The following is a 576716-nucleotide window of genomic DNA, read 5'->3' as shown; positions in this document are numbered from 1 at the left end:
ACCTTTTTTTATATTAATCTCCGAAGAAAGTTCTAACATCCTTGCAGTGTGCCTCTCAATAAGGTTTATGGTGACAGGCTATAATTTATTGAATACCCGTGAGCTCAAGCCTTACTACTTTTTAAGTGGTCAACTTTTGAGAATACCAAAAGGGTCGGGCCAGAGGACTACCGTTCTCAATATAATCATGATCAATTGTGCAGGGCAAAACAAACGTGTTAAGCACAATGTTTCCATCCAATCACGATTAATAAGTAGTTAAGTGATGAGAGGGTTTGTACTTGCACAGAGGCAGCTATTTGATGTTGATTTGAGGCATATTATGCTTGCCCAAATCACCTCAAACCTCAGTAATTGGAAACCCTAGAGTGGAAATGCATGATCAGAGTTAAGCATCTATCAAGTGAGGAAGCAATTAAGTGAAGGTGAGAGGGAGGAAGGGGAGGCGAGAGAGAAAAGGATGTGAGAACAAATGAGAGAGCATGAAGAGATGGGGAGAGGAGATGGCCTAACGGCTAGGGCGCTCGACCTCGGACCTGGGGATCTGGGTTCGAATCTCAGTAACGACGCCAAAAACCTCCTGTAATTCTGGGCAAATCACTTAATCTCCCCGTGCCTAAAAAATGAACGCGTGTCCTCATGTAACGTAACTGGTGCTATGTAAAGCGCTCTGATACCCAATTCAGTTCGGGTCTAGTTCGCGCTATATAAAACTCTGTAAAAAAAAAAAGTAGTGACTAAGATGTTACATTACCTCACTAAGGTGGCCCAGTGAGGGTGAAATCAGCCTTCCATGGATGTTTTCTAGCTCAGGATGGGCATGACTTGACAATTCATGTTATGCTGTTCATACTGAAGCAGGACCAATACAGATTTGCATATGGCTGCGGAGAACGTTTAATTTGAAAAATAAAATTGTGTGTTTAACATGGACGGGACGCAAATGGAGTAAATGTATTGTATTTTCTTAATGAAGTTTTAAACTTGCCAGAACAAGGCCTCAAGTGAGAGCAATAAAGCAACTAGCTCTCTGCATTGCTGTTGGTGGGGGCGGGGGAGTGCATTCCTTTGAAGTCTGAAGTGGGGGCAGGGGAGAGCATTCCTTTGAAGTCTGCAGCGGAGGGCGGGGGAGCACATTCCTTTGAAGTCTGATGCCGAGGCCGATGGTGTTTGATGTGCATGCGCCTGGCTCACATGAACTGTACCGAACCCGCAGTTTAGGGAGACTTTTCGGAAGCTTACTATAATCTCGCCAAACAATGCTTACTCATTGATTCAGCGAGACCTAAAAAGCAATAAAAACTCGAATGTATTCAAGGATTTCAATCATAGTTTCAGCCTAAAATCAGGTGAAATGTTTAAGACTATGATAATCCAGTGTGAGGATTGTTGGGTGCCTCACTACATTGGCAACTGTCATCAGTTTAATCAGGCCATGTTTGTACACCTGAGTTTTCCATCTGCTTTTTTTTATATTAATCTCCGAAGAAAGTTCTAACATCCTTGCAGTGTGCCTCTCAATAAGGTGGTTTATGGTGACAGGCTATAATTTATTGAATACCCGTGAGCTCAAGCCTTACTACTTTTTAAGTGGTCAACTTTTGAGAATACCAAAAGGGTCGGGCCAGAGGACTACCGTTCTCAATATAATCATGATCAATTGTGCAGGGCAAAACAAACGTGTTAAGCACAATGTTTCCATCCAATCACGATTAATAAGTAGTTAAGTGATGAGAGGGTTTGTACTTGCACAGAGGCAGCTATTTGATGTTGATTTGAGGCATATTATGCTTGCCCAAATCACCTCAAACCTCAGTAATTGGAAACCCTAGAGTGGAAGTGCATGATCAGAGTTAAGCATCTATCAAGTGAGGAAGCAATTAAGTGAAGGTGAGAGGGAGGCAGGGGAGGGGAGAGAGGAAAGGATGTGAGAACAAATGAGAGAGCATGAAGAGATGGGGAGAGGAGCTGGCCTAACGGCTAGGGCGCTCGACCTCGGACCTGGGGATCTGGGTTTGAATCTCGGTAACGACGCCAAAAACCTCCTGTAATTCTGGGCAAATCACTTAATCTCCCCGTGCCTAAAAAATGAACGCGTGTCCTCATGTAACGTAACTGGTGCTATGTAAAGCGCTCTGATACCCAATTCAGTTCGGGTCTAGTTCGCGCTATATAAAACTCTGCAAAAAAAAAAGTAGTGACTAAGATGTTACATTACCTCACTAAGGTGGCCCAGTGAGGGTGAAATCAGCCTTCCATGGATGTTTTCTAGCTCAGGATGGGCATGACCTGACAATTCATGTTATGCTGTTCATACTGAAGCAGGACCAATACAGATTTGCATATGGCTGCGGAGAACGTTTAATTTGAAAAATAAAATTGTGTGTTTAACATGGACGGGACGCAAATGGAGTAAATGTATTGTATTTTCTTAATGAAGTTTTAAACTTGCCAGAACAAGGCCTCAAGTGAGAGCAATAAAGGAACTAGCTCTCTGCATTGCTGTTGGTGGGGGCGGGGGAGTGCATTCCTTTGAAGTCTGAAGTGGGGGCAGGGGAGAGCATTCCTTTGAAGTCTGCAGCGGAGCGCGGGGGAGCACATTCCTTTGAAGTCTGATGCCGAGGCCGATGGTGTTTGATGTGCATGCGCCTGGCTCAAATGAACTGTACCGAACCCGCAGTTTAGGGAGACTTTTCGGAAGCCTACTATAATCTCGCCAAACAATGCTTACTCATTGATTCAGCGAGACCTAAAAAGCAATAAAAACTCGAATGTATTCAAGGATTTCAATCATAGTTTCAGCCTAAAATCAGGTGAAATGTTCAAGACTATGATAATCCAGTGTGAGGATTGTTGGGTGCCTCACTACATTGGCAACTTTCATCAGTTTAATCAGGCCATGTTTGTTCACCTGAGTTTTCCATCTGCTGCCTAGAAAACTGAATGATTCTAAAGCTAGTTTATCGACCAGCATTTCATATAGTGCTGGCCTCTTCTTTTAGGTAAGTTAGTAGTCTATCCTTTACTGAAACTCTATGGTCTTGTGGAAGGAGGAGGCGGAGACCAGACCCTTTCTCATCCCTGCTGTGCAGACTTACAATAAGGAGGAAGAGGACCTAGTACACACTTCCTTTTCAATGGCTAATTCTGTTGAGGCTCCACCTTTGCTTGGAAAAGGCAGGGACTAGTTTCCAGTGGTTTCCCAGCATTGGTTTATTGTAACAGAGCCCAGCCAATTCAGAGCGGAGGAGGCTGTGGAAGGAACACTGGTAAAGCTCAGGGTGGGAAGCTCAGCAGCTCAATCACTGACAGGCCCTGGCTCTGTTTACGGAATCTTACAAAGCCTGGCTTTACTGTTTTATCTTGCGCTCTTGGCGGCTTGCGCTCTATGTGGTATTGGAACTCTTGATGTGTACGACATCGGAGGTTCCAAGACCACGAGCGCAAACTGGAGCGTGGAGGAGCCAACGCGCTGCTATTAGTCTTCTTCAGCATAAATGCATTTGAATAAAGAACCTGATTCGACCTATTTGGATTATCATCTTTTCGCTGTCAGACTTACCTTTCCTAAAATCGAAATACCCAGTATGCATGTGGGGCTGGTGAAGAAACCCCTCACTGAAGCAGATTATATCTCATAACAAAATATCTCGTAAATAAAACTGTAATGCAATATCATGGGGGTGTGGGAAGTGGACTGACAGGGAACATGTAAATACAAAAAGAGAAATGATGAAAATAAAATCACAGACAGAGGGACATATATAAAAAAGGAGCAGGATGAAAGGAAAGAACAAAAAAATTAGGATGAGAGACAAAAGATGGGGAGATTGAAATTGGAAAGAAAAAACGGGAGGAGAAAAGAGGGATGAAAGGAAAGAAACGTGAAAAAAATAAGGATGAAAAGGTGAGAAGAAGGATGAAAGGATGAAGGGTGAAAATAAATTATAGATACATAAAAGGATGGATGGAAGAGTGAAAGGATCAATGGGTTAAAGGGTGAATTAATTGAAAGATTAATAATGAACAAATGGGAAGAGTGAAAGGAAGGATAGGTGATAGGATTGATGAATAGAGGGTTAACATGGAGATAATGACTGGTGGATCCTTGAAAGAATGGATGAATGAATTAATATAAAACTTATAAAGCACAAGGCCACTCACAATGGAGTAACCTAGCTCTAAAGTTTGAATCAAAAACCAGATGTGGGGGAAAATAAGAGGAAAGTAGGAGGTGGATTAGAAGAAGGAATAACAGATTACATCCGGGCCAGGAAGAGCCAGGTCTTCAAGTGGTTTTTGAATAGACCTTCCGATTCTATGAATCGCAAAGGGCTGGGGAGTTGGTTCCATGCCTTGAATCCTAGTATCGAGAAGGATTAGCAGCCTCCTGTTTTAAGTCTGAACAGGGGGGGCTTGAGAAGATTAACCTGAGAGGATCTCAACGTTCTTTGGGTTGTATAGTGGGTGAATCTAGCAGTCAAGTAATTAGGTAAGGTGGCTTTAAATGCTCTAAAGACCAGTATAAGGATCTTTAAAGAGGATCCTTTTGTGTTCCGGTAACCAGTGTAAAGTGTTTAGAGCTGCAGAGGGCGAACTCCATCAGGGGCGTTTCAGCATGTGTCTGGCTGCTGCATGTTGCACCATCTGGAGTTTGTGAAGTATTAGTTTTGAAGATCCTACCTAGAGATTATTACAATAGTCAAGTCTAGAAGTGATGAGAGCAAAAGCAACTGTTTTTCTGGCAGCTAATGGGAGAAAGTCAAAAAACTTTTTAAGGATTTGATTAAATTGAAACACATTGCTGCCACTGCAAGAGCTTCAGGGCAGAAAGAGAGGGAGGTGTCACATTTTACTCCTAAGTTTCTTGCAACTTCTACTGTTGCAGAACGTGAGGGCACAGAATTCAGCCATCATTACGTTGAGGAAAACAATCTTGATTTGCCAAATAACAGCATCTCTGTTTTATCTGTGTTGCATTTTAGATGGTTTGATTGAATCCACAGGATAACTTCGGTGAGACAGTTTTGGAAGTTTAATTCTGTAACAAGGGAACCTTTGTCCGGTGATAGAGTCAGCTGAGTACCAAAAGTGTATGATGTAGTGGGAATTCCAAAAGAAGCTATCAGGGAGGTTAGGTGGGCCATGTATATATTGAATAACGCAGGGCTGAGAGATGAGCCCGGCGGAACTGCTGATGCTACTAGACTTTCTATTGGCGAAAAAGATCCTGCTATTACTGCTTGTCCCCTACTGGTTACAAAAGATTTGATTTAGGATAGGGCTTTGTGAAAAATGTCACGGTCCTTGATTTGTTGGAGGAGTATGGGGTGTGGGATGGCATCAAATGCTGTGGAGAGATCGAGTAAAATCAACACCCCAATACTTCCCGCATCCAGGGTCATTTTTATGGTATCAGAAACTTCCAACAGTGCTTACTCTGTGGAATGTTTGGGGCGAAAGTCAGATTGCTGGGAATGAAGTGCATTGGAATTTTCCAAAAAAGAAATTATTTGGTCATTGACAAACTTTTCAAGCATTTTGGTTAATGCAGGGAGCAGGGAGATGGGGCGATGGTTGGACAGTGTGGTAGGGTCTGCAAGAGATTTTTTGCAGGGGTTTTCACAACTGACAGTTTTCAGCCTAGGGGGACCTGAGCCATTGATAATAAGGTGTTAAGAATGTTATTGATAAAAGAGTTGACAATGTAAACCACGTTATGAAGAATAGTAGGGGGACAAGAGTCATTGGGAGAACCAGATTTGCATACGAGGATTGCCTGTCATGACTGTGAGAGTAAAATATCCTGAATGGCTGCCGAAGTTGTGATTTCTGCCTTTAAGGGGGGTATCTAATAAGACACCGTCAGAAGGGGGCATGGTGATTGGGAAACCTTTTTGAATGGCATGTATTTTCTCTCCAAAAAAAGAAGAGATCTGTTTGCATAGGGTTTGGGAGGAGGAATGTCCCCGGCAAGTGTCTAAGGCTGTAAAAAGCATTTAGAGATATTAACAAGCATTTGCAATGCAATAGGTCTCGCATTCGGAAAGTTTGAGTATTGGTATTGTAAATGACCAATTTTTTATTTATGTGTTGGTTTTGAATATAGAGAAATTAATAGCTTTGTTATTTACAATGCCAATAGTTTTAACTTTCGCAAATGTGACACCTATAGCATTTGCAACGCAATGTGTGTTGTATTTAAATGACTTAGATGTATTGATATTACAAATAACAATGGCTTGTAATTTTTAAAATAATTAATACTTAAAAAAGAGGGAGGGCGAGAAAAAGGATTAACAGAATAAAGCATGAACGCGTGTCAGAGGCTTGGAGACATACAAAAGGAGGAACAAAGAGGTAGGCTGACGAAATGAACACAGCGCTGAGTCTAGAAATAATGAGGGTTGTGCAGTTCACAATTTTCACCCTTCAACAAAGTTTCCCGGTTTCCTTTGCCACGTTTTTTCTCCTCATAGGAAGATAATGTTCTCGTTAACAGAACCCAGCCAAGCCAGTGTTATTCATGGTACTTTCTTATGAGTCCTAATTCCGTGCCGAAAACAAATGCAGACATTTCTGTGCAAGTGTGCATTTTGCAAGAAAGAACACCAGCTTTCTTATTTACAGAGTATACCATTTTTTTTACCAGTATCTGTCTACGGTTCACAGTCTGCGAACTAAAAGTGTCTCCAAAGAACCTATTTTCAGGCTGAAGTACAGTATTTTATACACATTTGATAGGATATAAAAAATCTTTGCACCCACATCACTTGCAAGAATAACACTTAGGGTCTGACGTGTGCGAAAGAGCCAGGTTATACACATATGTTTGTACTGCGATGTGCCGAGCTGCTCCTTTTGCGGTTGAAGGGGAACGCAAAGCCCTAGTGGCTCTACAGCTTGCAAACCTTCTGCCGCACACACGTCATTGGGATGGCATTCAGCTTATTCCTCCATGCGAGCAGTTGCGAAGGCTGTGGTTATGGTTGCATGAGACAGCACAACGCCTGTCTTTTATTTCGTTTTAATTGCAGCCCCTGACGTAATTAAAACAAAGTAGGCAAACTGTGAATGGCATCGAGAGAGAATGTAGCGCCTCCCTCCACCTAGGGCTGAGCCCACATACCGGAAGTGGAAGCGGTCCCTCATGGACGGGTTTCACTTTGCAAATCCAATCCCCTCTCCTTTGAGGAGGCAGGGTGGCATCATTGGTTTACTAACGCTACGGTGGTCGGAAAGCACTGACATCCCGCACATCACGTAATTTGCCCTTGCCTATAACGAATGCATGTGACCTTGTGCAATGTAAATGGCCCTCATGTGAAGTTCTTCAATACCGTGAAGTCAAGTTCGAGCTATATAAAAACTACAGAAAGTGTGCAAAGAGGTAAAACCAACTACCCACACAAGGAAAGGCAGATATATACCTACCCTTACAAAGTCAAACCTAGATCTGGGTAAATTGCGGAATCTCCGCTTAAATTGTGTAATATTAGGCAATTTTTTACTTCACCAAAACTCCCTTTTTCTCTTTATCGTGTAGGAAGGACCTTCCAAATATACGAGTTCAGATTACCAGCAGTACAAAACCTATTATGTTTCATGTATCAGACTATAATGTGGCTCTATTATAAATAATCAGGACCACGTACTGGGTTTACATTAACTTTCAATAAGTACTTCTCACTGCACTGCCATCATGAGCCGTTTTAATGTCAAAGCTTCCACATGTTAAAAACAAGGCTGGAAGGAGCATGAGCTGTCGCAAAGCGCGCGATGGTAGCGTGTAAGATACCGAAACCTGTTGTGGGGCGGGACTTCCGTCTTCTGAAGCCCGCGCCCACGGAGTGGCTGGCCAGAGGAGCAGCGGTGACGCGGAGGCTGCAGAGTCCGGAAAGGCGCTGATGCGGTGAGTGGGGGGAGGCTCTGTGTGTGTGTGTGTGTGTGCGCTCGTGTGTGTGGGGGTGGCGGGGGTGGCGGGGTCTCTGTATGTGTGTGTGTGTCCCGATGCATTGTGCCTGCGTGGGTGTATGTGTGTGTGTGCGCATGCGTGAGTGTGGCTGTGTGTGATTGAGAGAGGCTGTGAATCTGAGGCAGGGGATGTGCACGGCGCCGTGCGCGCCCACGAGGAGAAATCGGCGCTCGTGCCCATCCCCTGTCTCAGATTCCCAGGAGACTGACAACAATAGTTGTCGAGCTAGATGCATGCTACGCATGCGCACTCTAGCTCGACCTAAAAATACTTTTAGGATAAAATTAGGCCTCTTCAGTACGGGCAGTGAAGTATGCTTTTTTGGCTGCCTTGATCTTGGCATGGTAAGCTTTCTGTGCAGTTTTAAAGCAGTGCAGTTCCTTGTGATTGTGTGGCTGACGCCATTTGCATTCTAATTGTTTGCAGAGCAGCCGCTGCTCTGCTTCAATTGGAGAGAACCACGGAGCTGAGGGGTGGGATGTGGGCTTCTTAAGAGGTATTACAAGGGCTAAATCAATAGGTGTATTAATAATCCAATTATAGAATAAGATAAGGTTCTCCGCTAAGTTTCCTGTGGGGGTCGGAGCAGAGATGGATAAACGTGATCTTAGTATGGGATCAGCCATCATCTTGCCCCATTTACGTAGAGTGTGAGGGCCTGTAATTGTGGTCGATGGGTGGGACTGTTTGGTTTAATCAAAATTCTGAGGAGGATCAGGTTGTGATCCAACCAAGATTGGTGAATAGGAGGTCTGCTACCAGATTGGGGTTGCTAGAACAAACCCCATCCAGGATTCAATCAATTAATCAGGTGCATTGTAAGCGCACTACTCACCCGTGAGGGTCTCATGACGCGTGGGGGAGGAGGGGTAATAAGTAGCTCCGTTAGTCGAAAAGCCAGGTCTTGAGTGTCTTCCTGAAGATGTTCAGGGAGGGGCGCGTCTGATGTCGATCGGGAGTTCATTCCTGGTCTTGGCCGTGATGTAAGAGAAGGCCCTTCCACCTGTTCTGGCTTTGGAGATTTGTGGGGTTTCAGCGAGGGCGAGGTCTGTGGATCAGAAGTTTCTCTTGGGTATGTGGAAGGAGATTCTTTCTTTGAGGTATTGGGGTCCGGTGTTGTGGAGGCATTTATAGGTGTCGGTTAGTATTTCGAAAGGGATTCTCTTCTCGACGGGGAGCCAGTGGAGGTTGCGCAGGTGCTGAGTGATGTGTTTGTGTAGCGGGATGCCGAGGACGAGATTGTCTGTGGTGTTTTGTATGTTCTGGAGTTTGTGGAGCAGCGACTTGTCGATTTCGGCGTAGAGGGTGTTGCTGTAGTCCAGTCTGCTGGTTATGTCCTGCAATATGAGTAGTGGAAGTTACTTGCTGGTTAAGGCCATTAAACTTAAGGCATCAATAAAATTGCCAAGAATGGTAAAATGTGCATATCATAGTAGAAGAGGTGCCAGTGCTTTTCCTAAGGAATCTAAAAAAGTAGATCTTTGGGCTGGTGGTCGGTAGATTAGGCAGCCTGCAAAAGATTGGGTGGAGCTAATCTGAAAATAAAAGCCTAAACTTTATGCTCCTTTCAGGGAGTATAAATCAAAAGTACAGCATTGAAATGAGTCGCTGAAAATCATGGCAAGGTCACCTCCGCAAGCCTCATCTCTGTTGCGCTTATGAATAATATATCCTGTGGGGAAGAGTTAGGGCAATATTAGGATGACACCATACTTTAAGCCAGGATTCCGTAATATAGAGAAAGTCTAAATGAAGATCTTTGATCAAATCGTGGACCTTTGTGCATGTTTTCTAAGTGATCGGACATTAATGAGCCCTCCCTAATAGTGACTATTTATTGGGACTATGGACATAGATCAAAGCAAAGGATGCTATTATAAAGGACCAAACTCACATTTACACATGATACAAGATAATGGACCCTCGATACAGGATGGGTCCCAAACGTGGCCACAGTGCAGAGCAAAATGCTTAAAAGATTCAAAACATTTGAAGAAAGAGAATTATCTGGGGTGACACGGACAGGGGAGCTGGCGCTGGCAGCAGTCCAGATGTGGAAAGGTGGAGACGGGTGTGCCTTTGGCACACCTTTAATGGAAGAAGGGTGAAGGAAACACTCCTAAAGATGGTTAACTTTGCTTGCCTTGCCTGCTTAGTGCGTGATTAGATTGCTTGTTCAAGTGAGGGACATTTTCATTTTATGGCTACTCCCTTGCTGGTGACATTACCCCAAAAACACTAGTAGTGGGCAGATTGAGTGGAGGCCTATGGGTACCAGTCCTTCGATTGTGGCACACCAGTTTTTTCAGACTTAGGGCTGGAGCAATTGGGGTTCTGGGCATCAGCTCCTCCTGGACCTGTGAGTTCGAATCCCTTTGAGACTACTGCTTTCTCCCTTGTGCCACACATTGCCTGGAAGTAAGATGCTCCCATCATGATACATCTCGACAGGGAAGCCCATGACCCTTTTTTTGGTACATGTTGCAATGACAGGCGCCTTCTGTCCACAATAGGCATCCACTTAGAGTGACTCCTTGCAAATGGCCTTATTGGCAGAGTGCCAAATGTGAACATCTGAAACTAGACTAACTCGATTGGTAAATGATAGAACGGCTCATCACTAGGCTACAATGTACTGCCATTCCAAAGATGAGTCTGCTGTGAACTTAATTGGATTGTAAAACTGGTGTCTGCCAGGAGCCTATTCCAAGAATGTCTCATCTCTTCAACAAAATCCTTGCCATTAATAATGCTAGTCTTTGAGAAATAGCAGTGCTACACTGTCTGCACAGGCCTGACCATGGCCTGGGAAGTCTAGAATGCACTCACACCTGCAACAAGAGGTACAATGCTGTGTAAAGAAAGGCTATAACATAATATATGAAGCACATAAATCTGGGATCCATCGCCTGGAAGCACCATCAAAAGGTCTTGAAGCAGACGAACCTTAAAGAGGCCCTTGGGCGGCATTACTCTAAAAAGGACCACAGTTTTCCCAAACCACTGCTCTGGGACTGGAGATGGAGCATGGATGATCAGACCAATGGGCAAAAGAAAAGCACAACTTTAGAGGAAGCAAAACAAATGAGCGAAAATGAGGGCCACAGATGTGGAGAAATTCCTGAGCATGTTCGGAAGTCCGGGTTAACAATGTAACTTTCGCTCACCTCTGTTGCATCACTTTGCAAAACATTCTGCTTTTAAAGATGTTAATAAGGTTTTCGTTCGCAGCTGGGCAGTTTTCCTTTCTTCAAAACAGAGGTTAGCACTAGGAACTGTCCGAGACCATGAAGTGTATGGCCTTGCTCACAGTGTGAACTGACAACTCTCCTGTGAAGCAACTAGCCGTCCAAAAGAAAGTCTAAAGGGTCTGAAGAGTGCCATCCCTGTCAGGAAATAGGGTGGGTAGTTTCAGGCTCAGTTATTCAAATTCACTGTCCAAATTCAGCCTCCTGAGGCGATTAACGCCAGTGGCTAACTGGAAAATAATATTATTCATTACCAGTTATATATGGCGTCGCTGCAAACACGTTGTGGGCAGATGTTTATGTCTTGCATGAAAGTCATTCTTGCTGTGTGGCCCCTGACAGTTGCCCGAGAGTTTGACGTTGAATAATCCAGTGGGTTGTGCAAAGTTTGCAATGTATTTGCTGTTGATGACTGACACATACACTTCGTTAATCCATTGATGATTTGAGGGTTGCATGTGTAATGTAATGGTGGTGCGTTCTGGTTCTTGTGGTACTTAGGGGCATATGTATGAAAATCCCTCTTTGCGATTCTCAAATAGCGATTTTTTTTAGAAATCGCTATATGAGAATTGCAAATAGGGATGTATGTAAAAAAATCGCAATTTTTGAGCGATTTCCTAATATTCCTTAATTGCGATTAGCAAATTGCGAATAGCAATTAAGGAATACTTTTCCATTCATTTCTATGGGCCAGGAGGCCCATAGGAATGAATGGGAAGTTATTCTGAATTTGCAATTCGCAATTTGAGAATCGCAAATTGAGAATAATTTCAAGGATGGAAGGGTGTCATAAAAACACCCTGATGCACCCCTGAAATTTACATGTGTGCGCATATAGCGCACATACATGCCCTAAGGGCATGTATGTGCGCCACATGGCACCTTTACAAATGCCAAAAAGTGCATTTGTGGAAAAAATCGCAAATTACCACGAACTTCAAATTGGTACAAATTTGCGATTTCTTAATGAGAATTCGCACAACTTGGGTGCTTCATACATAGCATTTAAGGAATCGCAATTTGCGATTCCTTAAATTCTGACGCAAAATTAAGGAATCACAAATTTTGCGATTCCTTAATTTTGCAATGCGATTTTAATTATGCATCGCATTTTCTGTTTTTTTAGACACAAACGCTGCTTTTTTGTGAATTGCAGCGTTTGCGACTAAAAAAAAGGATGATACATATGCCCCTTAGTGCTGGGTGCATTGGCTGCTGCGATAGGAGTTCTGGTAGTTTGAGTCATGTTGGGATCTAGACTCCAGTGCGCTGTTGATGAATTTAAGGTGTTCCCTTGTATTTGAATATAATACTTGTTGAGATGTGGCATTGGTGGATTCACGTGTAATGAATCATTGACCACCAGTCCGATCAAGCATTACCTGTCAAGAGATGCATCACATGCAAGTGATACATCCCTACAGTTGTCCCTTTACTATGTCACTGCAGGTGCCTCGGCCCACCTCCATAATATTTTGTAATGCATTGTGACCAATAGCCATGCATCTATCTGATCAGCCCAATCCAGGAGCAGCAAAAGTGCTAAGAAGCAGATTGCTCCACAACTGTCCATATTCATTCCATGATCATTTGTTCAGTCATTCAAAGTGGGAAATGTTATTCAGTTCAGAAAACTCAGTGAGATTTTGAAAAATAAAACCAAAGATAGTTCTCATATGAGACTTGCAAATCCATTTTTGTATATTCTTGGCGACTTTTTCAGTGTTATCCGAGTTCAGAGCCTTGCAGGAGAGCATCCATTTTTTTTGTTTTTTGACTTATTATTCTTGCAAAGGAAAAAATATGGGCTCAGCTACAAGCCCCTCACGTCCCCCGAGCCTTAGCTGCATAATTCGGCCAAGCCTCATCCCGTGAGGAATCTCTTATGTTGAAACCCTAGCGCCCCCGAGCCGGTTGGAATTCCTGTTTGGATTAATCTAGGATTTCGGCTCAAGGAACTTGCAAAATAGTTCAGACTAGCCGAGCCCACGAGTTAATCTTCTGTGGTAGAAATGGCAAAGGTGAACCGTCGGGCCTGTGCAGACAGAGACACGGGCATTGAACGCACTGTACACACCAAGACAGCACGGTGGGTTGAAACCCTTCTGTTGAGGTCTGGTGGAAATTCTGGCAGGGCCGAATCATCCTTTCATGCTTCACATGGAGACATAGATAGTAAAGACAGCTGGTAATTAACTTCAAGAGACAATTCAAGTTGTGAGGTATTCTCTGAATTAACAATTAATATAGTTAGCATTTCTATGGTCATTTTCAGTGGCATTATCGTTAGTAGTAGCGGTGGCAGTAATAGGAGTATTAATAATACTATTAGCATTCTATTTTTATGTTATTATAAGCATTGCTATTATTACTATTACTATTAGCATACAAATAGCAATACGAATACTAAGAAGAAGAAGAAAACTAATAATTATAAGAAGAATCTTATATGTATTTTTCATGATAATCTTAATCTTTGTAGTAATATGACTATTGATATTGGCATCAATAGTAGTAGTATATTAAATAATAACAACAACAATAATAATACTAAGAAGAAGAAGAATGTTAATAATGATCATAAGAATACGAATAATAATATTAAAAATAGTAAAGTTTTGACAAGCTATGTTAAAAAGTGGCTCTAGTCCCTACAATCAGCAACAGTAGGGAAAACCTAATTTTGCACCACATATGAAACATGTTGATGTATTTATGTATTATTATTATTGTTATTATCGTCGTCATCATCATAATCATGGAAAACAGGAGAAACTATCTGTGCCTTCATAATTGTTTGGTAGCAATTCCTGAGTCTTTTAGGAACCTTGGATTTAGCTGAGGACAAAATGTGGCCGGTCTGTGGAGGAAACATGTCTGTGCCTCTGCAGGTGGAGTGTGGCAGGATGGGAGGGCCTCACCCGCACAAGGAGATCATTGACTGGGCACCCGGGCTTAAGGACAATAGAATCAGATCGAGGCACTGGCTCACCGGGACCTCTGAGGTCCCACTCAGGCAAGCAAAGCCCATAGGGCTCAACAGGCTTCAGCCCCTTCAGCCCACTCAGGCGTGCAACGCCCATAGGGCTCAAAAGGCTTCAGCCCCTGCCCCTCCTCTCCCGTCGTGTGTGTCAGCCCGGGATGAGACAGCTTGCCGGGCACACACAGACAATTTTTGACCTGCCGTAAGCTGGCTGGTCTGGCATCCATCTATGGCAGACATCCCTTCTTAGAGCCCCTGCATCTCCACTCTGTCCATTGCTGGAAGAATTAGCCCCCCTCCCCCTGATATTATTTGTACCACCCCCCACGCCCCAAAATTAGGCTCTAGTTGTGCCTCTGGTCCCACTATGTAGAAAAAGACAAGTATCAGTAAATAATAACAATCCAAGCTTTTATAATATATCAATAGAAAATAAGAAATGGGTTTAGATGAAAACTGTATATATATTGTACTAAAAAGGTGAATCTGTAGGCGTGGACTCCTCACTCTCTCCTCCATCTTTTCATGACCCTTTCCCTCTCAAGGTACGCGGCAACCAACCCTGTTAGGACGTGTTGGTACTCATGCAGTGAGGAGTTGCAAGAAACGCTGGCAGGTAGCTGAAACAGCAGGGTTTGTTTTCAATAGAGAGGGAAGGATCGTTTCTATCCAGTGGTCGAAGTCAGGGGATCTGTTGGGCACGAGGTGCCCATACTGTTTTAAGTTAAGAAAAACAGGTTCCCTACTTTTTGTAAAAATACAACCGTTCTGGGACAATTAATTCCTAGAGTTGAAATGATTCAACTGCAGTGTAAGGCAGGGAGTCTCCTGTGCTATGACACCGAGGGAGAGGCAGACAGCCACTCAAGCATAACTGGTCAATCTGCAAATGTAAAAGGTGATTTGAAACTGGTATTGGTTTTAATTGATGGAATCAATGGAAGCCTTCCCGATGGCGCAAATGTATCTGCCCATTAAGCCCAGCTAATAACAGAACAATAGAATTAACCGTATTTTTGGGAATATTAATGAAAAGAGTGGTCTTCTCACAGATCTACACCTTTGTTGAGGAGAATATTCTACTTTCAGACCAACAAGCATGATCCCGTCCCATGCAGGGTAGGTAATGATCTAAAAGTACCAGGAGATAAACAATGAATAGTCAGCAATACTACTGCAGGATCTATCTACAACTTTTGACACTGTCAATCATCACATGCTACTACTGAGACTAGAAAAAAGGAGCATTCTAGGCAACTCACTAAAATGCCAACCTCTAACTCACCACCGTAGCATTCCTTATTAGATCATTCAGTTTCACATGTTACGACACGGAGGACCTACAGACTATTCTAAAACACAAAACCTCTATGAACATGAATACATTCAGAGTTGGTGAGTACCTCTGTGCCCTTGAGGCCTGGATGATGATTAATTTTCATAATCTCAAATCTGCAAACCCAAGAGAATGGCCCCTAGGTAATGGGAAAACCAGCAACCTACACCAATCAGGCCCAAAGAATTGGGGGCTAGACCAGCAACATGAAGGGAAGTATGAAACATTGTATTTATCATGGTCTCAAACTTATCTTTGACCTCACATGTTGATGATATACACAATGCAAACTTTAGGGTGTGTTCTTCGTGACATAGAATATAACCAGAAAGAAAAAACCTAGCTGTTCTTGAGTTGATGACCTAGAGGATATGACTTCTAAATAAAGAAGATTGTCCTTTTCAAAAGTGCTCAAATATTACTGGAATGTTAGAGTCCGCATTAGCATATTGGAGGACGGTATCCTGTGCAGGGTGGACAAAAGAGGCACCCAGATTCCATAAAATCTCCACGATTGAGGTCTAGCAAGGCCTCCCGTAACCAGAGCAGGTTATATGTTATTATAATTTCCTAAAAGTTTTAATGAAGTACCGCTAGTTTACTGTATGCTAGCTAAGTAGCCATAAAGTACCAGGCAACATGATTATACGGCCAAAAAAGCACTCTTGATCGACTTAAATCAAATCTATCAGTACTAATTGTTAGTGTGAACTGACATGTGCCTGGTATCTCAGAGGACATTAATGTTGTCCAAACCTTGAAGCCTGACATTCATCATCATTATTAAAAGTAAACATCCAATATTAACACTCAGAGAGGATGACTGTACTGCAAGACTTCCAATTGAATCTCTTTACCCATCTCTCCACCTTTCCAGGCCAACAAGACTTGGTGTTTTTCTGCAGTCCCACAAACACAGGGCCTGCAGAAAATAAGGACAATAGCCTGCTAATTATAATACCATTACGAGCAATCTATCACGCCTCATTCCTCAATCACACTGACGAGTGACGTGCCCTGAGACAAGATAGGAGCACCGTTCTGATCACTCACACAATACATCAAAATGCTTTCAACATAGGCTGATAACAAATACTATACCCTTCCAACGAAGCACTCTCCCACAGCATAGCTTTGCGACACGCCCTATATTGCACGTTGGTGTCCTCCAATGAGGAATCAATCAATCAATCAGAGTACTTGTAAAGCGCGCTACTAACTGGTGAGGGTCTGAAGGCACCGAGGGGAGGGGGTGCCGCTACTGCTCGAAGAGCCAGGTCTTGAGGAGGAGTCTTCTGAAGGCGAGTAGGTCTTGGATCTGCCGTAGGTGGGTAGGGAGGGTGTTCCAGGTCTTGGCGGCGAGGTAGGAGAAGAATCTGCCGCCGGAGGTTGTTCGTTGGATGCGGGGGACAGCGGCGAGGGCGAGGCTGGCGGAGCGCAGCTAGCGGGTGGGGGTGTAGAAGCTGAGTCTGCTGTTCAGGTAGGCTGGTCCAGCGTTGTGGAGTGCTTTGTGTGCGTGGGTGAGGAGCTTTAAGGTGCTCCTTTTGTTGACGGGGAGCCAGTGTATGTGGGGGGTGATGTTGCTGCCGCGGGGGACATTGACGATCAGTTGGACGGAGGCGTTTTGGATGCGTTGTAGTCGTTGTAGGTGTTTGGCTGGGATTCCTGCATAGAGTGCGTTGCCGTAGTCCAGTCTGCTGTTGACGAGGGCCTGTTTCACCGTTCTTCTTGCTTCGGTCGGGATCCACTTGTAGATCCTGCGGAGCATGCGGAGGGTGTTGTAGCAGGAGGAAGAGATGGCGTTGAGCCGTTTAGACATGGAGAGGGAGGAGTCGAGGATGAATCCTAGGTTGCGTGCATGGTCGGTGGGTGTCGGTGCTGTTCCCAGTGTGGTCGGCCACCAGGAGTCATCCCAGGCTGAGGGGGTGGGTCCAAGGATGAGTACCTCCGTCTTGTCCGAGTTCTGCTTCAGACGGCTGTTCCTCATCCAGTCGGCGACGGCCTTCATTCCCTCGTGGAGGTTGGTTTTGGCGGTGTGCGGCTCCTTGGTGAGGGAGAGGATGAGCTGGGTGTCGTCGGCGTAGGAGATGATGTTGAGGTCGTGTTGGCGGGCCACTTGTGCGAGTGGGGCCATGTAGACGTTGAACAGCGTCGGGCTGAGGGATGAGCCCTGGGGGATGCCACAGATGATGTCGGTGGCCATGGATCGGAAGGGCAGGAGGCGGACGCTCTGGGTTCTGACGGAGAGGAAGGACGTGGTCCAGTCAAGGGCGTTCTCTTGGATTCCGGCTTCTAGGAGGCGTGTCTTTAGAGTGCGATGGCGGACCATGTCGAAGGCGGCTGACAGGTCCAGGAGGATGAGGGCTGATGTTTCGCCGTAGTCTAGTTGGCGCCTGTTGTCATCTGTGGTGGCGATGAGGGCTGTCTCGGTAATGTGGTTTTGTCTGAACCCGGACTGGGACGGGTCCAAGATGTTGTTGTCTTCCAGGCGGCGGGCCAGTTGCATGTTGATGATTTTCTCAAAGACCTTCGACAGGAACGGGAGCAGGGAGATGGGCCAGAAGTTTTTGAGGTCCTTGGGGTCTGCTTTGGGCTTCTTGAGGAGGGCGTTGATTTCGGCGTGTTTCCAGCTTTCCGGGAATGCCGCTGTTTCGAAGAAAATGCTGATGACATTCCGTAGTTGGGGTGCGATGACAGCGTCTGCTTTGTTGAATACATGGTGTGGGTACGTGTCTGACGGAGATCCTCAGTGGATGGAGTTCATGACCTTGCGTGTCTCGTTGACGTTGGACCAGGAGGTCATGCGGTTGGCGCTGATGGTGTTCACAGGGAAGGTGGGGTCTGGCGTAGTCGGGGCGGTCATGGTGTTGAAGCTGTCATGGATGTCAGCAATCTTGCGGTGGAAGAAGATGGCTAGTGAGTTGCACAGTTCTTGTGAGGGTGGTATGTCGTTGGCGTTGGCACTGGGGTTGGAGAGTTCCTTTTACGATGCTGAAGAGCTCTTTGCTGTTGTGTGCGTTGTTATTCAGGCGATTTTTGAAGGAGGATCTTTTGGCTATTCTGATGAGGTGGTGATATCTGCGAGTGGCGTCCTTGTGGGCTGCGTGGTTGTCTGGAGTGCGTTCGTGGAGCCATATCTTCTCCAGTTCCCGGCAGGCGCGTTTGGAGGTCTGCAACTCGTCGGTGAACCAGGTGGCTCTCTTGCTGGCATGGTTGTTGGAGGGTTTCTTGAGTGGGACGAGGGTGTTGGCGCAGTCGTCGATCCACTGTCTGAGGTTGAGGGCTGCGGCATCTGGTTTGGTGGGGTCAGTGGGTGGGTTCTGGGCGAGGGTGGTGATCACCTGGTCTTTGGTGACTGTGCTCTAGCGGCGGCGGGGTAGCTGTTGGGTGCGGTGGTGCGTGGTTTGAAGAAATGTAGTCTTCATTCTCAGGGAATACTTACTAATAGAAAAAAGAATTTGGCACAGAAGCTGAAAATATGAAAAGACATCTTTATTAAATTTAATAAGTGAGGCCACGTCACACAGAAGCCGTAGCAACTGAATGAGGTAGTCTGAGGAGTACAGAGAACAGAGGCCTTTTATATGCTCAGGGTTACAAAACTCAGCATAAAAGTAAGGGGCAGTCCTTGCTTTTGCAAGCATGCAAAAAATGCCTAACATGGACATGCAAGGTCTGCCAAACGACAAACCCATTTTACAGCTGTCCGGCCCATAATCAATCATTGAAGAAACCCAACATTCTTCTTTAGACAAGCCGGACAAACCCATAATAAAAGGACCACAACCCATATCATAAACAGACCATAAAAGAAGGAACAGAAAACAGATAAGAAGCAGGATAAGGGGTGTGTGTGTGCATACCAAACTCTACAATGTCCTGTGCTTTGATCCTCAATCTTGATCAGCTATAGGGCAGGAACTGGTTTAACAAGGTCAGCTTCAGGCAACAGGGTCAGTTCACTCAGGTCAAACAGGAGTCAGCATGAACTCGAGCTAAGGTGTACATGTCCTTAAAAGACTAGTTCAGCCACAATCCTGGGCCTATGTGAGGGCAACCACAAAATGGCTGCCATACACAAAATGGAACCCACGGGTTCAGAATTCACAGAACCTCAGGTTGGTTTGTTGAAGGTGAAATGGATGCAGCGGGGTCGGTCCTGTGGAGTTCGGTGGTGTGGTCGAAGGCGATCGTTATATAAATCCAATTACTATACAATATTCTTTCTCCACTTTTCTTTACTCATCTGCTGCTCTTATCCCCAATGCAATAGATGCATTGGTCAGTATGCTAAAGAACTTATTTTGGGACATTCCACAAGTAGGTCCAGAACAGCAGTTCTGACACTCTGGCAGTTTCCTGGTGGCCAGCACAGCTATGGGGCTGCATTCAGAGTGGAATGGACTTCCGTGACCCAACAATGAAAGGCCCCATGACCAGATTCTAGCCACTGCCTTCTTCAGGGTGGGGCTGGTTTGAATTTTTTTCCCAGGGCTGATTTGGGTTTACTTTACCTCCCAATCCACAATATACTAAGATTCCTACCGAGATGCTCAATATGTGCACATACTCAAAGTCAATACTTTATGCAAAAGTTCCAACAAGTGCTGGAAATGGAAATAAAATCAACCCGGACTCCAATAAATTGGATGTCAAGGTGTGGCAGTAGAAACAATGCAAAGTCATGAAAGGCATAGTCATCAGAAGTGGAGTCTGAAGGTCAATGTATACATTTATGTGTACAAATGTGATACCATTTTTTTTCGGGCCTAGTAAAATGTTCTTTACCAGGTTGAATTTTAGAATATCTTAGCAGGTAAATGCACTTGCTGCAGAGATGTTTGTTTACCCAGTGTAGAGCAGCATTAAAATCACTCTAGTAATTAATGAACATGTTGGAAAGATCCGTCTGCAATCATGTCTTGGGTTGTCTCATCATAAAACAGCATAGAGGGTGAATGTGCCTTCTGCAAAGCATAACCTGTTCCACGCAAGTCATATTTTGTATTTGATGTAGCAATCTCAGTTGGTTAAGGATTGTGATGCAGAGATCATTGTGCTACCTGCAGGTTATAAATTACAATCGTTGTAATTGAAGTTATGAACCTCCATGAAGGAGGTGCAGGGAAATTGAAAAGCATAAGTTTAAAATCTTTCTTTTTTCTCAATCTTTCGCTAATTTAATGGTGGTAAACATTTTTCTTTCATTAGTAATAATAACACATTAATAAGTTCATTATAACAATTATTAATGTGACAAATACATTGACATTCTTACAGTACAGGAATTTCTCTTAAATTTAGAGGATATCAAAAGTAAAAAACCTGCCTGCAATAGTTCATTTATTAAGCACTTGTGAATTGACAACAAGCTGGCTGTGTGTTTCCTGTATGGCTTTGGCATCAAGGTGTTAAGCTCCAGCAAGCTCCTATCCAGGATGAGACTATACGGAAGGAGTGCTGATGGTCCCTTACGTGAGGCATTTGTGTTGGACTCAGCTGAAACTGAAAATAATTAGGCCTCAGTAAAACCCTACAGGTTGATGCTCTAAAAATAAAGCACAAAAAGTTCAGTTGTCACTGAGAGTGTCCAAATTGGTCTGGGACACGGTCAGAAGTAGCACATTACAATGGAGCTAACAGTTATTCACTTATCCAGAATCCGGCAGGATCTTCCTATTTTCCAGCTCTGGATTCATCTCCTTCCTTCTCCTATTGCCTACAGACGTGCTTAGAGAATCAGGAAAAGTCCATTATGGCCTTTCAGCTGACAAGGCAGTGAGTAGCCTATATTAGGCCCACAACCTAACCCTCTTCACACTATTTCATTAGTTTTCATAGTTTACTTTTTCAGAAGCTTATGTTGTTTCTTTTTCTCAATGTCTACCTTTTGTCTGGTGGTGAAAAAAACGGGGAACGTAAAAAGTGCTGATCTATGTTTTTTGTTCAACCAGCAACATCTTTTACAATAAGCTACCTGCTGGGGCCGGGGAAACACGAGTGAGGCCATTCTGTTGGAAACAAAGGCAATGCCAGTGGAGTCATTCTCATGTGCTTGCAAAGAAGCAAAGAAAGAAGAGAAAGAGAGGTCTTTTCCCTTTCATCTTCGCTGGCCTTCCTTTCTTGCTGGTATTTTTTCTCTTTCTTTCAGCGCTACGCATTGTGGGTCGGCAGAGGCTTTCATCATGCTGTATATGGACTGATTTTGAGACTGCTGAGTGATGGGTAGAGCAAAGGTGATGCAAGAGAACCAACGCGTAAAAAACTTCACCGTGTCCTTGCCTCCATTTCAAAGTCAACAAAAAATGTACCAGAGTACACAGAGATGGGGTATAACATTAAAAAGGATTTCTTCGTGGAACTTTTGTCGGAGTATGTCGTCATATAATGTGCTTATGTGAACCCAACTCTGGGTTTATTGGGCCTGGTGATCACATCGATATCAGGAAGTGCTACAGGTGGTGTTTTGGAGCAGCAAGAGGGTCACTGATGGAGAGTTCGCATAGAAATAGTTCCTTGGGTTGAGCAGATCGATTCTTGCAATTCATTATGTAGGTTTATGGGAAAGGAGTGATTTATCTGGGCCCAAATGTCATTATTGCCAAATAGCTACTAGGGTCCGAAAAACAACCTTGCTGCAACAAACGAGCCTGTGCTCGATGTGCGCCTATTGGAACTGAGGCTCAGATTCTGAAAGATGTCATGGAACGCAGCACCGCAGCCAAAAATACTGTGCTGCCTTGCGTGACGGGGAGAGAGCAGAGGAGCACCATATGCACAGAGAAATGGCTCTCTCCACCTCAGGCCCTACCGCCGGTGCGGTCAGCTGACCTGCGCCTGGCACACACCTTAGCGCCATAATGTTAGGGTGCATGCCTGAGTCCATCATAGATTTTGTACAAAATACTATGCCTAGACACACCTTAAAGCTTTTCCTACTTTGTATGTGGTCTGCACAGCGCAGCACGCATGCAAAGTCGGAAAAAAGGAGAAATTAAAACATTTCTCCTTTTAATGTCTGCTTTCCAGCAGCGTTAATTTTTGGCACTAAACCTTGTCTACTCATGTTAGTAGATAGGGTTTAGTGTCAAAAAGCATGGCTGGTTCCAAGGGAACACCAATGTATCACCCTTGTAGCGCCTCCCTGACCCAAAGTAATGGAAAGCAGCGTTTTGCGCTGCATTGCATTACTTTCCCATACATAGCAACGCCATACCAATTGGTGTTGGTTTATTAATCTCCAAAACGTTTTAGCATCAGGTTAGCGTTAAAAAAGTAACACCAACCCAACACTAAACCTTTGTGAATCTGGGCCTAAGTGTGAAACGTAATATTATCAATATGTATGTAATAGTTTACATGCAGCTTGCACAATGAACATCCTAGCTACACTGGGTCTTTTGAGCTGATCAGAACATCTTTGTCAAGTCTGTGGGAAGACTTGGGGGCATATTTATGAAAATAGTGGCACAGCACAGCAAGCCACCTTGCTGCGCTGCCCTGGGTCACTGGGAAAGGACAGGAATGCACTGTGTTTCAGGAATACTGCACATTCCTTTCCTTTCCCCCCTGCACTGGCGGCGTTGCACAGCCTAGCGCCAACTCAAGCACCTGTGTTGTAGGCAGGATTGTTTTTGTGCCGGAAGGGGCACATTAAAGGCGTTTTCCTCTTTTTACGTGAGCTGCATGTGTGCTGCAGAAAGCAACACACATTTAAAGAGGAAAAACTAGGAGAAATAAAGTTATTTCTCCTCGTTATTCCTCACCGGGGGAGGTGTGTCTTTTTTTCACATTCCTAGGTTGACCAGGTTTGGTAAATCTGGGAATGCGTAAAAAACCATGGGATCTGTGTGGGAACACCTACTGCAATGCTCATGAAATGCCTCACTTGCACACAATAAGGCAATGAAGTGATTTGCGCTGTTTTGCCTTACTCCAGATTTATGAAGCATTTAAAGCCTCGCAATGTAGCTTTGCGTGGCTTCATAAATCTGACTGTGAGGCTTGTGTCATACATGCCCCACTTTGCATGGTTCAAACGCGACGCAAGCCACTCATAAATAGCCACTCATAAATATAACCCTTAGAGAGTAGCAAATAGGGCAGAACGGGTGAGAAGATAGATGAGTGACATGGGTCTAGAGAGTGACAGGGAGTGAGGGTGTTGAACACTGCTTTGGATACAGGAGGTAGAGCTGGGAGCTGTGCTGATGGGATACTGTAGCGCTGGGGATATGTGAAGGATGATTAAGGGCAGGATAGGAACGAGCAGGACAAAGTGATGGTGGCAGATGTTTCAGGCAATAAACAGTGATAGGAATGGGGTAGGAAATGATAAAGGGTGTTATCATGTCTATACATAGGTACAATGAGCAGTCAGGTTGGAAGTAAACAAGCAATAGGGAGCCATTGCAGTGTAGAAGGGGACACAGTAGTGTGGATTGAGGTTCTAAGGGAGGAGGCGGGGGATTTGCTGCTTATTTTTCAAACAATAACCACGGTGCAGGTTTAGGCACAGATATTTCTAAGTGACAGTTTTGCTAGCATCAGATGTGCTGCATTGAAATGGCTGGTTTTATCAGCACCATGAACATGAAAGTTTTTTTAGCAAAAGTGTGATTAGCAATCAAATGCAATCTTTCAATCAAAAGACTCCGAGACAGTTACAACATGAAATCATCGGTGGCTTGTAAAGACATTTTGGTATGGCCCGACAGGGAATTGAAATTACAATGTAGGGTTGTGTGAAGTGGAAGTGTTGTTGGCATGATTGTTTTTGTACAGGAAGAGACACCTACCTGCACAAAAACAATAATTGGAGGTGTTTTCCACTTTCTATGTGTGCTGCCAAATAAAGAACACATGGGAAGAGGAAAAAATGAGGAGAAATAATGTTATTTCTTCTCGTTACGCCACCCTTGGAGAGGTGCATGGTTTTCACATGGTCCCAGATTTACGCCATGTTGTAAATCAGGGAATGTGTCAAAACCTATGATAGTTGCATGGGAACAACCACTGCAACGCCCATGGCATGCCTCTCAGACGCAGTGTGAGGCAACTCAGCGACATCCGTTGAGTTGCCTCACTCCATATTTACAAGGCCAAGAAAAGCCACACAGACCACAAAAAATTACTTTTCCATGGCACACAGGGCTTATAAATATGCCCTTTCATGTTTATCTCTGTCCCCTGTATATCTGACTGGTATCTGAATGTCTTTGGGCCCTGTCCTGATGGATTTCAGTTAGACTTCAAACTTGGATGACTTTTTCGCAAAATGTGGAAGCAAATAATAAAACTACTTTTTCTCCTTTATGAGGCTTTCAGTAATGGTTTGCTCTCGCTTGCCAGTTATTGGGATGGCGAGGAGGCAGACAATCCACAAAACTTGCATGAAAATTGAAAAATTCCTCAAGATTCCACAAAATCTGCCCAGAGGAATCCTTTTTTTTAAAAAAAAGTCCCAACATTTTTCAGCCTGTAAAATTCTCACCACAGGCAAATTTTGAGAATATTTTGCTTATCACTAATGTGAAGGACTTCTCTCCTGGGAGTTAGGTACTTTCATCCCACTGCAGAGCAGCTTGAACATCAGCGCATCTGGTGAGCCACACTGCCTACTGCTTTCTACGGTCGTTCTATGTTTCTACCAGGGGGCGGCTCCTCCATTTAAGAGGAGGAGTGTCACTCCACTGAAATGCCGCCAGAGAAAAAAATAAAATGGTCTTTTCCTTCACTCTGTCCCGAACAGAGCATCAGGACTTAGCTGCTGCTGAATGACAGCAGCAGAGAGAACAGAGCACTTTCAGTTTAAAGTGCGCTATCCTCTTTGGCCCGCTGTCTTGTGATGGCCAGTCACACATGCGTTCTTTAAGCCTCTCTAACCCAGCTATCTTAAGACAGCTAGGTTGGAGAAAGCCAATGCCTCGCGAGCACTGTGGAGCACCGAGTGAGGCCTCTTCCACCAATCCTAGCACTGCTCTCATGCTGGTGAGAGCAGCGCTAGGATTGGTGAAGGGAGTTTGGAGTCTGCCTGCCTGCCTTGAGGAGACAATCAAGGAGAAGCGGCCAACCAGGGAAACGCCTGGTGCCCGCTATGGCCAGTCCACCCCTTGCCCCCAGATGGAAAGGAGCTGCAGTCTAGTAGTAACACAAAACGCTCCATTCCAGATCAACTTTGGAGCTGCTGAGGAGTAGTTGCATATTAAAAGATGCTTATTGCAGAATTTCCTGCGACAAATTCGGTGTTTCAACAAAAGGATACTAGGCAAGAGTCCATTCAGGGTGTTGGGTCTCTGAACTGGTTTTGTTGGATGGTATTTCCAACCTATCCAGAGTCCGCATATGGTCTTACTAGAACTAAAGAGCTGCTGTGTGCAGTTATTGGGCGGAGCTTGGAAGTCATGTGTGCTGCTGGCCAGAGCTGCCAATGGATTACAAGTATTGAAACATTGAGGCCTTGACTCGTTTGCTGCTGTGTTTCCAATTCTGTTTGAGCTCTTACTGTAAGGCCTCAGAGATTGTGCAGTCTATTTATTTTAATCTGTAGGTAGACTCTGGCCATTAACTGCTTTCCTGTTTTGGCACACACAACTGGCTTCGTTGCCTGGATATCCTCTGTGCATGCTCCAGTGAGAGGGCCAAGCTTCAGAACAGTGGCTGTGCTCAACACTTTGAACAGTTACAGCACCGAGGCGGAGACTGCACAGCACCTGGTGCACGTGCATCGAGGCTGAGCATGCACAGCACATGGTGTGCGTGCATCGAGGCAGAGCCTGCACAGCGCCTGATGCACATGCATCGAGGCTGAGGCTGCACAGAGCCTGGTGTGCGTGCATTCAGAAACGTTTCGAAGAGGTTGTCACCTGTGTGCCTGTCTAGCGCATAGTTAGGTTGTGACTGGGCTGCTGCAAATTATTTTGCGCAAAACTACAGAATCAACATAAACGCCAACAATATGTAAATGAACTAATCCTTCATTTTGTCTCTTTTTCACAACTAAATACCCATGTTTTATTGTCAAATTATTACTACTTTCATTTAAGTCTACAGTCCTGCATAGTAATTTCCCTTCAGGCCTCAAAGTCGATATCAACTAATTATGAAACACAGCTTTGTTCTCACCAGCATCATTTACGAACAAGCATTGGCATAGCCAATAGGTCTCGCTTTTGGGACCTTATGAGTATTTAGTTATGCAGCACAATATCCTTGGTGCAACAACATCAACTGTTGCATGGCTAAACACTTATAAGGTCCCAAAGGCTAGACCTATTGGCTATGCCAATGCTAAACTGTAGGACCTAGCGTTATATATAACTATGGTGTAATATTATAGTTAGCTGAAGGAGCCGAAGAAAGTTGACGGTTAGATGGCCAGTTCATATCATTCAACTCTACCTCAGCTTTGTCTGTTAACTTTTAGCACTCAAGTATCTACGTAGACAATAAGAAGAATGGTGTATTTATTGACAATTACAATAAGGAAAGATTGGAGCTCAGTCTGATCTACTGGACATGAGTAAAACATGCAACTCAAGTTGCGAGACCTTTCATCACCTTTCACATTCAGCTTAGGGAAAGGCAGCACTGGTCATGACAAGTGTTTCTCAGAGTCAGAATCTGTAAGGAAGGGGTTTGTCCCTCCCCCTTTAATTCTCCCTCAGATACATTAACGTACAGTATGATTCAGATTCGATTGTATTTAGTAGTTTTTGTTAAAGATGCGGTATAGTTAAAACAATTTTAAACTTTCATTTAAAAAAATCCAGTGTATGTGTGTATTTGTAAGACTCGTATTACCCGTACCATACAACTTAAGCAGAATTACTCGAAGGGCAAGACTATGTACTGCCTGGCGTCCATTGGGGAAAGATCTCCCGGTTTACATTATGTGCGTATCTTTTTTGTTGCAATCACAGCGACAGTTCGCTAAGGAAGGCACAAGAAGGGACATATGACACGGTGGTTGCCCTTTTTTGGCATATTGACGTGTACAAGAGTTTATATTGGTCGAAAATGGACAGAGTCAGAATGCTGTAGTGGTGTGACTAAAAGTAGGCACTTAATGGCTAAACGAATCCACTCTGGCAGTGCCACTTTTTGGAGCAGAGTCTGTCAGTAAAGTCCTTCTGACCTGAAATCCTCCAAGTCAGACCTGCTCAACCAATAATGTTGCTTTAGTAATTGTTTTTTTTATGACTCTCGGGGTCTCTCCGTCAGACACATAAAATAAGCCCTCCCACCTTTACCCACCAGACTGGAGCAGTATATCCCCTCTTCAAGGCACTCCACCTACAGACAGATCTATCAGTCTAAATGGTTCAAAGTTGTGAGGACAGTCCATGCAGTACTGCCGAGAATGTTTAAATGAAACCGGTGTTAAGGCTTAGTGTTCTTCTATGTAAAGGATCCCAGGGAAATGGTCCCTTTAATTCTGAATCCAAGGCAGAGAAAAAAAAATCCCTCATTTATGCAAGCTTGGTAAGTCACGTGACTTGCAGGAAGGTGTCCTCCACTAGAGCTGCAGTCGCTTCCTCCCTCCCATCTCTCCTCACGATGGCCTCACAATGGCATGTAGAGTCTCAGATTCCCAAGAAAGGTTCCTGCTGTGCATGCTGTGCCATGGAGAGAGGCACATGGGAAAGGGAAAAGGTTGTGAAGGGGGCAGGGAGGAAGGCAGCACACACCAGGGCAGGAAGGAGCTGAGGGTCCCCCACATTGCTCTCATTTCTGCAATTCTTTCCTCATGAAACGAACAGACGGCGGGAAGCAAATACCAGTGATTTTCAGTGGTGCATGTGCGCCCACCACCGCAATCACCAACAAGTCCGGGAGTTGTGTGCGCGCACGGTAGCTGGTTATGTGGGGGCTGTGAGGGTGGCATGCGGTGAATGGTGTGTTGCGTTTGAGGAGGAAAGATGGTAAAAAGAGGCCAGATAACAAACAGGAGGAGTAAAAGCGGTGAGGGACTTGGCTGAGAGGAGGCTGATAGGCAGTGAGTGGCCGGGATGGGGGGTAGGTTGTGTGTGTGCAGGAGGTGGGCCGGGTTGTGTGTTGGGGGTTGTTGGTCATGAGGAAAGGCTAGGCAGGGAAGGGGGTTGCTACAGAGGAGGAGGGCAGCGTGTCCAAGATTTCTGCGATGTATGTAGTGTGAGAGTCTGATGCCGGCTAACACTGAAATGAAGAAAGAGAGAGCAGAGAGCAAAGGGGTGGAGGAGCATGATTTACACACTGGAAGGCTTAATGAGCCATGAAAAAAAGGAAGATGGCAGCTTGAGGCCAGCAAAAGCCTTTGGTAGAACTTTGAAACCCCACTTACTAAATGTTTCGCAGAGCAGCGCATGTGCTGGCTCAGGCGAGACCTAAAAAGGATCACTTAACAGTTGTACTGATGACCTAGAGCATAAAAACAGTCATCCTTGGGCATGTGCATCTGTGAGAGGGCAAGATTAAAAAAGTTAAAGTGCTAATGAGAAACAGGAGTTGAGAAAGAGAGGATTAGAGCAAAAGAAGATAGTTTCAGGGAGGTTAAGTGAGTGAGAAAGGCAAGTAAGTGGGTTTGAGAGGTAAAAAAGGATTTGAAAGAGTTTAAGTTGGGATGGATGAGGGCGAAAAAAACAGATGTGAAAGCAGAGTATGAGAGACTTGAGGAGAAAAGAGGAGAAAAGAAAAGGGTGAAAGGACAGAGATGAAACAAGAGCAAAATGAGAAAAGACTGGGAAGAGAGACAAATGTATGCCAAAGAAGGCAACATGAGACAGAGGTAAAGGAGAAAGAGAGAAAAGAGATGAAGACACAATGACTAGAGGGAGAGACTGGCAAGAGAGAGAAAGAGAGAGCACAAGAGAGGGGTCATATTGAGACAGATTGAGGAGGAATATAGAGAAAGAAGGGGCAACGGAGGGAGAAAACAAAAATGAAGCACAGAAAAATTGCTTTATTTTATTTTTGCCATTTGTACCTCCCTATCTCTGTTCTCTTTCACACCATGAGCAGGAAAGGTCTCTCTGCATAGATGTACTAAGGGCTTAGTCTTTGAGAACTAGGGTTCATTAGCAAATATCGATGTGAATGGCAACAGTTGGATCTACCAGAAGTGACAGTAGCAATTCTGCAGGATATGGCAATAGGGGTTATAGCAGAGACAGTACAACTCAAAGGGACAGCAACAGTACTTTCAGGATGTATTACCTAAGTGAGAATACTGTCAGATTTCACTCACTCATATACCAATACATTCCCCACAGTGAGAAGCACTGGCTCCACAAACATGTCTGTGTGTAACCTACATATCAATCATGTCTTAAAGGTACATGCTCTGTGATCAATGAAAGTTTGCACTAGTCTGCCCCCTGAATCTGTTCTGTGGGTAGTGAAAGACTTCATTAGCTGCCTTCTGTAAGAGAGGGAAGCCTGCTTTGCTACTGCAATGCTGTTTCTGTCCTGTAAGGAAGAAAAACCTGCCCTGCTGCTGCCCTATTTGTATGTGTTGTTATCCAATCTTCTGAAAAACACTTCCATAACATGCCCAACTAACCAGGGACTGTTTCACAATATTATTGTGAGATACTGAGACCTGATCCTGTAAAGACAATATCTGAGTACTGAAACATATTACAGAAAAGAGAAGCAGGGTAAATAGCTTGACTCTACAGTTTTTAAATCTTATGAAAGGGAGACAACCATAACAACCTTTTTTATCTTGTATAGACAAACTTTTAATATAGTTCTAACAGTTTAGCAAACTGACAACATAAATCTTGACATAAGAATATAACCTCATCCACACAAGAGAGCCCATTACTGGGAGACAGTACAAACCGTGAACATTAGTTTTCTCTGAGGCTTCTCAGGACTAGATCCAGAACCCATTCATGATGCTAACCACACTGGATGGGTGAGAGTTCATCATCCTTTGTGAGCACATGAATGCACAGTAAATAGTGGTCTAGCTGTTTCTTGTAGGAGTATTGTACTTCTCCTATGTCTACATATGTTTTCAGAGAGTACATAGCAGTCCTTTGACTCCTCTCACTTCCTTTTGAGTGTATAGGCTACTGTATTGTACTTGTTCTGTATTTGTTAGAGAACAGTGTGATGTTCCACCAACTGTCCTCTACTTATGCTTAGGGTCAGCTAAGGGTGTGCTGCGGCTGCTTATGTTGTACTTTTATTGTGTTGTGAAGCTTCATATAAAACTTTCCGCTGCACAAAAAAATTGCATTGCCAGTTCTTGTTATAATGCATGATGCAAATGAAAGAGTGAACCCTCAAATAATCTGTGAGAACAGTGTACTTTTGGTTTTACATGTGAAGCAAGCTGTTCTTAAGTAGACAAGACTCCTTTGTACCATTTTAAAACATAGCTGGTGAGTAGCTCCACATCAGGTATAAAAACTCCAGCCAATTCTTGTATTTTAGCCCACAACATGTTGCATACTGAAGTTTGGAGCCCATAATGAATGTGCTAAAGGCAAAACTATAGGCCATAAACCACAACATGCTGTTGACTGCAAAGCCATTAAAGGCTGATGCTATAAAGTCACAGAAATTTATAGTACGCTGCACATCAGCAAACCAGATATTTTCATATTAACTTCTTGGGTGCAGAGGATGATGCTCAAAACTAACAGTGTTTAACCCATTCATCATCCAGAGGAGATAGTTCAGAATCATGAGACTGAGGGAGAAGATTATGAACCCAATGAAGGCCAACTCGTGGACCGCAGGGTTCTCTGTAGAGGACACTTAAGTCAGAGGGAGCAGGCATTGGTTCTCCAGGACGTTCAGAAAGAAGATAAAGTGGCACAAGACGTTGTAAGTGATGGTGTGTGCTGTGCCTCCCTTTTCTGAGGCCAGCGCATCTGAGATTGTTATTCCCTAGTTTCCAGGGAGAGGGTAGGAGTGCTGGAGGGTCTGGTGAGATTTCCAATGATTAGTGGTTAGGGGTGGGCAGCCGCCATCTTGGGGACAGTCATCCGGTAATGGTTGAGTGATGGGGTGTGCTGTGCCATTGATGTGCACATGCATTCTTTGGATTGGCCCATTTATCTAAAGATGAAGGGGCAGATTTACAAGCCCCTTGCGCCTCTTTTACGCCGCTGTTGCGTCACTTTTGTGACGCAGCAGCGGCGCAAAAGATGCACCATTGTGCGCGGTATTTACAGCGTGATGCATCTGAGAGATGCGTCACGTTGTGAAACCCTGCGCCACATGAAACCTGCGTCAGGTTTCATGTGGGCGTTTCCACGAAGGGGGGGGGGCGTTCCGTCACAGGAACGCCCCTGGAAAGTGACTCAGTGAAATCTACAAGATTTCACTGAGTCACTTTACGAACGCTGATGCGTCAAAAACCTGCGCCTGCTTGAAGCAGGCGTAAGGCTTGACGCACCACGTTAACAGATAGGGCAAGTTGGAAAAGTGCTGGAGTTGTGTGCCGCATGCAACACAACTTCAGCACTGCGCCAACTTCACTCCCTAGATGCGACACGCATCTGTTTATTCCTGCACCATGGTGTGCCGCATTGTAAATGCAACGCATCATGGGTGGCGCAAGGATAAACTTGCCTGCCGTATCTTTCCTGGCGCATCTCTGCTGATTTGCAGAGATGCGTCAGGCAACATAAATCTGCCCCGAAGTTTCTTTGTGATGCCACAAGAGTTTTTGATTTGGCAGTGTATTGTGTACCAAACCTTTAGCTTATCTTGCACTTTTTACATTGTGGGAAAGTTTATGCCCTGTACAATAGATGTGAGTTGATAATGATGACAAGCCAATGTTCAAGGTTAAGCTATTTTTAATGAAATATTACGACAAAGGCAGTATTCCGGACTTATTTATTGTGAATAACATATTGCAAGGGCCGTTCGCCTTTAATGATGGATTGTTATTATGTTAAAAAAATTTCTTATGTGCAAACTTGGGTGACAAATTATTTCTATGGATTGGTGATTTTGATGAGGCATATGTTCGTAACTGATGAACTAATGAAGATGTGCTTGAAACATCTTAATAAGATGGGATAGAAGTGAGATTAATAATGAACTATTATTATGACACATTTTCATGCAAGACTCCATTTTAATAGAATGGACAGAGTTTCTAATGTTCACCTCATCTTGCTCCTGCTCATTCCTACTCTCAATCAGAGACCCGCTGTGAGTCTTCTCTCCTCACAGTTTCTGCAGAGCACAGGATGCTATGACGTTAATGTTGATCGTCTTAGAAAGACTGTATAGTGAATGAAACTTTCCACCGTGTACTTGATGTATAATTGTGCTGCATTTAAGTGACTCTCCATGCTATCTTTCACAAGTTATAGGCTAATAGCTGAACAGATGCATAGCATAGGAAATTAAAAAACAAGATGGAATTTCTCTCTATATATGTCAATATACATTTGTACTATAATGCTAGTATTTACCAGTGGATGTATTGTTATGTAATAATATTTGGCAGCTTAAATAGCTAAAACACGACAGACATCAAAGTAAAAGTGCAGGTCTATCAGTTAAATAAATATGGAAATGTACAGTTTACACCTTCACTCCCGAAAGATCTACGTTGCAACCCCTCCTACCTCAGCTTTAAAAAGGTCTCAAGCGGCCCCTTCTCAACAAATACTGGGGTCCTGAAGGACTGGACTTTTTAACAGTACCAGCGGTGCCAGGGAACAACACCTATAACCTTCATGGGATACCTGTTTCGGCGCACAAACTACAGAGACACGGGACACTTCCTTCGGCGTCAAAGATTCAAGGTTTATTTACTGCAGGGAACACAGAAGTCACAACAAGTACAACACGTGCAACTTGGGGAGACTGCTTCAAATTGGTTCTGTGGAGCGCTCCTTTTATACAGAATTTACTCATAGGACAATATGGTACACAAAAGTTTACAACCTGGTTCCCATAATTATCCCCCAGAGGGGTCGCTTTGGTCACTTTGGTACACATAAGGTCCGGAACATAAGTGCGGAAACATTTGGCGGTTCCCAACTGTAAAAACCCATCTTCCCAACATTAGTGAATTCCGATCGGCAGTAAAACAGATCGAAATAGGGACAAAGACAGGTGCAGAGGAAGATGGAGACAGTGGGGAGATTGAAAAGGGTGTAAAAGGGGAGGTATCGGGAAACACGAGATACAGGCATCAAAGGGACGTGCCTAATGAGATGCACGGCTGAGACAATAAACCGACACGGCAAAAGCGGGGCCATCTGCCCTACAGTATCATCCCCCTCATCGTAAAAGATATTTACAAAGAACATGTGTCTTCCACAAATATCTTGAGAGTCCCAAGGTAACGAAGCGGACAGTGTCCGTTCGCTGGCTACTTGAGGGCAAGAGACAAAATGGATGCCGTATCTAAGATGGAACCCGTGGGTACAGATGAAAAACCCACATATCAAACGAACGGTTTAAGTTAGCACAGCGAAACTGCGTATACTTACTAAACTCGTCATTTGCGGTTCTTAGATACCAGACTCGACCATATTCGTGTGAGTCGAAAACATCACTTACAATTGTCACGGAACCTCAGACGCTCCTTTTGCCCTCATGTAGGCAAGCACTAGTCGGAATCATATTCGATATTCATCAGACCCTCGAGATGTTGCTGTAGCATAGCTCTGTCCAACCGAGACCCTTTGGTAACAGGTGGCTGTCTCATACACGTTGTAGCACAGAGGCCACATAAGGCAGGACCGCACTGCACGCAAAGGCAACACGTGAACAGGAACGCTACAACGACTCCAATGATCATCAGAATCTTCCAACCCCAAGTCGACATCAGGCCCCAAAACCATCCAAGTAGCGTCCAATCCCCTACATCCACGTGTATGGATTCGGAGATCTTATGCAACTTCGAGATGGCTTGATAGACAGTCGGAGCGTTATCAGGAATGAAAATACAGCAGCTCGAATGGATCACCTTACATACCCCACCTCGATCTGCTAAGATCACGTCTAAAACCATACGGTTTTGTCTTTCGATCTACGGCCGCGACCTATTAAACAAAAGTTACCAATGTGGGGTACGACCCATATCGGAGGCGAGCTTTTAAGCTGTTTTTCACCAGTAAACACACTATATTCGCCTCTACTTAGGACCCTATAGGCTTGTACCTCTTCTTCAGGGATAAGCGAGGGATCATAGATATCGCTATCTAAATCCTCTATTGCTATAGACAAAGGTTTTTGGTATGAGGTAGGACCAGAGTAGGGGGAACGTGGTTCTCGAATGGGGTGGAAACCCAGTGCGCTTTGAAACATTGTTTGAAATGCTCGAGCAGACCCTTGGGAGCTATACGGTAACACCAGATATGGAATTCCCTTATCCGTAGTATGCGGCATCAACCCACACACCCAACAATTAGTAGTGTTAACCACTAACTGATGCTGATGAAGGAGCTGAATAAAGGAATTGTTGCGGAATTCTGCACGTCTAGCCTGCTCGTGTTCAGGTAAGATGTGAAAAGAATGAGGAGAATCAGTGGAGATGAGTTTAAGGTCAGGGGTAGGAGTAGGTATGATAGAAGGCAAGAAGTAAGACATCGTGTAATATACTCCACCCGCCAATAACGCAGAAACAGTCACAAACAGTACGAATATTTGGAACACAAAACATTTGGTACGACTGAGTTGCTGCAGCTTGAATCTTTGTGCTTGAGCTCTTTCCAAGTCCATCAGCTTTGAAAATGCCATTCCCTATGACCGTCCGCAACGTTTCTTGACGCACTTCGTTCTGTGTAGCAATAGTCAATTCCTAGGAGTTCCCAGGAACCGACGGTCTTTAACCTAGCGTCAAGACCTACTAACCAGAAGGAAGTACGCGCGCGGCCCTACGGCCTTCATTTCACAAATATATATATATATGCGAAAACAATGTCTCTCAGCTGTGGAAACAAAAAGTGTAAGGAACGAAGCTCAATGAATATGTACAAAATAATTACAATAGTATGAGTGTTCAAACTGATCATGGAAAACGGGATAATGCACTTGTCAAGGGACAGAACGGGGTTTTTTATTAGTCTTTAGTGCTGGATCGCAAAAAATATCGGGTTTTCCCAGGACGTGTCTGTTCGTTAAACAAAAGATCCGTCGAAGGGACAACGCCCTGTTGATCAGCTGAATGTTCTGGTCTTGAGTCTTCTGATGACAAGTGTTCAACAATGCCTTTTTGCTGCACTGAGGATTCTCCGACAGGTTGTGCGTCGCTGAAAGGTACAAACGCTGACAATCCTTCGGTTTCAGTTGATGCAATGCCTTTCCTCACCCACGAGTCTGCTGGCAACGGGATGGGGACTTTCTTGGTATGGGTGGCATGCACCCAATTCTTCCGCCCCTCGAGACGAACTGCAGTTCTCGTGGCAAGGAGGACCTGATAGGGTCCAGTGAATCTGGGATCCAAATTGTTCTTGCGCGAAAAATTTCGCGTTACCACCCAATCTCCGGGCTGAAGCTGGTGGCCTGGACCCTCCGTCTGCGTCGGCAATGCTTCGTGAACCTGTTGGTGAATTAACCTCAGTTTAGCAGTCAAGTCATGAAGATAATCGATCAACATTGGATACTCAAGATCACAAAAGGCACCCGGTCTAGGGACCCCCCAAACATTGGCAGGGCGACCGAACACTATTTCATAGGGACTGAGCCCTACTCGGGAGTGTACAGTTGCCCTTGTTGACAGTAATGCTAAGGGTAAAGCGTCAGGCCATGAAAGACCTGTCGTAGCCTGAATCTTTGCTAGTTTTAGTTTAAGGGTGCCATTGTACCCTTCAACCAAACCAGCTGACTGAGGATGATTGGCACTATGGAATTTCTGATTAATTCCAAGGCCCTTGCACACACTCTTCATCACACTCCCCACAAACTCACTTCCGTTGTCTGACCACACAATTCTAGGCATTCCATACCGAGGAAAGTATTCCTTCAGTAGGATTTTCGCAGTGGACAAAGCAGTATTGTCTTTGAGAGGATAGGCCTCAATCCATCGGGAGAATGCGCAAACAACAACTAAAACGTATTTCAAGTTATTGCATCGCTCCATATGGATGAAGTCCAATTGGATCACCTCAAAGGGACATGAAGGGGGAGCAAAACTACCAGGAGGAGTTGGGGTTCCCTTACCAGGATTGTACAACATACATACCATACAATTCTTAACCAAGCGTTCAGCACATTTCGTAATACCATCATTCTTCCACACAGGAAACAGCAATTTACAGATACCTTTCGCGCTAATATGTGCTAACCCATGTGCCATAGTCACAACAGCCAGCACATATGCATCAGGCAACATCCATCTTTTCTGTTCCGATAAGTCAATCCAACAACCATTCGCATCCAACTTTCCCTTACTTTCTTTCCACTTCGTCTTTTCAGTCTCGGTGGCCTCATTCTGAATTGCTTTCACACTCTCAATAGTGTTTTCACACATACTTGATTCTGCAGGCCACCTAACCGAACTCGTCACATACATTCGAGTGCTAAGGTTCCGGGCAGTCTCCTTAGCAGTCTCATCCGCAAACGCATTACCACGACCAACATCATCCGTCACCTTACGATGCGCACTACATTTAACAATCGCCACTTGCTTAGGCAACGTAAGTGCATCCAAAAGATCATTTACAAGCTGGCCATGCTGAATCTTCGTACCATGTGACGTAAGGAATCCTCTCTCTCTCCACAGTCGTCCAAAACTATGTGCCACACCAAACGCATATTGGCTATCTGTAAACACATTCACCCGTTTATCTTTAGACAACACACACGCTCTCGTCAAAGCAATTAACTCAGCAGCCTGAGCCGAATTCTGACTTAACCTTGCGTTTTCCACAATCGTTCTCAATGTAACTACAGCATACGCAGTTGTCACATCACCGTTCGGCAACTTGAAACAAGAACCATCCACATACAAAGTACCATCGGGATCTATCAATGGAGTATCTTTTAGGTCAATGCGACCCTTGGTTTCCTCTTCAGTTCTGAGATAGCAGTCATGTACTGCTTCACCACTTGATTCTGTGTCGATCGGCAGCAATGTTGCTGGATTCAACACATTACATCGTTTTATCCGTATGTGACTGGCCAGCAACGTCAACTCATATCCAGACAATCTTGCACTTGTCAGATGTTGAGTTTTCGTTCGGTTCAATAGAGTGTCGACTGCATGCGGAACCATTACCGTGAGCATATTATCCATGACTAGACCTGCGGACTGTCGAATGGACGCCGCAGCTGCCGCTGTTGCCCTTAAGCAACTTGGCAAAGCTCTTGCTACTGGGTCTAAAGTCGAAGAAAAGTAGGCACATGGGTGTTGCTTACCACCAAAAGGTTGTGTCAAAACACTCAACGCGCAACCATCCCTCTCGTGAACGTATAGTGTAAACGGCTTACTGTAGTCAGGAGTGCTCAACACAGGAGCCGAACACAACGCATCACGCAATTCAGAAAAACTTTTCTGACATTCTTCAGACCAAGGTACTGGGGATGAAACATCTTTGCACGTAAGGGCTATCAATGGTTTCGCCAACAATGAAAAATTTGGAATCCATTGTCTGCAGTAGGACGTAATACCTAAAAAGGCGCGAACATCTCTCTGGGTTTTTGGCACAGTCATTCGGGAAATCGCTGCAATTCTCTCTGGGGTCAACCTTCTCCCTTCTTTTGACAATAAGTGACCTAGATAGGTAACTTCTTGACAACAATACTGTAGCTTTGAAGGCGATACCTTGTGGTGCAAGTCATGTAGATAGTGTAACAATGATACTGTAGCCGTTTTGCAAATAGTTTCTGTATCAGCTGCCACTAAAAGATCGTCAACGTATTGAATCAAAGCTGCACCCGTTGGTAATACAAAGTCATCAAGTTGACCTTTAAGTGCTTGGCTGTAGATTGACGGACTCTCACAGTAGCCCTGTGGAGCGCGTTTTAGCCTAAAACTGCGACCACCTAATGAAAATCCGAATAGGTCTCTGCTTTCCTCTGCAATTGGGATGCTAAAAAAGCATTCTTTAAATCGATCACTGTGAACCAGGAGGCAGATGCCGGGATCATTGTTAATAAAGCCGTAATGTCAGGGACCACGGGGAATTGTGGAACCACTATTTTGTTTACCTCTCTCAAATCTATAACGAAACGGTACACAGGAGGTTTAGTTGGGTCAGTTCGTTTCAGAATTGGCAATACAGGGCTATTACATACATTTCCACGAGTTTCTTCAACAACACCCTTTCCAATGAGATCATAAACAATTTCTAACAGCGCTCGTTCGCCCTCGAGAGAAATACGATATTGAGGTAAACGCGGTAATCGCGCATTTGGTTTCAATTGAATCACATAGGGTGGAATGTCTAACAGGCCCACGTCATTGGGACCTGTGGCCCATAAGGACGCAGGGAGGGAACTCAACTCCGGTGGGAATTTATCGACTGACAAATACATGGGAGAGATCACTCTCCGTCCCAATGTAAGCTTCACTCCTTCGGGGGAACAATACAATGTTGCATATAATCGTTTCAACAAATCCAGACCCAAAAGATTTTCACCACAACCTGTAGATAGAATCAGTGGAGCGGTTAGCTCACGGGGTCCAATCATAAGAGGCAAAGGATTAGAGACTGGGTTACTAACAGGGGCGCCAGAGAATCCAACGGAAACGTTCGTTAAGCCAGACAAAGGTGCGCCAGGGAGTTTTGAATGCATGATGGAACTTTTTGTCGCACCAGTGTCTAACAGAAAAGGCTCAACTACACCCGATGTAGCCACTGCAACGTAAGGCCCACTCTGATCGACCGGAACTGACACTACTCCCTCTCTTTGTCGTTGGCTGTCCTAGTAATGGTCATTTACAACAGTTTCATACTCTGCATAATAATCATCAACATTATACTGTGCAGATCGAACTGACCCCGCATTTCGCTGATCAAAGTAATTATTTACATCCGATTGATTTTGATAACGATCACTCTGATTGTGGGATGAACCACGACCTCTACCACGAAGTGCCTGTTGAGGACCACCACCACGGTTTCCACGTGTCGACACACCATTCAGACGGTCCCGTAAGGCAAGACAATCATATTTTAGGTGTCCCTCTTTCCTACAATATGCGCACTGATTATACCCAAGTGAAGATCTGGAATCAAAGTTGTCAGAGCGCGGCTGTGTTCTATCGAGCTGTGCTCGTGGTCGATACTGCTGTTGTGCATCATTTTGGTTTGATCGTGGAGGGTATGCTTGCTGCAACAAAACCTTCGTTTTGAGCTCCTTCGTTTTCTTTTCTACACGATCACTTTCTTCCTTTTCCCTATTCTCATAATACTGAGCCGTTGCTAGTATTTGCGCAGGGGTTGAAACTGCCCATGCACTTTCTGAATTCTTTAGTTTGTTGCTTAGTTCAGGCAACAAATTCGACACGAATTTGTCAACGAATAACCGCTGGCCTCCCTCAGCGCCCATGTCCTGGCCGCTGTGGTCGACAAACGCTTCCTCAAACCTTGTAAAGAAATCCGAAACACTCTCGTCTTTCTTTTGCTTACAAGCTGATAACTTATCCCAGTTCACCTTCATCGCTGGCATGAGAGTTTTCATGAGCGTAATGATTTTCTGAGGCAAATCCAAGATCAACTGTTCAGGCTTGGCCCCACCGACTTGTAATGCATCAGCTGCTAGCAGTGCAGCCCAATCACCCCCTAATTCAGCTGCGTGATTGGCTTGACGAATTTTAGCCCAAACTGGTTGCGGTACAACGTTGCCAAACAACATGTCGATGTCGGCAAGGTTCATAATAGAAGCTTCTATCAGTTGTGATAACTCCTTATAATAACCAGCCGGATTTTTACGCGGATCGGGTAAGGATTGCTTCACTTGCAAAACTTCCGATCGTTTCCATGGAAGATGTACCCACACTCTTCGAAAATGCGGTAGCACCACAGGGTTACCCTGCGGATCTCCAGGCACCCACAGTGGCGGGACTTCTCTCATAGGATACTGACCAGGAACCGCTTTCCAGTTTTCAGTGGTATCATCTAATGATACCCGAGAATGTGCTGTGGGTCTGAATGCTAATAGGCGTTCCACGGCACGTCGTACATCGTCTCCTATAATCATACCGTTTGAAAAGTGACTCTGAAGTTCAATTATGTCGGACGGTACATTGTCTACATCATCATTATACCATTCTTCTCTCAAAAAGTTACACATCTCCTCAAATACGAATCTCTGCGTAGGCTCATTAAACTGAGAAAACGTATCAAAGACTACACGTGGAGTGTAATTAGCAGGATGTCTTATCCACCTATGTGCCATTGTTACTAACGTCTCTTTCTCCCTACCACTAGGGATCTGACTCCGTCTCTGAGGAGTTTCAGATAAATTAGACGAAAATAACGGACCAGAAAGAGGTGAATAAAGGGTAGCAACAGAGTTAGGAACACGCTTACGAACAGAAGGAGAAAGAAAAACAGGGGCAACAACACTGGAGGTGAAGGAAGACATAGTAGGAACGGACAAGATAGTTGGAGTGGCAGAAACAACAGTCTGCGAAGGTACAGGTACAGGAGCAGTAGGAACGAGGACAGGTGGTGAAACAAACGTAGGGTTAACAGCGGGCTGACCCGCAGCCGCTGGAGCAACAAGAGGTACAACAGGAGGTACTACAGGAGCAACTACAGGAGCAGTAGCACCCTGTACATAAGGAGGTGGTGATTTCATCAAGTATGACAGCAAGGAATCCTCCTTCAAATCTTCTTCTTTCTTTTCTGATTTATTCGGTAAAACTGGGTAACATTTATCTATTTTCATGTGATGCAATCTAGTAGCGATTTCCATGTCTTTTTCTTCTTTGTCTTGTCTACATTCTTTTATAGCTTGCATTACAGGAACGAACTCTTGCTTTTGATCCTTTTTAAGTTGTTTGATTTCTTTCTGCTTGGCCTCTTTACGCCATATCCGAAAAGAATCAAACATAGCTGGCCTAGCTTTCTTTGAAAATAATTTAGCCTCAAGATTATCTAAAATCGAAAGTTCAAAAGTTCCATGTGGTGGCCATCTAAGGTCACCGTCTTTCTTTGTATAACGGACCCAGTAATCATTATAGATTATAGGACCCACACCATGTCGACTATAAATATCATGTATCGGAGTTCCAACTGGAGGTATCGGACATGAGTCCTCCAACCGGGAATCCATTGCGCAACATTTGAAAATACGAAACAAATCACTATGGCTAGGCATCGTGAACACTAACCTAGTATCAAACTTCAAGGATTACCGAAGCAATAAAACCTCGTGTAAGTCAAAACCCTCGGTTTTTGGCAATTGCAACTGTCAAATAATACTAAAAACCAATACTAAGAACCACAAATGCAATGGAACCATGCAATACAACAAAGCCTTAAGGCTATTACAAAGCTCGGAGAGCTAACCACAAAGCCTGAGGAGGCTATTACAAAGCTCAGTGAGCTATTACCACAAAGCCTTAAAGGCTAACCACAAAGCTTTCAAAAGCTAGAACAACCACTAAGGACTGGGAGCGACCCACAAATACTTAACTCAGAACTTCAATGGCGTCACCAGGAAGGCCCGTCTGTCGTCTCGCTTGTACATAAGGTCTACGCCGGGCGTCGAAGACAGGTCGACAGTCAGGGCATCGGTCCGTCGCAGCCGTCAGGAGGCGGGAATCTTCGCAGGGAAAAACTTCGGGCCACTTATTTCGACAACAGGATCGATGAAGCGGGGTGCACCTTCCCTCGGAGATTTCACACGAAGTTCCTCACGATCATCAGGCTTTGGACCGGTACCGCTGAAGTCGCCCCACGTTGGGCGCCAACTGAAGGACTGGACTTTTTAACAGTACCAGCGGTGCCAGGGAACAACACCTATAACCTTCATGGGATACCTGTTTCGGCGCACAAACTACAGAGACACGGGACACTTCCTTCGGCGTCAAAGATTCAAGGTTTATTTACTGCAGGGAACACAGAAGTCACAACAAGTACAACACGTGCAACTTGGGGAGACTGCTTCAAATTGGTTCTGTGGAGCGCTCCTTTTATACAGAATTTACTCATAGGACAATATGGTACACAAAAGTTTACAACCTGGTTCCCATAATTATCCCCCAGAGGGGTCGCTTTGGTCACTTTGGTACACATAAGGTCCGGAACATAAGTGCGGAAACATTTGGCGGTTCCCAACTGTAAAAACCCATCTTCCCAACATTAGTGAATTCCGATCGGCAGTAAAACAGATCGAAATAGGGACAAAGACAGGTGCAGAGGAAGATGGAGACAGTGGGGAGATTGAAAAGGGTGTAAAAGGGGAGGTATCGGGAAACACGAGATACAGGCATCAAAGGGACGTGCCTAATGAGATGCACGGCTGAGACAATAAACCGACACGGCAAAAGCGGGGCCATCTGCCCTACAGTATCATCCCCCTCATCGTAAAAGATATTTACAAAGAACATGTGTCTTCCACAAATATCTTGAGAGTCCCAAGGTAACGAAGCGGACAGTGTCCGTTCGCTGGCTACTTGAGGGCAAGAGACAAAATGGATGCCGTATCTAAGATGGAACCCGTGGGTACAGATGAAAAACCCACATATCAAACGAACGGTTTAAGTTAGCACAGCGAAACTGCGTATACTTACTAAACTCGTCATTTGCGGTTCTTAGATACCAGACTCGACCATATTCGTGTGAGTCGAAAACATCACTTACAATTGTCACGGAACCTCAGACCTTAATCCTGCCACCTAACAGGGTTTCACAACCAGCAAATTACGGTGCTATGTTCTCACCACACTATACCTGACTTACTAACCCCCTCTAATTCTCACATATACTTCCACCCTCCCCCTACTAGTTCTCTTATAATCTCTGCCCACTTCTACATGCTATCTCCTCTCCATTCATCCTTCTCTGTTTCCCCCTACCTCTTTACTCCCTCCCCATTCCTGACCACCCACGCTAGCTCAACTATCCACTTCTGGTTATGGACTAGTTGTACTCATTATTTTCTTGTCCATGTATTTACTGTTTTTTGTATTTTGTTCTTATTATCTTGCACTTTTCCTTTTTGTAAAAATGTTATATTGCAATTTGTTCTACTCCCAACCCTTGTAAAGTGCTCTAATACCTTTGGGTCTAGCCAGCGCTATATAAAACCGTTTAAATAAATAAATAAATAAATAAATAGATTCATACGCAAAACACAAAATAAATATGGATAAATACAGATAAAATGGGCAAAAAATAAATATGGATAAATACAGATGGAAATGTCAAAAAATGAATACCATAAAACCGGGAGCCCTAATTATATTGTACATCTCCAAAGTACAGTTACTGAAGTAGCAAGCAGAAAATTTTCTTTTACTTTACGAAATGGGTTAGGGCTAAAAGTTTTGATTATTATAATGCTGCTTTTGATTTGCCATTGCGATCTAACCATGATCATGGCATGCTGAATCTGCAGCTTTGCCAACTGTGTATGCATTAAATGTGTATAAAAACCTGTAATTTTGAAGGTTCAGGGGAGTCTTTTCATTTTCTTTCCGAGACTCTGTCCGAATATTTTGAAACTTTCTCCTTCTCCCTTAGAATGTTGTCAGAACTCTTTATGGGTTTGATACTTGGAATCTCAATAGATTTACCACCTTAAATGGGGATTTTACTACGATTTGATGATTCTGTGTTCTGTATCTCATACTTCATGGCAAACTATTCATTCTTTCTATATCCTTTATATTAACAAGTCTGTAATAAATATTTTAATCTTAATTTTGATCTAGAACTCAGTTAGTGAGTGGTCCCAGTTTCTATTAGAATTCTACTCTGACTCAGATAATTAGTGAGCTTAACATTGGAGAGGATGGCCTCTTGCCGCTAGATCAATAAGAGCTACAGAACCGAATTACCCGAGGTAAAATCTGGGTGCATAAACATTTTGGGGTTCAATAAATTATTAGGGTTTGACTCCCACAATGAAACGTTAAAGCTTGTGGACAGGTATTTCATTTAATGGAATTTTACAGACTGACATAATATGTATGGATTTTGGTGTTTGTTACTCCCTATGAAAAAACTCTGGGGGTATAAACTTGCACTATAACAATCATTATCAGCCACTCTTAAGAAGGACTGTACATTGTTTTGCCAAGTGGAATTTTGTATATATTTGCAATTGTATGACTATGACTGCCTCATACGAAAGCTTATGCTTAATACAGTGAGCTTGAGTTGATATCAGAGGCGTGTCAGTGCAAGAAGTGCTCTTTACTACTAGGTGTCCTGTTAACACTTATAAATGAATGGCTCACTGGAGCCAGAGATGACCTGGCCGTGACCAGAGCTAGACTTATTTGAAGGATGGGCCCTAATCAATTTGGACTATGGTTTACCGAACCACTACTCCCTAACAGCACCCACTAAGGTGGTTCTGTGTGGTTGGAGAGACGCGTTGAGTTGAATTTATTAGAGACGCAAATTTTCATGTGAAAGGCCACTGTGGCACGGCAAGCAATTTCCCCATATGGCCGCATTTCAGGGGTATCAATAATGGGATCTAAATGGGGTGTCCAAGCCTGGGGACATATGGAAACAGATCAACTCAATTCTTTTCGGACATTCTCGAAAGCATTCAGCTATGTAGGACCCGTTTCTTCAGATATCAACAGTTGTAACACTCTCGAAACGTATACCACAATAAATTATCCCTGAATATAATCTCTTAGAGGTCAAAATTTTAAAAGAACTAGGGAAAAAGAGGTCCTCACGAGTACACCATTCTCAAGTAGTTAATACTTGTGACCCTTTTGGACCCCTTGGTACTCAATGGGAGAAGGATGAGGACGCAATGGAAGGCGATGACTGGCTATGAAATAGTGATATAAACCCTATTAAGGCTGATTCAATTCAAAACGCTCCAAAAAATGTTATGCTCCAGTACACTTAGTAAAAATGCATAGAAGATGTTAATGAATAAAGTGAAGGAATTGAAATTGTGACTAATCACCCCCGAAGGCAGGGGCAGAATGGAGCAAACTTATCAGAATGTATAGGGTTCATGTCAAAAATATACTTGCACATGTAAATAGTACTTAAGTGTGAAAACACTGGTGATAGCCCTACTCCTTTGAATAGCACTGCTTTGTGTGAATAGGAAAAAATACCTGCACACATGCTGACCCCCTGAGAGGTCGTATGCTCCACATTGCCATTCATTACATTTTTTTTTTTAAACAAACTCCTGCTTTGGGAGGTGAAAAAAATGCTGCAAAACAGCCGCATGAAACATGGTGGCCAAACAGCAAACGTATAATGCTCTTAGAGGAGTAGACACAGCGGCAGCTCCTCTGAAGGAACAGAGATCTGCGCCAGACAGACAGAGATCTCTAAACATGGCCATCGGTCATCCCCAGGATGGCAGAGGTAATCAACTCCACCACCTTGGCTGGATTGAGGGCAGTGCACCAACATTTAATGTAACCCTCTAAATATGGGCTAATAGTGAAAATAGAGAGAACAGTAAAACACCCTTAAAACTGGTGCGGGTGTAGGCCATGTGGTTTACTTGTAGACAAAAACAGTGTAAAAAAGCAAACGCACTAAAGTGGGACTTTAGATTTGTGGAAATGTAAATGTGCTACTTTCCTGCAGGCATACATTTTCATTCATGTGAGAGCTCCTGGAAACTGGCAACAGCCACGAGGTCCCAGGAGTGCTCCAAGACAATAGGACATTTGTACAAATCGTCATCTAAATCCTATTAGTGAAAATGTTCAAACTTAAAGTAGGGAGTTTTGTGAATCGGGCCCAAAACTTCTCACTCAGAAGAATAAACGGAAAGTAAAGAACGGTCCTTTAGAGTAGTACTGGCTGAAATGTATGCCGTCATTCACCAGTAAAGAAGATATCCAACGTTACCTTTGGGACACCCTTTAGTCTAACTTTGGTCAGGTGAAGGACTGTCCCCCACCATCCAAGCCTGGATGCTTAGGGCCTGTGTTAAGTTGAACCTGACCCAGCCTGAGTTTGTTCTCATCACAAATTCCTGCAAAGAGTATTCAGTTCAAGAATATTGTAATCACCTAAAATTGATGACTTTAGACGGTCTTCTCAATAGTGCAATATTCTAAAAATGGATGACTTCAGGATATGACTTGTCAAAAGCACCAAGTGCTTGGGTTTGCACTTCAATCACAACCTCAGCTTCAGGACGGACATCACACACAAAACTAAGTCTGCCCGGAATCATTTGTTAATGCTTATGCTTCGCAGACAGAACCCCACCTCAGAAATGGTGTCTAAGTGATGGCCCTTTATCACCCCGACAGAAGCAATGCAGTAACGGTCAGCACCCTAAAAGCAAATCTGACCCTAGGCAGAGCGTTCGTCATGCTGAAGTATGCCTCACCAAAGTCTTTTAAAACTTCTATAGCTCAACACCAAGTTACTAAGAAAATATTTAAAAACAAGCACTGTTTTGAATTCATATGAACATGTATTTGCAATTTTCTCAGAAAGGCAAAAGTTCATAAAATGTTCACTTGCTGAAAAAAAATTAATATGAACATCTGTCCTACTCACACAAAGGGCCTGTGTGCAAAGGTCTAGAACAACAAAGGGGTGATGTAGAACGTCTAGGAGCTCTTGGAAGACATAGTATAATTTTGGACAATCGAGCTGTTTGTACCCTTGAATAAATGTGTTAATAGTTGTAATAAATGACAGGGAACTCTGTATTTTTGACATAGATGGGAAATTACTAGAAGTCGAGAAATCAGAGGAGACATTCCCATTAAGATCTTTAATAAAGCAGCAGAGCGGCATAGTGGTGGACCGAGAAGTTTTAAGTGCCATCCAGAAAAACCTGAGATAATCCTGTGTTCCAGTCATGTGTGAAGGAGCTACCACCCTGCTCAGAGCAACTTCGACGCAATGGCTCTGATTACAAGTTGTACGGTAATGGTCGGAGATACATTTGCATGCAAATTTCCCGTTACCATCCAGTAAAATAGCACCAGTACAGTGAAACTACAAGTTACGAGCATGGAATGGAGATGTACCTTATGGGGCGTGATTTACTGATCCTAAAACCACAATGAATACCCAAAACCATGGAGTTCAAGAAAATGTGTTTACAAAGAAATGGAGACAGAACTGGGTTCAATATTCAGCAGCCCTGACTCATTGCCAGCCCATCAGGATGGTTCCTCTTGGAATCCTAAGGAACAGGCAGAGTTCATCCTGAATGACACAATCACTTCCAGTGGTAAGAAAGGGCTAACTGCTAAACTAGATAGCACAGCTCACCAGGTCCCAAACCAAGAGGTCCAATATAACTGAACAAACATTGGAAGTGGAATCTGTCAATCTCGTATGTAAAGTATTGTAGAAATTATGTAAAGGACTTTTATTATTCCTGGGAAGAGCTTTTTACTGTACATGGTTGTGAGAATGTGAGATTGTAGGTTACTCATTGTGGGAGTTGTTGGGTGTGGTGCTCCAATCATGGTGTTGAATTTATGTTGCGCGAACGGTTTGGTACTGTGGATGGCTTGACAAGGTGATGTGAACGATACTGTTGCATCAACTCCCAATGCAAATGAAGTCTTGTATGGACCCTGCAATGTGAAACACTGCAGACTTCATGACTTTCAAGATCACCTTTGCAGAGAGTGCCCTGAAGAAAGAAATTACGACTGACTTACTTCTCTCCCTCCTGCAATAAGCCTTTTCAGACACATTCTAACTCCAATGCGGTGCTCAAGACCTCACCCTAGATGTGACAGAGACAATTACACAAATGTGAGAAATAATCTCATGTATGGCATTACAAATCTCATTACTTTTACCACTATGAAAGAGATGGCTATGAATGTAGAATTATTGAGAGGGTTAAGTAAGCGTGTTTTAGATGTTATACTTACTTTCGATACTGTTCACCATCCCACCCTACTTAACACCCTCAAAGATCGCTTTGGCTTTGAAGGGACTGTACTCAAATGGTTCTCCTCATTCCTTCAAAGTAGATCACAACAAATTAAGCTCAGTCATTGCCTCTCCAAACCTCAACCTGTCTCACTCGGTGTCCCCAAGGGTCTATCCTCTCACCAACCCTATTCAATCTTTTTATTGAACCACTCACCCTCATTCTCAAAGAAGCCAAAATCAGTTACCACTTCTATGCCGACGATACTCAACTATACCACAGGATCAAATCCCACAATGACATCCTCCACATCAATGACACCCTGATTAAAGTCCAAGCATGGTTCCATTTTAATCATCTCAAACTTAATCCTAAAAAACCGAAATCATCCTTTTCACTCCCAAAAACAATTCCCTTCCCATTCAACTCTGGATCAATGATATCAAAGCACTTAATTGCTCCCTCTCCACCTCTAACTCTGTCAAATCCCTAGGTATCAGCATCGATCATAATCTTAATCTCATCCCCCACATTAAAAATGAAGCCAAAAGTGCTCTTTTCTCCCTTCACCACCTCAAAAAAATTAAACCCTTCATTCCAGCAGATGATTTCAAAATCGTTGTCCAATCTCTTGTCCTTTCCAGGAATGACTATGGTAACGCCACTCTTGCTGGCACCCCTAAAGTCCACCTAGCACAGATTAAATCTGTTCTCAACCTAGCTGCCAGACTTATTTCTGACTGTAAAAAATTTGACCATATCTCTCCTGCCCTCAAAAACCTAAACTGGCTCCCAATTGAAGGTCAATCCACCTACAAGATCGCCTGCATCACGCACAAAGCTCTTCACCAAAACACCCCTTCTTACCTTTCAAGCAAACTACAAAAGGCAGGGTGCTCCAGGTCCCTGAGGAGCACTAACTCCCTTGTCCTTATCCCTCCTAGACTAAAATGTAATGACCCATTCACGTGCATTCTCTGGCAATGCTCCTACGATTTGGAATTCACTCCCCAAAGACCTTCGCTGCTACCCCTCTTACCCTCTCTTCAAAAAAAGACTCAAAGTTCTCCTCCTCAATAAATATTGGGGTTCTTAATGTTACTGACTTTGTCCCTGCTCATTACCTCTCTGCTCTGATTTGCTATTATTATCCAACCCCTCTCCCCCTTTTCCACTCACTCTCCCTCACTTCACCCCCCGCTCTCTCTCTAATTTTAACTCCCCTTGTCCCTTCTACTATCCCTCTGTTCCTTTTCCCCTTCACTCATTTAACGCAATGTTTTTATCTTGTTTGAATTTTGATGCTCATTGTCAATTGTATATTGTATTTTAACATGTTTACCATGTAAAGCGCTCTGACACTCTTGGGTCTAGCAGCGCTATATAAAACCTTTTAAATAAATAAATAAATAAATACATAATATTGTGAGGATATTAAGGTATGCCATTGACATCTGATTTTACAGCTAAGGACCACATTAAGAGACATAGATCGTGTAAGAAATATTTAGGTCATTTAATGCAGTGTTTGCCTGTAAGATGAATGAGTGCAAAACGTGTATCTTGCTGGAAATCTCCCTTTAAATCCTGGTGCTGGGCAGATGTTTCATTATCTATGGGTAAAAATACCCTGGAATTGTTAATTTCGTCATAAATCTTACCCTTTCATGAAAAAGGTGACATTAGACATGGGTAAAAGAAGTACCACATAAGATATGCTATTCTTTTTTTTAAAGCCACTCTCAGAGTTTATGGGGCTCAAAAGTCGGCTTCTTCACTGATCCAGCTCAATGCCAAATCATTCACCAAAGGCACCATCTCAACCCATGCCTTTACTCGACCATTACAATCACCTCACAAGAATGAAAGATAGAAAGGCAGGGATGACAAGAAGTGGCCAGACTGGGCAGAAACGTTTATTAATACATTTTTTTTAAAGTACATTTCAGCATATCATGACAATTGCATGAGTGTGGAAATGTTTATTGCTGTAGTGATATTTGTATTATACGAATTTAGTCCAAAATTTGAAAAGCGCTTATCTTTCAAAAATGTCACTCGTAAACCTGTAATTTTCACAAATACTAATAATAATACCTGCAGTTCTCAAAATTTCATGCATATGATTTTGAGACTAAAATGATAACTGTTGTGCTTCTTTCAAAAGAAAAAACAGAACTACACTCGCGCAGTTTAAAGCTTATCTCACATGAAAATGTCACGTTCATTTTTCATGCCAAATAAGCTTGACAAGGAAATGCTGAGACTTGTGTGCAGTTTGCGGCGGAACCTAGCCAGTGCAGAAGCGTAACACTAACTGTAAGCTATGTGAACTAAAGTAGGGCAGTAAGCAGGATAGAAGTCACATTTCACTTATGTAATTTAATCTTTGAATACACAGAGGTTACTGAAATATAATGATTTCCTCTCTTAAAGGTTAAAATGCATAAAATAGGTTTCAGGCGGAAACTGCTAACTCCACCCAACTAGAAGCCACATTTAATTTCATAAAGAAATGTACTAATCACTATGGCCTGCCAATGTCTGGAAGGTGGGATTATGTAAGGAAATATATGACTTCCATACATTTCAATTTGTATGGCTGAGTATTTTTGTGTATCTCTCGAAAGGTTGCAGCTCTACTAAATAATTCTGGGTAGCTGCTTACCAATTTTTTAAAAGCCAGGCTTTTATTGTCTATTATTCTCCTTGCGATTCACTCCACGAGGCAGTAGGCGCTACATCGTTGCGGTTACTATTATTTCCAGCTCATTACACGCTCAATTTTGGCTCGACAATACATGAGCCCCTCCGTGTGCCTTATCAGATACGTCTCTTTCCACGAAGCCAGTGACGTTCCGCCGTAGCTACAATCATCATATTCAGCTCCTTGCAGATATTCGACCTGTGCCTTCGGGCTTTCATCATTTTAACTTCTAATTAATATATGTCAGTCAGTCATAAGCTTTTATTCGATATGCAAGATATCTTATAAGCACATATACAAAACAATCATTACAGAATACAAAAAGACGTAGCTTTAAGAAGTCAGTGTAAGACTGACTGACAATATATGAGTCATCATATTCGTCACATCAGAACCTGACAATTTTTAAAGTCCTTGCCTAGTGGATTAATAGCGATTGCCTGATTCCATCCACCTGCACACTGCAGTGCCCGCCGTTTGGGAACACACAACCACTTAAATTGAGCTATCGATTTTCTGCTAGCTTTTAGCTTTATCCGCCGTCACCCATGTTGCCATGAACAATTTATTCACGAAGTGATATCAGCGTTTTCACAGATATACAGACCTGGTGCAGAGACCTCGAGTGGGCTTGTCTCCACATGGTTTTTCTTTTAACATCTTAAAGCACCTTTATGCTACAAGATGGTAGCGTCCTGAGGAAGACACTTCATGTGTTGAAACGCGTAGACGAAAACCATCTCCCCTTCAGATCATTGGCAATATTTGCATAAACAATAATCCATATATATCAAATTTCCAATGAAAGAATTTTTATTGTTACTTTTAATTGTCTCTTTGTCATTGATTATCCTCATGACTCTTTTTTATAAATTTTATTAAATCAAATTCTTGAATGCTAATTTCGTGCCTGATTATCTTTTATTAGTTTGTTGACACTTGAACTTTGCCAGTATATTTGTCTTTGCCTGGGTATGTTATTTTCTCATAAATTGTTTGCCCTGACCCAGGAAATGTATCTTCATCAGGGGGTCCTTGTTTTTTACATATTATTATTCTCCTTGCCACATCTTGTTCTGTACACTTTGCATTGAGAACAATTAGCAAAAAGTGTCATTTTACAGAAAGATCCTGTGTTTATAACAAGATTGCATTTTTTGTCTACTCACCCACATCCTACCAACTGGCCAGAAAGCCTGGATGACTCTGCTTGGTAACTCGGTTGAAGAATTTGTCACATAGCACACTGGAAGTGGTCTCATGGTCTGGAGGTACTCTTGATAGACTCTACTGTACTTCTTACAAAATCCATACCCCATATGGATGTTATTAGAGGAATAAGTCCAATAAAAGCTGAATCATCATAGTATAGTAGAACAGATAATTATGTTCAGACGGGCCTTTTCGAACATATCAATTAGCATACACTGCAGGATGCAAAGAATGATAATTAGATTATCTACCTATCGTAACTGAAGCATTTCCGGTTCCTTTGGGCTACTGACTGTAGGCATAGCCTCTAGTTAAGGTTAGTCAACCCTAAATGAGAAAAAGCAATCTTTCTAGGGATTAGAGGTTACAGTTGAAAAACGTCAAATGCAGTTGTCTGGGCTGCAGGTAGACCAGCCTCTAGTCTCATGTGCCCTACTGTCCTGAGTCCATAAAGAACCCTTTGAGGTGCAGGTAGTAAGGACTGCATGTAGCTCCAACCAGGGTATTTGTAACCAAAGGCTGGTTTTAATTAAGCCAGGAATGGCCCTAGTTGCTCTTTCAAACAAGCTTCAAATATGTAGGTACAGTGCCCTGCTTGTCGCTGGACCTCTACAGAGGTGCCCTTACAATAAATATGGGTCATCCTTCTTGAACCACTGTGGATGAGGCTTACAATACCTGTGCTTAAAAGGAAACAGGTGGTGACTATTCATTAACAAAGTAGTTACTTGTTGATGCCTGGGAACCTGGCCATAATATGATGATTTGCTCTACTTGTTGGTTTTATCCACCCACACTTTGTCGTTATTGCTCAGCGCATCTCCTCATCAGAGGTGATTTGCACAGACTTGCACTGTGACAAATTGGCCTCCTTTTTTGTGGAGAAAGTGGCAAAAATCTATCGTGGGTTTGACACACTCCACAAGGACACACTCCACAAGGATCGATTGGCTTTTACCCCTGTCACGGTAGATTTTGAGCCTCTGGCTATTCTACCTGAATTGTCTAGTGAGGCCTTTGACAGGCTCAGCCTTAAGGTCAAGTCAGGCTCTCCTGCGGACCCGTTAAAGCCAGCCTTCATTAATACACTTTCCCCGCTTTGCCGTGACCCCATATTGAACCTTATCAATATGTCACTGTCTTGTGGAACGGTACCGGTGGCATGGAAACAGGCAGTGGTCACTCCGATATTAAAAAAAGCCAACTCTGATCCCCGACTGCCAGAGAACTATCGACCTATCTCCCTGTTGCCTTGGATTGCCAAAGTAACAGAAGCCCATGTCAACTCTGTTCTGTCCGAACATCTGGCTCGTAACCAGATTCTGGATTCCAGTCAGAACGGCTTCCGGTCAGGACACAGTACCGAGACGGCATTACTTTACATCACGGAACATCTTCGCCAGGTACTTGACTCAGGTCATACTGCAGCGCTTATACTACTAGACCTAAGCGCTGCCTTCGATACTGTGTCCCACCATATACTTATCCAACGCTTACAGGAGGTGGGAGTGACGGATGTCGCTCTCCAGTGGTTTTGGTCTTTTCTGGCAGACCGCTCCTTTAAAGTGGCTATACCACCTGGTCAATCTGCCACCTATCCTTTGGAGCTCGGGGTACCACAGGGGTCTTCGTTGAGCCCAACAATGTTCAACCTCTATGTGAAACCGCTGGCTGGTGTCGTCAAACAGTGGGGTCTTACGATGACCTCATACGCTGACGACACACAGCTAGCGGTGACACTTAGTGAAGACCCTGAGGTGGAGGCCCCCAGATTCCGTGCGGGTCTCTTGGCAGTAGCCGGCTGGCTCCGCACCAACTGCCTCCAGTTGAATGCCACCAAAACGGAGGTATTGGTTCTAGGGAAGCATGCGGAGCAATGGGGAAATCAGTGGTGGCCTTCGGAGCTTGGTGTCACTCCTATTCCAGCCACTGGAGTGAGAAATTTAGGAGTATGGGTAGACTCTGCGTTGACCTTCAGAGATCACACCATGAAGGTGGCTGCCACGTGTTACGGAATTTTGCGTGGTACTAGGCCGGTCCTAAAGTACTTTGATCCCCCTACCAGACAGCTTGTAGTCCAAGCCTCAATACTTTCTCGGCTGGACTACGGCAGTTCACTGCTATTAGGGGTGAATCAAGCGGAGGCCTCTAGGCTCCAAAGAGTACAAAATGCCGCGGCACGAGCCATTGTGGGCCTTCCCAGACACTGTTCAGTGTCTGGCACCATCACGGCCTTGCACTGGCTCCCGGTCAGACAGCGCATTAAATTCAAGGCGCTGTGTCTGGCCTTTAAAATTCTAAAATTTTCGTCGCCGCCGGCACTTGCTCCTCTTCTTATACCCTACAAGCCTTCTAGATCCTTGAGATCAGAGGGGCTTCATCTAGCCATCTGTCCACGCTTCAAGCTGAGCAGAATGGGTGGCAGATCCTTTAGGGTGCTAGCGGCAAGTTTATGGAATTCACTCCCTGTTCACATTCGAGCCCTTGAAGATTTGCTCACCTTCAGGCAGGCGATAAAAACCTTCCTGTTCCCGGCACCTAGTTAATTTCCTTTTTTTTATCTTGTGTTATGTTACAGCATCTGTCAGAGCGCCAGGACGCCCCTTTGCTGGGGCAGCTGTGCGCTATAAAAATACCAAATAACATAACATAACATAACATTGTTGAAGGTTAGGCAATCATCAAGGCTTGGTGCCTGTAAAGATGAGTTGACCATCTTGCAACTCCATATACGTCAGTAAGGGAGGGGGGGGGCATGCATCACCATTGAGGAGGGCCACCTTTAACAAAAATAAAACTGAAAAATCCCCCCCCTCCCCCATCACCCTTCAATCATAGACTCTTCTAACAAGAAAAAGAAAAAAACAATGTCAGGCATTCTCCTTACATCAGCAAAGTTATTTTTTTTAAATTAACTTAACACAAGGTACAAAGCAACAATAGAGGAAATGTCACAGTAAATTGCATGAAAACACATTGCTCCACACCCAAGTGTCACTCGTGTGGTTTTGTGATAATAATACAATACACTCAAACATCAGCAAAGCATGAGGATTATCCCAAAAAAAAAGAGAAAACAAAGGATCTTTACAAGATCACTGTTAGTTCTGATTGCTGCTTTAACTGAAATGAGTCTACGGCTGTTTTCACTGAAATAAGTCCATTGCCAGTGGTCAACTGAGATTTAATACAATGTTATTTCATTAGACTTCCAAATATTCTCTTCTCAATGTTGTGAATTTCGACTTGACTGGCAGGGAATCAAATAGGGCAGGTCTTCTTCAGGAAATTGAATCCCAATACACCACTCATTCTTGCATATGCTTTATGCAATTAATTGTGAGGGGTTGTTTATCATAGGGGGGTTATGGGGGGGGATGAATGATAGTCTCTGAATAAAAAATGTAGGGCCACATATGTGTAGGTCACTCTTTTCCCAGGAACATACGTACGTGGTGCTGGGGGAACACTGGAGTTGGTCTGCGTGTTCACTGATATTGGGGTCGCTTAACGTGGCAATATGGGGAAATTTGTAGAAGGAATACATAAAAAAACAGGGGATGGGGGCATGGTGGCTTCATTGTTACAGAGCTCCTGGTGGTCGCTTCTTAATCTGACACAATCCTGCCCTCACTGAACAAGAATTTTTTTCCCAGACAATTCTGTGGACAAAGTCGTGGTAGGAAGATTTGGACGGTGGCTGGGTCCATTGGTTGTCCCCTCCAGCAGGCTGAGGCTGCCAGGAACTGTGCTGGGCAAACGTGCAGCATCAGAGGCAGGGCCGCCGTAGCAAATAGGAGTGATCATTTGGGGTGGATTGTGGAATAACACCTGCTGCTGGGGGCCCGGTTGGGGCTCCCCCTGTGTGTCTCCCCCACTCACTGAATCAGTGACTTGGAGCACTGGACTCGCCTGCATCGGAGGTGGCTGTAGCTTGCGGCCCTAGTCAGGATGGATCAGACTGGTGCCATTATGCACACGATGGGGTGCTGTCAGCCCTGTCTGGGTCCAGCCGGAGGTGCGGTGCCCTGCTACATTGTGTTCGGGTTCCTCAATGGGGTCGCGTTCATAAGACCTCCCTGTAGTAATTCAACCCAAACGCAGGTTCTGAGTTACAGCTTTTAATGAGGAAATGACAACTTGACATCCACAAGAAGGAACAGGCAGTTAACACAGGAGCAGCTCACAGCAGAATGAGCTCAAGACACCCCAGCATTCTAAGTGACATCAAAGGTTCTGGAAATGACATCAAATAGGAATACTACACACCTCCCACCGAAAAACAAAAAAAAAAAAAAAAAACAATAAACCCAATAACAAAAAGAAAGAGAAACATAAAAAGTAGAAACTTAAGAGCAAACGTAGTCTTTGAGCTTAACAGGAATTTGCTTTACACGAGAACTACAGCGTTGATTAACAGGTTGAACTGAGCACGCCTGAGAAATAGAATTTGGAGAAACAACATTAGAAGTATTCAGAGAAACAGTATCATGAATGTTTTGGGAACCATCATCATGGGTGTCGGACGAAGCAGTTTGAAACGGAACATTGTTAGGACAATTTAGGGGAAGAGGAACCTGGGAAAAATGCAGATTGTCAAAAGCTTCATGGGAACCATGAAAACCAGATCCAGATGGATTGGGGTCAGACTGGACAAACTTCGCATTGATGTCATTCGACTTGCAAACAGAAACACGCCTAAAATTCCAAATCTTACCGCCCACAACCCTGACAGCTTTGCTGAAAACTTCCGTAACCTTGACAGGGGAAGACCACCTGGAGCCACCTTTAGGGATGATACCACCAAATTTTACTCTGACTAAATCGCCAACAGAGATTTTGGGCGAGATGAACTTGGGGGGAAAGTTCCTGACCATTTTTTCTTGGTATTTACCAACGCGGTCTCTAATTCTACTCATATCTAATTCTAAATATCCAGAATCCTTTGACTTCAACCACCAAGGAAAAATTTTGGTACCAGGTTTCCTGTAACGCAACATTTCGAATGGTGACAAACCAGTGACAGAGTTGGGGGACATACGATAGGTAAACAGAGTAGCTTGTAGGGCTTTTTTCCACTTTAAACCACTCCGCAGAGCCAATTGGCAAGATTCCTTAATAACTCTGTTAAAGCGTTCTACCTGGCCATTAGATTGGGGAGAATAATTGGAAACTCTCTTGTGGAGGATACCACAAGTTTCAAGAAAAGCAGAGAAAATTTCACTGACAAACTGCGGACCATTGTCAGAGATAATCTCTTCAGGTAGACCTTCTCTACTGAAAACTTCGTTCAGAAATTCAACAACAACTTCAGAATTAACTTTATCAACAATTTTGAGTTCGGGCCACTTGGAGAAGTAATCCACAAGTACTACAGCGAACATGTCCTTTCCTGATTGGTAATTAAAAGGGCCGATGATATCAACACCTAACTTCCTCCAAGGTCCAGAAACAAATTCAATGGGGGAAAACCCAGAGGAAATGGGTTTTACAGACTTGTCGCTTAAAGAACATGGAGAACAATTCCTTACCCACCTATCAACCATAGCGTCTAAACTGGGCCACCAATAATATTCTCGGATTCTCCTTTTAGTGGTGGACATGCCCATGTGACCTTCGTGGGCCAATCTACAAATGGATTCACGGACGTCAAAAGGCGGGACAATTTTGTCATCTCTGTAGACCATGTCATTGATTACTGACAATTCGTCTTTTACTTTGAAGAAGGAAGCTAAATCTCCACACAACTTCCGCTCTTCAGGCCAACCAGCACACAAAAAGGACTTAACTTTGGTGAGAACCTCATCGTTACACATGGCATCAGACCAAACACTTTCGGTGATGGAATTATCTGAACCTTTACCACTAATTAGATTAACATCAGAAAGGGAAAAAGCAACATCGCATTCGTCAGAAATAACCGTATTGGAAATTTCCTTGACAGGAAGACGTGACATGCAGTCTGCATGTACATTAAGTCGTCCTGGAACATAGACAACTTCACACTGGTACTCCTGCAGTTTAGCAGCAAGACGGGCCAAACGAGCGGTGAGAGTTCTGCCACCCCCAGCTGACAACATGTTGACAAGGGGTTTGTGGTCGGTCCTCAACGTGAATTTCGTACCCCAAATAAATTGTCGAAAATGCTGAGTAGCCCAAGTGCAAGCAAGGAGTTCCTTTTCTATAGTAGAGTAATTAAACTCGGCATCTCTCAGGGTCCTAGAAGCATAGGAAACAACATATTCACCAAAACGATCTCTTTGCATTAAAACAGCGCCAAGTCCTACATTGCTGGCATCTACGCATACAATGCAGTCTTTCTGAACAGCGAAGGGTTTGAGGAAAGGGGCATTAACAATTTTGCTTTTCAACAAATCAAAGGAGGTTTGCTGTTCTGTACCCCAAACAAACTTGGCTTGTTTCTTTAACAAAGAGCGTAATGGATGTACAATGGTAGAGTAGTCTTTCACAAATTTTCCATAGAATTCGGTAAGACCTAAGAAGGATAATAGTTGTTCCTTCGAAAGGGGAGTAGGGGCATCAGTGATACTTTTTACATGATTTAGTTTGGGTTTTATGCCATCACAGGAGATCTCATGCCCTAGATATTCAACTTTAGATTGTCGGAATTTGCATTTGTTGAACTTTAGAGTGAGACCTTTCTTCTGCACATTGGACAATACACAATGCAAATTATGATCATGTTCCTCGACATCAGCACCAAAGATTAAAATATCGTCTTGGAACGCAATGGCCCCTTTACAATTAAGAAGAACCTCTTTCATCAGGCGTTGGAACACCGAAGCAGCACTTGCGAGACCGAAAGGCATGCGCAAATACTGGAACATGCCTTCCGGAGTGACAAAAGCTGTGAGTTTCTTCGAGTCTTGGTGTAACTCCACCTGATGATAGGCGCTAGCTAAATCGATGGTTGAGAAGACAGTAGCACCAGTGAGAGAGGAAATTAACTCATGAATGTTGGGAAGGGGATGTTTGTCTACCCAGATCTCCTTATTCAGGCTGCGGAGGTCCACACATAGACGAAGTTCGCCAGAACTTTTTAGTGATAAAACAATGGGGGAAACCCAAGGGGAAGATTCTATGGGTTCAATAATTTGTTTGGATACAAGATCACTCAAAATGTCTTTTAACTTCTCCCGATAGGCCAGTGGAACATTCCTGACCCTGTGTCTGACAGGAATTGCGTTGTCATTAAGCATAATTTTATGCTGAAAGCCAACAAATTTACCCAAAGTGTCTTTAAAAACATCAGGAAAACATTTTTTTGTATTCTCTACAAACAAAGAATTATCTTCAGTATCGCATATACTTAAAACATAGGGTTCTCCCAAATAGACTGGAGGATTTGCATTGGGATCAAGTTTAATGCCGAGTAGGCGTTGATGTGGCCAACTAAAAATTGCAACACCTTTGGTGGCGACATAAACTTTCCCTTTAGCAAAGCGATCAGCAACTTGAAAATCAGCCCAGAAGAAACCTTCAATATTTATTCTCTTACCAGTGTAACCCCCAGGAGATATGTCTGAGGTCAATAATTTCCTATCCCCCCAGAGACTTTTAAATAGATTCAAACCAATGATGGAGTACCATGAACAAGAGTCCATCATTAAAAGGATAGGCTGGTTATCTACTAGAATGGTGAAAGAAGGAAATTCTTTTTCTTCTGAGCCATCAACAGATAAAATGCAGTTAAAGCTTTGTAAGACTTCTTCTTCTTCTTGAGATATGTAATTGACTCTTTGGGAAGAACGACAGACGTTTGAAAAATGTCCTTTTCTTTTACATTTTACACATACTTTATCCCAAGCTGGACATCCTCTATAATTTCCAACATGGTTAGAGCTACCACACCTGTAACAGTAAATATTTTTCCTGTAGGAAAATTTATTTTCAGCAATAGTTTTATTCTCAACTACTTTCTTCTCATAGTCTTTTTTGGGAAATGACCTGTTGGAACTGGATGAAATATTGTGATTTCTTACTAAAGCGACTTCAGTTTCAGTGATTTGAGGCTTGGGTGGTTGACCTCTGATTTCTGAAACAAACAATTCGGATTGTTCAATACCTTTGGCAATATTGATGACAGAACTTAAAGAGGATTCTGTGCCCAACCAGAGTCTTTCTTGGATTTTCTTACTCTTGGTGCGCATCATAATTTGATCTCTGAGCACTTGTTCGTAAGAGATGGTTTCAAAAGCACAAGAACAAGCTAGAGATCTTAAAGCTGAAACATAATCCTCAATGGATTCATCTTGTTTTTGAATTCGAGAATAAAATTTAAAACGTTCCATAACTGTATTAATTTTCCTTCCAAAACGAATTTTCATTTGTGCACATGCTTTTTCAAAAACGTCTAAGTCTCTAGCATCATCAAGTGATGGAAGATTGTTAAATTCTTTAATGCCAGCTCCACCAAGGCAGTGTCTGAGAAGAGCTAATTTGCGTTTAGCGGAGCACCCATCTTTCTCCAGCACCTCAACATAGGCTAAGAACATTGGATGCCATAGGTCCCATTCAATATTAGGATCACCAGCAGTTTGTAAAAAATGAGGTGGCGCAGCGATGTTAGACATGTTTAAATAATTGTTATAACTGTCTGGAGGACGATGGTAAAATTAGTGCAAGAAGAAAAAAAAAAAAACAAGAAAATAAAGTAAGGTTATTTTCCAGTACCTTAGTGTTAATGAACTGCAGGAAACTGAAACTGCTTGAAAAACGAGGTAAAACAAGGAAGATATGAGGAAAAGAAGAGCGTCTTCGTGAGTACAGCTTTCCGATGTAGAATGTAAATAAACAAAATGGCAGTCGGCACGTCGTGACGTCAGACGTCACAAGGTTGAAGGTGATACCCACAATGCAGCGCGTACAGGAGGATCGGAGAACGAAGATGGAAGCTTTGGATGTTGCTAGGCGCTTCTGAGCTGCCTAGATGCTGCGGGTGCGTGCAGAGCGGGTGCAGAGATTCCACGCGATTTAAAAGATGCGTGTAACGGAATCAAATACCCGGTGAGAGCAAAAAGCGCTAAATTGAAGAAAAAATTGTAAAACTCACGGGTCGCTTTCTTGCATCGGGAAATGGCACCATTAAAACGTCAATCCAGCGGTGTAGGGTTGTAGGCAGGGAGCAAACTTCCATAAGAGAGAGTGAACGTTGTCATAAAAAGAAGTCTTTATGTTGAAAGTTGTAGCTGTAGTTACCCAGTCGTCGCCAGAAATTATGTAGTAATTCAACCCAAACGCAGGTTCTGAGTTACAGCTTTTAATGAGGAAATGACAACTTGACATCCACAAGAAGGAACAGGCAGTTAACACAGGAGCAGCTCACAGCAGAATGAGCTCAAGACACCCCAGCATTCTAAGTGACATCAAAGGTTCTGGAAATGACATCAAATAGGAATACTACACTCCCCCCCCCCCCAAACCAAAAAGGAGTTGTTAGACGGGACACGGAGGCTGGCTGCGGGCCCGACAATGCTGGCTTATGCCTAGAGCAGTGGAGGGCACTGGGCGGCCTTGTGAAGGAGAGGAGTTTCATGATCCTTCTAGAGAAGAGCTAGGTCGATGCTCCCTTGATACTTTTCTTCCTGCTCATTGTGCTTGGGTCTCCAGGAGTGCTGGGTGCTCCTACATTGGGAGAAGTGGTGGTGTAGAATCTTAGGCAGAACTGGGGATTTGCCCGTGGTTGCAGTGCGATTCTGCTGGGCCCCTTCCAGGCAGTACCGGGGATGCGGCACGCTGGCCCAGCTGCCTCAGGGGTGCTGAGGGACAATTGGTGCAGCTGGACTCTCCGTCCCACCCGCAAGAAAGTGATTGGACCCTGCACAGGGACAGGAAACTAAACTGGGGCCCCAGGACTGTGCACAAGCAGAACAAAGGGTTGCCTCGTACAAAGAGGGAGAGATGGTGATGCCCATGTACACCAGCCATAAACTCAGAGACAGAGCACGGCGGCCCACACTGGGGCCGGGGGTGGCAGGACTGCTTCCTTTGAAGCGTGCCCAGCGACTTATGTGGCATTAGCTATATTGACATGCAGAGTCCCCCTGGAGGGGCATCAGCGCAATTAACAGATGAATAAGAGGATGTTGCCTCCCCCCCTGCAGCGGGCCTTGGAATTTGGGATGGTCAACAAGCATACCCTGAAGACCCCCTAGGATGTGGTGGGGCTGTGATTCGACGTACCCAAAACATGCCATTATCATGTTTAGGGGGTGGGTCGTAAACTGTGCTCCGCCAGGGGAGTTTGCACAGCTTTGCCGCTCTGTTTGGAACATGGAGAGCGGCAAAAACTCCACCAACCACCAGCAGAGTGGAGTTTACCGGCACGATCACCCCTAGACTATATCTCCCAAGAGTAGTGCATGAGGAGGCGCATTTGCAGAGTGGTTGAGAAAGGGGGTGAGGTCATGGACGAGGTCTCAGCAATCCAGAAGTGGGGTACTAACTTGTGGCAACAATAGAGCTTTTTGGCCCCCAACAACCTTCTGCAGCCAAGGGGACTTTGCCCCCTAACCTGTAGTGCAGAGTGGTTGAGAAAGGAGACGGGGCCTCTGACCAGCCGCAGTCTGTGCTGGTAACAGCAGTAGGGCGGTGAGGCCGAGTAAGGGGGGTTTCGAGGGATGATGCAGAGAGAAAATTAATTATTTATTTAATTTTCCCTCTGCATCGTCCCTCAAAATCCCCCCTTAACTGGCCCCACCGCTGTTACCTGCACTGACCGCGGCAGCCTCCGACGAGGTCCCAGCAATCACACTGTGGTGTACTAACAGGTAGCAAAAAAAAGGATTCTTGATTCACAACAGCCCTCCGCAGCCAAGGGGACTTCATCCTACAGCTAGTAGTGAGCCAGGAGGTACATTTGCAGAGCGGTTGAGAGAGGGGGCTGGGCCTCTGACAAGAGCAATCCTGCTGTGAGGGACTAACTTGTGTAAACAATAGCGATACAAGTAGTGCACCAGGAGGTGCATTTGCAGAGTGTTTGAGAAAGGGGGCGGGGCCTCCGACAAGGTCTCAGCAATCCCACTGTGTGGGACTTACTAGTGGTAACAGGAGGCGTTCTTGGCCCCCGACGACTCTCAGCATCCTAGGGGACTTCATTAGAGGTGGCCAGGCAATACGACGCTCTCTCATGAAACTCTACAGAATTGGGCAGAGCTTTTCAGTAACTCTGTCGAATTCCACAGAGTGAAACTGAATTAGCTCGGCCCTGGCCTAATCACTATACAATCTCAACTGCAGTATGTTGGATTGGTTTGAAATGCATCCATCGTCACCAAGGCTTGGGAAACAGTCGGAACACCGAGGTCTAAACCACGAGTATTCTGACTCGCAAGTCTAACCAAGCTTGCATTAACTATGCATATATATGCCTTAACCATGCATTTGCGTGGTTAAGGCAATGCGAAGTCTAAGGCTAGTTTTCAGGGCTGAGCGTGGGGCTAGTTTCAGGACTGGGGTGGAGGTAGTTTTCAGGGTCAGGGGGGTCAGGGGTAGTTTTCAGGGCTGTAGGGGCGTCAGGGGTTGTTTTTAGGGCTGGGGGTCGGAGTAGTTTTAGGGCTGGGGAGTCTTTGGGTAATTTTTTAATAGGGGTTAGGGTATTAGGCCTCAGGGCAGGGGGAGGGGAATGGGTAGTTGGGGTAGCTTTTAGGTCTTAGGAAAGGGTGGGGCAGTTTAAAGGGCTGGGTTGGGTCAGGTTAATGGGCAGGGTTAAAGAACAGGGTTTTAGGCATCAGGGAGGGCACAGAGTGGGGGTTGGGAGGGTGTAGGAGTATTTGCACCTCAGGGCAGGAGGGGGAAGGGAGGAGGTTGTACCTTAGGGCGGTGGGGAGGGGGGTGGTGACCTTAGCCATGTATACCCCTTTACCATCATGCCTTTACCACAAAATTCAGCATAATAGATCTAGATCCTCGTGGCAGAGCTCCTGGCTCAATTAAGTGTCTTAGTCCCTGTTGGAAATGGCCCTTTTTGCAGGGTTATCCCCAAACGTTTTGCTTCGTCTCCCTTGTTTTTCCTGACCTGTGGTTGTAGGCAATAGGACTCTGGGCACTTTACCGCTGCTGATCAGTGCTAAAGTGCATATGCTCTCTGAGTAAATTGTTATTGTAATTGGTTATGCATGATTGGCATATTTGTATGACCAAGAAGTCCCTAGTAAAGTGCACTGAGTGTGTCAGGGCTGGTGAATCAAATACTACTAGTGGGCCTGCAGCTCTGATTGTGCCACCCATACGAGTAGCCCTAAAATGGTGTCTCAGGCCTACCACCGCAGAGCCTGTGTGCAGTCTGTGGACTGCTATGTCAACCTGGCCAGTGTCCCCACTGACCAGGCCTAACCCTTCCCTTTATGTACACATTGTACACCCCTATGGAAGGCCCAAGGTACCCCCCCCTGGACAGGGTGCAGTGTATGTGAAAGGTAGAGCATGTACTTGTGCAGGTGACATGCTCTTGTAGTGAATTGCAGCCATTTTCGTTTTTCACTACTGGAAGGCTATCTTGCCCATAGGCTACCATGGGGAATGCTGTGCACAGTGGTTACCTGCATATCTTCCCATAGGAGCAAGATAGGACATAAAGGTCTGGTATCCCTGAACTCAGAATTTGATAACAAATCTTTTAGGAAAGGTGGTTTTTAAATCCTGTGTTTGAGAACAGCACTTTTTAGAAAGTGGCTGTTCTCTTGTCTGACCTTTCTGTGTGTTTTGGCTGTTTGTGAACTGACTGTCTGGTTTGTGAGTGACAGGGCTGGGGGATTCCAGGAGACAGAATGAGTCCGCCCAGTGGTAAATACAGAGTTCTGCATCTAGATGGGAGGGAGGAGTTGCACCTGGGACCTGAATAGGACTGTGCCTGCCCCCCACAGTGCTGGCTCCACCCCCTGTGGTGCGTCTGATGTCTCTGCCCTGCACTGTGAAAGGAGAGATGGATCATGTCAACAAAGTGCTCTAGGGCTGTGCTTTCCCTCCACAATGCTGGCTCCATCTCCTGCTGGGCGGCTGACGACCCTGTCCCTCTCTCTGAAAGGAAAGGAGAGGCCAGGAAAACAAGGTGCTCAAGGAACACCCATAACTGGTTCAGACCGGGCTCAGAGCCCTTCTGCACAAAGGGAACAAAGGCTTTAAGGGATATGAGTACAGGACCCCAGACTACAGAAAATTAGATCATCCTGGAATCAAGAAAGAACCTCTGCCAAGGAGAAAGCTGGAAGATTGAAGAAGGAAGACTGTCCTGCTGTTGCTTTGATGGACTGACCTGCAGTTGCTTTGCTGCCAAGGAGAGAGGAAGGACTTTGCTTTGTGCGGTGTCCCCTTGCTTGAAGGAATCTCCAAGGGCCTGAAGAAGAGCTGGCTCCCTGTTAAGAAGTCCCAGGAACACAAGGACTTCACCCCCAGCTTCCTTGAACTCTGCTGAGAGAGTTCTGTCCTTCCTAGAGTGCTTGGGCCAGTTGTGGTGCCTCTGGTAGTTGTACCTGTGTTGGGAAGCTGGAAACCAAGATTTTAAAAGAACTTTCTTCAAAGTTTCATGTATCGCTCGCTTGCGGAGCACATCCCTGTCAGTGCGAGGAAATTCCCGCTGCTACGAAGGCCGAGGTCGTTGCTGCCAGAGTCGTCACATCCTTCTTTTGCGGGACGCACCAGTCCAATGCGGGAAGATTGCTGCGAGTATCGTCGCAGTGCCTGTCATCACTGGGTGAGATCGTTGCACCGCTTGCTTGCGGACCGCATCAGGTCGCTGCGAGAGTCGTCGCAGAGCCATCGCATTGAGGGGCCACGAGAGGAGAAGATCGCCGCTGAGCCGCGTATCGTCGCCGCACCAGAGATCATTGCCTCCCTGAAAGATCGTTGCATCGTACCTTTTGCGAGCCACTTCCACCGAAACCTGTGCGCCAGAATCCACGCAAGGTATCGCATTCCTCCCAATACAGACCGGAGTCACCGCAACACACCCGCTACGTCTAGCGGGGTTGTCGCATCGCCTCCCCAGGGTCTCAGGAGTGACGCATCGCTTGCTTTTCAACGCTACAGCTTTCACTTGGAACTGTTGTCGCATCTAAAGGTACTGTTGGCTAAAACGTGATGCAACTGTGGATTATTTTAACCCAACCTTAAGAACTCATTTGAAACCATATTCTTGAACAGTGGATGTTGGATTTTTGTGGTTTTGGTCTTGTGTAGTTTAGATTAAAATACCTTTATTTTCTAAACTGTTGTGGAGTCAGTTTGTGGTGTTTTCACTGTGTTACTGTGAGTGTTTGGACAAATACTTAGCACATTGCCTTTAATAAGCTTGACTGCTCGTGCCAAGCTACCAAGGGGGTGAGCAGTGGTTATCTAAAGAGTGCATCCTTCTTACCCTGACTAGAAGCAAGGGTCCCTATTTGGACAGTGGTACGTACCTCTGCCAACTAGAGACCCCCAGTTCTAACAGTCCCATAAGGCTCGTACACATCTATGAATGTTTGAACTGTGCTGAGACTCTGGTAACATTTGGGTGTGTGGTAACTTTTGCGTACTTAGCAGTGTGGAGCACAGTACAAACGACTGCAAGCCATGGAGATAGAAGTTTAATCATCTCCAGTGGTTCATCCTAGTTGGGAATGGGAATCCATTGGAAGTGTGCAAATGGTGCTCCCCATTGGGGCTCCGTGTCGACACCTCCCGCCATAGCTACTTCTTGTTTGTTGAAGTATGGGTGTGGGGGAGGGGTTGGGGATGTTGTACGCTTTATAAAGTTGAAATGCACAGACCCATTACACATCCAATTCCCGGGATCATATGCAATGGTACACACCTATCTACCATAACCCTTGATGAGTGACACAAGATCTAATGGTTCCACGGGACACCTTCATGTGATATCATGGAATGTTTGGGGACTTCTCAATAAGATTTAACGCAGGTGGTCTTAAAATATACCAAGGGGATGGGAGCAGACATATTGATGCTACAAGAGACGCATCTCCTCGACATCAACGTCCCCTGCCTCATCAGATATGGTTATACCTAGACATTTCACTCCGGGTTAACAAGGTGACCAAGATATTGATCCAGCATGGTGTTCCCTTTAAGCCAATGAAAACGTGGACAGATGGCCACAGTGGATACACAACAGTTACATGTACAATATAAGGTGAATCCCTCACTCCTGTTTGAATATACACCCCTTCTTTGTTAAGGCAGACCTATGCAGATCTTGTGGTACATTTGTGGGGAGATCTACCCAGGGCCTGTCAGTGCTCGGAATGATGTAATTAATCCCTAGGTGGATAGGTGGCACACTCAGGGCAGCGTCACGGAAACAAGCAAGTCCACGCTTAACTCCTTGACGTCCAGCTTAGGCCTTGTCGGTGCTTGGAGAACATATGAACCTTCCAAAGATTGGTTACACATAGTTCTCCACAGTCCATGGCTCATTATCTCAGCCTAATTACTTCCTAAACCCGGGCACATACGTCCTTAGGGTATCAGATGTTGACATTTTAGCAAGGGGATTATCCGATCACTAAATATTCAAATAAAGTTTTCCCAGCATCTCAAATCAATTCACCTAGAGTTACATTTTTAATCATCGACCTATTTTATTATTATCCAAACAATATTATGTACTTTTCATTGCATCTGCCAACACGTGTTTCATCTTTGCCAAAGGTTATAGCAATAGACTTCGTCAAAGCTAATATATGTTTATTTGAGGCTCAACTTGAAATTAAGGAATCTCCAAACATCTCATTGTCCAATTCTTATCAATGCCCTGAGGAAACAGTTCAGGCATCAAGAGGACGGGGTTGCACTCGCTTCAGTAAATGGAAGCGGACATCCAGCACTGGCGGCATCACAAGGCAAGGCTTCAGCACAAGTCACACATTTGGGTGGATTATCCAATCACTCCCAGGTGAACCTCAGACTTTATGCGGGGCACAGGAGGCCTGCCTTTTGCTGGCACCTCTCGACGTGGCATCTCCTGAATCACAAATAATGACTGCATATTACTAACTCCATTGAAGAATACTTTACCCTCAATGCCGACATGTGGCTTTTATGGTGGTGCTATGGGAAGCCCTTAAACCAAGGGTGTGTGGAATAGATATTAAATATGGTGCTGGGGAACTCAGATGTAGAGCGACGGGCCTTGTTGACCTTGAATTGTAGACACCTGAGTCATGTGGCCGTTCGGCTGATGGAAGCGCCGCAGTTAGGGCTTGCAGCATCAGCAGTTACTTCTGGAGGAGGTCAAGCAGGCATGGTGGGCAAAGCAGAGCTGAATGTATCAAAGGGGGGATAAATCAAGTAAGATGTTACATCGGCTGTGCCGAGCCACCCGCTAAACCACTTCTATTCCTTTAGGGAAGTGTGTCTCAATGGTTAGAGCGGCAGACCCTGATGCAGTAGTCTGGCCGGGGCCAGAGTTCAATTCCCGCCTCGGCGGGTCTCGGGCTCAATTTCCTCGGACCTGATAATTCTCGCCTCGGTGCCTATTCTAATCATGAGTCCCACTCTGCACCTCTGGGCAATAGCTTGCTTAATCTCTACAACGGCCCCAACAACACTGAGGATGCCTGACTTCACCTTGGGGGTGCCCAGGAGTGGGCTCCTCACAGGGAAAGGCCAGGAAGGGTTCCTCGGCGGTATTCGTACAAGCGCCGAGATGCCTACGGGTAGTCGTGCGCTATACAAATGCGTAATCATTTCATTTCATTTCATAGTCAGTGATACGCAAGGGCAGCTGCTGACATGCCCTTGAGTGGCCCAAAGCTTTGCCACTCATTTCAGAGAGGTGTACGCTCCAAGGGAGACACTGATTCTGGTCCAAATCATTGAATGTGCTGATGCCTTGCCTCTCCAGACACTGCCTGGGCTCAGCTGGAGGAGGCAATTACAGAGGGGTCACTTTTATTAGCCCTGGGGAAGGCTTTGGGTCCCAATGGATTTTCAGGCAAATTCTTCAAAGCATTTTTGCCTCGACTTGGCAAACGCATCTTGAGGGTGATCCACTCCGCACTTGAGGGAGCTCCACTCCCACTAGACTGGTGGCATGCAGAACTCATATTCTTCCCTAAGCTGGGCTGCCCACCAGAGGAACACTGTTCATATTGCCCATTTCCCTTCTAAATATGGAAGTGAAACTCCTGGCAAAAACATTGGCCATTAGGCTGGTGCAACATGTGCCAGACCTGGTCCACCCAGACTATGCAGGCTTTATGCCAAACCAGGCTACTCACAATTACATTAGATGTGTCCGTAATGCCTTACCTATTGTAGATTGACTGTGGAGGCCAGTAGCAATGCTCCTGGCGGACGTGGGCAATGCGTTCGACTCTCTCAGCTGGGATTACCTACTTGTCCTTCTCTAGAGATTGAATCTGGGTCCCAGATTCCCCTCCTAAATCTGGCTACTGGATGCTAACCTATAGGTGACGGTAAGAATTGCAGGTACAGTGTTTGACCTATTCTCAATCCACCAGTGAATGAGGCAGGGGCGCCCTCTCTCCTCACTATTATTTGCACTGGTCATGGAGCCATTGACCATGTGGGTCAGGATGGATGCCCAAATGAGGGGCTTTGAGTGACTGATACGATTGCCCTCGATGCGGATGATGTCCTGTTCTTCCTTACTGATCTGGAGACCTCAGGGCCACATATCCTGCAGATTATGCATATCTTCGACAACACCTCTGGTCTCTCTATGAATGCCTCGAAATCCATGGTATTCCTAGTAATTGGCTATGCAGGGACTGCAAGGTGGGTGCCGGGACTGACACTGGCAAACAGTGGTTTTAAATATTAGTGGTATATGTCTCCCCTGACATAACATTGTCATGGTCCCAAAACCTGGCACCACCATTAATGTGCGTAAAAGAGGAGGTGCAGTTATAATTGGTGATATGCCCACCAAAGCAACCCAATGTATACAGTTGAGAAGTGGCTGGTGGGTTCTACCCCCCTGCCTGACTATCTGTACATTAGGAAAGGGGTGGGATCTCTTCCACCTGCAAGAAAAGTGGTCCTAAATGTGTGGAAATGCTCCCTGTGGTACAGGAGTTGGTCGGGGAAGTTGACAGAGTGGATGCCACTATGGCAGGGCAGTGTGACGAAACAGGGGGCCCACCTAAAGGGCTTTCGGAAGTGGGACACTATTGGGATCTCCACCCTAGGAGATGTGATGCGGGTACAGTTATGAAATCATTCCTAGAGATGCAAAACAATTATCAATTGCATAACAGCCAATTCAGTCTTAGGCCTGCTTGCTCCCCAGCAGCTCGCGGTGCTATGCTCCGTCACAGATCCCCTTGCCACCTACCCAGGCAGGGTTCAAGCCCACTCTGTGCCACCAGGTAGAGTGTCCCCTTGTGCAACTCTTGCTATTGTTACATATAATTATTTATTCTTGCTACTTTGTGCCTCGTTGTATATTCACCCTCTTACTACTTTTTTGCCTTGCTGTTTTTCATGATATTGTGATTGTGACATTGTTACATTGTACTGTAGCCCTCTGTTTTTCACTTGGTTTTGCCTGCTCCCGCCTCCCAGCTGCATGTTCCCCCCCACCCCTACATAATCACGGCCGCTGCGGGGGAGCGTGAGCACAACCTTTGACCCAGTCTGAGGCCTGCTCGCTCCCCAACAGCTCTGCGGTGCTCTGCTCCGACGCAGATCCCCTTGGCCCTACCCAGGCAAGGCTCGAGCCGGCTCTGAGCCACCAGGTAGATTGTCCCCTCGTGTAACTCTTGCTATTGTTACATATCGTTTTTATTCTTGCTACTTTGTGCCTTGTTGTATATTCACCCTCTTACTACTTTATTCCCTTGCTTTTTTTCGTGATATTGTGATTGTGACATTGTACTGTTGCCCTCTGTTTACTCTGCTCACCCATTTTTTGCTTGGTTTTTCCCGCCGTTACCACCCCCGCTCCCGCCTCCCACCTGCACATTCCTATCCCCCTCCTCTACATAATGGCGGTCGCGGAGGGGGCGCGCACAGTGGTTGCGCCGCTGGTGTGTCAAAGGCGCGCCTGAGGCAAGCCGTCTGCGCCCGTCCACGACCCGACCCGACCGTGGCCAGCGCCAGGAACCCTGGATTTCCACCCATCCACCGCTACGACTCCACCACCCTCCTCGCACTCAACCCCGGAAGACAACAGACTCCAACCAGGCCTCACCAAACACGACCGCATGGGCAGGTCTCCTGCCTCTGCTGCTGCCGAACCCTCACCCCCACCCTCACCCTCACCACCAACACCACCTGCACCAACAGCGACGACACCCTCAGCTGCATCCTCCTCAACGTGCACTCCGTACACAAGCACGCCATGGAAATCTGGAAACTACTCGACTCTCTTTCACCTGACGTCGCCTTCTTCACAGAGACTTGGACCAATGCTGCATCTGCCCCGACATCAACACTGCCATCCCGGATGGCTATAAGATCCAGAGGAAGGACTGCCCCAACCACCCGAGAGGAGGCCTCGCCATAGTCCACAAAACAACCTCCGCCTCACCACGTTCAGTGAGACCCTCCGCTCTGCCAAACACCTGCACTTCCAGATCAGGACCAGCCCCAAGACCAAACTCTGTGGGACACTCAACTACAGACCCGCCAGCCCACAGACACCCTTCGCCACCACCATCACCGACTTCATCGCACCCCACGGTATTGCATCAACGAACTACATACTCATTGGAGACCTCAACTTCCACCTATACGACGCCAGCGACCACAACGCAACCATCTTCCGTGACAACCTCACCAGCATCAGACTCAACCAACTCGTCAACATACCAACACACAGGACCAGGCACACCCTCGACCCCATCTTCACCACAGGGCACAGTGTCTGCTTCAGCCACACCACGCAACCACCGTAGATCAACCATCACTGCATCCATTTCACCATCAAGAAGCCCAAAACACCTAAACCAGCCCTGCATCCCCCACGGAAGAAGAACTGGAGTAAGATCACCAACGAGCAACTGACCTCCACCCTCTCCCGAGAGAACCACACCTGGGCATCCGATGCAAACACCACAGCCAGAGAACTCCACACATGGATCTTCAACTGCGCAGACGAGCTCAGCCCGCTACGCAACCCCAGCAAACAACAATCTAGAAAAGCCTCCTGGTTCACCACCAACCTCCAAGAAGCCAAAAGCAACTGCAGATGTCTGTAAAAGAAGTGGAGAAACACCACGAGAACAGACAGCCACTCCACCTACAAGAATGCCATGACAGACTACCACAACCAATGCAGAACAACCAAAAAGAATTTCATCCACAACAAAATCCTCACCAACAACACCAACTCCAAGGAACTCTTCAACATCATCTGGGAATTCACCAAACCTCGCAGCGAAGCCACACACATCCACCCGTCCCAGGAGCTCTGCGACAAGCTCGGAACCTTCTTCGACCTCAAGATCAGGACACGCTACGAAAATTTCACCGACTTTCTTCAAGGTACCTCAGCCAACCCCCCCCCCTCGACACCAGCCAGCGCACCATCTCCAACTGGACTCCAATCACGACCACGGACACTGCTGCGCCCATGAAAAGCATCCCCTTGGGGGCCCCCACCTGAGGTTCCGTGAATTCTGAACCCGTTCCATTAAGGTCATGGTTTCGTTATGAATTTGATATTAGCGAACCGTAACTAGTTAGTGCGGCAAGTATGTGTGTTTTCGTCATGTTAGACTAATGGATTCACTACGTATTTAGGGATTTCTTTCTGAACCCTTGGGTTCCATTTTGTGTATGGCAGCCATTTTGTGGTTGCCCTCACATAGGCCGATGACTGTGGCTGAACTAGTCTTTTTAAGTACATGTTCACCTTAGTTCCAGTTCGTGCTGACTCCTGTTTGACCTGAGTGAACTGACCCTGTTGCCTGAAGCTGACCTTGTTAAACCAGTTCCTGCCCTTTAGCTGATCAAGATTAAGGATCAGAGCACAGGACATCGTAAAAGTTTTATTGCACACAAATATGCCTTATCCTACTCACACCTGTTTCTGCTCCTTTCTTTATGGTCTGTTTACGATGGGGATGTGCCTTTTTTTATTATGGGTTCGTTCGACCTGTCTTAAGAAGAATGTTGGGTTTGACCAATGATTGATCATGGGCCGGATAACTGAAAAGTGGGTTTTACCGTCATGCGATACTTTGGGTGTGGATACATGTGATTGGACAGTTTGTAAATGTTAGGTATTTGTCTGGAATGTGATTTTTGGCATAAAAAGGGATGACTTGCTTTGTAAAATTGAGCAGTCTCCTGAGAACTCATACCGTGTTGACTTCTAGGACTTCTGTTACTGGCTGCAGCCAATAAATTCGATCTTTGACGCCACCAAGAAGTTTCCATGTCTCTGTGTTCTAAGACAGGTGATACCCGAAGCCTTTGGGCATGCCCCTGGCGCCGCTCGGTCTTAAAACCCGGTTCTTCAGTTGGCGCCCTACGTGGGGCTACTTCCGCGGTACCGGTCCAAGCCTGAAGATATGGTGAGGAAATTCTGGAGGAACGGCCACCACTTCATCGACCCCGGCATGTCGAATGTGGACTGAAAGTCTTTTCTGCGAGGCTTCCCGCTTTCCTGACTGCTGCCCTGACTGTCGCCCTGTCTTTGACCCATTTGTGATGCTTTGTACGGCGAGACGATAGACGGGTCTTCTGGTGGCGTGACTGATACCTCAGTTAAGTATAAGTGGGTCGCTCCCAGTCCTTAGTTTTTGGTCCTTTGGTTCTTAGTTTGTTTGGTCCTTAGTTTTGATTTGAAAATTGCAATTTCCAAAGCCGAGGGTCTTGTATATTTACGAGTGTATCGGTAAAGATAATCCCTTGAAGTTTGAAGCTCGATTAGTGAGCGAAGATGCCTAATCGTAGCAAATTTGGTACTTGGTTTGGTTGTGGTTGCAACAGGGATTCCCGATTGGAGGATTCGTGTCCGATACCTCCGGTTGGAGCTCCGACTTATGAGCTCTACTCTAAACACGGCGTGGGCCCCATTATGTTTAATGAAGTATGGGTGCGATACACTAGGAAATACGGTGTTTTAAAATGGCCACATCATGGTAGCTATGATACAGATATTCTAGATAATTTGGAAGTTAAATTATTTAGGAAGAAAGCCCGGCCAGCAATGTTTGACTCCTTTCGCCTTTGGCGTAAAGAAGCCAGACAACGAGAAATTAAACAAGCTAAAAGAGATAAAAACGAAAAGGATGTACCAATAATGCAAGCTGCTAGGCAGTTTAAAGAAAACGAAGAAGATAAAGCAATTGAGGTATCAGATAGGCAACATAATATGGCTATTGATAAATGTTATCCAGCTTTGCCACCTCTTCTACAAGGTGCAACGAAGGACCCTGAGAAGGATCCTTTGATGTCACATTTGTTGAGATTGCCACCCCCTTATGCACAGAGTGCTACGGCACCTCCGCAACCTCCAGTTGCACAACCTCGTGTTGCTGCTCAACCACCGGCTCCTCCTCAGCTGGTTCTTCCTCCTACGGCGCAGCCTCCTCTGGGGCCACCGACTTTGCTATCGGTTTTGTCTGGAACTACTTTGCCTTATTCTCCTGTACCTTCAACTTCTCTTGCTACTAACCCTACGCTTCTATCACCTCAAAATACTTTGTCTCCTGTCCTTATGACAGCTTCTCCTTCTGCTCGACAATGAATGACTGATACTGTTACTGGTCTTTTGTCTCCTTTCTTTGGGTCATTGAGTATGACCCCTGTTTCTGCACGTAAACAAATGCGTAGTCAGCTACCAGGTCCCGAAGAACGGGCAGTGTTAGATCTCTTGGCTCGCAGATGGGTTTCAAATGTTTCGAGGTATACTTAGCGTCAGTTATGGATGTCTTCCAACAGTGGGAGGCACCGAAGCAAAGGTATGTTTTTGAAGTTATGTGTACTTTCCTTCGTGAGGAATGGGAAGATAATGATCTGGGTTCAGTCCCTGTAGAATTGCTAAATGTCCAGTCTGAGTTTGCGAAAGGGACGATAGTGGGTCCCGGAATTGAGAATGCAGTTGCGATGGTACTTGCGTTAAGGAGCGATTTCCCTTCTCAGCGACTGTTTGAACCTGATTCCTCTGTTAGAAGAAAAGTGAGACAGTATCCCATGAGAGAAGTTCCTCCTGTATGGAAGGAAGCTCTTCAGGCTGATGTAAATCAGGGTATTGTTGCCGCACCGGCTCATTTTCAGCGAGTATGGGTACATGTGCCATGGAAGAGAGCAGAGGTCTTGGCTCTTAAGCAGACCTTACCTGATCCCCGTAAGAATCCTGCTGGCTATTACAAAGAATTGTCCCAGACAGTTGACGCATGCATCATGAATTTGGCAGACATAGATATGCTGTTGGGTAATGTAGTACCTCAACCTCTATGGGCAAAGATTCGTCATGAGAATCATGCGGTAAAATTAGGAGATACTTGGGCAAATATTATTGCTGCGGATGGTAGACAACAGGGAGGTGCTAAACCTGAACCTTTGGTTACGGAATTGCCAGGTAGAATTATTAATTTAATGAAGACAATGATGCCTGCTTTACGAGTGAATTGGGATAAGTTAGCAGCTTGTAACCAAAAGAAGGACGAAAGTGTATCTGATTTCTTCACTAGATTTGAAGAGACATTTATAGATCACAGTGGTCAGGATATGAGTACGGAAGGTGGGCAAAGATTGTTCGTAGATAAGTTAGTCTTTAACTTACTGCCTGAACTATGTAATAAGTTGAAAGATTCTGAAAGTTCTTGGGCTGTTTCCTCGTCGGCCCAGATATTGGCGACTGCACAGTACTATGAGAATAGAGATAAGGACGAGAAAGATAGAGTAGAGATAAAGACTAAAGACTTAAAGAAGAAGGTTCTTTTGCAGCAGGCGCATCCGCCTCGCTCAAATCAGCAAGAATCACAGCAACGCCCACAGTTTCAGCAACCTCTGCCATTTCAGAGACCGCAACAGAACGTTGGGTATTTTCCTCCAAGACCCCCCTTGGGTTTGAATCAGTGTGCGTATTGTAAGGAGGAAGGTCATTATAAAAATGAGTGCCCTGTGTTGCGACAACGTGCGAGTGGTATGCCGGCCCCGAGAGGTCGTGGTGGTTTTCAACAAGTGTCTAGGGGTAGAGGACGTGGTGCGTTTCCTCAGAACGAACGTTCCTTTCCCCCACAAAATTCTATGAATTGCTTTGTTCAACAGAAAATGGCATCTGGTCGGTCGACTCAGTACTATGCTGATGACTATTATGTTGAGAGTGAGAACGCTGACTATAATGATTGCTAGGACAGCCATAGACAAAGAGAGGGAGTAGTGTCGGTTCCAGTAGATCAGAGTGGGCCTTATGTTGCAGTAGCCACATCGGGTGTGGTAGAGCCTTTTCTTTTGGATACTGGTGCAGCGAAGAGTTCTATCATGCACTCTAAACTCCCTGGCGCACCTTTGTCTGGCTTAACGAATGTTTCGGTAGGATTCTCTGGCGCCCCAGTTCGTAATCCAGTTTCTAGTCCTTTGTCTCTTTCTATAGGGCCTTGTGAATTGGAAGCACCTCTCATTTTAACGACAGGTTGTGGTGAGAATTTGTTAGGCTTGGATTTGTTGAAAAGGTTGCATGCAACATTACGTTGTTCTCCTGCGGGAGTACAGCTTACATTGGGTAAGAAAGTGATCTCTCCGATGTATTTGTCTATAGATCGGCTTCCACCGGAATTGCCTTCTCTTCCTGATACTCTTTGGGCTACTGGTCCTAATGATGTGGGTCTTTTGGAGATTCCACCTTACGTTGTAACGGTTAAAGCGAATGTTAAATTGCCGCGTATTCCCCAATATCGGATTTCTAGAGATGGTGAAAGAGCGCTTTTAGCGATCATCTATTATCGGATTGAGAAAGATGTGATTGAAGAAACAAGAGGTAATGTGTGTAACAGTCCTGTTTTGCCTGTCCTAAAACGCACTGACTCTTCTCAGCCACCTGTTTACAGGTTTGTGATCGATCTTAGAGAGGTTAACAAGATCGTCGTGCCACAGTTTCCAGTTGTTCCGGATATTACTGCTTTGTTGACTTTGATTCCTGCTTCAGCTGCCTGGTTTTCGGTTATAGATCTGAAGAATGCTTTCTTCAGCATTCCAATTGCCAAGGAAAGTAGAGATATTTTTGGCTTGTCTTTAGGAGGCCGAAGCTTCCGGTTTAAGAGAGCTCCCTAAGGCTATTGCAAAAGTCCTTCTATTTATAGCCAGGCTTTGAAAACTCAGCTTGATACTCTTGCGTTGCCTGCTGGTAGGGCTCTTATTCAGTATGTTGACGATTTGTTAGTGGCTGCTGATGATGAGGAAACTTGTAAAGAAGCTACTCTTTCTTTGTTGCGACATTTGTCGGACTTGCATCATAAAGTGTCACCTTCTAAGTTGCAGTATTGTCGCCAAGAAGTGACCTACCATCTCTTGTCAAAGGAGGAAAGAAGGTTGACCCTAGATTGAATTCAAGCGATTGCGCGAATGACTGTGCCAAATACGCAGAGAGAGGTACGCGCTTTCTTGGGTATCACGTCATATTGTAGACAGTGGATACCGAATTTTCTTTGCTGGCCAAACCTCTGTTGGCATTGACTTGTAAAGATACACCGAATCCTCTCCCGTGGTCTGACGATTGTCAGAAAAGTTTTTCGGAATTACGTGATGCATTGTGTTCTGCTCCTGTGTTGGGTACTCCAGACTATAGCAAGCCTTTCACGTTGTAGGTACACGAGAGAGAGGGATGTGCATTGTCAGTGTTGACACAATCTTTTGGGGACAAACAGCGTCCATGTGCGTATTTCTCGTCGACTTTAGATACAGTAGCTAGAGCATTGCCGAGTTGTTTGAGAGCTACAGCCGCAGCTGCCGTTTCTATTCGACAGTCTGCTGGGCTGGTGATGGATAATACGTTGGTTGTGATGGTTCCACATGCAGTGGATACTTTTTTAAATCGAACCAAGACTCAACACCTTACTAGTGCGAGGTTGTCGGGTTGTGAATTGACGCTTTTGGCTAGTCATGTGCACATCAAGCGGTGCAATGTACTGAATCCAGCGACATTATTGCCGATCTCTGTGGATACAGATGGTCAAGAACAGCATGATTGTCTTTTGAGGACGGAAGAGGAAACAAAAGGGAGAGTCGACTTGAAAGACACTCCTCTTTTGGATCCTGATGGTACACTATGGGTTGATGGGTCATGCTACAAGCTCCCGAATGGTGATACGACTGCAGCATATGCCATAACGACATTAAGTACAGTTGTTGAAACTGCACGAGTGAGCCATAATTCAGCACAAGCAGCGGAATTGATTGCATTAACGAGAGCGTGTGTAGTAGTGTGGCTCACTGGTTAGAGGCGGCAGGCCTGAGAGCAGAAGTCAGTCCGGGACCAGGGTTCAATTCCCGACGCGGCAGGGTCGTGGACCTTGGTCAGCGGACTCGATAATTCTCGCTTCGGTGCTTACTATAATCAGGGGTTCCACTCGGCAACTCTGGGCATTAGCTTGCCTAATCTCCACAACGGCCCCACCAATTCCAGGGATGCCTGGCTCCACCTTGGGGACTCCCAGCAAGGGACCATCCCACAGGGAAAGCCAGGACGGGTTCCCCAGAGTTATACAGCGCCGGGACGCCCCGTTGCTGGGGCAGCTGTGCGCTTTACAAGTATACTACATTTACATTTACATTTATTTACATTTACATTTTGTCTGAAGGAAAGAGAGTGAATGTGTACACCGATAGTCAGTATGCGTTTGGTGTTGCCCATAGTTTTGGACGCTTGTGGAGAAAAAGAGGATTTCTGACGTCGCATGGGACTAAGATTCAGCATGGACAGTTGGTGAATGAGCTTCTCAGTCACTTACTTTGCCGAAGCAAGTTGCGATTGTGAAGTGTAGTGCTCATCGGAAGGTTACGGATGATGTTGGCCGTGGTAATGCGTTTGCGGATGAAGTTGCGAAGGAAACAGCAAAGGATATGATGAGCCGTATGTATGTTGCAGGACCAGCGAGATGGGTTATGGCTGGTGGAATGTGTGAAGACACGATAGAGAGTGTGAAATCGATACAGGCTGAAGCTACTGAAAGTGAGAAGAATGTTTGGAGAGAAACTACGGGTTTTTGGATTCGACTGGTTGTTGGGTTGAATTGTCAGAACACCAAAGATGGATGTTGCCAGATGCGTACGTGCTTGCAGTGGTTACTATGGCACATGGTTTGTCTCACATCAGTGTGAAAGGGATTTGTAAGTTGTTGGCTCCAGTATGGCAGAATGCTGGAATTCCCAAATGTGCGGAGAATGTGGTCAAGAATTGCATGGTGTATTTGATGTATAATTCTGGCAAGCGAACTCCAACTCCCGCTGGTCACTTTACGCCTCCGACGAATCCGTTTGAGGTTCTGCAATTGGATTTTATTCACATGGAGAGGTGTAACAACCTGAAATACGTCCTTGTAGTTGTCTGTGCCTTTTCTAGATGGGTGGAGGCATACCCCCTAAAAGACAATAAGGCCTTGTCCACAGCTAAAGTCCTCCTCAAAGAATATTTCCCTAGGTATGGTTTGCCGAGAGTGACAATGGGAGTGAATTTGTGGGGAAGATCATGAAGAGAGTGTGCGAGGGTTTGGGAATCCGACAGAAGTTCCATGCTGCAAATCACCCCCAATCAGCTGGACTAGTGGAATGTTACAATGGCACTTTGAAGCTAAAGTTAGCCAAAATTCAGGCGAGTTCTGGTCTCCAATGGCCAGATGCTTTGCCGTTGGCACTTTTGTCAACTAGAACTACAGTACATGGCCTTAGTCCTTATGAAATCGTTTTTGGCCGTCCAGCGAATGTGTGGGGAGTACTGAGGCCAGTGAAGTTTAGTGACATCGAATATCCTGTGTTGGTGGACTATTTGTCTGATTTGACGGCTAAATTGCGTGTCTTGCATCAACAGGTTCATGATAACTTGCCACCAGCATCTGTGGATCTAGGTCACACCATCAATCCCGGTGACTGGGTCCTAGTGAGGAATTTTCAGCGGACCAAAAACGAGCAGCCCCGCTGGACCGGCCCCCACCAAGTGCTCCTGTCCACAAGAACTTTGGTGAAGGTCTTCGGGAAGAAAAATTGGATTCACGGCGTACATTGTAAGAGGGTGCCTTTACCTCTGCCGTACGACCAGTGGGTCCGTGAAGGTATTGCAGATTCAGAGACTGAAAGGGTGCCGAAGTTTGCACCGTTTAGCAACGCTGAGTTGGTGTGGAGAGGCTCCGAGAAAGAAAATGACGATGTCCTTCAAGAAGCTGTGCCTGTGTCTCAAAGATTAGACACTACTGAGCCTGAACTTTTGTTTCGTGATCACACAGTGCCTGGTAAAGGCCGTTATAATTTACGACCGAGAAACAATTGACAATTAAAGTTTAATTTTTTTCCTCCTTTTGCTTTTGGAGAACTGCACTCTCTCATCCAAGAAACTGTTTTGGCCTATTTTTCTTTTTCAAGCTACCATCCAAGCTCAGCTGTAGGGTCACGGTATAAAGACTTGGGATTGCAGGCCATAGACACAAGGTCGACGGTTCTGGTTGGTTTCAGGGCGTTCCCTGGACTGACAGACGCATTCCTTAGCACGGAAGAACCAACTGCCGCGAACAGCATGGTTAGAGGATGGAGTTTCCTGGGACAGAGAGAGCTGCTGAGAGAAAGAACTCTAAAATGAAACTGTGTAAATTAATGTACAGCAAATGTTTTCTGATAACATGTGTCCTGATGTTTTTAAGCATGACGTTAGCATTGGCGGGTGGGATTGTTTTCGCTACCCAATTGACTTCTGCACCCACCTCCCAGCCTATGTCTTTTTCTACTGCTACTTCTGTGCATTCTTTTCATGTCCTACCTGAACACGAGCAGATTAGGTCAGAATTTGTACATAACACATTCATACAGCTACTACACCAGCATCAGTTGGTAGTGAACATTACTAATTGCTGGGTGTGTGGTCTTATGCCACATACTACAGGTAGAGTTGTTCCTTATCTGATTTTACCGTTTAGTCAGAATGGGTCGATATGGGCTTTTCAGACTATGTTCATTTACGCCCTGGAAGTTTATCCTCTACATTCCATGAGAGATAACTTAAGTAATCAAGCTTTGGTGAAGGGAGTTATGAATATGAGCAGAGATATCGACACGTATAGGACTATTCCTAAGGAAGAGTTAGCGGCTTATTTTGGATGGAACACGACTGGTTACAGTGTTAGTCTGAGTGAAAGGCAGAAACGAAAGAGGTCACCTCCGATTTGGGTCGTACCCCACCGAGGTCAATTTTGTCTGCAAGGCATTGGCAAAAATCCGAAAGCTCAGCTGGGGAAGAGTGTTTGTACTCAGACGTACGTTTTTATGTCTCAATCTTCCCCGCCGTTTTTGGCAGCGAAGGGCACATATTTTTTTTGTAACAACAGAGCATATACATGGTTGCCCCCTGATTTTTCGGGAACGTGTTATGTTGGATACTTGTTGCCTCCTACGTATACTGTTGCTTCAGATTACCACAAGACGAGAGTTGTTAGAGGTGTCTTCGATCAGGAAGATACTACTGGACAAGAAGTGGGAGACTTTTTCAAGGGTTTCCTACCGTTTTGAGGACCTATGGCTAACAGTAGAGGTTTACGACAGTTGACGAGAGTGGTTGAATCCACCATAAACGAAACTGCTGGTGCCCTTAGTAATCTGACAGCTGAGCTTCAAGCGGACGTTACAAAATCATATGGTTTTAGACGTCATACTCGCAGATCGAGGTGGAGTATGTAAAGTGATCCAATCGAGTTGCTGCGTTTTATCCCAGATAATGCTCCGACAGTTTACGAGGCCATTTCCAGGTTACATAAGATCTCCGAGTCTATACATGTGGACAAAGGAGATTGGTCGTTGATTGGATGGTTTTGGGAACTGTTATCGACCTGGGGATGGAAGATTCTGATGATCATTGGGGTGGCTTTAGCGATTCTTTTCCTGTTCTGTCTTTGTGTGCAGTGCGCTCCTTCTATATGTGGCCTCTGTGCTACTATGTGTGCAAGGAGACCTGTCCCAAGAGAGGTACTAAGTAATAGGATTATGCTCCAGCAACATCTTGATGATCTGATGAATAATGACCTGGATTCAGATTGACGTGAGTTTAGGTTATTGCCTATGTAAGGGCAAAAGGAGGGTCTGAGGTTCCGTGAATTCTGAAGCCGTTCCATAAAGGTCATGGTTTCGTTATGAATTTGATATTAGCGAACCGTAACTAGTTAGTGCGGCAAGTATGTGTGTTTTCGTCATGTTAGACTGATGGATTCACTACGTATTTAGGGATTTCGTTCTGAACCCTTGGGTTCCATTTTGTGTATGGCAGCCATTTTGTGGTTGCCCTCACATAGGCCGATGACTGTGGCTGAACTAGTCTTTTTAAGTACATGTTCACCTTAGTTCCAGTTCGTGCTGACTCCTGTTTGACCTGAGTGAACTAACCCTTTTGCCTGAAGCTGACCTTGTTAAACCAGTTCACAGAGCACAGGACATCGTAAAACTTTTATTGCACACAAATATGCCTTATCCTACTCACACCTGTTTCTGCTCCTTTCTTTATGGTCTGTTTACGATGGGGATGTGCCTTTTTTTATTATGGGTTCGTTCGACCTGTCTTAAGAAGAATGTTGGGTTTGACCAATGATTGATCATGGGCCGGATAACTGAAAAGTGGGTTTTACCGTCATTCGATACTTTGGGTGTGGATACATGTGATTGGACAGTTTGTAAATGTTAGGTATTTGTCTGGAATGTGATTTTTGGCATACAAAGTGATGACTTGCTTTGTAAAATTGAGCAGTCTCCTGAGAACTCATACCGTGTTGACTTCTAGGACTTCTGTTACTGGCTGCAGCCAATAAATTCGATCTTTGACGCCACCAAGAAGTTTCTGTGTCTCTGTGTTCTAAGACAAGTGATACCCGAAGACTTTGGGCGTCCCCTGGCGCCGCTGGGTCTTAAAACCCGGTTCTTCACACCGACCCCTGCCCCCGCACATCTACCACTGAGCCGAGAACATCATCGCACACCAACTGCATTACACCATCAACACCACCTTCAAAATGGGCACTTTCCCAGATGACTGGAAGCTCGCTGAAGTCAGGCCCCTACTCAAGAAACCCACGGCGGACCCCACCAACCTCTAGAACTACCGGCCCATCTCGCTACTCCCGTTTGCAGCCACAGTGGCAGAAAAAACAGAAAACAGTCAACAAGGAACTTACAAGGTTCAGCGATGAACACAGCATCCTCGAACCATCCCAATCGGGATTCCGAGCCAACCACAGCACCGAGACCTCCCTACCCACTGCCACAGATGACATTGCACCCTCCTGGACCAGGGCCACTCCGCGGCCCTCATTCTCCTCGACCTGTCTGCAGACTTCAACACCGTCTCTCACAGCACACTAATCATCAGACTACAGGAGGCTGGCATACAAGGAACTGTCCTAGACTGGATCCGCTCGTTCCTCACCAGAAAAAGCCAAAGGACCAGCCTACCGCACTTCCTCTCCGTACTCACCGACATCACCTGCGGAGTACCACAGGAGTCATCTCTGAGCCCGACCCTCTTCAACATCTACATGGCCCCCCTCGCAGACATCGTCTGACAACACGGCCTCAACATCGTATCCTAAGCCGACGACACCCAGCTCATCCCCTCCCTCACCAAAGACCCCACCACCGCAATACTCAACTTCCAGAGATGAATGCAAGAAGTGGCAGCCTGGATGACCAACAGCTGCATAAAACTAAACGCAGTGAAAACAGAAGTCATCGTCCTCGAAAGAACCCCTTCAGCCTGGGACAACTCCTGGTGGTCCACGGCCCTCGGAAGCCCACCTACTCCCTCAGACAGAACCTCGGAATCATATTCGACTCATCACTCACCATGAACCGACAGGTCAACGGCTTCACCTCCAGCTGTATCAACACCCTCCGCATCCTCTGAAATACCTTCAAATGGATTCCCCACGAATCGAGGAAAACAGTCACCCACACACTCATCACCAGCAGGCTCAAATATGGCAACGCACTCTACGCCGGCATCAACACGTTCCTGCTCCACAAACTGCAAACAATACAGAACACCGCGGCTAAACTCATCCTAGGCATCCCCTGGCACCAACACATCAGTAAACACCCGTGGCGACTCCACTGGCTCCCCATGGAGAAGAGAGTCACCTTCAAGATCCTCACTCATGCCTACAAGTCCCTGCACAACAGATGACACAAATACCTCAACGACAGAGTAAACTTCCACGTACGCAAAAAGAAACCTGCGATCCTCCAACCTCGCACTGATGGAAACTCCATGGATCCACAGAACCAGATCAGACGGAAGATTGTTCTCTCATATTGGCAGCCAAGACCTGGAATGAGCTACCAGTAGACATCAGATGCGCCCCTCCCTGCACACCTTCAGGAAGACCCTCAAGACCTGGCTCTTCGGCTGAATGGAGCACCCCCCCCTGCCCCCCCCCCCATCGCCTTGAGACCCTCACGGATGAGTAGCAGACTTTACAATGCCCTGATTGATTGATTGAAAGATCTGGAAGAAGTGGGCTGACTCTAGCGGTATAGTCTTGGTACCTGTTTGCTACATCAGTTCTTTTCTTGAGTAAGAAATCCAGGGGCATGGGGCAGAAAGGAAGGGAAATTATATACATTACTAATGGTCAACTTGTGTGGGACATGTATTGTGTTATTTGGTGCTTTTGTGGGATGGGAGAGGTCGACTGTGCAAGATTGTTGTATCTGTTCATGGGAATACTCATTCCATCATCCTAGATATACTTGTTGGCCTGTGAGTCCATGTTTTTTTGTTAAAACCCATTAAAATTTGTTATGAAAAAAATAGGACATGAACAGCTGTATTATATGTGTGCCAGTTTAATCGTACTCTTGCCCAATAATAGAAACTAAACTGTTCAGCTAAGGTAACTTAGACACAATGGGGGATATTTATGAGCCCTCTTGCACTGCCAGTGCGTCACATTTTTCTGTTTTATATTTACAAGGACACGTAATGCCACCCTGCATGGCTTTTAGTGTCCTTGTAAATACTGCCCCTTTTCACGCAGCCCTTTGCGTGAAATGGGCGTTCCATGGGTGTTCCCATGCAACACCAAAAGATTCTGCCACATACCCAGGTTTACAACCTTTCGTAAACCTGGGAATCCGTCAGAAACATACTCATTTGTCCCTCTTTCTATGCGTGGTGCATTCTACAGCACACATAGAAAGAGAAAAACACCTTTGCCCAAAAACAACATCCCACAACTCAGGCACCCTTGCACCATGGTGCGGGGGTCCTGCATTGGCACATGGCAGCCAATTGTGCATCAGCACAGGAAAAAGCACAGGGATGCTACATATTGTAAATATGTTGCATCACTGTGCTTTGAAAGTGACTCAGTGTGGCTCAGCTAAATGGCTTGCAATGCAGAGTCCTTTTCTTGTGAATTTGGCCAAATGTTTTAGGTTGTGAGTTTTTCACTGGGCACCATGGTGCATTCTGGTAATTTGTAGCTGTAGGTTATGTCTATTTAATAACAATGATTTCTAATTGAAACGTGCAGGACTGAAAAGATGTGTCCTGATATATTCAGAGAGGTGGGAAACATTTGCTTAAGGATGGTACTTGCCTTTAGCACGTTTGGACTAAAGCCCAATTCACCAGCTGCAACAAGGCTTCCATTGCTGATTTACTGCCAGTTATGGATTATGCACTACATATGATCACTGCCCCTCCCTTCTGCACCACCTAGGCAAGAGCACTGCATTCAAAGGCAAGCGTTTTCCTAGAATTCCGTAAGACAAAAGTGTGAAACCTGGGTTTAGCGTATAGCTCTCACTTGCTGCCCCATCTCTCTCGCACAGTCGTCCATATAAACAATGGGGCAAGTGGTCTTGCTCACAACTAGACCATGTTTGGAGAGAGTGGCGCATGTGGTATGAGTTTAGAAACTGTGTTGCAGCCCCATCATGCAACACTCTGCTTCCACTACCTCCACAACTTGGCAACTGCCTCACCACACCTGTGCCTCTCTTGACAGCAGACGCCATTCCTTGGCCCTCTGCCAACTCAGGTAAGAGAAATTCAAAGAAATTCTTAAGTACGGGCCGATAACCTAGTGCACACTCTTATCCGGAGTCCAAGGCGCCAGACGGCAGTGGGCACACAAAGGCTCAAAATCAAGAACTGAGGCAAGTAACAATTAATATTTGCCTTTCGGAAAGCAAACTCATAAATCCTATCCGTTTCCCCCTTGCTTCCAGTTCTTATTTATTAACAAAATGATAGGTGATTTTTTTCTTAGTCACACAAGTAAACAGCAATAGGGTCACCACGCCCTGTTTCCCTTTCAACGTCCGCTTTTCATGTTTGTTTTCCAAGCGAGGCAGCCTGTGCCGAGACGGTGAGCATGCAAAGCAAACACTTCTTGGAAGCAAACAGGAGTTACTAATCTTAAACTGTAAAAAATATATATATATTTCTTTGCACGTATTTAAATTGGCGCGCTAAAGCTTAGGTAACGCCGTGATTCAGTAATTACTTTGGTATGATCCAGATTTTTGCTTTTCTACACGAGTGAAGACTAACTTGTGGGAACCCTGTGAATATCAGGTTTTCCGCATTTGTTGGCAAAGGAGTTACTGCCAGTTTTTACGAAGTAATGCGGTATTACCGCATCGCTCTGAATAAGTGGAACTTGACAAATGTGCGTTAACATGATTTAAGCACAATTAACACTTTCCCCAACGATTCTGCATGAACAATGTTTTAACATCTTCTGGATGTATTTTGCAGCAACTAGTGTAAAAGAGTCCATACTATAGCCCTCATTATGAGCGTCCTGGTATCCTGTGCGATAATTATTGCACACAATGTAATCCGACATAAAGGTGTTCAGATTTTAAGGTGAGTGATAAGTACAAGTTTTGCCCACACAATGCAGATAAGTGGAAATTCACAAGTCCTGGTATTTTCAAGGCATAATGTCCCTGATAAATGTCACAGATTTAACCTCCTGAAATGTATTCTGGCTTTGTGGATGTTATCGAACCCAGTACATACTGGGTGCGGTTATATGTTCTTACTTCGCATTCCGTTGCAACGCAGGCCTTTACCACGCATGCGTTACAACGGAATGGTATTTCTACGCACTAGCTTTTCCTCGAATTCTTGCGTGGTGACGTCAACTGAAGTTTTTTCCGTTTTCTTTTAAACAACGCTGTTTGCCTGCATATCCTGACGTGACTTCTGGTGAGTTTTTATTTAAGCCCCCCTTTTTTACTTTTAACCTTTACCACATATGCCTTTACTACATACCTTGTAGTAAAGGTATGCGTGGTAAAGGCTATTGTGGTAACCACGCATGCGTTGTACTGCATGCATGGTTAAGGTATCCGTGGAAACGGCTGCGTTGTAGTGGCCGTTTCCCACTGGGTGCTATGGAATCACCAGGATTCATAATTCTGATGTGCGGTACCAGATTTATAAGGGGGCCTCACAGGTCAGCCCTATGTTTTGTGTTGTCTTGTAGCGAGCATATGCTAAAGGAAGTGTTGATGGCACCGCCCTGCCGCTTAAAACCCCTGGCTCAAAAGCAAAGCGGACACTTACAAACTGTGACTGGCCCAAGTTGCTGCAATGTAGGATTTGTGACATTTTGAATGATGATGGGAAAAAGCAAGTTGATTCTAGTTCTATCCTTAAACCGGGGGCATCATCAGGAAAGGACTAAGGCGAGGAGGTTCTGTGCTCCAACCCCTTTATCCCCATCACCACAGCTTAGTAAGTAGAATCTCTGTAGGATATTGCATAGGCTTGCTCCACAAGCCCAAGGTTCCCACCATTACATTTTTGTCACTGTTCTGGACATTTAATAGGTTGTCATTCTCTTGTCCACTATATTAGCGAATTGTGTATTGAATTTGTGTCATCAACACAAAAAAGCACCATCAGTGAAATAGTCACACGAAGGCATACGACCAGAATTCATTCAAAACATGGTACAGCAAACGGTGCACAAACATGTGATACACAGGCTGCTTACAGACACATTTAGCATTTTATATGAGAAGTTTTATATCCAGTATAGGTTTCAGTTTGAAACAATACTTATGTGATTTGAGAAATAGTGGAGCGATAACACTCATCAACCAAAGCCACCAGGCAATGACAACATTTCTAAAATTGGCAATGGAATCCACATATAGGCAAGTGACAGGTTCCAGTCCAGAGCACCGCTGTTCTGTCATATCTTAGTGTTTATAAACTATCTTATTTGATAAAGCAATGAAAGCCAAAGCCATACTGCAGTGAGCTCATGTACCCAGGCCGGGTTTGGTGGCTTAGCGGACTGATGCTTCCACTGCAGCAGCTTGTGTTCGACCTCATGATCAAAGGTTCAAAACCCAGCGGGTCCACTCAGCCTTTCATCCATCTGAGGTCGATAAATTGAGTACCGTTGGGTAACAATAAACATCTGTTATTCAACGCCTTCAGACCCTTGGGTGATAAGTGCGCTTCACAAATACACGTGTTATGTTATGTTACCCCTGCCTTCAACGATGGGCAGAGCAGCACCAGGGGTGTGCGAAATTCCAGTCATTAGCTTTTTTCCTAATCACACAGAATTTCAGCAAAATGATGTGAAATTCCACATAATTATACATAATGCAAATCTGGCATCTAGCACTCTATTTTAGCAGGAAATATTTGCCATGATGCTCCCTCCGGAGCGAACGCCGCGCTCTATAAATACCCCTTCAAATATCAAATATCAAATATTTCTTCACGTCCATTTTGCATTCAGGGATGCATTTTGCACTAAAGAAAAGGCACGAGAAACACAAGTGCTGTGAACAGCATTGACTTGCATTTTGGTTGTTTGCATTCCTGTGCTATAATTTTAATGTGAATGTAGGGTAATTTCAGGAATTTTGCTTAATAAGCATAGCCCAAAATTATGCAAATTATGCAAATTCACCAGCGTAATTTCAGTCTTGCCCGGGCCTCAACCAAGAGGCATTTCAGACAATGTCCCAAAGCCCAACACCATAGGATCTATAACGCCCACACATGGCCTCACTTAACAACCTGGCATGGTATGCCATTCTGTGTTGCATATACAGCATCAATGGCCATCTGATGAGCACAATGCAGGTCATCAATGCCAGCATAGAAACACCTTTTATACCACAATGATGTACATACTAACAATCTAAGCTAGAATATGGAGGGTACTAAATATCAAGGATAAAATATCAAAAAACAAATTGACAGGTAAGTCTAAATTTTCTATTATTAACTCCACATATAAGTACCTTGTGGTACATATATCTTCAAGGTACATAGATGTGAAGTTGATAATTGTCATTCTATACTTCCCTATATGCACTTATCTCTTGATATTTTGTCCCTTGATATTCTGTCCTTGATATTCTTGTAACACAAAATTCTTTATGTCAGTAGTTAAAACCCCACTATGAATGAATGAATGAATGAATGTGTGCAAATATTGGAGAACTCCAGGAAGTGCCAGCAGTTTTAGTTCTGATGGTAAATTCAGTAATGGTTGCTTGTTGAGTACTCTTTTTGGCCTTCTGTATGCCTGTGAACTGGTGTTTGCCTTGTATTGGAGGCGGCCTAATGATCTTGGATGTGACAATGTTGCATTCAAGATCAAAGCCATGCACATTAACCCCTTGGTAATTCCGCCGTGGCGCTGGGGGGGGAGGGGGGCCGCACAGCGCCACCATGCTCATGACGGAACCACTCAGTCACGAACCACGAGCGCGCTGTGCTTGTGACGGAGTGGTCCCGTCACGGCCCCGCCCGCTCAATAGAACACGCCGCGCAGGCGCAAAATTACTGCAGCGCAGGCGCAGCGGCCGGGTCGTGACGGAACCACTCCGTCACCAGCACAGCGCGTCCCTGGCTGGTGATGGAGTGGTTCCGTCACCATCATGGATGTGGTTAAGGGGCTTATTTACAAGCATCTTGTGACGCCGATGTGTCACTTTTAAGTTGGGAAAAAGTGACATGCTGGTAGTGCAATGGGCTTGTAAATAAGCCCCTAAGTGTTTCCCAATCTCCAGTAGGGGTTCTGCTGATAGCTGCTCGTCTGCAAGGATGCAATTCCAAGAGAGTAACCGTTTACTTCCAGGAAACAGCTGCCTTTCTGTCAGTATGCACACCACCCCGTAGAGCTGCTCATTCAGTTACCTGTGGCATACAAAGCCTGCCACCAGTACCCAACAATGCTCACACATCTTGTCTGAAATGCAGGCTCTTATCTTGCTTGACTACCACCTCCTCATCCCTGCTTTGCATACCTATGAGCCTGAGTAACATAATGTCCACTGTAGTCATCAAACATCATGCAATTTTATAAAGAAATTCTTTATCACGGAAGGGGTATTTTAATCACATTGTTCAACATTTTACTTTGGTTGAACTTCCCGGATTATTCCTGTCCTCTAGTTGCTCGTTGTCTGTGTTAGCTACAGAGAGACACTTCACACACCTACAGAAAACTCACACTGTTATCATTGTGACACTGGCAGCCATTCCACAAATATCACGCATACTTCAATGTATTATTATTAGACACTTATATAGCGCACAGCTACCTCCAACGGAAGTGTCCCTGCGCAGTTTCCTAGAAAAAAACGGTATACTCAAAAAGATACAACCAGAACATGGCAGAACAGTTAATTCAGTCGAAACAGCCACGTTTTAAAGCCTTTCTAAAAGTAGATTCCTTTTCAATCCTTCTAAGTTCCTCCGGCATTGAATTCCATACCATGGGGGCACGTACAGAAAAAGCTCGGCCCCCATTCCTACTTTTTGCAAATCTAGGAACTTTGAGAAGGTTTTGACTGTTCGATCTCAAAGTTCTTGTTTGTAAGTATCTCTAAATTCTAACTCTGAGATATTTAGGGCCAATATCATGAAGGGCTCGATCAGCAGCTTCATGCCACAAATTAATGCATGCAACAAAATGTATACTCAAAAATGCACTGTCCATTCAGTATTGTTGGCCATACCATCATTTTGCAGACTTGCATGGTTATTTTGGTGCATAAGTGATACTGTTTATCTATCTACTGTTCCAATAGGTAATCGATCAATAGTGTTAATGACCTAGCGGGCAAGAGCATTAGGACAACTCTAACAAGCTCGTTCACACCCACATTTGGCATTGGATACCTCGGATGACCACTCCTCACCTTGGCATTTCCACCTGGCACCTCATTCAAGGTGGCGCTGCTGCTGCATTTTGTTAAAGAACACTGCTCCATTGTGATGACCTGCAACTGGTTGCTCTAACGCAATGTGGTCCTCAAAATGTTGCCAGCATAGATACATCATTTTGACACGGGTAAATTTCTCTAAGCATGTAAATTGGTATACTTTGAAGAATAAACATTTGCATAGTCCGGGTGACTGGGTACATTTTCAGCTGTCCAAGATGGTGCTGTTATGGGGCAAAATTTATAGGACACACAGAACTCATGACTCTGTCTACACTGAGGGTTGGTCCCGCAGCTCTGGCACCAATGGGAGCTCAAACTAACCACTACTGGATGCTGATGTGATGACTACATTCGGCCTCAATGAGCCAAGGACTAGTGTATTCTGCTTCGGAAGGAGCACGTCTTCTGGTTGCACAGTGTAGCCAGCACACTGTACTGGATAGACACTACCTAGCTGTTTATGTCGCCCACCTGCTGCCTCAGCCGATTATTCTGCCACTGGCTGCTGCATCATACTGCCCACGACCAGTGGCAGCCAGCACAGGTAAACGTTGGGGGGCGGGCGGGGCAGAGTGGGAGCAGGGGGTAGTCGACAGACGACGGAATAGGTATAAATAAATACATAAATAACACCTATTCTGTCGTCTGTCTGCTTCCACCCTGCTGCACCCTGCCCCGTCTCACTGCGCTTACCTGTGCCGGCCACCGTTGCCCACCACATGACAATGCTGCTCTACAGTCTGGGCCTGCTTTTGCCACCAAACCTTAAGTGGTCCTTCTGCTGGTTCACTTGATCATGGCTGTGGTGCATGGCACTTGCATGAGTGTAATGTTAGTGCAGGTTCCAGTGCAGCAGCTGGCCAATGTAACCCTAGAGCAGGACTTGCTGTAATCAAGGCTAGTGCCACCTTAAAGTCTCTCCTGACATCTGCCTTTTGATGCCATCACAAATGATCAAAGTGCAAAAACGGGGATCAATGATATCTTGGACGAAAGAGGGCATACAGATTGGAAATACACATTTTTTCTGGAGTGCAAAATGTCCTTATACCCGGACTGGTGAAAGTTCATGTAATGCTCTATTACTTACCGGTAATCTTCATTACTCCTGGTCCCGTTGTCCTCGGCCCATTCATTACTTATGGAGATAACCATCTCCCGACAGAAATTAAAACAAGAGGAATGCTGGGATATCCCTACTGCCCCTCCCCCCGGGAGTACAAAGGTAGGACTTACCCAGCAGCCCTCCTGTACAACCAAGCCCAGACAGGAAGGCCGGCCGCCCGGGAGGGAGGGAGGGGCGCATGAATGGGCCGAGGACAACGGGACCAGGAGTAATGAAGATTACCGGTAAGTAATAGAGCATTACCCCCAGGTCCCTTATGTCCTCGGCCCATTCATTACTTATGGAGAAATACCAAAGCAGAAAAAGCCGGCCTTCCCAAACCAAACAGAAGCCAACCCAGGAAACCACACCAAGGCAGCAACCGCAGAAGGAAAAAGGAAGAACCGGGGAAACCCCAGGCAGAGCCCCCGACAAGAGGAACCCCACCAGACCAGCACACACCCAACAAGAGCAAGGGCGCACAGCCAGATGACCAGACCGGCCACCAGATAGGCCAACCAGACCACCGCAGGAACACCCCACAGCCAACCAGCGACAGGGGGAGCACAGACACCCAAGCCACCACAGGCAAGAGGACAAACAGCAGAAGAGAGGCCAAACAAAGAGAAAGGCCAAGACCCACCAGGCCAACAAGCCAGAAACGGGCAGAAGAAGACAACCCAGGCAAGAACAGGCAGGAGACAAGCGGACCAGAGGAACCAAAGGCCCAACAAAAGAAGAACAGCGGAAGCCCACCAGAACCCAACCCGGAAGTCAAGACCGAGCCCAAGGCCAGGGAAAGAGAGAAAACCCAGACACTAGGGAACGAAGATCAAACCCCAGGAAGCCAAGCCACCAGGACCCGCAAAACGAGGACACAAGGCAAAGGGAACCAGCACCTCCAGGAAACCCGAGCAGGAATAACCAACAAGGGCAACCAACCAGGACAAAGAGACCCGGAAAAAGAGGAAAAGGGAACCGAAGGAACCCCAGGAACCCCGAAACAAAACACCAGCCAAAGCGGAGGAAACGGGAGCAGGAAGCAACAGCCCGAAGAAGGCAAACCCGAACACCAAAGCAGGAGAGCAACTGGACGGGCCAAGCACCCGGAGGACCCAAGACGACAGCAAGGGAACCGCGAAGGACACAACCACAGCCAAGCCAAACCAGAGACAGGCCAGGCACAAAGACCCCAAACAGCCCAAGGAAGGACCGGGGCAGAAACCCAGAGGCCAGAAAGACCGAGGCAAAACCACCCCAGAGGACCCCACAGAAACAACCGCAGCCAGGGAGGAAAGCACAAGCAAACCACCCCCACAGCCCGGCAAGACCCAAGGCAGGGCACGCACAGGGGACAAACCCCGCACGGCGAAGCCGCAACCGAGGACACAGACAGGAAGCCAAAGCCGAAGCCAAAGGCAACCCGCAGAACCAACCCAAAACAAGGGAAGGCCAAAGAAGGAAAGACCCCAACAAAGCACAGGCCCGAGAGCCAACAGCCCCGCTGACGCCCCAACGAACCCCAGAAGAGGCAAGAAGGGAAAACAAGAAGGCAACAGCGTGACGGCCAGAAACAAGAAGAAGACCGGAACACACCACACCCACAAGTAACCGGAACCCCACGACACAGGGACCAGCCACCCCAAAGGCAGACAGGGCACCCGCAAAGAAGCACCAAGCCACCCAAGAAACTCCCAGAAGAGACTCAACCAGGCAGTCCAGGACCGCAGTAAGAGCACAACCAGGCAACCCAGAGCAGGACGCATAAACAGAAAAGCAGACCAGCCCAGAACAGGAGCCAACAGGGAGGAAGCCCAAGGCAACAGGCCACTACAGAAAGCCACAGCCGAAGGACAAGCAGAAGCAAACGCAGGCCACAGCAACCAGCGCAGCACGCCTCCCACACGGCCAAGCAACGGGGAGACGCGCACAGCGACCCGGAAGAAACGGGGAGGCGGTGCGCCCGCCACAAAGGGCTGAGAAACCGGAACACCGGCCATGAGGAAGCCATGCCGCCCAGCAAGCCCGGCAGGCCGGGAGGCAGACCCAGCAGACACCCGGGGAGAGAAAAACCCACAGGCCCAGGAGAGGCAACAACAACGGCCACCCCGCACCACCACCAAAACCAGAAGAGGCAGGGAAGAAAACCGAAGGAAGAAGCCAATCGCACCCCGCAGCCTCAGGCGGCCAGGCAGAAACCAACCAGGCCAGACCAAGCACAACCACCGAGCAGAAAACGGAGCGCGGGAACAACACACCAACCCCGAGAACAGGAGGCATGACAGGACCCGGCAGCCACCAGGAGGCCACAGTCAGGCAACACAGCAGACACAGGAGGGGACGCCAGGAAACAGCAGAACCCAGCAGAGGGAAGGCCACAGCACCAGAAGGACTGAAGCAGGCCCCCACCACGCACCACGCCCGACAACAGGCGCAGGCCGGGAGGAACAGAACAGCCGGACCCAAGGCAGCACAAGCCACCCAAGCAGAGGCAGAGGGGAGAGAGCACCCCAAAGAACCATCGGTACCCACAAGAGGAACCAGGCGCAGCCAAGGAAAAGGAGGAATAGGACCAGGAACCAGTCGCCCCAAAAGACGGCCAACAAGACAGAGGCCAGGAAGGGAAGAACCAGGACCCCCAAGCAGGGCAGAGGCCACAACATCCAGCCCGCAGCGGAGGCAAGGCCACCGAGGAAGAACAGCACGTCAGGCCCACCTGAACAAGGGGAGCCCACAGGACCCCCCCCCCCCACCGCGCAGCGGCCCAAGAAGCAGGAACAATGACCCACCACCAGACGGGGCAGAGAGCCGGAAGCAGAAGGCAACCCAATCAGGCCGCCGCAGCAGAAAAAGAAGCGACACCGACACCAGAGCACCAGAGGGCAAGGCTCAGGCAAGCAGGCAGGAAAACCCCAACCACACAGGGAACCCACGAGCAAGCAAAGGCAGGAGCAGCGAAAAGAACCAGCCACCACAGAGGCGACCGGAACCCAAGCCAACCCGAGGCAGGCTAGAAACAGAAAGGGCAAACACCCCCAGAGGCGCCAAGAGCAGTGGAACACCCCGAAGAAGAGAACCAAGGGAACAGACCCACGGAACGCCCACCACCGGAGAACCCGGTCCAGCCGAAGGCAGCGCGGACCCCCGAAACAGCAGCAGCAGGAAACCCCAAAAGGGAAGGCAGCACAGAGCGCAAGCAAGCCCCGACACCAAACAGAGGCGCAACCAAACGCCGCACAGGGGACCGGAGGACCGACAGAGGGCAAAGCGCCAACCAACACAGCAAAAGGAAGAGCCGGCCAAGGTAACCAGAACAAAACAGACGCCAAAGAACTGCCAATGGGCCACCACGGCAGGCAGCAGCCCACACACCCATCCAGACCCGGGCCCAAGAAGCACACCAGAAACTGTGACCCAAACTCCCGCGCCGCAAACGCAAGCGTGGCGAGCGGACAGGAGGCCCGAACCAAGGGAGGCAGAACCAAAGACAAGAGGGCATGACCGACAGAGCGCCAGGGACAGAGCAGCCCCCACCACAGCGGCAGGTAGCACACCCCCCCCCCCCCCAGACCCGGGCCCAAGAGAGCACGGGACATAGCAGCGGCCCAGCAGTCACGTAGGTGCCATAATAACCCACCGTCGCACACCCCCAACCACGAACTCCCAAGACGAGGAGAGCAGAGGGGGCGCAGGGCAGCACGCATCGCATCACCCATACGAAAGGAGCACTGGACACCAGCAAAACCTCCGGGACCAGAGCCTGAAGCCAAGAGGGCAGACCAGAAAGCCAGTACAGACATAAAAAATGAGCAACTGGACAACATATGGCTAACAACAGTAGGCATCCAAACGCTGACTTCACAGTAATCACAAGCAGCATAAATCAGACTGCACCGTATGACTTCATGAACACTCCGCACGAAGAGATGCCGCAACTGAGCACCCCCCGGGGGGGACAGCCAGTAAATGCAGCCCGAGACCGAGCATTCTCGCACCGAAGCAGGCCACAGCAGCAGCGGCAGCCTCGAGACATCCGGGGCAGGAGAGCCAAGCAGCAGCACCAGGAAACCCAGCAAAACCTGCAAAGATACAGAGAACAGCACAGCCAGACAGGGGAACATAAATACCGCAAAAGCGGGACTCACCCTAAGCGGGGGCCCGAGCAGCATGAGTAAGGCCCCCACACCAGCAGCCGGAACCGGGAAGCAACATCCAGCGCAGCGCGTCTCCCACCCGGCCAGGCTCGGGGAGACTCGCACAGCGACCCGGAAGCAACCGGGAGGCTGCGCACCAGCCGCAAAGGGCCGGAAACCCGGAAAAACGGCCGCGAAGAAGTCATACCCCCCAGCAAGCCCGGCAGGCCGGGGGGGAGACACATCAGGAAATCCCACCCCTGCCCGCGAAGCCAGGCAGCCGGGCAGGAGGAGCCAGAAGAGTCTGCACGCCACGCAAGCCCAGCAGGCGCCGGTGCAGCCCCTCAACACCAACAGCATCCAACAGTCATTCTGTCGAAGACAGAAAAAAAGAACAGGAGGGCTGCTGGGTAAGTCCTACCTTTGTACTCCCGGGGGGAGGGGCAGTAGGGATATCCCAGCATTCCTCTTGTTTTAATTTCTGTCGGGAGATGGTTATCTCCATAAGTAATGAATGGGCCGAGGACATAAGGGACCTGGGGGTAATGAAGTATAGAAGGCTACTGCCTAGGTCCCTGCAATCACACTTTATGATTGATGTCTCATCTGTGACTGCATGTGCCACTGGAAAGATGTGCGTGCTGCAGCCTCTTTTGGTGGCTGACTCAGTATTGCTCTTTATGTTTAGTCTAGAGGTATCTTTAGCGGACTCACTAGCTTCATGCTAAATATATATATTTACACAAACAAAAAAAGGCTATTGGTCAGCCGTCTACATCAATTGTTCTGTTTAGCTGTCACTCACATTTTGGTTCCACCCACCACAGCATGAGGCAATGGGACAGTAGCACACTTCAGCCAAAAAGTCTCTTGATCTCTGACTGCAGACATTTTGTCAGATCACATATTCAGATCCACTAAAAAGAAGTGCACTTTAGTGCCTGGACAAGTGTGCTAATACTTTGCTTTGCCAGTGTTTTTTTTTCTTTCCATTCTTCAACCTTTTTATTTTTTAGTTATCTTTATGTGCTTAAATGATGTCTTCAGGCTAAGTTACAGTAATTCACAGCCAATAGTACCTTTTTGTTGCACCAATAAGAATCAGATTTTCCTGTCATGTACATTTAAAGTAAAAGAACTTATAGACCGGTTGAAAGTACACCTGCCTGCTCGGAAGCACCACACTGTTCTATTACAATGTAACGCTATTCTTACCTCGTTGTTTTAATTATTATTTGAAATGATTATCGCAAGCATATGGCCTCCACATTTAGGGGCCGATTATTATAGCGGATAATCCGCATCCTCCGGGCCGGCGGAAGCCACCGCCGGGACCGGAGGATGCGGATTATCCGCTGCGGACTGAAGAAATACCCCCATCAGATTAGAATGGCGGGGGGATATTTTTACTGTCCGCAGCTTTTCCGCCGCGGTCGCCGTCCGACCGCGGCGGAAAAGCTCTAACATGGCTGGCGGTGTCTATTAGACACTGCCAGGCATATTAGGATGGCTTCGGTCCTATGCCTTTCCACAGCGGGATTTCCGCTGTGGAAAGGCATACGGTCTTTTGTTTGGGGGCCCGTTGCGGGTCCCCAGGGGTGAAGGGGGTGGGGGTTGCACATGGGGGTACCTATGGTACCCCCTGCCTTTGCATGCACGAAGCGGCAGGCACCACGTGGTGCCTGCCGCTTCGTGCATGCAAAGGTCAACATGCACTTTTTAACCTTGCGGCGGGTGCTACTTGAAGCAGCATCCGCCGCAATGGTAAAAATACAGGATGTGACCGCCAGGGTGGCGGTCACATCGTAATTGCCATGGAGGGACCGCCGCTGCCCATGCGGACGGTCCCTCTTCCTCGTCCGCCCGCCATCCTAATAGGGCCCTTAGATTGGTGCTTGTTTTCTGGGTTTTTTTCTTTTTGTAGCATATGCTTGCAAAGCCTGCAATTCGAGTTAGAAACACACACGTTAGCTGAAGTAGTCTCAAAATATCCGTTCTTTAGTCGCTTATTGATACTTTGTTAAATACATTTGTTACAAACTAGGATGTGACGGTCTTCCTGTGCTTACAGAAGCAAAACGACTCACAATGTTGCTCGCCTAACTTTAGAGATTGTTTTCAGCAACCCTCCCTCCCCCCCCCCCCAAAACAGAATGTTTATAAGAAGGTTTCCTAAACCTTACCTTATTTTACGTTTGTAACCAAGTTCAACAGATTTGACACCTGTTACCTGTATTTTCAGCATCATAAGGTTGGTTATGAGTTGTATTTGGTTGATCTCCACATCAGGGCCTTCAAAATTCCAGGCGGGTTCTCTGAGTTGAATGCTACAAATGTAGTGAAATGCTTTTCACAAGTTTGCTACCGATTTACTTGCCTTCCTTCATCATTACATTGGGTATAAACACCAGCTGTTATTCGTAGATCCTAGAAACAGAAGCCGTGTGCCATGAAGCGCTGTGAAAGAGCACGTATCTATTATTATTATTCTGACAAGCCCTCGATAGGTTTTCCCACTAACCCATGCACCTACATGCGTTTCCCTCCACTATGTGCCCTTACTACAGGGTGCAGGACTGAAGTCCAACTTTGTAACAGTTTCCACAACACCTGTTTCCTAGCACCCGTCTAAGTCCAACCACCACTAGGAATGTCTGACATTCCCCTGATTATTACTTAGCTTGGCGCTCACATTGACTTAGACTGGAGGCGGAAGCGGCAATAGATACCAATGAAAGGTGGGTGGAGCAGTCATGCCCGGACACCAACCCAATCGCTATGGACATGGTAGAGTCCCTGCTTCATGATGACTAGTACCTTCTCTCAGACATTAACTTTTTTTGTACTATTTGCCCTATAAAAACATATTTGTTTAAGTTTATATAGGGGCAAAACAAGCATAGCCCCAAGGGGAAACAAGACAATTAATATTTAGCAGATGATAGGGAAGACAAGCATCCTTGCACCTCATAAACTGATTTGAATTACAGGTTTACAGGAAAAACTGGTCCTGAGATATGATTCTGAGAAAATTTATAGCAGAAGGATGTGCATGATAGATTATTGGGAAGAAGCATAGTATTATTCTGTGTTCAAAATTTGTAAAACAAACAAATTTGTAAATTAACTTCAGTTTTGATGAGCTGGAGAAAAGCAGGCATTTATAACGAGTAAAAATGAGTCTTAAGATGGTGGATGAAATGGTAAGGAAGGGTGTTAAACACATTGTGTATTTCAGCTACAGGAACTGGAAATTAACTCAGTTTGAGCCAGAATGAATACTTCCAGATAAGAGAAGACCAGCGGTGGTCCGTAACTAATGATGTTAAAGATACATGATCGGCAAATAGTCTTTGTGAGGATGCCATGGAAATCAATAAGTACCCATTATGTGGTTGGAGAAAAAAACACGCAATCTGTTAATGGTAAATGTAGCTAAAAATCTTGAAACATTAGGGTTACATATTCTTGTTACTTTAGGTTTACTAGACATGTTACTCCTGATGTTGTGATATGAGTGACAAATTATATTACATCATGATGAAGGAGTCCAACACTGGAAGGTAAAGAGGATATAACCGTGGCATACTTGCAAAAAGATTAAAAGAAACCACAACTACATCAATTAAGACTGTGACACACACATTTTAAGATGAAGAAAGAGAATATCTTTTTCTTTTTTCAGAAAATTCAATTAATTGGTTTTGATTACATATAATGAACAAAGGAATTTTTTTTCGGAAAATGCAAGCTAGAAGATTTTCAACCATACACAAGTAGTACCCAGGGACAGCACATGCGTATGTGGATGTTCACAACACAAGTACTGTAGTGCTAGATACAATAGAATGTATTATTTTGTATTCCCCCAAATTGCCAGGCTGCCAGAAAATCGGTGATGATGTCAATATGGAATCGCAGGGTAACATGGTTGCTAATGAGAGCAAACAAAACTGCCTCCTGCATTGTGTAGTAAAAGACAGCATGATTTGGAATGGACCCCTCAAATCGCAGTGCCCCGGTGTCAGTGCTCCTGCTGCACTCATTTTAGCTAAAGCCTAGGAGTCAACTTTAGAAAAAACCGATAGTTACAACTGTTATTCCTGCTACAAAAAGCTCTGCCAGCCTCTTACAAAATAGAAGTCCCTGTGATAAATTTGATTCGTTGTTAAATTGAAAACAGATCTAATAGTAATTTCAGGAGTCTGCATGGTAAGCTGGGCTAAACTGACTGCAGACATCGACAAAGACCTGAAAAATGGATAGGGAAAGCAGGGCCATGGGACTTTACCGGGGCAGGAGATGTAATGTAAATTGGCATTTATAAAGCGCTAACTGTCACTCCGCGAGGAGTATCCTGGCACTGAGGGATTGGAGGTGAGAGGGGGTCCTAAACATACTCCCTCGTGGACATGTTAAATTATTGTAAGCCAGCAAGCATCAGGGGTGTTATATATCCATGTCTTCAGAGCCTTCCTGAATTGAATTTCTGTTTTCTATAGTCTTAGATTGACTGGAAGTGCATTCCAGGCTTTAGTCCCCAGAATGGCAGCGGTTTTTCCTCCTTTTGTTATTCGTTTAAAGGTGGGAGGTAGAAGGAGGTTGGCTGTTGAGGACCTGAGAGTCCTAGTAGTGATGTAGGGGGAAAACCGTGCTGAGAGATACTTAGGTCCTGATTTAAGCGTGGCTCTATATGTAATTAGAAGAATTTTGAAAAGGATTCTCTTGTGAATCGGAAGCCAGTGTGGAGCTTTAAGAGCAGAGGATGCTGAGGCTCTATGTGGGAGCCTCAGGACAAGTCGCGTCGCAGCATTTTGGACCACCTGCAATTTTATTATCATAGATTTATTGGCTCCTGCGAAGAGGCTATTGTAGTAGTCCAGGCGAGAGAGAATCAGGGCCACTGCAACAGTTTTATTTGCAGGGAGTGGAATTAGATCGAAGATTTTTTTAATGATCTGATAAGGCTGAAGCAGGTCCCGGCGATAGCCTACGCGTGCGGGAGAAAAGAGAGTGCAGTATAAAACTGTACCACTAAATTCTTAGCTACCTTGACTACATCTGGTGGGGGAGTAGTTCCCTCTGGCCACCACAAGTCGGGCTGGAAAGTTACATCTTTCCCAATGGGAAGGATTTCCGTTTTATCGGTGTTACATCTAAGGTGGACGACTTTAGATAGGCAGCATTTGAAGGTACATTCGGAGTCTGTATTGTTGTTATCGAGAGATACAATGATGGCTGATCACACACACACCAGGCAGTGGCTGCCATTTTGAGGAAAATCACAAGCATTATATTTGTGAAGATAAAAAATTTTTAATAAGATATGCTGACATGCAGTTTGACATGTTTTGCAGTTTCGCCACATACCTTCCAGGAGTATCTACTCACAATGTGAAGCCCATTTAGTCCAATGGAGGGCCTTAGGTATAGTGTTTGGTTTTGAGTGGCTGTGTATCCTTAGGCAGAAGCAGTGCCTAATTTGAGCTGGTGGTTGTAGATGGGGCTCAAAGGCACTACCTTTTGTGGACTGGCACAGAGAGAAAGGAGGAAGAGAAAGACAGAAAATATGTGACAAAGGAAGCACACAGAGATGAAGGAGACCCTGGAGGAGTAAGGTAAAGGTGCAGGGAGTGTCAGATGGTCGATTAAAGAGACATGACATGAAATCGAGACTACGCGTCCTAGGTATTCTGCACCCCAACACTCAATAGTGCTTGCTTGCAAGGAAAACTTTGGGCCGACACTTATTCTTTTACAAATTAATCAGTGGGCAGACTACATGGGTGGCTTTGCTGCCTAGGTACAAACATCGACTTCAGTTAGTTAGCACCAGTGGAATAAAAGAAAAGGAAATGCAATTTCATACAAGACGTCTCCCAAGCTATCACACTTCCACCAGCTAAAGACGTATGATCCAAACTGCTTAGCAAACCATGTTAAATGTGGCTGCACTCTACTACACAGATAATTCTAGCTACTAATTTAGCTGATTAGTAAATAGAACCCCAGTTTTGCTGGTACAATAATACTTGAAACATTGTCCTGATATATATGTATGTGTGTGCTATTTGTAGAACATACATCTTGCCAAAAGGCAGAGGTCAAAGGCAAGCATAAAGCCATAAAGCTGATTTGGAGAGGTAGCTGGGCTCTAGAAGCAAAACTTCACTGTTACTCCATTTGTATTTGTATTTCCGGTTTATATAGCGCCAACTCACCGGCAGGTCTCAAGGCGCTTTTAACCAAAAGGAAACAACATCTTACTCAGCAGGATGACCAAAGGGGGAGCGTGCTTAGGCTAAACTCAAAGCCTCTCTGAACAGAATTGTTTTCAAAGACTTCCTGAAGCGAAGGAGGTTTTCCTCTTTGCGGAGGGACTCAGGTAGTGTGTTCCATATTTTAGGGATCAAGACCGAAAAGGATCTTCCACCTTTTGTAGCGAGTCTAAAACGAGGACAAACAAGCAGTTGTGCATCGGAGGACCTAAGACACCGTTCTGGCTTGTACGGCTCCAGTCGTTTTTTTATGTATGACGGAGCTTGTCCATAGATCGCTTTATGGGCTATACAAAGGCTCTTGAATTCAGACCGTTGCCTTATAGGCAGCCAATGGAGGCTCTGTAGCAATGGTGAGGCATGTGAGCGTCTTGGTAGCCTGAAAATTTAAGGTCACCTGCAGTCTGTTAGTTAGTATTTTCGGAAGGCCTAGGTACAGCGCATTTCCGTAGTCCAGCCTGGATATTATGGTCGCGGATACGACCGTACGCAGCATGGACCTGGACAAAAGAGGGGCTAATTCGCGTAGTTGTCTAATCAAACCCGTACAGGTGCCGGCTACGGTGGAAATCTGGCTCGCCATTGACAACTCACAATCAATTTTGATGCCCAGACTTTTTACTTTGTCCGCTGGTGTAGGAGTAGGGCCCAGATCCTGGGGCCAATACAAGTCATTACCTGGGGAGCAGGTCGATGCGACCACTAAAACTTCTGTCTTCTCAGGGTTTATTTTCAGAAGATTCGAAGACATCCACCTAACGGTGTATCTGAGTACATTCTGCGCTTGGGTCTGAGCTTGTACTGTATTCTCTATACTCAGCAACAATTGGTTGTCGTCAGCGTAATTAAATACGCGACAACCCATCTTTGCCAGGGAGTTAATTAATGGCTGAAGGTACAGGTTAAATAGGAGGGGGGATAAGGCGGAGCCTTGAGGTACCCCACATGTTAAGTTTCCAACCTCTGAGATCTCCTCCCCTAGCTGAATCCTCTGTGTTCTCCCAGTCAAGAAAGATTTCAGCCAACAGAATGCTGACCCCTGAATCCCAAAACTGGTCAGCCTGTCCAGGAGCAGTGTATGCAGTATTCTTTATACATGTACATCTTCAACTCTTTTCTAAATTGGAACACAGATAGGGTGATGAATATGGGAATGATGTTCCAAATGCTGGGTGCATAGATGGAAAAGGCCTTCTCACTTTTTTCTGTTTTACACTTCTTAGTCCCCAATTTGATGGCATCCTCGCAGCAAGTGTGCAAGAGGCACCAAAGATGGCGAGCTTGTCTGAATAATAAGAGTGCGTGCTTGATGCAATGGATCTGTAAATGATGCTTATGGACCAGTGATAGCTCATATACATTCTGAATCGTTTGGGGCATCTATCTATGGTTTGACTTTGGTCCTTATTAACCCGTATCATTTCGAAAGCAGAGACTTATTGGCAAATTATTTTCAACTACCTAGTTCAATTCTCCCCTGAGCAGAGGAACATTTTTTCAAAACACACAGCAGGCAAAACGGTTTTTGGGCTAGCATCCAAACTGAAAATAGATGGCTTCTTAAAGAGTTGGTGTGTTAAAACACAGTTGCGTACAGAGGAGCTTTAATTATAGTGTAAAATGGAGGCTCTGCTGCACTAACTTGTCTGTCATCTAATAGTACAGTTAAGTGATGTGTGCTCTTTTGCATGCAGAATTCCAACATCAAATTCTAATGAAGAGAGCAATTTACATTTTTAGAGAAAGCCAACTGGCTTTATCTTGAGCAGTTTTGCGATAACTTTTTTTAGACTTAAATATTGGCCTAAGAGGTATGTTTCCTGACATAAAAAAGAAAGAGAGATCAGTTTTTTTAAGGTGACTAAGCTATTGTTGGATCACCGGGGTGATGTGCAATGAAAGTTCCACCCCTAGAAATTGAGATGTGTGAGAACTTGCTAGAAGATAGTTATGTTGCCGACAGATCGTTCCCATGCATCCAGGAGCTAATTAGGAAAGTAGAAAAAATATCATATGGCGAGGGAAAGCTATGTGGCATGCCAGGACGTCCCAGTCTAACGGGAGTAAAAGGCTCATAAAGGTCAACTGTTGTTGTTACAGGGTCCTAGAGCCTACATTTTCAGGAATCAGTGTTGAGAATGTAATCTCTATTAGGAGCCAAAGTGCAAGGACTTCTTATGGGAGCAGAGAATGGAGGACAAGAAGTAGCAGATGGATGAGGAACTAGGCGGGAATTAGAATGCAGCTACATTGTTCTTCCATCCCAGAAGGAGACAGCAATTGGTCACCAGGACAAAGGCAAGGACTATGCATGGTAGAAGCTTACCAAAGAAAATGGACCTATTGCAAAATATGTGATCAGAGAATTTAGAGAGTGCAGCACATATGTCGGAATTTAAGAAGAGAGTGAAAGTGCCAGATGCCCAATCTTTTTTATTCCCTTTGTTCTGCACACAATAATGACTTTTGTCAACCACAAATTGCAATGCCACTGTACATTCTGAGTAATTGTAAATACTCCATGGAGGCGGTTTCAGCAATTTTTGCTTAGAAATGATGAGACTGAACATTCTTGGTGGAGGGGCATGTAATGTGCACATGCTAGCTATATGCAGGGCCGGACTGACTACCGGGCAGTTTGGAATGCTGCTTAGCTGGAGGGTAATTTAGTTGATGGGGACCTGCGTGTACTAAACGAAATTCGTTTTGTTTTCATTATTTTGAAGTACACGCAGGTCTCCATGTACAAAATCAGCCCCCACTGCAGTAAAATCTTCCAGCAGCTTTGCAGCATTCCAAACTGCCCGGTAGCCAGTCCGGCCCTGGCTATATGCCCCATCATTGCTAATATTGAGAGGGCATTTTCAAACACTTAGATCTGATTTAGGGAAAGGATATGTATCCTACAACTTAAAGTATCATACGAGGGATAGATGAGAATAAGAGAATCAGGAATCCATTTCATAATATAGCATATGCTGAGCAGCAAACCCCACAAAAAGTTTTTGTTCAAGTCCTCCAATTACAAAATTGAGATTTCAAGAACTTTGACAAAGATTTATTACAGCTGAAAGATGTATCTAATCTAGATCTCCGATTCAAATTCACTAAGACTTGCTCAGAATTCCACAGGTACACTGTCAGGGTTAACTAAATTGCTAAATTGATCTTTTTGCTTAAACTATTATTCTGTCAAGTTGCAAGGGTTTTTCTTTCAAACTTGAGTTTTTCAGAAAAACTATTAATAAATCATTACAACGTTGAAGTTCTGTGCAAATCATGCTTTCAAGTAGAAATTAGGTATTTTGGACGCTTTAATATTGTATACTTCTAATTTTCAATATTTTGCATTCAAGTGTAATTTGATGCACCTTTACTTTGTGAATGTTATTACACATGGGAAAACACTAATCTTCGGTATGACATCACATGTGAATCCTCATGACTTACCATCCTTACACTGTTTCACATAGCTTGTGGTAAAAAGGTACTTGCAATAGAGATTGGAATAAGGTGAAGTTTGTGTCCTACATCTAGGCCAATAGTCAGGAACTACGTGAAACTTCTCGAGTAATAAAAACTTTGCACCTCTCTTTTATAATACTTACGGAAAAAAGTGTAAGCACATGCATATAACATTGACAGCTATTAAAAAAGATGGATAATAAACTCCTCATTCTTCTCATAGAAGTCCAGCGTGCAGAAAGGAATCCAGAAGCCTGTGCACTCTCCACACTCCTCTAGCTCTCTAACCCAGATATTCTGCTGCATTGACATCTTTAACAATCTCATCACAACATGTTATGGACTATGATGTGTTGGTTTGGGCACTGGAAAATCAGGATACCTTGATGTGTGGTAATGCAGATATGAAGAGCACCACAGCGTCTTTATGCTAAGTTCTCACTATGACAACCTATCAAATCTAATAAGAGGAGTCACTCATGAAGGTCAGGAAGCTTCTTTAGTGACCAGAGTGGAAGCTACTCTAGTGACCAGGGGAGATGACAAAAGTGGGGAGAGCAGAAGGAAAATGTTACTGGAACTGAGGAAAATAACAAATCACAGGCAGCAAAAATAGAATAAAGCAAGGCAATGAGAGGCACTAATGAACAGAAATGTTTGGGGATTTTCTCCAGATACGTGAAGACAAGAAAGATCTGCATAAAGGAACACAATTGATGGAGATAGAAGGACGTGTCCAGCTTGTTTACTCCAAAACTGTTGACACAATCGACCAGAGGATTAATGTGGATCTTTTCTTCGGAAGGGGAAAAATCCTAATTTTCTAGAGGTTGGCAATAATCAATTTACAGCTTGAAAATGTGTTAAATATATGTTCCCCTAAAACGTTAAGCCGTATGCACAGCAAAAACGTATGAAATCCAAAGTAAAGTGAAATGTTTACTAAATAAAGCAATTCCTCCTGTTGCCCCCACCAGGCATCAAGGAGTGAATTAGGAAAACTCACATATGTAATTCACTGCGTCAATGGATCACTGTTCTTGTGTGCCTTTGGAAGTATAAATGGATCAGCCTTGTGTTTATCTCAAAAAAGATAAAGGAGCAGGTCCTGGTAGAGTTCACCAATAAATCCAGAGAAAGCAGTTTAAAGAGGTTAATAGAAAGATCAGCTGTATCAATCCTGAGATGAGAGATTGAATAAGTAAACAAATCTAGGCAGTTGCTATTTACCAATCTAGAAATGCAAGTGCCTGATAATGCAAGTCTTTCTAATGGATTTCTCTCAATTTGAATTTACGAGAACTCACAAGGTGAATAATTGCAGAGTCCAGTTTAGGTCAAACATTAAATGTTGAAGTGGGTCTTCTTCTAGGACACAACTTAAAGAAAGAAACATTACTGTTTAAGAGATCCCCCTTTATATACTATTTGAAAATTAGAATAATATTAATTATATCTCTTGCGGGTAAGGCACAAGGGTGTACAGCAGTCCCATTCCCTTTCTGAGCATGCAGTCTACACAAAAGGAAAGACAAGCCAACAGATGGCTTTGAATGTCTTTCACATGGTTACATCCACGGCACGTGAATAAGGTTTGTTGGTCATGCCTGGGCACTGATCTAAAATTACATTGTCGCCTGCTGAAGATATTTAGGATTCTGAAAGTCGCCTTCATCGTTACTTAGGTTTAGGAATAACAGACAGCATTAGGAAGTGTTTCTAGTAGGGGTTCAGTGTATGGCGTGCTGTTCAATGAACACGCCCTTTCACACCCATAGAGACCTAAACCTAAACGCTCCCCAACTACTTCCCTCAAAAGTAAAAAGTTATCATTACATTTTCGTAGTCTGATATGAGAAAACGAAACTCTTGCTACACACTCCTCTTTTGAAAAAAAGTACTCAACTCAGGTCCTACTCTGGAAATGCACCAAGAACATGGAATGATTTTCTGCTCACACTAGAAATGTCCCTTCTTTTTCCACCTTTCAAGGACTTCTGAAAATGTGTTCCTTGAGAAGCATCTACATATACCTGGTTGAAATGTTATTCTAAAGATTCGCAAACAATGACTGACTTTCTCTGATCCTTACTCTCATATAATCTATGTATTTCCTTAAATTGAACAATTTCAGTTTTACAGATTTCTGAGCACTGTAACCATATGCAAAGCTTAAAATAAACACTTTGTTCTAATATAACATCCCTTTCTGCACCTGATTAGTACTCCCATTACTCCCCCCTTGTAAGCTCCTATTACCTAGTGCTACATGCTGCATATGATGTCAACCTCAATGTTAGTTCCTAACTATGGGGTCAATTAGGATGGCGGACGGATCGCCACCGCCATGCAGGCGGTGGCGATCCGTCCGCCATCCTTGCCCGTCCACCACCTATTTCCCCCTGCCATATTACAATGGCATGGGGAACCGTGGCGGACGGGAAGACCGTCCGCCGCTTTTCCGCCGCGGTCGCCGCCTTATTAGGATGTGCTGGGGGCTATGCATTTCCGTGGCGGCAATGGCGCCACAAAAAGGCATACGGTCCTTGCTTTGGGGTGCAGGGGTGTGGGGGGTGCACATGGGGGGTACCTATGGTACCCCCTGCGTTTCAAAATACAACATGGCAGGCACCGCGCGGTGCCTGTCATGTTGTGCTTTGCAACGCACAACATGCATTTTTAAAACTGCGGCAGGTGGTGCTTTCAGGACCGCCCGCCGCAATGTTAAAAATGCAGGATGCACCCGCCACTGTGGCGGGTGCATCCTAATTCCACGGACGGGACCTCCGCCCCTGTGGCGGACGGTCCCGTCCTCAGAAAGGATGGCGGACGGACTTTGTCCGTCCGCCATCCTAATGGACCTCTAAGTTGTCTTGCTCTATTTATATTTGGAATGCAATCCATTACCTGACACTTACACTGTTTTGTTCCTATGCACCTATATTTGATTGGATGTTGCTTTTTGCTATCATTTACAACAATTTTGTTCTTCATTGCATCTACTTAGTAGCGGCTTTGGGAGGGAGCGCTGCCGGGTGGTGATGCAGGGCAGGAGAGGGGCAGGGTGGGGTGTAGTAAACTCCAGATTATGGCCGAACGGAGGTAGGTATACAAGTAAATAAATAAAACAAATTTCATTACGCGCTCTGCTTTGTTAAATGCGATGCTGCGCGCACAATGAAATTCATTTTATTTATTTATTTGTATACCTACCTCCGTTCGGCCATAATCCAGAGTTTACTACCCCCTGCCCTGCGTGACTGCCCAGCAGCACTCCCTCCAGTAGCCGCTACTGCACCTACTTATGTCGTAAAATTGGAATCTACAGCTGTAGATATAATTTCTAGCTCTGATGTGCTGTACCACACTACGCACGCTTTGGTGTATGTGCCTGCGATGAGTCAAACATAAAGGTACAGGGCTCGACAAATCCACTCGCCCGCTCGCATTTGCGAGTGAGAATGGATGAGGACGAGCTATTTTTAGGTCCTACTCTCTGGCGAGTAGGAAGTCAAACTAACTTTTGTCCTATGTCTTTGAAAACAGAGCAAAAGTGACAAGATAACACGATTTAAAGGCATTTTTATTGCTCACAATGGGTATGAGCAATAAAGATGCCTTTAAATCTTGTTATCTTGTCACTTTTGCTCTGTTTTCAGAGACGGAGGTCAAGTGGGTTGCAGTCAGGTCGAGGGGATTTTCCATGGTACCAGACCTGCAGGACTAGTACCATTTTTCGGATTTGTCGAGCCCTGAGGTGGTGAGTAGGAGTCCCACGATAAGCCCAGGCAGTGGAGGAAGAAAAAATGATGAGGCCCCCTGCAGAATGTGACGAAGGTCGCCGGGTCTCTCATATCTCACAGACATTTATTAACCTGTTGTACATATGCATAACTCTCATGTTTCACCCAAACTCTCTGGCTGCTGAAATTAGGTGGGAAAATATGGAATTACCTGGAAAGTTTGGTGCAGTAGTCCTGATTTCCCTGGCAATGCTTCATTTTTAGGGTAACCTTAAAGTATCTTTCAGAATACCACCTTATTATTCTCTTCCTCATTCCAGAATTATCTATTCCATGGTTATTGTTGACTTCACACGGTAACAATACAAGAGGCTGTATTATGTATCTGGTGGACTGCTTATGTTTGCGCCATGGCACACCATTAAACAGGTGCACCAGGTGCAAAAATGAACAGTGCACCACATTACAATGAAGTGGCTGCCCTAAGGTCAGCTGCAACCCCAGGGCTGCCTTTAGTGAAATATGAAGCAGCTGCTTTAATAAGCCGACCCATGTTTCACAGTGTGGCGGCAACCCACCTGCACTCTAGGGAGGGGCAGAGATCCCCCTGCAGGTGGGTGCAGTGAGATTCCCTCATTTGCATAGGGCCACACCCCCATAAATATGAGGGAAAGCTCAATGAAGACAGAGCCGGCGCTACATGTGCGCCAGTGCTATCAGTAATACACAGGGGCCCTATAAGCATCTGAGACGCCTTCTGTAATACCAACGTGCCCTGGGAGTGCCAAAGATGGTGTGCATGACATGTGTGCCCCCGGGGCACCAAGTGTAATATGACCCCTGTATAATGGGACATTTTGACTCAAACTTATAGTCAAGCCTGTCCATTAAACATTTTTAGTAGCGTGCTTGCACTAACCTTTATTAAAGTCTGGTTCTGGTTAGAGCTCGCACCCTTTTAATTCTCTTCACTATCACGTCCTACACTGTTTTTATTCAACAAACCAGCTCCACTGCAACTGCAGGTGTAGTAGCACACTGGGTAGGCATTCGGCCCGCCCGGTGAAAAAAAACCAATGATGAAGCATGTCACCCAATAGACGGGTGAGTGAGGGTTTTACAAAAAACTGTGTGTACTTTCGCGTCGCACTTCACGTTTCCCTTTTTCTTCTGTTTTCACTTTTATCATTGATTAATGATTAGTCACTCCTTTGTTGTTAGATATATTCAGACTGGGGTAGAGGAGTGTCCTTTAAGCCCTTTCTCTCTTGTTGTTCATATATAATATGACCCCTGGCCATTTTACGGCATGTTTGTAATGAGGTCGATACAAAAAATTACTATCTGATAAAAGAGTGACTGGCAATTGCTCGCTTGCTTCTCTCCGGATCCAGAGTAACACAGGCAGCCTTGGCAAGGAGACAAGGGCAGACTCGCAGGATGTGAGATGCTGAAAATGGTAAATAAATCCCAAAAAAGACGATTCTGCACTGTCTTGGACTGGTCCCGTCTCGAGACGTGCACCTTCACCTCGTTTGCATAATACAAATATTATGAGAGGAAAGGGAAACTAAACTAACATAGGTTTTGACGTTCAAGCAGTTCACATTTTTATAAAACTTTAATTTAGAGGCAAACAAAATCCAAAAATAACATGGTGGCCTATGCTCCTTGGAGGCAGGTCTTCCCACCCTGGCCACAAAACTAGCACTGCTTTCCAGAATGATTCAAAATGCAGGGATACGTGTCCAGTCCTGTAAGCACATTAACTCTCACCTGTCTGGGAGCAGGGCAGGGTCATGAGACTGGCAGCCTTCTGTCCTTTCATGGCCAGGATGGGGGCATATCCCCAAAATATGAAACTGGTACTAGCGGAGATGAAAGCTGCCAAGTAACTGATGCTATCCATAAAGGAAATGGGATTACAAAATAATATTTTCAAAGCAGAAGTGAGATATGGAGATGTGTATCCCACGGATAAGTCTCAAGTACCTCAAAGTTATTTTTGAGCTTGTGTATTTTTGAAATGTTTTTTTTTTACTTTTCTATGTCTTCTTGATGGTTTTTGTTACAGCGATCAGTGAATATTTGAAGTTACTGTAAGATATGAAGTAAATTAATGAGTTGGTGAGATAGTGTCCAGAGAACACTAATTCCCCAAGAACTACATTGGAACCATGCAAACCCTATCACCTTTGGAGAACAACAGGATGGGTGGAAAACTCTGTCATAGCACACGCTTGTAATATTGTTTTTTAATATAGAGCACACCAGTTACTTGGGATTGTAGAGCTTTTAGAGGAGGAACTCTGTGTCTCTAACTAGTTTTGTCCACAGATGATGCTCCAGGAGGACGGTACCTTTTGAGGTGCTTTACCCCGAATGGTGCATGTGGGCTTCTATTGCGTTTTCCCTACGGTGGTAGTCGCTCATACAAACTGTGGTCAAACCTCACATCACAGTTTTGTCGAGCTCAGTGCAGTGGGGGTGTATTTCTTTGACTCTCTGCCTAGCGCTGAGTGGTGAAATACTCACAATTCAGGGTCATGTAGGACTTGTTATTCAGGGTCTTATCTATGTGTTTGTGTGTTGCCTGTGTGAATGAGCTGGTAATGTGGCTGTGGCTGTTATGTCTTAGGGTATGTGTTTCAGCTAATCCTAAAGTTATAATTTTTCAGGAGAAGGCTGAAGGTGCACTCGTAGCAAAGTCAGACACGTAAGCAGTAGTTCCCAAAAATACTTCTTTTATTCAATCAATCCTTAAATACCGACAAACAGCCAACGTGTTTCGTTCCCAGTAGTGCCACAAGGGAACTTCATCAGGGCTCTTGAATATCCAACCAATTAGCAATGATAAACTATGTGCTTGAAGAAATGAAGTCTTAAAAGGCACAATCCGCCTGCGACTCGATAAAAATCTTACACCATTAGGTTTGAAGAAGTGTCTCTAGAACGGTCTTAAGGGTAGTGCATTCAAGTCAATGAATCCTGACTTGTACTTTCTAAGGAAAGAGTCAGTTGAGCGGCATGATAACCGGCAAAGCCAGCTTTGGCTGTTTGCCAATGAATCCTGACTTGTACTTTCTAAGGAAAGAGTCCGTTGAGTGGCATTATAACCGGCAAAGCTAGTTTTCGGACTTCGGGTGCAGAAAGTGTGTTGCACCACCTGCAATTGACTATACATGTCGATTGGTTGAGCTGGCCCTAGGTCTGTCGTTTGTTTCTTTGTGCTAATCCTGGAGTTATGGCTGCTCCAGTTACTTTTACAATAGTTGACTCTTGGTTGTTACATTGTATCCAGCCTGCTTGGTGGTTTACTGTCAGAATATCAAGTCCTAAATATTGTGCTGCAAACATATTGCAGAAAGAATATCAACAACATGCATATTATGAAGGTTATTTAAAGTAGGTAGTTATTGATTGACTACACATAGCTCCACGTATATTTACCTTCATAAATATATTTAAGGCATAGAGATGTGAAGTTTAGAATATTAATTCTATACTAAGGTATGTATGTTTACCTTCAGAGTATTTTTCTTGTTAATATTCTTGCTACAATATTTTTGTAGCACAACATTTTGTGGAAGCTATTGTAAGGTAACGTGCATGGCATGCGAAGCTGAGAGAGTGATACACAAGTTAAACAGGTTTTGACAAAGCCAGTGGGCTTTATGATGAAATGAGTATTTTCAATTGAGTAGCAAGACATGATCAGTTTCTGTTGGATCATTAAAGTGAAAGGTCGCTATTGATTCTGAACGATGCTGTTCAGGAAGATAAGTGTGTTACACAGACTAAAAGTGAACATGCGCCTTGGCAATAAGTGTGACAAAAGGCATTTTACAGTCTAATCACGACACTAGTTTTCACAGGGAGTCACACCACTTATAGAGTAAATGAAACAAAACAGGGCTGGAGAGTAAGTAGGCTATATTCTCTTGAATCAGGCAGTGACATGGATAGGCTAGGCTTGTCTAGTGGCCTTTATATGACATCTTAGTGTGCTTACCTGTATGTTCCCGTGTACCACATGTAGGCATATGTTATAATGCAATCTAACACAATCGCAGAGTATTTCAAAGGGTATTTCAAGAAATGTGTTTCACCAGCTGTCCATAAAAACAAACTCTTCTGTCCTTGTCACATGCAAGAAGAGTGATTCAACTGACCGTCAGAAGAATGACTTCTAAAGTGAGCTGTCACAGTAATACTCACCATTATATCACCAAACATTCTTCAAAGTCAGAGAGGTAAAGCTTTCTTACGTGAAAACAAAAATGAATAACTTGGCCTGGCAGAGTGTGGCAGTGGTGCGGGTGGCCACCATGCCATGGGCAGGTCTAGGTAGGCAGCAACAGTCGAAGAGCCTGGAGGGTTACTGAGCCCTGGTAGCATTTTATAGGTAAGTATGCCGTGCATAACACAATTTTCATAGAAAGATTAATCAAAAGTGGTCTTTGATTGGCAACATGGTTGGGAATGTCGCCCAATATGATACAGTTTGACACGTGGGATGATAATACTGCTGATAGCTGCTGCACAGGATGCCAAAGTGGGATAGAGCATCATTGGGTTTGTGTTTGGAGCAAATCATAGGATCACTGCTTCTAAGCAAAAGGGGCTGTCTGTAGCGCGGCATTGGTCACTTCCACAGACGGGTGGCTGGCACTGTTTTCTGGACACTGTGGGCGAGCCTGAACTGTATTGCTGCAATACTGTGACTTGAAGACTGTCAGAAGAGATTGTGTGCTACAGCTTGGAAAGGCTCAGAGAGGGAGTGGGGGTGGGGTAGAAAGCTGGGATGGAGGTGGGGAGCTAGCTGAATATGTAAACCAGATCTCATTGATGCATAAGTTACTCCTGCAGATGTGAGTTCTGAAATGGCTCTTGTGGTCTGCAGTGTTGCACTAGTGACTCTTGTGCGAGTGTGGCAGCTTTCACAGAGAAAGAAAGTGGCTAAACCTTACACAGTATCAGTCACTCATGGGTACCACTTTCAAAATGCACCTCTACCAGATGCTAAGAGATAAGTGGCAGCTTGCATCTGATTACACCAAAGTCTTTCCATTAATATGGTTGAACAATTATGGAACACGACAGACGTGAAAAAGCAGGACGTGTGTGTTTGTGTGGGTATTTTTGTGTGTCTGAGAAGGGGGTATCAAAATCATAAGGAAAATAAATGAAAAATGCCCCGTTACATAAAGTTAACTTCCATACTAGGCCCCCCTAAACACACAGATGACAAGAAGGACAACAAATATCCCCATGGTAAATGTAAGTGATTACTCACAAGCTTGCACTTTTCTGGCCCATGTTTTATTTTTCTAGCTATTCAGTAGTTATTAGATAGACCACTAAGCAAGTCCAGTGTATTACAAGTGGAATCGAAGCTTATACATTACCATCATGTCACAGTTCTGCTATTTGTCAACAAGCAAGGAACCACATTATGGGGCCGATTAGGATGGAGGATTTTCCGCCTCCTCCGGGCCGGCGGAAGCCACCTCCGGCCCGGAGGAGGCGAAAATCCTCTGCGGAGTCACCAAAGACCCACCGCCGCATTACGATGGCTGGTGGGTCTTGGTTTCTGTCCGCTGCTTTTCCGCCGCGGTCGGATTACAACCGCGGCGGAAAAGCTCTCATTTGGCTGGCAGTGTCTACCAGACACCGCCAGCCAAATTAGGATGCATTTTTAAACATGCTTTTCCGCGGCGGTTTTTCCGCCGTGGAAAAGCATGTGTACTTTTGATTTTGGGGGCCCGTTGCGGGCCCCCAGGGTGTAGGCGGGTGCACATGGGGGGTACCTATGGTACCCCCCAGTATTTACATGCACAAAGCGACAGGCACCGCGCGGTGCCTGCCGCTTTGTGCATGTAAATGTAAAACATGCACTTTTAACATTGCGGCGGGTGCTGCTTGAAGCAGCACCCGCCGCAATGTTAAATATCCAGGATGTGACCGCCAGGGTGGCGGTCACATCCTAATTTGCACGGAGGGACCGCCGCAGCCCATGCGGACGGTCCCTCCACCTCTGGGATGGCGGACGGACGCAAGTCCGTCCGCCATCCTAATCGGCCCCTATGTTGCTTAACGACAAACCGGCGTTTCATGTTGTTCCGGGAACTATCAGAGGGTACAATGCACAGATCAACAAAGTAGGATGGGCTTCCTAATGTTGCTGTCCCTAGAAACCTCGCTGGAGACTGTAGTGTGTACCTGCATGATGCAAATTGGCTGCGTCTGAGTATTCATAATGCTTGTAACATGACAAGATGAGTGGAATTGTCCGGATGTTTGAAAAAAGTCACAAAGGCCATGGATTACTCATTCTTGAATAACAACAAAAACCTACTAACAATGTCCTGATGATTGTGATAAAAAAATGTGGGTGGTTTTAGGCAGGAAACTATGTTCACCAACACAAAGGTAGGTATGATGTGCACATATTAGCATAAAAAGTATTATGGGTCATCAACAATCACATTAAATTATCACCAACTCTATGAAAACAAGTTTGCTTCAAATGGGTCACCAAACTTAGCCTTTATTTTTAAGAGGAGAAAATATTACTGCCATCTATTTTCTTACACCCTTTCAAAAACATTAAGATGAGCTTTTTCTGCCCCATGCAGCAACAGAATGTTTGATCTGGTAGTCACAAAGCACCCTTTCGGAAGAAGAGCTGAGACTTCTTTTGAATCCAAGATGCACTTTGGGGAGTGGTATCAGCTGGAAGAGAAAGCATCCCATTCGGTGTTCTAGATAATCCTTTGACAGACACTATTGTTTAATATGTTCTTTCGCAGACACTAAGTCACCCGTTGTTTGTGAGAAGCTGTGAAGAGGCACTTTTTATTTACAGTAGGTGACATGGAAGGTGATGTCAAATGTAGTGACTGTAGACAACTGCCAGAGACCAAACAATCCCAGAAAATAGGAAGCAAGCTTTCCTTTATCGGAAAATATAAAAGATAAAACAGTTCTAAAAGTTATATCGTTGTGCGAGCAGTGAATTCTCAGGTGAGTAAGACGTTCCCCAAAGAATTCTCAAAATTGGATTGGTGCATGATATTTTTCCTCCTCGTCACCAGGCGGCGCCTTCAGTAGGTTATCCAATCCTGTACCTTCACCGCCAGAAACCTGCTAACAGAACAGAGTGGAAGAATTAATTACAGAAGCGATTTGGGATTTAACCGCAAATTCATTCTAAAAGCAAAAATACAGTAAAACACAATAATTCAGGAAAACTATACATCTGGCTTCCATGTTTGGTGATTGGGCTCAGACCGACAAATCTGGAACAAATTTTACATATCAGCAGAGATGGCCAGACCTATGTGGCTTCTTAAATGCCATTGAAGGTTGGGAGTGTCAAAGGCGTGTCAGGTTACCTGATATAACTTATAAGATCTCCAAATGTTCTTCAGCAATATATTCTCTTACAATACTCTACATTTTGGGCAGAAGCCGCTAAAGTAAGCAAAACACTTTCTGTTTAAATGTGCACAAGTAAATAGATGCATGTATGGAGTGTCAACTTTACCACATGGCAACTTCCTGTAAGGCATATTCAGGGGCAGCGGTGTGTCCATTAGGGCGCTTGGGCGTTGCCCCACTGAGCGTTGCCTTCACTCTCTAACTCCGACGGGACTCTCTCACTCACACAATGCAGTCGGCTTAGAAGGGGGCAGGGCAGCACTGCAGGGCAGCACTACAGGACAGAGTTCAGCTGCAATTGATTGACTGACTGTTGACATCCACCAACATCACAGGTGGTCAGCGGAGCACACAGCAAGAGTGTGCATGTTTTGTTTAGGGCTTAAACATTTTGTGACCAGCCCTGAACATGCGCACACTAGGCTGCTCATTAGAAGAGCGAGGGTTTTTCCATGCTGCTCTTCTAATGAGCAGCCTAGTGCGCATGTGCGGGCTGGTAGCAAAAACTGTTAAGCCCTAAAAAGAACATGCGCACTGCTACTCATGCCAATCCTTGAGCTGCTGTTGGAGCAGCGTCTGGATTGGCTGAGGGCAAGCGGTACTCGCCAAAGCGGGAGTCGAACAGTGGCCCAGGAGGACTCGCAGAGGCGGCGCGGATCCAGTAAGTTTAGTGTGCTTTATTTTAATTTCCCTCTCGCTGCGCGTGACCCCCCCCCTTCCCCCTCCCCCCGGCCTGTATTGGAGCACGAGCTGCGCGACCGCCACCAGATCTAAAAATGCAGCCATTTGAGTGCAAGGGTGTTGGAAACTTTTCATGAGAATAGAACAAATATGAGAAAGGAGCAGTTCAAACCACAAGGTCAAGAAACAGACGACTGCTATGTGTAAAGAATAATATAATTGCTGCAGCATACAAGGGAATAAAATACCACCTTCGATGTGAGCCAATGTTCCATCTCAAGTGCTCAGCAGAAATATGGCAAATTAGTTTAAAAATGGCAAAAGGTCTTTTTACACGGTGTCAAGTCTGGCATAGATAGTTTCCTCAGGTTCACGAGGTTCTTTCAAATTAAATAACGATAATCCCACTGTCATAAATCTTCTCATAACATAATTTGATTGTGTGCTGCCAAATGAACCATTATTTCTACAGTTCTGGCTAAGCTGACGGTGACCCGAGGTCGTATGATCATTGATTTCGCATCACGTAACATGCATAGAAAGTCGAACCCAACAATGGACAGGGGGCAGCCTGTGGTAATGGGGTGATCATGAAACATGTTAAAGTCATTATTTTGTAGTTATTTGGAAAACTTTACTCATACACTTGTTATGTTATAGTACCGCTTGACACACTATCATTTACAGCATCAACAAGCGGGTGGAGCTATCCACCTACGAAGGATGGGACTCTGTTGCTCAGGAGCTAATAGCCCATTGGCAGAGCAGTGCAGAGGACCTCATTCACCTTCAGGTCCATGTCTTCTCTGCTGTATCAGACGGGGAGGACTGGGCCAAAACAAATGGTTAGTGCTTAGAAGCCCTCACGGTGCAAGTGGAGAAGTCGTATATGTTGTTACAGACTCGTGTTCAGGCATAGCCTTGAATGCACATATGATCATCACATTTCACAGTACCATTGTGTTGTGGCCACTCCTACAGTCCGTTCCTCACATGTGCACCTCTCCGGATTTGAAAATTGCTTTCTTGGATCTTATTAAGCGCTTTGGAGTGAGAGGCAGGGGTAATGGAGAACTAAGGGCATGGGGCACCTAAAACGCTGATATAATTGAAAGTGAAGTGGAAAGATAAAATGAGCATTCCCCTGGACGGTATACAACCTTTACCACGCAACTTTTACAACGACCTACCATTACCACGCATTTTTTACAACGCAGGATCCATTACAACGAAGTACCATTACCACGCATGTATTTACAACGCAGGTACCTTTACAAAGCATACCATTACAACGTAAGTATTGGTAAGTATATCATTTTATTAAAAATATTATAAGTTTGCGTTTTTGGGTAAAGGGGTATTTTTAGGGTTCAGGGTTAGTTTTGGGTTTTTGGGTAAAGGGGTATTTTTAGGGTTCAGGGTCAGTTTTGGGTTTTTGGGTAAAGGGGTATTTTTAGAGTTCAGGGTCAGTTTTGGGTTTTTGGGTAAAGGGGTATTTTTAGGGTTCAGGGTCAGTTTTGGGTTTTTGGGTAAAGGGGTATTTTTAGGGTTCAGGGTCAGTTTTGGGTTTTTGGGTAAAGGGGTATTTTTAGGGTTCAGGGTCAGTTTTCAGTTTTTGGGTAAAGGGGTATTTTTAGGGTTTAGGGTCAGTTTTCAGTTTTTGGGTAAAGGGGTATTTTTAGGGTTTAGGGTCAGTTTTCAGTTTTTGGGTAAAGGAGTATTTTTAGGGTTTAGGGTCAGTTTTCAGTTTTTGGGTAAAGGGGTATTTTTAGGGGTTAGGGTCAGTTTTCAGTTTTTGGGTAAGGGGTATTTTTAGGGTTCAGGGTCAGTTTTCAGTTTTTGGGTAAAGGGTATTTTTAGGGTTCAGGGTCAGTTTTGGGTTTTTGGGTAAAGGGGTATTTTTAGGGTTCAGGGTCAGTTTTGGGTTTTTGGGTAAAGGGGTATTTTTAGGGTTCAGGGCCAGTTTTGGGTTTTTGGGTAAAGGGGTATTTTTAGGGTTTAGGGTCAGTTTTGAGTTTTTGGGTAAAGGGGTATTTTTAGGGTTCAGGGTCAGTTTTGGGTTTTTGGGTAAAGGGGTATTTTTAGGGTTCAGGGTCAGTTTGGGGTTTTTGGGTAAAAGGGTACAGGGTAAAAATTAAATATAATTAAATTTAAATTACATTAAATTAAATTGAATAAATTAAATTAAAATAAATTAAATTAATTAAAATAGATTAAATTAAATTGAATTAAATTAATTAAATTAAAGTAAATTAAATTACATTATATTAATTTTAATTAAATTACATTTAAAAAAATATTATATACTTACCAATACTTACGTTGTAATTGTATGCGTTGTAAAGGTATATGCGTTGTAAATACATGCGTGGTAATGGTACTTTGTTGTAATGGATCCTGCGTTGTAAAAATTGCGTGGTAATGGTAGGCGTGGTAAAAGTATGCGTTGTAACGTCATACATCCCCCTGGACAGATTCCTATCCGTGTAGAGTTAAATAACAGAAAGACACGCAAAGAAAAGAAACGACACACATTCTACTGACTGCTTTTTAACAGTCAGACATAAATGAATTATGTTTTCATCGCAGCTACGTTTTGTACATCTGTTAATTGATCGATAGAGTGGCTATACACTGAAAACATGCATCACCAGAAAAAAAGCTGTGCACTCTATTTCCCAAGTTAAACAAAAAAACACATTGAGAACAGAGAAATGACTCCGTTTTATTTAATTATTCTTTTTTTTTAATCCTCATAGAACACGGCAATAGCTTTCCGAAAAATCATGTAAAAGGTTATGCTCTTTATATTGTAAGTAAAATGTGGATTTTGTGTTGTTTTACATGATGACCATTGATGATAAGCGTGAATGCATCAGTGCCTGCGTTGTAAGATACTCATATCCGCTTTTATAATACGTATTACAGGATATATATATATTTTTTTTTATTTTGCCGCTGTTAAAGTCATTTTGTACCAAAAGGTTCATTTTCTCCGTCACCGTTAGGCAATAAGGTCTCAAGTTGAGACTAGGTACAGTGCCCTAGGGCCCTGCAGTGAGGGAGATAAAGGTAAACCTCTCTGAGCCAATTGTAAGTACCTGTGAAGCAGAGACCAAAATGCAGTTGCATTTGAAGGCCGTTAGATTGGTCACATGAACGTCAAGGACGGTATGTGTTGGTTGTTTTCCTAGCTCCAATGTCAATGTACGCAGTGGGTCCGTCGGCAAATATAAAGGCTTCTTGAGAGCCGGCAGGGGCGGATTGGCAAGGCGGGCATTCGGGCATGGGCCGAAGGGCTGGTGCCTCAGTGCCCTCTGTGGGCCGTTTTTTTCTCCCCTGTCCCAGTCCACAGAGAGTGGACTAGGAAAGGGGAGAAAAAAAAACGGTCCACAGAGTGCACGGAGACAGACATAGAAAATTAAAGCAGCCTCGCTGTGCGGCCGGACAGCGATTGTCAGCTGTGGCCTCTTCTTCACCCCTGCCCTGCCAAGCAATCAAGCTGAGACAGAGTTGGGGAGGGGTGATTGTTTGCAAGAATCGGCCTCCCTGGGTGCCAGGTGTTTCTCAGGCCTTTGAGCCATTTTCACCTCGGCCCCCCTGGGGCCCATGCAGCCCAGAAACGGTGTTAGTCTTAACGCCTCACCCACAGCCCTTCACATTCAGGGCATAGTGGGCGAGGAAGAATGGGTCTTGCTGTGGGGAACAGGTGATGTTTGGAATCTTTTTATTTTATTTATTTATTTATGCGATTTTATATAGCGCGGACTTTACCCGAAGGTGTCAGAGCGCTTCACACTAGGAACAGCAATAATACATGAGGAGAAAAATTACAAGTGGACAAATTACAAAAGCAAACGTTAAGTTACATGAATCAAAAGTGACAATTGTGAGCAACCAAAATACATGAGGTAGGAATCGGTACATTACAGGAGGAAAAAGTGATATGTGTGCAGGTTACAAAAGCGTACAAAGTACAAGTAGAGGTATAATACTGCAATAAATGGCAGACACTCCAGCACAAGAACAAACGTTACGTAGGCAATGGTGGCACTTGTGCAAGTATCTAAAGCAAACAAAAGTGAGAGGTAGCATACAGTGTGATACCAGAGAAAAGTGACATGTGCAAGTTACAAAAGGGTACCATACACAGGTACAAGGGTAATACTACAGTAAATGGTAAACACTCAAACTGCCAGAACACACTGGGAAGGCACTTCCCATGCACCAGCTTCACCTCAGCCTCCCCCTGGCTACCTGGCTACCTTGGATGACCCAGAAAGCTGTGTTTTGTGCTCCCCTGCCAGGACATTTTCCAGAGGACTGGAGGGCTGATTAATTTACTAATTGCAGGGGCCTTACCTCTGTTCATGTGCTCCTGAGCTGAAGGTCTGGGGAGGGCTAAGTAGGTTAGTAATATCAGGGGCTTTGCTGCTTTTCAGGTGCTCCTGTGCTGGAGGGCTGGAATAATTTTGTGACAGAAAGGGGCCTTGCTATTTTTTTTAGTTGCTCAGCATGTAGGCCATTGCCACCTTGGCCCTGTGTCCTGTGGAAGAACAGTATCCTCCCACTTTTATTCCTTGTCTGTGCAAATGGTGTTTCATGAAAGGGCACGCCCCTTGAATGTGGGCCACGCCCCTTAAATATGGGCCACGCCCCTTGAATGTGGGCCATTTTTTTTGTCAGTGCCCGGGCCGAATTGTGATCCCAATCCGACCCTGAGAGCCGGTATTGGCTTTAATCAATGGAATCAATTGCAGCTTCCTGATGACGCATTTATTCTTTTGAGAGGTATTGCAAGGGAGCTACCAGCTATGATGTGTAATGTGTGTTTTTAAAAGACAGTTACCCCAAAAACAAAATTCCCGATGACACTCATTTATTGTTTTGAGGGGTATTGTAAGGGGGCTACCAGCTAAGCTGGGAAGTGTGTACTTTTAAAAGACTTATAATAAAAGAAATCTAATTATTTATTGATCTCATAACTACACTTTCCCATTTGCTTTATTAACCTTTGTGCTCTCTCGAATATGCTTGAAAATCCACCATTTGTCCACTCTGTTTTCAAAAAATTTCAGGGGTAGAACCTCCCAAACACCCCTTATGCCGCTCCGTTTCACTCAATGTATTCGCTTGCCACTGGGAACTTATCCACATCTTTTACGGCTCACCAATTTCGAATGTCACCAGCCGCCACTGGGCATATTTCAATAAGATTTTCATCTAAGAAATAAATGATTTCAAAAATAAAATAAAAAAGTATTTATAATAAATAGATAAACTTTTCACTTAAGGGTAGCACATTCACTATCACACAAAGATTACTGTTATTTTTTGATCTTTTGGATTGGCTTCCACTACCTATGACATCATCAAAAAGGAAGGACTATTTCAGAAAAACTATAAGGGAAGAGTCAACTAAGAAATGACAAACAACGTGGGATTTCTCATTAGACATTAGAACTGAATGAAGAGTGGGCGCACTTAACTTCTCTAAATCACTAAGGCTTTTGAGCCCGGGAGTAAGTTAACCTCTAAATACAGAACCCAGAGGGGTAAAGAAAGAGGTCAATATTCATCAAAGTGTTCATGTCATTGTGAAATTGGCACACGCAATAGACCAGTCTTAGAAGCTGAGTCTTTCTCTAATTGGTGCATGCTTTGGAATGTTTCAGCCTTGGCAGCCAATCACTTGGCAGCGAATGTTAGATTTTACTGCCAGTACAAGCCTTACTTCCGGGCAAGCAGATTAGTTCTATATAATCCTACGTGACAGCACATTTTTCTGTAATGCACTCGTGAAGACTCAAGTTAACACTATTTACTTGCCAGCACTGCAAGCGTGAATTCTTAGTTCATCATATAGGTAAAAACTCAATTTCCCACCCACCTTGGATGGAAGGCCAATGCTCTTCCTTTAATAATGCTTCAGCAACTATGGAGACAATGTCCTCTGGAGCAATCACCCCCACTGGAGGAAAACTTCAAGGTGAAAGAGTTGTCTAAAGTCCTGAAGGAGAGTGGCAGAAAGGAGGAAAAAGCTGTGGGTATTGAAACATCACACAATAGAATACCAGAAAAGGGAATCCATGTCACTGATCAGTGTACGTAGCAAGGTTAGGCCTGCTGTGAATAAATGCGAGGAACTTGAAATGTGGGCGAAGACAGAGAGAGGAAAGCCACCACAAACCTGCTGCATTACCTCGGGCTAGTGGAATGTACACACGCATATTAAAGGCCAGAAGGTAACCGGAAAACAGAAAGCAAAGCAATCGGAAGGGTAACTATGTACTTTTCCAAAAATACAACAACAGTGAAACTCAAACACTGCACGAGAATGAGCTACAGACTCTCTGGCAGCCATTCATCCAGAACAGAAGCTTTTCCCCCGATGAAAACACGTTTTAAAGAGTCAGGTCCAACGCAGAGGTGAATTTTCACTGGGGCCCAATGTGGAAACCAGGATCCTCAGATAAATGTGCTGACACTGATGCCCCGATACCAAGTTAGGTGTGAAGATACGATGGGCTGGAATTAAAAATGTCAACAGATATCTCCACACCGAACTAGGCCTATTACAAGTTAATCTCCACAGAATGGAGATAAAACACGCAAACACATTTTGGGGTGGAATTACACACAGAATTTAGAATTCCACGTGAATTAACACTCAAAAATACCAGCTGCTTGGAGCAGGTGGTAAAACTGAGTTGGGGTTGGACAGGGGAGTGGGAACAGGAAGAGGACTTGAGAAGTTGAAAAGAGTAAAGCAACATATGGTCTTGTAAAGGACGAGCAAGCCTTAGAAACAGATTGGGCCAGAGCCAGGACCGGGGTCAAGCTGCACTGACGCCCAATCTGAAAAGCTAGGTCGTCAATCGAATTTTCCACACCAACCCAATTTTACAACCAGGCTACTTATAATTGAGTGGAGCTTTCTTTGTGCCGCCCTGGATACTGCTCAACTCATATTCAAGCCCAAATTGCATGTTGCTGATTTGCATACTACTTTATGCCATCCATTTGAGATCTAGGTACAGGCATTTAAACAGCTTTATCAATTGCTGTTGCCTCCACCTCTTCTTGGGCTATTTATACCAATTACACAATGACGGCATAAGCCCACTCAGGTTCATTCTCAGTGGCCCATTGTCTATTTCACTAACCATTGCCGTCACAATGGGACGTCAAAACCACCAAAATCAGCAGCTGATTTGAAATTGCTTTCCAACATGATGTGTTGCATAAGAAGTTAATTTCAGCCACACTGGCCATGACTGAAGTACTGTAGAAATGCTGGTTGTGATATCTACAATGACTAAAATGTCAGTCGTGTCTTGAGATATCAAAACAGAAGGATAGGAGCATCTGAAGAAAATGTCTGAGCACTACAGAAAACATTTTGCTCCTTTAGGCAACAAAAAAACATGTTTTCCTCGATTTGGAATTAGGTTATTGCAGAAAGTTAATTACATTGTGGATGGAGTGTTAAATTCAGAGGGAAGTTCACTATAAGGTTTTGTCCACCATAGGGTTATTATACCAGAGAAAATTCAGCTGGTGGATTTCTGCCCTATTTAGTGATTCCTCCATACAACAGAGGATTTTCTGTTACATTTCAACTCTAAATTAAAACAGGTCAGATTAAAGTGTACGTGGATAAGCGGAAGAAAGGAAAGAGTTAATGAGAAATATATTTTTCAGTTGGGATGAATGGCCTGCTTGTCACAAGGTACATTTCTTTGAGAATAGAATGCTAGAAATCAAGTACAATAGTGACGAAAGGTTGATTAGATGCAGCAGAGTCAGTACTTAATTTGAGATAGTAATTGTAGGTTGGGGGCATCAGTTCTCATTTCTGAGGGCCAGGATTTATTTTTCATCATCAGACTTTGACCCAGAACAAGAGAGAGAACGGCAGAAATGGAAGAAAGGAAGAAATGAAAAAGGGAGAAGGCAGGAATAATAAGAATTGGCATGCCAGTCAGCCTGGCTTTGAATCAGAGCTATCAGCTTTGCCGCTTTTGTTTCCTTGGAATATTTTTTAGTAAAGTATACCAAAGGCTGTTCAAAGATGGCCACCCTTGCATGTGTGTGGGCATGGCAGTCATCTTTTAATGGCATTTGTTATACTTTGTCAAAAAAAATGTTTAAGATGGTTGCCCATTTGTGCACAAGCATGCGTCCACTCAGGTGGCCATCTTTAAATGTTTTCTAGTACACCATTACAAAAAATCATTGAGCGATAACTGTCCATGTGTTTGTACACACGCATGGGTAGGCATCATTGAATGTTTTCTTAAAAAGTATTGGAGAAATCATTTGAAGTGGGTTGCCTATTCATGTATGCACAAACGGGTTGGCTGCTTTAAATGGTTTTAAATAAAGCATTACTAAAACACTCAAAGATGAGAGAGAGAGAGAGAGATAGATATAGAGAGTGATATATATATATATATATATATATATATTACCTACTGGCGGTCGTCAGTCGGTAGTTATAGTTAGGACCTAGCTACCATAGGAAATCCGCAACATTCTATTGGGAATAACTTTGGCGCCGGTTGAGGAATTTGCGTGTAATTTTCCAAACTTGTGGCCAGCTCCGCTCTGCTCCTTCCCTGAAAGTTTCGGGGGGATTCGTAAAGTGGGGGCTGAGAAAAAAAGGGGGGTCCCAAAACGTGTTTTCCCCGTGTTAATTTCCATAGGACGGTCTGACAAGTCTACAGCCCGAACCGCTGAATGGAATTACGCCGAACTTGGCAAAATTTTAGGGATTGGTACGCAGATGTGCCTTTGCTATATTTGGTGAAAATTGCTCCAGTGTTTTTTTTTTTTTTAAATGAACTTCAAAAACACATATATATCTATAGGCGAGCTCCGAGCGCTCACCGGTACGCGTACCGGGGAGCGCACCCGGCGCGCTACGGGAGTGCACGAGCGGAAAGCTGATTGGCTGTCGGGTGTCTGTCAACATTCTAAACAGTCCGGAGAGTCCGTCATCTTGTGTCTCGGTAGAATCGAGACACAAGAGGTGGAAAAAAAAGGGGGAAATAATTATAAGGGGGGCAGGGTAGACACCCCTTGACCCCCCCTAGGTTTTTTGAGGTGGGCCTAGAAGGACCCTGAAGGGCAAAAAAACTATATTTTTTTTATTTTTTTCGCGGGGTAAGAGCTGGGTGCGTTCTCAGGTGGGCTCTCCGGTACGCGCACCCTGAGCGCACCACGGGGAAAAATAGTGCAAGAAAATAGAGTAAAAAAATCATTTAGAGTGCTTACAAGTAGGGTAGCTCTGAAAAGAGCTGTTGTGTTATGTGGGTGTTTTTTGTACCTACAAGTAGGTACCAATGCAGAGTCTCATATTCAAGAGGAAAACTCTATTCCCCTCATCTGTAAAATGAACACCATCTCAGCCATACTCCCACACTCACGTTCCTTCAGACCTTCTCCTTCACTTTCCTTCCTCTCTCTTCCCATCCTTCGCTCTTTCACTCTTTTCCCTTCCCTTACGCCCCTTACTCCACTTCAGTAACTCCTCTCAATCCCTCTGTCCTCTAACTTACTCACTCCCCTTCTCTCACTCTCTCTCTGTTACCCCCATTCTCTCCGTCCTCTTAGTCTCTCACTCCTATTCTATCACGCTCACTCCCTATAACTGAGCCATACTCCCACACTCACCTTCTTTCAGACCTTCTCCTTTACTTTCCTTCCTCTCTCTTCCCTTCCTTCACTCCTTCACTGTTTTCCCTTTCCTTACTCTCCTTACTCCACTACAGTAACTCTTTCTCTTACTGCCTCTGTCCTTAGTTGTACACTCCCTTTCCCTCATTTTCTCTCTGTTAGCCTCATTCTTTCCGTCCCCTTAGTCTCTCACTCCTCTTCTGTTACACTCACTCCTTGTAACTCAGCCATACTCCCACAGTCACCTTCTTTCAGACCTTCTCCTTTACTTTCCTTCTTCTCTCTTCCCTTCTTTCACTCCTTCATTCTTATTTATTCCCTTACTCTCCTTACTCCACTTTACTAACTCCTTCTCTTACTCCCTCTGTCCTCTTAGTTGTACACTCTCCTTCCTTCATTCTCTCTCTGTTAGCCTCATTGTCTCTGTCCTCTTAGTTTCTCACTCCTCTTCTATCACGCTCACTGCTGATAACTCAGCCATACTCCCACACCCACCTTCTTTCAGACCTTCTCCTTTACTTTTCTTCCTCTCTCTTCCCTTCTTTCACTCCTTCACTCTTTTCCCTTCCCTTACTCTTCTTACTCCACTTTACTAACTCCTTGTTTTACTCCCTCTGTCCTCTTAGTTCTACACTCCCCTTCCCTTATTCTCTCTCTGTTAGCCTCATTCTCTCCATCCCCTTAGTCTCTCACTCCTCTTCTGTCACGCTCACACCCTATAACTCAGCCATACTCCCACACTCACCTTCTTTCAAACCTTCTCCTTTACTTTCCATCCCGTCTCTTCCCTTCTTTTGCTCCTTCACTCTTTTCCCTTTCCTTACTCTCCTAACTCCATTTCACTAACTCCTTCTCTTTCTCCCTCTGTCCTCTTAGTTCTACACTCCCCTTCCGTCATTCTCTTTCTGTTAGCCTCATTCTCTCCCTCCCCTTAGTCTCTCACTCCTCTTCTGTCACACTCACTCCCTATAACTCAGCTACACTCCACACTCACCTTCTTTCAAACCTTCTCCTTTACTTTCCTTCCTGTCTCTTCCCTTCTTTCGCTCCTTCACACTTTTCCCTTCCCTTACTCTCTTTACTCCACTTCACTAACTCCTTCTCTTTCTCCCGCTGTCCTCTTAGTTCTACACTCCCCTTCCCTCATTCTCTATCTGTTAGTCTCATTCTCTCCGTCCCCTTAGTCTCTCACTTCTCTTCTGTCACGCTCAGAACCTATAACTCAGCCATACTCCCACACTCACCTTCTTTCAATACCCCTACTTCATTTCCCTTCCCCTCTCGTCCCTTTCTTTCCTCCCTCACTCATTTTCCATTCCTTTCTCACTGCACTCCACTTCACTCACTCCTTTTGTATTTGTTTAGAATACAGCTCTTTTTGGAGAATTGGAGGTAGTTCTAAAAAGAACTGTTTTTTTCTTCTTTTTAGGTTTTCTTAGTGAACAAAAACAAAAACAGGGAATGTCAAACTGCTCAACAGGAGCAAAAAAAAAGAGTAAAAATTAGGGCTGGTGACGGCAGCGGTGGTTTTCCCTTATTCGGACAATGTTCATAATACTTTGTTCACCGTAACAAAGTAGTTCATCACAGTCTTTACACTTTATAGTGATGACATCAAAAACAGGCTGAATATTAGGAATCAGCTGTTCAGGTCTCCCCCCTCACCGATGATGCAGTTGGTCCTCCAGTTGAAGTTGAAGCACCATCCCTTGGAGCATCTCGTGCCAGAGCCCTAACATTCTCCCGGGCATAGTTCTGGGGGTGCCTTTTCTGAACGTGCCGAATCATGGTCGAATTGCCAAAACAATATTTCCTTGTAGGGTCACCCCGTGAAAGGACAGTATAGCAAATTCTACACTCCACCTTTGGAGCATTCACCTTTTTTTTACCTGCTGGTATGGTAAAAAACTTCCAAATTTAGTGCTCCTTTACCCTGGGCTGAGGAGCCTCTTCCTGTATGAACTCATCCGAGTCCTCACTGCTACTGGTGGGTCTAGCAGCCATTATAATCCCAAAAAGGTTGAGCAGAAAAAAACAGGTCTTGCAGTCACAAAAGTGAAAGGAGAAGTGAAGCAAATGGGTGGGGTTTTCATTCTTTGTAAAAAAAAACTGTTAGCAACCAATGAAAAGTTTTATTTTAAGGTCACATGACTTGACGCTCTTACGCTGCGTGCACCAGAGCGCTTCCGGGGGCGCTTACGCAGCACGAACGTGGGCGCTTCCGTGGGTGCTTACGCAGCGCGCCTAAATGACATTTTGCTAGCTTTACGGAAATGCAAAATCATTTCCATTCTGAAAATCAAAATTACTACTTTTATAAGTATGGTACTGAATGTCTTGCATTATTATTTAGTTTTCATACATATTTTTTTTTTACGAATGAAGAAATGGCGCTCTCGCTGCGCTCTTGGGTGAGCTTACCGGTGCGCGCACCCTGAGCGCTCCAAGACAAAATGATATGGGTAAGCTTACCGGTGCGCGCACCCTGAGCGCCCCAGGAAAAAATTATAAAAAAAAGAAAAATACATTGAAAAAAATATTTTTTTTATAATAAATTAATAATAATTAATAGTTATACAAAACAGCTAATAAAAAAAACACTAAAAATCGTAGGTTACAAACTCGATATACAAAGGAATTAGCTTTTAAAAAACCTTTAAAATTCACTGAAAAAAACAGAGGTTTCACAATCGTTATAGTTAGGAATTAGCATTTAAAAAACCTTTGAAATTCACTGAAAAAACCATAGGTTTCACATTTGTTATAGTTAGGAATTAGCATTTAAAAAACCTTTGAAATTCACTGAAAAAACCATAGGTTTCACACCAGTTATAGTTAGCTGAACATTTTACTCATACAAAACCATTGAAATTCCCACGTTATAGTTAGTTGGACTCACTATAACTCGCGCGCCCGCAATCCACTGCTGATGATGTCACATATTACATCATTCATGACATGGTCAGTGACATCACTGATGACATCTCAAATGACATCACTGATGACATCACTGAAGACATCTCAAATGACATCACTGATGACATCATCCAGTGAATGTGTGTTTCTGAAAAGTAAAAATATGTTTTATATATTGAAGAATGAGTGGATGTATGAGTGTCTGGATGAAGGATTTAGTAGGTGCGTGACTGACTGTATGAGTGACTGAGTCCAACTAACTATAACGTGGGAATTTCAATGGTTTTGTATGAGTAAAATGTTCAGCAAACTATAACTGGTGTGAAACCTATGGTTTTTTCAGTGAAATTCAAAGGTTTTTTAAATCTTAATTCCTAACTATCACAAATGTGAAACCTATGGTTTTTTCAGTGAATATATATATATATATATCGAGAGAGAGAGAGAGAGAGGGAGAGAGAGAGAGAGAGAGAGAGAAAGAAAGAGAGAGAGAGAGATTCAGTAATGTATTTTGGATGTATTTATTATTTTTTGTTGGGAAAAAACAAAAGGTCTTGGCTACTGCTTGGTGAAGCCAGTATGTTTGGCTCTCATGTATTACTACACGCAGACACAAGCACGCTCACGCACTATGCATGCCATGCCTTTTTGCAACCTCTTTCTGTGTGCTCCTCAGCTTTGCCCTTTGTTTTATTTCATGTTCTTGTAGCACTGATGTTTTTGACCGCCAAACTTGTGGTTTGGTGCCATGCATCATTGTAACCACGGGGAATAAACAAGCATTTACAATGCAATGGTTTCGCCTTTGGAAAAGTTAGAGCTATTGGCATTGCTCATGACATTTCTTTTTTTTACTTATAAATAAATGGCATTGTTATTTACATTGCCAACAGCTCTGAGAGAGAAACATTGAACATAGGGGGGTGGAAATGTTGTGGGGATCACACTGGGGACAGAAGAAAAGAGCTGCACTTTCACGGAGTACAATCCGAGACAAAAAAAGTCATCGAATAAGAAGCAAATAAACGAGATTGACAATAAACACAACCAATGGTAAGCAATGGACAGGTTGTAGGCACACAGTAGGCCTTTTGCAATCAGACAAGTTAAACTACGTGGGCTGGACCACAAAAAGTAATGTGTTCACGCTGCGTCAAAATGTCAGGAAGTTAAGAAACAAGCATGGCCAGTACAAATAAGTATGACCTTAGTGGGCTGCACTATCAAAGACACACTCATCACTCTGAACTCACACTAGCACTGTTCATCCCCTGCACTTGTAATTGTGGTTTGGCTGTATGTATGTAGTAGTGTATGGATGGATGGATGGAGTTTATGGGATGGATGGATAGTATGGATGTCTGGATGTAGTGTTACATGTTTGGAATGTAATGTATGGATGGAGTGGCTAAAGGACGTATGCTTTGGGATGTATTGTTGGATGTAGTGGGATGGATGGATGGATGTATGGTGTGGTGTTATGAATGAATGTAGTGTGGTGATGGATATATGGATGGATTAGGGGATGGCTGGCAGAATGGAGTGGATGTTTTGTATGGATGGAATGGAGGGAGGCTATGGATGGATGGAGTGGTGGATGTAAATAGGGATTTAGTGGGATGGATTGTGATGGATGGAGTGTGATGGTTGGATGCAGTGGGGAGATGTATGGATGGAGTGGTGGGATGGATGGATGGAGTGGGATGGATGTATGTCTGTTGTGGGGGTATGAATGAATGTAGTGGACTTTGAAGCTGCGGATCCAGGTTCGAGTCTGGTTAGAGGCTCAACATCAGTGTGATTCTGGGCAAACCACTTATTCTACCCGTGCCTAAAAAACACATGAAGGTGTCTTTCCATTATGCAACTGGCGCTCATGTAAAGCGCTCCAATATCTTGGGGTCGAGTGCAAGCAGTATAAAAACTGCAACAACAAAAACAGATAATAAGTGGCTGAGGTGGGATTCGAACCCATGCAGCTAGAGTAAAAAGGTCACTGGCGTGCAAAAATACAAGGGCTGAATATACGGTGCTCAACTACTAGGAGTGGCCCGGCTATGCCTCAAGAGGGTGTGGCTTAATGGCCAGATCGGCCGACTTTGAAGCTGCGGATCCAGGTTCGAGTCTGGCTAGAGGCTCAACATCAGTGTGATTCTGGGCAAACCACTTCATCTACCCGTGCCTAAAAAACACATGAATGTGTCTTTCCATAATGCAACTGGCGCTCATGTAAAGCGCTCCGACATCTTGGAACATCTGAAACGTGTGCACAGGACTTTGTTCTATATTCACAGTGTGGGTTCATACCCAGACGCTAGCAGGGGTTGTTTTGCTAGGGTTTGTTTTCCTCTGACCTTGTGACATCGTATTCTTTCATCACAATGTTTTGACTCCATTGCGTACTTGCTTGAGCGCCACTTCTTCCTGTCCCAATTCTAAACCCTCCACCGAGCAATTATACTAAATCTAAAGGGAGAAGGGGTCCTTAGGGTCCCTGATTGTCATCTGGCAATACAGTCATAGTCGTTCATGGAATTAAACAAAGAATCCAATTCCCACGATGCAGTAGGTTTTGAAGTGACTGTAAACAGGACATTCTCTGAGATATAAAGTCATGTGGTCAGCATGCCTGCCCTTCTGGTGAGCAGCTCATGTTTGAATGGGCGTCTATTTGTCATTCAATCTGGGGATATGGCTTCCTCTCCTAGGTCCATGCCAGCATCCCCGCCCCCAATCTCATCCAATCCCAGACCTCTGCTTCGCAAAGTGGCGCATTCTGAGTATGTCCATACCAAGCCTATCTGTGACGTCATAGCTACAGACAGCGTTGGCTGCCTGCTGTAGAAGGCCTATTGTCTATGAAACGATATACTTGGAGTGGGCTGTGGACCAGCCTTTGTTTATCATTGGTTGGCTTGCTTGACGCTCATTTGCTCGCTTCTTACTCCCTCCCTTACAGCAAGAACTTTTTACCACCCTTTTTGAATGCATGAACTATATACTTCCACAACACACATCAGGAATCGAACAGCATCAGCAAACTTTATAAATAAAAGCATAGACAAAGCCAAAAAGTGAGACCCATTGGCTTTGCCAGTGCTTGCTATATTTAGCCCTCAATACTAGGTCTGTGCGCTTTCCTAGTTCTCCCACCTTTTTGCAGTGAAGAACACTAGGACGAACGAAGACAGAATTATTTGTCCAGGAGCACACGGTGCACTACAATTCCCACGGCGCACTGGAGAGCCGGGAAGCTGACGTGTGTCGACCCCGGAAAGCAGGTTCACCCATGCCACTGAAGGTCACGCTAAGTAGCGGGCCTCGGACGGGCACACCCATGTGTCGGGTGTCTCGGAGTTCAGCTGGTGCAGTTACGAACATGCAACACCGGGCTGGGGGTGGAGACAGCTGCCACCTCCCCCCTCCCGCGTGATCGCCCTATGACCCGTCACGCCGATTAGTGCCAATCATGAACAACCCCGTTTAATAACATGGAGGCATGAACATGTGATCTCGAGTACACAGAGTGAGGGAATTACGTCTCGTTGGCAACCCTGGAGGCTAAGAAGGACACACTGTGCCAGAACCTTCAAAGAGTGCGACTGACTCTGCTCAGCCCCCATGACACCGACCTCAGGTACCACGGTGCATCAACTCTGCACGGGGGAAGCAGATTCGAATAGACACACTGGATGCTTCGGATAATACGGAGGCAGATTGCCCGACAAGACGTGTTTTACTAAAAGTGCCTCTGCGTGAGAACTGTCCAAGCCATAAAGAGGAACCACACGAACCATCACATCCGCACACAGGCGACACACAGCTCTCTACACAGCTCTACAAGCAAACAACGCAATGAAACCCTTGGTGGAGAAAAGACACACCACTCGAGAGATACCATAGTGACATACATCGCCCACCTAAAAATCACGCCAGGCACACAAACACACACCACAAGCTGAGACGCCCCGCCCCTTTCAGGCACACCGCCCCGCCCCCTCCCTGTGTTGTACGGATCCCTGAGAACCAGCACCAACAGCACATTGCCTTAAAATATGAAGAAATCTCATTATTTAATTCTACGCCCCAGATTTTATCATTTGTCTCCTGATTTTAACACAACCCTCGTGAAACTTTTAAAGTCAATGGTGGGTGGGTGCGCTTCCGGAAATGACCCCCACCCCCCTTTCCCTCCAACGCTTTTTGGGAACAGAAAACAGGCAGTCTGTGGCCAGCGCTGTTTTTGCATTTCAACATAGAATGGAACGCATTTTACGTTTCCAAAAATAGCTTGTGCTTCCAACAGCCAACCCTTGGAATTTTTTTTTCTGGCAGTCATTTCTCATAATTTCTTTCACAGCCATGTAGGCGGTACGCATGTTGGTGACGTACCGCCATGACATGTTGCAAAGAGAGAAAGGGCCTCTTCTAAGAAAGTAGATTATTACCGAACAGTACAAACGCCAAAAGGCAGGCAAAGACGAAAGACCGGCTCAATTTAACTTAGTATTATATTTATGGCTAGCAGATTACACAGACATCTGCAGCATGAGCTCACCTACTGCACTAGGTTCTTAGCTAGAAACCCCCAAATAACAGCGCACTTCAAAAAAACAAGCAACATAAAATGTAAATGTTTCAACAGTGAAACTGTTCTTCGGGAGGACAGTTGGAAGTGAATGGGTGCTGCGGGTTTATGCTCACTGTAGCCCCCCCAAAAAACCTGAAAGCAGGCCTGTGTCCCGGGAAGGACTAGCTCCCAAGACTTCCTTACGAGGGAGCCTCCGCGAGGAGAGCCGTGCTCCGTGGGTGGTGAGATCTGCACGGTTCTAACGTCTTCCGCTGATCCTTACCTGATCGCTGCTGCCCTCCTCCTTGCTGCCGGTACGGATTTGCGGTGGGGGCGGGCACCACAATGTGCCCCGCGCCCCCTCCGCTCCACCCTCGTCAGGCTCCTCTCCGGTCTCCCTCCAGGCATGGGAGACCGGCAACACCGGCAAAGGCTTCCCCCAGGCAGGGGGAAGCGGCAAACAGCAAGGCTTCCCTTTCCCTCCCCCGGGCTGCGGGTGCGGGACTTCCGGCCGGCCGCGAAGGGATTGGCCGGCCGGCCAGGTACTTCAGGGTCGCCGCGGGCAGCGCGGCGGCCCTCGCTATGCAGGCAGGCGGGCAGAAATCGCGAGGTGGGCACTCGCTGGGGGCGTGAGAGGACACGGACGGCGGGAGGGGGCGGGAGAGGACACGAACGGCGGGAGGGGGGCGGGAGAGGACACGGACGGCGGGAGGGGGCGGGAGAGGACACGGACGGCGGGAAACGTGCACAGGACAGCAAGGGGGGCGGAAAGGCACACGGAGGGGGCGGGAATGGACAGCGCATCTGAATTCACTTTCAGTGAAAGGGGAGGGAACGGGAAAAAACGTAACTCCGCCCTGGGAAAAAATCTCCGGAACGCCCCCGAATCTGGTCCAGCCTTGATGGACAGATCCGGCACTCAATGGCTAGCCTCCATTTATGGAGCTAACCAATGAGAGCCGGGGGACGTTCCAGGAGTCCTTATTGACGACATAGGATTTCACCTGCGCTGAAGAGCTGCGCAGAGCGCAGCCTTCGGCAGGCGAAACCCAAAAATGGGGCCCAAACATAGCAGGAAAAACATTTCCATCTTACACACAAGTGACATAAACGGGGCAAATCTATGGATACTTGCAATACACATCCCCATCCTCAATTTAGGCAAATTAGTGAGTGCCACTTTATTTAAAACATTCAATTAAAAATGTCCATCACAATCAATTAGATCGTTATATACTGGCCCAAACTACGTCAGACACGCAGTGCTGTTTATCTGTGAGTAAATGCGACTACCTCTCAGAAATTTAGAAATAAGCTCGTTTACTCACAGAAACTCTTTGTGAAACCGTTCCATTAAAATAAAATTTCTGTCCACCAACATGCTCTCACAGCAGATACTTTTGAAAGCATATTATTAGCACTTCATTGCCGAATATTCTAGATGAAGATTTTCTGTAACAGAAATAAGTTGTGAAATTGTGGCATTTCTGTCGGTAACCAACTAGGGAAGAGTAAGTAAAGGTGTGGGTTTCATAACATTAGAATTAGAAAACTCCAATAAGAATGTAGATATTTTTCCAAACCGTTGCAATATTATTTTCTTTTTCAGTTTTTGGCACAAAAAATAGTCAAGGAAAATAGTTTTCCCAATTCTGTGTGTATAGTGCAAGGAACAAAAAAGGAACACTTATTTTGATATTGACCAAAACATTTCTTTTGCTTGGAATGTGCACACAGTTCTTTATTTCCCTGTGTTTATAAACCGATGTGCTAATAATTACTGAATATTTCAAAACAACTTTACCTTGGAGCCGATCCTCGTGGAATTCTCTGCTTTATGCGGGTTATCACTGTGTATTATTGGAAATACTTTGCACACTCACTAGTGTTTAGAGTATAGGAAGAAAAAGGCCCTCCTTACTCTATGACTGTTACTACTGTTTTACGAGGAGCATGTATATGTTTTTAAAGGAATAAGACTGGCCAATAAAGGGTATAGGACCAGAAGACAGCAAAGCTGTGTAAAGCTGAACATCTCCTTTCCCTGCGTCACTGGGCAACTGAGATGGCTAACTGAGCTCTTTGAAGTATTCTTGAGGTAGACAGTGGAAGAAGCCACAAATCTCTGTGCTGAGGGGCTGTGTCAGGGACATGATAAAAAGACCAAGTTTAGATGTCTAACAAAATGTATTGAATCTACTTTTGTGGGGCACAGCAGAAAGTGTTACCTTTTCATTGAGAAATAAGGGTCAGGCAGAGCGATGGGGTGCAATATGTATCAGGATTTGACCTAGTGTCATCTGGGAAGCCTTGCTGAGAAAGTAATAGTGTTAGCCCCAAGCTGCAGTGAACAAGTGCCTGTACTAAAAGTGCAGAAAAAGGGACAAGGGATTGGAACCTCTGTCTGACACATGCCACAGCGTGCCACAGCACCAGCACCAAGTGAAAGTAGATCTCTTTGGAAATAACACTGGTACGGTCTAGAACGTTTTTGGCACAGTTAGGTATGAAACCGCTTGTCAGAAATTTGAGAAATGTTGTGACGTGTCACATGCTTGAGTGACTTGTGTCACATGTCAGAAATGGGCTTCAACCCCTACACATGCTGCAGCTTAACAAGCACATTTTCTGTAAAGGTGTCCTCAGGTAGCACAATCTGGCCATTGCTGTGCCATGTAAAAACACCTTGCGTCCAGGGACCACCATGTTACCCCCGCAAAGGTTACATGACTAATCTAGAAAATAACAAAATGCGGCTGACCACGGTTTTCTGTGATAGATTGTCTGTGCCACCACATCCGGAGCTCTCCGCACTTTCACTTCACTGAGAGACAGATACAACAGTTCATAAGGAGAAGGATGGTGCACCAGAATGAAGTCAATGAGCTTCCAAAAATATAGGCTGGATCCCGAAAGCTCAATTCACACGGGATAAATAATGGCCCAAGGGCCAAGGTGGCGGCCAGCAATTCTTGTTAAGGTCGACAATCTCTGTAGTGGTCCCTCATCTGGACGTTGAAGAGCTTTTGAACGTCCGGATGCGGAACCACTACAGAGATTGTCAACATTGACAAGTATTGCTGGCTGCCACCTTGGCCCTTGGACCATTATTTATCCTGTGTGAATTGAGCAGCCGGAGGATTGCTGGCTGTTATTTGGGCTCCTCGACCTTGGAATTCTTAGAGCGATTTGTGTCTTGTGATCTAACCTCCTGGTGAATACGGTGGACCTGGGATTACGTCTATTTGTATCTACTTTACACCCTGATGAAGTTCCAATCGGAACGAAACGCGTTGGCTGATGTCCCAATTTTAAAATGGAAAAATAATAAAGGATATTTTTTTAGATACATTGGAAGCTCATTGACTTCATTCTGGTGCACCATCCTTCTCCTTATATACATGACTACTCTAGTTCCGTTCCTAGAAAAGCTTTTGAAAACGTTCAGTATTGCCCGAATACAATAAAGTGGATGTTAAATGTTGTAAATTGGTATTGCAGAGTAATTCCGCAGATGTTACTCTAATGTTTCACCTGCTGGCAAAACAAAAACACTCTAGGTACCAGCTGAATAGGCCTCTCAGTCCAACGCCAGAATATGCACCATAAATGCTAAACAAAATACTTACAAAATCCCAGTTCAGACTCAAACCTGCAACTTTCAGGATATAGAAATGTATCTGCAACCAATACATTACCCTAGGCTTTACATCTAAGTCAACAAAAAAATACGCTTTGTTGTGGAACGTGCAAAGATTTTCATTCAACCTTCCGGCAGGAATAGTATTCAGAAGGGGGCGCACGTTCAAAGCAAGAATTGCCGCTATAAGACTAAACTGTGTGCACGATACAGGAGGATGCTATAAACTCCAATTAAACGGCTAATGTAATAGTTTTCACTGAATGACAAGAGAGAGGACAAACCCCATATACAGTCTGTATAAACACTCGAAGAGGGTTAATGCTTCCCTTTTTCACAACAGAAATCTGCTCATGTTTAGCCCTTCCACAACTTTGACAGAATAAAGGGTAAGACCACCTGCCTATGTGATATATTGAAATGGTAAATATTAAGTAAGAGAAGAATATTCGCTAGATCCATAAATTAGTATGCAATTTCCATTGACCTACATACATTATTAAGTGTAATAAGACTACTGGAAATGTATTTGAAAATACTCTCTCCTGAGATTTGTTTGAATGATGTGTGCTCAAAAAACAATACAGGAGCTTGGTGGAGGTCCAGTTTCTCTCAAAGTTTTGTGCTCAATAGTCTTTCCTTTATGTCTATTAGCACATAAGTCCACTAAGCCCAGAAGGTTTGAAGCGCTGATGATCAACGGACATGTTCACCTGAAAAAAAAATTATAATTTATACAAATGTATCCTGCAGGAATGGAGTGATGAGAAGCAACCAAATGGTGCCAACACTCCTACACTACACCGTGGCCAGAACTTCTTTTTTTGGTTCCATTTCTGGTGTGCCTATGCTGAGAACTGAGTGTTGCTTAGAGGAGATCAAACACCAGGACAATGAAGCTGCTAGCAGCATAGATGAGAAGAGGAAATAGACTAGGTCCTGGAAATCAAAGCTTGGCTAGTGTAGGTGTAGAGTGGCACACGAAAGCAGAGAGCCCCTCAGAAGATGCTTGTCATGTCCCTTGTGTGCAGCCCTCTCATTGCTTGTGTGCAGTGAGGCTGGTATGTGCATTCAATAGACTCACAACCCTATGAACACTTCACTCCATTAAACACACAGGTAAGTGGAGCAGGGTCCACATTGAGGGTGGTGTGCAACGACTCAAGGATATGCTGACAGGGACTACTTTGTTGGTTGATATTTGAGTTTTCATGGCACGGTGCGAAAAGTAAAGCAGCTTAATGCGGTCACTCACACTGAAGCGAGGCAGTGGCCAAAGTGGGTGGACCCATTGCCCTGTACTGTAAACTGTAGTTATTGGAAACGTCTCCTCCTATTTGTGATTCGAAAAGGATCACAAAAGTCCTTTTACGAGTCAGAAAGGATTTTTCTGCCTTTAATAGGGCTTGTGTACCTTTAGAAAGATGTTTGCAGTCCCACACTTTGTGGTTTTGTGATTCTGAGGATTTATGACCACAAAAAGAACTTTGCAAATCTATCCCTTTATGTTACAACACTCTACTCAGATCCAGGAAGGGTCTCCTCTCTCCACTGCGTGTCATGTAGGTAGATATATACCCAACTTCCAAGCACCAACCACAAGAACTGGAAGCTACTAGCAGCACGGTGTGTTTCACGAATCAGAAAGACAAGATTTGATAAGCCATAAAAATTACTGTGAAACGAGTCCATATTATAACTCTTATGAAAACTGTCCTTGCAGGATTCTCATATTGAACCTATTTTCTTTACTAACTATTAAAGGATTCGTGTTCAATCAGACATCTGAAAGATTTCGGACATTCAGATCCATAAACTCTAATTGGTAAGTCTGCATTGGGAGTGTCCATACATTTTCATTGTTTTCCTTGGTCAGTTAGACCTATTTACATTGTGAGTCAGTTGACAATAAGAATTGATATTAGCCATTCAGAACTCTTCTGAGTGTTAAATAACCACTCAGACTCCCAGTGCAGTTGCACTCACTGCAACAACAAAACACTTTCAGATTTCGGGTTTTAACTGACCAATTAGAAGCTTGGATAACCAATCGGAATTCCAAATGACTTAAGGGAATTTCTGATGAGCATGTGAACGGATATAGCCTAATTATTTGATAATAAAAATAGTGTATATTCCCAGTGTCTTGGATTTTTGAGTGGGGATGTGCACTCTTGCGCAATAATTTCGAAGTATGCATCACAATACACTTCCACCTAATAAAATGGTGTTCGCCAATCTTGATTTTTCTTCATGTGCTATAGTCTTAATCAGACTGTGGCCACACATTTGGGGCAACCCGATGTGTCATCTGGTCAGAATGGTCTTTGAATGCCACGCTAATTGGGCCAGTCTCGTGTAAGGCTCTAGTGCTTTGTACATGCCAAATAAATGCTGAACACCTCACTCACTCACTCCCTTGCCAAAAAAAATTATCCCCTTGAACAAAATGGCACGTGGGCGCCATCACTGCTACCCCAGCGCCAGGCATCACGTCCAGGCAAGTCACGGATCTACATTTGAGACGCGCCCCGCGCCCCTTAATTACCACCAACGTCCGAACACAGAGCAAAGTCATGCGCCTGGGCCCCACGGGAAGAGGAAAGGCAGGCTGGCCTTCAGAAGCCCAAGGTGTTAAAACATAAAAGGCCTCGCATTGAGTGTGGTAAAGACGGGGAGCTGTATGCGAAAAGAAAACTGTTATTCCACGTGGAACGGCCCCAACCCATCCAGGCCCGGCCTGTTGACTTAAGATTCAGCACACCTCCAGTTCGTTATTGCAGGCAGAAGTCCCGCTTCTCATTAACGTGGGCTTTGCGCTTATTTGGGTCAGCCTTCAGGGGCAGCCCTAGAAAAACAGAAAAGGCTGGCTCGCCACCTTATGCACCCACCGAAGGAGATTGGATTCGCTAAAGTGCAGCCGCTGCATGTTCTCACCCGAGGACCTTGTGGTTCTGACGGTGGGGGAGGCCGGCCCGAGTCCGCAGCCGCCGGGCCTTTAACTCTTAAGGCACCGATGGGCCAGTGCTGCTGCTGCGCTCTGGTACCCAGAACTCTCGCCATGTCCGTCTGTAATGCAACTGGTGCTCTTGTGAAGCGCTATGATACCTTCGAGTCGAGTTCGCGCTATATAAAATTGCAGAAAAATAAATGAATAGCTCGGATTACCAGGTGATAGCGCAGCCCTGGAGACACCTTATTGCGTGATTGGGAAGGCTTGGCAGGAGCTTTAGCGGGTTTCGGCGCAAAAAATGTCGGGTTTTTAATGGGTTATGATTACATCTAGTAATTAAGAGCATCGCGTTTTCTCTTGATAGAGAACAATGTATGTGGCGCAGCCTATTGCTGTGGCACACGTTAGCTGCCTTGTAAAAGGACAGGCTAGTGCTGCTTTATTAGTATATTAATAGATTTTGTAAGGGGCAGCAGCTCCTCAAAAAGTGCAGACCCTGTGGTAGTGGGGCCCGGGTGCCCTCCCCTTGTGACAGGTGTTCCTGGACCTTCTTTGACCACACAGAGTTTGCAAATACTAATTTTATTTCACTTTGGTAAGATTGTACTTGAAATATTGCACTGTATCACATGGTGCCAACTGCCAAAGGTTCGTATAGTAATGCTACTATGGTCCTAGGCCAGGACATTTTACTTATGTTATTCTGAAGCCACAGCATTTTATCCACAATTATGGATTTACGGCACTTGCCACATAATCAACAACCTATTACATCATTTTCAGTTTTCAACAAAAAAAATTGCCACACGTTAACAGCGCGTTTGCACAGGTCACCTTTGTCACTGCTTGCAGTATTTTGGTATTCAACTGGTACAGATAAGTTCACTCTTGCCCGGACAGAATCAATGTGTGTTGACATGACAAACTAACGCATTAATACAGCCACTGAATGTGCCACATTCTTGCACTTGCCTTTTCTTGTGGCCTAAATTACCCAACCCTACCACCTAATTTGGTAGCTCATAATTTCATTTTAATTTCGCCAGCAACTACTTTTTATCCAGATTGCAAAGATTTAGAACTTCGCATACCTTGCCATGCATGCAAAATTGCAGCCAAAAAGCGTTAAAGGAAGAATTTCTCCAGAAACCCTTTTTTTGAGTGCGTTCTCACAATAAGTGGGATTTAGCAAGGCTTTTCCAACAATACTTACGTTTACAGGATTTTTGTCCCTGGTTTACGGTTCCATAAACTTTGCAAAACTTTAGAAATTTTGCAAAGTTTTCAAAAAAATCTTTCCTGAACTTTGCAGAGAAATAGCTTTAAAGTTCTGCTCAATCCTACTGCAGCACCGACCCGTTATTATGACTGCCAGATCGCTCGTTTCACTAATGTGCACGGTTCTATTTCTAGGCATCTCTTTTACAAATCATTTTCACGTGTGTTGGGTCCGGTGACTGTTTAAGAGAACATCATGGACTGCATATGGTGCAATGTTCATGTAACTGAGTCTGAAGCACCTGTACCTCATGGGTCAAAGGTTCCCCTAATCATGTACCTCTGTGCAGTCGGTCTCTAGATTAGGCCAATAACGATAATTAACCACTGAAAGATGTTTGGCAGCAGAAATGTACCAAGGTGCCCCCTAGGCAGATAACTGCGCACCTGGAAAGTGCCAGGGCGCGTGCTGGCTATCTCAGGTGCACGGTTATCTGGGCAGCCCGGACTTATTGCTTCGTTAGGAGCCCCTGCGGACCCGGTGACCTCAGCAGTCTTTCAGTTTCATGTAATAAATCTCGTTTCAATCACTTTGCTCTTTTCCGTCTGCAGTGTCAATGCTTGCAGCCCAGCTTGTGCAGGTGCAGGAGTGCAGTACCGGTGCTGGAAACGAGGGCATTTTCTATTTCTCCTACCCCTGATTGCTTGCTGTCTCCAGCTGCTCCTGACAGCAGGGGGAGTTTAATTTCTGTAGGTGATTTGCTGAGATGAGGGCTCGTTACTCCTGCATAGTGAGGACTGACACAATAAATGATAACCACATTCCACTTTTCAGCTGCAGAGAGAAAGTATAATTTGAGGGTCATGGTCCTTGATTGACAGGGGTGATGGAGGAGGTGACTGTGGGGCAACAGTTCACCTCTCCTTTAATAATAAAGTTTTGCGGAAGGCCTAAACGATTCAAAATCCTGTTGAGGTAAAGGGAGGCAATGCTCAGCAAGAGACCTTCAGAAAATTGTGTATTTTCGTTAAATAATAAAAAGGTTGTTTGCCTATGCGAAGTTTTAATAACGCCAGAAATATTCACTTTGTAATTTTTGCCGCAGAAGAATAGTCTCTGCAGAAAATGTTTCTCTGAGAGACATTTTCTACTCGAACCATACTCCTGCCAGAAACTTGTCTCGGGGTGCTCTTTAAGGTTTAAAAGGCACACATTGAAAGTGTAATCTCACAAAATTCTCATAAGCGTTAACAACATTTCACAAGAAGTATGCATTTGTGTACACCCCTAGGACTCATGACATGAGCAAGGGCTGGCAGAAATATATTTATAGTCATGGAGTGCAGGTCTTCTTTAGCTGCACCCCAAAACGTGATTTCCTCCTGGATCTCCCTTGTTACCTCCATACAGTTTGTCATGACTTGACCCTTAATGTCCCATAGTGTGAGATCTAAGAATGAGGCGTGCTTGGTTATATGATGGATAAGTTCAACAACACGTGATCTCTCATGCGCTTGTAGTATGTAGCGCAGTTCATATGGGTAGTGGCAGCCAGACCATGTGCTGTCTCCCCTGCCCTGTACATCCCCCTACAATGCTCTCTTTTCTCGTCCCCTCTTTAGCTAATGTTTGCCAGGTCTTGCGTGACTGATTCTGAATCCACATCCATCGACCAGAGTGGCCACTTAGCATGTCAATATGTCACTGTTTGTGCGTGCAAGCTGGCCTTGTAAGCCAAGTATGCAAGTTCACTTTTTGACTTTAAAGAGATCTGTGCACCAGCAAAAGAGAAAGGAATGCATTGGAGGTAGGTAAAGGTGTCTCCCTCGATTGAGGAAAAGACCTGCTACTGTAAGACCTGAAGAAAAATGTGGAAGACTGCCTGTTGTCCAGTAAAATAATCTTTTTCAACCCAGAACTAGAAGTCCTTCTCCTCTATATGCTGGTATAAGTAATTCTCGCTAGAAAGCATTCTGCAAGATCAGAAACCTATGTCATTGTTCTGCACATCCCAAGATTGTTGCTAGGGGGGTTCTTCGCATCCTCTCCATATTTCCCCAAGAAGGGTTAAAGCATTGCACTGCCCAGCTGCCAGGTGTATGAGGAGAGAAGTTTGTCAGGAGTGCCAATGATGAAGACAAGAACTGACAGAGGCAGGCTTACTTCCCCCTATGACCGGTTCACCATGTTATGTGGTTTTAGGAGGGCAGACTGTCCTCGGCTTGACTCATTCTGACACCCGATATGAGAGCACACTTCATTTATTTTACCAACACAAGATGTTCCAGCTGAGAGCACTCTGACTGCAAACATATACAAACATTGAGAGCTTTTAAAACAGTCTCAATTCAGGTAAGAAATAAATCCTCGTGACAGGACTCATCAACATGGTGGGCATTGGGTAAATCATTAGGGTGGGCAGAAATCTCCACCCACATCCGTAGTTGTGGTAGGGTAGGTATATTGTAGCCATGTGACAAGGAGACCTGACAGGTAGGCCCAGCTTTACCACTTTCGAAAAATATACTACTAAGAAAAACTTTAAAAACGTGGCCAGGGCAGCAGCACAGTGGCATTTCTCTGTGGATGGCCATTCCTTAGGCGTGTTATAAGTATGTGATTAGCATATTGGTTTTGAACCCATAGCAAACTGCATAATACGGGGGAACAGAATCAGTATCACTCTCTTCTCAATACAATGGCCTATAGCGAGAATTGTATTTGCTTCAGAGCAACTAGTCTTGTATTACAGTTTAGGTTTATTGACCTATTTTCCCAAACTGTTTTAGCTTGGGCATACTACATTATTTCTTTGTCTCACTCCAGTAGGCCATTTTCAACTTGACTAATACTGAACAGTTTGGTGCACAAAATATTTTATGGCCAGTCACCTGTTGGTTCGGGTCACTTAATTGCAGGGGTCCTTGTCTTTAAGCAAAAGTGTTTCTGAAGCCACAATGCGAAATACATTATATAGATTTCTAGCTATGCATACGTGAATTCAGTTTGTGTTGTAGGAACATTATCATAGTGCCCTAAGCCTTTAAATATCCCTTTCCTATCTATCCAGTGTCTTTCTTAGTGACATATAATACAAATAACTCACTGCAGTATCGTTTTAGGTGACAGAATGGTAATGTCACTGAGGTCAAAGATCCTACTTTATATCTGAAGCCCCTCCACCTTAGGAAATTTGAAATGTGGCTTCCCTGCTGGGATAAGGTGTTGCTTGTAGTCATATGATTTCACCTTTTTAGGTCGAGTCTAGGCAGTGCATGCGCTGATGTGCGAGGCATGCTGTATTCGGTATATGGGCTATCAGGCACTTTGGACACGCCCACCGCTTTTTGTTGGTTAGTTGGACTGCTTTTTAAAATTCCCTTTCTCTGGTTGGTTAATATTGTGCATCCGTCCTGCCTATTAGTGCTTGGTTCCCTCACAGCGAATATCAACAATTGATTCTGTTTGTTGGTCATCTCTGGCCATCTCTGGTTGTCTCTTTATTCCTCACTCGCAAACCCTCCCCCCTCTCGTGATGCACAAATGCAGCGTCCACAGTGAAGGTATCAACCTAGGCAGTAGTAAAAAACTTGCCCACGTAATAGTGGTAGGACATAAACAACCCACTTCCAGTTAAAGGCAATTTTTATTAGACATAAGTTAAAAAAACATAATTACAATTATAAAATTAAAAGGCATGTGGACCATGCAAGTGTAGTACAACAAATAGCAATATAGGGTCAAACAAATATGGAGCAAAATACTTTAAAAATAAAATACATAAAGCAACAATAATTTATCAAAGACACATATAAACTCTCTATAAAAAACATATAATGAGTATTTTGTCAGCGTCCATACATGTCGTTATCTGGAGGGGGAACATTTAAGCCCTTTTCCACAGGCCACTGGCCTGCTGAAGAACAAATAGGATCCCAGAGGTAAGATCAAGATTAAACAAGCACTTGCAATGCAAAAGGTTTCGCATTACTGAAAGTTTGACCTATGGGAGTTGCAAATAATAATGCAATGCAAATAGCTCAAACTTTCAGTAATCTGAGACCTATTGCATTGCAAATGCTTGTTCCGTAAGTGGCATAGGAATGGGGCTTGGCAGATGTGCACTGGATGGCGCTCCAACCCCATACACAATAACAGTCAGAGGTCTGTACTATTCCTGCGTTTTCTGGTTGCTTGTCTTGCGACTTCCACTAGAGATCTTAATATTGGTTGCAAACTATGGCGGTGTTCCTTAATAACTTCCTTGATGTCCTTGTAGATGATGTAGTGGGTTCTAGAATTTATTTGAAAGGGCAGAGGGAGCCAGCAGTATTTCCCGAGACTCTGTATGGTCCTGTCAGAGACCCTTCGAGAGAAGGACTACTGCATGTAGGGTGATATTTTGCGATTTCCAGTAGATTGCGGGGCACCGGCCAATACAGCATTGTACCCGATAAGATGACAAGGTCATGGTCTGAAGTTCTGAAGTCTGCTTATGCATCGCAGGCACTGCCCATTTCCTTCCCTATTCCATTTTTAAAAGAAAATCCCTTCTGACCACTAAGGGCCAGATGTAGGTCGGTCAGTAACGGCCGAAAATCGGTATTTTCGGCCGTTACCGACCGGTATTTGAGAAATGGTATGTAGGGCCCTTATTTTACAGAATCAGTAAATTTACCGATCGGTAAATTTACCGATTCTGTAAAATACTGAATCGGTATTTTTACCGACTCTGTAAATTTGATATGTAGGTGGGACTCTTCTGAGTCCCACAAGCCTTACCGAATCTGTATTTTACCATCAAATTCAATTTGATGGTAAAATACAGATTCCGGTGTGCATGCACATGTGTGCATGCACACCTGTGCCATATGACAGGCAGACCTGCCCTTAGGGCATGTATGCCTGCCACATGGCACCCGAACCTGTTTTGGGGGTGCTAGAGGGTGTCAAAGTGACACCCCCTGCACCCTTGTGAAATTCGGTATTTACCGATTCGGTAAATACCGAATCGGTAATGCCCATTCATTCCTATGGGCTTCAAAGCCCATAGGAATGAATGGCCATTACCGGTCGGTATTTACCGAATCGGTAAATACCGAATTTTACCGATTCGGTAAATGCACATCTGGATTTACCTACATCTCAGTACTTCTATTTTACCGATTCATAAATACCGAATCGGTAAAATTTGGTATTTATGAGTCGGTAAAATAGATTTACCTACATCTGGCCCATAGTACCTGAGCTCATAACATTGATAAAGAAATTAAGAGCGAGAGGGTCAGTGTGTGAGCATAGAGGGAGCAGCTAATATTCCACGTAATCGACTCGTTGAGGTGCTGACCCTCTCCTTTACCCATTCTTCTTTCTTGTTTTTCTAGTCAGGGGAAGGCAGTGATATGAACATGAAACAGCCCTGTGCCTTCCTTTATGCTCAACTTTGCACTTAAATTGACATTTTATACATACATTTTGTAAGACTGTATTGACGTGTAATGCTTGTTTTTACTAAACATAGTGTGCTAATTTAGGACTTTCTATAATTGAAAAGAAAGCATTTCCATTTGGTGTTCAAAAAGCAGGAGATATGTATCCAGTGCCTGAATTGCACAGTGCTCAATCAGGAAAACCCAGTTCAAATCCTGGCTTCCCCACTTGACCAAACTGTGTGACCTAGCGCACTTCCAACAAATTCAGTTTAGTGTTTGTACTATATATAAACTTGTTTATGGTTTAACAGAAAATATTGGCGTTCCACAAACAATATTATTGGCCACATACCGAGAGCACATGACATCTCTTGGTTTAATAATAGCAGTGGCCCGAAGGACAGGAAATTGGGAAAAGTTCACGTTTTAAAACTATTCTTTTAAACATAATGCAGTGATATAACATAACGTACTAAATGAAGCACCATGTATTTAATAACCAATTTTTATCTAAGTGTTTACGGATTTGTGCATCATATTTCCTGTGTCATTTAAAGAAACAAATCTATTGAGTGTACCTGTCAAGCAAAACCCTGACTCTGCTCTCCCTTCAAATCTGATAGCTTCCCCGCCTGTAAGATAGCACACAGATCCTGAGCATTTCATACAAAGTTCTCCCTCCTAGTTGTAAATTCAAGGCCTTTCTCCACCACAGAGCACCGCCTTTTTTCGGTTAATCTGAGCCGGGGTGCCACTTCCATGAGCATAATCAAGGCGGCACCAAGAAGCAGGCTTTTAACAGATCTCAAAGGTCGCGGACTATTTACAATGACTTCCCATCAGACAGCATTTTCACAGTTAAAGGCCCAGTGAGGATATTTGCTCAGCAGGAACAGAGATGCGGCAGACGCATCACACTAAACACACGCCAAGAGCCCGGGGCTGGCCCTGTTTGCGCAGGGCGCGGTGGCGCACCCTCACTGCCTTTGAAGCTGCTGCGGACGGCGCGCGCTGAGGGCCAATCCATCTCCATAAACGCGGAATGATCAGAGCCCGGGTGCGAGGCCGGCCGATCGGTTATCTGGCGCGCGGATCAGAAAGGATGCCGACGCTTCACCTGCGCGGCGCTTCAAAGCTTTTCCGCGAAGCGCTGCACCCGGATTCCCGCCTCATCATCCTGCAGTCGTGGGCCTGTCAAACAAAGGACTTTTGGCATATGAGAGCTGATGATCCCGTTTTTTTCTGTCATAAAGGGCCGGCCAACATGGCGTCACGGGTGCGCAGGAGTCAAGCTTTCTTACAGATACGCTCTATTTTGTAGTACAGTTTTAACATAGTTGGAAAAAATAGTACACGCAGACTCAGGCCTGAGTTCGGGGTTCAGAGGCTTGCTGGATCTTGAATAGCTGGGCTTTGCACATACATAATGCTAATAAACTATATTCCCTAGGTTTTTCCACAAAAAGCTATGGCATTTTAGAAAATATTATTGTATGCTAAAATTGTTAAACAGTTTTTCAGCTGCACAGTCGGCTAAACACCACCAGGACCGGGTGCACTCACTCTGGCAATCAGAGGCTGCTATTGAAAACCAATTTAGAACCCACTTGATCCTGGGACACTGCCAGCATTCATCAGCAAATCAGTGACAAGGTCTAGTATAATTTTAAAAGGTTTAGGCCCAGCACTGACTCATGCATGTGCTAAATTTGAGCTGTCAAAGAGAGAGATATGAATAAAAGCAGACATCACTTTTCCTATTAACTTGTGTCAGGTGGTGGAGGTTTGAAGTAAGAGAAAACTATATTATCCTACATTTTTACAAGGAAAATAGGGAGCATCTAAATGTAGGTATATGACATCAGAGATTTAGTACTTCAGTCATTTGCTTGTGTGCTGGACAAGCCATTTAATCAGTCCGCACTAAGCAAACCCAGGTAACACATTAGAATAACTCAATACACCCTTCCCTGTGCTTTAAAAACAGGATGGCTTAATTCTCCAGCCTCTTCAAGCTTTCCCTTGTCCTATGAGGTTCACATAAAGACTAGAACCTATAACGTAAATGTTTAAACTCATCTGAATAATAAAATGGCATTTCACCAAAAAGCTAAACTATATCTGAACAAGCATTTACAATGCAATGGTTTCGCCTTTGGAAAAGTTAGAGCTATTGGCATTGTAAATGACAACATTTGTATTTATGTGTTGGTTTTGTCATTTACATTGCCATTAGCTTAATCTCTCGCAATGTGAGACCTATTGTACCCTATGGACGAGCTCAGCAGACAGCAATTACTACCACACACACACACCTAGAGCCACACACACACACACACACACACCCACCCACCCAGAGCCCCCTCCACACACACCCACCCAGAGCCCCACACACACACACACACCCACCCAGAGCCCCACACACACATACCCACCCAGAGCCCCACACACACACACACACCCAGAGCCCCACACACACACCCACCCCGAGCCCCACACACACCCACCCAGAGCCCCCCACACACACACCCACCCAGAGCCCCACACACACACACACACACCCACCCAGAGCCCCCCACACACACACACACCCAGAGCCACACACACCCACCCAGAGCCACACACCCAGAGCCCCCCACACACACGCCAGGCGAAACCTAAAAAGTATAACAAATGAAAATGCAGAAGGAATAGGCAATATACAAAATGTACAACCTCTTTTTACAAACTACTGTAGCAGAACCACAACAGTGCTAACCTGGACATTACAAAAAAAGTGCAGTCTATTCTACGGACTGAAAATCACTTTAGATGCTTTCGACTGTCTCATGGAAAGAATATAAGAAGTGTGTACACAAAATCACAAATTGAAGGAAAGCAACGTTGGGCTGTTCTTTAAAAAAGTATGGGAGGCTCCATGCATACATCTGTGCTGTCTGCGGCCAATGTGTGTTGTAATAGCAGGGGATAATCGCTAAAAATGTACCCATCACGCCATAAATAAGCCTACAAACTTCTAAAAAAAAAAAAACGGCCCTTATACTGATCTGTCAGATCAGCCAATCGGGCCAGTCCGATCCTGGTGGTCTGTGTACACGGATTGAGACTGGGCCATGTGGTCAGGTGGCACTTGAACCTGGAGCCTCTGTCTGCAGGGTCACTGTTCTACCCGGGCCCCTGGCTTGATGGAGGCATCATGGACGGTGGGGCTTCCGGAAATGGCAATCCATGAAATGGAAAGAAGGGCTGGCAGACTGTCAACAAGGGTGTGTGGGCAGTGATGTAGAAAGAGCTTCATGGGCACTAGTTTAAGGAAGAAAATGGGCCCCCTCACATACATTTGTAATAAAAACATTGGCACTAATGGAGGTGAAGTTGACCCCTCATGCCCACGGGTCCTGGCGTAAATAAGCCCCTGCTGGTGTGCTCGGCTGCTCTGATGTGCACCCTTCCTGAACCGTGCGCTATTGGATACTATTTGCAGGAGCCCCTTCGTATTGGCTGGTGGTCAGCTAATCAGCCGCGCCGAACGAAATCTAGGCACTGCTCGGCGAGGGAGGGAGACCAGCCAGGCAGAAAGATGCTATTGCGTCTGAGCGTCTTGTGAGCACCATCACTGTACCAAGCGAGGACCACCGGAAGAGAGGCCCAGTGCCCCTTCGTCAACGGGTCTCACGCTTGCAACTGCAGCTCTGCGGGGCTGATGGTAGCCAGCAGCTGCCACAACAGTCACCAAGTCAAACAACTCCCTTTCTTCCCTGCTTCCCACTTCAGTGAGAAGTGGACGCATTTGCTACCTTTTCATTGGGGTAGGACTGGCCCACGGACAGCGGAAGGGGGGCGGGTAAACGGGCTCACGGACATGAGGCATTTCGTACTAGACATCAAGAGAGGGGTTTATTATTCTAACATCCTAAAAAGTCCTAAAAGTATTGAGGGCAGGAAAATGCAAGAATAACAGCACAGCAACTCAAAAAGGGCACTATTTTCTACCACTTCTCTAAAGCTTCCTTTGGGGATACTCTTTTTAAGTCCTAATAGGTTGAGGCAATTGTCCCAGTATGTTTGGAATGCATAATTTGTCATAGATTGATGTATATAGTAGAACCTGCCATTCTACATCGTTCTATGTCTAATGTCCAATTATGTAACACAATTAGAACATTAGCCATTCAATGTGCTACAATCCATTGAAACTCCTAAAATCCCTAAAAACGGTATTAAACACTGTTATGTTAAAGGTAATTTTTCATACCCAGCGTGCTTCAAAATGTTTTCCTGCCACAAGTAGTCCAGAAGAATACCACCCCCCCCCCCTCCCCGTATTCTAGGTTGTAACACTACAGGAGTAAGCCCCACTGCTTGAAGTTTTAGCCCCTCCCCAAAGTTAGTCTAGTTGTGCTCCCAAGTTCGCTGCAAAAAATAAAAATAAATAAAAAAGGGGGTGCAGAATGAAGGTTGCAGCTGTGGAGGCCGTGGTTTTGGTTTCGATTTACACAGCTCACTAATCCCAGACAGCCACCTGGCGGTCCACCGGATCACATGTGATCTTGGCGAGGGATGTCCAAAATGAGTCTCGCTGATGCGTTTTGGATGCGTTGGAGTTTTTTCTGTAATTTGGTTGTAATTCCGGCGTAGAGGGTGTTTCCATAGTCTAGTCGACTCGTAACCAGTGCGTGGGTGACAGTCTTTCTTGTCTCGGCGGGGATCCAGTGGAAGATTTTTTTGAGCATACGAAGTACGTTGAAGCAGGAGGATGAGACGGCGTTGACTTGTCTGGTCATCGAGAGTGAGGAGTCTAGGATGAAGCCAAGGTTACGTGCGTGGTCTGTGGGTATGAGTGCTGAGCGCAGATCTGAAGGCCACCATGAGTCGTCCCAGGCAGAGGGGGATGATCCTAGGATGAGCACTTCCGTTTTGTCTGAGTTAAGTTTTAGGCGGCTGTTTTTCATCCATACGGCTACTTCTTTCATGCCTTTGTGAAGATTGGTTTTGGCGGTGTTGGGGTCTTTGGTGAGGGAAAGGATCAGCTGGGTGTCGTCAGCGTAGGAGATGATGTTAAGGTTGTGTTGACGCGCGATGGAAGCGAGTGGACTCATGTAAACGTTGAAGAGGGTGGGACTGAGTGATGAACCTTGTGGTACACCGCAGATGACTTCGGTGGCCTCTGATTTGAATGGGGGAAGTCGGACTCTCTGAGTTCTCCCAGCTAGGAACGAGATGATCCAGACCAAGGCTTTTCCTTTTATGCCGATGTTGCTGAGGCGTTGTATGAGGGTGCTGTGACAGACAGTGTCGAAGGCGGCGGAGAGGTCGAGTAGAATGAGGGCCACTGTTTCTCCGTTGTCCAGTAGTGTTCGGATGTCGTCTGTTGCTGCGATGAGGGCGGTTTCGGTGCTGTGTTTGGCTCGAAAGCCGGACTGTGAAGGATCAAGGGAGTTGTTGGATTCAAGGAAGGCGGCGAGTTGGCTATTGACGGCTTTCTCAATGACTTTGGCAGGGAATGGGAGGAGGGATATGGGGCGGTAGTTTTTAAGTTCAGAGGGGTCTGCTGTGGGTTTTTTCAGGAGGGCGTTGACTTCGGCTTGTTTCCAGCTTTCTGGGAAGGTAGCAGAGTTGAAGGAGCAGTTGATGATATCACGGAGATGGGGTGCGATGATGGAGTCTGCTTTGTTGAAGATGTGGTGGGGACATGGGTCGGTTGGCGAGCCAAAATGGATGGAATTCATTAGGCGGATGGTGTCTTCAGTGGTGATTGGGTTCCAGGCACTGAGGTTGTTAGAGGACGGTTTAGGTTCTGAGGGGGGTGGAGAGGATTGTTCGTTGGAACTGTTTTCGAAGCTGTTATGTATGTCGGCAATTTTGTTGTAGAAGAAGGAGGATAACGAATCGCAGAGGTCTTGGGAGGGAGTGATGTCGTTTGAGGCTGCGGTGGGGTTGGTGAATTCTTTGACGATGTTGAATAGTTCCTTGCTGTTATGGGCGTTGTTGTCGAGTCGATTCTTGAATGCTGATTTCTTGGTGGATCGAATCAGCTGGTGGTGTTTGCGGGTGGCTGCCTTGAAGGTGGTCATGTTGTCGGAGGTTGGGTTTTTTCTCCATGTTTTCTCGAGAGTACGGCATAGTTTCTTGGATTTCTTAAGGTCATCGTTGAACCAGGGGGCCTTTTTGCTGTCTTGTTTGGTGTGATGGTTTTTCAAGGGTGCTAATTCGTCAGCGCTGTGAGTGATCCATTGTTTGAATTTGATGGCGGCTTGGTTTGGGTCCGATGAGAGGGCGGGTGGGTTTTGGTTGAGCGATGTGAGGAGTTGGTCGGAGGTGATTTTGTTCCAGTTTCTTCGGGGAATAGGTTGAGGGGGGTTGTGGGTCGAGGTGGTTTTGTAGCTGAAGTGAACACAACTGTGGTCCGTCCAATGGAGAGCTGTGGTGCGATCGAAGGATATGTGTTTGCTGGAGGTGAAGATTGGGTCGAGCGTATGTCCGGCTACATGGGTGGGGGTGTTAACAATTTGTTTGAGGCCGAGATTGGCCAGGTTGTCAAGGAGGGTGGTGGTGTTGCTGTCGTTTTTCTTTTCCAGGTGGAAGTTGAGATCTCCTAGTAGAATGTAGTTCTCGGAGGCGAGGGCATGTGGACTGATGAAGTCACTGATGTCTTCGCTGAATTGTTTACGGGTTCCTGGAGGCCTGTAGATGAGGGTGCCTCTGAGTGTGGTCCTAGGGTCGGTGTGGATCTGGAAGTGAAGGTGTTCGGCGGTTGCAAGGTTATCGTCGGAGCTGGTCGTGATTTTGATGGTGTTCTTATGGACGATGGCGATGCCTCCTCCAGTTTGATTGGGGCGGTCTTTTCGGGTGATCTTGTAATTGTCCGGGATGGCTATGGCGATGTCGGGTGTTGATGATGCGTTCATCCAGGTTTCTGTAAGGAAGGCGACGTCCGGTGAAGCAGTGTCGAGTAGGTCCCAGAGTTCGGTGGCGTGTCTGTGGACCGAGCCGGTGTTCAGCAGGATGCACTTCAGGTGGTTTGAGTCGGAACTATGTTTGGGGTTAGTGGATATGGTATGGGACTTGATGCTGGTAAATTTGCAGGAGTGGCAGGCGAAGGGACCATGGGTACGTCCCGGGGCAGCTTCGTAGCATTGTGGTGTGCGTTCGAGGTTAAGGGCTATGAGGGTGGCGGCGTCATACGTTATGCGGGAGGAGTGCGATTTGCGGGGGCCAAGGGGTCTGGCGCTGGGCGCGGTCCAGGCGCGGACGGGCGTAGACGGGCTTACCTTTGGCGCACCTTCGGCGCGACCGCTGCGCGTGAACGCTGCACGCAAATGCATCTGTCATATATGGATAGTGGAGGGGAGGGGCGAGGGAGGGTCAGCTGGGAGGCGGGTGTGAGGTGTAGGGGACGGTCTCCGAGGCACAACAAACAACAAGATGGCCGTATCAACAAAAACTAAACTACAGAGAGGCTGGGGCACAAAGCCAAAATGAAGCAGCTTCTACGATCTTTCTAACAGGCTTTACAAATAATTAAGGCACAATACAAGCAATGCACATGTGAATTAGGGCAACACAGCGAGCGCTGAAAGTATAATTAACACTACAGTATTGCAAGCTTATCGCAAAATAGCGCGATTCTACGCAATAGCCAGCAGATGAAACACTTCTCTGATCAGGGCAAAGAGCGCAGCTCAGACGAAACCAGCAGAAGAGCAGGGAGCCCAAACGATGTCAGGAACGGAGCAGGGAGCTTGGGGAGCGACCGCATCTGAGAGCGTCAGGACGGTCACAGCGATGTCGAGGGCGAGATAGTTGTCGAGATAGTTACCTCTGAGTGGTCTGATAGGGCTGGTGTGGAGTCAGTCACCTGGAGTCAGTCACATGGCAAGGTCCGACACTAGCATGCCTGCTAGGGCAGCCTATAGCAAAGTCGTTACATGTCAGGAGTATCTTAAAGGCCCGGTGGAGTCAGAGCGCATTGACGCCAGGGTGAGTGCCAGAGCAGGAATGGTTTTACGTTTTTTGTTTATAAACTGAGCTGGTTGGTAGTGCTGACATAGTAAGAAATAAAAAGCTTGACAGAGGAGGGGTGGCGTCAGTTGAACATCACACAGGAGCCTCTCAGAGGCCTCCAACACACGACAGTCATGGCTGGTGGTATTGCTGAAAAGCATGGCAAAGAAGGAGGGCTCAACCATAGGCCATGCACGTATCAAGCTTAATTTAGCAAGTCACACAACCTGTAAACACTACACCATATATATCCTGTGTTTAGTGAAGGGCGGGCAGGCACACGGACAGCGGGAGGGGGGCGGGCAGGCACACGGACAGCGGGAGGGGGCGGGCAGGCACACGAACAGCGGGAGGGGGGCGGGCAGGCACACGGACAGCGGGAGGGGGGCTTTCACATCTTAAGAAAACTGTGAATAAGGCATTTGTTTGGATCATAAGAGGAATAGATTCTATATTGAAGGAGCACATCCGAGACGGATTGGACTGGAGGTCTCTGTTTTTCAACAGGTCTGCGGGCAGGCACACGGACAGCGGGAGGGGGGTGGGCAGGCACACGGACAGCGGGAGGGGGGCGGGCAGGCACACGGACAGCGGGAGGGGGGAGGGAACGGCAAGAAAGGCACTCACCTTGACTTCCTCCGGCGGCGGAATGACCAAATAAAACCTCGACGTCGGAAAAAATAAACCCCGCCCACCGCCGCACTGACGTGACAAAAGGGGCCGGATGAGAAAAATTCTCAGAAACACCCACGAGTCGCCTCGCAGGATGACGGACGCCTCTGTTTGCCAATGGCTAGCGTCCATTTATGGAGCTAGCTAATGGGAAACAGAGGCGGGACGAACAGCCATACTGTTGACAAAAGTTTTCGCCTGGGCGGAGCACTGCGTGCTCTCACCAGGTCCAAACCTAAAAATGGGGGATAACTTACACATTTGATGATTGGTTACTGGCGCTTAGCAGCATCAGCAGTGGGCTCCTGAGAAATACCCTGTGCCCCTGCACTTATTTTTTCCCAAATCAAGCACTAGCTGACATACATGCATATACTGCAAATTCAAACTTATTTTACGGCACTTAAATTTCTGTAAATAATTGCAATAACGTGTGCAATTAATTGTTTACAGAACGTCAAATCTAAACACCTTTGACGGTTAACACCATATAAATACTGAAATGTTGTGTCATGGTATGTCATGTTATGTTGTGTCATGGTATTTCATGTTAGTTTAGGTTATGTGTACTTGTACAACGAACATCTCACCTGGGAGGATATCCAGGCACTAAAGAGCAAGGGGTGTTGCTGAGCACCCTGTGTGGGTTCTATGTGAAAAGTATTGTTTTAAGATTTTTTTCTGAATTCTAAGACTGAGCTTGAAGCTCTTATGTGAAGTGGGAGTTCGTTCCTATAGGCTTTAATCTTGTTGTAGAATTAAATTGCATGGTGGTAGCAATGTTCCTGAGAGGAGGAGATTGTAGTGGTGGGGGCTGTTGGTGTGCTGAATTGTTTTATGATGGACAAGAGCTCCTTGGTGTTGTTCTCTAACCCTACTGTTAGGGCTCCGCGCTTAGTGACTATCAGTTGGTGCTGGTAATGTCGGAGGGCTGATTTTAGGTCTGTTTGTCGCTGTTGCTGTGGGTGAGTCTCCATTGACGCTCAAGCTGCTTGCAGTGCGCATGGAGCATCAGAGGTCATCACAGTGCCAGCTGGTATGTGGTATGGTCATGACATAGGTCTTGGTTTTTGGGATGGCCAGGGCGTCTGTGCAGGTGGTGTTCCATCAGCTGAAGTGGTCAACCGAGTGGGCAAGCTCCTCTAGGTGTTGCAGGCAGTGTTTTTGTAATTCTGTGTTGCAGATTTCTTTGGAGATGGTTTTCCAGTTAAGACAGGAGGCGGTTCTTCAGTGGTGGTTGAAGTGTAGGTCAAAAAAGATGAGCAAGTGGTCAATCCAGGTGAAGGAGTTGGATTTGTCAATCACAATCTTACTGTAATTAGTGAGGATAGGGTCAATGACAGTTAATGTGGGTCGGATCTTTCACTCATTGAGGGTCCGAGTGTGTTCAGGCTCTCAAGGAGATTGGTGGGGTTCAGGTTGGTGAGGATCTCTTGGTGGATATTGTGGTCGTCGGGCAGGATGAAGGAGCAGGAGTTGTGCACGAGGGGGGGTCAATTAATTCTGCAATGGAGTTTCCAAACTCAGCTCTTGGTCCCGAGGTGCAGTAGAACAGGGCTCCTCCCAGGATGATGGTATTGAAGATGTTGAATTTCAAGGTCAGGTATCATATTTGGTCCTCGGCGTGAGCATCTGTGAGGGCACAGTGGTTGTGTTCCATGTAGATAATTGCATTATCTCCTCTGGCTTTGCTGGGCCTCCCTTGTTGGTCATCATATATCAGAGGGAAGTGGCAGTCGCGATGTCGGGGGCTAAAGAAGAATTGAGCCAGGTCTGCATGAGGATGAGTAGATCTAGGAAGAGATCATGAAGGAGGTTCCAGATTTTGACGGTGTGTTTCTGAGAGAGCGGGAATTTGGGAGTATGCATGTTGGGGGGTTTGGTGATTGTGGCGTGTGCCAGTGTTGTTGGGTGTGGGAGTGTAGTGGAGGGGCATGGGTCGCTGGATGCCTTGCAGAAAAAGCAGCAACTGGCACAGGAAAATGCACTTTCAGTGTTGTTTGGGGCAGACCTGCAACACTGAGGGAAGATGCGTCCCAGGTTCAGGGCACAGAAGAATGAGGCGAGGTAATGTCATGTGCTCTGCTGGGGCAGCAGAGGACCAGAGGTCCTAGCTCTGGGCATGGGCTGGGCGAGGACTGGCGTAGATGGGCTTGCCTTTGGCAAACACTCAGTGCACCTGCTGCCCAAGTTCACTGCTTGTCTGTGCAGCAGTCGCTATTAAAAAAGTGATGCAGTGGAGGAAAACATAGTGCAATGTGCAGGGCTGGGTGGGGCCAAGGCGAGTAGTGGGATAGAGGAGGGTGGCAGGAAGGAGCAGGTGAGGGCCCAGCGACGAGGGGGGAGGGGGGCACAAAGAAGGAAAACAGAAAGGCAACCATTCAAAGTAGTAAAAAAGTCAAGAGAAGTGGCAAAAGCGGGCAAAAAAGGAGCAAACAAGAGAGGAGAAAGACGCGAAAAAGAGGGGCAAAGGAGAGGTCAAGAGTGTGGACATGAGCAGACAGCATGATGAAGAGCGGGACGTAAAAGGAACGAAAAAAGGAGCAAAAAAGCACTGAAAAGTCACAGGAAAAGTGGCAAGAGGGAGGGAAAAGGAATGAGGAAAGAGAAAGGGAGCAGGTGAAAGTAGACCGAGCGGGACAAAAAGAAACAAGAAACGCTCAGAGGCAAAAGGAATTAGAGAAGTGAAATGGAGCAGGTGAAAATGGATAGAGCAGGGCAAAAACGAGTGAAAGCAGACAGGAATGAGCAGCAGAGATGCTGGATCCAGAAGGGTCACGCTTTGCCAGAGTGCCAAGGCAGAAAGGTAAGGAGATCAGTGAGGTTCTCGCAACATCTTAAATTATCACCGAGCCTTGCTAAGGCCTGGTCGCCCCCACGCTCCTCCTGCTACCTGTTCCCTAGTGCTGACTTGCTTTGCTGCAGGCGACCCAACCGCCGCTGAGCCGCCCGCCCGATTGGACCCGACTTTCCCACCGCTGCCTCCCTGCGGCCCCGCCCCCCACCAGCCGATTGGACCCCCCGCTCCCGCCACCCAGCGGACCCTCCCTCCCGGCTCCCTTCTTAAGGGGACCACTGCCTCCACCTCGGGAGCGACCACCGAGCCTTGCCTAGGCCTGGTCACCCCCACGCTCCTCCTGCTACCTTTTCCCTAGTGCTGACTTGCTTCGCTGCAGGTGACCCAGCCGCCGCTGGGCCGCCTGCCCGATTGGACCCGACTTTCCCGCCGCTGCCTCCCTGCGGCCCCGCCCCCCGCCAGCCTTTTGGACCCCCCGCTCCCGCCACCCAGCGGACCCTCCCTCCTGGCTTCCTTCTTATGACGCCCACTCCCACGCGCAGCGTTGACGCGCAGCGGGCGTGCCGATTGTGCGCCGAAGGCGCGCCAAAGGCAAGCCCGTCTGCGCCCATCCGCGCCTGGCCCGCGCCCAGCGCCAGGACCCCTGTCCCCCTATGGACCTACGGCGCTGCCACCCTCATCGCACTCAAACCCGACCGAACAAGAGCCTGCCACCGAGCCACCCCGAGACGCACCCACGGACCCTTCACCTGTCAAGCCTGCAAGTTCACCTGCCTCCGAACCTGCACCACAGCTACCAAGCCGAGCACCAACAACAGCCACCTCAAGTGCATCCTACTCAACACCCGCTCCATCCACAAACACGCCACCGAACTTTGGAACCTGCTCGACACAACCTCACCAGACGTCGCCTTCCTCACAGAAACCTGGATGAACGCCTCCTCAGCACCCGACATCGCCATCGCCATCCCAGACGGATACAAGATCATCCGGAGAGACCGCGTCAACCAGACTGGAGGAGGCATTGCCATCGTACACAAGAACACCATCCCCATCACGACCGACTCCAACGACACCTTTGCCGCCGCCGAGTATCTCCACTTCCAGATACACACCGACCCAAAGACGACCCTCAGAGGCACCCTTGTCTACAGACCCCCGGGACCACGTACACAATTCAGCGAAGACATCACGGACTTCATCAGCCCGCACGCCCTCCGCCCCGCTGACTACATCCTCCTAGGGGACCTCAACTTCCACCTGGAGAACAACAAGGACCGCAACACCACCGCCCTGCTGGACAACCTCGCCAACCTCGGACTCAAGCAACTGGTCAACACCCCCACCCACTACGCCGGCCACACGCTTGACCCCGTCTTCTCATCCAGCAAGCACATCACCTTCAGCCACTCCACCGGACTTCACTGGACCGACCACAGCTGCGTCCACTTCAGCTTCAGAAGAACCACGACTCACCGCCCCCTGCAACAGGTTCCTCACAGGATCTGGAGCAAGATCACCGCCGAACAGCTCACCACCTGCCTCAGCCAGAACCCACCCGCCAGCACAACGAACCCCAACGAAGCAGCCCGCAACCTCACACAGTGGCTGACCGCCTGCGCCGATGACCTCGTGCCACTAAAGAACCCTCCCAGCAGACCAAAAAGCAAGAAAGCCTCCTGGTTCACCGACGAACTCAAGGACTCCAAGAAGAACTGCCGCACCCTCGAGAAAGCCTGGCTCCTCGACCAGACCACAGACAACATGACCGCCCTCAAAGACGCCACCCGCAAGCACCACCAGCTTATCCACACCACCAAGAAGAAATCACTGAAGGAACGACTGGACAGCAAGGAACTCTTCAGCATCGTCAAGGAGTTCTCCAACCCCAGCACCGGCAACAACGACATCACTCCTTCACAAGATCTCTGCGACTCTCTCGCCTCATTCTTCCACCGCAAGATCGCCGACATCCACAACAGCTTTGGCGCACCATCCACGCACCCAACCGTCGAACCAACGCCCCCCACCGCCACCCTCCGCACCTGGACCACGGTGACCACCGAAGACACAGCCCGCACGATGAACACCATCCACTCCGGATCTCCAACCGCCCCCTGCCCCCACCACGTCTTCAACAAGGCCGACTCCATCATAGCACCCCAACTCCGGGACATCATCAACACCTCCTTCAACACCGCCACCTTCCCGGAGAGCTGGAAGCATGCCGAGCTCAACGCCCTACTGAAGAAACCAACAGCGGACCCCACCGACCTCAAGAACTTCCGCCCCATCTCGCTCCTCCCTTTTCCTGCCAAAGTCATCGAGAAGATCGTCAACAGACAGCTTTCAGCCTTCCTCGAGACGAACGGATCCCTCGACCCCTCGCAGTCCGGTTTCCGAGCCAACCACAGCACCAAGACCGCCCTCATCGCAGCCACCGACGACATCAGAACCCTACTCGACAACGGGGAAACAGCGGCCCTCATCCTCCTGGACCTCTCTGCAGCGTTCGACACCGTCTGCCACCGCACCCTAATCCAACGCCTCAGCAACATCGGTACGGAAGTCCTCATCCTGGGACCATCGCCCTCTGCCTGGGACGACTCCTGGTGGCCTCCCGCCCTGGGCACTGCTCACAAGCCAACAGACCACGCACGCAACCTGGGCTTCATCCTTGACTCTTCCCTCTCGATGACCAGACAAGTCAACGCCGTCTCCTCATCGTGCTTCAACACCCTGCGTATGCTCCGAAAGATCTTCCGATGGATCCCGACCGAAACCAGGAAGCCGGTCACCCAGGCACTCGTCACCAGCCGACTGGACTACGGGAACACCCTCTACGCGGGAACCACAGCCAAACTACAGAAAAGACTCCAGCGCATACAGAACGCCTCCGCCCGACTCATCCTGGACATCCCCCGACGCAGCCACATCTCCGGCCACCTTAGGGACCTGCACTGGCTCCCCGTCAGCAAAAGGATCACGTTCAGGCTCCTTACCCACGCACACAAGTCTCTCCACGACCTGGGCCTCAAGTACCTCAACGACCGCCTGACCTTCTACACGCCCACCCGCCAGCTACGTTCTACAAGCCTCGCCCTCGCCGCCGTACCACGCATCCGAAGAGCCACCGCCGGAGGAAGATCCTTCTCCTACCTGGCAGCAAAGACATGGAACTCCCTCCCCATCCACCTCCGGCTGACACAGGACCATCTCGCGTTCAGGAAACAACTCAAGACCTGGCTGTTCGAGCAGTAGCGGACCCCTCCCCAAAGCGCCTTGAGACCCTTCCGGGTGAGTAGCGCGCTATACAAATGTTATGATTGATTGATCTATAATAATGCTTTTCATGTAAGCCTTCAAACACTTAGAGGCCTCCTATAAGAACTGAAAGTGGAAGGTCACACATGGAAGGGGAGCAGATTGCATAGGCCTTGCCATGTTATGGGCACCTAATCATTCTGCACCAAACATTTGCTGATGCAAATGAACCAGTTCACACCTGAGTTGCATTCAGTGGAGGCCAGAAATTCGAAGTTCGCTGGGTTTCCTTTCAAAGTGAATAGGTGTGCTAGGAAGGCCTAGACATCTTTGCAAACAGTCTCAGAGTCCCACACTCAGAAACTCTGCGATATTTATTCTGATACACACTCTGCCTCAGCTTTGGAGAGTGGCCTTATAGATGGTAAAAATAGTCTATTACCACGGTTGCTTTAATAGACGATCACATGAATGAGTTTTCATTGTTACCTTTCGTGGGGATGGCTAAGAAAAATTTAGATATTTAGTACTTAGGAAGGACAGCATGCCAATTTAAGCAGCCTCTGTTTTCTTCAGGAGTATTGCCATAGAGTGAGCGGAGAAGATTTCAAAAGAAATGTTGAAATGTTCTCTGTGAAGTTGTAATGAAAATGTGGGTGAAACAGACTGATGAAAGTAGTTTTGATGAAAAAAAAGTCATTTGAATCCTATTTTAACCACGAGAATTATCTGTAAAAGAGGTTTTAATAATGCATTGCACCCAGCATTGTTGTGGAGTGAAAAAATATCTTCGGGCAAAGTTGTGCAAAGTCCAAAAAGTTGCAACTTCCTAAAGTGCAGTAATTCGGATTTTTTAACACAACTTTGCATGCAGGATTTTAGTTTCATTCATCCCTTCTGCGTCAATTATGCTATTGACCTAGCAACTATTCTATGCATTATTTACCATACTGCGAGATATAGGCATTCAGTTAGTTAAAGCTAAAGACCTGGTTAAATGCATATTCTGACATCTTTGAAGGTCTTACTTGATTCTTTGCTTAGTGACAAGGTGGTTACTTTTAGTGGTTCTATCACTATCCACCTTCTCGATAAAAATGTGACTGTTTTATCAGCTACATGTATCTGCAGAACAGTTCAAGTTTGCCCTTTGTATTATTTCCCAGTGGTGCCCTTTTTACATTAATTCCATGTTTAAGAGCGAATCATGTCTGGGCTTTGGGACAATATACATATTTAGAACAATTTCCAGCTTATATAGCTCAGTCACTTTGACTGATGGGAGCAACAGGTCCTCCTGTCATCATTGGGGCAGGTGGTGTGAGCAGTGAAGCACAAGAAGCAATTTGCTACAGGATTTTTCAGGAATGGCAAGTTTGTTTTTATAGCCAATCCCTATTGTACGCACAGTACAAATTGTGTGTGCCTTACTTTGAGATGACTCCAGTGATTTTCAGGTAAGACACCTTGTCAGTGGGTGACACCAATATTAATTACTGCTTATGTGAAGGGAGCTGAGACTGATTAAGACACTTTCCTTGATCTGTTTGAAAGCCTGATCATATTCAGGGTACGGTTCCCAGTGACCTACAACGATGCTGACCATTTGTCTCCTTATGATGCAGAACTTCAGAGGGAACCCTGCAACTCCGTCAGATAGCATGGCAGATTTATCTTTTAATTTGGAGATCTTGGTTTTGGAGCATGCTCGACCTCATCACAGCTTCAGGTGGTGCAATCACTACAAAGCATAAGGGGGGAGGACATGGTGGAGGGGGGATATAGACCTTTCATTCCTTGTTGATGCATGAATGTTCTCTGACCTTTATTTCCTCATAATTTTCGGATTGAAATATGTCTCACGTGTGAGTGGAGGGTTCTTCAGGGACACACTCTGTCGGGTATTCAGGCACGATATGCTTTTGTGGTAAATTGTCTGGTGCCATCGAGCTATTCCCGAGGTTTTGAGCAGAACAGGTGCTGTTCTACAAGAAATATTATAAGGTGCACGTAAAAAAGCTGTCCTTGGACTAGTGTTGGCAGCCTCCTATTCTTAAAATTATAATCTACAGTACCTGTGACGTTGCACCAAGGTGGGTTTACACCCCAGAATGATATACTTTAACCTAGGTGGTGTGACCTTAGTTAGCCAGAATAGGAAAGCAGTCTGATATCTTCATTTAATTCTAATTGCATTAGGGGTGAAGCTTTTTCCAGTGGCTGTCATAACCTAGTCACACATGATTCACAGAAGTTGGGAGTCAAGGTGGGCAGTTTTACACACTGAATGTGATTGTGTAATGGTTAAATGACACAATGGGCAACCTGAAAGAACAACACGTTTCATTGCGAGTGAATCCATAATTTTTAGCAGATCTATGGCGTGCCAACTCGACCCGAAGGTTTTGCAGCACTTTACATGAGGACCAGTTACATTACATCTGAAATAGTAGAAATATTTCATAGACTCTTTGACCTTCCAGGGTTGATGGAGAACCATAGTGAATGACTCTAAGGCCTTGGTCGGCCTTTGGCAGACGGTATTGTCATATTGTGATTTTTAAACATATGATCATTTGTATATATAGGCATCAAAGATGCGTATTTCTATGTTTTTGTTCCCAAAGAAACACCCTCCATTGAAGGTGAACAGGGTAAACAACCCTGACGGACAATTTTATAAAACTTTTCTTCAGCTAGAATTACTTCAAGTCCTGTATATGTGCCTGAGGTTCCCCCACAAATTCTAGAGGGAAGTGGGCATGTTCTGTGAATTGCCACCTCCAAATCTCTTAAACGTGTCCAAAAAATGGGCTCCAGTATTCACCAAGCGAAAGTCCTGGGAGCCTCTTCAGAACAGCCCACTATGCTGTCTAGCAGGGGTGGAATTAGAAGCTGTAAGTACCCCAAGTTGATTGCCTAGTATGCTGCCCGGGCTACACGCCCCTTGAAAGGCTCTGGACTGTGTGAACAGGAGCTGTGCTAAGGAGCATGTGAGGAGCCAGGGTTGGTCCATACAGTCAATATGGGGAAAGAGGTGCTACACAGAAGGTGTCTTGCATATCACAACTTTAATAACATGCTTTTACCTTTACAGATACTGGTAAAAAGGCAGGTGAACATCTGCAGTGAAGCAGCCCAGAAGAAGCAATGTCCTGCCCCAAGCCTTTAATCCAGCTGGCCCCGTCTGCTGATCATCAGGTCAGACTGCCTGCGCATTCCAGGGGCAAGGTTTTACATGATGAAAACCCACACCGTCCCGCTTGGCTGAAGAAACCTCCATGAAGAGTGCTCCATCTCCAACTCTATTTTCCATGTCCTCCAAAAAGCCAAAGCTCTTATAGAAATGAGTACCCTTGTGCTCTCCCTTCAACCAGCACCCTCTTCTCCTGGGCACACAGGTGAATATGTCTTGTAGGGAGAAGTTGATTTAGCTGACTGACTGTGGACACTGAGGAGAGAATGAGGATGAGGCAGCTCCAAACCTAACAGGTGCTCTCTCTAGCCTGCCTAGTACCTCTTGAATATTGACCCAAAGAATGTTAACACTGCCATGCCCTGCTTCCTCTACTGTCGCAATTCACCCATCCCCTGACATCTACCTCCTCTCTCCTGAATTCCCATGTGCCCTTTCCTTCTCACCGCCCCGTATTACGGCTCCTTGTCTGCCATCTTTACATGCTGGTCAGAAGTTTGACTACCAACATCACTGTGTAAAATGAGGTTCTGTCGTTTTGAGGAGCACCTTTATATCTCCATGGAGCTCCTTCTCATTTCCTTTCTTCTTCCTAGTCTTTTCAGTTCTCCTGGTCCCTATTTTTAATATTCCCTTCTTCCCTTGGTGCTTTGAGGTGAACTCAGGGTTGCGTAAGTCAGCATAACAATGTACATCTTGCTCTAACTGCAGCGCCCAAGGCAAAGACACCGGCATCCCAGATACAGGGTATTTTCATTCACAAAGTCTCTGATATGTAGACATTACTCACCACCCTCAAATCACCTGGGCATAGGATTATTGCTCATCCTTCATGCACAGCTTTTACTAGCTTGTGCGGTGGCTGGGGCGGATCCAGATGTCTCCCTGACCTTTAACCGACAGTAAATTCCATCCAACCTGTGGCGCATATGTTCCTCAAGCGAAAATCCAGGGATTTGACATGTTTTTCGCTCTGTTGCAAGCAATGCTTTATGACTTTGTTTGATGCAATAAAAATATGCAGCAGAGGTTGGGATCTATATACACAGGGCAGTTAAAGATGTGTGACTTTAACGATCCATCGGATAACCACAATCAAAAGTTTTGCCAGCAAGTTATCGGATTGCTGCATAAATCTATATTTAACCTTCATATCACAGGTTCAAGTCCCGGCAGCCCCTGTTGACCTTTCATGTTTCAAAAGTGTATAAAACGAGTACCATTCAGATGGAAATAAACATCACCCACAACTTAAATGACAACAACCAGTGGTAACAATGATTTAATATTAATATACAGTATTAGTGTTGTGGTATCAACCAGTGCTTTAAATGGGAACAAAAAGTTTGGGAGCCTGGCCAAAGAAGTGTATTTAGAAATCTTTTCCAAGACACATGGCATGTGTAATAAAGGATGGGACTTAAAACAAGTAAGCTAATATCTTGTGCTTCACAGAGCGTGCCAGTTGATCAGTATTTGGGTATCTCAAGATGAGTTTTTATTGCATCCAGATTTGTCACACAACAATGAAGACATATACTTAAAACAAGCCAAATATATTGGCTCAGCCAATGACTGTTCACTGTATAAGCTGGATGGAAGGATTACTTGGAAATAATTAGAACTGAACATTTTTCAATTCCAAAATATGAGACTGTGAGTTAAGCATTACTGAGTTGTGTGGAAGGGGTAGTAGCATCCGGAGTGCCACGGACACCCCTGTTCTCTCTTTTAAACCACTGTTTTCCTCAGTCTGACTGTGCTAGACATTTACACTGTTTCTCTCCACATATTTTTTAAAACCTCCATCTGCTTATCTAACACTTTCTTACAATTACCATATGACCTTATGCGACTAATGCACTGTCTGCTTTGAAGAAAAGCCAAGAACTGGATGTGTATTTAGACTGCGCATCTTTATGACCCACCGGTACGCACTGTGTAAAAACTCTCACTGATTTCATCCTCAACTCCTGCTGAATTGTAGGTGGCGATCTAACCAACAAGAATCAGACAAGGAAGTATTCAAAGCTGCCCAGAGATGCAACCACCAGCAAATCCGGGAAACCAAAAGGAAGGACTTAGCCGAGCACATCAACAACAGCTCCTACAGCAACAAATAAATGTTCTCTACCATCAAGGACTACACCACGCCAGCAGCAAATATCAACATCACCCCAACCAAAGAACTAAGCAACGACCACGTAGACCTCTTCTGCAATGAAATGACAGACATCTACCCCAACATCGACCCACAACCAGACCCCATCAACCTTGTAATAAGACTTCCGGAATCAGACACAGGCAACATCCTGACAACATGGAACCCTAGCACCACAGAGAAATCCACAAAAATGATAAAGACCAGCCACTCTTGTCCCCAACATCAATATACTTACCTACGCTGCTGATGTTGCTGATATTGCCCTCTAGGACAAAACACCCAACACCAGGAACAACTTAAGCTCGTGCATGACCGAAGTGGTCTCCTCGATGATGTCCAACTGACTCAAACTCAACACAGACAAGACCAAAGTAGTGCTCTTTGGAAAAGTGGCCTTGACTTGAGACTCTGCCTGGTGGCCTACAGACGTCGGGCCCACCCTCACCCCAGCACTCAAGCAAGAAACCTCAGGATAATTTTTGCTAGGAAGGTAGACATGTCTGCTCAACTCATCTCCGTTGCCAGAGCCTGCTTCCACACCTTGAGGATGCTGAAAAAGATATTCAAGTTGCGACCCAGCAACTCCAGGACAACCATTACTAAAGCCCTCGTCACCAGGAGACTGGATTATAGGAACGCCCTCTTCACAGTACTCCAGACCATCCACAGTTCAGCAGGCAGACAGGCCCACAAACTCCCACACTGGTCTCACGTTACATCACACCTAAGAGAACTATTGCGGCTCCCTATACATAAGCATGCACAGTTCAAGCTCCTTACCCACATATACAAAGCACTACACAACACAGATCCACAGATACCTTAAAGGTGTTTACAGTCATTGTGTAGAAACTGATCAGTCTTTTTGTCAGAAAGTTAAGGGCAGGAATAAAGGGTTCGAGTGGGACCCATTTCAATGTACTTTTTTTAATTACTACCTGCTCCAGCAGGACCCGGCCTATTGAACGGCCTAGTATTAATCGCACTACAATATTTCTAAACTGCAGGACTGTGACTGTTCCCTTAAGAACACTTATAACCAAGCAAACTTTGTTGGTATCTGTGCAAAGTGTAAAATGGCTGTTAGTTTAGGTCTGAGTCTTTAAGAAGAAACTGCACAGCACAAATATTTTTCCCAACTTTACCTGGCTCTCAATGGAAACATGTCAAAATTAGACAGACTAGATTTTATACTGCTCTTACTACTGACGGCTTATCTCTGTTTGCGCAGGTTACCAGTGCCTGGGGCAATCAGTGTGCGGGAGGGGCAGTGGTTGCATAGCACACATAATACAAAAATGACTGCAAGTACTTTGCAAAATAGCACTGGGCGTAGAGCGATCTCAAGTTCAAGAGTTCAATGATGTATAAGAAGAGGATTGTGGACTACAGGTTATAATAATATTAGAAAAAATAATGAATGAACCTGCAGTGAAATATCAATAAAATCAATACGTCCACCGAGGCTGCGATCTAAAGAAACTCAGACAGTAGGAATGAGACCGGAGTCTGATCCCCTTCATTGGATGAGACCACCACCAAACGAGTAGGGTTTGAGTGTAAAGATAAGTAGCATATCCTGGCAGGTTTAGTTCATCTTACAATAATGCAGTTCTTATAGGTCAACACTTACCACAAATGACCTTAGAGTACATTGTTATCAAGCAATCACTTCTCTGTTCTTAGTAAAAATCGTTCGACATCATAAGCCACTGCCAGCATGGAGAAGTACGCTCCTGTGGATAGAATGACAATATTGATCAAACACTTATTTCTATTTTTGGAATTATTTTAAATATCTGCATTTTGTGTCATTCTCTACAAAAGAGTATCAATGTAATACACGACTTGGCACACTTTTAAATAGAATTTCGAAAGCAGATTTCCTTTACTATATGCCAAAATTTAATATGAAAGCGATACCTCAAATATTTCCTTTAAAATATATTTTCGAAGAACACCTTAAGCACATCCCATAATATATTGTACAAGCAATTGACAATCCAATTTTCCATGTTAAAAATGTCCAACCCCTTCCCCCATCCTCAAGGGTTCATTCTTGTATTGTGCTGAGATGAGATTCTCTGTGCTGTGTAACGCTATGCTATATCATTTTAGGTTGCGCTGTCCCATGCACTAGGATATTGCGTTACGGGTCCAATCTCCTCTCAGTTATAGCAAACAAGGACTTGCAGGAATGAGGGTGCTGCAAAGGGTGAGTGGGTGGGTTTTAGTTGTAGAAATTAGAATGCCCAGTCACTTCCCAGATCTTCACTAAAGTCAGCTGGCATGTCTGATTTATATGTCTTAGTGGAAAGTCACAATTGTTGATTGCCGGTGTCTAGCTTTGATCCTAAAGCTGGACTGCTAAGTGGCCCATCATACTATGTGCGATGCCTCTAGCCTGACATGGCTTTTTGGGTAACAGCGTAATGGTGCAGGGAGCTTTTGATCCCAAAATACGCTAAAAGCCCCAGAGTGCAAGGTGAAGTTATGTCTCACATGGCATAAGTCTACTTGTAATTAAACAAACCCACCCTTCCTTAATGGGGGGAGGGGGTGTTCCCACAGGTTTTTCAGATGGAATAGTTGTGCTTTTATAAAACTCTGGCTCATCTCAAACCTCTTTCTACTACTTTTTCCAATCCACTAGCCTATTTCTCATCCTATACCTCTATCAATATATGCATTACCTCCACTCTCTCATTCATCCCAAACCTCATACCTCTACTATGGTCCCCAAAATAACACTTTCAAGACTCTCCCCTATCCCATCCCTCCTTGCATCATCTCATACATCTTTTTACTATTCTGATCCCCCAAAACAAGCCTTGCTAAAACCTCCCTCTGACTCTTCGCCCTTCACCTCCCTTTTACTCTTCGCCCTTCAGCTCCCTTTTACTCATCCCTCTCCACCTCCCTTTTACTCATCCCAAACCTCCTCCTACTGCTATGACCTCCAAAACAAATAAACAAAAAGTCCTTCCCTTCTAGCCCATTACTATACTTTTCAATCCATATAACACCATATAACAGACTAACATGTCCCACTCAAAAATAATTTCATAGTGCAATGTACTAATTCACCCCTAATCCTTATGGGTTCCAGAGTAGTATGCTACTCACCGAAAAAAAAGTACTTCAACACCCCCATCAGGGGTAGCAAGAGCTATACTAATGCAAAACTTTTCCCCTTCTCTTTCCCTCCACTTTCCTTCTTAATCAAAATAACTGACTAACATATCCACCACTCAAATTACTTTCATATTTCACTATACTAATTCATCACTAATCCTTTCTGGGTCCTGAAATAGGGTGCTTCTCACCGAAAAGGCGATTCAACACCCCACCAAGGGTAGCAAGCACTATATATAAATGCAAACCATTTTCCCTCTTCTATCCCTCCACTATCCTTCTCAATCCAAATAACTGACTAAAATATCCACCACTCAAATTACTTTCACATTTTCACTGTACTAATTTACCACTAATCTTTTACGGGTTCTGGAGTATCATGCTACTCGCCGAAAAATTGCTTTGACGCCTCGTTAGGGGTAGTAAGCGCTATATAAATGCAATTACAATACAATTACAATATCAAGCTGCACTGTGCAATGTGAGGTTGTTATCTTATCCTATATAAGGCTATTATATCATGTGATGCTGTGCTATTCAATCATCTGTGATGTTATGCCACGCTGTGCTGTTCAAAGCCTTATAATGTGCTTTGCAGTGTAATGCAACGTCATTTAGCGTTATGCAATGTTTTTTAATTGTATGCCATATTATAGCACAATGTTCTATGCAATATAACTAAAAGTCGTGCTGCGATAACAATACAATGCCATTTCTTAGCATTTTTTGTCATACCACATCATGTCACACCATAGCATGTTATGTACTATGCTGTGTTATGTTGCTGTGGGTATGTAAAGACATGCGATGCTATGTAAAGCTGTGTAATGGTAGGTTACATTATTTTATGCTGTATTTTTGCCATTCTATGTTACGTTAAGTGTCATGTTTTGTTGGTATGTTATGTGGGTGATAAGATATGTGTTTATGCTGTTTTTATGCCTCTTTATATTATGTGGGCTATGTTGTGCTATGCTATTTTTTCTACATGTCGTATTATCGTATTTCCGATGCGGTTTTGGAGGGGTATAAGGAAAGGTGAACAGTTCACTCGTCTTCTCTCCCAAGTTCAATGTTGCTGTTTACATGACATTCCGAAGATGGAAGCTGTGGTTCACACACGCCCGCCTCGCCTGCAGCCATCGAGCCAAGTGTTTTGTTCTACGACACACAGGTAAGTAATCTGTTAATAGGTAACCGAGTCTCGAGCAGGTGCTGTCGGCGCTGCCTGAGGACTTCTTGTTTATTGGCGGTGAGTCACTTCCTCCTAATGGCTCCAGCCGGGGTGAGTAATTGCGCCTTTCTAAAGTAAGCTAGACCGGTTCTCATCAGCGGAGCGCGAGGCCCGGGCACTCAGCGCAGGGGACCAAGCTTTCTAACAATAGCAGTGTCAAGTTCGTGTTGCACTGCAATGCCACTGCAGGTACACTGCATCACACTGCTTAAAGCAAAGTACTACAGTTTCCACTGAAAATAGCTACAGTATCGCTTAACCCTGCGCAAGAGTGCACACGTGTTTAATAGTGCTTTTTAACGCATTGCACTGTGCATTATAAATGCAATGCACATGAGTAGAGAGGCAATTTACTTGCACTGCGACATGGCTAACAGTACTGCATCGGTTACGCCAGATCACACTGCTCGCCGTGATGCCATACTGGCGTTGTACTCGTAGTCATGCCACCATGAAGGACCAAATTATGTGGCAGGATTTTTTAAATATCTTTTTATTCAAATGATTCATATACATGCCATCTGTGTATGCTAGTGGTCTATTTCTTTTCCATATAGAACTGTCTCGCAGTTTGGAGCAGTAAGAGACTTTCCAATAGAACAAACTTATCAAAACAAACATATGCCGTGTAGATCATACCCGTACATCTTTTAAAAGTGCTAGGTCATATATACAGAAGTTTAACTCTGGGGCAGCCAGCAAGGGCAGTGACTTTCCTCAAAAATCATAACATTTACGTGTACCTGTTCCTAGGCAGAAAAATAAGTTAGTAATAAGGTTATCGTCCCATACGGGAGCCTGTAGTCTACTCAGCTCAGACCGTCTGCGTTTAACAGGGTTTTCTTCAAGGGCCTGTAAAATGTCACTCCAGGGATGAGGAATTGTAGGTTTGCGTATCCTGCCTGCTTCCTCCCTGTGTAGGGCCTCCTCCTCCTCAGCCCTTGCCCACTGCACCACCTCGCTCCTCCACCACTGCAGCTTTCCAGTAAATAGCACACACCCAGAGAACCCGCCGCCTCCCTGTCCAGGCTGAAGCCCATTTCCCTTAGCCACTCTCCCCATGGGCAATAAAATGGTGTACCAAAGAAAGGGCTTTAAACAGCTGCCCCTTTCTAGGGCACCCCTGGCACCAAGAAAACTCCAAAGTCCACACTAATGTTAAAGCAACCATTTTATTATAAAATGTGATATGGAATGAAAAGTATCCATGTCAATCACGAGCCTACCTCGCCACTATGGTTCATCTACTACTTCTATGGCAGAGATTTTGAACCCTACTGTTAATCGGGCGTTGAACACTTCTCTTCTTAGTGGACGGGTCCCAGCCGGATGTAAGTGTGCGAAAATAATTCTATTATTAAAAAACCACAGCGGATCCTATGGTCTTTACTAACTATAGACCTATTTCTCTTCTGTCTTTTTTCTCAAAGACAGTTGACAAATATGTCCACACGGTAATCAGCAATTTCGCAGAGGATAACAATCTGTTTCACCCTAGCCAGTCCGGTTTCAGGCAGAATTTTAGTACTGAGACAGCATTATTGGAGGTATCTGAATCCATCAAAGAGACCTTGGACGTAGGTGGCAAAGCGGTTTTGATCCTTTTGGACCTATCTGCGGCATTTGACACTGTGCCCCATGGTCACCTCCTGCAGAGACTGTGGGAATGCGGGCTTGAGGGCACAGTGTTGAAGTGGTTTACCTCCTTTTTAGAGGGCAGAGACCAGGAGGTTTGGGCACCCCCCTTTTCGGCCAGGGTGCCGACTTTGAGTGTGGGTGTGCCACAGGGCTCTATTTTGAGCCCTGTACTCTTTAACCTTTACATGGCCCCACTAGCATCATTGGCGGAAGATAATGAGGTCTCGATAATATCATACGCCGATGACACCCAATTGCTGTTCACATGCAGGAAGGGTGAGGAATTTAATGAGGAAAAGATCAATAAGTGCCTAAGAGAAACTTTTGCCTGGTTTAAACATAACCATTTGAAATGCAACAAAGACCAATCTGAAATCATCTTCTTTGGCTCACCCCAGCTGGATGTCTGGAAACAATGGTGTCCCCAAGATATGTCGCCTCCCCATCCGCGGTTAGAACTGTCAAAAACTTGGGCGTAAAAATGAAGGATGCCCTCTCCCTGACACCTCAGGTTCAGTCGTCAATCAGTACATGTTTTGGTCTGCTGAAGATGCTGTGGAGGTTCTTATTTCTTCTACAGATCGAACACAGAAAAATGGTTGTTCAAGCACTTATTATCTCAAGGCTGGGCTACTCCAACGTCCTATATCTGGGTCTCCCAGAGTTCTTACTTAATAAACTGCAGGTGGTGCAGAACGCAGCAGCCAGGGCCATCTTGAGCCTAGGGCCTAGAGACCGGATTTCTCGCCATCTTAAGAATTTGCAGTGGCTACCGGTACGCAGTAGAATCCTCTTTAAAGCTCTGGTTCTCGCTTTTAAGGCCGTGCATGGTATTGGAGCACATTATATCTCTAGGAGAGTTTCTTTTTATGTACCTGGCAGATCTCTCAGATCTGCCCATCAACATCTTATGGCCACTTCTAAACTTCTTAGAACCCGCGAAGGCGGTCGCTCCTTTCAAGTGCTAGTGGCTGGACTGTGGAATAAGCTGCCTCTCTCACTTAGACAGGTTACCAATCTGCTTGCTTTCCGGAAACAATTGAGAACCTGGCTGTTTCAGCAATTAAACTAATATTTACGTTGTCTATCTGTTTTTCTTTATTCTCTCTTTCTCTGTCTCCGCCTGCTCTGTGCTTCCCGCTGTCTTAAGCGCCAGGACACTCTTTTGAGTAGCTGCGCGATTTAGAAATCCTTTTTAACATAACATAACATAACATAACATTTGCCCCTTCCCACTCTCCCCCTCCCCCCCAAGACTAGTTGCCGAGCTACAAAGAAAATGAAGTAATGTATGAAAAATCCATTGCCCAAATGACATAAGTGGACACAGTCACTATGGAAAAACTCTGTGGAGTGAAACTCTTCTACTCTCAGGCAAGCATGACAGACAACTCTTACAAAGAAGCTTTAGCATAAACATATAACTTTTAATCATATTATTCAGGCCTCTCACTGAGGCACCGTGCCTTCAGACACTCTTGGGTGTAGCATACAGGGAAGTAATAACAGCCCCAGGAACTGTTTGAGGTAACCATGCAATGTCTGCTATCAAGAGTTCAGTAAGGTCCCTTCTACCATGCTGATCCAAGCCAGTGTGTCAAATTATAAGGGCAGGTAGAGTAATACCCTGCCCAGAGTCCTCGCCACATAGACATAAAATACGACCAAACCCCAGTCTACCCAAATACCAGAAACTAGGTACAATCAGAAAAAGAACAAATGGTTCTGTGGTACTCACAGTAATCATACCATGAGGTAAATATAGCTGTCGAAAGTTATGTGGGAATTATTTGCAACAGTTAAGTTGTCTGGAGCAGCAGTTGTGCTGGACTGATATGTTTTACTCATGGATACCCGCAATGTATATATGTATCATATGTTAATTATTGCATGATTGCACTTATAAGCACTGCACCATCTGCACTTTTTGAATGTATTGCTTGGCACCATTGATTAGTAAAAATAACAACATTGTGATTTTTGTACATGATTTAAAATATTAGCATGTATATTTGCCTAATGGAATGGCTGGAGTGAGTTTCCTGGAACCATTTGTTCTTTTTCAGCATCCTCGCCACAACATGACTCATCAGACCTACTCGGTGACCACTGACATTGATCCACAGCATTGTGAAACCAGCCTCCAGTGCTCGCTATCTAAAGTCACCAGCAAGGAAAGTACCCACTGCCTGCCAGACATAAGAGTGACCAAAAACCCAAGTGTTGCCTCGGGCCATAGAACGTAAAGCAGGCAAGTGAAAGAAACAGCATAATTGGCACAGTATCCATCAGGAAACCCGGTTCCTTGCTGCCCCAAGCAGGAGGCAGAAGATACATGTGAGTGCACATAGCACTTAGAATAATCAGATCTCCATCTTCCAATCCTCTGTACCTGACCTACTTCCAACTCCCACCCAAAGGAAGAAATGATAGCACCTATCTTGAAAGAATGTGAACTTAAAGACAGAAGGAGGGAATGTGCAAAATTCCATTTTGCCCATCAGTAGATAAGAAACTGTGAGCAATTTTGCTCTTTCCACACCCACCTGCCCTGGATTGGAAAAAGATAGTAATTTGGGCGAACTGGCCTGTAAAACAAGGATTCCTGATTCTGGACATTAAGGAATACAAGGAACGACTAGTTCTTGTGACACTCGGCACTGTAAGAACCCGGCTGTTGTAATTAACTTATTAGTAATTACATTAGGCCGATTACAACGGCCGGCCATCAACGGTGCTCTTTAAAGCAACTTTCCCAGCAGGGAACTTGAGTATAGTTCCTGGCTACCAGGAGGAAACTACAGGCCATCACTACGCACAGACTTCCTTGCTGTGGAAGCTGCTTTGAAGTAGACTGTCAGGGGCCCAGGCAATACATGTATCTTACTGCAGTTGACATTAAAGTCAATATGTTGGCCAACCCCTTACAGCACTTTAAAAAGCAATTGTGCTATTGAGTAGTTTTACTACAGATGAAGCAGTGTATCAGGTTCAATTCCACTCCACAGGTGGAAAAAAGAACAGGAATCCTTTCCACTTTTATTTATAAACATTGATCCCCACAACCCCTAGGGTCATTGATAATATTTTGCTGAACTGGAATTTGGAGACAGAAACTCTGTTGGAATGCACAATCTTTGTTGTGGCCTGACACACCAGCCACAGCCAAATAAATACTACCAATGCAGCCAGAGGACAACAAGAATGACCTGCTGCTTTGCCCAGGATTGTATGGTTTCCCTTCTCAAAGTCGTCAGTTTTAAAAAGGAGAAGGGAAAGGTATACAGAATCACCAAGCCATCGTACAGTGGCAAGGTACATCGACTCACATAACACAAGTCCAATGTGGAAGTGGCCACAAGTTCACTAACGTTAAGGACCCTATTAAAGGCCAGATATAATGCTGCCTTGAAAAGAACCATCTCATATGTGGAGGAGCAAATAGTCCAGAGACAAACCACAATCTTGACTAATTTGTCCATGTCCTGGAACCCTGCCGTACGCCTTGAAACCTCTATAGCCCCTTAAAGTGTTTTGTGAGGGAATGAAGGTGGCACAATCCTGTACCACAGTCACCTTGGCAAAGAAAGTGAATTCTGTAATATGACTTAACCATAGACTGCTGAACCTTCCTTCCTCCCGCAAATACGTCAGAAAGGTGACCTTTGATTCGAATAAAAATACCCCAACACCTGTGCCCAAATCCAAGACAGCTACATAGCGCTAAAATGTCCCCTCACCAGGTGTGGCCAGTGCAGGTAAAAGTGGTGGGGCGGTGGGGCTGGGGAGATTCGACAGGCAACCAGGAGGGAGAGTTAAATAAATAATTAATTTTTCCTCATTGTCGTCTGTCAAAATCCCACCCAACCCGGCCTCACCGCACTTACCTGCACGGGCCACGACTGCCCCTCATAACTTTCTTGGATTGGCTTTATCAGTGCACTCAGAATCTTCAGCTGCCCCTTGCTAAAAGCATCAGAAATCCATTATCACGAAAAAAACAGGCCAAAGCATGGTGGTATTATTATTTTTCATGAGGAACATGTTTAGCCTTAAATAGCATGTTTTTCTTCAGGAAAATAGACACCACATCCTTCAACGGCCTTATTACAATTGAACATGCTGCAAGTTAATTGACTCACAAATAAGTATTCTGATCTTATTAGCTCGATCATTAATACTCCAAAGGTGGTGAACCAATGATATTCCCACCTTTCAGCATTTACTCGGCAAACTTAATAGGGTTAAGGAGTGTGAAAGAAAACACGCATTAAGATCGGGGTCATATAGGAAGTTTGTGAAACTATTGGGAGATCTGGGTTAAGAGTCAGCATGTAAAAAAGTTATGCAAGATGTAGGAGAGCACATACCAGGTGGATTGGATTCGAATGGAATGGATATTATAATCATGGTTTAGAAATGTTATACATATCTGTAGATCCGAATTGTGCAATATTCACATTTTTGTGTACCATTTATCTTATGGTTATGTAGTGCTGTGCATAGTCTATTTCTGTATTTCTGTAATGATGATCTATTCCTACGTAAAAATAAATACATATTAAAATAAAGTCAACTGACTCACTAATGTATGTACTATCAGATAAAAAACACCGACCAGTTATGGAAACAATCAGCCCAGACTTGGAGAGCCACCATGATGGGAAACAGTACCAGAAATGTAACATTTAAAACCAGAGTTGACTCAAACCACTTAGGTGGCCATGTTTGGGCACATTACGTAGCCCTCAGAATAGCATCAAAGCCTACACTTCCTGCTACATCAGTGGACAGGCTGATCCCCTGACTTGAGACACTGGGAGCAGGCCACACCACACTGTTGTAAAAGCTATAAAAAATTAATACTATTTTAGTAGGTCTTGACTTATTTCATGGAAGTTCTGGTTTTAAGATGTGTGCCCTTTATGCCTGACATGGCTTTTCTGCAAGTGATCTTGAAAAGGCACAGTCCATCGGGATCATATGGAGAATACAATTCTGCTAGCTAATCAATAACTAGAGCTGATGCCAGGGTAACCTTGCATATCCCTAGGTGCTCCCTGCCTCCCTCTCCTAGTAATTTTGTACTCAGGGACCCTCGTCTGTTATTGAAATAACCCTAGGCAGAGCCTTGAATGCAGGAACCTTTTAAGAAGACAAACAGCAAGCTCCATTCACAGTGTCATTCTTAGTACCAAGAAAAACCAAAGTAGTATTCGGGCCTGTCGTCTTGCCCCCAACCAGGCAGGCTCCAAACACAGTTGTCCTTATTTTGACATTACAGTGTCAAATCCTGCTTGAATGTCAAATCCAGCTTGACATGTCTGCTGTGGTTTACATAGCTCTCTTGAGGCACACTTCAAAGGGGGAAGACAGGATGGCCTAACAGTTCTTGCGTGTCCGGTGTCTGTTTGTTAAAAAACCAAACTTTTGTTCTAACAGCCTTGTGTCTCTGGGTTTATTGGGGGTACTGTGTTTGTTTTAAATTGAATGCTGGTGATAGATGTAGGAGGGCATTATGATTGCCAGAATGCACTCTCCCCACACTCTCCCAGCTCCCAGAGCCCAGATTTAGTGTAGCCAAACACTTATGCCTTCTTGAAATTGCCCAAAGAGGGCAGGGTTGGCCCCCGGAAGGTTTGTCTCATTGGTTAGGGTGTGCTCAGGAGTCAATCCCACCCGCAGATCTACTAAAGTACACAATCAGATACCAAACCCTGTGTATCCAACCATATTTAATCTATTACTTTCACTATGTAGTCACTCTAAGAGGAGCCCAAACAAAATCATCCAACAGTACTGGTAAGGAGCAACATAGGACAGATTACTAGATCAAATAATTATATTTGTATTTGTATTACAGCTCCATTTTATTTCATAGAAAAGTTACATAAATGATGGCACAGTACTTAAAAGCATATGCGTATACAGAAAAAAGTAATGTGCAAGTAAAGAGAAAAGCCAGCTCAGTTTCACCAGCTTCACTAGTCCCAGCAAGCAATGTCCCAGTTTGGGCAGCAATTGCCAAACTGCTCCTTATTCTGGAACTCTCTCACGTGCATTGCTGATGCACAATACCTACAGCAAGACAAGCACGCAGTGGCGGCTCGCATAGTGCGTGCGGTGAGTCGGTACGGGGGAGGGACAGGGTGTGGGGTTACTAAACTAGGACATACAACGGAACGAAGGAAAGTAATTACTTTCCTCCATTCCGTAGTATGTCCGAGTTTACTACCCCCCACCCTGTTCCTCCCCCGACCCCACTGCATGCCCTATGCGAGCTGCCAGTGCAAGCACGAACTGTCACATTATCAAAAACTGTTAATGGCAGTACACTATATCCAAGTTATGTTCTGTTATTGCCATTTGTCACAGTCTTCAGACAATACATCTAAACGTAGCAGCACTATGCTGCACAGAAACCGAATTCAGTTAGGTTAAGAAAGTGCACCACTCTGAACAAATATTCATTACAGAAGCTACACTACATTGCGCTTCAAATATATGCTATGACACTTCAGATAAATTGTAGTACACCGTATTGATATAAAATGCTGGTATGATTGATGTTTTATACTGTGAATATGCACATTGGCATGAAAAAAACCTTGAAATCTGTTTTGTTTACATCGGTAGATACCCTACTTGTGTTCCTCTGTACGTGGCTGCATAGATGAGATTTCATGCACTAATCTTCAGTTCTGTGATTTATTTTACTTATTGGCTGAAGAGCTGAACGCTGTGCACTGAGCGGAAGTAGAGTGAGTTTAAAAAGACTCTCCATGGTGCAATTAAGTAAGGCCAAGTCATCCCATAATGTGGGTCTGTTGTATTTTACAGATTAGCAAATAAAAAAAGCCTCTCAGTGCAGGATCTTTTACATGAAACTACTCAAAAAACATAACAATGCCCTTGCTGGAAAAAAATTGAGTCTCTACTGCAAGAAAATCATAGCAGTGATGTTAGAAATGGGATCTCTGGTTTGCTGGGGTATGCGCTTAAACCAGGAAGAAACCACCACTCTAGTCAGGGCAAGGGAGTTACACGCTGAAGACAACCCCTGCTCACCCCCTTGGTAGCTTGGCATGAGCAGTCAGGCTTATCGCAGAAGCAACGTGTAAAGCGTTTGTGCAACACACACACACAGCAGCAACACACTAGGGACACTACAAAAGAAACTCCACACAAGGTTATATAAAAAATAGCCTTTGTATTATCCAAAACACATTAGAATCATAATCACACAAACACACTGTGTCAACTGGCACTAGGCAATATTCACAGGGTATTATATACATGACAGGGCAATCGGGCCACTGTCAGAACCTTTAGAAAGCACTAGTAGCACATATAAAACACAACCAGTGACTACTGGTAAAATACTGAACTTAGCATTATCACCTGCAACATAAACGCCTTATGTCTGCATCAAATTAGGCATAAACACAATATGCGGATGTACGTCGTTACAACGCATGCTTTTACAACGCATGCCTTTACGACGCAAGTTTTGCAACGCAAGTCGTTACAACGACTTGCGTTGGGGGGTGCTGGATAGTGAATAGTTTAATTTACTATTCCAACTCCAGTCCCCGTGGATAGTAGGGAAGGTGTTGGATAGTAAATTAAAACTATTCCATATCCTAGAGCGCCCCCCCTGCGCAAGTCGTTGTAAAAGTTGCGTTGTAAGGGTTGCGTCGTAAAGGTACTTCGTTGTAAAAGTTGCGTTGTAAATGCTGTTCCCCCAATATGCACAGTTCACAATTAGGAGGGCACCTTAGTGACACTCCCCAGTTGCATACATCACCTTCCCTTAGGGCCTTGCGCCCTCCTGGTACACACAAGTACCACACCTGACCCCAGGCCAACTGGCCTTCCTGTGGGGCTCAAATGCCCTCTGTCCAAAATGTCAGAGCGTAACTGGAGTCTTCCACTGGCCCCTTGGCTGCCAATGCAGCAAACCACTGTGCACAATGCGCTGGGGGTGTTGGATGCATCTCACCCCTTCCTCATCAAGCAAACAAAATGCCCCTGTTTTGCAGCTGCCTGTGCTCTCACGGGGCAGTTGAGAAGATGGGCCTTGGCACCACTGTACCCCTGGAGCCCAACTGTGACTCCAAAACAATGTGCCCCTCTCGTGGCAGCTGCCCGTAGTCAGGGCAGTGCAGCTGTAGCGAAGCACTGGCACTACTTGTGCCTGGGAAGCCCCCTCTACCGGGGATCGTATGGTGCCAGTATCAGGCACCACAAATGCGGCCAAAGAAAATCAGCTTGGCAACCACCGTGCCCTGGGAGCACAAACACTGCTCCCTCGCTCAGCCCTACTCACCGGGGTTTCTCTTTGGACCTTAGACGCTACTGGGCAGGCACGACAATGTGCATCGACCAGCATTTAATTTACCCGCCCCGGGTATCTGAGATACCACTTTACAAGGGACTGACAGGTAAATTAAATATGACAAACAGGTGTAGACCAATCTTACCATGTTTACCACAGAGAGCACACGTACTTTACACTGAACAGCAGTGCTAAAGTGCCCAGAGTCCTAGAACCACCAACACCATGTCAGAAAAAAGGCTAGGGGGAAGGCAGAAAGTTCAGGGATGACCCAGCAAAAAGGGCAAGTCCAAAAAGTGACAAAACAGAAAATCATGTACTTTGGAAAAAAAATAGAGCCCAACTTCCAAAATAAATGCAAACGCCGAGCACTAACAACCTCAATCTTTACTGAGGTGCCTCGAATTGCAAGATCCTTTATTTGAATATAAAGCAAAATTGAAAAGTGCTGCCTCTTTCCACAGTAGACAGGTAGAGTCGCACTCCCACTCACAGCATCCTACAAATGAACATTAAACCATCCATCCATCACCAGTGACTGGCCAGCATCTCACCATAAACCATACCCGACAAAAACAATAGGACACCGTTAGCATTGTGCAAGGTACCAAATTATGCAACACGTTTACCCTCATAAACCAACCAGAACAAAATATTTCCAGTGTAGAGAGAAGTTTAAATGTTTGCCTTGTCTCAATCAGCAAGGAGCAGAAACGAACAGAATGGGCGTCTACATCAACATATTCATTAACACAAGACAACCCACTAATCTGAAGTTAGGAGAACAGCTTGAATCTCACAGAATTAAGAGCTATCCAATGGCAAATACATACGATACATACCTAGTAACAATGTTGGGTTTGCAGCATTAAAGTCATGACTTCCCAAGACTTCCAAACTCAAGATGCCTTAAACTGATAAGATAACTTGGTGGATTAATGGACCACTTGTAGCAATGCAAGCATATTAACTAAATTGTTTAAAGTTTCGAGATTAATAAGAATGAATAGCATTAATTGGGTGACACAAACACTAGTACTTCTTACAATCAGCTCTGCAAAAATATTAGTTATATTGAGTTGAAGGGCTGGATGCCGAAGTATGCTTTGCAACTGTATCTCTTCATACCATCTCAGGAGTTACTGGCAAAAATGTCTCCTTTAAAATGAAGAAATATGACATTGACAGCAGGAGCAACCACTCCAACCTGGTTTCTAAAACAGAAGATAAACACAGGTGATGTCAGAGCCTTTCCAACCACAAGGTAGACAGGTGGTGAGAATGAATGGTCGATGACAGCTGAGGCGCTTTGTCGTTTCTGTGTGTGTTTTTTAAAACTTTTTTTGAAAAAAGACTATACATTCTGAAGGTTCGCTTGATGGATGTGACAGGTTAAATTATCGGCTTCCAGCTGTCTGAGCTGATTAGCTTGTGAACTTCACAAGTTTCTTGGGGCCTCGAGAGTTTCCTCTTCTGCTGAGTTAGAGTAACTTCCAGGAGCCCTTCCCTCCCCCATCCTCAGCTTTTAGTGACTTGTAAAAAAAAAAAAAAAGGTCCCAGTTCTTACAAAATCCTAACCCATGCGAGTCTGCCAGGTCAGTCAGTTATTCGATTGGCCGGATGGTTGGTAAGTGAGTAATACCACCTATGAGTCCGTCAGTGAAATAGGTGAGGGATTGAGTAAGATGAGTTATTTGAATAAAATGATTTGAAGTTACTAATAGCACACACATTCATAACAAGACTAAATACAGCAAATCAGATGTCCACACAACTTGACCACGGGTCAAACGCCATTCAAGTAAAAAACTCGGGTCAAGTCGTACATACAACTAGGTGAAAGATATGGAGTGCTCAACCCAGTCCCAATGGCACTGACCAGAAAGGCAAGATGATGCTTCCAATCTACTCTTTTTGCTCCACTTGGCAGCACAGAGCCTGCAAGATACAGTAGTCACTTCCCTCATAACAGATCAGGCCAGCCACTCTGCACTAGTAAAGCTATAACAGAGGAGTCTGTAAAACACCCAACAATAAAACTAGTGATTGATTATAAACTAACAATTGAAGTAAACACACAACTGAAAGGTTGCACACTTGTTATGTACAGGTATGCCTGAAGGTATAAAGCAAGTGTACCGCATAGTAAAGAAATATGAGTTAATTAGTGAACAGCTAATGTAAGAGCACCAAGCAAGTGAACAGAATCAGGAAGTGGCCCAAGGCGTTGTGCTAGGGCAGCCTTCAAGCTTTGCAGGTCGAAATAAGGGAACTAGCGCTGGGTTTAATGTACCAACACATACAGTATAAGCTCCTTTCTTTACCACTTTTGTTAGTATGTCAAGCTGCAGGTTGATGGCAAAGGAGAAACACTTTAGTGTGACCTTTAGTTTCTATGTAAGTAATAGAAGAAAAAGAAGGACTACAATGGAGGCTCTCTTGCTATCCATCTTGTTTTGACATAGGGACAGAAAAAGGACAGTATTGAACACAAGGGAGCTTTTATTAAGCACACACTTTGGACCCTAATTATCGAGGGGTTGCATCGCTATTGCATGAAACAATGTGGTGCATGCATAACACAACCCTAAAATCTGATTTATCAAGCCATGAAAGGCCACTTTGCATGGCCCTGAGTGGCTTGATAAATCCAGAGTAGCGCAACGCAGCACTAATCGCTGCGTTGCATTACTCTGCCAGAAGTAGTCATTCCTTGGGCGCTGCATGTGTGTTCCCATGCAACACCCATGGATTTTGACGCATTCCCAGAAGAATCATTACTGGTAGATCTGGGAATGCGCCAAAATGCTACATCTTCCCAGGTGGGTGGTAACGAGGAGAAATATCTTTATTATGCCGCACACAAAGAAAGAGGAAAATGCCTCAGGGGATTGTTTTTGTGCAGGAATGTGCCCCTTCCTGCACAAAAAACAATCCTGCATGAAACACAGGCACCCTTGCACGAGGGTGCAATGGTGCCTTTATTGGCGCTAGGCAACCCATTGTGCGCCAACACTGGGATAAGGTAGTAATGTACCGTATTGTGATAAACTTTGAGAAAAAGAGGAGTTAGGCCCAAGGGACGAGGAATAGGCAGGGCCATTTTACTATGTACGAAAATTGGGGATAGGCCTATACCTCAAGGTTTTTAAAAAAACAGCATTTATTGTTTTCGCTCAATGGCCAATTGGTTTGTACCGGTATAATATTTATACCTTTGACTTTTTTACTTTTTATAGTTCTCATTGGTTCATTTCAATATGAAAAAGAGAATTTTCCAATCAGATCTACATTACATAAAAGTACAAATATCAACAATTTACACAATAAACATTCCAAATTGACATAAGCTACTATACAGAACACATCACATTACAATTTTACACACAAGACCAAAAAACAAACAAAATTGTCAAAGCATCCAATACTTATATTTTCCCACTACGGTGGATGAATTGCTAGTACTCAATTTTCTTTAAGTGTCTTTATCTAATATCCTTAACAGCACAGGGAAACTATTCCAAATTTGAAAAATAGAAATTAATTCTTGATTTGCAGACTGGAAACTAAATCGTCATTCCTCTGTGCTTAAATGAAATGCCGACGCGTTTCGAATCCTAGGCGTTCACTACCAGGATTCTCATCAGGGCGTTGCGATTTTCTGTGAGAAGATATGTGACATAAAAGACATATTGTAGGGGCTCCTTCCTCTGCTACTTAGAGTTTGCTGACACTTTATCATCATTCTTTAAATTGTACCTGAGAAATATCAATTTAACAGGGAACTTTTTGCCGCAACTTGAATCTTCCTTGGAGCCTTTCTGTTAAAGAACAGAAAAGCCTGTCAGTGATATTCACATGCCACATCTCAATGGCATAGAAACTTGCAATGACTGTTTCCTACCTTATCAACTGCCTTTCGTTTCTATACTTGATTGTGCAATTATGCGGTCATTTATAATACACCCTGCAAAACATATATATATATGTTTAAGTCTGTGTTAAATTAAAAGTCCTATTCCCTTTAGGCACCCGTTTCAACAAACGTTTATCGGTACCTTTTTAAACAGCGATTTTTTTATGAACCGCTCTTGACGCTGGGATGTTTCTGCACCGCGTGTGTTTATCTGTAGGAAAACAGACGTGGTTTAACAAATCCCCCCTAGTAGCATTGTTTCTCTCATTCACGCGGTTACAGAGAAACATATGCGTCCCTCTTTTCACTGTAATCGTGGTGATCGCCGCTTTTAATCCTCGCGGTCGAGTTGTCTCGCACGACCTATGCCCAATTTTCGTATGTATTGTGATAAATAGCACATTCCTACCTTTTCCCTGTAATGCTGAGATGCATTACTTTTTGTTAAATATGGCCCTTTGAGTCTATAAAACAAATACAACTTAGTCACAGCTACACTCGCACAAAGCTATCTGCAGAAGTGGTGGGGCATCAAAAGAGCGGTCGTAGGTGGCAGGCCCGGACTGGCCGTTGCGGGCACCGGGCAATCCCCCGGTGCGTCGCAAGGGTGGGGGCCGGTTTTGGGCCCTGGGAGCCGTTTTTGTTACAGGGCCGTTTTTGCATTATAGCTGCAAAATTGGCCCTGTAACAAAATCGACAGAAAACCGGCCCCGGCAAAGAGCTCGGTCGCACCTCCAGGGGGCTGGCCGAGCACTTTGCCAGGGTCGGTTTTGGTTCTCAGTCCGGCCCCGGTAGGTGGGGAACAACAAAGAGTGCAAAGAGGAATAAGGGAGAGTGGATGAAGTAATGTTAGTGTAGAAACAAAGTATGAGAACTGTTATGTATGTGATACAGATGTGAGAGAGAGGAGGGGGATGAAATCGGAGACAGGGTCTTCCTGGACAGAATGGACAGAGTTATATTCAGGCCACTTTTTCCAAAAGTAGCGAATAAGAGGATCCTATGATTGTGCAATTTATACCTGGACAGCTTCCCATATACAGAAAGAAAGTCTCTTTCAATTGCAAGGCTCGTAAGTGCAATTGATTGTTGACAACTGAGATGTGCATTCAGAAACTGTGTTTGTGTGGTTAGGACCCCAGTAGATTCTCTCAATGTGTTGCTAATGGGAAGGATCTCTTATTTTACAGCATATGATAACTTTGATAGAACAGCAGGCCCTGGTGGAATTCTTCAACGGTCTCTATAGCTGTTTGTAACTCAAGCACTGAGTCCTGTTTTGTGTTGATCAGGCGTGATGAGAAAGAATTTCTACTAAACGGTAAAGACAATTACTATTTTTTAGGTGGACATGAGTTCTAGTTTTCAAGGAACTATAACTTCTACAGATCCCTGTGTTATACAGGGTTGCTGTGAGCCTGATTAAGTGTTCAGCTCCTGATAACTGTACCGTATAATAAATACAACTTTCAGGAGATAAATCGCTGTAGGCAAAACATGTAGCTCTGGCCTAAGGCTTTCAATTGATACACTCTGTTATTTGGCACATAGCCAGCCCTTTCTGAAGTCCTTCATAACCACCAAGGATGTTGCTTTAGATCCTGGGTGCATTAGCAGAGAAGGCCTGTTGTCTTGTTTTTTTCTTTTTTGCATGTCTTAGCCTCCAGTCTTAAGGTGTCCTGGCTGAGGATATGCAGAAAGCCACCAGATATGGTGAACATGTTAGCCAGATATGTGGGGGTGCTCGGCGTGATAGCTTTACAAATTAATTTGTAGTTGTGTAGCTGGTGATGTTGCTTTGTCTCCATACCATGAAACATTACACATTGGGAGTTATCAAATCCAGTAAAATAACCACAACCGTGCATGCAACTAGTTCATTAGACTATGCCCCTAAAATCTAATATAACTATTAGGCCCTCATTATGAGTGACGCGTAAACTTGCAAACCATGTGGAAGCTCTAGCTTGCACAGTGTTCAAAATTATAGCGTATGCCCATTTTATTTCAGTCATTACCGGGAGTGATACAGCTCAAACCCAGGAATTTGATTTCAGCAGGTCAAATCTGCTAGAATATCACATTGGAAAAATGCCCAATAATGACCAAGACAAGCAGATTTTGGTGCAGTAAGCACCTTCATCTACATGTTATTCCCCAAAAACTTGTAAAAGATGGCATTTACTGATAAATATTGCATCAAACACGTAAGGGCTTAAGTTTTAATGTACATATCTGAAGAACCTGTCACCACTGTGTTGTTATACACAAGGCAGAGTTTCCATAGGACTAGTGTTTTTTGTTTTGCTAATAACTTTGGTGCTGTATGCAGAATCTTCATGAAACTTTCCCCAAACAAACGTTCACCCATCTCAGCTCCATCCTGGAAAGTTTCTGAGTACTCTGTCAAGCAGAGGTTGTGAAAAAAGGGGAGGCCCAAAACACTTTTCTCCCAAGCAATTTCTATAAGGAAAATTGGACAGTAATACAGAAAACAATAGGTGAACAGAATACCAGATTTGGCAGAAAGCTAGATTTGTACTTAGAACGTGTCCTATTCATAATTTCCTGTACATTTGTTCTTCCTTTTAAGAGAAAAAAAAACTGGGATATCAGTGTCCATAGGGGAAAAAAGACAAAAAAGTTATTTTGATTAGCTTGGCCTGCAGGACCAAGAATATTTCCACAGGACCAGAGCAGAGACTGTCCGCAACAGGTGGAAAAATGTTGCGGCTGCCATTACTGGCATGGTGATTCAGTCCCAAAGTCCTGAAAAAAAAAACAAACAGATAGAGGGAGGCAGTATAGGGATACCCTGATACCGAGCCCTTGTGGGGGGGGGGGGGGATCTCACAATCAAATTTTACTTGTCACAGTCCAGTAGGACCAGGCATGGGCTCCCATATTCACCCACTGAAGTCCTGCAAGAGCCAATGCTGCCCTTGTGCTCCTGTGGGGCTCCCAAAGTCCTGAAAAAAAGAAGAATGCATAATGGGGGTCCATGCACAGCGAATAGTTGGCCATCCATGGGTTGGCCGCAGATGTATTGAAACATTGAAATTCACTGAAATAAACAAAGGTTAAAGTGTAGTCATACATAAATACGGTAAGATTTTTACTTCTGTTACAAAAAAACTTAGAACTTCACTGAAAAAGCAAAGATTAAAGTAGACTTATATGTAGGTCTTCTAATCATAAGAAAACTAGCATTTAAAAGCAAAAAAACACTAATAATCACCAGTCATGCATAACTGACATAAGTATAACTTGCACTGCTATGTTGCACTGCTAATGACCGCACATACTACACACTGAAGATGTTTGAAATCTACTGATGTTTAAGTTATACTTCTGTAAATTAAAAGGATTAAAAAGTTCCAGTCACAAGCCTATGAATGTTGTTAGTGCCAAAGTACATTCAGTGACTGGACTTTGACTGTTTACTTAACCTAAATCGGTCTCTTTGCAAGGAATACACTAAGTCCACCTCGGCTCTAGAATGTTCTGAGTGCTACAAAATATTTATCCCTTCCAAACCGGAAGAAATGTTACCACTCCCTATCCAGTGTATTTGTGGACAGACATGTCTGTCTGTGTGGATATATATATATATATATATATATATATATATATATATATATATATATATATATATATATATATATATATATATATATATATATATATATATATATATATATATATATATATATATATATATATATATATATATATATATATATATATATATATATATATATATATATATATATATATATATATATATATATATATATATATATATATATATATATATCCTACTGGCGGCCGCCAGTAGGTAGATATAGTTAGGACCTAGTTTCCATAGGAAATCAGCAACATTCTATTGGGAATAACTTTAGCGCCGGTTGATGAATCTTTGTGAATTTCTCAAAGAAGATGGACCGCTCCGCTCTGCTCCTTCCCTGACTGTTTTGGGGGGATTCGTGAAGTGGAGGCTGAGAAAAAAAGGGGGTCCCAAAACGTGTTTTCCCCATGTTATTTTCCATAGGACGATTAGACACGGCTACAGCCCGAACGGCTGAACGAAATTACAAGAAATTTGGCAAAATGGTAGAGTCTGATTCGCAGATCACCCTTTTGTTTAAATGGTGTAAATCCCTCCAGTAGTTGTTGAGAAAATCAAATGTGAAAAAATGTATATATCTATGGGCGCGCACCGTATGAGTACGATGTCATCAGTGATGTCACTGACCATGTCATGAATGATGTAATATGTGACATCATCAGCAGCGGATTGCGGGCGCCCGAGATATAGTTAGTACAACTAACTATATCGGAGTAATTTCAATGGTTTTGTATGAGTGAAATGTCCAGCTAACTATAACACCCCTAAAATCTACAGTTTTTTCAGTGAATTTCTAAGGTTTTTTAAATGCTAATTCCTAACTATATCAGACCTGAAACCTATGGTTTTTTCAGTGAATATATATATATATATATGAAAAAGTCCCTGCCTACACCAACATGTTTTTAAAGCATGTAGCTGGCAATGAATAAGGCACACGCCGAAACGCGTCTGCCAGGTGTTTTAATCTTTACCTGTCAGGATGGTGGCAAAATAAATCTCCCTGAGCTTTCCAAAACGCATGTGTCGGACCCATTTCTTGGCTAAGGAGTGGGAGTGGAGGAGGATATGTTTTGCAGCTGTCGACGCTGCAATACCGGCACGCCTCTCGATTTGGTGCTCCGCTTCAAGTCGACATCTCTGTGGAGTTTGGTGTGAAAGCACATAAAGCGGCGCCCCCTCGCCCAAGACACTGTTTCTGGTTTGGGGAGAGAGCAGCAGCATGCTGCCGAGTTGGACGGCGAAGGGAGATGCCTTTGCTACCATGGTCCCTGTGGCGGTGGATGAGCGGACTCACGGGCTGGCAAAAGCTGGGGCATCACTGTATGCACGGACCAATCACTGCATTGGAGTTCGCGATGTGAGCCCGTGACCATGCAAATTACTTCGTGTGGGACCCTTACTGACTTTGGGACTTCAGGTACCAGCATGCATAGCGAATACTGCCCACAGAGGAAAAAACTTTTGCCTGTGTTTGGTTGCATTGGGACCAATGGAAACATCGGGAGCAGTATGAAAAAGTCCCTGCCTACACCAACATGTTTTTAAAGCACGTAGCTGGCAATGAATAAGGCACACGCCGAAACGCGTCTGCCAGGTGTTTTAATCTTTACCTGTCAGGATGGTGGCAAAATAAATCTCCCTGAGCTTTCCAAAACGCATGTGTCGGACCCATTTCTTGGCTAAGGAGTGGGAGTGGAGGAGGATATGTTTTGCAGCTGTCGATGCTGCAATACCGGCACGCCTCTCGATTTGGTGCTCCGCTTCAAGTCGACATCTCTGTGGAGTTTGGGGTGAAAGCACATAAAGCGTCGCCCCCTCGCCCAAGACCCTGTTCCTGGTTCGGGGAGAGAGCGGCAGCATGCTGCCGAGTTGGACGGCGAAGGGAGATGCCTTTGCTACCATGGTCCCTGTGGCGGTGGATGAGCGGACTCACGGGCTGGCAAAAGCTGGGGCATCACTGTATGCACGGACCAATCACTGCATTGGAGTTCGCGATGTGAGCCCGTGACCATGCAACTTACTTCGTGTGGGACCCTTACTGACTTTGGGACTTCAGGTACCAGCATGCATAGCGAATACTGCCCACAGAGGAAAAAACTTTTGCCTGTGTTTGGTTGCATTGGGACCAATGGAAACATCGGGAGCAGTATGAAAAAGTCCCTGCCTACACCAACATGTTTTTAAAGCACGTAGCTGGCAATGAATAAGGCACACGCCGAAACGCGTCTGCCAGGTGTTTTAAAAGTTGTCTTAGCGCTAAGCCGATCCAGACCGAGATAAGGTACCAAAGCTTTAAAGAGAGCTTGAACCTGGGCAATCAAGCTGCTTCGGTGAAAACAGCAAAGTCTTAAGCTGCTTTCTAAATAGATGCAGTGCTGGCTGTGAATGGAGAGCCAAAGGAAGGGAGTTCCATAACTTTCCCCTCTGATATGCTAGCGATCTGCCTCCCCACTTTACTCTGTTGATTCTTGGAACCTTGACCATGAAGGCAGAATTGGAACTAAAGCTTCTGCTTGGCCGGTACCATGAGCACCATTCTTAAGAATAAGACTGACCTGTCTTGAGAAGAGCCTTGTACATTGCCTTAAAGGAGATCCTCTTCTCTACCGGTAACCAGTGCAATCCATGCAGTAAATGAGACACTGGTTTAAATGTAGGAATTTTCAAAAGTGTGCGGGCTGCGGCGTTCTGAAGAGACTGCAATTTTTTTACCAGATATTTGGAGGTGCCAAGATAAAGTACGTTACAATAATCCATTTTGAAAATGATGAGGGCCATCAACTCAATCTTCTGTAAGTAAAATGGAATATACTGGAGAACTTTTTGGGAGAATTTGTAGCGTAAAAAAACCCGGAAGTAATTGCATTGATTTGAACAGAGAAGCACAATTTAGTGTCTAAAACAACTCCTAAGTTTTTGCCTTCTCCACAGGCTTCGGAAGGTTGCCTAGTTCTGCCGGCCACCAGGACGCATTCCAAAAGGAGGTCCCTTTCCCAAAGAGTAATACCTCCATTTTATCTGAGTTTAACTTAAGGCAGTTATTCTGAATCCAACCTGCCACTGCCATCATACATCTGCAAAAAGTTATCTGCATCTTTTTCAACCTGAGATGAAATGGATACCACATAAAGCTATGTCTTCTGACAAATTGTTGCTTATGCTTGTAACATGGATATTGGCGTTTACTTACCTTTTTCTGACTACAAAGTGAGAGGATTTTGAAAATTGAACTTTATGACAATCTTGCTGGGGTATAGGGAGTGTGAAAAGAAAGGCTGAAGGAATACACTTTTTTCTAACAGACAACAGAAATTAAATACCTGTAAATGAACTGTACAAATATTTCAAAATATATCAGCAATTCTTCCAAGCTATCAAACTGTCACACATAGTCGCATAGCGAAAAGTGGAGGCAGACTACCAGTTATATTCAAGGAAACATTACATCTCACCAAAGCTGGGGACGTTTCCATCCAAGGTAGTTAGGTGCTCTTCACCAGATGCAACCCTACATCAACTTTCTCCTGTAACCTCCTCCTACTTAAGAGACCACCAACTAGCAATGCAACATTTCCAGACATATTTCTGGATACAATTTCTAAACTTCAGACACTACACTCCAACCTATGCATCATAGGTGACCTAAACATATAGTTCAATAAATCTAATATAATCCATCCCAAAAACTATCATCACTAACCTAGACACACTGAACCAGAATCAGATCACCCTTAAACCCACACACATCCCTGGACATATCTTTGATATCATTTTTGTCAATCCAGAACTAGTCTCTTTCCAAAGGATTTCTCCGGTCATGTGGTCAGACCAGTATCTGGTAGCTTTCCAACACCGGACACCTCAAATCTCCACACCTAAGGGCTCCTTATTAGCAAGCACCTATCAACTTTGGGACAAACTGGTCCTAGAAACACAAGTAACATCCAACACAAAACGGGACACAATAGATTTAGTTAGAAAACTCTATGAGTGGTTCCTGGAAACTTGTGATACATCAATTCCATCGAAAACAACAAAACATGCAAAACCAAAACAAGCACCATGGAAAAATGCAGAACTGAAAAAGAAAAAAATAACAAATTGCAAGCCAGCAGCACAACTGACTCAAAACAAGCAACACTCAAGACAAACTTCGCCCACAAAAACACATCAGAATATACAAGTCATCTATCAAAAAAGCTACTATTCAAACAGAATTTAGAATGCAAAATGTGTAAACAAAGATTTGTATTAAATTCTCATTATGAATGGACAGAAGGAAATCATCCTATTTCCCAAGAATGTGCTAGCAATCTGACAAATCATTACACAACCATAGCAGACATGTTGGATTCATATCTAAACCAAAAGAAAGCCACCAACAACCCCCATGGGTAAGTTAACCGAGCCTCTGAACTCCTTCAAACTATCAGAAACTGAATTTATGGATCTTGTCAAAACAAGCAGGCCAGCCGGTTGTGCCTCTGACCCTTGTCCACCACAAATCTTCAAGAACATCCTTTCAACAACCTTTGCTGGCACACCAGTCAGAACAATCATCAATCATTTCTTAATAACAGGAGTTTTTATCCAGCAGACTTAAAAAATCATACATACACCAATTATTAAAGAAAAAAAAACCTGAACGCTTATGGCCCAAACAACTACAGACGTATTTCAAATGGATCATTCTTCAGTGAACTAATAGAAAGAGCAGTATTCACACAGATGTCACAATTTATTGAAGAAAACTCCATACTTTCTGACTTCCAAAGAGGTTCTCGTCCTCGAAGAGGTACAGAATCTGCACTATTTGTCATCTGGATGACCTTAAAAACAGAGTAGACCACAACGGGGTCACTGCGCTACTTCTATTGGACCTTTTAGCTGCCTTCAACACAGTTGATCATGACACTCTGATCCAAAGACTCCGCGAAGCCAGGAGAGAGGGGACTGCTCTCGACTGGATCACATCCTCTCTTCTTGACAGAACAAATGTCATCCATACTCCTCCGTTCTCATCCAAACCCTACATCATAAAAGCAGGGGTCCCTCAGGGAGCTACCATCGGACTCATGCATTTTAAAATCTACATGAGGTCACTACTGGCAATGATCAATGAATTTTATCTCACGTGCTATATCTATAAGGGTGACACACAAATACTTCTTAAACTGGAAAGCCCCTAACACATTGGAAACTCAAAAACCTTCAGTTGTCTCTCAGCCATTGATCAGTGGATGACATGGAGCCATCTCAAACTGAATGCGCACAAAACGTAAATACTCACCTGCGCCTATTGGAAAAATGATGACCCACTCTGTGCCTGGCCTGACGATCTGGGACCACCTCCTAAAGTATCTAAGGAAGTAATAAAGCTTGGAATTATCATGGCCTCTAAACTATAAATGGATACTCAAGTGTACTGTCTAAACATGATTATGCCAATGGCCTCTATCATAGATCACCTCTACCAACTATGAAAAGACTACAATGAATTCAAAACTCTACTGCCAAGCAACTCCTACATATAAAGCCACATGTCTGCACAATCTCCCCTGCCTTCCGGGCCCTACATTGGTCACTGTTTGTCAGAAGATCCACTTTCAAGCTGTGTTGTAGCACCTACAAGGCAATAGATAGAACCGGACTACTTTTCATCAGAAACAGAATCACAAAATACATACAACAAAGAAACCTCCGCTCGAGATTGGCTCCTCCCATCCTCAAAATCCCAGCAGACAAGAAAAGAATACTTGTGTGGAAAATCTTTCTCTGTTCAAGCAGCCAAACTATAGAAATCATGATCCCCAAACATAAGATCCACAGATAGCCACCTGATCTTCAGATGATTTCTCCAGAGCTGGCTCTTCCCTACAGGACCACCTTATTCAAAATACAAATGTAGAGCAATAACATTCACACGACAACAGTGGTGCATATATGTTTGTTTGTAAACATGTATTCTTTGAGTAAATGCCTATATACAGATATGTGCATCTTTTGAACACATGCACATATTAACTATGAAGAAAAATATATGTACTTGCTTGCATTTATGCTTAACAAATGTACAAATGTATATATTACTGATGGTTAAAATATATACACTCCTTATATTTATGCCTAAAATGTATATATGCCATCACATGAATAACAAATATTGGACTACATGCTTGTGGTTCTCTAGTTATTATGATCACTCATATCACAACATATAATTATTGTTAAACAATAAGCATTTGTAAATGTTAACTATTCAATATATTTGTTCCTTAAAAAATCATGACTTCATAGATCAAATGAAATAAAAGGAAATACTAATTGATTAATGAAACAAAATATTAGTATGTATCACTATATATATCTTGTTATACTTACTAGAGGGATGCAAATAAATAAATACATACATGTATAACTATCATATTCATATACAAGTAGATTAATACATAAATAACATACAAGATGATGAGTGTATGCTTATAGGCTTACTGTCCTACATTAATTCATATCAGTCACAATGTGTAAATATGATTAGCATTTGAAACTATAAGTGATTCACTGGTGACTTTCATTCTCATACTTATCCCAAACCTCTTTTAATACTATGAACTCTCAAACAACTTTTTCTAAACTCATCCCTCCTCTAGCCATCCTCCATCCTATTCACCAGCTAACAGACTCACTTGTTGACACTCCCACCACTCCCAATGCCAATTTATATTTCTCCCTAATAATCCACCTTTGAGTTCTGGAACAGAATGCAACCTGCCAAAAAGTGTGTCAATGCCTTGTCAGGGGTAGTAAGAATTATATAAATTCAATCACAGTTCGGGAATCACAAACCTCAACATCAGCACAGCACCCTCTCAGCATCAGCACAGCACCACCTCTGCATCAGTGCACCTCTACCAGTGCAGCCCCATCTCGGCACCAGCGCAGCCCTTCCAGAGCAGCAACTCCGCACCAAAGGAGCACCACTTCAGCATCAGCTCAGCACCACCTCAGCATCAGTGCATCATCTCAGCATAGCACCAGCTCAGCACCACCTGAGCACCAGCGCAGCACCACCACCTCAGCATGACTCAGCACCACCACAGCATTATTCAGCACCACCACAGCAACACTTCACATCAGAGCAGCATCTCATTAGCATCACTCACCACCACAGCACCACCTCAGCCTCAGCATCATCACAGCACCACCTCCGCATCAGTGCACGACCTACAGTGCATCACCCACTCCGCATGAGCGCAGCACCAGTGAAGTACCACTTTAGCAATAACTCAGCACCAACACAGCACCACATCTTCATCACTCAGCACCACCTCAGTATCACTAAGCATCACCTGAGCATGTCCACCACACCAGCACACCACTGTCTCAGCATCCCTCAAAATTACCTCAGTATCTGCCATCTGTTGATTCTCCCCTAGTGTCTGTCTGCTGCTCATGTTGTAATCAAGGTACTATTTCCCACCCTTTTGATATTTATGTCCCTCCCCCAGTAACAAAGAAAAATCTATAACAAACAAGCATTAGAACAGGCAGGAAGAAGTTGTTAGCATTGCAAGAACAAATAAACTAGAAGACATTTTTATGTTCATTTTCATTCTTTTTTTAATAGGGTCGTTCAGTTGTAAATAATGTCTTCTTGGTAACAAAAATGCTTATAACACTTTTTTCTTATACCTTTTCAACATGCTGCACAGCAGCCACAATGGTCTGCAACATAGCTTAAAGACATTGGCAAAGCCAATAGCTCTGCCTGAAAACGTATAAGTTCCTAAAGTCGGGACCTATTGGCTGTATCAATGCTTGTTATATGGTGGTGCTTAGTCAGTGTATAACCTAGTAATATAAGCTGCCTCCTTACAGGCGAGCAAAGATGTTGCTTATCCATGTACAGACGCCTAGAGACCGTTGCAGGTAAGGCATGTAATAAAGTCAGAGAGTTGGTCAGTCTGGTGTGAATACCATGTTAATAAGAAGGCCAAGTTTCACCTTTTACATATATTTGACCAGAAGGAGTGTCACAGATAGAGCGCCACCACACACATCTATATGTAACATTTAGGGCCGACTCAGCTGGTCGTCCTTTGTGCACAATATCATTACCTTTGAAGTAGGGAGTGTAACCCCTTACATAATTTAGCAGAAAGTGAAATTTTACTTTCCTCTGAGTGGTCAACATATTAAGGAAGTAGATAGAAAAATTCACAGATAAAGTTCTGAGGAATGTATTTTAGGAATCTAGACTTTCCTGACAAGCTTTGGCCTCTAAAAGGCCAGACGCGCAGGGCAGTCCCAGTCACATGCTCGCTCGTGCTGGATAGGTCACCGAGAGCTCCCTTCTTGCCCTACAGACCTTCAGAGACTCTGCCTGTAACAGAGTCACCCATTTTGCCTATAGCACAATCCACATCTTTATAGCACAATACACCATATCCTGCCAGGCTGGGAGATAGTTCATATGAAATCACTGCAGAGGGACCTACATAGTTCCCAAGTTTAGCTTGTAAAATGAGTTCATCGTTTATCATTTTGTCAGCAGATTTTGTCATTCTAGGTATTACAGGGAGGTGACGATGATTGCTGCTAACTCTATGCCTCCTCTTTCGTGTTCTGCTTCCTGCAGGACACACTAGGCTGCACTTTATTCTAACTGCACGTGGTTCCTTCTGGCACGGGAGTGAGCATATCACAGCATGCTTCCATTCCCATGGGACATAGACACCAAAGTTCTGCCATGTCACAGGAAGACGAAAGGCAAAGGGATAAACTTTTGGGTGGTGCCTGTCCTCTGAGAATTGGACCGCAACAACAGGTTTAGAGACAGGAAAGGCCACCTTGAGGAGCAGACAGCACGCATGGGCTGTCCTCTCATTCCACACATCTTCTCACACCCAGACATCCTGTGTCAGATGCATGGGCTGATGGATGAGACAGATATTGATGGAGATCTGTTCATTCTGATTTTTATTACCAGTGTGTAGTCCTTTCCTTTAGCTCCAAGGTTGATCTTGGAATCCATTCATCCCAGCTGCCTGTACATGCCCTAGAGCTGAGCCTCCATGAATATTGAGTAAATCTTTTGAGTAAATATCCAGCATCCAAATTCTATCCACTCATCAAAAACTTCCCCGTACAAATATTCTCCATGGCAAAGTGACATGAGATGGTCAGTCGTGGCAGCCTCAAAATGATCTTGTATGTTTGTCTCCTGAGGCCAGGTATTTGTCTTTATGGGCCTGCACACCTGAGTGTGAACTTAGGGCACTGTATGCTGGTACCCAGTGAATGCCCATGAACTGCCCTATGTATCATTCACAGGTAGACTCAAAAGAGCATTCACCATGGCTACATTCTACGTTCTCCTCTGGGTATGTCAGCAGATTGCACCTATTAGATCTTTAAGATGCTTGGCTTTAGACTGGGCACTAAGTAGGCTACTTCTCTGTCGCTCTTACATGGACATTACTAAGCAGTTATCCGGGCTACCCTTAACCAGTGAATGCCATATGCGGCTCTGCTGTCACCCATGGGTATGTGAGTAAACCACTTATCCTGGCTGGCTGTGCCCCTAATACAATGCTGTGTGTAGCTCCTCTTTTGCTCCTGGTTAGCCCTAAACAGCATTTTAAATGACTAGATTTCTCCTGCCCATGTCTGAGGGGTATTCCAAATAGCATGTGGACAGCTAGCGCTGGTGTTTAGTTCTTCAGTCCCTTCAGAGCATCTGCCAAGACTGGCTGTTTTCAGTGCACGCTATGGGCACCCCTGTCACTCTAGGGAAATATTCAGAGTATCAGCCATGATTGCTTGTACCCAGTGTTTGTCATGCACTGCTCCTCTTTCACTCCAGAGGTAATATAGAGCATCTGCCATGATGGCCTGTACCCAGTAGAAAGTAAAACCAAAGTGGAGTGTTGAACATTGCACTCACCCCCAGTCAACTGATCTGGGTTTAATCAATCAACATTCTTTAGCCCACTCTGCCACCCCAGTTCAGACATGTCCATATGCAAACCAGTCTGATCCTGTGCTCAGGGGAACAGTCCAGCCCGAACTGCCAAGTCATGTCTTCCCTGGACCAGAAACAAGCATCCTGGGACCGGTTTCTGGCATTACAGCCATCTTCAGCCCGGCTTGCTTGAATCCAGTGGTAACGTGAGCAAGGGACCCACGTCTGGGCATACCCTGCCAACTTAGGGCGAACAAAGCAAAACCAAAGGGGAAGTGCAAGCCATGATTTGCTCACCTGCCAATCCTGGGTGGATTCTTTAGAGACCTATAGTAAATATATAAAATGGGTGTGTGCTATACTGCGCACTCCTCTTCGTCCCATTCTGTGCTGAGGCACAGGGACCTCATCTGCAATTGCTTTCGGAATAATAATAATAACCTGGTATTTGTAAAGCGTAAACTAAACACCCCTAAGGGTCTCAAGGTGCTGGGGGCCGTAGGGAAGATTAAATGAGCTATTGCCCAGAGTCACAGGATGCTGGGGTGAGCTGCTGCCGGTGCAAGGAATTGAACCATGAGGCCCGTGATCCGGAGTCAGCCGACCTGGCCGCTGCGCCCCCACCTCTTTGATGCTACATTATTAATCCTTGGCACTGAATTGTCTCTACACTTATTACTATCAGCTGCTTGGGATTTCATGATTTTAAAATACTTAACAGGATAATTGATATCTCGAATTTAAAACAATCAAACGCAAAGAGGCAGCCTGAGGAAGCGCTCTCATAAAAATAGAGCTGCTTTCACCACATGCTGTAGCATAAGAAATTCTATATCCATTTGCTTTAATTAAACACTCTCTTACTCACGTACAGGATGACAGCAATGCAGGCCAGCCAGGTAGACCTCTGCCTCTTTCATTTTTCCTCCTCCCTCCACATTCTGGTCCCTCCTAGACTTACAAGGCTTTATTTACAGGGGGCATCATTTACTACAAAATGACGAAGCGTGGTTCAGAAAGCCGTTTTGCTGCGCCAAGATGCATCATTTTAAAAGCACAGGGATATGTGATATTAACAGCAATACGACGCATCTGTGGGCTTTCTCCTACGCTAGGGTACAATTGGCTGCCATACACCAGCTCAAGCACACATGCGTCATGTTGCAAGGATGCCTGCGTTGTGGGGATGATTGTTTTTGTGCAGGAAGGAACACCTTCCTGCGCAAAAGCAATAATTGATGGAATTTTCCTCTTTCTATGTGTGCTGCAAAATGCAGCATGCATAAAAAGAGGGACACAAGAGGCGAAATAAAAGTATTTCCGCTCGTTGCACCACTCCTATGCCACCCCTGGGGAGACATAAGATTCTGACGCATTCCCAGCTTTACAAAACGTTGCAGATCTGGGAATGTGGCAAGCTCCATGGGTGTTGCATTGGAATATCCACAGCAATACCCATGGAATGCTCTTTTTACACAGAGTAACGTATGAAAGGGACCCATATTTACAAAGCCATGAAAAGTCATGCAGTGTGACTTTACGTGACTTTGTAAGTATGGGCAAGTACAGTCTGCTGCCGGTGTGTCAAAAAGAGTGACACACCGGCAGCACAATGGGCTTATATATGAGGCCCAGAGTGATCACCCCAACTGCTGAAGACCTAATGAGAATATATTTAAATACAATTAAAACCATAGACCTATCATGAGACTTGCAAAGTAAATCATAATCTACAGGTCATTGTTCACATGTTTTGGTATGAAGCACTCTGTCAATGCTACAATTCAATACAATATTCATACTTTCTTTACAATCGGGGAAGGCAGTGGATCCGAACGGCTTCCCTGCGGAGTTATACAAAGGTGTGGCAGGGAAAATTGCACCACACATGCTTCGTATGTTTGAAGAGGCAAAAGCAGAGGGCCAACTGCCATTAGATCTGAGGACGGCTATTATAGTCGTAATCCCTAAGAAAGAAAAAACCCAGGATCTCTGGAGTCCATATAGTCCTATTTCGTTATTGAATTTCGAGGCAAAGGTGCTGGTTAAGGCGATAGTATACAATCCCTGATACATCCGGACCAGTCCAGTCTTATGCCTCACAGAAGAACCAGGCTGAATCTCTGCCTTTTATATGGTGTAATGCATATGGTTCGAAGCAATCAGACGAACCTGCAGCACTTTTGTCACTCGAAGCCCATATGGCATTCAGCAGTATCAAGTGGTCCTACTTGTTTGCTGTCCTGGCCAAGCTTGGGTTTGGTCTGAGTTTCCGAGCTTGGATTGGGCTTCTATACACTAACTCGATGGCACGTGTTAGTGTTAACGGGGTAGTGCCCAGAATTTTCAAACTGCATAGGGGCACTCAGCCCGCCTGCCCACTCACCGGTGCTTTTTGCACTGGCACTCGAACCGCCGGCTTCATGGGTAAGAGGAGATCCACTGGTGAAAAGCATTGACGTAGGAAGGGGATGGGAAGAGCGTATCTCCCTCTACATGGATGATGTCCTGTTATATACCCACAGACCTAGACAGACATTTCATAGGCTCATTCACATAATACAGTCTTTTGGTCAGGACGCTGGCTACCGTATAAATTGGGATAAATCCTTGGTATTCACTCTGGCGGGGAGCCTCCGGCTCTGAATTCAGCGTGTAAGCAGCTGGTTCACAAAGAGTTGTTAAGATACCTGGGCATCTGGATTACCAAAAGGGAGGAGGATTTTATGCAGCTAAAGGTATATGCGCAGTTGGATAGGCTGAAAGGGGATGTAGCTCATTGGCGGCACTTACTGGTCTCTCTTATGGGAAGAGCAGTCTTATTTAAAATGATGGCTCTCCCGCGCCTACTGTACGCAATACAGAACACCCTACAGGGTAGCTATTTATCTGTCATCTACAAGAAAAGAAGGGGTACTCTGTCCCTCCCGACTCACACACAGACGGTGGTCACGGCATGGCGGAGTACAACTAAAATGACTGGGTGGGAGGCCAGGTTTACTGAGTAAACACCACTCTGGTATTGAGATTACTTGAGTGAGGTGGGGTGTCTGAAGGGCTTCCATAGATGGAGTAATATAGGCATAGATCTCCTGGGAGACGTTTGGAAAAAGGGGAAAATTATTGAATTCGATAACCTACAGAGTTTCAGATGGGAATGAGCAAGCACTTTAGATACCTACAGCTGAGACATGCACTCCATTGCCACCTGAAGGAAGGGGATCCGCTATTGGAATACACACCACTTGAGGATAGTCTCCTACATGATCTTGATCAAATGATAGATAGGGTGATATCCCTCACATATAAACAGTTAATAAACAATACCCCTGACTGCATGGGACCACTACGGGCGGTCTGGGAGTTGAACGTGGGTCTCCTTGAGGCCGACGATTGAGTGGAGGCCCTGCAGAGCCGCAGAGCTGTAAGAGCGAGATTCAGGTTAATTCAACTCCGAATTTTGCACAGATCATATGTATCTAGGACCATGCAGTACCGCATTGGTCATTGTGCATCGGCGGACTGTGCTAGGGGATGTGGTGAGACGGGAACATTCTTCCATATACTGTGGACCAGCACCTGCCCCAAGATACAAAGATTTTGGAAGGGCCTGGCTCGGTGATGACAATGGTGGTGGGGGACCAGGTCCCGGTAGAGGCGAGATGGCATATTCTCGGGGCGACAGGCAAGATAGTCTGGCCCAAGTGGGCCACAACCTGGCTGGCCTTGGCAGGATTGGTGGCTAAAAGAAACATCGCCCGGACATGCGGTGCTGGTGAAGCCCAAACAGTGGAGTCCTGGAAAAAGAATTTGGATTGGTGTCAACGGGCTGAGCAGGCAGTATATCAGAGCAGAGGATGCCCACACAAATGGGAAAATATATGGGGGGCCTGGGTGAACTATAGGAATGGATAATCAACAATATGACGGGGGCTCCAGACACTACAGGGAACATTTGGATTTGTCGTACCCTACGCCATGTTGGTTGAAAAGGCGGACTACTGGGAGGTTTGAAATATGAATACTGCTATGTAAGTGTGAATGCCAAACCACATACTATGTATACCGTACTGTTTTCTACTTAAGCATGTGTTTATGGTTAATAAAAAAGAATTAAAAATATTCATACTTTCTGATCATGTGTCACAATTAGCTAATAGCTTAGTTGTGCCTGGAGTCAGTGGGGTGGAACATGGGATTGTATATAACAGAGACGCAGGATGTCTGGAAACGCTGGTGCTCTGAAAGACCTGTAGGACTGGGATAGTGTCATTCAGATGGCAGGCATCAGTTCCAAGGAAAAGCTATCCTCTTCTGTGTCCTTCAAATGTTTGCCCTCGCAACTTCCCAGTGTTGGCACAGTATGTGTGCATAAGGGCTTTGAAGATTTAATGGTTTGTCAACATGAGGTAATTTGCCCTTGCTAGTGCTGTGTAGAAGCTATATCCAAAGTAACATTTAGTGCCTGAGAAATAGTGATGGCTGCCAAGCAAGAGACCAGACCTTTAATCATCCTCCAAGGTAAGAGCTTTAGGCATTAGTGGCTGGTGTCTATCACAGCATTAAGAGAGCTAACGAAAACTCATTAATAAGGAATTTATGCAGCCCTGGCTCCTAGTGGGCAGTAAAGACAATGACACTCATTAAATTACCAAACAACACCTGCATTTGTTTTCTCTACTAGAAGGCATAACTGTAATATATATTGTGATTATCAACGGAGAAGGGAGATAGCCTTGTGAGAACTAATGGCACCCTAAAGGATCTCAGCCAGAAAATACAATAACCAGCTTAGATGCATGACCAGTGCTCTTGCACTGTGCACTGTCATGGTGATGTGCATTCAACACCGAAAGTGGTTGGGATGCAAGGCAAACAGCAGACAATCCAGAAATAGCCAACATCGTTTCAGCAATGCTTTATATGTTGACTGTGTTGTAAAATAAGGTATTTTCCAGTCTACACATTTTCTTACTTCTCTTCAAATGCTGCTCTTTCATGGTCTGCATAGTTACCCTGTCAAGTTCAGTACTTGCTGCTATGTGCCTGTTTCAGGCCTTTTAGAAACAATCATCCTACACGTTATGAGCGCCAAGTGTGACCAGTCAAACGACAGAACTGTACGCTTCTTAAATTAAAAGTAAGAAAACATTTCAAAAACAGTGTTAGACGCTAAAACACGTGATGTCTGCATCAAGTGGCACAGCAAACATCTGTCATGGCAGACCACTTTGAATAGAACCAGGGCTGATGCGAGAGCAGTTTTTCAGGTAGGTTTAATGTGACTGACAGGGAGGGAGACTAACAGCCAACTGTCCATACACTGTCAGTGTTCTAGAGCCTGGTCACAGCCAGGCTTTAGAACACTCCCCTCAGCAGTCCTGTTGTAATGCTAAGACAAAATACAACACATCTCCCTCCTTTAACAATCACAAATAAAAACAACAATAAATAACGTTACAAAGTTATTCCAAACTTTTTACGCTACCACATATTAAGGATGAAACTATAGGTCAAAATATTGCAAAGCGAAATCTCATTGCATACAAACAATGCAATTAACATCAATAAGTTAGAAAAATATCACATCAAATGCAGGAGAAAAGACTCACAAATGTAGTTCACAAATTACATCTAAAATGTTTCAAATCTCCTCGGAGCTTTGATTTCACAGCTATTCTTTAGAACTCTGGACTTGATCCTGTCACACACTTCTCTCTTGGATTCATCACATAACTTACTCTGATCTTTCTGAGCCATCCTCAATGGAGCTCTCACTATTTTTTTTCGATTCCACATGATTCCATCTCTGAGCAAAAGTGTGTATTTATTCACCTTCCTCGCCTAGAGAGGATCAGAATATTTAGATTCTCCTTTTCTCACTATGCGCCCCCTCAGCACATGGATCGAATCGCCAATCTCATAATTGTCCTCCTTTCTTATTCCACTCTCCAAAACAGCCTTGCCATGCTCTACCCCTTTGGACATCAGTGCCCTGGCCATGCGACCTCTCATCACCTCAAAAGGAGATTTCCCCGTTATGCAGTGTGGTACGTAAGACCTCAACAACTTCTTCATTGTCGCTCTCCAATCTTTCTCTCCAGCCAGTGCAACTGCAAACCCTCCATCAATGCCCTGTCCACCTCTCTAAAAGACCATTGCTTTGAGGGTAGTACACAAATGATCAAATATATTCTAATATATTCAAATTTGACAGCATTAATTTATATCATGTTCTCTGGACCCCCTTCTCTCATGAACAACTCCTTCAGAAAATCAATTACCATCTTCAAAGTGACCTCCTTTGTAAACATCACTTCAAGCCATCTTGAAAAATAATCGTATTACCCCAGTGCATATTTGGGGCAACTTCTCATAACATGCAATGGACCAGTTACATCATTATAGATTTTTTTTCCATGGACCCTCTGATTTATCAGACTCAACTGGAGGATAAGTCACAGTTTTCCGTGACTTGTCACCCCAAGCACATAACACACAATTTATAATGTTCCTTTCTAGCTCTCGGCCCAGTTCTCTAGGTGTAGATGGCACTACCAACAAATCACCTCACATCAAAACTTTGCTCACCACTGATAACTCCTGACACACATGTCTGAAACATTCCACATCCATCGAAACACTACCTTTAATCGGCCACCCTTCACAAAGATACTTTTCCATTTAAAGAAAAACACTGTCCTTTTTGATGGCCTCCAACTATTCCGCATGAGATATTCTTACTTCTCATATTACATTCGCACTCGCCACCATCCGGTCAGCTTCTTTACTTATAGAACTTGCTACTTCACCCAAAGGGCAACCGGGCCAAACAATCCACTAGTAAAAATTTCTTTCCAGAAAGATATTCCATGCGAAAGTTGTACTCTAACAACTCTAACTGCTACCCTGGGAGATGCTCTCCTTCCACCATTTGCTGAGGAAAAGTTCACAAGCGGATGATGGTCAGTCCTTAATTTAAAACTGGTTCCCCACACATTCCTAAAGTGTTTTACTCCCTACCACACAGCCAGCACTTCTCTCTCTATATTGGAGTAATTTATTTCTGCATCTCTCAATGGTCTAGAAGCATAGTCAATTGTGACATTCACATCATTCCTCCTCTATAGTAGCACCACACTTAATCCCACCAGGCTGGCATCAGTGTTAACTATTAGGATAATTTGTGTCAAGCTGTTTAAGTGCAAGCACCATCCCAAAGATTTCAACTCTTTGAATTCATTCTCACAATTCTCACACCAAACAAACTTCTCATTCTTGACCATGAGCTTGCACATATGTTCGGTTTTGTCTGCAAAAATGGGCAAAGAGTGAGAATAATACTTGGTCAACCCCAAGAATGATCTTAACTGGTCTTTAGACGTTGGAGAAGGGGCTTCCTCTATTGCAGAAGCTAGTTCCAATTTAGTAGCTATTCCATCTCCACCGATCCAATGCCCTAGATACTCCACTCCTTCTACTTTAAACTTGCATTTCTCTTTCTTGATTGTTAATCTACTATCTTGCAAGATTCTCAACACACATTGCAATGTTTTATCATGCTCTATTTCATTCTTTTCCAAATACCAGGATGTCATCCTGGAAATACATCACACTTGGTGTATCTTTTAACAAATGGTGCATAGCTCTCTGTAACACAGCGGCCATCCAGACTAAGCCAAAAGGCATACATTTATACATATCTCTGGAACACAGCGGCTGCAATATATACTTATATGCACCCTCAGGCATGACAAAAGAAGTTAGCAGCCTAGATATAGGGTGCAGCACAATCTAGTAGTAGGGAGAGAAAAGATCCGGAGTGGAGAACACTTTTGTTCCCTTAATGGTGGTCAACATTTTTCCTCTGTTGGGGATAGAATGCATTTCCACCCAGATTTCTGTATTTAAATCCCTTAAGTCTACACACAGCCTGATGCTATCATCCCCTTCTTAGCAATCACCACTGGAGCTAGGCACTCAGATGATTTATTTTTTCCGATTATCCCACTCTTGCATAACCTTTTCAGTTCTTGATACAAAGCTTCCCTCAACACCAGTGGTACAACCCAAGATGTGTGAGCTTGAGGAGTCACATATTCCCTCAGCACAATCTTATGCATGAAACCTTTGAGAGTTCCCAAATGATGATTAATAAAACCTCAGGGTACTCAGTGTTGTACAGCACCTTCGCTTCCACAACACATACTTCGGACTTTGCTCCTAACACCTGATCAGGATGATTCAGATCCAAACAGATTTCCAAATCCCTTTGTTAAGCCAACCCAACAGACATCAACCCTCCTTGGTAAAGTACACATTTGATGTCTTGACCATTTGTTGAAACTCCAGTTGTGCTTCAATGAAACTTACTTATTTAACAGGTTTTTTTACCATAAGCCACCAAAATCACATCCGGGCTCTTGAGCACAGGCTCAGAAAATTTGCTTAGGTATTCCTCTCAAATAAGAGCATATCTGGCTCCAGAGTCCATGATCATTCACACGCCTACACCATCTATTTTGATAGTGCAAAAATGATTGTCTTCACAACCCTACCTATTTGTTGAATTTCTAAAATGACTGGTATTCCTCATCATTCTCAGCTCCTTCTATCATACTCACTGAGGCTCTGTTTTTCCTCAAACACCCCATTTTTCCTTTACACATCCTTGCAAAATATCCTTTGTTTTGCACCTTTTACACACTGGTCCTATGGCAGGACATGACTCATTGGTTCCTACTTGACCATTTAAACCACACTCATAGCACTTTCTTAGCTCCCATTCTTTTGATGCCACCATCCTCTTCTTTTCTTGGTATGCATGTTTCTCTTTGAACTGCCTCAACTTTATCTTCAGACTTTAAGTGTTTGAACCCTTCATCCGTAACTTCTGCCCTTATCATCAAATCAATAGCTATTTAAAGAGTTAGTTCATCTGTGTTCAACAGTTTCTCTTGCACTTTCCAGGTATTAACTTTCAAAAATAGTTGATCCCTTAACATTTCATCCTGTAAACCCTTATAGTTACAAGTTGCAGTGAGTGACCTCAAACTGGCATTGTAACTTTCCACAGATTGGCAAGGAAATTGACTTATTTTCAAAATATGTAAAGCTCTCTACCACTTCATTTGTTTTCTTTCTAAAATGTGTGTCCGATTTCCATATTGCAACTTCATATTCATCATTTTCTTCATCCTCCTCTTCATCTGCCTCAACTTCAGAAAATAATGCATGGAGGTGTTTCAATATTTGCCTACCCTTTGGCCCCAAATAATGTTTTAACATGGCCATCTTCCTGGCTGCTGTAAAAATTTTGCCTCCTGTGGCCTGGACATAGGGATCAAAACCCTCCTTCCAGTCTTCCCAGGGTACTGTTGGCTCCCCAGGGTTTTGCAGAAAATACATCGCTGCCACTAAACCCTCCACAACTGAGGCCAATGTGAATGCTAATTATAGTTCCATTTAATGCCTTTGTTTATTTATTTATATTTATTTATTTATCGATTTGTTGAGCGCGGTTGCTGCCCAGGGGCGTCCAAGCGCTGAGTTTAAGCAGAGAAGTGACGGAGCAGGGAGGTAAGGACTAGAGGGGTTTGGCGAATAGTGCTGTTTTCAACTTTTTACGGAATGAGAGCAGGTCGGGTGTGGACCGAAGAGCGAGGGGGAGGGCATTCCAAAGCTTGGCGGCGTTCAGCGAGAACAGCCTACCCCCGGACCTGGCTCTCTTCACTCTGGGAACAACTGCCAGAAAAGCATCCATAGACCAGAGGTTCCTATTAGGGTGGTAGGGGGTGACAAGGCTGTTGTTAATTGCTGATCCGGTCTTCCAAAAGGCCCGATGCGTAATGCACAGTGCCTTGAATGCCACTTCTTGCCTAACTGGCAACCAGTGCAGGCTTTTCAGTCCAAGTCTGGCTGACTGGGTTCGTGGAATCTGGAGTATGGTACGTGCAGCGCAGTTTTGTACCACCTGCAGCTTCCGGAGGGTCATCTCTGGTGCTCCTAGGTAGAGAGCATTGTTTGAGTCCAAACGGGACTGGATGAGGCCCTTTACCGCCACCTTTTTGGCGTCTAGGGGCAAAAGTGGAAGGACCTTCCTCAGCGTTCTAAGTAGGCCAAAACAAGTGGCGGACAGCTTGGTGGCCTGAGTGGAGAAAGAGAGCTTGTTGTCTAGCCATACTCCCAGGCTCTTAACACTGTCCTTGGGTGTAGGGGGTACACCTAGACCACCGGGCCACAGGGAGGTAAAGGGTACTGGTGAAGCTGGGCCAAGGAGCATAAGCTCTGTTTTTCCTCCGTTCAGTTTGAGGGAGGAATTGGTCATCCACTCCCTCACGTTCTCCAAACAATTCAACAGGCCGGCCGAGGATTGCCTGTTGTTCTCTTGGGCCAATGAAACCACTAGCTGGGTATCGTCGGCGTACGACACGATTTTAATGCCGTACGGTTCGACTACCCCAGCCAGAGGTTTCATGTATACGTTGAATAATACAGGGCTCAGAGACGTCCCCTGCGGTACTCCACAGCTGAGAGGCCTGCTGGTAGATGTTGTGTCGCCATCGAAGATCTGAAAAGATCTATCAGCTAGGAAGGAGCTGAACCACCTTAATGCATCTCCCGAGATTCCGATGTTCTGGAGACGGTTCAGCAGAGTGGCATGGCTGACCGTATCGAAGGCAGCACTTAGATCAAGGAGGATCACTGCCACTGATCCTCCCTGATCCAGTATCCTTCGAGATTCTTCGGTGACTGCTAATAAGGCGGTTTCAGTCCCATGTTTTGGTCTGAAGCCTGTTTGGGACGTATGTAATAGGGAGTGATTCTCCAGAAACTGGACCAACAGGGCATTTATGTATTTCTCCAGCACCTTGCCAGCCCACGGAAGGAGTGAGATGGGGCGGTAGTTAGAGTGGTCATCAGGGTCTAGGTTGGGTTTTTTTTAGGAGCGCCCGTACCATGGCTTGCATCCAAGCAATGGGGACTGTGCATGTAGATAAGGACAGGTTTAGCAGTTCCAGGATTACAGGGAGGGTGGCTTCGCCTGCCTGCATCAAGATTTCCGGAGGAGCTGGGTCGCGTGGGGAGCCCGACTTGACTTGGCGTGCCACTTTGTCTAAGGTGTCAAGGTCTAGGAGGGGGAAATGATCAAGAGTAGGCTCAGGAGTAGGCTGGCCTGGGGGGGGGAAGTTTTCCAGGTGGAATGAGTCGGGCGCCTCATGGTTTGAGGCCGTGGCTGGAAAGGTGGAGTATATGTTTAACACCTTATTGTGGAAGAATTCCGCCAGTTCATTGCATTGCTCTTGAGTCTTGATCGGATGGGAAACAGTAACGACACTAGTGCATTGTTTTATTATGTTAAAAATTTCCTTGGGCTTTGATTTGGCTTCCAAGATTTTGTCGGAGTAGTAGGTAGTCTGGGCTGCCCTGACCCCTTCTTTGTAAGCTTTGATCGCCTCTCTGTAGGATGCCTTTTTTTCTGGGAGAAAGTCTAAGCGCCAGGCTCTCTCTTGTTGCCTGCAAAGGCGTTTTAGCTCTCTTAGCGAGTCAGAGAACCAGGGAGCTGATTTCTGCACTCGCTTTGAGGACGATCTGCGAAGAGGGAGGAGTGAATCCAAGGATTTCGTGATCCAGCTTACATAGTTTCCATATGCCACGTTGGGGTCTGGGCAGGGTGGCGGACGGGTGGAGTCTAGATCACGTCTCCAGGGTTCCACGGGGAGTTTTGACCAATTTCTCCTAATTGTAGTTTGAGGGGGTAGTTGGGGACCTTTATAGGTGACCCAGGTAAGCAGGACCAGAAAATGGTCTGACCATGGAAGGGGGGTGGGTTGTTCAGCAATTAGATCCGAGCAATTGCTAAAGATAGGGTCCAGAAGGTTGCCTTTTTCATGGGTCGGGGCTGTGACCAACTGGACCAGTTGAAGGGCTCCAAGGTCGTCTGTTAACTCCTTAGCAGTGTTGTCTGACGGTGAATTGAAATGGAGATTGAGGTCTCCCAACATCGTGTAATTGGCCGCCGATAGAATTCTTTTTGCTATGATCTCTGGGAGAGATCTAAGGAATAGTTTTGCAGACTCGGGGGGACGATAAATCAACGTGCCGGAGAAGGAGTTATTTGCGTTGAACTCTATGCAGAATTTCAGACTCTCGCAGCCAGGGATAGTATCTGCTGTAGTACGGCAGTGGTACTGGTCCTTTGTAATGATGGCCAGACCACCCCCTCTCCCTTCCGGTCTGTCGAGTCTGAGGATGTGGTAGCCAGCTGGTAAGGCTGCGACTATGTCAGGCTCCGATTGAGCCGTGAGCCACGTTTCTGTTAAGAAGAGCACATCTGGCTTGTGCTCCTCGAGCAGCATGGCAATTTGTGTGCAGTGCTTTGGCAGTGATCGGCAGTTTAGTGCGTACATGCTGTATTTCTGTGCTGGGGCCAACGGAGTGTTCCGAAAGGAATGTTTGCAGTCCGGGCAGCGGGGGGAAGCTCTGTAGGAGCAAATGTATGTGTACACTGTGCAACAGCTGTTCTTCCAATGCTGTATAAGGCTGTCGAGCTATATATCCTGCCCTGGGAAGTGGGAGAACCAGGGTTGATGGCCCCTGGTCCCGTCTGGTCACGGACGGGCGCAGACGGGCTTGCCTTTGGCGCGCCTTCGGCGGACCGCCGGGGCGCCCGCTGCGCCCGTCCGCTGCGCCTCCGGAACCAGCACATCCTATATGACGGTGTAAGGGGGCGTGGCCTATTTCAGTGGGCGTGGCCCTGGTGTCCCGGCGATTCGCCTGCCACCCGCTGCAGCGCCTGACTCGGCTGCGCGGGGAGGGAGTCACGTGGGGAGCCAAGAGGTAGACTGAATTCAATATTTAAAAACACAGTATCACAACAATTTTAAAAGTATTCTTTAAAATCCTGCTCTCGGCTTTCCGCCTCAAGAGCTCTACTTACAACAAGCGGCTGGCGGGAAGGGCGCGCTTTTGTAGTGGAAGGGGGCGTGGCCTATTTCAGTGGGCGTGGCCCTGGTGTCCCGGCGATTCGCCTGCCACCCGCTGCAGCGCCTGACTCGGCTGCGCGGGGAGGGAGTCACGTGGGGAGCCAAGAGGTAGACTGAATTCAATATTTAAAAACACAGTATCACAACAATTTTAAAAGTATTCTTTAAAATCCTGCTCTCGGCTTTCCGCCTCAAGAGCTCTACTTACAACAAGCGGCTGGCGGGAAGGGCGCGCTTTTGTAGTGGAAGGGGGCGTGGCCTATTTCAGTGGGCGTGGCCCTGGTGTCCCGGCGATTCGCCTGCCACCCGCTGCAGCGCCTGACTCGGCTGCGCGGGGAGGGAGTCACGTGGGGAGCCAAGAGGTAGACTGAATTCAATATTTAAAAACACAGTATCACAACAATTTTAAAAGTATTCTTTAAAATCCTGCTCTCGGCTTTCCGCCTCAAGAGCTCTACTTACAAACAAATGTTGGAAGGAAATGCAGACTATGCTGTGTCATTCGTTAAATGTCAATGTTGCTGCTGTAGATTATATTATTTTACATTTACTGGTGTTTCAGTTTCAGTTTCACATTTCCACACGATATGCAGAGTTGTCCAGTAATGTGCGTGTCACTGAAAAAATATTCCTCAGTAGACGAACACAGTAAATTTCAGTGTGCATCTCACAGTGTGCATCTCACTGAGTAACTGCAAGCTTTAATAAGAAAAACATTTTAAGGTAGATGCACTGAAGTACACTTTAGCGGTGGCTGCACAGCTGAAACCGGCTCTTACTTGAAGACCGTTGGTCGGCAACAAATTACAATCCACCCCTGAAAGCGGTGAAAGCTCCTAGCAGCAGAGACGTACCCCTAGCAACAGTTGCTAATTTGTGTTACAATGCAGTTTTGGCGCACTGCTAGCTCTCCTCGTGGCTTCCGCGTGATGCTACTAGGCAACTTTCAAGAGATTTTTCAGACTATGCGCACGGTGAGCTTCCTCATCATCCTGCGAGACATTGCTAGGCCACTCCCAAAATAAAATACAATGCTTGCGCTCTACATGTAAAAATTCGCCATAATATATTTCAAACGGGCTTACTGACAGGCGTTCAAATGGTGAAGCAATCAGTAGTTTGTCTGTCACATGACACTGAAGCTGGAAGTTTGCAAAGAATGAGGAATATTTGCCGGTCTCCTGGTGGCCTTCTTTCCGGTCAGCAGAAAGCCATCCTGCATCACCAATGAAAAGAACCAGGGCTGAGGCGAGGGCAGATTTTCAGAGTAAGTTTATTACGACCGACCAAGGAGGAAGACTAACAGACAATTTTCCATACACTGTTGGTGTACTAGAACCTGGGCGAAGCCATGCTGTAGAACACTTTCATCAATATTCCTGTCATAATGCTAAGACAAAACACAACACACTTTCAGTCATTACCCCGGAAGAGTAGTCTATTTCCCTCTGCAACAAATAATTTAAAAAGAACAATTGCAAACTGATTCTTTTCTCACTTGCTGAGCATTGATCTCAAAACTATTTATTTTGCATTCTTTATGATCAAAGTCGCTCATTGGGTTTTATTTTCGGTGTAGAGCTGGAATTCAGATGCTTTGTATGTGACATTTATTTCAGAGGAATTACTGATCCAGAGCACTTCATTTGATAGATGAAGGAAGTAAGGAACTGAGGCCCATGGAAATGAAGTACATTGCCCAGGATAGCACAGTTTGTTGGAATAGTGAAGTCTAGAGCAGAATTTAGACCCTGGTTACACAGCTGACATTTTAGTCACTGGACCACAGCGGCTCAATTTAATAGCCCTCGACACCCACCTCAGAGTTGGCATTTCCTGACTTTTAAAGCGCCGGGAGACGATCCTTTGATATATGCATATAATTAACAAAAGCATGTTTTTTGTGTTACTGGTGCTATCTTCCAAGTGCTGAGGGCCCCACTGCAGCGCACAGTTTCTCAAGACTGGGATAAATGACATGAAATCATCTGGAATAAATTGTAATTTTTAAAACACATGTTAACATCCTTTCTTTAACAGGGCCTTGCACACCTCCTTAAGGTAAAAAAAAGTCCCTTGTCACCCTTCATATGTGTGTGCTGTCAACGAAGGGTATCTCTCCTGCTGTCAGAGTCGTTCCGTACGAGCATCCTGGAATGTATGGGTCAGACACTTATACCAGCGAGTGTAAGTCAGCACTTATACGAGCCCCTAACTGCTTAGAAACCGCATGGGGCATCTCTCTTAAAAGCAAGAGACCCCTGCTTACAGGCATTGCAATGGCATCCTGTATAGGAATATGTTATTAAGTTCACTTATCTTCATTGATTTAGTCTTCGTCTGAGAACAACAATATATTCACAGTATAACATAAAAACAGACACATTTTCCTTTCTGTCTGCAAACACTTCAACAACTTCAATAAGTCAATTCGAAATGTAATATTTAAAAATATTTTAAAAATGTAAAACTAAAATAGCATAGGCTTTCATTTGTCAGAGATAGTATTAGGGCCAAAATATCACTTTTAGTGAAAACTTTCAGGTTATTAAGCAAAGATCTAACTATTTAGATCGATATTGCAGGAGCACTTACAAAGATGTGATCCGAATCCTTTTTAACTTAATGAACAGCTTTGATCTTATGCAGGAATGCCTCTTGAGGCACCTGTGACTGCTTGAATAGGTAATTTGTCAGGCTGTAGGAGAAATATAGTTTTTCTGACCTAGTGAATGCTAGTAATCTTTTAGAGCACTTTTCAGGTGACTATATTTCCAATCTAATAAGTGCTCAAAATGAATTTCAAAAAGTTATTATGCCTGTTTCACTCTTTGATTAGAGACACTTGTCACATTTTATCTAATTGCAGTTTTTCCTTTAAGAACCCCCTCAGTGCTCCTTCTTTTGAGTGTAATAATTTAAAACACCATCTCACTACACCAGCACAAAACAGAATATACACACTGGGAATTCCTAATTGTATTCAAAGTGCTTGCATGAGTGTGCTAGGCAATACAGAGAAGAATATGTGTACAAATATACTCTGCACTATAAAAAAAATATATATAAACATTATAGGGACTATATTTACTAACATATGACATAGTAGGTGAAATCTTCACCGTATACATTGATATAAGATGCTTAAAATGCCTTTTGCCCAGAGAATTATAGAGTTAAATGGTCCACTGGGGTTTAAAGCCTTCAAACTCAAGTGAGCAATGTGGGGAAGGAGGTGGGGGTGACTGAGTTTTGTGAAAAGATTCTACCCAAAGAGGGATACATTTTTTTCGTTTAATTATATCATTATCCAGTTTCCAACAATATATTTTTATTTTCTCACATATGTCAAAAATTAGAATTTTTGTTTTCTGCAAGATGATTTTGAAAGAAAGCCACAGTATAATAAAATAATTTAAATTCCTTTCAAGTCAAATAGGTGTTAAGTCAAGTACAATTAAATTACTGCCATATAAAAGTGAACAGCACCTAAAATCTCAACTTTTTGTGGAAAAATATTTATTAAAAAATAAAAATTGATTGGGAAAACCGCTTAAATGTAGAACAAAAAAGTAGAGGAGATAAAATACAACCATGCTTTAGTCCATTCTCACTTTTAATCATTGTGGAATTCCCAACTGTTACAAATTTTCTCAACATAATGGAGAAGCCACATGTTCAAAGGCATAAAAAAAATCTATGAAAGCATCATGAATGTGTTGTTTGTTTAGTTTAATATCCTTATCAAGAACTGATAGCAAGACAGATATATTGACAATTTTTGAACAATTCATTCTAAAACCCAATTGATCTCAGGGTACAATGTGCTCCTCTTCGGCCTAACCCAGTATTTTTTCCTGAATGTTCTTTGGGCAAAATGTAAAATGTAAATGTAGGAATTTGTAAAGCGCACAGCTACCTCCACCGGAGGTGTCTCGGCGCTGTCCGTATACCGCTTAGGAACCCTTCCTGGGTAATGTCCACTCCTGGGCACCCCCCAGGTGCAGCCAGGCATCCCAGCGCTTTTGGGGCCGTTGTGGAGACTAAGCAAGCTATTGCCCAGAGTTGCAGCGTGGGACCCATGATCAGAACAGGCACTGAGGCGGGAATATCCAGTCAGGGGAATTAATGTGCCGGAGACCCGCTGAGGCGGGAATCGAACCCTGGTCCCTGGCCAGAGCTCTGCATCAAGGTCTGCCTGCTCTAACCATTGAGCCACACTTCTCCACAAAATGCACCCACCATGTCCAACACTGCAATATGTCTGCAGTTTTGAGGGCTAATTCTTGGACCTTCCTAACAAAGGAAGAATTATACTCCCTGTCCATGATCACGGTATAGTTCCTGATTGTTAACAGAGGTAAAACAGTGCTATGATGTTGCACCGACATTCATTATTAGACTTTAATATAGACTTGGGAATCCACTTCAACTATTTCAGGACACAACAGTGAACTATTCAAGCTAGCAACATATCTTAAATTGTATTTAGATAGGTGGCTAAGATACATTAACCACTCTTACTTGGATATGGAAATCACTGATGATCTTTCTCTTGAATGACATTGCTTTGCTATGATCTGCCAGAATTGTATTTGATTTTTCTCTCCAGCAACTTTTGCTAAATCATTCCATAGAAGGTCTGAATGAAGCTGTTTCTGTCATAGTTTAGCTTGATTTTGTTATGTCTCCATGAGCAAGGTGTCATAAATTGCTCATTTATCAAGGGAATCAACTCCCTGGTTAGAATACACTCTAATGTAGCATGCAGTATTCCCAAGTTTTTCAGATGATGTCCATGACCTGAGGCTGCAGTGGCTATGAGTTGTTATTAGGTTTATTAGGTTTACCCAAGTGCTGGGCTTCATCAGCATTAATTTTAACCCTTGCAATCTGTTGGAGAAGCAACTCATTTAAATCATCTTCAAGGAAAACCAAGCTGATGTTATTTGGCTTACAGAGGAAGACCTGCCAATCTGTGGCTGAGGTCCAGTTATTACAAGTAGGTGAATTTCAATTTCTTCAAAAAAGAATTTTAGTTTGCTGACTGACTACCTTGACCCTTCACATTACTGTTGCAGTTCATACCCCTTTGTTTACCTTCTAACTATGACAATGACAAGAGCCCCTCCAGTTTCTTGCATAAAGGGTATCAAAAGGAGAGCAATAATATGCTGAATTGGACTGCCTGAATGAATACTTGTTAACCACTGATGATTGCTATGAATAAACATTTCTGGGATTACTTGTGTTTGAGTGCATATGAGATCTAGCTTAACAGTCCTGAAGTGCGTGCTGCTTTTGTTGAAGGCCAAGACTAATGTGCATATTGTTGGTCTACTTCTGTAATGACATTATGAGTTAAATGGAGGAATGGAATGTCACCCAGACGAATTTACAGTGTTTAAGGCATGCTAAGGATTTCCATCATTTATTTAGGTAGGTTTGCCTTGACGACACAGCTGTCTGCAAAATCTATTGTTTCTTTTAAGTATACACAGAGTGAGCTTTAGCTCCACCCAGAAGAGTGTTACTCTTTTACTTCATGCTAATTTCTGTTTGGTATATCATGTAACATCCTATAGAGAGCTTACTTTATAATGCACGAGGAACATTTTTACAACTCAAAAGAACAGTAAACAATCACTATTTTTTTTGTTTGGTGTTTTTTCGCTCCATCAGTACTTTCTTTAATATTTTAGTCAGGATCAAAATACAAGCCAGGCCTATTGACTTTGCCAATGCTTGTTTATTGTCTTACTGAGTCTACCTAAGAAAAGGTGTACACAACATAAGGCAGAATTAAATCTTGTGTTGCCTTTTTTACATGCTAGGGGGATTTGTCCTAGGAATTTGGCCTTAACAATTCCATTTGGGACATTGTAAAAGCAAGTTGCACATGGTTGGTCGTCATCCATGTAGGCATAGACAACCCTAAGCATTTTGAAATATGGTGCTACCCGTGGAAAATCCTATGCTTGAACCCTCTTAATACAAGTATAGTTACACATTATAGCAGTGCCGGCTTTTGGGCAGTGCGACTGGTGCGGCCCCACTGAGCGCTGACCTGTGGAGGGGGCGCCAACTCAGGGGGGGGCGCTATGTTTAGAAATAGCTTATGATTGCAGAGATGAGGGACACTTTTGCCTGGTGGTAGTGAGAGAATCCGAGGAGGGGTGATGGTGTGTGTGGGAGCCAAAATTGATTGTCGCACCAGGCGCCACCAGCACTAAAGGCGGCCCTGCATTATAGTTCCCTTGGCCGGCCTTTTTTCCCCACAGTTAAAATCTGTATAACGTTGAAGCCTATATAGAAGGCTGCTGAAATTATGCAATAATGCATCTGTGCCGTTTTCCGTATAATTGTGGATTTGCTGCACTTGTCACATAATTCATCACCTTCTGCATAGTGTACATATTTTAACAGAACAAAATTGTTATTGCTCAAACGCATCAAAAGTTACTACAAACACTGCCATATGTGTTGCAGAGGAGCAATACGCCTTTATCTCGCAGTGAAAGGGGACGTTCCTTTTGGTGATAGCTACATTTATGTGCTAAACTGACAATAATGTGGTGCAATCTCTGCCCACATTGTTAAAATTGTAAAATGACAAAATAGTGTAGTCACACTGCCACAAAATGTAGCTTTTTTTTTACAACGCATCATTTTCTCTTGCTATCTGCATAACCCAGTTAACTCTGCCGCCTAATTTATTCCTTGCCCACCCCTGCAGAATTCTAGTGGCCCTGCCTATATACTCTGTATAAGCTGAAGATCTATTCCTTTTGTATCTAAATATATCCGGTTAGTAAGGCACTAGTCTTGACATTTCTGTTCTAAGCATGCCATCTCCCTAAGCAGTTTTAGCTCATTGTAATGTGTTTTGCTATGTATGTATTATCTCCACTTGTAAAGTAAAAACGTTGTTATTATTCATAAACAGTTTAATAAACCCCATTTAGATCCCCATAGAGAAAATTAAATAAGTAGGGTCGTGTCACAGTTTGGACATTTTGTACAGAGTGAGACGGAGAGAAGGATGTAGCAAAGAAATCATATTTTCCAGCAGAAAAAAGAAAAAATATATGTTGCTTCATTGCCTCCATCCGAATGGAACCCCTTTCTAGAGGGAAACTTGTTATAAAGCCACTCCATACTATCCCGCATTTATTTTAAAGAAAAGAGAACTGAGGTGTTCTTTAAAAAAATGGACAATGTAAGTACCATGAGGCTCTGGTGAGAATATGAAAATACGCGCTAAAGTAGGAGATCCGGTTGTGTACATTGTAAATAGACTCTTTACAGATTCATATCTACATCACCATGAATGTCACGTTGAACCTGTCATATTTAGTGCGTAGGAAAAATGTTGTCACCGAGCAAGAATTTTACTAAGTGCATTCACCTTGTCTTTGCATTTTTACAGTTTTCTTGTTCACCCCAGGACTTTCGATCAAGCTGAAAGAGTTCTGCTTTTAGACTCTGCTGAGGGCAGTCTACTTCGCTCCTTTAAAAAATAGCTACAACGTGAATACCCGTGTGTATTGTTGCTTCTTGCCAGTTTGCATTCAAGACCCGAGTTGTGATGAAAGTTTATTCTTTTATCCGAGGCCTGGCCAGCTTCCTACATGATTCTTGGAAAATGGGACAACTTTCACTACATAAGGCTGCATAGGATCCTGGTGCAGTTGCATTATATTATTTCCAATGTGGCCCTCATACATAGAGGAGTGGCAGCGCAAGAGCCCATTATTCATGGCTGATCTTGAACTAGGGTGGCTCACATATGTCTCAAATGGTGTGATTTCACACACTGAGCCTGAACTCACGGAAACCACAAGACCAAAGGCCAAGAGGTTTTGTAAATGTCACCAGAACCCCTCAATGGCAATATTGGACCATATTACACAGTTACCCATTATGTATTTTTATATTACATGTTTCTTGAGTGATAGTTATCTATCTATATATATATATAAAAACGAATGTATGTCTGTCTGTCTGTCTGTCTGTCTGTCTATTTGTTCTTTATGCATTACTACACGATTCATCCGATCGCCATGAAACTTTGGGAAGTTGTTAAGTACACTCCCGCGAAGGTTTCTGGCATACTTTTTAAAAAAATATCGGCCCCCCAGGGCCCTTATATTCTTTAGAATATTGATGTACGCACCAGACGGAAAAACATCAAATTGTGTATCCACAAGCACTCGAATACCTAAATAGAATTAAAACACCATTCATCCGATCGCCATGAAACTTTGGAAAGTTGTTGAGTACACTCCCGCAAAGGATTCTAGCATAAATGTTTTTTAAATATCGGCCCCCCAGGGCCCTCATAATCTTTCGAATACTGATGTATGCACAAGACGGGAAAACAAAAAATTGTGTATCCACAAGCACTCTAATAAATAAATAGAATTAAAACAGCATTCATCCAATCGCCAGGAAACTTTGGGAAGTTGTTGAGTACACTCCCGCGAAGGTTTCTGGCAACTCGAATACATAAATAGAATTAAAACTACACTTTGAAATGTTTTCAATATTAAAATGAATAAGTTTCAATAAAAATGACACAATGTAAAATGAATGTTATCATAACGAGTTTCCTGGAATTTCCTTTCTTCGGAGATCGCAGCAACGTGCGACGGGTAAGCTAGTATATAATAAAAAGCTCTTTTCTTCCAACTGCAGCTGAAAAGGAGCACTGATAGCAATTACAATATTTAGGATGAAGTTTTTTGGGATACATTGTTGATAAAGTAATGGAAACCAATGAGGGCTAGAGGATTTATGAAATTTGGTGGTTCTAGTGTTTGCCACATAATTTTGGATGTACTACAATTTTCCACATAATTTTCAAAATTTGCAGATAAAAATGGATGAAAATAATACTCCCAAAGTATGTGCCACATAATTTTCATATTTTTGCTGCATAATTTAACAAAAACTTTACATATTTGAGTATTTCATCCTGCATAAACCTAGTAGTCCAGACAATGTGAAAGCTCTGCACAGTGGGTTGGGAGCAGTCTTTATGGTATTGAAATCCATATTTGCCTTGGAACCGTGATATATTTTCCATATTACAGAACTGACTGTGAAATATGGGTTTTTATACCACTGGAGTTTCTGCAATAAAAGCACCCAAAAATGTGAAGTTTTAAATAGCTGGAAAATCTCCTGTAGTTCATTTGCTTCTCCTTCCCATATAAATAAATCATAAGCAGATCATCTATATAGCGTAACCACATAGAGACTTTGCCATTAAAATTCTCCAGTTGTGGGTCCCTGGACACTTGCTCCTCCCACGAGCCCATAAAAAGATTTGCGTCGGCGGTGGCGACACAGGTGCCCATCGCGTCCCTCTGATTTATTTGTAAAGGGTGTCCCCAAATATTGAAATATTCTCATTGAAACATATATTCATCATTTCAATTAACATATTTGTGTGTTCTAAGAACTCAATGGACCTAGCTTGTAAACAGAACTTAGACGCAAGGTTATATATATCAAAATCTCAAGTTTTGAGAGGCCATCATAGCAGCCAACATCCAGGGACCTAGAGCGGCTAGATGTAGTGAATGCCCCCAGAGGCACGCATGGTTGGCACTTCGTGAGCAATACCAGGCCGCCACTCCATCATCTCAAATGGTGTTTGGTGGTGTCCCCAACGGATTTGCACTGTCATCCCCAACAAAGGTCCGAAATACATTGGATGGAACGCAGCTCAAAGGTCAGGGTAATGGGCTGGGTTCAGCGTAGCTCTTTCATCAAGCTGCCATCTTGCTTGGGATTTAATTCATGCCCCCACCAGCTGATTATGTTTCTTGATTTTATGCCTGTGCTGTTGAATTATTTTCCTCTGGTCCCAGAAGCTTCAGAAAATGACTTCCGGTGAGTAAACCTTCCTGAACATCATATCCCTTGCAGATGTTGGCCTCTCCTACTAATAGAGATTGTTAACTGTTCTTCAGCCTAAGGCCCTGTACCTAATCATTTAAAATCAGGATCTGTACACCATTTTTAGACAAACCCCATGCTGAATACAGAAAGCACATCAGGTTTCCGACCCATATATTTGCTTCCCTCTTTAGCTAAATTGTATTATATTCACCATCAAATTGAAGTATTTTGTCAAAAGAAGCATATTGCTCCTTCCTCTACAACGTATTTGTGTCCAGGTTTTAGAAACAGAAGTTGTTTTAAGCTGTCTTTAATAACTTGTGTTACATAACAGACTTTGATGGTGTGGATCTCCTGTCCCAATTAAATGTTCAGCAGCATTCAACCCGTTAATCTTCTGACTCTTTGACAAGAGTGATTTTCATATTCGGGGAACAGCTGTGGTCTGGAGAGCTAAATTCTTGTCAGGGAAAGGTTAGATCTTTCAGCTGGGTTGTTTTTACTCAGCACCAATGTCCATGCCTTGGCTGTTGCTTAACGATCATCATTTGGCCCCCTCACCATTATTTATTCTGTACCTCGCCTCTTTGTCTCATTTTTCACATGGACTGGGTCTTGCCTCTTACATGTATGCACATGACTGAGGAGGATTCGAGAACCCCTAATTCCTGTTGCCCGTAATATTGTTTAATAGTGAATGAATATTAACTGTTTAACAAGAATCCTTCTAACTCTGTAATTTTTCGAAACAAAAATGCTCCCAGTTTTGAGATTTATGTATTTGGCTTTCATCCATGAGACCTTGGGGGTGTGGTTGAAATGATAGATCTACAAATTGATACTATGCAATCCCCCTCAGTTGTTTCCCATGCCTGCATGTTTCACCTTTGGGTTCGGAGTAAAGTTTATAATTGTTTTAGCCTAACTCTTAGAATACAAATTTTCCATTACCGTAGCCTGTGTTCAGCATTGTGTATGCTATTTGATACTTTTCAAGCTCACAAATATGCAGCGCACAACACAGCACCTTTCTTCATCTGATATTGTTATTTCTTTATCCCAAGTTGGACAGTCAAAATAGGGTAGCAGATCTTTAAGCTTTCAGATTTCTTAGTTGCCGAATGGATTGCTTCTTGATCAGGGGGAATCTAATATTTTTGCCTTAAGAACAATTATGATAATGCAACTTTTCAACATCCACTCATGTCTCTTCTTTAAGTCAGAAATAACCTTCTACTCTATAGCACTAAGAGAATTATTAAGGAATGGATACAGTGAAGGTCTGTTCAGTGTCCTTCTTCATTATTCAAAGAAAGGGCAACTTTGTCCAGTAGCCAGTGTGTCATCCTTCCAGTATAAAACATGTGAAGGCTCACAGATGCCTCCTTAAGAGGGTCCCAGTTTGGAGAAAAAAATATGAATGTAAAACAACCTCCTTGGCAATCTGAAGAGGTTTTATTAAAGATGGAGATTTAGGTTGCAGAAGATAGGACACACACCAAATTCCATCTGACATCGGGAATAGTTTTAAACACAAAGCTCTTCACACTGGTAAACCTGCCTACCTGGCTTCCAAACTCGATAAGGCCGGCCAGACAAAGAATCTCAGGAGTACTAACACTCTACTTCTCATTCCCCCGAAAACTCGCAAACAAAAAACCTTATCACGCTCAATCTCTGGAAATGCGATAAAAATATGGAACTCCATCCCAGTCCATATCAGAACGAACCCCTTCTTCATAAACTTCAAAGGTCAGCTCAAACACCTCTTTCACAACGGAACTCATCCGAAAGGATGGCTGCCACCCAACAAGACAGAGTTCCTCACCTTCGGGTCTGGCCAGCGCTATATAAAACGCTTAAATAAATAAATAAGAATAAAGAGAACCCCAGCCAAAGAATCTAGGACAAGAGGCTAAAAAGAACCTAGTTGCAAAACCAGCACAGAATCAGGACAAACTAGGGAATAAATTAAGTATAAGTACAATGAAAATTAAGAGGCTGATTACGATCTTGGACAGGCTGCCTGACGCCGTATCGGTCTGGAGCCACTGGACCTGAGATCGGCGGTTCCAACCTCAGGATTAGGATGCGACCGACCATAGTACGGTTACAAACATCCATTTTTTAATGGAACCTTGTGTAGCAGGCGGAAAAGACCCGCAGCACAAGCTTCCATTGAGAAATTGATGTTTACCCCCCAGAGTGGGGGGGCCAAGGATGAAGGGGGCCCTGATAAGGGGCCCAAAGCCATTTGCCAACAGCCTTTCCATCTCAGAAAGGCCGACATGGAAAGGCTTTCGGAAAATGACATCATGATCCAGGCGGTGGAGCTGCCATCATTAGGGGTTATGAGCATTTCGAAACAGCAACGGACCGCCTGATGCCTCCGCATTGTAATGTGGCGGGTGGACTGCAGGGGTAGATGTCAGTGGAGACCATCCCTCCAACATTGTAATTAGGCCCTAAGTAACAAAATTGACTGAATCATATCTTCTTGCGATTGCCACCTTTACATGTGATTTAAACAGGAACTAACATCACAGAAAAGACTCTTACTTCTTCTTGTACTGGAAACCCCCAACAAAGTCCTCTGGACAATTTACCATCGTCTTTGTGTAGCGTAGTTCATTGGCTTGACCGCGCCTCTCCTTTCAGAATCAGAGCATCACTTAAGCATGTGTAGAAGAGAAGCAAGTTTGGCATCCTTTTCCCGCTGCCAAGTTACCTGCTAATGCCTCTGGCGGATTGCGTGACTACCCTTGTAGTAACTAAAATCACAGTATTATGAGCGAAGCCCAAACCTTGAGGACACCCATATATGTGCTGGGTGCGGCATCTAGCAATGCTTCATCTGGGTGATTGATGCGCACAGTGTGCTCCTCTGCCTGCGGAGAGCCTTCAGTGAGTTCCATGCATAGTTGTGACAAGGCTGTCTTATAAGGGCATATGTGCATTTATGAATAAGTGCAGATAGATAAATAGATAGATAGATAGATAGATAGATAGATAGATAGATAGATAGATAGATAGATAGATAGATAGATAGATATATTTCTAAAATTGGCACTCCACAGCATAATTTTTCCAATGCTACTTTCTGCTTATCCATAAAACAATCTCATGTGTGTATATTAAAACATGTATTTCCAAAGGTTTTGGACAATCCAGTTTTATGACATAGGAGTAAGTAGTTCATTTTTTTCTGTACATATCCAAGGATATTGAATACACTTGCCCTCTGGTCGTCTCTAAAAAAAACAATTGAGTGAATGAAACACTCATTATAACTCACACATTGATATCATCATTTTAAAACCTTTGAATTCACTACTGTCCCTTCTCATTTCAAGGGAACAACATTAAACAAAATATTGTAAATGAGGCTTAGTGTGACCCTCTCTGTTCCTTCTATCCATACATGGTTTAATTCAGCATGTTTAAGCAGTTTGTGGCATTGTACCCTCGCGTTCTGTTTTTTTATTTTTGCAATCAGCATACAGATATCATTTTGGCTTCTGATTTAAAGTCTGACCTTATTTAATTTTCGAATGTTAGTGTCTGATTGAACATAACTGTATCTACTGTCAAAATGTATCCAGTGGCAGGGGGTGGCGGGCGGAAGAGGGGTGGCTGGTGGGTGGCTGGGGGATGGGGGGATAGTTGAAATGATTTTAAAAAAATTCCCTTAACTGATCTCGCCGCATTTCTCCTCCATATCTCCCACCTCGTGTCTCTTCCAGGAAGCACCCAGGCTGCCCACATCCAATCATGACGCTGCAATGTAGTGTTTGCTTTATAAGCACCCAGGCTCCTCTGAGCCAATCAAAACACTGCAATGCAGTGTTGTGATTGGTCTGAGCGCCGTGGTTTGGTGCTCAGACAGGGGCTGGGGGCCGGGGCATGTTCTCCACCCAGGCTGTAAGGCAGCCTGGTGGAGAACATGTAAAGTGCGCATGACGCTGAGGCAAGCCCAAGACTGCCGGCCAAAGCGTCTTGAGCTCTTTAGAGTGCAGTAACCACTGTTCCTCCCCGACGTAGGAGAGCCAAGCCCCACCCTGCCTGTGACGATACTAAAAATAAAATGATATGAACTTCAGTTATTATCATTTTCATTTTTCTTTTACACTGCTCTGTGAGCAGTGCAGTGACACTCCTCAGCCTTAGCGAAGGAGCCTCCATTGAATGTATTACCAAAACTAGATGTTTCCAAAATAGAACTATATCAAGAGACCAATGAAGTACTTTGTGTTTTGACTGGAAACTGCCACCTTGTTTAATTAGTCACTGGCTCTGTTAATGTGCCACCCCTTACTCCAGATGCCTGGACTATGGAGATCTAGACTTTCTCTGTTAGCCTCTCTACAAAGACAGTGACGTTGCTGGTGATTTCAATTCACGATCTTCGACTCAACCCGGCTGGGACAACCACAAAATGTGGATTCTTCCTAATTTACACAATTCTAAGTGGTGGTCGTGGTCATAGTTAAAAGGCAGAGACATCATCTGATGACCTCCTAAAAGAAAGAAAAGCAGAGGACAAAAAGGTTGTGAGGGGATTTCCTTCCCCCACTCCCTGGGAATGGGTGAAACTGTAGTTTTAGGTAACTGGGCGCCCAGAAACAAGAAGCTGTAAAAGAACGGAAGAGGAAGCACAACACAAAGGGTACTTTCGGTCCAATCCAATAAAGGAAATCCCCAGCGAGATAATCCCAAAAATTGTTCCTTAAATTTTAATCAAAAGCATAATTAAACCAGATTAATAATTTATCCACTCACCACTCTTTCGAATATCCTTGCATTCCTAAGTGATGTAAGCATTTACTTTTAGAGGCTTCACAGAAACACAAATCCCTCTGATATTTGCACAGCACCAGTTTCTTTTGATTACAAAGTGACATCCACTCAAAATGGACTCTACGGCACTGTGTGATCTGTGCTTTTTTACAGGAAATGTTTCAAGTTTACTACATGTTAATGTAGATTTTCTCCTCATCTTTAGGAACTCACCATAACAATGACATTGTTTGCTATTAGTCTAACTATTGAGTTTAATTATTCTCAAAGCACGTCACTTGATGCATGTGAAGGTGTTACAACATGGGACAGGGTATCATTGATGATTGTAAGCCTTTCGAGGATGTCTGTCGCAGTTCTTAATTTACAAAAACAATGAGTGCCAGGGCTATTGTCAGGAGGCCGCTGCACCTTGTGCCAGACATTGCCACTGCCAGTCCTGCCAATGATGGTAACAACAAAAGTTCTAACATTCACACTCCTACAAGTGTGACAATTCGGACTAATTCAGGCCCCCAAAGCTATAAGAATGTTTTAGGTGGCAGGAAATATTCATTTCTACTGCATATTGAGTTAACTGTTGTTGTGGTCATCTTTTAATTGTCCAGACAGCGCCACCTTGTAGCAGGCTGTCACAGGCGTTGTGCTGACAATTAAGTGCCGGTGCTGAGCACCAGAAACCACTGGCTCAAATAAAGTACGGGTCTGTCGTGGAGATATTGAATCAAAAGAAGAAACATGTCACTAAGTGAAATTGTGAAAATCTGTCATTTCCTACTTCTTGCACAGCACAGAATTGTACTGTGATTCCTTTAGCCCCTATGCCTATCAACAGCTACTATGAATTAACCTGACTCCACCATCATTGGTTACATAAATCATATAATGGTCTGTCATCATGGTCGTATATCATGTAATGTTGCTTTCTATGACGTTATTTCAGGGCGAGGATAGTGTGTTATCTCTACCATTTTTCACAAGTTCACTTTCCTCTTTCCTCCAAAAGTAAAGCAGAATAGAGCCAGCTTACCTTTTTAATGCTGCTGTATGAAATCCAGCATTTCTGTGTGGTCTCCCCAGATTTTCACCTCTTGCTTATCCCTATATTTTTGTTGGTTTAGAACTCTTTGCACTTTACCCCTGTTAATCAGAGGTAAAGTGCATGTGCTCTTCCTTTTTACCATGGTCAAATTGGCATACTGCAGAACCTATTGTGCCATCCACTAAAGTGACAGTGCAAACATGGCTTTTGGACCTATCATAATTACCCGACTGAGCCAGTTTAAATACTGTCAAAATGAATCCTTTTGTCAGGTCAAAACCTCCACTTTAATTATTAATAAATCATCCATAAGTAGGAGTCGTAGTGCACAAGACACGGTTCGTGCTAAAGTAGGAGATGTAGAAATTTAACATTAACATGTCCTTACAGCGACTCGCACCTAAAATGTATTATTCACTGTGGTGACGTCATATTTAAAAAATCAGAGTGCAGATTACAATTCTAATACTGCATCTCAGGAATGGGACTAGGTAGAAAAATAATTAAACTACTATTTTCAATAGTTGTAATAGTTGTTATAAATAAGGAATCAAGGTGAAGTTGTATTGTTTTAAAAATATGAGGGAAAACTAACTTTTAGAAAGTTACTTTTTCCCTGCCTGGAGTTCCTAGAGGCTAATTTGCATTTGATCTCAAACTTCTCCCAGCCATGGATTATCATTTGAATAGGTATGGAAAAGGTGTAAAATGCTTAGCAGGACAAACTTTATGCTAACTTCAATGGGCAGTGATAACTCCTCTGAAGCTCACTGAATATGCATGTTGGGCACTGCGAGCTTTCTTTTTGATATTGCCGTGTCCAATCCAGCTTGAGTGTATAATCCTGCTGGGTTTGCATATAAAGTTTTTAGGATGCAAAAACTTTTCTTGTGTATCCACAGTCTGGTTTCTAGAAAACCCGATGTTTGCTCTACCAGACTTCTGTCTCTGAGTTTATTGCGGATACAGTGGCTTCTTCAAACTGAATGTCCTTGCTAGATGTGGGAGGACATTATCCTTACCATAGTGCATTCCCCATACACACTGCCAGCCCCCAGAGCCCAAGTGTAGTGTGGCTAAAGACTCTCGCCATCTTGAAAATGCTAGGGAAGGGTGAGCCACTGAAATCTCGAGCCAGGCATGAGCCTGAAGCATGGCTCGGGCCTAGGCCGAGGTCTAGTGGGAGCCTCAAGGACATAACAAGCTGAGCTTTTATGTGGGTTCTGCCTGCCACCCTCATTCTAAAGCACAGAGGTAAAAACTAAGCATTAACGTTTGAGGTTAAAAAAGGAGAGGCAAATAGATATCTACTCTGAGGTTGAGTTGTAAAAATTAAAACGAAACAACCTGGATTAATTGCAGCTCCCCCTCCTATCAGTATTGTGTGATCCTGAGCAATTCTTTTCTTTTCCGTATCCCCCTTTTTCTTCACTATCGCATATGAAAGCACCTTGAAATATGTGAGCGCAGAACATCAGCTGGTCAAAAGCCTATTGTGTTTGATTTACTAGACTATAATGTTGATATATCTATAATAATTGAAGCCACATAGAGGGTTCAAATGACAAATGCCTTGCCTCTTTGTTTCCTAATAGAACTGTTGCCAGGGTGGGGGCGGGGTAGGAATGGTTCTAAGTTAATGTTAGAAATCTATCAGTTTTAGCAACTACTTCTCCATGCAGTGCTATAATGTGATGTATTAATGTCAAAGCTTCCACATATTAAAGAAAATCACTTTTTGGAATTTTTAAGAGACGTTATCATATAATGTAATGTTTGTTGTATGATTTACGTGGCAAACATTTTCAGGGCTTGGCTCTTGCATGGGATCTTAGAGCCAAGTCGGACCCCTGACTTGGCTCTGCTTTCCCTGTTAATTTGTTGGCTTTCCCATTTACAAAAAAATCATAAAGTGGGTTAGCCCTGGGCACTTTTGCTCCATTGATTAGGGTGTGCACAGGCATCATGTTGGATACTAGCTGGTGACGGGCATAAATGTGGCATCTCCAGGTACCCATTTCAGAACATTCCTGGACCTGAGGATGAACAGGTAAACAGTAATCCAGCAGAGTCGCGCCCATCTTTGTTTCTGATTTAAGGGCTCCTGCGAGCCCCCAAAGCTGACGAGCTTTTCGGAGACGCACCTGCGCGCCTAGCAGGCAACGAAGCCCTTGACGGTTCTACGGCGGCTTTCTCTACCACCCCTGAACTTTCTCTACTGATGAGGGATATAAATCCTGAAACCCGGGCCATGTCTCAGGTCTTGAGATGATGGAATTTTCAAGAACATACTTGCACCAACCATGGTGATATACTTTGAACTTTTTCTCAGTTCTTTGTGCTACTCGCACTACAAATACCAAGATGCACAGGGGCGATCCGGTGGAGAAGCCAGCAGAATCACGCCCATCTTTGTTTCTAATTTAAGGGCTCCTGCGAGCCCCCAAAGCTGACGAGCTTTTTGGAGACGCACCTGCACGCTTAGCAGGCAACGAAGCCCTTGATGGTTTTACGGCGGCTTTCTCTATCACCCCTGAACTTTCTCTACTGATGAGGGATATAAATCCCGAAACCCAGGCCATGTCTCGGGTCTAGAGATGATGGAATTTTCAAGAACATACTTGCACCAACCATGGTGATATACTTTGAACTTTTTCTCAGTTCTTTGTGCTACTCGCACTACAAATACCAAGATGCAGAGGGGCGATCCGGTGGAGAGGCCAGCAGAGTCGCGCCCATCTTTGTTTCTGATTTAAGGGCTCCTGGGAGCCCCCAAAGCTGACGAGCTTTTTGGGGACGCACCTGCGCGCCTAACAGGCAACGAAGCCCTTGACGGTTCTACGGCGGCTTTCTCTACCACCCCTGAACTTTCTCTACTGATGAGGGATATAAATCCTGAAACCCGGGCCATGTCTCGGGTCTTGAGATGATGGAATTTTCAAGAACATACTTGCACCAACCATGGTGATATACTTTGAACTTTTTCTCAGTTCTTTGTGCTACTCGCACTACAAATACCAAGATGCAGAGGGGCGATCCGATGGAGAAGCCAGCAGAATCGCGCCCATCTTTGTTTCTAATTTAAGGGCTCCTGCGAGCCCCCAAAGCTGACGAGCTTTTTGGAGACACACCTGCGCGCCTAGCAGGCAACGAAGCCCTTGACGGTTCTACGGCGGCTTTCTCTACCACCCCTGAACTTTCTCTACTGATGAGGGATATAAATCCTGAAACCCGGGCCATGTCTCGGGTCTTGAGATGATGGAATTTTCCAGAACATACTTGCACCAACCATGGTGATATACTTTGAACTTTTTCTCAGTTCTTTGTGCTACTCGCACTACAAATACCAAGATGCAGAGGGGCGATCCGGTGGAGAGGCCAGCAGAATTGCGCCCATCTTTGTTTCTAATTTAAGGGCTCCTGCGAGCCCCCAAAGCTGACGAGCTTTTTGTAGACACACCTGCACGCTTAGCAGGCAACGAAGCCCTTGATGGTTTTACGGCGGCTTTCTCTACCACCCCTGAACTTTCTCTACTGATGAGGGATATAAATCCCGAAACCCGGGCCATGTTTCGGGTCTAGAGATGATGGAATTTTCAAGACCATACTTGCACCAACCATGGTGATATACTTTGAACTTTTTCTCAGTTCTTTGTGCTACTCGCACTACAAATACCAAGATGCAGAGGGGCGATCCGGTGGAAAGGCCAGCAGAGTTGCGCCCATCTTTGTTTCTGATTTAAGGGCTCCTCCGAGCCCTCCAAGCTGACGAGCTTTTGGGAGACGCACCTGCGCGCCTAGCAGGCAACAAAGCCCTTGACGGTTCTACGGCGGCTTTCTCTACCACCCCTGAACTTTCTCTACTGATGAGGGATATAAATCCCGAAACCCGGGCCATGTCTCGGGTCTATAGATGATGGAATTTTCAAGAACATACTTGCACCAACCATGGTGATATACTTTGAACTTTTTCTCAGTTCTTTGTGCTACTCGCACTACAAATACCAAGATGCAGAGGGGCGATCCGGTGGAGAGGCCAGCACAGTCGCGCCCATCTTTGTTTCTGATAAACAGGTAAAGATTGGACCTGTTCTCTGTGACCTGTGTGGCACCCTAATGGGCGGGACCTGCTCCCTATTCTACCCAGGACAAAGAATTGGACTCCATGTGTCACAAGACTGATGACCTGTTTAACTGACAAGGATACAACAAGCTAGAAGAGGCCTTTCCAGCAACTGCCCAGCTGAACAGTGGCAACTGGACATGGGTTACCCATAGCTCCCCTGAGGTCCTTTGGAAATTTAGAAGGGTACTCATGTGATGGATTGAGCCTTAGAAAACTATGGGCCTAATTTAGAGTTCAGCAGATGGATTACTTTGTCACAAATGTGACAGATGTCATGTCCAATATATAACAAGTGCATTATAGCCTATGGCACTTGCAATACAGTAGACAGGATATCCTTCACGTTTGTGATGGAGTAACCCATCTGCCAAACTCGAAATCAGAAGGTAAAATCTTTGACTAAAATGAATCTGGTTGGTGTGTCCTACCCACGCTCCATCACGACCAGTCTCATTTTGCACCTAAGTCTCAGTCTACTGCAACTATTGATTATCATAGGCACTTTGTGCTTCTTAGCGCTATTCCTGCATAAAACTTTAAAAATTCATACTGCTGATTCCTCTCATTCGATTTGTGTCAGTCATTTTGGTGTCAGTTTGCTTTTATAAATTCTACTCTAGTTTCCTAACTTGGTTTGGGATTTTTATTGCTTTGCTTTCAGATTATATTACTTTCTAATACTTAATAAATACTGTACCTATTGACCTGAGTTAAACCTGTCTGCTCTGTGCCGTAGGGACTACGGGGTTGAGCTCAGGTTAATTTAGTGTCTTTAACGGTTCACTCTGACAAAGGTTGTGATTATTCCTTGAGGAGGGTATTTGCCCACCTCAATTAATAATCCAATTTCTTACATCCGTCTATTCAAAAGTCAAAGTAAGGCATTTTTTTTTTTAGCATTAGCATGAAATGCTAAAATGCTTTCTTGCATCAAGATTTGATGTGAGGATGCATTTAGTGTTAATAGCTGTTAATGATAGATTATAATTTTGAATATTTACTTGTAATTTCATGTAATTTTGCCGAAATTTCACATAACTACTCAAAATCAAATTGAGAACCATAACAGTAAAGAACTACACTACAACACTACCACATAACATTATAACTTCAAAACTACACAGCTGGAAACATACCACAACAAAACAACAACCCGCTACAATGCACACACCAACATGGTGCATGATATGAGCTACCTATCTCTCCCTCGGTGCTTTGAGGTGGCTTCACAAAATCCCCAACTAAAAAATATATACCCTCCAGAAACACTATAAACTCAGTAGTACTGCTACAACAATCCACCAAGAAAAAACACTACAATACTACACAAAATCTCCAAAATGCGAATTGTGATTATACAGTGAATTAAATCTGATATAATTTGGCATTTCTCAGCCAGACATACCTACACCTCACCATGCAGTGTCACTAATACAAAAGCCAACCCTATTACCTTTGCCACTGCTTTTCTTTCAGTATTCTTCAACAGATTGTCTTCGCTCCAGAGATAAAGAACGCAGGAAAAAATGATTAGCTGCCGAAAACATTGATACTTTTTGTTTTATAGCCAGTAAATAATTGCAGCAATACCAGATAGAACATGAGAAACACTAAGGATGTTTATTACAAAAATGTCCACAGATCCAGCTTGGGTTCTTTTTCACACCCTTGGCCATCATCATGCAGGCTTTCCGCATTAATTTGCCATGCTGGTAAATTCACATCTGCTTGTAGCCTCAGATAAACACATGCAAGACCAAGCGACTACAATAACTCAACACCTCACCTTGGCTGATAGTGATCAACAAACTCCACTACAATTCCAACACACTGTGGGACACATGCACTAAACTTTCACGCAACGCAGGGCAGCAAGCACAGTTACTGCGCTGTGTTGCATGAAAGGGTGAGAGCAGAAATGCTCTATATTTACAAAGATATGGATCATTTTTGCTGTCTCTTAGCACTGTCTCACTGTGTGCTGCCTAGCGCCAACGTAGCCCACCTTGCACTATTGTAGTACACCTTCCTGCACCAAAAACAATCCTTAGAGGCATTTTCCTCATTCTCTTTGTCCTGCAGAAGGTAATACATGTGGAAAGAAGAAATAACAAGGAGAAATATAAGTCTTTGTAAATCTGGGAATGCGCCAAAATCAATGGGTGGACGCATGGGAACGCCCATGTTCTACCCATGGGGCACCTTCCAAGGTGCAATGTAATGTAACACAGCACAAGCAGCTGCCTTATGTTACATATCTTAACAAAGCCCTACAGGGCCATGCAAATCAGGCTTGCATGGCTTTGTAAATATTAGGGTAGCCTTGGTGTTGTCCTTGTGTTGCCTTGCGCAAGGGCTTCATAAATATGGTCCTGTGTATCCTGTCAAGATGAAATTACGGCAATTTCCCTTTGAAGAGTGACTCCTGGCAACATTTCCTGTCTCTTGCACACTAGTCAAAAGCCATATTATAGTATGTAACATTAAGAGGTACACAGTAAACAGCGATCTATCTCTTGGTGCTTAAAGGATAGGTGAGATTATTTCCCAATTGTATTCATTTTTATAAAACTCTGAAGGATGAAAGGTTCACTGGGTCTAGCTGGGATTTAAACCTGTGACCTGCATTTTACACACAGATCTTTGCAATTTGTTCTCAACCCACTGAGCTGTCATACTAGCTCGATGCATGCGAGTGACTTTGACCCAATTCCCCTTTTATAAAATTCTCCTGCATTCTTTCTGTGCTGATGGGTTTTTAGGTAATTGGTAAAAAATAACCCGGGTGCATTATGCCATATAGATTTCTATAGTTCTTTACCACCATTTTCATGATCTCCAGGCACTGATTGGACTCGATTGCACACAGCTGACATGATGCACTGTTAGTTGAAGGGAAAGTATAAGTTTCCTCCCAAGGAGTTCCATAGTTTTCTCCCAAGGAGTTCCATAGGGCTTCCACTACCCCTAGAATGTTTCCTTCCAATGTCTCTTCTTCAACAAAGCAAGGGTCAGGAAAGAGACTGAGGAAGACTGACCACAACTTCTGGGTGAAATCTAGGTTGCATGTCAACACGTTATTTAAAAGATATCATGTTATCATAATACTGTGGGTAAAATATAGAGGACCAAAATATTGAGAAGGTAAGTGCTTATAGGTAAGTACGGATTTCTTGACTATTCATTTATGTTCCTTAAAGACATACATACAGTCAAGGTACATACATGTGGAATTAAGTGAAGTCAACCTAAACTTACGTCTATATTCATACCGTATCAATATTTTGGTCCTTGATAAATTTCCAGGGATATTAGGGTTACAAAACGTTTGAAATAATATTTAGGTGCTATACATAAAGCAATAAAGGCTATGGTCATCAGACAGTTTGCCAGGTTAAGTTGTTATAGTTTCAGAATGAGGTGATCATCTGAACACACTGTGAACCAGTCAGTATATTATAAAGGTACACATCATTTCGGGCTAGATGTACTAAGCCTTTTTGCAGTAGCATGCAGCCAGGTTCAAAGAATCAGGATATTTGCAAATGCAAAAAGTCTTTTTCTACTGTATCATACTCAACTTGCGATTTGGTAACCCATAACTGAATCCCAATTTGGGTTTGGGGCCGATTAATGATTACGTGTTTGGAAGGTGCATTTTTAAGCCATCCCTTCCAAATACTTAATCGTAGTGGCATATACTAATGTTTTGTAACCAAAATGCATTCACAAAACATTCATACTTTACCACCAACTCAAAGTTGATGGTAACCCATTCGCAAATGGGAAGGGTTTCTCCTTTGAGAATGTTAAAAAAATATTTTTAAGAGCAGGCAGTAATCCTACAGAACACAGCCTACTCTTAAAAAATAAAAATGAAACATCCTTTTTTTATATGGATCCCAATTTCCTTTAACCCCTTCGATGCGCCCATCGGCCAACGGCCATCGCGAGCACTACCTCCGTAGAGCTGTGCACGTCCATTCGCCGACACTGCCCCGCCCACTCAGTTCAGTTCAAAAGCTTTTATTCGATTTGTACACACAAATCATACAAGCATAATAAAATACATAATTTATAATATTAAATCACCATATAGACACAAATAAGAAAAGGAGTAGGAAATGTGCAAACGGCTAGTGTGCAACAGTTAAAAATTATTCTTTCCCTTTAAAATCAACAAACTGTTACGACAATACAAAGCATTCATAGGTGTACAGACAGGAAATCGAAAAGGTTTACTTGATAGGCAATTTCCTGGCAGCTGTACATTTCGGTAAAATAATTCCGGTAAAATGATTCTGGACATTTTTAGACTAGCATAAAAATGATTTAAAAGTAAAAGAAAGGGGAGACCATACAGTACATACTGTGGACATCAATGAGTAAAATTATACCTTAATTACAAAGATTGATATAAAACTTGGAAACATACATATACAGACAGGGATGTAAAAGGTAATAGCAGCATAATACAATTCCTGGCAGCTGTATAACATGGGTACAGACAGGTACGTATAAAAGATTTTACAGTACAATACTTTTCCTGGCAGCTGTACACTTCAAAATGTAGGTGGCCAAAAAGAAACAAATATCCGCATTCTCCAGTGAGGATAATAGTGTCAATGCAGTTTTTGTGGTACGGATATTATACTTTATAAGAATCGGTTTAAGGTATTTTACCCTAAGGAAATGAAAAAATTTACAAAAAAGTAAAAAATGGCAACAACTCTGGCGAGAAGTACTGTCACACGGGCAGAGTGTCTCTGATCTGGCTTTCGGGTTTGGGAATGCAACCAGATGGTGAACAATACCCAGTCTGACACGGGTTAATACATATTGGTGAGAGGGACGAGTCACATACACAAGGTAAGGTTGAAACCCCGAGGTTAAATTCAGATCCTTGTAAAATTTCACGGTGGTTAAATTACCAAATATTTTATCACGCTCTGCCTTTTGAAAATTTAGAAACGTTGTCTTAATTTCTTTTTTGGGGATAGAAACAACCTCTTCTGGCTCAAGAAACACATCGATATTAAAAAGAAGAAGATACCAGCGGTGAATGTATCTCAACCACTGTATGCGTGAAGAGTGGTCCAAACCTATACAGTCAAGAATAATATCTTGAGTGAATCGAGTCTCTGGCTTAGCCCAAATAGAACGCCACAATAAAAGTGGCCGAACTGCTGCCAAGTCAGAAATAAACTCGACCCCGACCTCTTCGTGGATCAGTTGGACAGAGGCAGAAGGGGGGACACATAACAACCTCCTTAAAAACTTGTTTTCATCCTTTTGTAAGGATGTGCCCTCACTATGGCCCCATACACCTGCCCCATACAGAGCAGAAGAGACACAACAAACATTATATATATTCATCATGTCTGGAATGCTTCTTGAGCCAAGTTTGGAAGCAAATCGAAAAATACTGCTAGTGGACCGCAGCATTTTTAATCTAATGGAGTCAAATTCAGAGGTCCAAGTCCCACTGTTATTGTATGTAATTCCCAAATAGCAAAAGGATTTAACATGTGTCAATTTATCTTTATCCAGAAAAAAGGTATGCTTTGACTGTTTTGCTGCCTGACCGCATGACATAACATACGTCTTAGATTTATTCACTCGAAGCCTCCTAATTTGGATAAACTGCATAAAACTATCAATTAAACGCTGGAGGCCAATCTGTGTACGAGATAAAAGAACAGCGTCATCCGCATAAAGTAATAGCGGGACGGGTTTTCCTCCAATCAAGGGAGCGTCTGCTGGGATGTCACCCAAAGAACGGTCAACACCATTAATGAAGAGGGAAAATAAAAGAGGGGCCAAAACACATCCCTGGCGTATGCCCCGTGAGACTTTAAAAAAAGGGGTGCATTCGCCTAGGGTGCCATAGCGGACTTTACAGGAGAGTTTTTCATAAAGTCTAGCTAGGAAATGGACGATTTCCCTCGGTGCCCCTGCTTCAAGCAAAACCTCCTCAATACAACCGCCGCACCATTGCGGAATTGCCGCCGCGGTTAAGGAAAACTGGCTGCATTTAAAAAAAAAAAAATGATTGCTTTATTTAAAAGCAATCACAGACATGGTGGTCTGCTGACCACAGCAGACCACCATCCCTGTGGTGGCAGCAAATATTAGTGGGTCACAAATTGCGACCTCCCTCATTAATATTCATGGCTTGGTCGAATTGCCACACACTACAAATCACTAACAGCCTTATTCATCAACGGGCCGTTTTGCGAGCCCCTAATAGCGATTCATAGCGAATCGCTATTAAGGACTCGCAAAACGGTATTCATGTAGGAATTGCTAAATAAATAGCGATTCCTACACATTCCTTATTTGCGAGTAGCAAATTGCTAATCGCAAATAAGGAAAAACTCCCCATTCATTCCTATGGGCCAAAAGGCCCATAGGAATGAATGGGGAGTATTCCTTATTTGCGTTTAGCAATTAGCTATTCGCAAATAAGATAGCGATTTCAAGGGTGCCAGGGGTGTCCAAAGGACACCCTGTAGCACCCCTTAAATGAAAATTGAAACAGGTGTTGCGCACACACATGTCCAAAGGACATGTGTGTGTGCAACATGCAACTTAGAAAAATGCTTTTAAAAGCATTTTTCTACGTTTTTGCTATTTACCGAGAGGTCTGACCTCTCGGTAAATAGCGGCCCAAAATTGCATTTTCGCAATTTTAAAATGCTTCATGAATTGCATTTAAGGAATCTCAAATAGAGATTCCTTAAATTCAATTCTTCGCAAATGTGCGAATTCTTAAATAGCGATTTTTGCATTTGGGATGATGAATCCCAAATGCAAAAATTGCACTCGCAAAGGGCCAGATTCTCAGAATCTGACCCTTTTGCGAGCGCATTTCGCTTGATGAATCAGGCGGTAATTTTCCAAATAACCTACTAATACATAGGTCACTTCGCAAATTACCAAATCGGTCGCAGAGATACTGGCCCTAAATTGGGACCAGTATTTTGCAACCAGTTGTACATACATGTAGCCCTTCATTTTCTAGATGTCATGAAAATAGGAATCTACCCACGGTGAGGAAGTCGGAAATAAACAGATCCTCGTTAATGTTCTGAACAGGAGATGTGCGGGCCTGGGGCAGAGTCAGCTACTAACAGCTATTTCACCCTAATGGCGTTTCAATTCACCAGCTTGTTATGAAATCTCTAGATTTGCCTAAGGTCCAGACCTACTTACGGTCAACATACATTTCATCTTTCCTAGGCGGAATAAGGAGGAGTTTTTGCCTGGGGTGAGCTTTCTCTGTGAGATCCAAAAGCGGATCCACAGGGAATAACATTTATTAGGATAAAAGGAACGTTGGTGGGAGGCCGGGGGACGTGGAAAGAGTCTGCAGAAGCTCTCCTTCTCCTTCATAGCTCACCTGATGTGAGGAATGCAAAGGAAGCTGACAAGCTCTTTAAAAAAATAAACAACAGAAGGCAGCGTGTTGAAGCTGGCAACACGGAGCTCATTTTGAGTTTGTGTTCCGCATGTCTCCGTTTAACCCCCTGAGCGTGAATCCTCACAGGGCACCGTCAGAGGAGAACTGGAGGAGTCTGCCCTTTTATACAGTGTACAATTTTAGGGAAACAGCACATGTAACTTTATGTCTGTATTTACAACCTTTCCCAGGATGCTCCTTAGCCCACGTAAGAGTTACATCAGTAGTAAAAACCATAACACAAGTGCAAGTGAAAACGATCAAAAGAAGAGCAGCCACGAAAGACTAAAAAGTCATCACTGAAACTAAAGGCCATTAGACATGAAACTACATTGGGAAGTTAGATTTCACTAAATGGTGACGAGCTGTCTCAGTTAGAAGCTATTTAAATTCGGATTTGAGAGAGAGAGGGGGAGGGGGGGGGAGAGAGAGAGAGAGAGAGAGAGAGAGAGAGAAAAAGAGAGAGAAAAGAGAGAGAGAGGGAGAAAGAGAGGGGGAGAAAGAGAGGGAGTGTGTGTTGTGTGTGTGTGTGTTTGCGTGTGTGTACTGAAAAAATACACAAGAGAGCTAAGTGCCTAGTTATTCACCCGTTAGAGTTTACTGAGCTGGTTATAACATGTGCCCCCATCATACCTGGTGTTGGCATCAATGATGTTATTGAACATGACATGAGTGATGCAATCTGTGTGGCCATAATAAGCAGATGATGGTTACACTCTAACAGACATTTTTACCTAATTATAACAACACTTTAACTTTTGTTTTTTTAAGTAAATTTCTGATTTTTTTCCCAATGAATAGTAGAATCCAACTAAAACGTCACTATAACCTTTGTTTTTGTTTGTGATTTTCTAGGGTTTTAAATGTAAATTAGGATATTATTACCAAACCAAACCCCTGCGGGCATCCAAACCCCCCGCCCTCCAAAGTATAGGAGTCCATAAAACATATTTCCTTGAAAGATGATTTATTGGGTTCAGCACGGCAATGTACATCTCTCCAGCTGTGGCTCCAGATGCAACTCCAGCCCAACTGGAATCTACCACAGAACCTCTATACAGAACATGGAACACATAATGAAAATAAACAGAGCGCATGCCATGCAAGGCAAAACATGAGCTAAAATTTGTTAAAGTGAAAGTTACATAAAATGAGTATAGAATGCAACACATCCCCTTCATTAAGGAAAAGACAACAGGGAGAGGGAAGAGAGAGAAGGGACAAAAAGATGAAATAATCCTAAACTAAATCATCACATTTTTTTTGGAAATTGTCTCAAACTATTAAACTCTTGAGGAACCTGAATCATTTCCAGTATCATTTATGGGCATATTGGATTTCACCGCAGGAGGATCATTGTTATGACCATATTTTCCAACATCAGAATCATGTGTCTTTGCAAACATATTGTGAGGACATTTGACAACCCTTCTTATGTTCCATATTTCACCCGCTTGTGTAGCTATAGTATTCCTAAAGACTTTCTTAATTTGAATAGCCTAACCAAACTTGCTTGCACATTTACTGATCAGACTAGGCTTCAATGACCCACTTTGAGAGAGGGTACTTTAGTTGTCAAACCATGTCTTAATTTTGCATTATCCATGCAAGGCAAAACATGAGCTAACATTTGTTAAAGTGAAAGTTACATAAAATGAGTATAGAATTCAGCACCAAGGCCTGTGGTAAATAAATAAATAATACCTCTATTTTTCAATGAATAAATGAATAACAGATAGCTCAATAAATAAGAGTCAAGATTCGAGGTAGTAGGAGTTTTGCAGGTTTAATACAGCATAAGGACAGGAACAGGACAACCTGCACAGGAATAGGATGGCAGCGCTGCCGGGGGCAGAATCGGGACAAGGACCAGGATAACTTTTTAATAACAGTACATGAGCATATATACATAACGCAAACACATAGCATTACATTGCAATAGGCGTAGCAGTGGGTGGAGCAATAGGCGTGACGCGTAGCAGTCGCGAAAGATAAGGGTGAAAGTAGGTGTAACAGGGCGTATACATAGACATGTGATGCAAACGTAACAGAATATGTCATGAATGGGGCGGAAACATGGAGGGGGCTACCTAAGGAGCCGGGACCTCTAACCTGATGGTGCGCGCAAACTGGCAATGACGTGTTACTAGGAGAAGCTGGGGGCTACGAACTCTGTGCTAGGAGCAGAGACTGAAGTCTGGAGAGTCAGGGCGACATGTACCTAAGCAGTATCTAGTATCTGATGTTTAGAGAACATGTTGATATAAACTATAAGTCAGGAGGGGAAAGGCTAACTTGATTCTAAGACTGGAGCATGCATTATTCTACATGTAGTGCGTGATGAAGAATATTAAATGACCATTAAATGCAGTATTTCTCTAACGTGGAGACGTGAAGGCTAGACAATGACGGGAACTATTGATGCAGTTCAGTAGCTTAGGAATACAGAGAAGGAGGGCTGAACTGATAACTGGAATCATAACATACTCTTGGCAGACTCAGAGGCAGAGCCAGGCTGAGCCGGGCACTGCGAGGCAGGAAGTAAGTGAAGGGTCGAGGATACAGGTGGGGGCTGTATCGCTCCTCAGCGAGGGCTCAGGAGACAGGAGCTGAAATCTGGTGTCCGGGCCCTTTTGAGGCCTAGAAACGGGAACTTTACAATGGAATAACGTGCACACTGAGAAACGTGGCAACGTAGCTTTACATAGGCCTGATATTCGTAGTATTCACGAGAACTGGAAACTGACATACTAGAGGTGGACACAACTGTAATTGCGTCTTTATTCAAACATGGGGAATACATATGCATATTAATCATGCACAGATAACATATGATGGAGGACGCGTAGGGACACAGAACATGGCAAAATTTACTTTTCCACATTCCCTCCTTGTCACTACGTTTCCTTCAGGAAACATCAATATTCATGATACCATCTATCATTTCATACAGTATCATTTGCTCGTCTCGAATTTTCTTGGAACGGGTTTTAGAACGGGGCTTGGGACTAGGAATACAAGAGGTAGCACAAATGCCGCAAATCGCAGGGCCACATTGTATACAGAGGCAGCAGCTGAATATGATCGCTACTGTAATACCTAGAAAGGACAAGACTTCCCATCCCCAAGCGGAAATTATATTCCAGAACCAACCGGACCATGTCCAGGTGCCTGGATCTTGGTGTAACAGATGGGCAATTTTATGGAGTCTGGTTATAGCTGAATAAACAGACGGCGCGTTATTTGGAATGAAAATGCAGCAACTAGATCCGATGACTCTACAGGCCCCGCCTCTATCGGCCAATATGACGTCAAGGACGAGACGATTCTGGAGCACGACAATTCTCATAAAGGATTGTTCTTCGGTTAAATTACTTAGAGCAGAAGTAGTCTCAATTACTACTGCTTCGAGTGTTCTGGTTAATCTACGTATCAGTTTACTATTCACAACTGTACCTAAATAAGGGAAGACACCTTTATTGATATCTATATATTGTTCTAGAGCAGTTTCAGTATAATCGACAATCGGGAGGTTTCTCTTGTGTCTTGTATGTACTAGGTGGGAATTCCTATGGTAGTCGGGTGGGGCTAGAAAAACTGGTGGCAGTAGGAAGGCAATGTAACAGGTTCCCTCCCAATCGAGGGGCAGACGAACATATGCGGTCTGACCACAAACAAAATAAGAATGACGTGAAGCTTTGAAAATAGATTTCCCACTGTCACTATACTTGACAATAGTAGTACAATCACTATGTCCTACATGTACGGAACCATTATTTCTAACACATAATTCGCCTTTGACTGGTAGTACTGAAATAGCAGGTAAGTCTGGAGTGGAATCAGACTGAACATTCAGGACCATGAAATTCGAAGAATAATTACCTAAATTGTAAACTTCATTTTCTAGATCTAACCCTGTTCTGTGGGGAAGACCTTGCTTGTCTGGAAAACATGTACTGTTAAGAAAAGACATATCTGTTAAAGATGACGTTAACGTGGACCATGCTCCACACGAACCATTATGTGAGAATGGATAAGGAAAGAGTGGCAGAACTCCCTTCGGTGTCTGGAAAGGGGGGAGTCGACCACACACCCAACAATTAGTGGCATTGCTGGTCTGGTGTGAATAATGTAACATGCGGATAAAAGAGTTGTTACGCATAGCGAGGCGGTAAGAGAGTTCATGAGGAGGCAGATCACTAAACGTGTGCTCTACTGTAACATTAGAAGACTTATTTACATGAGAAACTGGAAAATACAGGTAAAATGCATAACTGGTGCAGGAAATCATAATGCTGAGAAATAATATGAAACTTAGAAAAACGATACATCGGATTGAGTTTTGACTAACTCTCTCACTATGGGGGTCTATTTTATACATGTCAGAAACCGGTCTAACCGTTTCACCTAGGGGAGGACTTAGACAATCAAACTGGCTGACTTATTTTACTAGACCTTAATTTGAGTTTATACTCCTGTTGCGGAGTTGTCTCTAACAGGGAGGGTGCAGTATCATTGTCTTTTGCGGGACAGTCCTTAAGAATAGTACTTTGGCAGTCTTTAGAATCCTGGGAAATGTTCTTTGAGACTGGCTTCAATCCATAAAAATTTTTAATATGCGAAAGATGCACCCAGCCTTTGCGTCCCTCCAACTTCACGGCTGTACGGGTGGCGAGGAGGACCTGTCGGGGCTCCTTCCAGCGAGGCTCCAGCGGACTTGAGCGATCGAAATTTCGCACTAGGACCATGGATCCGGGAACGATTTCATGCGGTGCCACCTCGGTATTGTCTGGAAATGCGGCGGCAACCTGTGAACGACAAGAGTTGAGGGCAGACATCAAGGAAGCTAGGTAATCTGTCAGCATATTACTTGAAACATCGGTAATACTTCGAGGTCTAGGTGTACCCCACATGTTAGGGGGGCGGCCGAAAACGACCTCATACGGGGACAGACCTGATCTGGTGCTGGATGGTGAAAAATTGACTTGTGTTCTAGGCGCAAATGGCGATCTGGAAATCTAGATTTTCCTACATACGCTATTCTGTCGGGATTCTCGTCCTCTACCTCTTCTGTAGAAGAGTCATTTTCTTTCTCGCTTACTTGTGCTTCTTTACGTTGTTCGTGTACCCTTATTATTTCTTTACGAATTTTCTTGTACATACTCTCTATACTACCGATAGTCTTATGCTTACCCTCGGCTATATTATCACTCCACCTTGTCAGGACTTTCATTTCGGCTCGATCTTTGGTCGGATAATCTTGTTCTCGTATTAGACAATTAATCAGAAACTTTAATAGCATGAGCTGGACTTCAACTTTTCTTTGGCACATGACGTCACTAATACTTTCTGGATCATTCCCTGTACGGATGAAACGATATATTCTGTCTAGATCTTCTTTCATATCTGGTAGGGTAACTAGATACTCGGTCACTTTTCTCACGCGTAATGAATATAAAACCATACTATCCTCGCCTGGGACTGGATCATAGCCACATTCGTTAAGGGCTTTTCTTATTTCTGCAACAGACTGATATCTGGGCGTACGCTGTGACGCTTGTGCATGTAATTCGGCTAACGTTAAGCGCTTGTGTGGCGGCGGGGTTTGAGGAGGACCTCCCCCTGCGGCCCCTAAACTAGAGTCGTCTACTGATGCTCTTCGTCCTGGCAGAGTGGGAAATGGAAATGTAGGCTGGACTTGTATGGCGGGCTGGACCGGGGGTACCGTAACAGGTACTCCGGTGTCTGGAGGAGCGGGAAGTGCCTGATTTACAGGGACTGGCGGAGTAGTAACAGGATTTGCATATTCTGGGACTGTGTCGTCCAAATAGGACGAAATGAAAATATCAGCTGCGGTCGGTTTGTGACGTAGCTTGGTCGGAACTAATGGTGGCGGGAAATTACTGGATGCCTCCGGGGTCGCTTTTGGCAAGCCCTCGGCAAGAAGAGGATACATACCCTTAATAAGGGCATGCCTCTGTCTGTCTGACTGTTCGGCTTTAACTCGTTCACCAATCTCGATTAATTCTTTTTCTTGTGCTCGTTCTAAAGATTCTCTACTTAGTTCAGACTTTCTGATTTCTTTTTCGGTTCTTTTATGAGATTCTTTGCGCCATAACTCAATGGCATCTTTCTGTGACTGTCTGGCTTTCTTTTTCCATAATGCTTCTTCTACTCGCATGATGCACTCGGCATCCCATGTGCCTGATACAGGCCATCTATACTTTTCCTCTAACTGTTTGGTATACTCGACCCATAAATCTAGATACAATATGGCGCTTATGCCATGCTTCTGGTACATGAAATGACCTGGACTGTCCCTAGGCGGGACAGGAACTGCTGCTTCTAGCAGACCTTTTCTAGTTCTTAACTGACGCAGTTTTGAAAAGAGCGGCATGACTGAACTATAATCTGGACACAATACAATACACAATAAACACGATAACTACTTCACATTCATACCACGACATCAAAGTACATGAAGAACATTTAAAATAACAGTTCGAACAGAATACTACCTGGAATACGGAACACAGAGTACATGAATTTTCTCGAGAACAGAACTGACTAGAACAGAAACTAGATGCACTGCTGAAACAGTACGAAACTTACCGGTCTCATACAGAGACACGTCAGAACCCGCATCCACCGAAGTGGACACTTCGTTTGTGGGTCTGTGTACTACCAACCCACGGACCAGAGTCAATTAGATTGACCCTGTCTAGATACTACCCCAGCAATGGTACTCACCGGGCAGTAAGAACGGAAGGCCTCAGACTGGACTGGACTGCTTCGACGCCGGACGGACGAACTTCGGACTTCTGTTACGGGTGGGCCTCCGGATACCTCGGACCTTGGACTCTCGGCTTGGGCTCTGGTCGGGACTCGCCGCGTTCCTCCACCGTCTCGTCTGGATGCTGGACCGCCTCCTCCGTCTCCTCCGTGGGCCTGAGGGATACTTGAAGCAAAAATATCTGCCGGTGCGCAGAAGAGTTCCGTCACGACTGCAGAGGGTCAGGGGGTCGGCGTGGCTTCACCAACGCGTGGGGAAAGGGCAAGTCCCTATTCGGGCGCCATTATGTGGTAAATAAATAAATAATACCTCTATTTTTCAATGAATAAATGAATAACAGATAGGTCAATAAATAAGAGTCAAGATTCGAGGTAGTAGGAGTTTTGCAGGTTTAATACAGCATAAGGACAGGAACAGGACAACCTGCACAGGAATAGGATGGCAGCGCTGCCGGGGGCAGAATCGGGACAAGGACCAGGATAACTTTTTAATAACAGTACATGAGCATATATACATAACGCAAACACATAGCATTACATTGCAATAGGCGTAGCAGTGGGTGGAGCAATAGGCGTGACGCGTAGCAGTCGCGAAAGATAAGGGTGAAAGTAGGTGTAACAGGGCGTATACATAGACATGTGATGCAAACGTAACAGAATATGTCATGAATGGGGCGGAAACATGGAGGGGGCTACCTAAGGAGCCGGGACCTCTAACCTGATGGTGCGCGCAAACTGGCAATGACGTGTTACTAGGAGAAGCTGGGGGCTACGAACTCTGTGCTAGGAGCAGAGACTGAAGTCTGGAGAGTCAGGGCGACATGTACCTAAGCAGTATCTAGTATCTGATGTTTAGAGAACATGTTGATATAAACTATAAGTCAGGAGGGGAAAGGCTAACTTGATTCTAAGACTGGAGCATGCATTATTCTACATGTAGTGCGTGATGAAGAATATTAAATGACCATTAAATGCAGTATTTCTCTAACGTGGAGACGTGAAGGCTAGACAATGACGGGAACTATTGATGCAGTTCAGTAGCTTAGGAATACAGAGAAGGAGGGCTGAACTGATAACTGGAATCATAACATACTCTTGGCAGACTCAGAGGCAGAGCCAGGCTGAGCCGGGCACTGCGAGGCAGGAAGTAAGTGAAGGGTCGAGGATACAGGTGGGGGCTGTATCGCTCCTCAGCGAGGGCTCAGGAGACAGGAGCTGAAATCTGGTGTCCGGGCCCTTTTGAGGCCTAGAAACGGGAACTTTACAATGGAATAACGTGCACACTGAGAAACGTGGCAACGTAGCTTTACATAGGCCTGATATTCGTAGTATTCACGAGAACTGGAAACTGACATACTAGAGGTGGACACAACTGTAATTGCGTCTTTATTCAAACATGGGGAATACATATGCATATTAATCATGCACAGATAACATATGATGGAGGACGCGTAGGGACACAGAACATGGCAAAATTTACTTTTCCACAGGCCTGCGGCCAGGAACCATGCCCACCTGCTTGTGTGCACCCAACCCCCTGCTGCGCATAGCCTAGCACTGTGCGTAGCATAGAATTGGGTGGCGTGCATGGTCTGTGAACTGGCCCTGCAACCAAACCCCCAGCGGATGGTTAACACCGACAAACACCCAACCCATGTTTATGGGAATTCATTTTCTTAGTCCCTCAGGATCCTGGAGGATTGCGGCCACACACAAAAATATTTGTGTGTCCATGTGATCTTTTTTACATTGCTGATTTTTTTGGTGGGGTTTGATGATTCTTCAACGTAACTTCCCAAAAAGAAGCTCATACACCTCAGTTCTTTCCAGGAACGTTGTGGGATTATCCATCAAACAAAGGCAGATAAAAAGAGGCTGGGGTCCCAAAAGATTGATTTCCCATGTTAACTCTCTTAGGAAACTTCTGTCACAGTTACAGAAAAAAGGCTGAATGAAATTACACCAAATTTAGCTGGAAATTAGATTGTTGTAAATCATCTTAATAATGAGATTACATATCAGATTGACCTAAACACTTTGATAGAGACCTGTGAATGTATTAGCATTTATTGGTTTATTTATGTCATGTTGTTTAATTCAATTTTGCGCTTTTATGCTGTTATCTATTTATATCAATATGGTGAGGTCTTAAATATTGCATTTGTGTGTGAGATATGATTTACATGGCAGTTAGTTTATTGGGTAGCTCATCAGATTATCAGCTGAGGTAATCTGATGAGTTGCCCAATAAACTGATTTTTGCCTCACCTCTGAATGAGATGCCAGAACAAGGATTGTGCATTGGTTGTTACAGGCAGGACACACACAAACAAGCTCTGGGCCACAGCCTATCTACCACTGCCAGTACTACACAGCTAGTGACCTTCTTGCAAATAAGAGTGCATAGTTTAATGCCTCTTTAAAAGTGTTCTAATTTCAGTGTTAAATATTAACTTGATGAGGTGCCAGAGGGACGGCAATGAAGATGGTTGCCTGAGTTGTGAGGACTGACAGCCTGCTGTTTATACAGCTGCACATCCGCCACCATCTGACTGAGTTGCGGACAAGTAACCGTCATCTGAAGTCACACAGTTTCACTTCTGTGCGGGTTTGGGTGGCCGGAGGGAACAAATGAGGTGAAAATGAGCCAGCGGCCTTGGTGGCTGCGTACCTCAGCTGCCTAACCCCCACAATGGTGTGGCAGGTGCACTGCAAGGGGTCCTTTGGGGCTCTCCCCACAGTTTAGTGGCAATGCTTTGCGGGCAGCTGGAGTGCCCCTGTTCACCTTTAGAGGTTTCCACCTCAGCCTCATTACTGGGGGCTGTGTCAGCTGCTGTCTGCCTGAAGTGTTCATGGGTGAAGCGACTGGGCTAGAGCAGGTGTCTGGGCAAGCGGCTGGTGCTAGGAGGAGCAGGCGGCCTACGTGGGGCTACTGGGGCAATTGCATGGCTTGTAGGGACCGTTGACACACGAATGAATGGTTTGTGGTTTGTTTACCTCACTGGCGCTTACTACTACCACTCGGTTGTAGGCCTTTTCTGATGTACCATTGGGGGTTTAATCAGTCTGAAAATGGGGAGGGCTTATTCTGGCCATATATACTAGGAGTGACGAAGTTAATAGATCATACCTTCTACTGAAATCTGCCCCTTGCTGTGGCCGCTTGGTTTCCCTGTGTGTAGGGAGGTGGAATTGCAGCTCCCTCATCTGTCACATGCTGCGTTCTGAGGGTTTCCCTGACCCGGATAGCGGATAATCCGCCTTGAGGGCTGCCCCGCTCCAAAGATCTCTATCCCCTCTGCCTACTAAAACAGTCTCTAGTGGGCAGACCTTGAGGACTTTTAGGAACTGATGTGGGGAGTGGCGCAAGAGTGCTGTGCGATAGTGGCTGTTACAGGGGAGTTTCCGTCACCTGACATTTGAGGTGCACAAGAGGCGTTTCTCATGGGAAAGGGAGATCACATACAGGCAAAGCTACTCTTTAATAGAAAGCAAGTCAGGACACATGCAGATGCTCAATAGTCAACAAACTCTGAAACTCACAATACTGATATTACTTCCATGTTATGTGAGATGAAGGAGAGCCTACAATCTATAGAGGTCGAGATAGACGCTCTCACTTCCAGAATGGACCGCTTCCAGGAGAGTGTTGATAAGCACGATATCAGACTTACACAAGCAGAAGTGAGAATATCAGAAATAGAGGCTTCTCACCAATCTGTGGCCGCCCTTACTATGCTCATATGTGAACTCACAGCGGTAAAGGCAAAAAATGAAGATCTAGAAGCCTGATCTCACAGCAAGAACTTCAGAATTATGGGGGGTCACTGGATTAGCTAAAATCGTAAACATGTAGCACTTCGGTGAAGGCTTACCGGACTCCTTGTTCGATCACAGTGCATTTTCTGAAATATTTATAGTGGAGCAGGCCTATGGCTCCCAGGCCATGGCAAAATCCTAGGCTGATTATAACAAACTCTTAAACTACAGGATAGGGACCAGGTTTTGCATCTAAACAGAGCAAATCCTGATTGACAATACTATGGTTCCTCCATCTACTTCAATCTAGATTTTACACAAATGGTGCAGAAGGCCAGGAAATCATTTACGGAGGTAAATAAGATAATTATGAGAGCAGAATCTGTCAAATACTCCATTCGTTTTCCTGCAACACTTTAGCTGAAACATAAGGGTAAAAAACGTTTCTTTATCCAGCTAGCTTCAACGCTGGGATTTGTTCCGCTCAACCTAAAACATTGCACTGTTTCCTGGTCCGGCAGCCCTGCCTCTCCCACAACCCACGGCTTAACATGACGCTTCGGCTTTCAGTGACAATGACTAGTTTATTTTTGTTGTATTCGGTGTACGAACTGCCTAATGTTGGCCCTGATGCTCGTCCACCAGCTGACTGCGGTCTAGTGCGGACTCTTGAGCACTTTTGCCTGCAGTTAGGTGGGTCACTTTGTATTATTATGCTGGGCACCACTTACATGTTGTGAATACGTTTCCTTCTGCTTTCAGGTTAGTTACCAAATATTTGCATGTGTGATAGACATGTGTAAGTTTTATATCAAGACAGGCATTGTTGATCTGTATATTATATGGTTGGCTACTGGCAAATGTAGATCTCTCATAGTACTGCCTTAGTGGCCCAGCACGACCGTGCTCCTTGGTACCCGACACATGGAGCGCAACTACGATGCACAAGCATGTGGTTCTACGGGATTGCCCTTACTGTTTGATAGGTTTGTGGAATTCTCTGACAATTGGGTTTGGCATGGGCTGGGAGTGGTAGTGATTTGGTGATGCAATATGTTGTTCTTTAGGTCCTCACTGCAATGATAACAATGTTGTGTCTCCAGATTGTAATGTCTGTATTTTCACTGGGGTGGGTCATAGTGCTCTTCCCGATAACTTTCATATACAGCTTAATCCAACTGAAACATGGTGAATGCACTCATTTGGAACGTACATGGCTATATTATCCATCACAAAACAAATGTTGGCATACCTTGAAAGCACAAAATAGACACTGCTAGGCTACAGGAGACAAATTATTCAACGTTATGCCAGCCCACGTTTGCCTCAAACTGAGGTCAGCAGTGATATGTATTTTCCTATTCACCTTATTCCCAGAGAGCTAGTCACTATTGTCAGGAGTCCCTAAATTCTAGATTAGTGGAATATATTTCAGTTATTGCAGGACGGGTTGCAATTGTGGCGAGTTTGCTGAATGAGCTGCAATTGTTAATGGTAAATCTACATGGCCCGAATATGGCTTAACCTGAATTCTTTGATGGTTTACTGTCCAAATGTAACAATTACAGGAAGTAGCCCATCCTGTGAAGGGGAGAGGTGATTTTAATCTTACCCTATCTGCTGGACTAGATAGGATGTCCGTGATGCACAGACCTCCCCTATGACGGGTATGGCACTCACTCATATTAAGCAGTTTTATGATCTAATGGATGCCTTGAGCGCTCTACACCCAGATGAGGCTGAATGGACATTTTATTCTCCAGTCCATGTCATTTGCTCTTGTGTAGATATTTGGCTTATCCCTCGGCAATTAATGCTATTGGTACAGGAATTTAATGTTCTACCTAGAACAGTATCTGACCGCTCACCTGTTGAACCCTGCACCTACCCTGGGGGTTTAATAGCTGAAGAGAACAGAACTACAAGATGAGGTATTTCGTCCATAAGTACACAAAGATAATGTGGAATATTATAAACTGAACGAACATTCTGTCTCAAAGACCAACGCATTCTGAGATGCATTCAAAGCCTATATCAGAGGAGTTTGCTTATTCAAGAACTTAGGTATACTTAAGCCTGTGCGAAATATGCTTGACCGGCTTGAGATGGAATTTAAGTTAATGGAAACTAACTATGCACACACCAATAGTAAAACCACTCTGGCGGAGTTGCAGGAGATGTTGGTGGAGTGCTGGGAGGAGGCGAACCGTGAGGTACTTTTTAAAAGAGCACGCTCGTGTCCACACAGCTGGGGAAAGAGTTCGACCTGGTTACACCCTAGCATGGGTGGCTAAAGCTACTAGAGTCTAGGCTCAAATTTCTGTATTTGCTCTGGCGAGTCCGAGGTATCATCTTCGCCAGTGGACATTCTACATAGCTTTAAGAAATACTGTAAACAGCAACACTCCCCCGTCTGCATATTGGTAAGACAGATATTCTGTCACATTTGGACCAGGTGGCATTGCTATGGGTGGACTCTGAAGCTAGGAGGTTGTTGAACTCCCCAATAACTTTGGAGGACGTTAAATGAACCATCATGAGTCTTCCTAGTAGCAAGGCCCCTAAAGGCAATGGCCTACTGGTTGATTTGTATAAAGAATATATACTGATCTGCTAGCACCCAGATTACTGGACCTATATAACTCAGCTATTCTTAATGGTGCATTTCTATTTTCTACATAGAAAGCCATAATAACTGTATTGTTGAAAGCAGCGAGAGACCCCACTTTATGCTCTTTGTACAGGGCGCTAGCCCTGTAGAACACTAAAAATAAAATATTGGCCAAAATACTGGTGCAACGGTTGCAAGCACTTATGCAATTTCTCATTTTGCCATAGCAATTTGGCTTCATACCCCAAAGATCTATGGGTTTCAAAATGCGCATGTTGATTGCTGTCCTCCACAGGGTGGATCACCAGCTTCCTTCTGTGACAATATTATCAAATGCTGAAAAAACATTTGATTCAATTGAATGGCCATCATGCAGGAGGTCCTCCACAGACTTGGTTTAAGCACTTATTTTCTGAAAGTCATTAACCTGTTATATACTACACCCACGTTAAGAATTCAGATAATTAAGCACATTCTGGGCTCTTCTCTAAAGGCAGGGTTACCCAGCATGGACGCCGCCTATCACTGCTGATTTTCGCGCAAGTTATCAACCTGTTGGCTTGTTTTATATGAGCTGCCTCACTCGTCATGAGATCTGTGGACATAGTATTATATCTCAACAGCCAGAGGAAAACCTTTCTCCTGTCATTAGGGAAATCATACTGTTTGGGGGACACTCAGGTTTACAGATAAATTAGAACAACCCTAAGATCTTCGCTCAGACAGATTGTCCCAACAGGACAACAATGGAATAAACGCCTGAAGTGAAGCTCAAAGAGCCCCAAATGTTGGGGCAGCTATGTCATCTGAAATACAGCTGAACTAATTCGTTGTAATTTTGGTGTGGCGCTTGAGCAGCTTCAAAGTCACGTAGAGTTCTTGCTACCCCTGCCTCTATCCATATTGTGGTGAATCTCGTATGTTAAAATGATCATTTTGCCAATGTTTTTATACATTTGCTAATATACCGGCACGCCTACCCCGGGAATGATTCAGGTAGCTGCAACAGCCACTTTTCAGACTGATTTGGGGAAGAGGTCAGCCAACGAGACGGGGGGCTTGCTGTTCTGGATTAATATTGCCTAGTGGCTCAGGTGCACTGCCTGACATTTTGGAACACACCTCCACAAATGGTCCTACATATTAGAGTTGAAAGGACAATAGCTCATTCCAAAGTACTCCTCAGTATCTATAGTAAGTCGCGCTCTGGGACATCAGGAGTAAAAGGCCTCAACCTCGACAGTTGGCCCAGTTACCACTGCTTGTCCCATGGCCCTCTGAAAGGGATTCTGACAATGTAGTTGTATTAGCCAATAAACATTGCTTGAACCATGCTTCATAGTATCCTATTTGTATACCTTAACACCTCAAGATATTGCCAGAAATTTAAGATTGGTCATTTAGCATTCCAATTTCACATTCGAAATTGTGAATCCTTCATCAGTTTAAACATTCTGATAAGCAAATGCTGCAGAGACATTGGGAAATTTCTATATTTTTAAATGCCCATTGAAATGTAGTGACATTTTTGCACTTCCTGGAGTTCAATTATCTGATATTACCACCTAATCCAATCAGAATTCCAGCTTGTCCTCTGAAATTTCAATCAAATAAGCTACTTGCATTAAAGGAAAAACGTTTTGGGAATTCAGAATGCTTGCCACTTAACCATCACTTTCTCTTTAAGAATTTGCAACACCGTGAGCAAAAAGAAGTGTAGTTGCTCGATTTGGATACACAGTCTTTGTCTTAATGACTGAATAGAGGAAGGAATTTATGTAGTCTAATTCTGCATGGTCTGCCACAGTTGATACTTGTGTCTTGACTTCCCTCAATAGTCAGTGTCCCATTTCCTATTGCTGTATCCCATCTCCCGAAAGCGATCTTGACATGTATCCATTCAGATTTTCCTGTATGTTCGGCTCATAGACAACAAAATGAGGTACTATGAGTTAAACTATATTTTTATTTAGGGTAGTTTTGAATTTGGGACATAGCCACAGGTGGCGGGATACAGGAAATTTAATCTGTTCAGTTTCTCGTTTGCACCCCAGTAAAAACGTTTTACCAGATGGTGAGACTTGAAAAATCTATGTAGATTTTTGTTTCAATGTATTTTCTCAACATATCTAATCAAGGCCCAAAGTATAGGGTATTCCTTTCAGATGAACACAGAACCTACTCCATTTTTGTACATTATAGCAACGACATGAAGAAAAATATGATATCATCTCTTGTGATGAGGCAATTTGTGTAGTAGGTGCAAGCAATTACCACTTCAATCAAAAAGCAAAGGTTTATAAACAATCAGAAGAATAATGAACAGCTGTGGTGTCATAAGCCAGAATAAAAATGAGGCTACCCAGTATATACATATTCACCCTATGTACAAAATCTTATTTGTAAGAAATTGGATTATTATTTGGGTGGGCGACTAACCAGCTCAAGTGATAATCACAGCCATTGTCAGGGTGAACCCTTAAAGTCGCTAAATTGACCTGAGCTAAACCTTTTGGTAGCTATAGCACAGAGCAGACAGGATTAACTTAGAGCAACAGACGATGGAAACTCACCCTCTTTTTTCCTGGACTACCAAGCAATGATCGCTACCCATCCCCTGGGATCGATGGGTGCAACCAAATGCCAGAATACCCCACCACCTTCAGAGCTGGAAGGTATTCAACCCACTTACAGAGATGGACATCTCTAAACTAACTGCAAATTCAAAGCCCTCCTCCCACCTCGCAGTCCTCCTCCCGGCCTCCCTCGCAAAAAATCATAATCACGTCATAACCCCCTTCTGGACGATGATAATAAACAGCTCCCTAAGTACTGGAGTTATACCAGACTGCCTAAAATTAGGCCAAGTCACTACACTGTTATAAAAAATCAAGCTCAGACCTTGATGACCTCAGCAACTTCAGGCACATCTCCAACCTTCCCTTCCTTACTAAAGTTCTTGAAAAATGGGTCCTATTCCAACTCAACCAACACATCGACACCAACAACCTCCATGACTCACACCAATTGGGCTTTAGAAAGGGATGTACCACAGAAACAGCAATACTAAATATATCTGACAACATACACACATCTCTGGATGCTGGACTATGCTGCCTGCTCATCCTCCTAGACCTATAAGCGGCCTTTGACACGGTCGACCACAAGCTTCTTCTAAACACCCTCAAACAATGAATTGGAGCTGATGGCCTGGTTCTGCAATGGATCACATCATTTCTTCATTACTGCTCTCAACAAATAAAAATAAACAACTCAACTTCAGATCCCTTGCTATAACCAGAGTTGTTCCCCAAGGCTCAGTTGGCTCACCTGCACTCCTCAATATCCACATGGAGCCCCTCACTAGCATACTCAAGCAAGCAAACGCCCCCTTGCATCTCTGTGCAGACGACATCCTGGTTTACCTGAAAAATATCCTCTCTAGATGACATGTGCCAACTAAATGATACGCTCACAAAAATCCTAAACTGGCTATCACGCAACCACATGATGCTCAACTAAGAAAAGATGGAAATTATTCTCCTCTCCAACAATGGACAGAACCCCCAAGGTCCAAGAGTGGCTAAAGCTTATCAACTTTCTAAATTGCAATCTATCCATGGCTGGTTATGCCAAATCACTGGGAATCACACTGGACCCAAGGCTAAACATGTGCTCACACAGAAAGAACACAGCGAGGAGTGCCTGCGACAACCTAAAACTCCTTAATAAAATCATGCCCTTTCTGCCTCCAAATGATCTCAAAACCGTAGCGCAAGGCCTGGTTCTGTCCAGACTAGATTACGGGAATGCTTCCCTCACAGGCACAGTGATGTCTAACTTAGCCCCCAGGAGAACCGCTCTAATTGCAGCAGAAAGGATCGTCACTGATGTCAAAAGACACAATCATATCTCCCCCTGCCTGAAATATCTAAAGCGGCTCCCAATTGATGATCGTTGTCACTTCAAAACTGCTTGTCTCGCACAGTGGGCGCGCTGGTGGCATGCCAAAGGTGCGCAAAATGCAAGCCCATCTGTGCCCGTCTGTGCCCCGGGAGCACACAGCGCCAGCCATGCTGGCCGTTTTTCAGTAGAAGACAGGGATGGTAGGAGGTCCTTTAATCGGGAGGAACTTCTGCCACTTGATATCACTAGTTGAGATGAAGGTAATCAGTGGGCAGTCCTTCATAGTCTTTCCAGGACCAGGCCTTCCTGTTAATTCTGCTTTCAAACAAGGCTGCCTTCCCCTGCTCCTCAAGTAGATAGGGGGACCAGGATTCTGGCAGCACTCATTAACTCTCACTCAATGGTCAAACATGCCCCTGATATTCACGAGCTGCTTCTGGATGAACGGCTTGACATATTATTTATAACTGAGACCTGGTTAAGCGAGTCCTGTGCGCCGGTGGTTGAGCTTGCAATCCCTCAGGGTTATCAAAATTGTTAGAGCTGACCGTAAGACTGGGAGAGGGGAGGTATCGCAGTGGTGTTTAGGGATACCTGGACGTTCACCAGCGAGGCATCCGAGGAGCTAGAGGACGTAGAGGCCTTGGACTTTACTTTTGTCTTGTCTCCTCATTTTACTCTGGGGGGGTACTCTGGTCTACCGCCCCCAGCCCTCTTGGAGCTTTTTTGAAAACTTTTGATTGACGCCATTTCCTCGCAGGCTCTCCGCTTCTCTAAGTTCTTACTTCTGGGTGACTTTAACATCCACCTGGATAGCCCTGAGGCCCCAGGGTCCAGGGCTCTTAAGGATTCGTACAATCTAGCTTAGTTGACCCAGTGGATCAAGGTGCCCACGCATAAAGGTGGTCATCTGATTGATCTAGTTTGCTCCAACTTTGATCTTTCTGATACAGAGCCCATTCCAGTTACTTGGTCAGATCATTTCCTGATCAGGTTCTCATGGGACCTATGAAAGCCTCTCCTCTCTCCATCCTTGCCATATGGCTTGCCATTCCAGAAGATCAATATTCCGGCTCTGTCCGAAGTCCTGTTACTGGTCTGCCCGGTGCATGCTCCAGATCTTGAAGGGGCGGTGGATAGCTTCTCTGCCTGGATTAGCCAGGGGGTCAGCTCTATCTCTAAACCTATCTCTAGCGGACAATTGCGCCTTACTCCTTCCAAACCGTGGTTCACAGATTCCCTGAAAGAATTTAAGCTGGGGTGTAAGAAGCTGGAAAGGCACTGGTGTCACGAGTACTGCCCCTTGGCCAAGGCGGCTCTCCGCTCAGCTCATAGGGATTATTATGCAGCTATTAGGAAAGCTAAGAGCGACTTCTATGCAGAGTGGATTGCAAAGGCCAATAACAACAGTAAAGAAATGTTTTCTATTCATACTTTTTTGTCCCCCTGTGCCGCACAAACAAGCCTTCCAATCTCATCACAATGGTGCGAGGACCTATCTTCCTTTTTTATTGATAAGATTCAAAGGATTCAGAACGGAGTCTCGGGAGAAGAGGAATTCACCTCTGCTGTCACTCTGTTGCTCCAGAGCGCCTACTCCTTCCTTTACTCAGTTTCTGCCCGCTGTTGAGCCTAATATATTGGCCATTCTCAAATTGTTGAAATCAGGATCCCCTACTGACCCTTGTCCTGGCCAGAGCCCTGGAGGAGGTGGCCGAGGCAGTCTATTTAGAGGCAGCATCTATCATCAACCGCTCGCTTCAGTCTGCCACCGTCCCTTGGCAATGGAAACAGGCCAAACTTCTACCTCTTCTTAAAAAACCTTCAGCTGACCATTCTATTCCCACCAACTACCTTCCTATTTCTCTTTTACCGGCCTTGGCTAAGGTCTGCGAAAAGGTGGTTTTCCGGCAACTGAAGGCCTTTGTTGAGTCCTCAGGTGCTCTTCACCCTGCGCAATCCGGGTTTAGGGCCTCCTACTGCACTGAGACAGCGCTGGTTGAGATGACTGAGGTGATCAGGGAGTGCTTGGAAGCAGGTGGCAGGGCGGCCCTGATCTTATTAGACCTCTCTGCCGCCTTCGATACGGTGCCCCTCCAGCAACTTCTCGCCCGACTGTCTTCCATTGGTATTTATGGCCCAGTCTGGGACTGGATAAAGTCTTTTTTGGAAGACCGCACCCAGCAGTTTTGAATGCTGCCTTTTTTGTCATCGATCAGGAAACTATCCACTGGGGTCCCGCAGGGCTCCACATTGAGCCCCTTGCTCTTCAATATTTATCTGACCCCCCTGATCTTCTTAGCCAAGAGCTGGGTGCAAAAATAATAGCTTATGCTGACGACACTCAGCTCTTATTCACTGGAAGGATTCTGACTTGCGAACTAACACAGCTCAAAAATGTCTTTGGTCGGTATTCATCTGGCTTACACATGCACAACTTAAGTAAAATGAAGATAAGTCAGAGGTGCTCCTGTATGGTCACTTTCCCCCAGCCTTCAGAGAAACTTTATGGCCCCCTGACTTTCCGTGCTCTAACTCAAAGAGAGGCTTAGCGAAGAACCTAGGGGTATGGTTTGGGGAAGATCTCCGGTTTTCTGACCAAATCAAGAAACTTACTGGAGTTTGTTTCAGTACCCTCAAAGATCTAAGAAGATTCCTCCCCCTGTTACCGAGGCCAGCCAAGGAAATGGTTGCCCGGGCGCTTATCCTCTAAAACCTCGACCATGCCATTGGCATCCCTGGCTATCTATTAAAAAAACTTCAAACCATACAAATTGCCATGACTCCTGTTTAATATCTCTAGGAGATCTAGCGTCCAGCAGCATTTGCGTGACCTACATTGGCTTCCTGTGTCCCAGTTGGTGCAATTCAAAGCGCTTACCTTGTCTCACAGGGCCCTTCATGGCTCTGGTCCATCCTACATTAGAACACGTTTTGCGTTCTATACCCCCAGGCGACCTTTGCGCTCATCCTTCCAATGTCGGATGGTGATCCCGAGGTTCCGCAGGACGCGGATGGGGGGGGCCAGTCTCTCTCCGTCAAAGCAGCTATTGCATGGAATTCTCTTCCTGTGGATCTCCGGCACATCCAGGATTTTCGTATTTTTAAAAAACAATTCAAAACTTTTCTTTTTAATCAGTTGTCATAAAATCATTGCTCCTTCCTGCCTCAGTCCATTTGTGCGCCAAGACACTCCAGAGTATTAGTGTGTGATTTAAATCCCTTTATAACATAACAAAGTCCTTCACACACTGGTAAACCACCCTACCTGGCGGCAATCCTCACCAAGGCAGACCGGGCGAGAAGCTCCTTCACAGGCAATGCCCCCAAAATCTTGAACTCCCAACCAGTAGATGTCAAGAGCAACCCCTCTGCAGTGATCTTTATGAGACAACTAAAGGATATCCTCCTCAATCAGCACCTGAAACCGCTGGACAGTAAAGCATAGCGCATATTGGTAATATCCACTCTGCTCAATGTACAGATCGTTGTGTTTCTCTCAGCACTAATCTGGATGCAATACTTAACTCTGTTATTTACTTTTACTTATTGCTGTCTGATATTATTGCCTTGGGACAATGTTGTAAAGCGCTCTGACATCTTGAGTCTTGCCAGCGCTATAGAAAACTCTCTAAATAAATAAATCAAAATAAAATAAAGTATTTATGCAGTAATAAGACAGTAAAAAAGTTGAAAAGTAGAACATTAAAAATCCTAACCCGAATTAGAAAAATAGATATTATAAACAAAGATACCAAAAACACAAAAATCCAAAAAGCGGAACCAGAGATGTGAATTTTATACATTTTAAGAAGAAATAGCACCAAAAAGCACACAGGACCAATGGTAGACGCTGGTCACAGTGGACCAGAATCTAGGCTCAATTTGAAGCTGACAGGGATGGAGTTCAGGTTGGATACTCTGACTTAATCCTTAGTCCCAATCCACCGCAGAGGTTCACTTTTAAAGCTCTACTGGACCTCCTGTAGGCCAATTCGAGACTCACAGGGTGTCACAGAGCCAACAGGAGGAGCTAGTACAGCTGCCAATGACCAGCTGCTGGAAAGGCCTCTTGTAGCTTGTTGTATCCTGTAGCTTGAACAGGATGTCAGCCTTGTCAAGAGGGTTTATCATTACAAATCCGAAATAATGTTTTTACAATGCTACAGTCATGCTACACAGAGTAAGCCTGAAGCTGTGTTTGCACTGCCACTGTAGAGGATGGCACAATAGGTGCTGCAGTCCATTTGCGGTATTTAACATTCAGGCCCAGGGTACACTTTTTACCATATACTAGTTAAATATGGCAATTATGATTATGCTAATTCTGCCATGCTTAAAGGGGGAACGCAGGCACTTTAGTACGGGTTAACAGAGGTAAAATGCACAGAGTTCTAAAACCAGCTAAAATATAGAGACCAGCAAGGGGCGCAAAATCTGTGGGTGACCTTGCAGAAAAGGTAGATTTCCTACATTATTATATTTAGAACTTTTGTCCCCGAAAGAAACTGCATCAAACAGGAATTTCAGCAAAAGACTCCTCTGTGAGACTGCCAATTTTCTCCCCCAGCAAGGAAAGGCATCCTCAGCATCATAAAATAAAAATCTTTGTGAATGCCCGACATATGGCTCTTGTGTAATGACCAGATGTTACCAAACTTGAATAATTAACAGAGGAAGAAGTACATGTCCAGCAATGGTGGATGCTCAGCTTTTACCCTCACACAGATACTCTTGCAATGCAGGCATGAGAAGAGGAGGGCACAGTGCAAGGAAGAGGTCATAGAGTTCAAGGACAAGAATACAGAGTGCAAATGGGAGAGGGCAGGGTGCAAAGTGGTATTCGGATTGAGCAAATGGACAGCATGGTGAAAAAGGTTGCATGTTCTCTTTGTATGGAAACACACACGCGTAAACAAACGTTCAGTACAGCACACGCAACAGTAAAGCAGGAGTGTTTCTTATAGACCCACCTGAGTATAATCAATGTGTCATGGGTTTCACTTAGATAAGTGCCAGTTTCTTGGTATTTTGCAGCCAGTTCTGGTTTAAAATCAACCATTTCCAATACAAACAAGTGAGGCCCTTGGAGACCACATTCACCCCTAAAATAAAGCGGCCTTCAATTCCTACCAAGTTTCGACTAATGTTATTGGCCTAAAATGATTGAAAAAGCACCCATTGTAACTCAATTTTCATAACAGTTCTTGATATGGACAGCCCCCTAAGGAAAGTTGTTTTCAAATCTCTCCAAATTTGCATTCATGTTTAAGACCAAATGCTCTTTAGAATGCATAATTGGCCATTACTTTGCAAGCATGCATTGGCAAACTCAATAAATGTGCCCTTAGCAAGCCAAGGCGATTGCTACATTTATACCTTTTTATACTGCAAGCATAAGTCACAAAAATTAAAAGAACAAAAACATGCTGTTTCCAAAAAATAAAATATATATTAAATACATATAATTTTAATACAAAATAGTGGATGCTTCGAAGTAGGCAGGTGTAGAACAATTGTACAAACCCTTTTTAGGTTTTAATACACATCACAGGAAATATGATTCTTCTTAGTACAAAGAAAATGTACTATTGAATTTGAATTGCTGCTACCTGAAGGCATAGTTTAAACAAACAAGGGCGACTAAAAACAAATGTTAAAAATGGATCATGAGAGTTAAAAAATAATGGCGATGGTAAAGCATTGGTTCACCAGCACTGACGAACACTGCATTTTAGGTGGATGTGGACATGTGGTCTGAAAAAGTGCCATCACACACACTGCAAGAGAGCCAATGGCTGATAAGTGGTGAACTACTACCCCATGTCGTATGCTAGTGGGTGGAAGCAAAATATGAATGACATCTGAACAGAACAATAGAAGAAGAGGGCTCTTCCATAGCCTCTCATTTATGTATCTATGTATATACTTTTTATTTATTATGTATTACATGAAACTGGCAAGATGGCTAAAACTGTCTCTAGGCAAGATCTAAAACTGATCCTTCAAGGTAATCAGAAATTGACAAGATGCCACAAGATGGAAAAAGGGTGCAGCAGAGAAGCTCAAGTACAGTAAGAATAGAGGTCTGTTGACTCAGTTTGTCTGGACCCCACCACTCAGTATGTTTTCTCCTCACCTGACCATGGAGGAAGTTGTTATTCTCATTAACAGGACCTTAACCATTTTCTTAGTTCGGCATACCTTATCATATGCTGCCTACACCCATGAGTGGGGGCCGTGTGGAACAACCGTGTCAGTTCAGTGTATGCATACAATTATAAATTAGAAAAGCTTCCTGAACTGAGGAAAGTCATGTATGTTCACACCTGGGACAGCTTCCTGTATAGAGCACATCTTTATTTCTGCCCTAAGCTTCTCTTAACATGAATGGATGAATGAAAGAACAATAGTAAGCTTTATGAGCAAAGCATAAGGTATTTAACCACATTCTTTTCTTCAATGAAAGCCAGTGAAGTTTTTCCAGATGCTTAAATACCAAAGTATATTTTGTCTATCCAAGGCTCAGTCTTGCAGTCACATTCTGAACTATGGAAAGCCTTTTCAAAATATATTGAGGTAGGCCAATAAGAGGGTGTTCCCGTAGTCCAGTCTGCAGCCAATCAATGTTTGGACTACAGCCTTCCTAGAAACCGTGGGTATCAGCTGCAAAATTCTGCATAGCATATTCAGAATTGCAAAGCAAGTCGAGACAACCTTATTAATGTGTGTGGAAAATGATAACCGGTTATCCAAAAAATCCCCATATTTCTAGAGAATGCTACAGGCATTGGAGGTTTACCCAACTGTTCAGGCCACCAAGATGAGGGCTAGACTGGTACCTACTTGTCAAGCATTAGGACCTCAGTGTTTGCCCTCATTACATTTTAGGCAATTTACCTGTGTGAGAAGTTGGCCTGATATATAATGTTCACTATTCTAGTGAACACTTTGTATCAGTCCAAACAACCCTTATTGATGTCTGGTTGTAAGTCAACCTGATAGACCAGCTATCCTAGTAGCATGGACACGTGCAGTCTTTAGGCTAAACTCTAGAGGGCGTGTTAAGCCAGCTGTTTTACCATCACATTTACCCCTTGAACACCAAGTGAAAGGACACCACACAAGTTGTTATGAAAATAAACAGATATTTATTTATAACAAGTCTACCCTGAACTCTTTATGAGTCAGGGAGCTAAGCACACAACAAAACTCTTACGAAAATACTTTAAGTCGCACAATTTACACAAATGCCCGAGGGGCACGAAAAACCATATACTACACAAGTGGAATGCGAAATTACTAGCAGGTAAGTACTATTCTCATAGGCTTTAGAATCGCTAGGACTGGAATACTGAACCTTTAGATTACGAGCAGGAGGCCTAGGGACGTCGTGTGCAGAGTGGGAACTCTCACGCGTAAGGCGGGAAAAAGTCTATGGAGGCTAGTAAAAGCAAAGTTTAGTGTTTTCGGGCGAACCCGACTAGGTAGGTCAAAAACGAAAGTGGATCTAGACACTTAGAGAGTTGGTCTACGCTGGAGCACCGGAGTACTCGGTTTACCTAGCCCAGGGGCTGCGGCTGCATAGGGTTCAAATGTCGTCGGGTTTCTTCGTTGATGAACCAGGAGCCTGAAGAAAGAAGTTGCTGGCAGGCGACCAGTGAAGAAGTTCTTGGGGATACAAGCCTGGATCGGGAAGAGGAAGACCTGTAAGCAGAGGGGACCAAGTTCTGAATCACTAGCCAGTGATTTAGGTGGGCACCAGAGTGGCACCGGACGAAGTCACCTCAACCAGGTGAGTGGGCGCTGCTGGGCTCTGCAGTCTCTCGGACCAGGAGGCGTTGTCGGCGACCAGGATGGAGGTGCGAGCTGTCCCACGAAGATATCTGCTGTCGACATCGCTTGACCCAGGATTGGGGCAACACGTCTTGGAAAATGCAAGCCCACATGGTGGACTTAAAATGGCGTCTGGAGTGGACCAGGAGGGTCCAGGGTGCTTCTCTGATGGAGGGAAGCAAGGGCCAGTCTGGAGCAACCAGACCAGCGGTGTTGTCGTCGAAGTTCGTCGTCAGGAGGGCCACTAGCCAACGGGCAAGTGACCTGGACAACGTGGTGAGCAGCAAAGAGCAGAAGGGCCCCACGCAGATCTCGTGGATGCAAGGGGGCTGGACTTCGGTGCTGGAGCTGCTCAGGGTAGGGGCTTCTCTTACCCCAAAGCACTCGGTCGAGGGTCACTCGGGAGTCGTGCTGGGTAAGCGTCGTGCAGTCTTGAAGATGGCCGGTCCCTCGAGGTCTCGTCACACCCACGGGTCTCAGCTGGGCTGAAGATGCAGGTAGAGGTCAGAGGTGCCAGGGAAGCCGGTTCTCGTCGAGCTGGGCAGTCTTGATCCGGGGGAGAGACTTACAGCAGACCGCGATGCTTGGATGGTGCCTGCTGCTGCAGGGTGACTACTCCTTAGCCACAAGGGAGAAATCTTGAGAAGAGTCTTGAGGTCCTTTCGTGGAAAGTTGGTTCAGGATTCAAAGATGATCTAATTTGGAAGGGGGCCTGCTCCTACCTTTATCCTGCAAAAGGGGGCTGGCACGCGACTAAGTCCTGCCCTATGGGTGGGACTAGGAGGGGGTGGTTACACCCCTCTCCTTTGGCGGGCTTTCCCCAGATCAGGGGCTGGAGTGCCCCTGGAACTGGTTCAAGCCGGCCTATGCACAGTGAGCACCGGGGTGCCACTTGCAGTCACCTTCCTCTAAAGCCCTGCCTACCTAGGATACACAAAATCCTGTCTGGGACGTTGCTGGCACCGCCCCTGGCAGGAAACCCTTTGTCCTTGCCTCCTGTGCTGGGAGGACTCCCGGCAGCAGGAGGGCAGACTTGTGTCTGTGGTGGCAGCATCCATTTTGTGGAGCTAAGGCTCGAGTTAACTTTAGCCGGGGTTACAGCTACATACATGTTGTGTCCTCTAGAAGGGTGGAATGCTAACCCCGTCGCCAGAATTGGCGAGGGGTTAGTATTCCAATTCGTATGACACCTTACTCGACATGTTTTGATAAAGCGATACCAGAGTTGGCATATAACCGCAAGGATTATAATGCACTTAAGAGTATATGGTATGCGTTATCATGGAACAGCTATTAGGACTTGGTTCCGCAAGCTGCAAACGGGCTCAGCTCATGCCAGAGCACCATTTCACCTTATTCCACGCACTCTGCCTTCAGGATTGTTAAGGCCTGCCATAGGAGTGACTGATAGGAATATAGGTGTCCATTTTAGGTTTAGATATAGGAATACTATATCTAAAGCAAAGGGTGATTACACCACCTTGCCCCAGCTGTCAAGCAGCCAGTTGTGTCTGGTTTAGTTAGTCAACCCAGGGGTGGCATAATACATGCTGCAGCCCCTGGGAGACTTCTGGGTGCACCTCAGCCCTGGGTACAGGGACTTGGAGAGGGCCCAGTGCCAATTCAGTACCTGGGTACAATTTGGAATAGAGAGAACAGCTAGGCTGTGGGTCTGATTAGCAGGCCCACAGCCAGGGAAAGTCGTAAACCAGTGAAGCAAAAAGCAAAAATCTGGGTGATCATAGGATTGCAGACCCTACTCTCCTACATGACCCCCCCCCCAAACTTTGGGACAATAAGCTAACCTTGACCAGGTGAGTCTTCTTGCTCTAAGTGGAAATACCTGGAGAGCCCATCAGCATTGCCATGATCAGTACCAGGTCTATGCTCCACTGTAAAATCCATCCCCTGTAGGGAAATGGACCACCTAAGTAGTTTGGGGTTTTCACCCTTCATCTGATTTAGCCATAAGAGGGGCTTATGGTCGGTCTGAATCTTAAAGTGAGTGCCAAACAAGTATGACCTCAACTTTTTCAGGGCCCACACCACAGCAAAGGCCTCCCTCTCAATAGCTGACCAATTTTTCTCTCTGGGGGTCAGCCTTCTGCTAATAAAAGCAATGGGCTGGTCGTTACCATCAAAATTCAGCTGAGATAGAACAGCTCCCACACCCAACTCAGAAGCATCTGTTTGGACAATGAAGGTCTTGGAGTAGTCTGGACTCTTTAGGATAGGTGCTGTGCACATGGCCTGCTTTAGGTCATTAAATGCTTTCTGACAGCTTGCTGTCCACTGAACTTTCTTTGGCATCTTTTTACTTGTCAGGTCATTAAGTGGAGTCACAATGGACCCATAATTCTTGACAAATTTCCTATAGTAACCAGTCAAGCCCAAGAAAGCTCGAACCTGAGTCTGGGTGGTTGGAGGAGCCCAGTCCTTGATGGCCTGTATCTTGCTCTCCAGGGGTTGAACCTGGCCTCCACCTACAAGGTGGCCCAGGTATACAACCTGTGTCTGCCCTATCTGGCACTTAGTGGCCTTGATAGTGAGACCTGCCTTTTGCAGTGCCTCTAACGCTTTCCTCAGGTGGACCAGGTGATCCTCCCAGGTGGAACTAAAGACAGCTATATCATCAAGATATGCTGCACAGAAGTCATCCAACCCAGTGAGAACTTGATTCACCAGCCTTTGGAAGGTGGCAGGTGCATTTCTTCAAACCAAAGGGCATTACTACAAATTGATAATGCCCACCAGGGGTAGAAAATGCTGTCTTGGGCTTGGCCTCCTCAGCTAACCTGATTTGCCAATACCCAGCTGTCAGGTCAAATGTGCTTAAGTAGTTGGCAGAAGCCAATCTATCTATAAGTTCATCTGCTCTTGGTATTGGGTGGGCATCAATCTTAGTGACTGCATTGAGTCCTCTGTAGTCTACGCAAAACCTCATCTCTTTCTTACCACCCTGGGTGTGAGGCTTTGGCACTAGAACTACTGGGCTAGCCCAAGGGCTATCTGAGGGCTCAATGACTCCAGCTCCAACATTTTCTGCACTTCTGTCTTGATGCAGTCTCTGACATGATCAGGCTGTCTGTAGATTTTACTCTTGACAGGCAGACTGTCTCCAGTGTCAACTTCATGGGTACACCAATCAGTTTGACTGGGGGTCAGAGAGAACATATGTCTAAAGGATTGCAGAACTTGTCTACAATCCTGTTGCTGATGTTCAGAGAGGCTGCCACAAAAGACAACACCATCTACTGATCCATCATCAGGATTCTGAGTGAGCAGGTCTGGGAGAGGGTCACTCTCTTCCTCCTGTCCCTCATCTGTGGCCATGAGCAAGCTCATGTCCTTCCTGTCGACATATGCCTTGAGCCTGTTCACATGGAGCACCCTGAGGGGGCTCCTGGGAGTTCCAAGGTCCACCAGGTAGGTGACCTCTCCCTTTTGCTCAATGATGGTGTGGGGCCCAGACCATTTGTCTTTGAGTGCTGCTGGGGCCACTGGCTCCAGCACCCACACTTTCTGTCCAGGCTTGTACACAGTCAGGACAGCCTTCTGGTCATGCCAAGCTTTTTGGAGTTCTTGGCTGGCCTCAAGGTTTTTAGATGCCTTCTCCATGTATTCAGCCATCCTGGAGCGGAGACCAAGTACATAGTCCACTATGTTGGTTGCAGGCTTTTTGAGAGGTCTCTCCCATCCTTCCTTCACCAAACACAGGGGTCCTCTTACAGGATGCCCATACAGAAGTTCAAAAGGGCTGTAGCCAACCCCCTTCTTTGGGACCTCTCTGTAAGCGAACAAGAGGCAGGGTATCAGGACATCCCATCTACGCCTGAGCTTTTCAGGTAGTCCATGAATCATCCCTTTGAGGGTCCTGTTGAATCTTTCAACCAGCCCATTGCACTGTGGATGATAGGGTGTGGTGAACTTGTAGTTGACACCACATTCCTTCCACATTGCAGTCAGATATCCTGACATGAAGTTTGCACCTCTGTCAGAAACAACCTCCTTAGGGAAGCCCACTCTGGAGAACACTCCAACTAGGGCCCTTGCCACTACAGGTGCTGTAGTGGTCCTAAGTGGAATAGCTTCAGGATACCTGGTGGCATGGTCCACAACCACCAGTATAAACTTGTGCCCTGATGCTGTCTGGGGTTCCATTGGACCAACAATGTCAATCCCCACTCTTTAAAAGGGAACCCCCACCACAGGTAGTGGTATGAGGGGGGCCTTTGTTGTGCCACCTGACTTACCACTGGCTTGGCAAGTGACACAGGAGCGACAAAACTCCTTGGTATTCTCATTCATGTGAGGCCAGTGAAAGTGTGAGACAAGTCTGTCCCAAGTCTTTGTCTGGCCTAAGTGACCTGCAAGGGGAATCTCATGGGCCAAGGTGAGAAGGAAACCCTTCTGAGACAAGGGGATGACCAGCCTCCTGGTTGCACCAGGCTTGGGGTCTCTTGACTCAGAGTACAGGAGTCCATCTTCCCAGTATACCTTGTGGGCACCTGTGGCGTTCCCTGCAGCCTCAGCAGCAGCCTGCTGTCTGAGGGGTTCAAGGGAAGGGCAGTCTAACTGTGCCTTCCCCAGGTCTTCTCTGGAGGGTCCCCCTGATCCCAGAAACTCAACTTGATCAAGTTCAAGCTCTTTAGGCTCAGTTTCCCTCAGCTCTTTCAGGTCAGCCTCCTCAGAGACTTGATCCTCAACCTGGGGCAAGGGGGAAGGCAATGCCTTAACCCTACTGCTCTTCTTCTTGGAAGGTGTCTGGTCCATTGTTCCAGGATCCAGCACCTGTTCAGTGGGGCATCTTCTGGCCTGTGACCTAGTCACAGCAAGCACATGTGCTGGCAAGCCTAACATTTCCATGTGAGTCCTCTGCTCCACTTCTGACCATAGTGATGACTCCAAATCATTGCCCAACAAACAATCCACTGGGAGGTCTGAACTAACCACAACTTTCTTTTGGCCACTTACCCTTCCCCAGGAGAAAGCAACAATCGCCATACTATGACTGGTAGTGACGTTGCTGGCATTGGTCACCAGGAAATATGTACCTGGCATGATCTGTCCAGGGTCCACAAAGTTAGGTGTCACCATGGTGACACTGGCACAAGTGTCCCTATAGGCCTGAGCCATTTTGCCATTTATTAAAGGTGTCTGCCTGTATTTGCCCAAAGTATTGGGACTGATATCAGGGGACATATCCATATCCCCTGTACAGACAAGGACAGCCTGAGTGAGTGTGCCAACTAAGTTGTCAGACCCCTCAGTTCCCAAGGTTAACCCAACTATTCCCTTGGGAGGTGCACTACCACTACTGACTGTACTAGGGGGTGCAGTTGCCTTAGGGGCTGTAGTGGTAGGAGGTTGCCCTCCTCTTTTGGTGCACTCACTAAACCAGTGAGACTTACTTTTACAGTACTGGCACCACCTTTTTGACTGGCCTTCTTGAGTCTTCTTTTTCTGCTGTGAAGCCTGACCCCCACCCTCTTTGGTTTGTTGGGGACTTGTTGAAGACTTCTGGTCAATTTGTTCACTCTTGTTACTACCCTTTTGGTCTGCTTTCTTCTGACCACCCTGGTTCTGAGTCTGGTTCTGCTTGACCCTTGTTCTGACCCATCTGTCTGCCTTCTTTCCCAATTCTTGGGGAGAGGTCAGATCTGAATCAACAAGGTGCTGATGCAACAACTGGTTCTGACAATTATTTAAAATCTGTTCTCTCATGATCAGATTATACAACCCTGTGTAATCAGTAACCTTGCTACCCAGCAACCAGCCTTCCAAAGCCTTAGTGGCACAATCAACAAGGTCATTCCAATCCTGAGACTGAGTTTTCTGGGTGTCTCTGAACAGCAACCTGTACTGTTCAGTGGTTAAGCCAAACCCATCAACCAGTGTGTTCTTCAGGACTTGGTAGTTGTTAGCATCCTCAACTCTTGTAGTGAGGAGCTTATCTCTACCTTTGCCTTCAAAGGGGAGCCACAATATAGCTGCCCACTGACTTTGGGGGATGCACTGGACAGTGCAGGCCCTCTCCAAAGCAGCCATCCACTTTTGGATGTCATCCCCTTGCTTAAAGGGGGGCACTATCTTAGTCAGGTGTTTAGTATCTAAACTCCTTTCCTTATCTCTAGGGAGATTGCTGCCACCAGTGGGAAGTATCCCACTCATCTGCTGCTCTCTTGCAAAGGCAAGCTTCTCTTTGGCCAGGGCAAGTTCTTCCCTTTCAATCCTCAGATTAGCCTGTCTCATCCTTGCTTCATGCTCTATTCTCTGAGGGGAAGTCAATCTCCTCTGGGGAGAAATCCTCCTCCTCTGGGAAGAGGCATTAGAGTGCAGAGATCTGTTGGAGTCCCTAGAAGTAGATCTATCTCTTCTAACTCCAAGGTTAGGCCTTATTAGGGTCAGTACTGGGGGTCCCCCAGATACTTCCCTAAGTAGGTCTAAGTTGGCCCTAGTAAGTCTGCTGACTACTTCAGACCTCTTGTCTGCCTCATCCCCAGAGAGTTCCTCTTCTTCCTCCTCCTCAACTGCATTTTCAGTGTCAAGGAGGTCTGGATCTCCAATGGTACCCTCTAGGGCTGGCATATTCCCATCTAACTGAGAAACTTTTCTCGCATCATATGTCTCTAAGAGACCTATCAGAAAGGGAATGGTGGGGTTAGACCCCTGTTTCAGTTTCCTGGAGGTACACACTTGTCTCATCTCCTGGAAACTGAGAGCTGCATATCTTGATTTGACCTGTGGAGGGTCAATGGCCACAAGGGGAGTCTCTGAAGACTCTCCATGGGTAGACATGCTTTTCTAGTGAGGTGTAAGTGGTGCACTTACCTACACTATATGTTTGCCTACTGATCCCTTGCTAGAGTTGTAGTTTAGGGTGTGCTAAGCCCTAGGAGCTACAACAGCTGGTTCAGTAGAACTCAGAGTATTCTAAGCTAAGTTATATGTACCTTAGTACTTATGTGATCTTTCAAATGATATTCTTAGGATATGTGTGGTAAAACAACAGCAAGCTCAAATCCCACCGCTGCCACCAATGTGAGAAGTTGGCCTGATGTGCAGTGTTCACTATTCTAGTGATCACTATATATCAGTCCAAACAACCCTTATTGATGTCTGGTTGTAAGTCAACCTGATAGACCAGCTATCCTAGTAGCATGGACACGTGCAGTCTTTAGGCTCAACTCTAGAGGGCGTGTTAAGCCAGCTGTTTTACCATCACATTTACCCCTTGAACACCAAGTGAAAGGACACCACACAAGTTGTTATGAAAATAAACAGATATTTATTTATAACAAGTCTACCCTGAACTCTTTATGAGTCAGGGAGCTAAGCACACAACAAAACTCTTACGAAAATACTTTAAGTCGCACAATTTACACAAATGCCCGAGGGGCACGAAAAACCATATACTACACAAGTGGAATGCGAAATTACTAGCAGGTAAGTACTATTCTCATAGGCTTTAGAATCGCTAGGACTGGAATACTGAACCTTTAGATTACGAGCAGGAGGCCTAGGGACGTCGTGTGCAGAGTGGGAACTCTCACGCGTAAGGCGGGAAAAAGTCTATGGAGGCTAGTAAAAGCAAAGTTTAGTGTTTTCGGGCGAACCCGACTAGGTAGGTCAAAAACGAAAGTGGATCTAGACACTTAGAGAGTTGGTCTACGCTGGAGCACCGGAGTACTCGGTTTACCTAGCCCAGGGGCTGCGGCTGCATAGGGTTCAAATGTCGTCGGGTTTCTTCGTTGATGAACCAGGAGCCTGAAGAAAGAAGTTGCTGGCAGGCGACCAGTGAAGAAGTTCTTGGGGATCCAAGCCTGGATCGGGAAGAGGAAGACCTGTAAGCAGAGGGGACCAAGTTCTGAATCACTAGCCAGTGATTTAGGTGGGCACCAGAGTGGCACCGGACGAAGTCACCTCAACCAGGTGAGTGGGCGCTGCTGGGCTCTGCAGTCTCTCGGACCAGGAGGCGTTGTCAGCGACCAGGATGGAGGTGCGAGCTGTCCCACGAAGATATCTGCTGTCGACGTCGCTGGACCCAGGATTGGGGCAACAAGTCTTGGCAAATGCAAGCCCACGCGGTGGACTTAAAATGGCGTCTGGAGTGGACCAGGAGGGTCCAGGGTGCTTCTCTGATGGAGGGAAGCAAGGGCCAGTCTGGAGCAACCAGACCAGCGGTGTTGTCGTCGAAGTTTGTCGTCAGGAGGGCCACTAGCCAACGGGCAAGTGACCTGGACAACGCGGTGAGCAGCAAAGAGCAGAAGGGCCCCACGCAGATCTCGTGGATGCAAGGGGGCTGGACTTCGGTGCTGGAGCTGCTCAGGGTTGGGGCTTCTCTTACCCCAAAGCACTCGGTTGAGGGTCACTCGGGAGTCGTGCTGGGCAAGCGTTGTGCAGTCTTGAAGATGGCCGGTCCCTCGAGGTCTCGTCGCACCCACGGGTCTCAGCTGGGCTGAAGATGCAGGTAGAGGTCAGAGGTGACAGGGAAGCCGGTTCTCGTCGAGCTGGGCAGTCTTGATCCGGGGGAGAGACTTACAGCAGACCGCGATGCTTGGATGGTGCCTGCTGCTGCAGGGTGACTACTCCTTAGCCACAAGGGAGAAATCTTGAGAAGAGTCTTGAGGTCCTTTCGTGGAAAGTTGGTTCAGGATTCAAAGATAATCTAATTTGGAAGGGGGCCTGCTCCTACCTTTATCCTGCAAAAGGGGGCTGGCACGCGACTAAGTCCTGCCCTATGGGTGGGACTAGGAGGGGTGTGGTTACACCCCTCTCCTTTGGCGGGCTTTCCCCAGATCAGGGGCTGGAGTGCCCCTGTAACTGGTTCAAGCCGGCCTATGCACAGTGAGCACCGGGGTGCCACTTGCAGTCACCTTCCTCTAAAGCCCTGCCTACCTAGGATACACAAAATCCTGTCTGGGACGGTGCTGGCACCGCCCCTGGCAGGAAACCCTTTGTCCTTGCCTCCTGTGCTGGGAGGACTCCCGGCAGCAGGAGGGCAGACTTGTGTCTGTGGTGGCAGCATCCATTTTGTGGAGCTAAGGCTCGAGTTAACTTTAGCCGGGGTTACAGCTACATACATGTCGTGTCCCTCTAGAAGGGTGGAATGCTAACCCCGTCGCCAGAATTGGCGAGGGGTTAGTATTCCAATTCGTATGACACCTTATTCGACATGTTTTGATAAAGCGATACCAGAGTTGGCATATAACCGCGAGGATTATAATGCACTTAAGAGTATATGGTATGCGTTATCATGGAACAGCTATTAGGACTTGGTTCCGCAAGCTGCAAACGGGCTCAGCTCATGCCAGAGCACCATTTCACCTTATTCCACGCACTCTGCCTTCAGGATTGTTAAGGCCTGCCATAGGAGTGACTGATAGGAATATAGGTGTCCATTTTAGGTTTAGATATAGGAATACTATATCTAAAGCAAAGGGTGATTACACCACCTTGCCCCAGCTGTCAAGCAGCCAGTTGCGTCTGGTTTAGTTAGTCAACCCAGGGGTGGCATAATACATGCTGCAGCCCCTGGGAGACTTCTGGGTGCACCTCAGCCCTGGGTACAGGGACTTGGAGAGGGCCCAGTGCCAATTCAGTTCCTGGGTACAATTTGGAATAGAGAGAACAGCTAGGCTGTGGGTCTGATTAGCAGGCCCACAGCCAGGGAAAGTCGTAAACCAGTGAAGCAAAAAGCAAAAATCTGGGTGATCATAGGATTGCAGACCCTACTCTCCTACAACCTGCACCCAGTTCGCTTAATCAGTCGTGCAGGCAGTGAAATATGTCCTAGATCCTTCTACATTCTGCAGTCATGTGTGTATCTCCTGCGTAGGACATCAAACTCTGCCCATAAGGAATGCCAATTTCAGCTAATGAAATCATATATGATATATGGTGATGTCCTTTTTATTAAAGTGAGATATTACTTGCTTTAGGGCACCCGACTGGCACTACAGTTAATGTGTGAAATGTGTACATCTAATTTTTAGGTGTCATATAAACACCCCCTGCAATAAACAGGAATGGAGGGTGCTATTCACAAAAATTAATATAGTCGTATATCTAATTCACAATTCTAGAGAGTGAAATTTGCTGTTATCTAAAATCTTGGTGCGTGTAATCATAATTTGAATTAAGTTAGAAACGCAAATTCCACTTATTAGTGTGAAAAATTCACTCAGTAAGCAGAATATTCCAATGTCGTAGGTTTTGGAAAAGGGTGAAAACAAGTATTTTCTAACGGTAAAAGCCATTGGCTATTATATAATACTATTATGACTATGTACTTGCATTATTGTTTCACCTGTACTATTATGCTCCCTCACGTATTCTTTCTTTTGTTTGGTATTCCCTGCTCTGTAAAGCGCTCTGATATCTGCAAAGATCTTGTTCGCGCTATATAAAACTTTCAAAATAAAAATAAAATAAAAATTGGGAATGTTGGAAAAATCCAGAACATTATACATTTGTGGGTATTCACAAACATTCTTAACAAAATTACATGTGTCCTTTCAATATCGAACATTAATCCCAAAAAACATTGCCTTAAGTGGGCAAATCGTGTAGCAACTTGAATAAAACCTTATCTTTCAATGAGTTGTGGGAGGTGAATACCTCCACACAGAAAATACATAGGAAAATGTAAAATGTGCACATTTACATTTCCTCCATACTTCCCCCTGCGTAATGCCAGCACTAGGGACCATCCCCGAGAAGTAATTGTGAGACAACTGAGACTGGTCCATTGGGATGAGTTTGGTGGAGCATCGCTAAGTTTGACAGCCACTGCTGTGACAGTACCAAAGCTCAATGGCTGAATATAATTTGACCTTATCTCTGTCACCGCCTCTACAAGCAGCCTGTGCATGTATGAATGGAAGGGCATGCGGCCTGTGCATGAAAGAATGGAAGCTGCAGCCCTCCTTCACATGCCAACTGCTTACAGCTGCTGCAGAAAGAAGGGCAGGGATAGCAGATTTCTGTAGGTAGAGGGTATTCATTAAAACAGTCTTACCACGGTTCCTGACGCACAGCCGGGGCCCGTGCAGGTACCAGCGGTGGGCCCGGTATTCGACAGACGATGACGAGGGAAAATTAATGATTTATTTAATTTTAACTCTCTATTGTCTTTTGAAATCCCCCCCACTGGGCCCCACTTCCCCACCACTCTAACTTGCACGGGCCGCGGCTGCTGCCGCCATTGTACATTTGCTGACATCTGTCAATTTCAGAAATTGACTAGGGAGAGATGGTCGTCTTATCCCTTAATGGTGGAGATCTGACACAAACCCTTTCAGCCTCAACCAATGAGCGAAGCAGTTGGAGACTTGGGGAGGACATTCAATAGTGCATATACCTCTCTTATTATACACCCCTCCTACTTCTCACATGATCTCATCTGGTATTGTATGTCTTTATATCAAACACAAAAACATTGTGTTGACAAAAATGCCATAGCCAGAATATCGACTACTAAAAAGATATCATAAGTATATATTGCCACATAGAGGTTCTCTGTTCTTAACTGTACATGTATGTACCTTGAAGAAATATAGATTGTCAAGTTACCTATATGTGGAATTACGTATAGTAGTACATTTCTACTTGTATAAACTCTGGCGAAGTGGGTGAGCTGCAGGGTGTGGGGGCTCATATCGAGGAAAACCGGTGAGCAGAGTTGGCCAGGACTTGCATTGCTGAGCTGCAGGCCTGCAGGATAGCTCACAGGCGGAATAGGGAATAGTGAAATCCGCTTTATTTACCGCCAGAGCACCTGGACCAGATTTGCAGGCTGCCCCCGGCCTCACTGGCTTGCTGGCTGCCCATTCTGCTCATTCGGCAAGTCCTCCGGAGGTTTTTGGCTCCACAAGATGCCAATGACCCTGCATCCTGGTGAGACCACAGCGCTGTTTTTGATCACGTCTGAGGCCATCCTTGTTTTCCACCCGAGCAGTCTCTCAAGATCATGGGCCGGTGCTGCTCCCTGCCACAGCACAGCCCCCATCATCGATGGCCATGGTGAGTGGATTCTCTAACTCTGCTCCCAATTCCCCAGTGAGTATATAGTTGAACGTGTTTGTGGCCCTCTCATGTGTTCCACCCAGCTTCCTGGGATCGTGGGTCTGCACCCTACTCTGCCGTAGAATCTTTTGATGAGTGCGCCTCTCAATGACGCTGCCCAGAGTTTGAGTTGCTGTCTCTCGTCGGTCTAGCCGAGTTGGACCCTCTGTTTGATCTTCCTGTTTTCCTGACTGGGCCGATGCTGAGACATGGACGCTGGACCATCCTCGAGACCTGCCATGACAGGAAGGCGACCTGCTTTGGCAGACAGAAGCACACTGGAAAATCCCAAAGCAATAATCCCAAGTAATATTGGTGGGCTCATAGGGTTTGCTAATTTTACATGAATCTTCTCATCGCAAAGTGAGTTGCAAAGCCACAGACAAAAAGATAGCCTACAATACTAACACTTGCTGTTCTTTGGCTTGCATTTTCTGTTGATCTGGGGGCCACCATTTTATGCCGAGGTTGCTGTGACTCTTACTCTGGGCCCACCATCTTGATGGCCTCGACCGATTCCTGTGGGTACAACTAGCCTTCTTTCATTAGTCTGTCCAAACCTGCCATTGTTTGCCATCATTGCTGCGGCAATCCTGGAGAAATGTGTCATGGGAGTGCTTTTGTGCGTGCGTCTGTGCATGTATGAGGGGGTGTGTGGGGACGCATGTGTGTGCGCCTGTGCGTGTATGAAAGACTATGTTCACATTACTGTGTGTTTGTGCATGTCTGTGCATGTGATGGTGTGGACATGTATTTGGGTGTTTTTGTATTAGAGCATGTGGTTCTATGTGTGCTTGTGTATGTGCGAGCAGATGTTTCTGTATGTGTGCTTATGTCTGTACGTGTGATGCTGTGTGCATGTATTTGAGTGTCTTTGTATTAGAGCATGGGATTGTATGTGTGCTTGTGCGTGTGGATGTTTCTGTATGCGTCCTTGTATGCGCCCTCTGTTTGCGTATGAGATTGTGTGCGCACATTTGTGTGTGCCTGTGCATGTCTGTGGGTGTGATGGTATGTGTGTGTGCATGTATTTGTGTGTACGTCCTTGGGTATTTTTGTTCTGGAGCATGTGATTGTATGTGTGCCTGTGTTTTTGATAGTTTCTGTATGTGTGCTTGTGTGTGTGTGCGTGTGTGTGTATGATGGTGTGAGCGCATTTGTGTGTGCTTGTGCATGTCTGTGCATGTGACGATGTTTGCATGTGCATGTATTTGAGTGCTTTTGTATTAGAGTATGGGATTTTATGTGTGCTTGTGTTCTTGGATGTTTTCTGTCTATGTGCTTGGGTGTGTGCGTCAGTCCGCATATGAGAGTGTTTGCTCACATTTGTGTGTGCTTGTGTATGTCTATGCATGTGATGGTGTGTGCACGCTGGATTTGTTATTCTCTGGCAGCCGCTGTTCTGGATATTGACTTTAACTGCCAGATGCAGGATGGCCACCAGTGTACCAGTGTACAGTACAGTCCCCTGCCTAACCCCATGATGGCTTCCATAGTGGCCCCCTACACGTTGTTTTACTTCCCTGGGACAACAATTGGACATTGACCAGACCTTGAACCTATCCCCTAAACTGCCTGCACATCAGGACTTGGAACCTGAGGAACTTACTCCAGACTGTGGAGACCTAGCTTTTTGGCTGATGCTCGGTGGAGCTACCATATAGCTAAAGAGGAGATGGGTTATGGATTCCCCCTCCCTGCCGTCACCTACCCAGCCAGACCGTGGGCAGATTTTCCCCTCGTCTCTATGTCCTATCTTCCTCCTACCCCTTTACCCTTACCCTTCCTTGCTCCATTCACCTTGTCCCCTATGTTCTTTAAATGCTTTTCTTGATACTTATATATATTTTTAACTGATGTAAATTGCAACATTATTATTCCTCATGTAAGGCACTCTGATTCCTTCGGGTCCAGCCAGCGCTATATAATAACTCATTAATTATATTTGTTCCCATTAAGTACTCTTTCTCTCTTTGTCCACCTCCCTAGCATCTATCCCCTCTCCCCTGAATCTCTCATCTTGCTTGCTAGTCTGCCTAGCCCCCTGTCCTTTGTGCCCTTTGACTAAGCACTCCTTCTCCCCTTGTTGGGGAAAGATCCAATATTTATACTCTGGAGTCTCAGCGAACCCGCTGAGAGAGTCCACTGTGCCAAGGGAGCCACTCACAACTGAGGTATGGTATGGCACCCCTTGCCAATGCACTCTGCCCTTTCTTTTTGGGGTAGGATCCAGTATGTAGGCCTTGGAGTCTCAGAGACCCCTCTGAGAGAGTCCACTGGGTAAAGGGAGCCTCCCGCAACTGAGATAGGGAAGTGATACCACTTCCTCTGGGATCAATGCTTACTGGACTTTGGACGTTGCTTTGACTCGTCTACCAGTTTGTGTCCCCGTCACCCTTCCCCTCCTCTTTCCATGCGGCGTCCTTCACCCTCCCCTCCTCTTTTCTGCCTTCATTACCTGTCTACTTCCCCAGCTCCTTCCCCCGACCCTGAATCTCTCCCCTTGCCTGCTTTTTCCCTTTGTATTTGTGCTTATTGTTGCCATGCTCTAATAGTATAACCTTTGTAACGATGTAACCTGTAACTATGATCTGATGCTCCTGTAAAGCGCTCTGATACCTCCGGGTCTAGCCAGCGCTATATAAAACCTTTAAAATAAAATAAAACCAAATAAATAAATTCTATTGATGTAGGTGATACTCTGGCTACAATATGTTTGTGGTATAATATTTAAAGCTCGATATTCTGGTAGTATACCGCTTCAGGCCCCGACATGAGCACTGGTGATCTGTTTGATCCTCCTGGGGTTCGTGTTTTTTAGTGAATAGTGAAAACTAATGTTCATGGACAAGTGGTGCATTTTCATAAAGTTGCAAGCCGTTTTTATGACAAAATGTGAGTATTTGCAATGTATCTAAAATTGTTGTTTGAGTGGTAAGACTTAATAATTTGAGAATATTTACAACTGGCTTCAGGCCACTGTCTTGCTATTGTATCATGACTCATGTGAAGCATGCCATCGAATATATATATTTATGGCACGTGTGTCACTGCTGTATGAGAAGTGAACATCCAGGACAAATGTAACTTGGCTGTCTGAGCTTGTGCTAAGCTTGTGATATCTGTAACTTTATAGCTCATCATTATCCCATTTGAAGTAAATTCTCACTCATATTATGAAAGTTAATTAATTTGAAAAGGGCAGGTTGGAAAATGGAAAGCAGAATTAAATCAAGTTGCTAAATACCTGTGGAAAATAATGTGAAGCCCTGCCAATTTGCTCTCCTGGAATCGTTTTTTGAGGACTTTTACCCAGTTTCTTTGGGTAACTGCTGATCGAATTATTTTTCCATGTTACTGAAGGGAACACCCCATGAAGCCCATATAGGTATATAATGAGCTAGATAGGAAGAACATAAAGTACTGCAATGTTTCTGTCTGCTGCTTCAGGATAGCTTGTGGCATGTTAGATAATGTATTGAAGAAACTATGCGTAAAATACACTGGTTTGCCTAATTTGTCATCAAAAACGTTCATGGAAAAGATTTCCATGAATTCTCCAGAACTTTCATTACATGGAAGATTTGGCCTCTCTTGCTCCTTCATTGCATTATCATCCAGGATTGACATGCTGTCTTACTTAAAGGTTAACCAGTACAACTGAGTTGCTGAAGACTTTAAAACGCATGCCTTGTGTAGGTTTCTGGGGCATAGTACTTTAGATTTTCTGAACCCTGACAAAGGAAGAAATCTAGACAAAGAATAAATGAAAATCCTTATGTGTATTTCACTACTTTTTTGTTAATCAAATATTATGCACACTGCCTGTTGTTATATTAGATTCAGTTTTACATACTGTCACTCACCACTATGAGCAGCGTGCCCTGCCAATTACTGTTTGACACAAGATGAACAGTGTCTATCAGACACAATGAACACATTGGATAGGGGAGACCTGTGCAGTAACGCCGCCACCGCCGAGAGTCAGAAAAACTTACCTGAGGGCTAGAGGACGTAGCCCATTTCGCCGCCACCGCCGCTAAGAGTCATAATACACCAGACTCCGCGCCGCCGCTCCGGGAGACTGCAAATCCCGGCAGGCACCGCGGCGGCGCGTCAGAGTGACGCGGAAGCGCCCTGAGAGCGCCAACGACAAACCCATAAAGGCGGAGTACCCCGGCAGAGCGGGGGAGACCTGTGCAGTAACGCCGCCACCGCCGAGAGTCAGAAAAACTTACCTGAGGGCTAGAGGACGTAGCCCATTTCGCCGCCACCGCCGCTAAGAGTCATAATACACCAGACTCCGCGCCGCCGCTCCGGGAGACTGCAAATCCCGGCAGGCACCGCGGCGGCGCGTCAGAGTGACGCGGAAGCGCCCTGAGAGCGCCAACGACAAACCCATAAAGGCGGAGTACCCCCGCGTCGCGGGACGCGAGCGGGACGCCCGGGGCGAAGCCCGGGCAAAGGGCGGGCCCTCTACGGCCCTCATCGGCAGGAGGAGGCAGGGGCAGGGCCAGAATCCCTGTCAGAAGCACAAGAGGCAATCAACGGACCAAGTAAGACTGTATTGTTTCTAACAGCCCCACGTACTTTTTATTTAGTTGCCTAGGCTCTGCGCTACATTAGCTATAATGTCGAAAAAGAACCAAGGTCCTCAAGCTAATAATATGAAGAACTATTTGGTCCAGACTGTGGAAAAAATCAACTCCCAAAGGAGAGACTCATTGGGTCTTAGTCAGTCACCTGACCTACGTTGTTTATCCCCCTCCCTAATCCCATTACCGGATGATATAGTCTCTTTACAGACCTTCCCTGATGCCAGTTATATGTGTCCGAAACCACTGGAATCCGGCCCCATGACCAGTAACGTACCATCTGGATCTGGCTCCGAGGTTCTCTTAGTGGACCTTGGGAATCAAGTGGTCAGCGATGAGGACCAGGAAATTCTTGCATCCCCCACCGATGATGATACTTCTATTACTGAATTTCCCTCCTGTTCGGATTCCGGGAAAAATAAAAATCCACCTAGGCGAGGTGGTCTGAGATCTGGGACTAGGAGGAAGAGGGTTAATACCCCAAAAGTTCCTCCTAAAGAGACTCGAGGGGGGCGTGCAAAGTCTACCAATACCATTGATGAGGACTTATTCGATAGACTCACTGAGTTAATTGATGTGAAAATCAAAACCATCGTCAAGCCTTTGCTTTCTAAAATCGATAAACTTCAATCCGAGATTAAAAAATTGGGAGGGCAGATGAACAAACTAACTGAGGGGGTTGACTGTGTTAAGACAGCTGTGGCAAATATGGGTAAGAGTAGAAGTCAGGATGATGATCAAGAGAGGGTGATTCCAGTTGTAGCCCCTAGTAATTCACCATCCCAGCTTCCTGACCAACCTTTTGGCAGTTTAGGTACCAGTAGAGGGGAGGGCTCCTTAACGGTTGAGATACCCCCTGCTCAAGACCAGCCAACTGACCCACTTCAATTTATAGTTGAAGCCTCCCCGGTCGTCCTAGTTCTGGCGAACGTCCCACCACTAGAAGCTGGCACTGAGGAATTTCCATCGTCCCTGTCTAATAAAGCCCTACAGTGGCTAACAACAAATATGAGATTAGCTCCAGGGGGTGGGCGGCAGCTGGCCCAGGAAATTAAAACAGCCAAAAGGGTCTCATGGCTGGGCAATCGCCCTAAAAAATTTAAGGGGGATTGCGTAGCAGTAAGTTTTACTCACACAGGGGTGTTACCCAACATCCTAATTAACTTACTCCCACCACAACGCAGGCAGGGTTCTGTTGTACCATTGACACTTAAATTCTTTTATGGTGAACAACAGAATGTCACATACCCTAAAACACCAGCTTTTGCCTGGGACTCTAACCCTGATACACACCAGAGATGGGGTTTTGAACAAACTCGCAATACAGTGAATCATTCTGTACCCCAAGGGTTTCAGAATCCTTTTGCTCAACCCCTCTCACTGTCCAACCGCTTTGCACCCCTTTCATTTTTAGACCACAATGATTGACTTCAGCCAGAACAACCCGTAAAGCCTAGGATCAATGTGCCTGTTTTTAGTATCCTTACCTGGAATATTGCTGGCATTAAGACAAAGGCAGATAATGCAACCTGGTTAGATTTTATATCCACGTATGACGTTATCGCCTTTCAGGAAACCTGGGACACTAACAACACCTTTTCTCTTGATGGCTTCAGCTACTTTAGTATTCCTGCCGTGGCTAGCTCAGCAGGAAGGGCTAAGGGGGGCTTGATTAGCCTGTTTAAACTTGATATTAAGGGATGCCTTAAGGTACTAGCCTCAGGTTCAGAACACTGCCTTATCGTTGAATTGTCTCATGCTGAGTCTCCTAATATTTTGTTTATTAATTTTTATAATCCCAATGCTGCCGATTGTACGTCATATAGTCTCGGTAGATTGGATGATTTCCTGTCAGTCTACAGTGAGGATGTTAATGTATTCGAAATTATTTTTTTAGGGGATTTTAATATTCATCCGTGCTTATTATCATGTGTTTGTGATGACGTTGAATCCCCCCCGAACAGTGCAATGGTTCATCTGGCGCACAACAAGCAGGGGGAATGTCTAGAAAACTTTCTTGCTAGATGGAACCTTTATGAATCTAGTTGTGGGGAGGAGGATAGGGCCCCTACTTTTAAGGGCTCAGACAATGGCTCTATCATTGATTATATTTTTATCTCTGCATGTTTTTTATCTAATGTTTTTATGTATAGAACTGTGATATCTGTTTTTAGTGACCACAACCCAGTTTCTCTGGATATAGGAGAGGGTGGATTATTAGGACGCATCCATGGTTCAACCTTTATGGATGGACCAATTAAAGTTAAGGACCAAAGACGCAGACTCAAATGGGACAGCTTAACCCCAGAACCATTCATTCAGGAACTTTTGTTAGACGCTGAGGAAGAGGTTGGGGTCTGCTTATCGAATGATGCTAATGATGGGGATGTCATTCTCGCATTTACCAATATATGCTGTAAGATAAGTGGTAGGCTCTCTGTGATCAGTAAGACCAAGACAAAACCTCCTAAAAGATGGTTTGATCACAGTTGTTCCCTAGCACATTCTGTGCTGCTTAACGCCCTCAAATCCGATCCAAAGGATCGTGACCTTATTAGGACTAGTAGGGCCTTATATAAAAAAGCTATTGCAGCCAGAAAGAAAGAGCTTAAAGATGAAGCTTGGGCGCAACTTACAGATTCAGCCATATTAAAAAATAGTGGGGAGTTCTGGAGAATTGTTAATCAACCCCTTCTCACAGGCGAGGATAACTCCCCTCTGGAAGCAAATATTCCAGATCAGGACTGGATTCAACACTTCAGAGAGATATACTCAGGCCAGTCTCTAGCTAAGAATAGTGCTTATGAAGAGTCTACTATCATACTGGGTAACCACTTGCACTTTGAAGTTGAGGACATTTTAGACGCCATTAGTCGAACTCTGACAAAAAAGGCACCGGGACCGGATGGTGTTCCGGCCGATGCCTTTAAATGTTTTCCCAACTTCTGGTCAAGATTGCTTTGCAGGGTTTTTAACGCCTTAAACCGTGACAATATCCCGAAGTCCTGGAAAACTTCAACTATTATTCCGGTTTTTAAAAAAGGCAATAGGCAGGACCCTGTATGCTATAGGCCCATTTCACTGATAGACTCCTCAGTTAAAATCTTGGGGAGAGTTCTATTAGCAAAACTGAATACATGGGCCACCGAGAACAACATCTTGAGCAATGTGCAATATGGGTTTAGACCCAAGAGAAGCACCTTGGACCAGTGCCTCAATCTCCACCTACTGATTGAGAAATACACCAGAGCTAAGGATGGGTCCATGTACCTAGGGTTCATGGACCTCTCCTCTGCATTCGATATGGTCAATAGATCTAAGCTTTGGGGTAAATTGGTTGAGATGGGTCTGGACAGATCTATAGTCAGCTTACTGTCCGACCTGCATTCTGGCCTGTCTGCTAAAGTTAGAGTCTCTAATGATGGAAGATGTACTGAAGTGTTTGCTTCGGAAAGAGGTGTCCGTCAGGGATGCATCTTGGCACCTCTACTGTTCACGCTGTATGTGAATGCCTTAGAGCCCGCCCTAAGAGGGGTCACCTGCGATATTCCACGTGCGGGGGAACAGGGTATCCCAGTTCTCCTGTACGCGGATGACGCGGTGCTTCTGGCGCGAACAGGAGTGGGGCTACAACGGCTGCTGGATGCTTTTGAATCCTTCATGGGTTCCTTAGACCTGAAAATTAACGCAAAAAAATCCCAGATTATGCTTATGGGTCTGGCCTCAAGGAAATCCGCCCATAAAACCTTTCTCTGCGGAAGGGAAAAACTTGTTCGGGTTACTACTTTCCCCTATCTAGGGATCACTTTTGACGAAAAAGGTAGTTGGGGCCCTCACGTAAAAAGTAGAGTAGCTACACTGGCTAGAACTTCCGCGGCCCTTCATGGCTTTTCAAAAAGATTAGGGGGCAGGCCTTTTGAAGCTATTAGTAAAATATACAAAGCCAAATGTATCTCTGTAGCTTCATATGGGAGCTCCCTTTGGGGGCATAAAAGAGTTGACCCCATACAGACCGCGGAAAACAGATTTTTCAGATTAGTTTTGGGCGTCCCGCAGTCAACCCCATCCTATACTGTCCACCAGGAGATAGGAGAAGGCTTCATTAGCGATATGGTTAGAATAGCCCCATTAATCGCATGGCTCAAGCTGTGGCTTAATCCTGAAATTTCCCTAAACCATTCCATAATAAGGGACTGTTTGACCCTGGATAATGTACACAAGATTGGATGGTTAAAGTACATTAAGGATAGTTTTTGTAGGTTGGGGAGGCCTGAACTTTATACAGCCATTGACTCTATAACATCCAATGACGTTGTATTCATCAAGGCTGCTATGAAAGACCTTCTTTCCTTGGAGAGGGAGGAAGTCGAGCTACAGAAACCCTGTGTTAGGGCCAGCCTCCTGCTGGCTATACCTAGTGGTCCTGACAACTACCTTAATGTGGTGACTAACCCTTATCATAGGTTCATTTTAACCCGTTTTAGACTTAACCTAATTCATTTTAACTTGGGTTTTTACTCTGAGTGGAGTACCCCGGAAAAGGCCCCGCCATGTTCATGTGATCTTTTTTCAGATCAGAGCACAATGCACTTTATAATGTTTTGTAGCCATTATAACGATGCCCGGAGGCAGTTTCTCGTTCCTATACTTAAGGAAGCGGGATTCATTCTGGTCCGACCTGCTCTTATTTACCTACAAATGTTGCAAACTCCCAGGATCATGTTTTTCGTGGCAAATTTCCTGGTAAGAGCAATAAGATGCAGGAATACCAGACTCAAGAGTGCAGATTTGCTTATTAACTAGTCGGGCTGATGGCAACTTCAGGTTAATGAATTTTAGATCAAAGTGTGTATCTTAGTAGAACAATTATTCGGGGATCATTCCTTGGGATATTGCACTTTATCATGTACTTTACTATTAATGTACTTTAATACCACGCAATTACAAAGTCTTAATGATTTGCACATGGTACATTGCTTTTTATCTGAAATGCTCTTTTTTAAAGTTTTAACTGTTTTTTAATTGTTTTTAATCTGCTTTTTTTTTTTTTTTATTATTCATGTTATTTGTTGTTTTTTATGCCATTGTCTTTGTATGATATTAAGTTATCGCAATAAAGAACTTTGACTGACTGACTGAACACATTGGATGTCACTCAATACCAGCCTCATTGTGCACATTACTGGTAACCCAGTGTCAGATGCAGTGTGTGCGCCACCTGCTTCTCACTGTTAAGATCAGTGTCCAAAAAGCGTGTGGCTAACTGTTCAAGACAGAGTGCATATTGTGTGTTATTATGCTTGTTATAGTATTTGTATAACACCTACTGCCCCTATGTGGGGCACTCAAGCACTTTTCCTTGCAGATACCACCCTACCTGGCGTGGGTGTGTGGTTGGAAGAGTGCTGTTTTTCTGTAGATCTTTTGTCATAAGTATTTCCATGTTGTGCAGGATGACCACTAAGGGGTGGTTATCGTGTTATGGGATACAGAGCATAGTGATGTGATGGATGAGGAAGTGTGAGAGATACACACACATTTTTAGAATATGTGCTGTGCTGGCAGCTCTAATTATCTTTGTAGGTCCTTTTATTGTGTTGATAATTTATCTTTTATGTTCTCCATCCAGTTTTCTATGGTGGTTGTGGCAGGAGGTGGTCCGCTCTGTGGCCTTATAGACCTGCAAGAGGTACCAGGTGCTATAAGGACTGAGGGGCGATCAGGAGGTCAGTTGTTCCCATTGGGTGCAGTCTGCACACCACTTGTTGCTCACTGTTGAATAAGGGAGTCTACACTGCCTAACACTTGCTCTTAGTACCATCTCTGATCAGCCGGCCACTCAAAGGTGTGCAGTTTGTACACTGCTTATTCTCTTGTATTCACAGTGTGCACTACGTGTAGCTCACTGTTACGATGAAGTATGTGCACTGCCCTGCCGGTCACTCTTTGTTGGTACTTTGTGCACATTGCTGTCCAAGCAGGCCATCACTCACTATTAAGTGCAGTTCGCACACTGCCTGTCGCTGACAGTTAGACACAGTGTGCACAGTACCTGTTGCTCCCTGTGAGGAGCAGTGTGTACTGTTTATCCTTCACTGATAGGAACAATGCTCAAAGTGCCTGTTAGGTGCACTGTGGTGAATACCTGTGAATACCTGAGCGTCAGTGTTTGAAGGATTTCAGAGCCATTTCCTTCATCCATTTGTGAGAAAAAACAAGATCCACATCAAACTGGCTATACACCTATCAGTGTTTGTTTTGAGGTCACCTTGGCAACAAGAATACCAGGAGGCACCGCAGGAACTGGTCACACAGTGAGCAAAGCGAAATCACCACTTCAAGGCCGTGAGTCACTGAGGACGAGACGCTGCGCGTGAAACTTGACACAGAAAGTGTCGTTTACACAAAACCCACATCTGCTACATTTGTAAACAAGCGCGGACAAAGCCAGTAGGTTCCAACGTGCATTCATGTGGTTGACAGATTGTGTTCAAACGAGTTTGGCGATTAACTCTGGGCTATGGTAGCTTTGAAAGTGAAGGAGGGGCTAGCTTTGAGCCAATGTAAACGGTTTGAAAGACGGATATCTTAAGAAACATACAACATTCCAAATGAAACAAGAAAAGCAAAATAAAGAGTACCAGTAATACCATGCCACGACAAATATATCTCCTTAATGCTTGACAAGAAGAAAATAATTGCATCTTAACAGGGTGTAGTAAGAAATGCCCCGTAGCACTGTAGAATGAGACGTGATTTCTTCCTAACTATTGTGAAAATAGAAAGCTTGCATATCAGAATTTGCAGTCAGCCGGAAGCAAGCTCGTTCAGAGGAAGAGCATGAACATACAGCAACCATTGCGGCAAAGAATAATTTTTAAGCCAAGAGTTAGTAATGCATTTTCCTTATGTAGACAATTATATTAAGAAGGCAGGCTGTATTCTCAACCTCCACCGCCCCAGATGGCCAGTATCCTTTGCCATCCCCATCCCAGCAGCCCCTGAACACTTGGCACTGCAGTAAGCAGTGGCCATCATAGAACCAACACGATTTTGGGGCAGGAGAAACATAGCGGGGAGGAGGAACAGTGCATTTTCATCAACCGACATCGCCTTTGGAAGATCGCGGTCAGGGCAAACGCTCTTCCAGAGGCATGTCTGTTGATGGAAAAGCACTGTTCCTCCTTCCCGCTCAGTTTCTGCTGCCCCAAAAGCAGCAGGGTTAAGACACCCCATTCAGCAGTAGATGGCCTGAGACTTAATCCCTGGTAGGGCCTTCCTAGTTCCAAGGCATAGGAGTTGGGTGATCCTGAAGGCCCTGATAAACCTTGCCTGCAGCATGAGGAGCGAGGCCCCCGTCCCCCAGTGCCAAACAGAGGCAACAGGTGGGAAGTCCTACCAGGCATGGGAGATACAGGGCCAGGTTTATCAGGGGCTTGCATTGCTTTTGTGTCAAGGTGGTGCTGCATGGCATAGTAAATCTGGAGTAATAACGCAGCGCAAGACACTGCCCTGCGTTACTCTCCCGTGGGAAGGCATTCTATGGGTGGGGTGTGATTGTTTCCTCGCATCTACCCATGGATTATGCCACATTCACAGATTGGGAGTGCATCAAAAAGGTACGCCTTCTCAGGGTAGGCACAACAAGGATGACATTTTCCTCAGCATTGTGTAGCCCAGGTAGAAAGAGGAAAAAGCCTCTAACAATAATTTTTGTGCATGAAACAAAATCAATCCTGCCTGCAATGCAGGCACCCTTGCACCATGGAGCGCGGCCCCGGACCCTGGGACATCGACGGTTCACGCCTCTAACACTGGTTCTAAATTGGAGGGCGATCTCTGCACACAGTGAGAAGACTCAGGAGGGCCTAGATTTGTGAGTGCAGAACAGGCGCTTAAATATTTTTATACTCCGCTAGTGCCAGCTGCCGGGGGCCCCTTGTGCATTCCTTCCCTCGCATCCTTCTAGCTCCAGCACCTGAGCTTTCCTGCTGGCCCACGCCGAAAGGAGAGAAGCTAACTTTTGTAGACCTGCATCCTGGGACATACAAAACAGACGCTCTTCACGCTGGGTTGGCTGTCCAGGGGTGAAGAAGCCCCTGTGGCTCACATAGTGCGCATCGATCACTGCAAGGGCCAGTAAGGGTGCCTAAATCGCGTACTACGTCCTGTGCGCCCTCCCTCACTTGACTTTTGTTTGTTGTCCCGCGTTGGCGCTCTGGCATGCTGGATTTGAACCGGCGGAATCATCAATCGGCGCACTGTTGGCACGACGTGCTGACACAGCCCTAAACATGTCCAACGCAAAGGGCACAAAGACATCCCAACAAAGCAGGCTCCACCGTTACACCTGTCCAAAGGCAGACCTACCCAAGCAAAGGGGAAGTGGCAACAAGCAACAGAGACGGGGCGGAGCAGGATCCTACTAAGCTCACAATGAAGGACTTAATGGCAGCTATCACAGGGGTCCGCATATCTATTGACACCCTATCCTCTGAAGTGACACTGATCAGGGCCGACCTTACAAAATATAGAAAAAAGGTCAAGCAGCTGGAACTCACTACTGCCAGCCTTGTGGAAGACACTTCGCAATTGCAAACAGAAGTCAGGGAGCTCCGAGCGTTCCGTAAGTTCACAGAGGACAAGCTGGACGATTATGAGGGGTGCTTAAGATGCAACAACATCCGCGTTCTTGGGGTGCTGGAGAAATCGGAGAGCCCCGCCACAGAACTGTTCATTGAAAACCTGATCACGGCGAAACTGCAATCAAAGGGCCTGTCCAAGCTGTTTGTAATCGAGAGATCACACAGGGTGTCCGGGGGTCGCCCAAAGCCGGGAGCCCCCCACCATCCGATATTGGCCTGGTTGCTCAGCTATAGAGCTAGAGATACAATTCTACAAGCCGCCAGGGTCGCTCCTCCGATCCACCTGAAAAACTCAGAAATCACCTTCTTTCCCGACTTCACCCGGGCAGTGCAGATGCATTGACGCTCATTCCTGGATGTCAAGCGAAGGTTGTGGGAAAATGGTCTTAAATACGAAATGCTCTTCCCTGCACGTCTGAGTGTCGAGGTCGATGGGAAAACCCACTTCTTTGACCTACCAGAGGTAGCATCTGACTGGCTGGACAGCTGGAGAACCTCACCGGAAAGAAGCTCTAACGACCATTGAGGCAGATAATGCATCTTCATCGGACGGCTTTTGATGGCTCTGGTGCACCTGTTACCTCCACAAGTTGAGCTCCGCTCACGGCCTCTTGACACTCGAAGACGTCAAACTATAAACCAGTGTATTAAAGTACTTAATAGTCTGTGTTCTGAATATCAACCACGTAACGCACCTGTAATCTGTACCGATAGGAAAGGGGGTTGACGGGGCGCTAAGGCCTCCCCCCACGTTCTTCTTTTAGCAGTATTGTTGGGCGACAGGCACTCTGCATTTGAGAATCACACTCGGCTGCATAATTGTCAAGAGAAATATTGCACAGCTCTGGGGGGCCTCACATACACCCACAATCACAGATTGGAAGACAGACCTTGATTGGTGTATGCTAAGAGAAAAGACAGTTTACATGACTCATGGCTCCACCCGAAAATGGTCTGAGATATGGGCCGCCATGAATGAATACCGCGGTAACATATGTACTCCTCCCCGTGATCTTGACAGTGATGATCCCCCCTCCTCGTGATTTCCAACGAATTATACTATTGTATTTGTATGCATATCTGATTCCAATGTAACCCCATTATTGACTGTTGTGGAACTGTACCTCTATGTCGAGTCTGTTTAATAAAAAGATACAAAAAAAATAATAATGTAGGGCTCAAGGCTGAACCCTGGGGCTTGCCACAGCATAGCGGGTGGGTAAGGGAGGAAAAAGGGGGTGCAGGGACTTGAAAGGTCTGATCGGCCAGAAAAGACGAGAACCAGGAGAGGGCCTTGCCATCGATACCGATCTCCCTCAGCCGGTGTAGCAGGATTTTATGGGAGACCGTGTCAAAGGCTGCACTCAGATCAAGCAGAATCAGTGCCACGGTTCTACCCTCGTCCAAAGAAGCCCCTAGTTGTTCTTTAACCACCAGCAAAGTGGACTCGGTACTGTGTCATGGCCGGACACCATTTTGAGATTTGAATTGACTTCCAGGTACTGGATTAAAATAGTGTTGACATATGATTCCTTGATTTTAGAGAGGATCGGAAGCAGAGAAATAGGTCTAAAAGTTGTAAGCGTGGACACCTCCAGTGTTGGGTTTGTTTCAACAAAGGAAGAACTTTGGCATGTTTCCATGACTTGGGAATAGACACGAAGATAGAGACAGATCGATCAGTTCCAGGCACTCAGGTAGAAGACATTGTTGGAATTTTATTAAAAAGTCAGGTTTCAGAGGATCTTCTGGAGACCCTGACTTTACCTTGACAAATAGAGCTTCCAGGACTTTGGGGGAGATAGGAGAAAACGAAGAAAGGGAGTGGGACTCAAGGCCAAAGGGTTTTCTCCTCCCAGGGCAGGGAGAAGTATTCCCAGGGCAGAAATTGCTCTAGATACGTTCGACCTTATTAACGAAAAATGTAGCCAATACTTCACATCGCAAATTGGAGGATATGGTGTTGTCAGGGGCAGAAGGGGATTTTACCATATCTTTCAAGAGTGTGACAATAGTTATGGTAGGGTTGCTAATAGTATTGATCATGTTGGCATAATGTACGGTCCTGGTCTTGAGGACCAGTTTATGGTATGCTTTAATTGCATTTCCATACTGTGCTTTAGCTGTAAGGTCGTAGGGACCGTCGCTGTGCCCGTTCTAGGACCTTACAGTTCTTCCTTGCTAAAGTTAATGACTCATCAAACCAGGCATTAGCCTGCGCGCATTTGGGGTGGGTTAGTTTGACCTGGATGCAGTTATCCAGTGTTTGAGTGACCCACCCCAGGAAATATTTGCTGGCTGCTTCTATATTAGCAGCCGTTCTGGGGGCTGGGTACTTAGGGCGGCTTTGAAGGGGGCTGGGTACTTAGGGCGGCTTTGAAGGCAGCAGGGTCCAGTTTGTTCCAAGGGCGTTTGAGCGAGGGATTGCGGTGAGGTTTTGGGGCCCGCTAGCAGTATCCACAGGGAGATGAGGGAGTGATCAATCCAAGACATAGGAAGGGGGGTCTGCACCTCTAAGGACTGAAGATTCGAAAATATAGGGTCAAGAAGATGACCAGCTTGGTGTGTCGTTCCAGGGACCAGTTGAAGCAATTGGCAAGCTGCCATGTCCCCAAGGAAATTGATGATATCAGAGGCCTCCTGTGACTCCAGGTGAAGGTTCAGGTCACACATAACGTTAAAATTGGCTGTCTGAAGAGCTAATGTAGTGACAGCATTAGCCAGGGCTTCTCTGAAGATTTTTGATGGGCCAGGCGAGCGGTAATTGAGTAGCCCAGAAAATGTGAAGTTGTGTGTCAACGCAATTTTTAAAAGTATGCTTTCACAGTCAGGGATGTCTTTAGGAACAAGGCTATAAGAGTAAGCAACTTTGTGTATGATTGCAATGCCCCCCACCCAGCTGCTCTATTCAAGTTTTTTATGGCATAACCAATGGAAAGGGCCAGGACTGGTATGGCAACGGAGTCCTCTCCGTAAGAAATAATACATCAGGGGACCCTTCATGTAGGAGGTCAAACACCTCTGCATGGTGTTTAGTCAGAGACCGGCAGATTAAACCACAGATTTTATAATCCTTAGCATTGGAGTGGGGAGCTACAGAGCGCAGGCAAGAGCTGACCTCAAAGTTGCACTGATTACAATATGAGGAGCAAGCATCAGGGGCCCAGTTCTGTTTCCCACAGAGAGCCTCGTGCTGTAGAGAAAACAAGGCTTAACGTGAGTAGACTAACCTGAGGGATAGTGGTGGAGCAGAGTGCCTGGCTCCTGGTGATGCCGAGATGCACCTTTGGCACGCCAACAGCGTGCCCGCTACGCATCCGCGCTGCAACGTGCATTTAAAGCCTGGGGGGCACAACTGGCTCCTCCCAGGCTGGTCTTCGATTGGCTGAAACTGGCAAATCAAAGCGAGGCACCACAGGAGTTTAAAATATAAAGAACAACATGACAGCTGTTAAATGAGCAGCGTGCAAAAAGGCTTTCAGTGTAGATTGGCTTTAAAATAGTCAATAGAATCCCTCTGTCAGCCCCACTCGCACTAAAAGTGCGTCCGCCCTGCGGCGTGCATTTAATGCCTCGGGGGGCACTGGCCAATCAAAGCGAGGCATCACCTGACTTTAAAACACAAATAACAATGTGACACAAGTTAAATGAGCAGCGTGCGAAAAGGCTTTTGGTATAAATTGGCTTTAAAACAGTCAACATATTCCCTCTGTAAGCCCCACTTGGACATACTGTGTGGGGCATCGTAGTGTGTTGCCTTGGTACTGTATTTGCAAGGCTTGCAATTTTTGCAGGGGACGAAATTGTGATCTTCTATCCATGTTAGTGTTTTAATCCGGGTTAATGGCTTCTATCATGTCTCTAATCGATCGCACCTGCCTTGTGATATGAGATGCTAGGAGAGGTGTTCAGATATTTATGAACGGTATTACCATGAAGTAATGCTTCACTGTATTTTGTGTTTTTCTTCTTCTTTATGGTATTGGATTGAATTTAAGATTTAGTAATGAACCTGATGGTGTCTTGTCTGGTTCTCCCTAGGGGTGGGTCGGGACCAGTGACTTTGGACTTAAAAGCAGATCCTTCCTAAATGGACTATTTTCCTGTTTTTGCAGACTCATACACTGCCTTAGTACTACAATTTCATTTCAGTCTGATCAACTCTCCCTGTTGAAGATTCCATTTTAGGTGAACTGGGGAGCAACTTTTGCCATGGAGGACGCTTTTTCCAGATGTGGGTTGTCGGAATGAAGATGTGTGTGCAACCTCTAACTTTCAACTTAAAATCCAGAAAAATCACACTCAGCTCACTACAAATCATTGATAGTTTGATATTGAGATCGTTGTTGTTTAGCAGGACCAGAAATTCCTCTGATACATCTGCCTTGCCACTCCATAAGATTACTAACTCATCTTTATACTGTGACGTGACGTAGAGCCGCTCTGATATTTCTCATCATGGAACACCTGCTTCTCCCACCAGTGCATAAATACATTTGTGCAGCTGGGGGTTAAGCAGGTGCCCATCGCAGTTTCCCTCAATTGCTTGTGCAACTCATTGTTAAACAGAAATATATTCTCGGTCGGGCAGGTCTCTATCAGTCGTAACAGTACATTGGTATGTCCAAACAGACTTCTTCATCTCACAGTCAAAAACTGTTTACAAGCTTCTAATCTGTGATGGTGCTGAATGCTGGAATAGTGACTATTCACATCCATAGAAATCATAAGCCACCAGGTTCAATGTACACATTACTCGCCTTAGTGTTGAAATCTGTGCTATCTTTTAGGTAGCTCTGGTAGGGTGTCTGTGCCAATTATGATTTAAATTTGGAAAATTGAAATCTTGATATATATTTGATTTGTCAAACGAGGCAAATGATAGACCTATTGTTCAGACTCTAAATGATATGGGAACGAAAGCGCTTTCCCACCTAGATCTCACACTGAACGTGTCAGAGTATTACACAGCTTAATAATTAAGAAATTTAACCAAGTATTGATACATACTACATAACAGAAGAAACTAAAGCAAAAGATAAGCTTCCTTGAGGTTAATTAAATCAAGATGTTTCTGTATTGATCAGTGGGTTTAGAATGCCGGGGCTCACTAATTCTGTTTCAAGCTCATGCCTTTTACCTCCCCCACCTACACATCCTGTCGCTTCATCTCACACTTGCAAGTTTTTTTCATCCTTGCTTTTTCCTTTTATCACTATGTTTCCATCTTTCTCTTCCTCTTTTTTCCCATTTTCTGTCTGTCTATCACTTGCTGGGGGCCAAAGTCTGATGGTGACAATAAGTCCTGGTCCCCAAAAACGAGGGCAGAGGACAACCACTGGTACAAATTAAGCACTCCCAGAGGGAAAGGCCTAGAAGTCGTCACAGAAGCACTGACCTGATGCAGGGTGCTCACATGGACAGGACAGCTGGGTCTCCTTGTCCCAGGCCCACACTCTGAGGCCTGTGCTCTTGTTACAAGGTATATTTACATAATTAGAAGCAGGCCTGATCTTCTCCTCTGTGATGCAGCTAATGTTGCAAAAACACTAGGTGGCGCCAAATACTGTGGATTGCCTTACTCCAGATGACTGGTTTCCTAAAGTTACGTTATAACTCGATTAGGAAGCCAATAAGGGCACCCACATTTGTGCCCCTTAGCCAAAGAACCAAAGATTCTGACATGCATGTCCTGTTGGGACACTCAGTTTCATGCCAAGTTGGTCTGTTTCACTAAAAAGACACATTTTCAGGATTTGAAGCAAAAAGCAATTGTCTTTATCCCATGTCCCCATGCACAACATACCAGGCTCAACCCTACTGTTTATGCACCTTGTTCATGCGCCATATCTGTCTGTTGACAAGTCAGTACTTTACATCTCTGCCTACCACCCCGCACTCCAGTCGGAAGCCAATTCTAAACCAAGTGTCTTTGCTCCACTTCCTCACTAGGACCTGACACGACCAGTAAAGTTACGACACAGACTGTAAAAGGAAATGAGACTGACCTTGCCCCCACGCAGCTTTGACCAACACCAGTTCAAAGGATGACTTCCTGTCCTACAGGATGGAGTCTTTCCCGACATCTTCCAGGCTTCCACCGTGGACCGACAGTCCAAGGACAAAGCCCATGCTGCCCAGGAAATCTGATGATCGGCTGGATACACAGATTCAGTTGAGAGATCTGGAGAGGAGAAAAAAAGACTGTGTTACACTTGTAAAAAGACATCTGTAACCTAAAAAGAGAGGCAGAAAATGAAAGCGTGGGAGGTGAGATAGAAGGAACTAGCATATGGTCACAAAGATTATGGAATTAGGATAAGGTCACAGAAGATATCTCTGTTGTAACAGGAACTAACAAACAACATGTATTAATCAACAGTGAGACTCAAAAAATCTGTTTCCAGCTGTGGACTCTGAGAGTAGACTTCATTAATCTGTGACATACCTAAAAGATTCCAGAGAAGCACCTTCTATAAAAACACAAGGCAGTCCTAAGTGCGTGTATCTTCTTATTCTAGTCCCCTTAAGTTCATTGGCTAAAGGCTTATTAAAAAGCAATCAGGCCAACAACTGACAAATTATGCTCAAGTAAAAGTTTTATTTCAGTTTGTAAAATGACCATTTCTGATCTGACTATTATTATATGCAAAGAGGCGAGGCAGCATATGCATATACTAGTACCAAGCACAACTAGATATGTTATGCGTGTCGTTATGAATGTCTCACCATAGTCGCAGGTTTTAAGAAGTTGTGCAAAGTAACAGAGTAATATCGATCACAAAATGAGCACTAGTTTAACAGCCTTCTGTCTACTACAGGGTGTGCTTCATTGTCTAGATGCTACACAACAATTCTGATGTGAACTTTCAAAATTGCAATTTCTTCAACGCCTTCCTTGACAACCCAACGTGTGCAAGGGTTTTCTACCTCTTCCCAGTACATGTTCCTCCTAAAAGGGTTTACATTAAGAGTTAATTCAGTGCCAGCAGCTCCCTCTGGCTCAGTGTGCCAGGTTCAGCACCCTGCCAGAGTCTCTCCTTTGTGGCCCGTGGCGAGCCGCTGGCTACGTGTTACCAGACCATTCCTTTCTTCATCTAAGCTGGTGTATTATAGCATTGGTGATCAATTTGTTTCAGTAGAACTCACTGAGTTATAAATATTGGATTAGAATGTTTTGCAGAAAGATAACCCAAGACTAGATTGATGGTGTCCTGTGACACAATGTGATAAGCAGCTTTACTCTCGCTCTACCTCCATCTCTCTTGCCTTCATCTCCCACCCTCTTAGCCATGGCTGCCTCTAGTAACCAAAGACTATTTACTGTGTTTGTCTGTCTCACATAGGTATTATGTTGGCTGTGACTATATGGAAGTCCTGGGCTTGTTTCAAAGAAGGATGACCAAATACATCCATGTCGCTTGAGCACCATTTTTCCAGTCCTTTGCTTTCATTAAACAAATCAGTGCATTCTGGGAGGTTAATCATTGGATTGCTTCAGTTGATTAATTGGATTTACAATATATTGTGTCTTATTGGCTGTATATAGCACTTACTACCCCAGACCAGACGCGGAAGTGCTTTGCACTGAGCAGCACGGTGCTCCGGAACCCACGAATGGTACCTAATCCAGTGGTATTGGTTATTTGGATTAGTCTTGTGCTCTCAAAGAAACCATTCCATGCATTCACTCCAGTGTTTTTGTGGTGGATTAAATTAGTTGGATATAGGAGTGATCATTAGTGTGGGATATGCAAATTCATGCAGATTTCAAATCTGATTAGTGGATGAACCAGAGGAGATAAGGTATTGCTAGATTGCATGGTATGACATTCAGAGAAGGGCAGGTTTTGAGGAAAAGAGAGTACACTTTATAGATAGCATGATTGCACTCTGAAGATACTCACTGTAGAAAGAAACATCATTATTTGCATGTGAAATTGTGCTATATTACAGCCCTAGACTCAAGCAAACTGTCTGTCCATTGGCAGGTTACTGTTAGACCAACGCTTCAGCAAGGACAGCTAATCAGCTCAGGGGCTGGAAACAACAAGCATTGGCAAACCCAATAGGTCTCATATATGCAAGAGCTATTGACTTCTCCAATGTGTTTCAGCCATTATGTACATCAGTGTGGCTGCTGTACAGCATGATTAAAAGTTTATGGCATAGAGGAGCATGGAGCAGTGTGGAGTAGCATAGTCTATAGCGTGGAGTGTTGTAGAGTGGCATATCTAGGATGAAGAATTGCAACTTCGTAGAATGTGGTGGTGTTGATTGATTAGAGTGGCCTACAATGTAGTGGTGTAGAGGTCACATGGTGTAGAGTGTTGTGGTATAGCGTGCAATTGCATAGAGTGCAGAGGTGCATAGGAGAGTGACCGAGAATGATGTGTTGCAGAGTAGAGTGTCGTAGAGTGCAGTACTGTAAAGTAGAGTGTTGTTGAATGCAGTAGCATAGGGCTTAGGGAGATAGGAGATGGAGGCCCAGCCCTGAGCCTCCTGGCCTCTTTTCTCAATCAAAGAGAACAAAGGGTGAAGCTGGGTGACTTTCTGTCCCCCTCTAAACCTGTGCAATGTGGGGTCCCCAAGGGATCTTCTTTAAGTCCCACACTTTTTTAACATCTATGTGGCCCCACTTGCCAGGGTAGTGAGATCTTTTGGGCTTGAGGTGTTGTCTTCCGCCGACGACACCCAAATGATGGTCTCACTCATGCAGTCTGTGAGTGACTCTGCCCTGAACTTCAGAAATTGCATGGAGGCAGTATCCCAATGGATGATTCAGAATTTTTTAAAGCTTAATGGAGAGAAGACAGAGGTCCTGATCTTCGGGGGCAATCAAGACATCTGGTCGAACGATTGGTGGCCGGCCTCCCTTGGGGATTGTCCCCTTCCCTCTCATTCCGCTAGGAATCTGGAGGTTCTGATAGATACCTCTCTTTCTTTTGACCGTCAGATCAGTAGGACCGTTTCCACCTGCTGTGGTATTATCAGGATCCTCAGAAAGATTGCATCCTATCTCTCCCCTGATGCCCGGAAGCAGGCCACCGTGGCACTTGTTTACTTGAGATTGGATTACTGCAATGCACTGTATGTAGGTCTAAACAAGAGCCTCATCCATCGCTTGCAGATAGTGCAAAATGCCGCGGCCAAGATGGTCCTCAACCTTCCCAGGCTTTCCTCAGCATCTTTGGCCAGGAAAAACCTACATTGGCTGCCTATCCAGTCTAGGATTTCCTTTAAGATCCTTTGCCTCGCCCATGGGGCTATGTATGGCTCTGGTTCAGAGGGTATCAGGTCCCTCCTCCACCCTTATGCCCCCATTAGAGCCCTCCGCTCATCAAATAAAAATCTTCTCCTAGTTCCTAGATTTGCAAAAGCAAGATTGGGAGGTAGAGCGTTCTCCACCCTGGTACCCAAGCTCTGGAATTCCCTCCCCCCAGAACTGGCTTGGTTCTTTGTAGAGGCTTACTCATAGACGTGCACCTGGAGAATTTAGACTATTTGACCTGATTGGCGCCTGATGCCCTTGGGCTAAGTTGCGCGGTATAAGTCTCCCTTCATTCATTCATTTATTCATTAATTCATAGCATAGTGTAAAGTTGTGCAGAGTAGAATAGAGTGACATAGCGTGCAGTGACCTATAGTGCAATGGTGTAGAGTAGAGTGCCACAGAGTGTAGTAGCATAGAGTAGAGTGTTGCAGGGTAGAGTATAGCAGTGCGGCGGTGCAGAGGAAATTGGCATAGAGTGCAGCGTCGTAGAGTGCACTGGCTTTGAGAAGAGTGGTGCAGAGTGTAGTGGCGTAGAGCACCATGGCATAGAGCATAGTGGTGCAGAGTAGGGAAGAGTGTCGTTGAGTGCAATGACGTAAATTGGAATGTCATAGCATAGAGTGGAGAGGCATATAGTGAAGTGGAGTGACGTAGAGTGCAATGGCGTAGTGTGGATTGTTTCACAGTGGAGCAGAGTAGAGTGGTGTAGGGTAGAGTGCAGTGGTGCAGGGTAGAGTAGAGTGGTGTAGAGTAGATTAGAGTGATGTAGAGTGGACTGGCTAAGAGTGAAGCTGCTTCAGGAAGGATGAGGCTAGCCAGGTGCAGAGAACTCACACGTCATTGTGCCCATGTTGTGGGTGCTACAGCTCTGAGTCGGCCTTAGTGCTTTCTTTTGTGAGAAACTTCACTCTACACAAAGGGTGTGTCTCGAGGACAGCATTAGCAAATCACCTGAAACAAAACCACACGAGGAGACATAGCTACTATTGGTGCAGCAGGTGCAGTGGCACCAGGGACTAAAACCCTAAGGTGCCCATTGAACCGTGATAATTGCTAAATTTTGCTATTCCAACAGCAAAGGGGACATTTTCCTTGCTTGCACCAGGGCCCATTGCATCCTTGCTACGCTACTGAACCACACCACCCCAGTGTGCCCTATACACACTACAATGTGAAGGTAATTGCACAGAAAAATCACGAAAATGACTCCTGGTATTATAAAAAAAAAATGGACTACACTTTGATCTGTATAAAATGCGTAATTCAGGCACACGTTTGTGAACTTTGTAATTTAGTGGTAAAAAGTATTTTCTTTCAGGGGTTCAGGAGCAATGTGGGACGTTTATTTTACTTAATCACGAACACGTCGCTTTCTGGTATCTTTTTCAATGATGTGTTCATTACCCTTTGACACAGTCAATGACGTGCTGTGGAACGTGTCACATTCGCTTTCAACTCTTGAAAGGCTGTTCCACTGGTGCACCTCTTGCACAGCCACTCTAAGGCCCACATCTTAAACGTGGAGGAACCTTGCTCCACAGCAGCGGCCCGACTGACCAGCTGCCATTCCCTAAGTCAGGCCCCCTAACAGAATTCAACGCTGCAACCAGAAGGATGCACACAGAATCCAGAGCATGCATTAAGCCACTGCACTAATACAGCTTGAGTTAAGGAAACAAGCAGCCTGGCCCACCAGCGGAGTCGGCTCCTCCTCGGACCTCCACAATATCGCACTTATTCCGTCAGGATGAGTCGATAAAAGTGGGTGAAAGGTTGCAATGCTGAAAATCGAGATGATGGAGCTCTGAGGGGTGCTTGGAAGAGGGGCAGTAGAGAGCGGTGCAGAAAAGAGACACCAATGTGTGTGTATTTATGTTTCTGACCTGGCACCTTTGCGTCTTTGTTCGGCACCTGACCAATAAGAATGTGTGGTAAATTCGGGTGTGTGATAATAAGATGCAAATCGGAGAAAATGTCCTGCGTGCTTTGCAGATATTCAGCTCTCTTGGTCTCCCTCTGTCGCTCACCACTCTCCCCCTCCTCCCCGCCACTCAGTCTCAGGCCGCACTCTCTGTCCAACCGGTTCGGGCGGGAGCTCTCTGTTTTCGTTTCAAGCAGGATTATTGCCATGGTGATGCCCAGGTCACAGGAAGTGTGTGTGGGGCAGTTGGTCGGGCAGCTGAAGGTAGGTAGACAACACATCACATGTGAATGGTGAAGCTCACTGTCCTATACACAGTTTGTTGGTTTAGGTCTTTAACAACCAAGCATCTCCTAAAACCAAGCAGCACGAGTGCAGCAAAGAGGTCACGCATTTGCAACCTATTGGCTTTGTCAATCCTGTTTGGGGGACAATTTGTGGGAGGGGTGGGAAGCACATGCGAGAGAGGGCAACATGGAGCATGAAAGGGGCCTTGCAGGCGGGTGAAGAAGACGTGGTAAGAGTAACACCAGACCTGAAAGCATGCACCTAGCTAAACCTGCCCTAAGGCTTTTGTCAATTATCTATGAATCAATCCTGGTTACTGTAAACCAGGTGAACACAGACATACCAGGCCCATGAGAAACATATCACACAGTGGCTGCCCATTAACAAAAGATGTTGACTAACTGTTGCCATTTTGTATTTATTTGTTTGCAATTGAAAATAAAAAAAATGGTAGATTAGGGGGCAGTATTTGGACGTGGGAGTGGCTAGTGAAAACGGACAAGGGAGTACTGTGCAAAATAGCCCTGCATGTGATCATGTTGTGCTTTGGTGATATGACCACGACTCACCCCTTCCATCTGCACTCAATGAGTTACAATGAGCTCCCATCACACTAAATTGTGACAATTCTCCACCCCTAAATTCCTTTCAACATACTAAAATTCACTCTATACTTTTGCTCTGGGCCATGACCAAGTTGGATTTGAAATGCCACCAGAGCATCATCTCATCTCTATATTTTCCCAAACACTACATTGCCTCCTTCCACTTCACACTGGATGCATTCCAACCTCCCTCACAGTTGACTTGCTTCATACTTCGCACCCAAAGATATCATTATGTTTGCATCATGCTTTGCACAGTCTTGTCCTCACTCACACACATTCTTCTGTTCCACTCTTACACCAGGCAACTGGACTCTTCATCTCCCCACTACCACCGGGGCCAAGCTTGTCCTCATGTCTCACAAACCATCAACCTTAGATCATCTAACGAAACAAAACCCTGGAACAAGATTTCATGGTGCTATTGATTATTGTAACCAGAAGCCAGAGTAATTAAGCTAGAGAAAAGAATATTTTAGGCTACTTGTGGGATTACAGGTGTTTGCAAGCGTATTTCAGGGCACCTTGAAGCTCTTTCAAATTTTTACTGAGCTATGGAAAGTTCGCCCAGCTAGACGTGAACACGGTCTAAGAAAGTAAAGATTGGCTGACGAGTTCTTCAGGGGCCTTGAAGGAAAATATTGTACAAAAGGTCCTTCGATATAACTGGGACCAGTACCATGGATATAGTGCTTCTGAACCTACAACCAATGCGGTGATTTCAAGTGGGTGGTGATATGTGCTCATTGTCTGATCCATAGAATCAGGTGTGCTGTGGAGTTCTAGATTAACTGTGAGTATTGAATGAGATACTGCTGGATTCCTACGAATACGGAATTGCAGCAGCCTAGTGACTTGACAAATATTTTGGAGCCGAACATCAATATGTAGGAAGCTTATGCTGAGATTAAAATCAATATGTATTTGTAATCGCATAAGAATGCACAATAAAGTGGGGGATCACAAAAGTAGACGCAAGGAGTCGGAATGGGGCTGAAAACAAAATAGATGGAGTAGTACTACAAGCATTGACCTGTTCTTTGAAAACAAAACCATTCAAGGGGGTGTGTGCTTATTTTTTTTTTTTGTAGAGTTTTATATAGCGCGAACTAGACCCGAACCGAATCAGGTATCAGAGCGCTTTACACAGCACAAGTTAAAACATTTTTTTTTCATTTTTAGGCACGGGGAGATTAAGTGATTTGCCCAGAATCACAGGAGGTTTTGGCGTCGTTACTGAGACTTGAACCCAGATCCCCAGGTCCGAGGTCGAGCGCCTTAGCCGTTAGGCCAAGTCCTCTCCCCCTTATGAAATCAATATACGTTATATAAAATCTCTGTAAATTCTGACTTACAACCATTTATAAAACTTTATACCCATCAGCTAACCCACCTCTTCAATCATTGATATATTTGGCGGCACCAACCCTAAAGTTTAAAACAGAAGTGCTAATCTAAAGAATCGAAAAAAACTCAAAGTTCTACCTGGCACTTCCTCTTATTATTCCGTAGTCTACCAACTACCCCTCTTCTCTAAAACCCTGCAATGCCTTGTGCCCCAACTAACTTACATGCCATAGCTCCACCCATCATCAGCTTAAACCCCACTTAATTGAGTCCAATTGGAGCCTCCTGGGTTAAACCCTACAACTTGCCCTGGTTAACACCTTGAATGCTATGGGGATTTTTCCCCTGTGCTGGAATTTGACAGATACCACTTTACATGACGAGCTGGGCTCGTCATGAGCGTGCGAGGAGGCTACTGCATGACGAGCCCAGCTCGTCATGAGCGTCGAAGGGGTTAAGAAGAATGAGAACTGAGATTGTGGAGTTTCAGACATGGGTAAGTAGGGCCTGGTGGGGTTAGATTGCTTGAAGCACTGTAGTAGGGTATGAAGAGGTTGCTCTTTAACGGGTAGTGAGTTGGTTGAGAACAGGTCCTCTTGGTTTAAAGTGTTGACTGATGAATCAAGTTAAAAGCAAAGCAGACCCTGAGAGCTCTTTTTACACAAGCAGAACTGTTGTCGGATTGAACAGGGCACTCCCAGAGCCAATAAAAATATGTAGGTAGAAACTATGTATATATGTACCTTTTCAGGCCGTGCTCTTAACGCTCTCAACTATAATGTTTTCACTGTTTTGGATTTGGATCAAGCACTTACAAAGATACCTCCTTGACTTTCCACGTTTTTATTAATCCTAGCTTGCATACAAATCTGCCATTTTCTGACTGTCCTATGTTTTTTTCCTCCATGGCCTCAAATCCTGTGGATGTGCTTCAGGCTGCTTCTGATTTCTATATATTGCATACCTCAATGCTCTATTCAAATAGATGTGCAACAACCATGTATGGTCACCCATAGTAGAGTGTGGTGTCTGCTCATGTAGGAGCAAAAACTGTTCCCCAATATTTAAGGACAACACAACATTTTAGAAATCCCAATATTTTACCTCAAAGTTCTTACCATGGAAATTAATTGCCCATAAAGGCACCCTGCTCAACTTCACTTTAGCGGAGTATCAACATAAGTAATTGAGACCACTCAATAATTGAGTTCTAGATCTGAAGGAAAAGTTCAAGGGTTTTATTACAAAAATCTCAAATCAAGCAGTATAAAGTAAATGCCAAAAAGGTTCAAATGAAGAGTCATTAAAGAGTAGTCAAAAAAGTAGAAATCATTTTAAGTCTCTGAAGAGCAGCAAAATCAGGAAAGGGTCGGTGAGCATACTTTATAGAACAGGAAAGTCCTCTGGCTCACCTCCAAATCAATGGGTTCTTAAAAGCAATTATTGCATAACAAATTAGCTAAAACTACTGATTCATCATAGCATGATTGTAAGTAACAACTCTTTAGCAAATCGGAGGTAGTAACGTCAACGCCTTAACATATTAGCACTATCCCATTCTAAAAAAGCACCCAGCATCTTCAGTGCTACTGCCATCGGGAGATGTTCCAGCAAAAATCTTTTTTTTAACCCATTTACTGCATCCGCGATTTTGCGGAAGTGCGGCACTTACGCAAAACGGGTGGGGCCGCGTCGGCCATTGGCCGACGGCAGCACTGGGGAGGTAGTGCTGCCATCGGCCAATGGCCGACAGCAGCATGGAAGGGGTTAAATATCAGTTCACACAACTGAATAGGACTTGTTTATCCAACAGAAAGTTCTTGGATGTTTCAGTATATCAGGAACACTAGAAGTTTCATGAAGAAGTCTTGTATTCATAACAGTGGTGAAAACATTACATCAGCTGTCTTCATTTCAGCAAATGTTAAGTTTTAACGGGGTATACCCTAAAACTACCTGACCTGGGTCAATGATTAGGTACATATGAAAGAGGGGTCAGTGTCTATTTCTTTCAAATACAATTAATGTCCAGTATATATATTACGCGTCTCAAATATTGATCAGTCCAATGTTCAATGCACATTTTATTTAGCACAGAAGTAAACGGAGACTTAGCATCAATCAATAAGCTCCTTGAATTATTAATTTCATTGCTCTTTCGACGAAAAACATAAATGAATTTTTAAACAAGGTTATACATAACTTTTATCAATCACAGTTACGAAATAATATTTGCATAAATATCGGCGCACTCTCAGTGAGGAAAGAGAGAAAGGTAGTTGAGTGGGATAGGTGTGATGGGATAAGTGTGGGGACTGGGTAAAGGTGTTGTGACCATAACACAATCACAATTAAAACTCAATAAGACCTTTACAGTCTGAATTCAGACCCCCCAGGATATAGCGGCATAGATTTGCAAATTTAGCGGCACAAAAATGTAAATTTAGCGGCACAAAAATGAAAATTTAGCGGCATTATTGCGGCACTTTATTTTACTCTTAATCATTCCTTTTCAGCCTTAAATCTACGCAAACTGATTTAGCAGAGTATTTAACAATGCAATAGGCATTATAAACTTCGAGTTTTTTTGCTATATTCTCCTTTGCTTTAACATTCCAGGAGTATAAGCTCAGTCAAGCACAATAGACCCCAGGGACGCCCAAACCATGAAGACGTCAGAGACACTCCGGACCATGGAGATGTTGGAGACACCCCATGCCATGGAGACATCTCCTCACCCTCTGTTCCGACAACAATGCTGGTTCAGGAAAGAGTTTAAAACGCCAGCACTATTAACTGGCCCAATCTGTAAAGTGGCGCTAATGTCTTTGCATCTGACCAAAAACTTTCTGGTCACTTTGCAAACACTTTGTCTAGTTGGATGCAGTTATTTTCCATGTATTGTATTGAATCTTTTATTTATTTACCCCTGCTGTCCCGAGTCTGCAGCTCGAACAGAATATGCCAGGGAAAGACCAACAAAATGTTTCTTTCCTTTTTTGGATCCATTTCACAAGGCAACGAATGGAGAGTTAAGAGCCGCTTGCTGAAGTCACGGTTTTCCTTCAACAAGCTTGGATGTGGGAGGACATAGGGCTCCACGGACCACCGACCAACAATCCTCCCCAATCCCCCCCTCCCTGCCTCCCGCCCCCGCCCCTTCCTTCCTGAGGCTGCCGTAGGAACAGAAGAAAATGCTCGAGAAAAATGAAAGAGCACTTTCTCGAGCTGAAATTCAAACACTGCCTGGCTTTCTCGAAATTCTCGGAGACTCACCTCATCTTCCAAAGCGCATGGACATAAATCCCTTAATGCAGTAAAGGCATGCAACAGGAGTTAACAGGCTATTACGGCTGTACAGTGCCACGGAGTGACGTGTGCGCGTACAGCCAATAAGATGTCACCATCTTTTTTGCTGCCTGCCGGAGTCCATTTTTCGCGGCCAAAATGTTCAATATCGCGGCCATCGCGCTCTTCTGCTGATTTCGCGATTATTTTGCAAATCGCAAAATCGCGAAATGCTGGAGGGTCTGTGAATTAGATCAACAGTTCCATGTCTCTCATTACATAGGATAGGCTTTACTTTATTTGATTTGCTCCTATGTTTAGAGAAGTAGTGTACAACACTCTACGTTTCGACCCCGCATTGTGTAAGGGTTGGTTGAAACCTCATTCTGGGGTCTTCATCAGGACATTTGCAAAACGAGAGCGCCTACAAATAATGAAATTAAAAATGAATGTATCGATGCCTTGTAATCAACAGTATCCAAGGACTGCCAAATAATTAAATACATACTTTACATTTGGTCATCTAGTGACCTTATTCGTGGGACCTCCTTAGGTTCCTATTGTGAGCGATTCATCCTGTAAATAATTAGAAGGACTGCAATTACGAAAAAGTACATGGAAGGAATGTCCTATCTGGTAATGAATAAATGAGGGGGACACTTACTGGGGTGAGACAATCATCCAGTTAAAAATAATGTCCGGTACGTTGAGTTACAGCTACAAGGGTGTGCAGATCATCACAGCTCCCCGGTGGTTCTGTGAAGATGGGAAATGTATACTGGTTGGTAATCTGCGTCTAAATCCTAATTAGGGTTCAATCCATAACTATACCCCGAATAGCCCGCTGCGTTATCTGTCACGCACTAGGGATCGGTAAAGCTTTAAAATTCGTGCGTTGCCTGTTTACAACTGACGGATGGTATCAATTATGGGAAACGGCATTTATGCAAATCCACTAATCTAATAAACAATCAGGATCAATGTTGGTTCGTGCGATGTCTACGGGCCACTAACACGGTACTGACTATTATAGTTTAACATTAGGAGGCGCCCCTTGTAAACACGGATGGCTTCTACATAGAAACCTATCCTTGAGTCGTGGCAGCGGCATTTATTCTAATCCAGCTTGATCGTATATGGCTACGTGCCATATGCATACTTGCACAGTTAGAGTAACAGCCAGAGTGCCCAAACCTAGTGGCATCTTACCTATTCTTCACCTATCTGCACTCCGCCGTGTGCGTGCCGGTCGGTTCCTTGTCTCCGTCTGAGTCGCCTCGAGGTGCAGCCGCTCTATGCTGCCCGGGGGCTCGACTCCGCTTAGCCAATAGGAAGGCCCGCTGTCGATCGGGTTTAAGGGACCGGGGAGAATTGTTTGTGAATCGCTTGTAGCCTAGGGGTAGATGGTAAGTTTTGGTTATGACTCAACAGGGTGCCTGAGTCATGGTTCTAAAGATGATAGATCGCTTGGCCCATAGTATAGTCTGTTAAGGCGAGCTGGTTGAAATTAACTCTGTATATATCGTATCACAAGCCTCAGGCTTCTTTATATTACATACTGTGGGAGCCCTGCCTCTGCAAGTGCCAGTTTGAAAATCAATTTTGGAAAAACATTCTGTTTGTCTATCATGGAGGAGCTTGGGGTGTGCACACTTGTTATCGAGATATCCACCAATTATCATAAGACATAAATATATATTGTTAGGTAATGACAATGGAAGACATTGGAATACATTTAAACGAAGTCGTCTATTACAAAAGGTATATTACAACAGTCTACAAATCAAAATAAAAACAAGCATTGGAAATGCAATAGGTCTCGCATTAGAAAAGTTGGAGTTATTGGTCTTGTAAATGACATATTTTAATTATTTGTTGGTTTTTAAAATTGCTAAATTGATGGCTTTGTCATTTACAATGCCAATAGTTATAACTTTCGCGAATGTGACACCTATAGCATTTGGAATGCAACATGTTTTGTATTTACGTGACTTAGATGGCAGCTCTGGTCGTTAGGCCACATCTCTAGAGAGCAGGAGAGTGCAGCAGGGGAGAGAAGCACAGCAAGGAAATAGGTCTCGCATTAGGAAAGTTTGAGCTATTGGTATTGTAAAGGACACATTTTTTATTTATGTGCTTGTTTTGAAAATAGCGAAATTAATAGCTTTGTTATTTACAATGCCAATAGTTTTATCTTTCGCAAATGTGACACCTATTGTAACACAATATGTGTTGTGAGGGTGAGTGAGGGTGAGGGTGAGGGGTTGAGGGTGAGGGGTTGAGGGTGAGTGAGGGTGAGGGGTTGAGGGTGAGTGAGGGTGAGGGGTTGAGGGTGAGTGAGGGTGAGGGGTTGAGGGTGAGTGAGGGTGAGGGTGAGTGAGGGTGAGGGGTTGAGGGTGAGGGGTTGAGGGTGAGTGAGGGTGAAGGTGAGGGTGAGTGAGGGTGAGGGGTTGAGGGGTTGAGGGTGAGTGAGGGTGAGGGTGAGGGTGAGTGAGGGTGAGGGGTTGAGGGTGAGGGTGAGGGTGGGTGAGGGGTTGAGGGTGAGTGAGGGTGAGGGTGAGTGAGGGTGAGGGTGGGTGAGGGTGAGGGGTTGAGGGTGAGTGAGGGTGAGTGAGAGTGAGGGTGAGTGAGGGGTTGAGGGTGAGGGGTTGAGGGTGAGTGAGGGTGAGGGTGAGGGGTTGAGGGTGAGTGAGGGTGAGGGGTTGAGGGTGAGTGAGGGTGAGGGTGAGTGAGGGTGAGGGTGAGTGAGGGTGAGGGGTTGAGGGTGAGTGAGGGTGAGGGTGAGTGAGGGTGAGGGTGAGTGAGGGTGAGGGTGAGTGAGGGTGAGGGTGAGTGAGGGTGAGTGAGGGTGAGGGGTTGAGGGTGAGTGAGGGTGAGGGGTTGAGGGTGAGTGAGGGTGAGGGGTTGAGGGTGAGTGAGGGTGAGGGGTTGAGGGTGAGTGAGGGTGAGGGTGAGTGAGGGTGAGGGTGAGTGAGGGTGAGGGGTTGAGGGTGAGTGAGGGTGAGGGGTTGAGGGTGAGTGAGGGTGAGGGTGAGTGAGGGTGAGGGGTTGAGGGTGAGGGGTTGAGGGTGAGTGAGGGTGAGTGTGAGGGTGAGTGAGGGTGAGGGTGAGGGGTTGAGGGTGAGGGGTTGAGGGTGGGTGAGGGTGAGGGTGAGTGAGGGTGAGGGGTTGAGGGTGAGTGAGGATGGGGGTGAGGGTGAGTGAGGGTGAGGGGTTGAGGGTGAGTGAGGGTGAGGGTGAGTGAGGGTGAGGGTGAGGGTGAGTGAGGGTGAGGGTGAGGGGTTGAGGGTGAGTGAGGGTGAGTGAGGGTGAGTGAGGGGTTGAGGGTGAGGGGTTGAGGGTGAGTGAGGGTGAGGGGTTGAGGGTGAGTGAGGGTGAGGGGTTGAGGGTGAGTGAGGGTGAGGGTGGGTGAGGGTGAGTAAGGGTGAGGGGTTGAGGGTGAGTGAGGGTGAGTGAGGGTGAGGGGTTGAGGGTGAGTGAGGGTGAGGGTGAGTGAGGGTGAGTGAGGGTGAGGGTGAGTGAGGGTGAGGGTGAGTGAGGGTGAGTGAGGGTGAGGGTGAGTGAGGGTGAGTGAGGGTGAGTGAGGGTGAGAGTGAGGGTGAGTGAGGGTGAGCGTGAGGGTGAGTGAGGGTGAGGGTGAGTGAGGGTGAGTGAGGGTGAGGGGTTGAGGGTGAGTGAGGGTGAGGGGTTGAGGGTGAGTGAGGGTGAGGGTGAGTGAGGGTGAGTGAGGGTGAGGGTGAATGAGGGTGAGTGAGGGTGAGGGGTTGAGGGTGAGTGAGGGTGAGGGTGAGTGAGGGTGAGGGTGAGTGAGGGTGAGTGAGGGTGAGGGGTTGAGGGTGAGTGAGGGTGAGGGTGAGTGAGGGTGAGGGTGAGGGGTTGAGGGTGAGTGAGGGTGAGGGTGAGGGTGAGGGTGAGTGAAGGTGAGGGTGAGCGAGGGTGAGGGTGAGGGTGAGTGAGGGTGAGGGTGGGTGAGGGTGAGGGGTTGAGGGTGAGTGAGGGTGAGGGGTTGAGGGTGAGTGAGGGTGAGGGTGAGTGAGGGTGAGGGTGAGTGAGGGTGAGGGGTTGAGGGTGAGGGTGAGGGTGAGTGAGGGTGAGGGTGAGGGTGAGGGTGAGTGAGGGTGAGTGAGGGTGAGGGTGAGTGAGGGTGAGTGAGGGTGAGGGTGAGGGTGAGTGAGGGTGAGGGTGAGGGTGAGTGAGGGTGAGGGGTTGAGGGTGAGGGTGAGTGAGGGTGAGGGTGAGTGAGGGTGAGGGGTTGAGGGTGAGTGAGGGTGAGGGGTTGAGGGTGAGTGAGGGTGAGGGTGAGGAAGAGTGAGGGTGAGGGGTTGAGGGTGAGTGAGGGTGAGGGGTTGAGGGTGAGTGAGGGTGAGGGGTTGAGGGTGAGTGAGGGTGAGGGTGAGTGAGGGTGAGGGTGAGGGGTTGAGGGTGAGTGAGGGTGAGTGAGAGTGAGGGTGAGTGAGGGGTTGAGGGTGAGGGGTTGAGGGTGAGTGAGGGTGAGGGTGAGGGGTTGAGGGTGAGTGAGGGTGAGGGGTTGAGGGTGAGTGAGGGTAAGGGTGAGGGTGGGTGAGGGTGATTGAGGGTGAGGGGTTGAGGGTGAGTGAGGGTGAGTGAGGGTGAGGGGTGAGTGAGGGTGTGGGTGAGGGTGAGTGAGGGTGAGGGTGAGTGAGGGTGAGGGTGAGTGAGGGTGAGGGTGAGTGAGGGTGGGTGAGGGTGAGTGAGGGTGAGTGAGGGTGAGGGTGAGTGAGGGTGAGTGAGGGTGAGGGTGAGGGTGAGGGTGAGTGAGGGTGAGGGTGAGTGAGGGTGAGTGAGGGTGAGGGGTTGAGGGTGAGTGAGGGTGAGGGGTTGAGGGTGAGTGAGGGTGAGGGGGAGTGAGGGTGAGGGTGAGTGAGGGTGAGGGTGAATGAGGGTGAGTGAGGGTGAGGGTGAGGGGTTGAGGGTGAGTGAGGGTGAGGGTGAGTGAGGGTGAGGGTGGGTGAGGGTGAGTGAGGGTGAGTGAGGGTGAGGGGTTGAGGGTGAGTGAGGGTGAGGGTGAGGGGTTGAGGGTGAGTGAGGGTGAGGGTGAGGGTGAGGGTGAGTGAAGGTGAGGGTGAGCGAGGGTGAGGGTGAGGGTGAGTGAGGGTGAGGGTGAGTGAGGGTGAGTGTGAGGGGAGATGTATATGGGCATATAACGAGAAAGCGAAAGTGAAAGAACAGGTGATGTGGAGGACTCGGAGGTAATCAGAACGGAGCCGAACGCAGAGGAGATGGCTTCGAGCTCCAGTACAGGTAGAGAGAGGAATGACAAGGACACGAGGGCAGCTTGGGAAGGACTTCTGCTGATTATATATATATTTACCTATAACATAAGGTAAAGAAAAAGGGTTTATTACAGAAATCTCCAAAATCAAGCGGTACACAGTACATTTCATAAAGGCTCAACTGCAGAGTTATTACAGAGTAGTCAAAAATCTGAAATCATTCTAAGTCCCTAATGAGCAGCAAATTCAGGAAAGGGTCAGGCAGCATCACTGATGGAACAGCAAAGTCTTCTGGCTCACCCCCAATTCAAGGGGGTTCTTATATACAATTTTGTGAATAACAAATTAGCTAAAACTGAGGATTTATCATAGCATGATGATATATCCGCTTCGCTGCGGCGCGAATTCCGCCGCTGTGTGGTGACTTTCCAATCTTGGGCGTGGCTCAGACGGCCCCCAGCCGGCATGCGCACACGGCCGTCATGAGCACGGAAGAGGATATAACAATTCTTTAGCAAATCAGAAGTACTAACATAAATGGCTTAACACATTAGCACTATTCCTTACTATGAAAGCACCCAGCATTTTCTAAGCTACAGCCATCCACAGATGCTCAAACAAAATATAAAATATTTAAAAATATCAGTTTACACAAATGAATAGGACTTGTTTCTCAAGCGGAACTATCACAGAAACACCTTGATGTTTCAACATATCAGGAACACTAGACGTTTCACTAATAAGCCTTGTATTCATTACAGTCAGAAGAGCATACATCAGTGGCAGTATTACAGAAAGTGCCCAGGGTGTATTGGGCGTTTGTGCCCGCTTTGCATGCCCCCGGGGCACTTTGGTAATACAGAAGGGGTTGCAGATGCTTGTGCAGCCCTTTCTGTAATACCAATAGCCCTGGCGCACACAAAGCGGTAGCGCTATCTGCATGGGGTGTTCCCTCATTTGCATGGAAGCATGCCCTATGCAAATGGGGGAATCCCTTCACTTCTGCACCCGCACCATAGTTCAGACGTGGGCGAAGAGGCAAAGAAGCTAGAAGGGGGAGATGACATCCCTCTGGCGGGGGAACAAGGGTCCCATGGACATCCCTTAGCAGGCGGGGGCAGTCACTGAATGCCCACGCCTGCCAGGGATCTCCAATACCATTTGAAAGTGCAGACAAATGCTGACTGCACTGTAATAACACAGAGCAGCTTCAAAGCAGCCTATCCCAGAGTAGCGCGAGTTAGTGGCTGCCCTGGGGTTAGCACATTTCAAGGAATAGGGCGCACTTTCCCTGTTTGCATCCGGCGCACCTGTTTTAAGGTACGCCACGTCGCAAACAGGGACAGTGCACCTATACATAATAGGGCCCCAGATGTCTTTGCTTCTGCAAAGCCTGTGAGGAGAGAAGATGCGCGGAGGAACCTAATGGGAAGGGGTGAACCCATGGGTGAATAACAGAATTAGAATCCATTTTATACAAAATTGAGTTCCCACCAGAATGTTGCATAACTAATTGATGTTAATAAACACACTATCATTAAACTTGTTTCCATTATTAATTCATCATTAGCGTATTAGATCCAACATAAAAACTATTACTATTCAGTATTATTCGTTGCAAAAAAAGAAAAATATAGATTTTAAAAAAGGCTTCCACACCCCTTACGAGTCTATGGGGTGAGTGACTGTTAGTGGCAACTAGTTTGGAATTCAGAAGCACAGGTCTATTTATTTGTACCACTGGGATAGATATCAGCTATTCCTATAGTAAAGATCTGTTCAAATACCATATCTGGGGACCCCTCACTTACCACTGAATGTGACTTTGTGTTTGTGTGATCCAGGTGTGGGATTTCATGTGCAGTGTGTATAGTTGCCTCTTCTCAGTGGACAGTGAACAATTGCACAACATAAATCTAAAGGTGCTTTTGTCCTGAAGGAGCCTTTGAAGCCAGTACTTCGGAGAACCTGGAGTGGAAGGAAATGAGAACCTGTAGAAAGGTCCTACCAGGTCTGGAGACCTGCACCACAGGAGTACTTGGGCAAAACCTGTTTGACTGTCACATTCAGAGCAGGCCACTGATCATCTCTGGAAAAGCTGGAACCCACTTCAGCTATCTGGACAGTGGCTTTTCACTGCCTACCTCAGTGATTGTTTGCTGCTTTGCTTTACCCACAGTAGAAAGCTTGCAAAGATGCTTCCAGCTCTAATTGACATGGGAGTTGGCATTGGGCAACCCTTTCAATCTTGCCCTGATTCCTGCCAGAACACATAGTTTCCCACGTGTGCTGGCACTTTGGTGCCAATACTTTCTAACACCTTAACTTTGATAAGACTCTTTGCATAATCAGATGATAGAATGCATTGTAGTATGGCCTGAACCCAGAATTGCTGTTTTCACCCACGAAGTCTAAGAACAGTAGAGAAAGTCCTACTTCTGTGCTCCACCTGGAAGATGAGAACCTGGACTACAGAGAGACATTAAGGCACAGCTGACTGACAACTCCTATGGAGAACTGACTCGAGGAGATTTTAAAGGTTAGAATTTTAACCAACACTGTCAGCAGCTCTGACATGCATATTATATTTAAAAAATAATAATAGCCAAAGCAAGCACCAAAAACGGAAAAAATAAAAGGTGGCAGGCGAGCAAAAGAGAAGAAGAAATAATAGGATGTTTTCGAGATAATCCACATGGCCATTCCAAAGGACTCCTTAACTTCCCAGTAATGTTTGTCCCCTTTATCAGAGGCACTGAGTTAAATTAAAAACATTGACAATAAAATTCAACTTCCTGTTTACTACATTTTGTCTTCCCATGGGTGCTCTGGCTCTCCAGTGTGACATGAGACAACGGAGGGAAGGTGTTCTTGTGCAGTGCCTGGTTATTTTTAAGAATTTATACTCCCAGTTGTCCTTGTATGACATGCTCAACTGACAACCAGACTGCTGCCTTGATGAAAACTTGGTGGAGGTCACTTTGCCCCTCATTAAGACCCTTTATTTGCCCGCCAAATAATTTACATTAGCAGTGGTTTCAGTAATTCTGCGGCTGCTAAAATAAAGGAAATTCTGAGTTTTGAGGGAGTAGTGCAGAAATCAAACTTAATTGTCAATTTTTGCATTTATTTATCTGGTATCCCACTGGGAGAAATTGTCTGCTTTCAGCAGGTGATATCTCCAGGTGAAACACCGCAGGGCTGTGGTGGTCCCGCAAAACTTGGTTGCTTCATCACGCCCTCCTGTCCCTCTCTGTGTTGTTGTCTGCCCCCTACCAACATTCTCTGTGTTGTTGCTTGCCCGCACCCACCCTCCTGTCACACTCCGTGTGGTGGCTTGCCCTCTCACACTCCATCTTTATTATTTACCCCCTTTATTACACCTTTTTATAATTACCCTTAACATAGTTTACCCCTACCAACCCATAAATCATAAAGTTATCCTTACCACTCTAAACCCCTATCCAACCCTAAACACGTAAAATTACCCTTACCAACCTATGCCCCTACAAACCCCTAAACCCTAAAATTACGCTGATCACCCTATACCGCTAAACCCTAAACTTACCCGTACCATCATATATGTAATTATAATACCACACCTACCTTGCATGGTAAAGACATTTGCATGGTAAAGGCATCTACGTGGTAAAGCCATCTGCGTGGTAAACGATGCGTGGTAAAGGCACTGAGTGGTAAAGGCTGTTTCCCTTCCGTACATTCCTGTGTAATTGTTTGCCCCCACTCACCCACTCACTGCTGTTGCTTGCCCCCTTCCACCCTTTCCATATTGTTGCTTGCCTCCTTCCACCCTCTCCATATTGTTGCTTGACCCCTTCCACCCCTCTCTATGTTGTTGCTTGCCCCCTTCCGACCCTCTCCATGTTGTTGCTTGCCCATCCCCATCCTCTATGTTGTTGCTTGCCCCTTCACACCATGCTCCATCCCATTGCTTATCCCCTCCAAACCTCACCGCTCCACCCTGTTGCTTGCCCCTTTCCTCAAACCCACCCATTCTCACATTATTTCCTGCCCCATCCCTCTTTTTGCATGCCCCTCCAATCCTCTAGCCCCATCCTGTGTTGTTTCTTGCCCCTTCCGACCCTGTACAGCGTTGTTATTTTTCCTTTCTCAGCCTCCCGTCCTTCCAATAAAAACAAGCATTGGCAAAGCCAATAGGTTACCAGTATGCGACCTATTGGCTTTGTCAATGTTTTTAGGCATGTTGCACAACAGTGTGCCTGCTGTGAAGCATGGCTGAAAGTTTGAAGGAATAAAAGTGTTATGACATAGCCAGCACATTTGTATTGCTGCCAGGCGGGCAGGACAGGAGGCATCTACATCAACCGAGTTACATGCTGTTCCTCCCTCTCAGAGGCCATCTGCCTTCACGCCTGCCAGCAATTTAAAAAAAAGTGATATGACACGGTCAGCACTGGCCACATAACATTGCTGAACTGTTTTTTTTACTTTTTGTCATGCTTGACAGCAGCCGTGCTGCTTTGCAACATGGCTAAAAACACAGACAAAGCCAATAGCTCACATAGGCAAGAACTATTGGCTTTGTGAATGCTTGTTGCGTTTTGCAGCAACTCCCTCACTTAATAGATAAAAAAGTCTCACTGAGCAATCTTCTTTGAACCCCGGGCTTGGGGCAAGTTATCCTACAACTGAGAGATACTTTGCAAAACCCTGAGGCCTTTCTTTCATCGTCTAGGTTGTGATGACTGAAAGCAATGGTAAACTGAAAAGGCTCAACAACACTTGAAGGCTGCTGACATAATCGTAATCCTTTCCCAGAGACTAATATAGCCAATAGGCTCTAATTATAAATGTATTATACACTGCTTGTGTAAGCGCTAGAATAATGCGTGGAATCCCATCTCAACCCTAAAGGTGCTAGGAATTTCTGTTAGGTGTTCCTCTGGAAGGTCTATAAAGGTGCTAAAGACGGAGCTCTGGCGTGCATTTGAGATTATTATGTGTGATCAAATTGTCATCTAAGTGCTTGTGGGGAGTTGTGAGTACCACGGGAGTACTAGGTCAGTTCAATTGGCGTGCAAATTCACCCACAGCTTGGAGACACCGTTGATAAAAGACAACGCCTACTGGGGGTACTGTCCATTATCCTCAGGTTGCCCCAAGAACCAGAGGAAAGGCCTTACACCAATCGAAGTGAGCCATAACTACAGTACCCAGAATGCAATCGTTTTTATATGAACAGCGAGGATGAGAAACACGATGTCACGAGCTACATGGGACCATCCATATGCTTACTCTAGGCCAGCGGGTGCAGCTGCAACTCATCTTTCGTCCATTGTTAACTCTCTGTGCAGGAGAGTGAAGATGGTCGTCTCTTTCCACTACCCATAGGTCTTGGCTTCTGACAGAAAACCAATAGCTGCCTTGAACCTATGTGAAACCTCATTCTAATGGTGCATAACGGGACACTGCTGTTTACCCTGTATATATCACAGGTCATACTGGCCGGCCTTTCAGTGCTTAATGATGTTTACTATTATGGCACAAATATGTTCTTCTCTTTTACTCAATCTCTGATAGATGAAAGGATGTCAGCCCTGCCAGAATTTACATTGCAGACCAACAACACACAGAGAGATCTCCACAACAGGCATTCAACCCAGTGAGCTGTCTTACAAGAGAAAATACGAGTGTCTGGGAGATGCAAGGAACTACCGAACTCCCACCAGGGTTTCGAGGCTGTTGACTTCTTTTGGGTGACCTTATCGGTAACGGGTCACCTCTCACCCTTCACACATGTGAGCAGTTGCTGAGAGGAAAACTATAGCGGCACGAGGCTGTGCCTGAATGCAGAATCACATCTGGGGTTAATTCCAGAGGGGGAAATACCTCGCCAGCAGCAGAGACCCAGCGAGCGAGGAGGGGCACGAGGCCTTGACCCCACCTCACTCCACCGCACCCGACCCCCACCTCGGACACCAGTCAAGAGCGCGGCAGGACCGACATCTCTATGACATCCTGCCTGCAAATGTTGCATCCGGTTGGGAATTCCAAGAACATCTGTAATTGTCTTCTGCCACGCCGCACCGCACATCTGCTCAGAGGCCCTGGCCTGCCGGCGTGCTGCTACCTGCCCCAGGCCTGTCGCTGGATGGCAGACTCGCACGTCGTCTCCTACCTGCCCCGGTGCAACACGGACCCCTCTTTGGCGAGAAACAAGGAATGGACCTCACATTCTTTGCAACTCGACATGAACTAAGACCTCAAGAGCCCCCTCCCACCCCTCGCACAATCCTCACATCTCATCTTTAAAACTTTCCCTCATCCCCGCCAAAAACCGAAGTTTCCAGTCACAGCATGCCGGGTGTTATGAGACAACACACCTCCAGATCAGAGAAAGTTCCGCACCTCTCGGGGAGGGTGGGCAGCGATAAGGGGTGGGGGAGGGGAGGAGCGGCAAACATGCATCAAGCCTTCCTCGCCGAGAGCTTCATTAAACCTAACCGCAAGACCAGAGGGAACAAACCGGATCATTTCCCTTCCGCTTCTTTGGAATCTTGGCTCAGGCGTTAAGCGCCAGGAGCCTGGACCTGCTGCGGGTTTAACGCGTGGGTAGGTTACTCGATGGCAGAGGCGGGCAAAACAGAGCCGTTGCGCTTCTTCCACCTAACTAATGAGTCACTCAGTCAATATATAGGTATGGTGCCGCCTAATTAACACCGAGAGCGCTTCCTGGGTCTGTTATTAACATCTATTGATCCAACTGTTGAAGAGGTGTGTGTAGTAGAATGCGCCGAAGGTCACACAAGTTGCTATAAGCGAGCCAAGACTAGCCCTGCCAGCACCCCTCGATTAAAAAAAACCTAACGTAAGTGCCAGTCTTGGGTTGCAGGCAGTCTCCCGCTGTGATACCTTCTGCACTTCAGCGGGGGGGGGCCAGCACGGCAGAATTACTCAAACTATTCCCAAATAAACGAACCTTCTATTTACTCTTTGTATCCACTTTCTGAACCTTATCTTCCCATTTCAGTTTTTTTAAATATAGGGTCACTTCCCAAAACGGTTCCTGTTTCACAATTAGAGGCTTCCATTTTCGCAGTGTCTTTTTCCTGCTGTACCGCAGGTCGAGTTTACTTAGTGTGTTATTCAAATGTGCCTCTCTGACGTGTTTATTGACGCCAGGTGCGAAAGCACAAACCTAGCTGCAGGTGCAACGGAGAACCTCATAACAAACAGAAAGATAAACAACGCGAGTAGAATAAGGCAAATTAGACAGAAGAATATTTAGCGAAGTGGATTGAGAACCATTTAAACGGTAATTATGAAGATGTCTTAAGGCCAAGGTGATTCGGTCTACCGATTTTCTCAGGGAACGCTCTAAAGACGAGAAGAGAGTTACTAAGCTTTGGCCCGGCATAGCATGCGTATTTGTAAAGAGCACGTTTACCCAGGGGTATAATTTGGTGCTGAATTACAGATGTGTTATTGTTACCCAAATCAATGGTACTCGTTTTATCGAGTGAGTGGACCCGCCAGGATTTGAACCTGTGACCATAAGGTCGAACACAGTGGATGCATTATTACACTAAAGCCACCAGACCCGGTTAAGAGTGACTCCTTTTAGATAAAGCAATGGCAAGACTCAGTCCAGTTCTCTCTGCATTGTTCTTTTCGTATAATTATTAAGAGAGGCCCATGTAAGCTTTTTGGCGCTATTGAATTTAATATACAGCCACCCCATCAAAAATAATGGCACATATCAAATGAAAAATCACATCTACAGCAAATCACAGAAAAATAGCTTACTGATTAAATAGCCAGAATGTATGTGTTTTCTTAAGCCTGATCACACTCATCTTAGCCCAAGTGGAGAGGGGAAGCATCTTTCCACCTCTGGCCGCAACCATAAAAAAAAAAAACTTTACCCAAGGCCACCATTGCGGGTTTCAGGTACCAGCTGTGTACACTGGTGGTCATATTGCAAAGCCCTTCCGGGTACATGCAGTTTGAACTTAGCTCAAGGGTGGCGGCGTAGTTATTTTGTAGACAACGGTCGGACGTGACCTTGGAAATGACCTTAACCTGGATGGGGAACTAATGTACTAACTGCCAAGGCTATAGTGCTCCTCCTGGAACGGCCCAGAATCAGTCATTTTACAGCATTGTGCACCAATCAGAGGCAATGTAGGATTTCTATGGGCAGGAAGATAAATAGCATTGCTGTAATCCAGTTGCACTAAAGCACTGACCACAGCCACGTGTTCTTGCATACCAATTAAAGGTAGTGTCGTCTTCGGTTGGAATAGAAAGGTCAGGTTGGGGATGTAGATGAAAGGTCGGCTTAATGCTGTCTCCTCAGCCTGCTTCCACACGCTTCGCATGCTCTGCAAAATGTTCAAGTGGCTCCCCATCAGCACCAGAACAACAGTATTGCAGGCCATCATCACCAACAAACAGGACTACAGCAATGCACTCTATGCAGGCACCACCACCGAACTAGTGCAAAGACTCCAGATGATACAGAAAGCAGCCGCCAGACTGATCCTCAACCTGCCCACGACAACCCACATCACCCAGCACCTAAAAGACCTCCACTGTCTCCCTGTCCAGAAGAGATGCTATTTCAAGCTCCTGACCCACGCCTACAAGGCCCTCCACGACCAAGGACCCACCTACACGAACCACTGCCTGGCACTTCCACCAATCCCCTAGGACCCTCCGCTCCTCGCCCTCACACAGATCCCCCGCATATGCCACTGCCGCACAGGAGGACGCTGTCTCCTCAGCCTGCTTCCACATACTTCGCATGCTTTGTAAAATGTTCAAGTTGCTCCCCATCAGCACCATAACGACGGTATTGCAACCCATCATCACCAACCAACTGAACTGCAGCAATGCACTCTATTCAGGCACCACCACCGAACTCATGCAAAGACTCCATATGATCCAGAAAGCAGCTACCGGACTGATCCTCCATCTGCCCAAGAGAACCCACAACACCCAGCACCTAAAAAACCTCCACTTGCTCCCTCTCCAGATGAGATGCCTTTTCCAGCTTCTGACCCATGCCTACAAAGCCCTACTCGACCAAGGACCTGCTTACATGAACCACCACGTGCACTTCAACCAACCTCCGCTCTGCACACCTCGCCCTCGCACAGATCCCTCGCATAAGCCGCTGCCGCACACGAGGACGCTCCTTCTCTCACCTCACCGCCACAGCCAGGAACACCTGCCCCGCCGACCTCCGCACCCTCACAGACTGACTTCAGGAAGAGGCTAAAGACCTGGCTCTTCGATTGAGACCTGTAGCAAGGACCTGGATACCCTCACGGGTGACAAGCAGCGCTCTACAAGTAAGACTTGATTGCTGATTGATTGAGGAGGGAGGGATCAAAAACTTTGAAGACCTGGGTCTTACAGAGAGATCAGACTCCAGCAATATACCCAGATTCCACACCAACATGTCAGGTGTGGGAGGGGGTTATATAGTCTGTAACCAGACCACCTTCTTCCAGATAGAAGTATCTGCAGTGGTAAGATTTTCAGTTTTTGTAGGATTCAGTGTTGGACCGGTTATTGACCGGTAATTGTAATTACTCCGAGTTCAGGTCTTCACTCTCACAGTCTTTACTGAGCGAGATAACATAGCCAATGGCAGAAGTGTTTTACCTATTCAAGAAAACTAAATAAAACAAAAAAATGGCCAACTTCCACTTACTGAGAGGGTAGGATATAGCGGATTTTGATGCAGGACACTTCCTGATTATACCAAGGTTCGTGCTTAAAGAAGAAATAAAAAAATATCTACATTTCTTGTGGTTACACCTCCTACACAGGGTGGGCCCGGGAGGACTACGATGAGGAAAGCCATTGTTCGTTGTCCGTCTTCCTCACTCCAGTCTTTACTGGGTGAGATATACATAACCCAAGTAGATTCCCCAACCAGAAAATTGTGCTAGGCAAATCGTTTCCTCACCCAAAAGAATTTTACGAAAGTAATTAACATTATTCAAGTAGAAAGCGAAGCCACATCTTGAACCTTTTCCACCAACATAGCTGAAACACCACCTCTCACATAGAGATGGTAATGTCTTATAAATGTATGTCGTGATGCACTGGTGGCCACCGTAGAAACATCTTTCATACAGGACCCATTCAACCTGGCTCAAGCTGCAGGCATGGATCGAGTTGATCTTCTCTGAACTGCACCCAGCAGCACTTGATTTTCATATGAAAGAATAATCGTCTGCTTCAAGGTGCTGTTATGTGGACATAACGGGAAAAGGAGGCAGACTGCAAAACTTGGGAATATGATCAAAGGGTCAGATGGCCCCAAACCTTTGAACTATCTGTAGAAAAGATTTTAGGATTCAAGACCAGGAAATGATGAGGGAGGAAAGAAGCAGCTTAAGTGGTCTGCAAATAAATTCTCCCTCCCCAGAGGATATAGTGCATACAAAGCCCAGAGGCAAACCACTCCCCAAAAACATATTTACTGAGCCACACTGGCCAGGAATGGGAACCATGTCCATCCGACTGATTTATTTATGCCCTCCTGACTCTGTTGTGTTACCTAAATCTTAACCATGTGATCCAACAAATCTAGGATAAAGTGTAGCATAGCTAGACAGACTTTAGCTTCTCCCAACTGGAATATTTCAAAAGGCTTTGGAGATCTCACATGTCCTGGATCTGCATTATATCCAAAGAGGCTCCCCACGCATTCTCGCTGGCATCTGTTGTCAGTCCTTTTGGTGAAGTCAGATGAAAGAGAGACCCCTTGGCCAAGAAGCAGCCACCACTGAAGTATCTGCTCTACCGGAGATAAAACTGGGACCATAAACGTGAATTCCTGAAATGCCGGTTTCCAATGGTAAAGAAGGTGATGTACCAATGGATGCAGGTAAACTCATGCCCACAGGACAACTGTGAGGATATAAGCCATGTCCCATGGGCCACCTATCACTCTCTGACTGAGCCTTGGACTTTTGACAGGAGATTTGACAAGCAAGTCTGGAGTTTCTTCTTTCTGTACTGTGAAAGAAAACCTGCCTCAGAGGAGTATCAAAGATAACACAGACAAACTGAATCTTCCATGATGGGACTATAAATGACTTTTCTGGTCTTATAGTTATTAGAAAGAGGAAGCCCAAGCCTGAAAGCATCTTGGGTACCATCTAGAAATCATCTGTTACATTAAAAAAGAGAGAGAAGCAAACAGCCAGTCATCCACCTAGGGTTAAACTATAATACCTTCTGCATGAATGTTACCAGCCACTGGAGCTAACAATTTTGTTAAGATCTTTGAAGCTGATGACAGCCCAAAGGGGAAAACCTGGAATTGATAATGGTTTTCCTAAACACAGAAGTGCAGAAACCTCTGAGATTCTTTGTTCATCAGCACATGTTGGTAGTCATCCTTGAGTTCTACTGAGAAAGGAGGAAGCCCCCATCTTTAATAATTATTATTATTATCGTTATTATTATTATTAAATGAAACTTGCATTGCGTGCAGCTACCCTAAAGGGTCTCCCGATGCAGGAACAGACAGCAAGCAGGGCAGCAGAAACCTGAAAGCAGAAACCACAAAGCTCAGTCAGGACAGTTGAAGAGCAGATACTTCAGGTTCTTATGGAACGTGAATAGAGAGTAGCAGTTCCTGAGAGCCATAGGAAGGGAGTTCCAGAGTTTTGGGCCTAGGTATGAGAAAAAGGGGCCCTTCATGCGGGCCAGGCGAAACATGGGCATGGTACACAGGCCGAAATTGGCTGATCTCAACGGCAGGGTGGGCACATAGGGTGACACCAGACCTTGAATGTATGAAGGGGTGAGGCCATGCCTTGCTCAAACCATATAGCATTAGGCCTTGAATATAATGCACTTGTAGTCTTAAGCCAGTGTAGTTTATGGCGCAAAGGAGAGGCAGAAGTGTAACTAAGCAACCGAAACAGAAGGCAGGCGGCCGCGTTCTGTATAATCTGCAAGCTGTGAATCACAGATTTATCGGAGCCCAGATACGGAACATTGCCGTAGTCCAACCTGGATGTTACCAGGGCCTGCAAAATCGTTCTTAGGGTATTCAAAGGAATCAGCCAGAGGATTTTCTTAAGCCATTTGAGAATGGAAAAACAGGAGGATGTGAGTTTGGAGACCTGCGGCTTCAGTGACAGGTTCTTATCAATAATGAAGCCAAGATTCTTAACTTTATCAACCGGCGTGGGTAAGGGTCACAGAGAGACAGGCCAGTGGTTCACTCCCCAAAGATCGGGATTATTGCTTAGAGTCATGACTTCTGTTTTATTACCATTAAGCTTAAAACATTTCTGTTCATCCAGCAGGCGACATTAGTCAAACCTTGCCTGAGGGGGGAAGGATCTAGGTCCTGAGCATTCGATAATGGAAAAATAATCTGGAAATCATCAGCGTAGGAAAATGAGGTGAGACCAGATTCCTCGATCACATCCATCAAAGGGTGAAGGTAAATGTTAAAAAGCAGGGCACTCAAAATGGAGCCCTGCGGAACCCCAGAGGTCAGTGAGAGGGTCTTGGATGTGTTATTAGCTGATGAGACCTGGAAAGTACAATCTTTCAGAAAAGAAGATATCCACCTCCGGGCCAGGTCCTCAATGCCTAGCGCCACCAATCTGTCCAGCAGGATAGAATGTGAAACTGTTTCGAAAGCCACACTTAAATCAAAAGGTTAAAGGCGGCCATTAACCGGAGTAGAGTTCCTGCCTAAGGAGTTCTGTGACTCCAAGTAGGGCAGATTCCATACTATGGCCTGCCCTAAAGCTGGTCTGAGACAGATGAAGCAGATTACCAGAGGTGGCAAAGGAGGAGAGTTAAGTATTGACATGATTTCCCAAGATTTTAGAAAAAGAAAAGAGAAGGGAGAGAAGGCCGAAAATTGGACCAACATCAATTTGGTAACATTCATTTTAGGGTTAGCATCTTAAACCTCCAGTTAGGAATGAATTTGTTTACAGTTTTGAGGTCGGAGACTGGCCTGAACTCCCCCGAAAAGTTTAAAAAAGTTAAGATGATTGAATAACATCCCTTTCTTTTCTCTTCTTCCAGCTCAAGAATTATAGCAACTTTTTCAATCAACTTTTAAATCCCATCCAACAGTGCTGATAGGCGAGCCTGAACTCTTTGAAGAGTGCAGGAGAAATTTTCTTGTGGAACAGAAGAAAATCCACTCTGCAGCTTTCTTGTACAGTTTCTACTGAACATCTGTCAGGAATTGATAACCAAATTTTAGCAAAACTTACAACTGACCCTTTACTTACGAAGTTGCCGGACAGTCATGCTTCTGACTGGGAAAGTTAGTAGAAACTGTGATTTTTCACCTGGCCATGACCCTTGCCTTAAAAAGTCTGAGCAACTGTGCACAATGATGCTGGCCCAAATGCTCTCTTGTAGCCCAAACCCCATTCTCTTCACCCAGATTTTACAAGGGCTAAATGCCTTATGTCTTCTGCTGATTATTTCATCATTTTCTATAGTTGATTGACAATCAGGTTAACCCTGTAGAAAAGAAGATACATGAACATATGTTGAGTCCACTTTCCATGAGCACATGAACATGCCTCCTTGCGGCTAGGGAGGCCCCTGAAGCTGCTGCATGAGAGCATCTAATGAGGTCTCCCGAAGGCAAGCAGACATGGTGCTCCAGTTTTAAAATAGTGTCCATAAAACCCAACGCTTGTTGAATTTGACCAGCCAGAGCCTGAAATTATTTTAGGAGGGATTGAATGGTATAGATGGAATAAGTAGATGTCCTGATGGAGAGATTAGCACCTGTGTAAGCTTTCTTGACAACTGCCTCAACCTTCTTGCCCACCAAAAATCTGGGTGGGCAAGAAAGCACATTCAGAAAACGTACCCTATTGCCAATTTGGTAGGGTGACCAGGCGTCCCGGATTTGCCCGGACGGTCCCGGTTTTTCACCAGCTGTATCTGTAGATTTCAGTAAAAGTGAGGGGGCAGCACTCACCAGGACTTGAGGGAACCGGGGGAGCGGGCAGACACGCCGACACCGCCAAGAGTCAGCATTCCCAGTGACACGCGCACCACGGCCCCGGGACTGCATTTCCCGGCGGGCTGAGCGGCGGCGCGTCCCTCCCACCCGGAAACAGCGCCAGGAGGCGCAACAAAACAGCGTGACCCCGGCAGAGCGGGGGGGCAGCACTCACCAGAACTTGAGGGAACCGGGAGAGCGGGCAGACACGCCGACACAGCCAAGAGTCAGCATTCCCAGTGACACGCGCACCGCGGCCCCGGGACTGCATTTCCCGGCGGGCTGAGCGGCGGCGCGTCCCTCCCACCCGGAAATAGCGCCAGGAGGCGCAACAAAACAGCGTGACCCCGGCAGAGCGGGGGGGGCAGCACTCACCAGGACTTGAGGGAACCGGGAGAGCGGGCAGACACGCCTACACCGCCAAGAGTCAGCATTCCCAGTGACACGCGCACCGCGGCCCCGGGACTGCATTTCCCGGCGGGCTGAGCGGCGGCACGTCCCTCCCACCCGGAAACAGTGCCAGGAGGCGCAACAAAACAGCGTGACCCCCGCATCGCGGGACGCCGGGCTAAGCTCGGGCAAAGGGCGGGCCCTCTGTGGCCCTCCGTGGACTGAAGGGGCCGGGACGGGCCCCCCCCTTGACCCTACTGTGAGAGGAGGTAGAGTAATTCTATTTACTATTTGGCTATTTCTGTGGACTGATTAATCCTACTCTAACAATGTCACGCAAGGGGGGCACAAACATTGCTTCTGAGAGGGGCCTGTGCCAAGGGCTACAAGAGCATCACACGAATAGCACCAGCACACAGCCTACTGCTCATGAGATAGACTATAATTCTCCTTGCCACCCTTCAACCAGCACACAATCTCCCTTACAAACTCCAGTAAGAGTGCTAAACCAGTCTTTGTGGGATGAATTAAACACCCTATGCAATACCAAGTACGCCGTAGTGGAATCACCTTCTCCTGCCAAAGGCACTAGCTCCTCAAGTATTAATGGTAGTTTACGGGATCCCCCCTTTTCACCCACGAAAGACAACATCGGATATCTAGCCCTCCCTCGGCCTTTACCCACTAAAAGGAAGCATTACGAGGACAATCCCGAAGGGACTCACTCCAAATTACAAAAACTATCCGTAAGTCCCACATTACCTGCTAATAACCTCCCTACTACCATGGAGTCTCCAAACAAATCAGACGGAACAATATTCCACCCCAGCTGACTCTACTAACCCAGATCGAGCTTCTTGTCAAAGCCATCATTTCTCCACTACTTGAAAAAATCAATTCCATAGGGGAAAGGCTCTCAGGACTAGAGAATACAATTACGACCATTCTGACACCTATCAACAATCTGGCAACACCTAACCGCTCCCAGCCACTTACAACCTTGGATACTTCTAAGCCAACTGTTAAACGTATAAACGCCCAACTCACATCACAACCACTCAAAATCCCAGCCCCAATTGCACCCAAAGCCCCCTTCAAACCTGCTCCATCAAGGTTCACAAGGGCTAGAACAGAATCAAACAAACCGCCACGTATACATCTTCCTCCAGAAGCCGTGCCATATGTGTCGGTTCTTTCAGGAGTACCAGTACTTACTCTTGGGAAAGCTGAAAGACAGCAGGACCTATTAAATAAAGTCATATTCTGGTTGGGGAAAAACAGACCCCTACCACCGGACCAAGATGGTGGAATCCTGAGCGTTAGAAGGGTGGGCTGGCTGGGTTCATTACCAAAAAACATCCCCGGGGACTTGGTACTGGTTAAATTCAGGAACAGGAACATCGTCCCGCACCTAAGAACTTGCCCACCCCAAGAAGGAGATGGCCCTATACGTACTTGGGACCTACTCGATTTTTATCCATGCACGCCAAATATCCCCCTGTTTAGACCAACAGTAGAGTATCACCATCCGCTGGGAAGGGGGGGTCCGTGTATCAAATGACATTAGTTTCTCCGCTCCCAATAGATTCGAACCTTTATACAACTGTCGTAACTTTTGAGTGCTTTATGTATTACCACAGTCGATAGTGTTAAATTGTATGAATAATATGTCTTATTATGGAACCATGAGGTTGGGCATATGTCCTTTTAACTTGTAGTCATATTGTCATTGTATGTATGTATTCATTTTAAGATTGTTTTTTATATGTACGCTTTTATGATTTTTAAAACAAAATCGAATAAAGCATTATCTAATCGAATCGACTCATGTCCCATTTTTTTGCGCGGGTAAACTGAAAACAGTGAGGCACTTTTTTATGTGTTCCAAAGCAGGGCTAGTAAGCTGCTGTTATGAGTAAGCAATTAAGTTAAGGGGTATGATGATGGTTTTAAAAATTACATTTTATTTATTTTCTTAGTGTCTCTTCTGTGTTTCTATGGGGATGGGGGTTTTCATTCTTTGCCACTTTATTATTATATATTTGTAGTCCTTCCTCTATTTTTGCGAAATGTCCCGGTTTTTTGGTCCCACGGTCTGGTCACCCTACAATTTGGTGCTCACTCTGGACAGTATCAGCTCCTAATGGTACTGCTGTAAAGCAGAAAAATACCCAGTGACAGACATTAGGGCGCACCCAAATAAATGTTGAGACATTAAAAGTCCAATCCATTTGGATTTATGGTCATAACAAATACAATATTAGTTCTTATTTCTTCTTTATTAGGTTCCAATGTTTCTTCTTTGTTACATAAAAATAGTTACAGCAGCAACCAACGCATTTTGTTCTACTGAACATTTTCAGGACACTGGATACTATCACAAAATATATCTCCCCAAAGTTCCTTCAGGATCCTAGGGGTAAACAGGGTAATTTCAACACCTCCTCCTACTTTTTTTTATAAAGTGAATAATTCTCAACATCCAATGTTATAATAGTGTGGCAATAGGTAGGTATTATCCAAACCTTTCCTCACAACCTCAAGAAATAGGGAATAAGTGAACCAGTGTTGACACCAGAATTCGTGCCTTTCATTGTGAGTGGCACAAACTATTCTAAAAAAGTTCAGGTGTTTATGTAGAACGGGTGGCTGGACGCCTGCTGCTTACAGCTCTGCCTGGCAACCAGTTTACATGATTCTCTCTCAATCTCGTGAGAGCTTGTTCACAGAAAAGACTCCACCACCTTCCCTAATGATGGACCACGAGGAGACGTCCATGGGACAAGGATGTACCTACTCACACTGCTAAGCAGGTCCACAAGTCACAGAAGTTATTAGGACCACAGAAGTAGGTCCTAACAATCAACCCTCCTCACAGCGCACCCCATTCAGTGACACCACCACAAGTAAGGCACAGTGCTTTAGCAATGTCATAAAAATAGAAATTAATGTATACACTTACCTGCTACTTAAGTCCCATTGTTAATGCAAAAATAAAAATCGGTAAGTGTGGGGGCTCGACATCTGCTATATCTTGTCTCCTCAGGAAGTGAAAGTCAGCCATTTTTTATGCTTTTATATAGTTTGAAAAAGGTAAACTACTTCTGCCTCGGAGATGTTATTTAATCTAGTAAGGACTCTGGAAGTGAAGAAAGATGATGAAGTAATAGGTTATTTTTTGACATCCCCAACCACATGTTGGTCGTGAAGCAGGCTAAGGTGACACAACCTTTTCGTCTTCTGTTTCTTTTGTTTTTTGTCGATAATAGTGTTCCGTGGAGATATGAAGTTTGACCACGATGGAGCAGTTTAAAAGCTTATACCCATTTGTAAAAATTATCTCAGCTTAACATGTATTTGACAGAATATCTAAAGGGATCATTGTGTTAGCATGGTACCTTCCATAAAACATTTCGGCAGGGGTAATAACCGACATTACAGTTCAGTACAAAGCAATCCAAGCTTCTTGGCCCAGAGAACTGTTGTGATTGCAACTATATTTATATAGCGCTCATTACCCCAGAAGAGGTGTCAAAGCGCTTTTTGGCGAGTAGCACGCTACTCCGAAACCCAAAAAGTTTTAGTGGTGCATTAGTTTAGGGAAATATGAATTAATGTGAGTGGTGGACATGTGAGTCTGTTAGTTGTATTGAAAAGTATAATGGAGGAATAGAAGAGGGAAGAGTCTAGAAAGTGTTTATTGGGAGATCATAGTAGTAGGAGGAGACGGTCGGGATGAGTAAAGGACAGATGGAGGAGGGAATAGTCTCTAGGAATGCAAAGAGAGATCATAGTAGTAAAAAGAGATCTCTGATGAGTCTAAGGAAGGATACATGAGGGATGAATTTAGAAAGGATTGTTTGGGAGATCTTACTATCAAAATGAGGTTTGGAGGGATGCAATGAGGGATAGAGGAGGTAAGAGTCTAGAAAGGGTTATTTTGGAGATCATAGTAGTAGAATGAAGTTTGGAATAAGTCAGAGAGTGGAGGTAGGGGATATAGTGAGAGAGAAATAGGGTAGTGCATTGAAAATACTTAAATGTGTTTGGTTAGAGTAGGGAAAGACGTGAATTTGGGAGGCCAACTACCTAGGCATGGGCTGACCTGTCTTTGGAGATCCCCCAGGTCTGTACATCAAGACTGTGATATTTAGTGACTTTTTTTGGAGACATTTTTGCTGACTTCTGCACTGTTTTTAGGTCTCGGCTAGCATAGGCTGCGCACATGCGCAGTCTCGCTGGCGAGATTTTATGTTTTCAGAGTAGTTTCACTAGCGAGGTTAAGCCCCGCCCCTCTATTCCATTGGCTGGTGTCACCGTTCATGCTAAACGGTGGCCAGCCATTGGAAAAGAGCTATTAGTGATGTACTCTTTTCTCTTTTAAAGCCGTCCCACTTGGACTGGCTTCCTTGACTTACGTGTGTGGTAAAAGGTTTGTTATCTACTTAATGGGGCGAAAGAGATGGCCCCATAAAGAAGATAATAAACCTTTTATGCCAGCAGCAAGTCAGGCTGAGGCCGTCCGAGTGGGAAGGCTTTAAAAGAGAAAACTCGGCGTCGTGGCGAGTGCACTTTGGGTATAATCGCGGCACCCGCGCTTTACTTTTAACATTAAAAGTAAAGAGCGGGTGCAACGATTATACGAAAAGTAAAGAAATAGATGTTTTTTCTATTTCTTACTTTTGGTATAATCGCGGCACCCGTGCTTTACTTTTAATGTCATAAGTAAAGCGCGGGTGCCACAATCATACCAAAAGTAAAGAAACAGAAAAAACATATATTTCTTTACTTTTAGTATAATCGTTGCACCCGCTCTTTACTTTTAATGTTAAAAGTAAAGCGCGAGTGCCGGCTGCCTGGCGAGCAATTGTCTTGTTTATGATTGGCAGCATTTCTAGGCCCCGTGTTTTGTTCACACTCGCATTGGCGGTAATGGGAATTGGGGGGGGGTTCCACTTTAGGAAGGCCTTACTACACCTTATGATTTGTTCAATTAGCTTGCTTTGGCGCAATTGTGTATTTTAGGTCTTATACTTACACTGCTGCCTATGGGCTCAAATGTTGCCTCCCTCTCATGCGCAGTGTTATCTCGCAGGTTTCTCTGCCCTTTCCCCACACTGTGGCTCCCAGGGGACAGTGGCTTCTTTACCAGTGGCAATATACACAGTTCGTTTTTATTGCCCTGTATTTTCCCCCGGTTTCAGTGGTGGTCGGTAGCCCCGTGCTTCAAGATCGCCTGCAGTGGCCCGGGGTAGCCGAAGAGCCCCTAGTGCACCTTAGCTGTGTTTCCCTTCCCGCTGGGCTCTTACCTCGCAGCTCCAGCACGGAGATCCAGGGGGTCTCCCGCGGCGTTTTCCTGGGCTGTCCCAGAGCTTACGCAGCTCCTCAGTCTTTTTGCCCTCACTCCCGGTCCAAGCTCTTGCAGCTGCTCGCTTCTAGGGTCTGATCAGCCTCTGGGGGCTCTGTCTTCAGTTGCCGTGGGTGGTGTGTACGGCTGAATGACTTTCCCCGCACCGCTAGGCCACGGGCTCCCTCGGAGGTTTGTTTCTTACTTATTTGTTCCTCCTCATGCCGGTTTGCGGAGCCTCTCACTTTACGGTGCAGATCACTCAGCTGGTCGCCAGCGTTACGTGCTTATGAGCGCTGCTTCGCATAGTGTTTGCCTGCCATTTTAGTCGTGCGTTCTCCGCAAACCTTCCGTCGTCCGTTTCCTCACTTTTCACACCACACATGCAATTGTATGTGAGCCTACAAGCTCCTGGCGATATAGGCTTTCCTTCGCCCCCGATATTCTTTCAGTAGGCTGGCATTTGGGGCAGGATGTTGCTGTTTTTTGGCTCTCGGCAACAAGCAAGTACGGCCATCTTGTTTTGTTAGGGGGGGAGGCTGCAGGTGCCTTTAAGCTCAACAAGGCTGACAGCGCTGATATATATATATGACAGGGCGATTTAGGCAAGCGGATACAATTGTTAAGTGTTAAACCATTTAAAATCACGGCGTTCGCACAGTGTGATTCAGGACTGCTCTGTAAGATTATCACGGAAGGGTTACGTAGATTTGTAGTCTGTGAACATTTGAATCAGTAGAAATGTCACTTCCCTATTACGAATGTAAATTAATGATTGTTTAAACATCCATTGACAAAGTTAAGAGTTCGGACTGTTGTAAAGTTGGAACTAGGAAGATTTTAGCAAACGTCACCAGCGCTCAAAGGACAGGTACTGCCAAGCCAGCAGCGGTGCAAGCTTCCCACCCTCCGAAAAGGTTCGGCAGAAGGAAGTGGAGTAAGCTTGCTTCACGTGCAGATAAGCCCAGCAGAGGTAGACCTAGTGCAAACATCAGATGCAACCACAACAGGCGAGCTGTTGGACGGACAACAGCACTACAAATGTACCTCATCCACAAAGCAAGCTTCCCTCGTGGCGTGAGGAACTGTCTCCATGCAGGTCATGCAGACAGCAGGGACGCTGTCACCTGGCTCCAGTGGTGAAAGTTCTGTTTTTAACACCCACTCCCACCCCCCACCACCTTTCTTGTCCTTGGCGAGGAGCAAATCTATGAGTGATTCAGGTGAGCTGGGCGAGGTGCCGATATGTTTGGGTTCAGAGGCCAGTCACAATTCTGGAGTAGACAGTCAGGGACTCATTTTATCCACAAACAGAGTGGGCGCCAAATTTCTTTCCCCCCAGGGCGCTATCCTGGCAAAGGCCGATTATGACTATGCAGGGCTGAAATAGGAGGGTCTGCTGGAGGCCAGTACAACTGCTGTTACTTTTGTTAGATCTGGAGGTAGAGTTTTGGGGGTGGGGGGCAATGAGGTTGGTTGTGGGTAGAAGGAGTAAGGGGCTGAGGGCAGTGTTGAGGTGCATTGGCAGAGCTGTGTGATTGCCCCAGTGATGGAAAAGAAAGGGCTGGCCAGGATTGAGGTCGGTTGTGAGTGAGCGGAGGGGGTTGGATGGGGGCGTTGGGAGGGCTGGTGAGGGGTTCTGTTGTTCAGCACCTGCCACTACTTATTGTTCCCATCTTCAGAACAAGCATTAAAAATGCAATAGGTCTCGCCTTTTATTAAGTTAAAGCCATTGCTTTGCTATACAATACCATTAGCAAAGCAAATGGCTTTAACTTAATCAAAGGCGAGACCCATTGCATTTTCAATGCTTGCTTAATTATTGTTGCTTTCAATTCAATTTATTAATTTGGGTATATACCAAAATCACCCCCAATAAATTCTGAGGACAGAAAAATCTGAAAACGTATCACAAATGGACAGTGTATGCTAAGTTGAATAAGGAAACATTTAAAACCAAGCGCAGCTTCCTGAGCATAGGCTTATAGGATAGTTCACTGCTTTAACCCCTTGGACGCTCATGACGAGCTCAGCTCGTCATGCCCGTTAGAACGCTCACAAGCGGGGCTAATTCCCCTGCTGTGCGAGCGTTCTAAAGAAAAGGATGTGGTCATGACGAGCTCAGCTCGTCATGAGCACACGCCCACCGTGGCTCATGACAAGCTGAGCTCATCATGAGCACGGGGGCGCTGTGCGCGCCCCCCTCCCCCCAGCACAGCGGGGGAATGAGCCCCGCATGCAAGGGGTTAATGTATCTGCTGTCCAGCTACATATGGACAACTCAGCATTTCATCAATCGAAGAGTGAGAAATGCACAACATATAGTAGTGTAAGTGTTGCATCTAATATTTTACCAAATGGGAAGACTGCGCCGGCTAGTCATGTGTATACATACAACACTGCTAACATGGCGCAGCAGAATGTATGCCGGTCTTTGTGGAAATATCTTGTTTTCCTATTAACCAGTAGGCCTCAGTGCTGTTTGGCCTGGGCAGTTCAGATACACATGGTGCTGAGGAGCGGAAGAACTTACATGGGATGTGTCCAAGACAGTCATGTCCTATAACATGTGAATATTTGCTGCTCTCCTGGAGCGTCCTGAAATTCTATTGTGTAACTCTTACTTCCTGTCCGTGCCCGCTTTGGGACTTCATCTTCACCCTTCTTCTAGTGTATCAGATCATAGCTGTATCTAGTGCGGATGGGTCTCATCTGTCCACCCACATCGACTTACTGATGCATCAACATCTTTCTAACTTTTAGTTGCTAATTGTACAATCAGATATAGAAAGGTAGCTGCATGCATAAAGGAGTGATCATCAGTGCTGGGTATGTAAATGTAAATGTAAATGTAGGCGTATTTGTAAAGCGCACTGATACTTCGGAGTGTCCTGGCGCTGTACTCATACCGCTAGGGAACCCTTCCTGGTTTTTCCCCGTGAAATGTCCACTCCTGGGCATCCCCAGGGTGCAACCAGGCATCCCTAGCGCTGTTGGGGGCCGTTGTGGAGACTAAGCAAGCTATTGCCCAGAGTTGCAGCGTGGGACCCATGCTTAGAGTAGGCACCGAGGTGAGAAATCAGGTCCGGGGAATTATGAGCCCAAGATCCGCCGAGACCAGCCGAGGCAGGAATTGAACCCTGGTCCCGGGCCAGACCTCTGCATCAGGTCTGCCGCTCTAACCATTGAGCCACACTTCTCCACTGAGTATGTGAGTTCATGCAGAAGGTGGGTGGATTAGTAGAGGAGATAGAGGATATTGGGTATTGCTAGGTTGCAGTGCACATATTTACTGTATTGAGATACAGGACCACCTGTTTAGCATCCACCTGGGGTGATGCACGCAGAGGAGAAAACTCAGTAATAATAAAATGTTTTTGTTATATTGTATTTGTTGTGACAAACGTTATGTTTCTAAACCCTGAAAATAATCATTTTAATTATTCACGGTCTTGTGTAGCACGGAAAAGACACAGAAGTTAACAGAATGGTTGGTAGACATCAAAAGGTATAGAGTACCTGAATAAGATGATCAGTTACCAGACACAGGGACAGAGTGTACAGATTTACAGGAAACACGTTATTTATAATAATGCCATAAAGTAATTAAAACACGTCCGGTAGGATGTATAGTGAGTACAAACAGGGACGGATCCTCCATGGGGGCGTTTGGGCGCCGCCCCACTGCTTTCTCGCCGTGCGAGAAGGCAGAAACAAATAGTAGAGAACTACCATTTGCTTCTGCCTTCTCGCACGGCAAGAAAGCAGAAGTTCCTGCTTGAGAGAGTGGGAGGGGTTACTCGAGGGCAGGGGGGGTGGCTTTCCCCACTGTTGTTAATACTGTCTGTTTGGGCAGCCTGAGAGGCTGTCCAAACAGACAGTATTAAATGTGTTAATAACAGCGGGCTAGCCGCTCCCCCCTGCCCTCGAGTAACCCCTCCCACTCTCCCTGTTCTCTGTATGCTGCAGCATACAGAGAAATAACGTGGTGTTGGGGCAGCCGGCCGAACCAATCACAGCGCTGTGCTGTGGTGGAGGGGAGGGAGGCTGCCTGGCTTCCTGCGTGACGACAAATTCAAGAACAGGACAGCGCGGGAGTCGAGATGTCTGGAGTCGGAACTAACTTGAAAGCGGGAAGGTAAGGTAAGTTAAGTTCATTGACTTTGTTTTAATATTCTATTTAAAATTATCTCGCTTCCCCCATCCCTCCCCTCCGCAGCGCGACAACACCATTTCCACCCCCCCCACCCGTATTGCCGGCCGCGACTGCACCTATGTGCTTTGGAAAGGCCTCTAACTGCAGAGATAACCCTTTGCCACTCCCGCCTCAAGATGCAAAGGTCAGCGTGTGCCCCAGCGGTGTGTGGGAAGACTGATTAGAAACAGCACCCCACAGCCGTGTCACAAGGCTCTGGTAGCAGCACAGCACTTGCTTGCATCAGCATGTCGACTCTCCATGTTTTTTATACATTTGCCTCATTACACGTGTTTTAGGGTTTACTCATAAACAATCCTAAGCATATCTGAGCTCTCTCCGTCCTGGCTGCAGTTAATGGATCTCTCTCTCACCTCATACAGTAAGTGCAGCTCCTTACTAAGTCTGGACAGACAGTGCTAATGGGCAGATGCGCTCCCCTGACAATGCCGCTTCTGTTTATGCTTAGTTGTGAGAGTGATGAAGAGAAGGAATCGGATAAAGGGTGCAGAGAAGGAGGAAAAGAGCAAATGAAGATAGACAGAGAGGGGAGAGAGAGTGAAAGAGCAACAAAGATACAGAGATAAGGAAGAGAGCCGAGGAAAAGGGAGAGAGGCGGAGGGATGGGTGTGTCAAGAGAAGGACAGAGAGGGAAATGAGGAAGCGCAGGAAAATAGAGAGGTGTGCGTGGAGGGAGAGATGGTGTATGGGGGAAGGCACAGATAAATGTAGAGAGGCATGGAGAAGGTGTGTGAGTGGGGAGGGAAAAGTGTTTCGCTCGCTCGCCACAGCGCGGTGTGACAATTGTTTTACGCCTCACCAATTTCAAATGTCACCAGCCGCCACTGAGTACAAAGGGGATCACAGCCCACACTCAGAATAGGTGCACAATATACAGACATAGAGGAGGGGCCTTATGAGCTATGCATAATATTAGAAATAGTTGCCTGCTTCGAATTAACGGAGAAGACGGATGGGATAGTAGTCTGCTCACTTCCCTTTTTAAGACTTAGTAGAAAGGATTTGTTCCAACAGCAGATGGGATGAAGTTCCACACATTGGGTGCAATCCCCAAGATGGAAGGCAATATTAGCAGATGTTACCCAATGGATCAACTTTGCAAGAAATAAAGTCGGAGCTGGTCCTGCTGAGATTGGACCTCTCATTACTTCAGGCTGTAACAGATGGCAGCCGCGAGCACAAAAGCACCAGAGCCATCTTGACGAGAGTAGGGAAATATAATACTTCCCAAACCTTTTAGAACCACGACTCAATATTTAAAACAACAAACTTTCGGGGCCCACCTAGCTTTCATGGACATGAGACAGGCTTTTTTATTGTAACTAAAGCATTGTGTGGTAGCGCACCGTCATTTATAGATAGCACATTTTCCATTGAAATGGCCACTACGTTTTTACAGGCATATGCTTTTACTGATAACAAAAATACTGCACACAAATGATAATGTGGGGAAATCGTGTTTCAGTGAATATTTATCATTTGTGCATCACCAATAAAATGTCTTGATTTGTTTTGAATCTATTAAAATCTTTGCTTCCATCCCACTTTAGAATTACAAAAAAGTGCTTAATTTTTGCTTCCCTAACTGCTGGATGTTTCCAGTTAATTTAGAGATATTTACAATCACTTGTGTGTTACAAAAAAATATCCTGCAGCCTTTCCTTTCACACTTCCTGTACCCTAATAAGATTGTCTCATAATTCACTTTAATTGTCTTTCTCTGACTGCAAAGTGAAAAAAATAAGCAGTAATGTGTCAGAAGACAAAGCCTGTCATTCAACCTCTGTGTTTGACAGTGCAACAAAGGTGACAATATAAATACATACATTAAAGGCTTCTTTATTTATTGCTTGCACTTTCTGACCCACTAAAAATCGTCAGGTGACCTACCAGTGGGTCACGACCCACAGTTTGGGAAACACAAGATTAATACATTTGCAGCAGGAGACTGTAGGCATTCTGCAGGTGGCAAGTGCGAATCCTACTGGAACCTGAAAGCCTTTCATCCTCCTATTGATTCACAATGTTTCATCATGTAGACCAGTTGGTAAATACAGCTGCTAATGACATGTGCATCCATTTGGCGTTCACAGATTTAAATCGTGATAGAGAGAATCCCACATTTTATACAGTAAGCACTAAAGAATGAGTATCAATTCATGAATATTGTAATATTTTCTGATAATAACTCTGAATAGCCTCTAAACACACTGACAAATGTATGGTGAATTGTCAGAGCAGATTGAAGTGCAAAAGTCTTCAACAATAGTTGTTGAGTTAACTCTTGTTCCTCTGTGTGTCTTCAAATTATGAGTAAAACTTCAAGGAATGAGGAATTATCCTATGCGGCTGATTTTTCCATCCTTAACCCCTTCGATGCTGATGACGGCCCCCATCCGTCATGCTTCACGGGGCTCGTGTGCTGATGATGGCTGGGGGCCGTCATAAACCCGCCCACTCGCGATTCTGCCGCACAGGCGCAGAATCGCGGCCGCGCCCAAGGGGTTAAAACCACACAGAAATCACAAATTCCAGTAGGTGCATAGCCGATAAATTCAAGGAGGTGTATAGCCACATAAGCATAAAACATTTGTAGTCAAGTATTCATGTCACTTTTGGCTATAAAACAATGTAAAATGTAAGTGACCTCTTTGTGCCACATCATGCCGCTTCTTAGCGAGATAGCCTTCTTAAGTAGGAAGTTGTGTAGTTATGCCATTCAGCTCGGCCAGTCATGTGCAGCCACTAAGTGAAACATGACGGCAAGGCCGACTGGATTTGAGTTAAGTTAAAAGATTTTCAAAGAGGTTGGCGCTCCTGAAAGGCACAGCTAAGGCAGAGGTGTGCTTACCGTGCATAAGCATAACATACAATTGACTTTGGCCTAACTCAAAGATAAATCCATTGCCCAGATCCTTGTCCAACTGTAAAACAGCCAATCCAGGTCTACTGTTCTCCAACACAGATCATCCAGCCTTCAATTTCACTTGTGGGCAACAGTATGTTTATTCACAAGAACTTTCCACTACTTCTAATTTACCTGAAGCAAAAATGGCTGCCATGAATACAACAAGTAAGAATTAAAATGGCCACCCTGCATACATCAATCAATGTATTTAGCCCTTTTCCAGGCTCTCTCTGTGTACCCAAACACGTACAGTTCAAGCTGCACCATGATTTTTGGTTTCTTGTCATGTTATGACCTGTCTGTCACAGTTTCTCCTTGCCAACATAGCATGCCTGGATGCTTGCCATGTGGCAGGTTCCACAAATGGGCGTGTAAAAAACCTGGCCATATGCCAAGAAAGAAATCGAGAGGAAAGAAAAGTTATTTTTCCCTTTCCAAACAAGGAACCCTTTAACGAGAGAGGAAGCAAGCCCACAGACTCCAAGAGTACTAAAATGTAGTGTTTAAGATTTAGCTTTCAGTTTAACTCCCAGTTTCTGCAAAGTGAAGCGTTATATAGGAACACACATTTTTTTCTATAACTGTAAATTGATTTGGGGAGCCATGCAGATAAGCTCGATCAGGGAACCACAAGCAAAGTCTGAAACGAAAATATATTGCAAGAAAGCTAGGCCAGCTAAAACATGCCTGCCAACGTCATAACGATTTATCACAAATTATTCTCCATTGCAGACCCTGTAATAAGCTTTTTCATACCTTTCTTCCACCACATTCATCATTATAGCATCTCTTTGGAATAATCAGGCTTCCTGAACTTTATTTTAGTGCTTGGGGATTTTTGTACTTCGTGAACAAAGTTTAGCTTGTGCCCATAAAAGTGTGTGGTGTAGTCGGCATGGTACAGGCTATGGCTCGTATGTGAGTCATCATCCTACTGATAGTGACCAACCACCCAAGGTTGGTCCATAACTTCATCACCTTTGACCCCATTGGTGCTGCCACTTTGTCTCCAACACCATCAATGTATCTTGTTGCCTCGAATGAGAGCCAAAGGGGATCTTTTGCAAGCCACTGTACTGGCCCATTGGGATTCATGAATGAAAATGATGACCCTCATGTGTCACATGGGTGTCGCACAATGGCTTGCAGACTCCTAGAATGACAATTCTAAAGTGGAACATCATCTCAAGTACATTTTTGTGGCTTGAGTCCTACAGCCCCTGGGACATCCAAGAGACAGATTTTGTTGATAAAATTTACCATGAAAAAGGCTACAAACAAGTGTACTGTAGCCACCATTTGATAAGAGGAACATCAGACTTGGAAGAGGGAAGACTTCCTGTTTCACAGTGTCAATGTACGTTTTCATAGCACCGTCCTTACCTGGCATTAAATCTAATCTTTGTCATTTTTGAAGTCATGTTTTAAAATGTAATTTATTTATTATTTTGGAGCTTTGCTTCCCCTGTGCCACCACAACAAGTCTTCAAGGAGGTCTCAGAGTCAAGGGAGCGAGGCAGCAATAAAAGCTTATTTTGAACCTCAGTATCCCTCGAGTACAAAGAAACAAAAAAAATGAGCCAGGTGGAGCAGAGTTCAATTTGAGTCCTCCAAAAAGTATTTATTTTTGTCTTTGTGCTGTAATTGAATCCCCAGTTGAAAATCAGCAACATAGCCAAGTGATTTATCAACAAAATGTTGATATTCTTTTGTAAGACGCAACTTCTCGTTGTTGTCAGTTTGCACTTGTATATTATACCACCTGCCATTAGTACGGCATTGCAACGCCTTTGGCAGTCTAGGGTATAACTTGCAAATGCGTTATTTGCAGACAGGAGCCTGATTCTGTTTTGTGGAGTCATAGTTTTGAATCGCGGAATGCTCATCTCAGCCTTTCATCCTTCAAATGTTGCTATCACGATACCACTGAGCTTGGATACAAATCCAAACTGTAGATGATACCTGTGGAAAAAGATACGGAGGCAAGGATATGGTTCCGAGGGGTTTAATCCACATTCACATCTTGTCTTATCCAAAGTCCAGTTCATAATGTCGCATTCCTTTTCTTATCGCTCGCTCTAACCCCCATCCCTCTTTGAAAGATGTTCACATTACACTCGTGCACAGAACACTCTACAACAACACGTGACAGACACAAAACGTGATATGGAGTACAATGTCTTGTGTCTATCACGTGCGACATAGTACATTATATAACCCAACAAACCTTCCCCCTTTATAATTTAAACAAAAAAAATTTAATATATAGTTTGAAAAATAATAACACATTTAAATAATTATCTAATTTCCAACATATTTCTTTATGTGAGATATTAATTCATAACATAGTCTTTGTACCTTACAGGTAAGCAAAGAACTCTAACACTTCTTGTAGAAGAATCACCAGAAACATTAGGTGCATGACATTCGTCATTTTGTGATTTAATGTCCAAAAATACATTTCTGTCATGGTCGCTCTCAGAAAATGTCTTTCCTTTAAATATAGAAACCCTACTCAAATTCCATACACTACCTCCTTCTACCCTGACAGCATGTCTGAAAACTTCCACAACTCTTTTAGGTTGTGACCAAACAGGAAATCCTTTTAAAACTCCCTCTTTTTTTTAATGCAAACAAAATCGCCAAGTGAAATTTCGTGTTTACTTTTAGATCCTTGTTTCTTTTCCATTTTTTAATGTCTTCTTTGTAAGCATTTACTCTATGACGAACTAAATCGTAATCAACATTAGAAAAATGGCTGCTATCATTAAGATTCTTTTTTAACCACCATGGAGTGAGTTTGGTAGTAGGCTTGCAACCTCTCAAAAGCTCAAATGGACTAACTAGAGTGACAGAATTGGGTGCAGTTCTATATGACAGCAACATGGACTGTAATGCATTATGCCAATTCAAACCACCCCTTACAGAAATTTGAATAGCTTCCTTTACCACCCGGTTAAATCACTCAACCTGACCATTTGCTTCTGGGTGGAAAGCAGCAATTTATTTTATGTACAATCCCACATTTCTTTAAAAAAATCAATTTCTTTGCTAATAAATTGTAGTCCATTATTGGTAACTACCTCTTCTGGAATCCCTTCTCTGCAAAATACATCATCTAAAAACTCTATTACATTCTTGGACGTGACATCTTTTACCATTTTAACTTCAGGCCATTTTGAAAAATAGTTGATTAAAACAATCCCAAATTTCTCTTGTTCAGATAGAACACCAAATGGTCCAATAATGTCAAAACCAAGTTTTCGCTATGGACTAGATGGATATTCCACTGGACAAGGTTCAGAACGTAAGGCCACAGCAGATTTATCACTGTTGTCACACTTTGTACACGATCGTACAAAATGTTCCACACTTACATCAATTCCTGGCCACCAAAAGGATTCTCTTATACGTCTCCTTGTGAATGAAATGCCTAAATGGCCTTCGTGTGCAATTCCAATGATGATATTCCTCAATGAATGAGGGGGGATGCATTTATCTCCCCTCATAAGTAATCCATTTTCAATTGCTAACTCATCTTGAACTTTTAAGTAACTCATCATGTCGCCAGACACTTTTCTTTGCTCAGGTAACCCTTGCAAAATATATTTTTTAACATTTGTTAATTCTACGTCTTTCCCCAGTTCTTGTGACCAAGATACTTCACATAAATTCATTTGCTCACCATACATTACATTTATATCATGAGAGGTAAAAGAAACCTCACATTGATCGTCCTCTATATTATCTTGAAAGGAAGAGTGTAACCTAGACATGCAATCTGCATGAGTATTCCTTTTACCTTGTACATATTCAATCTGATATTGGAATGACTGCAATCTTGATGCTAATCTAGCAAGACGTGCAGACATTGTTCATCCTCCACCTAGTGCCATCATGTAAATCAGAGGTTTATGATCTGTTTTTATGGTTAAATGTTCTGCCCCCCAAACACATGCTAACAGCTCCCTTTCAATAACTGAGTAATGTTTCTCAGCATCTCTTAATGCCCTTGATGCATACGCTATTATCCATTCTTTCCCATAATCTCTTTGCATGACAACAGCACCTATTCCTGTGTAGCTTGCATCAACTATAATGATACATTTTTTTCCCAGGAACAAAAGGTTTCAAACATGGAGCATTTACTATAAACTTTTTTACATTTTCAAATGCTTTTGTAATATCACAAAACCATAGAAATGTTGCATTCTTCTTTAGAAGAGAACTAAAAGGATCCACATTCGATGAAAAATTGGGTATAAATGTTGCATAGAATTCAATTAATCCTAAGAATGCTACTAATTGTTCCTTAGAAGAGGGTACAGGTGCGTTAAGAAAGCTTTCTACATGTTTGTGTTTTGGTTTGATTCCCATCCCACTGATGGTGTGCCCTAAGTACTCTACCTCCATCGCTCTGATTTTGCATTTATCAAGACGTAGGGTAAGTCCTTTAACAGATAATGCTGATATTACTTTTTTTAAGTTCTCATCATGTCCCTCAACATTTTTTCCAAACACAAGTATATCATCTTGAAAAGCGATGGCACCAGGTAAACCTTCAAGAGTCTCTTTCATCAGCCTTTGGAAAACTGATGCCGCACTTGCCAGACCAAAAGGCATACATTTGTATTTAAAAAGACCTTCAGGCATGATAAACACGGTAAGGTTCTTTGATTCATCATCCAAAACTACTTGATGATATGCATTTGCCAAGTCAAAACATGAGAATACCTGTGCGCCTGCTAACGTGAAACCATCTCATGTAGATTTGGCACATTCATGTCTTGTCTTATCCAAAGTCCAGTTCATAATGTCGCATTCCTTTTCTTATCGCTCACTCTAACCCCATCCCTCTTTGAAAGATGCTCACATCCCACTCGTGTACAGAACACTCTACAACAACACGCGACAGACACAAGACGTGATATGGAGTACAATGTCTCGTGTCTATCGCGTGCGACATAGTAAATTATACAATCCAACACTACCAATAAGGTGCATGGCAGTGACATTAAGTACTTCTTTAAAATACATGTGTTTTGAAGATTTCAGTCCCATCCACTGCCCCTATCAATGGTACGGTCATCACCATCTGTTCAAACTCAAAAGCAACCACTCCCTCTCTGCAGCTTGTCGCCCTCTAGTCTGACCCTTTAACTGGTTATTGTCTCACAGAAGAACATGTTTGGTCTACAGGCTTCCCCAAACTGGCCTCCCCAAAGAACCCTTTATGAACACGCCAGGAAATCCTGCATCACAATAGGTGAATCTTACCATGTCAGTAAGGATTCTGAAGAAGGATCCTTACTTTCCGGGATTGGTTAATGGAAATTGCAAGTTCACACACTAAGTATCTCCTTCTATGTCTGTGTCAGTAGATATGAATACGGTACTCCACATGAGGTTTTTGTAATAGTGTTGTAATCCCGCAAACTGTAAAATGACTCATTGTGTTTTGTTATCTTTCGCAATTTTTAATACAGTTTATCATCAGCCGACAAATGTATCTGTGTATCACTTAATCCCATCTTCGGTCATATTTTAGGCACACCGATTGTTTGGTTGTGCAACTAGCCTGCATTGAGAATAGGAAACCACCCTGTGGAATTGTTTCAGCAGGAACAGGTATATGTTTTACTCATAGCAACTGCCCTTCATCAAACCGTGAACCCATTGTGATAAATGTATAATAAAACCGTTTCTCTATGACCGCTTAAATGTAAATGTAAATGTAGTTGAGCTTATATAGCGCACAGCTACCCGCAGTGGGTTTCCCGGCGCTTGCTTAGGGAACCCTTCCTGGTATTCCCCTGTGAGATAGCAGGGTATCCACAAGGTGAAAGTCAGGCATCCCACCGCAAAGGGCCGTTGTGGAGATTAAGCAAGCTATTGCCCAGAGTCGCAGAGTGTGAACCCATGAGTCGAGGAGGCACCGGGGCGAGAATTATCGAGTCCGTGGAATTTTTAGTCCAAGACCCCGCCGAGGCGGGGAATTGAACCCTGGTCCAGGACCGATCTCAGCTTCCGGGTCTGCTGCCTCTAACCCCTGAGCCACACTTCTCCACAAAGCCACAAAGCCAGCACCAACCTCAGGACACAAAGGTAACGGGGATACAGATACTGTTATGAAATAATGGTGTCTAATGTGCAACCTGAAAGCACAGGGATTCAACATGCAACAGAGCACATTTGCAAACAGTGCACACCAGTGGTGTAACGAAACTTGAGGGGGGCCCCTGCAAAGTACATTGAGGGGGTCCCCATGCTCCGTACCCGGTCAGGTGCTCTCAGTCCAGGGGCCAGCTGCTCGTGTACAGTTTCCCAAGGGGCCCCGGACCTCGGAGGCTATGAGGGCTATTGTTACGCTACTGGTGCACATTGTGCCCCCAATCACATCTAGACACTTTAAAGACACAGTGGTACTGATCAATGCAGTGAACTGAACATGCAATTGTCTCATTGTAGGATAACTCATTCCTAGGTAGAGGAAAGTCCCTCACCACAGTCCTCCTTCTAGACCTGTCCACAGGACCCACTGTTCCACTGTGTACACACTGGAGGGCTCGCCACCAGCACCACGAACTGTATATTGGAATGGTTTCTTTAGGAGCCCCATGCCCCTTTTCATTAACATCTTCAACCCCAAGATCCTTCTTGGAAAACTAAACCACATTTTGAAGTTTGCAGATGCGGGGCATCTGCTAAAAAATGGTAGCTTCCGTTCACGAAATTGGCACTTTTTCTGCCCCATTGAACAGTGGGGCAACCGCAAGGCTTTTGCCAGTGGAGCCCCAGGTAGCTTCACCATCATAAACCTTTGACACAGTAGTTCATCTCTCACTGGACTGCTGGTTAACATCAACCATCACTGGATTTTCTTGTCCAGGTCCACCAAGGTGGCTGGGCCAGACTGCGGAACCAAGGCAGTCCGGTCTAAAATGTTCAAACTAGCTCTGCTCCCTTCCTTTCCTTGCTCTATTTTTCTAGCTCTATGCATCCATTAGTATCTTGTTTCCTCTCTGATAACTTTCTATTTTCCTTCCTCCCTCATTCTCTTTTTCCTGAAAAAAGGATCAGTCACCAGAGGCACCTTCTCCAATTGGAGGTGGTTTCGGTTTGGTCCAAGACTCACTAGTAAGTGGCACAAGATGTGCTAATTGGCCTGAAGAGGATGCAGATGATTGCCGAACAGCCTGCCCCTCCTTGTAGCCTTTCAAAGGCACCATCCCATCAGGAACTCTCACACATTCCCAATAGGGAAGTACACATTTTGGGCACTTTGGGCATGGCCAAGTTGCGTTTTAGTTTTTTGCTTTTGATTACATGAGCAAATAGTGCCCTCCAGTTCAGCCTTCCTGGATATCACCTGGAAACACTCCAAAAAGTCCAGAACACAATGTAAAAGTGGGGACAGCTCCAAGTGTGCAGTTCTCAAGTCTCCCAGTTGAGCTGTTGCCCTCAGCAGCCGTGAGAAGCAACTAGAATGGTTTCCTACTGCTGAAAATTCTTACCCCGCGTCAACCTTTAAGTAGCATCCTCCATGCTGTGTAGTTGTGCTAAATAAAAAAAGTCTATCACTTCATTTTGTGGGTGTGTACACCACGCATGAGCACACCTAAACAATTACATGGCTGCTTGTTTTTTTATTTTTATTAGTCGATCCCAGAATTTTTTTGGGGGGCGAGGAAGCAGTGGGGATAGAAGTAACACGGGCACGGGGCATCTAACCAACATGAGGGATACGTGGGAGAAGCACATAGGCGATAGAGCAGGGCGGAGAGGAGACGAGAAGCACACTAGAGAGAGAGCTGTAAAACACATATGGCCTTGTAAAGTAATTAAATAAAAAGAAAAAATTAGCACCCAAAAAAGCAAGCAGTGTAAGGACACAGTAATGCGTCCATGCTCCAGGGGACGGTTAAGCACAAGAAGAGGAAGGAATGTCTACACATGCTAATGAATAAGAAGCAAGCAAACGAGAGCTACAATGAGCAAACTAATGGTAAGCAATGGACAGGCTCTAAGTCAACTGTATGTTTTGCAACAGACATGCACTGTCTAGTAAACTTTGTGATCTGCAAAAAAAATATTGCCATTTGAACTTCTGTGGAAATCCCACAATTTCTACAAAACAGCTGGCACAAAATCTTTAAAAAGAAATGTGAAAGCTAAGTGAAATCCTCCTTTCATTGACTCTACATTGTTGCTCTGGGTCAGTAAAAGTAAAAGGAGGGAGAACAGGAGAGAGATGTTGTCATTCTCTCTTCTGCTATGTGAGAGCCACTATGAGCTTCCTGGAGACAGGAGCTCAAAACAAACTTCAAAGCCATTACAACCAGCAAAAAACACTCCTGGAGACTGGGACACGTCCGGGTAAGTGAGTGTCCAGGCCTCCTTTGCCAGTACTTTCTCCTGGCCCCCACTCATGTCCTCCTCCCTCCTTCGCTTGTTCCCCCCCCCACATACCTAGCCCTGGCAGTCCTCCTTCTGCCTACTGTTGTGGTACTCACGCCCTTCCTCCGTGTACATTATAACTCTTTCCCACCCCTGCCCGTCACCCTTTTCCACCCCAACCCCCACTTCACCCCCCCATCAGTGTAGTTTGCTCTTCCAGACCATCCAGTTACTCCTCCACCCACACACCCAGCAACGAGAAATACAGGGTGCTGCAGGGTGCTGCTAGGTAGATCCCTCCTCCCACCTTACCTTAAAATGAGACATGAGTGAAGGGAGCCCCGATAATAGCCCCATCCAGTAGACTGGAAGAGACATGTTAGGATGGTGCCAGAGAGAGCACAAATTTTATTTTGAAATCTGCGCTCTCTCTGGCATCAGACATCTTGTGATTGGTGCACAGTGCTGGCTTGCTATCTGAGCCAAAGTGTGTATGTGACACGTATATCATGCACTTGTCACACAAATACTGCAAATTTTGCTATTTTTATCCTATTTTATTGTTTTGTGGTCGCAAAATTTAGCAAACCAGTCAGTGATTTCCTGGGAGGGTCTGTCTAGTAGACCCCCTAAAGGATACAATATTAGTATTTGAACATGTGACAGCAATCTTATGCTCTTTTTATGAATCTTATTGTTTTTAACTTATTTGCACAGATACTTTATGCATACTATGATTTGCTCCTTCCTCTCTACAAAAGTTGAAGACTGCGGAAATAAGAGATGCTGTTATTACCCTTATTTTTGTTTATAGTCCTTATGCAACATCTTGTTCCGGCGGGAAAGGAATGGGGCGACTCCTGTAAACTGTATGGATGGATGTAACCAAAATGTGCAAAAATTGTTTTTATGAAATTTGCATTTGTATTGTGCTTTTATGATCTGTTTTGGATCGAGATAAAGCGTTTATGATCACGATGATATGAACATATATGAACACTACATATTTTAAAAAATCGGTATTGTTTAGGCATTAATGTTGCACTCTGTCAACTTTTCTTTTGGATTCTTTCCTCAAAAATTATCCTCATGCACTGTCTTTATGCCTACTCCTAATATCCGGATTCGAGACAGGTAGCATAGCGGGTGCAACAAGTAATTAACAAAACTAGCATGACTAGATTGGGACATCATTTCTAGGGAATTCCAAAGTTCTGCTGAATCAATCTTTTAATTCTTATGTACAATCATTTCACAGAGTCAATGCTGCATAAACATTCAGAAGAGTTTCATAAAAATATATATTTAATGAAACAGCACGAAAAGAATTAACATTCTCATTTTTTCCTCTGAATTGTGCGTTAGAAACATGTAATTTCGGTAGTCGAAGATACTGACGATCAAATGCGACATGGACCCAAGCAATTCAGAGACCAAGCTCACCTGTACCTAAACAAAACTCTCCGGTACAAGTTCAGCGCCTTCCCTCGGGCGGATGAACAGGCCTAGCCAGTTTTTTCAGTTCAGCTTGACTACCACGTCTGTTCTCCCCGCCTTGGTGGAGCAGCGACCTCTCTCTGGCATCAATCTTTCAGCAGCCCCAGCTACACGCAGACCTGCGTCGCCTGCGTTTACCTGGGGAGGAGTCGGCCCCTTGGCCCAGATCAACAGGGAACTCGGACCACTGCGAGGACATTGATGGAGGGGCACAGCCAAGAAGAAAGATGGAGGCTGCCAATTGTGGACGAATTGAGAAATGGCATCCAGGCCATGTTTGAATAAGATTATGGACTGGAACGCGGGTCACCCCCTTTTATTTGCTTATGTGTTCAAAAGCGAAAACTAAAATAAACTTGGGAAACAAGATGCGTCGTTATTCAGCCCAGCCCTCTGGTTCCATGTAAAGAAGTGGACAGGCCCCCGGGGATATCTAGGGATCTCCCATCAGGCTGAGGGCAGCCTCTGAAAAGCCCAGGGGGCTGGGGCAGGTCAGTAATAGTCCAGGCCTCTTTCCTGACTGGACCGGCTCCAACCCCAGAGAAAGGAAATCACCCATCCTTTATTTACATGGGCAGTCTCCCCCCTCCGCCCACCAATCACTCAACATGTTGTGGATACGGCAGAAGCTTAGCATGGGCCTTTTCACCACAGCTGCTTGTTCCTCTGCATTCTCTGTACTGTTGAGCCTGGTCTGGTCGTCAAAGGAGAAACAACAAGCATTGGCATTGCCGATAGGTCTCGCTTTTGGGACCTTATAAGTATTTAGTTATGCAGCACAATATCCTTGGTGCAACAACATCAACTGTTACATGGCTAAACACTTATAAGGTCCCAAAGACGAGACCTATTGGCTTTTTTTTACCAATTAGGCCCTGGCGTCATGCACAGGCTCGCCTCCAGGGTAACTTCTCTCATGCACTGTCTGGGGCCGAGCAGGCTATGTGAGGATCATTGTGCTTGAGGGATGTGCTATCTCTTTTCTGAAAGCATCACCATTCACCAAAGTAACTTGCTGTATTTTCTGCTGAACAAGAACAGTCTGAAACCTGTGGGAAGCTGAGGCAGGAGTTGGTAAGAGCATCCATGACAAAGGCCAGCTAGATGGAAGACCAATTAAAGACACCAAAGATTAAAACAACTGCCTGATGGAGGCTCGCATCTAATCCTCCGGTGGGTGGGGGGTAGGATGGTGTCCCGCCAAACCCATCTTGTCTTCTCATAAGGGAGAGGGTTAAAGTAAGGTGTTAAAGAGCAGAGGAGGTGAGGTTTAGCCCGCATGCAGTTGTTATTTGAAGCCACTTTACCCCCAAGAAGAATGGGCTCACTTTTCAACAAACAGTGTGTCTGGACCACTACATCGGTGTCTTAAAGCAGCCTGTGTGTATAAAGAGTAGAGTCCTCTGTAAGAAAGACTGGATGCAGGAGATCTTGTAAGCTTCCTAAATATAGAACCCAAGGCAGTAACATCCCCTCCATCAAGGTCTCCAAGGGTCATGCAAACTCTGGCCAGGCTGGATTTGGAGAGGCCGCTCTAGCAAACCTCCAAGTGGCTGCTGTCCATGCCATGCAGTGCCATAACAACTTGATTGGATAAAGCAGATTTCAGGGATGCGAGGTGATATGAAGCGGACTCGCCTCCAAACCTTTCTGCCCTTGTGATGCATTGAATGCTGGGGGCATGAGAGGGTCCAGGGTGGGACCCTTTTGAACACTTCATAGACTAACTCCTGTTCCTGGAACGGATTAAAAATACATTTGTTGACTGTTTAATATGGTCACAGGTGCACCAAGCTCCTGTATTAGGGGGTCTTCTGGCTGGCCATGAGGTGTTTTATCTGGTGGTTATTCTTACAGTTGCCTGGTGATTGGTCATTTGGTTGGAAGATTATTGGTATTGTGTTAGTTCTTGTGGTAGGCTGACGTCTACCTCTAACCACCTCTTTACCTTGAGTCGGTGGTCACTGGCGACCCCCGCTGCTTTCTGCAGTGCCTGGCCGTATCTGAAGGGAATGCATAGATAGATGGATAATGAGTAGGGCTGGGAGTAGTTTGCGAAGTAGCGCTTCGCGAAGCTACACAAAGTGCACTACGCACTGCGCGAGCTACGCGTAGCACTACGCGAACTGCGTAGTAGCATGTTCGCACTGTGCAAGATGCCATTTTCAATGATTTCACAGTGCGGACAAGCATTCGGCACTGTGCAATCATTGAAAACGGCATATTGCACAGTGTGAGCTGTAGTAATCTGCCGCTCGAGGAGATTTTCACTCGAGCGGCAGCTTTCTTAACGTGGCCTGGTAGTTTCTCATCGCAAACGGTCGCGAGCATACGTAACCACTTGCAATGAGAAACCTGACCTCCCTACTTTGAGAATGTCGCCCGGAGGTCGATTTTCCACGCTCGCGATCAGTAACTTGATGTTGCTGATCGCGAACGAGGAAAAAGTCTCGCCGGGATGTCATTTTGCTTGCTCGCGGTCGCCAACTTGACGTTGAGGACCGCGAGCAAGCAAAAAATGACCGCTGCACTACGCTATGCGTGTTTGCACTGTGCTACGTGCAGTTTGCGTAATGTGAAGTAGTGCAAACTTTGCAAACTACACGAGCGTAGCCTAGTGCTTTGCCCAGGCCTAATAATGAGGGGCTCAGCAGACATGAAGTAGGTGTCTTGCACTGTGCACACCGTTCTCCTCGAGGCTCGTTTATCTGAGGGGGTGGCGTAAAACCAGCTTCACTGAGAATTAAGTTTAGTGTTAAAATTCTTGGAGAAAAGTGAGGGGAAGGAACATTTCTTCAGTAAATGAGTCCTTTGGGGGCTGTAACGGCGTCCTGCTTCATTACTCTGCATATTGGTTTGTGGTTTTACTGTGATCAACAACAAAAACTGTATAGAACACAAAGAGCGCCGTGAGCGGGGAGAAGAGAAGATGAAGAAGAAACAACGGAATAGGGGAGAAGATGAGAGGAGTTTGGTGAAGCAGGGAGTGAGGATGTGGCGGCAGTGAGGAGAGCCAGTGCAGAGGTGGAAAAGAGGGATGGGAGACAGCAAAGAATGGACAGATGGGGGCAGCATAAGAGGGCAGTGGATAAACCGATAATGGCAAAGGTAGTGCGAAGAAAGCAAGTGGAAAGAGGAGGCGATGGGTGTAAGGACTGTAGAGAGAGGGGAGAAGGAGGAAAGAAAAAATAGTGAAAAGATCAGGGAACATGGGCGGAGAATGCATAGATGGGGGCTGCAGTGGGAGAGAGAGAGAGACGGAGGGAGTTGTGTGCGTGCGCTAAAAGAACATTTTAAAACAGCACGCGAGTGATGCGCGCCCGCGCGACGGTAAAAGTTAAAGCAGGCTGGCGAGTGGTGTGCGATGTGCGCGCACCATGACGAGAGAGGAAGGCCAGATGGTGCCTCTGCTCGAGTAACCGCACACTCTATGCCAGACGAAAAGCTGTGGTCAGCTTTTTAAAGCCCACACACTGAATGTCTCACAAGAGCAGCGCATGCGCTGGCTCAGGGGAGACCTAAAAGCCCTGTTGGGGCAATGTCACTAATGGAGCAGTTACTATTTGGGTGAATGTTACAAAATGCAAATTTTTGCAAATGTCCACCTTTCCAAACAAATTGGACAGGTTTGTGTTCAGTCTCGATGACAAAATAATAATAATATTTTCTCATATTGCACTTCACATTAAAGTTCTTTACATGGCAAAGTAATCAATTCCTTTGAATATTTATATGCTTTGTGAATCATCAAATGTGACTCCATCATTTAAAAGTATTCCATAATGGACATAAATGTTCTCAAATTGTGCAATACAACAAAGTGAATGGTCACAGGCTCAAGTAGACGACAGCCCTCAATATCATCATAGCGCCTGGATGCTCCTGTTTTGAGCAGATGCTGCACTTTAAAAGTTGGTAGAAGTAATGAGAGTTTCTGGAAACTAAAGTGTATCATACATTGTGTGCAAATGAGGAAAAGCAAATGTGTTTAGGCCTGATACATTCAGATGAGGCTTCAATTAGTGTTATCCATATTACAATTGGTCTTCCTCCTATTTATTCAGAAAGATTCAAGGCTGAGTTCGCTTAGTTGGCCTTCACATTGGTTATCTTCAGTCACAGGTAAAATAGCAACATTAACTTCATCACCATCCAGCAAAGCCATATATTCCACCAAATGAGCCATCTCAATAACTGAAAAAACATCCCAGTGAGCAAAAGAGAACTCAGAAAAGGCCTACGGAGCTTCTTCAGAAACCTAGTAAGTCATCTCAACACGCAAACAAAGCATCTCAATCAGAGCCATCTCACAAAACTGAGGCATCTATAACAAGCATTGGAAAAGCCAATAGGTTTTGCCTATGCGAGAGCCAATGGCTTTGTCAAGGCTTTGTTTTAAATGTTGCACGGTGGTGCGAGCTGCTGTGCTACATAGCTTAAAGCAAGACAAAAAGTGATATGCATGGTTTGATTGCATCTTAGCAATGTTTTTTTTCTTAAAAAGCTAAGCACATACAAACAAGTTAAAAATATAGTTTCCCTATACTTAATATGCAGTTTAAATTGTTGAATAAATGCCCATTTCAGTTACCAGTTTGTCAAAGTGAAGCTAGCTGGAACACTGAGCATGGTGAGGCTGCAGCGTTAAGACTAGAGCTGCTGACTTTGGAGCTGGGGAACCAGGTTGAGTCTCTCTGGCGGGCCAACATCCTGTGATTCTGGGCAAATCATTTAATCTCCCCGTGCCTGCACAAATGAATGTGTCCTTGTGTAATGTAACTGGCACTCATGTAAAGCACTCCAAATCCTTCCAGTGGACTTTCCACTATATAAAACAAGGTATGATAGAGGGAGGCAACTAGCAACGGGGTGGGGAAGAGGCATGCATTAACGGGAGCGAGGTGGTGAGAGGGACAGGCGAGCAATGAACCAGTAAGGGGCATGCAGTGACAGGTGTGAGGTGGTGGTAGGAGTACTTGGTCCAAGTTCAACAGCTAGGACGAAAATGTGAAGCTGAGCAGGAAGCTGGGGTAGAAGGAGGCAATGACCAACAGGAAGAAAGGGAACATGAGTGACGTTGTAGCCAACCAATGGTAAGGAAAAGGAAGTAATGGGCGGGCTCTAAGCCCCTTTTAAGATTTTTTTTCTCATTACAAGAGATTTTGCAAGCGCAGGGTAGGCAAAACATAAAACTAACATTCTCATTGAAACATGCATATGAATATTCCCAGTCACCAAATTAGCTATTTTATCGACCACTAAGCCATCTGAACAACCAGAGGTTCAATCCCATCAAAAAAATAAATCTCAATATCCCAGCAATCTATTCAAATAAGGGAGCTCCTTCCTCAAGGTCATCAGGCTGACGGACTGGTATCTCACTAACCAGCAGAATCATCTCTCCAGCTAAATGAGCACATTTAACAACACAAAGGAGCATAACAAAATGCATCAAATTCGTCCAAGCTTATATTAAAGGCTATATCAAACTACTCATAAAAGAAAATAGTACAATTCAAAACGATCTGACCAGTGTGAACATGAGACAACACTACATAACATACAATAAAGAACAAGCCATCATCAACCAAACAGAAAGCTAGGATCGGAAAACAGTTCATTTGTCCTTGAGCAGAATTGAAAAGATGCAAATTTACAGCCTGAAACCTTAGTACCAAGGGAGCCACGCCTTGAAACTAAGTACTATTTGATATGAGATCTAACAGCAGTGCTCAAATATGTACAACTTCTTTTAAGACTTTCCTGATTCTACAAATGTTTTAACTGTTCAATTTCTTTCAATACTTCAGATACTATATTTCTACAGATTACTCCCACCACCTTCTTTTCAACTCCCATATTCTCCTTCCATCTTCTCTCTCCAGCCCCCTAGTCCTTTGCCTGCTTTTACACTCCACTCTTTCAGGGCAAGCCGCAGCCCTGCATTCATTTTGTGGTCCATCAGTGTTTAGAAAAGATTTATCGAAGACATGTCGAACTATATCATTCAAATAATAAATACACATCATAGGCAAATTAATCTATCTAAGTTTTCACCAACAGCTCCATATTCTTTTCTGATTGAGTAATTTCCAAACCCAACTGAGCCAACTCGCTAGTCAAGCAATTCAACACAAATCATATTAACTGAGCCATTTTATCATCCAACCGGGAAAACAACATCTAAATGAGCAACCCCACAAAGCAAGCTATACAGACCATTCACAACTAATTAACAAATCTAAACAACCAACTGAGCCTTCTCATCAGACACTGGGATATGTTGCAAACAAATTGAGTGATCAAATAACAAATCTTCACAACCAACTAAACCATCCATCAAAAAAATAAATAGCATATCACCATTAAGCTGAGACATCTCTACAACGTGACGAGACATTCTAACAAGTGGCAGATGGTGATATGCTAAAGTTCGAGGGTGGAGGGGTGCAGGGGAGTTGTGGGGCAGTAAGAAGAGGAGGGTAACACATTTCCTGAATTCGAGTGATAGGCCTAAGTAAGCACATTTGATTTTCACTGGAAAGATTTGGGGTGTTCATCCCTGAAAAAAATGTTTTTAAAGGCCAAATAGTTCATTTTACATTTTACAGAATTTTCACATATATTTTCCTAAATCGAGTACTCATTAAATATTCCAGAATATTTATGGTTTGCAAGCAGGGAGGGGTGTGTTTTTCATAGTTGTAAGTTTAGTTGTTAAGTAATTGTCTTTTGTTAGCTTTCTAGCCTCTCACAATAGAACCTTACAGTTCTGCATTATAATGTTTTATAATGAACATGCAATATTTCTAAAAGCGACAAGCTCAACTTGTCTGGATGGTGGTTTTTGGATGGATTTCCTCTAATGTAAATAAACTCAGCGTTTTCATCAAGGCGTGTGTTCCTGCTGTTTGCCTCCTGAAATTTACATTCTGCCGTCTACACTACTACAATCCCTAGGACTGTTGCAGGTTCACCCGCTCCAAGAAAAGGTTTACTAAATGTTTTGCAAATGCTGCATTTTTCAGCACAATTCACCCTCGAATGTCTAAAAGCAACAAATCTTAGAGTCATTTCACATGGCCTTTCATTTTTCATTGCATCTATTTGTAGTTCTACTTTTCACCTCCTTTCATCTATCCTTCCACGGGCACATGCTAACAATCACCCACCTTTTTAAAGCATTTCTAGTCCTTACCTACCACCAGCATCTCACTGGTGCCGAACTCTGCCTCCTCTTTCCCTCTAGCAAACAGTCCTGCTTCTGGTTGCGTCCCCAGTGGCATCATTAAAGGCCCTCTATCACACATCCAGAGTTTTGTAAGACCGGCTATTGACTGTGCAAGGCTGACATACAGCACTCTCCTCAAGAGACTCACCCGTCTGATGAAGCGTTTTGCATTATGCCCTACACCTATACAAACTGTGCAGGTTTTAAGTCTATTGAGTGCCAGCCCACAAGACATCTGCAGCTTGTATGTTTCGAGTTACACAGCAGACAGGACTTTGCACATCCTGGAACCCTTAAGATCTTGGTTTTCCTCTGATCCCAACCATCAGAGGGATCCGGTCAACCAACCAACTACATTACCTCACCACAAAAAATGACGGCATCATGCTATCATGGACTGATGTAGCACATTTGTTTCCTAAACCAGTGGCCACTTGAGTGCTGTACAAATATCTTGCATTGACAAGCACCTGATAGATTTCACATCTACATGATCAGGGATTACCACAACAAAACCACAGTAACAATATCACATTAGAAACTGATATCAGCTGGTTAAAGCGAGGCAGAGGGATAAACGTGACTTGTCCTAAGAGCAAATATTAGGACCAGATTGGTGAAAAGACTCATGCTTTCTGTCATGACACTAAACCATTGCCTCAATTAAAGGTCCAGATCTTGTCGTTATGGCATGTTATGTATACGCTGCACCCCACAGGCATGCAGCAACCTCGACTACAACAGCAGAAGGGGTTTTGAGCCTCTAATGCATATAATTCTAGCTTCCACCTTGGCCACTCGAAAGATCTGCCAGGCCAGGGCTGAGAGCGGGCGACCAATGCTGGATGGAGAAGACCCTGTCAGAATCCAGATGCACCCCCAAAAGTTGCTTCATAGAGAGACCAGTGAAACCACGGTAGAAGCGCGCAAGATTCGAGGTGAGAGAAGCAATAAATTGGCTGAACACATAATAAATCAGCAGCATAACTTTCCAAAGGCAGAGAAGAAACACATTATCAGTTGCACACACACACAACACCCTATTCAACAATGAAACCCAGTGTCAGAGCTCCGAGGACAAAGATGATATGTTGCATGAGGGTGGAAGCACAGACTGTGGGGAATATGTGAAGCAATATGTTTAAGTGCATGCACCCAGACGTGAAGGTCACGTGCTACTCTGTAAAGTGAGTTAAGGTAACAAAATCAAACTTCAAACAAAAGAAACAAGCAATGTTTTTCCTGATTCAAAATAAAAATGCTTAAAGTGTTTTTCCCTATTAAAAAAAAATTCATGCCCTTTCAATGTTTGGGGAGAAGGCACAGGTACAGCCATTTATGTTTTTATACATCCACTATTTCGCTTTTCAGGAACTTGACAAGGACTGCGAATATGAGTAGAATGGAGAAATGTTCTTATCTTAAACAACACAGTGAAATACCGGCAACACAGACCTCTCTGAGTCATCAAGCAAGATGCTGATGTGAAAATGTAAAGATAGTGGTTAATAATCATAAGAATCCTTTTTGAGCTTCTTTTTGAAATGCACAGATTACCAATCAATCAATCAAAAAATCTTTATTTCGGCCTTCATGGCCATAAAAGCACAAAGAAAGGAATACAGCACAATTTGTACATATGATTCTTACAGAGATAAAGTGCCAGTGCATTGCAATATTTAAAAAAGTGTTCTAGATCAAAAAAACTGCTGATTCGAGATTGATATTGTTTAAAACATTTACAAAGATAATTAAAAAGCATTGATACATGTTGTTTGCGTAGATAAACTAAAATTATCCAATAGATTATCAATTCAATACATGAAAATAAAAAAAGCATGGCATGCATTTACAAAGCCCCCACCAGGTTTGTAACCTGGGAGTCACCCTTAGGTTACAAAAACAGCAGCTTAAGAGCTAACACAGCCGCTAATTCAACCCTGTGACCTTGGACTCATTCAGGAAAGATCACCCAAAGATTGACATTCAAAGCACATATCACACACTCACTAGACTCGTTCCCTGTCTGAATTCCATTGAAAGAGTGGGAACTGCATTTAACCTGTTTCTAGCTGATTCGTTTTCCCTCCTTTTGAAACCAGTTAATGGCAAGTAGAAGACAGCTGGACCGAGTGACACTTTCTTCTCTGAAAATAAGGTATTAAAAGGACTTTTAGGCAGGATTTGAAGCCCAGAGGAGGCAGCATGTAACTTAGCTTAGGGGTTTTACTTGCATAAGGTGACGGTATGTGTGAACGGATGCGAAAGGGTGAATTAAATACCTTTTCTCTCCCAAAACAGTTTCAGAATCTACCATTAAAAAAACCTTCATTAGGAATCACACACTTTTGGGCCTATTCACAAATTGCATTTTGTAGAATGTATAGTAGTACTACAATAGTACTACTAAATACTAAATGCTATTCACATACCATCGTAGGTCGAATGTATAATGTTACAACGCATACATTTGCAACGCAGTTTTTACATCGCAACATCCTTTACAATGCATACATTTACATCACATACCACTACAATGATTTGTTAAAACTAGATTTACAATGCATTTCATTACATCGCATTATACCTTTACAACGCATACCATTACAACGCATACCATTACATTGCATTTAAAGTAAGTGTTGGCTAGTGTAGGGGTAAAAATTACTATTCTAACACAAGGGGTGCAGCAGTAGGGAAAGTGTAGGGGTAAAAATGACTATTCTAACTCCAGGGGGTGCAACAGTAGGGTACGTGTTGGATAGTGTAGGGGTACTATGCGCTGCAATGGTATGCGTTGTAATGAAATGCGATGTAATGCCTGTGTTGTAATGACATGTGATGTAGTGTAATGCGCTGTAGTGACATGCAATGTAATGGATGCATTGTAGTGACATGCGTTGTAAAGGATGTTGCAATGTAATGACTGCGTTGTAAATGTAGTGTGATATAATGGTTGCGTTGTAAAGGTTGTTTCTCGCTTAGGTCTATGATTCAGCCCTCTGCCCTATCTTCTACACGTGGAGGTGTCCTCCCCAACTGCGAACCTATATGAACACATCATTTCAGGGATAAATGTGGGAGGGATAGAGGGAAATGGCTGTAAAACGGTAATACTTGCTACTGAGGGGGGGTGAGGGTCAAAGAAGGAGTAAAGAGGGGATAAGGAAGGGTTAGGGAGGGGTTTCTCAAGTGACACACACCCACCCAAAAAGAGTAGGCCCTTTCTATTCACACAATGCCCTTCTATAGTTACTACAGTAAAAAAAAAAAGATCCAAAACTGTTCTAAATGAACTTCAGCTCAAAGCTGGAGTACTTCTGTGCCACCCATTGCCACTCACTGGTAGTGCAACACCCTCCAATAGAAATAATGGCAACAGGGACATAAAAAACCTATAGAAACTGATATTAAAATTAATTACATTTTTTATTTAAACTTTTAAAAAATGTAGTTACATTTTACTAAATGTTAAAAATGGTTTCTAAAAATAAAACATAATCATTTATTTATTTTAGAATATTTAACTTTTTTACATTTAAAAATGAATGTAACACTAATATTTATTACATTATTACATTATTCAATTCTCCACACCAATGTTCATAATTTTGAAATATACAGTAATATATGTTTTTCTACTTTAGTTTGGATTTAGTTTGTAATTAAACTTCTGAAAAAGAATTTTGTTTTAAAGTTAGTATAGTCAAAATATTTACAATTTCAATTTAAAACTAAGTTAGCAACGCTGTAACATTTACAGTATTTTTCTAGATTTAACAAACATATTAACTTAATTTACATTAAAATTTAGCTTAAAATATCTTATTCAAATTTTTGAAAGGTTTAATCAACTTTTCTCTATACTTTACCATACAGAGATCTCCGTCTTAATAGCAGAGGTCTACACCACGTATGCAGAATGTCAAATATTGCTGTTAAGCCTCTGCTAGTAGTATCTTTACAGCAATATTTCACAATTTTAGTGACTCCCCCCTCTATTTCGGGAGGTGGGGACGTGAAGTCTACCCTTTTGAGTAACTTTATACTTGGAAATGATAAATAGCCCAAAGTTGCAAAGTTAATCAAAAGTGTAAGAGTAAGCTTGCACACATAGATTTACTCACATGTGAGTTTACCTTTGTGAATAGGCCTCATGGATAAATTACTTAAGTATGTCTCTGCTGTTTTCCTTGATATGAATGACTGCATGTTGCCATCCACAACTCCCTCCTTGATCATCCTCTCACTCAATAAAATCTCCAAGTACCCCTACTGTTAATTTGTAAGGAGCAATTGAAAAGGAGGTATTGTGGCTTATGTTGTCCGTCCTAGCCAATTTAGGACCATGTTGCACAGTTATCCATTATGTATCTCCAAGAGGTACTATAATTTGAACTAATATGTAAAAACACCTGACAGTATAACATCATTAGATATAATCACATACCCAGAGAAATCATGCTGTATGCATGGCTGTCCCATTCAAAATGTCCGTGGTAATGTCACATGTGATGTCACCTGTGAGATCATGTATGTCATTTGTAATGTGAACTCTCACATTGTGAGTGAGGACAAGAGCACTGCGTTCTGGTGTGTGAGGTGATTTAATGTGATTGTTCACTAGGTCTGCTTAAACATCTATGTTTACATCTACTGTATATGAAAAAATAGCATGGCATACATGCAGATGTGCAGAGCGAATATGTTATTCATTACCATATGTTGAGGGAGGGGGAAGTGCATCAAGGCTCATTAAGATATAGCATATTACACTGTGTGTACTGGATGGATGGATCGATGGATGGATGGATGGATGGGACAATGTCAAGATTAAGTGTCAAAATTGTATTGTGGAACTCATAAGTGCTTTGGTCCTTAAGTGGTCTTTAAGTATTCATTACGTGAAGTGTGTGTATTTACGTGGTGTGTGTGAGTGTATGCGTGTGTGTGTGTGTGTGTGTGTGTGTGTGTGAGCGTGCGTGTGTGTGTGTGTGTGTACATGATATATAAACTTAGACGGGAACGAAAAATTTCCGCTCAAACCACACAGATCATATGAACATGAATGTTTGTGTTACATATTTAATACTGTAAATCAAGCAGGCTTTTCAAGTATAAAAAGTACACCATCATTAAAATAACATGTCCTAATTTCACAATTGCTTGGAAAACAACAACGTAAAAAAGCAACGTCAAACAAGAAAAAAAAGCTTAAAGACACACTTTGTATTCTGAAGTTTACTTTCAGAGTGTCTGCAAGTCACCTTAGTTTTTAATGAAAAATGAAGAGAAAGTAAGTTATATGACTTTAATTAAATGCATCTATTAAAGGGGCGAAGCCTCTGGAATAGCTCGTTGGAGGGCTGCAGGCTCTTTCACCAGCACCAGGCCAGAGTGTCTGCATCCGCCGCCCCCAGGCAACTTTTAATGCACAAATAAATCGGCACCTGAGGTGATGACAGAATATTATGCAGTGTGGCAGCCAAGGAAAGTACACAGGGCAGGCTTAACCTCTTCCAGGCACAGATGGAGTGGGCGCCGGCGAGGTGTGAGAGAAAGAGAGAGAGGGTAATATATGAGAGAGAGAGAGAGAGAGAGAGAGAGAGAGAGAGAGAGAGAGAGAGAGAGAGAGACACGCAAATGAGAGAGCACTGTGAGGGAAGGGATGACAGAACAGAAAAAAAGAAACAGGGAGAAAGAAAGAGTATCATGGGGAAAGAGAAGCAGATAGAGGCAAGAAGTGGAGAGATGAGGTGAGGAGTAGCAGAGCAAAACATATGGAAAACCATAATGAGTGGAAAGTGAGAACGAGAGCACGAAAGAAACAGTGAGGCAAGGGAATGAGTGCACTGAGAAAGAGGGAAGGGATGAGAGAATGAAGGGAAACAGAGAGAAATAGTAAAATGAGAGAAAGAGAGGTAGATAGAGGCGAGAAGTGGAGAGAGAAGGTATTCAGAGGTAGAGCAAGAGAGATAGAAAAACATAAGGAGTAAAAGGAGAAAAAGCAGAAGAGAGACAGTGAGGGAAGTGGATGAGTACGCTGAGAAAGAGATTTTTAAAAATGCAGCTAGAACCAGCAGGTAGACAGAGAGAAAGAGGGGGTTAAGGAGAGAGGGTGAACAGAACATAAATAAGAGAGGGAGAAAGAGTGTAAAGACAAAGGAGGTGTGGGAGAAGGAGTGAGAGAGAGAACGACGTGAGATGATAAAGAGCTACTGGGACAGGGAACAAAAGAGAAATAGTGAGAAAAAGAGAGAGAGCATAAGACAGCGAGAGAGAAAGAATAGACTGAGATGATACGGTGGAGAAAGACAAAAAGGAAAGGGAGAGGCGGCAGAGAGAAAGTGGGTTTGAGAGATGGAGAAGAGAATCCATACTAGTGGGATAAACTGGATCCATTTCTCTCTGATGTTATCCCTTCATCTGTTGTGTGACACAAGGATCCAAATTTTCGTGTACTTGTTGCACAATCTCCTCCCCACTGTCCGAGGAGCAGACTCAGGGCCATCAACCCTGGCTTCCATTTCTACTTGGGTAACACCAAACCCACCTGTTGAGCAGAAGATCATCCCCCTACTCTTTGCTTTGGTCATCTTTGAGGAGTGGAAGAAGAGACTTGTCCTTGAAACTCAACAGAGTTAAGACAGAAGGCATCCACCCACAACTCATGGTACATTTGTCACTCTTCATGCATCCACCCCAGAGTACCTTCCCCCCGTCTTCAGCCACCCAGTCAAGTCTGCTGCATCCACCTAGACCCCAGAATGAATCTGGTCAAGGACCGAGATATGCCCCAAACACAAACAGCCTATTCTCCAACTCAGATGAAGGAAAATGAACGCCATACAGCCCCCGAGCTACATCTTGCATTGATAAACAGTGTCCTCAATGCAGTCCTGGCAAAGCCAATGCTTTTTGTGCATTCCTCCCAGATCACAAGCTGAGCAGACTGCAGAAGATTGTGCAGTGCTATGCAAGGCTGGTGACAACCTCGAGCAAGGCAGCCCCTTAGGCAACTGTCTCAAAAATTATATTGACTCTTGTAAGAGCTACGATCACATTCAAGACCATCTCCTGTAGCTACACGTGAGCTGCAGGTAAACTTCAGGCAAAAGAATCACTTATTTTATTCTTCACAGGCAGTGGCTTCCTTTTTCTAACACCATAGAGATAGTGGAAGTAGTATGACGGGCTTTTTAACACAGGAGGACTTCACAGGTAGTGATATAACTAGATCTTTGAGCACAATGATGGGCTGTAACGTTAAAACTCAGGCTTGCAGTGTGTTAAGAAGTGTTGATTAATAACATGCAATATTAGCTTCAGAAACTAACGCAGGCAAAAGGCAAACATTTAAAAGAGCAGAAATCTCACTGCTCATGTCCAGGGGTTGCACAAGACGTCCAGAACAATTCACCTGGCAAGGCAGGGGTGGCCATTACATTTTCTACCCACCCCTAATTCTGCCCAGGCTCACAAACCTCTTTGCTCTACTAGCCTACTCTTCCACGCGGCAGCACCATACAAAATGTGGATAGGAGCTAGCAACCTTCATGTGCGTGCTCAAAGAAAAGCTTCTCACACAAAATCTTTCCCACATATACGCCCTCCAAGAAGTCACTAAAGGCTACCTTCCTCTTGACCAGTCTACTGGCCAATAATTAGACACTAGAATCAGTGGCAATGCTGGTAAGTTTGCCAAAGATGTTACAAGCAAGTCCAGTGCATGTAGGGAACATGAGATTAGCTTTTTAGCAATGTCTGCTAGTGGGCCACACTGAAACAATGGGCATGCTACCACGAGTGGACCTGAGGAATCAGAGAGAGATGTAGCAAGCACTCATGGTGTAATAACCCGGCAGGACACAACCGCCGTGCATTGTGGGAGAAGTTAAACATATGTAAAAAACAGATTCAATGTAAAAAGCAAACATTATGTAAGAATCATGCAAAGCACCTTGAGGCCATTGCTATTACAGTGAGCGCCACAAACGACAAAAATAAATCCCTGCAGCCAGTGAAGAGGTGAGTGCGAAAGAGGAATAAATGCCAGGAGAACAGAGATGTCAAATTGGTAACTGGAGAGAGAAAATGAGAAAATGATTGGACTGAGAAGAAACAGTGTCGCTCGTAGGGAGAATAAAAGCGAGTGGTGAAAGGAAGAGCAAACATAGGGTGCCTGAAAAGCACAGCACATACAGACGTAGAAATGGCAGCAAGAATAGTTTTCAAACACTGTGTCGAGATCCCGTTTCCAATACCATATCTCAAATACATAGGCAAGCTGTGATGCGACATGAGGCGCGGCAAGCCTCCATCATGGACACGCATGCATTCTGCATCCTGGGCTCATCAAGGTGCTCAGCATTCCACGACACAAGCACCACTACAGATACACAACATAACACGACCCACACACATAAACAGCCACCTTAACAAACACCTCCAGGTATAGCCAGTATGATAGTTTAGCAAGTTGAGTGCTCATTGTTAAGATCTGTGCATGATCACCAGCCCGTCTTACAACCTATGGCTTTGAGACCTCAGAGGATGGTTAATTACAGAGGAGACACATATAGTCAGGGTTAGAACGGGCGATGTGAAGACAATATGATTTGTGAGCATTGATGGAAATGTCTTCCCTGAGTGCAGATCCGACATAAGATGGATTATAAAAATGTTGTCATTTTTATTTGAATGATGATGGAGGTTGTAATGGGACTTATGATGCTATGCCAAACTGACCACCGATAATGCTCCGATCACTAAGTCATATGTCACTCTAATCCGGTAAGGTTCTTGCCTCCTTTCCTAATTGCATCTCTGGTTTGTTTCTTTCTTTTCTCTCCGTTTGCAATCAATACAATTAGATTCACAACAAGAACTTTGCACAAATCGGCTGATGGAAGTTCATTTTACAAACATCCTTAGATCACACCCGGCAGTCAGTACTGATTTTGGCTTTAAATCATCGCCCCATGAAATAGAACTCATTTTGCTTTTGGCAAGTTTAATTTAGGATATAGAGCAGACATCCAGGTTTGGATGAGTCTGTGGCAGGAGTGGTGGAAGTAAATGTCATATGTTGACAACAACTTGAAGTACAGCCAGGCTCGTTGGATCCTGCTGCTGGAAAGCCTCCCAGGTGTAGCGGGGTATCATTTTCCAATGGATTGTTAGTGCAGGGCAACACCCAACAAGTGGCTGGGGCTCCAAAGGCCCTTTTGGGATCACCATCAAGATCTACGTCAGGATTGATGTGATAACATAGACATGATCCCTGAATTACAGTCTATAATGTGTGGAGAACAAACATATTGAGGGTTTAATATTAAGCTGCAACAACAATATCACCTGGAGAAAAACAACTAGCACTATATTTTCAAGGTTAGTTTGCAGGTAAATATATCTCTGCATGTATTTTTCATACTTTTTTGTGACTAGGCCCTCGGTGTTTTGCATTTAAATAAGACTGACTAAATCTTGACATACCTAAGAGTCTGAGGGGCATATTACCAAGCAATAGCGATAATTATCGCTATTGCTTGGTTAGAGACAAAATTTTACCGCTGAGCTGCGGCGATTTTATATCGCAGATAAACCTTGGTATTACCAAGGTTTATCGCAAATGCGATAAAAAACGGCCGCAATGCATGAATATCGCTGAAAAGTCAGCGATATTCATGCATTATCGAGCTAATGCTCTTAGCCATGTTATCCACCTCCCATTGGATAACATGGGTAAGAACTGCTCAGGGCAGGTGTTAGCTTTAGGAGATATTCACGCTTAGCGCGAATATCTCCAAAAGTTGGTAATAGGAGATAGCGATGTTAGCGACTGTTTCCAGTCGCTAACATCTTGGCACGCCCACTTTGCATGTCATTAGTGATAAATATCACTGACATGCAAAGTGGGGCCCAAGATGGTGGCTATCTCCTACTAGCTGTCGCTAACTGGTGTTAACGACAGCTAGGTAATAGGGAGATAATTTTATCTCCACTTTCTTGGCTTTTAAAACCAAAAAAGCGGAGATAAACCCCCTTGATAATATGCCCCCTGAGTTACTAAAAAATAAGGAATGTGTAAGACCTCTGCGTGAACGTATTTTCCTACTTTTGCAATTCTCAAATATTCACAAGATTACACTTGGAAAGCTGAGCCATGTGCATGTTGCGAGGCCTGCTTTTGGAAAGGTCATGTCACTTTCACTGATGGATCCTACTCCAGCTGTTTGGAGTTCTCCATAGTAGAAAAGTCATACTGGGAGTATAGGATTCCCAGTACAAATGCATTTCTTTCTCCTCAGTAAAAATATTTTTTGCCCATGGAGAACGTAACGCCAGCCCTATGCTAGAGTAGGAGTGCCCACAAATGTACAAGTGTGTGTGTATTCCTAAACCTTCAAGACATACTACACCTTGGAATGCCCACTTACCCACCCTTCAGTGGGATTTACAACTACATAGATTTCCGCACTGGTGGCAGAGATCTACCCATCCGTAAATAGTCTTACAACGGAATACCTTTGTGAATTTCTGGCAGGTGTAAAACAGGCAAATTCATTCCCAAACTTATTTTTACAGCCACATTTACCTCGGTGAAACGTCCCCAAAATGTTTTTGCAAAGCCATTATATATTTTCAGATAAAAGCAAATATGCTGCCCTTTAAAAGTGCAACAAACATTATTTAAACACAAGACAAAATCCTTTACTCCATAGAAAAAAACGGTTCCTTTCAGAGGATATGACATATGAAAATATGGACTCATAGTTTTGATGCTTTTAATTCAATATATTTTTTGCAATGAAATTGTACACATGAATGTAATGTTTGTATTGAAAAACTGCTTTTAGGAGCCTCCCAATTGCTTATGTTTTTGTCATATGTTTCCTAATTAGAGGTGCAACTAAACCTTAGCTACAATGAGAAGGAAGCAAAATCTTTTATCAGCCAAAGGGTGCCAATGAGAGGGAATAGAAGTGTGCAAGGAAAGTCCTTTCTGCAAATCATATGCCTGGATTCTCCTTCAGCCTTAAACATGTCATCAACTGCATGAGTGTTAATGTTCAATGCAGTCATCATTCCGGAGAGCTAAACATGGACACATTTTAGAGGTTTTATGAATCATCCATTTTGTGATCCGGCGTTACTTTGCATTGCGCTACAGGGTAAGGCGATGGAAATGTCGGTACAAGGGATGTCCACTGGAGAAATGTCTAAGCAAGATGTATTGCGTTGAAGTGTGAAATGATACTAAAATGTGGGGAGAGAAGTTGGTCTAAAGGCTAGGGCGGCGGATCTCGAATCTGGGGAACTGGGTTCGAGTCTCGGCAATGACGCTAAACATCCTGTGATTCTGAGCAAATCACTTAATCTCCCCGTGCCTAACAAAAATGAATGTGTTTCCTCATGTAACATAACTGGTGCTATGTAAAGCGCTCTGATACCCGATTCGGGTTAAGTTCGTGCTATATAAAACTCTGGGGAAAGAAATGTAAAAAAAAAAAACTTTGGTTGACATTTCTAGAGAATTCTCCGTGAGAATAACTCAAGTAGAGATCTACAGGTGGACGTTACCAAGAGAATTTTATTTTAAGAATGTCTCATGGGGAATCTGCTAAGTCTCGATGGGGCGTCTTCTGGATAACATTTTATGATGGTTCTTCTTGCAGACATCAATGAGGCAGATGCATCCTAGAGAACTCTGTATGGGCAGAGTAGTTTGGTGAAGTCTATTGCAGAAGCCTTTTGGGAAAGACTGTAAGGGCCTACCTTCTGCAGATGTCTGAATGGAAGCTGCCTTTTGAGAAGACTGTGCAGGGTTTTATCTGGGGATATCTTGTCAAGATATGTATAATGGAGAAATTGGTATGGCAAGTTTAACGAAAGAAGTTAAAGGAATGTCCGCAAGTGAAGGCTTTACGGGCAATGTCAATCTGTCAAGGAATCCATGCTGGAGAATTCTTTATGCAGAAAGCATTCTGAAAACGTCTGCATGGCAATATCTTCTGGTGAAATCTGCATCACTATTTGTTTAGTGAAAAACAGTGTGAGGATTGTTCTTTGGAAAAGTATTGTTTCTGAAGGAGAATGTAAGGGAGATTTTCTATAGATGTTTGTTCTGGTGGTGTTTTCTGCGAGGTCTGAAAGAGAGATATCTTCTGCAGAAGTCTGCATGGGGAGGGTTTTTTGGCGCCTGCATGGGATTATTTTCAGGGAACATCTTCAGAGGGACGCCTTCTACTGAAGCCATGATGGAAGATGCCCTCTAGAAAAAGACGATGTGTTATCTTATAGGACAATCTGCTGGGGAGAGGTCTATTAGGAGTGCATGGGGGCGTTTCTTCTGTAGAAATGTGAATGAAGTTTTATTCTGGATCAGACCATATGGAAGATACCATTAGAACATTCTTATAGGACACATTCTGCATCTGTATGAAGAGGGGATGTTTTCTTAAGGCACTTGTACAAGTCTGAATCAGCCTGCCTTCTTGGAGAATCTCTGCATTATTGGATTCTATGTGAATGTAAGACGCCTGGGCAGCCAGATGTCTGTGGAGGGAGCAGTCTATGCGGGAGGGGGCTGAAGTTCGTGGACTTATAAATTGCTAATATCTTCTTGAGACAACTGTAATGCTGTATGTTTCCAGTAGAGGGGGCAGGAGGGGTTCGGTCATAAGAAGAAACCTGTGTGCATCTGATCGGAGTAAACGTCACACTACTTTATAATGTCAAACCTGAATATTTTCAGCATTTTCGCTATAAAAACAAATGCACAAGGGCTTTCTGTTGGGCTTGCTGTCGTTGCCGTTCAAGGGGAAAGGTGGTGCCAAGCAGTCTGCCTCGCTAAAGGCCAGCGAGTCTGCCTGCCACCCTGCAAGACGCCTGCCGTACCCCCCGCCTCACCTGCCACCGTGCTGTCCGCAAACCGGTCTGACAAAACCGAGCCACCTCCTGTGCAAACAGTCGGCTTTTTCCTTTTCTGGGGACTGGGCAGAGCAATCATTTCCACATGTTTAACATCTGTGGGCCTCGGAATGGTTCCCTGTGCGCGCGCTCTTCCCGCCCCTTCCCTCGTGCGCCCTGCGTTCCGCCAGTTAGCAGAGGCTACTTAGGGCGTCAGTATTTGGTGGTCCAGGGCTGGAAAATTGCCTTAAGACACCCCCGCAGGCAGACGAGTTGATTGATGGGTGCCGCCGCCCGTTCGCTCTACTGCAGTGGGGTTTGGACACATTTTCGGCAGATTATGGGGCCTTTGCAAAAGGGTTCCTAAGTTTTTTTTAACAGGTTCCAATGTGGTGCGATTTGTGTAATCCTGTATTTCGCACAAGGAATGCTTCCAATACTTTACTCATAAAACCAAAAACAGTTGTTATTCCATTTTGTTTATTTAAATAATTACAATTTGAACAGAGCGTTAAGGCAGTGCATTGGATAGTAGATAGCAGGGCAAATCCTACAAATGTCCACTCTCACTGTTCAAAATGATGGAATGAGAACCGCATGTTTGGGTGATTAACGCCTACGATGTGAGTATCAAGAAATAGGTCGGTTTGTGTTTCGGGCCCCGAAAGTGTCATTACCTATATTAATGTATTGCAAATAACACCAATAGGAGTGAATCTGAAATGGGCAGGCTTCTCGGCGCTGCACAACACAACCTAGAAACAAGTAACCTGCTAGGAGCGTGGATGACCCTCCCATAAGACTTGTGAAGTTCTGGGAGTAGCAACGAATTCCAAAAGTGCTTCTCTAAGACAGTGTTGTCAAAGTTAGGAGACGTAATCCTTCAGATTGAGCTAAGGAGACGTGTAGACCCTCCATGGGGAGATCAGAACCCAGGCCTACAACAATCCCTTATTTGCACATGGCGTTTCACACAGGGGTGAAAACGGATGGGACGTGAATGATGTAAAATGGAAATGAGACAACTGTCCTCTCCTGTAAGAAGTGTGCATTAGACATAGGCCTCAGCAAGCAGAACCATGATTGTGAAGAGGAAAGCGATGTACTTTTGCATGTTTTTCGCACATCTTGCTATTGGGCTCTGTGATACCAGATTTACCAGAGGCTGTTTAACATCCGGCTCCAAAAGCAGAAGACAGACTTTGGAACTGAGCTGTGCTTGCTCCATACATGGTATAGGCCAGCAGTCCCACACCCAGAAGTTTCAATACGTGAGTTATTGATACTACCAGGTGTTAGAAAAAAAGTCCTCGAATTGGAAATCTAAGTGGATCCGAAAGAGCTATTGAGGGGAGCCAGTGTGTATGAAGCATTGTCGCTGCCAATCAATCCTTTATCAACTCATGCTTTGCATGGACCCATTATTGAACAATCAAGATGTTCATAACTAGACACCTGAAAAAATTATCTGCTGGCTACAATCTCTTTGTATAAATATGTAGAGCCTAGGCGCCTTTAAATAAGGTCATTAGTGCACTATATAAGAACTAAATTAATAAATAAAACAAATACAGATGGCAGCCTGTACATAATTACACCCAAGTCCATCCTATCTTCCATGTTGCTGTCTGAAATGCACCATGCACTCGACTTGAGGGCTTTTTACCAGTCTTGCAGTAAACTGATGTAGTAAAATCAACCAGAAAGAACAAATTCCGCAGTGGTATGTGGTTTTTGTGTGCAATATTACAGCATTTTGAGTCTTTGAGCCCAGAATGAGTGTCGATACATGCCCATTATTTTCACACATTCCCGTGCATATCAAGAACTTTTCCATGTGTTATTTGCTCTAGGTTTTCTCTGGCAAAATATGACAGGGAGTAGCAGAGGTCCGGGTTCCTTCCCACAAAAGAGGCCAGAAAATACTGTTTGTGGTCAAACCCGAACTTTGGTAAACTCGTCCCCAGCTCTGTCTTAGTTCCCACCCTGCAGCTACTCCACTGTGCCTGGCCTACCATGTTCTTCTTCAAGAGAGTTTATTTTACTTATCTTAGCACATTTAACCGTGAACTGCAGTTCTACCCCTGACAAGACGCTGCATGCTTCTATAATCCTCGAAGGAGATTAACTTTTTTTTCCCTCTGAATTCTTTTGCTTAAATGTAGCAGTTGTGAGGAATTTTGTTCAAGCTTTCGGAACACAAAACGAGACATGTTTGAGGGATCTTGAGGTTTTTATTTCCCGGGGAACGTGCAAAATAATAATCTTGACAAGTCCACCTGCACAGCAGAAGTATTTTATTATTTAAGTCTAGGGACGGTCCACCAGCCACAGACCAGTACACCCACTGGTTAGGTGCCTTTACAAACCTCCTTAGTTGGTTACATGCCATCACGGAAGCTGCGATTTTATACTCCCGCGAGACCTTGAAACCACGCGATTTATGGACTCCCGTTTTTTAAGTTTTATGAAGGGCCACTTGTTCGTGTTCAGTTACTTCAGAGCGCTGAAAACATCAGCAGAAAGGTCTACTTCTAGCGAGAATAGGGGACGCTAGAGCCTGACCTCTAGAGAATGGAACGCCCCCTAGAGTTCTTCAGTCGCAACCACCATTCGACATCAGTAGGGGGGCACTAATCCTTCATTCTGTTCATTTTCTTGGGTGATTGTGACAGGCCTCAAACAAGCAACCGTGTTTTGTGGCTATCAATGGTGTGGAATTAATTCATTCCTGTTTTAGGACCAGACTCCTACTTGAGAATGCTCCATAAATCCTCCCAGAATATTGTCATAAAATGAGCTGGTCCAACGGACCCTGCTCACTATCAGCTAACACCAAATGGAGACCCACATCCTCCTTCCCAACCTAGTCCAGAGCTCACGTGACTGGGTAGACACTAAACCACAACCTAAATATTTATTTGCATAAGAGGCTCACAGGTCATAAATATAGAACCATATGTCACCCTCATGTTAACAATGAGGTTTTCTCCATGGCACAATAAGGTTATGAGTATTTCCTGTCTAGTCCATTAGTTTGTTGACCATTTCATTTGTAGCGTAGCATTCTTCTTGGAGCATTCGACCTCGGTTTTTCTTATTGGCACTTTAATCTGCTAGAGATTTGTTTTCTGGTGTAGGGTTTCAAAAGGCATATACCCGTTATCTCCCATGCATACTAGTTTGACGCATTATGCACTGAATCTGATACACACATGCTCGGAAGTGAAGATAGAAAGGATCAGCTTGAGGGTGTGACGAGTCTCTACATCAAGAGGCTAAAATTCAGTTTTCAGCCAACTTCCAGGTAGACACAATGAACAATTCAGATAAGGCATACCTTGAAGCTAATTGTGGTGCTCATGATAAGGAGTAATAGGGGAAGATGCCAGATAAACGCACTTAATAAAGAAAAAACTGGTCAAACTAAGTAAGTAAAGCTCTCCCATTTGCCCCCATCCCTCCTGCAAGGGACTGCCCGTCATGCTTACAGATCCCTGTCAAAAAAGCTTGCATTGGTGAGGTGGAAATTATTTTGGCTGGCAGGTCGACATGTTCTGGCAACTGGCTAGCATGATTTTTTGTTTTGCAGAAAGAAATCCCCCAATGTTAGGAGTTGTTTCTTCGAAACAAAATGTCAATGGCCCTGATTTGCATGGATTTTATTCATTGCTTGGGGGCACCACTGATCATTTTCCTTGACTGTGCAGGATCAGTCACTGCCAATGGTTCGCTGCCAGCAGAGGCTCCAGTGATGGTCAATCAGCACTTCCTGTGCATTTAGCAAGGTGAGAGTCCTGTCCACTCCTGGTAAGGAACATGTCCTCAAAACCCCTATAACCTTCTCAATGTAGAATACAGATCAAGTCGTAATCAGGAACAATAGAACCATCTGGTAGCACTAGAAGATGAAAGATATGTAAAAGCCTATGAAAATCCCTCCCAGAAGAGATATGGAACCTAAGGAGAAAGGCTGGTGAGGAGAACCTTGGAGGTGAGCATATATCCAAATTAAAGCCCAGGAAAAAAACAGAGGCTTCAATTCCAGAGACTGGAAGAGTGAGGATGATCCTGGCTGATAAATTATAATAAAGGTGATCATTGAAAAACACAGTAAAAATGGACACCAGTGAGTCCCACGGGAGGTTCAAAAGAGAAAAGTGATTTAGAAATACAGAAAAACATCCGCTTTGACAGTAGTCTAGCGCCTGACTTCAAGAGCTGTGAAGACATTTGTAGAAAAAAGGAGAGGGTAGGCTGACCTTCTTTTATAGATGCTCCTCAGAACGCCAAGGAAGTTACATTACAGATTTCTGGGGTCCAAGAAACTGTAAGAATTTCTTAAGGAATCAGAGCACAAACTTAAAATGGAGGGGCAGTTACAACATACATAATCCATGACATGGAGATATATCAGCAGTAGAAAAATACTGATGAATGCCACAGCAATTGCATGCAAAAGCAGGGTCGCTAGCATTCAGTTGCATTAATATCTCCAAATTGGACCGGATACTCTAGCTATTGAGTGTATGAGATCCATGTGCCAGCAATGTTTGCCATGTTATCAGTGTTTAACCAACCTGGAACTATGACACTGCTCAGTGCAAGTGCACATTAGCCTATGCCCCGGAAAATCAACTGAAAACCACATGACGAAAACTAATTTAATCAAATTTCGAACCCTGTCTTGTCCCATATTTCTCCTGTTAAATTGGTTTCGGGGTTCACAGAGGTGATAAGAGAGGACAAGGGTTTAGATACCAATGTATTTAGGAAAAAACGTTCTTTGTGGAAACTATAATAAGACTATAATAAATACTTATTTACACCTATTATGTGCAGAACTCAGATTACCATTTGCGTATAGACATTTAAAACCAGAGTGCGGATACACTCGAAATCACAGTTATGAGATACCAACTTGAACTTATGGTTCCGCTTGCCGACATCAGAGGTCCAGGCTTAAAATTATGAGCTTCGCTCCTCCGTCTTCCAAAGAGCACCTTGGCATACCCATTATGACCAACTAGACCTGCCACAATTATGGGCTCTTCCCACAGTCTTGTGACAGACAGTCGATTCCATCTGTTTCCACTCCATGGACAACGACTTAATAACTTGAGCAGCGGTGGACCTCTTTAGATGAGATATTAAAAGCACTAGGTATATGAAGGGATGAGCCTATCCCAGCGAGTACTGGGCGAAAGGGATGAGTGGAATGCGAGTCTGTCAAAGGTAATTTACCCAACCTAGCTCTAGGGAGACAAGCACAGCTCATTTAGAACCGTCTTGGTAAGGCCCATTCAACAGTCAGTCGGGATGTCAGGAATTTAACGTCAATAAACGGTTGGCTATCTCCCGCCTGTAATGGAGAACATGTGCATGGCACGCGGAGATTGAGATTCCAACGAATCTGAAGAGCTAGCGTGAAACTCATCAACCCGTACCCCATGGAGGGCCCATTGCTATGAGACCATGTTGCCCTGTCAAGTGGAATGCTCTTCTAACATGCTTTTGCTTCCGAGACCGAGCCCACCCCCTTTTTAGGTCTCGCCTGTCAATGCGCATGCGCATTGAGCAGAGCGAGACTATAGGGCTTTAAACAAAGTTTACCTAACTGCGGCGATTTGGTGCTGTGCCCGTGGCTTTTAGGTCAATGCGCTTGCGCATTGACCTAAAATGCGCGTGCACATCACCAAATCGCCGTCTGTTCCCTCAGCCGCATTCCTCCCACACCTTTTGAAGTGAAGCTTAGCTTCACTTCAAAGGCCCCGGCTGCTTCACACCCACATGCCGCTCTACCCGCTCCGCCCCCTCCCCTGCCCGCCGTGTCGCGTTTCTCCTCCCCACAGCAATGCCCTCCGCCGTCTCTCGTGTTTCTTTTGACTCGTTTTCGTTAGGGTTGGTGCTGTCTTTTCCTGCTGCTTCACACCACCTTTTGCAACAATACTTGTGTCTTGATTTGGGATTTTATCTTTTTACACCGAGTTGCAATAGGTTCGTGGTGAATTCACATGTTATATTGTTCAGCAAAGTGGATTATTATTATTCCAATCTGTAAAGTTGCAAAACAACCCCCAGTAAGAAACGTGAAACTGTAACTCGGGTCAAGAACTGCATCTCCTTCATTACCGCATGCGTTCATGCTTCACCGTGTCACTGATTAAGGTAAATCAGCAGTTAGCTGTATCTTTGAATTTGGAGCAAAATGTCATTGGCAAACCTCTATTTTTTTTATTAGACTGCATCATCTAAAGAGCTCCTATGCAGAGCGAATAATCATGTTATGCCGCCTCTCCCGATACTAATTTACTGGAAGTTTCTACTAGACAGCTTTGACTATCTATCCCAGCTGATACAATATCAATCAGAAAAGTGAGCGAGTCACGGATTTTAATCATAACTATTTTTATAACCCTTTTAACAAGACACGGTTTTATGGGCAACTCAACATTTCATATAAAAAAATAGGAGATTAAATTCCTGCTGCTTCACACCCTCATCGTCTACACACACACCTACAAGCATTCCTCCAAGTTGTCTCTCTCTTCAATCATGTGTGTTGTATCCTGCACGAGCGCCGCGTCAGCTGTGACCCCGCTCTGTGCATGTGGACGCTGTGAATGTCCCTGCGTGTGCGCTCCACTCGTGTCTTTCTATGCAGGCTGCCTTCTGCTGTGTGCATGCGTCTGCTGTACTCGCAGACTGTATGGGTGCCTATTTGTGACTATGCCCGTAGGCGTGCGCCATGTTTTGTATACTCTAAGTGTGTGTTCTCTAAAGGAATGCATTTACTGTTGTAGGCACAGTTTGTGTGTACATTCACTTCGTCATCTGCTATGTAGGTATACCTTATGCACGCTGTGTGCGTGAGCCTTCTGCGATTGCCGTACGTGCAGCCTCCTGTGTGTGTTTGCACCGTCTGCTCTGTCTGTCTCACCCTCAACCCCTCACCCTCACCCTCACTCACCCTCAACCCCTCACCCTCACCCTCACTCACCCTCAACCCCTCACCCTCACTCACCCTCAACCCCTCACCCTCACTCACCCTCACCCTCAACCCCTCACCCTCACTCACCCTCACTCACCCTCACCCTCACTCACCCTCAACCCCTCACCCTCACCCTCACTCACCCTCACTCACCCTCAACCCCTCACCCTCACTCACCCTCACCCTCACTCACCCTCAACCCCTCACCCTCACTCACCCTCACCCTCACTCACCCTCAACCCCTCACCCTCACTCACCCTCACTCACCCTCACCCTCACTCACCCTCAACCCCTCACCCTCACTCACCCTCACCCTCACTCACCCTCACTCACCCTCACCTTCACTCACCCTCAACCCCTCACCCTCACTCACCCTCAACCCCTCACCCTCACTCACCCTCACCCTCACTCACCCTCAACCCCTCAACCCCTCACCCTCACTCACCCTCACTCACCCTCAACCCCTCACCCTCAACCCCTCACCCTCACTCACCCTCACTCACCCTCACCCTCACTCACCCTCACTCACCCTCACCCTCACTCACCCTCACCCACCCTCACTCACCCTCACTCACCCTCACCCTCACTCACACTCACCCTCACCCTCACTCACCCTCACCCTCACTCACCCTCACTCACCCTCACTCACCCTCACCCTCACTCACCCTCACCCTCACTCACCCTCACCCACCCTCCCTCACCCTCCCTCACCCTCACCCTCACTCACCCTCACTCACCCTCACTCACCCTCACTCACCCTCAACCCCTCACTCACCCTCACTCACCCTCACCCTCACTCACCCTCACTCACCCTCACCCTCACTCACCCTCACTCACCCTCAACCCCTCACCCTCACCCTCACTCACCCTCACTCACCCTCAACCCCTCACCCTCACTCACCCTCAACCCCTCACCCTCAACCCCTCACCCTCACTCACCCTCAACCCCTCACCCTCAACCCCTCACTCACCCTCACTCACCCTCACTCTCACTCACCCTCACTCACCCTCACTCACCCTCAACCCCTCACCCTCACTCACCCTCAACCCCTCACCCTCACTCTCACTCACCCTCACTCACCCTCACCCTCACTCACCCTCAACCCCTCACCCTCACTCACCCTCACCCTCACTCACCCTCAACCCCTCACCCTCACCCTCACTCACCCTCACCCTCACTCACCCTCAACCCCTCACCCTCACTCACCCTCACCCTCACTCACCCTCAACCCCTCACCCTCAACCCCTCACCATCACCCTCACTCACCCTCAACCCCTCACCCTCACTCACCCTCACTCACCCTCACTCACCCTCAACCCCTCACCCTCACTCACCCTCAACCCCTCACCCTCACTCACCCTCACTCACCCTCACTCACCCTCACTCACCCTCACTCACCCTCACTCACCCTCACTCACCCTCACTCACCCTCACCCTCACTCACCCTCACTCACCCTCACCCACCCTCACTCACCCTCACCCTCACTCACCCTCACCCTCACTCACCCTCACCCTCCCTCACCCTCACCCTCATTCACCCTCACCCTCACTCACCCTCACCCTCACTCACCCTCACTCACCCTCACCCACCCTCACCCTCACCCACCCTCACTCACCCTCACTCACCCTCACTCACCCTCAACCCCTCACCCTCACCCTCACTCACCCTCACTCACCCTCACCCTCACTCACCCTCAACCCCTCACCCTCACCCTCACTCACCCTCAACCCCTCACCCTCACTCACCCTCAACCCCCACTCACCCTTAACCCCCACTCACCCTCAACCCCTCACTCACCCTCAACCCCTCACTCACCCTCACTCTCACTCACCCTCACTCACCCTCAACCCCTCACCCTCACTCACCCTCACCCTCAACCCCTCGCCCTCACTCACCCTCAACCCCTCACCCTCACCCTCACTCACCCTCAACCCCTCACCCTCACCCTCACTCACCCTCACCCTCACTCACCCTCAACCCCTCACCCTCACTCACCCTCACCCTCAACCCCTCACCCTCACTCACCCTCACAACACATATTGTGTTACAATAGGTGTCACATTTGCGAAAGATAAAACTATTGCCATTGTAAATAACAAAGCTATTAATTTCGCTATTTTCAAAACAAGCACATAAATAAAAAATGTGTCCTTTACAATACCAATAGCTCAAACTTTCCTAATGCGAGACCTATTGCATTGCTGTGCTTCTCTCCCCTGCTGCACTCTCCTGCTCTCTAGAGATGTGGCCTAACGACCAGAGCTGCCATCTAAGTGACGTAAATACAAAACATGTTGCATTCCAAATGCTATAGGTGTCACATTCGCGAAAGTTATAACTATTGGCATTGTAAATGACAAAGCCATCAATTTAGCAATTTTAAAAACCAACAAATAAATAAAATATGTCATTTACAAGACCAATAACTACAACTTTTCTAATGCGAGACCTATTGCATTTCCAATGCTTGTTTTATAGTAATAGCTTTAGAGAGCAGATAGGCAAACGGATCGTAGTGCTCGCATTAGAAAGCTTCTAAAATAGGCAGTACAAAGGGCAGATAGTCAAAAGAATCAATATGTTTAATCCCCCCCACATGTGCAGAAACCGAGGCAGCTGACAAGATATCATAGTAGGAAAATTAACAAAGTCCTCCCAAAAAACACAATGCTTTTAGCTGTTTAGAAAAAGAGAGCAAAATGTTCCTCTATACTTAGTGTGGTGGATTAGCTAAAGAAAAAGAGAGTAATCATCCTTAACTCTTTATAAATCCTAAGGACTTTGGATGTCTGTGCTTCGAATGCTCTTCGCGCTACCACAAACCTTTACTTTCCCTTTGAGGTATGTTGGGTTCCAGATGGGCACAGTTGAAGACTGAACTTGCAGTCGCGCGCTTATGTCTGGTACCCATGTGAGCCAGGGAAGCCTTCCCTGAATAGAACCGAAGTGGTCATGTATTCCTGCCCCAACAACCAGCTCAGGTGCAGTAGGACAGTCACACTGCCTTCTAAGTTGGAAAAGATGTTTTGAGAAGACCAACCAGCACCAAGATCCCTGTCTAGGAAAGAAGCAAACCCCTGTCCTTGCCTAACTTTATAATAACCTTAACCTGCAATCTATTCCCCAGAAGGGATCCAGACTCCATAGTAAATCCAAGTGAATGTGCATGAATGGGCAGGATAGAAGTATGTTCTTCGCATCCAAGCTGCTACAGCAACAGCTGGATTGATGGACTGATGTTCAGTAATGAAGTATCAGTATTTGTTAGATTGAGGTTCAAGCAGAGCTAGAACAGCCAAACCTCAACTGAATCAAGACACCGAGGCCCTGAATACAAGCTGCTCGTTCACTTCTGACCCACGAGTTGACCCCTGTTTATGGGTCAGAATTATAAGTTTGAAGGTATTTAGCATAGCCAATGATTATCACATGTGTTAAATACCTCAATATTCGTTACATTTTGGCAGGTCAAACCTGCCGAAATTTAACAGGGAAAAGCATACGGTATTTACTGTACAATGAGGTCCAAAATCCGCATGTTATTCCTCAGAAACTCTTAATATGTGCTATTCATTGCACCTGGTAAACAATAACCCCTGTGGTATTGTTATTTACCAGATGCCATAAATAACACCTACACTTGTAATCAGGCCCTTACTTTGATGCATGATTTTTTGGGCAGACAAACATAGCTGAGTATCATGAGCATACTTATGATTTTCTTCAAATTCGGGTCCAGAAAGCCCAACACTAAGTTTTGGCTGCAGTAGGAATCCAGGCTTTCACGCATAAATAACTATAAATATAACCAACTCAAGCATTCCTTGCTCGCAGAGGCTGTTGAATGGGAAACATGTCGGATTTTGCTCGGCTTGAGTTTCATATATTACAGAGCCTGCGGTGAGGGTGGGTGCTCTCCTCCATCTATAAAATAATAATAGGATTCCTGAAAACTTGAAAACCCTATGACAGCGATGGGAAGGGGATCTAAGGGCCTTGAAGATGTGGATTGGGAGGGCTAACGAAGTGGCCATCAAAACACAGTTTGTTAGATTCAATAATCCTCCATAGAACGTACCTAGATAGGGCTGAGCTATTCCAAATGGGGAAAGCCCAAATGCCTGAATACTTGAGACGAAACAATATTGAAGGTTCCTTCAATCACATATAATAGGTTTGCCCTGGGAATCAGATATATTGGGACATGATCATAAAAGAGCTGATAAATGTCCTGGAACGCACAATCCCGCATAATCCTCAATGTGTACTGCTTGGTGTCCTGCAAGATAGACCTTCCCCAGACAAAATGACTGTTGTGTTCACTGGACTTGGTGGTGGCTTAAAGGGAAATTGCACAATTATAGGGATTGATGGTATTGCTGACTGCGGAAAAAGGGCTTGTCGGGTTTGATGTATGTTTGGGAGCGGGGAGAGTGGGTCGCTGACCGATTTTTCCATCCTCATAATAGAATTTCAAGTCAGTGAGTACATACAATTTTACAGACAATTAACATAATTAGGTATTTCTTGCACATTTTAGGCAGTTGTTTCAATCGTGTAACTGTGAGCCTTGGGCCGTTTTACAGGTGCATGAGTTGCATGATTCGAGATGATGCTTTCTAAATATAGTAACGACAAGGTTAGTTGACTCGTTTTCTTGCAAATCCAAATTTTCATTTTCACCTGCAAGAGGCCGACGGGACTATTGGGCCATCATTTGTCATCTGGGTGTTTGGTTCCTTTGAAAGGCAGTCAGGCTAATGCTGTCTGCCCATTCTCTCTCCGCTCTAACAACTTAGACAAAGTTTGAGCTCCAGAATTAGCCTGATTTCCATAATATAGCATCAAAGCTAGCTGCCGAGGGCTACATCAGTTGTTAAAGGCCCCGAAACCGAGTTACAGGCCCGAGCTGCAGGCAAGGATCTATAGCAATGGAGAGGGCCTTTAACGACTGGCATTGCCCCCAAAGTAGATGAACTACAAATATATTAGCACATTCCAACCACTAAGGTAGAATGCTCTAAATAAAAAAGAGAGAAGCTTAAAGACACATATTCTAATATTAAGCAAAATGTCTATCAGCAATTATTGACCCAGGGCACCAGTGGCGTAACAAAAGTTGTGGTGGCCCTCCCTGCAAGGTATATGGAGGGCCCCCTGTCTGGATCTACTCGGGATCTCTCAGGCCTGAAAACTGAGCTGAGGCCGGGCCCCCCCTGCAGCTCGGGCCCCCACCCCGCAATGCGGGAGCCGCGGGGGGCCTGTGTTACGCCTCTGCTGGGCGCTCCATTATCTTCAGTAGAGCTCTCAACATTCCATTGTTCTGCTATTATATTTGAAGCTCTACGAGACATTTCAGTTTGCGGCATGCACTATATATCATGTCATAATTGATATGTGGTATGTCCGTCACCATGATTCCTACCAGGCACAATATTTGTTGGAAATGTCCCCAGCTAAGGCATTTGACAGTAAGTAAACTGCATATTTTTCCTCGACCCAATGTGATTATAGCTTAATTTCCATCCCTCTTGAGTTATAACAATAGCTTGGAGCAAATGCACCTTTTTGGCAAAATAAAGTTTAGCCTATGCTTGCGCTCATCAGGAACTACGCTGAGAAAGCCATTTATTGCGGTATTATCTTTCTACCTGTGTTTGGTACTCGTATGTAACATGCACCCGTCACTTTCTTTTATAACACACTGTTTTCTACCTCTTAAATATGTTTATTTTTGATACCTGCACGTAACGTTTGTTCTTGTGCCTGAGGGCCCTCCATATATTGCAGTATTATTCCTCTATGTTTACTTTGTACGCTTTTGTAACCTGCACACGTCACTCTTTCCTCCGGTATTGCACCGTTTGCTACCTCTTGTATTTTGTTGGTTCACGATTGTCACTTTTGTAATGCACCGTTTGCTATCTCTAGTATTTGGTTGGTTCACGATTGTCACTTTTGTAATGCACCGTTTGCTACCTCTAGTATTTTGTTGGCTCACGATTGTCATTACTGCCTCATTTAATGTACCGTTTGCTTTTGTATTTTGTTCACTTGTAATGTTCTCATGTATCAGCTCTGTTTCCTATTGTGAAGCGCTCTGACACCTTCGGGTAAAGTCCGCGCTATATAAAATCGCACAAATAAATAAAGAAAGCCTCCTCCCACACCTGCCTGACACAGGGTGGTGATAAAGCATTGTCAGCTACTGGGTAAGCAGCTTCGACTACCTCTTCTGGCATTCAAGTTCTGGGGGCGGAAGTCAGGAGTACATGTGGTCCAAACTGACTCCACGCTCCGCCGCATGGCACAGTGTGTGATGATGGGCGGACCACTGTAGAGCAACCTTCCTCTGTCTCCTCCCTCCTGGGGACATTGGTGACCTTTCGGGTGGCCATTGATGTTGACAAGTTAGGGGCACACGACAGAAAAGAAATTGCTTTCTTTACGGTCGCCTGGCGGAAAATGCGTAATAGGTGCGTGGTGTTGACACAGAAATGGAAAAGTCTAAACGCGTCACTGCTCATCTGATTTGGGTAGGGCCCTCTACCTTACTGCTAAAATTAGAGCTCCCGGGAGTGTCTTAAATTCCTCTAATTACACACGAAGGACCCAATTTAATGTTGGAAATACGCTGTAAGGCAAGAGTACACATTTCTGTGTCACTGCTGGAAAAAATAACATTTATCACCTGTCAGTTACACAAAGCAGGGCCGCATGTGCCGCCTGCTGTTACCTGGGTGGCATCGAGATGGGCCTGTGCGCGCGGCACTGACTCACAGGCGCCCTACGCCAATCAACCAGCACACGCGTATGTGTGGGCGCTCAGTCCACCATGCCTCTAGCCTGTGGGACGCCAGGGTCCCCCCTCATGTCTGGTGCATGCTGCGCTTGCAAAAACACCGAATTTCCTGGTTTGTCCTCGACAGTTTGCAATGATCTAAAAATATGCTGTGAGCTCATGCTACCTCACTAGAGTGCCCAAAACGGAGCCTCCACCCACGCACGCGCGCAGCAGGCGCGTGAGTCTGTCAGCCAGGGCACAGCTACGCATCAAAGACAACTTGAGAAGGACTGGGACGGATGTCTGGTGCAGGGCGAAAATAGTTTAATTATTACCAAGTCAAATTATGGCATACATGCCACAGACTCGATTCATGGTTTTATTTTAGCTAACTCTCGCCTGAAATAGTCCCTGCTTCAATGTTAGTCAATGGGGAAAATAATTTCCACCGATTTTTTTCCTGTTTCATGTATGGTCAAAGGTGCTTTCTTTAACGGCAGTGGAAGGATGTAACCCTGAGCAGGCCCTGCTGAACTTCCAATGATAAACTGTAAGTTGTATACATTGCCACACACTGGCAGCAGGCACAGTAGTGCGCTTGTCTGGATGGGTTTTCCGTATGAATGCGCAGGAGCGGAGCAGGGAATGACCACAGGGTGTCACTAATCAGTGGACACCTGAGTATTCAGCTGGGGATCACCAAGGGGCTGCAACTGTTTCAGTTAACGTATTCCAAATCTTACATAGATGGCTTCTCTAAGCATGCACATATTGTGCACGCCAGGGTCCCTGCATAGACCACGAGTCTGCACACAGGTCATTAATATCATATGAATCAGTCGTTCAGAGAACCTCGCACTTAAGCAGGTTTAGTGGGGCTACCACTGGGCCTGATGGGCCAGTGAATTAAGACCCACTCAAACATTATTTATTTGTTTGCAGGTTTCTTCTGCCTGCAGGTTTGCAGACAGAATATTCCTGATTAATACTGTTAGGGAATTCATGACAGGTGGGGTGTGGAGAATGGCCTGACGGGCAGAGTGAAGGAAAAATAGACACTCTGAAAGTAGGGGAAAAAAGAGAGAAACAGAAAGAAAAAGAGAGCATGAGATAGAAATGTAAGAACGAAAAGGTAAGGATGAAAGACAAAAGGGGTAGATAGAAAGATAAATTAAGGGTGAAAGGAATGAAGGAACATGAAAGGAAATAAGAAAGAAATAATGCATGGATTAATCTATCACATTGTCTTAAGGAGGGTCGGGTTTGCATCGTGTGCTCAATATGTTAAATACTTGTAAAGCGCACAGCTGCCCCAGCAAAGGGGCGTCCCGGCGCTGTATACCGCTGGGGAACCCGTCCTGGCTTTCCCTGTGGGATGGTCCCTACTGGGAATCCCCAAGGTGGAGCCAGGCATCCCGGGCGTTGATGGGGCCGTTGTGGAGATTAGGCAAGCTAATGCCCAGAGTTGCCGAGTGGGACCCCAGGTTAGAGTAGGCACCGAGGCTAGAATTGTCGAGTCCGCTGACCCTGGTCCATGACCCTGCCGCGTCGGGAATTGAACCCTGGTCCCGGGCCGACTTCTGCTCCCAGGTCTGCCGCCTCTAACCAGTGAGCCACACCACTCCACAATGATCAGACCTATTGCTCCATTGGGAGGTATGTTAATTTTCTGGCTTTGCCCTTAATGTGCAGGCTAGTGGGTGGAAGGATAGGTTTGGATAGAGAAATCTTTACATTTTTCTTGCAGCATATAATTTGATAGAAACATAAAACATCAGGCCCCTACAGTCTGCCGCCGTTGCCACCCCAAGGCCTGCTCATGTGACCACAGAGCCCAGTTGGTCTGCATGTTTATTCTACCCCCTCGACCACCTTTCGGGCTCACCCCAAGTTTGGGTTAAAGAAACTGGTGCAAAAAAGTAATAGCTCATTTGAATTGCATCCTCTAAAATAGAAGCATAGCCTATGTCTTGGCACGGATCACTGTCCCCATTGACTTCTATGGTGCATCACACTTGCGACTCTTCATTGTGGAGTTAAAATAAAATACTAACTTCCGGTCCCGAGCTCTCACATCTCATTCTGGGCTCCTGGACACTAGTGTTTCTGCGCAGAATCGCTGGCTCGTGTCTCTTTTGCTGTCATGTTCAATATGTCATTCGCAGTGCTGCTCCCAGATCTGAACTGTATACATGCATTTTTCCATAGTGCACTCTCGCTTAGCAGTTAGTACTTTTTAAAGACCAAGTTACAAATCAATCTCTGGCCCCCCCACCCCACCCCCAGCACCACAAACTAGAGCCCGTCCATGAAATAGCTCAAACCCCCAGAGCTGGCTGCAGGCCAGGCCTCAGGTAAGTAAAAGCTACTGAAAACTTGGCTGGGCTCCGAAACAAATACCAAATCAAAACAGCCCCCAGTGCGTCTGCGAACAGCCTGTGTAAATAAGGGTGAAAAACTGGCCACAGATCCTGCTTTCAAACACGTTTTAACAAAATAATCCCCTCTTGGCTTTTTTTTGCCTTCCACCACAGAGGCGTCAGTGGGGCTGCCTGTCTGGGCCTGCGTGCCCAGCCTGCTGCTCCCCAGGCCCACTCTACCTGTCCTGGCATAAAATGGAGGCAGGCGAAGGGGACAGCCTGGGGGTCAGTGGCGCTGGGACTGGGCGTGCGGGAGGTGCTGCGGCACCCATGGTTAACCTCGAAGGAGTTCACTTTGAAAATTAAAAATAAAGTAGCTATTGCATGTTTGTCTTGCATCATGCAATATTTTTTCAACGCAGTCAAATGTCAGACATCCTCTTCTGATCAGGTGCGGATCATACTTTTAACACGGAGTTTACTTTTCTTTACTTTGACTCAAAAGTAAAGGCTGGAGTCTCACTCTTTCTAGAGAGAATGAAAAGAGAGAACTGCTTATGTCAACTAACCTGTAAATTCAACACCTTTTCAAAACTTTGTTTACAAAGCAAACTTTACAATTATTAAAAAAAATAACAACATTTAAGCACAATGGGGCTCGTTATAAGAACCACGTGTGTGAGGAAGTGATACTACTCCCATTCTATACCGCTGTACTGTGTTATTACCTACCCATTATGGGTTATACACCTCAGAATAAGGGACAGCATGGTCATAATAGGTATTCCTCTGTTATGAGCTGCAAAACTCAGTATATTGCACAATTTTCCCTTTCAAATTCTGCCAGGTTGTACCTGACAAAATCTGTGCTGTGAAATAATGCGGTATTTTTGCACAAGTTAGAACCACGGCCCAAGCACACATTTCAAGACAATAACCTATACGCCACATATTTCTTCACGCTTCCTCCACACGGGAATCCCTCATCAAATACACTTACTGTTTCAGTGCCATTTAGATTTTTCACAACTTTATGTCTTTAGTAAGTTGTGTAACTAGCCACCATCCCCAATCTCAAAACAGCTCCAGCGCCACTAAAGGGGTCAGGAGTGAGAAAAGGGGACAACAAATGAGGGGAGGGATCCAACCCACCAGGGGGTCCCAACCCCTCAAGAGGGATCCCATTCAGCCCAAGCAATATCTGTGAGATATGGATAAGTCTGGTGGCCCCTCATCACATTCGGCAGAGAGACCCATTGTTGTGCATTACACCACTGAGGCGAGCTATTGAGATGAATGCTATCTTCTAACTGGCAAGGTTCTAAGACGGCGGCACCAAGTACTTTATACAATGATTGTTCTTTATTCAAACACATATTCGAAAGTATTGATGGCTCCGAGGGCAGGCATAGGAATTTACAAGGGCAAATTCACAGAATCCGAAATGGAGGGATTTTGCCACTGTGAAGGGGATAGGCGGACATAGAAATTCTTCCAGTAAATGAGAAAGCTGGTTACAAGGGCTAATTTGTGGGTTCACCTGCAAAGTTGTGGAACTCCCACAGACTCACAAGCTAGTGAGGAGTCACAAATGTTTTGCATTTAGTTTCCCGCCCCGTAAACAATAATAGAATTTGACCAGCAAAAAGTTAGGTTTGAGAAGGAGTAGACAATAAAACTATTATATATTTTTCGTTGTAGACTATTTCTGCTCCATCAATGCACAGATTGCTGTACATTAGAGCCTGATCACTGGCCTGCAGGTCTCCAAATGATGCTGGATCAAGGCACCCGCACAGCTCCACCAGACCCTTTTAGCTGTGGCTTTAAGCATCCCCTGTCCAATTCATTACCAGGGTTCCCAAGGCGGATCTGTCAATGCACCTAAACTCTGACCTTAGGAAATACTTGCTGTTCAACACTGGGGCACTGACACAGGTCTTCCAGTGCACCATAGGACCACTAATCAGTAACCTGTCTCCCAAAACACAAAGGCAGACATACAAACCTTAAAGTGCCCATAAATGTAACTTGGCTCTTATTTGGGAAATGGCTTCATATTCAGTATTGGAAAGCAAGTTGTTGCCGAATTTCAAATCACACAAACACAGCTCAATCGATACATCTCAGCTCTGACATGCGTCTCTTATTGCTATTCAGTATTGCAGCCACTGCAGAGGTCTGTCAGTGCAAATCAACATTTGCCTGTACATCCCCTGCTCTTACAACAAGCATTGGTAAAATAAATAGATTGCAACGTTATAATCTAATTGCCAAGCTGTTGCTTTGCCAATGTTTTTGTCTGTAAAGCATTGTTTAAAGAAAGTAAAAGAGGCCTTAGCATAACCCCTCCATTGCATTACTGGAGACAAGTCAAAAGGCCAGAGTACTAGCGGTCCATCGTAGAAGACCTCTTGATGCCACTACTTATCCCGTGGCTGGGTCGAATTAACATTATTAAAATTAATGTCCTCCCCAGAATACTCTACCTTTTCCAAACCTTGCCCACAGCCATCCCCTTTGACACCATCATGCACTTACAACGGGATAGTCTCACATCTGAGGAGGTAAATGATCCAGGGTCTCCAATTCTTTGCTGATGCTTCCTCGGGATAGGGGGGGACTGGCCTGCCCTAACTTAGTTGAATACTACAGGGCGGCTCACCTCCGCTTTATCTCTAAAGGGTTGTACACAAAAGTGACGGACACTGGTTTTATATGGACTGTGCAGTGATCTGTCATCCTTTGTGGGACTTAGCCCGGCTCCCAAAACACACCCAGCCTAGAAGCACATATATTGCTACTCCCACCAGAACAGTTCTTTATGATCTGGGATAAACTGGCACTGAGGAGGAGCCTCACTACCTTCCTGTCTCCCAACACGCGAATTGCTCAGAATCATGACTTAACGCCAGCCCTACAACCCCAGGCATTTCACAGTTGGGAATCTGGTGAATGGAGAACCCAGTGCAACCTCTTTGTAGGTGGCAACATCAAGCCCTTTGAGCAATGCAAACTAGATGTTAAGGTTCCTCAAACATCTCATCTACAATACTGCAAACTGCGGCACTGGACCCTTCACCCCCTCAAAGCACAAGGAGCCACACAGGCTGTCACATCCTTAGAGGACTTACAGAGTCCTTCAACACCCGCTGTCATCCTGCACCCACCCGTACCAAATGCAATGGAACTCTAGCACCTATGAGTGTATCGCAGAAACTATGAGAAAAACTCTTGCACGGCATTCCCAAGATATACAAAAGTATTCCTCAACAACAAACAGCCTATCAAATAATGATACAATAGAACTACACCCGACATGTCTACATACAATCTTCCCCATGGCATCTGTTACTTGCTGGCTTCGTGGATTGGCGCCAGTCGACTTCCACCACATTTGGTGGTCTTCGTCACCTATCATCAAATACTGTAAGAGTACTAGCGGTCCATCGTAGAAGACCTCTTGATGCCACTACTTATCCCGTGGCTGGGTCGAATTAACATTATTAAAATTAATGTCCTCCCCAGAATACTCTACCTTTTCCAAACCTTGCCCACAGCCATCCCCTTTGACACCATCATGCACTTACAACGGGATAGTCTTACATCTGAGGAGGTAAATGATCCAGGGTCTCCAATTCTTTGCTGATGCTTCCTCGGGATAGGGGGGGACTGGCCTGCCCTAACTTAGTTGAATACTACAGGGCGGCTCACCTCCGCTTTATCTCTAAAGGGTTGTACACGAAAGCGGCTCTTTGGCAAATAAAATGCCCAGTAGGATTCCCAATCCCTACGTTTTACCTCACTGTCATGTTAGGCACACTACCCCTTATACTCGCGGTAATGACACATGCAGACTGGCTGCTTATTAATCATGTGAAACAGCTAATAGTTCATGCCTGGAAGACATCCCTGGCCACTCCTATAGCAATTTGTTTCACATGTCTCTGGCATGTGCTGGCAATGGAGCCGTTATCCCACAAGCTGGCTCACACTGACAAAAAACATGCTATCTGGCAGCTGTTAATTGACTGTCACTCCGGAATTGAGCAAACCGGGTAATCCCAGCTAATCTTAAAACTCTACATCCCCTGATTATTCCGATTCATACCACTCAGATAAGTAATGTGGGCGTGCCTTCCCGAGAGCGTATTTTGATCTGGTACTTGTTTCTTTCCTTGTTTTGTTCTCAATTGTTCTTGGACATGTACACCAACCCATTACCCATACGTCCATACTTGTAACGTGTTCCACACCAGCTGTCTCTAACTCATTCCAGCTACCATGCTTGTTGTGCTGAATACCACTGCGACATTCTAGGTCTAAGCATTGTGGATTTGACCTTGGAACCAGTTCTTGTTTTACTTCATGATAAAACTTTAATAAGCAGATTTCTAACGACAAAAAAAAATAAAACATTTCGAAATACTGGGAGCAAGAAACGAAAATCCAACAGTAGCTCAATATTGTATATGAAATTCAATGTTGTCAATTTTTATAAATGGAATGGTTTCTTTTTCAAACACTTTTCACGGAGGAAACTCTAAACGGAATTAAAAAAAGAATAACAACTTGTCAGAATGTAAAGGGAAATCTCTGCCAAGGCATAATTTACATTCTGCAGGATTCAGCCATTTACTCCTTTGCAGTAGCCGAGGAAGCAGACTTATGGGCCTCCATAAGAAGTATCATGGTAAGGACACCTTCTACTTCAAATGCCAGCTAAGTGAGTACAGCAGATGGCCCTTCTCCAGTACCATAATAGACTCTGTGTGCCAATGCAGGAGATAAAACAAAAACACCCCTTAAAGGTTATTCTTTAGCAATATCTCAGCAAAAATGTCCCTCTTGCTGAACTTTTACATGCAAGCGTTGATGGGTACAGGTCAACACTGTTTAGGAAAGGGGGGGGGCTTATTTGAGCTGTAAAGCAGCACATGATGGAGAGCACTAGAGAGCATAAGCCATCTCATGGAGAGCTGAATAAAACAAGCATTTGCAATGCAATGGTCTCGCATTAGGAAAGTGCGAGCTATTGGTATTGTAAATGACATATATAAATTAATAGCATCGTTATTCACAAAGCCAATAGCTTACACTTTCCTAATGTGAGTCCTATTGGCTGTGGCAATGCTTGTTGGTAGCAAGCAAGGACAGTGCTGTTGTGGTGCTGAGTGATGATGTGGTTGGGCTGAGTGATGTGGTGGTGTATTAGAGTGATGTGGTGGTGTATTAGAGTGATGTGGTGGTGTCCCCGAGTGATGTGGTGGTGTATTAGAGTGATGTGGTGGTGTATTAGAGTGATGTGGTGGTGTATTAGAGTGATGTGGTGGTGTCCCCGAGTGATGTGGTGGTGTCCCTGAGTGATGTGGTGGTGCCCCTGAGTGGTGCCCCTGAGTGATGTGGTGGTGCCCCTGAGTGATGTGGTGGTGTCCCCGAGTGATGTGGTGGTGTCCCCGAGTGATGTGGTGGTGTCCCCGAGTGATGTGGTGGTTTCCCCGAGTGATGTGCTGGTGTTCCCGAGTGATGTGCTGGTGTTCCCGAGTGATGTGGTGGTGTCCCTGAGTGATGTGGTGGTGTCCCTGAGTGATGTGGTTGTCTCCCTGAGTGATGTGGTGGTGTCCCCGAGTGATGTGGTGGTTTCCCCGAGTGATGTGCTGGTGTTCCCGAGTGATGTGCTGGTGTTCCCGAGTGATGTGGTGGTGTCCCTGAGTGATGTGGTGGTGTCCCTGAGTGATGTGGTTGTCTCCCTGAGTGATGTGGTGGTGTCCCCGAGTGATGTGGTGGTGTCCCCGAGTGATGTGGTGGTGTCCCCGAGTGATGTGGTGGTGTCCCCGAGTGATGTGGTGGTGTTCCAGAGTGATTTGGTGGTGTCCCTGAGTGATGTGGTGGTGTCCCAGAGTGATGCGGTGGTGTTCACGAGTGATCCGGTGGTGTTCCTGAGTGATGTGGTGGTGTCCCCGAGTGATGTGGTGGTGTCCCCGAGTGATGTGGTGGTGTTCCCGAGTGATGTGGTGGTGTTCCCGAGTGATGTGGTGGTGTTCCCGAGTGATGTGGTGGTGTTCCCGAGTGATGTGGTGGTGTCCCCGAGTGATGTGGTGGTGTTCCCGAGTGATGTGGTGGTGTCTCTGAGTGATGTGGTGGTGTCCCAGAGTGAGGTGGTGGTGTCCCCGAGTGATGTGGTGGTGTCCCCGAGTGATGTGGTGGTGTCCCCGAGTGATGTGGTGGTGTTCCTGAGTGATATGGTGGTGTTCCCGACTGATATGGTGGTGTCCCCAAGTGATGTGGGGGTGTTCCCGAGTGATATGGTGGTGTTCCCGAGTGATGCGGTGTTGTTCACGAGTGATCCGGTGGTGTTCCTGAGTGATGTGGTGGTGTTCCAGAGTGAAGTGGTGGAGTCCCCGAGTGATGTTGTGGGTGTGCCCGAGTGATGTGGTGGTGTCCCTGAGTGATGTGGTGATGCCCCCGAGTACTGTGGTGGTGGCCTTGAGTAATGTGGTGGTGCCCCTGAGTGATGTGGTGGTGTCCCTGAGTGATGTGGTGGTGTCCCTGAGTGATGTTGTGGTGTCCCTGAGTGATGTGGTGGTGTGCCTGAGTGATGTGGTGGTGTTCCTGAGTGATGGAGGGTGGAGTTGAAGGATGGAGTTCGAGGGTGGAGTTGGAGGGTGGAGTTGGAGGGTGGGGTTGGAGGGTGGAGTTGGGGTTGGAGGGTGGGGGTGGAGGGTGGAGTCGGAGTTGGAGGGTGGAGTTGGAGGGTGGAGTTGGAGGGTGGAGTTGGAGTTGGAGGGTGGAGTTGGAGTTGGAGGGTGGAGTTGGAGTGGGAGGGTGGAGGGTGGAGTTGGAGGGTGGAGTTGGAGGGTGGAGGGTGGGGTTGGAGGGTGGAGTTGGAGGGTGGAGTTGGAGGGTGGAGTTGGAGTTGGAGGGTGAAGTTGGAGGGTGGAGTTGGAGGGTGGAGTTGGAGAGCTCAGACATGGTCCAGTACAGCTAGTGCAGTGCAGCCCCTGTGTGACACTGAAGAGTGAAAGAAAAGAGTCAACAGTGAAATAAGGAAGTAATCCGTAGAGGGCAAGCTGCTTGCCTCAAAAAGTGAATGTGGATGTTTGCAGACCCACTGAATTTGCTTTACTTAACATATTTTCACGAATGGTGACGGCTGCGTGTTTCCATCAAAATGCAACTACCAGGCTGTGCGCAAGTGACATTTGTCTGCTTCTGTGGAGTATTTAGTTGCAGTGGGGCAGTTTGCTTCTATTACAGCGAACTTACTTAGCAGCCTCCCCAGGTGCCATCATGAGAGAGGGGGCTGTGATTTGAGAATGTCAGAGGGGGTTAAAGAACACACTGCACATAGCTTGCATTTTTGTGTGAAATGAATTGAACACTGACTTTCTATACTTGCGTATCGGACCTGCTTAGCTTGGTCTTTTTAGAAGTTTTACTTACCTGGCTTTTGTTCTGGGCATGGTAGGCCTCCCCCAACAAAAAGCATCTGCGGTCTTGCAGAGAGGCAGCTCGGAACTAGTATGAGGACGCCATGCTACAGTTTTGGAGCTCGGAGGCAGTAAGCAGAAAACGGAAGAAAGGATGTGGACAGAAACTGAGGCAAGGTTCACAGCAGGACTGTTGACAAACAGGCTCACTCCGTGTGTGCTAAGAGTTCAGCGCGTCACAACACAGCATTTGTGTCGGGGCCTATCTAATAAGTGAAACGCTGTGTTTATGTAGGAGGGTGGAGGCCGGGCGGAAGCAGCGACGGTGGAAAGCAACCAGGGAAATGCTGCTATTGTGTGGGAGGGCAATACTAAACAAGGAAGCGAGAGAGGAAACAGGGAGCTTGGAAGACATTTTAGGGAGGGAAGTAGGCAGGGTGGGCAGAGGAGGTGGGAGGGGCAGGGCAGAGGAAGTGGTGAGGTGAAGCTCAGCTAAGGATGTGACAGAGTGTGAAGGAAAGGGATGTAGCGCGTAAGAACATCTGATGGGGGAGTGGGGAGCGGCAGCCTTTGAAGTCTGATGCGAGGCACAGACAAATGCTGATGGGGGGAGCAGGGGAGCGGCAGCCTTTGAAGTCTGATGCGAGGCACAGACAAATGGTGGTTTGAGACGTGGCTGGTTTGTGCACGTGCATAGATCACATGAACTGTGGCTAATCCGCCGTTTTGGCAGACTTTTCAGACCGCTTACTAGAAATCTCGACAAACAAGCATTGCTAAAGCAATGCTTTAGGTCGAGACCTAAAAAGGACTTCCTTAAACCTGCGCAGAGGAAGGATTGCGTTGTGTGTACTATCTATGTAGGCAAGGAATAATGACTACGTCATGAGGGGGTTCCTTATTGGAATGTCAAGTGCTGGTTCCAGATGCGTTGCTAGGATTAGACTGTGTTGCAAGGACTGCTTTGTGTTTATCTCCAGTATTTGGAATAGAGAACTTAGTTCTAACTTCATGGTGTCTGCCATTCTTAAGAAGAGTATAAAACAGCCCTTTGGGTAAAAATAATAGATGCAAGTCAGCCAATCAAAAGGGGTATAAAGAGGCTTTGATCCAGGGCAGGGACAAACGCAAGAAGAGGAAGGCAAGCAATTGAATAAAAAGCAAGCACATGAGAATACCAGTAAAACCAACCAATGGAAAGCACCGCGAGGACTGTAAGCCTACTGTAAGCTGGCAATAGGTCTTTTACAATCAGACCTTGTGCTGTCTGATGGGCTCGACCTAAAAATGCTCCCTCTAAAGCATAAGCAAAATATATTTACTAACCTAACACATGAAGGCACAACCAGCTGCTTTGCCTCCCTCACTCAGACGGTCATAGTAGTGAGGCACCACCATCGCGCTGCAAACCTCTGACCTCAGAGCAGGGTTACTTTAGTTTTCAGCACTAGGACACCCTTCCAGAACACCTCTTTATTAAACCAACTAGTCCACTAGTGAAGCACCCTGTCAGCTCGAAATTAAAGCACCTTAGTATCACTCTCCTAGCTACTACCCACCTGAAGCCAACACAGCTCTGAAAATAAACTTTAAAATCAGTTGATTGTGAATGACAGACCCTCAATGGCCCTTACATATAGAGCACCAACGTAGCCTGGTCTTGATTTATACCCTTTTACTTCTGTTATTTATATGGAGCCTTGCTTAGCTTTACGCATTCGCAATTTGCACCCTCACACATGAATTCCATTTTAAAAATCCATACGCTTCTCCAACTAAGAAGTACAATCTCTCGCTCCCCCAATGCACCTCTCACTGACCCAGCACGCTTTGCCATTTCCGCATAACAAACACGACAAGCTGTTAGGAACCCACACCCATCCTCGCAGTGCCGGACACCACTCTTAGGAAAACACACAAGACGATGGACGGAATGTTGCACAATGGCAAAACATTCACCCCCAGTCACAGATCTGGGTTTAATCTATCGTTATTTTGCGCACCAAGGCACCCCAGTTCAGACATGGCCATATGCAAATCAGTCTTGACCCTGTGCCTCATGGGAACAGTCCAGCCCGAACTGCCGAGCCATGTCTTTCCTGGATTTAATCAAGCATCCTAGGACCGGTTTCTGGCTATCAGCCGTCTTCAGCCAGGATAGCTTGACTCCAGTGGCTTAGTGAGGAAGGGACCCACGTCTGGGCATCCTTATGTAAACGCGTCTCTAAGAGGAGAAAGAGACAAATATTGAAGTACTGACACCTTTAGGAAGGTACACTGCGCCAAGGTAAAATACATGGACACAAAGAGAAGATGAGGGTTTTCAGCAAAAAGCAGTTGGCATTCAAGGATTGGCTTGTAGGGCACAGCAGAAAATCTAAATCGAGGCTGGTCTACTATACCGCCCCTCTTCGGTGGTATCCAATATTATTTTATTCTCCAATTGATAATAAACTGTGATTACATTTTCCACATCCAGGGTAATTTTCAGGACAATATTCTATTTGGTAAGTTTCATGTCAAGTGTATGCTCTCCAGTCTTGATTATAAATGAAAAATAATGCAAATACATGTATAAAGATGCCTCAATACATTTGGACGTTGTAAGGCTTTACATTTACAACGTAATTATGAGTGCCTCAGTAAATAACAACCCTTGTTCAACCGTCTGGTTGCTCAAGGATGGGAATTACACGTTGGTAATAGCTTATAGCACTCATTAGTTACCAAAGTCAATAAAGGTTCAATTTGCGGATACTTTTTCAGAAGAAATTCACCGGGAGAAAGAGGCCAGAAAAATAGAAGGACAGAGCATTTTAGTGCAAGATGCACCAAAATCAACATGTCATGCCGCATTTCTAGGGCTAACCTCGTAATGGTTGTTATGTACCTCACATAGAACACTGGCATATCAGTTTTTAACAAGTGCAAGAAATAACAACTACCCTCTGGGACAACAAAAAACGAGGCGTCTCAGTTTCACAGAATAAATCACACTCTAAACTGCATCAAGATAACACCCATCTACCCCCCTCTCTGCTACACACTCATTGTCATTCTCACATATTCTCATTCTCATATACATTCTCTCCCATATTCATTTTTATTCTCTTGCTCATATTCATTCTCATTCTCTTATAGTCTCATTCTCACATATTCTCATTCTCCTATTCATTCTCCCTCTCATATTCATTCTCTCTCATATTCATATTCATTCTCTCTCTCTCATTCTCATATTCATTCTCTCTCTTTCTCATATTCATTCGAATCTCATTCTATATTCATATCCATTCTCTTTCTCATATTCATTCTCATTCTCTTTCTCATATTCATTCTCATTCTCTTGCTCATATTCATTATCATTCTCTTTCTCATATTCATTCTCATTCTCTTTCTCATATTCATTCTCATGCTCATATTCAGTCTCATTCTCTCTCTCATATTAACTCTCTCTCTCATTCTCCTATTCATTACCTCTCTCCTATTAATTCTCTCTCTCCCTCATTCTCATATTCATTCTCTCTCATTCTCCTATTCTCATATACTCTCTCTCATTTCACCACCATTGGGCATTTTTCACCCGCCCCTCTTCTTTATGACTGACCGCAGCTTCTCCAGCTCAGGACCCTGCTGCAAAATAAAAACAAGCATTTACAATGCAATGGTCTCGGCATTATTAAAGGTAGAGCTATTGGCATTGCTCTTGACTTTTTTTTAAAATCATAAATAAATGGCATTGTCATTTACATTGCCAATAGCTTAATCGTTAAATAAATGGCATTGTCATTTACAATGCCAATAGCTTAATCGCTCGCAAATGCATGACCTTTTGCATTTACACCGACACAGAGCCACACACACAAAGCCACCCACACACACATACAGAGCCACCCACACAGAGCCACCCACCCAGAGTCATTCACATAGAGCCCCCTACACAGAGCCACCCTCACACAGAGCCACCCACACAAAGCCACCTACAAAAAAAGCTATGCACACAGAGCCACACACACACACACACACACACACACACACACAGAGCCACACACAGAGCCCCCCCACACACAGCCCCCCCACATACAGAGCCCCCCACACACACACAGAGCCCCCCCACACACAGAGCCCCCCACACACACAGAGCCGCACCACACACAGCGCCTCCCACACACACAGAGCCCCCCACACACACAGAGCCCCACAAACACACAGAGCCCCACACACAAAGACCCCCTCCCACACACACACAGCCCCCCACACACACACAGAGACCCACACACACAAAGAGCCCCCCCACACAAACAGAGCCCCCCACACACAGAGCCCCCCCACACACACACAGATCCCCCCCGCACACACACAGAGCCCCCACACACACAGAGCCACATGCAAGGGATAGCTGTCACACTGGCCACATGGGCCTGCTGTCAAGTGCCACAGCTCCCTCTGTAAGAAATTCTGTGCTAACCACCGTGCTGCGGAGAGCTACGACAGTATCATAGCCAGCAACGCAACTACGGAAGAGCCAGCCAGTGCGCCCTGACAGATGGGCAAACCCTGGCAAAATAAACCAATAGGTAGCACTGTCAGCAACCCAGCCATCCCAACAGTGGGCAGTGACTACTGCAGTGCCTTGTGACCACAATACACCAAAGTGCAAGCTCGTTGCCAACCTGCAGAGTTACATACAGGGAAATGTAATTGTGTTAAACATAGTGTCCCCTGTGCTTTGTGTTTCAGACAGACTACATCATAAAACAATAAAACTGTTTCCAAATCTGACATAAGCAGAGGAACAGCATCCCCTCACATGTGTGCCTCTAATTGTAGACTGTTGTTGAATTTGACAGAAGTGAAGAAATATTTGTACTGAGGTAAGGTATCAGACATGACAGGGATGCTGTGTTGATAGCAAAACTAAAATCTGAAAAAATCAGAGGATTTTGATAACGAGGATGGAGTCAGACCGAGGGGACTGGCTCCATTAAGCATGAACTGCGAATGGACTCGTTTTTCAGCGACAACGTGAGGCTTGACATGTCTACAACTTCAATAACAAGGTGGAAAATAACACAGTACTGAAGGGTTACAGTCTGGAATAGTGGTGTCCAACATGGATCTAGAAGGGGCAAGGACCGGATCCAGTTCTGGTGGTTGCAGAACCTGAACTCCTTTTTGGGGACCGGCACTTATTTGCTCTTATTAGATTTTGTCCCACAGCAAGAAACAGAAAACCACTAAAGGGAGAAAGATGGCAATACAGTGAGAGTTAAAGCTGGAGTGAAAAAGACCCTGCAAAGGCGAGATTAAGGGTCAAAGAGTGTCTGGTAGTGGAAGAAAGAAGCATGTAGTGGAATGAAAACTATGTAGCCTCGGTATACGGCAGCACTGCCATTTATTATCAGCAAAGCTTTGGGCCCGGCGCTTAATCTTTTACAAACTAAGCACTGGCTGGATCAGTACCCGATTTTAGGATAACCGCTATGTAAATTGTTATAATGGTTTTTTAATGTGTTGTGCCGTTTGTGTGATGGAACTATTTTAATTTATTTATTGTGTTTCATAAAGCGCAAATATGACCATCACGGTATCAGAGCGCTGTACAGAGACAGGGCTGCTGAGGGTTGCAGTGCGGTAAGGACAAACTAAGATACGTTGTACATAGGGTTTGCCGAGCAAGGTATAACACACTAGGACACAGTATCAAATAGTGGAAGGTAAAAGCTTCTACATAGTTCCTTTATACAACATGTCTTTCAAGCTGTAGGGATTTGACTTCCTTCTTGAATAGCTTGCATGAAGTAACTGCTCTTGTGCGTGGTAGAGTTCCAAAAGTCGTTAAAGTCAATATACAACCTATACAAGCATGGGGTGCTGATCCGCAGTCTTCAGAGAGGTCTCGGTGCTGAGAATCGAGCCGGAGGTAGCAGCTGGTGCGAGCGAGGAGCGGGAGAAGTGAGACCCGCTGATACACTTGGGAGCTCCTGGGGCTGATACCCGGCGTGGCGGGGCACGAGAGGCCCAGGATTCCCACGATGCAGCTGGGCCGAGACAGAGGGTCAGCGGACTGACTTGTGGAGCACCCGATCACCGCACGGACACTGTACGACGCGCCCTGTGGGCTTAATACACAGTGAGTGCGGGGGGGGCAGGGAGCTGGCTGCTGAAAACCATTGTGCAGAGCCTTAAGTGAAGAGAGGAGAGGTGCGTCCAGCTACTGTGAGAGCGGCCATCTTAGATGCGGACACGAGAGGAGTCTTGGCCGTGCCTGTAATCCTGACAGCGGCACGGTGCTGTGTGCTCAGCTAGATACTGCCCAACTCGCTGTGTGGAGAGATCGGTGGCAGCTGCAGTTACCCCTTATGTGCAAGTAATCACCGGGAAGCCTACCAAAGCGCGCGAGGCCACAAGCATCCCTCAGACACAGGGACATGAGCGCCTGCAAAGCCAGAAAACACACGACCACGTTTCTTCGAGGTGAGGCAGGAATGCCTCGGAGAAACCAGTGTCTTTTTGCGATTCGGGGGCATGGTTTTTGTTCTCTCCTCTTCCCATTGGCTGGAAGGTAAAATTCCAGCCAATGGGAAGAGGAGAGAAAGTAAATAGAAAGAACCTAAAAAACACGCCCCCGAATCTCCAAAAGACGGGGCTTAAAGGGAGTGACGCCCCTCTCCTCCAATGGCTGGCCAGCATTTACTAGGCCAGCCAATGGAGAAGAGGGGCGGGTTCCAAGCCTCCTCTAAGAAACATTAAATCTTCGGGCTCCACCCACACTGCTTACAGCAGTGCGACGAGTCCTCGACCTAACCAGGGCCGGTTTTAGGGCCGTGCGACTGGTGTGCCTGCACTGGGCGCTAACCTGTGGAGGGGGCACCGACCTCAGGGGGGGCGCTGTGTTTAGCAATCACCTATGATTGGGGAGATGAGGGGCACTTTTGCCCGGTGGTAGTGAGAGAGTCCGAGGAGGAGGTCACGGGGCATGGGTGCGCAAAAATGATTGTCGCACCGGGCGCCATCATCGCTAAAGCCGCCCCTGATAAAAACACTGCATTGTAAGTTTCTCTCTGGTGAAGTTCCAGGCTTCTCCAGCGTGTGGATAAGAAAGGCTGAAGCTCCACAGGCCAAAAGCATAGACGGTTCTGAACTCCGAAGACTGCAAGACACTCGCGTACATAAAACACACTCCAAAGACAACCGCAGTGAGCAGACACGAGCCAAGCACAAGTCTCGCATGTGAGAGTACACTAGGAGAGAAGAGAACTGTATACACATTTGTGTAATCACTACAAAACTCTACAAAACAATATAATATAACTCTTTTACACCAGAAGTGCTTTCTGGTTCCAGAAACTGTTTGTTACTGCTGCTAAGTGTTTATCTGCTAGCTGTTAGCTATGACCTTGTATAGAAATGTGTATATGTCTGCTTTTGTCAAATAACTATTGTTTTATGTGTATAACAGGGGCCTAGCTTCTAATTTTATTTTTCTTCGAGCAGCGATTGCTATTTCGCAAATGTATTATTTACAACTGTTACCTACCACAGGTATGTACCCGTTTGTTTTACATTCTCTGCGCCATGATTTCCTCCCCCTGTTTTTGATTTTAATCTGGAAGAGACAAATGAACTTTTTTTTCATTCTAAAACAGCCAGCAGGGGCTGAGTCATGGATGTGAGACGCTGTAATACTGCTTTTCATTTTTAAGCTTTCTTATCTGAGATCTTTAAATAAGATGCAGCTGTCACTGTAAATTGAAGGCTAGAAAGGTTAAATATTATTAGAGTATTTAACAAATAATTTATGGCAACAAGAGCTAAAAGTGTGTGCAGCTGGAACTGAGGCGGTTGTAAAATATTCTTCACAATGTTTAGGCTCACATTGGACACAATAATGCTAGGCAGGGCCGGCTTTTGCGCTGGTGGCACCCGGTGCAACAATCACTTTTGGCGCCCCCATGCCCTGTGACTGCCTCCTCAGATTCTCTCACTACCACCGGGCAAAAGAATCCCTCATCTCTCCAATCATGAGATGTTGCTAAACACAGAGACCGTCCCATGAGGTCAACGCCCCCCTCCACAGGTCAGAGCCCAGTGCGGCCGCATCAGTTGCACTGCCCTAAAGTGGTGCTGGGCGGAAGTTAGTGCCACAAAAAGATGCAACATATTTTTAATTAACCTTCACACGCGAATAGGCACTGATAGTATGAGCTGCTATTGGAATTAAATATGGAGGCATTCACCACACTCTTGTAATGACTGTGAGCAGTGCTTGAAACGGAAAAATAGTAGTGCAGGTACTCTGCACCAGAGTGCCTGCTTGTTTCTGAGAACTGCCGGTACTTTCCAATTAAAAGTATTACGCCACTCTTGAGAAGTGCCGGTACTCTCGCTCTCAAAATAAAAAAGTGCCGGTACTCCGTACCGGACAGTACCGGCCCATTTAAAGCAACAGCAATCTATACACAGCATTGCTATTGCCTATTTAGGGCCAGATGAAGAGTTGCTCGGTGCTAGAGTGCGCATATTAATGAGGCAGAAGCTATCGATTCCAGGTGGTAATGTCAACCCTGCAACAAGCAATTGCAAGTCTGAGTTCACAGAATAGGAAATAACCTTGCAGATCTGGAGCTACCAGGTCCTTTCATGTCTCGTCATCACCAGTTCCAGGGACTAAAGAGGACAATTCTTCCCATTATAGAACGAAAAATGCTAAGGACTGCACTAAAACTATTTCAGAAAAATGGAAGGCTATGGAGGAAGGCAAATGCTTCCATAGGAATGTTTAATTCGGTGAAGGATCTCCTTTCACAATTTCTTCAACAGAAATCAAGATAGGACAGGGAAAGACAGATGAGAATCTCTGGTTGGCAGAATGTCCTACAGAACTGAATGCAATAAAGTAAATTCTTATGATGAATCATCTGTAACTAGATTCTCACATAGAAATCCATAACATAACAAACAAACTGATGGGGACGTTGTTCCCTGAATCCCCTGTCACAATCAATGCAAAACAATGAAAACCAATCGAAAATGACCTTTTAGTAACAAACGGCAGCATAGCTCCAGCCTATGGATAATAGCATCCATTCACGGTTGTTGAAAACAAATGAAGAAAGTAAAATACAAGTCAATGCCGGCAACACCAGCACGTTCTACCACAGAAATGAGAATAGCGTATGACGATTCAACAAAGAACCACATGCTTTCTACCATAGACATTGATGGAATATGAATGATCGGGTAGTGCAGAGAGTTAAACAATGGGAACATTTCTAAAACCTTTGTAGAATTGTAAAGTGCCTTGCCTTCTTAGCCAGTCTGTACTGGAAGGTCAAATGTTGACCATTGCCCATCCTGAAGCCTGAAGCACATTGCACAGCTGAGGTAAGGGTCATGGGATATCGGTGCAATGGGAACTTCCGATGCTGTACATCATCGAGTGCTCTCACCCTGGCACCTATCCGGGACAATCCAGTTTGATTCTTTAGTCTTCGGTGGCCATCACCAGCTCCAGAGTGTATTAAGTTCTGTCCTCAGCTTATAGACCAGACCTCCCAGGGCGAATTAATCATCTTTTAACCCATTACACTTTATCAGCTTCCTTGTTCCTGAGATGCTTCTATGTAACAAAAACATTGGCAGGTAGCTATGTCACCCCCTGCGGGGCCACATCATTCAGGATTGAGCTGAAATGAGTAAAGTTGTGTGGGTGCCCAAAAACAGGGGTGCGGTATGCAAACACTGTGGGCATACTTATGAAATGATCCCTCAGCCCATCAAGTCAACTGGCTGCGCAGCATGATAGGGAAAGGGCAGAATGCAGCACACATAGAAAGAGGAAGTAACGAGAAGGAATAAAGATACTTTCCTCGTTACGCCTCACTTGGGAAGGCATAGCAAATTGACACATTCCCAGGTTTACCAGTGTTGGTATATCTGTGAATGTGCCAAGTTCCATGAGTTTATGCATGGGAATACCCACTGTCCATCCATGGAACACCTTCCCAGGGCAGAGTAGAGTAACACAGTGATTTGTGCTGCGTTACTTTGGATTTATCAAGCCAATCAGTGCCACTCAAGGTGGCTTTGAAAGACTAGATGAATCCGAGTTACGTTTTGCGTCGCCCTTGGGCTCGCTTGCAAGGCACAAAGTCAACGGAAAACCTTCATAAATATGCCCCCGTATCTCACCTAGGGCGAGTAAACCTCTCAATACAGACAGGGCGGGCTCGCAATGATACTTTCAGATGTAAACTCCTTTTCTGCTGCTCTGCAGTTAAACAGAGAATGGACTTAGATGGGACGAGACAGACGTTGGGTCGATCTACCCTAGCCCGTTAAATTATTCCTTGCCGTTCAGTTGTCCAGCAGAAAACAGCATCCCGGCCCTTCTTGGCAGCTGGCCTGGTGGACAGCGTGGGAGGGTGTCGGGCCATAGCCCGCTGAGTTTCATTTCCTTTGCTTCCCTCTGTAGTGTTTCTGAGACTCCACGAAGAGGAGATGTGCTGATCAGGCCGAGGAAAGGACAGGCGCGTTCAGCCAGACCGGACAAGCAGAGATGACAAAAGGATAGCAAAGCTCAGCAAGTCTTTCCGCACTGAGAAGAAGAGATCACCCTCTGAGACCTCCATGCAGGTCTGCTTGTCCCTTACTACCTCCTCCCGTTCCTTATTTTGCAAGCCTCTGATGTTCTGTTTTGATCTCCTTTGTCATTTCCTGACTCCCAGGTGTTTTTTAATAAAAACTCTAAGCCCTTTATTGGTGACTGTCATTTGAGTGTGGAGAGGGGATCTGCAGTATACAGCCTATCACATGACCATAACATCCAGGAGCTTTGCACAAGTACCCACAGTATAAAGCCTCTGAAGAGCCAGTACGGCTGTGAGAGTCAGCCACACGTGAGGCCCGTGGCTGACCTATGAATGACTCTTCCTCAGCACAACTGGCCTTTCTGACGCACCAGTATAGACGTCTATTGATATCTTTATTGCCCTGTGCACATCTGCAGCTTGATTGACCAGTGATGGGCTTACAATGAACAGTATGCACCGGTCACTGGAGCACTATGTCTCCAGACTCAGCTTTCCTTTCAAAAATCCACTGTGAATAGTGACTTGTCCTAAACCAACATTACTTGGCATGGATCAGCTAGTAAACAAAATCCCCAAACTGGAACGATGGCATGCTAGGGATATGAAATCACTTGGTCACCCAATGCATTTGTCCACCAGGATGAAGGGCTACCAATCAAAGCTCAGCTGTCACAGCCAATGAGTGGCATCTGGTGCTTGGGCGGAGACAAATAGTGCTGCCATTGGTTGCAAGAGGAAGCATTACCAGCCCAAGGTAAACACTCTAGCCGAAAGGCCCTGCCACACTATGCCCAGAAGAGATGGGCACTCTGGTGTGCACAGACGCGTCGGCACCCTAATCTGATAGCACCATGCCAAGTGGTAAAGAAAGGCCCTACTCATGGAGGAGCGTTGCTCAGAGACTTAGGATGTTGGGTACAAGGGATTATTCCCATTTAGCCAACAGCAAGCCCCACAGGTCTGCTCTCTTGAACTAAATCATTTCTTACAGACAATGAACATGTGTGAAACTTGCATTGCAACTACTGACGAGATACTGGCTAGTGGCATAAAAGTCCACTGGAATTAAAAGAACTGTATCCTAACTCCACCGCCTTCACTTATCTATAGTGTTTGTTACTGGGCAAATCATTATCCGTTCATCAGTTCTCACGGCCTAAAATGGCAACGATAATAAACAAGAATAACAAATTTATAGAAGAAAATGCAATTGTGAGTGCCTTGGCAAGAAATGCAACGCATGGGTCAGCAAAACAGCACATAAGACAGTTCATGAAAGCCAAGCAACAGTGAATGTGGTTAAGAAAGCGGTGCAAACATCCATTGGCTGGTTTAAGGAGTGTGACACTTGGATGCATATTCATATATGCTTGCTCTCTCTTGAAAGGAGCAATAGAGGTTTATGTTTCCAAAAGTGCTTTAAGTTAAACATTCCATTGTCTGGATGCTGTAGAAGCATATTATAGCACATTCCCCTCCCCAAAGCCCACCACTTGGACAAATGCCCTTGCGATTTAGTGAACATACGGCCCCCACTTCACGTTAAGATGCACTGACTACCTCAAAAAATTAAATCTAGATATTTTCTTTTTCAGTAGTGCTTAAGCCTCCCCTATCTAGTTCTTTAAAATCACATTACAGTAGGTTTCCCTCCACAACATCCTTCCACTTTGACAAAAGTGGATATTTTACTTAACAGGAGATCCCCTACTTTGCTACTCCTCTATTGTCATACTGTCAAAGTGGTGGCAATTCACTGGGTTTTTGGTGAGTGTTATCATGTGACTGCAGAAGGTAATTTTCAAGAAGCGCACTGCACCTCCATGGGCAGTCTCTCCTAACAGCACACCTCCTGATAACATAGAGGGTCCACTTTGACTTCATCCTACTTTGTGACATGTGGATGTGGGCAGAACGGACAGTGAGGAATGTAGCTCGACATGACCATTTCCTCAAGCATCCTTCACTGCCCGGTATAGCCTAACCATGTCACTCCGGGAAACTAGTGTTGTTAGAACAAAGGGTACCTACCAGACTCATATGTAAAGCACTCTCTGTCAAACAGCACAGGTAAACTAGGAGAATGAACACACAGATACAGGGTGAGGATGTTTAACCTGTGAGAAAGAAAGTCGGGTGTGTAGTTTATGCCAAACCCATGTGTCAAGGGCTGCCTGTCTCGTCCATTTGGAAACTCTCCTGCTGGGCTCTCTTGAAACTGCCACCTTGGCAATCCTCAGAAGTCAAATAGTAGGACCATGAATTGTCCATGATAAACTGCTTGCCCTTGGCAGAAGAGTGAGGCTAAAAAGAGGGATACGTCATTTTGCATTATGCATGTTACACTCCACCCATCTAGCCCTTTGTTTCACTCACACGTCATTGAGCTATGCAGCTTTGCTCTCCCAGTATATAGTACCTGGTCTCTGAGTAACGGCAATCTCAGTGATGGGTACTTTACTTTAGGGCAAGGAGGTTCATTTAGAGCCTGGCGGGTGGCCCACCAGCCTTCTGGATCAGCAGAGGCTGTGGCTTCCACTCCCCTGGAATAGGACCGGCCACCGTATTTAGAGATCCTCACCGGGTAGGCGGAGATCTCTGTGCTTTCAGTGGAGTCACTGAAAATGTCATGTTTGATGCATTCTCTCAGCAGTATATTGCTTTCTCATAACAAACTCCAAATCCAACAGCTTGTTTTCAGAAAACAGAAAACAATAGCACTGAGACATACATGAAGTACCTTTTCGTTGGACTTGGCCTGTTCTGCAAGGTCATCCCCAAACGTTTCACCTTCACCCACCTGTTTTTGAAACCGGGTTTTGTTAGTTGTTTTTGCCTTTTACGACTCTGAGCACTTTACCACTGCTAATCAGTGCTTAAGTTATTGTGATCTCTCATTTTTACATGGTAAAATTGGGTTACACCCAATTGGCACATATAATTGACTTGTAAGCCCCTAGTAAAGTGGTACTACATGTAACTAGGGCCTGTAAATTACATGGTACTAGTAGGCCTGAAGCACTGATTGTGCCCCCCCTCCCCCATCCTCCACTTATATAGCCCTTTAAACATGTCTCAGGCCTGGCATTTCAGTCTGCGTGTGTAGTTTAGTTTTAAACTGCCATTTTGACCTGGCAAAATAAACCTCTTGCCAGGCCCAAACCTTCCTTTTTAATACATATATGTCACCCCTAGGGCAGGGTGCAGTGTATTTAAAAAGTGGGGCATATACTTTTAAGTTTAACATGTCCTGGAAGTGAAAAATTCTTAAATTAGTTTTTCCTTACAGCAAGGCCTACTTCTCCCATAAGATAACATTGAGTTACCGTATTACATTTAATAAATGGTAACTTCCAATTGGAACAGGTAGGACTGTCGAATTTGGTCTATAAAGAATTATAATTAAAAGCCCTCTTTAATGGTAAAGTAATATTTTTAGTCACAATCCTAAAAATGCCCCTTTTTTTAAAGCTGGCATTTTCATGCCCCAACCATTTGGTGCCTGCAGCCTGATCCTGGGTGGCATGACTAGGTGTAGCTGGCAGTTGGTCTTTGTGTATTGCTCCCAGACAATGAGATATAGAGAAGCTAGGTGTTGGCAGGATGGGCCACTCTGAGTTGATGAGGGGGAGGAGCTGTCACCTACCACACTTGTACATCACAAAGGCTCTGCTTGAGAACGCTGACAAAGGGTTTAACACTAGTCTTTTGTGACCCCAGACAAGCTGAGGCGAGGACAGGGAGGAAGAGAATGCCCGACACCTTGGGGTGGAAACCTCTAAAAGCTTCCTCTACTTCAAAGTGGGCACTAGGTATAAATATTGAACCCTTAGACCCAACCGTTCAGTACACTTGTGGACCTGTATATCCTGCCAAGAAGAAGGACTGCTGTGCTGCTGAAAGGTTTGCCATTCTGCTGTACTGCTTTCTGAAGGACTGCTGTGCTGGCCTGCTGCCTTGCCACCCTCTTATCTGGGTAAGGACTGGACCTGCATTGCTAAATACAGGACCCCATATGACTCTAAGGTCTATTTGGCTGGACTCCTGATCAGAACCCTCAGGGACAGAACAGAGTTCCAACAACCTTGAACCCAGCATCTGGACTCTGCCATTTGCAAGTTCTGTCCTCCATAGTGGTGCCACTTCAGTCCTGGACTTTTGGAATTGTGCCTAAAGTTATTCTGCCAGTGCAACTGTGGATTCAGCAGAACTGACACACCTCCTCCGCGGCGTAGCGCATCTCCTGCAGAACCATTGCATCACCTCTCCTGCTCAGCGCATCACCCTCGGAACTGAAGCATTGCCTCTGCTGCACAGACTTCCCCAACACAAGGATTTCACCTCGCCTCTAGCAGGCCCTTGGAAACACTGCATCATGATGCCTCTCCACACAAGGACATCCCCTCGCCCAACGTGGCACATTGGAACCGCCACTGTGTGGCGCATTTCCACACAAGGACATTGCATCGCACTTCAAAACTCCCCAGAACCAGCATTGCGTGCTGCATCGCCTTGCCCGACCTCGCATCACCTCTGCTGCGCGACACATCCTTAACACATAACTCCAGACTTAAGGAGAGCAAACATAAGAAATTTGAACAAATGTACACCTTGCAAGTAGTTTACAAATAAAGTCAATCAGTGTCTAAATCAGGCTCAAAATACACGCAAGAGACGGTATATGTATTGATTTACTCTACTAGTTATTTTTGTGCATGATTTAGATGGCAATTGACTTTACTTGTAAACTACTTGCAAGTTGTAGATTTGTTCAAATTCCTTATGTTTGCTGACGTTAAGTATTGTTTGTCTTTAAGAATTCGTATTGGGTCTTCGTTACAAATTCCTTTAATGTGATTGTCCCAAGGATGGTCTCGCGGACTCTGCACATCGAGACTGAAACTTCCCAAGACCCACTCTATCCAATGACAACTTCTGGATACACATCATCACATTGATTCATCATGTCTGAAGGACTGATAATAATTTGAGTGGAATTTGTAGACAATCGTTGATGTGTATTATTACAGTTGAGTGTGTTTTACAATATTAATGTTGATATGAAATTTTGAGATTTGTACCCTTAAGAAATTTCATTTATTGAATAGAAACATACTTTTTTCTAATCTTGTTTCTAGTATGCGCTTGTTTTCTTGTCTTTAGTTGATTTTCTTTTCTTCTGTTGAGATCTTTATTTTCATGAATCTAATTAGTTCATGTTTGGTTCTTCACTGTGACCTGTTAGGACAGATAATTGAAGAGTATATCGTGTAGAATATCGTCTTTTCAGAATTTAATCTCTTGCCTGCCGTTACCCTCCAAAATAGTTTATACCTATGCTCGCAAGAGTTTATTGGGCGTCCGTTTTATCTAGTTTCCTCAAAGCAACATGAAAAATGTTGGAGAAGAGCCCCAAAACTGCAGAATTTCTCATACATTCCTTTCTTCCAAACACACACTGATACAAAAATAACATCCAACATAAGAAAAAGAGGACTTAAACTCTTCAAATATCCACTAATGTGATTCATAAGGAAAAAAATAGTTCAAGATCTGTCATCACTAGCTCTCTCCAGCTCTAGCTATATTATCATACTGGGTTAATAACTTTTGTGTAATGTACCTCATTACCACAAGGGGTTCACATCTCTATCTCAACTAGGAGTGGGCAATGTATTCCACTCCGCCTGCGGAATTGGTGGAATTTTGGCCACTCTGTGTTATGCTTGTGACGCGGAGTTGTGGTTAATTTCCACTTACCACAGCATGGCGGAGTTTTTTCTTGTGTGTGGCTCGAAAATGATAAGTTTGTGTGTGAGATTTGGCACCCTATAAGGTGATGTTTGGTTGCAGGAAAAGAACCAGACAAGATTTCTCCAAAGTGGGCGGTTGCAACTGTTTATTTATTTATTTATTTTTTTGACATTTATAGAGCACGAACGAATACCCGTAGGCGTCTCGGCGCTAGACTACAGAGATGTCCCTTCCCAGAGATAAGAAGTTCATACAGGGTAATGAGCAATATCACTGGTTAAACAGCCAGGTTTTCAGTTTTTTTCGAAATTGCAGGAGTGAGGGACTGGTTTTAATGTGTTGAGGCAGAGTATTCCAGATCTTAGGGGCAGCTACTAAAAAGCGGCGGTCGCCCCAAGTAGCAGTTCTGGAGCGAGGGATCACTAATTGATTAAGGGATGTGGATCGGAGCTGTCTGACCGGTTTATAAAGAATAAGCTGGTCCTTGAGGAAACGAGGTCCTTGATCGTGCAGTGCTTTGTAAACTGTACAAAGAGATTTGAACTTGATCCTATTTTGGATCGTCAACCAATGGTAGGTCCTCAAGGTATCAGAAATAGGAGCAAATTTGGGTAATCTAGACAGCAAGCGTGCAGCTGCATTCTGAATAGTCTGCAGCTTTTGTGTGACTCTAGCTTGTGTATTGAGAAAGAGTCCATTACAATAATCCAAGGATGTTAAAACCAAGGATGTAACCAAAGTTTTGGCGGCCGCATCCGGCAGAAAAGGAATGATTTTCCTTATCATTTTAAGTTTGAAGTGGGCAGAGGCCGCTACCTTATTTGCATGTGCCATAAAATTGAGATGGTCGTCGAAGGTTACTCCCAGGTTCCTGACCTTGGAAGTGGGACTAGGAGGGGTACCAAAAGCTGTCGGCCACCAGGTGGCTGACCAGGCCGGAGAGAGGGCTCCAAAGATGACCACCTCCGTTTTATCGGAGTTGAGCTTCAGGCAGTTTTCTGCCATCCACTCTCCAATAGCGGTCATTCCATTTTGGAAGCGTTTTGCCACCTCCTGCCCATCGCCCTTGATGGCCAATACCAGTTGCGCGTCATCAGCGTATGAGGTTAGGCTCATCCCATGTGCTTTGATAACACTAGCAAGGTCCGACACATAAATGTTAAATAGTGTCGGACTGAGGGATGAGCCTTGAGGAACCCCACACGGTAATGACAGCTTGGTGGATTGGTATGGTCCCAGTGTGACCGCCTGAGTTCTATTAGCCAGAAAGGAGGCAAGTAGGTTTCTCGCAGTGAGCTGGACACCCATCCTACCGACACGGTCGACCAAGATCTTATGGTCGACGGTGTCGAAGGCTGCCGAGAGATCTAAGAGCACTAGTAGTGCTGTTCCTCCTTGGTCACGGATAAGTCTTATATCATCTGCTGCTTTAATAAGGGCGTTCTCCGTACCATGGTACCTACGGAAGCCGAACTGCGTGTCGTCGAGCAGATGATTTCTCTCCAGATGTTCAGATAATTGCTGGTTCATAGCCTTCTCCGTCACTTTAGCCAGGAAAGGAAGACTAGCTATGGGCCTATAGTTCTTCAATTCCTTGTTGTCTAGACTAGGTTTTTTGAGCAGGGGTTTAATCAACGTGTTTTGTAAAGAGTCAGGGTAGGTCCCTGAACTCAAGATAGTATTACAGACATGAGTTATTATCGGTAGGATGGTGTCCGACACCATGGAAAGTACGGACGTGGGACAGGGATCCAAAGCTGATCCGGATTTGATAGATTTGACTATGGTCTTTACTTGATCAGTGGTTAGGGTATTAAAACTGGTCATAGTATTTGCTAGGATTGTAGGGGGCGTGGATGTTCTGCTGATGCTAGGTTTTGATGTAAAAGCTTGGTATATGTTGTTTACCTTGGAGAAGAAAAACTCGGACAGGGCGTCGCAAAGTAATTGAGACGGGGGCGGGTTTAAATCCGGTGTATTACCAGATAGGATTTTGGTGATATCGTAAAGTTTCTTGCTAGAGTTTTTCGCTTTGTCTATTTGTTGCGAGAAAAAGTGTTTTTTGGCTACAGTTATCATTGTTTTGTATGTAGCAAGTGCTTCTTTATATTTAGTCTTACTTTCGGTATCATAAGATCTGCGCCATTGCCTTTCCCTATTCCTAGCTAGTTGTTTTTGGGTTCGTAACTCCTCTGTGTACCACTGAGCAGTCGGTGTGTTCCTGTTCCTTGAGTGGGATTTGGTGGGTACTAGTTGGTTTGTGGCATCACCTAGCCATTCATGGAATTGACGGGTTGCTATGTTAGGTTCGTAGGATAGGTCTGGCCTGGTTTTGTCCAGGAGTGTGTTTAACTCAGAATGGTTGATGTCCTTCCATACTTTAAAGGCACCTGGGTTAGGAGATGAGACCTTCTTCCTTAGTGATCCATTAATAGTTAGACTACTGAATATAGCAGAGTGATCTGTCCAAGGCATCGGGAGAATATTTGTTACGTGTAGACCCTCTACGTTGGAAAATATACCATCCAGTGTGTGTCCTGCCTGGTGGGTAGGGGCCATGACCAATTGTCTTAGACCCATTATTTCTAGGTCTGATACCAGGGCGGCAGTGTCCTTATCCGTTTCTTGTTCTAAATAAAAATAGAAATCGCCCAAAACTGTAATGGACTCATCAATAGCTATTGATTCCGTTATGGTACTTAAATTGGTGAGAAAAGCTGCTCTAGTCCCAGGAGGACGATATAAAAGCATTCCCTTAAAATTGAGAAGGGGAGTGAACTTTATATTAAAATGTATGGCTTCACAGGACATGACGGGAATAGCTGATATACGGACCTCAAACTGGTCTTTTACTATAATGGCTAGACCTCCACCTTTCTTTCTGGCCCTATCCTGACGATAGGCTTTATAACCAGGTGGGACTGCTATGGCGAGGTCTGGTCCGGATGCCTCATCAGTCCAAGTTTCTGTGACATAGAGAACATCTAAATTGTAGTCGGTGATAAGGTCCGCTATCTCTTGGCAGTGTTTGCCCAGGGACCGCGCGTTAATGAGGGCCATCAGATAAACCACCTCACTGATGTCATTTGGTAATTTAGCATGGATATTAAGATTATTAAAAGGAGTTGTACTATAGCAGAGAAGGCATTTCATGTTTGTCTCCCTACGATTTTGAGATGGATCGTATATAGTGCAACGGGAGGAGGAGGGAGGACGGAGCTCCATGAGTTCACTGCGGGTATAAACAACCTCATGGAGCAGGGGAGCATGAACAGGGGGTGTGGCCCTGGGCCCGGTACAGGCGCGGGCGGGCGCAGACGGGCGTGCCTTCCGCGTGCCCGCTGCACCCGCCCGCTGCGCGGACGATGGTACATCTCCTTATATCCTGTGAGAGGGGGGCGTGAAGCGGCCAGCAGCTGCAGCGCTACCCCTCCCTCACCCAAGATGGCCGAACCCCTTCTATCCAGGCGCCAGGAAGTAGAAGTGCGCACTGGGAGTCGGTTCGAGGGGCAGTTACCCGTGCAGGAGTTCGTAAGTCAACAGTCCAACACAGTACAATAACAATATTAAAAATGTGCAAAGTGCAAAGATATTTTTAAAATGTATTAACAGCGCCCCCGGCTTCTGCCTCAGGGGAAAGACATCGGTTCATAGTAGGAAAGCTGCTTCTCAAGTAGATATTCGAATCGTGCAGCAGCAAAACCAACTCGAGAAGCTGCCCCCTCTGGCGTGCTGCATGGTGCTGTTCATGCTGATTTCAGTGCTGAATGAGCTCTTGGCGCTAACTCCCAGCATGAGCAGTATGACATGCCTATTTCTGCCCTTTCTCAGAATTCTGTGGAATGTCATGGAGTTTTTTTGTAACTCTGGGGAATTCTGTGGAATGAAACTCTGCGTGTTCTACTCAGGTTCAAGACAGAAACTGCTTTCCTCAATTAAAAGCAACATTAAAAATATTAGAGAAGAGCCCAGAACTTGCATATTTATGTAGAATTTCTTATACGCTCCTTTCTCCTAAACACACACCTATATGAAAATAACATCCAACATAAGAAACGTGGACCTAAACTCTTCAAATAGCCCAGTAGAACCATGTTACGCCACTAATGTGCTTCATAAGAAAAATAAATTGCTTAAGGTGTGTCACCACAAGCTCTCTCTAGTAGTAGCTATATGTTGATATCGTTTGTTTGGTGTACCTCATTGCAACAAAGGGGTTCATATTTCTATGTCAAATAGGGGTGGGCGATATAATCTGCTCCTTTAGGGAAATTGACTTGATTTTGGCCACTCCGTGTTACGCTTGTAATGCGGAGTTTCTGTCAACCGCTACAAAACAAAGTTTTTTCTCATGCATGGCTTGAAAACAGTAAGTTCGCAAATTAGATATTGTGTCCCTTAGAATGATTTTTGGTCGTTAGGAGGGCACCCAGCAAAATTTCTCCAACACGGTCAGTCACGTGCAGTTGCAACCGGACGCGGTGAGAAAGCTGCCAGGCAAGTAGAAAATCTACTCGAGCATCAGAAAAAATCAGCTTGAGAAGCTGGACCCTCTGGCACTCCGCATCATGCTGTTTGCACTGATTTTTCAGCACAAAACAAGCTCCCAGAAATAAATCACAGCACAGACAGTGTAACCCGCCCTTTTCTGCCTATTTGTGGAATTCCACAGAATCTCACAGAGTTTTTTTTGTAACTACACAGAATTCCGCACAGTGAAACTCCATGAGTTTCACCGAGGCCCAATCTCAGACGGTCCGTTGTCAATCAGCAGTGAGCTTTATGTTGTCCCCCTTCCATGATCGGACATCTTGCAATACTACTTATTTGGGATCAATTGATGAAAAGCGTGCGTTGTAATAGTATGCGTTGTAACGTCATACATCCGCTTATAAATGTTCGCTGCAAGGCTACTTAACGATATTTTTGAAGTATGCATTCCAATATATGTGGTACCAGATTTAAGTAAATGTATTCTGAATTAAGCATTTGCTCTCCTACTGAGCGTCTCACTAAATGTTCAAACTTTTCTTTCCTCTTTCTGTGCAGTGTCATCTTCCTTCAGCACTATATGTCTATGCAGTTTTAAGTGCCCTGTGTGTGTTGCACTGCTACTGTCCGTGCTTCACCTGATCTCTGCATGAGAGAAGCTTGCACTTTTACTGCCCGTGCTTTATAAGATCTCTGCATGAGAGGAGCTTGCACTGCTACTGCCCTGCTTCACCTGATCTGTGCCTGAAAGAAGCTTTCACAGCTACAGCCTGTGCTTCACCTGATCTCTGCATGAGAGAAGCTTGCACTTCTACTGCTTGTGCTTTACCTGATCTCTGCATGAGAGAAGCTTGCACTGCTGCTGCCTGTGTGTCACCTGATCTGTGCATGAGAGAAGCTTCTACTGCTACTGCCCATGTTTCACCTAATCTCTGCATGAGACAAGCTTGCACTTCTACTGCCCATGCTTCACCTGATCTCTACATGAGAGAAGCTCGCACTTCTACAGCCCATGCTTCACCTGATCTCTACATGAGAGAAGCTTGAACTTCTACTGCCCATGCTTCACCTGATCTCTGCATGAGAGAAGCTTGCACTTCTACTGCCGGTGCTTTACACGATCTCCGCATGAGAGAAGCATGCACAGCCTGTGCGTCACCTGATCTGTGTATGAGAGAAGCTTCTACTGCTACTGCCCAAGTTTCACCTGATCTCTAAATGAGAGAAGCTTGTACTTCTCCTCTCGGTGCTTCAATGGCGTAGCTAGACCTTTGGCCGCCCGAGGCGGTCACTGCGTTTGCAGCTCCGTGGAGGCAGCATGTAAGAGCTGTGGGTGCTGGCGATTCCTGCGTTTGCTGCCCCACAACAGCCACAGGGAAGAGATGGATGTTGTCGGCTGCCAACCGTAAAGTTTCTGCCGCCCCCCCACCCCCCTCCGCCCCCTGCGCCACTGTCATGCTTCACCTGATCTCTACATGAGAGAGACACTTACACTTCTACTGCCTGTGCTTTATCTGATCTCTTCATGACAGATGCTTGCACGGCTACTGGCTGTGTTTCATCTGATCTCTGAATGAGAGAAATTTCAACTGCTATTGTCCATGTTTCACATGATCTCTAAATGAGTGAAGCTTGCACTTCTACTGCCTGTGCTTCACCTGATCTCTGCATGAGAGAAGCTTGCACTGCTACTGCCTGTGTTTCAACTGATCTCTGCATGAGAGATGCTTGCACTGCTACTGACTGTTTCACCTGATCTCTACATGAGAGAAGCTTGCACTTCTACTGCTTGTGCTTCAACTGATCTCTGCATGAGAGATGCTTGCATGGCCACTGTGTTTCACCTGATCTCTGAACAAGAGAAGCTTTGCCTGCTAAGGCCCATGTTTCACCTGATCTCTGCATGAGAGAAGCTTGCACTTCTACTGCCTGTGCTTCACCTGATCTCTGCATGAGAGAAGCTTGCACTTCTACTGCCTGTGCTTCACCTGATCTCTGCATGAGAGAAGCTTGCACTTCTACTGCCCGTGTTGCACCTGATCTCTGCATGAGAAACGCTTGCACTTCTACTGCCCGTGTTTCACCTGATCTCTGCATTGCCGTGCCCAAGGCTAAGCCTATTCCATGTGATCAAATAAAGCTTGCACTGCTAGTCATCATGCTGACTCTGGCACTGTGCAATGGCCGCTTACACTGTCCTGGCTGCACCGTCCATGCTTTGTCTGCACTTCTTACAATCTAGTAGCCCTGGACTGTGTGTAAGCGACAGGCTGTCCACCACCGAATACTGTCCCAATATGCATGGGCGGACCGACGAAGGACCCTCTTTCCTTCAGGTGCGAATACCCGTTGAAGCTAATCTCGTCTCTTTCTGCCTAATATCCATAGGCGAGCAGGGTGGCTCGGGCCCGCGGAGATGGATGTCCTAAGCAAGGAGGAATGACACGATCGCACACACGCAGGTGAAGAGGGCAGAGCCTCCCAGCGCACACACCTTGACACATGCAGACAGGCTTCCTGTAGGCCCTGCGCCTCAGCAGCACCTTCTGCAAACAGCCACGGGGCGCGCGCTGCTGTAAGTGACAGTATCGCGCGCAGATCTCGGGAGCCCCTTCATTGTTCTGTCAGGCAGGGCTGGCGGTTCAAATGCTCCAAATGTTCCTCTTGACGTTGAACTATGCCGGCGATCCCCTCCCTTGGCCCCGAGCCCCGAACTCGGGCCTTTGTGTCCACGGTTGTATATCACCCTGCTGACATGTTTGATGTTTACCCTGGGGCTGGTAAGAGTGGGCGGAGCCATCATTAGCGACAGCCAATAGGAGCAGGGAGACAGCAGCGCAGTGTCCGCCATGATCCTCTGAGATGAGAGTAAGCCGAGGGCGTCTTTAAAATGAACCCATGCAGGCGTCCCATCACAGGGCTGACCCAGTGAATCAGTTCACCTGTGACAGCGTGTCACAGATCAACAAGAAAACAAAATTGCAACAGAAAAAAATGTCAAAGTGAATACGGAGCAATTAGGCTCAAGCTTCTGCATCCCAAAACACCACTGTCAGATCGAATCTGAAAGCCAGAGGAGGACAGACCGCCATCTTTTTTTTTTTTTAGTTTAAGAAAGTTTTTATTTTGTTTTAAGAAAACACAATACAAGGTAATAAAATAGTACATGGGAACCAAATGAGATAAAACATGAGGTATAAAAAGGCCATCTTTAAATGCACAATAAGGATACATTCAAGCCTCAGTTCCATGATACTGGCCTGGCAGAGGAGTCTACCAATCTGGGCATGAAGTCTGGTTTCATAACTTTTCAAACCAAAGTGCCCTTTGGGGTATAGACAATAAGAAGTCGCTAGACTACTCCCTTCCCGCTCATTACGCCCTGTACATCCCTTCTTTTCCTCCTTGGCCTGCCGGATGGCTGGATTTATGTGTGGGGATAGCAAGGGTCAATAATTTCTGATTCCGGGCATGTATTCCAGCATCTTAAAGGCCACTATAAGTTGCAGCCCTTAAAATGGGGAATAACTATGTGGGCCCAGAACAATAAACAATGAAAACCTGCATGTTTATTCTAACTCTGGAGATAATTCCACTGCTTTGAGCAGTTAAACCAAGACTGGTGTTTCCGAAATGGGCAATTTCAGGGCCAGAAACAAAATACCACTCTTAGATGCTCAGAACTGTAGCTTGCTTGGACAGCTCATAATGTAGGCTTAGTGTCTTAAAGTGGCTTTAGGGAGCATTAGCACTCTATAGGAAACAAACATGATCTGTTGTGTCTTCCTTGTACTAAATTATAGCATGGTGGTCCCATCAGGGACCTAAATAGATGTTTAATTTTAGTGATGCTGTAAGTACCAAACTGAAATGAAATGAAAAGGGGTTTTATAAAAGCGCAGCGGTTACCCTGAGGCGTCCAGGCGCTAAGAACCAGGTTGATACCCTCCAGTGAGTTGATCCGGAAGTTAGTCTAGCTTAGTTAAAAAGAAAGGTTTTAAGTTGTTTACGGAAACTCAGCAGGTTAGAATTAGATCTAAGATGGAAGGGAAGTGTGTTCCATAGCTTGGACGAATTATAAGAGAAGGACCGGCCCCCTGCTCTAGATCTTCGGATCTGGGGGACTTTTGCTAAAAAGGCATGGGATGAAACTACCTTGGTTAGTTGGCTCTCAGCATGTTATGTTATGTGTATAGTGCACAGCTCACCGCAAACGGGTGGAATGTAAAATACATATTCATGTGGGTCATTTTGGCCCTTCTGGCCAAGGGCCCATATCATGTGAGAAAGGGCTTTACATTAAAAGAATATCTTATATTCAGGTTAACCTCCCACGTTATGTTCCCAAGTAATATGGCGTAACTGAAATCAAAACCTGGGCGCCAGGGTGAGTTGTACACTGCCTAAGAAATTGTGTTGTTTCGTGAGACAGAAGAACAGTCTTGATTTGCACCTAGGGAAACTTGAATACAGGGATTAATTTCATTGGAAAAACAACTTTATGAGACAAACAACAGAAATTTGAAGTATACATAATTGCGCTGTAAGATTGCTGAGCAGCTATTACCACAGCAGCCGGGGCGTCTGACTCCAGAGCGCGGGGCTCACGGTTCGATCCCAGCGCCGGAGGCCGATCAGATCAGCTCAGCATTATGTGGCTCTGGGCAATAGCTCACTTAATCTACCCAACGTACCACAGCGCCTTGAGACCCTTACGGGTGATTAGTTTGCACTTCAAAAATACCGTGTTTAAGTCTAATAGAGCGCTCAAACTTAAAGACGAACCACGTTTTCATCTGAATTTTCTTACAAGAAACCGGTAATATTTATATTATTTAAGAAATGGAGCTGGCGTCCTGCAAGGAAACAGCACTCCTACAACGCCAAGTCTGTGTTCTTTCACCTTTCACAGTTTTCACACCCTAGATTGCCCGTCGGGATCTTCATGTACAGTGACTCCCAAAGGGATTTTTCCAAATGCCCCACACCGCTAGAAAACATTGCAATCAAGTGATGGCAATGAGGCAGCATTGTCTATTGGAGCGCACTCACTGGTTCCTCCATCCATCTAGGGCCCCATCTGTTGACTTGACTCAGAGGCGTGGTGTCATTCTCTGTGTGATACCCCAGAATTCACTCAATTTTCAGTAAAATAGCTAACAGCATAAGCTGCCTATGATGACTGATGTGTAACTGCCTCCATGCAGCCACGGGCTTAGTTTGGGTTGGAGAGAAGGTAGGTCACTGGACCACATACATCGCTGCTCACACCCCGACCAGGGCTGGCTTTATGAAGAAAGAAACAAACGAAGAAAAAAAAACAGTAACAATGTAGAACGAGAAGAATGAAAAAGATTAATAAAGAAGAGGGTAAAGATAGGTAAAAAATGCAAAAGTAAAGAAAGGGAGTAAGAAAGCCTGAGAGACATGGAAGCGAGGGCAGTGGCTAAAGTGACAACAAAGAAAATGAGGAAGGGAGTAGGAAAAGATTTCACAAAAAAGAAAGCAAGCATGAAAGAAAGAGGTAAAGTGACAGAAGTGGCTGTAAAAGGCATTAGTGCAACCATGCGTTGAAGAAAGACATGAGCTGAGAGAGACGAAGGAAAAGCATGAAGCAATATCATTGGAGAGATAGGGTCGGAGGAGGGCAGGAGCTTTTAAGGAAACAATGGGGAAAAACAGGAATTTGAAGGCGGTGAGAAGAAATAGCTGTGAGGTGAAAGCACAACTAGGAGAGGGTGAGATTAGAGAAAGAAGTATGTGAGAGAGAAATGTGCACTTTCCTCCAGTACAGTAAATTGAGTATTACAAAAGTGAATGTGAGACTGGAACTGGGGGACTGAGGTGACAAAATGTATTAAACAGTGGAGGAGAAAAAAATATGAGGGATGAAGATGGCAGCAGATCAGTAGGAGGGATGGAGATTCGGTAGCTAAAATCTGAGGCTTGAGTCGTCCTAATCTGAAATCACATTTGCATTAAAACAGTCTATCCTCAACTCTGCCATGGTTCCAGTGTAGATGAGGTATAGCAGATATCAGGCATGAGCCATCTTACTGAGAGCTTGATGGCGTGTGCTGATGTAGTCTTGCGGTACTGATTCAGGTAGCAAATGAGGGATACCAGTACTCCCTTTTCTAATGGGATTAATTTCAAGAACCTGCTAGATTTGGTGTAGGACTATGGATATGATTGATTGATGGGATGCCACATATGCCAGCGATATATGGAAACTGTCATTATTACCTCATGAAATAAGAAAATCAATGCTGAAAAAGATAAATAAGCCCTGACGAAGTTCAATTGATTTTGAACGAAAACGCGTTTGCTGGATGTTTGGTTGCTGGATTTTATGTATTACAGTGGAATCAAATAAAGGAAGATTTTCTTCTACAAACAGACTTGAAGATTTGTCGACTTTTTTAGGGAGCTCCATTCCATTTTGTTTTGCGTTTTACTGAGAGCATTTTACAAACCAATGGTGTAACGCACAATGATGGGGTCTCCATGCAGAATATGATGTGTGGCTCCTGTGCCACAAATATCTCACAAATATTAATCGGCCTTGAACTGAATGGGGCCACTGAAAGTTTGAGGACCCTATGAAGTGTTGGGGGTTTCCTGCGCTGCATGGGCATCAGGGGTGTGAATCACACCCCCTTAATCAGTGGCGCTGGTCCATAGGGGCGCAGAATCGGCGCTCTACTAGTTGCACATCAACGCAAAATGAAACTGCTCGCTGCAGTTCGGGCAACAGGAATGTAAGCAGATGAATTGACAGCATTCACAATTTGTCTGTTTACATTTCCCACCTGTGCTTCACACAGGTGAAAGTACGCATGTCAACGCACAGTGCACGCAGGCAAGAGCAGGAGTCCAGAAGATGGACTGCTCATGTGAGAGAGGAGCGCTCCTGGTTTCAGCTCCCGACTCACATTCACAAACCATTAAATATGGTGTGCATGCCTAATGTAGTGCAGCATGTCTGAAGATAGAATCCTGCTCGGGCAGTGACGTGATTTAGACACAGTTGCCCCATGCCCTGTCAAATGCCAGGATACAGCTGAGTACACAAGGGTCAGCTGCCCCCAGGCGCATCCAGTCTTCTGATTTGGCAGTCAAAGTATTTCCTGTTGAGCATCATTAAGGAGATAACATCATTACAGCAAGTCTGCAGTCAACGGTCCACTCAGATGAGCGGACGCTTACTCTCGTAAAGAACGCACAAGCAAATACCAATACTCCCGGACCCTCCCTCGGCTGCAGACAGGCAGTGCACACCATGAAATTTTAGCCTGATGAAGTGTCAATCGGATTTCAGTGCCTGTTGTCACGCGGGCCTGCTCTGGGATTAATACTAACGGTCTTCATCAAATCATGTTGCTTTAAAAATATCTATATCCAATAGGGTTGTACTGTAAGGATGTCAGCGTTAGTGTTATACTTTGTTAATGCATAATTGTCTGTGAGCAATGTATAACATTGCTACAAAAAACTAAGTAAATGTATTACATGGCATTTCTATTTTATGATGAGACGAAAAGTCCTTGGATAGCACCTATGTTTACTTTCACCTTCACATTTTGTTCTCCTTTTACCGCTGCCATTCCTAGTTTAGTGTTTGATGGGATAGCATGGAGGAACATTTTAGTCAACTGAGGTCTGGCTATTGGATTTCTCTTTTTATTTTTCCTTGGCTAATTAATTTTACAGTTCCTGTTTAATGTCAGTACTCGAATCCAACTAAGGTGGCACACTGAAGGTTATTAAAACTGAATCTGGCAGGTCTGTGGATTGATGAACCAGCTGCTGAGCGCCTCGATCGAGACGCTGTCCGGGGGGTAGGTGCAACGGCTTGGACCGTGGGCCGCCGAAGGTACCATACCCTTTTTCCCACCGGTTCATCGGAATCAGACTGAGAAGCACTTCAGGGAACCTCCTGGGGTCTAGAAACTTGAGCAGGACCACTTGGCCTGCACTTCGGTATTACCACCCACAGAAGGTTGTATACCATTTTGCAAGTTTCCAACTTTTATCACTTATTTAATTATTATCTTTTCACTGTGTGGTACACAACACCGAGGTCCTGAGGAATTGCCATTACGGCAAGAAACCTATCGACCATACTAGAGGGTAGTAGCTAATTTGCTAGGATAGCTCCAGGGCATTTATCTCCCTTCCCACCCCCTTTTAACCAAGGCAATCTACCACAAGAATAAAATAGGTTGTGGACTGATTTACCTTTTTTAACTTTACCATTCACTTCATGACCACACTCCCCCACCCTCTCACACGCATGCACCATATGGCCGGGACAAAAGATCTCCGATAAAGAGCCCCGGTTTCGGGAGCCCGTTGGACATTGCAGCGCCAGTCCGACGAGGAGCAGAACCCATATGATGAAGCATGACACCTAGCTTGCTGGGTGTGTGAGGGTTCTAGTCCCAACTAGGGGATTCCCCCCACTTCCTAGCACACACACCTCTACTCCTACACTCTTCCCGGGGAACCTTGTACTCTCTTTGCATTCTGTGGATTGATGTATCAAATCCAGAAATCTGTGTTTGACCTCATAGTTACAGTTTTAAAGTCTTTTGGGTTCAATTATTAGTTAATCCTGAGGTTGATAATGAGTGTACAATTGAGTTCTATAATAATACATTTCTGCTATACATTGCAATGCAGCTTCCCAATTGTCTGTTATTAATGGTTGGTGAAGTAACACTAGCAATGCCCTTAGGTACATATACAAGATGTGACACGGTGCCCTCCTCTGGGCTGTATGCAGTTGGAGTGCGTAATTCCGTGGGTGCCATTATGATGCACTTTCCTGTGGTTTTAAATATTGACACGTTTCATACTACTAACCAAAAACAGCTGGGGTTTTATCATACAATGTGCTTTGTGATGTGGTTGCCTAATGATATCTATATTGAGATGCCATCAGGGTTTCGGACCCACGCTTCTTTTACCTTTTCAGTACATTCTGGGATTTTCAATGAACTACCGCACCCAAAAATAATGATTTGAGGAAGACTCGGGTGGCAAAATGAGGTGCCCTCGTAACAAGGCATCACATGCTGACTCAACCTCCTAGACTTGGTTGCAAAACCTGATTTGCGTTGTTGAGAGTTGCCATGTTGTTCCAAGGTCTTGCTTGTTTACATGGAATCGTGGGTATGATCGGCTGCGTTCTCCAGGTTTGCACAGTGTACTAGCAACATAAACCACTGCTCTGCGCCCACACACATCTGCGCCGCTCTCTATTGTGGTGTAAACTTTGGGAAAGGAAATCCCAGCCTTACCTTTAATGTTGTGACCAGGGTGGTAGTTAGCAGATCTATGTTGCACAGTGTGTCTACTCATAAAATGATAAAGCTTACAATGTGTGAAAAAAAATCGTTTTTTTCCTGTTTTGAAACCTATGTACAGTTTATTTGAAGGCATTTATTACATTTTACTGTATTACAAATGTGTTTTGATAATACAGCCTATTCCTCAGTTTAACACCTCCTTTAGCACACACAGCAAGATTGTCACACATTGGTTTCCCATTACAAAATCCTCTCACTTTGCAGTCAGAGCCAACATCAATGTTAATCAGGAGAAAAGTAGCAATTTGTCAGAAGACACTGCCTGACAGTTCACCTCTGTTTTTGAACCCCCAGCAAATCATGTGCATGTGACAAGGTAAAGACACAATGTAAAGGCCCTCTTACTGCATATTCACCTGAAATCCAGCAGGGTTATTTTTGCCTAACATGTATTTGCCAACAAGAGCCTCATTATGAAGTTCTGTGCTTATACTGAATAGGCAGCTACCAATGTCATTCTCATACGAAGTCTCTTTATTGATTTATTAACTTTATCGCTTTCTCAAATATGCTTGAAAATGCACCAATTGCCCACTCTTTTTCCAAATGTTCCCGGGTGGAGAACCCCCCGAATCCCCCTTATGACGGTATGGCTCTCTCTCTCCGCTCGCTCACCACACGGCATTCATTATGAACTTTTACGGCGTACCACTTTCAAATGTCACCAGCCGCCACTACCCCTGAAATATGTTTCATTATGATCCTCTTAAACAACAGTAAGATCCGGGCTGAGGATTTAGCTGGGGGGGGGGAATGGAGGTGAAAATGGAAGAAGCAGGAATGGAATGTAGAAGAGCTGAACTAGACAGTGAAGGAGAGAGTGGAGGCAGAGGATGGCAGTGATGTCTCGGGGGTGGAGAGGATGCTGTGGTGATGGATGGTTGTAGGAACACAGGGGATGACCAACTAGGATGAAACCAAGAAAGAGAGATGCGAATGAAACTCCTAGGTATGGAGATGAAAAAGCTAGAAGTGTTTCTGCCAGTGAACGAGCCAAGTAGGTTTGTTGGTAGCGACCAGTGTGCTGTAAAAATACTGAGCTATATAAAGACAGTCATGAGCTACCCCCTAGTTCTCCAAAAAAACGTTCCCTTTTCACCAACGTACTTAGGATTATATTTTAGATGCAACAATTTGGTCACAATACTGTGGATTTTTTAAATTGCTGCATTAAAGTGTTATTGTTTTAGTCATTTTCACTGAAAGTGGTTGTGTTATGCACTTCTTGTAACATCACACCCTGAGATGTGGCTTCATGTGACATCACAGGGTCATGGGTCTCGTGGTATCAGTTTGGCACCCCTTTATAATTTGGGTGAATGGGTGCAGGGGACCCAAATCAGCGAATACTGCTGACCAGAGGCACTGACCTACTTGGTTCTCACACTTTCCCTCCAGCCTGCGTATACTTTAAGCGTAAACTGTCATATCCCTAGTTTAGTGTTTTTACTGGGTTCAGCTGCTGACTGTGGATAATTGGGTTAAGGAACTGCTGTTCCTTTTGACTGTAGCTCAATAGTTGTTGTTGCTGTTGCTCAATTGTTTCTATTGGTTTCCTTTGGGAGTTTGCGTCAGCAGTAGAACTTCCCTTCTTCTTTCCACTTACCATGTGAAATCTGGAGTCCAAAACACATACGATCCAACCGGACTAAGAAGAAACCATCTGTAACAGTGCAACTGGGATTGCCCCCGCCGACGTCTGATGGAGTCTGCCCAGATTGGTCTGCCCGAAGCCTGTCAATCAGCCACGGGAAGGGGAGGGGCTGGGACCCAGAAGAACCTGCGCAGGTGCTGAGGGCACCTGCTCGCTTTATGACCAGCAGGTGACAGCTGATGTGTCCTAATCTCATAGATAAAGTTCCCAGCAGGCCTGGTATCTCGAGGGCGGGTCGTGCTAAGGCGGAACGTTTGAAACACCGCACTATTTATGGGTAAATGTCTCAGAGGATGAAATTATCCTTACTCTGTATTACTGTGACGATGCTGCTTTCCAGCCAAAGAGAGTGCGGCTCATGCAGATTATACTGTCTGTGGGAAATGGCTTATTGGGTTCATCTGCGTAAAGCTGCACTCCCGGGGAGTTGCAGGTCTAGTGGATAAACTATGGGAGATAGCAGGAGGAGAGGGCATGGATACACCTGGTACCTAAGCTGGGTGCCAGAGATGAAACAATGAAAGAAGTACTGGCAGATGGATATAAGAGTGAAAAGAGAGGAAACAAGATACAATTATGCAAATTCAAGGTAGGGGGCTCAATTCTAAGGTAAATATAGCCCTCTGATCCCTGTGAGATTGCGAGAAGTGACTTCACAGGAAGTGACATCAGCAGAAATGACTAAAACAGAAGTGGCATGTTATAAGGGAATAGGGTCAGCCACTGAACAGATAGGAAAGTGGTGGTTACAGGTTCATTGCGCTGAATGTCACTTCCTATAATGCCCAGCCCCGCTATTCACATTAAAAAGTTAGACGAAGGCTCTTGCTCAGTACTTTACTCGTCTGAAGAAGTGAAGAATGCACTCTAGAAGCAGAGTAGTATACTTTTTTTTTTTTTTTTTTTTTTTCCCCCCTCATATTGCGAAGTTCTTATGTGTTCGGAGTTTCAGGTAACTGCCTCTAGTTTTTTGTTCTTATCCGGTTCTGCCCCTTGGTCTCTCTTGTCTGGGGAGATTATCATTCTCTGGATGATTTTAGAGGAGTACCCTTAAGCCTTCACATAATAAAAACTCTGGTTTCAAAACGGGGGGAGCTAGCCATTATGACTACTCAACAAGTACCATACTTGTTCGCCAGAGGTTGTTTCGCGTTAATCATAGGGCTATTTTCATCTACCCTGTGCAGTTATTAAGATGATTTTCAAAATTTTCCCAATACTTAAATCTCTTGCAGTTATTTCCCCTTTTGTCGAGTTTGTTAATTCTTACGGCTGAATTTATCCATTCTCTGTGTGTTGGGGGTGCATTCCCAACCCATTTAATGCAAATTTCCCTTCTTGCGAGTACTATCAGTGCAAAAAGTAAATTCTCTTGACTTTTGTTTAAGCCCCCTCCATCTGCTATTTCTTCAATCCCAAACAGAGTTAAAGTGGTACTTACAGTTATATCCTTGTTCATGATCGTGCTTAAGGTCTTACCCACTTCGTTCCAAAATTCCTGTAAATTGGGGCAGCTTCTGAACATGTGAATGTCGTCTACATTATCCTCTCCACATTTCGGACACTTCTTTGTTCCTGCGTTTTTAAATTTAGATAGTTTCTTTGGCGTCCAGTATGCTCGGTGTATAGTGTACAAATGATTTCTTTTCAATGCTGCAGATTTAAGTGTTGACCAGCATTTCCCAACTGACTTTTCCCAGATTAAGTCCAAGTCAGGTATCGATAGAGTTTTACCCCAGATTTGATCTTCGATACTTGTATTTCTATCACCTGCATTTATTAACGCCCAGTACCACTTTGCCACCTCTTTTTGTATCGGTGTTGTCCTTACCATCTCTTTCTCTAATTTTTCATTTTCCTTGTTATATGTAGGTATCGTTTTAGACCAACTTAAGATTTGATAATACTTGAATTTAGAAATTGTGTTATCAGTTAGTTTTTGGAGTTCTGTCCACGTAATCAGATTTGAACCATTCAGTAACTGTCCCCAGTAATTAATGTTTGCGAGTTTTAAGGGGGTTGTCAGTGAGTCTTTAACGCATTCTGGAGTACCTGGTGAGCACCAGATTGGAGCCATCTCACTGTAGTATGGAATTTTTAGAGTTGTTCTTATTTGTGTCCACAGTTTTGCTGCCTCCCTTAAGATCTTCAATTTTATTTTTTTGAAGTACTTGGGGTGTCCGAATTTGAATAAGAAGTGGTCATTAGATTCTGTAGTTGCTTGTAGGTGTATTGGGTAATTTTGATGTATTTTTAAAAGCACTCGGATGTTTTTGAAATGAAACGCCCTGTGATACTCTGTCAGGTCTGGGCTAGCAAGTCCTCCATCTTGTTTTTTCCTCCGAAGTTTTTTTAGTGATATTCTTGTGGCCTTCGAGGCCCATATAAAACTTGAAATTTCGCTTTGTGGTTTTTTTAGCAATGTTTTCCAAAATTCCAATGGAATTGAATTGAAGAGAAATGTATATTTTGGTATTATTGACATCTTGATGGTATTAGATCTTCCTATCAGACTTAATGGTAAGGTGGACCATACCTTAAGTAATTTTCTTACATCTCCTGCTACCTTCATTATATTGCGTTGCGGGATTTTATTTAGGTCATGGTTCACTAAAATTCCTAGGTATCTTATTTCTTTTTTTATGTTTGGATTTTTGAACTTGGTATTCCAAGTCATGATTTCTGTTTTTGCGTGATTTACCAAATAGCCCGAGACCTTTCCAAACTCGCTTATGATTTCTTCTATTTTTTCTTTAGCTTTGGTATAATTATCCGTGAAAATCATTAAGTCATCCGCGTATAAGGCAACCTTTTTTTCCCATGTTTGATATTTGAATGGTGTTATTTCTTTAGCGTTTCTTAGTTTGTTTGCTAGCGGTTCAATATATAAGTTAAAAAGTAAGGGCGAAAGGGGGCATCCCTGCCTTGTGCCTCTTCCAATCTTCACATCATCTGTGAGGCTTCCATTAATTAGGATTTTGGATCTTGGTGTCTTATATATTTGCTTCACAGCTTGCAAGAAGGAGTTTCCGATGTTGTTTTTAGTCATGACTTTCTCTAAAAAGGCCCAGTTAACTCTGTCGAATGCCTTTGCGGCATCCACAGTAAGTATGGTGAGAGGAACTTTCTTTTGTATGGCTACGTCTATTGCGGTCAGAAGTTCTTGAGTGACCTCGTTTAGCTGTCTCCCTTTAATGAATCCTTTTTGATCGATGTTTATGATTCGCGGCAATACTTTACCTAACCTTGCTGCCAAGATTTTTGTGAATATTTTATAATCCGCATTTAGCAGTGATATTGGTCGATATGATTCACATCTAGCAGGGTCCTTTCCAGGTTTTAAAATAATGGTAATTATTGCATCGTTCCAGGAATCCGGTATACTGCTTTCTTGTTTCAGGATCAGGTTAGCCAGCTCCGTGATATGTGGGAGCAAGGTGTCTTTTAGCTTCATGAAAAACTCATTAGGCAGAGCGTCAGGTCCTGCTGCTTTTCCTTTTTTCAGGTTTTTAATGACCTCCTCTACTTCTTTTGTTGAGATCTCTTTATTTAATTCTCCCTTGTCTTCTTCCGTTAGAACTAAGGATGGAACGTCTTCAAGATAGGAATTGATCATAATTTCTTGTGGATTAGTATCTTCCGTATATAATTCTTCGTAAAATGCTCTGAATTCCCGCTTAATTGTATCTTCATCCGTGGTTTGCGTTGTTTGGCCTTCCTGTTGTATACTTCTTACTTTATTTCTGGCTAAGTCTGTTTTAAGTTTCCATGCCAACCACTTTCCACATCCCTCTCCAAATTCATGTTTTGCTAATTTGCTTGACTCCCACTTTTTCCGCACTCTTTCTTCCAGGATGTCTTCTAGTTTTTCTCTGTTCTGTTGTCTCTCTTGCAATAATTCTCCTTTTCTAGTCCTGTCTTGTTCACTTAGTAAAAGAGAATCTAGAGTGTTGATATTATCTTCCAGGTCTGTAATCTCTCTTTTTAATATCTTGTTTCTGGAAGCTCCTAAGCTCAGTAACTTCCCCCTTATCACAGCTTTGTATGTGTCCCAGGTTGTCTGTTTCGTAGTACCCGTTTTATTGTTTTCGAAGAAGTGCATTGTTTCAGTTTCCAATTCCTTTAACATTTGTTGTTCTTGTAATATTGCTCTTTCAACTGTGAATCTTCTTGTTGTTCCTGCTGTTTTGACCTGTAGTGTTAGTTGTACTGCTGAGTGATCTGAAATATGAGCTGGGAGGTGAGCTACACTTTTTACGTTTTCTGAAAGTTTTTGGTCGATAAGAAAATAATCTATTCTTGACCTGTGTCCCAGTTTTTTATTGTGCAGGGTAAAGGGATGATTTGTTTCTCCTTTCTCCCTCCAGATATCAATCAGATCTAGATCTCTTCTGTAGATAGCAATCCACTCCCTCATTCTTGGTAGATTTGCCTGTCTCCCTGGTGGCGACCTATCTAGTCCGGGGTCCATTAGTAAGTTAAAGTCTCCTCCCAGAATTATAGGTGCAGTGGTCAATAATAGCTGTGAATATAATTTTTGTAGGGGGTCTGCATCATCTAGGTTTGGGCCGTAGTATCCTGCTATCGTGAATGAGTTGTTTTCAATTTTTACTCTGATAACTGCCCATCTTCCTTTATTGTCTACTTCTACTGAGTCTATTACAGCTTTTAACGATTTTTTCATGATTATTGCAATTCCTTTGACGTTACATTGCTGTGTTGTACAAACATAAGTGTCTATCCAACCTTGAGTTTTTGTTATTTGAGCCCATTCTTCTTTCAAGAGGTGCGTTTCTTGTAAGATAATTATTTCGCTTTCAGAGGTTCTAATATATTCTAGGATTTTACTCCTTCTACTCTTCGTCCTTAATCCATTTACATTCCACGAGAGAATTTTGAGAATTTTGACGTCTCTATTTATGCTCCCCATGTGTTCTGATCCTTCTTGCCATTTTCTCCTTCTGTATGTGGTTTTTTGCCAAGTACTGTAACATGAAACTCCGGTTTATTTTTTCTTCTACTCCAGCATATGAGGATTTTTTGTTTTTTTTCCCTATTTTGCACCCCACCCTTTTTTTTTGTGATGCTTTTGTGTTTTTTCTTTTGTGTTTGTATTTTCCCTCCCCGGGGAAGCCTCCCTCTTCTTTTCCTTCGGTTATCTTCATAACCCTTCATGGCTCCCCACCCCGTGACTCTTGACTTCTGACTTTTCCTTATAAAATAATTTGAAGCCTTACATCCATATTCTTTAAAACTTGTTCAAGATTGAGCAGAGTAGTATACTGTTAGGAATCAAAGAACCAATAATACTGAAGAGGCACTTAAAGTAAACTGGTCGTCCCAGGATCACACAATCTGATCAAGTGCAGAATCAGGGATCTGAGCTCAGATTCCCTGGCGCAGTTTGTAACATAGCCGCAAGTCCCATCTCATCCTGTTTCTAGCTTCACAGGACAGGGCACTCCTTGTGTGTAAAGAGACACGCTGCTGGTGCAGTGCTCAAGAGGGTTAAAGTTCCAAACATAGGGAAGGGGACTAATTAGTATGTATGTAGTCGCTACACTATACGTGACATCATATGGAGCGGGCAGCACAGCCCAATGGCAACCCTCTCTTTCGCTCCGGATGGATCTTAAGGCTTGCAGCCTATGACAATGTCAACATTTTTGTATTCTATTATGAAACAGTGGGTCTAGTTACTGTGAGAGAAACACGTCTGTACACTGCACAAACTCCTTTACCTTGTGTCTGATGTTTGTTAAATATTAACACCGAAAAGATGCGTTTAAAATGTGTTAATAAAGCTCAGTAGGTTAAGCACTCACTGATGAGATCTGTGTGTCACCTGTGTATAGGTCACAAGTTCGGACACTGACGCGGTTCACTTATTCCTTCATCCTTTTAAGGTCAATGAAACGAGTATGAGGCTAGATTGTGTAATATTCGAACCAGAACGTGTTGTGTTATAAATGCTGAGAACATAAGCGTTACAGAAAGAACATGTTATTATAATTACTTAACCTTCATGTATCCAATTTGCTGTAAAAGTATAAGGCTATGTTCGCGACAAGTACTCAGAAATGTACTCATATGAGTGTTCTTCAAAATTTGCAAAACGTTTCCAACTACCATGAAATTCACTAAGAAATCCACAACCCCTCCTGAGAATCCACAACAGGCTTATATTCCTGTGGTAGGTGTGGAACACTTTGTGAATTTCATGTTGCTCATATGTGTTACCATTTAGAGATGTGTAAATGTACATGCAATAAATGTATACACGGACAAATGAAACGCAAATGTGCATTCGATCTTGAAGTCCATGCTCTTGTTTCTCCTTAGGACACAAGGTTCACATTATTAAAGGGACACCACCCCTCTCCCTCTGGCTCAAGATGAAGGCGAGGGCGGGGAGCTGCATTCCTGATTCGTACAGTGAACAGGTGCTGGGGGGCACCTTCCCCAGGAGGGGGCCACGGACTGACGGGGGATCTCCGCTCCCTTTCTGGGAGTCAAGAACCCTAGAACCTTTTCAGGGGGTAGCGCAGAGGACAGGCCCCCCCCTCCAAACTCTACATTTTACTTCAGTCCTCTGTGATACCGCCCACCCCGGCTCTCTCCATTCCTCCTTTGTGACCCTGGCCCAGCTTCCCGCTCTCGGTGTATTTACTTCCATTCTTCCCGAGGACACTTCGGACACCCCCGCCCCTTTTTTTATTCCCGTTCCTCACAGCCTCGCCGCTTTCATCCATCCTCTTAACCACCCAGGTTACTTCCACCTGACCCCTCGCTCTTTCCGCCTGGACTTCTATCCCCAGCCCCACGGCCCGCTACACCCGTGCTCTCCCAGTGCTCGCAAAGATCACTGAAGCGAGCTAAAGGTGACACGGGCGGGGTACCATGTAAAACGTCCTGAATACATATTTTAAAAAAAGCATGCATGCATAAATAAGATCTTTTTAGGGAACAGAAACTCAGCTGTGAAAAGAAGCAGACGTTCTCAGTGAGAAGTTGGGGCCCAGGTAATATTTGTAATTTTTGTACATACTTCCTCAAGGGCCTTGTTTTGCTGGCAGCCGGCGGCACTACATGCACATTCCGCGGGGCGCACAGAAGGGCACGTGCGCCAGTTCCATAAGAATGTCAGCGCTCGTGCACCGCCGCACCAGGGCCCTCATTCTGCCTCCTATGTCTGCACAGGGGAGTCATGTCTCTCTGTGGCCTTTACAGATCCGAGAACGGCGAACGTCAGCTGGGTGCCGCCCTGGCTCTGGAAGAAACACCCGTGCCCGTTTACCTCTGTCCAGGTACACGGTGCTGCCATTAAGTGGCCCTTGCCTGTTAATGTTCCACCGCAGAAACTTAGAGGCGGGTGGAGGGAGGTAAGCGCAGTGCGAGGGTGGGCCGAAACTGCAGGGGACATTCCACCGCGGAGGATTACCGGAAACTGCCCAGGAGTGCTGACAGGTGGACAGGCAGGCCATAGGCAGAGTGGCTGCCCAGCGAGGTGAGACTCAGGGCAGCCACAGGATTTCAGGCAGGGACCAAAAAAGCTCAGGGGGCAGCGGGCCTGCTGAGAATGCTGGGACTTGTAGTTTCACCACATCCAATCATATATTCCAGTACGTGAGTGGGCCAGTAACAGATAGAGGGGGGTATGCTGAAAGACGGGATTGCTCCCTTGAGATACATCAGCGGCACCTACATAGTTCTGGCGCATCCATGCAGCATTCCATATCATGTCATCAGTGAACCTCCCGCGGAGTTTCTATCATGACCGTTTCGGTTCATCTTCTGGGACTCATGGGTCTGCTTCAGAAGCTTTCACACAACACCAATAATGTTTTCTTGCGTCTCTGTATTGGCAAAACAGGCCAGGGATGTCATCATCAGACTAATCTCAGTCAAAAGGAGCAGGAACTAAAGTTTCAAAATTTAGGCTCAACTGGACAAATTTATGTAGCTTGGAACTAGTTCAGATCTCAGGGATGTGACAATGTATATGTGTGATAGAGAAGATGGACTGAGATAACTATCCATGAAATAACATTGAGAGGGCAGTTCATGCAGGAGAATACATGGGGATAGAGAAGAATTGATCAGCTATGTAGAAAATTATAGGAAGAGAAAGGAGCAAATTACCAGGGCCACTGGAATTCTGCGATTGTGCGGCCTCAGCGATGGTCACATAATTGTAGATTTGCAGCATAATCCATAATCTGCAGATTTTAACCCAACAATTAGTTTCTAGCTCAAAGGTTCAAATGTTAGTAAAAACACAGTGACACATGTTGCCGCACATTGGAGGGTCCTCTGAAAAGGTTATCTGGTCACCTTTCTGTAGTTTATTGCTATATATTGGTGTTAAACTGGTACTAATGAGGTAGAAACTAATGCTAACCCAGCTCGAGCATAAAAATAAAGAAACTATGAAGAAATACTATCACAAAATACGCCATATAATTTGCCTTTTCTTGCCACATAATGTAATCAACACTACCACATAATTTAACCCTCTCATGTCACATAATTACAGTGGCCTGGACTTAACTCATTATATTGTAGTAAAAGATGGGAGATTTTATATGGGTCATTAATCGTGTACGAAGCTGAGTGAGATGGTTAGACTGAGTTGTCCATCTAAATGCAAAAAAGGTGAAGGCAGAGACCATGTTGAGGTGACCAATCAGTCAGCAAAAATAGGAAAGATCTGGCTGGTAGGTAACCAGCCTTTTACAATGGAAAGGGAGATGAAAGCATCAAGATGACAGACCCTTTAAAAGAACAGGGAGGCCATAATACGGAACCGTTCGTCCACTTATGAAGGAAAGGTTGGACCCGCGGATGTCAGTTGCCCTGTAAGATGAAAGTGAGGGGTGTAGCATGCGGGGGACCAGTCTAGAAGGAACGGGAGGAAGAACAAAGCACACCATTGGTGGCTTTTGAGGAGTAAAATGGACAGCTAAAGAGGAGTGAAATGGACATAAAAGGGAATAAGACCGTGAAAAAAATTGGATGGGGACATCCATGTTGGAAAGATAGAAAAGAGTAGGCAAGTGCACCCGACGTCTAATCATGAACGAATAACTCCAACATCTTGCATGAAGGGACCAGCAGTTATGAGGTGAAAGATAGAATATGGATGCAACTGTACAGCAGGAAGGAGACAGAACAAAAACCAGGAAGGTTAGCAACTGCAACATGTGGAAAGTAAAAAGGGGTATGATAACTAAGGGTGAATAATTCTGCAATAAATAAAGTTAGAGAGGATTTAGCACAGTTATGACCAGCCATGTAGGAAATATAGGGAGCAGATAACTTACATCTAACAATTCATTTAAGGAAGGAAAAAAGGGGATTAATTGGGCTGTCTAGACATGCAGAAAGGAGAAGAAGAATAAAACATGAACATTAGTCATCATGCATCAAGAAAATTGAGGTGATGACATGGTGGTTATTAGGAATAATATGAACAAAGGAACTGCAGTAGAAAGTAAAGGCTGGCCGGCTGTGCATTTATCACAGGGCATAAGCAGTGTCACAGGGGCCAATCACGCAGAGACAGCAAAGCTGTGCAAATAAGGTATTGATGAGGAAGATTAACAGTGAGCACACACAAGGTGATGAGAGGAATATTACAAATAGTTTATCCTCTGTAATTCACTATGGGTATCACTCTAACCCATTGTTATTTTCCCCATTATGTCACTTTAGGTTAGACCCAGCCACATTCAAATCAGCCCTGGTCCTGCTCCAGCAGGCAAAGTCCAGCACAAACTCTCAAGGCAGGTCAGTGAGGGTAATCATTCCATTACTTTTTGTGTATTGATTACAACCATGTAGTAAAGATAAAAAGAGAGTTATAACTGAGGTGACCACACATGCAGGAAGGATAAGCAGGAAAAAACTCTGTAGGTGACCAGATATTTAGGAAGAGGCAAGTTCAAGTTCAAGTTCGGGAATTTGTATAGCGCACTACTCACCCAGAGGGTCTCAAGGCGCTTGATGGAGGGTGGGTGCATTACTTATCGAAAAGCCAGGTTTTAAGTTCTTTTCTGAAGGAGAGGTGGTTCTGTGTAAGGCGGAGGTGAGTGGGGAGAGAATTCCAGGTTTTAGCTGCTAAGTAGGAGAAGGATCTTCCTCCCATGGTCGATCTATGGATGCGCGGAATTGCGGCGAGGGCTTGATTGGATGATCGTAGTTGGCGGGTGGGTGTGTAGAAGGACAGTCGTGTGTTGAGGCATTTGGGTCCTAGGTCGTAGAGGGCCTTGTGTGCGTGGGTGAGGAGACGGAACGTTATTCTCTTGTTGACGGGAAGCCAGTGATGGCCTTTCAGGTGACCGGAAATGTGAGCTTTGCGGGGGATGTCCAGTATGAGTCTGGCTGAGGCGTTTTGGATGCGTTGGATTTTTTTTTGCAGTTTGGCTGTGGTTCCGGCATAAAGGGTATTTCCATAATCCAGTCGGCTGGTGACCAGTGCGTGGGTGACCGTTTTTCTTGTTTCGGTGGGGATCCAACGGAAGATTTTTTTGAGCATGCGTAGGATGTTGTAGCATGAAGAGGAGACGGTATTGACTTGTCTGGTCATTGAGAGGGAGGAGTCTAGGATGAAGCCCAGGTTACGTGCTTGATCTGTGGGTATGGGTGCTGTGCCCAGGGCCGGTGGCCACCATGAGTCGTCCCAGGCAGAGGGGGATGATCCTAAGATGAGGACTTCTGTTTTGTCCGAGTTTAGTTTTAAACGGCTGTTCTTCCTCCATTCTGCTACTTCTTTCATTCCATCGTGTAGATTGGTTTTGGCGGTGTTTGGGTCTTTGGTGAGGGAGAGGATCAGCTGGGTGTCGTCTGCGTAGGAGATGATGTTGAGGTTGTGTTGTCGCGCGATGGATGCAAGGGGACTCATGTAAAAGCGGCGGAGAGGTCAAGAAGGATGAGGGCAACTGTTTCTCCGTTGTCCACTAGCGTTCGGATGTCGTCTGTAGCAGTGATGAGGGCGGTTTCGGTGCTGTGTTTGGCTCGGAAGCCGGACTGTGAAGGGTCGAGGGAGTTGTTGGATTCGAGGAAGGCGGCAAGCTGATTATTGACGGCTTTCTCGATGACTGTAGCAGGGAAAGGGAGGAGTGAGATGGGGCGGTAGTTTTTGAGTTCAGATGGGTCTGCTGTGGGTTTCTTCAGAAGGGCGCTGAGTTCGGCATGTTTCCAGCTTTCCGGGAAGGTGGCGGAGTTGAAGGAACAGTTGATGACATCACGGAGATGCGGTGCGATGATGGAGTCTGCTTTGTTGAAGATATGGTGGGGACATGGGTCAGTTGGTGAACCTGAGTGGATGGAGTTTATCAGGCGGATGGTGTCTTCAGTGGTGATTGGGTTCCAGGCGCAAATGTTGTGAGAGTGCTGTTTTGGTTTGGGGGTGGGTGGAGTGGTCGGATCATCGGATTGGTTTTCAAAGCTGTTATGTATGTCGGCGATTTTGTTGTAGAAGAAAGAGGATAAAGAGTCGCAGAGGTCTTGGGAGGGAGTGATGTCATTGGAGCCGGCGGTGGGGTTGGTAAATTCTTTGACGATGTTGAAAAGTTCCTTGCTGTTGTGGGCATTGTTGTCGAGTCGATCCTTGAATGCTGATTTCTTGGTGGATCGGATCAGTTGGTGGTGTTTGCGGGTGGCGTCCTTGAAGGTGGTCAGGTTCTCAGTGGTAGGGTATTTTCTCCAGGTTTTCTCGAGGGTGCGACATAACTTCTTGGATTTCTTGAGGTTGTCGTTGAACCAGGGGGCCTTTTTGCTACCTAGTTTGGTCTGGTGGTTTTTCAGGGGTGCTAATTCGTCAGCGCAGTGGGTGATCCATTGTGTGAGTTTGGTGGCAGCTTGGTTTGGGTCCGATGATATGGCAGGAGGGTTTTGGTTAAGCAATATGAAGAGTTGGTCGGTGGTAATTCTGTTCCAGTTTCTTCGTGGAAAAGGTTGTGGGGGGTTGTGGGTCGTGGTCTTTTTGTAGCTGAAGTGAACGCAGCTCTGGTCCGTCCAGTGGAGAGCTGTGGTGTGATCGAAGGAGATGTGTTTGCTGGAGGTGAAGATGGGGTCGAGCGTGTGCCCGGCTAAATGGGTGGGGGTGTCAACGAGTTGTTTGAGTCCGAGGTTGGCTAGGTTGTCCAGAAGGGTGTTGGTGTTGTTGTCGTGGATCTTTTCCAGGTGGAAGTTGAGGTCTCCTAGTAGAATGTAGTTCTCGGATGTGAGGGCATGTGGGCTGATGAAGTCAGTGATGTCTTCGTTGAATTGTGTGCGGGTTCCTGGTGGTCTGTAAATGAGGGTGCCTCTAAGTGTGGTCCTGGGGTCGGTGTGGATCTGGAAGTGAAGGTGTTCAGTGGACGCGAGGTTATCGTCGGAGCTGGTCGTGATTCGGATGGTGTTCTTATGGACGATAGGGATGCCTCCTCCTGTTTGGTTGATGCGGTCCTTTCGGATGATCTTGTAAGTGTCCGGGATGGCTATGGCGATGTCGGGCGCTGATGAGGCGTTCATCCAAGTTTCTGTGAGGAAGGCGATGTCCGGTGAGGAAGTGTTGAGTAAGTCCCAAAGTTCGGTGGCGTGTCTGTGGACGGAGCGGGTGTTCAGCAGGATGCATTCAGGTGGTTAGAGTCGGATTTGTGTTTGGAGGAAGTGGGTTTGGGGTGGGTCCAGATGTAGGTGAACTTGCAGGAATGGCAGGTGAATGGTCCATGGGTGTGTCCTGGGGTGGCTTCGCAGCATCGTGGTGAGCGACCGGGATTAAGGGTAAAGAGGGTAGCGGCGTCATACGTTATGCGGGTGGAGTGGGTATTGCGAGGGCCAGGGGGTTTGGCGCTGGGCACGGTCCAGGCGCGGACGGGCGTAGACGGGCTTACCTTTGGCGCACCTTCGGCGCGCATGGGGCGCGACCGCTGCGCGTGAACGCTGCGCGCAAAGGCATCTGTCATATGTGGATAGTGGAGGGGGAGGGGCGAGGGAGGGTCAGCTGGGAGGCGGTAGCGGGGTGGAGGTCCGGGCAGGGAGGCACGACAACAAACAACAAGATGGCTGCAGGCCAAAAGCGAAACTGGATTGGGGCACAAGCTACAAAATACGCTATGCACAGATCAAAATCCAAACATCTATGAACGCAATGCACAGAGTGAATTATACAGCCTAAGGTAGCCAATCACTATACAATGGTGTTAGAAGTGCGATTTCCAAATATAGCGCTACGATCAATTTTTAAATCGAGCAGCAGGCAGGCACTAACGCGCGATTAATAAATAAAGCGCAACGATACAATTTAAAATGTCAAGCAGGTAACAAAGGCAATGCAAGTAAGCGGTCTGGCGGTGCAAAGAGCTGAGATACCGCAACAGTGCTGGGAGCTGCGTTGGGAGCGACCGCTTCTGACGGCTTTCAGGACGGTCACAGCGTAGCAGCAGGCAAGTAAAGCCTACAGTATCAGTGGGAGGGAGGGTCAGCTGGGAGGCGGTAGCGGGGTGGAGGTCCGGGCAGGGAGGCACGACAACAAACAACAAGATGGCTGCAGGCCAAAAGCGAAACTGGATTGGGGCACAAGCTACAAAATACGCTATGCACAGATCAAAATCCAAACTTCTATGAACGCAATGCACAGAGTGAATTATACAGCCTAAGGTAGCCAATCACTATACAATGGTGTTAGAAGTGCGATTTCCAAATATAGCGCTACGATCAATTTTTAAATTGAGCAGCAGGCAGGCACTAACGCGCGATTAATAAATAATGCGCAACGATACAATTTAAAATGTCAAGCAGGTAACAAAGGCAATGCAAGTAAGCGGTCTGGTGGTGCAAAGAGCTGAGATACCGCAACAGTGCTGGGAGCTGCGTGGGGAGCGACCGCTTCTGACGGCTTTCAGGACGGTCACAGCGTAGCAGCAGGCAAGTAAAGCCTACAGTATCAGTGGGAGGGAGGGTCAGCTGGGAGGCGGTAGTGGGGTGGAGGTCCGGGCAGGGAGGCACGACAACAAACAACAAGATGGCTGCAGGCCAAAAGCGAAACTGGATTGGGGCACAAGCTACAAAATACGCTATGCACAGATCAAAATCCAAACTTCTATGAACGCAATGCACAGAGTGAATTATACAGCCTAAGGTAGCCAATCACTATACAATGGTGTTAGAAGTGCGATTTCCAAATATAGCGCTACGATCAATTTTTAAATCGAGCAGCAGGCAGGCACTAACGCACGATTAATAAATAAAGCGCAACGATACAATTTAAAATGTCAAGCAGCTAACAAAGGCAAAGGCAAAACAAAATATCAGGGGGAAACTGGTCATGCATACAAAAGAGGGGCAGGAAACTGAACACAGATGTGGAAATGTGGGGGAACAGTATTCAAGTGGGCAAAAGAGGGGCAGGAAACTGAACACAGATGTGGGGGAACAGTATTCAAGTGGGCAATCATGCAAAAGTAGAAAACATACTACTGTTGTCCAATCACGATTATCCCACGTTGCATGGTCACAAACCTCAGAAATAACCAAAATGCTATAAGTGCTAAAATAAAATAATCATACAGTTCTCTGAGGAGCAGAGCACAACAAGATCCTTTTACTGGCATTTTTATGACTCAAGCTGTCAACCGCCTTAGACATTCCTGAGCTGAGCTCTAGCGGCTCCACCCAGCCTGGTGAAGCCACTTCCTCTCCCTGGCAAAGGCCTCTATGCCTCCAGGTGCACACACCCAAAATTATCTTCCGTGGGAAGCCTGAGACCAAGGTAAACTTTTCACCTTGATCCTGATCGGAGGCTATAAAGCCTAGTGGAGCCTGAGGCAGTGGATGTAAAGCGCTGCAAAAACAGGGGCTGGTAGCAACTAGGAGTCGACATCTAAGACCCACAGCAGCAGAAGGACTAGAAAATAACCTCAGAATACCTGGTGAGGAGTCACACTAAAGGGGGCTTTCTTTCCCCGCTGATTCTGCCAAAGAGAGGGTACGTATCGTCAGTGCTCTTTATAACATGACCTGTCGACCACTACCTTCTAATCTGTTAGGAAACTAACTACACTCTTCAGAAGGCACAATCAATACCTGCAGAGAATTTAACAGAGAAATAATATTCACATCAATTGGACCTGCCCCACAGACTTCATTGGAATGTCACTGATCAGGAAACAAACTCAACAGTATATGTTTTTGACACTCCCTACAATGCTATCAATAAACATCGTGATCAGGTAAGTGAGTGCATTTATATGCATCATGGATCAACCATCTTCTCTAAAGAGCAAGTTGCTTCGGAGAGTAAATATGTCTGCAACTGACATATACTGTGACCTGTAGATCGTGAGTTTGATTACCAGTAAGGTCAATTCAGCCTTTCATCCTTCTGAGGTCGGCAACGTAAGTGCTATTACAGCGCATTATAGTAACACTTGGTGTTTACATATGACAGAACTGCCAAATGAGGTGTAATGTATAAAAAACAAGTTATTATTCTTGATCCTGCCAGCTTAAAATGGCCGGTTTAATTATTAGTGAAGTCCCATTTTGTAGAAACTTTTACTCAGATGTAATTTCACAGACTGCCCCTGACTTCAATGGAAACAGCTATTAATAAACTTCATATGCGAGTGAATGGGGCATTTTGTAAATCACAATTTGCAGATCAAACTGCCTCTTAACAGTGACATATTCGGCTCGAACAGCATGAAGGACAAGCTTCAATGCCCCTCACCTGCCTTCCTTAACAGGAAACTTCATCATTGTTAGCTTTGCTGACTCCTTGAGGGCCTCTGAATTAACGAGCCCATTGATCCCCCCACCCCGGCATGTACAAGCATGAGCACCGTACATAGAAGGGAGGTCTGCAGATGTGGCAACTGAATGAAGAGACAGCCACAGGGCCATATTTATAAGGGGAGTTGCATCGCTCTTGCACCATGCAAAGTGTTGCATGCGTGACCCTAGCCCAAAATGTTTTTTATGAAGCCACACACGGGCAGCTTCAGTGGCTTCATACATCAGGAGTAACACAATGCAGCACAAATCGCGGCTTTGCATTCCTCTGCCCTGGGAAGGCATTCCGTGGGCGTTGCGTGGGTGTTCTCACACACCGCCCATGGATTTTGACACCTTCCAGATTTACCAAAAAAAGGTAGACCTCGGAATGCACCAAAATGCTACACCTTCCCAGGTGAGGTGCAACTAGGAGAAATATCTTTCTTTGTCTTTCTTACTTCCTCTGTGCAGCACACATAAAAATATGAAAATGCCTCTGGGGATTATTTCTGTGCAGGAAGGGGCCCCTTACTGCTCAAAACCAATCCTCCTTACAACTCAGGCATCCTTGCATCATGGTGCAAGGGTTCCTCCATTGGCACTAGGCAGCCGAAACGGCACCAGCGCTGGGACAAAGGCAGGAACGTGCTGTATTCTTTTAAATACTGAGTATTCCCACCCTTTCCCGGTCATGCTGCGCAGCATAGCAAGGTCACTTGCTACGCTGCATGACTTTGCCATAAATATGTTCCTTACTGTCTCAGCAGTGATGCAGTTTCATTTTTACAGACAAATGAAGTTCCAAACCCAAGCAGAAGCTAGGATACTACTAAACACTGGAAATGTAGTGGCCTCCCTGGATGTAACAGCTCTCCCTGCCCTCTGGTGCTAAAGCTGCTCTGACATTACTGATAACAAGTTGATCACAAAGGAGGCTTCATGGGTAAACTATAGAGTAGAAGGCCTAAGCGAGTGAAAGGGGTTTCCACCAAGGCACAGTCCAGCTAAAGATCAAAAGCCCAACAGGGAGGAACCGGAATCAAGGAGCGCTTGCAGGGGCAGTTTGAGGAGGAAAGTCTCATTTGTGAATGCAGCAAAACGCAGTGCTTAATTTGAGCCAGTGCTTTCTGGTGCTCAGCACCGGCACTTAATTGGTTTCGGGTGCTCAGCACCGGCACCTAATTCTCAACACCATACTTAGAACAGTCTACCACATGGTGGCGCTGCTCATCTAATTTAGAGATGAGCAGAACAAGGATTGTTTAGGAATACAATATCCATAAAAAAAATTGCTAACACCTAACTCCCCAGCCATTCCTTTAGCTTTGGGGACCTGGAATAATCTGAACTGTCGAATTAACATGCAAGACAGATGGTTGGTAGTTGTTTTGGCAGTGGTGACAAGGGCGATGGGTGGAGCAAGCTGCAGTGGCCTCCTGGTCAGAGCCCTGGCACCTAATATTTTACTAATTAAGCACTGAAAGAGAAGAAACATTTGCTGGATTTCTCACCAACCAAAATTTAAACTAAAAACGGACAGCATGAACAACATTTTGAGGCACTAGTGTGCAAGTGGTACCTGGTGAAGAAAAGAAAAGGAGGACATTGACATGTTGATCCTTTTATTGTAAACAACTATTGATGCTTGCACAACAGCCCACAGCTAGTGTGGCACTCCAGCAGGAGACGACGACAACACATGCAGGAGCTATGGCTAAGAAGCAGCAGGTTACAGTACTGAGACCGAAGAAGGACTGGAGGGGATAAGAATACGCAAAGGTACATCATTGTCATTAAAGAACATTTCTAAACATGTTTTTGCTTGGTCTGCTACTGTGAACTTTTTACACACACGGCATCATTACAGACCAGCAGTGCTGAGGCTTGGCTTTCTGCATCACCACTGAGACCATGAACACGAGTAGAGCAGATTTTGGTGCAGGGAGACCGGGTGACGGGAATTTATGAGCCTGGCCAATATCTCTCATCCAAATCTACTTATTAATAATTGATCCCCTGCATGGACATAGTTTTTCTGACCGAATTTTCACTCAGAATGCCCAATTCATGGAGGATTAATACTCAAACTTAGCACACACAGGTTGCATATGTGAGCAATGAGGCCAGTGAGGGGGATGGGCTGGTGTGTGGATGGTGTGGATGATGGCAGAGGGGAGCTGAGGATAAGGCCTGGTAAGGAATAGGAGTGCATGCCCTGCTGTGCCATGGAAGGAGGTTGGTAGGGCACCAGGGCCTGGCTGCACTTGCAGCCAAAGCCTAAAGTGATATTTCCAGCAGGAAAAGTGAGGTGTCGAAACACCGGGACATTTTTGATTTTGTGGAATGGTTTCCTCCCAGGAACACCACTCCGCCAGACTCCAAATCCGGGGCAACACAGATTGCAAAATATTCTGGGGCAGATTTATGTTGCCTGACGCATCTCTGCCAATCAGCAGAGATGCGCCAGGAAAGATGCGGCACGCAAGTTTATTCTTGCGCCACCCATGATGCGCCGCAATTACAATGCGGCGCACCATGGCGCAGGAATGAACAGATGCGTGTCGCATCGAGGGCGTGAAGTTGGCGCAGTGCTGAAGTTGTGTTGCATGCGGCACGCAAATCCAGCACTTTTTCAACTTGCCCTATCTGTAACGTGGTGCGTCAAGCCTTACGCCTACTTCAAGCAGGCGCAGGGTTTTGACGCATCAGCGTTGGTAAAGTGACTCAGTGAAATCTTGTAGATTTCACTGAGTCACTTTTCAGGGGCGTTTCTGCGATGGAACGCCCCCCCACTGCGTGGAAACGCCCACATGAAACCTGACGCAGGTTTCATGTGGCGCAGGGCTTTACAACGTGACGCATCTCCCAGATGCGTCACGTTGTAAATACCCCGCACAATGGGGCATCTTTTGCGCCGCCGCTGTGTCACAAAAGTGACGCAACGGCGGCGTAAAAGAGGCGCAAGGGGCTTGTAAATCTGCCCTCCTGTAACTAAAAAGCAGCATGCTTTTTCAAGTATCAAACTTACAATTAGGAGAATCATTGACATTATTGAAAAGGGTAACAAACAGTCCCCAGATCCTGAAGCAATTTCAACATGTCCTCAGAGCATGACGACATTTCATGAAAGAAAATGCAAGGTCTATGATTCTGATGTCACAGCATTTAAGGGGGTGAACGGATTTCAGTGCTGCAAGCTTTGAGGTCAGCCTCACTCAGCAGAAAGGCAACACAAACGTGCTTCGTGAGAACTTAAAGCTTAATGAAAGTGCACTCAATCAAGCTTTGATAAATCTCAGTCCGCTTAGGTATTGACATAGCCCAGTCTTACTAGGGATTTATAAATCTCAAACTCTCACAAACATTTACAAAGCCAAAATATTCATACGTTTTTGAAAAATCTCAGGCTAGCTGAACTATTGGAAGCCGCGGATGAGGGAGGATGCGAGGACTGCTCGTGAACTGATGGAAGTTCCATGTACCCCTTTTCCAGACCGGCTCATGGGGCACTGACTTCTAATTATTCCAGCCCACGACTCAGAAATACTGACAGGGCTATAACTGTTCAAAATGTAATGCCATATTGCAGTTGTATTATAATCTATATTCACTTGTATAAACACATAGCACACATTGTTGCCAACCTTAGTGAGTGACAGAGGGATCTGACCCCGTCCTAACGAAGAAGCAGTCAGCCTCGAAACATGTTGACAACACCAGGAGAACTAGCCCATTGTTAAGCTAGATTGTCTCCGCCACACTATTTTTAACTATACCAGCTTATGACTAAGAAAGAATTTTTTGCTTTCATAAGGCCAGGTATTCTTTTAAATCTCACTTTTCCATATCACTCCTGACCCTACTCACACTTACTCAATACAATTCACATAGCACTTACATTATCTAAGTGCTCCAGCGTAGTCGCTAGTCATAGCACGCCCCGTCCCGCAGCGGGGCGGGAAGACCCCGATGATGAAGCATGACACCAAGGGCCCTTTTGGTGTGTGAGGGGTATTTTAACAAATACTGTGTATGCCTGATATACTCTGGCTCACAGGAAACCTTCTAGAGGTGGACCTTGTTGTTTATTTATATCTGAACTATTGTTCTAACACACTGAACCATCGACGCAGCCCACACTCACTTCTATCAAAGCCCAAATGCACTCCGATATGAAAAAAAGGGTAAACTAACTTTAATTATTCCACAGGTCACTCAATAACTACCTCAGTTCTTGGTAAAGACCTAGGCCGTTCAGCTCTTGCTAGGGCCCTCACTCTCAGCTTTTCGGTCAGGTCAGATACTGATACATGCTACTATACACTTTCAAATGTCGAAGCCTTGTCGTACTCCGCAATCAGTTCAAGAAACTATGCCCACACTTATAGTGCCCATGCCCACTCCCATTAAAACCGAGTCTCACTTCGCTGTTTATAAAGGTCTAGCTTACTTTAATTAATTCCCAGAACCCCTCCGCTCTTTACAGAGGTGAAACTGTAATAATGGTCGAGCACACCACGGGCGTAACGCATTCCCTTGCAGCTTCTGGGGACATGGGGGCCCCCTATCTTTCAGGGGCCCCTTCGCCCTTCATAGGGCCCATCCAATCCAGGTCCAATGAGTATCTGTGAGATATGACAGACTCAAGGGCCCTCTTCTGATTCTACCCACCATTCTGCGTTGTCACTAAGAGCATGCTAATTAATTAGCAACCCACTCAAAAAGCATGGATTTGCGGTGATTCATGCAGGACTGCTGACGTCAAAGATCTTGGCGCTAGCAATGATGACCCAGAGCACGTGATGATGCCATGAGACAGGAAGTAGAAGCTTATGTAGTCAACTGTATTGAAATGCATCTCCTCCTAGGCAGGGATGGTGCAGACAGCACGCACTTAAAGACTACGATGCCCACCAATACCAAAAAACGAATTGTTCCTCTAGCACCTGAATCTGAAATTGCACAACCTTGTACCAAAGAAATAATATTGCTGCAAGCAGGCTAAAATTGGAGCACAATCTTGCACCTCTCTCTGCACTGGGTTCAACTTTTGAGAATAAAAAAAGTTAACATTATTGCTTTGACAACTAATATATTATATCAAAAAATAAAATTGATTTTAAGGAGACCGCATGACACTTATGTGGTCTTCTTAAATCAATTTCATGAACTTGGGCTGCACAAGGCCTCTCCCGCCTCTGCGTGCGCCCCGTGGGCCCACATTTTCCAGAATGTTTTTCAGAGGCTGGCACTTTTTCGCCAAGAGGCCGCAGGATTTACAATGTGAGGGGTTGATTTTTCCCCTTTCACATGCAGAAAAACTGCTTCCCTCCACCAAAGGACACAAGGGTGCCTGCCAAGCTGAAAAAAACATCGAAAAAACATCTTGTCCTTTCGCTCCTCTATCTGAATATTAATAGGTGGAACACTCCCCGGGATAACGCGCAGCCACATTAATCCATTCTGATCCGGCCAAGATTAACAATCAGGAGGGACGCGGCGGTGCGCGGCGGGCAAGGTACGCTTTGTGGACATTCATGATTCGCTTAGTGTGGCAATATTTTAGTCATCTTTAATATTCTGCGTTCTGGAATTATTAGAGAAGGGCACCTAATATTCTCTTCGGTCAATATTATGTTCCTAACTTAGTAGGGTGACTCGAGGGCTCGGCTGTTTTGCTTCTTTGTGGTGTTGGAGACCGTGTACCTTCACCATGGCTGTTGCCAAGTTCACCCTGGTCATTAGAGGCCAAAGGATGCTTCTGTTTACCTGAACATAAGTAAGTGGGTTTATGTGCCTTGGATGCACCACAGCGTGCAGCCCTTAAATCACAGGTTCTAATCCCAGAAGGATTCATTCAGCATTTCATTTTTAGGGGTCAGTGCAATGGGTATTGTTTGAACTGGATCAAATGTTAGCTGTTCTTTCTGAATCCATAAATCACACTCACTGCGCCCTTTTCACAAACTTTTGTTTGTACTGTTTAGTAATACTACCCATGTACTACTAAATGCGATGTACATAGACATGCAGAGGCCTCCACCTCTCATCCTTGCTATGCAAACATGTGGATATAACTTTTAGTAGAAAATGTTGGAGGAAACTGAGGGGAATGGCTAGAAAATAGATATTTAACTTGTAAATGAGAGGGATTAGAGAGGGGGAAGGAGGGGCTTTGGGAAGCACTTTGGGGTGAAGACAAGTAAATAAAAACCGACAAACAGTAAGCCATTGCTAGTCACAGACTACACTTCTAAAATTAATATAGACAAAAGGACTCAACATAGTAGTAAACGTACTCCAGCCCAGCCTTGGAGTAAGTCGAACACTACACATGGCCACTCGCAAGTATTGGAGCACACTCCCACACAAAACAATGGAGGCAGGGAAATATAATAACACCCATTAGGAGATAATGAAAAAAGGTATTTTGAATTTTATATTTCACGTATGCATGTATTTTTGTGATGTGTTAAAAGTTAAATTCAATTTAAACGTACTTTTTTCAAAGAGCTAAATGATTAATTAAATATTCTGGTTAAACACAATGAACTAAAATTGAAAATGTTTAATTAAAAGAAATACGTAAATTTAAATCCAATCACATTTACTGTATATTAAATAGATATAAAAAGGATGTGGTGTGCTTTTTTAAAGACAATTTTAAACAATAATTATAAATGAAATTGATATGTTTTATTTATTTAAATATTTAATATACATTTACTTTGATGAGGTAATGTGCTGTAACATTTTATATTTTTAGCTCTAGGTTTTTAATCATTATTTTAAGTTAATTTTATTTTGTATTGAAATATGTCCTTTTTAAACAAGTATTCAACGTTATACTTATACCTATACTTTATTGTAGCGAGATTTCCGCCTCATCAGTCACTGAATGTGAGTCTCAAACCTTAGAGCCCTGTGTAACTCACACCTTCAATGCTAGAGCAGAGTCTCATTCCGTGGAAGGGGGTACTATCACGTGATTTTGCTAAGTTTCAATCATTAGTTATGAGTCTCGCACCTTAAAATGCAGTGTGCCTTCTTTGCGTACAAGTCTCACTACTTGAAGCACGCCTCACTCTACAGTAATCTTTAAGTTCTAATTAGCCTTAAAGGTGTCCCACCAAGTTTTGGTTTTGGTACATAAAGTTTATGTGAGACTTTGGTGAGTTAGTACAATAACAAGCACCCACCATTACTATATTGTTAACATGGAGCAGCTGTAAGTAAAATGTGTCAACCAGGGAGCATGCAGGGGTTTCACTGTAAGACCAGGTAGGATGTTACTCATCGAGTATTAAGTAAGGCATAAGTATTCAGTACTCACCTTACCTAGTAAGATCACTCCCAAGTCCATATACAAATAATATAGATGTATGCACCTTTGCAAGGAAGCGGGCACAATGTGTGCATACATATGTGTCTGTGTCTGTGAGTGTGTCTGTGTAAAGAGGAACAGAGCCATACGATGCAAGTGTTAAAAAAAAGAATGTATACAGGCTTTCCATGTGTTTTCGGATGAATGCTGCTACACTGTGCATGAGTACAAAGAAGGAGGTAGTCTACTGCATATATGTGCAAGAAACAGCACAGCCGCACACTGTATATGTGCTAATAATAGCACAGTCATACTGTGCATGTGTTCAAAGAACAATACATGCACAAAGGGCACGCCTAACATGCAAGTGAGGGATATGCTGTTCACGTATGCAAGAAAAGTTAGCCATGCAATGCGTGCATTCACATAACACACTCATGCTGCACAAGTGTACTAGGAAAGTGCAATTCCATTGAGCATGTTTAAAACATAATTACAGACATTATAAGAATGTGTGCAAAAAAAGGTAATGAATGTGCACAAAGAATAATATAGCGATACTGTACGTATGCGAATGCGTAGAAGGGATGCAGGCACAGTACAACTGTGTACAAACAGCTATGCAGCATGTCGATGGCTTTGTGCAAAGTAGCATCATAACAGATGTGCATTGATGTCAAATCAATACAGCTATACTATAGCTAAAGGAAGAGAGAACACGGTCACACTGACCATTAGTGGAACGCATGTGTAAAAAGAGCACCCCCACACTGTGTATGTGTGAAAAGAAAAACACAACCATATTGTGCATTTGCATAAAAGAGTAACACCGTCATCCGGTACATGCATGTAGAAAATGTTAAAAGAAAGAGCGTCTGCCTGCAAAGACGAGCCAGCAACACAGTCCCTACTTGCAAAGAAGAACAATTCCACGCTATGCATATGTGTACAGAAGTGTGTAGGACACAGATTAGGGAAGGAAAGGGTTAAAGAGACGTTTTTGACTGCACAAAACGTGTATGTTTCTAAGTGTATAGAAACTGGCCAATGTCCCTGCTTGGAACCGACACTTCCTGTCCACTCCCTGCTTTTGTGAGTACATTTGCTCACAAAACAATCTTTATGTGTGTGTAAATCCTTTTACAAGCAGAAAACCAACTTTTGTGAATTCCAAAAGAGATTTTGCACTCAGCAAATGGCTACTTGGATGTGTAAAGCAAACTTACATGTGGAATCTCTTAGCATTTAGGCAAGCAGTGTTTTGGGTAGGCTCATGGACCCCACTGAACCGTCCTCAACATCATGCAAAGGAAACTGCTGACATGTGCTTTCCTCCTTCATGTATGTCAGTTCACCAACATATGAGTTCTAGAAGGGGTGACATCACACCCCCTTTGACGTTGCACAGGTGACGCCTTGTCCCATGCTAGAACCCTCAGCAGCCTCATGTTTGCCGCTGTGGCATTGTGGCACGAACACAGAGGAGAAACCATACCACTAACCATGGCTTGCAGGGTCCTGTTTGCATTCTTAAATGAACAGTGCGCTGGGGATCAGGGAGTTCAGACACATCGAGGGCAGTGCCAGGATACCAAAGGGCAAGCTGCAGGTAGCTGACCTGCTACCCCGGATTGACACCCATCACCTTTTGTGCGCAGAGATGCTGCTCCAGAGGGTACAGCAGGGGGCACTCTCCTGCTCTCCCGGATTGACTGAGAGTTCGAGTCACAGAATATAACTGAGGCGGCAGCGAGTTTCTCCTAGATAAAACTACAGGAACAGGCGGGAGGTAAAGGGCCAGTGAACACGCTGCACCTCCCCTGATGCATCAGAGGACTGTAAAGGAAGGTCCCTGGGACCACGGTTACATACATTACGAATGATCAGAGACATCTTGCACCAGACACATTGTATTTGCAAACCAGTGCAGCTCATCACATTGCAAGCACAAATGCTTTTCAGCAGTTTCACAGCTTTTCGAGTTTCGAGGGTTAGCTCCTGCCAAAGCAGGCACAAACAATTCGCAAAGGGTAAACTGTTGCGATGACTTCAATGTTGTGTTCTGGATCAATTGACTTGGCTAGTACTGGATGCATTCTCATCTCAGTCACCAGTAAGGGCCATCTATGCTTTTTCACCAATTTGGAAACCTAGGAGCAGCAGTAGCTGACAGCAGTCATGAGTAGGAAGTTGAGGACCAAGAGCTGACTGGGTGTAATGTGGATTACATTCTTAATCCAGCCCCTAGACCACATCTCTGTTCAATGACACCCGAACCAGGACGGATCGCTACTAAACCTCATCCCCTCTAGAGCACATCTCTGCTACGCCAGAAGCGACCCCAGAACTGCAATCGGTACTTAGGAGATCACTGTGGAAGTGATGAGTAATCCACATGCGGACTGCACAGTGTAAGGATGTATAACTAAGGAGATGCAGTAAGCTAGAGCTGTACGGCATTGTATCCCCCCAACACCCCCACCCCCCAAAAAAAAGCGGAAGTGTAGGAGTAACTCTGCAACTATTAAGAAATGAATCAGTTCTGTTATAAAATGAGGGAGGGATATTTCCTATGGGTTATCAGAACCTCCGCTGCCCCTGCTTTCTCACCCCCGTTGTCGTTTGGGAGCCGCGGTTACCAGGCATAGGTGTAATGCCCAACCAGGATCCATGGAGTAAATGTGACGCCGGACCCTGACCAAACTGTGGATACCTAAGCGGTATAAAGACCCCCTCGGTGTTGAGAAGAAGAGCACAGGATCATTTCCTGATCGCAACAATAATGTTATGAATGGTAACAAATGCGGAATTGTAAGGTGTGAATGGAACAGGTGAGCTTCCAGAATCTGAGGGTGTATCAGCGGGATCATGGGTCCTGAAGAAGTCTGGTAAACAGAGTTCAGAATGAAACATGTTGACCATACAAATGTACATCAATATACTTTTAACCTAGCCAGGGAAGATCTTAGTCAATAAACTAGTTTAGGTGTCTCACCCTAGGCAATTCTAAGACTTTTTTATTAAATTCCCAGTACTGAAGCGGTCACCACAGACTGTAGGATTGACCCCAGTGTTATCTAAGTGCTCCCTCCATGAGTGAGGGCGAGCCCACCCCGTGTCTAGCATCTCGCCGGGTGAGGACCTGATAATGAAGCATTCCACATGACTAGCATTTGAGTCAGGGTCCAAATAAAAAGTGTAACTTCGTCATCCCTAGATAAGGGTTCGGAAATAGATATTTGTTGGATTTTGTTAGGGTAAGGCCTCTTTTTTGGTTTTGTCTATCTCTGCTATATACGTATTACTGAAAGCAACACAGTAGCACGTGTCTGGTGGTTAAGAATGGAAAGTCAAAATTGCATTCTGAGAAATTTCAGATTCTAAAGAAAATGTTAGTAAAATCCTGTCAAATAGGAAGATAAGAGTCTAGAGAACCCAAAGAACATCGATTAACCCAATGATGCCAGTACCAATGCCAGGAGTGAAGAAGGGGCAAAGATGACAGCAGAGAGCATCAATTCGGAAATAATAGACATCTCTGTAGAGTGTGCATGCCCAGTCGATGCCAGCACCTAGTAATGGGGCACGTGTCCTGCATACAGGCGTAAGAGACAGGCACTTGCCTGTGAGCGGCTTGGCAGGCTTGCATATAACCAGTTGAAATTGTTTCTAAATGATTCAGATGTGGCATAAGTGTGTTTGTACATTGGACTGATTACAAGCAACCTAGGGTAAAGATAATAGAATTTCAAAAACAAATGGAAATTACTGACACCAATAACCAGTTCAAAGATGCGGTTGGAATTACCCCCAAAATAATTCAGCAGATGGTCAAGGACATAACTTGCTAGTGGGTCTAAATGGATAGTGTTAAACTGGGAATCATACCAGGGAATAGTCATATTATCATACTTTCTGCTCTTGAACACACTCAATTTTCATATATTCCTCGATTAAGCCTGCTTTGCTTATTAGTTCACATATTCAGCAGAAACCTGTCAAACTCTACAGCAAGTCCCGCTCCGACAAAGCAGAAGTCTTGCTGTGGATATGGCAGCTTCCCGCCGGAATATTGAAGGGCATCCTTTAGTTCCATGGACAAGGATGCTCAGCTGAAGTTCTCTCTGTTTACCAACTGTGTGACACTCGTAAGCCACGCCCCTCTTTATGAATGAGGAGCTTCTTTAAAAGGTGTCTGTATTTGTCTAACAAAGTTCCTTTTAAAGTTAAACTGACTGCTTGGAGCTAAGGAGTGGGAGCTCCCCATTGAAAATGAATGCACTTCTGCTGTTCTGGGGAGAAGTCCTGCAATTACTGGTTGCAGGGCACGATTTGTGTATTGTGTCTTTTGTGTTTCTGCTGCATGCAGTGCTTAATTTGAACCAGTGGTTGACGGGAGGGGCCCACAGGTACTACTTCTGGCAGACCAGCACTTATTTTCCTGCATCCGACATTTACTGAGAGCAAAAGAGGGAAAACACACAAAAACAAAAGAAGGAGGAAGAGAAAGAAAGAAAAACATTGCAAAGGGATAAAGCAGGAACCTGCAAGACTTGCACTTTACAAATACTGACTGAGATAAAGGGGAAGGGAGTGGCACGTGGTGGATTAGAGAGGCATGAGCTGGATTTAACACTCCGAAGCCTTGGTGATTGGTGTGCCATATTTAATAGCGCCGGCCACAGACTTCCGAGCAGAGCTTTGGAGCCCGAACTTATTCTTTTACAAAATAAGCACTGGCTGCATGTGGTTGGATGATGCCATAATGCTCTTGGAAGTCTTCAAAGCTTTGAGCCTGGCTTGCTTTCTGCTGCACAGTGCAGCACACACTGCAGCAACACAGACCTGCAAACCTCAAGCACTTTAGAGACAGGCACTTTGTCACATGTGAACCTGTTTTTGGGTGGTGCACTGCCAGTAAACAGAGTGCTCAGGAGTCCAGACAAAGTGTTCAAACAGCTGTTTAAAGCAGCCCCCACGCCACAGCTGCAACTCTTCTATTTCACCTGAAGTGGCAGAGAAGGAAAGCTTCCAGGCAACAACGGGAAGTGTGGCCTGTTAGTCCCTTTTGCACAGGCAGTCCTGCGCTGTGCTTTCATGGTTGGAGTGGCAACACTGAAACAGGCTTTACATTTACAAATCAGTATGTGTAAAGCGCAAACTACACACCCTTACGGGTCTCAAGGCCTGGGGGCCGTTGTGGAAATTAAGTGAGCTATTGCCCAGAGTCACATGGTGCTGAGCTGAGCTGCCGCCGTAGCCGGGGATCGAACCGTGAACCCTGTAATCCGAAGTCAGCTGCCCTGGCCCACACCTCTCCACATTAGCAAAGCCAAGAAGTCTGGCTGACAGAATTCAAGTTTTGTCAATGCTGCTTGTATTTTGTCACTGTTTTTGTAAAGCTTTATTTTTGAGGAGTTGCCGAAATAAAAAAACGGTCAAAGGCAAAATTATATTTTGGCCTCACAAAGTTTACTTCGCCATAGCATTCTCTGGTAGTGAACATGTTGTGGATGCGCTCCTTGTGAAAGGGCAGAACGCCATCACTCGCCATGATAGCCAGCGGCTAACATGGGCTAACCCAGTGACCCGTGGTGTGTGCTGTAGAGGGCGGCAGAAAAATGTGACAGATTCAAAACACCAGTGAATGAGGAGGACTAGCCGAAAAGGGAAAGCCCTACAAAAGAAGTATATTATTATATAATCGTAGCCAAATCAAATGGTCTTGGCTAACGCCAGACCTAAAAAATAAAATCAAATAATAAAAGACTATTTGCAAACAATTGGAGTCCAACAGTCCAAATGCAGCCCTATCCCCATCTGGCCCACTTCTCTCCCCCCGGCCAATGCACCAAGTGCAAGTTGAATGCAAAGTGGGGCCCGTTGTATGTAAATCCAGCAGGACTTCTGTAATCCTACACGGGTGCAGGAATCCCTTTACAGTTCGCAGCGCTAGAATGGACTGTGACTTTCGGCGCTATAATGTAAGGTCTATGGAAGCACAACCATTACACATCCGCAACCCTTTCATTTGTTTTGAGACTTTCCGACTACTACTTTTGCATATCGATACTTCTGCACAGAAAGGGAAGCAGTTCCGGAGTTACCACTGGAGTTTGTCTACCCACACCTTTTGCGCAGCCATCCGGACCCCCGGGGAAAACACCCAGACATAAAGCACCGTTTTAAGATGTGACATCAGGCTCGAAAAAAACTGTTATCAAAATCAGAAGGGCGTAGAATTCATTGTCAGATATAATAAAACATTAAAAGCAATGTTCACTGCAAAGCGCCGCAGGAAGGAAGCGCATAACCGGGCTGCTGCACGGAGCTCGCCCGTTCAAGGTGAGAAACTTGTTCAAAGTGTGTCGGATGAATGTATGACACGAAAATCAGCGCTTTGCTGAAAGGTTTCCTGCAGTTAGTTGATAAGAGGCAAATACCAATTACTGGCTTCTGCAGCTGTGAAAAGTGACCTGTCACTACTTCTTCTAGCCCTCCCTAAGACGTTCAGCCCACAATCACTGTGCTTTCCTCAAAGAAACAAAGCTGTCCCTTCTACTAGTTGTTTTTTCGGCGGGCGTGATAGAGCTGACCCCTTCTGTGAGACGTAGCAGTTAAACCCCTGCACCCAGAACATTTGGTAACAAAAGGTGGAGCTTTACAGGGGCGCTTTAGGGCAGTGCGCCCGGTGCGGCCCACCGGGCACTGACCTGTGGAGGGGACGAAGACTTCAGGGGGAGGGAGTGGGGCTGTGTGTTTAACAATACATTATGATTAGAGAGATGAGGAGCACTTTTGCCCAGTGGTACTGAGAGAATTCAAGGAGGCGGACGTGGGGCCGCCAAAAAGTATTGTCGCACCGGGCGCCACCGGCACTAATGCCGGCCCTGGGTGGAAGCGCTCTCTTGGTCCGGAAAACGAGCACTTTCTGAATCGAATTCTAGAAGTGCTCGGAGGACGCTTCGCCTACATTGTCTGCTTTATCAAACCCCAGAGAACCTTCGAGGCATTGATACCAGGCCTTTCCGTTATACAGTGTGTGCCATGGATAGTATATGGCAGTGCCAGCTTTCCAGACCATGAGGAACCTTAGGACAGATCTCCTCCTGTAGGTGCCCCTCTGATTGCGCTTGATTACATTGAAGGGCTGCCTCTTTGAATAGCATTTCACGAACAGCAAGCATCGTGAGTACAAAAAAGTTCACTTTTAAATGAAGAACTGCGAATGGCCACTGACCAATCAAGGTTCAAAGCAGCTAAGGAGATAGAGACACAGGGTTTAATAAAATGTGAAAAGAGAGACGGGGCCCTAAAGATTTCACGTACAAGGGGAATACAAATAGGTAAAAGGCATGGAGCCACACTGCCATCTAGTGGCTGACAGACTGTCGAACACGCACCAGGCGAGACTTCTGCAGTGAACGGGTGCAGCGGCTAATGGAGTATAAACTCCAGACTTTTTTTTCGGGGATGAAAGGAGGGATCCGAGCTGCTCACGGTCAGTGAGAGAGTAGGCATGTTTGCAAGCACTTGAGATAAAGGAGAGGTAAGGAGTGCTCGAGGCTTTGGGGGAGAGTAAACGGAGAAGTGCACTTAAACTGCTGAGATCTAGAGTTCAGCAGTCTCCCAACCCCTCTATCGCCTCTGCATTTTTCCCTCCACCTTATTCTAAAAGCACAAGGATTTGTGTCCCCCTATTGACTTCTGTGGACTCCGTTGCCGAGTCTGACGCGGCCTTTATAACATATATCTACACAGATGTTCTGAATAACTCCAGGGCGCCCGGCAAGACAGCCAAGCCCTCCCTCTCCCCTTAATGTGAGAGGTTTTTGTAAGAGGGGGAGGGGGTCTCTTGACGTGTTCAGCCACGGCCCGTGCTGGGCGTTATACCGGGGCGCACGTGTTACTGCCACCTCTTTAGCAAACCCGACAGTTAGCTCAGTTTTCCTTCCTTCACTTAGTATTGGTCTAATGGAGTTTGAGGGTGACTTGAAACAAGCATTGTTTTGATAGTGCTTTCTATCTGTACCAGAAGAGAACCTATGAGAGAGGTATCACCCGCAGTACGAGCGTCACCCTCTGACCGAGCGCGGTCACAATACAAGGTGCACACTCGGAGCTCCCCTCCCTGCACTGAGGTTGCACTGGAGACAGCCCTCCGTGGAGTGAAAGCTTGGGAGCGAGAGCATTCAGTAAGCGGCCTTCCGACCGGGCACTGCCTGTACTTCCAGTGACGTAAGACAGGAAGCTTCGCTTCTTGCGTAGGGAGTAGGGACTGCAAAGTCCACCGATGGCAAGTTATGGAACGATAAAGTACAAACTCAGCAATTAATACGAAATATAGTACCTAATTGCCTGTCCGACTTGGAATCCCGATCAAAATAAATCATGGAAGCACAACAAATCACGAAAAGCCTCCTGGAAAAATAAGTATAAATAAGATGGTACAAGGGACACCCCACCCAACCTTCTGTTACTTGCTGTGTTCCGTCCCTTGTAAGTAATCTTAAATACATCGTAAGCTTTTGTTCCCTAAAGGCAGACACTGAATCAAAGCCCAAATGGGCCTTCCATTCATGTCCTTCTCTGGCAAAAAAAAGAAGAAAAAACTGTTCCTGCCTGTCCTACACCAGAGCAACACAGCAACACCACCAGAAGTCCCCTTTGTGACCTTGGACGAACCGATATAGCGCTTACTGTTCATAGAGGCACTTTTTAGGCAACACACATTTTTAGAGCCCCTCCCCCTTTCTCTGCCTATTTGAAACACTGGGGTACAGGGTTTTCTGCTGAGAAGGGAACTGTGCTAGCCAGAAAAGAGTGCAGGGTGGAAGAGGTCAGAGGCCTGAGCAAGGAACAGTGCTCACTAAAGAGAAGAGTGACCTTACAGGAAGTACAAGGTCGTGAAACAGAATCAAGGGGTGAAGTGACCTGCAGTAGGTCAATAAAAGTATAAGGCCTCATTTACAATAGAAAGGCACAGTGTGGTGCCGCAGGCAATTTTGCAGCGCTGCGTCATTCTCAAAGTGCAGAAATGTGCTGCATTTATAAGAATACAGCATGTTCCTGTCTTTTCCCCCGCGCTAGCGCACAATGGGTTGCAGTGTGCCAACATAGGCATCCTTGCGTCATGTTGCAAGGGTACCTGCGTTGCGGGGATGATCATTTTGTGCAGGAAGGCACACTTTAAATGCCTTAGGACCTAATTTACAATATTTTGATGCACTGCGATGAGGCAAGCCTTCCTGCTGTGCTGCTGTGCGTCAAAATAAAAGGGCCGGAATGTGCTGTATCTACAAGATATGGTGCATTCCTGTTCTTCTCCCCTGCGCTGGCACACAAACAGCAGCCATGCGCCAGCGCAGACAAACTTGTGTCATATTGCAAGGGTGTCTGCACTGAGGGTATGATTGTTTTTGTGCAGGAAAGGACACCTTCCTGCACAAAAACAATCATTAAATCATTACAGCTCCCAGTCAACAAGAGGATCACCTTTAAACTCCTCATCCACGCACACAAAGCGCTACACAACACCGGACCAACATACCTCAACAACCAACTCAGCTTCCACACCCCCACCCGTAACCTCCGCTCTGCCACCCTCGCCCTAGTTCCTTGTCTCCGGAAAACCACAGCCGGCGGCAGATCCTTCTCCTACCTCGCCGCCAAGACCTGTAACGCTCTCCCTACCAGCCTACGACAGACCCAGGACCTGCTGGCCTTCAGAAGACTTCTCAAGACCTGGCTCTTCGATCAGTGACAGCACCCCACCAGCGCCTTGAGACCCTCACGGGTATGTAGCGTGCTTTACAAATGCTTGATTGATTGATTGATTAAAGGCATTTTCCTCTTTCTATGCATGCTGCAGAATGCAGCGCATATAGAAAGAGACAAAAACAAGAAGAAACAAAAGTATTCCTACTTGTTGCTCCTTCTTACGCCTCCCCTGGGGAGCCGTAGGACTCTGACACATTCCCAGGTTTACCAAAGGCTGTAAATCTGAGACTGCGTCACGTACCATGGATGTTGCGTGGGAACACCCATGGAACTCCCCTTTCACGTAGAGTTCTGCGTGAAAGGGAAACATGTTTACAAGGCCATGAAAAGTCACACAAGGTGTCTTTACAGGGCCTTTTAAATCTGGGGAAGCCCGTGGCGCTTCTAGTGTGTCAATAAAAGTGACACACCAGTGGCACAATGAGGTTGTAAATAAGCCCCTGGATATTCGAATGAAGTTCTGGATGGGGGCAGTGGTAAGGGTGAGTGGAACGGTTGTTAGGCAGGAGTGTAATGTTAGCATTAGAGCAAGCTAGGACTCAGTGGAAGGATAGAAAAATATAATGTACGTTTTCAAATAAATAAAGAAATAAAGAAAGAAATAAAAATGGGAATCATAAAGTTAATATAAACAGGGCTCAGAAAGGAATAGTGCTTGGTGGGGAGAGTGCATTTTTAGAAGGCGCCCTGGATTGGAAAATAACAGCGGGGGTGAAGGGGCTGGGAGCGTGTGATAAAATGTACAGTGTTCAACATGGTCAGACATTTTCATGTTTTCAATTTAAATCTGTAAACATTTTTAAAACATAGCATATAAAGGGAAAAATACATTTTCAGTGTGAAACAATGACCTGGCTAGAAAGCCAAGATTTACTTAATGTGTTACTTGCTCAAGGAAATAAGGTGTTTGTAAACACTGCACACAGTTTTTGTGCATTTTTTGAGGCAGACGGTTGCACACACACACCAATACACATATTTCCATAAGTTGCATAAGGCCTCAAAAACAGCACTGTGGAAGGTCTCAAAAACAATACTGCAATCCTCAACAAATAAACACTGAAAACAGAACATTATAGACATGCGGCAAGGTGAGGCAGCAGCAGGGTCATGGAAGGGAAGGCGCTCTGTCTGTGAGATTGGGGGGTTAGATGAGGTAGAGGACAGGTAAGCGATTAGGGATGGGAAGAGAATGGTCACAATATGAGATGTGTGTTGACATTAAGAGTGGTGCAGAGTGGGCAAGAAGCAGTGATGAAGTAGAATAAGAGAAGCAAACATATTATCAAAGGTTGCACCGGAAAAGAAATAATAAGGTCTAATAACGGGATTCAGGACTGAAAATGAAATGAAATGAAATGAAATGAAAATTGATTTGTAGAGCGCATGGCTGCCCTAGAGCATCCCAGCGCTAAAAGAAACACAAAGCTACTAACAGCGTGCACCAAAAATTCAGACGTCAAGAGGGAATAAGTGGGTTTTCAGGGCTTTCCGGAAATTTCCCCAGACTTGGTTCCTTCCGAATCGCAACTGGGAGGGCATTCCACAGCTGACCGGCATTAACGGAAGACCGTGCCCTCTTCGATCTCGGAATTGTCACCAGATTGCCATGGTCGGACCGAAGGGAGCGCAACGACTTGTAAGGGCGGATCAAGTCCCTCAGGATAGGGGGGCCGACGCCCTGAAGTGATCTGAACACAATGCAGAGGGACTTGAACTTCACTCTTGCTCGGATCGGCAGCCAGTGAAGGGCCTTAAGGGCAGGTTTGGCAGAAGATCTTTTTGCCGATCCGGTGAGCAGCCTGGCAGCCGCGTTCTGGACTCTTTGGAGCGTATTGAGGGTTGACTCTGGGGCCGCCAGGAATAGGGCGTTGCTATAATCTAGCCTAGATAGAATGAGCCCCTGCACCAGAAGTTTCCTGGAGTTGGGCGGGAGTAGCGGAAGAATTTTCCGCACTGATCGGAGCAGGCCATAACAGGTCCCCGCAACCCTTTTGGCCTGTGTTCCCATTGACAGCTCCGGCTCGAACCAGACCCCCAGGCTTTTTATTGCATCCTTAGGGGAGGGGGGGGCACCCAGACAGGAGGGCCACATGGTTTTTGGGAGAGAGGTAACCGAGTTGCCCAGGAGCATCAGCTCCGTCTTGGTGCCATTGAGTTTTAGTCAGGAGCCTGACATCCAGGACATAATGCCTGATAAACAGGAGGCAAACTTTTCACCATGACTTTCTGAGAGAGACAGCGAGACGACCAATTGTGTGTCGTCTGCATAGGTCACTATTTTCACCCCGAAGGGTGAAACCACCTCCTCCAGTGGGGCCATGTAAACGTTAAAAAGCGTAGGGCTCAAAGATGAGCCCTGCGGGACTCCACACTGAAGGGGGATAGGCTCAGATCTAGGGTTGCCTTCGCAGTCCTGATAGACCCGCCCGCTCAGATATGAGGTGAGCCACTTGAGAGCCACGTCCCTCACTCCCATCTCGGCCAGACGTTGAATCAGGATACGATGGTCTACAGTATCGAATGCAGCGCTTAGATCCAGGAGGACCACAGCCGCGGATCCTCCTGAATCTAAGATGCATCTGGCCTCCTCCACCATGGCGATTAGGGCCGAGTCAGTTCCCTGCCCGAGACGAAAGCCCATTTGAGACCGTCGCAGCAGGTCATTGGACTCAAGGTAAAGTGATAGCTGCCGGTGGACGCATTTCTCAGCGATCTTGCTTAGGCCCTGCAGTAAAGAGATGGGACGAAAGTTTGACAGGTCCGCGGGATCGAGGCCTGGTTTTTTTATTAGCGCCTTTACCATCGCCTGCTTCCAGCTAGGTGGTACTACGCCCTGGTTGAAAGAGGCATTTAGCAGGGCCGTTGCGGGGGCGGCAATGGTGTCAGTAAACCGCTTGAGGACATGAATAGGCATGGGATCAAGGGGAGAGCCGCTCTTAAGGGCGGACAGCTCGGCACAGAAAACCTCCCTCGAGATAGGTGTGAAGCTGTCCAACACTACCCTGTCTGGAGCGATGTCTGGCTCAACTTTATCCAGCCTGGGGGCACTCTGGGGAAGACTGGCTAGAATGTTACGAATCTTGATGTCAAAGTAATGGGCCAGTTGGTTACATTTGTCTTTGCTCCCATCTTGTGATACAGGTGGAGTGGGGACTTTAAGCAGCTCCTTAACAATCTTATACGTCTCCCTTGAGGAATTAGAAGAGGTTTTTATTCTTTCCTCGAGGAAGGCAGCTTTAGTCAGATTGCGAGCCGCCTTATAGGATCTCATAGCTTCGCGGTAATCTGATCTAGTGTTAGACGCCCAGTTCTTACGCCATTCTCGCTCGAGTTTTTTGCACTTTTTCCTCATCATCCTCAGTTCAGGCATGTACCAGGAGGACTTAAGGCCACCGTTCTTTTTGTTCACCATTTTCTTGGGCAGAACGGCATCTAAGGCAGAGCATATCCAGCTATGGAGGTTAACATCGGCCTCCAGAGGATCGACTTCAGGTATGGGGACCGTATGTTCAAGTGCTGTGGTTAGGTCCTTTATTGACAGTTGAGACCATAGCCTTTGAGGGGTACGTGAGGACGTTGCGGGGGGGAGGTCTAGGTTCTATGGTGTGGTTAAGCTCGAAAGGGATCAGGAAATGGTCCGACCAGGGGAGGGGGAGAGGGGGTAAAGACCTAAGTTGGGAGGTGTTAGAGAACACTGGATCCAACAAATGGCCTTTTACGTGGGTAGGCTCGGAGTTGTGCAACACAAGGTTGCCTGCCCCGAGCTCAGATCTCAGGTCTGAAGCCACTTTATCATCTTGATTATCAAAATGGAGATTCAGGTCTCCCAGCAGCAAGAAGTTTTAAGAAGAGGCTGCCAGCGCCAACACGGTGTCGAGAAGGGAGCTAGTAAATTGCTTTATTCCGCCCGGAGGGCGGTAAACAAGCATGCCTGAGAGCGAGTTGTTGTGGGAAAGTTGTTTCCTAAAATGAAGACTCTCGGCATCCAGAATGAGACCATTATCTGCCCAACACGTGAATTTATCCCTGTAGATTATGGCTAACCCCCCCCCCTTCCCTTGAGATGTTATGTTGTTATGTTATGTTATGTTAAAAAAATTTATTGAGCGCGGCTAACACCATTAGGTTTCTTGGCGCTTATGCTGAGGGAGCAGTGAAGAGAGCGTGAGAGCAGAAACTAAATATAGGACTCAGTGAAGAGGAAGGTTTTAAGGATGGATCTGAACCTGGAGTATGGAGAAGGCAGCCTAAGAGGAAGGGGAAGGGAATTCCAAAAAGATGGAGCTAGAAATGAAAACCTAAGGCCACCGTGTTTTTTCCTCTTAAATCTGGGAATTGATAGCAGGGCCATCTGGGATGACCGGAGATTGCGAGGAGGAGCATACGGGTGGAGAAGGGAGGAAATAAAAAGGGGACCTTGGCCTGCAAGAGATTTTGAAATAATGCAGCCTAACTTAAACTTACAGCGAGCAGATACCGGAAGCCAGTGGAGACTTTTTAGGAGAGGACGAACGTGTTGATCTCTAGGTTGGGGTATACACCCGTTACAACGGATCTTTTACTCCGCAGACCCATTACAACGCGACCATTACTCCGCATACCATTACAACGCATTGCGCTGGGGGGCGCTCTAGGATAGGGAATAAGTATAATTTACTATCCAACACCTTCCCTAGGGTCCACGGGGACTGGAGTTAGAATAGTAAATTATACTTACCACTATCCAGCGCCCCAAGGCGCTATGCGTTGTAACGGTATGCGGAGTAAAAGTCGCGTTGTAATGGTCTGCGGAGTAAAAGTATGCGTTATAACGTCATACATCCCTAGGTTGGTGGTAAATCAGGCGAGCAGCCTGATTTTGGATCAACTGAAGTCTCTTAAGTTGGTAGTCAGGAATGCCTACATACAGTGCGTTTGCGTAGTCAAGCCTAGAAATGACTAACGCAAGCAAGGCCAAAGTAAGAGCTTCGGTAGTGAGTAGACAAGAGATTTTGCGGATTTTCCTGAGTCGGAAGTGGCTGGAGGACACTACTGCGCTGATCTGGGGCATCATAGAAAGATCGTTACTAATGACGACTCCCAGGCTTTTGGCTGAATTAACTGGGCAAGGAGGGCTGCCCAGACCTGCCGGCCAAAAGGAGGGTTGCCAAGGATTGGAAAGTCCCCCGACAAGAACCAGCTCGGTCTTGTCGGGGTTGAGCTTCAGGTGGTTTGAGCTCATCCAATTGCTAATAAAGCAGAGCATGTTTTGAAAAGTAGTGATTGATTCGTCAGAGGAATCAATGGTAAAGACCAGTTGAATGTCATCCGCGTAATTAAACGCGGTGACACTCAACCCACGAAGGGAACGGATTAAAGGAGCCAGGTACAAGTTGAAAAGGAGGGGGGACAAAGAGGAGCCCTGCGGGACACCGCAGGTCAGCTCGACCTGAGTAGCAGAGAACTGGGACAGCCTGACGGCTTGTTGGCGTTTAGTCAGGAAAGACTGAACCCAGTCCAGGGCGGTACCCTCTCTGACACGGTCGACCAAAATACCGTGGTCGACCGTGTCAAAGGCGGCCGACAAATCCAAGAGGACCAGGGCCTGACAGATGTTGGCGTCGGCCCCTCTGCGCAGTTCCTCCATCACGGAGAGGATAACTGCCTCTGTGGAATGCGCAGGTCTAAACCCGGCCTGCTGGGGGTCCAAGACGCACGAGTCCTCAACAAAAGTGCTAAGGGTATGGGTTACATGCGACTCCAGGACTTTACTAAGGAAGGGGAGGAGGGATATAGGGCGATAGTTGCTCATGATGGAGGGGTCTGACGAGGGTTTTTTCAGGATGGCAACCACCTCGGCCTGTTTAAAGGAGCAAGGAACCTCCCCAGTGGCCAAAGAGTTGTTTAAAAGGGCCAAGGGGGGTTCAGAGCAGGAAGTAAAGGCTTCCCGAAGGGCCGAGGGGGGGCAACAGTCGCGAGGAGAACCAGAAGAAACTTTGTGCAAAAGTGAAAGAAAGTTAACTTTCGAGATGAGGGGAATCTGAGTTAAAATATGGGTATTGAGATGATGGCAGGAAACAATAAGCGGAGAGGGGACTGGCGGGGCTTGGACAGAGATACTAGTTTTAATCTTAACAATTTTTTCCACAAAAAATTGGTTCAGGGAATCACATAGGGATTGGGAGGGGAGGGGCGCAATAGTGACTCTCACCGGATTAGACAGTTCCTCAACAATTGAAAATATATCCTTGGATTTGTTTGAGGAGTCCAAAATTCTGTTGGAAAAATAGAGGGATTTAGCCAAAGCTATGGCTGATTTATACTCTCTAAGCAGGGAGGAGAATATCTCTTTGGTCTCGGGGGAGTACCCCCGGCGCCAGCGCCGTTCTGCCTGACGAAGACCAAGTTTTTGGGCTCTGAGATCCTCGGTAAACCACCTCTGGGCGTCATGACTGTGCCTCGCTCTGACTAGTTTTAAGGGTGCCACCAAGTCAGCAGCAGAGGTAAGCCAGTGAGTAAGACCCTGTGTCTGAGAATCGATAGAAACAGAAGATCCAGTAGTGGGTGGGACAGATGAACTAAGAAGGGAGGTAAATTAGTTTAGGTCAGCCCTGTTCCAATTGCGTGCCAAGAAATTGGTTTCTCGGACCTTGGTAACAGGGGAGGGCATAGCTAAAGTAAAAGTAATTAAAAAATGATCTGACCAGAGGCAGGGGAGAATAAGGGGTGCAGAAATGACCAGGCAGGAGGTCCAAACCTGGTCTAAAGTGTGGCCCTTGACATGAGTAGGTGAGTGTATGTGTTGAGTGCAGTTTAAGCCTAGCATGAGGTCTGAGAAGGCCAGTGAGCCTGGGGTTTCATGAGCATCCGACGGCCAGTAATTGAAGTCTCCCAGGACCAAAACGTTGGCGTTATTGATAGTGAGCTGGGAGATAAGATCACCAAACTGGGCCGAGAAACTGGGCATGGATTGAGGGGGGGCGATAGACCAGGGCGCATATGAGAGATGACCCTGGCTGCTCCAGTCTAAGTACCAGGCAATCAGTCATGGGGATACTGGTAGTGGGCATTGGGGAGAAACAAATTGGGTGCCTAATAATGGCTGCAACCCCCCCACCAGCTTTGCCAGAGGAACGATTGACTTGCAGTATATAATATCCCGAGGGGATAGCCGCCAGGATGTCGGGCGAAGAGTCATCTGTGAGCCAGGTCTCGGTCAGAAACAAAATGTCCGGCTGTTCCGACCCCAGGAGATAAAAAATATCTGACTGGTGGCTGACCAGGGACCGGGTGTTAAGGTACATCACTGACAGAGAGGATTTTAAGGCTCTTACCGATGAAGAAGTACAGGACCTGGGCCCCGGGGCTGGTAACCTGGTGGTAAGTGAGGGGAAAATGATCTCAGGAAAGGATTTTCTGGCCGTGAGCAGGCCGAGTGAGGCGAGCCTAGGAGATGACTCAGGAGAAGGGAGTGCGAGGTCCTGACACATAATAAGGGAGGAGCGGGAATATGTGAGGAGAGAGGCAGAGTGGCGTGCCCCTTGCCCGGCCGGCCGCGGACGGGCGCAGATGGGCTTAACTCAGGCGCAACTCTGGCGCGCATTCATCGCGCCCGCTGTGCTCGTCCGCTGCGCTGACACATACTGCCCGTATAAATAGGGGCGGAGCGTCGGTGGAGTGTCAGGGATAGAATATGGTGGAGGTCAGCCCAAGCAAAGATGGCGCCCGCTACCGCTGGGAACCCGCGGCCACGATCAGCCCCCAGCCAGCAGCTCACCTCTGAAACCCAAAACTCAGGTTAGTAACCTGCATAACGAAAAATACAGTGAAATTACATTTAAAATCAATGCGCAGCGTAAAAGCGCCTCCGTTCGCAATCAGTGGGGCGAAATGCAGAATATTTAAGGAAAGAGCTCTCTCAGGGTTCGCAAGCCAGCCCTCTGCCACCGGGCCACTTGCAAACACTAGGCGAGGGAAAGTCGCGCTCTTAAATAGGGGCGGAGCGTTGGTGGAGTGTCAGGGATAGAATATGGTGGAGGTCAGCCCAAGCAAAGATGGCGCCCGCTACCGCTGGGAACCCACGGCCACGATCAGCCCCCAGCCAGCAGCTCACCTCTGAAACCCAAAACTCAGGTTAGTAACCTGCATAACGAAAAATACAGTGAAATTACATTTAAAATCAATGCGCAATGAGATCTATGGAGGCATTGGACATCACACATCTAGAAATCTCCAGTATGGTTCCCTGTCAGAATATCAACTACAAAAATATCCTGCAACAAAAATATTGTAGCAAGAATATTTACAACCAAAACATTGTGAAGGTAAGTATATATAGGTAAGTATTGATTTACTAATCTTAAATGTACAACTATGTACCTTAGAAAAAAATATATATTTTATTAAGCCTCACCTATGCCCTTGATTTCTCATATACCACATACTGCTTAGTATTGGGCGCATTTGGCCCAGAACTCCAAGAACAAAGACATATCCGCCCAATACCCACTGGTTTTGAAACATGTAAGTAGGTGGTCCTGATGAAGGTGGATTCAATTCATAAGCTCCACCAAAATGTACGTTGACCAGATGTTACAAGATCCCAATTTACAACACAACAATGGCTAGATTTGAAGTTATCTCTCCATTGTATTTAACAATGTATGTAATCTGTGGTTGGCAAGGTTATGATACGAACGAGATGTGTATGTGAATGTGTTGCTATAGTGTGTACGGAGAGAGTGGACTTGTGTGGCTGTTGGATGGGGGGCAGGTTAAGACGTGTCAAGAAATTGTCTTTATACGATTGCACAGTTTTCATCATTTTTTTTAAAGGTTGGTGTTTGATCTAAAGAGAATCGATTATATTGCAGAAGAATTGTGTATTCTACACTGCAATTTTTTTTTATGTACAGAGAGGTATTTTACATAACAAATATGCCTAAAATGACCCAAAAAACTTAAAATAAAGAAACAAGTGATATAAAGTATGTTTATGAACTTAATTTGTATGTACTAAATCAATTAATGGTTAGCCCACAGAGCTTAGATAAGCCAATAGAGAAGAAATACAGGTCAATATTACATTACTCATGACATATTAAATTTCATCATTGATGCCATAACTGTTTATATTTAAATAGCAACATTGCTGAAATTACTGAGATCGACCAACGATTTTGACAGTGTGCTATAGGCGTTGTAAACAAGGAGTAATACAACAACCTAAACCAAAGATTGGACTTTCATAAGCTTGTCTATACATTTTTGAAAGATGTAAAAGAAACAGGGTATTTCAGAAGTGAATCACTTTTGATTGATGTCCTTGTATTTTTTCCTGTATTCACCCAAATGTTAGATGCAGTGGTTGAAGATCACTTGTGGAGAGTTGGCTTCTAAACATCATAAAACAATAGACCCTTTTGTCAACCTTTGATGTGAAGAGCTGAAGGCTTAGTGAATAGGGTGTTAGATGGTAATGGGAGGGAGTGGGGGGTAGGTATAGGGCCTGGCCGCAGGCAGGGCCCTGCAGCAAACCCCCCCGTTGAGGATGGGCGAAGGCCACATGCTGGGCGCAGGCACTGGATATTTTGCAAGCTTACCGCCAAATACCAATTTTGTGTTGGATGCAGGGTCTGATGTGACACCAAGAAGATGGGTAGGCTGAGTAAACAGATGTGAAAAGCGATGCTGTACTCTCTCTCTGTTTTTAGCCCCTTTAAAAATATATTATACCCCATTTTACTAAAATCCCATACCTACCCGCAGATGTATAAACCGCTGGTTTCATGCCCGCATTAACTTCACGATGCTCATTCACTTCAGCCTGCTCATATTCCAATAAAATGGTGTTCAGACTTGCCTCACTTTTGCCTTAAATTTAAAATATTAGCGCTCTACTTGTTGATTAGAACTCTATGGTGATACTGCAGTTAATTACATGGGAGTTAACTGACAGACTGCTGCTGGTGTTGCAAATACATGTTTCACTTTGCATGGCAGAATGTTTTACTGAAAGGGATGAGGAAGTTATTTGAGAACTCAGAAAAGTAATTTTAGCGTTCTAGAGTATTAACCATAACTTCTATTACAAAAAGAACCTTCTTATTTTGTTCCTTTAGTGCAGTTGCCTCGGAAATGTGTTAAGATTTACAGCTTTGATTCCATCAAGATGGTGTTAGGGTGTGCCAGGCTTCTGCCATTAATACAGACATAAAAACAGAATGTTAACTCTCTAGGTTATTATAACACTGTGAGAAGCTGCTGCTGAACACAGAGGAATCAACTGAGAGGCTGCTGATGCTTTTGTAAATGCATGTTTTACACAGATTATAAGGCTTTATTCTCACATGGCTGAGAAAGATGGTGTGAATTTATACAACATATGCTCCTTTTTTAGCTTCTGGAGCACCTTCCATATAACATGTATGCAAAAATCCTGAAAGAAGACAGCTTTCTCTCAAAAATGGTTCAATACATCCCAGCATAGGGTCAGCATTTTGCACAGGATAAACTCACCTGAGACCTCACCAGAATTCCTAAAATTAGTACAACACCACCAACAAATGATTTAAAATTTTGCAAAAATCTGTTATCACTCTTTAATTGTGCTCCTTTTTGTGACCCTCAAAATCTGGTATTCACTACAACGCATTTTACCGGGGAGCATGCAATGGGTGTCACAGAATGTTGTCTATGTTAGCACTGGCTCCTCGGACACAGACACACAGACACACACATACACACACACACACACACACACACACACTCTCTCTCTCTCTTATTTACTTATTTGAGATATATATGCAGGGCCACTGGAATTATGTGATTGTGTGGCCTCTGCTTTTTTTTTGCATAATTATGGATTTGCGATATTTGCCACCTATTCCACCAATTGCTGCATACTCTGCAGATCTTAACAAAAATGCATTTTATTTCTAGATCAAACAGTTAAAAAGTTACTAGAAACGTAGTGACGTGTGCCTGCACAGTGGAATGCACTTTGCAGAGGTTGACTGGTGACCTTTCTTTTGCTTAGTAGTATATTTGGGTGTTAAACTGATACTAATGAGGTGCAACCTGTGCCCAGACAGTGTTAACAAGTTTAAAAATGAGAAAATAATGTAGTGATATTGCAAAATGTGCTGCATTACGTCGCATATTTTGCCTTTTCTTGTTGCATAATTCTGTAACCCTGCCGTGTAATTTGACACCCGCAGCATATTTGCAGTGGACCTGACTTATATATATATATATATATATATATATATATATATATATATATATATATATATATATATAATGTGTGTTAACTAAATCAAATCTTTACTTACCTCTACATTTTCACCTTCACAATATAATATATGTTCTTCCTCTGATATGTTTGTACCACATGTTTAGGACTTGAAGTTATGGTAGTATAGCTCCTATGCAGGTTAGCTTCAGTATGTACCCAGGCAACGCCAGGCTGATGTATAAAAAATCATGTACATGCAAAAGACAGTTCCTGGCTATCATTTATTTCATGTCCCTCGGATGTTTCCTGAGGAAGGTTACTCGATGTCTCTGTTGCCAATGAAATTCTGCTTTCCATATTTAAATTTCTTAAATCTCGGGGCTGCCTTGCCGGCCCCAGTCTCCTTATCATGTTAGCTGGGTCACATGACACGACTGCTTCCCTTGTTTCAACCTTACTGGGGCTCTGTCATGTCTTAAAATCCCTGCGATTCTCTAAAACGTACATGCATTGATTTTTTTTTATGTAAGGGGTGCTTAATTTGAGTCGGTGCTTTCCGGTGCTGAGCACCGGCAACTTAATTGGTGTGCGGTGCTTGGCACCAGCACCTAATTGTCAACACCACCCTTATGGCAGTCTGCCACAAGGTGGCACCACTCATGTAATTTAGAGATGAGCAGTATAGCAGTTCTTTGGGAAAACAATATACATTAAAAAATTGCTAATACTTGCCTCACCAGCCATTCTTTTAGCTTTGGGGACCTGTAATAATCTGAACTGTCGCATTTACATGCAAGAGAGATGGTTAGTAGTTGTTTTGGCAGTGATGACAAGGGCGATGGGTGGTGCAGGCTGCAGTGGCCTCCTGGTCAGAGCCCTGGATCTTAATATTTTACAAATTAAGCATTGTATGTAAGTAATTTAGGGTTTGTGAAGCTAGGCTGGAATTTACATTTTTTTCAATTTAAAAAGCCAAAAGGTGCATCGCTTGACCATTATTATCAGGGGCAAACTTGTGATTGGGTGTTATTTATTGGATCTGATAAATTCCAAACCATGCATAGTAGAATTTTAACAGGTCTGATAAACATTTGCCCACAATTGGGGCCACTCATAATAGAGGCCCCTATGTCCATTAGTTTAAAATAAGATGTTTTAAAGAAACAGTTTGTAAGGGAACATTTAGGGTTCTGTGGCAAGGAATTATCCCTTTGGCTATGTTGGACCAAATTTACTAACATAACTTGTGAATGTGAAGCAGCGCAAATGACAACGACAATGAACTTACACACCAAAGCTATTTAGCAACGAAAGTAGATACAAGCACAACACAAAATCAATGTATGTCTGAAGTGCTAGTTCCCCTGTAATGCAAGTAATAGGGCTTTCCAGGATGGGAAATTGAAAACACTCCTAGGATTCCAGATAGTTTGACTTAGTTGTTCGTGACATCCTATCACCAAATGGATCCAAGCACAAACAATGGCCAAGCACATTATTGCATGCTATTCCAAAGCGTAACATGCAATTTACCCATGGCTATTTGTCATTACATAGAAATCTGTACTGGAGTACGAATGTCATTGGTGACACAACTGACTTACCCTACTGCCACCACCCAACTGTTAGCATCACGCAAAACAAATAATTATCGAAACAAGAGCACAGCTGATTAGATCAGGTGTCTTGTAAATGTGTTGCTGTGCACATTGTTAGGTCTTGCTTGCGACAGATTATTAACTCTTGCTTACGAGCGATATTGTATTCAACAAGGGCCTTGCAGCTCGCCCATTGCTTAACATTCATTGGCTTCATTTTCACTCTAATTTGATACCTTCTAATTGGCCAATGCGTGCGGACTACACTTCCCCCTTTTTCAGCTGAAGTATGGACCAAGTACGGATTGTTTCCGCTTGATTGCTGTCCTTCCGTGGATAGCCCTGTGACTGAGAAACTACCATTTTTTCTTCTTCCCTCTCCTCCTTGATGAACCCCTTGTCATTTATAAATATGTTCTACTATGTCACATGCACTTCAAAGAAGCCCTTTTCTCCCTTGAAATGGAAGTTTAGTTGTAACGACAGATGTTATCTCCTTCCAAATGCATTTTCACTATGTCATTGACATTGGCACAATTGCTTTCTGTATGTGATAGGATTTATTTTCAAAATGTCATCTGTTTTTTCTTTTTCACACACAGGGAGATGAGCTGATTTGCACAGAATCTCAGAGGGGTTGTGCCAAGACCTAACAACCATTGGCAAAGCCATTAGGTCGCACTTTTGAGACTATTGACTCTGCCATAGCTTTTCATTCATTTTGTACAGCATTGGCATTACAGACACTGGCAATAATTTGAAGTCATACTTCATAGCAGTGTGGCAGCTCTGTACCATGACTAAAAACATAAAAAAGAACATAGATGCAGTCAGTGCTTATACACTTTTAGTAAACAAAAAAGCCCATTAGCTCTAGCTACATCACAGTTCTTTTTTGAATTAGTTTTAGCCACATTTAAAAGCATCCGCACTGCTGTACTGCATGGCTACAAAACATTGCCAATCATAGGCGCGACCTATTGGCCTTCCAGTGCTTGTTGACTTCCACCCTACACAGAGCTGCAGATTTTCACACAGCACCCCAAATGGGCCATCATTTCTCAGAATGCATTGTCAAGAAAAATAACACAGCAGAGTTTTCACATTTCCCATGCAGACTTTTCACTGAAATAAGAGAACACTCTGCATTAGTATACTGCACACTACAGCCAATTCCAATGTTGTTTTTCTGTCGAAGACACAAAAGGTACATTGTAAGAATTCATTCCTAAAGTCTGAGAAAGTCTTTTTCAATCAGCCTGTGTCACACAAGCCCCCATCTTTTTTTATGACAGTACAGCAGCAATGCCTGCCAGCTAGTACTGGCCAGCATTCAACAACACTAGACACTATTTATCTTGTCAGTCATTAGTCACACCCTACAGCCGCAAGGCACCTTAGTAAGAGTAGTTCTGCTCAAAAGGCACACTGTCAGTCACAAGTAACACATGCTAAGCACCCATAAACCTGCATCCGATACAAATCACACACATCAGGCAACAATAGCCCACAGCAGGCATCCATAAATTCCATCAAACTAACAGCCTCAAACAGGGATAACTGAATATAATATTTAGTCTCAACAAGTACACTATGCAATAATCATACCTTCAAACAATATTCTACAGCATGTACCCCATGAGGCCCTATTATGCCATAACCTCTCAAGCGGGCAACATTGTGCACTGTTTATCCACTGACAGGGGCCACTGTGTATTAGAACATTGAAAACAATGGAGTGCTTAGGGCTTCTAATGGCCGGTAGAAAACTGGAGCATCAACATTCCAGTGTTTGTTGAACAAAGGTCTCACCGAGCCAAAGGGTATTTCAACTCCTTCGGGCTCCATTAGGCCTTTGTTTTACAAATTAGAACATACTGCCCTCTAAGGGCAGAATTTTCGAATAGCTTTAGAGCCCTCCTTAGGGGCCTCTAACAGCCATAAAAGGCCAGCTACGGCGGGCTTTAGGGCTATAGTAATCACCCCTTTGGGCAATGTTGTGTACAATAATCTTTGAATGGATGTTAGTTCCCTTTGACCACATCCTGCATGATTCTGACCCCATAAGGCGCTATTCAATAATAATCAGCCTGTCAGCAGTATTGTATCATAACTCACGCTCAAAAGGTAGTATTGAGCCATTACAATGCTCAGAGGACAGTACTTTCTTAACAGTGCCCAAAACAAGGAGCAGTTGCTGCATTAGGAACTATCAACAATCTATCCCATGTAGTAGTCACACAATCAAAGAACCCACTGCTCATTGATACTAGATACATAATATTAAAAACCATGAAATTGATAATTAACATAAATAAAGAGAGCCAGCCCCTTTTGTGCAATTACTCTTCCTAACAGACTGCAACATTCAAAAGTCACTTAATCAGCCACAAAAGAGAAATTATTTCCTCTCAGGCACAATAGTAATCAATAACTGCCACAATCAGGCATTGTGTAAAACATTAAGCACTCAGAACATCTCCCCAGACACATGACACAGTTGTCCCCCATTAGCAAGATGTCTCCCTATAGGGTAATGACCAATGAAACAGACAGTTATCATTACATTAGACAGTGCTCTCCTAAAAGGAAGCTGCTCTCCAATACGCAATATCATCTCGACAGATAATACTGCCTCAACTCGCAGCATTTCATAAACAGACACTATTTCCAACTGTTAGTCTGCATCAGCAATAGCCATAACCATACCCAACAGTAAAAGAATCCCAACAGGCACTTTGCACGTGAACCATAACATACTTTTTGTAATCATCACTTCCACCAGGCAACCACTGCCATCACTCCTACCAGGTAATCATGCCAAACAATGTTGCAAAACAATCAACCTACCAGACAACAAATGTCAAATACTCATCAACATTAGACAAGAGTTAATATTCCCCAACTAATCCCTGCTCATCAACCAGCTAATTGCAGCTGAGAAGACAAGCATATGCAATGCAATAGATCTCATTACTGAGAGTTTGAGGTATTGGCGTTGCAACAACATTAGCTCACAATTTCAGTAATGCGAGACCTAGTGCATTGCAAATGCTTGCATAGGGAGCCAGGAACCAGCATTGTATGTCTCAGTGCAGTACTGTAAGCTGCTCCTAGAGCTCCCAAGTGAGCAAGGCACCAGCACTGCATGTCAAGGTGCAGTGCTGCAAGCTGTTCCTAGAGGTCCCTAGTGAGCAGGGCACCAGCAGTGCTTGTCTAGGTGCAGCACCACAAGCTGCTCCTAGAGATCCCTAGTGAGCAAGGCACCAGCACTGCATGTCTAGGTGCAGTACAGCAATCTGGTCCTTGAGGTCCCTAGTGAGCAAGGCACCAGCACTGCATGTTTTGGTACAGAACCGCAAGCTGCTCATAGAGGTCCCTAGTAAGCAAGGCACCAACACTGCATGTCTTGGTGCAGGACCGCAAGTTACTCCTAGAGGTCCCTAGTGAGCAAGGCACCAGCACTGCAGACCTCTTTTGGTCACATATGGTACTGCACCCTGCAGAAGATATGGTAAATCCACCCTACCCATAATGCATTGCATTCCAAGACAGTACTACGTGTACAGTCAAAAAGCTATGTCCATATATACAATTAGTAATTTTGAATTGTGACAGAAGAATTACTACATTATTTCAGATTAGATTGTACTGTGTGTGGAGCTGATGAAGGGAAATTTATAGAGGGTCTCATTTAAATGTGAGATGTTCTAGTGAGCGAAGTAACCACTGCCAGCCTAGCTTAGGACCAAGTGTGTATATTGCCTGAAGCCTTTTAAGAAAATAGTGCCTTGGGGCTGTAATTAAAACTTAGGGAGTAACAACACATGTAACAGGGGGTGTCCTCATGGGAGGTTACAAAAAGAGACACAGCTGTACTAAGGAGGGACTACTAATCCTATTGACCAATGAAAAGCCACCAATTTCAAAGAACAGGAGCCAATTAAAAAGATGGGCGAAATGTGGGCAGAGCTTTATGCACATATCCTGAACACAGCATGTCTCGAAGAGACAGCACAAGCGCTGCCTAGACAATACCTAAAAAGAATCTCATCCACATACATTTTGCTCATAAAGCATAGCCAGGACACATGCACGTTAATAACCAATTAGAAATGTCAGGTGATCAATATCAATCAGACAGTTTGGAGACAACTCGAGCACTATCCTTGAAGATTTGATTCTACTGGACTAAAAGTAAGTGATCCTATGCACGTCACAATTACTACATTGGACTTGAATATTTTACTAAATATCAAAATTGTAATCCTTGTGGTCCAACTGCAAACATAAACATATAATTCACTAATCACCTCTATGTTGGCAAATATGCTGCTCAATATTTACCACATAACAGTACTGGGGCCTAACCCGCTCTGGACAAGCAGGACAAGAAAATACGTGGGGATCAATTTGGGAAGACAAACATCACAGTCAGAAATCACTTGCAAACCGCCTCAGATGTAGACGTGTTACTAATTGGTCTGCAACAGGACATAACTAATGCCCTCAATAAGCTGGGCCTCCTCAAAATGAGGACACGGAAATACAGGATCAAAATTTCAACCCATGGGTCAGTGGAGCAATAGCTAAGTTGAAATAGTAATTTCAGAGCTTGGAGCATCTATGGGACAGGCTCTGGGCAGATGAGAATACAACATGCTGCAAAAGGCGCATGAGAAATTATCACAAATATTATATGAGTCAAACAGTTTAATATCCCCAAATTCAATAACAAGGAACCTACTAAAACAAAAGACGTATTTTGCACAAATGATTAAAACACTAACCTTGACATCTTAAAGATCCCAAACACCGTTTCATTCAATTTCTCTCGTTCAAATAGTATAGATATTGACACTTGTCCAAAAAAGCAAAACAGCGTGCTTCGAGAAGGAACCAGTCTCGCAATGTGCATGAACTGTTCCTCCCTATTACCTACGCTAACATCATGCTCATGTGGAAAATAGTCTTTAAAAGAGATCAGTCCCTTGTGACCAAAATACTGCAACATCTCAACACTTTTGAAGAAACCCATTGCAAGCCCACGAGATCTGGCAAGCTACCAGACATTTTCTAACCAGTAATACTCTAAGCCAACTAAAAGAATACCCTGAGGCAAACCTTCTCCTTCACCATTTATAGTCAAGGTTTATGCCCATGTGGAGAATAGAGACTGTGCTTGCAAACATCTGGAAAAACGTCTTCACCAACCTAGATGAAGGAAAGCCGGCTTTGTTGATGCTCCGTAACCTTTCAGCAGACTATGGCATGATCTATTTTGACACTGTATTGAAAAGACTTAATGGACTAATGGGGAATTAGACATGGATTTAACATTGATCTACGCTTTCTTGAATTATAAAAACCAACAAATAACTATAAGAGAGGAGGACTCATGGACCCAGCGACTTGAGACCCTCACAGGCGATTTGCAGCGCTCTATACATGTCTGATTGGTTGATTGATTAATGGATACAAAAGATAACAAGACATACCACATCAGTCCTCTCTCCTCTGCCCATCATTCAATATCTATATGCTTCTGCTGGCATACATACAAGATGCTCTGTGGTTTATTTCAAAAGGAACAAGAAGACACCCAAATAAACATCCGGCTGAAAAATAATTCAAGGAATCAGAAAACATTTTGCATTGCAATAAGTACGTATTCTAATGATTTAACGGAACTGTAGTCAGCCAGTATGGGGTCAAAAAGAAGATCTTAGTACTGGGAGAGGCAATCTGGAATGAGATTCTTTTTAAATGTCTTCCCTCACAACATCACAAAAAGCATTTTATTTGACACAGATTTATTATTCAATCAACTGTGTAGTGAGAGATCCAAATCTTAAATCATTTTTCCAGTGTTACAGTAATTCTCTTGCTTACGCAAACCAACCCCTAGGTGGTGTTAACGAAGGCCCCAGTGATGGGAAAGCTGTTTTAGTGCAAAGTATTAGAAAAAGGGGTTCCAAAAAACTTTCAGATGGCAACAACTACAGATTAATGTTTCCAATCTTTGCCTGAATGTCCAAAATCATACAACACCAGCCTTGAAAGCACTCCATTCACTCCTGGTAGAGTCAAGGATCAAAATCAAATTTATATACACCGTCCAGAAGACCTATTGGAGAAATACGCATGGGCGATCGGTCTAGTTGTAAAAAACTAACGTATGAGCAGCCAATTTACAACAGATCATAAATCATTCACACTTTTTTCAAAGGAAATACCTCACCCTCCTACCAAAAAGTAGTCTAACATAGCAAGCATATTTGTAGAGTGCAGTTTCACCCATGGGATCTGTTTGTACTGTTGACACCTAACAAATGTTTTTTGTTACCCAGCTGAATGACACATATTTTACCAACCTAGGAAGGATGAAGGACATTGTGGACTTGCCTGGATCCGAACCAGTGATTGTGAGGTTAAACACAGACCCTGCAGTCGATGTATTAGTCTACAGTTGATAGAACCACAAGTTCTTGTGCAGTTACACCTTTTATCGCTGATCACTAATTTTTAAGATGTCAGACATTACTTAGTGATTCATGCGCTTTTATAAACCTTCCTGCTTAAGGATAAGAAAGCACTTCGCTGCCAAGAAGTCATTTATTTACTCATGGATAAGTACTGGATCCTGTGCTGTCACTTCCAGGATTGCTGAGCAAGGGCCTTGTACTCTGGCCTTGACATGTGGCAGTCCAGATTCTGCAGAACAGGGGAGGCTGGCTCCCCTTTTGTAGACAAGAGATGAGTGTGGGTGCTACATTTTTACATGTGTAGGCTGGCAATCTATGGAACAGGTTGACCACTGAAGAGATTTTGAGTATTCTTATTGAGAAGTGATTAATGTGCCCACTACCAAAGACTAGAGGTTGATAGACAAGGGAGGCATCTTCACCAGTGTATTGGTTGGGTGATTAATGCCTTGGCTATTGCATTTACTTGGGTGGACATTCTGATGCCGCTGTCCAGGTAGACACTGAAGTGTTCTTCTGCAACGGCTAACAATGTGCGCTGCTTGAACAGGGAATCGGGTGGACGTCGACTCAGTGCTGCACAAGGCTTAGACGAGGATCTGGATTTTCTTTTAGGTTAATGTTATGCTTCATCCTCTCATCTATTCCTCAAGTACGGCCCTATTTTAGGAATCTCGAATAAGGTGGTAGCATCCACCACAGGCCTCCGAGTGTAATTGTCCATGCTAGAGAAGAGCGAATGGCTGAGGGTTCTTAAAGATGCATTAAATGAACGTATGTATGTTAAAAGGGCTGAGGAAAAAGAGTTCGTATGTGGGGCACCACAAATGCAGGCCACTAGGATGGGGAGCAATGTGCCCACTTTTCCCTAGTCCCTCAAGCAAGGAGGTAGCCATATTAAGGTGGTCTGGAGGCTCTGGTGGTGTGCTGATCATGCAGGAGCTCGTGAGGGCTAGTCCTCAGCGTAGATAGAGTAAGCAATCCGTGCCAGTCTAGGACAGGCTGACACCACGGGTTGTGATAGGGGCAGATTCTGTACAATCTAAGGAGGCAGGTCTGAGCGACTGGCGTGGAGTCTGGAGTCTGGGGGCGGAGGGGGGGGGGGTGGGGGTGTCTAGCAAGCACTGCAGCTGGGCATGGCCTCTGCCATGCCTTCTCCTCCACCCTTCCTGTTCCTCACTGGCCTCCTCGTGACACCGCCTCATATGGAAAGAGGGCCATGCTCCTCTCTGGCAGGTTGAAGGATTACAGGGAGCAGGCGGGGCGCGGGGCACTCGGTGACTCAGAGGTCACAGGAGTCAAGGTGAGAGGCGATAAGCGGGCACTGACTGTTCCTAGTGACTGATAACCAGCAGCTCGTCTGATTATATCAGTGCCGCTCTAGTCTGGCAGCTGCTGTTCACCTGTAGGCAGCAGGAGATATCTGCTGTACCATCAGAGACCTCACACTGTGTGCCTTTTCACGAGGACATCTATCCCGCTGCGCCAGTGGAAGCGCCTACTGCCCGGGCACCCTCGGGGGCAATAGTGGCACTACAATAATGCGCCAAATATCTCGGATTTTACCAAAACTGGTTATTTCGCTTTTGCCGTTTAAGGATTTGGGTTACATTTAACGGCCTCATTCGTTCCTTAATGAGCAGCACACAGGTTTTCTTCATATGTATTTAGCACTGTAAGTGAGTGAAGTAGTTTTAAAAACATTACTGAGCAGGCATCTTCAGCCTAGAAAGTGTATGGTGGGTTCAATGTTTGCATTCGCACAGACATGGGTTCCAGTACTTACAAACATTTATCAAAGGGCCAACATTTTGGGTCTGTGATGTGGGGCGCATTGATGCCAGCAGGGTGGCCGGGAGCTGAGGTGGAAGTTTGAGGTGCTTGGTGGTAAGGTGGGTGTAGAGAAAGGGAGGCATATACATCTAGTGGCGAATTGTACAATGTGAAAACAGAAAATCTGGGATTAATCCCGCTTCCCCACTTTTCCAAATTGTGTGATCCTATGCAATTGCTTTATTTCGCTTTCCCTCTTTTTCCTTCATTATCATACATAAAAGGACCTTGAAATGCACGGGTTCAAAATGCATGTTTTACAAAACTTTCACCTGTGTTTGATTTAATAAACTACATTCTTGTTCATGGATATTAGGAACCCAGGCCACCCATAGAGTACACATAAGAAGTGAATTTTCTCTCTGTTCACTAGTGGTATTGTTTTCAGGGAGGAAGGAAGAATACATGTTTCTAAATTCAAGGTTGAAAACTTTACACTTTTAAAACTTCTCAACCCACTGATATAATCTGTTGTACTAAGGTGAAATAGCTCTGTGTGTTAATGAAATACACTTTTTGAATTTTGAAGAGACTATATTATTTTTTTCGCCTTTGCTGCAAGTTGTCTTTAAAAATGAGGGTGTTCCTAAAGTTAAGCAGTGCAGGACACCCTTGTTATTTCCTGTCTCTAACTCCAATTAGCCTTTAAATAAATGCTTGCCTGTATAGATAATATCTTTTCATGTTAGTACCGAGTTGAGTAAACAGCATCCCAGTGCTGCTGTTGACCAGGGGGGGCACACATAAGTCTCAGGGAGGCCTCATGTAAAGGTCAGGAGGGCCGCATGTAAAGGTCAGGGAGGCCGCATGTAAAGGTCAGGGGGGCCGCATGTATAGGTCAGGGGGGCCGCATGTATAGGTCAGGGGCGCCGCATGTAAAGGTCAGGGGCGCCGTATGTAGCATGTAAAGGTCAGGGGGGCTGCATGTAAAGGTCAGGGGGGCCGCATGTAAAGGTCAGGGGGGCCGCATGTAAAGGTCAGGGGGGCCGCATGTAAAGGTCAGGAGGGCTGCATGTAAAGGTCAGGGGGGCCGCATGTAAAGGTCAGGGGGGCCGCATGTAAAGGTCAGGGGGGCCGCATGTAAAGGTCAGGAGGGCTGCATGCCGCCCCCAGGTTGTACTTTGAGTATCCCTGAATAGTGTTTCTTTTATGCTTATGTTCAAGAAATTAATGGCTAAACAGAGCACCTTTGCAATTCATTCTAAATAACCAGCGGTTCCTCCATTAATTAAAGATCATGGGTTAGTTGTAGAAACCACGTGTTCCTTAAATCTGAGCGCCTTTGTGAGGCTGGTTAATGGGGCTTTAGCAGTCAATACTGTTTAGGCTCGGTGTGATAAGCGCCTGACTATTGTCGCTGTAAGTCAGGCTGGTAGGTCTTGGGCAGTCAAAAACAGTTTCGTTTCTGCGTGCAACGCTACTGACTATGGGCCTTGTAAAGCTGGCTGAGAGGGCTTGGGCATTCAATTACAGATTAGAGTCTGCATGACAAGCATCTTATTCTAGTCTCTTTCAAGCTGACTGATAGTGAGTGGGCAGGCAACAACAGTTTATTCTCTGCATGACATGTGTCTTACTCTGTTCTCTGTATGGCTGGCCGATAGGGCTTAGGTTGTCAATAATAGTTAAGGCTCCGCATGCATCTGACTGTAGGGACTGGTTAAGGCTTGGGGAGTCAATAACAGTTTAGACTCTGACATGTCTCCGACTCTGGTCTCCGGAAGGCAGGTTGAATGAGCTTGGCCAGTTAATATTATTTCGGCTCTGCTTGATATGCCTCTGACTTTGGTCTCTGTAATGGTGGCTTATGGCACTTTGACCATCAATAGCAGTTTAGATTCGGCTTGACATGTGTCTGGCTATGCTGTGCTGTGCTATGCTATGCGAATTTCTAAAGCATGCAACTACCCGAAGGCTACCAAGCACTAGTGAGTCAGGACCTATGCAAGCAAGTATCATGTAAACATAGGAATATTAATGGCGGTAGGCCAAGCCTTGAGCTGTTTCTGAAACCGTGTCTAACTGTCTTGGTTTCTTAGCTCTGTGGGCATTGAGTTCCACATCTTAGGTACAAGATGTGAGAAAGATATTCTGACCCATCTAGTCCTCCGGATTCGGGGCACCCTCAGGAGTCGGGCATTGGAGGATCTTAATGTTCTGTTGGGGGTTTAAGGTGTTGGAAGTGCCATAATCAAGGAAGGACATTTTGAGTTGAATCCTCTGTAGGCTATGCAGAGTGCTTTGAATGGTATTCTTTCCTTGAGAGGGAGCCAGTTGAGGGATGCCAAGGAATTTTTACCAAGGTGTGTTTGGAGACCATGAGTAGCAGCCTGGCTGCCACATTTTGGACCACCTGGAGTCTTTTTATAACATATTTAGGTAAGACCATGTATAAGGAATTCCCATAGTCCAGTCGGGGGAGAACTAGCGACTGGACTATAGTTGTTCTGGAAGGGGTGGATAGAAGGTCTAGAATTTTGTGTATAGTTCCAAGGATGCCAAAGCAGGAGGCCGCAAGTATTTTTGTTTGTGCATCCATATTCAAAGAGCTATCCATCCACATACCAGGCTTTTTATGTAAGAGGAAGGGGTTGGTGGACTGCCCAAGCACTTTGGCCATTCTAGAGAGGGCAGGGGATCTGGTCTATGCCCCAGGATCATCAGTTCAGTTTGTCCCTGTTTAATTTAATGCAGCAGTTTGCCATCCAACAGGCAACATTTTCTAAGCGGGGGGAATGCTGTTGTGATCCTGTCCCAGGGAAAAGGGAGACGACCAGTAGTGTGTCATCAGCATACGAGATGATCGGCAACCCAAAATCCTGCACATTGTCCATTAGTGGATGTGTGGATGTAAATATATTATATATATAATATATATATTTAAAAGTATGGGACTGAGAACCCTGGGGAACCCCACACTTCCGGGAAACAATGTCCGAGTAGCATGGATTGTCACATAGCTGAAATGACCTATCACTCGACTCTGGTCTGTGTAAAAATGGCTGATATGGTTTAGGCAGTTAATAATAATTAGGAGTCTGTATTATATATTTCTGACACTGATCTCCATAAGGCTGGCTGATAGGGCTTGAGCCGTTAAGAACAGCTGGGGCCCTACATGGCATCCATCTGACTGTGGTCTTTGTAAAGAAGACTGAACGGCCTTGGGTAGTCAATAGCATTTTGGGCTCAGTTGGACTTGTATTTGACTCTGTTGCCAATAAGGTTGGCTAATAGGGTTTGGGAAAGTAATAACAGTTAAAGTTCTGCATTGAATGTGTGCAACTCTGGTCTTCATAAGGCTGGATGGTAGGGCTTGAGCAGCTAATAGCAGTTTAGCCTGTGCAGGACATGTATCTGACTCTGGTCTCTGTAAGGCTTGCTGATATGGCTCGGGCAGTCAATACCTGTTTAGGTTCTGACTGGCCTGTGTCTCACTCTGCAATCTTTGTTGGTCATGGTTGGTGCTCATCTTTGGTGCTCATGAGTCAGGCAGAGTGGAATTACCTGGTGGATTCTTCTTCAGGTGCGTCTGGTTTTCTACACCATATGTATGGGAGAACCATATCCGATTGTACTGTACAGCAATTCCACATGGTAACATTGCATGCAGCTTTGACTGCAGCAGTAACCAAATCTCATTTCCACATTTCCCTTTTTTTCTGGTGGGGGAAGGGAGTCGAGAATCCCATAAAACACCTTCCCCTTACTCCCCCTTTACTTACCTTCAAACAACATCCCACTGACAGATCCCCACCAATTCCCCCCCCATGGAGTTGGGAAATCCGTGTAGTTTTATAACTGAAAAAATTGGTCCCATATGGTAATTCACCATTCAAAGGGTTTAACTTGTAATTGACAGTACTAGGGTGGATTTACTGCATGATAACATTATTATTGAAGGCAATTTTACTGTGCACCCAGAGCCATGCAAATTGGAATGAGGAGCTTTGTGCATCTTAGCACAGTCTCGAGTAAATATTGTGGGTGCAATTCAAAAACATATTTATAGGTACATGAAGTAGTACTCCTATAGTTGGAAATACCGGATAAACCACAGCCAGTAACCTCGGTCCGGAACCTTGGGGTTATGCTCAATAACAAGCTGAGCATGGAAACTCAAGTCACAAAAACAGTGGGGACTTGTTCTGCGTTGCTGCGTTCTCTGCGCAAAATTATGCCACTCCTACCCGCACATGCCCGAGCAACGATAGTTAGGTGCACTATTCTTAGTCGCCTTGACTACTGTAACGCGATGTTACTCGAGTCTCCAATCGTGTTGCTGGATCGGCTGCAAAGAATTCAGTCGGCGGCTGCCAAACTAGCCCTCGGCTGGACTAGGAGATCCTCGGCCACAGCAGCCCTAGCCGAGCTACACTGGCTACCACTGAAGCAGCGGGTGGCATTCAAAGCCCTCTGCCTGGTCTTCAAAGCTTTGCATGGACTCGGACCTAAACCTCTGCAAGCCTTGTTTTCTTGGTACACCCCCAACAGGACCCTGCGTTCTACATCTGCCTGTCTTGTAAAAGTGCCGAATTACTATAAAGTTAGAATCGGGGGCAGATCTTTCCAAATCGCAGCGGCTAGACTCTGGAACAGTCTGCCCATTGATATTCGCCAAATTTCCCACCTCCTCCCTTTCAGGAAACGCATTAAGACCTGGCTCTTTCCTTAAACCCTCCCCCTATGCCCCCGTTACGATTTGCCTCAGTTAAGAGTTTTCTCCAGCGCCAGGAAACCTGCAAGGTGTCAGCAGCGCTCTATAAATTCTTTAAATAAAAAATAAATAAGAAATAGTACAATAGCACTCTTCACATACTCATAAATGCCTTTTTGAATTCGCTCTATAACATTTAAGCTGACCCTAAATTAATGGTTCCTTCTGTTACTTAATGATCACTCTTTTGGCACATGAAAATCATTCTTCATACTCATCTATATTACAAACTGGGGGATCAGCTCAAGGCATTTATGTGAAATACAATTCCCCTATTACTACTTCTCATACACATAAACACCTTTGAGAATTACCCCTGTGAGTCTGAACCCTTAGAACAGTGTCTCAGTCAAATACAATATTCCTGTAGACAACATTGAGCTTATTATTATTGCTATTTATAAAGCTAAGCTGATACCAAAAAAGGTATATTGGGGACCCTTTTAATCTGAAAAGATGGCTTGTCACTACTGACCGCCACCCCTGGCAACTGAGGCATATCGAGCAAGTACTGTCTTCCAGAAGAACCCTTGAAGATGTACTTGTTTAGAGGTGTGGCGAGTACCGGAGCAACATGGCCGCTAAGCTATTGATTTTCACGTTTCCGCATAACCTGTTACAATATATCACTTTCACCTCAGCTGAAGAAATGACCGACACCTGACCTACTCTAAAAAGAGGGGTTCATCTGAATCTGCATGATCTGTGGCTGAAGTGTTCAGGGTGAGCTATTCAGGGTGATCTGGAACGGCCGTTAGTAATCAGACCCTGGAAAGCTCCATGTCTACTAAGCAGAGGACATGGTAGCAAGCTGGACTTAGCAGTGGTACAGCACACTGAGCTGGATGGTCTGATAAAGAGGACCCTATGCATGTCTGCCTGTAACCCCGCTACACCTTAAAATCATGCAGCCCTAGGGTTGCCGCCTTTCTCATAAAAAATGCTATACATTTTTGCATTTTAAGATTCTGCAAATGCCCAGAAGTGCTACTTGAATAGAGCTTGCTAAAAATCATGTGTATTCATTTTGAATACAGCTTTTCTGACTTGGTTTACTTTAATTCTCAGTTAGGGGCCATCAAGGTATCCGTAGGACACATTTTAAAGAGATTTATTCTTATGTTTCTTGTTTGAAAAAATACCAGCTTTTTGTAATTTTCTACATTTTTGTACCAGCTGGAACGTACAAATACTGGTTATGCAGGTGACAACCTTACTGCAACACTCAGCCTGTGATAGTGAGAGCGAAAGTAAACCAGTGAGCTGTTGACTTTTACAATTTCGTGTCTCCTGCAACTGCATTTCAAACAAAATGGCGTTGCTCTAGTGGTTCTCAAAAATATCTTTGTCATGCACAACAAGATCATTGGTGGCATTGTTAACTTCATGTTACATTACTCTCACACCCAAACACTACATCTCTAAGAATAATAAGAATAGTGACCTTAAGAGTCAATCATACTTATTCATCACAAACCAGATGACGCCGCGCACTCACCATCCTTTCAAAGACCATTGAACAGCATGGTCACAACACAACTACACATTGCAAGGCTTCAGGTGGCACAGAACACTATATAGTGAATACCAACAGCCAAGGAACCAAATATTTGGTCATCACTCAATAGAAAACTATAAGAAGCAATGTCAAGGCTTACAAATCCTATTGGCCGGTGACTTTAATTTGCCCTGGGACTATAGATAGCATCTCCTCTTGCAAGTTTAGCCCTAATAACTCGCACAAATAAATGCGCAGTCTATGCATGCTACATGATCTTAAAGACATATGGAGTTTACAGTTCCAATCTGGTAAAGACAACACATTTTATTCACACACCCATCATCTTTCTCCAGAATTGATTACATCCTGACAGATGGGAAACACTTGACACTAGTAACAATAGCATTGAAGCGATCACCATCGCTGACCACAAATCAGTGAAATACAAGTCCGGTATTCCAGACTTTCGGTGGAGGACGGAGAATGACCGATACTGATGACAGCACAGCTGACAGGAGTGCCGTATGTTCAGCCATAAGTAAATGACTGAATAACAATGGTGTGTTTGCACACTCCCCTCAAATCTTATGGGACACCTTAAAGGCTTTTATTAGAGGAGCTGTGGTTGGTATTAAGGATGTGAAGAACAAAGAGGACCACACAGCTGAATGCTCTAGAGAAGGAAATTTGCTATAATTAAAAATCAAAGACGCTAAAGAAAGATCCCCTTATGTTGAATCAATTAGTTAAGTAAAATATGACTATAACAACGCCTTATGTACTAGATCACACTTATGGGTTATCATTAATAAAGCTAGGAATGTATGCACCCTAAAAAAGGCAGGGAGACCACTCTCTACTCAGAAGCAGCATGAGCATCATGGCTATTATAAATAATAAGGTAACAACATACACACACGCAAGGGAGATACAAACACTCTTTAAATATTTCTATTCTGGCCTATACCCTTCAAACAAGTACATCTCACTGAAGTCATGTGAGTCTTTTAAGACAATATATGTATTTCCTTCAGCACTGGAGAAGACAAGATCACTCTGAACAGACAAAATGAAAAGGAGGAAATCATGAAATCCATCAAGGATATTCCCACGCAGAAAAGACCCCAGACGAAGGTGACGTTCCGTCCCTCTGTTAAAAAACCGTGCTACGAGGACTTACTGCTCCCCATGCACTCACTGTTTGAACAATTCACTGCTGATGGACATGTGAGGGGAGAAACAAGCAACAATCATGGTCATAGACAAGTCAATATAAGTGCTAAATGTGGATTGTATGATAAATGTAAAGATTCTGGCCTCCTGGTTTCAAGCGATCATGCAATACCTAAATCGTCCTTGTCGACTGGATTCTTAAAAGGCTGTTTGGCTTGTGATAGCACCCGCCTTTTGGTCATGTTTTTGAGAAAACTACCTTTCCAGACTCAGTAACATTCATGATTAATTTAGATGCAGAAAACACATATGATGAGGTCTCTAGGATTTTCCTCTGCCCATTTCTGTACAAAGGAGGCCTTGAAGAGAACTTTTCTAGAATGGTTCTAGCCCTTTATTCACACCCCACTGCTAGGTCAGGATTAATGGACTGACATTGGACTTTCTAAACTTACACTATGGAACCAATCGGGGCCGCCCCCTCTCTCCCACTTCCTGTTAGCCACAGAGCCCCTGTTGGCCCTGATTAGAGATGACCCCAACATTGATGGAAATTCAAATCAAACACATAAAAAGTATCTTCTTATGCAGATGTCTCACTATTCACACATAATGCAGGAAAATATATACCCAATATATTAAATTACATTAACCAATTTTAAATAGGTTTCTGTCACAGGTCTGAAATGGCGATCAGTGAGAATTGAGGGGCATATTTAAAAAATAATTGTGCAACGCAGCAAGTCACCTTGCACACCAAGTAAGAGGAAGTAACGAGAGAAATAAAGATACTTCTCCTTGTTATGCCTCACCTGGGGAAACGTAGTATTTTGACTCATTCCCCGGTTAACCTGTAATGGAAAATCTGGGGATGCACCAACATCCATGGGTGGATGTGTGGGAATACTCACGCTCCTCCCATGGAATGCCTCCCTCCTGCAGAGTAACGCAACGCTTCGAATTGCACTGTGTTGCGTTACTCTAGATTTATTAAGCCACACAATTCCATGCAGGGTGGCCATGGGTGGCTTGATAAATCAGGGTTAAGAGTTGTTTCGCTCTTGTGCCCCATTACGTGCCCCCATATCACTATGAACCTGGCTTGAGACTTATCTACACAGTTTGGAGAAATAAAACACAATGCAGATTTTGGTAAAATCATAGGACATTCTGGACTGCTCTTGAAATGCACAGCAGGGCTTTCCAAATTCAGACCAATGTTGGAATTGTGGTGAATCAAAAGGTGACCAGCACACACGGCATTCTCTTATTTGTTCTTTCACTTCGGGAGAAGATTCACATATACATTTGCAAGACCCTTCAGGCACACATACCCCTAGCCCATCAACAGGTAACCTTGGAGCTTTCGCTCTGATAGCATCCCTACAGTCCCCCTCACACCGCCTGAACCGAAATTACATGAGACTTTTGGATCTTTTGCTAACAATGTGTCTTGAAGCTTGTTATCTGACCAGACGAATAGCAGAGCCCAGCTGGGCTTGGGTCTGTTTTAAGAGAGACACAGACAACTCGCACAATAAAGAACACAGTCAACACAGGTCACGGAACTAACAATGGGACAAACCGGACCTGTGCACGAGGCAATGCGTCCCCCATGATGTCAGTCACGCACACCCTGAAGCACGTGACCTGAGAAAACTCGTGTTACATCTAGAATCACAGGCCTCATTTATGAGAAATGACGCATCGCTGCGTGAAAACAGCGATGCGTTACTTCTCAGTGAGCACTCCTTGCGACATACCTGATGCGTCATATTTAATGTATGATGCATCATGTCGGAAGGAGTTGCAGATACGGCAGTATTTCTGACGTATCTGTAAGTGCAAAAGTGACGCATTGCTGGAGTGTGTCACAAAAGTGACGCAACTCCAGCAATGCGTCCTTTCACAAGGGGCAAGCCCCATGTGAAAGGGCCTGCATCAGTCTTGCGCCTGCTGTGAGGCAGGCGCAAGATTTTGATGCAACAGCGTCCTAGAAGTGACTCCGTGAAATCTCATAGATTTCACTGCGTCACTTCTATGAGGCTTTGTGCGGGGGAACGCCCCTCCTGCATACATTATACCTGACGCAGGTATAATGTAGCGCAGGGGTTTACAAAGTGACGCATCTGCTTAGATGCATCACTTTGTAAATAGTGCGCAACAGGAGCCATGTTTTACGCTGCTGATGCGTCACAAAAAGTGACGCATCGGAAGCGCAAAACTGACGCAAGGCCTCATAAATGAGGCCCCTAGTCTTTTATTACGAGCAAAGTAACGTTCTGCTACAACCCGCTGTCTTCCGGTGGCATCCGCACCCCGCATGCCCCACTGACTCTAACCCACTAATGCACCCAGACCCGCTGGCCACGGTCTCCTCCCTTCTCACTCTCCCTTGGATTGCTGGCTTAGGGGATGCTCTGACTTCACCTCACTTTGTCCCGTGTGAGTATGTAGTTTGTAGGTTCATATCAGTCAAGTTGTCTTGTTTACTTGTAGGTCAACTCTGATGCAAGTAGTATGTACGCATAAGTTGTACAACCAATTCACCCAGATGATGTGATAATGTAATTTTATTTGATCTGTTATTCTCCTGCTACGATGGAAATAAAGAAATTTTTTAACTGAGAAACATCTGGTAGAGTAACGTCACCACTACAGGCAGCGCTTAATCGGCCTTGTGAAGTCTTTTGGCACTCTGTAAATATATTTATTAATTGACGGATTGCGACCCTTCCAGGGTATCGGCCAGTAAAATAATAAGACATATCGTCTGCGGTGATGTGTAATAAAATAAGAACTATCCCCTATATCATAATTACAGTATAACCCTTCCTTCGCCAGGGATTCTTACTCGAGAATTTATACACAACAGAATGTGTTGTTAGCAAGTTTAAAAAAGAAACAACAGTTATGTGTTGTACTTGGTTAGTTCAAATGGATTTTTATTCGTATCTAACACTATTGAATTCTTACATCTTGCAATAGAATAAACCTATCAAAAGATGATGTATAAGTAAAATATAGAGGGACGCAGCAATGTATTCTATGCCCTTCTTTAGCGCTGCATGCATTTCATCCAATGGTGGTCTGAAGGAGCCGCACACTTTTTGGAGACGGCACTACATCCAATGCATGTGTTCATGGTATTGAAATTACAAACAAACCCAGCGAGGTGCAATTGGCTTCCAATAAATGTACCCTTAAAGCAACGGTAAGAATGTTTAACATTTAGACATGCTGAACTCTCAGAGCTACATGTTTTCAATGTCGCTCATCATGGTACTTAAATAGAAGTAAAATTGCTTGTATTACCTTCATGCACACAATATGGCATACTGTCTCCTTTTTGACAAATACTAGTCACTAACTTCTCCTTTTTAAATAGCCTTCATTCCACGCGTGCACCTTTTCTAAACGCTTAAATAGCAGGTAATCTAATTTAATAGTATCAATTTAGGAAGGATGGAGGGCTCTTTAGGCCTCTCAGGTGGCTGGATTTGTCTGCAGCGTGCATTCGATTGGTTAAGCAATCCTGCCAACAAAAAGAATACTTTACAGTAATGATCCACTGCCCTCCAAGACAGTCTTAAATATATGTCACTAATATAAGAAAACAATACTGCAAAGAAACGAGCGTTGGCAGAACTTTTATGCTTCACGTTGTCAATAAAGAGTTATTGTTTGGATTGGAATTTTTTAAATATTGTTGACGCTTTTCGATACCATATCTTTCAAGGACACAAGAGGGCAGCATTGTTTCAGTCTTGGGTAATACTAGTCACTGAATGATGATTTGTGTTTTTTTTATACAGTGCTACGTTCCTCAGAAATCCCACTGCTAAATTGTAATACATCACAGCTATTACCAGGGCCAATAGAATTGTGCGGCAGGGGAGGGCCAAAAGAATTGTGCGGCAGGGGAGGGCCAAATTATGTGGCAGGACGGAGTAACTTATGTGTCAAGACAAGGCACATAATGGGGCATTATGCGGCACATTTTCTGAAAGTATTACTTCATTATTTTGTTATTTTTAAACTGGTTAACACTGTCTAGGCATTAGTTGAACCTCATTAGTACCCGTTTAACACCCAAATATAACAATAAGCTACAGAAAGATGACCAGTTGACCTTTGCAAAGGGCCTTCCGCTGCACGGCAACAAGTAAATTAAATGTAATTCCAGTATTTGTAAAGCGCGAACAGCTACACAAAGGCATCCCAGCGCTGGGGGCCGTCGGGAAGATTAAGCAAGCGATTGCCCAGAGTCACATGGTGCTGAGCTGACACGCCGCCGGTGCCAGGGATCGAACCATGAGCCCCAGATTCCAGCATCAGTCGCCCTGGTCGCGGCGCCACACCTCTCCTTGCGTTCTTAGTAACTTTTGAAGCATTTGAGCTAGAAACACAATTTTTGGGGGGTTAAATCTGCAGATTATGCACCAAATGATGGATCATGTGTCAAATGTGTCAAATCTATAATTATGCAAAAATTGCACATTTGTGCAATCACATAGTTCCAGTGGCCCCGGCTATTACTATTGCACAGTGTAGTGATACTCTATTTACCAACATCGGAAGGATGAAAGGTAAGGAGGCTTTGTCAGGAACATCAGATGACTGCATTTTTGGCAGTGATCATGCCATTCACTGAGCAAGCCTGACGGCGAGAGAATACTGCATAAAAAGGACAGAAAGCCCTCCCCTAATGTCTAAAGCACGGTTTTCCAGTGTCGTTACTGGAAGGCCGGATCCATGCCAGATTTCTAAGATAACTACATTTATCAAAATGTGTATAAACTGTCAAATCTGGCATGGATCTGGCCCACCTGGATCTACATTGGAGAACCCTGGTCTAAATAGTAACATTAGTAAACAAGGGTTGACAAAGCCAGCAGGTCTCGCCATGTTGACCTATTGGCTTTGCCAATGCTGTTCAGGATTTTAAAAAAAAGAAAACAAAAGAAAAGGAGTGATGCTGTGGTCATTGCTGAGGTCTGCATCATTCTATATTTGTGCCTGTGCTATGACATATGCCTGCACATGTTTGATGGTCTATGCATTAGCATGCATTCCCACACAGCCACAAACCTGTGGAATGAGCCAGGCTGCATAATATATTTTTTTTAATTTGCCAGTCCAAGGTGTGTACACCACTTACATCTGTAAATTAAAAAATTGAAAATTTCAAATGCACTTTTGGTAGTGCAGAGTAAACAGGCAGCAAATTGCAGCTGTCAGGTCCACCCAAAAAAGTCCAAACATTTCTTAAGGTCCCGGAGGGTGGGGGAGAAGCAGGTGAGCAGCAGATGAGGAGCAGGTGTGGGAATATACCGGGCAGTGGGTGGCGGCAGGAGAGTGATGGAGGCACACATAATTGTTTATTGTACTGCAGAGTAGCCCAACAAAAAATGGCAGCTACCAGCTCCTCATAACATAAAAAAAGAAAAACAAATGTTTACCGGCCACAACGGTTAGAAGAGCAACAGAGGACTTGGTGGGAGGTGAGTGAAGCAGGAGTTCTGGGAATTGGCAGCAGGTAATCAAGGGGAGGCATAGCAGCACAAGAGAGAAAGAACAAGAAAACCTAAGCTCTCTCATGGAGTGCTGAATGCAAAAGACACAATTAATTCCCTGAATGCAAACCAGAGGAAGGATACAAGTCAGCCTATCACAAGAATGGTAAAGAGGCTATACTCCAGGGTAGGAACAACACAAGAAGGGAAAGGCAAGCCATCAAATATGAAGCAAGAAAAGGAGAGTGACAATAAACAAACCAACGGTACGCAATGGGCAGACTCTAAGCCAGAGGTCTTCAAACTCTTTTGCTCCGAACCCCCCCCCCCCCGCAAAATGTTTTGAAGTTGGCCCCCCTCCAAAAATGTATGTCAAGAAAATGAACAGTTAAAGGGTCAGGGGTGAGCTCCAGAACAGCGCTTAGATCATTTCAGGGGTATTTTTCTGTATCACATAATATACACTATATGTGAGACTTATGAAAGTATAAATATATTAAACCAACACAGAAATGGACCAAAAACACTAGGGCCCATAATTGAAGTGTTGTGAGCCTAGATCCCAATGCAACTGCACCTGCTGTAATAAAAACAACTTTAAAAAAAAAGCTGCAAAAACTCCCCAACTTCCTAAAGGCATCTCTCTGAGGTAGCTGTCTCTATCATTTGTAATCTACAAAATGACCCCCGCCCCCGTATAGCACCATTTCCTCTGGGCTATCTCATGGAGGCTGTCTAAGGAGTTCACTACTTTCCTCTTTCTCTTGCAATGAGACCCTGCTGGCCTCCTCCCTGTCATCTCCTCTACTCACCTTGAAGGACAGCTGCATGCTAACAGAGGTCAAAGCGGACGGGCTCTATGGAGAGCCATATGCCCCATGCTTTTTTAGTTTTACAAAAGCAGTTCCCATACTTTTTGTTAAAAACACAAACACCTCTGAACAAGTGTTGCGGCCCTTGAAGTGCCTCTGTGTAAAAGTGAAGGAAGGTTGGGGTTGGTGGCAGAGTTTTCCTGTGCTGTGAAGCTCATGGAGCGACACAAAGCTAAGGAGGAAGCAGTCATTCTCACCAGGGTGCCTGCTACCCGAAAGAATGCAAATGTGTGCAATTGGTTAATCACCACAAGTAAGGTAGCTTGGAAGCCAGTTTAGGATTTAATTGATGGAGGCACCTGAGGCTTCATGTGGACAATAAGCTATTCTTTTTTATATTTATGGCAGAATTACTATTTTTTCATGTAGCGCACTGGGGCAGCCGCTAATTCTGCGCTGCGTGAAGTGATAAGGGGAGAGGAGGAGAGCACCCTAATTACCAAAATAAGGCACTCTTCTCCCCTCTCACTAGCGCCGGCACTGAAATCAGCTGCTGTACACCACGGGGACACATTTGCGCCATCGTTCAAGGATATCTCTGTGAGTCTAGAATAGTTTTTGTACTGGAAGGAAGCCTTCCAGTACAAAATACTATGCACAGACTCACGTTAACCATTTTTCAACTTTGTATGTGTGCTGTAAAGTGCAGCTCACATGCAAAGTCGGAAAAGGAAGGAGAAATGAAGGTATTTCTCCTTCCTTGCGCCTACTTGAAAAGGGTGCAGTTTTTTCAAGCTAAATCCAATCTACTTTATTTAGTGGGTTTAGCGTTAGAAACCTTGGGTGGTTGCTTGCGAACACCCATGCTCCACTCTTGGTATGCCCCCATGGCGCAAAGTAATGCAAAGCTGCGTCATGTACTGCTTTGCATTACTTCCAGTGCTAAATAAGTTTAGCGCTGGAAAGTAAACAGGGAAAAAAAAATTGTGCAGAATTGCATCACTTTTGTGATGCAAACACGGCGCACAATCTTAGTGAATCTCCCCCCAAATGTCAGGGTGTTTAAAGCAGAGTTCTAGAAAGTGTACTTTTATAGACAAATGTTTGCTACTACGTATCGTTTACCTATTACTAAATTATATATATTGAAAGCACTTGTTTCATCTTAAAAAACCAATTCATTTTGCAGCAGTCTACCTTATGCAGTGTATAATAAAAATGTTAAATAATGACTCACGTTTCTGCTCCAAGCTGGGAAATTGTAGAACTATGAATACACAAGCCATTATTCCTCACATCTCCAGTGGTCACATTACTCAAATGAAATTTCAGAATGTAAAAGAATGTATTTCTATCTGATTAGCTTAACTTTCTATTTATTTTACAGTTAAGGTTTCTACATCCTTTTATATACCATTAACTGAAAGTGAAAAACAAAACACTTAAAGAATATTTTCTTCTTAATAGCCTCGTTTTTGACCCTGCCACCATGCGGCTAAAAGGAAAAAAACATTCTGTAAGCGTCTTGTTTTTCCACTTTCAGTTACCTGCATATAAAATAATACAGAAAGTAATAGAAAAATAAATGCAAGTTAAGCTGATCCGATGTAAATGCATTCTTTTAAATTATGAGGTCCCCGTGTATGTTTTTTTGGAAAACTGCCAAGTTGCCCTTCCAGGCCATCTTCATTTACAAGTGCTTGAGAGCCATTTGCGCCTTCCCCTGGAAATGAAGCCACGGCCCCCCAGGTGGGCGCGCCCCACAGTTAGAAGACCTCTGCTCTAAGCCCCACTGTAAGCGTATGGGACGGGTTTTCACCTACAGACAACTCAGAGTTGGCCAGTGAGTCTGACCTAAAAATACTTACAACCAAGCATTGGGTGTACTTTTTATTCTTGCCAATATAACATTATTGTTGTTTGGTATCACTGATTGGAATCTAATATGTTGTTGACCATTTTGATGCATTTCCCTACATGAACACAAGAGGGCAGTCATGTATTTTGTATGGAGAATATGAGCAATAAATTCCTGTTCACTGTTTCAATTCCAAAAGAACATGGGGCAAGATTTACAAAGTACTGTTGAGGTCGCAAACCTTGTGATTCACAAAACCAGTCAGCAAAACAAAAGGGCTTTATACAATGTACATTTTTTTTATCAGAAAAGTCCTCTGATTCCTAAAACAGGTTGTGTGACCCTGTCTGAATCACACACATAAAAAGGGCACCACAAGATATTTATGAGTTGTCAAGAGTCATATCAGTGTTTTTGGTTGCAGTTGGGGTTGCAAACCATTGATCAATTACTGACTCCTGAATTGGGTAGATAACTGGTTTACAAAAAGGAAGCTGTTCCAATGAAACCTCTGACCTGGAAGCATATTTTTGTTTCTATTTTCTATTTAAGGTAGCTAGAGCCACAATGTATAAGAACAGGTATCTTGCCTCAATCCTTTCCTCTTATATTAACGGTAAACAGCCATTGGTATGCAGATGTTAGTCCGCGTACCATTACTTTGCAAGCGTTACAACGCATGCGGTGTTACAACGCGTAGACTTTACTACGCATGCTGTAACATCGCATGCATTGTAACGCTCGCAAAGCAAAGGCTATCAACATCGTTGAGTGGAAACGGAGGCGCTTCCGTTTCCACACAACTACGTGCACTACTGATGCTGGTAGCCCGGAGAAGAGGAACCACGGCTGAAAGAGAAGAGAGGATCCGAGGAGAGAGAGGTAAGAGGGGCTGTGTAGTATTTAAGGGTTATGGGTAGGGGGAGGGTCATGCAGGGGGTAGTCTTTTTGGTTTTAGGGTAGTGTAGTTGTTTTTTTGTAGTGTAGAGTGTGTATTTTGGTTTAGGGTAGTGTCGAGGGGTTGTGCAGGCAGGGCAGCGTTTGAAAGTAGAGACAGTACTGGGGTAGGGGCAGGGTAGTGATGGGGGTAGTGTTTTAGGGTTTAGGGTATTGTTGTGGTGTTGGTGTAGTGTAGGGTAGTGTTTTAGGGTTTAGGGTTTAGGGTTGTGGTGTTTGTGTAGTGTACTGTAGTGTTTTAGTGAAGTTACCGGCTTGGGGGTAGGGGCAGGGTTGTGCTGGGGCGAGTGATTTAGGGTTTAGTGTAATGATGTGGTGTTTGTGTAGTGTAGGGTAGTGTTTTAGGGTAGTGTCAGGGGGGTTGTGAAGTGTAGTGTTAGAGTGTAGGGTCCAGGCAGGGGAAGGTCATGTAGGGGGTAGTGTTTCAGGGGTGTGTAGTGGTGTTTAAGTAGTGTAAGGTAGTGTAATGTAAGCATGATTTTAGTGCGAAGCTCTTAATTAGCATAAACCATAGTACATTTATAACCATTTGCATTATAAATGCATTCGCAGTTCAAACTTGCCAAGTAATGGTTTATACGAAGTAAAAACATCGCACTAAAAGCATGCAAACTAATGGTATGCGAAGTATCGGCATACGTTCATATTAACAGTTTTGCCTTTGTGGGGATTGCCTGTGTTCAGTAGTTCAAGTGCCTGGTGAAGCACCTCCTGTGCCTACTACATCAGGGCTGGCCAAGGTATCTTGAAAGCTTTCCTTCCACATTGGATACCTCTTAAAAGTTTATATTCTCTATTCTGCAGTTTAGCCATGGATGAGAGTTTCAGTCAAACCGCCACTTCAATTAATTATTAAAGGAAAAAGGAATCAATTTACTTAAATGAATGCCTGGACCATCTTTTCTAAATATTCTGAATAGTAATGATTGGCAAAGAGCAGTAACCTACCCACAAGAGCTTTTCCTTAATGCCAGGTTCCATTTAATACAGTGCAATGTTCAACACAGGGCCTACCTAACACCCTACAAGATAAGTAAGCTTGAAGGCATTACAAGTGGATTTCTTGCACACTATGTGGGAGTATACCAAAATCAGATATTTCAGGTCACGGTTCACTGAGTCACTTGCTTAAATAACTTGTTAAATATTGAAGGGTGCCTTTGGGACTCATTTGGTTAGTTGTTTCAGATGTTTCTCTCATTGGTACATTCGACTCTGCCTCTATGGAAAGTCAAAGCATAATGTGGGATAGATCATTGTTTATGAATGGATGTTGTATTGATTCAGTGCACTTGCTAATGTATCGCCTTTTATATGAAAGATCAATAAAAAATAGTTGAAAAAAATGTCTCTTCTTTCCATGATGTGCATGTGTGCTTCCCACAAGGAAAGAAAGACGGTCATATTCTACTTTACAAAAACAAGGTTGTTAACTCCAAGTGTGAAAACAAGAGATGCGGCAAAGTTCAGTGCAGCTCAAATAGATCAACATGAATAAAAGGCCAAGTTCTATAGGATGGGCGAGTAGGTTAGAATAACTGCACATTAGGCATAAAAAGGCGATATCTTGTGCCACATTCTCCATGTTTGGCCGAAACGCTAAACGCTAATCACGTCGCAAAACTATAACTGTTGACTGCAAATTGTGCTTTGCAGTCACTTGCTATTTATCTGATGAACTACATCAGGGGGTATGAAGGAAAATTGATTGCTAAAATCAATTTAATACAATATTGAGAGAAAAACTAATTGCAGTTCCAATAATGAATGTTTCTATTGTTGTAGATCAATTACTGTTAGCCTAATCTTTTCCTATAGAGCATACGTTTGATATTTTGTTTAGTGCCCACGTTCTGTAGGTTGATTTGGGCCACCACATTTTTTTTTAAAGATTTGAAGCTAAAGCGTGAATCTTTTGTGAAACCAGTTGAGAGAAAACCTGACATCAATATTGGCCTCCCCAATTGACCAAGTGTGTGATCCTAGGCAAACATTTTGTTTCACTATACCTGTTTTTAATTATTGCAAATGAGAGTATACTGAACTATGGGAGTGTGAGGATTTGTGCTGTACAAACATCTTTGATTTAATAGATTATAATGTTGCTCCATGTATTATAAGAATCTAGGTATAGATAGGGTGAACATGACGACTGACTTGCATTGTAATTTGCTAATGGCATTGTCGTCAGCACTTGAATGTTTCAAAGATCATGTTATATATTTCTTAATAAATAACTCTCAATGCAGCTCCTGAAAGGGTTATATCCTTGTTCATTTGTTTGGTTTCCCACCTCTATAAAACCCATAAGATTCAAGCCCCCTTTGGAAGCAGCTGAGAACGCAATATTTTCATGTGAAGCACAAACAAGGGGCTAAACACAAAATACAAATGTAAAATGGGGCGAGGTATATGGAACCATTGCCTAGGAGTGTAAAAAAAAAAAAATACCCCACCTCACCGATTTCTCTAATTGATGTAATTCAGATTACTTTAGACGCACAATTCAGCGTTTGCTGATATGCAATTATTGTATGCATGCATGTTATATAAGACTGAGAGTTTTAGTGTTTCATGTATGTATACAGTTGTTTTTACTTTTGATCATGCATTTTTTCTCATTGTCTAAATACTTGACAGATTTATTGTCAAGTAATAATGCTCATTGGTTTATCTGTGTTTTTGAATTGAAGAATTGCATATACTTGTCTTTTTCCCCTTGATAAACTCAAGGGGGCAACAGTTTCTCTCTGTCTTTCGGGGATCGTGCGCGTCGCATAAAATCAGACAAGGGTTACCGTGTGATGATGCGTGAAACGGTTTGTCACACAACTGTTAGAGTTGGTAGGCGTGTAAAATTGACACATTCCTAGCAGATTAGATCGAAACCTGTTTTACACTTTTATGGCCACAAGAGGGCAGCATTGCACCAGAAAACCAAAAACAAAATCAGCTTTCCGGGAAAAAATGAGACCATAGGGCGGCATCATTTACCAACCAAGAGGCAGAGTAATTCTTGGTACCATCTGGTCTGAAATGACATCATTTGCTAGTTTAGGAGGCACTGGATAGGAATCTTGGCGGTTAAAATGGTTTGATTTCTTATTGTTTGCCTGTTGTTATTGTTAATCACCAATACACACAATCGGACACCAGTATGACAGCTCAGTGGTGGAATGGGGTAGGTGAGTAACATACACAATATGTGCGGAAACCACTCGATTACAGCTAAAATATGTGTTAAATAAACTTCATACTTCTTCAAAAGATCCTTATGATACAGTGTATGATAAGCAGATGTTTAAAACACAATATCCTTAAAATGTAATGTTTAAATGAAAAATTAAATACCGGTGTCCATACCTGGTATTACAGACCTAATCCTGAATAAGATTAGACCTATCACGTGCATTCAGGGAAGCATAGCTGTAGTAATTCAATCAGTCAATCAGTAGCTTTGTAGAGCGCTACTTATCACCAGTGAGGATAACAAGGCACTGGCAGGGTCCAGTTGATTAGCTGAATAGCCAGGTCTTCAGGGACGTTTGAAACTCTGGAAGAGATGTGGAGTTCCATAGAAAGGGTAGCTTACTTCCATGTCTTCGCTGCTAGGTAGGAGAAGATGCGACCTCCGCATCTGCTACGTCAGATGTGGGGGTGAGAGTTATTGAAAGGGACGCGGAGTGAGGTGTCTGGTGGGCTGATGGAAGTTCAGGCAGTAGTTTAAGTGGGCGGATCCTCAGTTGTGTAGGGCCTTGTATGCATGGGTCAGGAGCTTGAACTGGCATCTTTTCTGTGCAAAGGAGCCAGTGGAGTTCCCTAAGGTAGGGCGTGATATGAGTTTGTCTAGGATGACCCAGGAGGAGCCTGACTGCGGCATTCTGTATGATCTGAAGTTGTCGGAGGAGGTGAGCTGCAGTCCCTACATAAAGAGTATTGCCACAGTCCATGCTTTAGATGGAGGATGAGGGTAGCCAGAACTTCTTGATCTGTAATAGATAACCCTTATCCAAATAGTCTCCTTTCCAGGTAATTCTAGCTGCAATTCCAGTTGCATTTTGTTTGCTAGTCTCTCAAACAACCAGGATGTGCCAGGAGCCCAGGACTCATGATATGATCTTGAGCCCCTTGACTGTGATGGATTATAAACTATCTGTTGCCTGATATTTTACAGAAATATGATGCCGCTCCATAAGATGCACTGACCATGCTAGGAACCTGGGCTTCATTCTAGACAACAAGCTAACCACTTTGCCTCTTAATGGGTGTAGGGCCTCTTTCTCAAGTGGCATGTACAGCTGTATATGATAATGTCTTAATATTACCTAGTATTTACTGACACTGTTCTGCACATTCCAAGTACTGTGAAAATGAACAAATGTTAAAAATCACCATATCTATGGTACTCATTTTTTTAAATTTCAAGCAATGGATAGCCTGAGCCAGTAACACTAAGATTCCAACCTGTGTTCTACACATTGGGCTACCATTTGTGCAGCGAGTGCATTTACATACTGAAGTAACTTGAAGTTTATGATTTTTTCATGTGTACTAAGCTCTTTCATTTACAACATGCTCGCGGTCGATAACCTTTGACTCAAATTTATGGATATTTGCACTTATTGTCTCTGTGAAACAGCCTGGTTGGTTTATCAATCAACGAACACTAAACTCTGTGTTGGTTTATTACATATTGAGCACTAAAGCCCTGAGTAGAAGTTGTGCAGTGCAGAATTCTGAATTCCTAGGTGTGGGATGAATGAACCTAATTTTATCTATATTTTCTTGGCCTCAAATTTCAGCCACTACAATCACCTTAGAAAACAGGCACAATTTGCTGTTCTCAAGGTGCTTAGCAACACAAACAGAAGCGTTTCAAACGTGATAACAAAACAAACATAATACTGCAGACATGATCTCCGCAGCAGGACACTGCCTTGCAAATTTCACCTCTAACTGGGCCCATTACCATAGATGTGAAATCTAGAACTGGATATATCACTACAGCGGTGACGTTCAGGACTGGAGCTGCTACTACAGGTGTGACATTTACTACTAGTTACAATACTGCAGCTATGATCTCTAGATCACGACTTACCCTGCAGATATCCGCTCCTACAAGTGGCACTTTAATACAGATGTGAAATCTAGATTTGAGATTTAGACCCGGAAACAATACTTCATATATAATTTCCAGAACAGGATACAACTATGAGATCTATAGAGATGGAAGAAGCATTGCATATGTGATCTACAAGATAGAGCTCTCCAGATCTGATCTCTAGAACAGGTCGCAGCGCTGCACCCATCACCTCTAAAACTGGATGTTGTATCAGCACCAGTATCAGTATATTTGATAAAGCACAACGTTCACCACTTAGGTTTCTTGGTGCTAAAGTAGAGTTGGGGTTTTTCGCAAAAGGGATATTGGTTGAAAAAAAGGTTTTCAATATCCTTCTAAAACAGAAAGGATGACTATGGAGGGAAGGTTGTAGATTGTTCCAGATTCTGCCTGCTGCCACTGTGAAAGGTCTCTCTCCCTACCTACTTGCGCTTGATCTTGGCATTGGTAAGGGAACATGGTGTTTGGATCTCCAGTTTCAAAATGACTTATGCCAGCTATTTGTTTGGTTATAAATTAGGAGCCTGGAAAAAGACTTCCTTGTGAGCCATATTCGATGCTTTAAAAAGGATACGAACATGAGCTGTGAGCCAATACAACTCCCTTCTGACTGTTGTTACTGAATCGTATTTCTTCAAATCACAAATGAGGGGTTCCAGCAGAGGTCGCATTAAATGTTTTGTATGTGCTGCCAGGTCAGCTATACATATATAGCTATATTTTTTTCAAAGGTCAAATTGACTTTATAGATAGGTGAAATTGTAAATGAAAAAAAACGACTGCAATTCACCAGTTATAGTTATCTTAAGGAACTATAACTAATGCCATAAAGCAGGCCTCGACAAATCTACTCACAGGTCGAGTTATTTATTTTTAGCACCTAATCGTTCTGGTGAGTGAGCTTAGGCTGGAAAGAACAGGTGTTCTGTTCATTCAGAACGTGAATGAGCCATAAAGACTCCTTTAAATCTAGGTTATATTTTGACAAATTTGCTGTCAGTTCAAGGACAAGAGTAAAATGTCAGTTTGCCTTTTTGCTAAGTGTTTCTTATCTTATCCTGGAAAATGGTGTTTACTTTTCTTTCTTTATTACAGTTAAACGTTTTTCTCAAGTGAACTGTATGACAATCATTTTGAAACAAAAGGTTGCCAGATGTCATTTTTTTTTCTAACACACAACATTTAAACAGCTTGGAAATGTATTCTACAAGTATTTCAAAATATATCAGGAATTGTAAAAGAAAATGTGTTTTGTTATTCAGGAGTGTGATGCAAACAGAGATTTAAATATAAGTAAAATAAATCAGAACACTTTACTTGGTGATTTGCAAATGACAAATATTTGCGGAAACTCGATTTCCAAACATTACACACTATATGTTTTTTTCAGTAAAACCACATCAGTGGAAAATGTTATGATCATTTCAATAGAAAATCTGCTGATTGTAAATAAGTGTGCTGCCACTTCATGCTTCAGGTAGGTATTTATTAAAAGTGATAGTTTTTAAACATGATTCAAGAAACATTCCTGCCCCTGCCCTGATAACAATAACATTAATGAACTGAGAGGAAAGTCAGCGGTCATGCATAGCCTATATGTGGCTAGATTTGTATTACATATTGAGCAAAAGTTTAGTCTATTAAATAAAACAAAAGTATTTTTTCCATTTGCAGACATGCTGAACTCGCATATTTGAAGGTGCTCCCATATGTGAAAGAAGAAGAAAATGGTGGCTCAATGAATTAAAATATGTGCCCAGGATCAAATAATTTTAACCAGTTTATGGGTCAAGAGCATTATAATTAGGTTGAGTAGATTATTTGAGTCACTAGATCTGCAGGTCTTGTAACATTTTTCTTATTTTTAGAGGCCTGCCTAAAGTAAATATAACTCAAGCTATCGCCATGAACTGCTAATTACCTCCCATATTACAACACTTATGGATTGTTGATTACATAATTGATTACATCACCGCAATATCTGAAACTGTGCATATTGGAGGCACAGGTCATAGTTACTTTAGGGCATGTGTTATAGTTACTTGAGATAACTATAAGTGGTGAATTTCAGGCTTTTTTCCATTTGAAATTTCACCTAATTGAAACGTCACTTTAACCACTTGGATGCTAAGGCTATTTTAGATCTTTAATGCAATTTCCATTGAAATCAATGGAAACTCCATGACGAGCTGGGCTCGTCATGAGCGTCGAAGGGGTTAACCTTTGTTTTTTTAAGTGATTATATATATTCACTGAAAAAAGAAAGGTTTCAGGGACATTATGTTTGGTTCAGATTTTAAACACTGAAAACCATAGAAATTCAGCACTTATACTTACAGTCAGCTCAAGAAACTATAACTAAGGTAAATATAACTCGTGCCCTCGTCATGCACAATTTTTTCATCAATAAATGTATTGCAAATCCTGCAAGGATATTATCAATGTCATAAAAGATGAATGATGTAATATGTGTGGTGATTAGCAGTGCATGGCGAGGGCGTGAGTTACAATTATCTTAGGGCACAAGGTATAGTTTCTTGAGATAACTATAACTGCTGAATTTATATGGTTTTGTGTGTGTAATATCTGAACGTAACTATAATGTCCCTGTAACCTTTGGTTTTTAGTGCATTCGTAAGTTTTTTAATTGTATTTCATAACTATAATGTCCCTGTAACCTTTGTTTTTTCTCTGAATTTCTATGTTTTTTAATGCTATTTCCTAACTATAAAGTCCCTGTAACCTTAGTTTTTTCAGTGAATATATATATATATGTATATATATATATATATATATATATATATATATATATATATATATATATATATATATATATATATATATATATATATATATATGTCTGTATTTTGAGGTGAATTGTTAGAAAATTATTTATTGCAATTAATTCTACAAGAAATTATATTTTCACAAAAGCATCAACTTTCATGTATTGTATGTAAAATATTTATTTATTTTCTAAATATAAACACAGTATGTTAAAGACCCTACTCGTTCTGTTATTATAAAGCATTAGAAGAATTGCAATGGGAGGCATCAATTATTTTGCTAAGAGGAAATAAGCAGGAGTATTACACCTTACAATTATAAGACCTTATTACAGGAAGGCCCAATCAAACTATGAAATCCTAGATTTTACACAATGGAAACTTCATGATAAAGTCAAGAGAGTTGGCAAGACAACCAAAGATTGGTAGAGGCAGTAGTTATTGTTTTGACTGAGCCTATAAACTGAAAGCAAATTCCCGTGCGGGAGGGGTTGATCTTTAAGAGAGCAGTACTTACATTAAAAAATGTAGGTGTCGAAATGGCAGTGCATTCACTTTTTAATGCTATGGTATTAAGATTTTACTGCCAACCAACATCGTCTTTCTATTTCTTGTTTTTATTTGGCATGCATCTTACTGATTGTTTCTTGGTTTTAATTTGCTGTTTGCTCACATGCTGTCAACTGTGATCACCTAATTTTTATGTTTGCACTACAAAAGCAATGGAAAGTAAATATAAGTGAGGCAAATTGAAGCAAAAAGTAAAAAAAAAAAAAGTCACCAGTTCCAAAATAAATAGAGATGTTATCCCCGTAAAATGTGTGTGGGTGATGAAGATATAAATTAGTCAAATAAGCCAGAATTTAAGAATTGTTTTCTGTGCGGAGAAAAAGATGACGTTAAGCAGATTAATGCACTGGAAACAAACATGCATTTGTTGGCATTTTGAGCAGTAGGCGATCTAAAGAGAGCATTTGTAGTGTAGCAGGACTCAAAGCATAAGGAACATGCGTGCTGCACATAGAATAGTAAGGTGAGTGGGATCCAATTCAGACCAGACTATAGAAACCAGGGATGCGGTAGGCTAGGCAAGTGAAAAGAATAAACAGCAAAGTGTACATTTGCTTTTTCTACATATGTAAATGCCCAGCATAGATAAACAGATGTTGATCAGCATGCGAAAAAGGCAGTTTATAAAATAATATTTTTTAAAGGCTGTCGAGACAATTACGTTTTCGGTCGCCCAGACCTTAACATGTCATATCGGGTATTTCCACTAGAGGGCACCACAGACTGGAGGATGCTGCGCGGCGAATTTTTAAGCATTTAGAATCGAAAAAAATAAACTGAGTAGAAAAATGCTACATTAAGCCACTAGATGTCAGCACTGGCTGCAGCATTAAAAAAAAAGTGTTCATCAAATCTTGAATATGTTTAATACATTTGTTTCGTTCAGGTGGTCTCTTAATAGGACTTGAGAAGGACATCCGATGAAATGCATGCCCATTTTATATTCGCTCAAAACAGGTAGACTTAATAAACCGCGTACTCTCTGCATTAAAAAAGTTTTAAATTAGTGAGGGTAAAGAGAGGCATTTTTTTTGGGGAAACTAGTTAGATTTTTATGAAGCTTTGCAATTGTAAAAAAAGGATTTGTCCTGGATACACATGGTTTGTCTGCTGTTCGAAGGCGGATAAAAAAGGAGAAGTTCCTATTTTTAAAGGAGGGAGGCAGATGGGTAAATAGTCAAATGCTGTTTTAATTCCAACTGCCCAGGGGCATTGTTTTATCTGCCCAGCTCAACCATCCTCTGCCCATCACAGAATGCATAAGGTCCGAGGCTGGCAACAGTATCGCTGGCACTCTGCATGTTCTAGTATATCACCTGTCAGATCGCAAGGCAATTGGCATGGGTTATAGGCTGGGCCACTGGAATTATGCGGCAAGCGAGCACCAAATTATTCGGCAGAGTTGACTAAATTATGACGCAAGAAAAGGCAAATTATGGGGCATAAGGCACATTTTGTGATAGTATTACTTCACTGTTTTGTCATTTTTACACTTGGTAATACTGGCTTGGCAAAGATTTCTCCTCATTAGTACAAGTTTAAAAACCAAATGCATAAATAAGCAACTGAAAAATGACCAGTTCAACATTGCGAAGGGTTTTTCAACGTGGGTGAACACATTTCACCATGTTTTAGAAACTGTTTATCTGTTTGAGCTAGAAACAACAGTTTTTTGTTAAAATCTGCAGATTATTTAAAGGATGATGGATTATGTGGCAAATGTGGCAAATCCTTAATCATGCAGAAAAAGTTGGGGCTGCAGAATCTCCTCATTCCAGTGGCCCTGGATAGAAGTACAGAATTATGTGGCGGGTTTAGTGGAATAAAATAAAAATAACCAACGAAATTCCAGAGTCAAGTGTGTAATACCCTGATAGATAACATGGCTTACTACAGGCTCAGCGGGAAAAGGGATGTTATTTAAACAGAGAAAAGGCATAGGGGCAGAGGTGGTTGCACAGGCTAAAGGGGTGAGACTAGATGGTTAGACAACATTTTACTGCAGAGCACTGTGGGACAAAAGAGCAATTTGGAACTCGAAAATAAGCCCTCAAAGAGATATCACTGTGAGATACGGCACAGCGTAGGGTAAGGAATAAGATAGACATATGAATTTTCATGCTGCATTTAGGGTCCAACATCCTCCATTCTTTGTGCCACCGCATTTATACAGTATGAGGAATCATCCAATGAAATGTTATGTTATAGTAACTTCTAAAGCGCAACAAACACCAGGAGGTGTCAAGGTGCTAGCTTTGAGTGAGTGGACAAAGAATAATCCTTAACTAGAGAAGAGCGAAGTTTTGAATTCCTTCCTAAAGGCTAGGTTTAGCTCTAATGTAAAAATGAAGTTGGTCCCATTCTTCTGGGGTCGAGACCACAACACTTCTTCCTCCCAAATTACTATTCCCTCATAGCAAACTAGCCACCAACGTCCCCATCGCCCAAACTCCACCACACATCGTATTTCAGTAATCACCCCAAGAACCAAGGTTGATAAAGCCTTAATATCCCCAATGACCAAGGAAAAGAGTCCTGCGCTGATCGGTCCAGTGGTTGGCACATCTTAATCTCAGTCTCCGGCGCCCTATCCTCCCTTTGATCCCCCAAAATATTGGCCTCTTCGTTTGGTGTCAAACGCAACAGACGCTTTACGCTCGGAGCGCCCATCGCCCTGAAGCCAACGAGCTCTGCATGTAAGGTAGTGTCCGTTCCACTCTTGGCCAGCAGAGGGTGCCAGTGTATTGTGAATCAAACTCTTCAATATTCCACAGCACAATCACATCACTTGACAGGTTGCTGAATAGGTAGTATGCATGCTGCTGAGTTATTAATACTGACAATGATAAGCGAGCATCAGCAAAGTCAATAGATGTGGCTTTAATATGCCAAATCATGTAAACACACATTCAAAAATGATGTTTATATGTATGTATGCATAAATGTAGTTTGCCACATTAAAACGTACTCTATTCACTATGCAAAACGCTGACAACAAAGCAAAAAAATGGATTGCTGCTTGAGAAGAATGCATATAGGAGATAAGTAACTGAATGTTACAAACAGTTTGATGGTTGAGTGTACTACTGAAATGTAACATAGTCCCCCGTGCATTCCAAAGGAACCACTTCATGGAAGGCGGAATGATACACCAAATAACCAATAGCAGAAGGTGACAGAGATCTACTTGTCTGGGTGGACCCAAAGAATTGATACCCAAAAGTCTGCAAGCAGTAGTGCGTGTCAGCTAGCCTTAAAAGCAATAGTGCAGCTACTACCAGTGCCAATACTAATGACAACTAGAGCATGAAACAAGAGAAGAGTATATCAATGAGAACAGCAGATGTACTTATAAAGCGCAGAGAAGAAAGTCTTGAGCATGCAGGCACTTTAAAGGCATGGATCGAATTTACTATTGGTAAAGCGGCTGTCTATCAATTTTATTCCCCTTGTCATGAAGAAAGGCTTAGTAGGGACCCAGGCCCTAAACATACGTCCATCTTTACACGTGTGGATCAGTGCAACAACCAGCTGAGCTTCTGTTGGCTGATCACGTCAGGCCCTGAGCGACAACTTCCCAGGCTCACTGCAGTTCACGGCTCACCACGACTGAAACAGGTCAGCTGCAGCACATACGGATTATAACAGCACCATGAAGCAGGCAGCAGGCACCCCTGCCATCCTGAGACAGACTGGGCCTAAGGTGAATGCCAGTGCAGATTGGGTGGACCATTGAGAGGCCAAAAGGGCTGGCACAGAGTCAGCCATATGATAATGCAACAATCTGAAAGTGGAATCTTTAAGGTGCATTTGAACTGTATTCAAGGCGGACGCTCTGATGGGGAAATGGGCTGATTTTTTGTTACTGGTAATCTTCATTATCCTGAGTCCAAGTTCTCTCTTTGGCAGCCCTTACTCGGGGAAGGCAAGTAACACTAGAGTAAGCTCTGTGACAAGGAGGAGAGTTATGGTGGTGATGGGGCATTGGAATGGAAGGCCTGCAAGGCTGGGACAAGCATGTCGGACTCATCTCAACTGCCCACATCTGTACAAGTATCCCTAGTGACCTGCCTCACTTCCCACTTCCTGGCATCTGTTTTGCTCCTGAAGAGTTGAGACTAGCTGAGACATCATACACAACTAGTCCTTGTCGCTTCTACGAAGAATGACAACAAGTCTCACAACTGCCGCCTAGTGAAAACGTGATTACTAGACAGGTGGCACACTGTTCACGATCATCTGGGCTGGGATCCACAAAATGGATTCAAAGAGGCTGCATATCAAGTAGCAACTTTAAGAGATATAGTTTGATCGCCAGTTTGAGCTCCACTGTTCCTTCTGTACACGAGGGCTCTATAACTCTTGAAATCCCTAATTTTGCTGCATTTTTTAGGCCCTTTATTTTGCTATTCTGCATTAAAAAAGCCCCCCTGGGTCCACGACATCCTCTGTGGGTGTTGGGCCCAAAACATAATTAAAAAGTGAGGCCTCTGGGCCCGTTGCCTGCCTTGCCGTGGCGGGCCTAAAACTGCATAAAATAATGCCACCTTGAGCCCACCACGTGCCACATTGGTGACTGGCCCTAAATTAAATTTAAAAATGTTGCCCCCGGACTCGCTGCGTGCCCAGTGGGCCCACATCTTGACAGGAATGAATGCCCCCTTGGGCCCGCCACACACGGGGCACCTGGAGGGGGGCATTCATTTTGATCAAGTTTTGGGCGATAGGCCCATAACTTGATAAAAGTGAATGCTCCCCACCCCCCGGATAACCTGTGGGCGGTAGATCCCTAGGGGGGGGGGGGGGGAGGTAAGGGGAGTTCTGGGGGCATTCATTTTTAACAGGTTTTGGACCCGCCGCCCAAGGGGCACGTGGCAGGCCCAGGACCATTTATTTAAAAAAATGTTTAGGGCCCACGGAGCACGCGGTGGGCCCGGATTTTGCGAGCAATTTTGTCAAAAGTGCTAGCTTTTTACAAAACTACAAATTCACAATTTTTGGGACATTCACAAAATCCTGGAGGGTCTGTATAGATTTGTATCTAGTCAAAAAGGGAAAAGTTAAATTGCAAGTTATAAGATCACGTCAGGGGCAAACAGAAGTTGAGGGGAAGGACTGGAGGGTGGGTCGTATTTGCCTATATCTTTGTGGAGGAGAAGAAGAAAAAGTGGCTGCCTTCTACCGGCCTACCCCATCGTCGGGCATCGCTAACACCCGGGACCCGGACAAGGGCCTTGTGAAATGCCAAAGCGAGGAGACGCCTGGTTGGCATTGTAGGGCGAACAAAGGAAAGTCAATGTTTAATCTTTAGTAGCTTTCAGCACGAACAGCTCTGTGCAAACACATTACCCCATCTCTGCATCACCACCCTTCAGGTGTTGCTATGGAGACGCAGCAATTTACTGCAAAAGCAGAATTGAGTGACCCGTCATAGTCATGGCTCTCACTGAAGTAATCAAGGATAACAACAGTTTTACGAAATACACGTCTTTTGTGGTGCGATGTAAATGATGTGCAACCTTGAAGCTCTTGCACAGCGCACAAACTGACGACAGGGACATTTGAGGCCTCTTATATTCACTCATGTGTGCCACACAGTGGGACACACTCATAGAGTCCGAATTACAATCCAGTGCCCTGCACTCTTAAGCAGGGCACAAGCCCAGGATACAAGCAGGTAAATGGCGTCCACCCACTATTTTCACAGGGTCCCCCCTGCCAAGAAGTTAGGCCCACAAAAATATGCTGAACTTGTCCGGTGTAATTTTCAGACACCGGGCCACGTTCAGCAGCGCCTGCATGTTGTCTGCTTTTGACTCCCAGCAGCAACGTGCAGGCAGTGAAGGGGGCTTTTTTCACCTCCAGCTGGGCGGAAGTTAAGGGCCCCCTTTTGTTTGAATATCCTGACTGGAGGTGGCTTGGAACCTCACACTTAAATGTAAATGCCATGGAGGGGAAACAAAGGCACACAATTTGTTATCTCTTCACAGGTACTTAAGAGATGCATGCACTGTATTAATAGCGGGTGTGTTAGTCGGTCCCAGTATTTACATGAATAACAATTTCAATAGCACTATTTTATTTGTTTTATAGCGCTCTGCAACCCAATGCAGGGTGTCAGGGCTTTTTTCGTAACATACACATTATATTTTTACAATAAATCATGTACATGTGTAAGTCAATGTGCAAGATGCGTCACAAGAGACAGTGAGGGTTACAAGGTGTAGGAGTCACATGTCCTTCATACCTCACTCTAGTCTATTAGAAGGATAACAATTTATTAACTGCAGGTAACAAAAGGATCTTTGTGTTAAAGGCTGTAACCCACTTTACTATCCACATAAGTTAAAAATCTGTAATCAGCGTGTTAGATGATGTGCTTTGCAAGAGACATATTTACGTTCTCTACTACTTTGATTAAAGACTGGAACTTCACAAAACACAGATCTCTCCAGCAAGTGCATTAACCACCAGAGTTATCCCACCAATTTTACTATTCCCTGAAATGTACTGGGCACTTTTACAGCAGATGCCTTAACCCAATGAAATATTTTAAAATGTAGACTTTGCAACCAATTAAGCATAACATATATAATACCATGCTTCTCCTTGTTGCCAATTTCTTTGTGGCAGGGTTTTAAAAAATGTATGTATTAATTGAGGCCCAGATTTTGCGTCGGGATTGCACCACTTTTTTGGTAAAACCCCAACGCCAAATCTTATTTGTTAAATCTCATAATGCGCTTAAATGTAATCATTTTATACCCGATGAACATATGTTGAGGTCTTAATATCTGATGTCACTTCTTGTGATGTTACTTCCAGGGAGGTCACTTCCTGTGATGTCACATGCAATGTCATGCATCGTGACATCATGCGCTGTGATGGCACGTGTCATGATTTCACTTGCATACTGCCTAACCTTGTTTGTCCCCCCACTTCTTTTTTGTGCCCTGCTCTTAAGAGTGGGGCATCCTGAGCAGATCCATGAAGCACATCTCTGGAATACCATCTGCCTGGATAAATTAACCCTCTTTTTCCCTCTATAGAAGAGGTGGATGACGCAGTCACAATAGAAGCGATAGATGACAGGGGTGATGAGCAGTCGGGGTCCGTGCAGGTAACAACAGTGGAGTGGTGGGGTCAGGTAAGAGGGGATTTCGAGGGACGATGCAGAGGGAAAATTATTTATTTTTATATTCCCTCTGCATCGTCCTTGGAAAAAAAAACCTTACCCGGCTCCACTACCCCACACTGTTACCTGCACAGACCGCGGCTGGTGAGGAGTAATACTCCCAATATGGAGACTGTTCGATTCAGTGTATAATAATCCAGGTTTGTAGCCAAATGGCGGCCGGGGTCAAGCCTCATAAACTGATAGCTGTCTCCTTGGGAGTGGACAGCCCGAAGCTAGATGGGCCCGGGCAATTAACCCTATCAGTGCTGCCATCAGCCGCTGAACGTTCGGAGCACTACCTGGCTGGTGCTACGAACGTTCAACGGCCAACGCAGCCCCGCCCACTCTCTGGAACGCCCGCACTGTGCCAAAATAATGGCCGCAGTAAACGGGTTCAAATCATTCTGTTTCGATCCATATATATCTGTTCATAAAATATGTCCATATTTCACTGTGACACAGCAGTTCCAGTCTGTAAGGATTTCAGATCCTACAGCAAAAATCCCACTAAAGAGCCAATCAACAATACAAGAATCTATTAAATGGCCAAATCCAGTGAACAATATAAAAACGGTAGGAAGACGAGCCATAATTAATGTGTCTGAAAAGCAGTCGATAAAAGAACCGCGACTCCAAGCAGAAAAAAGTAATCAGAGGCTTCACACCCCGATCCAACAGTTGAATAAGGGAATCATTAAATAATTATAGGTTAGAAGCAGTATAAACAAATAAAATTCAGTTTTCTGGCTAGGACATCCCTAAACCGATCAGAAATAGAATGTTGAGAGGAGCTCAAAAATGCACCCATTACAGATTTCAGGTGGAAGTATTGGTAAAGTAATCAATCGTAAATAAATAATTAGCTTCTTGTAAGTAAATATTGCTGTTCAAAGAGTAAATAATTGTACCTGATAAATTAGCGAATAAAAGTTTTAAAAAAAAGAAATCGGCTATTGATTGTTGTTTACTGGTTCAGTCGTGAAACCAGTAACCGATTATTCATCACATGATGTAATTAAACATATTATATGACATAATATTACAATCATAAGCATACATTTTTAGCTAGTGATGGATAAGGGCTCACTGAAGGAGTCAATAGTATATTATTGTTTATAAACTAAAAATAGATATCATTGCAGATCGCTGGACCAGGGAAGGGATGTGATGAATTAGGGTATCAGGATGGCTCAGTGAGCTGAATGTTTGCCAGTGACAAATGTTGGGTTAGAATCCTGGCAAGGAAAACTCGGGATACCATCTTTCTGAGGTTGGAAAAAATTGGCACCATAAATTGGTGAAAAGTACATACAGTTATTTGCAGCACTTAGAATGTGGAGAATTATGAGCAGTGTGATACTTTGACGTGGTTACTTATTTCCTGACTCAGAAGCAGGAGAGACTAGGTAAGACGATATGGTGTGTTGTTGGCATTTGCATAGGGTACTGCTGTGCTGATTGGAGATGGCTGGAAATGAAAATTGCTTGAAGCACATGCCACAAAAGTGATCTTGGCACACTTACTCTCTGGATACCATACAGTACGCCATCGCAAAGCACACAGGGCCAAGAGCACACCTCACTGTTTCTGTATGTGTGGTCTCACCAAGTATAGATGAGTTACTGCAAGCACAGTGGCGTTGAGGGCATCCATCCCAGTGGCCCTCCACCATCACTCCGCGCCACGCTGGAGAGCCCACTTTTGTCTCAGCGCACGCTAGCTTGAATGAAATACCTAGTCCATTAGTTGTCGTCAAGGCTGCACACTAGTGCTGGGGTAGCCTACCTGAGTGCCTGTCCAGTGCTAACTAGACTGCAGACTCCTGTTCCTACAAACTCGTCGACTACACAAGGATGGGTCGGTTTCTGGAAAGGCGGGTGCTTCTGAATAGCGGATGCGGAGTAAAAACAGCTCCATCCCAAGTGCGTATGAGGGAAGCTTGCATTGTAGTGGGCAGTGCTGTACATGTTTAGGCTTGTGAAGGAAGTGTGCATTGCTGCTGTCCATGTTGTACCTGTTGTGTGTGTGACGTGCAAGCCATGCACTACTGCTGCCCATACTGTACTTGTAGCTGATGTGTGTGAGAGGTGTAATCTTGCACTGCTGTCCATACTGTAATTGGAGCTGATGTGTGTGAGAGGTGTAATCATGCACTGCTGCCCATACTGTACTTGGAGCTGATGTGTGTGAGAGGTGTAATCTTGCACTGTTGCCCATACTGTACTTGGAGCTGATGTGTGTGAGAGGTGTAATCTTGCACTGCTGCCCATACTGTATTTGGAGCTGATGTGTGTGAGAGGTGTATTCTTGCACTGCTGCCCATACTGTACTTGGAGCTGATGTGTGTGAGAGGTGTAATCTTGCACTGTTGCCCATACTGTACTTGGAGCTGATGTGTGTAAGAGGTGTAATCTTGCACTGTTGCCCATACTGTACTTGGAGCTGATGTGTGTGAGAGTTGTAATCTTCCACTGTTGTCCATACAGTGACTGCTGTGTGCGGAACGTTTTCACTACTGCTGTCCATGGCGTAGATATTGTGTGAGGAAACCATAGACTGCGGCTGCCATGCATGACTTGCAATGATCGTAGTATGTGCATGTAAGGAAAGCCTGCATTACTGACCCAGTGCTCCACGATGTATAAGAGAAGAGCTTGCATTGTTCTCTGCTTGTGAAGGAAGCTTGTCTCAGTCTGTGTCAAATGTGTGCTGTATGCATGAGGGAAACATGTACTGCTGCTGTTGTGTGTTGGAAGCTTGCACCTCGGCCCCTAGGCTCCACGATGTATATGTATTGGAGGAGAGCTTGTACTGTTCTCTGCATGTGATGGAAGCTTGTCCTGACTCAGCCTGTATCATACCTGCACTGCATGCATGAGTGATATGTGTACTGCTGCTGCGAATCTCATGGAATCCCTGCTCTGCTTGTGTGGTGGAAGCTTGCACCGATGCCCCTATGCTCCACAATGTATATGTATTTGAGGAGAGCTTGTACTGCTCTCTGCATGTGAAGGAAGCTTGTCCTGACTCAGCCTGTGTCATATCTCGGCTGCATGCATGAGGGACACGTGTGCTGCCATGCTCATGGAATCCCTGCTCTGGTTGTGTTTTGGAAGCTTGCACCTCTGCCCCTAGGCTCCACGATGTATATGTATTGGAAGAGACCTTGTACTGTTCTCTGCATGTGACGGAAGCTTGTCCTGACTCAGCCTGTATCATACCTGCACTGCATGCATGAGTGATATGTGTACTGCTGCTGCGAATCCCATGGAATCCCTGCTCTGCTTGTGTGGTGGAAGCTTGCACCGGTGTCCCTATGCTCCACAATGTATATGGATTTGAGGAGAGCTTGTACTGCTCTCTGCATGTGTAGGAAGCTTGTCCTGAATCAGCTTGTGTCATATCTGCGCTGCATTCATGAGGGATGCGTGTACTGCTGCCACGCTCATGGAATCCCTGCCCTGTTTCAGTAGAAGAAGCTTGCTCTGCTTCCCCCATGCTCCACAATGTATATGTATTTGAGGAGAGCTTGTACTGCTCTCTGCATGTGAAGGAAGCTTGTCCTGACTCAGCCTGTGTCATATCTGCGCTGCATTCATGAGGGACGCCTGTACTGCTGCCACGCTCATGGATTCCCTGCCCTGTTTCCGTAGAAGACGCTTGCTCTGCTTCCCCTATACTCCACAATGTATATGTATTTGAGGAGAGCTTGTACCGTTCACTGCATGTGAAGGAAGCTTGTCCTGACTCAGCCTGTGTCATATCTCCGCTGCATGCATGAGGGGCACGTGTGCTGCCATGCTCATGGAATCCATGCTCTGGTTGTGTTTTGGAAGCTTGCACCTCTGCCCCTAGGCTCCACGATGTATATGTATTGGAGGAGACCTTGTACTGTTCTCTGCATGTGATGGAAGTGTGTCCTGACTCAGCCTGTATCATACCTGCACTGCATGCATGAGTGATATGTGTACTGCTGCTGCGAATCCCATGGAATCCCTGCTCTGTTTGTGTGGTGGAAGCTTTGCACCGGTGCCCCTATGCTCCACAATCTATATGTATTTGAGGAGAGCTTGTACCGTTCTCTGCATGTGAAGGAAGCTTCTCCTGACTCAGCCTGTGTCATATCTTGGCTGTATGCATGAGGGACACGTGTGCTGCCATGCTCATGGAATCCCTGCTCTGGTTGTGTTTTGGAAGCTTGCTCCTCTGCCCCTAGGCTCGACGATGTATATGTATTGGAGGAGACCTTGTACTGTTCTCTGCATGTGATGGAAGCTTGTCCTGACTCAGCCTGTATCATACCTGCACTGCATGCATGAGTGATATGTGTACTGCTGCTGCGAATCCCATGGAATCCCTGCTCTGTTTGTGTGGTGGAAGCTTTGCACCGATGCCCCTATTCACCACAATGTATATGTATTTGAGGAGAGCTTGTACTGCTCTCTTCATGTGAAGGAAGCTTGTCCTGACTCAGCTGTGTCATATCTGCGCTGCATTCATGAGGGATGTGTGTACTGCTGCCACGCTCATGGATTCCCTGCCCTGTTTCAATAGAAGACGCTTGCTCTGCTGCCCCTATGTTACACAATATATATGTATTTGAGGAGAGCTTGTACCATTCTCTGCATGTGAAGGAAGCTTGTCCTGACTCAGCCTGTGTCATATCTCGGCTGCATGCATGAGGGACACGTATGCTGCCATGCTCATGGAATCCCTGCTCTGGTTGTGTGTTGGAAGCTTGCACCTCTGCCCCTAGGCTCCACGATGTATATTTAATGGAGGTGAGCTTGTACTGTTCTCAGCATGTGATGGAAGCTTTTCCTGTCTCAGCCTGTGTCATATCTGTGCTGCATGCATGAGGGATACATGTACTGCTGCCACGCCCATGGAATCCCTGTTCCCATTTGAGTAGAAGAAGCTTGCACTGCTGCCCCATGCTCCACTGTGTATATGTATTTGAGAAGAGCTTCTCTGATGTGAAGGGAGCTTGTCCTTCCTCAGCCTGTGCCATATTTGCGCTTCATGCAGGGATACATGTACTGCTGCGGCTGTGCACCCCATAGAACCCCTGCTCTGTTTGTATGGTGAAAGTTTGCACTACTGCCCCTATGCTCCACGATGTATATGTGTTGGAGGAGAGCTTGTACGGTTTTCTGCATGTGAAGGAAGCTTGCCCTGCCTCAGTCTCTGTTATATCTGTGCTGCGTGAATTAGAGATATGTGTACTGCTGCTGCCATGCCCATGGAATCCCTGCTCTGTTTGTGTGGTGGAAGCTTGCCATGGTGCCCCTATGCTCCACGTTGTACATGTATTTGAGGAGAGCTTGTACTGTTCTCTGAGTGTGAAGGAAGCTTGTCCTACTGCAGTCTGTGTCATATCTGCGCTGCATGCATGAAGGATACTTGTCTGCTGTTGCCACACCCATGGAATCCCGGCTCGGTTCATGTGGAGGAATCTTGCACTGCTGCCCCTATGTTCCATGATGCATATGTATTTGAGGAGAGCTTGTACTGTTCTCTGAGTGTGAAGAAAGTTTGTCTTGACGAAGTCTGTGTCGTATCTGTGCTGCAGGCATGAGGAATAAATGTACTGCTATTGCAAAGCTATGGAATCCCTGCTCTGTTTGTGAGGGGGAAGCTTGCAGTGCTGATGCGTTTGATTTGCCTTTTCTCGGTTTGTGAGGCAACCATGCACAGCTCCCTTTCTATTCTTGCTCTGTGCGTGTGAGCACGTTTGCCCTGCTGCTGTCCCTGTGTGTGAGGAAAGTCTGTCACTGTTTCCAATATGAGGAAAGCCAGTGCTGCTGGATCTGCTGTGGGTCTGTGCAGCAAGCTTCCACTGCTGGAGACTGTCACACCAGTGCACCGGGTGAATGAAGGACGCTTGTCCCGCCGCCAGCTGTGCCGCTCATGATTCACATCTGTGTGTGAGCGGAGCCCGTGCTGTTGCTCCTTAAACTGAACTTGTTGGAATTACTAATGCATGCTGTGGTTTGTGCAAAATCCACAAAATTAACTAAGCACAACATGTGGTTTAATTGTAGGTTTCCTTTGCTAAAGGCCCTTGATGGAGCAAGGATTTGCATATACGCAACGTGCTGGATGAATCTTCTCATATAATCATAATAAAGTACTAATAAAAATGTTTGTTATACTAATTTACACGAAATTCGTACACAATGTAGAATCAGGGGACGCTTGCCTATGTGTCTACTAACAAGTAACTGGATTGAGACTAAAATGGCCACTAAAAAACGCGGGAATTGAATTGCGCATGTGCCGACTGCATGATGTCATAACGCTTGGGGGGAAAGCTTTCCTTCAGCGCACTAATGTCTAAAATGGCCGCTTCAGAACTCAGATGCTAAACACCTGCTTTGCTTGAAACTAAACTGTATTTTATACTAAGTGCTAATGCATAAAGAATTATTTTGATTAAATGGGATTAGAGTAGACATAAGTGGTATACAGTGAAACCATTTTATTGGAGTCTTTTTTACTTCTCTGTTAGTTCGTAATTGGACCTAAAATAAGTGACGAGGCTAAAACCCACGTGGGTAATGCGCCCAGTCGCATTAAAAAGCAACCTGGGAGTCGTGATCTCAAGTCTTGGAACCCGATCAAGGCCGACCTTTTCTCATAGGCAAAAAGTTGACAGAACATCCTAAAGACTCAATGAACAAATGTATAAATGTAATACAATACAAAATTTAATATGAAAACGGGTGGGAATAAATCTTGGGTGAAACAAATTTAATGGGCGGGAACATAAGACAATGCTGTTAAGAAAAGTAATAAACTTAGTATGGTGTAACGATCATCCCCTTGGCTTGTCCAATCAGAATACACAATTTACACAAGTTTGAAACATTTGGGGGGGGAACATGCCACCAAAGGAGGCGAGGGAACTAGGAACGAGATTGCGGAAGACATTCCAGGAGGGAAACTAGTAGCAGAGAGGGGTTTGACGCTGGCGTTAAATCCAGAAGAAGTGACCTGTCCTGTCCTAATCCTGTCCTGAACCTGTTACCTATTATTTACAGGGGCCAAAACTCTTGGCCAGAGGGGTCTGATCTTGCACCATCCTAGGTAAATATAATTTGTGTACTGTGTCAATGTGCCTTTTCTCTCTGTCCTCTCTTCCTGAGGTACTCGTCATTAAAATCTATAGCCTAATTTAGGTAACTAAATCTTATCTCTTCAGAATGATGGAGTTAACACTGTAATTTGTACTTGATTCACTAAATATTTCAGATAAAACTTCAAACTTAAACTGAGTCTTGTGGTTATTCAATGAATAAACAGGTAAATATTTTTAATGTCATTAACCCCTCCCATGCGCCCGCGATTTTGCAGAAGTACAGCACTTCCGCAAAACGGGCGGGGCCGCGTCGGCCATTGGCCGACGGCAGCACCAGTGAGGTAGCGTTGGGGTAATTACCAACTCTAATTCAACTAAAATAGATCCATGAGTAAGGAAGGGCTTAGTAATTAAATAAGTTCAATTCATTAGCCAAACCTGACATATAGAAAAGCCCTAAATTGATCCCCAATGGGGTTTCATCGACTGGATACTCTAAGTGAGAGTGGTTTATGGGCCCGAATGTTTGTATTTTAGTGATACTTGTCCACAGGTTGGTGTCCCGCTCGATCACCCTCAGAGACGCCCTTTTCCATGTGTTGGGTTCTGTTTGCTTATCACTGATTCTGGCACCCGAGGGGCCCAGGCACCAGATGTGAGACGAAGACAGGTGCAGTGGGAGTGCTTTCCCTTTGGTATTTCCCCACTATCCCTTGAGAGGACCCCTTGCCTCTCTCCTTTCTCCATACATATAGATGCTGCTGTGGATTATACCCCTGTTGAAATCTCTGCATAACGTGTTAATGATAGCTCAGAATCACGGCAGGGCCAACTCAGCCTATTATCCTTTTCAACAAAGGCAGCACTGTAGAACTTGAGACGTAAACATCTGTAATTTAAGGTGCTTGGGAGGCTCAGTGCCGCGACAGCGTGCTGTGCGCATCTCAGACATGCCTGCCTTGTGGATCAGTAATAATGGAAACAGAGCAGTGGGGTCATGTGTGCGGTAACATGTCACGTGTATGTTATTGTCTTTACATATCTGACTCATTCAAATCCGGGTCAGAATCCAAGGTGCAGGTGTATCATGTGGCGTGTGGGGAAGGCTGCTAACCTCTGTGTGCGGGCTACCTTCGGAGATGGAAAGTAATTCTGAGCCGCGGATAGTGCAGCGTTCAGGGTGTACTGCGCATGTGCACTTTCATTCCTGAGTGACTGATCCTGTTGGCATTACCCCTTCTTGGTTGCACGTGACTGTTCTGCTCCTGTTACGGGGCAATGTGTATCGACTGCTGTGTTTCTTTGGTGTTATTTTTAAGCAGACAAGGGGGACCCGAAAAAATGGGTGAGGACCACAGGTTACAATTCTATTTCAGAGAACAAAGGTCCTAAGTGAATAATGGTGTACACACAATAATTAGAATATAGCCCACGTTGGGTTACTCTAGCAATCCAATGTCCAGCCGGACGTGGAGTTTTAGTCATACAATGGAGGAAATAAAGTCAGAAATACTTAGAACAACAAAAATAGTAGGGCACAAGCCTGTACCCTAAAAGGACCGGGAAGTGTGGGGGAATGGGGTAACAATACAGACAATAGAACCAAAACACAAATACAGGCAAAGACTTTGAGCTTTGGCCACCTGCATTCAGTTATAAATAGCAGCAAGTTTGACCAGAAATAGACACCACAATAGTTAGACACAGTGGACATTTGTGGCCCTATTTAGAAATGTCAACGTTTCGATCCCTTGCTCAAGTTAAACCAGGATCATCATCAGGACTAGAACATAACATTTGCCTGGTTCAGAACCTTTAGTGCCAATCGGCAGGAGTTTCAAGGAATCAATTGGACAATGAGGCGGAAATCAGATAGCAACAGCTCTAGTAGTCGAAGTAACAACAATGATGGCTGTCCGAGATGTAGCGAGTTTGGACGTGGCGAGGCAGAGAGGAGAGGGCGGCCGCCGCTCTCCTCAGGTGGCTCGTGGGGCCAAAATTAGAGGCTGGTGGAGTGCCGTACCGTGTTAGGTAGAGGGTACGCTCGAGTTTGCGAGATGGCGGGAATCTGTAGGCAGCAACGATGTGCTGTTCGGTACCGTGCGTGATAGCTCGAACTCGCTACATCCCGGACAGCCATCATTGTTGTTACTTCGACTACTAGAGCTGTTGCTATCTGATTTCCGCCTCATTGTCCAATTGATTCCTTGAAACTCCTGCCGATTGGCACTAAATATTCTGAACAAGGCAAATGTTATGTTCTAGTCCTGATCATGATCCCGGTTTAACTTGAGCAAGGGATCGAAACGTCGACATTTCTAAATAGGGCCACAAATGTCCACTGTGTCTAACTATTGTGGTGTCTATTTTTGGTCAAACTTGCTGCTATTTATAACTGAATGCAGGTGGCCAAAGCTCAAAGTCTTTGCCTGTATTTGTGTTTTGGTTCTATTGTCTGTATTGTTACCCCATTCCCCCACACTTCCCAGTCCTTTTAGGGTACAGGCTTGTGCCCCACTATTTTTGTTGTTCTAAGTATTTCTGACTTTATTTCCTCCATTGTATGAATAAAACTCCATGTCCGGCTTGACATTGGATTGCTAGAGTAACCCAACGTGGGCTATATTCTAATTATTGTGTGTACATCCATTATTCGCTTAGGACCTTTGTTCTCTGAAATAGTGTTTCTTTGGTGTGTTTGCTCTTGTGTGCTGTTTTACACGTCTGCGTGTCCAGGGTAGTAGTACAAGCACTTTGTGTGCAGGTGTAAGTCCTAGAGTGGGTGGCATAAAGTGGGCAGGGAGCTAAGAACTATGGCTTTGTCAATGCTTGTTGGATGCATAAGATAAATACGCAGCAACTATGGCTTGTATATAATATTGAAAAATCTTCCCCATAAAGCCCTGGTGACACCACGACAATTTTGCTGCTCCTGAGTTTCAAAAAGAGAAGTGGCAATTTGCAGTGTGCACTATTCAATAGGGCCCCCTCACTCGCAACAGCGCTCAGAGTCTTGTGTTTTAAAAAGCAGACACATGGGAGATGTAAGAAGAAGGGAGTTCCCTTCCCCTACAACCTCACTTGGCATGACATGACGTCATGCCGTAACTTCTCCACTAGTGAGAAGTGAGCAGTGTGAGCAACGCACATCCATGTGCCTGCTGTCACTGTAGTCCGGAACAAACCGGACCGCCTGTGCCAGGGCATAAAACAGAGCCCGAAGGAGACCCGTTTCAAGGTTCCCTTTAGGAAACTGCCGGTGCTCAGACCCGGCGAGACCCGGCCCACTTAAAGCCCTGGTGAAGGTTGCGCATGTCTGACATATACGTTTGCTGTGATCCACGCTGTGTAGTTATCCATACTGGATAAATGACTGGACAATGTTGTGGGATGCGCTCCGGTTGCATCTTGTTTGATGACGGTGTCTTTTTTGGGGGGTGGGTCTCCTCTGTGTAAGGCTGAGTTAAAAAGGGAGTATTTGGGATATTGTTCACTGCTCCCTCGACTGCTGGCCCTCCACTCGTGGGATGGTGTTTTATACAAAGACGGGGTTTAGTGGGCTCCCATCTTGTTCCTGGTGTGTGCATGCCATTGCACAAGCACAGAATAAAAACTGTCTTAATCTACAAAAACTCCTAACACAAGCGTGTTTCTGTACTCCCTGGAGCCCAGGGGCTTCTCATCAGACAGGCCTGGAGGCTCTTTCCAGCGGCTTGGATCTCCCCGCAGCCAATCTCAGGGCACCAAAAGCCGCCTGCCCCCGGGGAGGACAGGCCGGCCATTGTCTCCGCTGCTCACAAGCCCCCTCTGGAGACTTCAGACCTCTCTCTCCTGGGAAGCGCGACGCCGAGGGACAGGCAGCCGCCCCGTACACTGGGCCCTTTCTTGTCCACTGAATCCGTGGGTAGAATCACAGCTCTGGTTGTATATGTTTCAGCCGGTAAAATAGCTCAGTAGCATACTGCACCTGTTGTAGATGCCTGTAAACAACATGACAGGCCACCAGGGCCGGCTTTAGCGCTGCGGTGGTGCCCGGTGCGACAATAATTTTTGGTGCCCCCACTGCGCAGGACCGCCTCCTCGGAATCTCTCACTACCACCGGGCAAAAGTACCCCTCATCGCTCCAATCATAAGCTAATGATAAACACAGAGCCACCCTCCTGAGATTGGCAACCCATCCACGCCAGACTAGCAGTTGCGGGCACCGGGCAATCCCCCGGTGGGCGACAAAGGTGGGGGCTGGTTTTGGGCCCCTGGGGGCCGTTTTTGTTTCAGGGCCTCTTTTGCAGCATAATTGCAAAATCGACCCTGTAAACAAAATCGGCCGAAAACCGGCCCTGGCAAAGAGCTCGTGATAGAGTGATCTGTCCATGAAACCCTAAATAAGGTCTTAAACAGCTCGCCAAGGTGGTTCGAATGGCCCTTTGGAAGCAACATGACCCTGCACTGTTTTTACTTGGACTTTTACTAGAATTCTACCATCGACGAAAGGGGGCCTCGGAGCACTTTAGAGCGAGTACATATAAGTGGGTGCAGTAAACAGCATTACATTCCCAGTGCGGAACCAGTCAATCTTCCCGCAGCCACGAATGCTGCAGAAGACCACCGCCAGATATGGATAGTAAAGCTTTGAGAGATCAAGACTCCCCAGAGTCTGGGTGGAGAGGAAGGCTGGTTAAGATGTCTGAACAGGAAGCACACAGGATAAACTGAAGTAGGCAGTCATGGGGACATCTTTCTTCTTTTGTGGCACTGCGCATGGGTCAATGAGCACATATCGTTAAGCCCAAACAAAAGATCTTGTCTCTTGAAGAAAAAAAATAGTAAATGAGACACAGCCCAGATAATAGAAAGTAAGATAAGACTGAGTTTGTATCCGAAGTCATAGGCCAAAATACAAAGTTAAAACTGCACAATCTGAAATAAAGGAAAGGTGCTGCAGAAAGTTTTAATTTTCTTAATTACATGTGCAAATTGCAGATTTAGGGTTGAGGTCTTGTGCTTTGGTTCACGGGTTAGTTGGTGTTACTGGTCCGCGGTTTGTTTCAGTGGAACGCTGGTCACATGAAACAATGAGCCAATGATATCATAGGAGACTTCAGCACCGTGGAGAGCTCTGATACTTTGAAGAGTGTTGAAAATCCTTAACCCTACAGTCGAGTAGAGTGTCAAGTGTATGTTCAATACAAGATGGCTGAGAATATAATTATCTCAGTTTCAGATGGCAGAGCTGAAATATTTTAGTTTCCTCGAGGACTTGGATCCTTCCAAAATCTTTTCAGTTGGGGTTAGGTATCACCATGAGCTACTGCAGCCAATTTCTCATGATCTACAGGTCGTGGTCAAATTCCTCTTAAACAGGTTTACTATCATAAGGGGCAAGCTTATCACTGCAATTATCAGACCTGAAAAATAATAACTTGTACAGTTTTTGTAGCACTGGTCACAATAAAACAATTCCGACATTTAGTGGGAGGGCATAATCTACTCCCTGAAGGTTTGGGATGCGGGGAATCTCGTGTTATATGTGTTCTGCTGCATAGGTGCTAACCATTGATGAGCACTGGCCTCAGGTTCGGGGAACCCACCTTTCAGCATAAAAGAGGTGCAGCTTCTTCCATTTAAAAGTCAAGGGCTACAGTCAGAAGCAGAGTTCAGGATCAGGAGTTGGCCGGTTGCTGGAGCTCTGTAGATCCCAGCAGGGCACCTCTAGTCTTTGGTGGGGGCATTTTTTCCCACCACCCAGAACTAAGGAAGATGAGTTTCCTGGTAACACCACAATGGATGGAATTAAGGGGTGTGAAGGGGTGTGAAGGGATGCTCCAAGACAGGGTCCTTGTAGAGTGGTATACTAAAGTGTGCTCTTTAGGTTGAGTCACCATTCCTGATGCGAGCGGTCCTGTATTTAGTCATCACTTAGATTGTCCTTCTCCATTGTCTCTTATGAGGGGTCTTTGGAGTGTCTCTAGGTCATCTGGACAGTTTCTCTTGGCTCTCCGTGGGCAGCATGCGAAATGAGTAGAAGCCCTTCCAGTTCCGTTCTCAGCCTGCTGAACAGTGACAAGGCTCATGGCAAGAATTACCAAGAATTACACCAACATGCTGGTTTGGTGTAAGCTTAATTGGAGATAATCAGGGGGTTAAAGCAAGCTAAATAAATACAGGATAATTGCCAGTTTCAATACACCACTTCATTTTGGTAGTTTATCTTGCTTGTAAACACTCTTGGTTTCTTCCTTCATGTGGGAACGTTTCCAAAGACTATAACGTTTGGACGACTACATAAGGCCTAACCCCGCCTCCACAATGTCAAAAGACTGTACTCCATCAATAGAGAACTCTTTACCTCTCAACAAAAATCCCTGCCTGTCCATCATCTGGTTCAACCCCTCTCAAGTGACCATAAGACAACTTCATAAAAGCACTTAAAATAAATGAATATGCCATTGTTTTAGGACTGTTTTTAGGATGTTCAGATCCTGTATCATCCAGGTGATAATACATTAAGCAATAAAATAACCTAAAGAAGGCCAGCTCTGCAAACTAATTTACCTGAAGACATTGCCTCTCAGGTGTCTGACGGAGACCAGGCGAGCGGTTACGTGTCACACAGCAATAGGGGCCCTGTGGAACTGCAGATGAGCAGGGTGCTTACAAGAGTTCAGTGTAGTCCTCACAGTTACTAGACTTGCTTCCATGTCTGCAGTACTGGTGAAGACTTGGAGTCATCATTTATTTATTTTGAAAGTTTTATAGAGTGCGAACAAGATCCTGGCGGATATTAGAGCGCTATACAGTCAGTAAATGTTCCTTGTACAGCAAAAAAATAAGAGCGAATCAAAGCATATGTACAAGAATGTATTGTAAAAAGTAACATAGTAAGAAGTTTGGGCAGGCTGAGACAGAGGGAGTTAGCACAGTCCTGTCCGAAGGTGATGGTGGTCCCCTACTATTTCACCATCTTCACTAGAGGGGTGGTGATTCAGCGCATGCAGGTGGTAAGAGGTGCCTCATGCAGCCCCAAAGGAGGCATCAATGGTCATTGGGAACCTAGGAAAGCCCTGAAACATTGCACTTTGGAGCTGGGTGCTCTCAACTGGTACAAGAATAAACAGCTGTTGGAGTAAGAGCAGGTTGTTTTCTATTTCGAGTAGACAAATTCCCCGGAGTGACAGGAAGTGCACTGCTATCTAGGAGTCAATGGAAGCCAGGCAAATTACTATCGTAGCCCACTATAGATTCCACTCGCTTGTGACATGAAGGAAGGTGTGGGGTTGGACATCATCAACATGCGAAAGGAGCTGTAGATGAGGTTTGGACGCCCATGATGTCTGGTGATATCCTTGGTATAGTGATGGGTTTGAGAAAAGAGGTAAGGAGCAGTGAGTGTTTGGTTTTTACAGGGATGCAGATGTTTTTGGTGGGTCTGCCGCTGTTAAATGGCATTGCACATCTGGGTGAAGTTATGAATGAAAGAGAATGATAGAATTTCACAGAATTTTTGGTGTTCATTAGATGCCGTGTTTTAAAGAAAATGGCTAAACTGACACGTGTGTTCCTTGTTGGAGACATGCAGCGTGAAATGAGAGATTGCATCTCACCACCCTGTGACTCTGGCTGGCCAATCACACCACTTTTCCCACGCAATTGCGAAAGGAAGCCAGCTCCACCTTTATATTCTTTGTATTTTGGGCAGAAAGAAATGCAGTGTGTTGTAATATCATTAGATGAAGCGGATGCTCAACAGGTCAGGGCCATGAGAGGGCAGGCGACGCTGCACTCACCACATGTAAACCTAGCAAATGACATGTTACTGTCTCTGCCCAGCTCTCCTGGGCTTTCAAAAGCACCTGATGAAAAAGCATGAGTGGTGTCAGTCACGTGCCAGGGTGTGCCCTTTCCCAGCTCTGCCAGCCTTCCTGAAACACCTGATCAAAAGATGAAAGGGCTGGGGCGGCGTCAGACACCTCAGCCTGTGCCCCAGGCCTAGCCTTGCACAGTCACAATCTGTATTATTTTTACAAAGTGTCCCTATTTCGTATTTGTCCACTCCACCTCTTATAACTTCAGGTAAGCCAGAGAAGTGTACAAAACATTTAAAAAAACAAACTATAAAAGGAAACGGCATCACTATGAAACATCAACACAGAAAACAAGTAACAGTAAATGGGTTCACATTACATACATGTTTGGCCAGCGAGACCCTTTAAAAATTGCTCTATTGTGGAGCCTTAACTCGTTCAGGCATCCGGCTGACAAAGGAGACTCCTACAGAGGCAAGCTGCAGGGCTGATAGAACAACAACGAGGTTTCCCGCCTCCCCTCGATAGTAAGTGCCCTCTGCGACAAGCCTGTGTTTGTCACGGGCTGTGCCTTTATTTCAGAGGCCCTGGCTGCATGTGCGGGTTCAGTTTTTGTAACACTCGCCGCTCTTCACTGCCGGGTCTCTCCAGGCACAAACAGCGCCCTCAGGGACACTTAGTGGGAGACACTGGGACCCTCTTCAGCAGAGAATAGGGGGCTTGTTCGGATCATCTTTAATGGCCGGGCCAAGCAGGGCCAACAGGCCCCCCAACAGAAGGGTCTCTGTCCACCCTCACAATGGCAGCGATTCTTAAAGACTGCCTTCTCAATGGAGCAATTTTCTCCCCTCCAAAGACGTGTTTTTTTTTCTCTCTGAAAGAACAATCAGAGACGTAAGGAAAGGCGCCGCTATGTCTAAAAAAAAAAGAAAAAAAAAAGAAATGAACTAAAGAGAAAATAGGGCAGAAGCCAGTAAAGGGGCGCATGTGAGAAAAAGTGCTGGTGAAACTTGCTGCTGGAATGTTGAAATGCTTTCAAGAATTAATAATGAAACCTATACTTACTAATATATTACTTTTTTATATTAATTTTTATTTTGCTACATTTCTAAGTGAAACCTGTTAATGTTTATAAGGGCTAACTATTGTTATAAAGCAGGTTTCTAAGTTATACCCAATTGGGAAATAAAGGAATCGTGGCACTGAAATATAAAGTGTTTTCTGTAAGATAATACATTTTGGTAAAGTGAAAAGGCTTGAATAAGAGTTTAAGTCGAGTGGTTCTGCCGTTAAGAATTTAACCACTATACAACATCACCTCCTAAAGCAACTTTAATAACTGACTGCCAAAATAGTTTGTTGGGGCAGAAAATACTTTGTTATACAATTGTTCTCTAGGCCAAAATCAGAGAGTGGTTATCATAAATAAAACCTCATTAAGAGCAGTGGGATAGGTTGTAGGTCTCCTGTTCCTTAAACGACAAAAAGTTTTGTTAAAGATTTTGCAAACTTCCAAAAGTTCCAACAGTTGTAAAGTAGAAAGAAATGGCTGAAAAACAAAAAAAGAGTAGAGTTTAGAGGGCAAAAAATCTTTTGCAGCAATCTTTATCAACGGGAAAGGGGTGCTAGGTACAGAGATATTGCAACTTCACAAAATGCAAGCTTTGTGAAGTTCGCAAAACTAAGTGTAATTTAAAATATATATCAATAAAACTTAGCCAATGAGATTTTCGCCTGTTGGGATTTCCTTTTCCAGTACCTCACCAAAGTGCACATATACCGCAACTGACCTATCATGGTTCCATTTAAAACAGATTCAGTAGCCTAGTATGTGGCATGGCTAGCATTAATTCTACAACAGATTCAGTGGAAAACAGCCTATGAAGAGAACTCCGACTCCAACATCCAGTTTCCAAACCGAAAATAATATACTTTATAGACTTTTTATGTAGTGCACAGCATAGCACACAGCACGCACCCAACCCTCATTATGAGACGTCTTGTAGTGGGCCTGGTAATTCTGGCCCATGGAGATACCATTAACACTAAAACTGTATCTCAGAAGGTATTTGAGGGCAGGAGGGAAGCAGAAAAAATACCCAATTATGAATTAGATTCTGAGAGTCCCCTTTGGAATAGGGATTAGGAAAGGCGTTTGGATCTAAAACATCGAGTTAACCTAGCTCTTCATCATATCTTGCTAGAGTTTTGTCTTGGAATGTTGGCTGCTATGAGCAGCCAGAGTCCTTGAGAGAAGACGGCTAGGTCAGCGGGATTACCATATTAACCATAATCCTTTATGGGCCTGCTAACTCCTTTTACTGTGCCCACATGAGACTCTGAACAGTTCAGGAGGGCCTCAGTGGACCATAGAACAGTGAGGATTAGTCCAATTTGAACATTGACCCTACAGGTTTTAGGCTCAATATGATCCTGAGGAAAATACCCCAGATCAGCGGCACTCCAAGAATTGCAGGCGAGAATGTAAGTCAAACAGGTCACTCACCAAATCACTTTAGGCTCATGGAAACAACATATTTTTATCATCTAAATCCTTTCTGGGACCGTGTTCTTGGTTAAATTCATTTGCCCTAATTGACTGAGGTACCACCTCAGGATAAATTGCGAACGGAAAGGTAAGAAAAGGAAACATGGCACCCTAGAAAGATAATAAGATCTCATAAGTGAGAACAGCTGCTAAAGTACTCCAATGCCCATGTGTGCTGAGGGCCATGGCCACAAAATAACACCCCTGGTCGACTATGCTGAGCTTTCAGGTGGAAACCTTTCATCCTTATGTGCTCTGTGGACATCCAATATGTTGAAAGTGTTCACAATATGTTGAAAGTGTTCACACCTTATGACAAAGGCAGGAGCTTCGGTCAAACACCTACGATCTCAACCGGAGCACCAAGAGAATTGAGTGCCAAATCCTGACTCTCTCAGTTTGGAGAAGCACTTTCTATGAACTGGGAGTTTGACATCGTCCAGTTTCATCTAGCAAGAATCTTTGCTTTGAAATCAATGACCAATATTTACATTAGTCTCAGATCTCGAGTGTTTGTTCAACCAGCTTTTCCACCTGAAAGAAATGAAAATAAATCCTTCCCGGTCTTTCACTATTAGGCAAAATTGTTACCATCACCAACATGGCTGGATCTAGATTTGAATATTTAACCATCCTCCCAGATCTATGCACTTGCAGTGGGGGTGCGCTGCATACGTTACACACCCAAAAGAAGAGTCATTTGCATGACTTATAGAAAATGGTATTTAGTGCACACAGCTACAATATACTGACAGACAGTCATGCTCTACGTGTACTTTTGCAGGGTAGCCATATGGGAAGCAGTAGCATAACACTGTTCAAGGCGGATGCATGTTATAGTCATGGGCAAGATACATCTCTAAGCGGCTGACAGTGCTGGATGCTGTCTAAGGCTGTGGAGGTTGAGACTGCTCAGGGTGGTTTATGTTTTGTTGTGCAGCTGCTAGATTGTGAGGTCGGAAAGAATAAATTGTTCAGCAACTGTCCCGGTTTCTTGACAATGGAGGTGTTGCAGTAAGCAGTAGCGGCTGGCAAGGATCGGGGTTGCGAGACAGAAGGTAAAGATGAAAAAAAGAAAACTTAGCTCCACGCGTCGTCTCTCATCATCGTCCCTTCGCTCCAGCAAGAAGAGGAAGCAGCCAGGCTCCCCTGACCAATCAGATTGGTAGGAGCACTGTGGTTCGGCGCAGAGATGTGTAATGGGGGCCTGGGCATGTTCTCCATGCAGGCTGTAACGCAGCATGCAAAGTGCGCATTACTGTTCAGTCATGCGCACATTAGAGAGTGCCACCCCTCCTTCCCCTGCTCAAGAGCAGAGCAGCCCTGTCCGCCCCAGCAACAAATAAAATGATAATGTCCAGTTATTATCGTTTTATTTTTCCTTCATTTCCACTGCTAAAAGCAGTGGGGATATGCTCCTCCGCCTAAGTGGAGGAGCCGCCTCTGTAGTAAGGTCTGTGATGGAGGCAGACTGGCCAGAGAATATCCGTTAGGATTGCGATCACGTGACTGCGTTTCTTTCGAATATCAAGTTGGTGAGTGCTTGAAAGAGGGACTTTACTAGGTTCAAGGTGGGGTCACAGAGACCAATGAGAAGAGTGTTACCACGAATGAGCAGCCAGGAAATTGTATTTATTTATTTATTTAAAACATTCGTAGAGCGTACTGTCACCATACTGGTATCCTGGTGCTGAGCCGTTGTCGGCACAATAGAAAGAAACAATGTGGCTAAAAAGAATGCGAACATCTAAAGGTTACTTAGGGTAGAGCCAGGTTTCAGGGTCTCTCTGAAAAGCAGAAGATGAGGCAAGGATGCGAGGGAGGCAGAGAGCTGATTCCAGATCTGAAACAGGAATGTGACCAGGCAACGGAAGACAGAGGTTGGCATGGAAGGCTTTATTCTATGAAAAAGGTTTATTTGTAAGGTAACTTATTTTGATCGGCTCTTTACGAGCATAAGTTTCAGAAGACATCAGGGGATAGCAGCAGAGACGTTTTAAGGCATTGGCAAAGTGGGCTTTGGCCGAGGGCCCCATCCTTCCAGGGGGCCCCCTGATAGAGTCAGCTCTGTTCAGCAGAGTTTTTCCCTAATTGCCTTGAATCATTCATAACCAGATTCTTTTAAATACCGTATTACTTTAATTCATTTTTAATGCGGGTGGTGTCTATTGCAGACATTGAGAAATGCAGCATCCATAAGAAAGTTTTACATATGAGAAACGGAAGGGTGTCACAGAGAAGATTTGCCGTAATATTAGTGAGCTGCTGCTGTGTTACCATACTAAAAACACACATTACTGTCCCTGAATATCGATGTAAATACATTTAGAATTTGGAAAAGTGCACCTGTTCACTGTCAGTGACCTGGCCAAAGAGGCAATGAAAGAGCTGAAATTGGATCATAACTTCAAAGTTGTTCCTTGGAGGGGCCCCAAAAATACTTTTGACCCAGGACCCCAAAATCCTTTAAGATGTCTCTTCATAACAGTCCTGCACAGAAGCATTGCTCTGATTATTTTCTCCTAAACGGACATGATGAATCCCATGCATAAGAAGGCATAGATACCGCTTCCTCAGCCAGACATGTCCCATTGGCTTCTAAAGGTTACTGTGCTGCATGTCTAGACCGGTAAACCCTCTCTAGAAGCGCTTTGAGAGGGTCCATTCATGCACCGCCTGGCATGCGGGCACCGGGTCATCTAGCATAGACACTCGCAAGGCTCTGCCGCTAGGACTGGCATCGCATGAAGGGCAAATCCAGCAAGGGGGAGCCCAGCTAGGAATAGCGCCCAGGCTGTTATCCAGAAAGGGGCAGTCTTGGGGAAAATACCGCCTTTATATGAGGCCTCAATTACAGGAGGACCGCTTTACAAGTGCAGTACGTAGGCCCTCTCCTTGCTGAGCAGGTACATGGAAGAGAGAGTATTCAGGCTTACATACATAGTATATGTGTATGTGTTCATATGAGAGAGTCAGGGAAGGAGAGAATCAGAGCTTGCCTGCGTGTATCCCTTTCATTGAAGAACCTCGATATTCCTACTCAAAAGTAAATACAATTACACACACCACTCTTACCATTTATGGTCAAATATGTAACTTTAACAACCTAGGGCTCTGTTAAGGGCCAATGGAATTATGCAGCAATGGAGGATCAAATTATGTGGTTTACTGCATCGGATTCTGTGGCAGTATTATATTGCTATTTTGTCATCTCATCAGGTATTAATAAAGTATTGCTAAAAGTTTAATCTTATTAGTACCAGCTTAAGACCTGAATCTAGCTGCCACCTTCTGAAAGGTGACCTGTACACTTTTTCAATCAGTGTACCACTGCACCGGGTGCTTTTAGTGACTTTTGATCTAGAAACAATTTGTTGATGCAATCTGCAACAAATGCAGTAGGTGGTGGATTATGTGGCAAGTACATATAATCCATAATTATTCGGAAAATGGTGTGGCAATGGCTCTGTTCATGGTCTTAAACACTTCATCAATTACATCCCTGGTGACATCACACATATATTAAGCAATGTAATTATTGATGAGCATTCACATCAGCCCCACCTAACCCCACTGTCCACTTTTCCCAATCTGGCCCCTACCCCCACACATTCAATTTATCACTCACTCACACTCAACAAGACTCTTACAGACTGTTATACAGGGCTTCTCACACAGCAACTAACTGAACTGGTCACTGGCTACCTCATCAATAAATCAATAAATCGGCATTTGTATAGTGCATCACAGTAACCCCTAGGGGTGCAACCTCTCAGTCAAAGAGTTAGCTCTTGAGATTCTTTCTGAATTTTGGCAAGGAGGGTGCTTTTCGAAGATGGAGTGGCAGACCGTTCCAGGTTTTAGCGGCAGTGTAGGAGAAGGAGTGGCCCCTGTTGCGGCTTTGACAGATGCAGGGGTGAGCACGGGCTAGGCAGAGGATCCCAGGTGTCTTGCAAGTCGATGGAAATTCAATCGATGGCTGATGTAGGTCGGTCCATGAATCTGTAGAGCTTTGTAGGCATGCATGAGGATCTTGAACAGGCATCTCTTCTGGATGGGGAACCAGTGGGGGGTATGGTCCTTTTGGAGAGGTCCAGGATGAGTCCTGCTGCCGCATTCTGTATGGTCCGAAGTCCTCTGAGGAGCTTGGTGGAGATGCCAGCTTAGACAGCGTTGCCATAGTCGAGGTGGCTGGTGATGAGGGACTGAGTGACGGTTTTTCTGGTGTATGTAGGGATCACTTGGAAAATTCTATGTGAAGGGTGTGAAAGCAAGATGAGGAGACTGTGTTGACTTGCCTTTTCGTGGTCAGTGCGCTGTCGAGGATGATGCCAAGGATGCACACATGGTCTGTCGGTGTGGGTGCTGGTCCAAGTTCTGTTGGCCACCAGCTATGTTTCCAAATGACAGTGTTGTTCCCGAAGATCAGTATTTCCATCTTGTCGGAGTTGAGCTTAAAGCAGTTGTCTCTCATCCAGTTGGCTACATTGGTCGTGGCGTTGCAGAAGTTAGTTCTGGCAGTGGCGGGTCTTTTTCAGAGCAAGAGGATAAGTTGAGTGGCGTCTGCATATGAAATTATGTTGAGGCACTGGGAACTGACGATGATAGAAAGGGCGGTCATGTAGGTGTTGTAGAAGGTGCGGCTGAGGGATGATCCTTCACATATGGTGTTAAGGGAGGTGTAGAGAGGCATCAGGATGCTCTGTGTGCATTCTGAAAGGAAGTAGGATATCCACTTGAGGGCGTTGTGTTGTGTGCCGATGTTGGAGAGTCTGTTGATGAGGGTGTGGTGGGAGACACTGTTGAACGCTGCCCAGAAGGTGAGGAGGATCAGGGCCATAGTCTCTTGCATTCAAGGAGGGTTCTGATGGTGGCAGCGGACAAAGCGATCTCGGTGCTGTGGTTTGCACAGAATCCTGATTGAGAGGTGTCAAGTAAGTGGTTTTGTTCCAGGTAGTAGGTGAGCTGTTGGTTGAAGGCCTTCTCAGATACTTTTGCCGGTTAAGTCAGGAGGGAGATTGGACAGTAATTTTTTAGTGCGCTGGGTTTGGTTGATGGACTTCTGCATGTTTCTAACTGTCCGGAAAGACTGCTGTGAAGATGGAGGTATTGATGAGGCTGGTTCGTTTTGGGCTGATGGAGTTGGTTCCTAGGTTGAAGACGCGGTGGGGGCAGAGGTCGGTGGGTGCCCCTGAGAGGATGGATTACATGAAGGCCGAGGTGGTCTGAGTAGTGAGCAGGGACCGGGTGGTGACCATTCAGCTGGTTGGCCAGGGCTGTTGAGATTGAGAGCAGTGGGTTGAGGGTCAAAGTTGTTGTAGATGGTGGCGATCGTGTGGTGGAAGTAGTCCGAGAGGGTGTCACAGATTTCTTGTGAGGGTTAATGGAATTCTAGGTGGCTGCTGGGTTGGAGAACTCTTTGACTATTTTGAAGAGTTCTTTTGTGTGGTTGGCTGCTGTGTTGGAGATGGGCTGCGATGGCTTCTCTCTTGGCTTCTTTGATGTGCCGGTGGTAGTTGCCGAGGGCTGTGTTGTGAATGGCTCGGTCGGCGGGGTTTTTTAAGGCGCGCCATAATTATTCGACTTGGTAGCAGTGGCGCTTGGTGATTCTGAGCTCTGGGGTGTACCCGCCCGCTCGTTTAGAGGTTTTGAAGGATTTAGCTGGTTTCATCGTTGCAACCCTGTTGGGGCATTCAGTGATCCAATCAGAAAAATCCTGGACAGCCTAGTGAGGTTTCAGGTGGTGCTGAGGGCCTGTGTCCACTGTGTTTCGGTTACTTTGCCCCAGTTGCGGTGAGAGGAGCTGTGGTGCCTGGTGATGGTGTGCTGAGTGTTGGAGATGGTGAAGTGGATGATGGCATGGTCGGTAAATGTGAGTTCTGCTGAATTGGAGATGAACATGGGGTTAAAGAGTATGTCCAGCTTTGTGTGAGGGTTTTGTGATGAGTGGGTGAGGCTGATGCTGTTCAGGTTCTCCAGGAGGAAGGTGGAGTTAGCATCATTGGGGTCGTCAACGTGGAAATTGAGGTCGCCGGCTAGGGGGGCGATGATGTTGGTGATGGCATTGCAGGAGGCCGGTTGGGGTCCCTGGTGTCTATACGAGGGGCCTGAACGTGGTCTTGGTGTCGCTCTGTAGTTAGAAGTTGAAGTCCAACCAGACATTTCTTGACTTACCCCTGTACTCACCTTCTCTCTCACCCACAACTACACTCAACTATACACTTAATCACTAATTTACATATTGAAATTGACAATCAGAGCAACATTTCTGTGATTGGCATCTCCCAAATCACTAAATTGCTCAAGGTTCTTGCTTACACCACTTACAGAAGCCTGTATTTTTACACTGTTAAGGTCCTCAAAGAATTAAATTCTGCAAAGCCTATTGGCTAACTTCAAACAGCTTCACAGATTGAAAACACATAACAGCATGCGCGTAAACTTTGGAATTCATCTATTGCTTATTTTTTGGGATGACATCATCAGTAGGATTTTTTTATCTTTGCAACAGCACTACATAGCCAGGTTCAACACCGCAGAGCTATCCCTCAGAATATATACAGTATATCTGCCAAGGCCTAGAAGATCAGAGTTATTTCGCAGCAGCCATTCTCCTGTGAATTGTGGGACCTCAGTTTCTTTATCAGATTATAATTTTGGAAATATCTCCCATAATGCATTATTAAATATGTAGTTATTATGTCTGCTGCATCATTGGCGTAATATGAAATTTCGCCCCTCTAGCTTTGCACAGTGCTTCCACGGGATGCTATGAGATCACAAAAGTCTGCATTCTCTTCCATACCTAATCCCTTTCTAGTGAGAGGTGGGAACAGTTAAAGTCGGTCAGACTTTTGTGGGTCGGCCACCTCACGGCGGCCCACCAACATAAAGTTGTTAATGGACCTGGCAGATAGTTTGCCCCGCAAAAGCTCCAACGTTCATGGCAGAAGCCATAAGGGGAAATAAAAATGTGCAAGTGGGTCCACCAATCCACCTCGGTATTGTGCACTTGTCATCACCTATGTTATTTCCGAAGACAGACCCACAAAGTAAATTTTCAGAAATATGACTATTGCCCCTCACTGCTGTTTTCTCCCTCCATGAAGAGGACATTACTAGACTTTTCAATCGTGGACCACCGCAATGGCATGGTGAACCCAGAAACAAGAGATTTTTGTGGGAATGATTTGGGAGGTGCATGGGGTCTACTGCCCAGGGCCAGCTTTAGCGCTGATAGCACCCGGTGCAGCAATCTTTTTCGGCATCCCACCATTTGACCTCCTCCACAGATTCCCTCAATATAACCAGGCAAAAGTTTACCTCATCTCTCCACTGACACTCTCTCAAATACATTTAATGTGTTTTAAAGCGCTGGTAGAGGATGGCTTTACTAACCCACTCAGCTTTCCACATAAAATACAGCTCTGTTCTTTGCAACAGGCTTATCATCCCTCTGTGCCACTTTATGGTGAGTCAAAGCTGCCACTAGACAAACCTCCATTCTCTCTCTCTAGCAGGAACATTCAATCCAAAAGCTATCTTCCCAATTTTATTGCTGCCTGTAAGCTGGACGCACAAGGCGCTCTGCAGCAGAGGCTTTTAAATCGCAAGTTATTGCTAAACACAGCACCCCGCCCAGCGCCCAGTGCAGCTGCACCAGTCACACCGCCCTAAAGAAGGCCCTGCGACTGCCGATGGCTGTGAGGGCCGCAGCTCTACCATTGACAAGATCACACTAAGGGAGGCCCGGGAATCAAGAGGAGAGCAGGCAGGACACCCGGCAGCTATTGGCACCATGTGACATGAATGAATTTGGTACGGCTCCCTACATTCATTGAGCCACCCAATCACTCGGAGGCACAGCCCACTAGGAATTCTCGCTATTTTTTCGCACACCAGCCAAGGCAATAAAACAGCTGCTAACTTTTCGCCTCGGGCATTTTGGATTCTGGTAGTTATGCTTTTCCCCTTTTACTTATGAGTGTCTGGTTCCAGCAAGTGTTGCTAATTAAAGGATATAACAGGGTTTGCTGAAGGTCACTGCAGTGGGCCATTTATCAGCTACACAATAACTATTTTCAATGCAACAGACAACCCAGGTTGAGTATCTGAGAGGCCAGATCCCACCTTACACCCACATGGCTTTCAATGTCTTTCTTTAAAATTGTTTAAAAAAAATTAACAACTTAAAGCAAGCATTTTCTGCCACATGAGGCTTTCAGGGTGAATAGTGCGCTGTATACATCCCTGATTGATTGATTGAGCAAGAGTTAATTCAACAGGCTCCATACTTTGAGAAGCCTGTAGATATGGGAAGGAGTCAATCAGTTGATCTCTTTCAGCACAGAACAGCAAATGTACTAAATCCTCACTGATTTAGGGTTTCAGAGCCACAGTCTTGATGCCTTCTAAAGCTCTGCACATTCTCACATCTCATTATTTTGTGGAACCAGGTGACCTTCCAGCGCCCATTGCATTCTGGGCTTCATTCGGATTGTCCTGTATGTTTGCCCTGATTACATGTGGGCAGGAAGCAGATGTGGTCTTTGCTATACTCGGTAAATACCATTACCCCGAGGTGAGGGATTTACTGGGTGTGGTAAATACCTCATATTCCAAATATTTTCCTTGGACGGAGGCATTCTATGCATAATCTGTGCTTAAACCGCACAATTATATATGTTTTCCTTTTTCCAGGCCATTTGTCCTCCAAACACTTCGGGAGGTACCTGCCAAAATATGTCAGGGGAAAATAGCAGGGGTGTGATAATTATACACTGCACAGAATCCATATCCTTGTGCAAACTTGTGCGTGTGCGGGATCGGAGTGTAAGGCAAAGCTTGCAAGCAGGGCCTTTGGTGCAGTACTACTGCCCCGGGTACAGACCAACACCAGAAAGTATTACCGTGCCTCGAACGAAGGAGACGGCACTACTAATGCACACTCTTCTCCATTCTCAGGTCTGAAACGTGGAATATTTGTGCTTCTCTCTGCCACATATCACCCCAAGTTTCACCTCTTGTTTGCACCCTGAGCACGACTGCCGTGGGACTCATGGCCTTTACTCCATTCCTCAAGAATGCCTTCTGTGGAGTGTAAATCAAGTATCCCACTTCTCATAATGGGATGAGGGGAAGACACCTAGAGGGCAAACGCCCAGATAAAGGCCTGGCCTTTAGAGTATGGCCACAGAAAAAACATACCACGGTGCCATTTTTGGATAAGTACTTCTTTTGTCATTGGTCAGCTATGTAGGGGTGACATTCATGGGAGCAGAAAACTTTAGCAGCCCCCTGCACAATGCTCAGCAGTGGCCAGCACACCTTAGCAGCCCCCTGCACAGTGCTGTGCAGTGGACAGCACACCTTAGCAGCCCCCTGCACAGTGCTGTGCAGTTGACAGCACACCTTAGCAGCCCCCCTGCAGAGTGCTCAGCAGTGGCCAGCACACCTTAGCAGCCCCCCTGGACAGTGCTCAGCAGTGAACAATATACCTTAGCTGTCCCCTGCTTCGTGCTCAGCAGTAAACAATACACCTTAGCAGCCCCCTGCACCATGCTCTGCAGTGAACAATATACCTTAGCAGTCCCCTGCACAGTGCTAGGCAGCAGACAGCACAACTTAGCAGCCCTATGCACAATGCTCAGCAGTGGCCAGCACACCTTAGCAGCCCCCTGCACAGTGCTGTGCAGTAGACAGCACACCTTAACAGCCCCCTGCACAGTGCTGCGCAGTGGACAGCACACCTTAGCAGCCCCCTGCACAGTGATGCGCAGTGGACAGCACACCGTAGCAGCCCCCTGCACAGTGCTGCGCAGTGGACAGCACACCTTAGCAGCCCCCCTGGACAGTGCTCAGCAGTGAACAATATACCTTAGCAGTCCCCTGCTTCGTGCTCAGCAGTAAACAATACACCTTAGCAGCCCCCTGCACCACGCTCAGCAGTGAACAATATACCTTAGCAGTCCCCTGCACAGTGCTAGGCAGCAGACAGCACACCTTAGCAGCCCCCTTGCACAGTGCTCAGGTGTTGGCAGTACACTACAAACCATCACATAGACATAATGCAGCAGAACGGCTAAGTCAGAAAGACATCCGCCAGAATGCTCATTGTGCAGTTCACAGGGCCTCGATCTGGCAGGACGTGCTGTTTTGGTGTGTTGGGGTGGTGTGGCCACACTGGGACACAAGAAGGAAGGCGCCTCGCTCTCTTCCCCCCGAGCATTCGTGTCCGCCCCATGCCATGTGGACACCATGTGTGCAGCTGAAGAGTTCCCTTCCCAGGGTACTTCAGTCCAAGTGGTTCAGTTCAGGCAAACCAAGACCACCAGCCTCAGTTAGTGGAATGAGCGAGTAGCAGGCCTAGCTAAGGTGACTAAATATGGAGGCACAAAACAGCATGTCATAGTGTTGGGACGCGCAGTTGTTGTGTGAAGATTAACTGGGGCACTCCTGGGGGCATCTGAGCTCGAGCAGAGCATGGGTGGCAGTTCAAGTAGTCATTTCAGGCCCCTGTTTTCTTCTATCATCTTTCTAGCATAAGGGACTTACCACTACATCAAGTAGAACTGTGCATGCAGCCCGAATCTAAAGTAACAGTAGCAAGGGGCGCATCCGCTCACAGCAGGAACAGGAAGAGGGACAGATCTAAAGCTGAAGAGAAGTTACATTGAGTGATTCTCAGAAAAAACACTAGATGACCCCCAAATGGAGTATCAGCAGGCATCCGATACTTCGGGAGAGTGAAGGCCAAAAGGTCAGTTTCAGTACCCCGAGTGTCTTTCAAGGGCAGCATGCCCTTCATGTTTTAAACCTGCATTAGTCCGGTAAGCCCTCACATCACTATAGTCATAATAGTCAATCTTGGCTTGTCGTGCCCACCCCTGGTATAACTATAAAGAAAATAATGGTTGCCTTAGTGCCAGGTAAAGTCAGATAGTATTTCATTTAGCTCAATAATGAGCACATCACTTCTGGTGACAATAATAACATTTCTTTACATCAAATATTTCGATAAATTTCTCAGTCGCCCCATATAATATCCAATTGTTTCCTAAAAAAACATTTCTAGGTTTATCTTAATGCTTTTTTACTTAAGCAGCTGTCGCTCATCCCGTCACAAAGTGCAAAGTTTAAGATGCATATGTGCAAACGTCAAACAACTCGAAGCGTTTTAGGTACGGTTGAAGCACAAATTTGCAGTGTCCATTAATCCACCGTGAGGTAGTTATTGGAATAGAAAATTCGGCCACACTCTTTCTGGGCCTCCTAAAGTCTGTGAAAAAGCATAAATCCATGTGCTCCTTAGGGCTTCCAAATCGAACTCCTCACTGGATATAGTGTTGACAAGTTTTGGTCTATAATTTAGGCCTCATCAGGGCAAAGTATACACAGGACCATGAAAGATATTCCTTTACACATTTTGACAAACTCCTTGTAGTCAATGCCACAAGGCTCTTGTTGCGTTCCTCTCGGTTTACACCAGCCAAGGCTTCCAGTGGTTGCCACGATTAATGGGTCAGAATTTGAAAAAAGGCACTGCGTGTGCAGATGCATTTATTATGCACCACGTGGAGCCGCAAGGTGTTTAAGAGGCCCAGGTATTCATGCCATGCAGCAGGACCACTGGCATAAAACATCCATTTTTGGCATACCATGAGCATGCATGGCATTAGGAAACGCCCATTCCTGACAGTATAGTTAATGGTATAATGACGCCCATCCATGGATATTATTTTTATATACATCTGTCCATCCAGGCACAGTGGTAGTAATCCCTTGTGTATATATGGCTCAGTGAGTTAAACGCATGCGGATAACCTCTCAGTGATCTGCACATTGGTATTCTGATTACCTATAAATTGGACAACAATAACAGCTATTATTTATAACCTTCAGAAGAGTGGTATGACGCTCTATACGACATAATAGCATTATAATAATTGGCTTTCTGAAATGTATAAGTGATACATGGGCATGTAAGGAAAAGTCTTCACTTGGCAGTAGTACATGCTTCTGTCTGAACTGAGCAGTAAAACTGCCTTATGAACTTACAAGATTTGTCTAACTTTGCTACCAAAAGCCTGAGATTGTGTAATCTGAAAAACAGTGTTCCTCTACCCTACTTTCAAAGTAGAGTCTCATACAACACGTATGACTGAGCATCTCCTTGAAAGGTTATAATAGAAAACGAAAGGAGGTGGAACGTGTAAGTAAAGAAAGGTGCTTCATACCTTTAGGAAAATTAAAGGCTGCGTCAATAGTATGCCCAGATTATTTCAACTTTCCGGAATATATATGGCTTTTTCGTCAGTTATGAGGATAGTAGCGCTGATAATGTACCAAGGTGCAATGCTGTTCGAAGTATTTTGTTTGGGATAAACCTACAACACTCTTTGGGTAGGTGTGAATTATTTGTATAACTACAATTAAGAAAAAAGCATTTTCAGTCCCTTTCAGAACGTGTGATGTTTTAGACAATGTATGTGCACAATCTGCTGTAAAAAGAACACTTATTGTATCTATTGTCTTCAAATGTTTTCCCATGAATTCCTCAGGCAGAAGTCTGACTCACTTGCTTTGCTTGCACGCTCTCTGCAATTTGAGGTAGGTGTTTATGTCTCATCTCTTTTAAAGTTCACCCGCCACCAGTGGTGAATTTGGCAGTGTCGATGGCTCAGTAGTGGAAGTGCTGTGCCTGGTGCAGGTCACAATAGATGTGCATTATGAGATATATTAGGTTGTCAGTGCATGCAGCAAGATAGAAATCAGAGCACTGCGAGTGCTCCATGGATGTCCCAGCAGTGAGGTAGCAGTGCCCGGTGAGCAAGCATGAACTTCACTAAAGTAAATTAAGCGATTTCCAACCTGTGCAGGACACATATTGTTTTTCTACATTTGTGATAAGATGTATTCTCCATGTATGCTACCTCTTGCATCGTTGGTAGGTTGACCAGATGTCTAAGAATTGCTGGGACAGTCTCAGTTTTCAACAACTGTCCCGGCAAATTTCAGTTTATTTAGCACACATCCCTGTAATATCAAAACTTTGCAAATCAACCTGGAGTGTTGTTGGTCAATGCGGTCACAGAGTTTCTGGAGACTTGCCGGATCGGTGTAAAGTAAAATATGATATGGGTCCTTTATTCCATAAATGTCCAAAATACAACATGGGCCGTATGTATCTCTATCATCGCACTAAGCAAGCATTTGTGAATTACTAACCTCTAAAATACAAATCGTTCTGTGAACAGTGTTAGGGCTGTATCCCTTGAGATGGGGATTCCCACAGATCGTTTAAGAGGTACATTAGCTTTCCGAACTACCATCATCCAATGCAGGTGGGCTCATATCCTGAGTCATTGAACTCAGTTATCCTGCTAGGAAGTTGCACCAGTCCTCGCCAAATGAAACCAGATTTGGCCACCACATGAGCAAAGTCACAGGCCATCCATCTCAGCTATCATATCCAAAACGAATGCATTGCAGCTGAAACCAACTGAACTATGTCATTTACCAACAAAGTATTCTAACTGACCATCAATTGAGGAATAACATTGGTGACCAGCTTTTGAATCCAACAAGCCAAAAACATAGCAAGACCACTGACCACTAACTAAGCAATATTTTGGCCACCGACTGAGGTATCCTAATGTACCATGCTCCTGCTAAGCACCCCGACAACCAACAGAGTGGGCTCGGTGGTCTTCAGCCTGGCTAGCTCATTGGCCACCATTGAGTTGTTCAAGACACGACAAAATGATCTATTACATTCATCACCAACTGATTACCAGTAATAATTATAAATAGGGCTCCCGGTTTTATGGTGTTTATTTTTTTTAACATTTCTGTCTGTATTTATCCATTTTTTTTGGCCATTTTATCTGTATATATCCATATTTATTTTGTGTTTTGCAAGAAAATGAAGTTGTAAAACTGTACATTTCTATATTTACCTAACTGATCGACGCACACTCATACTTTGATGCCTGTCGTGTTTTAGCTATTTAAGCTGCCAAATTTTATATAAAAAATTATTTACTGATAAATATATTAGCATTATACCACATATGCATGGCCACATATGTCGTTATTTTAAGAAATGTCATCCGGTTTTTTTCATTTCCCATGCTGTCAGCTGTTAGGCTATAATTCACGAAAGACAGCACAGAGGTTCACTTAAAGAAGTGCCCTTTTCTGTATTTATCCACATTAAAAAATAAATGCAGACAGAAAATATATGTTTTTCTGTCTGTATTTATCTGAAATAATCTATAAAAACGGAAAACAGGGAGCCTTAATTATAAACTGAGAATATGCCGCCACCCACCAAATGAGCTGATCTACTGACACCCGTTACTCTATCCCACCAATTACCAGTGACACTTTTCCACCGATCACACACTGACCAATTCCACTAGCAACCAATTAAATGATTAGCTACTGTATGTGCCATCCCGTTGGCAATAAATGGTGCTATCTCGTTAGCTGTAAACTGTGGTTTCCACCTGCATGTATGCTAATCCAAGTGACCCCGAATGAAACACCCTAAAGGCTAACAGCTGAATTGTTTCATAAACACAGCATGAGCTATTACAACAAACATTAACTGTGCTATCCCGCGAACCACTATTTGAGCACAATCAGTGGCCACCAACAAAATAATCTATTGGCCACCACTATAGCTACGTCATAGCTATTGGCCTCCAACTTGACTGCCCTGACGACCACAAACTGAGCTATATAACTATACGCTGAGATAGCCCACTACGGTCAAAACAGCAATCTGACTTGCCAGCAATAAAGCTACCCCACGAGGCAACAGCTCTGTTATGTTGGTCTAAATTGCCAAGCTATTTAAAAGACAGCCAACTGATATATTTCTGGTCAAAAATTCAACTATTCAACTCTTGCCACCAACAAAAACAAGTGGCTCCTCTTGAACGGTCCAAAGCCAGCTAATTGAGCTATCAAGCTAGACACAATTAACTCCCTCATTAGCAACCTAGTGAACCTTCCACTGACCACCAAGGAAGTTATCACACTAGCCATCAATAAAGCCCTCCTACTGTTCATCAAAGAAATGATCCCATTTGTTACTCACTGGCCACCAAGTTACCCTACTTGCCTTCAGCTGTTGCATTGCCTGAGCTACCCAACTGGTAACTAGCTGATCTATCCATCTAGCCGTCACCCAAGCTATCCATTTAGTCAAAGTTAGATTGCTGAGTTGATAAACCAGTCAGGATCACCCGTAATGTTGAAATAGGTATAATTTATTGTAGCCTGGGATGGTGCAGTGAGCTAAAAAACGGTGATGGATCAAGCCCTGATCTTTGGACTGGGTAAGAGTGGTCTGCTTAATTCAGGCACTCTGTTCATCACCACCCCCTTTTCTGAATCATTTTGTCCACCATAAGCGTGGAAGGGTATACTCAGATGTGAGTCCCTTGCTCATTGCACCATCAGGATTCAAGCAAGCCGGGCCGACGACGCCTGAAATGGCAGAAACCGGTAATAAAATCCCGGAAGCTTGTTTCCTTCCCAGTATAAGAATTGGCTCGGTAGTTTGGTTTGCCCTGTTCCCATTATGCACTGGGACAGGAACAGACTAATTTGCATATAGCCAAGTTCTGAGCTGGGATGGTGCAGTGAGCTAAAAAACGGTGATGGATCAAGCCCTGATCTTTGGACTGGGTTAGAGTGGTCTGCTTAATTCAGGCACTCTGTTCATCACCACCCCCTTGCCTGTCTAAGCGTGACATTCCCTGAGCCAGCCTCAATGTTAACGTACTCCAATGGAACACCCGCACTTTAGCAGTCCCCGAGAGGACACATGCAACTAAACGTTCTACAACAAGACTTAAAGTCATAATATATCCCCTTCTTTCATTATTCAAAAAGAGAAATTTGTGTGAAACAGCTTCAAACCGAAACAAAGTTATTAGAATGGAAGTAGATTTGTTTACCCAGCAGCATAATCCTTCAAGTACACTGGTGGTCTCTGCTACATTAATTCCACCTTCTCCACCAATATAGCTTTCTCACTCTTTCCACTTGATCACCACAACCAGGCACTCTCTCAACAACATCACCCCTCCTGGAATATCTCCTCAATCCATTTTCACCCTTCAGCATGTATCCATTGTCGCCACCTTCTTTACTGCTCCCCTCGCACTCCTTTTGTTACTGAGCCACACTGTGACGGTTCCAGTTGTTACTGTTTTCCAACACCACACACCATTCATGGACCTCCTTCACTTTTACCACTCCTCGGAACTTGGTAAGTACGCTTCTCACACGACACCTTGAAAAAGGTTTCATTTATTACAGCCTGCCTACGCCGGGCATTGCCTGGTAACGGACTCCAGTGGAACCCCCACGCTTCAGCGGTCCCCAGGAGAACACATGGTACATAACATCCTACAACATGACTTAAAGTCATAACAAGTCCCTACTGCCCACCTCCACGTTTTCTCCATGGCCACCAAATGACCTATCTTAATGACCACCCACTGAGGTACCAGTGTCGATTACTTTAACTACTTCAGGGGCTACTACCTGGCCTCCCGATGTCCGCCAGATTAATTCTACTGCTGGCCATGAACATTTTTACCCTGTTGGCGCCAACTGTATTATCTTACTGGTCACCAAGCAACCCTAGTCGCGCGATATTAACTAATGTACCTCACTGTACACCAACCATTACCCCACCAACCACTTTGGCCTGAGTTTTGTACTGGCACTTCAATGGGCTATCCCATTGGCCATCAAACGAGCTACTATTTTGTCCATCAAGTAAACCACTGCACTGGCTGTAAAAGAAAAAATTCTACTGGGCAACCTCCGTGCCATGCCAGAAGCCAGTACGGAGTGATGCCTGTTGTCATGAATTGAGCCATCCCCATTTTCACCAACTGACCGCTTCCCCACTCACATCATTTGCTATTTCCCACGCCCATCAGTGGATCAGTCCTGTGGTCAACCAACTGAGATTGTGCGCTGCCACTATTTTGGACATTCCAACTGCCCACCTCACTTGGCTGTTCCTCTGGGCTCCAAATAAACTTCCCACCACACCATGATGTCGCATTGGGCAGTGGGTTCCAAGGGCCGCACGTGTCTAAGATCACAAGGCGCAGCAGTGCCTCCCTCATTCCTCCCCTCATTCCTCCCCTCCATTACATCACTTTGATTTCACTTGTCATAGGCTCGTTGTGTCTTTGTCATGGTGCTGCCCTGGAGCAGAAGCAGCTTTTCCACTCCACCTGCAGCCCACCAGTTGCACGCTGGACAGAGCGCGCTGTGCCCCCTTTCCTCCCTTGTAAGCCTAAATCCATCAACAGCATATTTCCAATTAGCGCTAGCAACAACTGGTGAACAACATCACTTTTGACAAACAGAGCGTTTCCTCACCACTAAAAAGAAAAAAGCCTGTGCACCTGTTCCGACACCACCAGGAATTTACAAGAAGCGCCTGGATGTGGTTTGGTTTGCAACGTGACACTTTATACGTTCCCGCGGAGCACGCTGCCCACACAAGGCCTGGCAGCTAGGGCCCGAGTCGTGCCTGCGAAAACGACAGCAATGTTCACTTAATACAGCCATTCACCACATGAGAGGCGAATTTTTTTTAATTCCTTGAAAAGGCAGAAGCTGCCTGTGGGTTAATGTCCACCTGTCTGACCTCTGCCGGGTACAAGCGGCACTTACCTAATTAGAGGAATTGGCGCTCCCAGAATTGCAAATCCAAACGGCCGTGAACAGCATTCCGCGAAGACACGAGAGCAAATCCACAATTCCAAAATCGGGCAAAAAATCCACATAATCCCAGAATCAGCCATCAAGCGCTCCAAAAGAGGCGCACACTCCCACTCGTGTAAATCCACCAAGGCAGAGGGTGTATTCGAACACCCAAAAAGTCTTTTGATTTTGTTATCGCTGTAGGTGATGTCCAGAAAACAAGCAAACTAATTCTCAACCAACAAAGAAATGAGAATAAAAGATGTTTGAAGAAGTTCAACTGGTCTCCAATAACTGGCAAGTGTCCTCCGGAGGCGCGAGTCCAGGGCCAGATGCCGGCAAGCCATGGACATCCCATGGTACTCATTGGTCTGACTGAGGCACCCGTGGTCCGTTTCAGGCGCACTTTGGTCCGTTTCTGTAAACCTGTTGTCAGTTTCACACACATCCTGGGAAGTTTCAGACAAGTGTTACATTCCAGAGAAACCCTTTTCATTTTTATAGCACTATTAATGAACAACTTTATACAATTCCTTCTCATTTTCAAACAATTCACTGCCAGTTTCAGATTATTTCCTCTCTTTGTTAAACAGCCCAGGACAGTCACAGGCAAACCCTGGCGAGTTACATAAAAAGCACGTTCTTCCGGACAAGCCCTTCTCCTTGCAGGTACATTCTCGTCATGTTCTTGCAATTTCGGGTCAGTCTCAGACAATGCCCGGTCGGTGCAGCCCGCTCGGCCACTTATAGAAGCATTCCACTCAGGTCCAGACAACCCCTGCTCCATCCCAGGTAAGCTGTGGTCATTTTCCAACGCGGAGAGCCACATTCCTGGGTGCCCACTCAGATCCCAACCTTGACCACACTTCTAGTGAGGCACCCTGCCGAAAGCAATATGAACCAAAATCTCAAAAAAGACCAAAAACATGTTGTGAACAACTACGTACCCAAGAGCTTTAAAACAAGCGCCAAAAAAACATGCTGGTGGAAAAATGAAAAAATAACCCCTTGACCAAATCCACAGTCAATATTCCGCATTCTTCAAGTACTCCAAGAACAACACATCCAAGTGCAAAAAGAAAAGATAGGAGTCAAACACATCTGCTGCCGGTGCATCCAGCTGAGGAGCCCTGCAACGCAGGGGCTTTGACGGGAGGCAGCCCTCTGTAGCAGGTATGTCTCAGCCAGCCTGGCTGTCCTGTCCGGTGGTTCCCTAAACTCTCACGGGCAAAGGGCTGAAGCCGAAGCAGCTGCTTTACAGGGTGAGGCTCGAAGCATCCTGTACCGGACACATCCCCAGGAACCCGCGCTGCTCTGGTTCCACATCCAAGTCTGCCGCTCGCGCTCTGCACATCCTTCTCCGGCGCTGTCCCGAGGCTCTGTGAAGCAGCACACGGCCGCAGAGCCAGCCTCGCAGCGCTTCCGCTTCACCAGAAATGCCAAACGCGCAGCTCGCATTCCGAGCTCCAGGCTCACGCTGGGGTGCAGCAGCGCCACCTACCGGCACGGCACTGAACCGAAAGACGGGAAGAGAAAGGCATAATCAGGACACGTCCAAAACTAAAGAGAACAGGAAAGTTTTTTTTTTTTCTGTGGTTAGATAGCTCATTGTGTATGCGCGCCTGTTGTAGAGAGCTGCGTGCAGTCTTCCGGTTCGTATAGGTTGGGACCAAGGTATGGGAATAACGAATATTCGACTTATTTTCTTAGCGACATTTACAGAGCAACGTTCTACCATTCAGAACAGCAACGCGGATGCGTGGCTACACGACAGAGGGTTACAGGACACGTGGGAATGTTCTCAGAGTAAGTTCTTGAGTAGGTCACGTTAAAATCAGTGATAAGGAGAGAAAATACAGGGTCACAACATAGTACAGCTATGACGAGTTGCTTCTTGGTCTGTTCACCTCTCTGTAGGTGATAGACTCAGTTTAATTCAATCAGGGAATTGTCAAGCGCGCTGAGGCCCGGACTGACCGTATGCGGGCACCGGGCAATCCCCCGGTGCGCCGCACGGGTGGGGGCCGGTTTTGGGCCCCTGGGGGGCAGATTTTGTTACAGGGCCGTTTTTGCAGCATAGCTGCAAAATCGGCCCTGTAACAAAATCGGCCGAAAACCGGCCCCCGCAAAGAGCTTGGCGGCACCTCCAACCCCCCACAGGGAGGAGGGGGGCCGGCCGAGCCCTTTGCCAGGGCGGTTTTGGTTCCCAGTCCGGCCCTGAGCGTGCTACTCACCCGTGAGGGTCTCAAGGCGCTGGGGGGGGGGGGGGAGCGGTGCGTCTGATGTTGATTGGTAGCTCGTTCCAGGTCTTGGTTGTGATGTAGGAGAAGGCTCTTCCACCCTTTCAGGCTCTGCAATTGCGCGGGGTTTTGGCGAGGTCGGAGGATCAGAGGTTTCTCTTGGGTACGTGGAAGGAGATTCTCTCGTTGAGGTATTGGGGTCTGGTGTTGTTGAGGCATTTGTAGGCATGTGTAAGTGTCTTGAAGGTTACTCTCTTTTCACAAGTGTTGGGTGATGTGTTCTTGTCGAGGGATGCAGAGGAAGAGTCTGGCTGCGGTGTTCTGTATGGTCTGAAATTTGCGGAGCAGAGACTTGTTGATTCTGGTGTAGAGGGTGTTTCTGTAGTTCAGTCTGCTGGTTATGTGTGTGTGGGTGACGGTCTTTCTTGATTCTGGGGGATCCATTTGAAGGTCTTGCGGAAGGTGTTGAAGCAGGGGGAGGCAACAGCATTGAACTGTCAGGGCATGGAGAGGGAGGAGTCGGGTACGATGTTGAGTTTCCGGGCGTGGTCCTTGGGGGTGAGCGGGTTGCTGAGCCCTTTGGCCACTAGGTGTTGTCCCATGTGGTGCGGGAGAGTCCGAGGAAGAGGACCTCAGTCTTCTCTGAGTAGAGCTTCAGGCAGCTGCTGCTCATCCAGGATGCAACGTCCTTCATTCCCACCTAGAAGCTGAGTCTGGTGGTGACAGGATCCTTGTGAGGAAGTGGATGAGCTGGATGTCATCGGAGTAGGAGACTATGTTGAGAGCGTGCTGTCTGATGATGGCGGCGAGGGGGGCCATGTAGATGTTGAAGAGCATTGGGTTGAGTGGTGATCCTTGAGATACTCCACAGTTGATCTCTTTGAGTTCGGAGAGGAACGATGGCAATCTGATTTTTTGGGTTCTTGCAGTGAGCAAGGAGCGGAGCCATTCAAGGGCAGTTCCCTGTATGCCGACATCGTGGAGTGTGCGGTGGGAGATGGTGTAAAAGGCTGCAAAGAGGTCAAGTAGAATCAGCAACACGGTGTGGCCTTGGTTGAGGAGGGTGCAGATATCGTCTGTGGCAGCATGTAGAGTGGTCTCTGTGCTGTAGTTGCTGCAGAATCCGGATTAGGAGGGGTCCGGGATGGAGTTCTCTTCAATAAGTTTCGTTAGTTGGGCGTTGACGGTCTTCTCGGTGACTTTGGCCATGAAGGGGAGGAGGGAGCTGTCTCATTAGTTTTTGAGGTCCAAAGGATCTGCCGTGGGCTTCTTGAGCAGGGGCTTGGCTTCTGCGCATTTCCAGTCATTGGGAAAAATGCCAGTTTCGAAGGTGGTTTTGATGGTGCGTCTGGTGCGATGGCGGCGGCAGCTGTGTGGAAGATGTGCGGATGGCAGGGGTCCATGGGTGCTCCTGAGTGGATGGCTTTCATGGTTGATTCGGTGTCTTTGGTAGTGGCTATGGTCCAAGCGTAGATGGTGGGTTGGCTGGCATTGTTAGAGGAGGGAGTGGTTTCGGAGTTCGGTGTCCATTAGTTGAAGTTGTCATAGAGGGGTTTGATTTTCAGATGGAAGTAGGAGTTGATCTTGTTGCAGAGGTCCTGGGAGGGGGAGATGTCCATGGCCTCACTAGGGAGGCAGGGGGGGGGGGGTTGTTGAATTCTTGGAGAATGCTGAAGAGTTCCTTCGAGTTGCTGGAGTTGGCAGTGATCTTGTTCTGGATGAAGGTCCTTTTGGTTGATGTGATAAGTTGGTGGTATTCTGTCATGGTGTTCGTGTATGTGGTGCGGTCTACTGAAGTTTTGCTATTTCACCAATTCTTCTTGAGACATCTGCAGGTGCTTCTGGATTCTTGGAGGTCGGTGGTGAACCATGTGGCCTTTCTGGGGTGCTGTCTGTTGGGGTTGTGAAGAGGTGTGAGTTCTTCTGTGTAGTTGGTGATCCATCTGTGTAGTTTTTTGGATGCATTGGTCGAGGTGGAGGTGGCATCGTGGCTGAGGGTGGAGTTGAGGTGCTCCTCGATGATTTTGCTCCAGTTCCTTTGCGGTGGGTGGGTTGCTCTGTATCTGAAAATGGAGGTGTTCAGTGGTGGATAAGAGTCGCTGATACTGGAGCTGGTGAGTCTGAGGGAGCTCTTGTGTGTGATGGCAAGCACTCCTCTCGGGCTGTTGGGGCGGTCCTTCCTCTGGATCTTGTATCCATCGGGGAGGGCTGTGGTGATGTTGGGGGCCGAGGTGGAGTTAGTCCAAGTTTCTGTGAAGAAGGAGACGTCAGGAGAGATGGTGTCGAGGAGGGGCCGCAGGGGAGCAGCAGCGGGAAAAGGGTAGCGAGAAATGGGCACTGAGGAGAAAACAAGCGCAGAGGCACAAAAAATGAAAGAAAAAGGGAGAAAACAGAGTCACAGACAAACAGGCACAAAAATTACAATAACATTTCAATGAGAGACAGACATAAGAAACAAAGACAAAACGGGCACAACAACACAGACAGGCTACGTGGAACAGCAGAAGAGCAAGGCTCTCCCACTGGCCCACCAGGGATGAGGCGCAGGCAGTGGCCTGCAGGTGGAGGATGGCCTTGAACACCTACCTGGGAGAGAGATATCTCGGGCAGCGGCAGGCGAGGCTAAAGCGGAGATGCTTGGGTGGAGAGTGGGCCTCTATCCAGGAGGTCAGAGGTCCTGCAGACCTCATTGAGTAGCTATAAGTATTTAATTTCGAGGTTTTGTTCTTTGATTCACCCGGTTGGCAAGTAAGAGTGTGTGCCATGGTGTAGGTGCTCCTGTGGATAACCAACCGGCCACCACCCCATCTTTTGGTTCCCTTCTCTGGTGAGGCTTCCACCTTGGTTGAATGACATATTATAGGGACTTCTCGTTTCAGATTTTGTTGGTAGTGTATGTAAGCAGGGTTTTGTTTGTGCACATGATTGTGGTTTAGTGCTGGAGTAGTTTTCAGAGGACAGCATCATCCCGGAGAATTTAGGGTTGTCCACCTACTCTGCTCACCTCTCACCGCCACCCATCATGCATGACTTTCTAATTTTTATTTTTTCATAATTTTACGTAGCCAAACAGGACCCAAGAGTTTTGGAGCACTTTACATGAGCACTAGTTACATTACATAAGGTCACACTCCTTTTTTGAGGCATAGAGAGATGAAATGATTAGCCCAGAATCATATGATAAGACTGGAACATGGTTCCCTGTTTCCAAAGTCCGCAGCTCTGGACGTATTTTTTTTAATGGTATTTATAAAGCGTTACACTCATCCCCTAGTGAATTATCATGGCACTGCAAAACTCTCGTTTCAACTGAGAGAACCCCACAAAAATGTCATATGCATGTAGGACATTAACCTGAAAACAGCCAGGTTTTCAATTTCTTTCTAAACAATAAATGATTCTCAGTAAGGCGGAGCTCCAGGGGTAACAAGTTCCACTTGGCTGCAGCCTGATGTGAAAAGGACGACCTCCTGTTACAGCTTTCCTTATACATGTAGCTTTGTCTAAAGCTAGGTTAATTGCTCATTCACCAATTTTTTCAGAATCTTCGACATATATGGAAGGCGCGATATCAGCAGGTAATTATTTGCGGTTGGAAGTATCGATTTCAGGTTTTCTGGCTAGGGATAAGAGTGTCGCTTCTTTCCAAACCTCATGATAAGTTGCTGCTGCAAGGGATTGGTACAGAATTTGAGTAAAATGAGGGCATAGTGTAGCGGCTAACCAAGAGTAAATAAAATGCGGGCTCGGATCCAGACGAGTACCTGATTTGACCTCCTCCATCACCTTTATGATACGTTTTTCTGTGAATTGTTCAAAGACTCCCAGATGGGTGGTAGCATATAGGATGGGCCCATAAAAAACCAAGGACAGTGGTGTAGCTAGACTTTTGACCATCCGTGGCAGTCCCTGCGTTTGCCGCTCCTCAGCAGCCCCATGTAAGAGCTGGGGGTTGGGGGGTGCTTGCAATTCCTGCATATGCCGCCCTGCTACGGCTGCAGGTAAGAGCAGGGGAGGCCACTGCCCGCAAACCTCGTGCCGCCCCTGGGACGGACCACACCTTGCCCCTCCCCCCCATTAACCGCCACTGACCAAGGAGATTTCTCTAGAGATGGTTGGGCCTGGAAAGATGAATATATCTTTTCAACTTTATCAGTGAAGTAATTTCCAATTGATTTACATTGAGCTTTAGTAGGGGATCAATTGAGATAAACAATACAGCTAAGCAAGTTCCTTCATAATTTTAAATAATTCTTTGGAGGAATTGATGTTTTCCTCAATTCTTTTAATAAAAGAATCCTTCTTAGCTCTCCTAAGCGCTTTATGATATTAATTCAGTTCTCCTTGATATTTTAGAAGATATGTTTTATTTCTCGAAAACCTCCACTTCTGTTCGAGGTTTTTGGATTAACTTTTGGCAAGTCTGAGCTCCGTAGTGTCCCATTTTTCAGCGGCTGGCTTCTAACAGATTTTTTTACTATAAAAGGAGAGATTTTATCTAGTGAACTTAAAATTGCCCCATTTAAAGATTCAATCTGATTGCAGAGATGTTTCTCTTCATGAATCCGGGAAATATTTAAATGATTGGAGATAGTTTTCTCAGTTTTACGACTAGGTTCTCTTTGGGATTGAAGAGGGGTCTACCAAATGAATTTTATCATTAGGAAGTGTGACTGACAACGTAATAAAAAAAAAAGGTCCATCTGAGTAAGTGGAATGGTGTCCAAAATGTTAATAATTTTAATGTTGGAGAATAGGAACTCTAGTGCATGGCATGTTCTATGGGTAAGGCCACTAATTCATTTTTAGAATTCAAGTATGCTCATGCCATTTGCCAATTGTTTACATATCTCATCCTTGTTTTTCTTTTCAAAGTGTAAGTTGAAATCTCCAATAACCAGGGCACAAGTCCTAAAAAAAGAAGTGGGGGGACGCTGACGTCACGACAGGAAGTGACGTCACGAAAAAGGCCGAATTGTGATTGTGTGGCGCCATTTGCTCCAGTAATCGAGCTCCTAGTAAACTAAGTGGGGGGACGCCGTCCACCCGCCTGGTACCCCGACTCGAGCCCTGCCAATAACTAAATAATGATCATGCTCTACACTTAATGAGGTTAATTGTGCAAGAAGGTCGCTGGTCAGATGGGGCCATAACCTGGAGGACTGTAGAGAAGAGTACCCCAAAATAGATGTCGTTCTTTGTGGGCAAGCTGGAAGGCTAACATCTCCCAGCCCTTGGGCATGGACTTAAGTTCTACAGAGCATGTGAGGGATTCTTTAAAGATAATGGGCGTACACCCTCCTGGGCGGTCACTCCTATCGCAGCTCAATATCTTATATCCTGCAGGTATGGCCACCAAAATTTCCAGAAGTGTGGATACCTTAAGCCAGGTATCGGTAATACATATCAGATGAGGTTTAGAGTGTGAGAACAAGTCCCAAATTTCAGTGCAATGTTTCAGCAAGTACCTGGCATTAAAATACAGACAGCTTAAAGGAGCCTCTGTAGTGGGCTTTGGCCCATACACAAGAGGCTCCTTCATTGGCCAGTCATTTAATTTTGAATTTAAGACTAGTCCTTCTGTCATGCCATTGGATCCATTCCAACACAATGAACGATTATGGATAAGGGGGGATTGTTAATTTTAAAAAAATGACTCACATGAGAAGGTGATTGCCTGTATATCTGCACTGGATCCAAAAGGGTTCCTGGCCAATGATCCCACTCAGGCGCATGCAGGCTCCTCTGAGGCATACTAGTGGCACAGCTGCACAGCATCATTCTCTTTAAATCCCCTTCTCATGAAGTCTAGACTGCTAAAATGGCAGTTAGCTGAATAGCCTTACGTTTTGGTGTGTTTTCAACCACCACTACCACAAACAAAAGCTACAATAAAATCACATAAAAAGAGTGCCCCCAAAATGTTAAGTATTCCCCCTTAATTGTTGCAATGTGGTTCATCAGTACTAAGACCTAAAAAGCAATCTAACTAAAAAGTTTTCAGTCACCATCAACAGGTTGATAAAAATAGCAGCAGAAAAGCAGCAATTACAATAGTCCAAAAACGAGCAGGATTAATGCAAGATAAAGTGCATAGTGCAGAAAGATTTTCTAAACTTAAAGAACGAGTGCCAGTGATACCAGCTGGCAGAGCAGCGTCCTCGTCTCTATAACCCCCTTCTCATTCATTAGGACTAGACCGCTAACCTAACAAGATGGCGGTCAGCTGAAAAGCCTCACGTGTTTGGTGTGGTTTTCAACCACCACTACCACAAACAAAAGCCCACAGTAAAATCACATAAAAACAATACCCCCAAAATTTAGTGCCACCTCATCTCCCACATTCCTTTTTTTACTGTTCCCTCATGTCCTTTCCTCATTCGAAAAACGTCTGCCCTCCTCATTATCTTCCTGCTAGCCAGATACCTAATGCCCATAAACCACAACGCACCATCGACGAACTGGAGAATTACTAGCAGTTTTGAGATTGTTGAACTGCTTTGAAATAAGCTGGTATGTGATTGATAAACATCATTAGAAGATGCCAGTCTTTGATATTTGGAATTAATTAAGAGCTGCCATTGTGTAGTCGTTAACTTTGTAAGATGCTGGTTTGTGATTGTTAAATATGTTTGAGAAATGGCTGTCTGAATTTTTAAGTATAAGCCACAGTCATATAGTTTGCAGGACAATGTAATTGTAAAATTTGCACCAATATCATATACTTTGTAAAGCAATGCCCACAACATTACAACCTACTGCTTACACAACAATAGTCTAAAGTGACAAAACAACATGCTTGACGGTGTTTACCACTGCCTCACTTGCAGGAACAATGCATGGATATTTATTGCTCTTCGTAAAATGATATATTTTCTCATGAACGCTCGCTTGCACATACAAACTCGGCAATTTTTTTGCTGTTATTTGGTTCCACTATCATGCACATCACTACTCAAAAATACCATAGAAATTATTATATAGTAAATGTACTTCACCCTGTCTCACACAATACAACACTAGAGCCTTATAGCTAACAAAGCAATGCTCCTCAACAGTCCAATATGCCCCTCATGCACACCAACACTCAGACACCATAGAAATTAGTAATAGTACATTTCACCCTCACACACACAATATAACACCAGAGTTTATATAGCTGACCAAGCAACACTCCTCCACAGTACTGTTGTGTAGTTTCCACTAATCAGTAGGAACTGCACATTTGTGGACAGCATACATTTGGGATGTGCCAGACTGATTCCATGCATCCCTGCATGATAGCTCACAGTGCCATCGTTAGCCACCCTAAACTTAGACAGGGAGCGAACAGTTCTGGCAACTACTGAACATGTCAAGCCTCTTCCCTCAGGAGACTTGGTGACAGACTTAGAGCTTTTTGCTCAGTCACTGGTACTCTCTTTCACTCAGAGAAATATACAAAGAATACACAAAGGGATTATTGAACCATGGTGATTCTTTTATAGAAAATATGTGTTGCAAGGATTAATAGACAGAATCAGACAAAAGTTATAATGATTGTCAAAGCAGTGAATAAAATGCAGAGTACCACCATTTTGTTGAGACAGCTTATACAATGCATACATATGCAGTATTATAGGAATCTAGCATACTCATACGATGCAAACCCTAACCTATGTGTCTAGGGTGTGAATGTATGGTCGGCCAAGAAACCCTCTTCTGGAGGATCTAACCTCTTTACATGGAGGATAAGAATGTAGGACTCCGTCCTGGTTATGAACTGGACACCCCCTTACTGGGATGTCAGTCAGCTTCTAGGGGAAAGCTTCCATATGCAGGGACCAAATCAATCAATCAATCATTTGTAAAGCTCTCTACTCACCTGTGAGGGTCTCAAGGCGCTGAGGTGGGGAGGGAGCAGCTACCTATCTAACAGCCAAGTCTTGAGGAGTCTCCTGAAGGTCAGCAGTCCTGGGTCTGTCGTAGGTGGATGGGGAGGGTGTTCTATGTCTTGGTGATGAGGTGGGAGATGGATCTGCCGCCTGTGGTTGTTCGGTGGATACACGGAACGGTGGCGAGGTCAGCAGAGCGGTGATGGCGGTTGGGGGTGTAGAAGGTGAGTCGCTTGTTGAGGTATGCTGGTCCAGCGTCGTAGAGTGCTTTGTGAGCGTGGGTGAGGAGCTTGAAGGTGATCCTTTTGTTCACGGGGAGCCAGTGCAGGTCCCTCAGGTGGGCGGTGATGTGGCTGTGGAGGAGGATGTCGAGGATGAGGCATGCGGAGGCGTTCTAAATGCGTTGGAGTCTCTTCTGGAGTTTGGCCGTGGTTTCCGCTTAGAGGGCGTTGCCTTAGTCCAGCCTGCTGGTGACGAGGGCCTGGGTGACCATTCTTCTGGTTCCGGTGAGGATCCATCTGTAGATCTTGCAAAGCATGCGGAGGGTGTTAAAGCAGGAGGAAGAGACGGTGTTGACTTGTTGGGTCATTGACAGAGACAAGTCCAGGATAAACCCCGGTTGCGTGCGTGGTGTGGCGGCGCCGTTCCCAGTGATGCCGGCCACCAGGAGTTGTCCCAGGCGGAGGGGGTGGAGCTGAGGATGAGGAACTCCATCTTGTCCGAGTTCAGTTTCAGGGGACTGTTCTTCATCCATTCGACGACAGCCTTCATCCCTTCGTGAAAGATGGTTTTGCCGGTGGCGAGGTCTATGGTGAGGGAGAGGATCAGCTGGGTGTTGTCGGTGTATGAGACTATGTTGAGGTTGTGCGATCGGACGATGTTGGTGAGCGGTGTCATGTAGACGTTGAAGAGGGTCAGGCTGAGGGATGATCCTTGGGGTACGCCGCAGGTGATCTTGGTGGCTTCGGATCAGAATGGAGGGAGGCATATTCTCTGGGTTCTATCGGTGAGGAAGGAGGTGATCCAGTCCAGTGCTTTGTCACGGATACCTGCGTTGTAGAGGCGTGTGCGAAGGGTTTGGTGGCAGGTGTCGAAGGCGGCCGAAAGGTCTAGTGGGATGAGGGCAGTTTTGGTGCTGAGGTTGCTGAGGAATCCGGATTGGGATGAGTCCAGGGTGTTGTGCTCTTCGAGGAATTGGTCAGTTGTCTGTTGACGATTTTCTCGATGACTTTCGCCGGGAGAGTGATCAGGGAGATGGGCCGGAAGTTCTTGAGGTCCTTTGAGTTTGCCTTGAGTTTCTTGAGTAGGGTGTTGATCTCTGTGTGTTTCCAGCTTTCTGGAAAGGTGGTGATCTCAAATGAGCGGTTGAAGATCTGACGGAGTTGGGGTGCGATGATGTAGCTCGTTTTGTTGAAGATGTGATGGGGGCAGGGGTCTGATGGTGAGCCAGAGTGTTTGGTATTCATGGTCTTGATAGTGTGTTCGTCGTTGACGTAGTTCCAGGAGGCCAGGCGGCCAGTGTGACTGGAGGGTGGTGAGTCTGGAGTGTCGGTGGCTGTGGGAGAGGTCTGGGAGTTGAAGCTGGTGTGGATGTCTGTGATCTTGCGGTGGAAGAAGGTTGCTGGAGAGTCTCAGAGGTCTTGTGACGGCGGGATGTCGTTGGGATGTCGTTGGAGCTGGACCTGGGGATGGCCAATTCCTTCATGATGTTTGCTGTTGTGTACGTTGTTGTCGATGCGTTCCTTGAAGGAGGTCCTTTTGGCCATTTAAATGAGTTGGTGGTGTCTGCGGCTGGCGTTATTGAGGGCTGCATGGTTGTCCGGTGTTTGCTCATGGCGCAATTTCTTCTCTAGTCTTCGGCAGGTCTGCTTGGATGTCTGGAGGTCAGCGGTGAACCAGATGGCTCTTCTTTCGGTGCGCCTGTTTGAGGGTTTCTTAACCGGGGCAAGAGTGTTGGCGCAGTCGTCAATCCATTGCCTGAGGTTGCGGGCAGCTGTGTCGGTTGGTTGGTGGGTCTCAGGCGAGGGCGGTGATTAGCTGGTCTTCGATGACCTTGTTCCAGCTGTGGTGGGGGATTTGTTGCTGGTGGTTGTGTGCTGTGGTTTTCATGTAGGAGAAGTGGATGCAGCTTTGGTCAGTCCATATATATATATATATATATATATATATATATATATATATATATATATATATATATATATATATATATATATATATATATATATATATATATATATATATATATATATATATATATATATATATATATATATATATATATATATATATATATATATATATATATATATATATATATATATATATATATATATATATATATATATATATATATATATATATATATTACCTACTGGCGGTCGCCAGTAGGTATATATAGTTAGGATTTTCTCTCTATGGGTTTTTTGAAAATTCTATGTCTAATAACTTTGGCGTTTGTGGACGGAATTGGCTGAAATTTTCAGGAAAATGGCACATTTTGTTTCTGAGCAGCCCCTGAAAATTGGGGGGGGGGGGGTTCGTCCAGGGGGGGTCGAGAAAAAAGGGGGGTCCCAAAACGTGTTTTTAACATTGAGTTTTCCATAGGGCCTTTGGCCTCACTTTTAGCCCGAACGGCTGAATGGATTTGCACGAAACTTGGCAAAATTGTAGGGACTGGTAGCCCGATGTGCCTTTTGTAGGTCTCAATATATGTGCTCCAGTGGATTTTGAGAAATTAACGTTTAAAAAAAGATATATATCTGTAACAGCGGACCGGGCAGTGCTCCAGTTCGCGTACTTTTCGCGCAACGGAGCTTTGTGAAGCGAAGCTGATTGGTTCTCCGGCGTCTGTCAACATTCCAAACAGTCCGTAGCGGCCGCCATCTTGTCTCTCGGTAGGATCGAGAGACAAGAGGAGGCGAAAGGGAAGGGGCAAATGACGATAAGGGGGCATAGTAGATCCTCCCTGACCTCTTAGGTTTGATGTACCATTTTGCCAAGTTTGGTGTAATTCCGTTCAGCCATTCAGGCTGTAGACGTATCTAAATGTCAATAATCGAACGGCTGAATGGATTTGCACGAAACTTGGCAAAATATTAGGGACTGGTAGCCCGATGTGCCTTTGCTAGGTCTCAATATATGTGCTCCAGTGGATTTTGAGAAATTAACGTTCAAAAAAAGATATATATCTGTAACAGCGCTCCGCTTCGCGTAGTTTTCGCGTTACGGAGCTTTGCGAAGCTGATTGGTTCTCCGGCGTCTGTCAACATTCCAAACAGTCCGTAGCGGCCGCCATCTTGTCTCTCGGTAGGATCGAGAGACAAGAGGAGGCCAAAGCGAAGGGGGAAATGACCATAAGGGGGCATAGTAGATCCTTCCTGACCTCTTAGGTTTGATGTACCATTTTGCCAAGTTTGGTGTAATTCCGTTCAGCCATTCAGGCTGTAGACGTATGTAAATGTCCTATGGAAAATTGCATGGGGAAAACACATTTGAAAGTGTTGAAATTTAGAACCAATTAAAAATGTTACTTTGGTTTTGTATTTGTGTGTGATGAAAGTTAATTGGTTATGTATATATGTCAAATGAGAGGAAACCACAGCCATTTTGTGATACTACTGTCTGAGGTACATTTGTGAGGAATTTTTGGTGGTGAATTTCTGGTGTTTGATTTACACAGTACTAACACTTCTCCTACTTTTAAAAAGGTGAGTTGTTAATTTGTAAGGGGAACTATGTTGTACACTTGAAGATAATTTGAAAAATGTTTTCTGTTATTTATTTGCAGTCCTTCTGTTATACTAAATACTTGATAAAGTTAGTTTTATATTATGTATTACTAAAAACGATAAATGAAAGTGATTATTTTTTTCTGCAATTTACAGCAAGCAATTTCAAAATAAAATGGCTCACAATGAAGAGACCGTGGCAATTTCTTTTGAATTGTCCACTACATTGATTGAAATTGAGAGCACCAATAATGAAATATTGTCACAAGGAGGAGATGACTTGTATGATTCCATTAGATTGATTGAAATGGACAGCACCAATAATGAAATATTGTCACAAGGAGGAGATGACTTGAATGATTCCACTACATTGATTGAAATTGAGAGCCCCAATAATGAAATATTGTCACAAGGAGGAGATGACTTGTATGATTCCATTAGATTGATTGAAATGGACAGCACCAATAATGAAATATTGTCACAAGGAGGAGATGACTTGAATGATTCCACTACATTGATTGAAATTGAGAGCACCAATAATGAAATATTGTCACGAGGAGATGACTTGAATGATTCCACTACATTGATTGAAATTGACAGCACCAATAATGAAATATTGTCACAAGGAGGAGATGACTTGAATGATTCCACTACATTGATTGAAATTGACAGCACCAATAATGAAATATTGTCACAAGGAGGAGATGACTTGAATGATTTTTTTGATCAATCTGTTGATGGCGAATTTATCGAATGTTTGGAGACCATAGAGTTACAAGAATCATCATTGCAGACTTTTCATGAGGAAATTGCTGATGAGGACATGTTACTAGTTCTTTCAAATTTAGAAAATTCTGAAGAATAAATTTATATTTAGAAATCAAAAATTGTTTGAGACATTATTCATTTTTATTTTTAATTTATGAGGTTGTAGCGAAGTGATTGTAGTATAAAATGAGACTTATAGTATAGAGTGCAACATTTTTATGTTACATGGTAAGTTTACTCATATTTACTTCCCTTCTGCCACTATATTATCTCCAATGTGTATTTGACATCTCTTCTTCATCTCCGGCCTCCTTTCTCTCACTGTGTGTCTCCGATGCATCTTATCGCTGCTATTTTGTGTAATTACAGAAGAGAGTAAAATAAAATAGTTCGGAACGTGAAAAGGGGGCAAAGTAGAGTACCCCTCACCCCCTAGGCCTTTTCAGGCGGTCCCAAAAGGATCAGTTTCTGCTTTCCTGAGAGATTATGGTATGAGTTCCATATACCACAATAATTTGCATTACAACATGCAAGATATCTATCTCCTATTACCAACTTTTGGAGATATTCGCGCTAAGCGCGAATATCTCCAAAAAGTAACACCTGCCCTGAGCAGTTCTTAGCCATGTTATCCAATGGGAGGTGGATAACATGGCTAAGAGCATTAGCTCGGTAATGCATGAATATCGCTGACTTTTTAGCGATATTCATGCATTGCGGCCGTTTATTATCGCATTTGCGATAAACCTTGATAATAGCAAGGTTTATCTTCGATAATTTCTGACGATGCTTAGCGGTAAAAAATTCGTTGGTAAGCATCTATCGCTTAACTTTGGTAATATGCACCAACGTCTGTTAACGTTCGATTCGAAGGAAATGAGGAAGTGTTGAAAAACATTGTTTGCGCCATCTTGCCTTTTTTGAAATGCCACACTTTTGTCGTGCACGGCAGCCATTTTAGATGCCTTGACCAGACCCACTCTCTGCACGCTGTCGATTCGTAGCATGGCTCCCCACCCTCGCAAGCATCTTCCCCAGGCACTGGTCACCCCCGCTCTCTGTCTTATGCATGGGCAATAAACCTCCCCCCATCTGCGCTGCTCTTCCCTGAGAATCACACTCTGTGCCCGCCCGACACCTCCCTTTCGCCCTATTCACTACCGCAACCTCTGACACTCCTCTTCCTCTGTGTCCGATTGTCCAGGCTATCAGCTAGCCCTGCAGATGTAGTTTATGGCTCCAGCTGTAAAGAATCACCCCTCTTCAAAGGAGTTATAGTAGATCAAGGCCCACACCCGATGAGATCCGTCACACCACACGTGTTCCTACTATCTGAAAACCATCCTGTATTGTGATTGGGGAGGGGACCGAGCCTGAAGCGGAAGATTCCAGGAATGACTCTTTGTACATCAAAGTTTTTACAATTATGTGTCACATTAAAAATATATAGCACTCCAACAAAGTAGTAGGAATATAAAACTTTAATAACATATAAATATATACAACAAAACAAAAACAGTAAAAACATTTAAACAACGAAGAGACCGTGGCAATTTCTTTTGAATTCCTGATGAGGACATGTTACTAGTTCTTTCAAATTATGAAAATTCAGAAGATGTTGCCTGGGGGTGGGTCGTCAGTAGCAGTCTGTTGTGCGAATAGTTCCAAGGCAGCAGAACGCGCTGAAATCTAGATGGCACGAAAGTGATGTCTAGTAAGTTGCCGCCCAGCAAATAACGGCGTGGGGCGCCGCGGGGGTGAGTGAGTCCAGTAGGCACCACAGCTATTCTTACCGGCATTGCAGAATTACTGCTGGGGACAATGCCTGTGCTGTAGCAGGGTCACAGCAGAAACAAAAAGGATTCTGTTGAAGATGTTGTTGGTTTTCAATTTGAAAACAGTTCTGGTGTCAACTGCTATGCTAATGTAGTGGTTAATGTTTTGTTTTCTCTAGAAAATGTAAAAGAGGGGGAGGCAGTCCAAAGTTCCGTTAAAAGGGCAAAGGAAAGGATCGGTGGTTTGAACTATCAGTCAAAAAGGGGAGGGGGTGCAACAATTTTTCCTACCGGGTCACACTGTGCTTTCACCGGAACTGAGGTCTGCAGGATTCTAGTAATTCAAAGTGAGGCTGGCGCCAGCATGGGAGCGCCGACGTCCCGCGGATACAGTTTTGTCACTCCACGGCGATCATGGCAGTCATTCCCCATCGGGGGTCGGAGACTCCCGCGGCTCCTCTAGAATCTTCAAGGTCGTGGAGGACTACGGTGGTGGAGTCAACCAGTGACCGGGCCATTTCTTTATGCTGGGCCCGCTCTTGCCAGGTCGACCGCCATTTTGAGAGTTCGGTAGCTACTGGCGATCGCGGGGTCAAATGAGCGGACGGGCTCCACCCTGCCGGGCGAGACGTTGCAGCATGGCCACAGTGGAAGAACCCTTTTCCGGGCGCCTGGAGCGCTGAGGGTGCAGCTGGGAAGCCTCCACCTGGGGAGGCGGGAGAGGCCTGTTCGCACCGTCTCTCCCTCCCAGTGCACCACACGGCGTCTCGCTTGAGATTTGTTATGGCCGGACCAGGCGATGAGGACGAGGGGGGGGGGGGTCGGAGGCATGTGCAAGACATCCCCCCCCCAGTGTTGTCGCAGCCATTATTCAAGAAAGAAGAAGTGTCCCGTCCGTCTTCGGGCCGGGCTTCCGGTGGATGTCGGCCGGACGCCCCTGGCTCTGGCCCCATGAACGGGTTCCTTGGTTTATCGGCTGCAGCCGGATCCCGTCGGCCTCGGCCCCCCGACCGTTGGTGGCCGGACCGGAAGAGCATGTGGCGGGACTACCTGAAACTGTCAAGGGCCACCGCGGCCGGACTGGGAGAGAGAGGGGAGGGTCGAGGAGATATTCCCCCCCTGCAACTCTTCAGCGTTGTAAAGGCAATCCCCTGGCCGGGTCCCGCTGGCCTCGGCCTCTCCTCCGGCTACACCCTACGTTAGGATCTCCTGGCCGAGGCGTGGCAGCAGGACCCGCCTTATATGGGCTGCTCCCGGCTGGGCGTAGCCGCAACCCTGCCCCACCTTGGAAGTTTCCAGAGTGGGGGCGGATGTTCTACTGACTTGCATTTTCCCTAGTCTATCGATTTTTTTGGCGTGGCAGGCGGTGGGACAGCGAGGGGTGATTTGGTTTCTTTTACTGTTTTTCTGGTCTCTCACCACTGGCATATTTTAACGTTTTCTTGTTTCTAGGACATTAATAGGTTTTATCATTACGTTATGTTATCGTTTCTTTGTTCGTTGTTTAATAAAAGTTCATGTTCATCAGTGGCCTACTGATTTTCGTTTTCCTATTCTTTTCTTTCCAGGTTGTTTCATGCTAAAGTTTCTGTTAACAGGATACAGTGATCACTTCGTTATTATTGCATATGTCCTTTTCACTAGGGGTGCTCTCTGGTCGGGCCAGATGACGTATCTCTAGTAAATGGTCCGGGTGAAACAGGTGCATCAATCAGTGGGGAGTAGATAGGCATGACAGATTACAACGGGGGAGAAAGGTCCGCATTACGTACCCTTTCACTATTTGCAAAGATTTTCCTACGTATATTTGCAAACAGGGAATACCTCCAAAAAGAACCAATTCCCAAACAGTCAATGTTTGGGGAAACAATCAATCAATGAGGAACGAAATAGGCACGACGTGTTAAAGGTTTGCGTTACCTACCCTTCACTATCTGCAAAGGGAGAGAGAATATTTCTATTCTTCCTCGTTTGCAGGCAGAGAAGATTCTTAAGAGAACCAACTTCGAACAATTCAATGCTCGATTCAAACAATCAACAAGGGGTACTGTGAACACAAATGAACGCCGCTTATGTACATACACATTGGTATTATCAACAGGTTGTTCCTAATGTTTCTATTTTAGGGAGGTCAAAAAGAGATCCCATTAGTGGCCTACTGATTTTGCTCGATTCCTTTTGTTTTTTTACACGATTTTTCGCTATCTGCAAAGACTAAACAGAGTATTGCGACTCTGTGCTTGTTTGTAAATAGAGAATGAACCAAAGAGAACAATCAATCAAATGGAGAGAGAAGCAGGCACGACGGATTACAACGGGGGCAAAGGCCTGCGTTAACTACCCTTCACTATCTGCAAAGAGAGAGTACTCCTAATAGAAATGAGGGGTGGGGGGCAGCATTCAAAGCAGATCAGTGTGCATAAACACGAAAATGTTTTTACTTACCACGTACTTGACATTCGACAGCTTATGATATTTGCTATTAAAAAACCATTGAAATTCACTGAAAAAACCATAGGTTATAGACCATATATAGTTAGGAATTAGCATTTAAAAAACCTTATTTTACTCACACAAAACCATTGAAATTCCATATATAGTTAGTTGCACTAACTATATATCGCGCACCCGCAATCCACTGCTGATCATGTCACATATTACATCATTCATGACATGGTCAGTGACATCACTGATGACATCACTGATGACATCTCAAATTACATCACTGATGACATCACTGATGACATCTCATTTGACATCATTCTTGTGCTAATACGATAAACCTCTTCAGACTCTAATATAACCTTAGATACACTCAGTGTATACAGACACTCACACACTGCCACTCATCCATGGAGTTACTCACACACCCAGTCAGTCATGCAAAGAAACAATCTCACCTCCATTTCTTCAACTATACAGTTAAACACACCTTACTTATTGAAACATATACTAACACATATTTACTCTCTTATACAATCCTTGATACAAGTTCACAATGATCGATACAACCACTCACTCATTCAGTGGCTCTCATGCACAGTTATTTATATATGCCAACTCTCACATGTACTGTGTTTTACATATGTACTTACTATGACATGTAGCATTGAGATATCCATTCACTCATCAATACACTCATGCACACAGTCAACTGCCCATGTAGCTGTTTCCACATGCACTCTTGAACTCATACACCTAGTGAATAAACTGCTCACACATCTATGCATAGAGTCACACACCTTCCAGCCACCCCCACACAAACTCAATCTCCCATAGAAATACTTGGGCAACCAATTAATAACACATATAGCCTCTCGTATAGCTAATGATCAACACATGCAGCAGTTTACATCACAACAGACATAATGATGCACAAATTAAGACAGTTTAGTCACTAACCCATGCATTCAGTGAGACACATTTAATCACTCACTCATACAGTCAGTCACGCACCTACTAAATCCTTCATCCAGACACTTATACATCCACTCATTCTTCAATATGTAAGACATATTTTAACTTTACAGAAACATACAGTCACTGGATGTTGTCATCAGTGATGTCATTTGAGATGTCATCAGTGATGTCATCAGTGATGTCACTGACCATGTCATGAATGATGTAATATGTGACATGATCAGCAGTGGATTGCGGGTGCGCGATATATAGTTAGTGCAACTAACTATATATGGAATTTCAATGGTTTTGTGTGAGTAAAATAAGGTTTTTTAAATGCTAATTCCTAACTATATATGGTCTATAACCTATGGTTTTTTCAGTGAATATATATATACATATATATATTTTTTTTGTGAAGGGGGTTTGGAAATAAACATTTTTTGAAATCGGATATCCGTGTGCTTGCCATCTTTATCGACCGAGAATTGGTGGATTGTGCGACTATATATATATATATATATATATGTATATGCATAAAAGAAGCAGAGACATCTGGGTAGTTCTCAAGTTAAGGTGGAAAGCAGCGCCTGTATAGAGCACCCTCAAAACCAGCGACACTCTAAATTTGCTCACCTCATATGTCTGCTTTTCTATCAAACTTTTAAGCATAGGATTAGAACAGTGCCATCCACGCTGACATAGAAAGGGACAACTTTTTTTTTAACCATATATATATATTCACTGAAAAAAAACATAGGTTTCACACCAGTTATAGTTAGGTGGAAATTTTACTCGCATAAAACCATTGAAATTCCCACGTTATAGTTAGTTGGACTCACTATAACTTGCGCGTGCAATGCACTGCTGATGACGTCACATATTACATCACTCATGACATGGTCAGTGACATCACTCATGACTTCACTGATGACATCTCAAATGACATCAATGATGACATCATCCAGTGAATGTGTATCTTTCTGAAAAATAAATATTTTTTATATATGTATATCTAAAGGTTGATGGAAGAATAAATGGGTAAATAAATGTCTAAATGGATGTTTTTTTGTGTAAAATTGATTGGTTAACTGACTTATTAAATGTATCTTAGTGAATACATATATTAACGAGTAATGTTTAAATATTTAAATATCTGTGTCTCACTTTGTGTATAAGTGGCTGCATGGGTTGGTGAGTAGCTACATGAGTGTGTATATGGGTTATTATATATATTACCTACTGGTGGTCGCCAGTAGGTAGTTATAGTTAGGATCGTTTTCCATAGGAAATCCGCAACATTCTATTGGGAATAACTTTGGCGCCGAATGAGGGATCTGCCTGTAATTTTCCTTAACTTTACTTTTAGGAAAATTACAGGCAGATCCCTCATTCGGCGTCAAAGTTATTCCCAATAGAATATTGCAGATTTCCTATGGAAAACGATCCTAACTATAACTACCTACTGGCGACGGCAGTAGGTAATATATATATATATATATATATATAAAATTTCTATGGCAAAATGAAACCCCTCATTTTGTTCCTTTTCAAATTAAATGTATTAAGTGTTACCACTTTATTCCAATCAAGATGACTTCAGGTGTGCCATACTTTTGTCGTAAGTAAGACTGTTAGCGTTCTAGTTGTTCTTTAGAACACTCTGGGACATTCTGTCATTGGGCTATAGTTGGGCTACATCTGGCTGATATTTGGGCTACATTTGGGCTCTTTTGTCTCTGGTGGCCATCTTGGGAGACTGCATATCAGAATTTTTTTAATGAAATATAAGAGGATTTGAGAAGTTACTCAAAATGTCCCCTAATTTTTCTTTCTTCAGCACTAATCATAATTTCTATGGCAAAATGAACCCTCTCATTTTGTTCCTTTGCAAATTAAATGTTTTAAGTGTTAACACTTTATTCCATTCAAGATGACTTCAGGTGTGCCATACTTTTGTCATAAGTAAGACTGTTAGCGCTCTAGTTGTTCTTTAGAACACTCTGGGACATTCTGTCATTGGGCTATAGTTGGGCTACATCTGGCTGATATTTGGGCTACGTTTGTTTTTTTTGTCTCTGGTGGCCATCTTTGGGCTACATTGGGCTACATTGGGCTACATTTGGGCTCTAACATATATATAGCCCAATGTGTCATGCCTCGAGTTCCGCAAACGGGCGGTCCCTTTAAGAGAAACCCCTACATAAGCAATCACAGCCCTTGGAGCGACGCTTTACGTCCTTGCGTCAAGCTCCCGTTGCTGCATTCCTGTCTTGTTTCCTGTTGCCTGATTTCCGGGTGTTGTTTGTTTGGGACGGGCTCCTAACCGTTCCACTGCCCTGTGGCTTTTTCCTTGCTCTCCTTGTTGTTCCAAGCTCTGGAACTTGCAAAGAACCTTGCTTGTTTTATACTGCTCCGCCCGACGGCCGGGTTTTTGCTCCGCCGTCCGGCCGGGCAGTGAGTCAGAGATTCCCTGAGTCTTGCTGGCTCCGCCCGACGGCCGGGTTTTGCTCCGCCGTCCGGCCGGGTCGCGAGTTGAAGTTTCCCCGGTTCTTGCTGGCTCCGCCCGACGGCCGGGTCTTTGCTCCGCCGTCTGGCCGGGCTTCACTTCTCGCTATACGCCTCATCTCATACCTGCTTCGCAAATCGGCCGGGCTTGTTCCCGCCGCTCAGCAGGTTTTTTCTTTAGGTATTTAGTTTTGTTTACCCTACCCTCCACCCGGCGGCCGGGCTTAGTCTCCGCCATCCGGTGGTGTCCTTCCATGACATTTAGTTTCCTTTTTGGTCGTAATCATTTTCCATCACTTCCTGTGTTCCTGGCCATCCCTACAGTGTGTGTGGGGGTACTTGCGTGGACTCGTGAAGGGCACAGAAGTCTTCCACATCACCCAGAATCACGGTAACAGCGCTGTGCGCTACATTCATGTTATCACTATATAACCATACTTGAACTAATAGATGTTTGTTTTGTACCTCAGACATTCAGTTATACTTGGATATTATCTTCTGATTCTGGTGTACTCCACTGCGATACAGATGTTTATTTAAGAGTCTTCTACATGTCATCAAGTAAGAAGTCTACAATCCTGAACAGTGTTATACGAGCTCACAGTCCACATAGAGTAATCACCATTGTGTTCTTTGTTTGTTCTCTCATCTTAGCCCAACCTGAACCCTGCAACCACTACACATTTATACTCCAGCAAGGTTTAACTTACATTGGTATGTGAAACTTATTTACTAAGTAGGTGCTGTCTTTTGTGTATGTTAATAGGGGTTAGAATTTTGTATTTTGTTTCAGCTCCTACATCCACCAGAGGTCCAGTCCAGGTGCCTGTCTATTCACACAGAAGTCTACGACCAAGATTATATTCTTTCCCCGCCTTTCCTTGTTTTGTCTCCCTGTTTTCCCCTGGCGAGCCTCTCGGTACTCTAGTGTTTGATAGAGTCGGAAGGCCGTAGGGGAAGGCTGTGGAATATTCTTCGGATCCTTGGCGCTCCTGCGGAACCTGCCTGAGAACCATTACACAATGTAGCCCAATATATATTTTTTCAAAGTTAATTTTCGTAAAAACCACTGGAGCATATATCTTGAGACATAGCAAAGGCACATCGGGGTACCAGTCCCTACAATTTTGCCAAGTTTGGTGGAAATCCATTCAGCCGTTCGGGCTAAAAGTGAGTCCAACCGCCCTATGGAAATTAACATGGGGAAACACTTTTTGGGACCCCCCTTTTATCTCGGCCCCCGCTTGACGGATCCCCCCGAAACTTTCAGGGAAGGAGCGGAGTGCAGCGAGGCAAAGGTAAGGAAAATTACAGGTAGATCCCTCATTCGGCGCCAAAGTTATTCCCAATAGAATGTTGCGGATTTCCTATGGAAAACGATCCTAACTATAACTACCTACTGGCGACCGCCAGTAGGTAATATATATATATATATATATATATATATATATATATATCAGTTGTTAGAACACACAATGAGCTGTAAAATATCACTTTGTAAAAAACACATGTTGTTAACAACAGCACATTGTACAAATCCGCTGTAAAGGCACAGGCTGTACCAAATGATATTCTGTGTGCGTGCCTGTGCACGCTTTTTAAGTATTGTATCAGATTGCAATAGCCTATGACATTTAAACATTACATACTCCTAAACTATATATGTCCTATGCAGACAACATATTGCCACTGTATGTGACTCCATTACAACCGACCTGAGGAACTTGAACACGAATTTACAGAGGAGGTCTGTGTGCAAAACGATTGGACGTTAAATATTTGATTACAGAAATGTGTGCAATAGGTATTGGAGATGTAAACATTTGGATGCAGTTTCTGAACATTAATGTAACACAATAGTAGGAGGACAACAGGGTAATTACTTTTCGTAGGATACTAATAATACATATTATTCACAGTGCCGAAAAACTTAAAGACTGAGGCAGCAAGCGCTAGAATAAAACTCAGGTTACTTGCAGAGCACACAATAATGTATAACCTTGAAAGTAAGAACTGTTCCGATGCTTTGGAAAAGTTCTGTCTCTAAAAGCATCGAAGGGGCTGGTGGTAGCTCGGGTTCCACTGGAGTAGTGTCCATGACCGGGATAAACGCTCACTCTTTCTGAACCATGATTGCAGTTTGAAGATTATGCTGTACATGACTGGTGGTGAAAACCTGGCCGCGTGCAAGGCCAAAGATGTTGGAAAAACACTTTCTGTCCTTAAACTGCCTTGAAGTTAATTGCGTTTTTGGAAACCACAGCACGGTGTACTTTCCAAAATTGCAGCGCAGCGCTTGTTTTGGCCTCGATTTTAAGAAGGAACAGGGTCAATTTTTATGAGAGGTTGGGAAATTGTTTCCTTTGCTGCTAGTGTCAATTCCGGGCTGGGAAGGAACCATATATTAATGTAAGTAACTCTTGTAGAAGTATGGGAAATAGTTGGAAAATGAGGTTGTGGGGTGGGAATATTTAACCCTCTTGCATCTGGACCATTTCTGTTGAAAGAAGGCTAACAATGCAAGAGAGTGGTTGGGGCTAAACTTCGCCATGTAAAATAGGCCAGATGGGACAGCCCATCTTCCAAATTCTAAACCAGGCCCTTCATTTCCAGCTCTGTGTTTTTTCTTACATTCAGTTTCAATACCTCTATCCAGTGGAGCAGCCAGGGCTTTTGACGCCCGGGGCGATATGTCAGTTAGTGTGTGACGTCCAGGGACTGTGTCCCTCCCCCCCGCCCCCCCCTCACCTAGCTATGCCACTGCCTCTATCTGATCCAATCCTGGTCAAATTCTGTTACTGATTTTGCTGCTGATGGAAGGAGGTTCTTGCATGTGCCATAAATCTAGCTTTTTTCCATTAAATGTTAAATATTTCTTTTACTTTTAGAATTGTAAGACTTAAAAAGTAAGAAAGAGCTCAATCTAGAGCTATCCTGGATCAAGTTGTTACATGCAATGTTGATTTTCTATCCCTTCCTCTTCCAAACCTGCCATTAAAAAAAAACTCTGTGAGGAATTGCCAAGAAGTACCTAACAGGCACTGTTGACCCTGCAGCTCACCAAAGTAAGAAAACTACTGAAATTCATCAGTTATAACCAGGACCGGACAGGGAACCACAACCGGCTCTGGCAAAGTGCACGGCCGGCCCCTCTCCCAACTCGGGGGGGGGTTTGGGGGGTTTGGGGGGTTGGAGGTGCCACTGAGCTCTTTGCCGGGGCAGGATTTCAGCCGATTTTGGTACAGGGCCAATTTTGAAGCTATGCTGCAAAAACGGCCCTGTAACAAAAACGGCCCCCAGGGGCCCAAAACCGGCCCCCACCCATGCAGTGCACCGGGGGATTGCCCGGTGCCCTCTATGGCCAGTCCGGCCCTAGTTACAACTATCTCAAGTAACTATAACTCGTGCCCTATAGTAATTATAATGTGCATCTTTAACTCATCTGGTCATCAATGATGTCATTTCAGATGTTTCAGTTAAGTGATCAATTATGTCATAGATGATGTCACGAGTGATGTAATACGTTAGGTAATTAGCAGTGTATGATGAGGGCTCAAGCTTTAGTTACTTGAGATAACAATAACTGGTGAATTTCAATGTTTTTGTTAGTTTAAAACAGTATGTTTTAACTAAAATCCTCACCTAACTATGACGTCCCTTCAACCTTTGATGTTTTCAGTTAATTTCGGAGGTTTTCTTTTATGCAAAGTTATGTCAATGTTAATGATTTTTAAAGTGCACTAATACCAAAAGGCGTCATGGCGCTAGTGTCAGTGAACCATTAAAGAGTACAGTGTGAAGGCAAGGATATACCATCACGCAGGGGCTGAGAAATGTTTAAATAAATTAGGAAGGATTTTTAGTTCATGGAGCTAAAGAGCGAGATCTTCAGTTCCTTCCTGAACTTTAAGAGATTAGGCTGAGTTCTTAGGTGGTTGGGCAACGAGTTCCACCATTTGGACGTGGAGAAGAAAAAACTTTTTCTACCCCAATGAGCTTGTTTAATTCTGGAAACAAGGACTTTCCTGGCATTGCTAGGTCATCGAGCATGCCCAGGAGAGTACCATTTTAAGATATCTTGCAGGAAACGAGGGCCATCCTGCTGCAGGGTCTTACGGACCCAACACAAGGCCTTAAACTTTACTTGTGCCCTGCTGGGAAGCCAATGCAGATATCTGATGGCTTGTGCGGCTAGGCAACATTTGGAAAGATTCAACAATAGTCTAGCTGCCGCATTTTGAAGTGTCTGCAATTGGTTAAGAAGGCGAGTTTGAAAGCCAACATATAATGCATTGCAGAAGTCTATTTTAGAGATCATAAGTGCCAGAATTACTTTTTTTTTTAAAGTTCAAATAGAATTTTATTAGGATAAACAAAATTGGTATTACAAAGAATGAAATGGAATACATCATCATCAAAAAGTATAATAGACTAGGGTATCACAGTAAATATCAAAAGATAAATAATGCAAGGGAGGAAAAGAAAAAAAGGAAATTAAAAAGTAAATGAGGCTGGAAACTTAAAATATACATTATAAGAGGCTTAGTAACATGGGAAACAATGCAAGTATATGCGGAAAAGTAAATACTAGAGAAAAAGAAGGAACGAAAGGTAACTCAAGGGGGTTTCGAAACTTCTTGCTGAGATGGGGGTAAGTGAGAGGAACGCTTGGCACAAACATCCAGATAAAGGGTGATAGGAAGCCATAACGCATGTCTTTTCGGGGCTAGGGTGAGGGGATAAACAAATGCAGTATCCAGTCTGTGATTATAACATACATTGAACCACCAAGCTTTGAAAGTAATACCCTTTGAATCTTTCCAATTAACAGTAATCTGTTGAAACGCAACAGCTAATAACAAATCGATAATATGAACATTCGTTTCAACTACGGTCCAGGAAGGAGAGAGTGAGCCAAGGAAAATGTCAGAGAGAGAAAAGGGGATAGAAGTCTGGAAAATAGAGTTGATTTGGTTCCATACCTTAATCCAAAATGCGTGCGTGAGAGGACAAAGGAAGAGCATGTGAAAAAGCGTGGCATTGGGAGCAGAGCAAGACCAGCAGAGGTCCGGAACCGAAGGGAATCTTCTATTTAGGATAGATGGCGTGTAAAGGAGTCGATTATAAAGGAAGAAAAGTGTTTGTGTAAGAGAGGCAGCTCTAGAGGATTTGCGAAGCTTAGTCCATAATTTATCCCAGAGTGAGGTGGGCCAAGATACGGCAAGTTCAGATTCCCACTGCTCTTCCACTGTGGTTTTTGGCCGAGGCGATGGAGGGTTGTGAAAGGAGTGATAGATGGAAGACGCTGAAGAGTTGGAGCGCAGTTGGGAATGTAGAGAAGAAATTAGAGTAGTAGAGATCGCAGGCAGAGAAGAATGAGGAAGGGAGTCATATACAGACATAACTGCAGTCTTGAGTAGGATGTATTTATGAATAAAGGAGGGGGGGAGAGAGAAGGTGCGGCTAAGATCAGAAAAAGATGTGAAGACAGACCCAGTAGAGAGTTGGGAAACCCAGATTAAAACCCGCTGCCTCCAAGTTTTCCAGTAAAAAGGTTTCAGGTTGATGAGAATGCTATTATTATACCAGATAGTGGTGGTAAGAAGTTCAACGATGGAGGAGGGTGGAACTGGAGCAGAAGCTATAAGTAGTTTTGCAGTGTATTTGTGAATTGGAGTGGATAAGAATTGGGGTTTGCGAGAGAAGGAGAGATATTCAGCAAAGGAAAAGGGAGAAAGAGAAAGGCGTTCGAGTTCAGCCCATAGGGGAAGAGGCTCGATAGGATCTTTAAGCCAGATAGAAGCTTGTTTCAGGAGGAAAGCTTTGTGATAAGCGGGAAAATTTGGGAAATTAACCCCGCCCTCCGATTTGGGGAGACGCAGTCGTGATAGAGACATGGGCGGTTTCTTTCCAGACCATAAAAAGGAGGATAAAGTGTTATTGATTTTTACAAAAAATTTGGCAGGGATGGAAACAGGAATATTAGAAATGGTATAGAGGACAATTGGGGATAGCATCATCTTGATGGTGTCAAGGCGGCCCCACCAGGAGAGGTAGAGGGGGTGCCATCTGGAGGTGAGGTCAGATAATTTCTGGGTACATTTAGTAAGGCATAATGAGATAGTATCTGAGATAGAAGGAGTAATATGCAAACCGAGGTATTTTATGTGGGTCGGACTCCATTTGAAATTGGATGCTACAAAGTCAGGCTTGAAGGTGAATTTGGTGAGGGGAAGAATTTCACATTTATCGTTGTTCAGTTTATAACCAGAGAGATGGGAGTAAACGTTAACTTGGGAAAGGAAAGCTGGGATGGAAACAGATGGATTCGAAATGAAGAGTAAAATGTCGTCTGCGTAGGCAGCTAACTTGATTTGCGAATGAGAAAGAGGGAAACCATGAATGTTTGGGTTTTGACGTAGCTTGGATAGAAAAGGTTCTAGAGCAAGGTTAAAGAGAAAAGGGGAGAGAGGGCAGCCTTGCCTAACGCCTCTGCCAAGGTTAAAAAATGAGGAAATTAGGCCATTGGCACAAACTGCTGCTCTAGGGTTTGTATAAAGAAAGGAGATGAGGGAAAGAAAATTAGGGCCAAACCCAAACCATTTTAATGCAGAGAAAAGAAAAGACCATTCTACCCTATCAAATGCCTTCTCGGCGTCTAAGGCGATTGCGGCAAGGGAATCACTAAATCGTGATGACTTAGAAAGAACATTAAAGAGGAGTCTGGTGTTATCTGAAATGAAGCACCCTTAACAAATCCCGATTGTTCAGGACCAAGGAGATCTGGGAGAAAAGGATCTAATCTGATGGCTAAAGATTTGGCATATAATTTATAATCAATGTTGACGAGTGATATCGGTCTGTAATTCTTACAGTGTTGAGTGTCCTTTCCTTCCTTTGGTATAATGCAAATATAAGCATCTGAAAAAGTGCCCGAGGAAGCACCACTAGTTTTGAAGGAATCAAGAAGTTGATGTAGTTTGGGTAACAAAAGAGTGGCAAAATGTTGATAAAATTCGACAGTAAAACCATCTGGGCCGGGGGCTTTGTCTTTCTTAAGAGAATGAAGTGCAGTGTGTAATTCGCGAATGGTGAGGGGAGTTTCAAGGGAGGCCAAGTCAACAGGAAAGTTGGGAGGGGGTTGAATGTTCGTAAAGAAGGTGGAAATAGAGTGAGCAGAGGGTTGAGTTCCAGAAGAGTAAAGTGTAGAATAGAAGCGAGAAAATTCCTCCAAAATATCAGTATCTTTATGTTGCAGGACAGAATTGACATCAA

At 44.8% G+C, this 576716-nt stretch overlaps 1 long non-coding RNA gene across 1 annotated transcript; it reads right to left on the bottom strand.

Moving 5' to 3' along the window:
• Window positions 1-116992: 116992 nt before the first annotated feature.
• On the bottom strand, window positions 116993-548532 carry LOC144767267 (uncharacterized). Its single transcript, XR_013598127.1, has 4 exons — window positions 547120-548532; window positions 297502-297677; window positions 170739-170841; window positions 116993-117622 (listed from the first exon to the last, which is right to left on the bottom strand). It is a non-coding gene; the product is annotated as an uncharacterized LOC144767267 (long non-coding RNA).
• Window positions 548533-576716: the final 28184 nt, after the last annotated feature.

This window comes from Lissotriton helveticus, chromosome 7 (genome assembly GCF_964261635.1).
Source record: "Lissotriton helveticus chromosome 7, aLisHel1.1, whole genome shotgun sequence".
In the NCBI taxonomy this organism is placed as follows: domain Eukaryota; kingdom Metazoa; phylum Chordata; class Amphibia; order Caudata; family Salamandridae; genus Lissotriton; species Lissotriton helveticus.
The sequence above is the reverse complement of the archived record's forward strand: the minus strand, read 5'-3'. Positions and strand labels throughout refer to the sequence as shown.